The sequence below is a fragment of the Phyllobates terribilis genome, unplaced genomic scaffold (genome assembly GCF_046119375.1).
Source record: "Phyllobates terribilis strain yellow unplaced genomic scaffold, ASM4611937v1 Scaffold_4__5_contigs__length_816908805, whole genome shotgun sequence".
Lineage (NCBI taxonomy): Eukaryota > Metazoa > Chordata > Amphibia > Anura > Dendrobatidae > Phyllobates > Phyllobates terribilis.
In genome coordinates this window covers 161,789,894-162,366,609 of record NW_027362764.1, presented here as the reverse complement: position 1 = coordinate 162,366,609, position 576,716 = coordinate 161,789,894, and the positions used below count along the sequence as shown (strand labels likewise).

General features: G+C 45.8%; 2 protein-coding genes and 1 long non-coding RNA gene across 5 annotated transcripts in view; 2 read left to right on the top strand and 1 right to left on the bottom strand.

The window, feature by feature from the left end:
- GSDME (gasdermin E) overlaps positions 1 to 40,495 on the top strand; it is a 130,273-nt gene extending 89,778 nt beyond the window's left edge. For both annotated transcript variants that reach the window (XM_073677870.1, XM_073677871.1), the window contains exons 7-10: positions 3,276 to 3,403; positions 9,820 to 10,006; positions 32,951 to 33,024; positions 39,620 to 40,495. In XM_073677870.1, coding sequence (XP_073533971.1) covers positions 3,276 to 3,403; positions 9,820 to 10,006; positions 32,951 to 33,024; positions 39,620 to 39,856 — 626 coding nt within the window. In that variant the 3' untranslated portion in view covers positions 39,857 to 40,495. The remainder of the gene's footprint in view (positions 1 to 3,275; positions 3,404 to 9,819; positions 10,007 to 32,950; positions 33,025 to 39,619) is intronic.
- An 81,947-nt stretch (positions 40,496 to 122,442) lies between these two features.
- Positions 122,443 to 292,811, bottom strand: PALS2 (protein associated with LIN7 2, MAGUK p55 family member). Of its 2 annotated transcripts, none has more exons than XM_073677868.1 (12): positions 292,567 to 292,811; positions 224,743 to 224,861; positions 188,067 to 188,219; positions 184,463 to 184,609; positions 182,119 to 182,346; positions 181,874 to 182,005; positions 179,425 to 179,524; positions 177,796 to 177,864; positions 156,476 to 156,637; positions 150,701 to 150,903; positions 146,820 to 146,948; positions 122,443 to 125,628 (listed from the first exon to the last, which is right to left on the bottom strand). In XM_073677868.1, exons 2-12 carry the CDS (start codon positions 224,857 to 224,859, stop codon positions 125,452 to 125,454), a joined length of 1,617 nt encoding a protein of 538 aa, XP_073533969.1. In that variant the 5' UTR covers positions 224,860 to 224,861; positions 292,567 to 292,811; the 3' UTR covers positions 122,443 to 125,451. The 2 variants fall into 2 exon arrangements, with proteins under 2 accessions (XP_073533969.1, XP_073533970.1); XM_073677869.1 differs by having other exon boundaries at positions 224,761 to 224,861.
- LOC141265148 (uncharacterized) lies at positions 292,324 to 359,979 on the top strand. The gene is made up of 3 exons (XR_012320056.1): positions 292,324 to 292,680; positions 345,366 to 345,450; positions 359,798 to 359,979. It is a non-coding gene; the product is annotated as an uncharacterized lncRNA (long non-coding RNA).
- The last annotated feature ends 216,737 nt before the right edge of the window (positions 359,980 to 576,716 follow it).

Genomic DNA, 576,716 nt, shown 5'->3' with positions numbered 1-576,716 from the left:
TTGTCTCATCTTCTTAAATGGGTAAAATTGCAAAGTGCTTGTAAAAGCAAGCAACTTCGTAATTTACCTTCTATTAAAAATGTTTAATGTTATAGTTTTTTGCTCCTTGCCTAGGTTACCAGCCATCTCTGCACTCTATCAGGGGTGGCCTGTCTCATAGACAAGGAGTGCAGTGTTGGCAAGCTCTTTGCTATAGAGCTTGTAAGCGCTGCTTTGAACCTGGCTGAATCTGGACAGCTTCGGTACCCCTGCACTCCTCCGAATGCTGCAAAGGCAAAGCTGCCTCTGTTAGCAACCTGGGAGAGAGCGTACAGTTCAGGCCTCCGATGCAACCATGTCACTGATCTGAACTGTCAGTCATCAGTAGTGCACTGCCCCGTGACAAGTGGGAAGCTGGAAAGTGCTCTTCTGAAGATTGAACATGGGACAAACCCTTTAAGTAGATTATATTATAGAGACATTGCTGCTCACACAAGTCAAAATTGTTCACGTTCATTACTAGGTCCTGGCACACAACTGTTCATTGGCTGTAGCTTATGACTAGGAAAGTTTTAGAGGTTTTGCCAAGGTAATGCGGGGCAGGGATAGGGGTTTCTACAATTTTTCATGATTGAGGCTTCAAAGGGAAGACAAACCTTAATATAACAGATCTCACATAAATGGATTGTATCTATCACGTCTTAAACGTTAACCTTTGAAAAACTAAATACCAGTGATTCCAGGTTTAGAGTCGGTATGTCAGGTCTTGACCCCGAGTCATTTTACACCATGGCACACTATGTTCATCACATTGGAAGCATTGCTTACATACTGTCTCGTGTCCTGTGTCCCTGAACGCCGGACTCCATCAGCAACCCAACTTTGTTTCTCACAGTCCAATATTACTTTGTACCTGTGACATTTACATGGTGGTGTAACATTATAGGATGATAACACAGAGAAGTTTAGGGGAACATAATGTAAAATGTGTACTTTACTTTGCCATAAACTAATATTACCAGATCCAGGTCAGGGCTGGCACTATGAAAACAAAATATGGCTAAGTTTATATAAACCTATTGCTGTTTGGTTTTCAGAGAGATTAATGGTGGGGGGGGGGTTGTCTGGTGAGAGAAAAAGTATATATGAAGCAATAGGCACCTCATTGATCCCCCACCAGACTGGCCATAATTCCACAGCGCTTTACATACATTATCATCACTGTCCCCATTGGGACTCACAATCTAAATTTCCTATCAGTATGTCTTTGGAGTGTGATAGGAAACCGGAGAACCTGGAGGAAACCCACGGAAACATGGCAAGAGCATACAAATTCCTTGCAGGGGTTGTCCTTGCCTTATTTAAAAAAAAATTTTTGCCAGACACCCCTCTGAAAATGAAACATTTAGGGCAAACATGTAAAACTCTGTCCCGCAGGCCAAATCTGGCCCGCAAGGTGATTATATTTGGTCCGCGATGCCATATGGAGGACTATGTTGGGCCAATTATACTGTGGGGGGCTGTATGGGGATCACAGTTGGGGCATCACCATACTTTGCCAGGGGAGTTGAGGGAGAGGGGATGTACCGTTGGGTCATTATACCATGCGTGTGGAGGGAACTTTGGGAGTATCGTATTGTGTTTGGGGGCACTTTTGTTGGCATCATACTTTATGGGGGGAAATTAAAGGGCAATCTAGGGGCTTCAATAGGAGGAACATTACTTTGTAAGAGCTGCATGGTTGTGACATATGCTTTTCTGTGACCCCACCGAGTATTTAGGTTTTTTTTTTTTTGGGGGGGGGGGGGGGGGGGCAATTAGAACTTGTGCTATGGGACCCCATAATTTTTAAGTATGCCCCTGCCCGCGAGGAAATACCCAATGCTCCGGTCATGTGGTCTGTCTCTTAAGATTTATTAATTAAAATGTGTCTTTATTTGTGGGACAACCCCTTTAAGTCTGATTCCATATTTGATGATAAATAAAAACTTCCTCAATTGTACACTTTTTTATAAATAAATAAAACTGCAACTTTGTCCAAGTTTTTTATTTTCAGCCCTCTGTGTATTTGGGTTTGACATCCCTGATAGGGTATATTGACAAACAATAGATATTCAGTGGTTTTATAGGTGAAAAATCTGTGGAGTGTTACAGCTGGAGCAAAGTGGGTGGCATTTCAACTGTGCCAAATCTCCAAAATTATTGCTAAGTAGAGCCTTCCTCCTTTACCCAGTAGTCGGCATTGCCTTCACCTCCCCTTAGCAGGCTGAGCATTGCTTCCCCCATTAACCCATACCTACATCAGCCTACCCTCCTACATAAATTTAGCTCCTACCTAATTTGTGGTGCGCCCTTTACTGGCAGGTAAGTACAATTAAGCAGCTTATTAATGGCAGATGCATGTTGCTTGTTTTTCAGAATAGTTGGGCAGCACGGTGGCTCAGTGGTTAGCACTGTAGCATTGCAGCGCTGGGGTCCTGGGTTTAAATCCCACCAAGGGAAACATCTACAAGGAGTTTGTATGTTCTCCCCGGGTTTGTGTGGGTTTCCTTCGGATTTTCCGGTTTTCTCCCACACTCCAAAGACATACTGATAGAGAATCTAGATTGTGAACCCCAATGGGGACAGAGATGCTGATGTCTGTAAAGCGCTGTGCAATATGATGGCGCTATATAAGTGAGTAAAATAAATAAATAAAACAGGATTTTGGGAGGAACTGACAGCACTGTCATTAATTGACAGCCACTGTATGTCATCACTCAAAGCAGGAGTAGTTTTTTTTATCAAGCAGAGCAGAAAGCTGTCAATGACCGCTGGGCTCCATGCATTCCAGTTTCTGAATACATGGAGGGGAGACTTGGCCACCAGGGCTAGTTCTGTAGTCACTATGGCAGTCTGGTTTGTAGTGGTGGTGCCTTTACCCTGCACCCTAACAACAATCTTTATGTGCTGCTAACTTTAATTATGTAATTAAAACATCTTCGGAATCTGTTCCACATAATGGACCTTGGCAGGAGATTGTAATGTGTCCCCCGAGATGCGCGCCGCTTACTGCTACAGTGTGTTCTGCATTAATGCACAAAATCGGACGGTGAGGAAAAACAAACACTAGCAAAATGTGTAACTAAGACAAAATACACTCTAGTACCGCAGGAACAAATTCATGAAATGGTTCTCACCTTCTAAGAGCCTGTTGTGTTGTGTGAGATATACTATGCTTATGTCATAAAAGCGCTTCATAGTAGCATAAAGGGCACTTTGATTTGACTTTTTTTCTCCCTTTTTTCTCTTGAAAGACATATTGGAGCTTACAAAGCGCTTTGCTTTATTACAAGAGCTTTCTGATTCCCAGCGTGAAGAGCTGTATAATCTGCTGTGTGAAATATTAGATGATGGACAAATAGTTGCTCAACTCCAGGCTGTGGTAAGATCAGCGGACTGTGTGCATGTTAAATATGGTGCCTTCATCAAGACTGGATAATAAACTTAAAGGGGTTGTCTCATGAGCAAAGTTCATTTTAAACAATAGATTTTGGAGTAATAATAATCTCCACAATTGGATGTGTTTAAATAAAATGTTCCTGTGCTGAGATAATCTTATAAATGTGCCCCTGCTGTGTACTGTGTAATGGCTGTGTCTGACCGTGCAGGAACATGGTCTGATCATACCACATCTCCTGGGCAGGGGAGGACGCAAAAGAATATACAGACATTACAGCATGGGATCACAGCTGATTCTTTCTGTGAGATAATGCATTTTTAAAAAACAGGAAGGAAATGTTTTACCTCACAAAAATAATCAGCTGTGATCCCGTGCTGTCCTGTCTGTATACTCTTTTGCTTTCTCCCCTGCCCAGGAGCTGTGGTATGATCAGACCATGTTCCTGCACGGTCCGATACAGCCATTACACAGTACACAGCAGGGGCACATTTATAAGATTATCTCAGCACAGGAACATTTTATTAAACACATCCAAATGTGGAACTTATTATTATTCCAAGATGTATTTCTTAAAATCAACTTTGTTCATGGGAAAACCCTTTTAAGGCCCCCATACACATTAGCTGTCTCTCCTGACTCCCCCATACACAAAAATGCCCAGCTTGGATGAGCTCTCCTGGTTCTCCATGAGCCACAGTCAGACTCCACTGGGAGCGGCTTATCTCCAGGAAGAACAAAAGGATCGACTGGTGAAATTCAGAAGGCCAAATCCTTCACTCCCCTGATATCTGTCTAGTAAAAGTTGGGAGGCCCCCATATACATTAGCTTGTCAGCCAATCCCAGCAGATTCAGTCGGCTTTTGTCTAATGTGTATGGAGGCTTTTAATCCACATCTCGTTTGTTGTGTGCTCTGGGAAATCTTCCTACATTCATTCTTACATGTCCAAAGTCTACAATGGACCCAGTGAATGCCAAAAAGTGTTCTTTTAGCATACAATAGGCCACTATGAGTTTGCATGCCTGTGTTTTTTATATATAGGAAAGCATTGTCAATTACAGTCGGGAAAATAAGTATTTGATACACTGCCGATTTTGCAAGTTTTCCCACCTACAAAGAATGGAGAGGTCTGTAATTTTTATCGTAGGTACACTTCAACTGTGACAGACAGAATCTAAAAATAAAAACTAGAAAATCACATTGTATGTTTTTAAATAATTTAAATTGCATTTTATTGCATGAAATAAGTATTTGATCACCTACCAACCAGCAAGAATTCTGGCTCTCACAGACCTGTTAGTTTTTCTTTAAGAAGCCTTCCTACTCTGCACTCATTACCTGTATTAATTGCACCTGTTTGAACTTGTTACCTGCATAAAAGAAACCTGTCCACACACACAATCAATCACACTCCAACCTCTCCACCAGGGCCAAGACCAAATAGCTGTCTAAGGACACCAGGGACAAAATTGTAGACCTGCACAAGGCTGGGTTGGGCTATAGGACAATGGGCAAGCGGCTTGTTGAGAAGGCAACAACTGTTGGCATAATTATATAATTATTAGAAAATGGAAGAAACATAAGATGACTGTCAATCTTCCTTGATCTGGGACTCCATGCAGAATCTCACCTCATGGGGTAAGGATGATTCTGAGAAAGGTCAGGAATCGGCCCAGAACTACATGGGAGGACCTGGTCAATGACCTGAAGAGAACTAGTACCACAGTCTCAAACGTTACCATTAGTAACACACTACGTCGCCATAGATTAATATCCTGCAGGGCATGCAAGTTCCCCCTGAAGAAGAAGGATGAGTACAACCGCAAGAACTTCAACCCAACCATGAAGCATGAGGGAAACCTCATACTTTGGGGGTGCTTTTCTGCAAAGGGGACAGGACGACTGCACCGTATTGAAGGGAGGATGGATGGGGGTCATGTATCGCAAGATTTTGGCAAACAACCTCCTTCCCTCAGTAAGAGCATTGAAGATGGGTCGTGGCTGGGTCTTCCAGCATGACAATGACCCGAAACACACAGCCAGGGCAACTAAGGAGTGGCTCCGTAAGAAGCATTTAAAGGTCCTGGAGTGGCCTAGCCAGTCTACAGACCTGAACCCAATAGAAAATCTTTGGAGGGATCTGAAACTCAATGTTGTCCAGCGACAGCCCCGAAACCTGAAAAATTTGGAGGAGGAATGGGTCAAAATCCCTGCTGCATGGTGTGCAAACTTGGTTAAGAACTGCAGGAAACGTCTGACCTCTGTAATTGCAAACAAAGGTTTCTGTACCAAATATTAAGTTCTATTTTTCTATTGTAACAAATACTCATTTCATGTAATAAAATGCTAATTGATTATGTAAAAATCATACAATGTGATTTTCTAAATTTTTTTTTAGATTCTGTTTCTAACAGTTGAAGTCTACCTACGATAAAAATTGCTGATCTCTCCATTCTTTGCAGGTGGGAAAACTTGCAAAATCATCAGTGTATCAAATACTTATTTTCCCTGCTGTATGCTTTCCTTTGTAAAAGGGCATAGTAAAAAAAAAAAAGTTAAAGTATACGAAATTGTATATGTTTTTCTATAATAAGATACAATGGCTGTTGCATGTGAGCGAATGTCTACTGTGGCATATGTTGTAGGATTTCCCCTGAGATATACAGTGGTGACCAAAAGTTTTGCTTATTTTTTAAAGTGTTATTACTTCTGTCTGGTTGTTGTGATGCCATTTCCCTGGTAATATGAATTGAAAGTGCATGAAGTTGTCATCATGCAAGACCTTAAATTTTAACCAAAATGCTTTTGAATATAGGTATGGTCATTTAATTAAAGAAAACTGACGGCCAAAAGTTTTGCATATACTATTTATTGATCATAACATAGAGAGTAATTCATTGTTTACAATGCCATAACTTAGTATTTTGTAGCATAATCTCTTGCTTTAATTACTGCACTACACCGACGGGGCATTGAAGCCACTAGGGTATTCAAGACATCTTGAGGGAACTTGCAGGCTAAGAGCAGTAGGGATTCAATCCTACTGCTCTTAGCCGTCGCACCACAGTTTGGCGACTTACCATATTCTTCATTCATTTTGTGAAATCTGTACAGCACTTTTATGGACATCAGATACTGACTTTTTCTTAATAATGTGATCAACTCTGGAGGAAGTTTTCCGTGGTCGTCCACTTCTAGGTTTGTCAGCTGTTCCATAACCTTTTTCTTTCTTTAGTGTACATGACACTTGACTCTGAGAACAGGTGAATTCCATAGCTCCTCTTTTTGGCTTTTGCCTGACTTCACTCTCAGAATAATAAGCTTCCTGACATCTGGTGATAAATTTGGCTTTGTCTTTGCCATATTTTAACCTAAAAACACACATTAAAAAAAAAAATTAGGCAAAATTTGACTACCCATGACAAAATATGCAAAACATTTGGCCCAGCAAATGTTGAAAACTAACACATAATGTCAAACACAATTTTCGTCCTTAAAGCTGACAACCACTTGCTTCCGGTTTACTAAAATCACCAGGATAATGGCATCACAACAACCAGACAGTAGTAATCACACTTTAAAAAAAAAAAAAAGCTAAACTTTTGGTCGCCACTGTACATAAGGGAATACTCGCAGTGTAGAACTCCTCTGGAAATGAAAATTGTGATATGGAAAAGAGCTTTATTCAACCATTTCAAACATTTGAGTTAAATCACAAGTCATGGTTTTGCAAAACTGCAATATAACAGAGGAATACACTCCGACTTTTATTAAAGCTCGTTTTGTTAAGCTGAAGGTGTAAGTCCTTACGTTGTTGTACATTAGTCTGCATGTACATGACTGCATTCAAAGTAATGTCCATGGATGTGTCAGATACACTTCTTATCTTTCAGTTAAAATGATAAGTTGTTCAATGGTTTAGCTTTAAAGGGTTACTCCAGGACTTTTGTAATTGATGGTGTATCCTTAGAATAGGCCACCAATATCAGATCAATGGAGATCGGACTCCTGACACGCCCAACATGGCGAATTGAAATGAAGGCAGTGCTGCTTCCTCATATTTGCCAGGCTCACTGCCATACTTGCCATAGCAGCGATGCCTGGTACTGTAGCTGTCTGTAGCTCAGCCCTGTTGAAGTGATTGGCACTAAGCAGTATTACCTAACACAGTTGCTATAAGTGTACTGTGCCTGGTAAAAAATAAAGGTGAGGCAGTGCTTGTGGGAGTGCAATGGCCCCTATCAATCAGATGATTGATGTGGCTGCATTAGGGGTAGGGAATCATTTTTGTGCCAAGGGCCACTTGGATATTTACACTATCCTTCGGGGGCCGTACAAATTGTGCGCTAACTCCGCCCACGATGTACGTCCAGACGCTGGCACTGGTGTCAGGAGGTGATCTTTCACTGCACGCACCTCAGCGTTCAGTAGTGAACACTGCATTCTCACAGAGCAAGAAGAAATGTATGGGCCGGTAGCTGTCAAAATACAGCTGCCGGCCCAAGCATTGCAGTCCCTGGAAATCTGCCCAGGGGACCAGATGAAAGGTTATCAAGGGCCATAAACGGCTCACGGGCCTAAGGTTACTCACCCCTGGGCTACATGGAGTCAAACCTCCACCAATCATAAGAAAGGGAATTTGTCATCAGAAAATGATCTTTTGTTTAATTTGGTCTTTTCTGTTATATTTTATTTTCTTTATATTTTCTTTATTTTTTTATTTTTTATATCGCTATCTATATTTTAAAAAGTAATCCGAATTCTCTCTATTTTCGCCAAATACTATTCATACTTCCTGCTCTCAACAGCAGCCACGTGAACATAGGCAGCAATAGTCTGGCTGTAACTCATTGCATTGTACAGACTTCTAGGCATGAACTATCCCCCATCCCCTGTAGACTGTGAGCCCTCGCGGGCTGGGTCCTCGCTTCTCCTGTGCTAGTCGCCGACTTGTATTGTTCAAAATTTATTGTAATTGTTTGTACTATGTATCACATGTAAAGCGCCATGGAATAAATGGCGCTATAATAATTATAACTATGAAAGGAGGAGTGGAGGTGAGCTGTGACATCCCCTATTGTAAATAGTGGATCCTGTGTTCTCTACTATATGTAGTATCGCTAGCTGTCATAGTTAACCTGACTGTCATGATAATGAGACTGCTGAAAAGTCATCTGTGCAGAACAGGAATTATAAATCTAATATAACGCCAAGGGAACATTGTGAAATTTGGAAGTATTCTGTTTTTTTTTATATAGATCGTTATTTGGAGAAGTGAATAAAAACAAAATGTTTAAAAAATACATTTAACATATAAACCTGATTAGGTCATTTACTGATGATACATTCCCTTTAAAGGGCATCTGTCAGTAGGATCATCCCTCCTAAGCTGTTTATATGGGCATGTAGGTCATAGATGGTTGAATAAAATGATAGCTTGATATCTGCAATCAGATATCTTATTCCAGCAAAATCCACTTTTTTACATAGATCTACCTAAGAATCTGCCTCCAGAGTTTATTTTAAATGAGAGGAAATGTTACCAGTGAGAGACATGTAGATCAGGAGGGCGGACTGTCAGTCTTTACATGTCTCACACTTGTAACACCACCTTTCATTTATAATAATCTCTGGAGGCATATTCCCAGGGAGAGCTATGTCTGGCCCATAGATCTTAACAGCTCATTTGCATATTAAGAAAAGCATGCATTTCTCTGGAATAAGACATCGGATCACAGATATCAGGGTATTATTTTATTCAATTTTCTATGTCCATATAGATGGCTTAGAAGAGTTGATCCTACTGACAGATTCCCTTTAAAGGGTTAGTCTGTTGCCACGCAGTTCCGCATTGTGAGGTGAGCGGTGCTGATGTTGTGCCTACAGATTCCTACCAATCAAGCGCTCATCCTAGCAGATTCACATCTCCCCTCCTGATCCAGAAGTGAGCGGGGCTGGACTATCCCTTTAAGGCTACATAGGAAACATTCCAAAGAAGAACATTATGGATAATAACAGACCATCATCCTGTGAAACCAGTAGCCATGACTCCAGCATGAATAGAGCTTAATTTGTTATGTACGTTAATAGCATCTAATAAATTCAGAATTTGAGCACTGATGGCAAATACTGTGTTGGACATAATATTGCAGTTGTGAATCAGCTAAGCCAAAAGCAGGATATTGCTTTCTGGACGCAGCAGCATACATCTTGCTGAGGGGCATAATTAACTTGCTTGTTTTTCCATTTGCATCATTGCCTTTGTACTGTTTAAATACAGCTCATTTTTCTCCGGTCTGCTCCGCTAAGCAGGGAGCGATCTGTACACACAGATCAGATGTGAGGCCGCTCTCCGCTGATTAATGATTGCTACATGATTGTCCGTCTTGTCTCTACTAGGTAGAAGAGATCTGCTTAGGGGCTACGCCTGGCGTGACGTTTCTGAGTGAACTAAAGTTGTCCCAGAAAGAACTTGTAGCAAAGATCCTGTCCCTGGTAGGATACGATCTGCAAAATGAGAAGCTAATCGAACACTCAAAAAAGGAATTGATCGCTGCCTTCCACATCCTCACCAGTGCCCTGGATGGTAATGCATTTATTTTAATTTTTCTTCTGTATTTTTAGGATTAGGACCAAAAAGTGTATTTAATAAATATTTCCTTTTCCTTTGGCAGCAGAACATTTACAATTCAGACACAAATAGATTTTTTCCATACTGTATTTCCTTCCACTCTTGACAGATGGTTGTCTATAAATATCTTCTGGCAGTCCGATGTAAATCGGCTCCACGTAGATGCGACAGGATCAGAATATATATTAACCTTGTGAAAAGAAAATAGTGATAAAATCTATTAGTAGCATAACAATTATTATGACTCTGTCCATATTAGGGCAAAAAAGCATCATAGAGGAAATTTCCCACCCTGGGGACCCCTTCTGTGAGCCAGGATGAAGAGCAGCTCTGTTCCGGTGGTTCTTCTACAGGCGGACTCGAGCTGTTCTTGTATTACACCCACAGCCACTAATTTGGGTGTGTGCTCTAGGGAAATTGCCTGCCTGGCCCCAGATTTAACCTTCAAAGTAGTCACCTGTTGCAGGACCAAGGGCGATCAGCTGCATTTAGAAAAGGAGTGTCTTTGATGAGAAAACTTCTTTAAAAGAAATCTATGGATCTATAACCTCATGTGTGATTCCCTGTGATGTTATGTTTAGAACGCTCTCTATGGGTTCATTCAGACGTCCGATTTTCACGTAAGAGAGCTATCCGTGTTTTTCACAAATGACACTCACACCTGTGATAATCTATGGGGCCACTCACATGTTCGTGATTGATCCTCTCGGTCTATGGAAAATTGCAGAGACATGTCCAATTTTGATCCGAGTGTCAGATCACAATCGGCAACACAAGTCAGTGGGTCCATGAAAAAATCGGACCGCACTCGGATGACATCATGGACTGTCAAAATGGAGAAGGCAGAGAAACTTTTCATTTTTTATCTCTCCACATATAAGAAAAATAAGAAAAACGGATGACACTCGGACCACATGCTGACCAAAGTCTGATCAGAATAATTGGTCCGTTATTCTTGTAAGTGGAAAAATCTGACGTGTGAATGAGCCCTATTACTGTCTGTGTTAGGAAACCTATCAATTAGCGTCGGGCGCCTGCATCTCATATATACATCAGACACCTGCTTACCAGCATTAGCATTGCTCTGCGACAATTGTACAGTGAGTTCAGGTCAACTACTGAAATGAGCGTGCCTATTCATGCAGCAATACTGGGTTGTAGGTTCATGTTAAGTTCTGTTCGCATTTCTGTTGCTTTTAAAAAGAAAAAATAGTGTTGTCTGCTAAACAGAAACCTGAATCCATTAGCCTGTGTTCATACGTAGCAGTCATGCTGCTGCAGCCCTGTAATGCTGAGGAAATTTACTGCATAACCAACTAACCTTAAAGGGAAACAGTTGAAGGGAAAATAGAAATCTTGAAATTTTCACATTGGCTACTGAGGTTTTATTTGGACTGTAATATCCGGTTGTTTCAGGAAACAACACATGTACATAGACACAATAGTCACAACCCCAACCATATATTTTGTCTTGATGCGTCTAATGACCTTGTGCGAAGGTCAATGTGAAGGGAGGGGACGGAGTCAGCGGTGACATCTCCTACTGTGATAGTTGATCCTGTGTTATCAGCTGTGTATAGAGGTGTTACCTGTAATTGTAAACCTGTCTCTGATGATAAGAAGCCTGCAGAAAACTCTTCCTGAAAGGACAGGGAGTATGAGTTTAAAAAAGCCCCAGTGGGCACTGTGAAAATTCCAAGACTATTTGTTTTCGTTTTTAATAAAGATCATGATATGAAAAAAAAAAAAAGATTGCCGGAAATATTTTTATAATCGTTATTATCCTTTTGAGTTGAAACTTAAAGTAACCAGTGCATGTAGCAAAGCCAAAAAGACCATACAGCTCCCTATAACAACTGTGCTGCCCGTCGAGTGCCTTATATACAGAGACATTCTTCCCGAATACCAAGGCATTTTGGTTAGAAAACCTTCATGCTTACAGGATCTGATGGAGGATGGCACAATTGTTGTCAGTTTGACTATTACAGAAATTGACAGTGAAAGTAGAGTCATAAAGAAGTACACTATAGGCACCATCTATTGATGCCCTAGTTTGGATGGAATTACGAGATCAAATACTGCACTTCTGGGTATTATTTGGTGCAATTAATAAATAGATTTTAAATCTATTAGAAATTCACATCCAAATCCGATTCGGTATGAGAAAAAAATAAACACTTGTACTCACCTTCCTTCCCTGTGCTCCAGCGCTGCGTCCTGTTCTGCCAGCCGCTGATCTCAGCATCTGAGCAGCGAATGACGTCACTGCCATGCGCTCTCAGACGCTGAGGTGAGCTGCGGGGATATTCACTCCTCTTCGCGCCGGGACTCCGCGCTGTGGAGCGGAGTGAATATTCATTTTCTTCAATAGCGCACAATGTAGCCGCAGCCGGCTTCCTGCCCGCTACTAAAGAGAATGACTATTCGCTCCTCTTCACACCTATGGGAGTGGGGAGAAGTGAATATTCATACTCTCTAATAGCGGGCACAGAGAATCGCTGAGCTGCTGCAGGAGCCAGCGGCTGCAGATACAGTGTGCGCTGTTAAGGAGAATGAATATTCACTCCTCTTCACTCCCATAGGCGTGGAGAGGAGTGAATATTAATTCTCTTTAGTAGTGGGCACACAGGATCGCCGAGCTGCAGCAGCTGGTTACTGCCTGTGCCCTGCTCCTCCGCCATCGCCCCCCCAGCCTCACCCCACCATCCACTGCTAGAATGTGAGGATATACTAGAGTATAAGCCGAGGGGGGCTTTTGAGCATAAAAAATGTGCTGAAAAAGTCGGTTTATAGAGGAGTATATACAGTAAGTTCTTCTCCACACCTGTGCTGCGAGAGAATCGATTCACGGTAAACTGACACTTGGCTCAAACTCTGATCAGAGTGTAATTTGCATAATTGGCTCGTAGCCAAAGAATGTGAGTAGCGCAGTTCATACCGACCAAAACCAGCATGCAATAATGAAGTCTGCAGCGAGCAAGGTGGGAAATCACAGAGATATAGCGCAACAGGCACTGTACACAAGGGCAAAACCAATAATTGAACCATGTAACAAAACTAAGATTTAGAACAGGTAAAGGTCAGTAACACAATGGCAAAGATCGAAGCAGAAGCTGGCACTGTTCCAGCATGCTCCTATGCACATGCAGGGGTTAAACAAGGAAATTATTGGGAATAAACAGGCAGAAGAAATTAAATAAAACTTAATGAAAGAATACAAACAGTACTAAAATAATAATAAAAAAAAAAGGGAACGCTGGATGCCGCCATTTTCCAGATGGTAGAATGTGCTGTAACCTGTAGGTGGTGGGCTCAAAACACCAGAGGAGTCTGATGATTATTTTGTTATAAGAAATTTTGTCAGAAAAGCAAAGAAACGACAAAAAAGCATTTAGAATTTGGAAAGAAAGGAATAATATTTTTCATTATTTGTTCTTGAAAATATAAACCAAAATTTCGGGTTCATTTTCTTTTTGTAATTTTAGTACATGATTAAAAAGGTTTTACAGTACGTTTCCCAATGTTCACAGTAAAAGCTTAAAAGTTATGTTCCCAGCGGTGGCCCATTGGAGGGCTCAGTGGAAAGTGTGAGAACTGCAATATGTAAGGATTATTTGTTTAAACATTAGGTAATTTTCTGACAATGCATTTTCTTTCTTGTAAAGCAGAAGCCTGCGATAAAGCCCGGCACCAGTTAAGGAAAATGTGACTAAAGTCGAGCAATAATTCGTAAGCAGTTTGAGGTTTCCATGGAGCTAAAATTGTTCAGTACCTACAGGTGTCAAACATGGGTTCCTACATCTCTGGAGTCCATGATAGTTCACTATTAAGTTAAATTTTTTCAAAAAAAATGGAGCTACTAAGGTTACGTATTTCACTCTCCACTGTGCCCTGTATACTGTAGGTCATTAACACTGTAGGCAAGACCAGCTACTGCTCGCTAATGGGTTTTTGGTCGAGTGTTGGGTACAGGATGAAGCCCTTTTAGAAAGGATTGAGGATGGCATACCTCTTTATATAGAATAATCTCTATATAGCTTGATGATAAAGTGGTTCTTCACTCAGGAATGGCAGAAGGAAACATTTGCAAACAAAAGTCCGTTCAAAAAAATTGACAATTCTTCTGTAACCCCTTTCAGACTTGTGGTACCTTCATGGGATAATTTCACTCTGTAGATGAAATACCTACAGAAAGTCCTGTTTGCCACTCATATGCCCCTTGGTCTATTGTCAATTTTCTAGCATATATACTTGCTGACATTTGACAGCCAGGGTTGTCAACCGTCCAGAAACTTCAGGATAACCCGTAAAATAAAAAGGGCACTTTTTTGCCCTGTCCTGGAAAAAAATTGAAGGCGTCTGTGATTTTTTAAGCTGTAGAAACTTATACAGATTATTTTGACTATAATGATCATTTTACAGTTCACGGTGAATGCAACAGATGTTTTCATGTCAGAATTATGGGCTGTAGACATGAATCACTTATAATCATAAAGATTTATTATGGCTTTCCAAAGTGTCCATAAAAATATTGATTTTTTTTTGTTGTTAAGCTGTCCAGAAAAATTAAAAAGTCAAGTTGTTAACCCTGTTCATAACCTGCTGGCAATCTTATCAACAGCACCGCCTTCACTCCACAACAATCTGTGTCAGTCTTCGCAGGACAGCACACACTCAGGGGCGTACATAGGAATCATGGGGCCCCATAGCAGAGGTTCTAATTGCCCCCCCTCCCCCCCAAAAAAAAGTAAATAATTGTCGGGGTCACAGAAGAGCAGATCTCACAACTTTTCAGCCTTTACATAGTAATTTTCCTCCTGCTGAAGTCCTAGATTCCTTTTTCATTGCTCCATAAAGTGTGATGCCAACAATGCCAACAAACGTGTCCCCAAACACAGTATGATACCCCCATGGTGAATTCCTCCACATTCACAGTATAATGACCCTATTGTACCCCACCTCAACTCCCAAGCCAAAGTATGGTGACCCCAACACAGTATGATCCCCCAACTGTGACCCCCACACAGCCCTCCATGCAGTATAATGGGCCTACATACAATATAATGGCCCCACACCTCTCCACACTCCACGGAGTATAATGCACTCGCCATGGTCCGCCATACAGTATAATGCACTCACCATGGTCCTCCACTCAGTATAATGCACTCGCCATGGTCCTCCACGCAGTATAAGACACTCGCTATGGTCCTCCAAACAGTATAATGCACTCGCCATGGTCCTCCACACAGTATAAGACTCGCCATGGTCCTCAACACGCTATAAGACACTCGCCATGCTCCTCCACACGGTATAATGCACTCGCCATGCTCCTCCACACGGTATAATGCACTCGCCATGGTCCTCCACACAGTATAATGCACTCGCCATGGTCCTCCACGCAGTGTAATGCTCTCCCCATGGTCCTCCACGCAGTATAATGCACTCGCCATGGTCCTCCACACAGTATAATGCACTCGCCATGGTCCTCCACATGGTATAAGACACTCGCCATGGTCCCTCCACACGGTATAAGACACTCGTCATGGTCCTCAACACAGTATAAGACACTCGCCATGGTCCTCCACACAGTATAATGCACTCGCCATGGTCCTCCACGCAGTATAATGCACTCGCCATGGTCATCTACGCAGTATAATGCTCTCTCCATGGTCCTGTATGCTGTATAATGCATTCATCATGGTCCTCCACACAGTATAATGAACTCCCCATGGTCCTCCACACAGTATAATGAACTCCCCATGGTCCTCCATGCAGTATAATGCACTCCCAATGGTCCTCAACACAGTATAATGCAGCCCCCCATAGGGTAAAATGCTGCCTCCAGTCCTCCAGTTTTATCAGTACTCACTGATTTATAAATAAATACATACTTACCGCTCCTCGTTCCGGCTGCTTCAGTCTCTGCAGCGCGTCTCTGTCATCACCTCAGCAGCTGCCAGCTCCACTGTCTGACAGAGCGTGGAGCGTCATCACGCCGCTGCGTCAGACGCAGAGGAGGAATGATGGGAGAGAGAGTGTCACATGACGTTCCCTCCTCCATCATTGCTATCAACCAGGGCCGACTCCAGGTTTTCGTGGGCCCCGGGCGAAAGAGTCTCAGTGGGCCCTTTAAAACATACCAACATTCATGATGCACAGATACGGCGGAGAAATATAGGTATAGTACACAGGGCCCAGACTGTCCCGTCATCCTTCATATATGCAGACATGCACACACACACACACAGTACGCAGACACGCACACACACACACATTACACAGACACGCGCACACACTCACACACAGTACGCAGACACGCACAAACAGTACGCAGACATGCATACACACACAGTACGCAGACATGCACACACACAGTCTGCAGACACGCACACACAGTACGCAGACACGCACACAAAGTACGCAGACATGCGCACACAGTACGCAGACACGCACACACACACAGTACGCAGACACACAGTACGCAGACATGCGCACACACACAGTATGCAGACATGCACACACACACAGTATGCAGACATGCACACACACACAGTACGCAGACATGCACACACACACAGTACGCAGACATGCGCACACAGTATGCAGACATGCGCACACACACAGTACACTGACATGCACACACACGGTACGCAGACATTCACGCACTTGGTACGCAGACATGCATGCACTTGGTACGCAGACATGCACGCACACGGTAAGCAGACATGCACATGGTACACAGATATGCACATACACAAACAGATACACAGATAAGTACACATACAGACATGCATACATATTTGAACACATTCTTAAAAACACATAAAACAGACAATATATATATACACAGTCACACACACGGACATACACACAAGACACATTAGAAATATATTTAATATGGGGATTGGGGAATCTGGCGACAAGCCTCACTCACCTGCCCCTTGGCCTGTGTCCGGTCCAGCTGTGCAGGGCTGCCGGCTTGTCTGATGGCCATCACAGGCCCTGGACCATTAGAGGGGCCCACTCGCTGTTGGGGCCCACACCGCTTCCCCAGCATCTCCGCAGGGAAGACCTCCGGCGGTGTTTGATTGCCGGCACTTCATCAGGGCCCCCCTCCTGCTCCACGGCGCTGCTTAATTGACGGCACTTCATCAGGGCCCCCCACGGGGCCTCCCTTCATCAGGACACCTTCTTCATCGGGGCCCCCCTCCTGCACCCCCCGCTCCACTGCTTGATTGCCGGCGCTGCCCCCCGGCACTGTTTTCAGGCATGGCAGTGTGCTGTGCGGCTGTGTCTCCTAGCAATGACGGCAGGGGTGACACAAGCACAATTAAAGGCGCAGTGTCGCCCCTGCCGTGTCATTACTACAATACACAGCCGCACTGCGCGCGGTCATGCCTGAAGAAAGTGCCGGTGGGCGGCGGCGGCAATCAAAGAGCTGAGCGGGGAGTGCAGGAGGGGGGCGACTGCTATGGGGTCCCCCCAGCTCACGGGCCCCATAGCAGTCGCGTGGCCTGCCGCCATTGGCGGTATGCCACTGCACAAACTTACATAACTCTTTGTCACAACCCCTCTGTTAGTCATCTCTCTTTTCACCAGTCTCCTGCTATAGCAAGCCTGGCATTTTGCACACAGATGCTGCCTACTCTTCACAGTCACTACAACACAGTCCCTCTTGTCTCCTATTTGTCCCTTTTTAGGCACTCTTCTTCACACTCCTTCTCTGTTGTAACTACTCTTCGCCCCTCTTAGGGGACAACATCCCTCACATTCTTCAGTTAGACATTTACCTCTATTTTTTCTAAGAGGGTGGCAGACTCCTTTTTCAACCATCTTCTATGATGCATATTAAATAATCGATAAGAAACCATGAACCATACTTGTAATTTTTTTCCATACAAAAATGTTAAATTGGTTTAGTCATGATCAGTTTGGCATTTTAATCGATAGCTTTCCCTCCTTGTACTCGTCCAATATAATGAACTGGCCATGAACTAGAACCTTGGAGAAAAATCCTACAAATGTATGTGATGTTCCTTTAGCCTGTTGTTTTAGAGCTGCTTTGTTCTTTCAGTATATAGTCACAGCTGTTCATTATAGTTATAGTATCCTATTTGTCTGCTGGTTTTATTAAAAAATGTCCTTGTTTTCCCTTAAGGACTTCAGTGCCATCTGCTCTTTTTCATTTCTCCTCAATATTTGCAGGATTGTATAAACAGTTTCTTGTCCCTGGCTTCACACTGTCTTCAGGATATCCGCTTATCCATACATGCCATTTCAGAAAAATGGAAAGGAATCCTAATACATCCTACAATATTTGGGGGGAATTTTATCCTATTTGTACTAACATTTGATCCCTCATATGAAAAACAGATGTACCAGTGAATCTTCAAAACTCATTGAGAAGGGTGATGGCGCTTGGACTGTTGGACTCGAGGAGTTTGGTGAACCTAATCAGTGCTACCCTTCCCCACCAGCTGATCCCTGCCAAAACTGTGGGTGTTCGCTGCATACATGGGGACTCCAAGGACTACCCTGTGGCCAGAGTGACAGTGGGAACAGACTGTGGTGCCCAGTTCCACGAGGTCAGGGTGGTCAAGGACCTGATACATCCCCTCATATTGGGGTGCAACTTTTCTTTGTTTTGGGACTTGTGGGGGAAAGGAACCGGACTGAGTCGCGTGGACAAAAGCCAGGTCCCTAGGGAAGAACCCATCTCAAGTGGGCGAGTTCCCATTATGTGTCCTTGCCGGCGACGAGGACGAGACTGTGACCTAGGAGGCCGACGTCCCTGAGTTAGAGGTGTCCAGAGAGAAGTTTGGGTCTGCTCAAGTGCAGGACTTGACCTTAAAGGGGCCCTGGAACAATGTTACTGTTTGTAATGGGGTTGCTCAAGAGCTGGGGGCAGACACCAGGTACCCACACTTTGCAGTTCAGGGGGAGTTATTGTACCGGGTGACCAAACTAAGAGGTGAAGAGATAGTGGAACAGCTGTTAGTTCCAGGGCCATACTGACGAAGAGTATTAGATATGGCGCATTCACATGTTCTGGGGGGACACCTGGGGGTCAAGAAAACTCAGGAGAGAATAATGAGGAGGTTCTATTGGCCAGGATGTTACCTGGAGATCCTAGACGATTGTAGGTCCTGCCCCACCTGTCTGATAACCGCGCCCACTTCCGTAGTCCCTTGGTCCCACAACCTGTGATAGAGGTTCCCTTTGAGAGGATTGCCATGGACCCCATGGTCCCTTAGTTAAATCGGCCCGGGGCCACCAATACATCATATTGGTCATGGACTATGCGACCCGGTACCCCGAAGCGGTGCTCCTAAGGAACTCGTCAAGTAAGAGTATAGCCTGGGAACTGGTCCATATTTTCGCCAGGACAGGTCTGTCAAAGGAGATTTTGACCGACCAGGGAACCCCCTTCATGAGCAAAGTGATGAAGGAGCTATGTAAGGTCCTTCAGATTTCCCAGCTACGGACATCAGTTTACCATCCACAGACTGGCGGCCTAGTGGAGCGCTTTAACAAGACCTTAAAGGCGATGCTCAGGAATGTCGTTGAGAAGGATGGGCGAGACTGGGACTACCTGCTTCTGTTTCTGCTCTTCTCCGTCAGAGAAGTTCCTCAAGCCTCCACTGGCTTCTCTCTGTTCGAGCTCCTTTATGGTCAGCATCTAAGAGGTCTCCTAGACCTTGCCATGGAAACCTGAGAGGCCGAGGTCACTCCCCACGGAGCATCATCGAACATGTCGCCCAGTTGCAGGAGAGAATGGCGAAAGTGATGCCCATCATGAAGGAACTTCTCCAGGCGCAGGAAGCCTAGGCAAGGTTGTATAACTGGTCAGTGAGGCTGAGACAGTTCCAGCCTGGGGATCGTGTTCTGGTACTTATTCCCACCATCAAGAGCAAGTTCCTGGCCAAGTGGCAAGGCCCGTATGAGGTGGTGGAGAAACTCAGTGAAGTGAACTACAAAGTCCACCAGCCTGGCCAAAGAAAGCCACACGAAGTGTACCATGTGAACTTGCTCAAGCCATGGCAAGATCGGGAAATGGTGGGGGCTCCTTGTTTGGGAGCCAGTCCCAAAGCCAAAGTAGACGACGTCACGATAGCAGAGACTATCCCCGGCCCAAAAACAACAGTGTAGAGAGCTTCTGCAACGGAACCGTAACCCATTCTCGGAGTGCTGGGGCGTACACAGGTGGTCGAGCATGACTTGCTGACGGAAGTGCATATTAGGCTAAATCTTAAGCCCTATAGGATTCTTGAAGCCAGCCGTGAGGTGATCTCAGCCGAGGTGAAGAGGATGCTGGACCTCGGTGTGATAGAGGAATCAAAGTGCGGATGGTAGAGTCCCATCGTTCTCGTGCCAAAGCCCGATTGGGAGTGGAGGTTTGGCAATGACTACCGCTGGCTAAATGAGGTATCCAAGTGTGACGCATACCCGATGGACCGCGTGGATGAACTCATCGAGAGGCTTGGATCGGCGAGGTATATTACCACCCTCGACCTGAAGAAGGGCTACTGGCAGATCCCCATTTCCCAGAGGGCCAAGGAGAAGACTGCTTTCTCAACACCTGATGGGTGTTTCAAGTACACCCTAATGTTTTTCGGACTGCAGGGGGCCCCAGCCACCTTCCAGAGGGCCATGGATCGGATCCTCGGCCCACATAAGTATGCAGCAGTGTACCTTGATGACATTGTCGTCTTTAGTCCATACTGGGAAAGTCATCTACCAAAGGTTCAGGTGATTCTGGATGCTCTGAGGAAGGCTATAAATCTGAAAAAATGTGCCATTGGAAAGGAGGAGGTCAAGTACTTGGGCTATGTCCTCGGGAGAGGCAAAATTAAGCCACAAGTCAATAAAGTCGAGGCAATCCAAAACTGGCCGCAACTGCTCTCCTAGAAGCAGGTGGGAGCGTTTCTTGGAATCTTGGGATATTACCGGCGGTTTATCCCAAATTTTGTCATGATGGCCGCGCCACTTACGGATCTTCTCAAGGGTACCAAATCGGCAATGGCGAAATGGGCGGTTGAAACGGAGACGGCGTTCCAACAGCTGAAGCTGGCACTGTGTAAGCAGCCGGTCCTGGTTGCACTAGACTTTAATAAAGAATTTGTGGTCCAGACAGACGCTTCAGAAGTTGACCTACGAGCTGTGCTCTCCCAAGAGATAAAGGGTGAAGAGCATCCCATCCTGTATCAGAGCTGGAAGCTCTCTTCCTGTGAGAAAAATTACGCTATAGTAGAGAAAGAGTGCTTAGCCATAAAATGGGCCATAGATACGCTAAGATATTATCTACTAGACTGGAAGTTTAAACTTGTGTCAGACCATGCCTCTTTGAGATGGTTGAGGGAAAAGAATGGTAAGAATGCCAGGGTGACTAGGTGGTTCTTAGGTCTCCAGGACATTAATTTTCACCTGGAGCATAGACCCGGGAAGTTACATGGTAACGCTGATGCCCTCTCCAGAATTCCCTGTCTGGTGTCTGAAGGTGCCCAAACCCCCGGCTTTGGGCAGAGGGGGGAATATGTGAGTCACTGGTGATATATGTGAGGAGAGATAAATTTCACTGCGGCTACTAGCCTCAGTGAACCGAACCTAGAAGTTTCTTCAGCATGTTAGGTGCTGAAGAGGTTAATGAGCCATTTTGGGATCGGTTCTTTGTGAGTAGGTGTGAGATGGGTGGGATGCCTACTCACCATATCTCCACCTCAAGGGTGTGGCTGGAGAAGGTAAATCTCCAGCAGTGAGGTTTTTTTTCTGTTGAGAGTTTGGTGAGGCAAGTCTCCAGACTGTGGAGCTGAAGTGTGCTGCAACTTGTGCTGGCGAATCCCACACACATATGAACTGTGCTATCGTTTTTCTTTTGTTTTGCCATTATGCCAGCAAGGCTGAGTTTATTTTGCTTAACCTGCAGTGCTTTATGGCGTTCTAATAAACCTGCAGACGAAACCATTCCTGAGTTTACTTCTGAAAGCAGCCGAATGAGTCGTCTTCCACAGTCCCCCATTCTCCGCTCTTCTCCAACACATTTAAAAATAATAAACAATTCTTATCTTCCTCCAATCCTATGATGTGCGGTATCCTCTTCTATAGCGGGCGCAGAGGCTGGCAGCTGACTTCACAATGCCAGCCACGGGCCGTGCATGACGTCACTATCCATATCCATGTTTCTTTAGATAGCTTAACAAAATAGTGCACCTTGTGGCTCACAGTGTCAAAGATCTCTGTTCAGACCTTTCTGTGTTTTAGTGGAGAAACACTGTTCTCACCATGTCAATTGTCAGTTTTAAACGTGACAGTCGCTATAGTGCACTCTTTTTTCATACTGTTGCCTAAGGAGTACAAGACTAAATGTAGTTCTTCCTGGGACTGTACCATAAATTGAACTGACAACAGGAAAGCTTTGATCTCCTCTATAGAGCATGACATCTGACTGCTGCAGCCAATCACTAGTTGCGACAGTTACTTCAATGGTGTCAACAGGTTCCTGCTAAAGCCAGTGATTGGCTACAGAGGACAAATGTTGACAAGTCACATTAGCACTGGAGCCTGGAAAGCAGAGACCTTTGGGGAACCAAGGGAGCATCCGCACAGGAGAAAAATACCCAGTGTTTTATTATAACAAGTTAGTGATACATTTTAAGTTTTCTCTTAACCAGCTGAAGTTCATTCTATCTGTCTATGGTGATATTTTTTTCTTTTTACTTGTATTTTTAAACTATTATTAACTTTTCTTTTAACTTAAATCTCCATGCTTGACAGCAGCACAAATTGGTTTGAAGTTGAAACTGTTACAAATGTAACATAATCGACTACAGATTTCCTGGGGTGCAAATCAATAAAATAAACTCTGTTTACTTTGATCCTTTTAAAAGCATAACTGTATAAAAGAAGACTGTTCACTGCTACATCATAAAATAATTATACAATAAATCAGTTATACAGCAGTGATAACGCATTGGATTTAGACAGTTTGTTTTAACCCCTTCATGACCGGAGCATTTTCCATTTTTGCATTTTCTTTTTTTGCTCCCCTTCTTCCCAGAGCCATAACGTTTTTATTTTTTCTGTCAATATGGCAATATGAGGGCTTATTTTTTGTGGGACAAGTTGTCGTTCAAAAGGACATCACTGGTTTTACCATATCGTGTACTGGAAAATGGGGAAAAAAATTCCAAGTGCGGTGAAATTGCAAAAAATGTGCAATTTCACGGTGGTTTTTTTTTTTTTTTTTTTTTTTTTTTTTTTTTACCACGTTCACTGAATGCTAAAGCTGACCTGCCATTATTATTCTCCAGGTCATTACGAGTTTGTAGATACCAAACAAGTATAGGTTCTTTTTATTTAAGTAGTGAAAAAAAAATCCAAAGTTTGCTTTAAAAAAAAAAAAAAAAGGCTCCATTTTTTCCGACACCTGTAGCGTCTCCATTTTTTGTGATCCGGGTGAGGGCTTATTTTTTGTGCATCGGGCTGACGTTTTTATTGATACCATTTTGGGGTAGATACAATGTTTTGATCGCCCGTTATTGCATTTTATTGCAGTGTTGCGGCGACCAAAAAAATGTAATTCTGGCGTTTAGAATTTTTTTTCTCGTTACGCCGTTTACCGATCGGATTAATTCTTTTTTTATATTGATAGATCGGGCGATTCTGAACACGGCAATACCAAATATGTATATGTGTGTGTTTTTTTTTTTTTTTTTTACTGTTTTATTTTGAAAGTTTGATTTAAACTTTTATAATTTTTTTTATATTTTTAAAAACATTTTTTTTTACACGTTTTGCATGCTTCAATAGTCTCCATAGGAAACTAGAAGCTGCGATTGTCTGATCTCCTGCTCTACACACTGGTGATGATCAGATCGCCTGTGTGTAGCAGATTTGCTCACTTGCTATGAGCGCCGACCGCTGAGTGGCACTCATAGCAATCTGGCAGTGACAATCACAGGGGTCTCCTGCAGACCCGGGTTGTCATCCCGACCCATCAGCGACCCACGACCACTCATAGTGATAGTTATCCATTAGTGGCCGTAACCATGGATACCTAAACTACTGCAATGCCCTGCACATGGGGTAAGTGACATAGCGAATCAGGAGAATTATACTACATTTCTAATTGGAGGTATTTGCTAATATTATTATTGCACCTACTACATATTGGGATAGGATCTTGGAGATAGGAATACCCCTTTAAGGATTATAACAGCATTTCTATGACTATACAGTGTTATCAAGTCACAGAGAAGCATATTATTCACGCAGCCGTGAGAGCTGTGTTGCTATGGCACTTGGCACGATGGACCTCTCTTGGATGGCCCCCACATGGAATCACAATTTGTATCTGTTTCATGGCTTTTAACATATCTTTTTATTGCCACTTCTTAATATTTTGCTAATTGTTCCCAAGTTCCTTGTAGAGAGTCCTTATGCCTGAGATATTATAGTTGATACTTGCCAATTGTTGTTCTTATAGGGTCAAAGAGAATCACAGTGTAACAGTATGGTGACTTCTGCCAGTATCTATATCCTGCCATTATATTTACCAATCCTGCCAATAGATACATCGTTATTATTGATTTAGGTAGTAAAATAACTACACTGAGTATGGATAAGCTGATTGTCTCATAACAGATTTTGTATGGCAGCCGTAGCAGATTTTCCTGGGAGGAGCAGATATGATGGAAATGTAGTATTTCACATGGGGGTCCTAGTTCTCTAATTCATGTACAGCTCGAGTCCATCAGAACAGGAAACACTCTTAGGGTTATGTTCATGCACATACATTGCCCACCGCTGAACACTGCACAGGGTTTCCACTATAATCTCCCAAAAAAACAGGATTCCAATGGAAACCCCAAAGGGTTCATTCACCATTATAAATCCATCGGAGTTACTTTGAATAATGGACTTTGTGCCTGCAGTGTTTGCAAAATCATGGTCTGCCACGTTTTTATGCACGTGTGAACAATACAGACACAGCCAGGACAGTGTTACAGTGTGACATTGTGTAACATACCTGGCGGCGTCCTTGCATAGTGGTCCATCTCCCACTGTGCAAGAGCGCGCACTTGATCTCCAGTCCAGAATGTCTCTCTGGCTTCCCTCCATGCTGTCTGTGTCTGTTTCTGCTGCTTAAGGGCGGCGCCCGATCACTTCCTGCTTTTTGTACCTGCTGTGGGTCACACCCCTTGTGCGTCCTCAGCCTATTGTTGTCTGTCACCTGGTATTTAACCCAACTGCCCCAATCAATCCCTGCCTGAGCATTGTGTTTCATTCAGTGTGTGCTTGCACTCTGAAGGTGCCAGGTCCTGTTCTGTGTTCTCTTGTCTGCCTATCCTGGAGGCTGTATTTCCAGGCCTGTCTGAACACGCTCCTAGCCTGTTCCTCCCGCCTTCTAGGGGCCGATTACCTAGACCCGCTCCTGTATCTTGTCTGTCCTGTCTGAACACGCTCCTTGCCTGTTCGTCCCGCCTCTCTGGGGGCCGTATTCCCAGACCCGCTCCTGTATTCCGCTGCAGTGTTGGTCTCCTCCGTACACTCAGTTCCAGTCTGAACTCTCTCCTTTCTTTTACCTGTTTTTTCTCTATGTCCGTTCCTTTCCTTTTTCTGCAGAGTCTGAACTCGTACCTAACTCCTGCTTGTTGTCTCTGTACTCCTGTTTGTGAGTTTGTGGTCCACTCGCTACTTCTCTGCAAGTACCCTGTGGGTATCTGGCTCTGCCTTTCCCGTCCTGTCTGTTCCGTGTGAACAGAGCCCTGTCCCCCCTGCTCTGCCTTGCTCACCGCTCCGGCGGTTCTAGCCTGCTCTGCCTTGCTCACTGCTCCGGCAGCCTTGCTCCGCTCTGACCCTTTTGCTCGCTGCTCCGGCAGCCTTGCTCCGCTCTGACCCTTTTGCTCTCTGCTCCGGCAGCCTTGCTCCGCTCTGACCTTTTTGCTCACTGCTCCGGCAGTCTTGCTCTACTCTTGCTCACCGCTCCGGGCGGCCTCGTCCTGCTCCGCTCTTGCTCGCCGCTCCGGGTGGCCTCGTCCTGCTCCGCTCTTGCTCGCCGCTCCGGGCGGCCTCGTCCTGCTCCGCTCTTGCTCGCCGCTCCGGGCGGCCTCGTCCTGCTCCGCTCTTGCTCGCCGCTCCGGGCGGCCTCGTCCTGCTCCGCTCTTGCTCGCCGCTCCGGGCGGCCTCGTCCTGCTCCGCTCTTGCTCGCCGCTCCGGGCGGCCTCGTCCTGCTCCGCTCTTGCTCGCCGCTCCGGGCGGCCTCGTCCTGCTCCGCTCTTGCTCGCCGCTCCGGGCGGCCTCGTCCTGCTCTGCTCTTGCTCGCCGCTCCGGGCGGCCTCGTCCTGCTCTGCTCTTGCTCGCCGCTCCGGGCGGCCTCGTCCTGCTCCGCTCTTGCTCGCCGCTCCGGGCGGCCTCGTCCTGCTCCGCTCTTGCTCGCCGCTCCGGGCGGCCTCGTCCTGCTCCGCTCTTGCTCGCCGCTCCGGGCGGCCTCGTCCTGCTCCGCTCTTGCTCGCCGCTCCGGGCGGCCTCGTCCTGCTCCGCTCTTGCTCGCCGCTCCGGGCGGCCTCGTCCTGCTCCGCTCTTGCTCGCCGCTCCGGGCGGCCTCGTCCTGCTCCGCTCTTGCTCGCCGCTCCGGGCGGCCTTGTCCTGCTCCGCTCTTGCTCGCCGCTCCGGGCGGCCTCGTCCTGCTCCGCTCTTGCTCGCCGCTCCGGGCGGCCTCGTCCTGCTCCGCTCTTGCTCGCCGCTCCGGGCGGCCTCGTCCTGCTCTGCTCTTGCTCGCCGCTCCGGGCGGCCTCGTCCTGCTCTGCTCTTGCTCGCCGCTCCGGGCGGCCTCGTCCTGCTCTGCTCTTGCTCGCCGCTCCGGGCGGCCTCGTCTTGCTCTGCTCTTGCTCGCCGCTCCGGGCGGCCTCGTCCTGCTCTGCTCTTGCTCGCCGCTCCGGGCGGCCTCGTCCTGCTCTGCTCTTGCTCGCCGCTCCGGGCGGCCTCACTCTGCTCTGCTCTTGCTCGCCGCTCCGGGCGGCCTCACTCTGCTGTGTTTGTCCGCCACATCTGTGGTTCTGTTCCAGAGTCCTTGTGTGTACTGGGTCCTATCTCGCCTGTGTTCCTACCTGCTAGTGCCTTCCTGTCTGCACTCTAGCCGTGCTTGCCTGTACCCCCCTGCCTGCATACCCGCCTGCCTGCATACCAGTTGTGCCAGCCTAACCAGTCTGTTCCTGTATTCCCCTGTGTGGGTCAACAGCCGTGTCCGGGGTCTGTCCTGGAGTAGCACCTGGTTCCTCCTTGGTGCACTGGCGTCGTATGCCGTCGTGCGACCCTGGTCGGATCGGGTGAATACCTAGTTACGCCCCTTCAGGCATTCACTCTCCGGCACGGTCCAGTGGAATCACACGCACACGCCGCTCAGCCCGGGCGTGTGCATTACAGCATGCTCAGGCCATGGTTCCCGTTGAGCCCCACGGCCTTCGCTCTCTGAGACGTTTTCCAGCGAATACGTGCATTAAAAATAAATAAATACAATTTTTTTTTCCTTAGCTGAGTTCCAGGCGAATTACGCACCCGTCCAGATGGATCTATCAGCTCTCGTTCCTGCGGATCCGCCACGTTACTATGGGGATCCAAGACAGAGTCGTGCATTTGTGGAGCAATGCATGCTACACTTCAAGTTCTACCCTCTGTTTTCCCACAGATCGGGTTAAGGTGGGATTCATGATGTCTTACCTAGCGGGTGATGCCTTGAATTGGATCATCCCCCTATGGGACGCACAGGATCCTATCGTCCTGGACATAATGGCCTTCCTGGTGGCCTTTCTAATGGTCTTCGATGATCCTAACCCGGAGGCTCCTGCTGAAGCTTCACTTCCCAGTATCCCGGGGCAGCCCCGATGGGTAATGTGTGTGGGTAGCGCAATAGTCCTCCAGCCCAATGAGACTACTGCCCACCCAGAATCCTCACAGGGTGACTACACTCTCCGGAATACTTCTCCCAACCTCAAGAGGCAGTCCAGACGTGCTAGACGTAGAGGCAAGCCGTCACGCCAGGGTCTGTCCTCCCTGAGACCTCCTGACCCCAACCTTGAAGTCCCTACTGAAGCTTCATCTCCCTGTATCCCGGAGAAGCCCCAACGAGTAATGTGCGTGGGTAGTGCACCAGTTCTCCTGCCCGAAGAGACTGCTGCCCACCCAGAATTCACACCGGAGGACCACCTGTTGCCTCCTGAATCCCCCGGGATACCACTTGAGGACAATTGGAGAGAGACTTCCCTATACCCTGCACATGATACCTCGCCCGCTTCGTCCAGTGAGTCCGACCTAGTGTTCTCCGAAGCAGAGGTTACCCCTGAGTCTCTACACCCCTCCGATCAGGCGGAGGATCTCCAGTTGTCTCCTGAACCCTTCGGGGTGCTACCTGGTAGCGAATGGACAGAGACTTTCCTATACTCGGTACCTGATATCTCGGCTGCTTCATCCAGTGAGTCCAACCTAGTGTACTCTGAAGCAGAGGTTACCCATGAGTCTCTTCACCCCTCCGACCTGGCGGAGGACCTCCAGTTGTCTCCTGAGCCCTTCGGGGTGCTACCTGGTAACGAAAGGACAGAGACTCTCCTATACTCTGTACCTGATACCTTGCTCGCTTCGTCCAGTGAGTCCCACCTAGTGTACTCCGAAGCAGAGGTTACTCCCGAGTCTCTACACCCCTCTGACCAGGCGGAGGATCTCCAGTTGTCTCCAGAACCCTTCGGGGTGCCACCTGGTGGTGAATGGACAGAGACTTTCCTATATCCTGGAGCTGATACCTTGCTCGCTTCGCCTAGTGAGTCTAACCTAGTGTACTCCGAAGCACAGGTTATTCATGAGTCTCTACACCCCTCCGACCAGGTGGAGGACCTCCAGTTGTCTCCAGAACCCTTCGGGGTGCCACCTGGTGGTTTATGGACAGAGACTTTCCTATACTCGGCACCCGATACCTCGCCTGCTTCATCCAGTGAGTCCGACCTAGTGTACTCTGAAGCAGATGTTTTCCCCGAGCCTCTGCACTCTTCTGACCCGGCAGAGGACCTCCAGTTGTTTCCTGACTACTCCGGGGTACCACCAGATAACAAAGAGACAGTGACTTTTTCTCACCCTATACCTGATAACCCGTCTATTTCTTCCTGTGAGTTTGACAAGATGTACCTCGAAGCAGAGATTACCCCCAAGTCTCTGCTCCCCTCCAACCCGGTGGAGGACTTCCAGTTGTCTCCTGTACCCTCTGGGGTGCCACCTGAAAATATGTGGAGAGAGACTTCCTTGTGTGCTGTTCCTGGTACTCCACCCGTTTCGTCTGTTGCTGAGGATGGCTGGATAGGAGGTAGCATCCTAGCTAACCAGATGAGACCAGTTTTTCCTGTGGACAGTGGAAGTGATCTCCTTGAAGTGAAGGATTGGCCCTCGAATTCCCTGCGGAAGATTCTGGCAGGCCTGAAGAAGAGGGGGCGTAAGGGGGGGGGGTACTGTAACATACCTGGCGGCGTCCTTGCATAGTGGTCCATCTCCCACTGTGCAAGAGCGCGCACTTGATCTCCAGTCCAGAATGTCTCTCTGGCTTCCCTCCATGCTGTCTGTGTGTGTTTCTGCTGCTTAAGGGCGACGCCCGATCACTTCCTGCTTTTTGTACCTGCTGTGGGTCACACCCCTTGTGCGTCCTCAGCCTATTGTTGTCTGTCACCTGGTATTTAACCCAACTGCCCCAATCAATCCCTGCCTGAGCATTGTGTTTCATTCAGTGTGTGCTTGCACTCTGAAGATGCCAGGTCCTGTTTTGTGTTCTCTTGTCTGCCTATCCTGGAGGCTGTATTTCCAGGCCTGTCTGAACACGCTCCTAGCCTGTTCCTCCCGCCTTCTAGGGGCTGATTACCTAGACCCGCTCCTGTATCTTGTCTGTCCTGTCTGAACACGCTCCTTGCCTGTTCGTCCCGCCTCTCTGGGGGCCGTATTCCCAGACCCGCTCCTGTATTCCGCTGCAGTGTTGGTCTCCTCCGTACACTCAGTTCCAGTCTGAACTCTCTCCTTTCTTTTACCTGTTTTTTCTCTATGTCCGTTCCTTTCCTTTTTCTGCAGAGTCTGAACTCGTACCTAACTCCTGCTTGTTGTCTCTGTACTCCTGTTTGTGAGTTTGTGGTCCACTCGCTACTTCTCTGCAAGTACCCTGTGGGTATCTGGCTCTGCCTTTCCCGTCCTGTCTGTTCCGTGTGAACAGAGCCCTGTCCCCCCTGCTCTGCCTTGCTCACTGCTCCGGCAGCCTTGCTCTGCTCTGACCCTTTTGCTCTCTGCTCCGGCAGCCTTGCTCCGCTCTGACCCTTTTGCTCTCTGATCCAGCAGCCTTGCTCCGCTCTGACCCTTTTGCGCACTGCTCCGGCAGTCTTGCTCTACTCTTCCTCACCGCTCCAGGCGGCCTCGTCCTGCTCTGCTCTTGCTCACCGCTCCGGGCGGCCTCGTCCTGCTCTGCTCTTGCTCACCGCTCCGGGCGGCCTCGTCCTGCTCTGCTCTTGCTCACCGCTCCGGGCGGTCTCGTCCTGCTCTGCTCTTGCTCACCGCTCCGGGCGGTCTCGTCCTGCTCTGCTCTTGCTCACCGCTCCGGGCGGTCTCGTCCTGCCCTGCTCTTGCTCACCGCTCCGGGCGGTCTCGTCCTGCCCTGCTCTTGCTCACCGCTCCGGGCGGTCTCGTCCTGCCCTGCTCTTGCTCACCGCTCCGGGCGGTCTCGTCCTGCCCTGCTCTTGCTCACCGCTCCGGGCGGTCTCGTCCTGCCCTGCTCTTGCTCACCGCTCCGGGCGGTCTCGTCCTGCCCTGCTCTTGCTCACCGCTCCGGGCGGTCTCGTCCTGCCCTGCTCTTGCTCACCGCTCCGGGCGGTCTCGTCCTGCCCTGCTCTTGCTCACCGCTCCGGGCGGTCTCGTCCTGCCCTGCTCTCGCTCACCTCTCTGGGTGGCCTCACTCTGCTGTGTTTGTCCGCCACATCTGTGGTTCTGTTCCAGAGTCCCAGTGTGTACTGGGTCCTATCTCACCTGTGTTCCTACCTGCTAGTGCCTTCCTGTGTGCACTCTAGCCGTGCTTGCCTGTACCCCCCTGCCTGCATACCCGCCTGCCTGCATACCAGTTGTGCCAGCCTAACCAGTCTGTTCCTGTATTCCCCTGTGTGGGTCAGCAGCCGTGTCCGGGGTCTGTCCTGGAGTAGCACCTGGTCCCTCTGCTCGGTTCCTCCTTGGTGCACTGGCGTCGTATGCCATCGTGCGACCCTGGTCGGATCAGGTGAATACCTAGTTACGCCCCTCCAGGCATTCACTCTCCGGCACGGTCCAGTGGAATCACACGCACACGCCGCTCAGCCCGGGCGTGTGCATTACACATTGACTCTGTTGGCTTCATAATAGTGAACGGCTCCGTTGGGTTTCCATCAAAATCCTGGGGTTTTTTGGTGATTTCAGCAGAAACCCTTGCATAGTGCTCATCAAGAAGCACTGTGTGTGTGTGCGAATCTCTCTGTTATAAATCAGGACTCCTTTGTATAAAACCTTATTCAGACATCCATGAAACCCGGTCTGTGTATGGATTGTAATGTGTAGACTGGCCATGGGTCTCCCAACCCAAACTCAACAGTCACATATATGCCTATGAGGCTCTCAAGATTGGGTCAAAAGACCTGCAGCCAGTTTGTGTTTATACAGTCTGTGTTTCATGAATACAGGTTATCTTAATGGGTATTGCCCCAAATATTTGTTACACACTTTTTTAGCCATTTCACCAACTAAGTCTTATTCCTTTGTCTTTGATTACTGTTTTATGATATAGGATGTGTAGTTGCTGTTACCCAATTACATGAAATGTATACTGTGTTACTTCCTTTGAAACCCTTCTGTTATATCCCATGTAAAAGCAAAGCCATGAAAATGTAATTGTAGGGCATATACAAATTATCTATACGGGCGATCTTATGTCTATAGGTTATATGGGATCATGATATACAGCCTCCTTAAAAAGGTTATCCGGGACTTAGGGTTTTTTTTTCCTATAGGTCTAAGAACTTATGGGCAGGTAGTTTCTATCTACCTGCTTGTTCTGCACTGCGAAGACCTCTCCCGGCTCAGGTGCCGATTGTCCTGCTTCTTTTGACCTCACATCGATGGAGTAGCACCTTCTCTTCCACTCTGCTCTGTTGACAGGGCTTCACTGCCGATGTTCTGCCAATTCTCCGCTTTCTCCCCGAGGTTAGGCACTGGAAGCAGGAGACTTACTGACAGGAGCGGTCCATGACTGTTCTGAATCGGGACAGATCGTTGCAGCACAGAACGGGTAGGTAGCTAGCAATTACCTGCCTGTAAGTTCCAATAGGAAAAAAACCCTAAGTCCCGGATAACCCCTTTAAGTGTGTGTCAGGGTCCTGTATTGTTATGTGTTTTTTAATGTGCTGTGATATGATGACAAGGGCACTTGGTCACAGGGGTTTGCATGGGGCAATAAATGCTTTCAACATAATTACCGAGATTTTGGTTATAGATTTACACTTGCATGCTGTAATGGGAACAAGAAAAGTTTTCCCATCCTGACAATAAATCGCAGCTGTGCAGAAGTGAATAGAAATGATCCCGGTGATCATTGTCTATACCTGGACACTCTTTGTTGGCAGGCTGTAATAATCGCAGATTACTAGTGCTGGGATCTGATACTATTTGCTAAATCACAGTCCATAGTGTTTCTTCTTCAAATCTCTAAGTCCACATACTATTTGCAGTACATTAATATTGCATGAAGTCATTCAGAAGCTCAGACTCTCCGGCACGGTTTCTTCCCAGTTGTCATAGCTCAGCACATCGTCTACAGACTTGCTGCAGTGATATGTACTTTGATAATGAAATGTGTGTTTCTTACAGAGATGCCAGACGCTGCCTTGACAATACTTGGTGCTTGTTGTGAACATCATCTCTTGCCAGCACTTTGTGCCTTGGTGAGTATGACAATCATGTGTAGTCGGTTTGGAGCGATCACTGCAGGCGCATGACTGTGACTCTTACATGGTCCTTATTGTATATTCACGTTGAAGCGATAATTCCTTTACAAGATAAAAGGACACATGAAAAAGCTTCAGTTGGTATATGACTACAGAAAAGCAAGTGAAAAATTATACATTTCTAAAGACAAATTATCAACCAATTAGATGACTTCTTTCATTTTCGAACCTTGAGTAGGACAATTAAAGGGGCTGTCACCATACCCGCCTGTATGAGCCTGAACAGGGAGCTGCTTTGTAGGAGCTGCTCCAGTTATGGAGGAATCCTGGTGTCCTTGTATTACATGTATTATTACCTGACCTGCCCTCAGTTTCTTTGTATTATTAAAGGGGTCTCCTATGGGTCAGCTCCTATATAAAAACTTCAATCTAGTTGTGAAAGTCTGCCATACACATAAGTTATTGTTAACATTAAGGAAGTCTATTTAATGAGCTATTACTGCCCATACATGACAGCTTGCTTAGTTTCTTAGGGGTTGTCACTCAGATTTTCTGAACTTCTGGGAATATTTTGAGTTGTGAAGTGATCCATCTTCCATATTACTACACAACTAAGCAAATGCACGTCTCTGGACGCTATGAAAGCAAGGTGACCATACCTGTTGGAGCTTCATTGCTAGATCTATGGACTGTCTCTGAGATTTTACTTAAACAGCTATAATGTAACAATGACAAATTTTACCTTCTTTACATAGGAGGACCAAACATGACCAAAGTTCCTGTTTTCGTTTAGTGAGAAATATTTTTTGGTCTTTTTTTTTAATCTAAAGCAGTGGTCCCCAACCTTTCTGACCTTGATAGCCACGTTCAGCTCTGAGAGAGACTCGTGAGCCACATTCCTGCCACACTCACAGTAGTGACACCCAGAGCCCCCAATACCAGTATAATGACAGCCAAAGCTTTTCCACAGAAAACACAATAAGGCAGTATACCAAGCTCCAGAGGTTCTCCCCATTCAGTATTCTCGCATCAAGCACCCCCGCCACATAGTGCCGCATAAAGTTTCAAGCACCTCCTCTGACAGGTTGTATCATCCTGTATAGTGGACAAAAGTTTTTTTTTCAGCTCACCCCTGTTGAAAGACTTCAACTGTAGTCCAGTATTGGAGCACAGAGTCCCATTCTTGCCAAACGTGGAATGAACTTGCACAGAAGAAAAAGTTGATCCAGCCCCAGTTTAAACCCAACTTTTATTGGTTGTATCAACACGTTTATATATATATATATATATATATATATATATATATATATATATATATATATATATATATATATATATATATATATATATAGATCAAATAGAGATTTTTCTACATTTTAAACTGGAGCTGGATCAACTTTTTCTTCTGTGCAGTATCATCCTGTAGACAAATGGAAAGATGGATCTAAAATCGCACTGTCAATCTCCCACTAGACGATGAAAGAACCGTGAAGGGTGTTTGGAAGCGGATTTTATTTGTCAAAGCGGTTTGACAACTAAAAATGCTTTCAAATACCCTTCACTGTTCTTTCAAGGTCTTGTGGGAGATTGGCAGTGCAATTTTAGATCCATATGTCTACATTTTATCTGACTCGATGGATCCGCAGCAGCCTTCTGCACTCACAAGCTAAAACAGGAGTTGTGGCTATCACAACCCCACGAGGTGAGCATATACTGGTTTTCTGTTTTCCCTCTTTTACACCGGATAAGACCAGGCTATTTTTATCCAGGTAGTATCAGCCTGTCTCCATTGTATTATACTTAAATTATCTCTAAATCTCCAGAATATGTTCATCCAGATCTGCTCTTCTTTGCAGGGCTACTCACATAATTCACAATCTGGAGTCTTGCTCTTCATGGCTGTTTGCTAGACCAGGTACTACTGCACCAAGCTGGCAGACAGCCGTGAGCCACAAATTATGGGCCCACAAGCCACATGTGACATCCGAGCTACAGGTTGGGGACCCCTGATCTAAACTCTTGCAGAACAGTATTATAGATAATATCCTGATAGGATAGAGCAGGCAGCCCATGATGCCGTTTTGTGTGGCCCCCAACCATATGGACAGGAAAATGCTTGACAGGTTAACCATAGGTGGGCAGTCATACACAGAAGAGTAGTGGCTGGCAGCTGAGGACTGGCAAGTACTAATGGTGCCCTGTGTATACATCTCTGGATGCCTCATACATCAGCTGAATGGGGTTTCTTACACCGTTTGGCACTCCAGAAAGGAGTATGTGAATTAGACACTTAGCCTCCATGTCTGTGGCTCCACTGTAGTTTATGGGAGTTCTGAATCATTAGGCAGTAAGGAAAGACTCATGACCTATTGTAGAGCCATGCACATGTATCACCTCGTTCTCTTTAGGGCCTACTCTCACAGATTTTTCTGAGATTTAGAAGTAGTTTTACTCTAAATCCACATAAAAATGCTTCAAATATTCTGTAAATAAGCTTCCTATTAGTTATACAGCTATATGTTCAAAATAACGTGAAAAAAACCAGCACTGTGCGCTAAAGTTTCCTACCAAAATCAGTCGGAAACTTAATCAAAGACTATTTGATGTGGATTTAGGAGCAAAATCTATTTCTAAATCTTTATGAAAAAACTCAGTGTGAACATAACACAAGACTTCTGATTTTTGGAGGTAAAAGTCCCATAAGTAGAATTAGTACCCATCAGACATTTATGGTATATACACTGCTCAAAAAAAATAAAGGGAACACTTAAACAACAGAATATAACTCCAAGTAAATCAAACTTCTGTGAAATCAAACTGTCCACTTAGGAAGCAACACTCATTGACAATCAATTTCACATGCTGTTGTGCAAACGGAATAGACAATAGATGGAAATTATTGACAATTATCAAGACACCCTCAATAAAGGAGTGGTTCTGCAGGTGGGGACCACAGACCATATCTCAGTACCAATGCTTTCTGGCTGATGTTTTGGTCACTTATGAATGTCGGTTGTGCTTTCACACTCGTGGTAGCATGAGAAGGACTCTACAACCCACAGAAGTTGCTCAGGTAGTGCAGCTCATCCAGGATGGCACATCAATGCGAGCTGTGGCAAGAAGGTTTGCTGTGTCTGTCAGCGTAGTGTCCAGAGGCTGGAGGTGCTACCAGGAGACAGGCCAGTACACCAGGAGACATGGAGGGGGCCTTAGGAGGGCAACAACCCAGCAGCAGGACCCCTACCTCCACCTTTGTGCAAGGAGGAACAGGAGGAGCACTGCCAGAGCCCTGCAAAATGACCTCCAGCAGGCCACAAACGTGCATGTGTCTGCACAAACGGTTAGAAACTGACTCCATGAGGGTGGTATGAGGGCCCGACGTCCACAGATGGGGGTTGTGCCCACAGCCCAACACCGTGCAGGACGCTTTGCATTTGCCACAGAACACCAGGATTGGCAAAGTCGCCACTGGCGCCCTGTGCTCTTCACAGATAAAAGCAGGTTCACACTGAGCACATGTGACAGATGTGACAGAGTCTGGAGACGCCGTGGAGAGCGATCTGCTGCCTGTAACATCCTTCACCATGACTGGTTTGGCAGTGGGTCAGTAATGGTGTGGGGTGGCATTTCTTTGGAGGGCCGCACAGCCCTCCATGTGCTTGCCAGAGGTAGCCTGACTGCCATTAGGTACCAAGATGAGATGAGATCCTCAGACCCCTTGTGAGACCATATGCTGGTGCGGTTGGCCCTGGGTTCCTCCTAATGCAGGACAATGCCAGACCTCATGTGGCTGGAGTGTGTCAGCAGTTCCTGCAAGATGAAGGCACTGAAGCTATGGACTGGCCTGGCCGTTCCCCAGAGCTGAATCCGATTGAGCACATCTGGGACATCATGTCTCGCTCCATCCACCAACGTCACGTTGCACCACAGACTGTCCAGGAGTTGTCGGATGCTTTAGTCCAGGTCTGGGAGGAGATCCCACAGGAGACCATCCGCAACCTCATCAGGAGCATGCCCAGGCATTGTAGGGAGGTCATACAGGCACGTGGAGGCCACACACAATACTGAGCCTCATTTTGACTTGTTTTGAGGACATTACATCAAAGTTGGATCAGCCTGTAGTGTTTTTCCACTTTAATTTTGGGGGTGACTCCAAATCCAGGCCTCCATTGGTTAATAAATTTGATTTCCATTAATGATTTTTGGGTGATTTTGTTGTCAGCACATTCAACTTTGTACAGAACAAAGTATTCAATGAGAATATTTCATTCATTCATTCAGATCTAGGATGTGTTATTTGAGTGTTCCCTTTATTTTTTTGAGCAGTGTACTTCAGATTTGCCATAAATGTCACAGAAGGTTATACCCCTTTAATTTTTTGTGTGGTCCCTGGATTGGTTCAGTATGATAATGTGGCTCTTGGACCGAAAAGGTTGTGCACCCCTGGGATAGAGGATGGGAAGTGTTAAATAAGCTGGAATAAAATAGGATATAGAAATATGTGAAGACAAGCAAAAAAAAAGATGCCAAGAAATGCAGATTATTCAACACATAGACAGAAAATATGGAGTGAACTGTAATTTGGATAAGAGGGAAAATTGAAATGGGGTCACAGTGAGGAAAGCTACTAAAATAGACTTGGCAGGGATTACAAGCCCTGCTAGTGCTCTGTACGTGTGACCAGCGCGGGTGCTGTGATTTCTCTTTTTATTTAGTTTTGGTTGGAGAACAGGCATTTAGTATTCAGAGAAGATCTAACCGCAGCTTGTCTGCTTATGAGATTTTCTCAAGGATATCACCAAGACAAATATCATTGTTATCTAAGACTGCGGGCAAGAGGGATGTAACATCTCCTCACATACACTGCACACACAGATTTCCTTTACTGTGTAGGTGCAGAAGGTTAGTTATGCACATAACGATTAGGCATTAAACCTGCTGACCTAAGACACAAGCCATGAATACTAATTTGTTGGTTTAAATTTAAGTTTAGACATTTTGATAAAAAGGTGTAAAGAAGATGAAAAAAATTGGTTGACAGCATCTTATTATATACTCAGTGGAAAGAGAAGCATTTTCTGCATATTTTTGGTTTTATACACACTACACTTATTCAAGCAAAAATGTATTTTTGGCCCCACTGTATCTCCATATGTTTCCAATTACATACAGAGGCTAATGGAGGAATCCTACTGAAAAAAACCACGTCAGGTTTCCACAAATGCTTCACAATAAATACACTATACTCAGTGGCTACTGCTCTGAGGTACGGGACCAGAGGGACTCTGGGTGGTCCATGTCTGTGTCTACGGCATTAGGGTGGGTTCATAAAAACATAAAAAATCTTCAGACAGAGACAGTTCTTTGCTCATGTCATCTGTATGCAATCTGTTTTCACACAGAAGCAGCTATTAGACCTTTACATGACTAAATACAGTTTTTTAAGTTAAAGGATTGCAATGCATCAGATGTTATACTGTCGCTCCATATAGAATACTCATTTTTGGGGGGTTTGTCCAACACACGAAATAAACTAATGCATGATGCAATTTTTTATTCACGCGTAGGTTCAGTCTGTGAAAAAAAAAATCACTCATCTGCACTGCCCCATTGAATAACATTGCCTGAGTGCTGTCCGTTAATACAATTGTCTGAACCAACCCTTACTGTGATCAGATTAAGCGCTCGCTCACACTCACATAGATTCTCTCATGCCGATTATACTAATGAAACGCAGCTCAAACTCTGACAGAGTGTCATCTTACTGTGATCCCATTCTCTTGCATGAGAGAATCGCACCAAAGCTGCGGAGAAGATTGAGAAAGTAATTTCTCCATTCTCCGAATCAGCATGAGAAAGTAATTGCAGATCTGCACTGCCCCATATTATAACATTGGTCCAAGTGCTATGCGATAAAACATGTTATACACCAGTGTGAGCGAGGCCTTAGTCTGAAATTGCAAACCAACAGCAATACCCACAAAACCAACTTGCTGTTGGTTTTATTTCCATAAAATACAGTTATTGCCTATTTAGAGTATACTCTATATCATAATTGTTTGGCTCACATGCATTTTGAACTCTCGTCCTGTTACGAGCAGTAGGGTTTTCTTTGTCAAAATGTGCACCCTTTCCTCCGATAGTAATGATAAATATGGTGTAAGCTGCACTTTCATTGAAGACTTCTTTTGATGGTAAGTAAAGTGTTGCACATTTAGCAGCACAGTTTAGGACCAAACCCCGATGTAAACTGCGTTGTTAATGTGGCCTTTTGTTTTTGCGATTATTTGTTTGATCACAGTAAATATCTGCAGTTGTAAAGTTTCTGGCAATTTTGTGCCCTTATCTTCATTGTATTTTATTATTTTACAATTTTTAAAGTAGTGGAGCAATTCCAGTAAAATACCAATGTCCGAAGTTCAGAGCAATGCGCATCAGCACAGCTTGTAATTGAAACTATAAGCGGCCCTCGCTTGCTGATAGCTACGCCTCTCTCCAAAGCCTTCTAGACCAAAATGCTTGTTTAAAACTATAAATCATAACATTACGGCCTGCGGGATTAACTGTGTTCCTGTATTCTTTCTTTAATTAGCCAAACATCACATCAGATGAAGGACTTTGTTCAAGGACAGAACCATGGCTGTCTAATCTCATCGACCAAGGCACATTTCATATCGTACAGAGGTTGTTCTCTTTATCTAACATGAGACTGGAGATGAATGAAAAAGCCATGCGTGCAATCACCTTCAAGGATCCCGGCTTTCTCCCACTTATTCTTTACATTGCAATGTTAGGTTTTCATGAATTAATAAAACACCTAAGGTTCTGAATTATGCTGGACTTTACCCTTGGGTCCCAACATAGCAGCAAATGCATACATGGAGCTGTTCAAGGCATTGGATTTATTGGATTGTGAGTTAATAGATGTAAGGAAACTGTATTATTTAATACCTATGTGAATGTGGCTTTTTGTATGTCTATAATTTTGTGCAACTATTGGACAGGAAGCTATTTCTGCCAAGTTATCTTTCTGCCTTTCTAGTAGCTAAATCAGCTTAAAATGGAGTAGATTCAGGAATCTTTTCTGATTAATGAATCATAAAAGGGAGCACGGAACTCCAGTCCAATGCAAGGTGCTCAAATAGGGTCCTATTCCTTATACCAGTGGTCCCCAACCTCTCTTACCTGGAGAGCCGCATTCAGCTCTGAGAGAGGATCACAAGCCACGTCCAGACCCCTGTGCCCTCTGGAGTATTTTTTTTCATACGCCCTTAAAGGCAAAGTAGCAGCACTGAAAGCCCCCATTATCAATATAATGACTGCCAAAGGTTTCCCACAGTAATCACTCTGAGGCAGTACACCTACATCCTGGGGTTCTCAACTTACCCAAATTGAGTATTCTCACATCACTACAGTGGTGGCCAAAAGTATTGGCACCCCTGCAATTCTGTCAGATAATACTCAGTTTCTTCCTGAAAATGATTGCAATCACAAATTCTTTGGTATTATTATCTTCATTTAATTTGTCTTCAATGAAAAAACACAAAAAGAATTGTCCTAAAGCCAAATGGGATATAATTCCACACCAAACCTAAAAAAGGGGGTGGACAAAAGTATTGGCACTGTTTGAAAAATCATGTGATGCTTCTCTAATTCGTGTAATTAACAGCACCTGTAACTTACCTGTGGCACCTAACAGGTGTGGGCAATAACTAAATGACACTTGCAGCCAGTTAACATGGATTAAAGTTGACTCAACCTCTGTCCTGTGTTCTTGTGTGTACCACATTGAGCATGGAGAAAAGAAAGAAGACCAAAAGAACTGTCTGAGGACTTGAGAAACCAAATTGCGAGGAAGCATGAGCAATCTCAAGGCTACAAGTCCATCTCCAAAGACCTGAATGTTCCTGTGTCTTCTGTGCGCAGTGTCATCAAGAAGTTTAAAGCCCATGGCACTGTGGCTAACGTCCCTAGATGTGGACGTAAAAGAAAAATTGACGAGAGATTTCAACGCAAGATTGTGCGGATGGTGGATAAAGAACCTCGACTAACATCCAAACAAGTTCAAGCTGCCCTGCAGTCCGAGGGTACAACAGTGTCAACCCGTACTATCCGTCGGCGTCTGAATGAAAAGGGACTGTATGGTAGGATACCCAGGAAGACCCCACTTCTTACCCCGAGACATAAAAAAGCCAGGCTGGAGTTTGCCAAAACTTACCTGAGAAAGCCTAAAACGTTTTGGAAGAATGTTCTCTGGTCAGATGAGACAAAAATAGAGCTTTTTGGGAAAAATCATCAACATAGAGTGTACAGGAAAAAAAAGAGGCATTCAAAGAAAAGAACACGGTCCCTACAGTCAAACATGGCGGAGGTTCCCTGATGTTTTGGGGTTGCTTTGCTGCCTCTGGCACTGGACTGCTTGACCGTGTGCATGGCATTATGAAGTCTGAAAACTACCAACAAATTTTGCAGCATAATGTAGGGCCCAGTGTTAGAAAGCTGGGTCTCCCTCAGAGGTCATGGGTCTTCCAGCAGGACAATGACCCAAAACACACTTCCAAAAGCACTATAAAATGGTTTGAGAGAAAGCACTGGAGACTTCTAAGGTTGCCAACAATGAGTCCAGACCTGAATCCCATAGAACACCTGTGGAGAGATCTCAAATTGGCAGTTTGGAGAAGGCACCCTTCAAATATCAGGGACCTGGAGCAGTTTGCCAAAGAAGAATTGTCTACAATTCCAGCAGAGCATTGTAAGAAACTCATTGATGGTTACCGGAAGCGGTTGTTCGCAGTTATTTTGGCTAAAGGTTGTGCAACCAAGTATTAGGCTGAGGGTGCCAATACTTTTGTCTGGCCCATATTTGGAGTTTTGTGTGAAATGATCAATGATTTGATTTTTGCTTCATTCTCTTTTGCGTTTTTTCCTTGCAAGCAAATTAAATGAAGATAATAATACCAAAGAATTTGTGATTGCAATCATGTTCAGGAAGAAACTGAGTATTATCTGACAGAATTGCAGGGGTGCCAATACTTTTGGCCACCACTGTACCTAACACATCCAGCTTTAAGCACCTCCTCTAAGTGGCTGTATCATCCTATCTCCAGATTACTATACTTAATTGATCTCTAAAACCCCAATGCCATAATATTTGCATCCTGATTTGTTCTTATGTGCAGGGCTACTCACAAAAGTTACCATCTGGAGACCCGCTGTTCATAGCCGTTTTGCTAGACATGATACCAGTGCACCAAGCTGGCAGACAGCCGCGAGACACGCATCATCGGCCCGAGAGCCGCAGGTCGGGGACCCTTGCTTTATACCATAGTAAAAAGAACTCTGCACTTGAGTTCAATTTACTCTGTTCTGATGAATTCCCACATATATCTTTATTTTGTGTTGCATTCAGTTCTCTAAACACCATCCATAGTCATAGGTTTTACAAATATCATGCTCTCTGCTGGCAGATAACACTAGAGATCTCAGGAGCTTTCTACATATTTAGTTCACTAACATTATACCGGAAGTTCCCTCTACTGGTGACAACAGGCAGATGTAAAATAAAGGTGTTGTCCGGGACTAACATATTGATGAGCTATCTAAAGGATAGCCATCAATAACAGCGCAAATCTGTGCATCATGTAGTAGCCACTCCTGGGTACTGCAGATCAGCTCCTATAACAGCTGATCGGTATGGGGTACCAGGGGTCAGACCCCGACCAATCCAATATTGATGACCTACGGGATAGTTCAATATAGTAGCCCTGGACAATTCATTTTAAAGGGGTTATCCAGTTATAGAAAATGCTACTTAAATGTGCATATAATAGTAAGCTATACAACTCATTCATATTCTTCTACTATGACAGATGCCTCCATCTTCAGCTACTCTCTCAGTTCTGGGTTCTGCAGATCCTCTTCCAGCTTATACTCAACACAAGACAGCGTTAAATGTATCGGCATGTCCGGAGAGCTCTGTGTTTAAAGGGGGCTGGCTGACTCCATAGCTAAGCCAACCCATTTCACTGGTCGAGCTGGCCCCTATGTGTGTCGAGTGCAGGACCGGAAGTGTAAATGCGAAAATAAGAAATGACTGAGTAAAATCTTTAACAATTATTCACGTTTTACAGATGTTTTATTTAGGCGGGTGCTCTATGATGCGCATCAAGTTTTATTAAAGAACAAGGTTTTATGAAGATGTAGGATGATAGTATTGTGAGCCTTTCCTCTTGCTTCATTTCTATGCTGAGAAAATCAGAAGAAATGCCATAATATTATTTCTATAGTGCAATATTTTAGGATCCTTTTGCTGGAAGCTTCCAGCAGCTGGAGTCCACAGAATAATAAAACAGGATATTTCTATCAGATATACTACTGGATTAGTTCTGTTGCTCGTACTGATTGTTTTCTGCCCTCCATTTATGTGATCTGTTTTCTATTGACTGTGGGTTTTTCATGGTATTTGGTATTTCTTGTTATTCCTTCTACAACACCACGGACGTCTCAGAACAAACCTCATGATGAGATGTTTCACTACTGATGTCCTAACCGATGAATAGTCTCAGGGAGGTAACAGAGCACTGATACTGAGCATTTCTAAATCTGATATCCTGACTGATATTTTATATTTCTCAACCTTGTATAATAAATTTTTCAGTAACACTTGTTTTCTATTGTGTGGTCTATATTTCTAAATGGACGATGGTAAAACATTATTATACACTTTGCGCTGGGCCATAATTATTAAAACTGTCTAACAAGAGAAGGGGCCTTGTATCTAATGGCATCCAATCACATAGAAGTGTATTAAATTTAAGATGAGTTTTTATTGGCTGCTATAGGCTACCAGGGTAGTTTTTTAGTTAGACAAGAAAAGAGCGTATTTAACCGGACGAAGGTTACTACACTACAGTGCAGGGAGTGACATCATCATGTAGATGGTAGTTAAAGGGGGTTATCCGGAAATCAATAAAAATAAATAACTTAAGGAAATAGCATAAATAAATTCCTAAATACTGTTAATTACTGAAGATAATCATTAAAGAATAAAAATAGGCGCTATTTTGTTATACTGACAGAAATTATCCTAGAAAGTTATGAGGTGAGGTGCCAGTAAGCAAGTGCAGTATGAAACTGCTGTTGTGTCCTACAAATAGCTTGACATGTGGCATAGAATGTTAGTTAGAGTTGGAGGGGACCTCCAGGGTCATCTGGTCCAACCCCCTGCTCAATGCTGGATTCACTAAACCATCTCAGACAGATGTCTGTCCAGCCTCTGTTTAAAGACTTCCATTGAAGGAGAACTTACCTGTTCCATTCGTTAATCACCCTCACTGTCAAATAGTTTTTTCTAATATCTAATCTGTATCTTCTCCCTTTCAGTTTCATCCGATTGCTTCTAGACTTTCTTTGTGCAAATGAGAATAAGGATGATCCCTCTGCAGTTTGACAGCCCTTCAGATATTTGTAGCTATAAAGTCTCCTCTTAGCCTTCTTTTTTGCAAGCTAAACATTCCCAGATCCTTTTAACCGTTCTTCATAGGACATAGTTTGCAGTCCGCTCATCATGCTGGTAGCTCTTCTCTGAACTTGCTCTAGTTTTTCAATGTCTTTTTTAACAAGTGGTGCCCATAACTGGACGCCGTATTCCAGTTAAGGTCTGACCAACGAGGAGTAGAGGGGGTAATTACTTGACGTGATCAAGACTCTATGCTTCTCTTAATACATCCCAGAACTGTGTTTGCCTTTTTTTTCTGCTGCATCACACTGTTGACTCATGTGCAGTCTATGATCTATTAGTATACCCAAGTCTTTTTCACAAGTGCTGTTGCTTAGTTCTATTCCTCCCATTCTGTAGATGTCATTTTTGTTTTTCTTGCCCAGATGTAGGACCTTGCATTTCTCCCTGTTAAATACCATTCTATTAGTTGCTGCCCATTGTTCAAGCTTATCTAGATCCTTCTGAATCTTTTCTCTGTCTTCTCTAGTATTAGCTATCCCTCCTAGCTTTGTATTGTCTGCAAATTTGATTAGTTTACCTTCAGTTCCCATTTCTAGATCTGGTATAAAAATGTTGAACACTGGGGCCAGGACAGAGCTTTGTGGTACCTCACTTGAAACACTTCCAATTGGATGTGCCACCGTATATTACCACTCCTTGAGTACGATCTTACGTCTGGCTCACAGCAGCCAATAAGCATTCAGAAAGACAGGATGCACAGCAGTGTGAGAAGCCTCTTCTTACCTCAGTACCTCTGGTACCTCCAGTGTTATATCAGAAAAACAGTATGGAAATCAGTGTGAGCAGCCTCTTCTTACCTCAGTACTGCTGTTATCCAATTGATGAGAAACACAAGCTGGACAGCAGTGTGAACAGCACTTCCTTACAACTCTTCTTACCTCAGCACCACTGGTATCTCCATTATTAGAGCAAAAAATCCATTGGGATCACATCTTCCTACACATGAAGGGAGGCAGCTCAGCTTCTACTGCACATGCTCACAGTCACCTGTCCTATTAACATTCTAGGACACGTTTCCCCTAGGATGACAAGACCGCATCCATTTTAATTTTTAGTAATTGCCTCCCCGGACAAAACCAGTGTGATTTGCTAATTAAAAGTATTTTAGGATTGTATTTCTAATTACATTTCCATTAGTTATTTTAATTCAGTTCCTGGAGAACCCCTTTAATTGTTTACTGGAATGCATGATTGGTACAGTATGTTGAGATGACTAGACTTTAATGTTGTGCCTCTGAGGATGAGTTCTAAAGGGATGTATAATGTAGCAACCCCTTGATATTTGTTCCCCATACAACGTCCACAGAGCTTTCAAGTGGGGGAACAGCTGGGTGCCTTAAGGTAATGTATTACAAAACACAGGCGCGGTGCACTCAATTGTGTGGGAGTGAGATTCATTAAACATGAATAACATAAAACTAAAACACCTGTGAAGACAGAAAGACTAACAATTTAACCCAAGTTTTCAGAAGGTACATTATAAGGGCAAATGGGACATCTACTTATTATACCTACTGGAGCTTTTAGAACGTCCCATTCTAAATCCATAGGTATCAATATGGAATGGATTTCCTCTTTGTAGCTAAAGCAGCTTCTACTCACAGAATCATAGAATGTTAGAGTTGGAAGGGACCTCCAGGGTCATCTGGTCCAACCCCCTGCTCAATGCAGGAGCCATTTAAGACAGATGTCTGTCCAGGCTCTGTTTGAAGACTTCCATTGAAGGAGAACTTACCACCTCTAATATCTAATCTGTATCTTCTCCCATTCAGTTTCATCTGATTGCTTCTAGTTTTTCTTTGTGCAAATGAAAATAAAGTTGATCCCTCTAAGTGTGACAGCCCTTGAGATATTTGTAGACAGCTATTAAGTCTCCTCTCAGTCTTCTCTTTTGCAAGCTAAAAATTCCCAAATCCTGTAACCGTTCCTCATAGGACATTGTTTGCAGACCGGTCACCATTTAGGTCGCTCTTCTCTGAACTTGCACCAGTTTCTTCATGTCTTTCTTTAAGATGTGGTGCCCAGAACTGGACACTGTATTTCAGATGAGGTCTGACCAAAGAGTAGAAGAGGGGTATAATTACTTCACGTGATCTAGACTCTATGCTTCTGTTAATGCAACCCAGAATTGTGTTTGCCTTTTTTGCTGCTACATCACACTGTTGACTCATGTTCAGTCTGTGATCTATTAGTATACCTAAGTCTTTCTTACATGTGCTGTTTCTTGGCCCTATTCCTCCCATTCTGTATATGCTTTTTTCTTCATTTTTCTTGCCCAGATGTAGGACTTCGGTTTTTAACAAGGAGAAATGCATTCTGTTAGTTGCTGCTCACAGTTCCAGTTTGTTTAAATCTTTTTGAATCCTTAAGATAAGATCTAGTATATCGACTGTGTTTCCCTGATCCACCCAGTCAGTGATTCTGTCATAGAAGGAAATTAAGTTAGTCTGACATGACTTATTAGTTACAAACCCATGCTGATTCTGGTTAATTACTTAATTTTTATAAAGGTACTTTCATACATGTTGTTTCATAATTTGTTCAAAGATCTTTCCTGGCATAGAAGTAAGGCTCGCAGGCCTATAGTTCCCTGGGTCCACCTTCTTCCCCTTTTTGAGGATAGCGACAACTACTCTTCTGGGAATGCCATCAACATTATTTTGTCTGTAGGAATTGTTGCCCATTTAGCCACATGAGAATTTTTGAGGTCAAAAATTGATATTGGATAAGATGTTCTGACCCAAAATAGCAGTTCTAGTTCTTCCCAAATGTGTTTAATGGGGTCAAGCTCTGTGCAGCCAGTCGAGTTTTTCCACATCAAACCCACTAAACAATGTCTTTATGGACCTTGCTTTGTGCACTGGGTACAGTCATGCTGAAACAGAAAATAACCTTTTCCCAAACTATTACCTTAAAGTTGGAATTGTCTAAAATGTATTGGTATGCTGAACCATTCCAAATTCCCTTCACTGTATTTAAGGGAATCCATGAAAAACAACTTCATATCATTATCCCTCCTCCACCAAACTTTACAGTTGGCACAATGCAATCAGTAAACCCAGATTCGTCCATCAGATTTCCATAACGTCCATAAAGACTAGGGATTAACGCTCTCAGACATTAGGTAGCGTTCACATACTGACTGGATTCTTGGGGCAAATCAATGTGATGTTTATTACCACTACTTGCACAGTACCAAAACAAACCATAAACACAAAATCCCTAGCCTTGTCCAGGCACTAACTAAACAAAATAGACGCTGGCTACTCACACACTGCTGAGCTAGCCACAGTTCGGTCAAACACAACCGCTATTGTCCATAGCAATCAGTGCTACTTGCAGTTTGGTGCACACAGCCTGTGCAGATTCTTCTCGGAGAGGGATTCTGGCTTGTCTCTCTGTCCAGCTCCAATACAATCTACTCAGCTTCCCCCAGCTGACTAAGGTGAACACCTAGCCTGGCTATATGCAGAGCCAGGTGCACCTAATCAGAACCTGTAGATCTAGAATTTAATGCTAGCCTACCTGACTTTGCTACAAAACATAGTTGGGTGGGAGACTGGTGGTGAAAAACTTGACTGGCCATACATAGCCCTGACCTCAACCCCCATCCAGCATCTTTAGGATGAAAAAGAATGGAGCTCGCGGTCCAGATTATCTCATCCAACATCAGTGTTTGACCTCACAAATGCTCTTTTGGATGAATGGGTAAAAATTCTCATAGACAACTCCAAACTCTTGTAGAAAGCTTTCCCAGAATATTATAAACTGATCTAGCTGCTAAAAGGGGACCAACTTCATAGTAATTGCTATAGATTTAGAATGGGATGTCCTAAAAGCTCCTGTAGTTGTTAAGTTGAGGTGTCCCAATACTTTTATCCTTATAGAGTAGCAGTTATTGCACAAATGTTAGTGGTATAACTGGGGGATGGTGTAAGATGGTGAGCATAAAAGCCAAAAATTATAGACAGAGTGGGTATAGAACATGATCTAACAAACTGAATGTGGGATGATTGTGGGTTTGTTCTATTCACAGCTCAATGTTACTTCTAAATGCTTCCAAGTGTTTGATTCACAGAAATTCAAAGATCACAGGAAAATGAAAAGGCCTCCGTGCCTATTAACTTAACTAGTTCAGGTTATTTTTGGGCTTTTGGACCAGACAAAAGTTCAGGACTTTTTAGCACACATTAGTTTAGCTGTTGTGCTGTTGGGCTACCAATATGATTATTAAACCCTTTCTGACTTGAGGTGTAATGATACATCCCTGTGCCCTGAGCCCTAATGACCAGGTACGTATTATTACGTCTCAGCGATCGCACCCGCGCAGCCTATGGATGGCAGCTGATTCTGTCCACACCACTCCCGGCACTTTAACCCCATAAATACTGCGATCGCAGCATGTAGCGAGCAGAGGGACCAAAGCCCCTCTGCTCTTTGATCGGAGACCCCGCGACGTTATCGCGGGTTCCCAATCATTGCCATGGTGACATGACGACATCCGGGGCACCAGGCACTAGCAAGGTAGTTTGATCAACTATCTTGTGTCTGCAGCACTGACAGTTATGAGGTATAGCAGTGATCTTGTACTGCTATAACTTATAACTGCGATCAGACTGCAGAAAGTGAAAGTCCCATAATGGGACTAAGTAAAAAAGTGAAAAAAAAAGTAAAAAAACCAGCTGTAAAAATATTTTTAAAAAATCAAAAAAGAATTATATATTGTACCCATAAATAAATATTATTATGAAAAAAAAAATAAACAATAAAAGTACACATATTTGGTATCGCCACATCCTGAACAACCTGACCTATAAAACTGTCCCATTAGTTAATCCCTTTAGTGAAAACGGTAAAAAGAAAAACACAAAGCAAAAAACGATGCTTTATCATCATACTGCCAAACAAAAAGTGGAATAAAACGTGATCAAAAAGACGAATGTAAATAAAAATGGTACAGCTGAAAACATCATCCTGTCCCGCAAAAAAACAAGCCGCCATACAGCTCCATCAGTCGAAAAATTAAAAATTTATAGCTCTCAGAATAAAGCAATGAAAAAAAATATATTTTTTCTATAACATAGTTTTCAATGTGTAAAAGCGCCAAAACATAAAAAAAGATATAAATGTAGTATCGCTATAAATGTACTGACCGAAGAATAAAGCTGCCTCATCAATTTTACCACACGCGGAACGGCATAAAAAAACAACAATTCCTGAATTGTTGTTTTTTGTTTATTCTGCCTCCCAAAAATTGGAATAGAAAGCGATCAAAAAATGTCACGTGCCCGAAAATGGTACCAATAAAAACATCAACTTGTCCCGCAAAAAAAAAAGCCTTTATATTACTCTGTCAGCCGAAGTATGGAAAAATTGTAGCGCTCAAAATATGCAATGCAAAACCTAGTCTTTGCAACAAAAAAAAAAAAAGTTTTTTAGTGTGTGACAGCAGCCACACATAAAAACCCGATATAAATCTGGTATCGCTGTAATCGCACCTACCCGAAGAATAAAGTCATCTAATCAATTTTACTGCATGAGGAATGTTGTAAAAAATAAATAAAACCAATTCTTCACCTGCTGTTGATTTGTTCATTCTGCCTCCCAAAGATCGAGGTAAGGCTCGGCTAACATTTATCCTGCGCTGAGCGCTTACACTGGGGTTTCCGTGTAAACCTCTGAAATATGTGATTCAGACGGAACCCTCTGCAGAAGATTCCCTGTAATGAGGCAAATGGAGGAACCGTGGACGCCGTCTGGCCTGTGATCGTACGCCGTCCGTCTTTTTATTAGGTGTGCATAAAAGTGCCGTCAACCACAGTTTTGTGAACCTCTGAAAAAAAAAGGACACCACTATACAGAGGCTAGACAGAGTCCAGAGTAACTTTGCTGCCTCATCATAGTGAATGGATCCCTCGGGGGTTCATCTGAATTACGGCACTTGCAGATTTAAATGGAAACCCCGATATCCACCCAGATAGATCACAGGATAGATGGGAACATTTTACATAACGTTTTGGATCACAATAAAAGCTTCAACTCAATCCACAAAAAAAGTGAGTCCCCAGTCAGGTTTGTCATCTGTTAATGGAAATATAGGGGGCTTCCACGTTACTAATAGCACAAATGCTCTGGAAAAGCGAAATGGCCCTTGCCCCCCAAAAGAAATTCAGCAAATTCTGTGCTCCCAAATACAAATGCCCACCTCCCTTTTGAGCCCCACAGTGTGCTTAAACCGCAGTTAGCGTTCACATGTTTGGCATTTATGTAGCGATGAGAGCCCACCTAATTTATGGGTGCATGTCTCCAGAAGCATGAGCTGGACATAACATACTGGTCACTACAACAGCAGTTTGCAATTTTCACTCAGTAACATCCACTGCTACTTGTTTCTGGAAAAAAAAAACATGTAGTTAAAATCATCATCACACCTGTAGATAAATTGCCAGAGGAGTATAATTTCCAAAATGGGGTCACTTGAAGGGGAATTCTAGCACTTAGGGTCTCTGTATATGGAGTCTGCATTCTATTCTAGGAAAATCTGCGCTCCAGGAGGCAAATAGCGCTCCTTCCCTCCTGAGTCTCGCCGTGTGGCTAAGCAGTACTGTACAGCCACATATGGGGTATTTCTACATTCAGCACAAATTGTGTGACAAATTTTGGTGCCATTTTTACCAATTTCCAGTGTGAAAATGTAAAATCTGGGTCTAAAACAAAACTTTGGTGGTAAAAATGTAATTCTTTCTTCACCGCCCAATGGTGTAAAATTCTATGAGGCACATGTGGTGTCAACATGCTCACTGTAACGGGTCTGGGAGGCGGAACCTCAGCAACTTATACAAGGGGGCAGTCCTTGTAAGGAAGCGGGTGGCGACCAGGGAAGACAGGCAGGCGGTCACAGCAGGTGACCGGGACAGTCTCTGGGTAAACGGGCAGGAGGTCACAGGAAGTGACCGGGACAGTCTCTGGGTAAACGGGCAGGAGGTCACAGCAAGTGACCGGGACAGTCTCTGGGTAAACGGGCAGGAGGTCACGGCAAGTGACCGGGGCAGTCTCTGGGTAAACGGGCCGGAGGTCACGGCAAGTGACCGGGGCAGTCTCTGGTTAAACGGGCAGGTATGACCTGTGACGGCTGAGCCTCCAGGTAGGCTAGCAGGCAGATGGCAGATGAGTGCTCCCAGGTGAGCAGGCGAGAGTCTCAGGATAAGCAGGTGGTCACAGCATGTGACGGCGGAGCCTCCAGGTTGGCTAACAGGCAGGTAGCAGATGAGCGCTCCCAGGTGAGCGGGCAAGAGTCTCTGGACTGGCAGGTGGTCACAGCACGTGACGGCGGAGCCTCTAGGTAGGCTAACAGGCAGGTAGCAGATGAGCACTCCCAGGTGAGCGGGCAAGAGTCTCTGGACTGGCAGGTGGTCACAGCACGTGACGGCGGAGCCTCTAGGTAGGCTAACAGGCAGGAAGCAGATGAGCACTCCCAGGTGAGCGGGCAAGAGTCTCTGGACTGGCAGGTGGTCACAGCACGTGACGGCGGAGCCTCCAGGTAGGCTATCAGGCAGGTAGGTGAGCGCTCCCAGGTGAGCGGGCAAGAGTCTCTGGACTGGCAGGTGGTCACAGCACGTGACGGCGGAGCCTCTAGGTAGGCTAACAGGCAGGTAGCAGATGAGCGCTCCCAGGTGAGCGGGCAAAAGTCTCTGGACTGGCAGGTGGTCACAGCACGTGACGGCGGAGCCTCCAGGTAGGCTATCAGGCAGGTAGCAGGTGAGCGCTCCCAGGTGAGCGGGCAAGAGTCTCTGGACTGGCAGGTGGTCACAGCACGTGACGGCGAAGCCTCCAGGTAGGCTATCAGGCAGGTAGCAGGTGAGCGGGCAAGCTAGTCCATAGACAGACTGACAGGTGTCGGAAGGCAGACCGTCGGACCTCAGGCTAGCAAGCAGGAAAGCGGATGACAGGCAGGAATCAGGCAGCAAACTGGCAGGAGACTGGCAGGTAACTGGCAGGTAACTGGCAGGTAACTGGCAACGGGACCTGAGGGCTGAAGCAGAGTAGTGAACAGTGCAACAACATTGCTCGGGCACCTCCATTTTGGAGGAGGTGCCTTATATATGGAGGGATCCTCCGGTCATTGGCCGGGGACTCCTTAGGGCGACGCGCGCGGCCCCTTTAAGAGAGGGGGAGCGCGCGCCCTAAGCACAGTGACCGAATGAGAGCGGGCGCTGCAAGCAGAGCGGGAGGAAGCCGCCGGGCACGGAGCAGAGAGGTGAGGGGAACAGCGTCCCTGCCTAGCAGGAGGCAGGGACGCCGACGCTACAGTACCCCCCCCTTTAGGCCCCCCCTTTTTTAGGCCAGACAAAAATTTAGCAAGGATGAGAGGGGCATGGATGTTCTCCCGGGGCTCCCATGTTCTCTCCTCAGGACCAAACCCCTTCCAATCCACTAGAAAAAAGGTCTTTCCTCTTACCCTTTTGGTGGCCAGAATGTTCTCTACCTCAAACTCGTCTTCAGCAGAAACCGGAGCAGGAGGCGTACCTGTAGACTTGGAAAAGGAGTTAAGTACCACGGGTTTGAGAAGAGATACATGGAAGGAGTTAGGGATCCGTAAGTTGGCCGGGAGTTTCAATTTATAGGCCACCGGGTTGATCTGTTTGATAACCTCCAGTGGGCCGATGAACCGAGGCCCTAACTTATAGGAAGGAATCTTGAGCCGGACATATTTGGATGAGACCCAGACTTTATCTCCGGGACGAAATTGTGGGGAATCCAGGCGTTTTTTGTCGGCGTGTCTCTTCATCCGCTCGGACGACTGAAGGAGTGCGGATCGGGTACTCTCCCAAATGGAGGAAAATTTGCTAACGAGAGATTCCGCAGCCGGGTTGTCCACAGAGGTGGAGACAGGAAAAGGGATCCGAGGATGCTGACCGAAGACTACAAAAAACGGGGATTTAGAAGAAGATTCGCTCTCGTGATTGTTGTAAGAGAACTCGGCCCATGGTAGGAGATCCACCCAGTCTGAATGGTGGGCATTAACGAAGTGCCGGAGGTAACTGGTCAAATTCTGATTGATCCGCTCCACTTGACCATTGGACTGTGGGTGGTAAGCGGAGGAGAAGTCCAGGGTGACGTCGAGCAGTTTACATGTGGCTCTCCAGAAGCGTGAGGTGAACTGAACCCCACGATCCGACACGATGTGGAGAGGCAGACCATGGAGACGGAAGATGTGGCGGATAAAGTCTTTAGCTAGCTCGGGAGCAGACGGGAGGCCTGGCAGGGGAATAAAATGAGCCATTTTAGAAAAGCGGTCAGCGACCACCCAAATGACCGTACAACCGGCAGAGACGGGGAGATCTGTTATGAAGTCCATAGCTATATGTTGCCACGGGGCAGCAGGCACAGGCAGAGGAAGAAGGCGGCCGGTAGGCAGGTGTCTCGGAACTTTGTTGCGGGCGCAGGACACACAGGCAGAAACAAAGTCAATTACATCCTTGTGCAGGGTAGGCCACCAGTAGTGCCGGGTAATAAGCTGGAGGGTCTTTTTCTGACCGGCGTGCCCAGCTAGCTTAGACGAGTGACCCCAGTGTAGAATCTTCTCCCGATCGGACTCCGTTACGAACGTCTTACCGGGAGGGAGACGATTTAGGCCCACAGGGGCCACCTGCATTACTCTGGCGGGATCGATGATGTGTTTAGGCTCCTCCTCAAGATCAGACACCAGAAAGGATCGGGACAGGGCGTCAGCCTTGATGTTCTTGTCAGCCGGACGAAAATGAAGAATGAAATCAAAGCGGGCAAAAAACAAAGACCACCGGGCTTGGCGCGGGTTAAGTCTCTGGGCGCTCTGGAGATATGCCAAGTTCTTGTGGTCAGTGTAAATTATTACCGGGTGGAGAGCCCCCTCGAGCAGGTAACGCCACTCCTGCAGTGCCATCTTAATGGCCAACAATTCTCGGTCTCCTATAGAATAATTGCGCTCAGAAGAGGAGAAAAGTTTGGAGAAAAAGCCGCAGGTTACCTTTCTTCCGGAAGAAGATTTTTGGGTAAGTACCGCCCCAGCTCCGGAGCAGGAAGCGTCAACTTCTAGGAAGAATTGTTTGTTGCCGTCCGGACGATGCAGCACCGAGGCGGAGAGGAAGGCCTGTTTTAAGGAAAGAAATGCCTCCTCTGCTTCGGGCGGCCATTCTCTGGGGTTCGTACCTTTACGGGTGAGAGCAGAGATAGGGGCGGTCCGGGAAGAGAATTGCGGTATGAACAGGCAGTAATAGTTGGCGAAGCCCAGGAACCGCTGAATAGCCTTCAACCCCTCTGGTCGGGGCCACTTCTGGATGGCAGACAGTTTCTCAGGATCCATTTGTAGACCTGTCTGAGAGATTATGTAGCCCAGAAATGGAAGAGAGGTCTGCTCAAAGATGCACTTCTCATATTTAGCGTAGAGGTGGTTCTGCCTGAGCCTGAGCAGGACCTGACGAACGTCCCTCCGGTGAGTAGGAAGATCCGGAGAGAAGACCAAGATATCGTCCAGGTACACCACCACGCAGGAGTAGAGAAGATCACGGAAAATGTCATTGACCAACTCTTGAAAGACGGCAGGAGCGTTACAGAGACCGAAGGGCATCACAAGGTACTCATAGTGGCCGTCCCGGGTATTGAATGCCGTCTTCCACTCATCCCCCTGACGGATACGGACCAGGTTATACGCCCCACGGAGATCCAGTTTGGTGAAGATTCTAGCCCCCCTCAGACGGTCAAATAGTTCAGGAATAAGCGGAAGGGGGTATTTATTCTTCACAGTAATCTGGTTTAGGCCTCTATAGTCTATACATGGACGGAGTGAGCCGTCCTTCTTTTTGACAAAGAAGAAGCCTGCTCCCGCCGGGGAGGTAGATTTCCGGATAAATCCCCGGGCCAGGTTCCCCTCAATATATTCAGACATGGACCGGGTTTCAGCAGCGGACAAAGGGTAGATTCGCCCACGGGGAGGAGTAGAGCCGGGCATCAGGTCGATTGGGCAGTCGTATGGTCTATGAAGAGGTAAAGTCTCTGCCTCTTTTTTATTGAAGACATCCGCATAAGACCAATAGGGAACCGGAAGACCGGGCAGATTGGCTGGGGTAGGAGAAGGACGGGCAGGACGAACGGGAACTAGACAAGTCTTATGGCAGTCCTGTCCCCAGCGAAGGACCTCTCCGGTCTGCCAATCAAGCACGGGTGCATGTTTCTGGAGCCAAGGCAGGCCAAGCAATAGTGCGTGAGAGAGTCCAGGCAGAACATGAAAGGAGATGCTCTCAGAATGCAGCATTCCCACCTGTAGAGTCAAAGATTCGGTGATGAGTTGGATGGGATGTGGTAAGAGGCCCCCATCCACGGCGGCGACAGATAAAGGTACGGCCAGAGGTTTGGTGGGAATGTGGTATTTTTCTACCAGAGATTGAGAGATGAGATTTCCAGCAGCTCCAGAGTCAAGTTGAGCCAGTTCAAAATAGCGGTTCTCTCCGCAGAAGATAGAAACAGACAGCATCAGGGATGGAGAGGGTTTACTTTTGTCTAGGGCGACCTCTCCGAGCGATCCTAGACACAGGCGTTTCCCGACCTCTCAGGACAGGAACGGATCCGGTGCTCCTTACTGCCACAGTAGAAACAGCTCCCCTCGGCACGACGTAAGTCTTGACGGGTCTTGACCATCTTGGTCTGGTCGACCTGTATAGGCTCAGGTGAGTGTGCCTGGAGAGTGACGGGTCTCTGAGAGGTAGGGACTAGACGTGGAATCCTCCTCTCACGGGTGACCTCCCTAGCGCGCTCCTGGAACCGGATGTCAATCCGGGTGGCAAGTGTAATCAAGTCGTCGAGAGTGGTAGGAATGTCCCGACCAGCGAGTTCATCTTTAATACGGCCGGACAGACCCTCCCAGAAGACGGACACCAGGGCGTCGTTATCCCAGGCCAGCTCCGAAGCAAGGGTACGGAACCGTATGGCATATTGGCCCACGGTGAGACTCCCTTGACGGAGGCGTAGCAGAGATGAGGCGGATGAGGTCCTCCGTCCGGGTTCGTCGAAGACCTTCCGGAAAGCCGTGAGAAAGGCTGGCAGGTCAGACACCAGAGGGTCTCCTCTCTCCCATAGAGGATTTAGCCAAGCCAGTGCCTCTCCCGTGAGATGGGACATGATGAAGGCTACTTTGGCCCGGTCGGAATTAAACTGGTGGGACTGGTGTGCAAAGTGCAGGGTGCACTGGTTAATGAAGCCCCGAGCTTGAGCGGAGTCGCCTCCGAAGCGAGGAGGTGCAGAAAGCCGGATTCCAGAGCAGGATACTATGGTATTGGTGGTTGCTGGTGGGGCAGTCAAAGTGTCCAGGCGAGTATTGACTTTCCGCAGGTGACCCAGGATGGACTCCTGTTGGGACCTCTGTCGGGACAGTTCATGACAAAGGTCCGAGAGCGAGGGAGCTTGGGTGCCACCGGGTTCCATGGCCCGAGCAAACTGTAACGAGTCTGGGAGGCGGAACCTCTGAGCAACTTATACAAGGGGGCAGTCCTTGTAAGGAAGCGGGTGGCGACCAGGGAAGACAGGCAGGCGGTCACAGCAGGTGACCGGGACAGTCTCTGGGTAAACGGGCAGGAGGTCACAGCAAGTGACCGGGACAGTCTCTGGGTAAACGGGCAGGAGGTCACAGCAAGTGACCGGGACAGTCTCTGGGTAAACGGGCAGGAGGTCACGGCAAGTGACCGGGGCAGTCTCTGGGTAAACGGGCCGGAGGTCACGGCAAGTGACCGGGGCAGTCTCTGGGTAAACGGGCAGGTACGACCTGTGACGGCTGAGCCTCCAGGTAGGCTAGCAGGCAGATGGCAGATGAGTGCTCCCAGGTGAGCAGGCGAGAGTCTCAGGATAAGCAGGTGGTCACAGCATGTGACGGCGGAGCCTCCAGGTAGGCTAACAGGCAGGTAGCAGATGAGCGCTCCTAGGTGAGCGGGCAAGAGTCTCTGGACTGGCAGGTGGTCACAGCACGTGACGGCGGAGCCTCTAGGTAGGCTAACAGGCAGGTAGCAGATGAGCGCTCCCAGGTGAGCGGGCAAAAGTCTCTGGACTGGCAGGTGGTCACAGCACGTGACGGCGGAGCCTCCAGGTAGGCTATCAGGCAGGTAGCAGGTGAGCGCTCCCAGGTGAGCGGGCAAGAGTCTCTGGACTGGCAGGTGGTCACAGCACATGACGGCGGAGCCTCTAGGTAGGCTAACAGGCAGGTAGCAGATGAGCGCTCCCAGGTGAGCGGGCAAAAGTCTCTGGACTGGCAGGTGGTCACAGCACGTGACGACGGAGCCTCCAGGTAGGCTATCAGGCAGGTAGCAGGTGAGCGCTCCCAGGTGAGCGGGCAAGAGTCTCTGGACTGGCAGGTGGTCACAGCACGTGACGGCGAAGCCTCCAGTTAGGCTATCAGGCAGGTAACAGGTGAGCGCTCCCAGGTGAGCGGGCAAGCTGGTCCATAGACAGACTGACAGGTGTCGGAAGGCAGACCGTCGGACCTCAGGCTAGCAAGCAGGAAAGCGGATGACAGGCAGGAATCAGGCAGCAAACTGGCAGGAGACTGGCAGGTAACTGGCAGGTAACTGGCAACGGGACCTGAGGGCTGAAGCAGAGTAGTGAACAGTGCAACAACATTGCTCGGGCACCTCCATTTTGGAGGAGGTGCCTTATATATGGAGGGATCCTCCGGCCATTGGCCGGGGACTCCTTAGGGCGACGCGCGCGGCCCCTTTAAGAAAGGGGGAGCGCGCGCGCGCCCTAAGCACAGTGACCGGGGGAGAGCGGGCGCTGCAAGCAGAGCGGCAGGAAGCCGCCGGGCACGGAGCAGAGAGGTGAGGGGAACACCCCTAGATGAATTCATTGAGGTGTAATTTGTAAAATGGGGTCTCTTATGGGGGGTTCTGCTGTTCTGGCACCTTAGGGGCTCTGCCAATGTGATATGGTACCGTCAAACCAGCCCAATAAAATACGAACTCCAAAATGGTGCTTCTTCCCTTCTGAGCTTTGCACTTTCCTTCAAAAGTAGTTTTCGACCAAATATGGGGTATTGGCGTTGGCACAACAAATTTTGGGATCCACTTTCTCCTGTTACCCTTTTGAAACTTAATTTTTTTTTTTGCTTAAAATAACATTTTTATGGAAAAAATTAAGATTTTTTTTATTTTCATAAGTCAACGTTATAATTTTCTGTGAAGCACCTTGGGGTTCGAGGTGCTCACCACACATCTAGGTAAATTCATTGGGGGGTCTAGTTTCCAAAAAGGGGGCACTTGTTGGGCATTTCCACTGTTTAGGTACATCAGGGGCTCTGCAAACGCGACATGACACCCGCAGATCATTCCACAAAAGTCTGCATTCCAAAACGTCACTCCTTCCCTTCCGAGCCATGACGTGCGCCCAAACAGTAGTTTTCTCCCACATATGGAGTATCAGTGTATTCAGGAGAAATACACAACAACTTTTGGCGTCTAATTTCTCCAGTTTCCATTGTGAAAATAAAAAAATTGGGGCTAAAAGATCATTTTTGTGGAAAAAAAAAGTGGTATTTTTTATTTTTACGGCTCTACATTATAAACTTTTGTGAAACACTTGGGGTTTGTACGTGTTCACCATACATCTAGATAAGTTCCTTAAGGGGTCTAGTTTCCAAAAAGGGGTCACTTGTGAGGTTTCCACTGTTTAGGTACATCAGGGGCTCCCCAAACGCAACATGGCATCTGCTAATTATTCGAGCAAATTTTACATTCAAAAAGTCAAATGGCGCTCCTTCCCTTCTGAACCATGCCGTGTGCCCAAACAGTGGTTTTCCCCCACATATGGGGTATCGGCATGCTCAGGAGAAATTGCACAACAAATTTGGGGTCCACTTTTTCCTGTTACCCTTACAAAAATAAAAAAATTGGGGTCTAAAGTAACATTTTTGTGAAAAAAAGTTAAATGTTCATTGTTTTCGTCCACATTCCAAAAATTCCTGTGAAGCACCTGAAGGGTTAATAAACTTCTTGAATGTGGTTTTGAGCACCTTGAAGGGTGCAGTTTTTCGAATGGTGTCACTTTTGGGAATTTTCTGTCAGAAAAGCCCCTCAAAGTCACTTCAAATGTGATGTGGTCCCTAAAAAAATGGTTTTGTAAATGTTGGTTCCAAAATTGTGCTGATGTAAAGTAGACATGTGGGAAATGTTATTTATTTCCTATTTTGTGTGACATATCTCTCTGATTTAAGGGCATGAAAATTCAAAGTTTGAGAATTGCAAAATTTTCAACATTTTTGCCAAATTTCTAATTTTTTCACAATTAAATAAACGCCAGTCATATCAAATAAATTTTGCCACTATCATGAAGTAAAATATGTCACGAAAAAAAACGGTCTCAGAATCAGTGGGATCCGTTGAAGCGTTCCAGAGCTATTACCTCATAAAGTGACACTGGTCAGAATTGTAAAAATTAATGGGGTTAATGGGTTTTGTTTTTTTGTGTGTGTATAAGGGGGGAGGGAATCTAGGATTCTTTGCTTATCATTTTCCCCCCTTTTTTTTCTTGCTTTTTTACAATCTTTAGACTTATGTTGAAAAAAAAAAGTAGCATCAGTACTTATCCATCAATTGCAGAGAAGACATGCATATCAATCATGTTAGACCATACATGTCAAACTCTGGCCCGTGGGCCAAATCTGACCTGCAGGCCCCATATGTGGGGCCATTATTCTGTATGGAGGACTATATGAGGACCATTAATCTTTAGAGAGGACTGTGGTGCCCATTATTCTGTATGGAGGACTTTGTGGGGCCCATTATACTGTTATACTGTATACTGTTTGGTCCGCGACTTTGTTGAAGTTTTTCAATTCGGCCCTCTGTGTGTTTGAGTTTGACATCCCTTGTGTTAGACCAATATATAAGATAAGGCAAACTCCAATTGCAATTTTTAAGTTATAGAAAGTAAATACCCATTACTAGAGACCAGGCAGTTCTTCGACCAGTATCCCCAACGCGCGTTTCACGTTCTTTGATTCCTCAGGTGAAAGGAAGTGACAGTAAATGTACCCAGTTACCTTTTTGTATGTTTTTTGGTATAAAAAAACGTTTTCATTCTTTTGTACAATAAATAAAATTTCAATTTTTATAGTACCATGGCTTCTTGTTCTCCTGTTTTGCAGAAAAAATAGAAGTAGCTTCAAAGTAACAAAGATCGATAACTTGTGTTCCAGTAAACTGAACAACTATTTGAAAGGGAATGTAGCACTAACAATAAAGTAATAATAATAAGAATTTAATAATTAAAACCAGATTGTGAAACATATTCCTTACAGAACAGGAGGTATGAGCCTAATATTAGGCTAAGTGGCCAGTGTAAAATTGCAAGATATTAGGATTTCTTTTAAATGGAACCTGTCATGAAAATGCCATCCAATCTGTAAGCACCATGTTATAGAGCAGGGGAAGCCATGCAGATTGATATGTACTGTAGTTTGTGAGAAAATATTCAGTATAACCTATGTTTTCATCATTTAAACCTTTTCTCTTTCTGGGATTTTCAGTGCTGTGAGCGGTTTTATCAGTGATTGACAGCTGTCTTTGTATTGTCTCATGTTCATGTTTGCAGTGCATGTGGTATCCGTTTTTTTCACAGACACCACAATTACCCATTATAACCCATGAGGCTGCGCACATGTCAATTTTTTTAACCAGCAGCATGGATGGCAAGGACCAATACAAGTCTACGGGTCCGTGTAAAACATGTACAGCACACAGATCAGTGTGTCATCTGTGTGCCGTCCGTGTGCGGTACGTGCTTAATATTGCAAACTATAGGAGAAGCTTTGGAATTTATTTTTCTTAAGCCATACCGGAAAAAAATGGATAGCACACTGATTTCTCACTGATTGTATACTTTGGTTTCATTTCAAAATTGTCCATTACCTTTTAGTATGGTCTTAGTGTGAACATTTGAAACACATAGTGATGAACCAAACAAACTGGTGGAGAAGTGGGTTGGGAGGATTATAGGAAAATGCTTTATTTTCATGGTGACTAATATGGTAAAATATAACTTTTAATTATTTAAAATTTCCAGAACCCGAACTTCCAGCATTCTGCCCATCCCTAGAAAGTAGTCATACCTCTCCCTAATCTGAGGACTGTCTTCTGACTTTTGGTGAGACTGTTCCTAATTTATTTTATAATCCAGGACGTGTTGGTTGACATATTAGGGCTTGGAGTACAGACAATTTGTTTTGTGTGTTTTTTAATATGGGAAATTTAAATTAATTAAAAGTTATATTTTACCTACTATAATATGGGTTCAATTCCATATATAATAGTGGGTATGGTTTGTAAAAACATTTCTTGCTGAACACATGACTGTAATATGGACATTCTGGCAAAATGACAATTGTGAATTCCTGGGATGAGAACCATTGAGGGATTGTGACAACATAGATTTTTGAGTTAAGTGACAGTTTTCTACCATATGGAGTCATTCAAGGAGCAAGGATTCAATGCCAGTTGATCTGATTATTGGCTGCTTCTGATGGATTGTGAATGATGCTTCATATAGCATCCAATAATGCTAATTCAGTTTGAGTTGTAGTAGAAAAAAAAGGGAAGGAAGACATGGGGGTCATGATGAGGACATGTGAAATAAAAGCCCCCAAGGACAATAAATAAAACTATCTATTTTGGCCTCCAGACTCTCCCCAATAAATGATGTCTGGGTAGATGAGTATTGTCTGACTTTTTTTTTTACCTAACCCCACTGTTCTACAGACAGATAAGTCTCTGAGAGATGAGTTTGTCAGCTGCTTACTCAGCTTTACCCATAAAGAGCACATGAGCACTCATCCGAGCTAAGCATTCATGTATTTAGGGAGTTGGGAGAGAGAGCTGTGTGAGGGCACCTTTAGCCCATCCTGACAGTGTGAGGTGGCTCGGTTAGGGAGCAAATTTGTCCAGGAGCACTCAAGTGGGACATTGGTCCTGAATGGAATTTCTGGGCCTGACAACGTTTCCAGGATAGTTTTGAGAGAGACAGAAAAGCAGAATTTAAGTCTTATTTGTGGCTGGCGTATAAGGATATTGGTTTTGGGTGGTTGGAAAACTAGCTAAATCTGAGTTATGTATGTAAGTGAAGATCAGTATTCTATTCAAAAGGATTGTTCCTCTGTATATGCCATCAGGCATTGATTGCTACCTGTCCCCCCTTCCTCCCACAGACCAGAAACGAGTCAGAGATGGAATATTTCAAGGAAGAGATATAGTCCACATGCTAATTATAAATCTCCAAATTGGGACAGCCCTGATTCATTTTTAGTTCTATATACAAAGCATAAAAAAATAAAGTTAGAGTGATCTGTCTGTACTACAACTTGTTTATTTTTAGTGAATCATTCTGGAGTCTAGACAGTGGAGACTTACTTAATTTTGGTCCTGTGAAGGTAGTGAGCCCACAACAGTGAGTATTGCCCCTTTTTCCCTCCCCAGTGGAGTGCAGAACATTTAGGCTATGTGCCCACGATGCAGAAATGCTCCGGATTTTTCCTGAGCGTTTCTCCCTGGCAGAAAAAACGCATGCGGATTGTACATGCGTTTTTTTCTGCCAGGTAGAAGCGTAAGTGAAGCGTTTTTAACATGCGATTTCACGTGCGGGTTGTCAAGCACTTTTCCAAGCAATTTTAGCATCACTTGGAAAGTGCTTGACAACTTGGTCACACTATATACAGTACAGACCAAAAGTTTGGACACACCTCATTTAAAGATTTTTCTGTATTTCCATGACTATGAAAATTGTACATTCACACTGAAGGCATCAAAATTATGAATTAACACATGTGGAATTATATACTTAACAAAAAAGTGTGAAACAACTGAAAATATGTCTTATATTCTAGGTTCTTCAAAGTAGCCACCTTTGGCTTTGATTACTGCTTTGCATTCTCTTGGCATTCTCTTGATGAGCTTCAAGAGGTAGTCACCAGAAATGGTCTTCCAACAATCTTGAAGGAGTTCCCAGAGATGCTTAGCACTTGTTGGCCCTTTTGCCTTCACTCTGCGGTCCAGCTCACCCCAAACCATCTCGATTGGGTTCAGGTCTGGTGACTGTGGAGGCCAGGTCATCTGGCATAGCACCCCATCACTCTCCTTCTTGGTCAAATAGCCCTCACACAGCCTGGAGGTGTGTTTGGGGTCATTGTCCTGTTGAAAAATAAATAATAGTCCAACTAAATGCAAACCGGATGGAATAGCATGCCGCTGCAAGATGCTGTGGTAGCCATGCTGGTTCAGAATGCCTTCAATTTTGAATAAATCCCCAACAGTGTCACCAGCAAAGCACCCCCACACCATCACACCTCCTCCTCCATGCTTCACGGTGGGAACCAGGCATGTAGAGTCCATCTGTTCATCTTTTCTGCGTCGCACAAAGACACGGTGGTTGGAAACAAAGATCTCATATTTGGACTAATCCAAAGCACAGATTTCCACTGGTCTACGTCCATTCCTTGTGTTCTTTAGCCCAAACAAGTCTCTTCTGCTTGTTGCCTGTCCTTAGCAGTGGTTTCCTAGCAGCTATTTTACCATGAAGGCCTGCTGCACAAAGTCTCCTCGTAACAGTTGTTGTAGAGATGTGTCTGCTGCTAGAACTCTGTGTGGCATTGACCTGGTCTCTAATCTGAGCTGCTGTTAACCAGCGATTTCTGAGGCTGGTGACTCGGATAAACTTATCCTCAGAAACAGAGGTGACTCTTGGTCTTCCTTTCAGTTTCTTTGTAGCGCTTGATGGTTTTTGCAACTGCACTTGGGGACACTTTCAAAGTTTTCCCAACTTTTCGCACTGACTGACCTTCATTTTTTAAAGTAATGATGTCCACTCGTTTTTCTTTACTTAGAATTTGTATTAACAGTCTATTCAGTAGGACTATCAGCTGTGTATTCACCAGACTTCTGCACAACACAACTGATGGTCCCAGCCCCATTTATAAGGCAAGAAATCCCACTTATTAAACCTGACAGGGCACACCTGTGAAGTGAAAACCATTTCCGGTGACTACCTCTTGAAGCTCATCAAGAGAATGCCAAGAGTGTGCAAAGCAGTCATAAAAGCAAAAGGTGTTAATTCATAGTTTTGAGGTCTTCAGTGTGAATGTACAATTTTCATAGTCATGAAAATACAGTAAAATCATTAAATGAGAAGGTGTGTCCAAACTTTTAGTCTGTATTGTAAATCCATGCAACCGGCATGGATTTATATATTGTGACCAAGTTACGATGCTGCAAATGCAGCATCAATAGTTAAAAAAAAGAAAAAAAAACATTATACTCACCTTCAGATAGCCCCCGGTCTCCTTAGTGATGCGTCCGGTATCGGCGGCTCCCGGTGCCCTAAAAAGGACTTTCTATGATGTCATTTAGTCATGTGATGGTCACGTGACCGTCACATGATTAAATGACGCCACGGAAGGTCCTTGCAGACCACCGCCAGAAGCGGAATTGCCGCTGCGGAAACGCTTAAAAAACACATAGTGGGAACACAGCCTTAGAGTGTAATGGAGGATGACTACATTCATCGTGAATATAAGCCTTGCCCTCTGCAATGCTGAGTTGTGAAAAAAAAGGGAAAATTGCAATATTCTGATACTTTCTGCTGCTATTTTTAAATAATAAATAATATTCCAAAGATATAAAATCAACAAAGGAGATCTTCTGAATAAAGGTATTTGTGTAGAACAAATGGGAAGTTCTTTCATTCCAAAATACACACGTCCTCAAAGCTGGTGAACAAGTCACCTATTTAAATTATAGCTTCCTCCAGGTAAATTATTATATGGATGAAGGATTATCTGTATCTTGGTTTCCATCCAAAGATTTTTTGAAGCAAGGCATGTTTTGTTTATCCAATCTGAAAAAAATTATCTGCAAAAATAAAAAATCAAACCATACAAAAACATATAAATTTTATGACAAAACCTAAATTATCCATCCAATTCAATTTTTATTTTCTCTTTTAATAACCTGAATGAACAAAGAAACTCAGGAGCAATAAATATGAACAAAAACTGGCCACTTTTCATCTGGTGATGGGTCATCTTTAAGTGTTTATTCCCTGTCAGCCTTGTGATTAAAGAGGTTGTCCACTATCTTGACTCAGTTACTAGTTTTGCCATAAATAACTTTTCTGTCAAGTTTCATGTTGTTTTATGCTGCTTTGCTTCGCTTCCTGTGTCCTGGCAGCAGCTCTGTTGTCATATCGGTCACTTGCTCTTCAGAATCCTCTGCTCCCTTCTTACTACATTTCCCATCATTCCTTATGCTGGGCTGCAAGCCAGCAGTGAGCACAGACCCGTATCTCTGCTAAACCCCCAGTCACACACGGCCCCATCATCTCCTCTATAGGACACTGCAGGGAATCTGTCACACCTGGGACACTTTAAGCTATTACTATGGGCATATGACGCGCCCCTGGGCCTGTGTCGCGCTGCGTTGCGCACGCGGGAGCTTACCCGGAGCCGGATCTGTTGAGGGTTGTAGTCTCGTGGCGGTGACCCGGTCCGTGCCCAGGGAGTCAAACTCAGTGTGTGGCAGTCTTGATAGATGTTATTTGAGTGTCGACTACGCCACCCGTTGATTTGCAGCTATGGAGCTGCCGCTGCAGGGCAGACCGCTGAGGCCGGTGTAGAATTGTGCAGCGTGATAGTATAACCCCCAACGGGAGGGGTATGGCCTCAGGGCAGCCGACGTGGAAGATGGGGGTAGCAGGAACCACTCAGAGACGGTGCGGTGTAATTCAGGGTCTTTACTGGTAACAACGATAGACCCTCCCGGAGTACTTGCTAGCGAACGGGGCCTGGTCAGTCCTTGAGCAGATGGGATCTCCCCTGGCCAGGCGGAGTTGTAGGCCTCCCAAACTGACTGTACTCTTCTGGCTACCTTGCTAGAAGCGGATATAAGTAGCCCACGTCCCTGAGTGTACCGTGTGGTGCTCACCCGTATGGCCGGTGACTCGGGGCCTTCTAATGGCTTCCGCTCCACGATGGCGGTGCTGGTCCCACGCGTGTGTAGCACCCTGAGGATTCGGCTGCTACAGGGGTATTGCACCTCAACCCAGAGGTGTGATATTCCACTCCCGGGTAAGGAAGGAGTGTGGAACTGAGCTCAGATAGACTGCATGCACTACATACATCCCATTCCAGAGGAGCAGGCCGACGGCACTCCCACTTAGAAATGTGCAGGTGCGACCGAGCCTGTTCCTGGCTGGAGTGGGAGGGGGGAGGAACATCCCATGTAGTGTAGGGGCAGATAGGGGGAGCAGTCTGGGTAGTGGTAGGAGCTCATTGGGTGCTGGTCACCTGAGCTCACACATAGAGGGATATATAAGGAGGGCACCAACTTAGAATCAGGGTCAGTCAGCTGCAGAGGACAAGTCAGATGCAGAGAGCAGGAAACAGCAGCCCTGGAGAGAGAGAGAGTGGAGTGAAGAAAGACCCAGAGGGGGACAAAGAAGGGACCCAAGAACCCAAATAAGAACACCGGGTGAGGAGTCAGCAGAAGGGTACCGGAACCCAAGCTGGTGGGGGCAAAGACATTCCCCAGCCAGAGACCGGAGACCGTGGGCAGTGTCTGTCACGGTCACCCACTACATTCACCCTGAAGGCACACCACAGGAAGGGTCAGGGAACCTTAGGCCAAAGGTTGCCCAACAGAAGGCCCGAGGGAGCTGGACTTAGGTGAATCACTGGTGGGGACGGCTGAAGAAAGGACAGAGGGAGAGCTCAGGGCCACGCTCCGGACTTGTTTGGGGGTTGGCCGGATCCAGGACCTGGTGGACGCAGCACGGCTCGGGAGGTCACTTGGAGCTAGAGTGACCAGGAACATCTGCAGTAAGTAAAGACCCTTAACTGCACAACCCGAGTCTGTCATCATTACCGGCTGCACCGCACCACCACAACCCCCATCCTCTGCGCCTGTCCCCTCTGAGGCTATACCCCTCCCGTTGGGGGTTATCCCACCAAGCTGCGCATCCACCATCAGCCTCAGCGGACCCTGCTGCAGCGGCGGCCACAGTGACCGCATCACAACGGGTGGCGTAGTCGACACAACGAACTTTAACAACATCAGTAAAGACTGCCACATAACACTGAGCTTGACGCCCTGGGCACGGGACCGGGTCACAGCCGCTCGGAGACTACAACCCCCCATCTGATCCGGTGCCGGGTATTCCCCTCAAAAAGGAATATGTCCCAGGGGGGCGCGTCAACTTTGGCGTAGTCGGCAGGATTACGTGCCCGCAACACCCGGGTACTGCGTGCCTGAAGAAAAGTGCAAGTTTACCTCAGAAAGAAGACTCCTGCCGGTTCCGGAGGGTCCACGCCATCGGACTCCATCACCAGTCGTTTCCCGCCGATTGTCCGCCATTTTCAGCTTGTTCCCGCCATCTGCAGAGTTTCCCGCCACTGGGCGACGCTTCCCGCCAAAACCGCAGATTTCCCGCCTTGGAAGAGCAGCGGACGCCATTATGGGCGTGCCAAAGGAGGGCAAGAGGCCACCTCCCATCGTGGGCCAGGACAGAAAATGGCGCCAAAAGTGGAAACCGCCCCCACCAACAGAGACTGTGATGCTGGAGGTGTCTGTCAGCGTGAAAGAACTCCCCCTGGAGCTGACAGTCACCGAGTTGCCCCGGGACCGCCCTCGAAGTGGGAGGAGACGAAAGAAAAGAGCAAAGATGGGTGTCGCTTGGAGCAGTCTAGAACGAGCGCACCCGGAGGCAAGGTGTCCAGAGCGAGAGCACCCGGAGTCGAGAAGAGAAAGAGTAGACCCGGGAATGGAGCGGCAGCAGAGCAGCACCGGCCCGCTGGCCAGGAGCCTGCAGAAGGAAGAAGGAGGAGAGCAGAGCAGCACCGGCCCGATGGTCAGGAGCCTGCTAGAGTCAACAACCCCGCTAGGCTTAGCGGAGATCCTGGCGCAGCTTCCCCGAGATCGGGAGTGCGCGCGGAGTGCCCTGGAGGGCCTCGCGGGAAGGATGGCCCGAGTGCAGAGGGAGATCCTGGCGGAGTGGGGCCGGGAGATGGCCCAGCAAGCTGGAACCCGTCCACGGAACCCGCTCCCTTGGAAGAAGACACCGACTGCCTCTGCGGATGACGCGGGAGGACCCAAGGCCGGAGACGGCGCAGAAGAGGGAGCGAGACGCATGGCAGCAGGTAAGGGGGACGCCTATACCCCATACCGGAAGACCGCTTATCTGCCTCAGCTCCCCGTCGCAGAGCCCGAAAGTCCCCCTGCCGTACCCGAGAACGCCATGACACCGCCACCGACTAGGCCCCGACCGGAAGCCGCCGTCGCGACCCCAGTGACGTCACGCGTCGTGACCCGGAGCGTGGCGAAGGAAGAGGAGCCTCCGGCCTGGTCGCAAGGCCTAGCGTTTCCGGGTGCCGCATCCCCAGCAGAGCCATCTACCTCCGCGGAGCCTCCGGCCTGGTCGCAAGGCCAGGTAGCCCAGGGCGCCGCCGTGTTAACAGTTCCATTTACCTTCCAGATGCCCCCGGCCTGGCCGCAAGGTCTGGGTAACCTGGGCGCCCCCACCATCGCGCCCGCACCCGCAACATCAAGGGTGCCAAATCTGGGAGAGGACCCCTTCAGCCAGCTAGCGTGGCCGGACGGGCGGCCTTTCATCTGGCCCAAAGAATTCTTGGAACTGGAGCGACAAAAGAAGTTAGGTCCCCTGTGTGAGCCCCTGATCCCGGCTCCAAAGCCCGTGACTCGGGTCTCGCCTCCACTCGAGGAAGCCCAGTTCGTGTGGGACCCCACGGGAGAAGATTTGATGGGGTTCACCGGAGAGACTCGGGCAGCTGCAGCAGAGCGTACCGAGTGTTGCCGTCAACAGCTGGCAGAGTTCAAGAGAGAGCGGGAGGAGAGGCGGGCCAGAGAGCAATGGGCCCGGACCCGCAGCGCGGAGCAAAAGAGTCGGACCAGAAGGGACCCCTATGCAGCAGATCGTCCCCATACCATCGGGACGGTAATAAAGTTTAATGCGCAGCATGGGTGGGGCTTCATAAAGGACCGGAACACCATGGGTGACGTCTTCGTTACCCGACGGGATGTCGAGTCTCACCTGCCAGAGGGTCACAAAGGCCGTGACCTCTACGTCGGTGACGAGGTAACGTTCACCCGGCACAAGTGTGCCAAGGGACCTTACGCCCTCCACGTGCATCGCCTGACAGAGGAGGAGTTGCGGTGTAGGGAGGAGGAGCCAGAAGACCCGGACGGGTTCAAGGCTAGAAGGTACTATGACTGAAATAGTACAAAGGAGATGTAAATAGTTACCCGTCGGGGTACCCAAGTAACCGTGGCTGCTTTAAAGTTTAGTCCCCGTTGGGACCAGTGAACAGTTTAACCCGTGTGTCCCCTACCCAAACCAGGCTGAGGACTGTGAGCAGCCATCCCATTCCCTTTACTTGGCCGGGGACTGAGAACGGCCAAAACTTCCCTGTACATAGTTGCGCTTCCTAAGGCGCCCCCTACTGGTTTTATGAGAAACTGCTTATCAAAAGACTGTCGCACTTTACCTGGTCACGAGTTGCACGGTGACCAGAGGAGGAAGAAAGAAAGAGACGACGAGAATGTTATAATGATGTCTATATGAAAAAGTTTATATATATATAATATTTTATATGTTTTATATGTTTATAAAAATTTGTATGTTTTGGTGTTTTTGTCTTTGCAGCCCGAGGACGTGCTGTGATTTACCAGGGGGGAATGTAGCACCCTGAGGATTCGGCTGCTACAGGGGTATTGCACCTCAACCCAGAGGTGTGATATTCCACTCCCGGGTAAGGAAGGAGTGTGGAACTGAGCTCAGATAGACTGCATGCACTACATACATCCCATTCCAGAGGAGCAGGCCGACGGCACTCCCACTTAGAAATGTGCAGGTGCGACCGAGCCTGTTCCTGGCTGGAGTGGGAGGGGGGAGGAACATCCCATGTAGTGTAGGGGCAGATAGGGGGAGCAGTCTGGGTAGTGGTAGGAGCTCATTGGGTGCTGGTCACCTGAGCTCACACATAGAGGGATATATAAGGAGGGCACCAACTTAGAATCAGGGTCAGTCAGCTGCAGAGGACAAGTCAGATGCAGAGAGCAGGAAACAGCAGCCCTGGAGAGAGAGAGAGTGGAGTGAAGAAAGACCCAGAGGGGGACAAAGAAGGGACCCAAGAACCCAAATAAGAACACCGGGTGAGGAGTCAGCAGAAGGGTACCGGAACCCAAGCTGGTGGGGGCAAAGACATTCCCCAGCCAGAGACCGGAGACCGTGGGCAGTGTCTGTCACGGTCACCCACTACATTCACCCTGAAGGCACACCACAGGAAGGGTCAGGGAACCTTAGGCCAAAGGTTGCCCAACAGAAGGCCCGAGGGAGCTGGACTTAGGTGAATCACTGGTGGGGACGGCTGAAGAAAGGACAGAGGGAGAGCTCAGGGCCACGCTCCGGACTTGTTTGGGGGTTGGCCGGATCCAGGACCTGGTGGACGCAGCACGGCTCGGGAGGTCACTTGGAGCTAGAGTGACCAGGAACATCTGCAGTAAGTAAAGACCCTTAACTGCACAACCCGAGTCTGTCATCATTACCGGCTGCACCGCACCACCACAACCCCCATCCTCTGCGCCTGTCCCCTCTGAGGCTATACCCCTCCCGTTGGGGGTTATCCCACCAAGCTGCGCATCCACCATCAGCCTCAGCGGACCCTGCTGCAGCGGCGGCCACAGTGACCGCATCACAACGGGTGGCGTAGTCGACACAACGAACTTTAACAACATCAGTAAAGACTGCCACATAACACTGAGCTTGACGCCCTGGGCACGGGACCGGGTCACAGCCGCTCGGAGACTACAACCCCCCATCTGATCCGGTGCCGGGTATTCCCCTCAAAAAGGAATATGTCCCAGGGGGCGCGTCACGTGTGACCGTGCCTTCGGGTTTCTGGGCCTGAGGACCTGAAATCCCCTGCCGGTCGGCTTCTGCTGCTGGGTAAGAGTTAGTCCCCACAGCCTCGGACGCCGGGTCCGGTAAGAAAGCTTCTCAGTCAGGGCGAGCTCTGCAGCTGCCAGCCCCTGACTCGTAGTAGTATTGCTCCCACTGAGCTTCTGCTGTTTCTTCCTATGACTGTTTCTCGTCTCTACTTCTTCTCTACTCACTAACCCTGCCTCAGCCCTAGGTTTTTATAGGGGAAGTTCTTCCCCTCCCAAGACTGGGCAGGAGGTGTGGCATGCACAGGATCCCTGACCAAAGGACCTCCCACCTGCTCTCAGACATAACACTACATTACTGTGGAAACCAGACCCCTGGGGTGCCACATTCCCCCCTAGTGAAATTTAGTACTCCGGGACTAAACATATTTTAGAAAAACATAACAAGGTAAAAACAATAATAATACAATAAGAAAAACATATAAGGATGGTTACGGCATGTCCGTAACCGGGTGCAGTCTTTGAAGAAAAGCAAGGTGTCCATTTCACCAAAACAGGGAGACGTAACCAGGTAGGGGTTTGTCCTGCCCCGAGTCCTTAACAGTCTTTAGTCCGTCCTGGGTTACGCTCCAACTATGTACAAGGATTCCCGGTAAATCCACCAAGGACTCCTACAAAGAACTAGAAACACAAAATTATACACAAGCAACAATACACAGGTAAACATAAATAAAACAATTTATACACTTCAAATCCTCCAACGTGCGGGTAACTGGCCCCTAGTGGCCCTAGTGGACCTACGGAGCTGACTGTCTAGTCCTGAACTACAGGGTGTAGGAGCTGTCAAGGGTAAACTGGGCAGCTGTCTACCGGCTCTTTGGCTCACTAGGGATATGGCAGGCTCACTGCAAGCAGAGGGTTGATCCTCCTGGTCTGCTGGTGTGGGGTCTTCTGCCTCCTGGACCGGCTGTTCTTCCAGCTCTACCTGTTGCTCCGTAGGTACTTGGGATGCTGGTTGGAGGAAGGTGAGTACGGGTACCACAACTGCACCATTGACTTGAGTCCAAGACCGAGGGAAGTCCCCGAGCACAGTACTAACCATATCTTCCCTTTCCTCTACGGGTCGATGGTCTTCTTGTTCCTCTTCAGGGTTCCTCAGTTGTTCGGGACACTTCTTCAGGTGGTCCCGGGATACAATGGCTGTGGTTTCCCCTCCGTCTTTACTGATGGTACAAACCTTCGGGTTCTCGTGGCTTGAGGGCAGTACGGTGTACGGGTCCTTCTCCCACTGGTCGTCCAACTTGTGGAGCCGTCTCTTCCTCTTCAAGACCTGCTCTCCGGGTACCAGGGGAACAGCGGGAGCATACTGGTTGTAAGTTTTCTCTTGTCTTTCCCTAGCCTGACAGAGACTTCGCTCCACGCTCTCCTGTACTCTCCGGTACTGCTGCTGCCTCTCTGTGTCCCAGTCTGCTTCTGGTGAAGTGTCCTCGGGTGTCAGGACTCCCATTTCCAGGTCAACAGGTAACTTACCAGGTCTTGCCCTCATTAGGTAAGCCGGGGTACAGTTGGTGGAACCTACCGGGATGTGGTTGTATAGGTCCACCAGATCGGGCAACTTCTCAGGCCACAGACTGCGTTCTTCCAGGGGCAACGTTTTTAGAAGATCCATTACCACCTGGTTCATTTTCTCACAAAGTCCATTAGTTTGCGGATGGTAGGGTGTCGTCCTTATCTTCCGGCAGCCATACAGATTGCAGAATTCCTGGAAGACCTCCGCTTCAAAGGCAGGTCCCTGGTCCGTCAGCACTTGGTCCGGGTACCCGTGTGGACGGCAGAAGTGCTGCTGGAAGGCTCTAGCTGCTGTTTGAGCCATTAAGTCCTTGACGGGGACGACAACCAAGAACCGGGAGTAATGATCCACGATGGTTAACGCGTAGACGTAGCCACTTCTGCTTGGGGTCAGTTTTACATGATCCAAGGCTACCAGTTCCAACGGTTGCCGGGTGACGATGGACTGCAGGGGAGTCTTCTGGCTGGCACGGTCCTTCCTTCTCAGGTTGCACGGGCCACAGTCTCTGCACCACTTCTCAATGGTTCCCCTCATGCCTACCCAGTGGAATCGCTCGCGCAGCAGGAACTCCAGCTTCTTCCACCCGAAGTGTCCAGCTCCGTCGTGGTATGCCTCCATCACCATGGCTGCGTCTCTTCGTGGCACCACTACTTGCCAGAGTAGTTCATGCGTCCGGGAGTTAACCATTCTGCGGCACAACTTCCCCTTGTAAAGGAACAGTCGACTCTTCTCTGCCCATAGTTGTTTGGCTTCCTCCGGAGCGTCTGGTTCAAGGCAAGCCTCCGGGCGAGTCAGCATCTCCTTCACCAGTCGGACGGCAGGGTCGCTGTCTTGCGTTTCCGCCCAGTTGTAGTGAGGTAAGGGGTTCAACGTAGCAGCCTGTTTACTCCTTACCCGGTGGGAATACTGGATAGTCCCATGACGGTGGAACGCAGGGAGTTCAACTTCTTCCAGTCCCTCCGGATCTTCTCCTTCGTCCGGCAGGTTGGGCATCCTGGACAGGGCGTCCGCGTTGGTATTGGAGCGTCCGGCCCGGTATTTGATTGTGAACTCGTAGTTGGACAGACGGGCCATCCACCTCTGCTCCAGGGCACCGAGTCTTGCCGTGTCCAGGTGTGTCAACGGGTTGTTATCCGTGTACACGGTGAACCGGGAAGAAGCGAGGTAATGCTTAAAGCGCTCGGTGACTGCCCATACTACGGCCAGGAACTCTAGCTTAAATGAGCTGTAATTCTCGGGGTTCCTTTCGGTGGGTCGCAGTTTTCGGCTGGCGTAGGCGATTACTCGTTCCTTCCCCTGCTGGATCTGGGACAGTACGGCTCCTAGCCCGATGTTACTGGCGTCGGTGTAGAGGATAAAGGGCTGGCTATAATCCGGGTACGCCAGGATTTCGTCCCCCGTGAGGGCCATCTTCAGCTGGCGGAAGGACTCTTCTTCCAGCTCCTCCCATTTGAAGGGCGGCTTCTGGTTCTTGGCCTTCCGGGACTGGCCTATCAGGAGGTCCTGCATAGGTGCTGCCTTTTTGGTGAAACCGGGAATAAACCTTCGGTAGTAGCCTACCAACCCGAGGAACTGCCGCACTTCTTTTACGCTGGAGGGGCTTGGCCATTCCTTAATTGCGGTGATCTTATCAGGGTCGGGAGCCACTCCGTCAGCGCTCACCACGTGTCCCAGGTACTGCACCTTTGGTTTCAGGAGTTGACACTTGGAGGGTTTCACCTTTAGGCCGTAACTCGCCAGAGCTTCGAACACTTCCGCCAGGTGTTTCAGGTGGTCCTCATACGTCTTGGAATATACGATGACATCGTCCAGGTACAACAGGACCGTCTCGAAGTTTCTGTGGCCCAGACAACACTCCATTAGTCGTTGGAAGGTTCCTGGTGCGTTGCAGAGTCCGAACGGCATGCAGGTGAACTCGCTAAGTCCCATCGGGGTGGTGAATGCGGTCTTCTCCCGGTCCGCCTCTGCTACAGGAACCTGCCAGTACCCGCTAGTGAGATCCAAGGTAGAGAAGAAGTTAGCAGATCTTAAAGCAGCCAATGACTCCTCTATCCTTGGTAAGGGGTACGCATCCTTGTGTGTGATACGGTTGATTTTCCGGTAATCTACACACATCCTCATGGTGTTGTCTTTTTTTCTGACTAAGACTAGTGGAGCTGCCCAGGGGCTACAGCTATCCCTGATCACCCCAGCCTCCTTCATGTCTCTAAGCATCCCCTTGGCGTGTTGGTAGTGGGCAGGGGGTACGGGTCGATACCTCTCTTTTATAGGAGGATGGTCTCCCGTGGGGATGTGGTGTTCTACCCCCTTGACTCGCCCGAAGTCTAACGGGTGTTTACTGAACACTCTCTCGTACTCTTGAACCACCCGATAGACTCCTTGTTTCTGGTGTGCGGGAGTGGAGTCAGTACCCAGATGTAGTTGCTGACACCAGTCCTCCATGTTTTTCTTAGAGCCGTTACCTTCCTCCGGGTGAGATGGAGGCAAGGGTTCCACAGATTGTATAGAATTTTGGTTAATGGTATATAATTTGGCTAGCGTGGCATACCGGGGCAGGTACACTTCCCTCTCCCCGATATTTATTATGCGAACGGGCACCCTCCCATGGCGTACATCAACCACCCCCCGTGCTGTCAAAATGGTGGGCCTACTGTCCGAGTAAACTGGTTCTACCATTGCCTGGTAATCCCTACCTCTCAGACCAATAGCTGCCCGGCACCAAATCATCATTTCACTTTTTGGGGGCATGGCAATAGGAAAAGGGTCACACATTCTTACGCTACCAATCTCACCGCCGGAGAGTTCCACCTGTTGCCGTCGCATCAGTGCCCGGATCTCTTTCTGGAGCACCCGCTGCTCGCCGGAGCTGGCGTTCTTGGCAACCTGTTGTAAAAGGAAAATCACCTCTGCAAGACAATTTTCAATTACATTAGTTCCTAGCGTTATCTTTGGGTGACTCTCGTGTTTGTCAATGTCTACAATAATCAGTCCCTGTGCTGCTAGTTCGACTCTACCAATTTTAATGGTCGCCTCTTTAAATCCGATCTGTGGCACGGGCTGACCATTGCTGGCGATGATACTCAAGTCGTCGTCAGGGTAGCGGGTTATATCCGAGTCATTCCAGTACTGCTTGAAGAGCACGTACGGGATGGTGGTGACCTGTGACCCGGTGTCTAGTAGGGCACTCATAGGGATGCCATCCAGTACCACAGGCAAGACTGGACGTCCTCCGACATATTTGTCGCGCCAGTTCGATGGGCCTGGTGATCTTTTTCCTGGGGGTTGGCCCTCTACCCCCAGGTTGTGCCAGTTTAAAGGACAGTACCTTGCCATATGTCCGGGTTGATTGCAGCGGCGGCAGATGGGTCGTCCGTCCTCGTTGTACCGGTCACTGGGTCTTCCTCTGGCCGGTGGGGTCCTCCTTGGTCGACGCCACGGGATGTTCTCCGGTCCGGATGCCAGCTGGATCTTCCCTGGAGTGGAAGCCTGTAAAGACTGCACAGTTCGGATTAACGCAGCAACGCTTTTAGCTAGCTCTTGGACCTGATGGTGCAGGTCTGGAGCCGGGTCATTGTTCAAAGCCTGCGCATCAGCCCCTACAGGCCCTGCCGACAAGGGCGCCGCCTCCTGGTGGTAAGAGATAGCTGGGCGCCTGTGGGTCACAACGCCATCCGGTGCTGGTTCTCGGAGCACCCGGATGGCTCTGTCCTTGAACTGTCCAAATCCCAGATGAGGGTCCTGTAGGGCCATTGCCCGCAACTGGGTTCGGTGGGCATTGCAATATAAACCCTCTATAAATTGTTCAGTCAACAGCCTGTCCTCGTCTCCCACGCCGTCAGGGTCGGTCTGCTTAACGGCTCTCAGGGCCTCTTGTAGGTTCAGGGCATAGTCCCTTATACTCTCATGGGACCGCTGTTTGCACCCGTAGAATCTAAGCTTGATCTCGGCTGAGGTGCGGGTATCAAAGGTGTCCCTCAGCCGGGTTAGTATTCCTGCGACAGTCCTCCCCCCAGGTGGCCAGGACTTTACCTCCCTTCGGGCTGCTCCGGTTAATTGGGCCACCAGGATGCTCACTTTTTGCTCCTCTGTGAGGGGGTACACCTGGAAGAGGCTATCCAGCCTTTCTCTAAAGTCCTGCAGGGTATGTGACTCCCCTGAGTACTGGGGTAGCCAGGCTGCCCCCGGGATATAGGGCATGGTGAAAGGCATGACCGCGACAGCGGTGGCGCTGGCGGGGGTTGAAGCGGTGAAGCTCTCCTCCGTATCCGACATCCTTCTCCCCCCTAGTGGACCGTGGCCTACCTTGCGATGATCCTCTTCCGTAGGCCGCGGCTCCGCAGTGGATCGTCAGGGTTGAGGACCTTCCGTCGCGCTCCGGTGACGTCGGCGTCTGCTGGGCTCCTTCCAGGACCTTACGCAACGTCCGGACGTGAGGCGGGGCTTCAGTTCTCGCGGGCTTTTCAGAGTCCACGCCCCTCTTCTTCCCGCGCGGCGTCCTCAAGATGGCGTCCAACGGCGGGAAAACTCCACGGATGGCGGGAAGAAGGCTGAAGATGGCGCCGGATGGCGGGAAAACTTCACGGATGGTAAGTTTTAAAAGTCTCTTTTTCAGGCACGCAGTACCCGGTGGTCGCGGGCACGAAATCCTGCCGACTACGCCAAAAGTTGACGCGCCCCTGGGCCTGTGTCGCACTGCGTTGCGCACGCGGGAGCTTACCCGGAGCCGGATCTGTTGAGGGTTGTAGTCTTGTGGCGGTGACCCGGTCCGTGCCCAGGGAGTCAAACTCAGTGTGTGGCAGTCTTGATAGATGTTATTTGAGTGTCGACTACGCCACCCGTTGATTTGCAGCTATGGAGCTGCCGCTGCAGGGCAGACCGCTGAGGCCGGTGTAGAATTGTGCAGCGTGATAGTATAACCCCCAACGGGAGGGGTATGGCCTCAGGGCAGCCGACGTGGAAGATGGGGGTAGCAGGAACCACTCAGAGACGGTGCGGTGTAATTCAGGGTCTTTACTGGTAACAACGATAGACCCTCCCGGAGTACTTGCTAGCGAACGGGGCCTGGTCAGTCCTTGAGCAGATGGGATCTCCCCTGGCCAGGCGGAGTTGTAGGCCTCCCAAACTGACTGTACTCTTCTGGCTACCTTGCTAGAAGCGGATATAAGTAGCCCACGTCCCTGAGTGTACCGTGTGGTGCTCACCCGTATGGCCGGTGACTCGGGGCCTTCTAATGGCTTCCGCTCCACGATGGCGGTGCTGGTCCCACGCGTGTGACCGTGCCTTCGGGTTTCTGGGCCTGAGGACCTGAAATCCCCTGCCGGTCGGCTTCTGCTGCTGGGTAAGAGTTAGTCCCCACAGCCTCGGACGCCGGGTCCGGTAAGAAAGCTTCTCAGTCAGGGCGAGCTCTGCAGCTGCCAGCCCCTGACTTGTAGTAGTATTGCTCCCACTGAGCTTCTGCTGTTTCTTCCTATGACTGTTTCTCGTCTCTACTTCTTCTCTACTCACTAACCCTGCCTCAGCCCTAGGTTTTTATAGGGGAAGTTCTTCCCCTCCCAAGACTGGGCAGGAGGTGTGGCATGCACAGGATCCCTGACCAAAGGACCTCCCACCTGCTCTCAGACATAACACTACATTACTGTGGAAACCAGACCCCTGGGGTGCCACACATACAGGTAATAGAATGGTTAAACTAGTCTTACCTGTATGCCTCATAGCTGCAATCTAGTTGTTGAGAAATACACTTTTAATTTTTTATGTTAGTGATTTCTTCAAAGCTCCAGGGCGTGCGGTGCGGTGCCTGGAAGAAATCTCTGCTTCCTGTCTTTATTACCATATCACCCCCCTCCCATGCACTTCGAACTGCCTTGTGAAGTGCAGTTGCGGTGCCGTAATACTGCGCCCTGCACTTACGCAGTTATGGGTACCTTATCCGCCCTTCAATGGGCAGTGTCATCTTCCTTCCTTCTTCTGCGCAGTGACACGCCGCAGTTTTAATTTTTATGCTTTGTATATAGTGCTAAAAAATTCATCAGCGCTGTGCCAATTTGGAGATTTATAAGTAGCATGTGGACTATATCTCTTCTTTGAAATATTCCATCTCTGGCTCTGGTAGTAATTAAAGCCTAATGGCATATTCAGAGGGATATGGCGCCGCAGCTGCACATCACAGGGCACTGTGACCTGCATGGGAGGGGGGTGACATGGTAATGAAGACAATAAGCAGAGATTTCTTCCAGGCACCGCACGCCCCGGAGCCTGGAAAAAATCATTAACATAAAAAGATTAAAAGTGTATCTCTCAACAACTAGATCGCAGCTATGAGGCATACAGGTAAGACTAGTTTAACCATTCTATTACCTGTATGCCCATAGAAATAGCTTAAAAGCGTCCTAGTTGGTGACCGATTCCTTTTAATAAGCAATGCCATACACCAAAGACAAATGATTTAAATCAGCAACCTAGTAATTCAATTTCTACCAGTAACTGAAAATTTAAAAAAGTACCTCGTAGGAAAATGATGGCAGTGTCACAGATTAAATAATAAAAATAAGTTGCTAAATAGAACAACATATAAGTAGCATACTAAAGTGAGAGATATGAAGTAAATTGCCCGCACCATATTTGTTATAAAAATTTGGCACATGTCCATATCATGAAAGATCCATAATTGTTGTCCCGTGGTTATAGCAAGCAGATTCTTTCAGTCTTTGGTGTAAGGCATTGCCTGTGAAGCAGTTGTCTCCATTATACTAATAGCGCAAAGATTCTTAGCTTTATACCGGTCATTGTTAACCATAACAGTGTGCACAGGACCATAATTTATCTCCATCAGCAGTAGTGTGTCAGCATTGCATCTTGAGTTCTCTGATTGGGGGTGCTGGTGTGTTCACTTTATACGTTCGTAAGAGATCTGGATGTATTCACATTACACAGGGTATCCAGCAGTGTGTGTACATGTACAGTCCTGCTCATCGTTATTGGGATCCCTTCATTTTTTTCATAGACTGTACAATATCTTCAGAAATAAATGTACCAAAGTTTTTAATTAGTGGTACAAAGTAATACAACAATAAAACATTGTTTTTCAACTTCCATGTTACAGTTTCAAAGTAAAAAACAGAATAAACAGCATGTGCAGCAATAAAGGCATCCTTAATTAATACTTGGTTGTGCACCCTTTGGCATTGCTGACATCCTCCAAACATTTCCTGTAGCCTATAAGCTTCTTGCACTTCTCAGCTGGAATTTTCACCCACTCTTCCTTTGCAGTTTGTTCAAGTTCTTGAATGTTTGCAGGGTCCTTTTTCCCAATGGCAGATTTCATCTCACCCCAAAGACTTTCAATGGGATTGAGGTCAGGACTCATTGTTGCCCATTTTAAAATTGTCCATTTTTTTCTTTTTCAACCATTCCTGTGTACTTTTGGATGTGTGCTTTGGATCATTGTCTTGCTGGAGGACCCATGATCTTCGGCTCAAAACAGGTTTTCTTACACTGGGTAGGACATTTCGCTCTAAAATTCTTGATAATTCTCTGATTTCATGATTCTTGTAGTACAGTCAAGGCCTCCAGTACCAGATGCAGCAAAGCAACCCCACAGCATTATGGATTCTCCACCATGCTTAACTGTTGGTAAGGTGTTCTTTTCCTTATAAGCTTCGCTGCGCTGTCTGTAAACAAACTGTTGCTTTGCCAAAAAGCTCTATTTTTGTTTCATCTGTCCACAGAACATTTTCCCAGAAGGATTGTGGTTTGTCAATGTACTCTTTGGCAAAGATCAGTCGTTCCTTTATATGTCTGTTCTTCAGCAATGGTTTCTTCCTTGGCCTTCGCCTATAAAGCTCTCTTTGGTTTTGTGTGCAGCTTATGGTACTTGTTGAAACCATGACCCCAGACTGTTCTAGGTGGCATTCAGGTCTTTGGATGTTTGACATGGTGTTTTTTTCCAACATTTGCACCAACCTTCAAAGACATCTCTTGTCAATCTTCTTAATAACATTGCGCACTGTTCAAACTGGGATACCAAGGTCGTTGGAGATGGCCTTGTACCCTTTGGAAGTCTTGTGTTTGCGAATAATAGCAGTTCTGATGTCCTCAGACAACTCGTTTGTCTTCACCATTGTGACAAAGGATCAGGGCATATCATGTGGCTTTTTAAAACAGTGAAGTCCATGATTCATTGGCAAATTCATGTCACATGGGCACCAACAATTAATCACAGGTGAATCTCTTTTGTGATTTACCACAGATGAGTCAAAATTAGTGATGAGTGAGCACTTAAATGCTCGGGTACTCGTTGCTCGGGTCGAGCAAATTGGAATACTCGGGTGCTCGACCCCAGCAACGAGCCCAATGTAAGTCTATGGGAAACTCGTGCATTTTTCAGGCGGTTCCCCCGGCGGTCTGCAGAGGGCCTCAAAGTTGCCCAAATTGATGGGAACAGTGCTCAAATGACATTGAAACAGCATGGGGAAGACCCCTGGAAGCATTTCTGACTCCCAGGCCACTGCTGTCAACAAGTTGTCAGAGTATTTCGCCACTTTTACGGACTCACAATAAAACATACAAAAACGAAACCAAAATGGATTTTCCTGGGAAATATGTTAAGGAACATCCTTTCCAGGGTAATGACTTGTATATAAGGCAAAATAAATAACCAAAAACAAAAATACTCCTACACACCTTGGGCTATGTTCACACGTAGCGTTTTTGATGCGTTTTTGCACTTTTGCATTGCTTTCAACCAAGACAAATGCATTCACTGGGAAATGTAATTTTAACATTTTACAACCTTATCTGGCCATGTGGTGTGTGACACTTCATCAGACACATGCATACAGTGCTGAAAAGACATGGGAACAGCATGAGGAAGACCTCTGAAAGCATTTCTGACTCCCAGGTTACTGCCTAAAAGTGTGCCCATCATAAGTGATCCTTGGTGCATGCGAAGATGCCTCCCGCCATGCACCTGTTGTTGCAGACTTGCAACAATCACCATCCACGTCCTTGTCCCAGTGTAGCGTTCAGTTGTCCCTACCCCATTCCTTGGAATGCAAGCGCAAGTATGCAGCCAGCCACCCACCCTCCCACAGGATGCAATACTATACTGCCAAATTTTTGACAGCTGCTTGCACTTGAAATGTGGCCTTTTAGGCTCGTGGAGATGGAAGCTGTCCACAATCTTATGGCGGCGGCAACCGGGTATCCATACTCGGTCCCCAGCCGCCACTATTTTTCCCGGTATCGTCTCCACCTTCCACAAGCACGGGTCCCACAACATTACCCGTGCCCTCCCCAGTGCACTTACTGGGAAGGACCGCCTAACCACAAACACGTGGACAGGTGAATGTGGCCAGGGACGGTACGGAGCCAGTCCACAGCTTTTTTTGCTGAGTTGTATTTTACCACAGCCATATTCTTTAGCTTGGTGAAAGGACTTGGGAAACCATATCTACCCAGCTATAATTTCTCCCAGGAAGTCCTCTAAAGCTGCTTTCACTTGAAATGTGGCCTTTTAGGCTCGTGGAGGTGTAAGCTTTTCATAACCTCATGCCGGCGGCGGCTGGTTGTCCATACTCGGTCCCCAGCCGCCACTATTTCTCCCGGTATCGTCTCTGACTTCCACAAGCACGGGTCCCACAACATTAACCGTGCCCTCCCCAGTGCACTTACTGGGAAGGACTGCCTAACCACAAACACGTGGGCAGGTGAATGTGGCCAGGGACAGTACGGAGCCAGTCCACGGCTTTTTTTGCTGAATTGTATTTAGCTCAGTGAAAGGACTGGCATAGAGGGAAATCGTATCTACTCTGGGTGTCATTTCTCCCAGGAAGTCCTCTAATGCAGCTTGTTGCAGAAGCAATGGCAGCCCGTCCAACTTCAACTCGCACTTGTCGGTGGTGCTTTGACACACACATCTTTCTTGCGCATTTTATTTCATGACTACAGAGTTGGACAATGGCCTGATCTGCAATGCGGTTTGAGAAATAACATGCATAAGCACGTCTGATCCACATTAAAAAAGCAGCCATAGTGTCCGGGAACCTTCCCCCACACTTTTCTTAGCCAGGGCTGCTTCTCGGCAGGGATGGATGGACCCACCAGAAAACCGGAGACTCCTCCGGTGGGCCCTGGCTTCTCCTTCAGGAGAGGTCATAGTGCCCAGGTGAGGCCATGATGATGATAGAGACCACCATCTGCTTAGTTTTCTGTTACTTGGAATGCAAGTGCAAGTATGCAGCCAGCCACCCACCCGTCCACTCACAGGCCGCAATACTAAACTGCCCGATTTCTGGGCATCTGCTTGCGCTGGAAATGTGGCCTTTTAGGCTTGTGGAGGCGGAAGCTGTCCACAATCTTATGACGGCGGCAACTGGGTATCCATACTCGGTCCCCAGCCGCCACTATTTTTCCCGGTATCGTCTCCGCCTTCCACAAGCACAGGTCCCACAACATTACTTGTGCTCTCCCCAGTGCACTTACTGCACTTACCTTCCCCCACACTTTTCTTAGCCAGGACTGCTTCTCGGCAGGGTTGGACGGTCCCACCAGAGAATCCTCTGGTGTGCCTTGGCTTCTACCTCAGGAGAGTTCATGATAGCGCTAACTTTGCAGCTGCTATGGGGCTCTTGAGCGGGGGAGAAAGGTGAGCCCTCAGAATCAAATCCTCTGGTGCGCACAATGTTTTTCAATCTGAAACAGCTTCTCAGTGGGAGTTGTATTTCACCACAGCCATATTCTTTAGCTCAGTGAAAGGACTGGCATAGAGGTAAACCGTATCTACGCCGGCTGTCATTTCTCCATCACCAGGTTCCGCCCATTGTCACATGCGACCATGCCTCGCTGTATGTTCAGCGGTGAGAGCAACAACTCTGCAACGCTGGGCGGTTTGTCACCTAAGCATTAAGCATGTTATCTTCAGCACAGCCTGTTGCCGCTTGGCCAAGGCAGTGCTGTCAGCTTGTGACTGATGTGGTTATTTCGGAGATGGAGGAGGAGGTGCAGGAGCTGAACAATGTGATTACATTGAGGTTAAATTGGCAACGCTGTTTTTTATACTAAAGAAAGAGCCTATTGTTTTGGGGTTTTTTTACGTTATTTTTTAAGACAAATGCATTCACCGGGAAATGTCTTTTTTTTTTTCAAACATCATTTTTATTAGGATTTTCAGAAAAGAAAAAAACATATAAAGACATATGAACAATGCCAGAATGAACATTAATCAGGAGCCCGTACGCAGATCAGGCACAATGTATAATCAATAAATTGTGATTAGCTGACACAACAAATAAACAAAGATTAAGTATTAACAACTTACAGTCATCATTGTCAATAAAATGAATAAAGTAAATATAAATAATTGGTACTGATTATCTCCCATGTTTTAGTTTACGCGTAATCGTCCTAAGTTGTTATTTAGATCCTCTAGAATATACCATTCTGTAGAAGTAAATGGTTCGACAATTTTGTTTTTTTCAGTCAGAGAGCAACACGTTACAATAAACTGTCTCCATTTTGACAAAAAATTTGCCAGACTGTTGTTCCTTGTTACTGAGGGCATCTAGTTGTTCTACTCCCATAAAGTGTTTCAATTGGATTATCAGCTCTGCTATAGGGGGAATGTTAGGGTCTAGCCAATGTTTGAGTATCTGTTTTTTTGCCAGGAAGAGTAGAGTATAGAGCAGTTTTGGGGGGGCTTTTTGTTATTTTGTAGGGATTCTCTGGGTTACTCCAATAATGTAGTAGGGCTAAGTATGGAGAGAGGGTGTACTCTGGACCCCATATAGTATTCATCAAATCTGAAACCTGATGCCAATATACTGTTGAATCGGTGCAGGACCATAGGCTGTGCATAAGGTCAGAGTACGGATGATGACACTTGGGGCATGCAATTAGTCTATTTGATAATTGATCTTTTTTCGGTAAATTAAAGGCGTATATGGCCCCATGTATTATTTTATATTGAGTTTCTCTCCATGTTTCGTTTATAATGTATTTTCTAAATACTTTCCAGCCTAATCTGATCTTAGTGGGAATTTCAACGTCTTCCAATTGTTGCTTCCAATATTGAAAGAAAATGTCAGGGTGTATCTTTAACAAATTAGATTTAATAACCGAATAAAGACTAGATATTGAGGGGGTGCCTGTTGGGGTTAGTAGAATGACGTCCAATTCATTTTGGGAGGTCTCGAAAGTAACATCCCTTAAGTTTGACATAACGGAAAGTCTGATTTGTTCATATTGAAAGCCATGATGGAGAGGTAGATCATACTTATCCATACACTCTGGGTATGTCAACCATCTCTGATCGGTTGGGTGGAAGAGTTGAGATATGTTATCTATACCCGCTTGCTGCCATTTGAAAAATAATTTGTTTTCAATGCCATGAGGAAAGTGGCAGGTGCTTAGAAATTCTGACCGCTTCCAAGCGGAAATGGTGTCTTTAAAACTTACTGATTTTTTGATTTCTAGGGGTAGGGAAGTATAGCGAGAGTGTAGAAGTGCAGTTAAATTGAAGGGGTATGCATAGTCTGATTCCAACGAGTAATCAGAGTATGTATGTTTTTTTGTGGAGCCAGTCTATTATCTAGCAAAAGAGGCAGGCAAGGTTATAGTTCCTGATGCTTGGAAAATTGATGCCACCATCATCTTTGGATGACATAAGTTTGTCTAGATTAATCCTAGGACGTTTTCCCTTCCAGATAAAATGACTGAAGGCCCTGTTGAGTGTAGTTACGTCAGAGTGTTTCAGTAGCAATGGTAGAGTTTGGAGTTAATACATAATTTTAGAAATAATATTCAGGAGGACAGCTGAGTAGAATGGCATAGAAAACTTTATTACAAATCATTAAAAAGACAGTACGTCACTATAGTAACATTAGCACATAATTAAGACAAGCAGACATTATGTCCCACACATTGCATAGGGTTTGGTCAAGACAGGGGTTCACCCCAACAATCAGAGTCATCTGTTGATGTTAATATCGGGGGATGGCTATATCAAAACATAATCAATCATAACTCACAAGTGGGTAAGACAGTCCCAAAAGTACCCAAAATAATTTTATGCCAAACTCACCAGAGTATAGAGGAACCCCAGACTAGTAGAAAGCAAAGCAGGGACAGGACACAGGGTGGAAAATGAGCCTCGACGTGCGTTTCGCCGACAAAAGACCTGACTTTCTCAAGAGGCACGCATCCTAGTGCTTCCAGGACCTTTAAATACGCCCCTTAACGGCCCTTAAGAACCTCCATCTGTTGGCGCGGAAACTTATTCTTAAAAAATTGCATTCCAGGTCGCATGGTGAGGATGGCCCTGTGACTGCGGCAGAGAGGGAGGCATTGAACAATTTGGAGGACCTTCTTTCAGAGCAGGAACAACCCTCCAATACAGGTGGGTTACCACAGTTGAGATACCCTAAATCTGCAAGGTTCCCTCCCTTGTCCCTTAGTCCGGCAGTTGAGATTTTTGTGCGTCTGGTGGCGGAGGACATGAGACACCTCCCTACACGCAGACACTTTGACAACCTTACTCACTCCCAACGCACAGCGATGCAGCAGCTGAAAACTCTTCGTGATGTCATTAAATCGACGGACAAGGGAGGGAATATTGTACTGTGGCCCTGCTCCAAATATGAGAAGGAGGCGATGCATCAACTAAGAGATACTGAGACGTATCGTAAGCTATCCTTTAATCCTACGGCCTCCTTTTCTGCCACACTCCAGGGGATCCTGGGCAGGGCCTGTGATCAGGGAATTATCAACAAGCAAACGGTTGAAGCATTAACTGTTCGATTTCCCAAAACTGCTACTTTTTATTTACTTCCTAAAATTCACAAGGACGCCCTCGACCCACCGGGACGTCCAATTGTGTCAGGCTTTGGTGGCCTATGTGGTCCCATCTGTCAACACATTGACAGCCACCTTCACCCACTTGTGGAGACACTCCCATCATACACCAAGGACACGATGGACGTCGTGTCGACGGCGTCCTTGTGACGGATGACATTTTGCTGGTCACGGCCGATGTTGAGAGCCTTTATACATGTATCAGCCATGATCTGGGCCTGTCTGCGGTCCGCCTTTTCCTTGGGGCCTCCGACCTGGACGACCCGTCACGTGACTTCATCCTTGAGCTCCTCCACTTCGTCCTCCACCACAATTATTTTTTGTTTCGCAATATGGTGTATCTACAGAGGCGTGGCATGGCGATGGGGGTGGCCTGTGCGCCCTCGTACGCTAATCTCTTCCTAGGGTCCTGGGAGAGGGATATTTTTGGCGACGAGGGCGTCCGGGGCGCTGACCGCGTCGTGTTATGGCTTAGATATATTGATGTTTTATTCTTTTGGCGGGGGATGGTGGAGGAGCTTAACGAGTTTATGAAGCAACGTAATTTAAATCACCTCTCTATCAAATTGACTTATACGTATCATCACAAACGAATTTATTTTTTGGACGTCAGTCTGGAGGTGGGTGAGGACCACACCATTCAGACTGATGTCTTCAGAAAACCTACTTCGGTTAATTCTCTGGTACATGCGGCCTCTGCCCATGACCCTTCTACGATTAATGCCGTCCCGGTCGGACAATTCCTAAGGATGAGGTGGATCTGCTCTACTGATTTCAAATTTGAAAGACAGGCTTCTGATCTGGCTGAACGTTTCAGACAGCGGGTGTACAGCAACCGCTCCATCGGCCGTGGCTATCCAAGAGTTCGGAACACACTCCGTAGTCATCTCATCTATCCACCAAGTGCTTTAAGACACGGGACAATAGATAGAATCCGCTACATCTCCACATATAATCATGAGTGGAGAAGCATGCGGCGGATTCTTTCACGACACTGGAGTGTTCTCAGTGCGGAGCCCTCCCTGCGGGACTCAATAGGCAGCTATCCACAAATGACTCCTCGGCGGGCCAATAATTTGGGTGACCTGCTGGTGTCTCGTCATTATGTCCCCCCCGTGACAAATCCATTTGGGTCCCGCAGACCCACGGTTGGCTGCTTTCCCTGCGGCCATTGTGCGGCCTGCGCCAATGTCCTGCGCAGTAATTCGCTCACGTCCTCTGATGGCTCTTGTGAATTCAAAATCCGCAATTACATCTCATGCGGTAGAACCCATGTGGTATACTATGCCACATGTGGTTGTCAATTAATATATGTGGGACTCACTACAAGAGAGGTGAGAATCAGGGTGCGTGAACATGTGCGGGACATTGGAGCTCAAGACTTTGCCGCGTCACTTCAAGGCAGTCCATAATTGTGATCCACGGACACTGAAGTTTCGCGGCATAGATGTTATACATCTGGGCTCCCGGGGCGGCAACGGCAAGCAACTACTGGCCCAAAGAGAGGCCAGGTGGATCGTCACCCTGAACACTGTGGCTCCGCGGGGCCTCAATGAGAACTTGGGGTTCTCGTCCTTTCTCTGAAGTGTAATGTCTGCTTATATGAGATGTTTGATGCTTTTGGCTCTCCTGCAGACCCTGCCCTGTCCATTATGGATTATTGGGCCTTGTTTTTATTGTATATCTTTCTAATTTAAATATTTTTATTCTATTTCTTAGTTTTCCATTACTCACCACCTCTCTCATAGTAACTGTGCTCCAGGATCTATACCCTTGAAAAACGTCTATCATAGACGCCCCCCTTTTCTCCTTGGATTTCCTCAACATCTGAGAGCAATTAAGAATTTTATGTATAATTAGTTATTGCATTGATGCTGTCTGTAGCATCGGCGTCTCTGCCCCGTTCTAGGCAGAGACGCCGTCCCTCTCACCTCCCCGCTCCTGGCGCGGCGTTCTCCAGCGCTGCTCTCCCCGCTGCTTCCGGCGCGCGCTCCTTCCCCGGCAGTGTGCTTAGGGCGCGCGCGCGCTCCCCCTCTCTTAAAGGGACCGCGCGCGCCGTCCTAAGGAGTCCCCGGCCAATTGCCGGAGGACCTCCCATATAAAGGGCACCTCCTCCAAAATGGAGGTGCCCGAGCAATGTTGTTTGCACCTGTGTCTCACCTGTGCTTCAGCCCTCAGGTCCTGTTGCCAGTTACCTGCCAGATTCCTGCCAGCTTGCTGCCTTTGTCCTGCCTGATATCCAGTCACCTGCCTGCTAGCCTGAGGTCCGACGGTCTGCCTTCCAACTCCTGTCAGTCTGTCTATGGACCAGCTTGCCCGCTCACCTGGGAGCGCACACCTGTTACCTGCCTGCTAGCCTACCTGGAGGCTCCGCTGTCACGTGCTGTGACCATCTGCCTTTTCAGAGACTCCTGCCCGCTCACCTGGGAGCGCACACCTGTTACCTGCCTGCTAGCCTACCTGGAGGCTCCGCCGTCACGTGCTGTGACCATCTGCCTTTCCAGAGACTCCTGCCCGCTCACCTGGGAGCGCCCACCTGTTACCTGCCTGCTAGCCTACCTGGAGGCTTCGCCGTCACGTGCTGTGACCACCTACCATTCCAGAGACTCTCGCTTGCTCACCTGGGAGCACACATCTACCATCTGCCTGCTAGCCTACCCGGAGGCTCTGCCATCACAGGTCGTACCTACCCTTTACCCAGAGACTGCCCCGGTCACTTGCCGTAACTCCCTGCCCGTTCATCCAGAGACTGCCCCGGTCACTTGCCGTAACTCCCTGCCCGTTCTTCCAGAGACTGCCCCGGTCACTTGCCGTGACCTCCTGCCCGTTCTTCCAGAGACTGCCCCGGTCACTTGCCGTAACTCCCTGCCTGTTCTTCCAGAGACTGCCCCGGTCACTTGCCGTGACCTCCTGCCCGTTCTTCCAGAGACTGCCCCGGTCACTTGCCGTGACCTCCAGCCCGTCCACTCAGAGACTGTCCCGGTCACCTGCTGTGACTGCCTGCCCGTCATCCCTGATTGCCACCCGCTCCCTTACAAGGACCGCCCCCTTGTATAGTAGCTCAGAGGTTCCGCCTCCCAGACCCGTTACAGTTTGCTCGGGCCATGGAACCCGGTGGCACCCAAGCTCCCTCGCTCTCGGACCTGTGTCATGAACTGTCCCGCCAGAGGTCCCAACAGGAGTCCATCCTGGGTCACCTGCGGAATGTCAATTCTCGCCTGGACACTCTGACTGCTCCGCCAGCAACCTCCGCCAGCGCCATGATTCGCAATCCGACAGCTCCGCTGTCCACCAACACTATGGTATCCTACCCCGGACCCCGGCTTTCTGCACCTCCTCGCTTCGGAGGCGACTCCGCTCAGGCTCGGGGCTTCATAAATCAGTGCACCCTGCACTTTGAACTCCTGTTCCACCAGTTTAACTCCGACCGGGCCAAAATTGCCTTCATCATGTCCCATCTCACCGGAGAGGCTCTGGCCTGGCTAAATCCTCTATGGGAGAGAGGAGACCCCCTGGTGTCCAACTTGCCTGCCTTTCTCACGGCCCTCCGAAAAGTCTTCGACGAACCCGGACGGAAGACCTCATCCGCATCGTCACTGCTACGCCTCCGTCAGGGAGGCCTCACCGTGGGCCAATATGCCATACGGTTCCGTACCCTTGCCTCGGAGCTGGCCTGGGATAATGACGCTCTGGTTTCAGTCTTCTGGGAGGGTCTGTCCGGCCGTATTAAAGATGAACTTGCCGGTCGGGACATTCCTACCACCCTCGATGACCTGATAGCTCTTGCCACCCGGATTGACCTGCGGTTCCAGGAGCGTGCCAAAGAGGTCACCCGTGAGAGGAGGTTTCCACGCCTAGCTCCTACTTTTCAGCAACCCGTCACTCCCTCCGTCTCTCCTGAGCCTATGCAGGTCGACCAGACCAAGATGGTCGGTTCTCGCCAAGAATCTCGCCGAGCCGAGGGAAGCTGTTTCTATTGTGGCAGTAAGAAGCACTTCATCCGTTCCTGCCCGGAAAAGCCGGGAAACGCCAGTGTCTAGGACCACTCGGAGAGGTCGTCCTAGACAAAAGTAAGTCCTCTCCGTCTCTGACCTTACCGGTCTCTATTGCTTAGGGAGAAAACAGTCTCTTCGAACTCGCCCATCTGGATTCTGGAGCTGCTGGAAACCTCATCGCCCAGTCTCTGGTAGAGAGATACCATATTCCCACCAAGTCCCTGGCGGAGCCATTGTCAGTTGCTTCCGTGGATGGAAGACTTCTCTCGGAGACCATCCTGCTCGTCACCGAACCTATAACCCTACAGGTGGGAATGCTGCACTCTGAGGAGATCTCATTCCATGTGCTGTCCGGACTTTCTCACTCCTTGTTGCTAGGTCTACCTTGGCTCCAGACACATGAACCCGTATTGAACTGGCGGTCCGGTGAAGTACTCCGATGGGGTCCTGACTGCCATAGGACCTGCCTGGTTCCGGTCCGTCCACTTCGCCCTCAGCCTACTCCAGCTAATTTACCTGGTCTCCCGGCTCCCTACTGGCCCTATGCGGACGTCTTCGGTAAGAAGGAAGCTGAGACGTTGCCGCCCCATAGGCCATACGATTGCCCGATCGACCTGGTACCTGGCACCACTCCTCCCCATGGGCGTATCTACCCGTTATCTGCAGCCGAGACCCGAGCCATGTCTGAGTACATTGAAGAGAATCTGGCTAGGGGATTTATCCGAAAATCTACCTCCCCGGCTGGAGCCGGATTCTTCTTTGTCAAAAAGAAAGACGGCTCGCTACGTCCCTGTATTGACTACAGAGGACTCAATCTCATTACGGTAAAAAACAAATATCCCCTGCCACTCATCTCCGAATTGTTTGACCGGCTCAAGGGCGCCAGGATCTTCTCCAAGCTGGATCTTCGAGGAGCGTATAATCTGGTCCGTATCCGTCAAGGAGACGAGTGGAAGACGGCATTCAATACCCGGGACGGTCACTACGAGTACCTTGTGATGCCCTTCGGTCTCTGTAATGCTCCCGCGGTCTTTCAGGAACTAGTCAATGACATCTTCCGTGACCTCCTGTACTCCTGCGTAGTGGTATACCTGGACGATATCTTGGTCTTCTCTCCGGATCTCCCCACACACCGGAGGGATGTTCGTCAGGTCCTGCTTAGGCTTCGGCAGAACCACCTTTACGCCAAATACGAGAAGTGCCTCTTCGATCAGACCTCCCTTCCGTTCTTGGGCTATGTCATCTCCCAAACAGGTCTGCAAATGGATCCCGAGAAGCTCTCTTCAGTTCTAAAATGGCCTCGTCCTGAAGGTGATACAGCGATTTCTGGGCTTCGCTAATTATTATCGTCTTTTCATCCCACACTTCTCGTCTCGGACTGCTCCCATATCTGCACTTACCCGTAAGGGGGCTAACCCCAGGATATGGTCGCCTGAAGCCGAGGAGGCCTTCCTTTCCCTAAAGAAAGCCTTCGCCTCTGCTCCCGTCCTGCACCGTCCGGACTGTAATAAACAATTCTACCTGGAGGTTGATGCTTCCTCCTCCGGAGCCGGAGCGGTGCTCACCCAGAAGTCTTCTACCGGGAGAATGGTAACGTGCGGCTTCTTCTCCAAAATCTTCTCCTCGTCGGAGCGCAACTACTCCATTGGAGACCGGGAATTGCTAGCCATCAAATTGGCACTAGGAGAGTGGCGCTATCTGCTTGAAGGGGCTCTCTACCCGGTAATTATCTACACGGATCACAAAAACCTGGCATATCTCCAAAATGCCCAGAGGCTCAATCCTCGCCAGGCCCGGTGGTCGTTGTTTTTTGCCCGCTTCGACTTCACTCTTCATTTCCGTCCGGCGGACAAGAACGTCAAAGCTGATGTCTTGTCTCGGTCTTTCCTGTCCTTCGATCAAGAGGAGGAACCTACGCACATCATCGACTCCTCCAAGGTGATGAATGTGGCTCCCTTGGATCTAACTCGTCTTCCACCCGGTAAGACGTTCATAGCTGTGCCAGATCGGGAGAGGGTTCTTCGCTGGGGACATTCTTCTAAACTAGCTGGCCATGCTGGCCAAAAAAAGACCTTTCAACTTATTGCCCGGCATTACTGGTGGCCTACCCTACGTAAGGACGTGGTAGACTTCGTCGCGGCCTGTTCATCCTGTGCTCGTAACAAAGTTCCCCGACATCTATCTGCCGGCCATCTCCTGCCCCTTCCCGTACCTGCTGCTCCTTGGCAACACATCGCTATGGACTTTATCACCGACCTTCCAGTTTCTGCCGGTTGTACCGTCATTTGGGTTGTCGCTGACCATTTTTCTAAGATGGCCCACTTCATTCCCCTGCCTGGTCTTCCGTCTGCACCCGAGTTGGCTAAAGACTTTATCCGCCACATCTTCCGTCTCCATGGTCTGCCCCTCCACATCGTGTCGGATCGTGGGGTTCAGTTCACCTCTCGTTTCTGGAGAGCCACTTGTAAGCTGCTGGACATTACCCTGGATTTCTCCTCCGCTTACCACCCTCAGTCCAATGGTCAAGTGGAGCGGATCAATCAGATCTTGTCCAGCTACCTCCGGCACTTCGTGGATGCTCACCACTCGGACTGGGTGGATCTTCTACCGTGGGCCGAGTTCTCTTATAACAACCATGAGAGCGAGTCCTCTTCCAAATCCCCGTTCTTTATAGTTGGTGGCCAACATCCCCGGATTCCACTTCCTGTCTCCGTTTCTGTGGACAACCCTGCTGCGGAGTCTCTTGTCAGCGAATTTTCTACTATTTGGGAGAGCACCAGGTCCGCTCTTCTTCTCTCCTCTGAGCGGATGAAGAGATATGCTGATAAGAGACGTCTGGATCCGCCCCAATTCCATCCGGGAGACAAGGTTTGGCTCTCATCCAAACATGTGCGGCTCAAAATACCCTCCTACAAGTTGGGTCCTCGATTCATCGGCCCCTTCGAAGTCCTCAGGCAAATTAACCCTGTGGCCTACAAATTAAAACTCCCGGCCACCCTACGGATCCCCAACTCCTTCCACGTATCTCTCCTCAAACCCGTTGTCTTTAACTCTTTTTCCAAAAATCCAGGTGCCCCTCCTGCTCCGGTTTCCGCTGATGACATCTTTGAGGTAGAGAGTATTCTGGCCTCCAAGAGGGTAAGAGGAAAAACCTTTTTTCTGGTAGATTGGAAGGGGTTTGGTCCTGAGGAGAGAACTTGGGAACCCAGGGAGAACATCAACGCCCCGCTTCTCCTTGAAAAATTTCTTTCTGGCCTAAAAAAGAGGGGGCCTAAAGGGGGGGGTACTGTAGCATCGGCGTCTCTGCCCCGTTCTAGGCAGAGACGCCGTCCCTCTCACCTCCCCGCTCCTGGCGCGGCGTCCTCCAGCGCTGCTCTCCCCGCTGCTTCCGGCGCGCGCTCCTTCCCCGGCAGTGTGCTTAGGGCGCGCGCGCGCTCCCCCTCTCTTAAAGGGACCGCGCGCGCCGTCCTAAGGAGTCCCCGGCCAATTGCCGGAGGACCTCCCATATAAAGGGCACCTCCTCCAAAATGGAGGTGCCCGAGCAATGTTGTTTGCACCTGTGTCTCACCTGTGCTTCAGCCCTCAGGTCCCGTTGCCAGTTACCTGCCAGTTACCTGCCAGATTCCTGCCAGCTTGCTGCCTTTGTCCTGCCTGATATCCAGTCACCTGCCTGCTAGCCTGAGGTCCGACGGTCTGCCTTCCAACTCCTGTCAGTCTGTCTATGGACCAGCTTGCCCGCTCACCTGGGAGCGCACACCTGTTACCTGCCTGCTAGCCTACCTGGAGGCTCCGCCGTCACGTGCTGTGACCATCTGCCTTTTCAGAGACTCCTGCCCGCTCACCTGGGAGCGCACACCTGTTACCTGCCTGCTAGCCTACCTGGAGGCTCCGCCGTCACGTGCTGTGACCATCTGCCTTTCCAGAGACTCCTGCCCACTCACCTGGGAGCGCCCACCTGTTACCTGCCTGCTAGCCTACCTGGAGGCTTCGCCGTCACGTGCTGTGACCACCTACCATTCCAGAGACTCTCGCTTGCTCACCTGGGAGCACACATCTACCATCTGCCTGCTAGCCTACCCGGAGGCTCTGCCATCACAGGTCGTACCTACCCTTTACCCAGAGACTGCCCCGGTCACTTGCCGTAACTCCCTGCCCGTTCATCCAGAGACTGCCCCGGTCACTTGCCGTAACTCCCTGCCCGTTCTTCCAGAGACTGCCCCGGTCACTTGCCGTGACCTCCTGCCCGTTCTTCCAGAGACTGCCCCGGTCACTTGCCGTAACTCCCTGCCCGTTCTTCCAGAGACTGCCCCGGTCACTTGCCGTGACCTCCTGCCCGTTCTTCCAGAGACTGCCCCGGTCACTTGCCGTGACCTCCAGCCCGTCCACTCAGAGACTGTCCCGGTCACCTGCTGTGACTGCCTGCCTGTCATCCCTGATTGCCACCCGCTCCCTTACAAGGACCGCCCCCTTGTATAGTAGCTCAGAGGTTCCGCCTCCCAGACCCGTTACACTGTCATATATTCTTCCTATTTGTATCTTCTCTTCCAAGTGATATGTACATGTTTTTTCAGCTGTGTTTTTGATGGATTGAATGTCATACAGATTCTGGTACTTGTATGTCCCTCTTTGCTCCTTGTACTAAGAATAGACTATCTGCCTGTATTGGTTGGATAATATTGGAATCTATATATATTTAATGTCTATGCTTTCATGGGACTATTTATTACTACTGTGGTATGACTGGTGGGGAAATCCCTCCCCCTATTTCCATTGGAGACGTTTCCACTACATTGATACCTGCCATCTGGCATATTTTTCCACTGATGCAGCGCGCATGCGCCCGACCGTCCCCTCTCCGTGTCGCGATCAGCTGTCTTTATGCCCTCGGGGCGCTGCCGGAATTAGCGCTCACGTGCTTCTCCGGCCGCGCGCCGACGTCATGATGGCTGGGACGCGTGCGCGGAGGGAGTGACGGCCGTCGCGCATGCGCCGTATGACATCTGTCACCCAGAGGCCATCTTAGATAGTCACATGATACATCATGTGACACTAGGGGGCGTATTTAAAGGTCCTAGAAGCACTAGGATGCGTGCCTCTTGAGAAAGCCAGGTCTTTTGTCGGCGAAACGCACGTCGAGGCTCATTTTCCACCCTGTGTCCTGTCCCTGCTTTGCTTTCTACTAGTCTGGGGTTCCTCTATACTCTGGTGAGTTTGGCATAAAATTATTTTGGGTACTTTTGCGACTGTCTTACCCACTTGTGAGTTATGATTGATTATGTTTTGATATAGCCATCCCCCGATATTAACATCAACAGATGCCTCTGATTGTTGAGGTGAACCCCTGTCTTGACCAAACCCTATGCAATGTCTGCTTGTCTTAATTATGTGCTAATGTTACTATAGTGACGTACTGTCTTTTTAATGATTTGTAATAAAGTTTTCTATGCCATTCTACTCAGCTGTCCTCCTGAATATTATGTATGAATTTGAGTAGGCCATGTGGGAACGGGGATCTGACTTAGAGTTGAGACCCCCTACCCACTTGATTTATTATGCGGGCCGCAATCTATCTAATAATTTTAGAAGTACTGATCATCTTGACCAAATGTGCCCTGCCTAAAAAAGACAAGGGCAAATCCTGCCATGACTTCAATTGATTAGTGATTTTTTTTTGATGTGGGGGGGATAATTTAACATGTACAAAGAGGATGGCAAGCGACCTATTTTGATGCCCAAATAGGTGATATGTGAGGGAGCTATAGGAATATCATTAAAAGATCCTTTTGGGTAAAGTTTTATTCCTTTTTCAGTTAATGGTAATAATTCACATATTTTAGCATTTATTTTAAACCCAGAGTAAGTACCAAAGTTTTTAAGTAAATCCAATACTAGAGGTAAATGCAGGATGGGATCAGACATAAACAGAATGATATTGTCTGCAAAAAATGCCGCCTGAATTGATTTCTTATTAAATTGGATGCCTGAGAAAGTTTTAAGGTCCGATAGAATACGAACTAAGGGTTCTAGCGCTAGGTTAAAAAGTAGGGGGGACGAAGGACACCCTTGTCTCGTTCCCTTCTCAAGAGGGAAGGGAGTGGATAGAAAACCCGGGGTATACACCTGAGCTTTTGGAGACATACTGTATATAAATTGCGTATATAATTAAAGAAGGGGCCTGACAACGACATCTTAGTTAAGACCTTATACAACCAATCCCAACTAATGTTATCAAAGGCCTTTTCGGCGTCTAGGGAGACAATCGCCGGGGAACCTTTTAAATTAGGTGTAGAGTGGATTTTATCTAGTGCCAACAGTACTTTCCTAATATTTAGCGTGGCTCAGCGACCTTTAACAAAACCTGCTTGTACAGGAGATATGAGGTGAGGTAAAATAGAGGCCAGTCTGTCAGCCATTATTTTAGACAATAGCTTAATGTTGATATTTATGAGGGAAATTGGTCTGTATGAATTGGGGGATAATGGGTCTTTATCTGGCTTTAGTAATAATTTGACGTAAGCCATATTTGCGGAAGGGAAAATGGGATCACCATTCGTTATTTTGTTAAAGATCAAAACTAATAATGGGGAAACCTCTTCCCTTAAGGATTTAAAGAAATCAGAAGTGTATCCATCAGTGTTCCCCTGCCTCTGCTGGATTGCATTTGTGTCTCTCTCGCCTGTACTCCTTGGTTGTCCAACGAACTGTGACCTCTGCCGCCAGCGTTTTCAGATGGGAATTTTTTTAATAGTTCCGCAACAAGGGCCTTCTGGTACTGCCCCATTTTTCTAGACCTGTGCGCCTCAGGAATAAGACATATAAAGTTCTCCTTGTAGCGTGGGTCTAGAAGTGTCACCAACCAGTAATGACTGTCACCCAAAATTTTGAGAACGCGATGGTCATGGGAAAGGCAGCGTAACATAAACTCAGCCTTGCGTGCCAGACTGCTAACAGGCAAGACTTCCGTGTCCTCACCAAGAGGATGACTGACCATGCTCTCCTCCTCCTTCTCTCTGTCCTCTTGCCATCCACGCTGAACAGACGGTATGACAGTTGTGCAGGTAGTACCGTCTATAGCGCATGAAACTAGCTCTGTTAGAACCTTGCTGTTAGGTTTTTTTTCCTTTGCTGGTCACATGACCTTGTTGGCCTATTTAATCCTGCTCCGCCCTTCTGGCTTTGCTGGACTGCATTGTATATCTACTTTCTAGCTAGCCTGTGCTCTGTGTCTTGCTCTGTTAGTTTGCTTGGTCTACTGACCTCTATGTTCTATATATTTTGTTTGTTCGTCTGTCTGCTACTATTTCTGTTAGGAGGTGTCCCATATTCCTCCCAGTCCTTAGTACTTGTAGGGATTCCTCCCCCACATCTATAGGTCTTCGTACAGACTAGCTTAGGACTTTAGCAGGTCTGATCGCAGGATCAGGTTCCCTGTTACATCGTAGGGATTCAGCTGAGTTCTATCGTAGGGACAGATCTCCTCTCTTTCCTTAGCTCTGGTAGCAGAACATAACAGCTCCTGTTCTTCCTCCTCCTCATTGTCACCCAATCCACGTTGGGATGAGATGAGGCTGAGCTGTGTGTAATCACCCTGTATGGTTCCTTGCTCCATTTCATCAAGCTCCGCCTGCAATGTATCCTCTTTGATTGTGAGCAGAGAGCGTTTTAGAAGACAGAGAAGCGGGATGGTGATGCTAATTATGGCGTCATCGCCGCTCACCATCTTGGTGGAGTCCTCAAAGTTTTGGAGGATGGTACATATGTGTGACATCCATGTCCACTCCTGAGGTCTTATGTGTGGAGTCTGAACTGAATACTGATGACCTTGTTGATGCTGGTACTCAACAACTGCCCTCTTATGCTCACAAATCCTTCCCAACATATGCAGTGTAGAGTTCCAACGTGTGGGGACATCACACACCAGTCTGTGAGCCGGAAGCTGCAAACGCTGCTGAAACATGGCAAGGGCGGCGGAAGCTGTAGGTGACTTTCTAAAATGGGCACACAGGCGACGTACTTTAACAAGCAGATCCGGCAGCTCTGGGTAGGATTTGAGAAACAGCTGAACCACGAGGTTAAGCACATGGGCCAGGCATGGTACGTGTGTGAGCTCGCCTCGCCTCAGAGCCGCCACCAGGTTCCAGCCATTGTCACAGACGACCATGCCTGGCTGTAGGTTCAGCGGTGTGAGCCACAGATCTGCCTGCTCTTTCAGAGCTGTCCACAGCTCTTCAGCATTGTGCGGTTTGTCACTTAAGCATATTAGCTTCAGCACAGCCTGTTGCCGCTTGGCTGAGGCAGTGCTGCAGTGCTTCCAGCTTGTGACTGATGTGGTCATTTCGGAGATGGAGACTAAAGAGGAGGAGGAGGCTGAGGAGGATGAGGTGCAGGAGCTGTAGACTCTGGGGGCAACCCTGATTGACCTAGGGCCCGCAATCCTCTGCGCCAGATATACCGTCCCTGCCCACAAGCACTTGTCCACGTGTCCGTGGTTAGGTGGACTTTCCCGGTAACTGCGTTGTTGAGGGCACGGCTAATGTTTTGGGACACGTGCTTGTGTAATGCGGGGATGGCACACCGGGAGAAATAGTGGCGGCTGGGGACAGAGTACCGAGGGACGGCCGCCGCCATCAGGTTGCGGAATGCTTCCGTCTCCAAGAGCCTAAAAGGCAACATTTCGAGCGCAACCAGTCGTGAAATGTGGGAATTTAGTACTGTGGCCTGTGGGGCGTTGGCTGCGTATTTGCACTTGCGTTTCAAGAACATGGACAACTGAAGGGGTATGGACAACTCAACGCTGCGCTGGGACAATGACGTGGAAGTGCTTCCTGATGATGCTACTTGAGAGTGTGCAACGACAGGTGCAGGGCAGGAGCCATCTTTGCATGCACCATGGACAGGGGATTGGCTTGCATGCACAACACCGGAAGAAGCAATGGTGCCACCCGCAGACACTGTTCCTGGACCCTGGAGTTCGGCCCACAAAGTCGGGTGATTTGCTGAGATGTGCCTGATCATGCTGATGTGGTCAGGCTGGTCGTTTTGCCACCCCTGCTGATGCTGGCCTGCAGGTGGTGCAAATGGCCTTTTTGGGGTTATCGGCAGAGTCTTTAAAAAACAACCAGACTCAGGAAGACCAAACAGTTGTACTGGCAACTTCCTTCGTGTTGGTGTTACTTGGAACAGTTGCCTGCCTTCTTTCTGCGGCCACCACACTGCTTCTTCCTGCCTGTTGGGGTGCTCTGCCTCCCTCCCCATGTGTGCTGCTGTCGTCGCTCTGCATGTCCTCCTGCCAGGTTTGGTCAGTTACTATATCATCCACCACTTCGTCTTCCCCTTCCGCACTCTGGTCCTCCTCCTGACTTTCTGGCAATTGTGTCTCATCATCGTCCACCTCTGGGGACACTTTCCCACCGTCGCCTTCATATGACCGTGGCTGCTCCAATATTTGGCCGTCGCTACATGCGATCTCCTTTTGCCCCGCTTCAAGTGGACCGGGCGAGAGGCCCGAATCTAGAAATATGAAAGTGAACAGCTCTTCGGAGTGTCCAAGTGTGGGATCAGTTGTCTCTGGGCACTCGGCATGGTGGAAGGAAGGAGGTTCAGGGTGAGGAATATGCGGTCAAGACTCACAGCTACTGAGACTTGACCGTGAGTAAGACAAGGTGGTGGTGGCTAAGTGACTGGAAGCATTATCTGCTATCCTCCCAATAACCTTTCGATACTGCTGTGTGTTCAATAGTGGTGTTCTGCGGTCCCCTATTAATTGGGACAGGAAGGTCAAGCGAGAAGATGTGGGTGTTTGTTGTGGCACAGTTTCAGCTTGCCCACCGCCTCGGCCTCTGCATGCACCATCATCAACATCACGTCCAGTACCCGTCCCTTGCCACGTGCCTTGCCCATTTTAAATGGAGGACAATATATTTCACGCTCACAACAAATGACTGAATTTGGAGCGAACTTATATGTGATCCATGTGACAGACAAACCACAGTTTTAAATACCTGGCCTGTAGGTAACTATTTTGAACAGCAAACCGGTATCAAAAACTTTGCTGACATACTGAAAAAAAAAAAAAATTTAATGGAGGCCAGAAATGGCAGTATTTTCTGAAAACATATATGTGATCCGTGTGACGGAGAAAACGCAGTTTTAAATAGCTGGATTTTTAACGCTGTAATATGGAAACGACCGGGCTGTATTCTGCAGTGCCAACAAGTAAATGGCACAGAAAAATGGTGTTCTCTGGATTGCTTTTTAAGCAAATAATGAGGATTAAGATCCCCAAAAAATTATTCCTGGCCCCTGAGACCTGGGCCTTTGTGTAGAAATATCTAACAGCAGCTGAAGACAGAACTGGAATGGAGCCTCTTGTGCTATATGCACTGCAGTCTACTATATATACTGCCTGCCTGCCATCTCTGCAGATGGATTAGTCCTCAGAAGGACTGTTTGTTGAGATGGATATGTGTCTCTAATATAGTTTGGTACACCTACACTAACTAGAAACAAGCGAATCTCTCCCTAGCTCAGCAGCACCTCTCCCTACACTGTCTGATCCGGAGTGACTGTGACGAGCATGGTGGCGCCTGGTCTGATATAGACCTGATGACACTGTGCAGCCAGCCAATCACTGTAATGCCACAACCAACATAGCTACGGCATTACAGTGAGTGGCAGGAGATCCCTGCATGTTCATTGGCTCTCTAAAGAGTGCCAAACATGCAGGAAGGACACCCGAGCTCCCGCCGAGCAACCCCGGAAATACTTGGCGAGCGCCAAGCATGTCGAGCAGTGAGATGCTCGGGCGAGCACCGAGCAGTAGCGAACATGCTTGCTCATCACTAATCAAAATGTGTTTCCATGCTAAATTAATGTAAAGGGTGCCAATACCAGTATCACAGCAAGTGTTAGGTTTTTCTATTTTTTCCACCCGTTGTTTTTGGTTTTAAATTATTGTTTATCATTTTCTCTTTTGTATTTAACACAAGTGGTCTATACAAAAAAAACTGCTTCACTTGATTCATTTTTTTCAGGATATATTCAACATTATGTACTTAAACTTTATGGGTGCCAATAACGATGAGCAGGACTGTATATACATGCTGCTGTATACTGTTACATACAAATAGATAGGAGAGAGAGCTAGGTCTGCAAGAAAAGCAGCAAGCATTCACAGATGCTGAGTGAGTTATGCGGAATGTTGCCTCACCCACCCACGTACCCACCCGTCAGTTTCCAAAGCCCGGAAGTGAGGGAGAATCTGACGTAATATCACAGGAAGCTGGAGATTCTCAGCCAGAGATCATGTGACCAGAAGAGCAGCTCAGGTCACAGCAGGATTTGACAAAGCAAAGTATTTAGTGAAATGCTTATCTATGGCAGTTAGGGCACGTGAAAGGGAGATGTAAAGTAATGGCCAAACCCTTTAATAAATGTTATACATTGGAATATTGAACCAAAACCACAAGAATGTGAACATTTTGGTTTGGATTTCTAGCTAAGGCAATGGTTCAGTTTGGTGTCAGGTAGCAGTACACTGCAGTTGTATGTGGCTGATAAATGTGCTGTAGTTTGCAGTTGGCTCCATTGTGTTGAAAAGGAGAATCCAACAACTATCACACATAGGACAGTATACACTTATCTCACTGTAAAAATATGTGCAGGATTTTTGTTACTCCCGTGTCAGGCATGCAAATGTACTTGCTGTCAATCTTGCTACGTATCTTTGTAAAAACCATGAAAAAAAAAATACTTGTAACTTAATTGAATTTTTTTGCTTTCCTCAGATATTTGTTCAGTCCAAGCAACATGTTGACAATTTTATCTGCGTCTTTTAAAACTAAGGTTTTGTTACTCGTGGATTTAATTGCTTGTTGCTCCTGTTTTATCATGTTCTCATGTTTATGTTTGTGCAACTTAAGACCTCATGATTCATATCCAACAAGTAATTCAACCAATAAAAGGAAAAGTAAAAAATAACAAGATTTAGACAACAAAGAAAACAGTTCTTTCAAAAATGAAAGGGATAGTGCACTGTGAGATTACACAAGAAATCTCCTTTATATTATATTTACCCTTCTTATCCACTGAAGTTTGAAGCTTCAGCTCCAATTTCCAACTGCAATATGTTGCTTTTTTAGCATAACATACAATGGCAAAATTTTAGAAATGAAATGCAGGACAGAGCTATGCATTTTGAATAGTTAAGCAAGAAGCAATGAAATACAGAAGATTTTTAACATTTCATCATTATTAATAATTAATGCACAGATACAGTTGCAAAAGAGGAACCTGATTTTCTGTGTCTGTTCCCTTTCTCACACTGCAGAGAGGGTTAGCCACCTGTTTACTGCAAAATTTGCTACAGATAAAAGCAACAAAAATAAATCAGAAGAAACTACACAAGCTACCCATCTATGTTGTTATGTTTGTATAGCAACTCACTCTGGTTAATAGGTAAAATACTAAAAAACTGCAACTGACGCTTCCAGTTCCTGTACAGACTAGAGATCCTGACACCGCAGTTCCTAGTGGTTCCTACGTAAGAAGAGATGGCCTGAATGACAGACTAGAATATGGCAACTTGGACCTAAAAGGCCATCGAGTTGCTTCATTTTCCTACTAAAGTACCGGAGGGCAGAGCAGCTTGTGAATTACCTACAAAAGGAAGTGTACTGAAAAAGGAAAGATCCCAAAGTGAGTAGAAAAAACACTAAATGCAAAATAAAGTATAAAGGAAGTACAGTTAGATAATATGCCGCCTACTTCCTAGTAAAAGATAGGTGCAGAGTAAATTACAGAAACAGCAAAGAGAAAACCCTTAGCTGGAATTTCCCTGACTGGCTTTAACAACAACAGAATGTCTGAACATCCATATGAAAACTATCACTAGCAGAGATCATAAGCAGGGGGGAGGTTTAAATAGAAGCACCTGCAGTGTGATAGGACAGGCTAGATAGCAAATGGAAAACACCTGCTGACCAAATGGAATGAAGAAAAGGTAATCAGCACCCAGATAGTGACAGAATCTGCTGTGGCTCAGCGGACAGAGACCATGACAGAAGAGCACAGGACTGCCGGATCGAATTCCGAGGCATGAGACTATGCTGATTTCAACTGCTGTATAACCTCCTCCACTCTACTGAAAGAAATCCCACAATCCCCCAAACAAATTGGCATAAACATAGTTGTATACTAGGCTGATTGTTGGCTGATGCAAGAACTGAAATGTCACCCGACATCACTATGCAATATAAACCTGCACTGAAAAAAAAACATTTCTGTCACTGATTTTTTGGTTTTGCTTTTAAAGTAACTTATTGTATGGTAAAATTGAGTTGTGAACATAATTCTCCAGGTCAGCGCCATTGCAACAATACGACACTTTCTTAGATTTTTTCTTTTTGTAAAAAAAAAGTTTGATTTGTGATGTTATTTTTTGAGACCTGTAACATTTTTATTGTTCTATCCATGGAGTTGCGCAAGAGCTTGTTTTTTTTTGTGTGGTGATCGGATGTTTTTATTAAGAAAAATTTGGGGTACATACAATGTTTTGATCACTTTTTACTGCATATTGTTGAGGTGTCAAAATAAAAAACAGTTCGGCTATTTTGATTTTTTTTTTTCCTTACCATATGGGTTAATTAGTTTTATATAGACTGAACTTTTATTGATGTGGCTATGCCAAACATTTTGATTTTTTTTAATTTCTTTATTTTAATAAGGGAATAGATCCTCAGAACCACCATCACTACATGAATACATCACCAGAACCAACATCAGTATATGAATCCCAAATAGGAAAAGTGAAAAAATCAGCTCACCATTTGAAGTAATGGTTGATTAGTGGTCATCATATAGCATGCAATAATGGTGCACACATCATTGCGCCAGTTCCTTAGCTTGCAGACAACATGAAACTGTGTTGCGCAAAAATGTTGAGACATTTCAAAGTGTTTTATGCCAGTTTCGGGTGTAAACACTTTGATGAATCTGGGCCTTACTTTCCATTAAGTTTACTGCATGTTAGTGGAATTTTACTTTTAAATTACTATATTATTTAGGTGATTCACATCTAGGTAATTGAAGGGAAACTTTTCACAATTTTTTTCATGTTGAACTGGACATACAATGTAAAAGTGGCTGCAGAGCAGAATAAAATGTTTTCAGTTTTTTTTTTCAATTTGCCCTCTACGTTACAGAGATATTAGCAATTAAAGTACACTGCTCAAAAAAATAAAGGGAACACTCACATAACACATCCAAGATCTGAATGAATGAAATATTCTCATTGAATACTTTGTTCTGTACAAAGTTGAATGTGCTGACAACAAAATCACACAAAAATCATCAATGGAAATCAAATTTATTAACCGATGGAGGCCTGGATTTGGAGTCACCACCAAATTTAAAGTGGAAAAACACACTACAGGCTGATCCAACTTTTATGTAATGTCCTTAAAACAAGCCAAAATGAGGCTCAGTATTGTGTGTGGCCTCCACGTGCCTGTATGACCTCCCTACAACGCCTGGGCATGCTCCTGATGAGGTTGCGGATGATCTCCTGTGGGATCTCCTCCCAGACCTGGACTAAGGCATCCGCCTACTCCTGGACAGTCTGTGGTGCAACGTGACGTTGGTGGATGGAGAGAGACATGATGTCCCAGATGTGCTCAATCGGATTCAGGTCTGGGGAACAGGCGGGCCAGTCCATAGCTTCAATGCCTTCATCTTGCAGGAACTGCTGACGACAATGCCAGACCTCATGTGGCTGGCATTGTCCTGCATTAGGAGGAACCCAGGACCAACCGCACCAGACAAGGGGTCTGAGGATCTCATCTCAGTACCTAATGGCAGTCGGGCTACCTCTGGCGAGCACATGGAGGGCTGTGCGGCCCTCACACCATTACTGACCCACTGCCAAACCGGTCATGCTGAAGGATGTTGCAGGCAGCAGATCGCTCTCCACGGCGTCTCCAGACTCTGTCACGTCTGTCACATGTGCTCAGTGTGAACCAGCTTTCATCTGTGAAGAGAACAGGGCGCCAGTGGCGACTTTGCCAATCCTGGTGTTCTGTGGCAAATGCCAAGCGTCCTGCATGGAGTTGGGCTGTGAGCTCAACCCCCATCTGTGGACGTCAGGCCCTCATACCACCCTCATGGAGTCGGTTTCTAACCGTTTGTGAAGACACATGCACATTTATGGCCTGCTGGAGGTCATTTTGCAGGGCTCCGGCAGTGCTCCTCCTGTTCCTCCTTGCACAAAGGCAGAGGTAGCGGTCCTGCTGCTGGGTTGTTGCCCTCCTACAGCCCCCTCCACGTCTCCTGGTGTACTGGCCTGTCTCCTGGTAGCGCCTCAAGCCTCTGGACACTGCGCTGACAGACACAGCAAACCTTCTTGCCACAGCTCGCATTGATGTGCCATCCTGGATGAGCAGCACTACCTGAGCAACTTCTGGGGTTGTAGAGTCCGTCTCATGCTACGACGGGTGTGAAAGCACAACCAACATTCAAAAGTGACCAAAACATCAGCCAGAAAGTATTGGTACTGAGATGTGGTATGTGGTCCCCGCCTGCAGAACCACTCCTTTATTGAGTGTGTCTTGATAATTGCCAATAATTTCCATCTATTGTCTATTCCATTTGCACAACAGCATGTGAAATTGATTGTCAATCAGTGTTGCTTCCTAAGTGGACAGTTTGATTTCACAGAAGTTTGATTTACTTGGAGTTATATTCTGTTGTTTAAGTTGTTTAAGTGTTCCCTTTATTTTTTGAGCAGTGTATTTGGCTCCTAATGAGTTAACTTTTTAAAGAAGGTGTTATAAAAGTTTTTACTGGGTGCATGTACTTCCCCCTGTAGAAGTTGCCCAATTATAAGCATGGAGCAACACCGCACAAAAAGACCACACCCCTATCACAGCTTAGGTTTCTCAGTGTGTGAGAAGTAATGATACAGCCCTGATATCCTGGACTAACCTCCTGCATGATTCGAAATTGCAGCTGAGTTTAGCTTTGTCACGTTACAATCTCTTCGATCAGCTCTCCCCCTGTCATAGCATGGTCAGATCTCCAACACTTCCCTCCAACACTTATGTAGATATAATTGTGACTCCTCTCCAGACAGGCAGTCTGATGGGTGGGATTGAGAGGGAGGTGGCAGTACAGCAGAGCTGACAATGCTAGGGGAGCTGATAAGGTTTGCAATGTGACAGCTAAACTCAGCTGTGCTTCCCCTCGCTCCCCATAGGGACCTGATCTGAAAGGTATTAGTCATCTGTGATCTAATCTCCCAGCACTTTTTAATCATGCAGAAAGTTAGACCATGATATCAGAGCTGTATCATTACAACTCACACACTGAGAAACCTAAGCTATTGTGGCATGTTCTTTTTATGCGGTGTTCTTCTTTTAAGCTGTTTAAGTAGAAATGTTCTTTATAGGTTATAGGCCCATTCTCTGTTGCATTCTAGCTTTGTGTCCCTTAATTGTTTACCTACTCCAAGGTTTTGTGCTTAAGTCTTGTTTAACCATTTTCTATTGTTTTTACTTTGTTCTCTTTGGAGTATTTATTTCTCAAAAATTAATTAAATGAAGCTGAGCATTAGCCCAGACAAACAGTACTCAACATTGCTTTCCAATTTGTAAATTTGATGTGGCACTAAATGGCTGTCTGTTCCAACATGAATAAGTTTAAGTACCTAGCAATTAACTTTGGGCGAGCAACAAAAGTTGTTAACGGAAAGATAATATGTTCATTTTATCAACAATTAAAACGTACTTTTCGTTGAGACTCAAAAATTCTGTTTGTTTTGCTTCTCACATTTTCTTTTTATATCTGTAATATTTTAGAGCATTATCTCTGCAGAGCTTCTTTAGATTTTATTAGATAATTAGGTTTAAATGGAAATGTGAAAGTGTAGCAGAATATTCATCAGAGGAAGCCACAAGTATGTTCATTGGAAATAGCCTTGGAGTGAAATTACTAAACACAGAAGTTGGCTACCAACGGAAAATGAAGTCTGATGATTTAGCACAGATTTCTAACATAATATTAATTGCACAGACGACCAATAAAACAGTAGATCAATCCCAAAATATCTGTTTCTCACATTTAGCAAATCATCAAAAAACTCAGGTGTGAACATTTCCTTAGAATTTCCCTCGAATGTATTTAGACCAAGTGGTCATGATGTACAATACAAAGTTATATTGTGGTACCGTGTTAGCCAGAAAAATCGATGTAAATACTTGTATGCCAAAAATGACAAAAGTATTCTTTGGGTGATACCTTTATTGGCTAACCAGAAAATTATATATATATATATATATATATATATATATATATATATATATATATATATATATATATACAAGCTTTCAGAGCACAGAGGCTCCTTCTTCAGGCAAGATTACAAATGAATTCATAAGACAAAAGGCACAGCATTTGAGAGATGTTACAACAAGACATTTGTTCATGAGGTGTAAGTTGTGATGCCTCCTACAGATAAGTTAGGGAGAGCAAATTAGTTTTTTTTGTTGCAAAATGAGAGGCCTTGGGAATGTTTAATTATCTGGAGGTGTGAATTGTGTCCATGTAGTGAGCCATAAAGCCAGGTGTTATATTTAGTCCTGTTGTCAGTGAATTGAACATCCTTATCAATTTGAATTTCCAAATTTTTCTTTCTCTGTTGCCCTCGAAGTGACCTTTTAGTACATCTTGGAGGATGTACATGAAAAGACATCCATCATTTTGTAGTCCTGATTTGTCTCATCACCAGCAGTGACGGGCACATTCCCATGTAGAATCTCCTTGTCAGAAGTGTCCTCTCATCACCAGCAGTGACGGGCACATTCCCATGTAAAAACAAAAAATGCAAAACTTGTATCCACATATTACCATCAAATACAGTCTGCATACCTAACACAAATCAGGACTACAAAATCATGGATGTCTTTTCATGTACATCCTCCAATGTGGTGTACATGATACAATGTACAAGGTGCCCAGAAGGAGTTTATATTGGAGAAACTATGCAAAGGCTGCAAATGAGAATGAATTTACACAGACACACAATTAAGAATGAACTGGATACACCTGTGGGAAAACATTTCTCTGGCCGGGGACACTGTATGAAAGATCTAAAAGTTTTAATACTAAAAGGTCACTTCAAGGGCAACAGAGAAAGAAAAATTTGGGAATTCAAATTGATAAGGATGTTCAATTCACTGACAACAGGACTAAATATAACACCTGGCTTTATGACTCACTACATGGACACAATTCACACCTCCAGATAATTAAACATTCCCAAGGCCTCTCATTTTGCAACAAAAAAAACTAATTTGCTCTCCCTAACTTACCTGTAGGAGGCATCACAACTTACACCTCATGAACAAATGTCTTGTTGTAACATCTCTCAAATGCTGTGCCTTTTGTCTTATGAATTCATTTGTAATCTTGCCTGAAGAAGGAGCCTCTGTGCTCTGAAAGCTTGCATATATATATATATATATATATATTTTCTGGTTAGCCAATAAAGGTATCACCCCAAGAATACTTTTGCCATTTTTGGCATACAAGTATTTACATCGACCAAGTGGTCACACATTCTCAGTAGTTCAGCCTAACCACTGGGATAATTCTGTATAAATGCAGCAGAGAAACTCCTGCTTGTTTAGAGACGAGCCAACAAACATCAGCCAACAAAGCCTTCTTCTCACCAGCACTGGACATATGAGGTTGAAGTTCTGAGAAGGAATTAAGAAAATGCTTAGAGAGACAATATCAGGAATGTAAGTGCAATATTTAAACACAGAAACATTTTTACAAAATGATCAAAATTGAAAATTGCTATCTTGTGCCTAAAATGAGACAATCTCTAGCTTATTTTCCCCAAATGCATTAAAAGGCACCTTAGAATTCAGTTGCACAAATTTGAATCTGCTACATTAATTTATAAATTATGTGTTTTGCAAGATATTAAAGAGTTTATGTTTAAAAATTATATTTTCAAAAGACATTCCGTCACTTTTAAGGATTTTATGTGTATCTAACGGACATAATTTCACTCTGGGTTCCTGTACAGAAGTGACATGCACTGTGCTCGTCTGCGAGGCCAATCAGGATGTGTTCTAATGGAGGAAGCATGATGTGAAATTTGCACGTGGGAATAAAAAAAACAAGCTAGCCACTTTAAATTTTCAGCTCTACTTGCTGTAACAGAAATCTCTAAAAATAACTAGTGTGGTCATTTGTAGAGACATTCCAGGCCCTTACAATACACCCATTATCCAGAGCTGGTCCCTGCACAGGAATGCAATGCTAGCCTTTCTCTCTGCAAAGGTCTCTCTGACGTTTCATTCATGGCTACGTGGAATTTTCTTTTTAACAAAAACACCACATACTAATCTAATATGTTGAAAATAATAAAGTTGTTACACGCACATATATATAAGGAATGTTGTGGAAAGTCAGAGGAATTATTTCAATATCAAAGTTACTTAAAATTTATAGTTTTTCTTGGGAAATCTTTATATATGTTTATAAGTTTATACATTCAAACATGTAAATGGCTACAGATAAAAGTAATTAGCATCAACTGAACATGATTTTCCCCATTTATTACAAATACATATGGATGTAATAAGGAGGAGTCTTGCACTCAGCCCCACTTAAAGGGAATCTGTCAGTAGGATCAACCCTCCTAAGCCGTCTATATGGCCATGCAGGTCATAGGAAGCTGAATAAAATGATAACTTGATATCTGCGATCCGATGTCTTATTTCAGAGAAATCCACATTTTTCTTAATATGTAAATGATCTGTTAAGATCTATGGGTCAGATATAGAGCTCCCTGAGAATCTGCCTCCAGAGCTTATTTTAAATTAGAAGGGGCAGTACAGGGGTGAGACACGTAATGACTGACTGTCTGCTCCCCTCATTTACATGTCTCACGCTGGTACCACCTCCTTTCATTTATTAGAAGCTCTGCAGGCAGGTTCTCAGGGAATCTAGCACTCAGAAAGACACCAAAATTTGTTAGATTATATTTCACACACTTTAAATATACTATATATATTAGAGGAATTGTGTGCATTTGTATATATACACATCCACACAATTCCTCTGTAAAGGTTGTTCACACACTACGGAAAAAAATCAGTTGTGGACAATATCTGCAGATGAATTAAGTCCATTTTGGTGCAGATTTGCTGTAGATTTCAACCCATGCATAACAACGTGAAAATCCACAGAAAGAATTAACATGCAACAGATTTGGTCAATTTTCGCACAGAAATTATCCGCAGAATGTAGAGGAGATTATTGAAATTTCAGTTATTTTGTTGCTCCTATAATCGACAAATCTGAATGGAAATTCTTGGCAAGTCCCCAATGCGTTCCATACACCTTACATAAGTGAGAGTCGAATATGCCAATTTCGACATTCTAGCTCTGCCGAACCTTTTGTTCTCAAAGAGATGCGCAGCTAGAGATAGATCTGGCAGCTTCTCTGTCATAGAGAACACAGAAGCGCTCGGCAGAGCAAGTGTACCTGTGCATGGCAGAGCCGGGCCAGATGGCTGCCAGCCAAATGATGGTTCAATTGGCAGCTATCTAAAATGTATGAGGGGGCATAAGTGTCATTTTCCCTTTTCTCCTTTATCATGAATATGAACAATAAATTCCACCCCTTGGGCTGAACCCAGTCTAAGAGGAATTTTTCCTCTGTGTCCTCTACGTTTTATATAAGGCTACATGCACACATCTGTGTAAAATGGACAATTTTTCTCTCGTGCGTCATTTGTATTCCATCCGTGTTTTTCTCATCTGTTTTTAAAAGCTGAAGCAGGTAGACTGTCTGAACTTTGTTTTAAGTCAATGGATAAGACAATCGATCAGGTAAAGACTGGTAACTCTGAAGTACAATGTCTGACTTCTGTGTTTCATATGTTTTAAATGGATCCCCAGACTTTAATGACTGAGTTTCATCTGTAAAACAGCTAATAGGGCAGGCTCTGAGTCTTGTGACCCAGCACACAGGTCTGGTTTTAAAATGGATGTGTGTATGTGTAAAGTGCGGCAGAATGGTAGTCGTGACCGAGCTGTGGTCTGGTTTCACTCTGGCACTCATTGTCCCTGTCCCGATGTGCAACAGGTTGTGCGGTGGATTACACTCACTTGTAGGCTGCAGGCATCCAGGCTTCTGTCTTCAGGAGCCGCCGCACATGATTCAAGGTACACCAAGTTCTTTACAACAGGCAAACGTTTGCTAGTCACTCAGTTCAAGTTCATCAGGTGGGATAGGGAACAGGAATTCGCACTTCCTTCCTCCCTCCCCAGTACAATTCCACTTCAGTCCTGCCACCCGTTAGTCCTGGACTACCCCCAAGTCCGCTTACTCCATCAGCCTCAGGGATTTGTTGTCCACTTTGACAGTGCACCCGGGACCAGTCACCAGCCCCCCTTGTAATTCCATGTCCAGGACCTCAAGATGTCAGAAGACCAGGCCCACTCCTTGAGAACTGGCCCGAGCCCTAGGCTCCAGACGTTGCAGGAATGTTCATCAGGGAGCTCTATTCGGCCTCCCAGTGCCTTGAATGGTTGGTCCATGCTGCCCCTAGCAAACCACCGCACCTGAACTTGACCTTCACTGTGCACTTCACTAACTGACACTAAACACCCTCTAACCAGGAACAGCCCCCCTTTTATCAGTATTACTGCCCACCCACAGGGCTAGTTCTACCTTAACCATCTCCTATCTTCTATGCTAAACCTATTATCCTTATTCCATATCTTCTGCTATACTCACATTATGCATGAACACTTTATACTCTGTACATCACCATAATACATTACATTAGACACACGTTACTTTTACATATAAAGCCGCACTACGGTATTCACATGGTGCATCTGTCGTCAGGGGCAGGAACAGGGTAAGACAGTCCACATACCTGCATATGGATCAATCAAACATTATCTGGCCGTGTTCTGGTGGGGAAAAAACAGCAAAAAAGTATTACACGGTTGTGTGAATGCTGGCCAAGACTGATCAGGCGAATGTAGGGAACTGAACCCAGATTGGCTGATATGGACAATTACTACATTTTTGTTTTCTTTGCACCAGGTTGACAAATCTCTCACTATTTGTTTCAGGATGTTTTTGTTTTCTTTACAGTTATTAATTTCTAGGCATACTGCTCCCTTTTATAGTCTACGGCCCTGAGTCATGATTTGCCATTTTTGTCACTTTTTTTTTTGCCTTGTGGTATTCTCTGATGTTTTTTTGCATCAAGTGTTTCAAAATGACGCACGAGTTTCATGAATTTGGTGCAAAGTTAAAAATGCTCTTTATTTTTATCTAATGTTTTTTTGCGACTTTAGTATAAAAAAGTTTCATATCCTGTAAAATGTTGCACTCTAGTCTTCAAATTCAACAAAATAAAAACTCCTCCAGAAACCTAACTTCACGCAAGAACTGGAGTGAGAGGAGCTAAAAAAAATGTATCATTTGGAAAAAGTTGCATTTCATGACTCTAAAACATCAGGATAAGCAAAGCTGTTGAGGAAAAGTAAAAAAAAAACACCTTAAAATCGAGCAAAACGTATAAAGAATAAATCGGACAGAATAATCAATTAATAAAAAGGAAATTGCTGGAGAAACAATGATGAATTTGGGCCTACCTCTTGAAAAGAAATAAGACAGAATACTTACCCTATTTTTTCATACTAGAAAATATATTTTAAATAGAAAAATATATGCAAAATGTTATATAGTCTGCACCCTTGGTCCAGACATGGCTCACACTATCAACCTTTCAGTCAAATGGAAAAGGTACAGCATTTTAATTGGATTTTCATTATCCACTCACCATGACTTCAAAGTCCATGTAATCAATTTAAGGAGAGAAGGAGGCACCGGTGTAACCGGTAGCTACATAACCTCCACCTGAATGTGCTGTATCTACGCTCTGTACCAGTGCACTGGGCTGTAAAGAAAAAAAAAAGCTCTAAAAAATATTTCCTGATTGATTAGTGACATCATAAAGTGCGCTGTTAACTTGTTCTTGAATTCAATAGCATTATCTACACAGCATAAATATTATACAAGAAAGGTGGACAATTAATTTTTGAGGGTCCACTTGAGAAGCGGTGCGACTTAAGGCCGAACTGATAGTTGGAGATTAATTCTGCTCAATATTATTATTCTGAAAATGTGATATTAATGTTAATGGTATGACTTAATTTTGAACAGAATTAAATATTACTGATAATACATGCTACTGATGGGAATATATGGTACAATAATCCCCATCAGTAGTAGCTAATAAAAAACATAAAATTGAATGATCCCTAACACAGTATAAAGGCCCCTATACATTATGTCCCCACAACTTTACTATACATGGTTTGATAGATTCCACAGCCCCCAAGCAGCATGATGATCCCCAAGTATAGTCCACTCACAACCACCTAACACAGTGTGATGGCCCCCACACAGTACAAGGTTTCTACAGCCCTGTCACACACACACAGTATGATGGTCCCATAGTCCTGCCCGCCCAGTACTGACTGGCAATAAAAAAAACCTACTCACCTAGTCCTGTTTCCCTGCGTTGCTCCGCTTTGTGCGGTGTATGGACTGAGGCTCTGCACAGCAGGTGCGATCTACAGATGTCCCACCACTGTATTCAATGGAGATGCCAGGTAGGGTTATCGCAGGGTCATTCGGCTCTGGGCTCCCTGAACTCACAGCCAGCTTGCCTGGGTCTGTTATACACTGGTTAACCATAACATTAACCCTTTATTACTGGGAAATTTCCTGTTTTTGGGCATTCATTTTTTTTCCTCTGCCTCTTCCGAGAACGTTAACTTATTTTTTTAATTGACAGCCACATAAAGGCTTTTTCTTTTTTTTTTTAGTTCGTAGAAAAAAGTTGTAATTTTGAATTCCCAGTGTGGTGAAACCTCCCCCCCTCAATTCTGATAGTTTTTTGGGCTTCTTGCACGGTTCATTGAGAGATAAGGATGATGTGACAGCATGATTCTGCAAGTCAGTGCGATTTAGGTTTTTTGTTTCGCTTTCTTATTTTGAAAGTGTAACCGTCGTTTTCTATTTCATAAATTAATAGTAAAGTAAGCAGCTTTGTAATATATCTCATCAAGGAAAATCTGCATCTTTCTCCGACAGGACTGATCTTTCATTTTCAAAAATCTCAATTCACAAGTACAATCTATATTCAGTCCAGACAGACTTTTACATTACTGAGATAGGCGACGGCAGCGGCTACTGATGAGCATTAACTTATTCAGCTATTTGTGCTACTGTTGCTATAGTTTTGGGATCAGACCAGGCAGCCGAACCGTAGCTTACAACATCCATCATAATAAGCAAAAGTGCTCATGACTCAGTTGATGCATTGGTTATCTCTGTCACCACATATCCACTTTTAAGACGTTCTCTTTTTGTTTTCTCTGCTACTTATAAAATATCACATTATACTTATAGGAAGTTAATTATGTACATTGTACGCTAACCCACTCCTACAATCATTGCCATAAGGTAATTGTAACAAGGCTTCAAATTTATGAATTAGTATATATTTTTTATTTGTTTTACAGTTCACATAGAATCCACGAATTGCTAATATATCCACAAAACATCAAGTCATACAGAATACTGTACTATCAGATGGCAAAGTACAAAAAAAGACAAGTGCTTCTTAAAGGGAATCTGTCACCCCCCTGGGAGATATCAGACCTCTACTATAGGCATACAGGTTATAGAAAAGTAAATCTATACTTACCTGTATGGCCCATAGCAGAGGTCTGATTGCAGAGAAAAGTGTTTTTATCCACTGTTTTCCACAGGTTTGACATCCGGGGCACGCCAAGAAATCCCTGCCTGTTTATTATTCCCTGAAATCCCCGCCTCTCTGCTTAGTTACCATATTCCCCCCTCCCCTGCATGTCACATGGACCTGTGACGTGCACTGTGCTCCCTGACTTCCCGAGCATGCGCAAAGCTCCGCTCACATAGAGCACACTTTGCTTCATCCCGGTCCCGTCTCTCTGTGCTCAGCGCCGCAGGATTCTATTGCGCAGGAGCCGGGAAGTGACAGTGGCTCCCCGGCGCCTGCGCAATAGAAACCTGCAGCACAGTGCACAGGCAAACGGGTCCGGGATGAAGCAAAGAGCGCTCTATGTGAGCAGCACTTTGCGCATGCCCGGGAAGTCAGGGAGCACAGTGCATGGAGGGGAAGTGGGGAATATGGTAACCAAGCATATAGGCGGGATTTTGGGGAATAATAAACAGTTAGGTGGGGATTTCTTGGCATCCCTTGGACGCCAAGCCTGTGGAAAACAGAGTCGATAAAAACACTTTTTTCTGCAATCAGACCTCTACTATGGGTCATACAGGTAAGTATAGATTTACTTTTCTATAACCTGTATGTCCATAGTAGAGGTCTGATATCTCCGAGGGGGGTGACACATTCCCTTTAAACAGGTTGCAAAACCAATGCTCTGGCTTTGGACCATACAATTGAAAGATGGTGTGTCGATTTCATGTTTTTTTTTTAACCCTAAGGCACTATTTAAAGCGTATCTTTCAGATGAGCACTGAACTTTGCAAATCAGTCTGGCTCCATGTGCTCATCCACATGGTAGAGAAGTGTAGGAGCTGCTTACCATTTGAATGCACTAATATGACCGTAAATAGAGCCACACTACGGTAGACCTGCCCTCCCCCCCCCCCCGTGTGGACCTAAAGTCTGTGAGGTAAATCATAGACTAGCACATAAACCAACATTAATCTGTTTTGGTCTGTTAAGCGCACACACACAAAAAAACAAACATTTGTGTGAACATACAACGAAATCCAATAACTCAAATGAGCATTGTATCAGTATAGCAGGAGGTATTAGATGTTTGTACCACACATCGTACAACCATGAGTTTTATGCAGATAATACATTTGTTTTCGGATGTCTACATATCATCAAATGAAGAGAGGAAGGGAAGGTAGGTCGGCACTCCGTGTTGCATTAATGCTCTTGGAAGAAAATTGCGATGAATAAGAACGGTCCCGGCCCTCACGTGTTAAATTAATAGTTTTTAATCCAGCACATACATAGAAATCCAATTAGAGACATTTCAGCCCATCCCAGGCTTTTATCAATAATGGAACAAAGCTTCAGTAATCTGTTACATATGGTCCATATAAGGCTATGTACCCACGATGCAGAAATGCTCTGGATTTTTCCTGAGCGTTTCTGCATCTCCCTGGCAGAAAAAACGCATGTGGATTGTACATGCGGATTGTACATGCGTTTTCCTGCCAGGGACATGTGGATGTGAAGCGTTCTCCACATGCATTTCCGCATGCGGGTTGTCAAGCGCTTTCCAAGCGATTTTAGCATCACTTGGAAAGTGCTTGACAACTTGGTCACACTATATAAATCCATGCAAACAGCATGGATTTATATAGTGTGACCGAAAGAATGTTAAAAAATAAATATACTTACCTTCTGATGGCCCCCGAAGTCTTGCTTCGCTCCGTCCTGACTTGCCGGCAGCTCGCGGTACACTGCAGTGAAGGACCTGCCGTCACATGACTAGGACGTCAGCGCAGGTCCTTCAGTCCATCGCGAGCTGCCGGCAAGGGAGGACAAGCACACCGCGGGCCATCAGAAGGCAAGTATAATATTTATTTTTTATTTTATTCTTTTTTTTTTACAGGTTCTATGGTACCCGGGTCCAGAGGAGAGTCTCCTATCCTACAGACCCGGGTACCATCCGTACATTGAAACGCTTGGATTCCGCATGTACAGATGCAGTGATGCGTAATCCATGCGTTTCAATGCAAGTCAATGGCGGCGAAAACGCAGCGCTTCCGCAAAATAATTGGTAGTGCTGCGTTTTTTTCTGCAATGATAATCCGCAGCGGAAATTTCCGCAGCATGTGCACAGCACATGCAGATTATCATTGGGGAACATGGCTGACCTTCTCCTATGCGTTTAAGCGTTTCTGCAGCGTTTTTGCCGCTGCGGAAGCGCTGAAAAAATGCATCGTGGGCACACAGCCTAACACATTACTGAAGCTTTGTTCCATTATTGATAAAAGCCTGAGATGGGCTGAAACGTCTCTAATTGGATTTCTATGTATGTGCTGGATTGAAAACTATTCCTTCAACACGTGAGGGGCCGGGACCTCTCATTCATTACATATAACCAAAGTCCAGTCCATACAGCAGTTTGCTTCAATTGGATTCTTCCGATATCATGCAGCTCTGCTCAATCACCAATCAGTCCTATGACGACACCTGCTAAATACCAGATTCATCAGCAGCTCGGTGCATGCTCTGTTCTTATCTCAGTACCTTTTAAGGTTGTACAACCAAAATATCTCTAAAAGGAGCCAATGTTGTCTATAATAATCAGTAATACAATGATGTACATTTTCTGTATCTTCAATATTGAAAGTCTGTAATGAAGGTGAGGCGAGCAGCAGCAAAGGGACAAGGAGATGGAAAGCAATATGGAGGTCATGTGTAAAAAGAAGGCAGAAAACCAATGACAATGGATAAAAAATTAGTTAAAATAATTATGACATACTGTTTAAGTTCTGTTAAATATATTACTTATTGAAAGATTTTTTTCAAAAAAGCTCATGGTTTCTCGCTCTGTTTTGATTATACAGGTTATATCAGAGTCTCACTATGAATGTGATAAAAATTACCAGAATGAACATATTTGTATGAACTGTATACATCCGAGTCAATGAATGTGCCGTTTATCTCAGTTTTTGTATTTTTTTTGTCATTATATCATACATTGATATATATATATATAGATATATATATATTGATCTTTATAGTGTATGATGAAGGTCTGTGAGATTGAAATGTCAAACCTTGTTTATTATACACCGCTTACTTACTCATTTGAATAAATTGCATCAAAATTGAGTGCTGGATTTATAATTATTGGATTGGGACCCTATCCGTGCAACTAATTATTGGCAGAAAAGTAATAAAGACAGCATGATACAGGCTTAAGAGCGAGTTAGTACAAATACATAAAGACCTACAATAATGTAACGGGTAAAGTATAATCCCAGTATATATAATATAATATAATATAAGGTGTATTCATGCAAAAAGTCTCAGTAAATAGAGATAAAGTATCATGAATTGAGAGAAATATACTCGGCTCAAAAAAATAAAGTGAACACTTAAACAACAGAATATAAGTCCAAGTAAATCAAACTTCTGTGAAATCAAACTGTCCACTTCGGAAACAACACTGATTGACAATCAATTTCACATGCTGTTGTGCAAATGGAATAGACAATAGATGGAAATTATTGGCAATTATCAAGACACCCTCAATAAAGGAGTGGTTCTGCAGGTGGGGACCACAGACCACATCTCAGTACCAATACTTTCAGGCTGATGTTTTGGTCACTTGAATGTTGGTTGTGCTTTCGCACTCGTGGTAGCATGAGACTGACTCTACAACCCACAAAAATTGCTCAGGTAGTGCAGCTCATCCAGGATGGCACATCAATGCGAGCTGTGGCAAGAAGGTTTGCTGTGTCTGTCAGCGTAGTGTCCAGAGGCTGGAGGCGCTACCAGGAGACAGGTCAGTACACCAGGAGACGTGAAGGGGGCCGTAGGAGGGCAACAACCCAGCAGCAGGACCGCTACCTCCGCCTTTGTGCAAGGAGGAACACTGCCAGAGCCCTGCAAAATGACCTCCAGCAGGCCACAAATGTGCATGTGTCTCCACAAACTGCTAGAAACCGACTCCATGAGGGTGGTATGAGGGCCCTACGTCCACAGATGGGGGTTGTGCTCACAGCCCAACACTGTGCAGGACGCTTGGCATTTGCCACAGAACACCAGGATTGGGAAAGTCGCCACTGGCGCCCTGTGCTCTTCACAGATGAAAGCAGGTTCACACTGAGCACATGTGACAGACGTGACAGAGTCTGGAGACGCCATGGAGAGCAATCTGCTGCCTGCAACATCCTTCAGCATGACCGGTTTGGCAGTGGGTCAGTAATGGTGTGGGGTGGCATTTCTTTGGAGGGCCACACAGCCCTCCATGTGCTTGCCAGAGGTAGCCTGGCTGCCATTAGGTACCGAGATGAGATCCTCAGACCACTTGTGAGACCATATGCTGGTGCGGTTGGCCCTGGGTTCCTCCTAATGCAGGACAATGCCAGACCTCATGTGGCTGGAATGTGTCAGCAGTTCCTGCAAGATGAAGAAATTGAAACTATGGACTGGCCCATCCGTTCCCCAGACCTGAATCCGATTGAGCACATCTGGACATCATGTCTTGCTCCATCCACCAATGTCACGTTGCACCACAGACTGTCCAGGAGTTGGCGGATGCTTTAGACCAGGTCTGGGAGGAGATCCCACAGGAGACCATCCGCAACCTCATCAGGAGCATGCCCAGGCGTTGTAGGGAGGTCATACAGGCACGTGGAGGCCACACACAATACGGAGCCTCATTTTGACTTGTTTTAAGGACATTACATCAAAGTTGGATCAGCCTGTAGTGTGTTTTTCCACTTTAATTTTGGGGGTGACTCCAAATCCAGGCCTCCATTGGTTAATAAATTTGATTTCCATTGATGATTTTTGTGTGATTTTGTTGTCCGCACATTCAACTTTGTACAGAACAAAGTATTCAATGAGAATATTTCATTCATTCAGATCTAGGATGTGTTATTTGAGTGTTCCCTTTATTTTTTTGAGCAGTGTTAGATACCGCACCCGACGCATGTTTTGCACCTAGCTTGGTTGCACCCTTGACGAATCTAGGCGCGACCACTTATGGTATCTATATCGCTTGCCTGGTGGTAGACAACAAATTGACTGCTACAACTTGTGGAAAAAAGTATATTGTGTTGTATTAAATCTGAATTCAATGGCCCCATGTATCAACCTATCAAACTCACATTTTAGAAAACTGATTGAAGCTCTCAATCTCAATGTCTAAGAAATGGGATAGATATCACATTTTCCAAAATGTTTCCAATTTTACTTAGGAGTTATATCTAATGATTATATTGCAATCTGGTAATTCATTTGATTGATTCAGCTCTTTTGGTTGCTTTTTTCGAATAGTCTTTTCAATTGAAATTCCATTTTTTAGCTGGAAAATAGCATAATTTGCTATGAATATGACCAATTTGATTCCTAGTCTAATACATTTCATCTTGTTCCATAAAAAAATTCTGGAGCTTTAAGTATTGAATTAGAAGTTTATTTTTATACAATGTATTCTCATTTTTATTAATAAAAAATCATGAATGTTAAATATCTGAAACCATACTTCAAACACACATTAGCTACCAACATTTGCTCGTACTGAACCATGTGATCAGTTCATTTAGAGAGAATATTCTAAACAAGCTTCGCTCATTAGCATCCTGTAGTCTGCTTTGGTGTCAGGAGTCAAGACAATAAATATCGTTTTAACCAATGATAAAAAGTCTGTAGAACTACTAAAATCCGGATATCACTTACAAAACTATCGCTAAATGCAGCAAGTCAAGTAAATAATAAAGCAGCAAATATATTGGTAATATTCAGTTGTAAACCTTGTATATAATGGTATTTATGGACATTTGTAAATGAGGATTAATAGGGTAATATAAACTGCATGTTCTTATAAATGTAGCTGCCTTTTTAGTGTAAAAAAACAGGTATGGTCTATTTTTCATTAACGCAGACATCAATGTAAAGCATATACAGTAAAGTACTATTGAGGAGAGAAGCAACAGCTATAAAACACAGAGCACAAACAATATTACAACATTGTAGTACAATGAAATATGATTACCAAACAAATTTAAAAGGAACTCGTCATCTGATTTATGCAGCTTAACGTTTGGGCAACCATATATATTTTTTTTCTTTTAAACACTCTGGCAACTCAAAAGAATAAGCTTTAGAGATCCGTCTGAAGATAAAAGTAGTCTGACATCTCCCCCAGCCGGCTCTTCCCAGCGCCGCCAGTGGCGATTGACAGGTCTCTCTGATGTGTACATAGGGAGAGACCTCTCAATCAAGTGTAGCAGCGCTGTGAAGAGCCGGCTGGAAACAGCACCAACCTAGTCTGGTCTCTGGCTATGGTCCTCAGCCGGATCGTTAAAGGTTATTTTCTCGGAAATGCTGGAATGTTTCAAAGATATAATATAACTGGCTGCAATCGTGCACCAGGTTTCGATTCATACAAATCAGATGACAGGTTCCCTTTAATAAAAACATACATTTTGCTTCTTGAAGCTGGGAGAATGAATACTGAATGAACAGGATGGAAACAATGTTTCAGATTTTAAATATGAGTGAACATATCGGTACATGTGGAAAACACAATGCTGTTGGCTAGACATTTAGACTTGCCTCAAAGGTTAAAATCTTGGTCCCAGCCACACTAAAACAGACTGTTATCAGTAAATTAAATGTTATCTTAAATAATTTCCCCAAGACAACAGTGCAATTATTGCTTAACAACTTTTAATGAAGGGCCATAATACAATAAAAGATATAAGAACAAGATTTTGGCCTATGGAAATCCATGATGAAAGTTGTCAAGATGTCACATGCAGATCTGTACCTAAAGCTTGTTTTTGAAAATGGAAATTTGGTTATCAAGTACCAAATAGCTTCACACATCGTAAATACTGATTATATTTTTTCCAGATATTAAAAATATTGGACAAAGAAAGGAAATGCAAAAAGAACCTATACAATAGTTCCAGGACTTGTGTTTCGGAAGGGAGGGGAGGGAGATTAGCTTTTCTGTTTTTGCATGTGACTTATTCAGGGAGATGTTCCCGTGGCTGTAATCATTTGAAAAATGTTTAATAAAAAGAATGATTAAAAAAAAAAAAATGAAAGTACCTATACTCACCAGTTATACAGCCCTCTGGATCTTGCACTCCCCCTGGTGAGCTCTACTTTGTTGACTTTTGGGCTACCACAAATGGCCACCGCAACCAATTTCTGGCCTCAGGGTATACCAAGGAGAGCAGCAATATGCTGGACACGTGTATGGACAGGACGTCATCGCTGCAGCAAGTAAACAAAGGACAGCAGAAGCTCAGTCACTCATGCAGCAAGGTTATCCTGGCGAGTACAGGTTCTTTTGTAAGCCTATTCAATTTCCTGCCTTTGTCCAATTTTTTTTTTTTTATCTTAGAAAAACAAAATTAATATACGGATGTGATTAAGCATTCTGTTGAAAATACATTTTTATAGCATTTAATGTCTCATGCTTACAGTATATCCAACATGAACAAAAGTTGTTTTGTCTGACTGTACAATGTTGGTAAGTGCCACAAAAACACCCGACCCAGGTGATTTGTTTCAGGTGGAAAACATGTCATCCTTTTAGAGCAACATATCAGAAGAATAGACCGCTCGAAAAAGCCATCCATTATATGCCTTTTTCTCACGTGAAATACTTACTGTAATACTTTGTCATGTTATGGTAACTGGAATCTAAAGAACACATTAAGTCCCTGTGCCATCAGAATAAAGTATCCTTATACAGAAACCGTGTTAATGCATAAATCTTTGACGTTTAGGTTTAATTTAAAAAAAAAAAAAAAGTCTTCAAATGTAGAGAATGGATATATCGGACACTCACCAGCCGGAACTTTAGGCAGTAAAAAGTACTTTGAGTATATGTGCAAAAAAAACAGGTGGGCTGACATACATTGCACATAGCCAATGGCTGCTTCACTCTATCGGGGCTCTCTCAAGGTAAGATCATGCTTTTTACTGCCTAACGGACCAGCTTATGAGCGCCATACTTATCCATTCCTCTACGTTGAAGACAGTTTGCTCACTATACTTTGCGAATACGCACCAACAGCCGAATATTGCTAACCTGCTGCTGTGATTGTTCATACTATGGCTGATATCATGAAGGTAGTGTAGACTTTCTCTCTATGTGGAACTTAATCTAATAAGTCATCATTCAGTCATGACAGATCTCTACCACAAATGAATCTAAAAGCTAGTATACATTAGCCAACCTGCATTGTTAAGCAGTCATTTAATACCCTATCTAGACAGACCGACTGAACTTATGATGTGCACAGAACGATCAGTAATAGATTGTTCTGTGAGCATAGGCTGCCATAGTTCTTAGTAGCGTATGTGCTGCGGAGAATTTATTATTATTTTTTTTAAAGGGGTTGTACACTAATAGGACAAGCCCTTCTCAATCTGAATGTTTGTCCCCGTGGAAATAAAAACACATACTCCCTTCCCATGCCATCATTATTCCAGCGCTGTCAGCCCTTGCATGCATGGGGCTCATATAAGTTATTAGGACACATGAGCCTTGCGCCCAATCAGCGCTCGTGACACTGTCCCAGTCTTCGGACGCATTAGTAATAAAGAGAAGTGAGCGGCCAGCAGCGGCTCTCCCTTCCTTTTGATTACGTATACGTCTGAAGTTGGGGACAGTGATGCCAGTGCTGAGTGGGAGCAAGGCTCATGTGTCCTAATAACCTATGTGAGCCCCATGTATGCAAGGGCTGACAGCGCTGGAACAACGCCAGCATGGGAGGTGAGTATAAGTGTTTTTATTTTCACGGGGCAAACATTTAGATCGAGAAGGGGTTGTCCTAGTAGTGGACAACCCCTTTAAGCAAGCTTAATAGATAATTTCACCTTCTTCTTGAAGACTGGAACACTATTACTGTGAATGGAATCTTCAAAAAAACTAGCAACACTAAAAGATGCTGGCAGCCTGCAATCTCACGGGGAAATATCGGAGCACACTCTAAGAATTGTTTATTCAGTTCACCGTATGGTTGCTGCCACAGTATGCCATGTGCATTAGAGGGGGTTATTAGAAAAATGTATCTTGAGAGATATTATGGAGATAATAGAAACACCATTCTACCAGTCATGGCTGTAAGCATAAAACTGACATCGGCATTAATAAAAGGTAACTACTTAAGTAAAATGTATTGCAGTTTGCTAGAGCACATTGAATATCCGTACTACATCTTGACTCACAATGAATTACAGTGCGGTTACGCTTCTTCTCAGAGAATGTGTTTTCCTAACAGATAGAAATTCATTTTAATTCATTTATTTAACAACATAAACTTACAAAATTATTTCAAGTATCCTTTATATCACAGTGAAAATGTAAGACCAAATGTTAAAGACAAACGTTCTTGGATGAAAAAGGCATATGTACCACATGAAAGAAAGAAAACAAAGAAAAACCCCAAAATGCTTCAACGCATTTCCTTCATGTATTATGAATAGAAAGATCATCTTTAAAAAGTTATAAAAATTAAAATAAATTACATATATATTTCAGTACACTTTCCCTTCAAAGTGTTATATAAAAATTCAGAACAGTGTACGATAGTTTCCAGGAACAAACGGCACGCATGTCGAAGGTCTGGTCTCCGTCTGGGAGCTCGCTCTGTTTAGTGTCTTTAATAATGGTTAATAAAATCTTAACCTAAGAAAACAGTCAATAGACCCAGCTAATCGGGACCCACTGAGGCTCCATCCTCAACTTCTCCACAGCCGCTTGTAGCTTCTCAAAGGCCTTGTCCAGGTTATCATTTACCACAGTTAGGTCAAAGTAATGGTTGTATGCTCTCATAATCCGAGCGCTCTCATCAACTGTCTTCTTCAGATCTGTGTCCTGAAGTGAAGAACGAAAAAAACATTTCAGAAGTCTTTTCACGAGGCTGTACCACAATTTGATATCCTAAACTATACATTTCTAGGAATATTTTCTCCAACCTAGATTATGTAATGAATAAATAACAGAAAAAAAGGAAAATTATATATAAATATTATATATATATTTTCCTTTTTTTCTAATATATGTATATATATATATATATATATATATATATATATATATATATATATATATATATATATATATATATCTCTCTCTCTATATATATATATATATATATATGTATTATATATATATATATACTGTGTGCAGTATTATTAGGCAAGTTGTGTTTTATAGGATTATTTTTATTATTGAACAACAACTATGTTCTCAATCAACCCAAAAGACTCAAATATCCAAGCTTAATATTTTTGGAAATTGGAGTGGGTATTTTTTTAGATTTGGCTATCTTAGGAGGATATCTGTTTGTGCAGGTAACTATTACTGTGCAGAATTATTAGGCAACTTAATTACCAAATATAATCCCATCTCACTTGTTTATTTATTTTCACCAGGTAAACCAATATCAGTGCACAAAATTTAGAAATAAACATTTCTGACATGCAAAAACAAAAAAATTAGTGATCAATATAGCCACCTTTCTTTATGATGACACTCAGCAGCCTCCATCCATAGATTCTGTCAGTTGCTTGTTCTGTTTTCGATCAACATTGCGTGCAGCAGTCACCACAGCCTCCCAGACACTGTTCCGAGAGGTGTACTGTTTTCCCTACCTGTAGATCTCACATTTTATGATGGACCACAGGTTCTCTATGGGGTTCAGATCAGGTGAACAAGGGGGCCATGTCATTATTTTTTCTTCTTTTAGACCTTTACTGGCCAGCCACGCTGTGGAGTAGTTGGATGCATGTGATGGAGCATTGTCCTGCATGAAAATCATGTTTTTCTTGAACGATACCAACTTCTTCCTGTACCACTGCTTGAAGAAGTTGTCTTCCAGAAACAGGCAGTAGGTCTGGGAGTTGAGCTTCACTCCATCCTCAACCCGAAAAGGTCCCACAAGTTTATCTTTGATGATACCAGCCCATACCAGTACCCCACCTCCACCTTGCTGGCGTCTGAGTCGGAGTGGAGCTCTCTGCCTTTTACTGATCCAGCCTCTGGCCCATCCATCTGGCCCATCAAGAGTCACTCATTTCATCAGTCCATAAAACTTTTGAAAAATCAGTCTTAAGATATTTCTTGGCCCATTCTTGACGTTTTATCTTATGTTTCTTGTTCAAAGGTGGTCGTTTTTCAGCCTTCCTTACCTTGGCCATGTCCCTAAGTATCGCACACCTTGCGCTTTTTGATACTCCAGTAACGTTGCAGCTCTGAAATATGGCAAAACTGGTGGCGAATGGCATCTTGGCAGCTTCACGCTTGATTTTCCTCAATTCATGGGCAGTTATTTTGTGCCTTTTTTGGCCAACACGCTTCTTGCGACCCTGTTGGCTATTTGCCATGAAACGCTTGATTGTTCGGTGATCATGCTTCAAAAGTTTGGAAATTTCAAGACTGCTGCATCCCTCTGCAAGACATCTCACAATTTTGGACTTTTCAGAGCCCGTCAAATCTCTCTTCTGACCCATTTTTCCAAACGAAAGGAAGTTGCCTAATAATTAAGCACACCTTATATAGGGTGTTGATGTCATTAGTCAACGCCCCTCCTCATTACAGAGATGCACATCACCAGATTTACTTAATTGGTAGATGGCTCTCAAGACTATGCAGCTTGGAGTAGGACAACATGTATAAAAAGTATCGAAGTGATCAAAATACGCATTTGCCTAATAATTCTGCACGCGGTGTATAATATATACACACACACACACACTAATATATATATATATATATATATATACATACATATATATACATATACACACACATATATATACACACACACACTAATATATATATATATATATATATATATATATATATATATATATATATATATATATCTATCTATCTATCTATCTATCTATATCTCTATCTCTCTCTATATATATATATTTGCAACAGTATTGTTACATGCAAAATAGTATTTTTTACAATGTGTGATGTTACACTATGTATATTTTCATGGGTGTGTGATTAACCTTGGTGCAAAGATGTCAGAACCCACATCTTAGTGGGACGGGTCCTGTATTTTATGTGTATGGGACCTTTTCCCACACAGATAATGTCAGGAGAAAGAAGAATTGGGCATGCTGAATTTCAACAACTAACAAAAGACTGACCATCACTTCCAAACAGAAAAAAAAGTGTGTACAGGTGCTTACTAAGAGTAGCCATCTCCATAGATAACTAACAAATAAAGTTGCACTCTATAGCGCTATAGCATGTAAACATGAAATATACATTAAATTTGAATTGCATTACTGCTCTAGAAAATAGGAAAAAAAGAGAATACTTGACCAACTCATGCATACCCAGCAGTCGCGATAAGGCTATTCTCTTCGCTGGGAACATATCTAATGTGAATCCTCTCCTAGGCTGAAGCCTTTATTTATATAGGTAGGTACAATACTGCTGTAATTAAAACCGCCAGAGGCATATAGGTGGAGTGCTCGGTCAGAGAGCCTATGTATACAAATAAGAAAAGACTGACCGTTACTTCCAAACAGAAAACAGGTGTGTACAGGTGCTTACTAAGAGTACCCATCTCCAGATATAACCAACAAATAAACTTGCAACAACTAGTGCCCAGATATTTGACAGCAGCTTACTCCTCTCTCTTTCAGAACTTATGCACACTCAGCCAAAACAAGAGCACATGTATTGGGGAAGTAGTGGTGGGGTTTAGACAGCCTTCAGCCAAAAGCTATTGAAAATGTTTGTACACCCAAATGGCTGAATATTCAGGCTTTTTTTTAATCAGATGTATTTCAATGTTTTCTAGAAATACAGTAGCATACAAAAATGAAAAATGCTATTTTTTTTTATTATATCTATCTATATATATATCTATATCTATATATATAAATAATAATAATGTCCCTCTCCCCACCCACCTCAAGAGATGAACATATTGCGATCATAAGTCTTTCAGCCAACAGGCCATAAATTTTCTGAGTACCAGATAAGTAGATCGTCCTTGGAAGCTGAGGAATTTCCCATGGTGGGGAGCATAAGTGCCACTGTCCATGGTGATGAGATTTAGGATACAAACATTATAAATTTATGGTCTTACAAAGGGTCATGTATTGACCCATTAATGGCCATCAGTGCAAACATTAAAAGGTCCTTATTCCTCAGCTGCATCTTTTCTCGGTGCTGAGAAATGAGAATAGCAGCCCCTCTCCCGACATGTGAGGATGCAGCAGATGTCAACTGTATACTACAACTGAGATCCAGCTGCAACGGCCAACGTACAACTGACAGGCCTGATGCACCACCATTATTAGAGCAGTGATTACAGTTTGAGCTTGCTGCAAAAATTGGTCACTGCACTTAAATCGCATGGTGAACAAGTAAAGATGGCCGATGTCTCGGACCATCCATACTCATTGTTTGGGGAGCTTTGCCACTCTTCCAGATCGGCGATTGCTGTGATTAGCCGGTCAATTCTGACCAGCCAATCCGTGTTTTACTAATAAAGTTATAAATACCCCAAATAAATTGGTGGTGGCAAGTAGTGCGGTCTCAGACCACACCAATCATAAGTAGCAAGAAGGATCAGATGATTGTGGGGCTACCTATGTTTATTAACCCTATTGGCTGCAATTGCTTAGTCAATAGTGACTGACCAATCGGAGCCAAAAGGGTTAATGTAAAAAAAATCTCCACTCTGCATACCATATTTCACTCAGAATTGACGTGAAGAGCGATTCTATAGCTCCTCTGTGTTACTTGAGAGAAATAATTGGCAGCGATCCTCACCCACAGAGCTGCAGATCTTCTGTTGCTGGTCTATTTGCTCAGTGTGACTCATCCGTGATCACGGCAGTAAAGTTCCCGATCCCAGTTCCAGCTCACCCTCCCGCCCCTCTCCCCAATTGCATCCTGCGCTGAGCATCCATGTGTAATTTTTGGCGCACTATTTTTCTTGCGACACCTGCGTGTGCACGTCCTGCGACCGTATTGCTGTGATCAGTAAAGCACACCACTGAACAGAGTACATGTTTGCCAAAGGACTGATGTCTTTTTACAAGAAATTGTAAAAAAGATAATGGATATAATAGAAAAGATTGAAGTAGCTCTATAACTAGAGTAGTGGATGTCACAGAATTAGTGATTTTTTTTTTTTAACAAAAGGTTTTTTTTTATTTTTATTTGCACTGATTCTACGGATTTATTTCAAAAATTTCTTTAAAATCTTTGTTCTCTACTTTTTAGAATAAATCTCATAATAAATAGTACATTTTATACACACCCAACATAATACAGATGTAAAATCACCACTTACACACATACCCCGGTGTTTGGAAGAATAAAATAAAAATATCCCAGTCATCACAGACTCTTTACAGGAGGAGGAAAATGCTTTCCTCGCCTCCGGCACAGAATCAGGTGGTGAAGGAGATGTCATATTCCTTTAATTTTCTTCCTTCTCCTCATCTAGTGAGGAGGGAGCCCCAAGCAAGGCGCCCCAAGACAGAGGAAACTCCTTCAGAAATTGATCCTACCAGTTTTCCATATTGTCATGACAAGAACGGGATTTGAAGCAATCCTAACATTTTTACATTATAGTGATAATGTGCAGCGTCCTCGCTAGGACTATTCAAACTTTGATTGTCTATACAAAATATAGCCAGTAATTAACCACTTCAGCATAAAATTTGCAGAGGAGTAGAACCCCCAAAAAGATCTCTCAATAAATGAGTCAATAATTCATTTCAAAAGGGAGGCTAAAATTTGGACAATATTTGTCCAGTAAGGGTATGTGCATATAATCCTTTCTGGCAGCGCTTTGAACACTAACGCTATACTTCATGCTGCGTCCAAAGCGCTGCACGCAGGTGAATAAGCATGTATTCATTGAACCATGCAGAATCACCGCATCCTATACATTACACTGACAGAATTTCTCTTGCGGAGACTAGAGTCTCGGCAAGAGAAATTGACATACTGCAGTCTGTGAAAACACGCCGCATGTCCGTCTCTGCGGGGGAGCCGCAGGAGCACAGAGACGCAGTGGGCATGGGACATATTGAAATTTCGTCCACTATGCTCTACATCTGGCCGCTGCGGATTGCAAGCAGAGCAAGTACGCTGCATCCAATCCGCAGCCATTCCTGACCGTGAGCACGTACCCTAAGAGGGCCAGCTATGGAATTAAAATGTACAAGCTGTGCGAGAGTTCTTGAGGGTTCACCCATAGATGTAAAGTGTTACGAAGTGAGAGACACCTTGACTGTCCCCCCCCTTAGAGCCCTCAGTCCTGGGAGTGAGGGGCAAAAATAGTGTGGGAATTGGTGTGCCCACTGCTGGACCATGGTTATGACGTTTACATCGATAACTTCTATGCCGACATCCCACCAAGTCCTGCTCTGCCAGAGCTACTGTTGCATGCGGCACCGTGCCCAAAAAAAAAAGGGTTCTGCCTAGGCAGCTATTTGGGCAACTGTTGAGAAAGGATGAGAGCAGAGCCCAATGTAGAAACAAATTGCTCATGGTCAAGTATAAGAGGGATCTCCCCACCTAGATCACATTACACTGACAACAGCTCCCTGTCGCTGTCTGAAGAACCACAGCAGAAGTCCTACACCCAAATTGTATCCTGGATTAAAATAAATACATGGAGAGTCTAGATCTCTCTGAGGGTACCTGTACTTCTGAAACTGAAGGTGCCCGTATTGTACCAGGGTAACATTTTCCCGGTGAGGTCCCCCAAACTGCAAGGAAAGGAAGAAGACAGAAAAGGTGCAGAGTATGCTCCAAAAGGGGAATATCTCTTCAAATCATACCACACGTTAATTATTAAAATTTGGTTTTACTTTGTTAACACAACACACATCTATAACCTGATGCACTACACACAACTTACACATAACACCACATTATTAATCCATACCCCAGTAAAACCACAAGCATTACTATTATAATATAATAGTGCCACTAGATGAATTCCTTGAGGGGTATAGTGTGTGAAATGGGTTAACTTGTGGGTTTCTACTATTCTGACCCCTCTAGGTATCTGCTAATGTGACACAGCTCCCGTATATAATTTCAGCAAAATCTCCATTCCAAAATGGTGCTTTTTCCTTTCTGAGCTTCGCAGTGTCCCCAATTACTACTTTCCAACCACATATTGGGCTATTGGTGTAGTCAGGAGAATTTGGGTAAAACTGTGGCGTCCATTTTCTCCTAGTACCGTTTTGGAAAGTGATATGGATGGGGCTAAAAAAAACACTATCATTTTCACATGCCAATGTTACACAATTCTGTGATGCACCTGTAGGTTTAATATGCTAACCACATCCCTGGATGAATTTGAGATGAATTCCTTGAGGAGTTTCCAAAATTGGTCCACTTGTGGGGGCTTCTTCTACTTTGGCATGTCCGCAGCTCATCAAATGCAACATGACATCTGCAATCTTTTCCATCCAAAACTGTGCTCCAAAATTCACATAATAGCGCTCCTTCCCTTCTGAGCCGTGCCCAAAAACAGTAGTTTGTGATCACATATGGGGTATTGTCATACTCTAGAGAAAATGGACCCCACAATTTGTTGTGCAATTTCTCCTGTTACTCTTGTATAAATGATAAAATGTTGCTTTAGCCTTAAATTTATTTGCAAGAATGCAATCATGCTGATGTAAAGTAGACAAGTGGTATTATTTATTAACCTTTTTGTGTTTTACGATTATCTGTTTTAAGGGCATAAAAAGTAAAAGTTGAAAAGTCAATTTTTTTTTTTTTTAAATATTCTCCAAATTTCCGATATTTTCATAATCGGAAATTTTACCACCATCATAAAGTACAATGTGTCACGAAAGAACAATCTCAGAATCACTGGGATATATACAAGCAATCAAAAGTTATTACCACAAAGTGACATGTCAGATTTGAAAAATGGGGCTCTGTCAAATATAAAACTGGGTTCGGTGGTAAAAGGTTAAAATGTTTAAGTCCTATAGTAAAGATAAATAATAAAAAAAAAAGTTAAAATTTAATACAATTTTTAAAAAATTTGAAATAAAAGAAAATTAAACAAAAAGGTTGTCAAAATTAGTTATGTAAAAAAACAGAAACAAAAGAAGTACACATAATTGGTTTTGTCAAGTCCAGATAGAGCAAAGCTACAAAGTGGTCACACAAAAAAGAAAAAAAAATCTCATCATACCGCTACACAAAAATGTAATGTATAATACAAATAAGGTGAAAAATTGTATGAAAAGAGAGAAAGTATTAATGAAAACGGCATTTCAAACTACAAAAAAAAACAAAAACATTTGTCTGCAGAAAAATAAAAAATAAAAGTTCTTATAAAAAAAAAAAAAAAAAAAAAAAGAATGGCAATGCAAAAAATACAAACAAAAAAAGTTGTGGTTTTATGCATTTCTAAAAAGACAGGATTGTTTGGCCAAGTTCCATCTGTCTCATGGAATGGTTCCAACTATATCGTTTTTGGGGGAATTTAGAAAAGGGACAATACAAAATCTAGCATATCTATGCTCCCAAAGTCAAACAGCCCCCTACCTTTTGAGCACCACATGTTCACATGAATCCATGTTTCGCATGCCTATAGCAAGGGGAGTGCACTTAGTTTTTAGGCGGTGCACCTCCAGAAGCACAAGCTGGTACAATGTATTGGCCACTAAAATGGCATTTTCACAATTCTCACTCTGCAAACCAACTGCGTGCTTAATTCTGGAAAACACCTCTAGGGTCAAAATAATTACTACATAAGTACATGAAATCCCATAGGGGTGTAATTTCCAAAAAGGGATCACTACTAGGTATTTCTGCTGTTCTAAGACCTTAGTGGCTCTGCATATGGCAACTGAAAACTATTCCAGCCAAGTATGTGCTCCTAAAGTCAAACAGCACTCTTTCCCTCGAGATATGAGCCCAAACGGTAGTTTCCGACCACATATGGGCTATTGCTGCATTCAGGAGAATTTACACAACCAATAGCAGGGTCCATTTTCTCCAATTACATCTTGCGAAAATGAAAAATTTGAGTGGGAAAAAAATGTAATATTTTATTTATTTACAGCTAAAAGCTGTTAAAATGCTCACCACATTCCTAGATAAATTCATGGTGTCTCTTGTCTGCTGTTCCGGCACTTTGGGGTTAAATCATTTTCGTAGTATAATTATTTTTGTTGTTTTCACTGTCCAATGATCTAAAATTCTGTGAACTAGTTGCAGGGTCAAAACCAGACTGCAGTTTTTAAAATGGTAAAACTTTGAGAAGTCTATTGGAAAAAACACTCCGAAAATGAATAGCTCACTAAAAACAAAAGCAGGCTCAAATTGAATTGAAAAAAAAAAAAAAAGACAATTTGCTGCTAAACTTTTTTAAAAAGTAAAAGTTTAAAAAAAATGTTTTTAAACATTTTTCAGCCACTATAATTGCCTGTAGATTGGTGGGTATCTGGGTCCGGCGAACCTCATTTGCTGAAAAGATCGCTCCAAGCCATGTTCTATATAAACATATAAACTGGATCAGAATCTCCAGTTCTAATGACTAATATGGCTCACAGTGGATGGACCTCCCCATAATAATATTTTTACCTAGCCTGTGGATAGGTGATAAATATTTTTTGTCAGAATACCTAACTATAAAAATAGGTTCCAATTTTCCCATAAAATTGGGGGTCTTATTACCTCATATACCAATTATCACCCATCAACCCCTCATGAGAATTCTTTAATCACTATGAAAATGTACAATCACCTGTTAACTGAGAACAGAAAATGACACAGTTTTGGGACTGATTTATTGCTGGATAAATTGCTGGATCATCTATCAATCGCACGTGTAATGTTGCTGAAGCCCAGAACTCAAACAGACCAATATTAATTGTGAAGCTCAAGGGTTTCTACTATATGGACTAAAGTATTGGACAAACCATGGCCACTGGAAATTCTACCTAATAATAAAGGTCTCAGCACTGCCCATCGAATACGCTACAGTTTGGTAGCCTTTTCTTTAAGCAGGCCAAGCAGCTATAAAAGCATTGTGCACGTATGGGGCATCAGTCCTAGATTTATGGGCAGAATCTGCACTATCATTCTGCAATATGACAATACTAGGAAAGTGAATGGAGCAGATGAAGATTTTTAGAACAGTTTTGCTTTGGACACATTCCCTGAGATCTTTACATTCTGGGAAATCTTGATTGCAATTATACTACCCAACATTAGGAAATTCATGATCACATTTTAAATTTGTACAAAATTTTATTGTTAAAAACACAAATTCATCACATTTTTACCAACATTTCCTTGATTGATGATACATCCTGGGCAAAACCCCCCCCCAACTTTGAGTATATATTTCCAAAAGGTTTTACATTGTCTTTTCCTCAACTAATTAAAGTGTGTAAGCTTTGTAGAGAGGACATGCTGTTAAGAAACAATGGGTCATTTGTAGGTTAAACCAAAATTAAAGAAAAAAAAAAGAAAGGTAGAAGCTTAGAAAAAAAAAAAAACTGGAAAGATGTTCAGAACTTGCCCGGAGGAAATATTCACATCATTTAAGTTTAAAAGAAAACTTGAGTAAAGTATATAATAGTAAATAGAGACATTGCCAAGATGGCAGCAGTCAGAGCTGTAGGTATGGAGAATTACACATCTGAGGCAGATGATCGCTGATAACAGCTCATACAGTGCACACCCTGGATACAAAAATCTCTGAACGTGTCCTTCAAGATTAGGAGGATTTATGCACAGAATGGCGCTGTGCAGAGACTGATGCCGCAGCCGCACGGTTCACTGGTTCGATTTAAAAAGACCAAACTGTGAAAATAAATCCTTGAGAGAAGAAATGCGCTCCCATTGTAAAATGCTCCGAACAAGACAGAACGGACAAAAGAGCCGGCTGAAGAAAACATGTCCGTAATCCTCCTGCCGCACACATCAATAAAAAATAAGAGCAGACGAGCGCAGGTAATGTTCAGAAGGAACGAGGCAAATTAAAGGACCACCAGTAGATCTGACAACTAGAAGACTTCCATCACACGTGCAGCGGTATGTTTAGGTGAATATGTATATTATCATAGTCCGTAATGGATGCAGAATATTCTTCACGGTCACAAGACTCTAAACTGCGCCTTTGTCATCTCTGCTCTCCTCTGACTGGGGCGAGTAGCTGCCGAATGGAGCAGATGTTTGCACACTAGTGATGAGCGAGCGTGCTCGGATATTGTAGAGTATCCCGAGCGTGCATGAATAATATGTTAAGAGTCCCCAAGGATGCATGTTTCGCGGATGTTAGACCTAACAAACAGGCAATCCCCGCATGTGATGCGGATGTCTAACAGCCGCGAATCATGCAGCCGCGGGGTCTCGAACATATTACTCGAGCACGCCCGAGATAAGACGATGTCCAAGCACGCTCATCACTATAACGGTGGCATAAGGAAGAGAAATGTGTTCAAGTCATATCAGACAAGATTCGTCAGTGGGACCCATGTGGTCTGGTCTCCCCCAGGGGGCTGTTATTTTCCAACTATCAATAAAAAATGATCTGATGTTGTAAAACCATCAATCTGCTGGTAATGTCCAAATTGGCAAAGCAATGCTCTAGGACTCATAATTTGTGTTAAATTAGAAACTGTAATTAAGCATCTACTTGTTAATAGGCAGCAAATTAACAATTACAGCAGGCTGCTTGTTTGCACGGCACAGAGCGGTTTATGGCGTTTCTGTTCAATTACAATGTTTAACCATTTCCCAACAAGCGGCAAAGTGCCAATGTGCCAAGGTAAGCAGCCATGGAAAAATAATACTGGGCACAGGGCACATCTCAACACTTTTATAAGGTTAGAGGCATTTAGAGATGATACACATGTTGTATTACGGCCCGGTAAGTATTTTGACCATATCATTTTTTTATGCAGATTTACAACTCCGCGCTGTATAAACTTGAATGCTTATTGGACGAGGCAGATCAGGTGATGTGCATTTGTGTAATGAGGAGGGTGAGGCCTAAGTATACAACGCTTTTTATCAAGGTGTGCAGCATTATTAGGCAGCTTGTTTACCTCATACAAAATGGGATAAAAAAAAGATTTAACAGACTCCAAAAAGTCAAAAATTGCTAAGTCTTACAGAAGGATGTAGCACTCCTGAAATTGCTAAGATACTGGGGTGTGATCAGAACCATCAAAAGTTTTGTTGCAAATAGTCAACAATGTCACAAAAAAACGTGTTGGGGGGGGCAGCACATTAACTGCAAAAGATTTAAGAAGCAGAACGTAAAGCGACCAGGAACCCATTATCCTCCAGTGCTGTCATATTCCAGATCTGCAGCCTCCCTGGAGGCCGAGAAGTACAAAGTGTTCAGTGCCCAGAGATATGGCCAAAATAAGGAGGGCTGAAACCCGACCACCACTGAACAAGACACAGAAGGTGAAACATCAAGACTGGGCAAAGAAATATCTGAAGACTGATTTTTCAAACTTTTATGGACTGATTAAATGAGAATGACTCTTGACTAGTGTTGAGCCACCCCCGTAGTGTTCGGGTTCGGTTCGGTTCGTCGAACACCGGGATGTTCGAGGAACTGTTCGTCGAACTGTTCGTCGAACACCTTAGAACACCGTTAAAACCAATGGCAGGCAAACAAAAACACATAGAAACACATAGAAAACACCTGCAAAGGTGTCCAAAAGCTGACAAACTGCTCAGAAGACACTCTCTTTAAAAAAGCCGGCCGGCAAATTCAGCAGCGGCATACACCGGTACCCGACAATTTAGACAAGAAGGAATAGAGCATCACACATAGATTAGATAGATAGAAACATGTCAGTCACACATATAAGAAGCACAGTGACAGTGTTGGTTACTGCACTTGTCATTTAGTGTAAAGGATTTATTAAAAAAAATATTAGTGTTTTCATGCACCGTCTCTTTAAAAAAGCCGGCCGGCAATTCAGCAGCGGTACCCGACAATTTAGAACAGAAAGAATAGAGCTTCACACATAGATTAGATAGATAGAAACATGTCAGTCACATATATATGAAGTACAGTGACAGTGTTGGTTACTGTACTTGTCATTTAGTATTAAAATAAAGGATTTATTATTAAAAAAATTGGCGTGGGGTTCCCCTTAATTTTAGGCTCTAGCGGAGGTTAAGCAGACGGCTGGGGCAGATGTTTGAAGCCTGGGAAGGGGGTAATACCCACGGAGCTTCCCAGGCTACTAATATCAGCCCCCAGCTGAATACATAGCCTTTACTAGCTATTAAAATGGGGGACCCCCCAAAAAAAATGACGTGGGGTCCCCCCTAATTTAATAGCTAGCAAAGGCTAGGCAGACAGCTGGGGGCTGATATTAATAGCCCAGGAAGGGAGCCATGAATATTGGCCCCCTCCCAGGCTAGAAACACCAGCCATCAGCCGCCCCAGAAATGGCGCATCCATAGGATGCGCCAATTCTGGCACTTAGCCTCGCTCTTCCACGCTGCCCTGGTGCGGTGGCAGGGGGTAATAGGGTTGGGGTTGATGTCAGCTTATAATGCCAGCTGACATCAAGCCCAGGTTAGTAATGGAGAGGCGTCTATAAGACACCCCCATTACTAACCCCATAGTCAAAGTTAAAAAAAACACAAACACCCAGAATAAAGTCCTTTAATTGAAATAAAGACACAATCCTTTATTGTTCTAAATTAAACCATACTTACCATCACGCCCATTCCAGCTGAAGCCAACGATCTCCTGCAATAAAAGAAAAATAATAAAGCAACCTCATCCTTACCTTTCCATGGTTCCCACGACAGCTTCAGCTCTGCTACATCGAGATGACAGGCTGGACCGCAGCAGAACGCCGCCATCCAGCCTGTCATCCCGCAGACACTGAGAAGCGCAGGCTTGCTTGCGCTGCTCAGCGTCTCTCTGTGACGACATCCAGATGAGCCGAGTTCATGTCCAATGAACTCGGCTCACCTCATGCACGTCACTGACAGCGTGGGAAAATTCTCACGCTGAAGCGCTGATTGCAGGAGAATTTTCCCACGCTGTCAGTGACGTGCAGGAGGTGAGCTGAGTTCATTGGACATGAGCTCACCTCATGCACATCACTGACAGCGTGGGAGAATTCTCCTGCACTCAGCACTTCAGCGTGAGAATTTTCCCACGCTGTCAGTGACGTGCATGAGGTGAGCCGAGTTCATTGGACATGACCTCGGCTCATCTGGATGCCGTCACAGCGAGACAGTGAGGAGCGCAAGCATGCCTGCGCTTCTCAGTGTCTGCGGGATGACAGACTGGATGGCAGCGTTCTGCTGCGGTCCAGCCAGTCATCTCGATGTAGCAGAGCTGAAGCTGTCGTGGGAACCATGGAAAGGTAAGGATGAGGTTGCTTTATTATTTTTCTTTTATTGCAGGAGATCGTTGGCTTCAGCTGGAATGGGTGTGATGGTAAGTATGGTTTAATTTAGAACAATAAAGAATTGTGTCTTTATTTCAATTAAAGGACTTTATTCTGGGTGTTGTGTTTTTTTTAAATACTTTACTAGAAATTCATGGCGGTCATGTCTAATACTGGCGTGACCCCATGAATTTTGGGCTTGGGGCCAGCTGATAATACCAAGCTGGCCCTAACCCCTTTATTACCCAGTGAGCCACCGCACCAGGGCCCTGGATGAGTTGGGTACAGCGCCAGAAGATGGCACTTCTATGAACGCGCCATTTTCCGGGGTGGCTGCGGACTGCAATTTGTAGCGGGGGGGGGCCCAGAAAGCTTGGGCCTCCCTGCGCTGCAGATTCCAGCCCCCAGCTGCCTAGTTGTACCTGGCTGGACACAAAAATAGGGCGAAGCCCCACGTACTTTTTTTTTAATTATTTCATGAAATTCATGAAATAATTAAGAAAAAAAGGCCTTCCCTATATTGTTGTGTCCGGCCAGGTACAAATAGGCAGCTGGTGGATGGGGGCAGCCCGTTCCTGCCTGCTGTACCTGGCTGGACACAAATATAGTGCGAAGCCCCACGTCAATTTTTTTAAATTATTTCAGGAAATTCATGAAATAATTAAAAAAAAATTGACGTGGGGCTTCGCACTATATTTGTGTCCAGCCAGGTACAGCAGGCAGGAACGGGCTGCCCCCAACCACCAGCTGCCTATTTGTACCTGGCCGGACACAACAATATAGGGAAGCCCTTTTTTTCTTAATTATTTCATGAAATAATTTAAAGAAAATTGACGTGGGGCTTCGCCCTGTTTTTGTGTCCAGCCAGGTACAACTAGGCAGCTGGGGGCTGGAATCCGCAGCGCAGGGAGGCCCAAGCTTTCTGGGCCACCCCCGCTGCAAATTGCAGTCCGCAGCCACCCCGGAAAATGGCGCGTTCATAGAAGCGCCATCTTCTGGCGCTGTACCCAACTCATCCAGGGCCCTGATGCGGTGGCTCACTGGGTAATAAAGGGGTTAGGGCCAGCTTGGCATTATCAGCTGGCCCTAAGCCCGAAATTCATGGGGTCACGCCAATATTAGACATGACCACCATGAATTTCTAGTAAAGTATTTAAAAAAAACACAACACCCAGAAAAAAGTCCTTTAATTGAAATAAACACACAATTCTTTATTGTTCTAAATTAAACCATACTTACCATCACGCCCATTCCAGCTGAAGCCAACGATCTCCTGAAATAAAAGAAAAATAATAAAGCAACATCATCCTTACCTTTCCATGGTTCCCATGACAGCTTCAGCTCTGCTACATCGAGATGACAGGCTGGACCGCAGCAGAACGCTGCCATCCAGCCTGTCATCCCGCAGACACTGAGAAGCGCAGGCTTGCTTGCGCTCCACAGTGTCTCTCTGTGAGGGCATCCAGATGAGCCGAGTTAATGTCCAATGAACTCGGCTCACCTCATGCACGTCACTGACAGCGTGGGAAAATTCTCCTGCACTCAGCGCTTCAGCGTGGGAGAATTCTCACACTGAAGCGCTGAGTGCAGGAGAATTCTCCCACGCTGTCAGTGACGTGCATGAGGTGAGCTGAGTTCATTGGACATGAGCTCACCTTATGCACGTCACTGACAGCGTGGGAAAATTCTCCTGCACTCAGCGCTTCAGCGTGGGAGAATTCTCACGCTAAAGCGCTGAGTGCAGGAGAATTCTCCCACGCTGTCAGTGACGTGCAGGAGGTGAGCTGAGTTCATTGGACATGAACTCGGCTCATCTGGATGTCGTCACAGAGAGACGCTGAGCAGCGCAAGCAAGCCTGCGCTTCTCAGTGTCTGCGGGATGAGAGGCTGGATGGCAGCGTTCTGCTGCGGTCCAGCCTGTCATCTCGATGTAGCAGAGCTGAAGCTGTCGTGGGAACCATGGAAAGGTAAGGATGAGGTTGCTTTATTATTTTTCTTTTATTGCAGGAGATCGTTGGCTTCAGCTGGAATGGGCGTGACGGTAAGTATGGTTTAATTTAGAACAATAAAGGATTGTGTCTTTATTTCAATTAAAGGACTTTATTCTGGGTGTTTGTGTTTTTTTTAACTTTGACTATGGGGTTAGTAATGGGGGTGTCTTATAGACGCCTCTCCATTACTAACCTGGGCTTGATGTCAGCTGGCATTATAAGCTGACATCAACCCCAACCCTATTACCCCCTGCCACCGCACCAGGGCAGCGTGGAAGAGCGAGGCTAAGTGCCAGAATTGGCGCATCCTATGAATGCGCCATTTCTGGGGCGGCTGACGGCTGGTGTTTCTAGCCTGGGAGGGGGCCAATATTCATGGCTCCCTTCCTGGGCTATTAATATCAGCCCCCAGCTGTCTGCCTAGCCTTTGCTAGCTATTAAATTAGGGGGGACCCCACGTCATTTTTTTGGGGGGGTCCCCCATTTTAATAGCTAGTAAAGGCTATGTATTCAGCTGGGGGCTGATATTAGTAGCCTGGGAAGCTCCGTGGGTATTACCCCCTTCCCAGGCTTCAAACATCTGCCCCAGCCGTCTGCTTAACCTCCGCTAGAGCCTAAAATTAAGGGGAACCCCACGCCAATTTTTTTAATAATAAATCCTTTGTTTTAATACTAAATGACAAGTACAGTAAGCAGCACTGTCACTGTACTTCATATATATGTGACTGACATGTTTCTATCTATCTAATCTATGTGTGATTCTCTATTCTGTCTGTTATAAATTGTCGGGTACCGCTGCTGAATTGCCGGCCGGCTTTTTTAAAGAGACGGTGCATGAAAACACTATTATTTTTTTTTGATAAATCCTTTACGCTAAATGACAAGTACAGTAAGCAGCACTTTCACTGTACTTCGTATATATGTGGCTGACATGTTTATATCTATCTAATCTATGTGTGAAGCTCTATTCTTTCGGTTCTAAATTGTCGGGTACAGGTGTATGCCGCTGCTGAATTGCCGGCTTTTCATGTTTCACTGTTGGCACTGTTCCCATCGATTTGGGCAATCACTGTAATGCCACAACCACCATGGCTGTGGCATTACAGTGAGTGGCAGACAATCCCTGCATGATTGGTGCTCTAAATAGCGCCAGACATGCAGGACACGCTTTTGGTGCACGAACAGTTATCGAACAGCCGAATTTTTTGCAAATCGTTCGGGTTCGTCGAACAACTCGAACACTGCCCAAAACAGCTCGAATTTGAGATTGGCGAACAGTTCTAGTCGAACACCGCTCATCTCTACTCTTGACAGACCAGATGGATGGGCCCTGTAAATGGATCAGTAATGGATCAAGACCTCCACTTTGACTCAGACACCAGCAAGGTGGAGGTGTGGTACTGCTATGGGTTGGTATTATTAAAGATGGACTGGTTGGACCTGATTGAAGATGGACTCAAAAATCAACTCCCAAAACTACTGCCAGTTTTTAGAAGACACTTTCTTCAAGCAGTGGTCCAGGAAAAAGTCTGTCTTTTAAGAAAACCATGATTTTTATGCAGGACAATGCTCAATCGCAGCATCGAAGTCTCCACTGCTCGGTTACCAGTAAAGCCCTTACAGATGAAAGAATAATGATAGACTGACACACAGGTTCGTGGAGAGAGACTTTGTATATTAGTGTGCCTTCAATATACAGAACAGAACAGACCGTACAACAACAAATGCAAGTCATTGTGCTCGTGCACATGACCAATCTCCCATGAAGAAAAACAAAAAACCCCAAACACTCAATCTTTTCTGTGGCCTAGACAACGCAAGTTTCAATGGCACTTAGCTTGTGCACCTATCCAAGATGTGGAAGAGCGCACAGAGCAGAAAGAAGATGCAGTCATAAAGACAAATTGCAGATGTGACTGGTGTGTGAAATGCCGCATTGTGCAGCATATAGGCTGGCTCCTATTTTACTCACTAAAATCCCTGCTCATTGTGGGTTTAGCAGTCTCCTTATAAAGAGCCTGACAGCCATCTCTATGCACACAGACGCAGCAATGGCTGTCAATCATGGATTAGAACCATTCAAATTACAGCCAAGACCACAATGATTACAAATTTCAACAAATGAAATAAAATACTAAATCTTTTGCTACAAAACTGCTGTATATATAAGTTTGCCGAGATCCTCCTGCTCTGCAACATGCTGCCCATAGGGAATGGGAATCTGTCAGGATGATTTTTCTGCTGTAACCAGTGTTATGGCTGTACAGGTCCGAATTAGTGTTGAGCGAGTATGTTCTGTCCGAGTATGCTCGGGCCGAGCTCCGAGTATTTATAGCTTCTCGGTGATATGTTTAAATCACTCCCGTGTGCATGATTTGCGACTGTTTGACAGCTTTAGTACATGTGAGGAATGATCGTTTCTTTTGCATTCCTCACATGTAATAAAGCTGTCAAACAGTTGCAAATCATGCACATGGGAGCGATTTAAACACAACACCGAGCAGCTATAAATAATCGGAGCTCGGCCTGAGCATACTCGGCGAAAGGGTTAATAGAACATACTCGCTCAACACTAGTCCTAATACAACAAAAATAACAGGTCTTCTAATAAATCGGATGGGCCAGCAACGAAAAATCAGAGTTTAAAGCTACATGCAAATTAGACCAAGTGCTTTGCTGTCGCGCAGATGTACTCATTGAAGGGTCAAACAATGACTTCAACAGCAGCTACCTCTCCTAGGTGGTACTTGTGAGAAAGCGCTCTAGCAGAACGAAAAACTAATTTGTTTTCGTTCACGGACAGGAAAGTAATGTTGAAAACAGCGATAAACAGAAATTGTTTATAAGAAAAGTGTAAAACTTTATATAATGAAAAGCTTTTTAAACTAAAACCAGAACCCCCCCCGTTAACTAGCACTGTGGCCCCTTCATAGTAAGGATCAATGGTATTTCTGTCTGGGGCTGGCTCGTCCTTGTGACCGGACACAGCGACTTGTGGATGTAGAACGCCATTAAAGGAGACACACTGTGCTTAAGAGAATAACGATCTCCTGATGAAACGTGGCGGATCCCTTTGTTACACAGGACCAGATAGCGGCTTTTGTGAAGCTGCCGCCAAAGAAAACAACATTACTACATTGTGCCAGAAAGATGAACGCACCCTGGCATTGTAAAAGGATGTGTAGTTAACTTAAGTCATTGAGACATTTCGCACACTAACAGCTGCAATGTCACACTGTCCGACTAATGGTGCCAAGACCTCAAACTATAGTTTTAATAGATATAAATTGCTTGTCCGCTTTCTTAACTTTTTTCAAAGGACAGAGCGAGGCAGTGAGCCGGCTGTCTCAGCAGTGAGCCGGCTGTCTCATCAGAGCGCTCATTATGGGCACAGTCTGCGGTGGGAGAACGTTTTTGAAATAACATTAGTTGCGTCTACCATTAACAGTATCTGTAGATCAGTCTGCAACAGTCATACACCTGTATGGAGAGGAAATTGGTCATCAGGTTTTTGCTCGCCCATCTGAGAGTAGAACAATGTAGGGGCTGAGATGCTGATTCGAGCGATGTATCACTTACTAGGCTGCTGGCTGAAGTTTTGATAAAATCTGTTTAATCTGCTGCAGATCTAGCAGTTCTCTGAATGCTGAGCTCTGTATAACCACACCCACAACACTGATTGGCAGCTTTCTGCCTATGCACAGAGTACACAGAAAGCTGCCAATCAGTGCTTGAGGCGGAGTTATCCAGAACTCATGAACATGGAGGACTACCTGGCAGCAGGTTTACTAGTCCTCTAGTCATAAAAGAGGTTAATAGAAGGAAATTATCAAAATTATATCAAGCAGCCCAGTAAGTGACATCACTGGAATTCATGTGTGCGCCTATAAATGTTACAGGTTCATCATGGATTCAGAAAATAGTTTTTTTTCTTTTAATGAAAATAGAAGCTTACAATTGTCAAATAAAAAAAAGTTTATCAATCCCTCAGTTTTCAAAATCTCAGATTGCGGTCATTAGAAGAAATCTAAAAATTGTTCCTGGGCTTGTGACGGCTCTGACAACTCTACACACAAATACAGTGCCGGCAAAAAAAATCTTTACACTTGCGCAGCAAAAAAAAAACTTTACATATAAAATCCACATCATAATTTCACTTTTTAAAAGTGTACACAATGGGGGAGATAATAAAAAACTGTCTAATATTAAAGCTGGCTTTGTTGCAAATATCAACCAATCAATGCTCAGTTTTCACTTCTCTGTTCAAGCGAAAGCTGCACTCTGGTTGTTATGTGCAGCTCAGCCAGTTTTGCTATTAGGCAGTCTTTCATTATTTCCCTCAGTTTTATATTATCTCCCACAATGGGTCGAAAGAAGCTTAAAATGGAAGAGCAATCCCGTGCCTTGACTCTGCTCGAGAAGGGGGATTCAGTGATTGCTGTAACTAGAGATCTGGGAGTGTCAAGAGAAGCAATTTATCAACTGAAGCGGTTGGCGGCATTATTGCCTCCTGGGATGGTACCGCAGAGGAAGTCAGGCTCTGGCGCACCTAAGAAGACTTCACCAAGGACTGATAAGCTTCTGAAGCGTGAAGTGATGTCACATCCTTCTATAACTGCCGTTGAAATAAAAAAAAAGTACCCTATACTCCTCCAGAACATCGCAACTAGGACAATTCGTCACCGCCTGCAAAAGGACCTGGGTCTACCAAGTTGCCGTGCCGCAAAGAAGCCCCTGCTCACAGCAGCAATGAAGAAGAAACGGCTTGCCTTTTGTAAGAAATATCAAGATTGGACATCTGAAGAGTGGAAGAAAGTGATGTTTAGTGATGAGAGCACTTTCAGGCTGGTCAGGGGAGGCTCAAAGGTTGTGCGTCGTCCGAGTACAGTGTCACGTTATGACCCAAAATATACAGTTAAGACTGTTAAACACCCTGACAGTGTGATGGTGTGGGGTGCATTCAGTGGAAGCATGGGCAGGGCAGGTTTGTACTTCCTTCCCAAGATTATAACTATGAAAGCAAGCAATTATATTACTGTTTTGGAAGAACACATGCTTACTTTTTGGGTCATACATCAGTGTGATTACTTTATGCATGATGGAGCCCCTGTCCACAAAGCCAAGGCCGTGAGAAAGTTTCTCAGTGACCATAACATTAACATTTTAGAGTGGCCAGGTAATTCCCCTGACCTTAACCCCATAGAAAATGCCTGGAATTTAATGAAAAACAAGGTTCAAGAGACACGACCCAGCAACATCAACAATCTAAAGGAGGTGCTGAAGACACTGTGGGTAAACATGGACTCCACATACTTAGCCAGCCTTGCTGAGTCCATGCCTAAACGACTGCAGATGGTGATAAAATGTAAGGGTGACATGACAAAATACTAATTGTAATAAAATATCCACAATAAAACACTTGAATCCACTTGAATATTAAGATTTTGTGGTTTCATTGAACTTTTTTTTGCCGGCACTGTAGGTGCAACGTCACTTTTAGTGGGGACCTTTTTATCCACTAGAAGTATATAAAAAAATAAAAAAGATTTAAATGATGTTATAAACCAAATAAATCAGGTAAATGCAATAGTGGAACCGATTCCATTATCTGACAATAGGTTTTTCATTTTTTTTTTTTATTAACCAAACAAAATGCACTTACAGTGAGAAGCTTTGTGGTAATTCCAGCATCTACAACAGCTTTATGCATGGCACGTAGTGTATCTAGCTCTGGAGCAGCAATAAAGACTACATATGGCATGAACTCAGACGTCCTTAGGACTTTTAAAGCCTGTAGCAAAGCACAAATTATGAAGATAAATATGCTGATAAGAAACAAGTAATAACTAAGAAATTACAAGTTGCCTGTGCCAGGAATACGAAGGCAACATGATGTGGTAGAAATAACATGTACAAATTAGAGCAGCTCTAAGAAATGGATGCAAAGTATCTCAATAAAGGGAATCGGTCACCAGGATTTTGCTACCTAATCTGAGCACAGCATAATGTAGGAAGAGACCCTGATTGTCTGTTACTTACTGAGGAGTAGGTGAGTAGGTGAGAATAAACTACTATGGTCCTTCACTTCCTCCCTGCTGTGAGATGGGTAGATTGCAACAAAAGGAGCATTAAAATAACTAATAACTTACCCGTAATGCAAGAAAAAGATAAAGGGACTGTCAGCACAGGATGACTACTCAAACAAAGCACAGGAGCTCAGTGCTTCATGGCGGGGTCAACCATTTATATACACCTTCTCACCTGCTTGTTTTCCCTCCATCTTTGATTGACAGTTCTGGCTTTATAAAGCAAGAGATGGGCGAAGATGGATTGATGGAAACCAAGCAGGTGGGAAGGTGAATTTAAACGTTTGGCTCCACCATGATGCCTGTGCTTGGTTTGAGCAGTCATGTGCTGACAGTCCCTTTAATTAAGTCCTGCTATTACAGCTGCACTGGCACGGACTGAATCCAGCACTCTGCCTCTGCTGTGAGAGAGGTACTGTAGTGCATGAAAAATTATCAACCCTTCAGGATTTCCTACATCTCTGCAAAATATTAGACTTTGCAGAAGGGAAAATTCTCTTATACCACCATGCCTGTGAATGGCAAAAAAAGCAGGTTTTTTTTAACTCATTTGTTTGATTTGGCTCTGCCTTTACTTTTAGGACCGTATGAAAATTTGATGTAGATTTTGGTCAAATTTATGCAGAAAAGTGGAACATTCTGAGGGGTTCACAAACTTTCAAGCACCACAGTATGAACAGTGTAGTGTACTAACAAGGACAGGGGAGGAAAAAGATAGTGTATAATATAATGTAAGCTAGCAAGCTAGTAAAACTAGTGACCTGGGAGGAGTTAATCGCTCCTCCATACCAGTAATGTGGCAATGATAACCATTTGGTTGCTGCCTCTCTTTCTAGACTCTCCCTGAATATAAATATTTCTGCAAGAGCAAAGGATGACAGAAACAACTTGTTTTAACCCCTTCACCACCTTGGGGATTTCCATTTTTGGTTTTCGTTTTTTGGTCCTTTTCTTCCCAGAGCCATAACTTTTTTTTTTATTTTTCAGTCAATATGGCCATGTGAGGGCTTGTTTTTTTGCAGTACAAGTTGTACTTTTGAATGACACCATTGGTTTTACCATATAGTGTACTGGAAAACGGAGAAAAAAAATTCCAAGTTCGGTGAAATTTTTTTACCATGTTGACTAAATGGTAAAACTGACCTGACATTATGATTCTCCAGGTCATTAGGAGTATTTAGATATCAAACAAGTATAGTTTAAGTGGTGAAAAAAAATCCAAAGTTTGTATAAAAAAAAAAAAAAAAAAAAAAAAAAAAAAGCGCTATTTTCAGAGATCCGTAATCCGTAGCGTCTCCATTTTTCAGGATCTGGGGCTGGGTGAGGACCTATTTTTTACGTGTCGAGCTGACAAAAAATACAGTGTTTTGATCACCTGTTATTGCATTTCCATAGAAGACTTGACGCTGCAATCTTCTGATTGCTTGTGCTACACGTAGCAGAGCTCCAGCCCTGCTATGTGTAGCAGAAATGCTCATCTGTTATGAACGCCAGCCACTGGGTGGCGCGCATAGTAGATCGGCTGCGACAAGCACAGGGGTCTACTATAGATACATCATAGGTCGTAAAGGGGTTAAAGTTAGATGATTAGGCCTCAAGTAACATCTCTAGAAATATTGAATGTCTGACCTTGCAATCACAATGGTCAGTCAGATTTAGGTGAATACAAGCCCTGAAAAAATGTATTCTATAAAAGTTTCCATAGGTCTTATATAGCTAGGACCCTTGTGTACAGTTATATACAGTCATGGTCGAAAGTGTTGGCCCTCTTGAAAGTGTTGCAGAAGATGAAGTATTTCTCCCAGAAAATTTTTGCAATTACACGTTTATTTCCTTTGTGTGTATTGGAACCATGGCTGTGGAGTCAGTAAGTCAAACCTCTGACTGCGACTCCTCAATTACCCTGACTCCCAACTCCACAGCCCTGCCTCACTACTGAGCATGTACATAAAGGGCAGCACAGATTCATCTCAACTAAAAGCAGAGATCCTTAGATTAGGAATAAAATAGAAATTTATAGGACATTTCATAACTTTCCCAAATTCTTATGAAAACATTTACAGCACATCCTGCATTGAACTATTGAAACCAATTTATTATATATTTTAGGAGTTGTTCCAATTCATACTGACTCCACCAAAATGGACACCGACTCAGCCCTGATTGGAACACAAAAAAAAAATAAAAATTTGGACATAATTTTGGCAAACTGCAGTCTATGTCTTGGTGTCAGCAGTGGGGTCCTCCTGGGTCTCCTGTCATTGCGTTTCATTTCATTCAATTGTCGATGGATAGCTTGCTCTGACACTGATGCACCCTGAGACTGCACGACAGAATGAATTTCTTTGGATCTTGATTGGGGCTGTTTAGCCACCATCCAGACTATCCTGCGTTGCAACGTTTCATCAATTTTTCTCTGCCGTCCACATCCAGGGAGATTAGCTACAGTGCCATGCGCCGTAAACTTCTTGATTATGTTGCGCACCGTGAACAAACGAACATCAAGATCTCTGGAGTTGGACGTGTAACCTTGAGATTGTTGATATTGTTAAACAATTTTGGTTCTCAAGTCCTCAGACAGTTCTCTTCCCCATGCTTAGTGTGGCACACTTAAGTCAAATTACCCACAATTTTGGAAAGGTGCCAACAATTTTGTCCACACCTTTTTGGAGTTGTGTGTGAAATTATGTACAATTTGCCTTTTTTTTTCTCAGTTTTTTTGTGTTATTCCAATACACACAAAGGAAATTAACATATGTATAACAAAAAATGTGTAATTGCAATAATTTTCTGGGAGAAATACTTCATTTTCTGGAACAATTTCAAGAGTGCCAACACTTTTGGCCATGACTGTGCATAAATAATAAGAGCCCTTGGATTTAATTACTTTTCGGGAGAACAACTTATAATGTATAGTAAAACGAGGCCCTCTACAAGTGAAGTAAATGCATTTAACAGCAAGTTAAGTTTTCTTTATCACTTGGAATTCAAAGAAGACGTATGGAAAACAAAACGACATAAAGCATCACCTTAATATAACAAAACAATTGCCAGGATCAGGAAAGTGACTAAGAATTTAGAAGAACAACTATAAATTTGGACATAGAAAAAAAAAAGTTCAAAACCTGCATTAGAATGGAAAATCAAATTTCACGCATAAGTCTGACTTGCCTGTTTATATAATAAAAACTCACTATTTAATTTCTAACCCACACTGGAAAAAGAAAAATTTACTGTTTGCTTTGGAAAAGACTGTTCCCTTGCTTTTATATCTCGGCATGAAACCTGTATTAGGACAGAAACTCATTGTAGAGCTGAATAGCTGACGTTCTATACAAAACCTATATTAGAAAACAATGTAGCTTGTAAACATGACAAAGTATGCTAAAAACACCACATCAGGCCTATAGAAATCTATAGGTACATGCAGGAAACAAATTAAAGTATGACCCAATACCTGAGGGTTTACATCTAATATACAAGTCCGTCCAGCCATTACGACTTCATGAATAGAATCAATTTTGGTGCCGTACAAATTCCCTTCGTACTCTCCATGTTCCAAGTATCTGCCAGCTTTTACATCGGCCTCCATTTCACATCTGGACACAAATCTGTATGCATGCCCATCTTTTTCATCTTCCCGTGGCTTGCGTGAAGTGACTGTACAGAATATATCAATAAAAAAGAAAAGGATACAAGGTTTATATTCTATAGGTTTGCTGCAGAAAAACAAGAAAGCAAGTGATATTCAAAGCAATGAGTGTCAGCCTTGACAACACTCTGAGGATGTTAGTCATTATCTTTGCAAATTGAAGGAGAATATTAGGTACTTCTAGCAGAACCAACAGCGTTTTTCTGCCTATATAAAATAAAGTAGGCTGAATGACTGCAGCAAACTCATAATACTGGACACATTGGGGTTCCCAGAGGTCTCTTGCTTGCGGCTGGGTTTCGTACATTTAGAAGAACCACGTATGGCAGGATTTTCTGATCCTTTCCATTTCCCATTACATCTAATAGTCAAAACCTCTGTTGCTTCTGCTCACCAGACCCCAGGGACAGTGTCAGTCAGGTGCGTCGCTAGGCACTTAGATACGGGGTGCACTGCCCCGAATCTCCGTTTAGCCTTTTTTAATAAAAAAAAACTTTGTGAACACAGCCACGTACACATGCAGGATGTTTAAACACAGCGTTGCATGGAGCGTGTGTGTGATTAGCTGTTAAGCTCCTCCCTCACCACTTCCAGGTCCTCCTCTTTGACGCCAGTGACAGGAGGTTTCCCTGTGTGTGCAAAGCGGCTGCACAGTGTCCATATCAGTGAGCAATAAAGAAGAGGTGGTCAGGGTCAGGTATGTCGGGAGAAACCACCGAGGAGGGGGGGGGGGGATGGGAGAAACCACAGAGGAGAGGGGGGAGAGATGGGAGAAACCACCGAGGAGAGGGGGGAGGGGGGGGGGGGGAGATGGGAGAAACCAACGAGGAGAGGGGGGAGGGAGATGGGAGAAACCACCGAGGAGAGGGGGGAGGGAGATGGGAGAAACCACCGAGGAGAGGGGGGAGGGAGATGGGAGAAACCACAGAGGAGAGGAGGGAGGAGGGAGATGGGAGAAACCACCAAGGAGAGGAGGGAGGGGGGGGGGGGGGGATGGGAGAAACCACCGAGAGGGGGGAGGGGGAGATGGGAGAAACCACCGAGGAGAGGGGGGAGGGGGGGGATGGGAGAAACCACCGAGGAGAGGGGGGAGGGGGGGGGAGATGGGAGAAACCACCGAGGAGAGGGGGGAGGGGGGGAGATGGGAGAAACCACCGAGGAGAGGGGGGAGGGGGGGAGATGGGAGAAACCACCGAGGAGAGGAGGGAGATGGGAGAAACCACTGAGGAGAGGGGATAAGAGCGGAATGCAGTAACAATCCTGGGGAGAGGGGAGAAACCTTACAGTACTTTCCCCTGTATGGCTTATACTTATTCCGGTGCATGTTTTGGTATTAATAAAGTGTCTTCTCACTTTTTTGGACATTCCTGATTTTATTGCCTTATTTTGGGTTATTGGTGCCCGATATACACCCATCTCTCCCCTACCCATTCCAATTACTCTTTTTGATGTATGTCACAAAACCCTGCATTATTTATTTGTAGTGCCAGTCTATTTTTCTTTATTACTAAGGTGAATATGTTGGTGGTTAAAATATTTTTAATGTACTAAAGAGGAATATGTACAAGCTGTATTTACAATATTAAAGGCATTGCATGCTATTGACGTGTGCATCAATTTGTGGTTACGCAAAGTTGATTTTACAAAACACTACAGATCACACATGTCAAACTCTGGCCCGTGGGCCAAATCAGGCCCGCAGGGTGGTTTTACTTGGCCCGCGACACCAAAACCACCACCCCTATGTGGGGCCCAGTCTCCGGTATGGAGGACTATGTGGGGCCCAGTCTCCGGTATGGAGGACTATGTGGGGCCCAGTCTCCGGTATGGAGGACTATGTGGGGCCCAGTCTCCGGTATGGAGGACTATGTGGGGCCCAGTCTCCGGTATGGAGGACTATGTGGGGCCCAGTCTCCGGTATGGAGGACTATGTGGGGCCCAGTCTCCGGTATGGAGGACTATGTGGGGCCCAGTCTCCGGTATGGAGGACTATGTGGGGCCCAGTCTCCGGTATGGAGGACTATGTGGGGCCCAGTCTCCGGTATGGAGGACTATGTGGGGCCCAGTCTCCGGTATGGAGGACTATGTGGGGCCCAGTCTCCGGTATGGAGGACTATGTGGGGCCCAGTCTCCGGTATGGAGGACTATGTGGGGCCCAGTCTCCGGTATGGAGGACTATGTGGGGCCCAGTCTCCGGTATGGAGGACTATGTGGGGCCCAGTCTCCGGTATGGAGGACTATGTGGGGCCCAGTCTCCGGTATGGAGGACTATGTGGGGCCCAGTCTCCGGTATGGAGGACTATGTGGGGCCCAGTCTCCGGTATGGAGGACTATGTGGGGCCCAGTCTCCGGTATGGAGGACTATGTGGGGCCCAGTCTCCGGTATGGAGGACTATGTGGGGCCCAGTCTCCGGTATGGAGGACTATGTGGGGCCCAGTCTCCGGTATGGAGGACTATGTGGGGCCCAGTCTCCGGTATGGAGGACTATGTGGGGCCCAGTCTCCGGTATGGAGGACTATGTGGGGCCCAGTCTCCGGTATGGAGGACTATGTGGGGCCCAGTCTCCGGTATGGAGGACTATGTGGGGCCCAGTCTCCGGTATGGAGGACTATGTGGGGCCCAGTCTCCGGTATGGAGGACTATGTGGGGCCCAGTCTCCGGTATGGAGGACTATGTGGGGCCCAGTCTCCGGTATGGAGGACTATGTGGGGCCCAGTCTCCGGTATGGAGGACTATGTGGGGCCCAGTCTCCGGTATGGAGGACTATGTGGGGCCCAGTCTCCGGTATGGAGGACTATGTGGGGCCCAGTCTCCGGTATGGAGGACTATGTGGGGCCCAGTCTCCGGTATGGAGGACTATGTGGGGCCCAGTCTCCGGTATGGAGGACTATGTGGGGCCCAGTCTCCGGTATGGAGGACTATGTGGGGCCCAGTCTCCGGTATGGAGGACTATGTGGGGCCCAGTCTCCGGTATGGAGGACTATGTGGGGCCCAGTCTCCGGTATGGAGGACTATGTGGGGCCCAGTCTCCGGTATGGAGGACTATGTGGGGCCCAGTCTCCGGTATGGAGGACTATGTGGGGCCCAGTCTCCGGTATGGAGGACTATGTGGGGCCCAGTCTCCGGTATGGAGGACTATGTGGGGCCCAGTCTCCGGTATGGAGGACTATGTGGGGCCCAGTCTCCGGTATGGAGGACTATGTGGGGCCCAGTCTCCGGTATGGAGGACTATGTGGGGCCCAGTCTCCGGTATGGAGGACTATGTGGGGCCCAGTCTCCGGTATGGAGGACTATGTGGGGCCCAGTCTCCGGTATGGAGGACTATGTGGGGCCCAGTCTCCGGTATGGAGGACTATGTGGGGCCCAGTCTCCGGTATGGAGGACTATGTGGGGCCCAGTCTCCGGTATGGAGGACTATGTGGGGCCCAGTCTCCGGTATGGAGGACTATGTGGGGCCCAGTCTCCGGTATGGAGGACTATGTGGGGCCCAGTCTTCGGTATGGAGGACTATGTGGGGCCCAGTCTTCTGTATGGAGGACTATGTGGGGCCCAGTCTTCTGTATGGAGGACTATGTGGGGCCCAGTCTTCTGTATGGAGGACTATGTGGGGCCCAGTCTTCTGTATGGAGGACTATGTGGGGCCCAGTCTTCTGTATGGAGGACTATGTGGGGCCCAGTCTTCTGTATGGAGGACTATGTGGGGCCCAGTCTTCTGTATGGAGGACTATGTGGGGCCCAGTCTTCTGTATGGAGGACTATGTGGGGCCCAGTCTTCTGTATGGAGGACTATGTGGGGCCCAGTCTTCTGTATGGAGGACTATGTGGGGCCCAGTCTTCTGTATGGAGGACTATGTGGGGCCCAGTCTTCTGTATGGAGGACTATGTGGGGCCCAGTCTTCTGTATGGAGGACTATGTGGGGCCCAGTCTTCTGTATGGAGGACTATGTGGGGCCCAGTCTTCTGTATGGAGGACTATGTGGGGCCCATTCTTCTGTATGGAGGACTATGTGGGGCCCATTCTTCTGCATGGAGGACTATGTGGGGCCCATTCTTCTGTATGGAGGACTATGTGGGGCCCATTCTTCTGTATGGAGGACCATGTGGGGTCCATTCTTCTGTATGGAGGACCATGTGGGACCCATTATTCTGTATGGAGGACCATGTGGGACCCATTATTCTGTATGAAGGACCATGTGGGACCCATTATTCCGTATGGAGGACCATGTGGGGCCCATTATTCCGTATGGAGGACCATGTGGGGCCCATTATTCTGTATGGAGGACCATGTCGGACCCATTATTCTTTATGGAAGACTATGTGGGGTCCATTATTCTGTATGGAGGACTATGGGGGTGCATTATTCTGTATGGAGGACTATGGGGGCCCATTATTCTGTATGGAGGACTATGTGGTGCTTATAATACTGTATGGAAGACTTTTTGGGTGCCCCATTATTCTGTATGGAGGACTATGGGATGCCCCATTATTCTGTATGGAGGACTCTGTGGGGCCCATTATTCTGTACAGAGGACCATGTGGGGCCATTATTCTGTATTGAGGACCATGTGGGGTCCATTCTTCTGTACGGAGGACTATGTGGGGTCCATTCTTCTGTATGGAGGACCATGTGGGACCCATTATTCTGTATGGAGGACCATGTGGGGCCCATTATTCTGTATGGAGGACCATGTGGGGCCCATTATTCTGTATGGAGGACCATGTGGGGCCCATTATTCTGTATGGAGGACTATGTGGTGCTTATAATACTGTATGGAAGACTTTTTGGGTGCCCCATTATTCTGTATGGAGGACTATGGGATGCCCCATTATTCTGTATGGAGGACTCTGTGGGGCCCATTATTCTGTACAGAGGACCATGTGGGGCCATTATTCTGTATTGAGGACCATGTGGGGTCCATTCTTCTGTATGGAGGACTATGTGAGGTCCATTCTTCTGTATGGAGGACCATGTGGGACCCATTATTCCGTATGGAGGACCATGTGGGGCCCATTATTCTGTATGGAGGACCATGTGGGGCCCATTATTCTGTATGGAGGACCATGTGGGGCCCATTATTCTGTATGGAGGACCATGTGGGACCCATTATTCTTTATGGAAGACTATGTGGGGTCCATTATTCTGTATGGAGGACTATGGGGGTGCATTATTCTGTATGGAGGACTATGGGGGCCCATTATTCTGTATGGAGGACTATGTGGTGCTTATAATACTGTATGGACGACTTTTTGGGTGCCCCATTATTCTTTATGGAGGACTATGGGATGTCCCATTATTCTGTATGGAGGACTATGGGATGCCCCATTATTCTGTATGGAGGACTCTGTGGGGCCCATTATTCTGTACAGAGGACCATGTGGGGCCATTATTCTGTATTGAGGACCATGTGGGGCCCATTATACTGTATACTCGTTGGCCAGCGACTTTGTCCAAATTTTTCATTTTGGCCCTCTGTATGTTTGAGTTTGACATCCCTACTATAGATCGATCGCTGCAGTGGGATACTAGATAATATTCAGGTGTTCACAGTGGTCAGTCACAACAAAGATTTACAACTTACAGGGAACAGTCGTCCCAAACTGGGTGGGATTCATGACTATCAATCGGTTTTTCAAGCTTCTTCGGCCCACTCCTTGTGCTCCAATTAAAACAAGAGTCTTTCTCTGGAATGGGGGCATACGCGCTACCTCTTCATATATCTGAATCTCATGCCGGTCAAATTCTATAAAAAAAAAAAAAAAAAAGAGTGAAAAGTTACAAAATTAATCATATATATAACCTAAAATAAAAACCGTATGGCATTTACTATCGCTCACACCAATATTAAAAATAGATCTCCTGAACAGAGGTGTTTCATCATTATGCCTCAGTCTTAAAGTGTACCTGTGTCAGGAAGCTTTTCAGAGCGTCGTGTGTGGATTTGCATCTCACATTTTCATAAGTTCGTTGTTTTTTTTAATCAGATACATTTTTATTAAACATACCAAAACTTGGAACAGATATTACATGACAATACTCGTTTTACAATATTACAGTAAGCCCCCCCCTCCCCTTAACCCCATCCCCATGGAGACCTTTCTCTTTTTTTTTTATTTTATTCCCCCCTTCTTTCCTTTTACTACTCCCTTTCCTTCTCTTCCCCTTTTCTTCTTTCCTTCTTCCCTCTCCACTCCACCAAGCAGTTTACAAAGAGTTTTATTCTAGAGTAGTATATATAGGTGCACTCTAATTAATCCTATCCAAGCATGGCTGCCATAATTTATGGAAGTATTCCTGCTTATTCCTCTTGGTGTAAATACTTTTTTCAAGTTGAATTATATAGTTCGTTTGGGCAATGAATTCGCGTCTGGACGGGGGCTCCTCTCTAATCCAATATTTTGCAATCAATTTTCTGGCAAACAATAATCTCGAAATTGCTATTTTGGTCATGTTGTCTGTTTTTATTTCCTCAACGTACCCTAATATACATGTCAGTGGGTCCCTAGGGACAATACACCTATACACCATTCCAATACGGTGCAACACTACGATCCAAAAGGAGGACAATCTAGGACAATGCCAAAGCATATGCAGTATGTTTGCCTGAGATTGCGAGCACCTTGGGCAGTCAGAGTTAGACTTCAACCCTGCTTTAAATAACATATCAGGGGTTCTATACGCCCTGTGGATCACATACAGCTGTGACATTCTCCCAGGCTCACTCATGGATAACTTGGGTATATATTCTAGAATAGACTCCCACCTATTGTCGTTTATCTCTCCCAAATGTGTCGCCCACTTCCTCCTAGCTTTGATAGGGTGTCCTCCAAGAAAGGCGTGCGGCATGTCTCTACACTTCAGATATTGCCCCTTTTGTTCCTCTGTTTTTAAGTATAAAATCTAACATCAGATCTATTTGTATTCCAATAGGCCCTCTTCTGCTTTGGGTCTGAAATGCGTGCTGAACCTGCCTATATTGAAAGAGGTTTAGCCTTGGGAATTGAAATTCTTCCTGCAACATGTCATATGATTTAAGCTTCCCTCTGTAAATCAACTTGTAGATCAGGCCAATACCCATTTTTTTCCACTCACCAAACCCCTACATATTACTCAACTCCTGAAAATAGATGTTATCCCAGATAGGTGAAAACTTAGTGAAGTGAGTTACCCCCCTAATCTGCTTGATTTTCTGCCACATCTTAGGTATTAGATTTATGGTATGGTAATGCGATCCCCATTTCTTGAAGATTCCCGCCTCCAGTCCCATACTTAATGGCGAAATCTTAATTAAGTGCTCCAAACTGACAGGTACCTGTCCCTTCCCCATAGTCTCCCCCCAGCCATTGAGGTGTTGGCTTTGTGCAGAAAGAAAGTATAACCAGGGATTAGGGAGCGCTAGGCCTCCCTCCTCTTTCGCTCTCTGCAGTGTTTCCTGTTTAAGTCTAGGACTCTTCTTACCCCCCACACTAATTCTCCAAATAGTGATTTTATCCTGCAGAACCTGCTCATTGGGATCCAGATGGGGGAATTATGCAGCACATATAACAGTTGCGGCATCACAATCATTTTGAGGAGGCTCACTATGCCCACCACTGATAAATGTAACTTATTCCACGCTGTGATTATAGTGCGCAGTCTTTGTAATAAAGGGCATATATTAAGCTCCTCAAATGTCGTCAATGGAAGAGCTATACGAATCCCAAGTACTTAAATTGTTGGACCACCTTTAATTTGGTGAATAGTTCCACCTCCCCGGTACAGTCACCCTTTCCATCTATCGGCAGTACACACGACTTATCCCAGTTAATGAGTAGTCCCAATATCTGTCCAAATCCCTCAATTAGTATCACTACATTTCTCAAGGCTTCCCCGGGATTTTCCAAAAATAGCAGAATATCGTCGGCATATAAAGCTATCTTCTCCTCTGTTTTCCCATATACAAACCCCTTCACCTCCTGCGATCTTCTTATTTTGGCAGCTAATGGCTCCACAGCTAGGGCAAATAGCAGCTGGGACAACAGACACCCCTGTCTCATACCTCTAAACAGAGGGAAGCTTTCTGACAGTTTGTTATTCACTTTAATTCTGGCTGTTGGAGAGGAGTACAGCAGTTTTACCCATGAGGTAAACACTGGCCCGAACCCAAAGCGACTCCGCACCGACCACAGGTAGTTCCATTCCACACTGTTAAAGGCTTTATGTGCATCTAGAGATACCACCACTCTCTTACCCGCATTTTCAGCTGGAAATTGCATGTTCAAGTAGAGCCTCCTTAAATTGACAGCAGTGGATTTATTTGGCATGAAGCCAGATTGGTCCGAGTGGACTACCTTGTCTATTATCTGGATTAGTCTGTTTGCCAGAGCCTTGGCCAGTATTTTGATATCTGCAGTCAAAAGTGATATTGGTCTATATGACTCTGGCAGCTGTGGATCTTTTTCAGCTTTGGGAATGAACACAACAATGGCCTCCCTCCTAGATGCGGGTAACACTCCCCTCTTCAACGCTTCATCAAATACCCCTAACAATTTAGTTATTTCCTCATTGAGGTTTTTGTATACTTCAGCTGGGATGCCGTCTGCCCCCGGCGCCCTGGATGCCAAAGGCTCTCCCAATTCCTCCGCTGAAAGCGGTTCATCTAGCTGTTCTCTGTCTTCGATGCTTAAAGGGGTATTCCCATCTCCATATGTAGTAGGTGTAATAATAATAATATTAGCAAATATCTCCAATTAGAAATGTAGTATAGTATTTTTGATTCGCTATCTCTCTTACCTCATGTGCAGGCAATACAGGACCTTAGGTATCCATGGTTACAACCACTACCAACTACATAACTAACTTACTATATCAGTGGAGATAACCATGGATACCTAAGGTCCTACGATGCCTGCACATGAGGTAAGAGAGATAGCGAATCAGAAAAAATATACATTTCTAATTGGAGGTATTTGCAAATATTATTATTATTACACCTACTACATATTGGGATAGAATCTTGGAGATGGGAATACCCTTTTAACTTAGGTAGGTTGGCCTCCCCTAGGAAAGCAATCTCCCCTTCCACCTGCTCCGACTGCGAGGAGTATAACTTACTGTAAAATCCCCTAAAGACTTCCAAAATTTGCTCCCCCTGAGTAACTACACTGCCATTCTCTTGTTTTAATGCATATACATGTGCCGAGTCCGCTGCGCAGAAGCCACCACTGGGCCACCTCTGCATAGAAAGCTTTTTTTTTTTTTAAATGCCCTCAACCTTTCTGCCTTGTGCAAATGTAGTTTATTTACCTCTTCCTGAGCAGCCTTCATGCGGTTTTGCGTGTCCTGTGAATTCTGGTTACTCAGCGCTCCCTCCGCTGCCCTCAATTCTTCCATTACCACTATATCCTTGTTTCTGGATGTAGTCTAAGGCTGCGTGCCCACGTAGCGTTTTACAAGCGTTTATGCAGCGGAATTTAAGCAGCGTAAACGCTTGGTAATCCGTCCCCCATGGTCCCCAATGAGAAGCCGCAATTTCAATGCCCATGCTGCGGATTTTTCCACAGCGTTTTTGATGCGCTCAAAAATCCGCAGCATGTTCATTAATTTTGCGTTTACGCATGCGGAATTGCCTTGTCAATGCAATAAAAAACGCAAGGCAATTCCGCATGTTCCAAACGCATCATAAACGCGCGAAAAACACTTGTCGAATTACGCAAGCGTTTTTCCGGGGAAGGACACGCAGAAATGAAGCAGAAATTTTCTGCTTCATTTCTGCAATGTGGGCACATAGCCTTGTGCCTTGATATGTCTCTGAACAAAATCCCCCTTAAATACGCCTTCATAGTGTGCCAAACAATGTGTTGCTCTGCACTACTCTCGTTAAACCTAAAAAATTCAGTGACCTCATCACCAATCAATCTTCCCCATGTCTAGGAGGTGCAGCCAAAAAGGATGAATCTTCCATCCCAACCCCAATTTACTCCGCTTGTCCTCAATTTGTGGTAGCACCACTAGCAGACTGTGGTTCGACACCACTCTTGGTAAATACTCCACCTCCTGTACCAAATTATCCATCCATTCATTTCCCAGGGCTACGTCTATACGGGACAAAGAGCCATATGTGGCCGAATAGAAGGAGTAGCAGTACTTATCCACATTTCGTACCCGCCATAGATCTGTCAAGGCTACTTCCTTTAAATAGTTACCAAATGCTGTCTCATTCCCCTCATTCCTCAACATGGCATGTCTTCCCTTATCCCAGTGGTCATTGACAATATTGTTTACATCACCCACTATAAAGCATAGAAACCCCTACCCATCTACCCGATATTTCTATAATTTCCTGCATCCCCTCCCCCGAGTATGGCGGAGGGATATATACAGACACAATGCATAATAGTCTATTGAAAATCTTACACACTACAAATACATATTGACCATCTTTGTTTATCGACACCTCTACAAACGGCGTGCTTGAGTGTACCAGTATTGACACCCCTCTAGAGTAGGCTGAGTGTGTCGAGTAATACGCATTCCTCACCCATCTCTTCTGTAGCACAGCTATTTTTTCACTAATCAGGTGTGTTTCCTGAAGGCATATCACCGAGGGCCTCTGTTGCATAATACACCGCTCAAAAAAATAAAGGGAACACTCAAACAACACATCCTAGATCTGAATGAAATATTCTCATTGAATAATTTGTTCTGTACAAAGTTGAATGTGCTGACAACAAAATCACACAAAAATCATCAATGGAAATCAAATTTATTAATCAATGGAGGCCTGGATTTGAAGTCACCCTCAAAATTAAAGTGGAAAAACACACTATAGCCTGATCCAACTTTGATGTAATGTCCTTAAAACAAGTCAAAATGAGGCTCAGTATTGTGTGTGGCCTCCACGTGTCTGTATGACCTCCCTACAATGCCTGAGCATGCTCCTGATGAGGTTGAGGATGGTCTCCTGTGGGATCTCCTCCCAGACTTGGACTAAAGCATCTACCAACTCCTGGACAGTCTGTGGTGCCATGTGACGTAGGTGGATGGAGCGAGACATGATGTCCCAGATGTGCTCAATCGGATTCAGGTCTGGGGAACGGGTGGGCCAGTCCATAGCTTCAATGCCTTCATCTTGCAGGAACTGCTGACACACTCCAGCCACATGAGGTCTGGCATTGTCCTCCATTAGGAGGAACCCAGGGCCAACCGCACCAGCATATGGTCTCACAAGGGGTCTGAGGATCTCATCTCTGTACCTAATGGCAGTCAGGCTACCGCTGGCGAGCACATGGAAGGCTGTGCGGCCCTCCAAAGAAATGCCACAACACACCATTACTGACCCACTGCCAAACTGGTCATGCTGAAGGATGTTGCAGGCAGCAGATCGCTCTCCACAGCATCTCCAGACTCTGTCACATGTGCTCAGTGTGAACCTGCTTTCATCTGTGAAGAGCACAGGGAGCCAGTGGCGACTTTGCCAATCCTGGTGTTCTGTGGCAAATGCCAAGCGTCCTGCACGGTGTTGGGCTGTGAGCACAATCCCCATCTGTGGAAGTCGGGCCCTCATACCACCCTCATGGAGTCGCTTTCTAATAGTTTGTGCAGACACATGCACATTTGTGGCCAGCTGGAGGTCATTTTGCAGGGCTCTGGAAGTGCTCCTCCTGTTCCTTCTTGCACAAAGGTGGAGGTAGCGGTCCTGCTGCTGGGTTGTTGCCCTCCTATGGCCCCCTCCACGTCTCCTGGTAGCGCCTCCAGTCTCTGGACGCTACGCTGGCAGACACAGCAAACCTTCTTGCCACAGCTCGCATTGATGTGCCATCCTGGATGAGCAGCACTACCTGAGCAACTTCTGTGGGTTGTAGAGTCTGTCTCATGCTACCACGAGTGTGAGAGCACAACCAACATTCAAAAGTGACCAAAACATCAGGCAGAAAGCATTGGTACTGAGATGTGGTCTGTGGTCCCCACCTGCAGAACCACTCCTTTATTGAGGGTGTCTTGATAATTGCCAATAAGTTCCATCTATTGTCTATTCCATTTGCACAACAGCATGTGAAATTGCTCGTCAGTGTTGCTTCCTAAGTGGACAGTTTGATTTCACAGAAGTTTGATTTACTTGGAGTTATATTCTGTTGTTTAAGTGTTCCCTTTATTTTTTTGAGCCGTGTATATTGCAGTATTGCTGTTCGTCTCGTGTTGTTAGATAGGCCTCTAACATTCCAGCTCAAAATTTTAACTCTTCTTCCCATCATAGTCAGTGATATCAGTATTTCTTCTCCCCCCCAGTACCCTCCCTTCTCTAACACCTACCGCCCTCCGATTCCCCATTTTAAAACTCAACTTTAACTACCCCTCGAACTTCCCCCAACCCTTTCCCCACAGGAACTTTATCAACCTTTTGTTTTAATACCTATAAAGCACTCTCTATACGAGAAAGAAGAACACCTTTCCACAACCTAGCATTTATTAAGGTCTGAGATTTCGGACACTTTACTGCTCTTCTAGTTAACTCTCCACCTGTTCGTCTCTCCCGCCCACCGATGACAGAATAAAATGCCTGTTGCACCGAACACAACCATGATAAACATTTTCTTCCCGCAGTACCAAAGGACAATTATTCTATAACCATTCAAATTTTACAATCTTAACAATTAACCCTCGAACAACCAGAGCCTTCTTCAACGGGCCCCATCAGCTCTGATACGTTTGCCATTCTGATCCAGTCAAATTGTCGCCTCCTCAGGGGTCTGAAAAAAGTGTACCCCTCCCAGAGCCACCACCCTTAATTTGGCCGGATATAGCATAGAGTAAGCCAAACCCAGTCCTCGTAGTTTCCTTTTGACCTCCCCGAATTTCATTCTGAGCTTTTGAACTGCAGGGGAATAGTCCGGGTATATAGATATCCGGTTGCAATCAATAGTTAATTCTACCATGTGTCTGGCCCTTCTAAGTAGGAGATCACGGTCCCGGTAGTTTAGGATTTTTGCCAGGATAGATTTCGGGGCCGACCCTGGGGGAAAGGGTCTTGATGAGCCCTCTCCACTGCGAACAATTTTGTAAGGCTATCTCCTCCCACTTTGGTTTTCAGCCATGATTTGATAAAATATGTGGGGTTGTTCCCTTCTACCTTTTTCAGGCACTCCAATTATTCTTAGATTGTTCCTACGGGAACGGTTTTCAAGATAGTCTGTTTTAAATTCCAGCCTTGAAATGCACTGGACATATTTTTTTCTCCCTTTTTAACAGTTCAGCAATCTGATGTTCAGCACTGCCTACACGCTCCTCCACTGCCTCAGCCCTCTCCTGAGCTTTCTGCATGGCAGTACGGAAATTAGCCATTTCACCCTTTAAGCCATCAACCTGCAGGTTCAGGGCTGTGAGTGCAGATTTGCAAAAGGTCACTACTGAGAATACATTCTTCAGTGTTGGTTCATTCACAGCCGCTTCACATGAGTCTACAGGCTGTTCACTGTGTGCAGGGGCTTGTGAGGTTGCTGCAGTGGGGGATGTGTCACACTTATCCTGTGAATTATCAGCATGCATGGGGATCTGCTGAGTAATGGGGCTGTACTGTGCCTGGGACTGCTCTCTGTTCAACTTCCCTGTGTCCTCTACACCTCCAGCCTCCTCACCTCCAGCTCCCTGCTGCTGCCTCTCTGCTCCCTCCACTCTGGCAAACTTCCCCAGCCTGGAAATCACCTCCATCTTCCTCCTGTATGCAGCACTTGCCTTGGCCGCCTCCTCCTCTGCTGATCCAGCATCATCTTGGGTCCGGGTATTCCCCTCTGTCCCCAGCGAGTCATCTGGATCTCGGATGTAGCCTCCGGCGGGTTCCTCGAGCTCACCGCAATCTTGGGAACCAGAGCAGCTATCTCAGGTGTTTGGCGGCGCCTCTGTTCAGCCCTGTATTTGGTATGTGCAGCGGGAGAGCTCCAACACATGTCCTCTCACATGCCCTGCTAGGCCATGCCCCCAGCAGGCTCTAATTCTTAGTTGATTCTAAGCTAATGGGTGTCAACCAGCTGCTATGATATCTTACATACACAGCACATGAAGATTTCCTGCTCTCCTGCACATTATACAGCAGTACTGACCAGTGCAAATGTGAATCCAGCTCTGGGGTGCCAAATACTTACTAGAAAGCAGCAGCATGATCAGTCTGCCTCACTACCCTCCATAGACTTCAATATTCAGCTGTAACCTGATGCCTGAGTAACCTGGCCATATCAGTTTTGCTTCTCTCTCACAGTCAACTCCTTTTAATATAGAAGGTGGTTTGGCAACTTGTGAAACACTATAATTATGCTTAACTAACAAATTAAAGCTGCACTCTGAAATGCTATAATATGTAAGCATTGAATATACGAAATTGGAACTGCACTACTCCTGTAGAAAACATGTTAAAAAATGAAGGTACTTCGTGCACAAATTGGCCAATTCATATCAGCCCAAGAGCCACAGACAAGGTGTTGGGACCCTAAACCTAACGTGATGCCTCACACATCAACTTAAGGCATTTTTAAATATATGGGAAGGAAGGATATAATAATAAATCAAGATCAAGCTCTAATTGTAGGCTTTTAGTCCAGAAAAGGCATCATGTTAGGTTTAGGGTCCCAACAAAGGGATACACCTTGTCTCTGGCTTTTGGGCTCACATGAATTAGAAAACTTGTGCGCCAAGTACCTTCATTTTATAAGAGGTTTTCTACAGCAGTAAAGCAGTTCCAATTTGATATATTCAACATTTACATTTTATAGCGTTTCAGAGAGCAGCTTTAATTTGTTAGTCATATAGTTCGCTTGCATCTGTTCACACTTGTCTTTTTCTGTTTGGAAGTGTCGGTAGTTTGATATTTATAATTATGCTTGTAATCTTTTTGAATCCATTTATAGAGTTTTACTGAACAAACATTTTTCGGAAACGACAAACACCAGCAATAACCTGCTGGACAAATTCTTGTTCTGCCAAAAGCTCGTGTTTCACGATAAAAGTAGCAACATGGAACAACTAATCCAAATTTGCACAGGGAAACTTTCCCCTAACAGAAAATGATCTTTACTGAATCACCCAGGATTGTTCTCAGTCATGTTGCCTGCCAGCAGCCCATATTGGCTTGTGAGGGTTTGTTTTCCAACCTCACTAAATTGTTGCAATGAAGCCAGAAACACACAAGATGTCTTCCATGTGTGGACACATCTCTGAACCCTGCCGATGCGGCCAAATTGTGCGATTGGCAAGAATAGCACATATGATGACAACATGTGCATAGAAAGCCTTAAACTCTGAGCGAAGCGTTCGGATATCCCTAAGTGCCCACGATGCAGGAATGCTCCAGATTTTTCCTGAGCGTTTCTGCATCTCCCTGGCAGAAAAAACCCATGCGGATTTTACAGGCGTTTTTTTGCTGCCAGGGACAAGAAGATGTGAAGCGTTCTTCACTTGCGTTTCCGCATGCGGGTTGTCAAGCACTTTCCAAGCGATTTTAGCATCACTTGGAAAGTGCTTGACAACGTGGTCACACTATATAAATCCATGCAACCGGCATGGATTTATATAGTGTGACCAAGTTAATAGTTGAAAAAAAGATTCAAAATGGTAAAAAATAATAAAAAACAACATAATACTTACTTTCTGATGGCCCCCGGTCTTTTCTCCGCTGCGTCCAGTCTCTCCTACGGCTCGCAGTGGTGTGAAAGGACCTGCCATGACGTCATTTAGTCATGTGAAAGGTCACGCGACCGCCGACGTCAGCGGTCGCGTGACCAGTCACATAAGTAAATGACGTCATGGCAGGTCCTTTTAGACCATCGCGAGCCATAGAAGAGACCGGACGCAGCGGAGAAAAGACCGGGGGCCATCAGAAGGTAAGTAATGTATTTTTTTATTTTAATTCTATAATATATATATATATATATATATATATATATATATATATATATATATATATATATATATATATATATATATATATATTATATTTATTATATATATATATATTTTTTTTACAGGTACCATGGTACCCGGCTCTGAATGAGAGTCTCCTCTTCTCCAGACCGGGTACTATCCGCACATTGAATCGCTTAATATCCGCATGTGCACATGTAGTCATGCGGATATTAAGCGATTCAATGAAAGTCAATGGCGGCAAAAACGCAGCGTTTACGCAAAATAATTGGTAGTGCTGCGGATTTTTCCGCAATGATAATCCGCAGAGGAAATTTCCGCAGCATGTGCATAGCACATGCGGATTATCATTGGGGAACATTGCAGACCTTCTACCAAGCGTTTAAGCGTTTCTGCAGCGGAATTGCTGCTGCGAAAACACTTAAACGCATAGTGGGCACACAGCCTAACACTTCTGATTTTATGCCATTACACATATATACACAACACAACCGTAATAGGACTAAAAAAAAAAAAAAAAAAAAAGAAAAAAAGAGGACTTCAAAATAAAGAGGAAAAAAAAAGAAAAAGGTTATTTAGGACTATAGTAGGGAAGAGCTTTCATTACAATTCCGCAATGTGCAGTCATAACTGCATAGGTTCATTTACAAGCGGGAGTGTTTAGTTCAATTTAGGGAAATTAGTCTTGGCGACTCCCTACTCCCTAACCCTTTCCCAACACTCGCCATAGTGAGGCACACATTAAAGCCTGTGCACATATCTCTCCCTTCCTGTCTCACATCACTTGCCTACTGAATCTCTTGCTCCTTGGTTCTCCCCTCACTCCTAGTCTCTGGAGGATTGTGTTGCTCATGCTAGACAGCACATTGCATGGTGTTCAGTGAGCAGAACATTTTCAGAGTAGCAGAGCTGTGTTGCGTGTAAACAGTAGTTACAGCACTGACTTATACCTGCTATTAGAGGAAGATGCAGGCAGCGGATACTAGAAACGTCTGTGGGAGAGGAGATGAACCATGGGAAGTGTAGTCCTTTACATGGCAGGCCTGCCTCCAGCCCGGTCAGTCTCATTAGCTGTGAGCTTCTTCTGTCTGCTGGTAGTTTCTTCCACCAAAGTTCTCTCAAGCTCTTGAATGTTTGCAGGATTACTTCAACCAATAGCAGGTTTCAGGCCTCTCAGAAGATTTTCTTTTGGATTAAGATCAGGACTTTTTGCTGGCCAATTTAATACAGTTCATTTTTTTCCCTTCTTATGCATTCTTGTGTACATTTTCGATATGCACCGTGGGTGTTTATTCTGCTGTAGGTTCCATTCAGATTGACTTAAACCTAATTTTCCTACACTTGGGAGCACAAAATTCGCACTAAAATGCTCTGATAATCCTCCCATTTCACTGATCTTCTAACACATCCAAAGCCTCCAGTCCCAGAGGGAGCAAAGTAGCCACACAACTTCGATCTGCATATAGTTCACTAATCCATTTTAGAGACTAATAACTGATAAAATTTTACAACCTTTATAGATAAATATTACAAAGGGGAAACATTCTCATAATCTTAATAATGTGTGTTTTGTACTTTACAAGTGTCACTAAACCATTCAGATCGCTTCCTTCCAGCAATGTTTATCATCCCTGCTTTACAGGAGAGCGTGGCTGATCTCAAATGCCATATTTGCACTACAGCAATGAATGTTTTATAAGACAGCAATGAGCAATCAATGAAGGTAAAAGTGTAGCTGAACAGACCCCCAATGAAAAGACTACAGCAAACGTGTAATTCAATATATTTGCCAGTCGAGGTATAGCTACAGCGAGCACCAAAAGATCATAGGAGTCCTCTAGATCTTAAAGGGGTTGTCCACTACTTTATATTACCCCCCCCCCCCAATGTATCCCCCTGGGCCCCTAAGACTTTTTGTAAATACCTTATGTTGCAGATTATGCCTGTGAGCGGCGCTATCACTGGCCGCTCAGAGACATCACATAACCCCCGGCTGTAGCCGGCTCTGACATCCGCTGATGTCACGACAAGTGCTGGCAGCAGCCGGGGGTCTTTGTCTTCCGCGTTCCAGGTGGATGCCAGGCTGTGGGCAGGGTACCCCCCTGCGTCACACCTGGCATCCACCGCGCACTCTGCCTCTCCCCATTCGTTGGGAAAGCGAGCTGTGGATGCTGGGTGTGACGCGGGGGGTAACCCCGCCCACAACCCAGTAGCCACCGCAGGGACCCCCGCAGGTGGTGCTGCACTTTTTTGTATAGGCTACATTGCAACATCTATAAACACTTACCAAAGAGCTCTAGTTTGGTTTCATCTGTACATAGAACATTTCCCTAAAATGATTTGTGTAAATTTTGACAACATTCAGTCGCTCTTTTTTAGGTCTTTCTTTAAGTTGAGCAGCACGGTGGCTCAGTGGTTAGCACTGCAGCCTTGCAGCGCTGGGGTCCTGGGTTCAAATCCCACCAAGGACAACATCTGCAAGGAGTTTGTATGTGTTTGCGTGGGTTTCCTCCGGATTCTCCGGTTTCCAGCCCCACTCGAAAGACACACTGATAGGGAATTTACATTGTGAGCCCTGATGGGGACAGTGCCCATAATGTCTGTAAAGCACTACGGAATATGTTATCGCTATATAAAAATAAAGGTCATTATTATTAAGTTGTAAGGTCCTACTTGTCCCTCTCCCATACAGCCCTGTTTTGTTCAGTTGGTGGTGTAAGAGGTGGGTTGAAACCATCACGCCAAATGTCTTCAGTTCAGCCCAAACTCTTTGGATTTATGGGGTTTTGTCGCCACATTAATACTAAATTTCATGATTCTCTCATTCATTTTCCTCTTTCCACCACACCCTAGAAGGTTCTTGACTGATCCATGAGGAGCAAACTTCTTGATAAAATTTTGAGTTGTTGAAGCCGGGATGCCAACGTCTTTGGAGATAGTCTTGGAGATAACCCTTAGACTGCTTGTGCTGGGATAATAGCATTTCTGGTATTATCAGACAACTCTCTTGTCTATGCCATTGTGAACAAGGAACAGGGAATAAAACTGGCCTTTTTTTTAGGCATTAAAGCCACCATTCATAGGCTAACAGTCATGTGAGCACTGACAAGAAAGGAGAGTCATTTCCAATTTATCAGAGGTTAGTCTGATTTTGTCCTTTGTTTCAAAGTGAACAACAGGTGCCAGAAATCCGCTGGCATAGTTTTCAATGTTCAAGTTTTTTTTATATTGGGTCTTGTACTTTTCTGTATTAAACAGCATACTCTCTCTCTCTGACATAGATTTCTTTGAAGTTGCAACATTTTTGAACAACGTGGAATAGCATTTCTGGTAAGGAGCAGAGGAAGCACACACCATACACAAGATGCGCCAAACTCATTAAGTGGTGTGCACTTCTAAATGTATTCGGTGCATTGTACTAAAACTGAGTCCTTCGTTAAGACTAGTGTATGAAACATCAAGCTTCATGAATTGGCCCTTTAGCCTACTTTCCCACGACGAGCTTTTGGTGCATTTTTGACGCTGCGTATTTTTGCCGTGTCAAAAACACAGCGTCTTACAGTTCCAGCAAAGTGGATGGGATTTATAGAAGCCCACTGTGCTCTTATTTTACTCAGCGTAAACTGACCTGCGGTGCGTGTTTCAAATCCGCAACATGTCAATTACTCTTGTGGGTACGTTGAGTTTTCTGTGTGGATTTTCCCTGTAGACCTGCATTAGATCCACAGGGGAAACGCACATGCGCTTTTAGTGCGTTACTGCTGCAGAAACGCATCAAAAACGCATGTAATCCGCACCTAAGTATAGCAATAAAGTTTTGTAGAAGTCAAATACCAGGAAGCATCAAAAACAAAGCAGCTTTATTTAAAGCATGACATAACAAAAAGACAAACGCAGCACCAAAACGTATGTTAAAAAAAAAACACCACCCCCCCCTGCAAGTAACCCAATTTAAATAAAAGGTGCAGAAATTCTGCAGCGTCAAAAACTCACCAAACGCTCATCGTGGGAACATAGCCTTCGTGTCGGATGTGGCGTATGGGGGCTGCAGCGCCAAATTTATTCCCTAAATTGAACACATCACTTCTTGTTGTAAAAAGTAGGCATTAGACCTACCAGTAACAGGGTTTCCAGGAGTCCCTCATGACAGCACCATGAGGAGGTCGTCCTTCATATCATTGATAGGGACAGGAAACACACAAGAGGTTAAAAGGCCCCTCCCTCCACCCCAACTCCAGTGATTTTTGAAGTACCACACCAGGATTGATGCAACTCTATTTTATTTGCCTTTCAACAATCTATGTTAATTTCACATAGCCTTTTAGGAATATTTAGGGAGGGAATATAATGGGTGCTGTCATGAGGGACTCCTGGAAACCCTATTACCGGTAGGTCTAATGCCTACTTTCCAGGACGTCCCTCCTGACAGCACCATCAGGAGAATACCAGAGTATACATTTTAGGGTGGGACCACTGCTTGGAGGACCTTCCTTCCGAAGGCCATCTTTTGGCCTGATAGAATGTCCAATTTATAATGTTTGCAGGAGGTGTTCAGATTTGTCCAAGTTGCCGCTTTGCAGATTTGGTCCACCGATGCCCCTGCTCTTTCTGCCCATGATGCGGACATAGCCCTGGTAGAATGGGCCCTAATATTTTCTGGAGGGGACTAAATAGGATCGAAGTCGATCGCAGCATTGCGGTGGCTAAGGGGAGGTGATCGGTGTACTCCCCTCCTCTTCCGGCTTCCAGCGCTGTCTGCCGCGGCTTCCTGGATGTTGCCATGACGACCCGATATCGTCATGACAACATCCGGGTCACCAGACAGCAGGAAGATTTTTTGGACATGCGCAGTGCATTTCCAAACTATCTTCTCCCTGTCCAGCGCTGACAGCCTGCATGGCACAGGGATGGTGCTCCATTCCTGTGCTATGCAGGCGATCAGAGAAAAAAAAAAGTGAAAGTCCCATGGTGGGACAAAGTAAAAAAGTAAAAAAACTGTCAAAGTGGGGAAAAAAAAAAAAAATTGTAAAAATATTTTTAAAAACAGAAAACAAATAATCCACCAAAAATAAAAATATAATGTACCCATCAATAAATATTATGAAAAAAAAACAAAAAAAACGATAAAAGTAGACATATTTGGTATCACCGCGTCCGGAACGACCTGACCTATAAAACGGTCTCACTAGTTAACCCCTTCAGTGAACACTGTAAAAAAAATAAATAAAAAACGAAGCAAAAAACAATGCTTTATCACCATACCGCCAAACAAAAAATGAAATAACACGCGATCAAAAAGACGAATATAAATAAAAATGATACTGCTGAAAACGTCATCTTGTCCCGCAAAAAACAAGCCACCATACAGCTCCATCAGCCGAAAAATAAAAAAGCTATAGCTCTCAGAATAAAGCGATGCCAAAAAATATTTTTTTCTATAAAATTGCTTTGTAAAAGTGCAAAACATAGAAAAACAATATAAATGTGGTACCGCTATAAACGTACTGACCCGAAGAATAAAGCTGCCTTATCAATTTTACCACATGCGGAACAGAATAAAAAAAAATATTCCTGAATTGTTGGTTTTTGTTTATTCTGCCTCCCAAAAATCTGAATAGAAAGCGATCAAAAAATGTCACGTGCCTGAAAATGGCACCAATAAAAACGTCAACTCATCCCACAAAAAACAAGCCGTCACATGACTCTGTCTGCCAAAATCTGGAAAAATTATAGCTCTCAAAATATGGCGATGCAAAAACTAGATTTTACAAAAGATGCGTCTTTTAGTGTGTGACAGCTGTCAGTCATAAAAACCCCATATGATTCTGGTATCGCTGTAGTCGCACCGACCCGAAGAATAAAGTCGTCTAATCACTTATACTGCACGAGGAACGGCGTAAAAAATAAACTCTCGGGTTAGGGTTGTGCTAGGGTTAGGGCTGGGGTTGGGATTTTTTTCAAAAGTAAGAAAAAAAAGATGACGATATGGCGACTAGTGTTGAGCGCAAGTGCTCACTACTTGAGTTTGCATCGGGTGCTCTGGTATGCATTGAGTATCGTGGGTATTTGAGTGACATGCTCGAGTCTCCGCCCCATATGCTTCACGGCCAAAAAAACTTTGTGGGGATTGCCTGCCATGCAAGAGCGATCCCCGCATGGTTTTTTTTTTGGGTGTCTAATAACCGTGAAACATGCGGGGCAGGGACTCGAGCACACGCAGTACATGGTGCATACTTGAGTACCCGATGCAAACTCAAGTAGCGAGCACTTGCGCTCAAGACTAATAACTTATTCAATATGATGACCTAATGTTATCAAATTCTGTGTCGTACCTCTGGGTTCAAAATGTTCACTATACCCCTTGATAAAATCCTTGAGGGGTCTAGTTTCCAAAATGCGGTCACTTGTGGGGGGTTTCCACTGTTTAGGCACATCAGGGGCTCTCCAAACGCGACATGGTGTCCGCTAACAAATTGAATGGAAAATCGGCTCAAATTGTTAGCGGACACCATGTTGCGTTTGGAGAGCCCCTGTGTGTCTAAACATTGGAGCTCCCCCACAAGTGACCCCATTTTGGAAACTAGACCCCCCAAGGCACCTATCTAGATGCATAGTGAGCACTTGGAACCCCCAGGTGCTTCACAAATTGATTGGCAAAAATGAAAAAGTGGAAAAAAAATACTTTTTCATTTTTACGAATCAATTTGTGAAGCACCTAGGGGTTCCAAGTGCTCACTATGCATCCAAACAGGTGCCTTGGGGGGTCTAGTTTCCAAAATGGGGTCACTTGTGGGGGGTTTCCACTGCTTAGGCACATCAGGGGCTCTCCAAACGCAACATGGCGTCCGCTAATTATTCAAGCAAATTTTACAATCAAAAAGTCAAATGGCACTCCTTTCCTACCGAGCCCTGCCGTGTGCCCAAACAGTGTTTTTTCCCCACATAAGGGGTATCTGCGTGCCCAGGGGAAATTGCACAACAAATTTTGGGGTCCATTTTTTCTTGTTACCCCTGCGAAAATAAAAAAAAATTGGGTCTAAAGTAACATTTTTGTGAAAAAAGTTAAATGTTCATTTTTTTCTTCCACATTCCAAAAATTCCTGTGAAGCACCTGAAGGGTTAATAAAGTTCTTGAATGTGGTTTTGAGCACCTTGAGGGGTGCAGTTTTTAGAATGGTGTCACTTTTGGGTATTTTCTGTCATAAAGACCTCTCAAAGTGACTTCAAATGTGATGTGGTCCCTAAAAAAATGGTTTTGTAAATTTTGTTGGAAAAATGAGAAATCGCTGGTCAACTTTTAACCCTTATAACTTCCTACCAAAAAAAATAAAAAAATATGTTTCAAAAATGAGCCAGATGTAGAGTAGACACTTGGGAAATGTTATTAATTATTTTGTGTAGTATAACTCTCTGACTTAAGGGCATTCAAATTTAAAGTTTGAAAATTGCGAAATTTTCAAATTTGATATTTTCATTAATATACGCAAATTATATTGCCCAAAATTTACCACCAACATGAAGCACAATATGTCACGAAAAAACAATCTTAGAATCCCTTGGGATTCGTTGAAGCGTTCCAGAGTTATTACCTCAAAGTGACACTGGTCAAATTTTAAAAGTTTGGCCTGTGCATTAAAGGGGTTGAAAGGGCTACAAGTCTGCAGTATGTATAATTCTCAAGTGCTGTCGCCTAGATCGGGCGGTCATGTGACCACAAGTATGTAATTTGCATACTTATGGCCACATTCTGACTAGACGCGTCTGGCCTCTCTCAATAGACTTGCATTGAGTGAGGCTGGACAAGTCTAGTCGACACGTGACGGATAGTATGCAAATCATATACATGAGGTCACGTGAATTCTCACAGTGGGCAGAACACAGAGTGACAGCAGACTTGTAGCTTAAAGCCGGACAACCACTTTAAAGGTCAAAATTAGCTCGGTCACTAAGGAGTTAAGAGAATCCTGGAAAAGCTGGTTAAGAATTACAATAGCAAGACTTTTGCTAAAATATACCTACCAGCGTAATTTACAAAATGCAAAAACAAATACAGACCTTCAAATATTTCCCTGTACAGGACATTTGATGGAAATCTAGTCTTTTCACACGTTTCGGTGTGAGACACTGAGGTTCCCTCCGCTCCCACAGCACTCCCTTTGTAGAAAAACAAAGTACAGCCCTTCTCTCTCTGTCACAAACAAGATTGTGGGCATTTTTCCTAACACACTAAAATAATTAGCATAAAAATATCATGCTAAAATCTTAGCATGTTTACTTATAGATTTCAGTCTTTATTATGATCACTGGCATCAATTAACCCCTTCATGCCTGGGTGATTTTTTTGAGGTTTTTTTTTTTGGCCTCCCATTGTTCCCAGCATAATAACTTCTTTTTTTTTTTTTTTTACAATAAAGCTATATAAAGGCCTTTATTTTTCATTTTTTAAAAAAGGGAAAAATCAAAAAACAAACAAATGCAGTGAAATGGATAAAAACAAAATAATATAAACAAGTGATTCTATCATTGTCAGGTCATTTTTAATGTAACAAGAAATAACATGATGTCAGTACGATTATGGCGCTAATCTACATATTTTGACACAGCAAGCAGTAGTTTTAATAAGAGATAAATACCATTTTGCAATACATACAATATTATGATGGCTTTTTAAAGAAGCCCTCTCATTAATTTTAAGTTGTATTAATATACTCACCTGCCGCTGCTCTCTCCGGTGTCCGGCGCCGTTTTTCCCTGATTCGCAGTAATGTCACCGCAATTGTGACTAGCCGGCTTACTCTATGCCTAAGCCGGAAGTCTTTTACAATGTAAGCCAATAGAGCCTTGTTGTAATGCTCCATAGACTAACATTGTAAAAGCCACTTCCGGGTAACGCAGCATGACCCGGACAGTCTGCAGAGAAGCGATGTCACTGAGAAGCAGAGCAGAAAGGCGCTGGACACCGGAGAGAGCAACAGTAGGGGAGTATATGACATGTCTCTCGAACTGTAAAACGGAATTCCCGGAGAAGTTCGGAATTCAGCACTGGACACGAGGTGTCCCGTACGAACCTCAAACTTTACAGTTCGGGTTCCCTCATCTCCAATAACAATCCATCAGCATCCAGGGATCATGTTCTTTAAATGCCATGATTGACCACAACATTTATATGGTTACACAGCAGTGATCAGAACAAGATCAGATTGCTGCTGTTACAGGAAGATGCATTTTTAATAAATTATAAAACAAAACAAAAAACAACAAAAACAAATGCATCAAAAAATATATAAAATGTTCCAGAGGAAACATCCCCCTTGAGAAAGCCAAGTGCAAAATGCACGTCCGGGCGCGGGTACTTGGAGATTGGTATGGTTCAACAATTGTTACTTACCTTTATTTATCTTTATTAGATGGGCTATGAACTGCACCTTATAAACCATATTTTAACACATGTATATGTATTGATTTTATGGGATCATGATTATATATACTTATGCAATTGCACTTTATATGTATTATATATTTTGATTACATTCATGTGATAAATTCTGTGCAACTCACTTTCCATCAACAGTGATACCTTGATCTCCTGAGACCTGCTTATTGTGCTGTATTTCCTCTGGAACATTTTATATATTTTTTGATGTATTTATAGCCCATCTAATAAACAGAATATCAATATCTAAATTATAAAAACTAATATTGAAAGATAAATAAAGGTAAGTAAACATTGTAGAACAATACCAATCTCCAAGTACCCGCGCCTCGACGTGAGTTTCGAACTTAGCTTTCCCAAGGGGAATGTTTCCTCTCATATTTTTGATGCATTTATATTGCTTTTTTTATAATGATTTAATAAAATTGTTTTCTCTATATAAAGTGTGGCTTTTCTTGTAGGTTCACAACTGATTTGCTCGCTTTTTTATTTCTATTCTGTGAATTGGTAATCTGTTACAGGAAGATGTAGGCAATGCATCCATAAACTGGCACCCAACATGTGACGTACTATTATGTCACATGTCGGGAAGGGGTTGTAGAGTTTTTCCTCACAAAGCAACTTCTGGATGTGCAGAGAATTGCAACATTGCCAATTCAAGTGAATGATGGGCACTGTAGTTTCCTGCACCGCTAGGTGGCTGGAAGTGCTTCTGAGCAGGGAAAAACATAAAAATAGATAAGACGCAGTACTTTGTGGTAAAATTAGTGACGATCCCAGAGGTCAGACCACCACTGTTCATAAAATGATGGCATATGCAATCCGTTCACGAAGTGAGAAACCTCCTGAAACACAAGCAGTGCAAGCAAAGCTCTTACAGTCCACAGATTTCTACACTGGACCCCCATCATTGGGCAATGAATTACTGAAGCATATTGAATTTTTACACAGGATTAAATGGGTTTTCTTACCTATAACAATTATGGCATTCTTACAAAATATGCCTTAACTGTTTAACAGATGAGAGCTTGTTGTGTGTTGCCAAAACAGGGGAGATGGTCCTGAATATGCGGTTCTCTCTATACATTTCTATGAGAGCTCAGACAATTGACGTTTTCAACAGGGCGGGATGGAGCCTTAGTCCAAAAAAAAAAAAAAAAAAAAAAAAAAAGATACACGAGAGTCCCAGGGATGGGACCCACATCTTTTAGACGTTTGTGGCATATCCTGTCAATATGCCATAAATGTTCACATGGGCTAAGATAGTGTTGTAGCCTACAATGCTGCAGTTATAGGAGTCTGGGAATTTTTATCCTCAAGGTCTTATTTTACAGGAGATCTACATGAGGATTCAGTGAAGATGCATATAGCGTATAGAAGAGAAAATTAATTGCCAAGTACAATAATTACAGAAACTGCACTCAGCACACTGTAAACTGTATGTCACACAGTAGAATACCATGAGCAATGCATAACATACAGAATAAAACATTACCAGAGGACAAACTCTCCCCATGGATTTGGGTATGCTCTCCAACCACAGGATACCCAATATGTGAATATTGCGCCGAAAAGATTACCTGCATTTTTCGTAGTCAAGTACATCATTTTTTTCTTTTTCTTGCTTGTTATCGTACCACAAAACGGCCCTGAAGGGAAAGCAAAGAAAACCGTTAAAAGAGTGCCTATATTTTAGAAATCCCACGTTACATGACATATTATAAACTCTTGATTCCGTTCAGGATGGAGAGAGGCTATAAAGTGTCTGAGGGACCGGTCCGCACCTGCATTACACACAATACCGGGGTCTGAATGGTCACTGTGCAATGCGTGATTGCCCCCCGATGCTGCTGCAGAGAGACTGAACACTCACGTTTCAGAAGATTGCAGCTGATGTAGCGAGTACAGCAGGGAGACACTAATCAGATTATGGTCTAGGGAAACTTCTGACAAGGATTGTCTAATAAGGGCAAAAGACATTTCAATTTGGCCTCCAGTTCATTGGGGTCCAGCTCCACATTGACACTATGAACCTCAAATGACCATATGATTGTAAAACTTGCCAGGGCATAAAACTCAAATTGTCAAAGGAAAATAGCAATAGCTTATAAAAAGTTAAAATGTATTTGACCAGAAAGTACATCACCTACATACTATATTTCTATATACATGCATACTACTCATAGCCGCTTGGATACGCACAGGCACAGGGTGTTTATATCAAAACAGAATAAAGTTTATTGTGCTTCATAAACTTTACAGCTCCCGACTGAAAACAACTTTTCTTCATCACAGATGAACAACAAAACAGTCCTTTTTCTCTTGGTAAGGCAAAGTAAATCAAATGGTCTCACCAACTTGGTATTACAGGCACTTCTCAGTCTCTAATATAGACTGTCCACTATTAAAGGTCTTTCTCCTGCTCAACACCACACACTCTGCCAAGCTCACCCAGCTGCCTGTTATTAGGCCTGTAAGACCAGGACTAGAGTATGGGAGTGACCTTTCCCACCCATGCTCTTTTGCTTGCTCCTAAATCCTGGACCCAAAATCCATGTAACTGAACATTTGACAAGCAGAGGGGGAGCAACACAGCAGCTACTTCTTTATAAGCTGTAAAGACCTTGTATACTACTTTCATAACTCCATCCCAACGGGGCAATTTTCAGGTTTTTTTTTTTTTCAGTTTTTGTTTTTTCCTCCCTTTTGCAAAAGCCATAAACTTTTATTTTTCTGTTGAAATTAATGTATTAGGACTTTTTTTGCTAGACGTTTTGAATGGCACAATTCATTTTACCATTCGATGTACTGCAAAACTGGGGAGGGGGATAAATTGTGGTGAAGTTGTGAAAACACTTCTGGCTCTAGTTGCCATTCATATAATGGATGACATAAACCCCTTAGGCAACGTGCACACATTGAGTATTACTCAATATCAGTATTTTACATTAGTATTTGTAAGCCAAAATCTGGAGTGGGTGAAAAATGCAGAAGTGATTAAGTGTTTCTATTTTACTTTTGCTCTGGTTGCTCCACTCTTGATTTTGGCTTACAAATACTAATGTAAAACACTGAACAAACACTCAACGTGTGCACATGGCCTTAACAGGATTTTTCAGGTATATTAGTAAATGTCTTATCTATGCTGAGGCCTAGGCACACGTCCAGCAGTGAATCTTACATCCCATTATTCCAGTACACAGCGATACCTGTTCCATCCCAGTCTCTCCTCACAAACGCTTTCCGCTTTTCCTCCAGAAACTGGCTGGGAATGAGTCCTGCGCTTCCGCCTTCTTTTACATGACTTGCCTGTAAAAAGTTAACAAAATATTTAGCGTCCAACACATACAACACACTGCCAATCAATACACAGGCCTTTATGGTGGGCAGGAACCAAAAACAAAGGTAGGGCCTTATCTCAAACTAGCACAAAGTTTATACTCCTGGCACGCCCGTCTCTACAATCCATTCATGCAACTAGAGCTGCTACACGTATCTACCAGAAGAAAAGGGCTCATTTTCTGCTCAATAAGTGACCGGACATTTCCATGCAGTGGCCATAAGAAACCAGCTTCTTTAGAGCAAGCAGTCTCCAGGAAACGAATGGTATCCATTGTACTCCATGGGGCAGCAGCATTTAACATGTCAGGCAATGACTTGAGAATTGTGAATGACATTTGAACGGTAATATCCACTACGTAGACAACCTTTTGTTAAATTCCCAAGTCCTTGGAGTAAAATAAGAAAAGCTTGTTACTCGTCTGCAGCAACAGTGCCATTCCAGAGATGCCGGCCTGGATCCAGACACACATGACATTGTTATGTCACGTCAGCAAAGCAGCCAATTAACACCCGCTAATGGCCTCCATTTCCTCACACTTCCCACAGATGTTTGAAGTTTCATCCAAGGTAATTGTGAGCTTTTCAGCCCATAAGGAGACGCTGATTGTCACGTCCTCGCAGAAGCCATTGTCACGCGAGCGCCAGAAGAACTAACACCAACATTGCTGGAACAGCGCCGGTGCGGATGGACAGCAGAAGCTGCAATACCCCATACACATCAGCCTAACGATGGCCAAACCTGTCAATATCGGCAGGATGGACTGACAGTCTAATGTGTATGAGAGACCTCCTGACTCATCCCAACAGATGTCAGGAGAGAGGGGGATCTTTCACGTTGGAGACGCAACGGCCGATATCTCTGTTCTCCAGGACATGAGCTGCTGCCGGAGGAGTATGATGGCCGCTCTCTCGCAGAATGTTCATCCAAACCGAGCAGTCCTGTGTATGGGGACTTGGAAGAAAGATAGTTTGGCCAACAGCTATCTATTGAATAAGGGGGGCATTAGGGTTGTCTGTGCCCACTTTCCTAGCACTGCCAGGTTACCATAAGACCAGTCTATATACCACACACTAAAGGACTTTTCTGTAGCCCATTAAGCAGTAATAGTATATAAATCACAAAATGCTCTCAAAAATATATACAAGAAAATAAATCTAGAATTTTAAAAACAATTTGATGGAAGAACTTTTATGACTTCCAACTGCACGTTTATTTTTTGGGGAGAGGCTTCTTAAAATAGTCGCCCAAATGTCTATTGCTGGGTAAATTCATAGTAAATTACATATAGATGCCAAGAGTCTAATGCTGCCATTGTTCTTCGGACATAGCTGGGGACTTAATAAGGCCATTGTGTTTTTTGACAAGTGACAAATAACATTGGGAACAAACAATATAAAAAAAAAGGAAAAAAAAATATCAGTATTGACAAGAAGCAGGGAAGTGGGGAAATTGCTGATAAGTGTAAAACACGCCTGCCACTACCAGAGCTAAGGCAACATCTTTCTTGCAAAGAGCTGTAATTGTATCGATCACAGAGAAAAATCAAGGCCTGTTTTGCAGAAAACATTAAAGGAAACATAAAATGAATTTCACTACACTTTTAGTGTAATGTGCGAGGAATCATTAACCCTCTCATCAGACAGTCTTACTGCTGGCTGATCTAGATTTACACATCTAATAATACTCATAGCACTGACTTTTATAGGAAACTTCCAGATCAGACTAAGTGGTTGTGGCAATACCTCCGCCATGGGCTTAAGCCACCAGACCCTTCTCTCATCAGAAGGCTCAGGCACATTAAAACTGGACATGCCTGGATCCTACTGTTTTCCCAAAGATGCAGTTAAAGTGGTTGTCCACTATTTGGACAAGACTTTCTCAAGCACCATGTAAAATAACACCACCTATACTTGCTTCCGATGCTGTACCAGCAGTGTCGGCACTGGCTCGCTCAGGGCTCACGTGACACTGTTGGGTCGCCGATCAGCAGCCGCTTCCCTTTCCCTCTCCTCCGGACTAATCAGTAATCCGGAGCAAGCGAGAGACCAGCTGCAGCTCTCATACAGCCAAATCAGATTTAATGCTTTGCACTGCGGAGGGGCAACACACCGAAACACATTTCTGCAAATTGAAATTCTAGTTTGGCTTTTATTCTAAGTCAAGTGGCAAGGCTCATTAAAAGGGTTGATCTTGACTTTTAGGATTGCCACTTCAAATAGGTGCCACTAGAGTTCCTCTCTGAAGAGGCTATTTGCACATCTAAAACAGAATTTGACTGAACAAAATTTAGCTACAACAAGGCTATCAGCACCTACCTGCCACCAGTTTGAGTCCTCCCTATTAACAATATGCAGAATTTCTCCTTTGGAAAATTTTAATCCGGCTTCTTTACAAGGAATCAAATTATCGTTAAATGGGTTGTAATCAAAATGACACTTCACATAAACCTAAGAAGAAGACAATGCATTATTAAAGATAATGCGACCTATGCTCCCCACGTTATCTTTTACTAACAGAAAAAGTATCCACAGGTAACAGTTCAGATGGGGTTGGTACCTACTTGCTGGGGGGTTACGGCATCTTTATAACTTGGAAGTATCTTTAAAGTAACGCTACCACTAATACTCTTCAGCAACTCTTGCAGTTCCTTTGGATTGTTTCCCACGTCATGGCCATTCACTTCCTTAATGATGTCCCCCACATGGAGAAGACCTTGTCGATCGATCATCCCACCGTGAAGAATTCGAGCAATCACTAAATTAGTATTTTCAACTTTAAACGTCACGCCCTGTAAATATCAGACACAAAACATGGTAAATATATGCAAGGAAAAAAAAAACTATTTTATCTAGGTATATCCATGCTGCCAGATATATAGATCAACATTATCAATCGGGAAGTTTTTGATATGAGATGTAAAGAAATTATAACAGCAAGAATTACATTTTTTTTGTGGACTTTAACATTTTTTATTTTATTTTAAGTCATCATGTGATCACCAATGCCTACTACAGAGGACAGCCGCAATACAGGCTCAGCATAGCCCTGAGTGCCACCATTTCCTTCAGTAACCTAGCCTCCTATAGCAATAAATTATGTTACCACGTCCGCCCCTCTCCGTCATTTTAGAGTTTTTCCCGAGCCCATTAGTTGTGCTAAAATCTGGACCTAGTATAACAGCCAGGCTTCTGTTGCTTATCTCGTTAGTACAGGGGCGACAAATGTGTCCATCACAAGTAGTAAGAAGCTCCTGACTGCGATGGGTAAACCCCTCCTAGGTTGTTAAGGGGTTAACCTAATTAGCACTCAATATAGAAAAAAAAAATTCTATAAAAACAGACAAAAATAAAGAAAATATACAAAAATCATTTGGACAAGTCACTAAAACATCAAGTACAAAAACTAGTAAATGCCGACCCAAAGCATAGCCCTTAGATATATACATCTAAAACAATAAAAAAACTATATTATTGAGATTTAATTTTGCATGAATAGCATTTATATGTCATCACTAGTATTTTTTACAAAGATTAGTGTTGGTTACAAGCTTGTAGAGCGAAGACTAAAGCCTTGAGAAAGACATGTGAGCCGTTCTGTCAATGGCGGACAATTATCAAGCTGTTGGGAACAATGGTCCCGTTTACAAGGCGATTATTTTCCTGGAGATCAGGATGGTATCTGTGGCTATACAAGAATGACATCCATGAATATCTATACACAATCAAGCATCATTAGGCTGAGGTCGATTCCACCTTTTGAGAGACGCGGCGGTGACGGCTCCGCACAGTGGAGATCGCTGCGGTTGATTACATATTGTCTTAGTGCAACCTCGCTCTTCTAATCACTGATGTAGTTCTGCACTTCTCGTATTGTACAGGGTACCGCACACCCCGCAAACTAAAGCGGGTATAATCATCACATTCATCCGACAAACATAAAAATGACTACGTCACTCTGCAGACTCCAGATACTTGTCTGCAGCTGCAAATCCTCCTCTTACAGCTAACGTTATTACTGTACCATAATGTAGATGAATAGTCAGCCAAGGAAACAAGGGCGACTATGTACTAAACATCCAGATGTCAGTACTGCTCTGCACATCTATACATACATCGATGGATGAATAGGGTTCATTTTCTCTTATGGCTTATGTATATGGACAGAATCGACACAAATGAATAAATACAATTGAGCACTCCAGCTATTTATTTTTTTATTGCCCCCTCTGTTCACAATCAGTAATGTGCTTACATTAAAATACCCATCGCTCTGGTCAGATCAGGAGACACACGACCAGTCAGTGCATCATGGTCCGAATACATTGAACATAGATGTGTGAAACTTTACAAGTGGATGTCCAACCTTAGTCCAGCTTCTCCAACTCTCAGCAGGGAAAACCGTGACTACCAAGCATGGACGGGCAAGGTCCACCAGAGCAAGAGCTGCTCTTGTACTGCAGCTTTTTTTTTCTGCACCATTCCTTTATGCAGACCAGATTTTGTATGACAAATTTTTAATTACATCATGAACTTTTGCTTATACACAATCTTCTCTAAATACCATTTCGGGTGGTTATCCCAAAAATGTTTCTCTAGTGGATGTGACCAGTTTAATGTATATATTCTACCAGTTAAGTTACTTGTGTATACTTTACATCTTGGTGCCCTGAAAAGCCAAACAAAGATGAAAAACGAAGACCGCAAAGGAGGCTCAAATATGTTGTGCAGCTAGTCAAAGCGCCATAGCTCCTAGTGCCAGCTGCAGGATGCTTAAGACTTGTAATCTAATTTGGCAGGAAACTTGGGGGAAAAAAAGCGCACAGAGGCAAAACACAAATGTTGCACAATACGACTTCTAGCATTGTTTACATTTAATTTTGAAGCTGTAATTTGCAAATGACTTACCAAAGGTTCTCCAGCTCTTTTGTGAATGCCAACCATGCGGATAGCGTCAACTGGAGCAATCTGATTATTCACTGCATTGATTTCAGGACTTGAAGGGGGAGAGTCGTAGCATTTTGATGCAACTATGTCATGGGCTTCTAAAAGACTCTGAAAGAAAATAAAGGTCAGCAATGTAAAGTAATTACTGTGCGGCCAAAACAAGTAAATGGGTTGTCCACTTTTGGGGATACTTTTTTTGTTAACATGCATTTATTGGGTGCTATGAAAATAGACACTATTGCAAAAAATGTAACTACTTTAGGACTGCCTAGAGACTATAAACATCTGGAAGGTCCTCACTTGACTCTGCATTGACATTCTAAAATGACAATGCAGAGCAGCTTGCAGGAGATTGTGCAGCTGTGGGAGCGGGGATCTGCCTGTCAGACACAGCCAGACTCCCCACAGAAGACCGGGAGAGATCTCGGTCTTCCTGATAGCTCTATGTGCTGAACCATCGCTGTGTATACAGGTAAGGAAGGACTATAAATGCTTCCTCTCCTGAACCCAACTATCATGTGATCTCTGGGAGTGAAAAGGAACAGGAGATGCTAGATCCTAGGAAACCCACACAGCATGGTTGGGCAGACAGGAAGCTGAATTTACACTGTAGTTGGGGCTAATAAAATAGCCTCAATTACAGAGGAAATCAGCAATAAAAATATTATTAAAATGCCTCTCAAAAGGTCTTAAGACCTTATGGAAGGCATAATGTGTAAAATAAAGGAATCTAAAAAAATTAAAAGAAAACTAAAAAGACACTGCAAAACTGAAGTTCCAAAAAGTCCAAATTGCTGGACTTCGAAAAAAAATGTATGCAATAAATAAAAATGTCTAAGGGAAGGGGAACACAATTTATGTTGTTTTCTTAGTGGTCATTAAAAGACTCCAAAAGAACAAAAAACTCCAAAACATAAAATACATGATAGACACACATTTCCTAATTTTCTTGATATTTTTATCTGAAAGATATAAAAAATAAATATATTTTTATATATAAATTTTTTTTTATATCAGCCCAAGGTAGTGTGGAAAAAAAGGCAAAAAATGAAAAAATTAATATCTAAACAGTAACATTTTTTAAAGAACCATTAAAAGTGTGTATGTGGTAAAAAAGAAGCTAAATTTACCTGGTTGAGAGCAGGATAAATTGGTCCAGTTCTGAACTGGTTAAAAAAATTGCAGTTGGGTTGTGTTTGTTGATCCTCATCCATTCAATCTGTAGTGGCTTCTACAGGGTACTGAAGAACAGTTCCTCTTGACCAAGAGCGGATCTGCAGTACTCTGCAGTGGGCACTACACAATGGATGGAGCTATGCATCACAGCTCTGTTCAATGTTTCCATCCGGCAACCACTGTACCAAACAGCTAAATTGGTGAGGGTGCCGGGTGTCGGACCTTTGTCTGACCTAATAATTATGACCTATCCTAAGGAACGATAATCAAACTGTGACCAGACAATTTGTCTAAACAATAGAATAAAAAATTAATCTTTAAATTACTCTGCCTACACAGGTGCTGGAAAAGCAACACTGGTTTCTATGCAGTGCTCTGCTTAAATTTGCAGCATATCAAATTTGCAGGTGCAGGATCCAAATATAAGCTAGAAATACAAGTGCTTCTCACTAAATTAGAATATCATCAAAAAGTTAATTTATTTCAATACAAAAAGTGAAAGTCATTACAAACAGAGTGATCTATTTCAAGTGTTTATTTCTGTTACTGTTGATGATTATGGCTTACAGCCAATCAAAACACAAGTCATTATCTCAGTAAATTAGAATACTTAATAACAGCTTGAAAAATGTTTTTAAAATCCGAAATGTTGGCCTACTGAAATGTATGTTCAGTAAATGCACTCAATACTTGGTCCGGGCTCCTTCTGCATCAATTACTGCATCAATGCAGTGTGGCATGGAGGCGATCAGCCTGTGGCACTGCTGAGGTGTTATGGAAGCCCAGGTTGCTTTGATAGCAGCCTTCAGCTCGTCTGCATTGTTGGGTCTGGTGTCTCATCTTCCTCTTGACAATACCCCATAGATTCTCTATGGGGTTAATTTCAGGCGAGTTTGCTGGCCAATCAAGCACAGTGATACTGTTGTTTTTAAACCAGGTATTGGTACTTTTGGTAGTGTGGACAGGGGCCAAGTCCTGCTGGAAAATGAAATTTCCATCTCCAAAAAGCTTGTCGGCAGAGGGAAGCATGAAGTGCTCTAAAATTTCCTGGTAGACGGCTGCGCTGACTTTGATCTTGATAAACACAGTGGACCTACACCAGCAGATGACATGGCTCCTCAAACACTGATTATGGAAACTTCACACTAGACCTCAAGCAGCTTGGATTGTGGCCTCTCCACTCTTCCTCCAGACTCTGGGACCTTGATTCCTAAATGAAATGCAAAATTTACTTTCATCTGAAAACAACACCTTGGACCACTGAGCAACAGTCCAGGTCTTTTTCTCCTTGGCCCAGGTAAGACGCTTCTGTTGGTCGTGAGTGGCTTGACACAAGGAATGCCACACTTGTAGCCCATGTCCTGGATACGTTTATGTGTGGTGGCTCTTGAAGCAATGACTCCAGCAGCAGTCCACTCCTTGTGAATATCCCCCAAATTTTTGAATGGCCTTTTCTTAACAATCCTTTCAAGTCTACAGTTATCCCGGTTGCTTGTGCACCTTTTTCTACCAACTTTCCATTAATATGCTTGGATACAGCACTCTGTGAACAGCCAGCTTCTTTAGCAATGACCTTTTGTGGCTTACCCTCCTTGTGAAGTGAGTCAATGACTGCCTTCTGGACATCTGTCAAGTCAGCAGTCTTCCCATGATGGTGGAGCCTACTGAAACAGATTAAGGGACCTTTTTAAATGGGTAGGAAGTCTTTGCAGGTGTTTTTTGTTAATTATTCTCATTTACTGAGATAATGACTTGTGTTTTCATTGGCTGTAAGCCATAATCATCAACATTAACAGAAATAAATACTTGAAATAGATCACTCTGTTTGTAACGACTCTATATAATATAGGAGTTTCACTTTTTGTATTGAAGAACTAAAGTAAATTAACTTTTTGATGATATTCTAATTTAGTGAGAAGAACCTGTACATGTCTATAGCCTTCTATGGGTGTAAGGCTCATCTTAATGGGTGTTGTGCATTTTACACAATCCTTCTGTTAGAAGATTCATGAAATAAGTTGATTTACAGGGCATCCCCAAAATTCAGAAGCCAAGAAAACATCTGAAATTCATGGGACAACTGTCTTCAAATGTTAATTTCTCCTGCTGGTGCCATTGCAGGGAAAATTATGTACTGCCATAATTCTTTATTAAAAATCATGGGTGTGTTGGGTCCCCCTACCTCTAGGAAAGAGGCAAGGATGCAATTGTTATGATATCGCCCACAGATCAGTAGAACGCGGTTTTTATTTTACATCTCTTAGATCACAGTGACATTTCTAGAACTCCCTCATTGAGGTACCACAGTAGACTATTCATGCATCTCAAATTAATAGCCGGAAAGTTATTGACCCATGAAATGTATCTACCGACACTTATCCATCCATACCTGAAAATGGGGCTCTTTAAGAATTCCAACAAGTTCTTCAACATTTTTATCTTGGTGTGCTAATGGACTAATATCCTCAAGAATTTCATGCACTAGTTCAACATTATTGTCACCAACTGCTTCTAGCTTTGTGTCTTCTAGGCGTTCATGTGCCTGCAATACAAAGAGAAAGTAAAAGACTAAACAGTACATAGAGGGACAATGAGGAGTTATCATTAGTGTTGAGCATTCCGATACTGAAATATCGGGTATCGGCCGATATTCGCGGTATCGGAATTCCGATACTTAATTCCGATACTATTGCAATATCGTATACCGGAATCGGAAGTTCCCATAATGCAATGAGACATTTTCATTTTATTCAGCCAATGAGGATCCTAAGAAGTGTGGGCACATCCTGTTAGGCATGTAGGCATCTTAACTAATGGCATGGCTGTGATTGGCTGCTGAAATGATGTCATGATGCACTATAAAAGCCACCGCCGCCATTTTGAGCTCACTCTGCTGTGAATTCAGTTAGGGATAGGACGCTGTTGTTCTGAGGGACAGTTTTAGCTACCTATTTGCTCTATACTGCTTTACCCAAGCTACTTTCTAAATCACTGTGCCTTGCAGCGCTAGTGCACAGTTCCCTGTGCTGTTCACCGCTGTCTGCAAGGTCTGTGTGTGTGAGTGCAGCTCACCCTGTAGTGTGTGCTTCAGCCAAGTCTGGTTGTAGTGCACTCAGTGTGTGTCACTGCCTCATACATTGTCCTTTTTTGCCAATTCATAATTTTTCCTGATGTCTCCTATTAGTGTGGTGGTTCCATCTGTATTCAGCTAAATTGGTTCCAAACACACTATATAGGAGTAGATAGAGAAATTTTTTTCCGTCTTGCAGCACTAGTGCACAGTGCTCTGCATCTGTACTGTTCACCGCTGTCTGCAAGGTCTGGTGTGTGAGTGCAGCTCACCCTGTAGTGTGTGCTTCAACCCCGTCTGGTTGTAGTGCACTCAGTGTGTGTCACTGCCTCATACATTGTCCTTTATTGCCAATTCATAATTTTTCCTGATATCTCCTATTAGTGTGGTGGTTCCATCCATATTCAGCTAAATTGATTCCAAACACACTATATAGGAGTAGATAGAGGAGCCTTTCTGCAGCATTGGGCCCTGCAGCCCCAGCCAGATTAGTATTAGCCTATTTTTTGCAGCCTCATCTATTGCATTGTAGGTTACCTTCCTACATTGTAATAGCTACAAAAAGTTTGTGATACTATCGTTATTACATCTTTAGGCACATCCAGTGTCTTTTTGTGACAAAAAAAACCTAAATAAAGTTCACCAAACACTCCACTTTACAGTTGTGTAGGCCACATTAGCTCATATTAAAGTCTAGTCCACACTTTATAAAATTAGTGTTTCTTATACCTGTTAGCAGCTGTTCAGGAATAAGCACACTAAGCCCTTAGTACTTTTCTGCCCATCTTTATCAGTCTACCAAGATGAAGAAGGCAGGGAGTAAGGCATGTGGTCGTGGTCGTGGGCGTGGAGTTTCTGCAGGGAGAGGACGTGAGGATTCTGTGCCTGCAGGGAGAGGACGTGGGGATTCTGTGCCTGCTGCGGGCACCAGTGACTCAGCATCCCCCAGTTTTACCAGGGAACAGTCCTTTATGCGCAGCTTTGTAGGAGCTAGCCGTACCCCACTGCTGCGCGAGGACCAAATTGAAGCCGTTGTCGGATGGATGGCAGCTAACGCATCGACTTCAATTAGTTCCAGATCCTCTCAGGTCCTGAGCACTGAAGAGCACCCATCTGTCTCTTCACCACCTGCCAAATTGCCCAGGCAGTCAGAGAGCCCTGGACAGGAGCCATCTCTACTTCTGTTCTCTGAATCTCTTGGCTTGGAAAGAGGGGGCCAGCCAAGCAGAATTCGAGAATTTGAAGAAGAGGTAGTATGCAGTGATGCGCAACCGTTTTGTCTCTCTGAATCTGAAGAGGCGGGTGGGCCAGTGCCTATGGTCAGCAGCACACCTCAGTACGCATCTGATGATGAGACTCAGGTGCCACTTTCTGGTGCGTACTGTGCTGTCGAGACTACCCAGGAGAAGCAGTTGTTTGAAGAGGGTGGTGTAGATGATGAGGTCCTTGACCCATCATGGCGTGAGGGACAGGAAGGTGGTGGGAGCAGCTCTGAGGAAGAGATTCCCCGAACGGCCCAAAAAGGAGGGAGAGGGAGGGGGCAGACTTGGTTGCCTGTAGCCTCCACTTCAGCACCCATTAGGAGCATGGCTCTTCCAAAATCCAAAGCGGGCGCTCCCAAGACTTGCAGTGCCTGGTCCTTTTTTGACACAGTTGCAGATGACATTTGCTTTGTCAAATGCAAGCTGTGTAATCAGAAGGTGAAAAGAGGGAAAAGTGTCAGCAACCTCAATACCACAAATATGTGGAAACATGTGCGGACCAAGCACGTGGTGGAGTTACACAAACACACTGAAGACCTAGGCCAACCTACAGCGCCACCTACCACCTCTTCAGCTCGTGTTGTAGCCTCTTCCTCCAGCTCACACACAGCTGGTTCGGCTTCCTCACAGGATCGCCATGGAAGAATCTCTGGCACTGTTGTACAGAGACACAGTGTAATTCCACCCACAGCACCACTTTCCCAGTCATCCTCACACTCCCAGGCCAGTCTACAGCCATCGTTAGCACAGGCATGGGAGAAAAGGCGCCCATACTCGGCAAACCACCCCCGAGCACAGGCTCTGAATGCTGGCATTGCTAAACTACTGGCCCTTGAAATGCTATCATTCAGGCTGGTGGAGACTGACACATTCCGTAACTTTATGGCATTGGCAGTCCCACAATACAACGTGCCCAGCCGCTTTTATTTCAGCAGGCAAGCCGTCCCTGCCCTGCAACATCATGTGGAGGGAAAAATTAAACATGCGCTACAAAACGCCGTCAGTAGCAAGGTCCACCTGACCACTGATGCGTGGACCAGTAAGCATGGACAGGGACGATACCTTTCCCTCACTGCCCATTGGGTAAATGTTGTGGAGCCGGGTACAGATCTTGAGAGTGGCGCTGTACGTGTTCTGCCAACTCCAAGGATTGCAGGAATCCAGTCTGTACACATTGACTCCTCCTCATACTCCAGTTCCTCTGAATCAGCGCTGCAGGAGCCGTCACGGTCTACCTCCACATCGACCCGTGAACGGTTACCTGTTATGATGACCGATATGAGCACAGCCGTGGCCAAACGTCAACAGGCCGTATTAAAATTAATTTCTTTGGGGAATCGAAGCCACACAGCGCAGGAGCTCTGGAATGCCATCAAGCAGCAGAGTGACGTGTGGTTTGTGCCAGCGAATCTCCAGCCAGGCATGGTAGTGTGTGACAATGGCCGAAATCTGGTGGCAGCTCTGGGCCTAGGCAACCTCACTCACATCCCATGTCTGGCACATGTGCTCAACTTGGTCGTGCAGAGTTTTTTGAGGGACTATCCGGATCTTGATGCACTGCTTCACAAGGTCCGCATAGAGTGCGCTCACTTGCGGCGTTCCAGCAATGCAAGATCACGCATTGCAGCTCTGCAGCGCCGATTACGTCTTCCGGAACATCGCATCATATGTGACCTACCCACCAGGTGGAATTCAACGTTACATATGTTGGAGAGGTTGTGTGAGCAGCAGGCAGCAGTAATGGAGTACCAGCTGCAGCAGGCGCAAACAAGTCGCAGTGCGCGCCGTTCACACTTCACCACCACTGAGTGGGCCTCTATGAAGGACATTTGCCACGTTTTGCGTGCCTTCGATTATTCCACGCGGATGGCGAGTGCAGATGATGCACTAGTCAGCATGACTATCCCCCTTATCTGCCTGCTTGAAAAAACACTGCAAGCACTAAGGGACGAGGTTTTGGAAGAGGTGGAGGATGAGGAGTCACAAATGCCATCTGCTTCTCTACAGTCTGCGCAACGTGGTTCCTCACAAAGGCCTAGGCAGGGGACACTTTGTGAGGAGGATGAGGAGGAGTCAATGGATGAGGAAGACATCTGTCCAGAGGAGGGAGGTACACAATGCTCTAGTAGTCAGTATCTAGAGCGAGGGTGGGGTGATGCAGAGCAGGCAGAGATCACGCCTCAAGCAGGGGACAGCGTTTCTTGGCCAGTTGGCAGTCTGCAGCACATGGTTGATTTCATGCTGCAGTGCCTCAGAAACGACCGCCGCATCGCCCACATTCTCAACACGGCTGATTATTGGGTGTCCACCCTCCTAGATCCTCGCTACCGGGACAACTTACAAAGCCTCATAACACCATTGAACCGGGAGCGTAAAATGCGGGAGTACCAAGACGCACTGGTGCATTCCATCATGTTCTCCATTCCAACCGAGAGCAGTGCTGCTAGTGCTTTACAAAGCAGCTCAGTGCGTCGAGGCAGTGGAGGAAGCTCTGCACAAAGAGGGAGCAGAAGCAGCGCCTCAGCACAAGGCAAGACCAGTATGGCCGAAATGTGGCAAAGTTTTGTGTCCCCGCCGCCACAAATGTCTACACCATCACAGACAGCTCCAGTCAGCAGGAGGCAACGTTTCCGTCAGATGGTGACAGACTACATGTCTTGCCCTCTTAGTGTACTCCCAGACGGCTCTTCTCCCTTCAAGTTTTGGGTCTGTAAGCTGGATACATGGCCAGAGCTTAGTCAGTATGCACTGGAGGTGCTAGCTTGCCCTGCTGCTAGTGTATTATCGGAACGCGTCTTTAGTGCCGCAGGTGGTGTACTAACAGACCGTCGCATGCGACTATCCTCCGATAACGTTGACCGGCTTACTTTTCTCAAAATGAACAAGGCCTGGATCTCTCATGAATTTGCCAGTCCTCTTCCAGAATAAATAATTGGTTGGCAACAGTATCCAGGTCTCCTGTTCTGTTCATGTTTCTACCACCTGAACTGTAATCCCTGAGCTCCAACACCGCCAGTTGGCGCTCGGAAGTGCCGTCTGCACAGTCAACACTTGCTGCCGTGTTATTGGGGTTCAGTAACGTCAGCTGTTCTCCTGCTGTGCGGACGGCAATTTCTCCTGATTTGTCCACATCCACTGTACTACACATTTTAAAGTTGCTCCAATTACTCCTCTGGCTCCTCTGTTTTCATTCTTATCCCTGGGCTCCAGCACCGCCAGTTGGCGCTCGGAAGTGCTGTCTGCACAGTCAACACTTGCTACCATGTTATTGGGGTTCAGTAACGTCAGCTGTTCCCCTGCTGTGCGGACGGCAATTTCTCCTGCTCTGTCCACATTCTCACTACTACAGATTTTAAAGTTGCTCCAATTACACCTCTGGCTCCTCTGTTTTCATTCTTATCCCTGGGCTCCAGCACCGCCAGTTGGCGCTCGGAAGTGCCGTCTGCACAGTCAACACTTGCTGCGGTGTTATTGGGGTTCGGTAACGTCAGCTGTTCCCCTGCTGTGTTCACGGCAATTTCTCCTGCTCTGTCCATATTCACTGTGCTACTTATTTAAAACTTGCTCCAATTACACCTCTGGCTCCTCCGTTTTTAGTATTTACCCTGGGCTCCAACACCGCCAGTTGGCGCTCGGAAGTGCTGTCTGCACAGTCAACACTTGCTGCCGTGTTATTGGGGTTCAGTAACGTCAGCTGTTCCCCTGCTGTGCGGACGGCAATTTCTCCTGCTCTGTCCACATTCTCACTACTACAGATTTTAAAGTTGCTCCAATTACACCTCTGGCTCCTCTGTTTTCATTCTTATCCCTGGGCTCCAGCACCGCCAGTTGGCGCTCGGAAGTGCTGTCTGCACAGTCAACACTTGCTACCATGTTATTGGGGTTCAGTAACGTCAGCTGTTCCCCTGCTGTGCGGACGGCAATTTCTCCTGCTCTGTCCACATTCTCACTACTACAGATTTTAAAGTTGCTCCAATTACACCTCTGGCTCCTCTGTTTTCATTCTTATCCCTGGGCTCCAGCACCGCCAGTTGGCGCTCGGAAGTGCCGTCTGCACAGTCAACACTTGCTGCGGTGTTATTGGGGTTCGGTAACGTCAGCTGTTCCCCTGCTGTGTTCACGGCAATTTCTCCTGCTCTGTCCATATTCACTGTGCTACTTATTTAAAACTTGCTCCAATTACACCTCTGGCTCCTCCGTTTTTAGTATTTACCCTGGGCTCCAATACCGCTAGTTGCTGCTCAGAAGTGCCGTCTGCACAGTCAACGCTTGCTCCAGTGTTATTGGGATTCAGTAACGTCAGCTGATCCCCAGCTGTGTGTCCGGCAAATTCTCCTGCTTTGTCCACATCCACTGTAGTACGGATTTAAAACCTCCTCCAAATACACCTCTGGCTCTTCTGTTTTTAGTATTTACCCTGGGCTCCAGCACCGCCAGCTGGTTCTCGGCAGTTCCATTGGCTCTTGTACCTTCTGCTACCCATCCGGGTTCCAGTACCGTCAGCTGGTTCTCGGCAGTGTCTTTGGCACGGGTACTCCCTCCTGCCCAGCCTGGTTCCAGCACGCCAGCTGTTTCCGGGTAGTGTCAACGTCACTTTGCCTCCAATGCGTTGTCCTGTCGTGTTGCGGTCGGGTTAGCCGACTCTATGGTGCCTGCAGTTTAGGTGACTCCTATGTGGGCTGCGGGATCTGGCAATGAAGGCTGGTTCCATAGTGCCAATAGGACAAGCACCCTCTGTAGGACTGTGGGTTTTGGTAACTGCGGCCGGCTCGCGGCCTTGAACTTTTTTTTTACATGGGTACCTTCTGCTACCCATCCGGGTTCCAGTACCGTCAGCTGGTTCTCGGCAGTGCCTTTGGATTAGGTGCCTCCTTCTCGGTATCCAAGTTCCACCAACGTCTGCTGGTCCTTGGTAGTGCTTTCTGGCACAGGTACCTCCTGCTTAGTAACCGAGTTCCAGTAACATCAGCTGGTCCTCGGTAGTTCCATTGGCTCTTGTACCTTCTGCTACCCATCCGGGTTCCAGTAACATCAGCTGGTCCTCGGTAGTTCCATTTGCTCTTGTATCTTCTGCTACCCATCCGGGTTCCAGTACCGTCAGCTGGTTCTCGGCAGTGTCTTTGGCACGGGTACTCCCTCCTGCCCAGCCTGGTTCCAGCACGCCAGCTGTTTCCGGGTAGTGTCAACGTCACTTTGCCTCCAATGCGTTGTCCTGTCGTGTTGCGGTCGGGTTAGCCGACTCTATGGTGCCTGCAGTTTAGGTGACTCCTATGTGGGCTGCGGGATCTGGCAATGAAGGCTGGTTCCATAGTGCCAATAGGACAAGCACCCTCTGTAGGACTGTGGGTTTTGGTAACTGCGGCCGGCTCGCGGCCTTGAACTTTTTTTTTACATGGGTACCTTCTGCTACCCATCCGGGTTCCAGTACCGTCAGCTGGTTCTCGGCAGTGCCTTTGGATTAGGTGCCTCCTTCTCGGTATCCAAGTTCCACCAACGTCTGCTGGTCCTTGGTAGTGCTTTCTGGCACAGGTACCTCCTGCTTAGTAACCGAGTTCCAGTAACATCAGCTGGTCCTCGGTAGTTCCATTGGCTCTTGTACCTTCTGCTACCCATCCGGGTTCCAGTAACATCAGCTGGTCCTCGGTAGTTCCATTGGCTCTTGTACCTTCTGCTACCCATCCGGGTTCCAGTACCGTCAGCTGGTTCTCGGCAGTGCCTTTGGATTAGGTGCCTCCTTCTCGGTATCCAAGTTCCACCAACGTCTGCTGGTCCTTGGTAGTGCTTTCTGGCACAGGTACCTCCTGCTTAGTAACCGAGTTCCAATAACATCAGCTGGTCCTCGGTAGTTCCATTGGCTCTTGTACCTTCTGCTATCCATCCGGGTTCCAGTACCGTCAGCTGGTCCTCGGTAGTTCCTCAGCTTTCTTGTACCTTCTGCTACATTTCCAAGTTCAAGCTTTTTGAAATGGTTCTTGGTAATCACTCTGGATCTCCCTGACGAGGACCCTGAAGACGAGGACCCTGAAGACCAACCCTAAGAAGACGAGGACCCCGAAGACAATGACCCTGAAGACGAGGACCCTGAAGACCACCCCGAAGAAGACGAGGACCCTGAAGACCACCCCGAAGAAGACGAGGACCCTGAAGACCACCCCGAAGAAGACGAGGACCCCGAAGACGAGGACCCAGAAGACCAACCCGAAGAAGACGAGGACCCCGAAGACGAGGACCCCCGAAGACGACGACCCTGAAGACCACCCCGAAGAAGACCAAGAAGATGACCCTGAAGAAGTTGACCAAGAAGACAAAGAGAAGACAAGCACCAAGATACAGAAAAACAAGAGACAGAAAACCAAGAAGCAGAAATACAAGAAGCTGCAGAACAAAAAGCGGAAGAACATTAAGCATAAGACTAAAAATCAGAGCAAAAGATAATATCTAAATTATAAGCAGAAGATGACTAAGCAGTGTATGGGGGTGAGTCCGTTCCTCCTCGTGGTGCCCCTGGAAAAGACCTGCTGCTGCAGGCCAAACTGAACGCGGACAAATCCTGTTGTAAATCTTTTGTGACGGGCAGAACGAAAGGTGTAATGTCCAACCTTTTATAGATAACAACTACAGGAATGCCTGTCACAAATAAGAATATGATGAAGAAGAAGAATATGAAGAAGATGAAGAAGTAGAATATGAAGAATGTAAAAAAAAGAATAATACGAAGAAGGTGAAGAAGAAGAAGGTGAAGAAGAAGTGGATGAAAAAGATGCTGAGGATGATGAAGGAGAAAGTGTGGGAGAAGTAAAAAAGAAGGTGAAGAGCATGGAAGTAGTGAAACAAATATCTGACAAAATATAAAAATACTTAACATAGTTAATATTTCCGTAACTCAGAACATAATAAAAAAATATTAATTCCTGCTATTCCATTTGACTGGGCTAAACCTCTATGCCTTTATTGTCTCCCCCACCTCCCCCAATACATTCTACATTATTCTTAGTTGTTTTCCTTCATGTAGAAATAACCTACAAGGAAAGAAAGGGTTTATTTTAATTCCGATATTTATGTCCCATTGACTTGCATTGGTTTCCGGTATCGGAATCGGCGATATCCGATACTTTTTCGGTATCGGTCCGATCCAATCCGATCCGATATTTCCCGATATCGGAAGGTATCGCTCAACACTAGTTATCATACATATGAGTGTGGAATGTATCAGAATGTACCAACCATATAAAACCACAACTCACGGTGATCATCACTGACCAAGAATATAACATCTTGGATATTTACACCGCAAGAGGAACCCCCCCCCCCCCCAATACCTCCCCAAATAGTTCAATACAAATGTCCCACAACAAATTACATATTCTCACTAACACCCCAGGATATACTTACATTATTTGAGTCTATCAAGATATGAACTTTATTGACCCCTAGAGTAAAAACCGCAAACCCCGTAAAAATAAACACATACATGTATATCAGCTCACTGTGCAAAAAACAAGCCATCGAAAAATTAGGCTCCATCAACAGAAATAAAAAAATGTGGTACAGGTCTTTGGTGACACAAAGTTCTGAAATTTTTCTTCACCACTTAAATAGAAAAATAAAATAAAAAAAAGTTTGGCAATGCCGTACTGACCTGGAGAATCATGTTTTTTGGGTCATTTTTACTGAACATTGAACGCCGTAAAAACAAAATACAAACACAAGTGGAGGAATTGCATTTCTATTTTTCAAGGTTCCATCCAGTTGGAATTTTTGCCATGTTTTTCAATACATTACATTGAAAAACAAATTATGTCATGCCCTGCCAAGTCTATAATTGACAGAAAAATAAAGTTTGGGCTCATGGAAGAAGGAAGAAAATGCAAGGTCCTAGGCTTTACACCAGTCCCTAAGCAATGGTACAAAGCTGGGTAGTGGCTGCATCTACGAACATGTACCCATATGGCATGGGCCAAGTGAGCTGTAAGGATTTCCTCCATCAGCCTCAAGGGGCATGTAATAGATGACCGTGTTGTGAGGGAGCCACTACACCCAGTACAATGAGGATAATGAAGAATTGGTTATAATGGGTCCAAACACATGGATCTGGTACAGTTCATACAGTTCTGGATTATCAACCTCTGGGCCCACAACATGTCTGTATGGCGCAGTGCTCCAACGTGAGTCAGAAGAGTAGACCAGTATCTATTTGAGAATAATGGTTCCAGAAAATGTTACGTCCATGAGACACTGGAGACCCGCGTGCTTACACGATTATTAGATAAGGAGACGCGCGTGTATAAACTCTTCACAAAATTTGGGTAAATTTGAGAATGACAAACCTGGAAGAGATGAATGTAACGCTTTCCAGAATCCATGGAGGGAGCAGACACGAGATACTGGGAAATATATAAATCCCAAAGGTGAAATATAGTGAGCTTCCAGGAAATACAAGACGTGCCTTAGGTACCAAACTCTGGAGAAAATAAATCTCTTTTTTCCAAAATTAAAAATGCGTGGGAAATGGCTAAAAACAGGTGGGGTTTGGAGTTTTTTTCCCACGACCACATGGAAATACCTATCAAGTTGTGAGATTTTGAGTTTGTGGTGTCAGGGGGTGTATAAACTACTGGCTTGGTAATAATAATAAATCCCATTAAAGTAGATGGGAAAGTGATCAGTAAAAAAAAAAAAAAACTTTGGTGAATGGGCAATAAGAGGTAAGGGGGAGGGGATTAAAAATGGGAATCTGATAACCATTTTACAAAATGTGCTGTAATTGAATAAAAAGATAAAAATAAACTAAAACATTTTGGCATTAATAGTTTATTGTACGTACACCATAGTCACAGCATTTACTGGTTTGTGCTTTGTATGTGAAATGCTTCCCACTGCAGATTTATGTATGAAATGATTCAGTCTAGGAGGGCGATAATACAATGGGAACGCTTTATCCACAGCAGGTGGTCTTCTTTTGCCTTGCACTAGAAAAATCTAAGTATTGTTCAGTTTTATACAATTTAGAGAAATTCCTCTTTGTATTGATGTTTCATCTTACACAGGCAGCATTTTATATTCAGAAAAGGATTTGAAGAATAAACTCATACTGCTCAATGCTTATACTCTTCCCATAACATTTGTCGGGAGGCCCTCCACACATGAAGTGGTCGGCCGATCCCTTCAAAGTGAAATGTGTACGGGGGCCTTCCCTGATGCACTGTGCCATACAGTCACTATACACTTAGAAATCGGATACAACAAAGCTGGTTACTGTTCAAGTAGGCCAAGAAAAACTAGAAGAAACTTTCTTTTGCCTTAGCTCATTGGCTTGTACGCAGTTTCTGGAGAGAAAAAGTTGCACATAAAAAAACCCTACACCCATCAACATTTTACCCCAAGAGACTAAAAGCTGACATTTTATATTTCAGGCTTTGCGTGTACCTGTGCCTACAGGCCTAGTTGTTGAGCAAGTGGATTGAAGACACCCAACAGGTTGGCATCTCTCCCACTGGCAAGAAGCTTAGGATGACCAGAAGTTAAAGGGGTTGTCCGATGCAAAACTACAAGTCTTGTGTATCGTTACATTGCGCACACGGAGGATCCTCCAGTGCTGAAGCCGGGAAAGGCAATCGTATGAACACAAGTATGCGATATGCATACCCCCAGACACATTACGATTAGATAGGTGCGACCCATCACTCAATGCAAGTGTATTGAGTGAGGCCAGAAACAGTTTAGTGGGAATGTGGCACCAGAGAATCCTTAAAGCGCGCAGTGCATGTGATGTGAGGATTTCACAAGTCTACAGTCACATAGAGAGACTTGTATTTTAAACAGGACAACCACTTTAAATAGCAGCATTATAGCACAAGAGTTAGGTAATATCCCCTCCCCCACTAAAGGGGGATCAATATAGCAACATAATGGGACACAGCAGCATTTCAAGGAAAAGCAAAACAAGACCACTGTCCAATTGCTGAATAGGTTACAACAGCAGGCAGCTTGAAAGATTCTGGTAACATTCCATTATAAGGGTATGTTTTTAAAGGAGGTTTTGGAGCAAACACTCTCAAAATACTCCTCAAAACCTTGAAAATTCTGCTTCAAAAATATTGCAAAAAAACTGCATGTGCACAAAGCCAACAAGGCTCTTTCTCTTCCCATCTGTTGGGTTTTATGCCCACTTAAAACTAAGAAATAATAACCTCTGTCCCTCTTTTCCAAGCTCAGGTTCTGTGCCTCCTGTACACAGCTTCTCTCACGCTAATCCCTGTATTATATACAATTGCAAGCCCTATGGAAGTTTATTCCGAGATAAGAGGTTCACTCGTATAATAACTACTAAACTATAGATCTTTTTCTACATCATATTCACTTAGATACATATGACTGTAGTGTAATGGGAATCGCACATTGTGTAACTTCTATAATTACTAGACACTTACTGCCCCATCACGTACAGTATGCATTACTCCTAGAGGGAAATCGAAGGAGTCTGTAACTTGAGCTTCAAGTCACCATAAGATGCTTTATCTAAAAGCGGCACAAGCAGAACAGACTGAAAACACAGCTCTACTACGTCGTCTATAGTCAATGAAGGAGAAGGGACGTGCAAAACACCTAGGCAAGGAACATGGTGTGTAACAAGTCCAACAATGGCCACATGGACTGCCAACGGAGAGAAGTCAGGTTTCAGGCTCCTATAAACATGATAAAGTGCTGTCTGAAGCTCAACATCCGCCTCTCCTGCCAAGCCAAATCAGAAGATGAATAAAACTCCATTATATTTGCTGGAAAATGCACTCTGCGAATGAAATCAAACAATTGTGCATCCTTCGTTCTAGAAAGTCAAATTAATTGCAGGTCATACGCACACTTTTCTGAAAAACATATTCTGAAAAATATGTTGCTGGTGGGATATATAGTGCAAACAATTCATGCGTATAAATGATATATACATATACGCAAATAAAATAAAGATATATGCACACTCTGTGTGGAAAGAAAAAAATAAATCGATTATATATAATAGAGAGAAATGGTGAGATAGATAGAGATATATATATCCATCTACCTACCTACCTGTCTATATATACACACTGCTCAAAAAAATAAAGGGAACACTTTAACAACACAATGTAACTCCAAGTCAATAACACTTCTGTGAAATCTACCTGTCCAGTTATGAACCAACACTGACTGTGAATCAATTTCTCCTGCTGTTGTGCAAATGGAACAGACAACTGGTACAAATGCTAGGCAATTAGCAAGATACCCTCTATAAAGGAGCGGTTCTGCAGGTGGTGACCACAGACCATTTCTCTGCTCTCATCAGTTTCGGCTGTTTTGGTCACGGAGTCTGTCAGCACAGTATCCAGAGCATGGAGCAGATACTAGGAGATGTGGAGGGAGCCATAGGAGTGCAACAAACCAGCAGCAGGACCATTACCTCCTCTTTTGTGCAAGGAGGAACAGGAGGAGCACTGCCAGAGCCCTGTAAAATGACCTCCAGCAGGCCACAAAAGTGCACGTGTCTGCACAAACGGTTAGAAACCGACTTCATGACGGTGGTACGAGGGCCCGACGTCCACAGATGGGGGTTGTGCTCACAGCCCAACACCGTGCAGGACGCTTGGCATTTGCCACAGAACACCAAGATTGGCAAAGTCGCCACTGGCGCCCTGTGCGCTTCACAGATGAAAGCAGGTTCACACTGAGCACATGTGACAGATGTGACAGAGTCTGGAGACGCCGTGGAGAGCGATCTGCTGCTTGCAACATCCTTCAGCATGACCGGTTTGGTAGTGGGTCAGTAATGGTGTGGGGTGGAATTTCTTTGGAGGGCCGCACAGCCCTCCATGTGCTCGTCAGAGGTAGCCTGACTGCCATTAGGTACCGAGAGGAGATCCTCAGACCCCTTGTGAGACCATATGCTGGTGCGGTTGGCCCTGGGTTCCTCCTAATGCAGGACAATGCCAGACCTCATGTGGCTGGAGTGTGTCAGCAGTTCCTGCAAGATGAAGGCATTGAAGCTATGGACTGGCCCGCCCGTTCCTGTTACGGGTCCGGGTGGTGGAACCTCTGTGCCGAGGTGCAAGGAGGGACCCAGAGGGGCGTGACTAAGTAGCAACCCGAACCGACCCTGGTCGGACGGCAGCAAACGACACCGTGACCAGGGAGGATCCAGGCTGAGGGACCAGGTGCTACTCTGGGGACGACCTTGTAAGAGAGCAGGTGGCTCCCACGGGTCAGATGGCTGGGACTGACCAGTATGACGGATGGACACGGCAAGCAGGCAGAAGTCTCTGGTAGCTGACAGGTGGTCACGGTACGTGACAGCAGAGCAGGTAGTGGTCTCTAGGTTTACCAGGCAGGTGGTCACAGCAAGTGACGGCAGAGCCTCCAGGCAGGCTGGCAGGAAACAGGCGGGCGCTCCCAGGTGAGCAGGCTGACGGACACAGCAGGTAACAGGCGGGTGCTCCCAGGTGAGCGGCATGACAGACACAGCAGGTAACAGGTGAGAGCTCCCAGGTGAGCGGGCAGACGGACTCTACAGGTAACAGACGGATGCTCCCAGGTGAGTGGACAGACAGACAGGGCAGGTAACAGGCGGATGCTCCCAGGTGAACGGACTGGCAGACAGGGCAGGTAACGGGCAGGTAACAGGTGAGCGCTCCAGGTGAGCAGACTGGCAAGCTCGGCAGGTAACGGGCAGATAACAGGCTGGCAGGCAGGACGAGGAGTCAGGCTAGCAGCGGGACCGGAGGGCTGAAGCAGAGATCAGAAACTGTGCAACAACTTTGCTCGGGCACCTCCATTTTGGAGGAGGTGCTTTATATATGGGAGGTCCTCCGGCCATTGGCTGGGGACTCCTTAGGACGGCGCGCGGTCCCTTTAAGGGAGGGGGAGCGTGCGCGCGCCCTAAGCACAGAGCCAGAGAAGGAGCGCGCGCCGGCAGCAGCGAGGAGGGCAGCGCAGGAGGACGCTGCGCCAGGAGCGGAAGGTGAGGGACGGCGTCTCTGCCTAGCAGTGGGCAGAGACGTCAATGCTACAGTACCCCCCCCTTTAGGCCCCCCTTTTTTAGGCCAGAGAGAAATTTCTCAAGAAGCGGGGCGTGGATGTTCTCCCTGGGTTCCCAAGTTCTCTCTTCAGGGCCAAACCCCTTCCAATACACCAGAAAAAAAGTTCTCCCTCTTAACCTCTTAGTGGCCAGAATACTCTCTACCTCAAAGACGTCCTCAGCGGAAACCGGAGCAGGGGAAGTACCTGGATTGTTGGAAAAAGAGTTAAACACAACGGGTTTGAGGAGAGATACGTGGAAGGAGTTGGGAATCCGTAAGGTGGCCGGGAGTTTTAACTTGTAGGCCACTGGATTAATTTGCTTGAGGATTTCGAAAGGGCCGATGAAGCGAGGACCTAACTTGTAGGAGGGTATCTTGAGCCGCACATGTTTGGAGGAGAGCCAAACTTTGTCTCCCGGACGGAATTGAGGCGGATCCAGACGTCTCTTATCAGCATATCTCTTCATCCGCTCGGAGGACTGCAGTGCGGACCTAGTACTCTCCCAAATGGTAGAAAACTTGCTGACAAGAGACTCCGTGGCAGGGTTGTCCACAGAAGCAGAGACGGGAAATGGAATCCGGGGGTGTTGGCCATAGACAATAAAGAACGGGGACTTGGAAGAGAATTCGCTCTTGTGGTTATTATAAGTGAATTCGGCCCAAGGAAGGAGGTCCACCCAATCAGAATGATGGGCATTAACAAAGTGCCGGAGGTAGCTGGTAAGGATCTGATTGATCCGCTCCACTTGACCATTGGACTGAGGGTGGTAAGCGGAGGAGAAATCCAGGGTGACATCCAGCAGTTTATATGTGGCTCTCCAGAAGCGTGAGGGGAACTGAACCCCTCGATCCGACACGATGTGGAGGGGTAGGCCATGGAGACGGAAGATATGGCGGATAAAGTCCTTAGCCAGCTCAGGTGCAGATGGGAGACCAGGCAGGGGAATGAAGTGGGCCATTTTAGAAAAGCGGTCCGCGACCACCCAAATGACAGTACACAAGGCAGAAACAGGGAGTTCGGTAATGAAGTCCATAGCGATGTGTTGCCACGGGGCAACAGGTATGGGAAGCGGCAGGAGATGACCGGCTGGTAAGTGTCTGGGAACTTTGTTGCGGCCACAAGATGAACAGGCAGAGACGAAGTCTACCACATCCTTATGCAGGGTAGACCACCAGTAATGCCGGGAAATGAGCAGGAAGGTCTTCTTTTGGCCGGCATGGCCAGCTAGTTTAGAAGAATGACCCCAGCGAAGAACCTTCTCACGGTCAGGAACTGCTACGAACGCCTTGCCGGGTGGAAGACGAGTCAAATCCAAGGGGGCCACATTCATCACCTTGGAGGGGTCGATAATGTGCATAGGCTCCTCCTCTTGATCGGAGGACAGGAAGGATCGGGACAAGGCATCAGCTTTGACATTCTTGTCCGCCGGGCGGAAATGAAGGATGAAATCGAAGCGGGCAATAAACAAAGACCACCGGGCCTGACGTGGATTAAGTCTCTGGGCATTTTGGAGATATGCCAGATTTTTGTGATCTGTGTAGATGATCACCGGGTATAGAGCCCCTTCAAGTAGATAGCGCCACTCCTCCAGCGCCAATTTGAAGGCTAACAATTCTCGGTCTCCTATGGAGTAATTGCGCTCGGAGGAGAAGATTTTGGAGAAAATGCTGCAGGTTACCATTCTCCAGGATGAAGACTTTTGGGTGAGCACCGCTCCGGCTCCAGAGGAGGAAGAATCAACCTCCAGGTAGAATTGTTTGTTGCAGTCTGGACGGTGCAGCACAGGGGCAGAGGAGAAGGCTTGCTTCAGGGAAAGGAAGGCCTCCTCAGCTTCGGGTGGCCATACCTTGGGATTTGCTCCCTTACGGGTGAGCGCAGATATGGGAGCAGTCCGAGACGAGAAGTGTGGAATGAAGAGACGATAGTAATTAACGAAGCCCAGGAATCGCTGTATCGCCTTCAACCCCTCCGGACGGGGCCACTTTAGGACTAGAGATGAGAGTTGTTCGACTCGAACTGTTCGCCAATCTCAAATTCGAGCTGTTTTGGGCGGTGTTCGAGCCGTTCGGCGAACATGAACGATTTGAGAAAAATTCGGCTGTTCGAGGTTATGTTCGATAACTGTTCGTGCACCAAAATCATAACTGGATTTTTTCTCAGTAATGATGAAAATTAATGTTAATACGCAGTTTGAGTGTACAGCGGGGTGGGGGGAGGGGCAGGGGATGGATCTCTGCAGGAATAATGAAGATCTCCATTTTTTTTTCTCTTTCCCGCATTTACAGTGGGGAGGTGCAATCTGTCAGCCTATCAGCAGCGCACACACGGAGCGAAGTGCTTTTTTTCACACAAGCAAGGGCATGTGTCATTGGCAGTGTATGTCACATGTCCTTGCCCTATAAGACCAAGCCATTTTCCCCGTCGCCACCATTTTCTCACTGCTGCAGCTGCGTGTTAGACGGCACCGCTGTTGCTGTGTGCGCTATACCTTGTTAATTTCAAGCCAATTTTCGCACAAATCTACAGATAGCTTGGGAGTAGGGAATAGTTGTGATTGCAGTCCTTTTAAGGACTAAGTTACAGCATTTCCTACGACTTTTATCAGGCAGGTCTGTGCTCTTAAATAGATAGATTGTGGGAGTAAAGACTAATTGTAATTGGAGTCCTTTTCAGGACTAGGTTACATCAGTTCCTATCAGTTTTTGCCAGGCAGGTCTGTGCCAGTGCTGTGCAAGTTTTTTTCACAGCATTTGGCTGAATCTAGCAAAGCTAATCCTTTTTGGCCTATTGCAGAGTGTGTTAGTCAGTGGAGTAGCCTATCTGTGTTGCAAGATATACCACCTGTGTATAGAATACCAATTTTTTTACTGCACCTAGTGAAGTAAAATCTTTTGGGCATAGCCTCATTCTATTAGTCCATCTATACTGACCTCCATCAGGTTGCAAATTGAATATAATATTTTTCTGCATCTACCTCTGAAAAAATATTTGGGCTTCTAGCTGTGTGTGGGACTTGTTCTATTAGTCCATCTATACTGACCTCCATCAGGTTGCAAATTAAAAATAATTTTTTGTCTGCATCTAGCTCTGAAAAAATATTTGGCCTTCTAGCTGTGTGTAGGACTTGTTCTATTAGTCCATCTATACTGACCTCCATCAGGTTGCAAACTGAATACAAATTTTTTCTGCATCTACCTCTGAAAAAATATTTGGGCTTCTAGCTGTGTGTGGGACTTGTTCTATTAGTCCATCTATACTGACCTCCATCAGGTTGCAAATTGAATATAATTTTTTTCTGCATCTAACCCAGCCAATAGTTTTGGCTTAATACCACAGTTTGGCCACTCAGCTCTGCTCGGTTACCATCCATTGTTTTTTTGTGCAAACAACTCCAGAGTTGTGAATTAGTTAACCACCAAAATGAGTGGAAAAAGGCCTGCTGCTGGTGGAAAGGGGAATAGGCGTGTTGGGAAGGGGAAAAAAGGTTGTGTCCGTGGGGTAGGTGTTAAAGCAACAGTAACATCTGCAGAAGAAAGACCATCTTCCAGCCAAACTAAAATGTCTACTTCTTTTAGCGGACAATGTGATAAGATCCCTTTCTTACGGCCACGCCAATCGCTACAAATTCCAGATGAGGCACAAAAACAGCAGGTGCTTCAACGGATATCAAGTGCTCCTTTAAGTGGGCTCTCCTCCACATCAACTTCAACATCACAAATACTCCAGTCCTCAAAGGTGTCACCCCAATCGCACTTGCTTCCTCAAAGCTCCCAAATCTCCAGCTGCCCGTCTGAGTATGAGGTAGAACAGATGGTTGAGTCTGCAGAGCTGTTTACTCATACTATAGCCTGGGAATCAGAGGTCGACTCCAGGGCTTCTGTGAATCCAGACGAGGAAATGATCTGCACTGATGCCCAGAATCTTTATGAGTCGGATCCAGGACCAGACACAGAAGGTTCTGACCATAATGTAGACCCTCATTCCCAAACTAACTCCTGTTGGTGGAGACAATGAGGAAGACTATGATCAGACTCAAATACCTGATTGGAGCGACAACTTTAGTTTTTTGTCAGGGCAGGAACAGGTTGGCTCTGAGGACGACGGGTGTGATAACGCACAGGGTGATGATGATGAGGTTGGAGATCCCACTTACTGTCAACCCACAGTCAGCCAAGAGATGAGGTCAGCAGAGGAGGTGGAGGAAGATGCTAGTGACGACGAGGTCAGGTTGCGCCTTCCTGGACAGAGACGTAGTACTGGAAGCACGTCAACAACTGCATCCTCAAACACAACTCTGCCTCTCACCACAAGTCGTGTTGGCTCTTCAGGTCGCATGGGTGCTAAGCCTTGCATAGCCTGGGCATTTTTTCAGATCGATAAAGATGACCCAACTCGTGTTATCTGTAACATTTGTCAGCAAAAGCTAAGTAGAGGCCAAAAAATACATAGTTTGAGTACTTCATGCATGAACCTGCACATGGACATGAAGCATAAGTTGCAGTGGGAAGCTCAGTGTGCTACAATGCGGCCTAGCCGGCCGGGCCAACCACCGTCTGCCATATCTTGTGCATCCGCGGCCTCTTCATCCTCTGTGACTGGGGGGACAGCAGTCACACCTGTTTTGGGGCGCAGACCTGCCACCTCTTTACCCGCAACAGCCAGCGTGATTGGCAGGTCATCATTTTCTTTGGAGGTGGTAACACCAGCTGGTGTTGAGCGCTGTCCGACATCGATAGCACCACCTTTGGATCAAGGCAACCTAACATGTCCGCCTGCATCTTCCTCACAGACCGGCAGTTTGCCGGGGACACCCTTATCAACCCCGTCTAAGCACAATAGCCAGCCCTCGGTCCCTCAGATGTGGACAAGTAAAAGACCATTTCCTCCTAGCCATGAGAAAGCTAAGAGGTTGAATTTCACCATCTGCAAGCTCTTGGCTACAGAAATGCTGCCTTTCCGCCTGGTGGACACAGAGGATTTTCGAGACCTTATGTCCGTCGCAGTGCCCCAGTACCAGATGCCCAGTCGGCACTACTTCTCAAAGAAAGGTGTGCCTGCGCTCCACCAGCATGTCGCACACAACATCACCGCTTCTTTGAGGAACTCTGTGTGTGACAGGGTGCATTTCACCACAGACACTTGGACGAGTAGGCATGGACAGGGGCGTTACATGTCGCTGACTGGGCACTGGGTAACTATGGTGACAGCAGGACAAGGGGCTGCTGTCCAAGTCTTGCCGTCCCCACGAGTTGTGCGTCCATCCTCTTTATGTCAAAGTTCCTCCACTGCTTCTGCCTCCTCAACCTCCTCTCGATCTTCCACCTGCACCCAAAGCCTGTCTGGTCATGCCACAAGCTTTCTAACTGCGCAGAAGGGATCCTGCACAGGTCCTTACTATGCTGGCAGTAGGGCTCAACGTCATCAGGCGGTTTTTACTTTGAAATGTCTGGGAAATGTGAGTCACACAGCTGAGGAGTTGTGGTCAGCTCTGGAGAACCAATTTCATGAATGGTTGTCTCCACTGGACCTGAAACCAGGGAAGGCCGTGTGTGACAATGCTGCAAACCTGGGTGCGGCCCTTCGCCGGGGCAATGTCACACACGTGCCTTGTATGGCTCACGTGTTGAACCTGGTTGTCCAGCAATTTTTAGCCCACTATCCCAGACTAGATGGCCTTCTGCAGAGGGCACGGTCGCTGTGTGCTCACTTCCGCCGTTCGCATCCCGCAGCTCAGCGACTTACATCTCTACAGAAGTTGTTGGGCCTGCCACTTCACCGGCTAAAATGCGATGTGCCTACCCGGTGGAATTCAACTCTGCACATGTTGCAGCGACTGTGGCAGCACCGACAAGCCCTGGTGCAATACGCTCTGACGTATAGCCTGGGCCAACGAGATCTAGAGGTGGGGCAAATCACGCTGGAGGAGTGGTCTCAGATCAGGGACCTATGCACCCTTCTGCACAGTTTTCAAATGGCGACGAAGATGTTTAGTGCTGACGATGCCATTATCAGCATGACTATTCCGGTGATTTACATGCTGGAGCACATGTTAAACAGAATTCGGAGTCAGGTGCTGGCACAAGAGGAGGTGGAGGAAGTAGAGGAGGAGGAGTTGTATGCGGAAGGGCTAACATCTGCAAGGTCCAGACGGTCGGCAGCACCAAGGCGGCAGGCATGTGAGGGTGGGGGAGATGGTTTTACCAGGGCGCATGGTAGCAGCCAAACTAGTGAGGAAGGTGCAGGAGCCCAGGAAGAAGTGGAGGACGAACTGATGGAAGACTCATCAGATGAGGGAGACCTTGATCACATTTCTGTTGTGCAAGGTTGGGGGGAGAGGACAGAGGAAGGAAGCATGATTGTTACCTCGCCACCAACACAACAGGGACTTGGTGCTCCTGGATGCGCAACACACATGAGTGCCTTCTTGCTGCACTACCTGCAACATGACCCTCGAATTGTGAGAATTAGAAATAATCCTGACTACTGGGTTGCCACACTGTTAGATCCCCGGTACAAAAGTAAATTTGCAGAAAGTATTCCTGCCATAGAAAGGGATGCACGCATGCAGGAGTATCAGCAGAGACTGTTGCAGAATCTTACATGTGCTTTTCCACAAAACACCAGTGGTGCACGTAGTGAATCTCACAGTTCCAACTTGCCAACCGTGGGACCGTCAAGTGTTCAGCACTCAAACCGTAACAGAACCACAGTATCTGCTGGTAACATCAATTTTGCGGAATCATTTCACCACTTTTTTAGCCCATCCTTTGCAAGGCCACAGGAGACAAGAAGTCTGACACATAGTCAACGCCTAGAGACGATGGTACAGGAGTATCTCCAAGTAAACATTGAAGCCATGACTGTGTCACTGGACCCTTGCCCTTTTTGGGCTTCCAATCTGGATAAATGGCCAGAGCTAGCCACTTACGGCTTGGAGATCTTGTCATGCCCCGCAGCCAGCGTTCTGTCTGAACGTGTGTTCAGCGCTGCTGGTGGTGTGCTGACAGATAAGCGCACGCGGCTCTCCACTGATAATGTAGACAGACTCACGTTCATAAAGATGAACAAATCATGGATCCGAAACGACTTTTCTACCCCTGTGTCATCCTGGGGAGAGTAAAAGCTTGAGGTTTGGTTAAAATCACCCTACCAACCGTTTTAAGCTTTCAAATTACTAATCATGTTTATCTGTATCTTGGCAGGAAAATAATTTGGGCTTTGTAGCAGTGTGCAGCACGGATTCTATTAGGCCATCTATAATAAGCTCCACCAGATTTAAAATTATTAATCATGTTTATCTGTATCTTGACTGGAAAATAATTTGGGCTTTGTAGCAGTGTGCAGCACTGATCCTATTAGGCCATCTATACTAAGCTCCACCAGATTTAAAATTAATAATTTTTAGCTGCATCTAGCCCGGAAAATAATTTTGGGGCTCCGAGATGCGCAAGACACATAAGTGCCTTCTTGCTGCACTACCTGCAACATGACCCTCCTATTGTCAGAATTCGAAGTAATCATGACTACTGGGTTGCCACACTCTTAGATCCCCCAAACTTTTCGATCAACCTTTTCATTTTAATAAAGACCAAAAAAATGGTCATTTTTGAAATTATAAGCATTAGCAGGTTGTTAGAAACTGAAATCAAAGTTTTCAACTCAAAACTTTATTCTAGGTGATGTTACATTTTCACATAGGACCCCTTGTTCGAAAGGAGCTTCTGAACTCTCTCGTCCATTGAATTTGTCAGGTTTTGGATGGTTTCTGCTTCAATTGTTTTGCATGAGGACAGAATACCCTCCCAGAGCTGTTGCTTAGATGTGAACTGCCTCCCGCTATCATAGACACTCCTTTTGATGATGCTCCAGAGGTTCTGAATGGGGTAGAGGTCAGGGGAGCATGGGGGTCACACCATAAGTTTGTCCCCTTTTATGCCCATATTAGCCAGAGATGCAGATGTGTTATGTGCAGCATGAGACGGGGCATTATCATGCAAAAAAATGATCTTGCTGTGAAATACACGGTTCTTCTTCTTGAACCATGGCAGGAAGTGCTGTTTGAGAAAATCCACATACATTATGGAGTTCATCTTTAGCGCCTTCAGGGATCCTAAAGGGGCCGACAATCTCTCTCCCCATGATTCCAGCCCAAAACATTACTCCACCGCCTCCTTGTTGGCGCTGTAGCCGTGTTTGCGTGGGGTGTCCATCAACCAGCCATCCTCCACTCCATCCATCTGGACCATCGAGCGCTGCACGGCACTCATCCGTTAACAAAACAGTTTTGAAATCAGTCTTCATGTAATGTTTGGCCCACTGGAGCCGTTTCTGCTTGTGTGAAGTGGATAGAGGAGGTCGACAGGATGGCGCATGCACAGCTGCAAACCTCTGAAGGACCCTGCATCTTGTTGTTCGTGGGACGTTGGAGGCACCAGCAGCTTCAAAAACTTGTCTGCTGCTATGACAAGGCTTTTTTGCCGCTGCTCTTTCAACCTGACGTAATTGCCTGTAGGAAAGAGTCCTCAATTTACCCTTATCAGCACGCACACGTGTGTACTGTGAATCAGCTACATACTTGTTGATTGCCAAGACACTTCATCCTGATCATCGCACAATGTTGATTGTAGTCATGCCTTGACCTAAACACTCCACAATTTGTTGCTTCTCAGCAGCCGACACATCCTTTTTCTTTCCCATTTTGGCAGAAAATGTAGGCTGCTTAATAATGTGAGACAGCCTTCTTAAGTAGTCTTGCCTTTCATTGGACACACCTGCCAAACTAATTAGCACAGGTGTCTGCAATTGCTTACAGTGATATAAAGAGCCCTGACACACATCACCATCAATGAGTTTAACTGACAAACAAATTCTTCCCTTATCACTCCTAAACACTTTTTGCATAATAATTTGGAACACAGTGTACATGTGCTTTTCCACAAAACACCAGTGGTTCACGTAGTGAATCTTACAGTTCTAACTTGCCAACCGTGGTCTGTATGGAGTTGTTCAATAAAGGGCCCAAAATTAAGATAACATAGATGGGAGAGGTCTCTATGAATAGGAATTCCTAAGTATTTGATACCCTGTGAGGGCCAGGCAAAGGGAAAGTTGGACTGGATGGAATCCTATATGGATTTGGGGAGGGAGACATCGAGGGCCTCAGACTTCGCTGCATTGATTTTAAAATTTGACCATGTAACAAAGTGATCTATTTCAGCCATAACAGCATGGATGGATATATGTGATTGAGTGATATATACTAGGACATCATCAGCAAATAGAGAGCACTTGTACTCGGTGCCTCCCACCTCAATCCACCTAATATTGGGGTTATGGCGAATTGATGAGAGCAGGTGCTCCGTCACTAGGATGTATAAGAGAGGGGACAGAGGACATCCCTGCCTTGTCCCATTGGCGATTGTGAAAGGTGATGAAAATGTTCTGATGCACCCCCTGGGCCTTGGGACACCCGGAGCCGGACCCTTTTTGGTGGATGCTGGTGGTTGTAGTCTTCGTGGCGGCGACCCGGTTCCGTGGCTCAGGGTGGTCAAACCAGTGGCGGAACTATTTATGTGGTTTTGATGTTTAAATGTCCGACTACGCCACCCGTGGATTGCGGTCAGAGTGAACCGCCGCTGCAGGGCAGACCGCTGAGGCTGGTGTTGTGGGTGCAGCAGAGCGTAGCATAACTCCCCACGGGAGGAGTATAGCCTCAGGGCAGTGTATGCGGAGGATGGGGGTGATGGTGCAGGGCAGCAGCAGTAACGACACGGAGTCAGTGATGCAGTCCAGGGCCTTTACTCACAGTTCTTATTATCCAGACCACGTCTGCAGGTAACGGCTGCCCACGTCGTACTGTGCTCACCAGGTGAGGGGCTCAGACAACTCCCAGATAACTTTGGAGCACTTCACAGGACCCCCTTTGTGTGTCCTTTGTCTGGCCTTTCTTACCAACCCTTCTGTCCGGCTGCCTCAGGCCTCCTCTTGGTAAACTTGGCGCCAGTTTCCCTGACCCTATGTGGTGCCTTCCTAGCGGGTGTAGCGAGGGGCTGCGCCACATAAAATGTCACAGCCTCCGGTTTCTAGCTGAGGGTCGTTTCCTGCCTCCACTAGTTTCGGGGACCGGTCTCCCCCTTTGGCCTGACCCCTCCACGCAGGTGGATTCGGGCGTGCGGTGGCGACTCGCCCGTCCGCACCCCTGGGATCCCTTCATTCCTCGTTCCTGGAGCCTTCTCCGCTGCTCTTCCTTCCTTCTCCCTCTTCCAGGCCTGGGCCTCTGTTACTAGGCCAGCCTCCGGAGCAGAGCTCATGCAGAGCCCCTGCTCCCTGCCACTTCTGCTCAGACTTCTCTGCACTGAACTAAGATGGTGCCCACCTTTTATACTCCCTTCTCAATGCACCCAGGAACTGCTTCCTCCCTGCTCCTGCACTACAGGGTTCCCCTTCCTCAGTGTTCCCTCCCACCACTCCAGCCAGGGACAGGGACCGTCGTGCCCATCTCAGAGGCATATTGGTCGCCCTGCCCCACGGCAATGTGGTGTAATGCATGCAGGTGTCGGGTCCTGATCCACACTCCATCCTTACCTGAGAGTGAGATATCACACCTCTGGGTGAGGTGCAATACCTCTGTAGCAACCGAGCCCTCAGGGTGCTACAGTTCCATTTATCTTCAGCCTAGGTGACGTATTGTGATACAGGGCCGTGATTTTGGCTATAAAAGGGTCCCCTAGCTTTTTAAGAGAATCATATATGGCGTGCCAGGAGACTCTATGGAATGCTTTCTCAGCATCCAACGAGAGTATCTAATATCAAATTTTTAACTGCATCTAGCCCAGGACATACTTTGTGCCTAGTAGCAGTGTCTGCTAGTCAGCAGATTATCCCAGCTGTTAAGCAAGCTACACCACCTGTAGTTTGGACACTTAATTTTTTCAAAGGAAATGCTTCGGGACCACAGGATACTCAGTGAAGAGCATCAGGAGGCACCCCAAGGCATAGGGGCTGGGACTGGCAGTAGGATGCCTTGCGGTGGACAGCCGAGCTCGATCCTTATAAAAGCTTTTTAACTGCAGCAGCTTTAGTGGACGCTACTGGAGCTGGAATTACGCGGCTGCTGGCATGAGACTTGCCCTCCAATAGATCCTTGTAAATGGATTTAAAGTGTATTCATTCAAATTAGAGAGACAATTTAAATTAAAAAGCTTAGAGCTGCCTCCACCACAGGGGGGCTCGCTCGACCCACCAGCGGACAGGCACCAGTATTGGGAGAGGGGGGCTGGCCGTCAGGGTTCACCGCGGCTCTGGCACAAACCCGGCGACACGGAGGTGGCACGGGCAGGAGCGGACTGAACGTGTCGGCTTCTCACTTTTTGGATTTTAGAAGGGCATGACATGCCTATATCTGTGTCTCCCCCTCCTTTTACTCCTCCACCTCTTTTCTTTTCGCATGACTATATGTACTTGTCACTTTTCCATGTGTTAGTTGTGTCTTCTGAGCAGTTTGTCAGCTTTTGGACACCTTTGAAGGTGTTTTCTATGTGTTTCTATGTGTTTTTGTTTGCCTGCCATTGGTTTTAACGGTGTTCGAAGGTGTGCGACGAACAGTTCGACGAACAGTTCGGCGAACACACGGGTGTTCGACGAACCGAACCGAACTCGAACACTACGGGGGTGGCTCAACACTATTTAGGACAGCAGAGAGCTTCTCGGGATCCATACGCAAGCCTGTCTGGGAGATAACATAGCCCAGGAATGGAAGAGAGGTCTGCTCAAAAAGGCACTTCTCGTATTTAGCATAGAGGTGGTTCTGCCTGAGCCTAAGCAGGACCTGACGAACATCCCTCCGGTGTGTGGGAAGATCCAGAGAGAAGACCAAGATGTCGTCCAGGTATACCACCACGCAGGAGTAAAGAAGGTCACAGAAGATGTCGTTGACCAGTTCTTGGAAGACGGCGGGAGCATTGCAGAGGCCGAAGGGCATCACACGGTACTCAGTGTCCGTCCCGGGTATTAAATGCCGTTTTCCACTCGTCTCCTTGACGGATACGGACCAGGTTATACGCTCCACGCAGATCCAGCTTGGAAAAGATCCTGGCGCCTTTAAGGCGATCAAATAACTCGGAGATGAGCGGCAGGGGTTATTTATTTTTAACCGTGATCTGATTGAGTCCTCTATAGTCAATACAGGGGCGTAGCGAGCCATCCTTTTTTTTGACAAAGAAGAATCCGGCTCCAGCCGGGGAAGTAGACTTCCGGATGAATCCCCTAACCAGATTCTCCTCTATGTACTCAGACATGGCCCGGGTTTCAGCCGCAGACAACGGATAAATACGCTCACGGGGTGGAGTGGCGCCAGGTACCAGGTCGATCGGGCAATCATATGGCCTATGAGGTGGCAATGTCTCTGCTTCCTTTTTACCAAAGACGTCAGCATAGGGCCAGTAAGGAGCCGGAAGACCGGGTAAATTAGCTGGGGTAGGTGGTGGGCGAACCGGACGAACCGGAACCAGGCATGTCTTATGGCAGGCCGGACCCCACCGGAGTACTTCACCGAATTGCAAGTTCAACACGGGTTCATGTGTCTCTGGAGCCAAGGTAGGCCTAGCAATAGGGAGTGGGAGAGTCCGGGTAGCACATGGAAGGAGATTACCTCAGAGTGCAGCATTCCCACCTGCAGGGTTATGGGTTCCGTGACGAGCAGGATGGTCACCGGAAGGAGTCTTCCATCCACGGAGGCGACTGACAATGGTTCAGCCAGAGACTTGGTGGGAATCTGGTATTTCTCAACCAGGGACTGGGAAATGAGGTTTCCAGCGGCTCCAGAATCCAGGTGGGCGAGTTCAAAGTGACGGTTCTCTCCCCAGGAGATAGAAACAGACAAAGTCAGGGATGGAGAGGGCTTACTTTTGTCTAGGGCGACATCTCCGAGCGGTCCTAGACACTGGAGTTTCCCAGTCTCTCCGGGCAGGAACGGATCAGGTGCTCCTTACTGCCACAATAGAAGCAGCTCCCCTCGGCTCGGCGTGACTCTTGGCAAGATTTGACCATCTTGGTCTGGTCAATCTGCATGGGTTCGGGTGAGTGCGCCCAGGGAGTGACAGAAGAGGAGACAGGTCTCTGGAAAGTAGGAGCAAGGCGGGGAAACCTTCTCTCACGGGTGGTCTCTTTGATGCGCTCTTGATACCGGATGTCAATCCGGGTAGCCAGCGACACCAGGTCATCCAGGGTGGTAGGAATGTCCCGACCGGCGAGCTAGTCTTTAATCCGACCGGAAAGGCCCTCCCAGAAGACGAACACCAGGGCCTTGTTATCCCAAGCAAGCTCAGAAGCGAGGGTGCGGAACCGTATGGCATATTGGCCCACGGTGAGACTCCCTTGGCGGAGATGTAGCAGAGAGGAGGCTGATGAGGTCTTACGTCCTGGTTCATCGAAGACTCTCCGGAAAGCAGTGAGGAAAGACAACAGGTCGGACACCAGGGGGTCCCCTTTCTCCCACAGGGGGTTAAGCCATGCCAGTGCCTCCCCAGTGAGATGGGACATTATGAATGCCACTTTGGCCCGGTCGGAGATAAACTGATGAGGCAAGAGTTCAAAGTGCAGGGTGCACTGGTTTATGAAGCCCCGAGCTAGAGCGGGATCCGGGGCAGGATGCCATGGTATTGGTGGGCAGTGGCGCTGCCGGAGTGCGAGTCGTGCGACTAGCGGTGGTTACTGGTGGAGCAGTCAGTGTGTCCAGGAGGGAGTTGACACTCTGCAGGTGGTTCAGGATGGATTCCGGTTGGGATCTCTGACGGGAGACTTCGTGGTATAGGTCAGAGAGCGAGGGAGCTTGGGTGCCACCGGGTTCCATGGCCCGAACAAACTGTTACGGGACCGGGTGGTGGAACCTCTGTGCAGAAGTGCAAGGAGGGATCCAGAGGGGCGTGACTAAGTATCAACCCGAACCGACCCTGGTTGGATGGCAGCAAACGACACCGTGACCAGGGAGGATCCGGGCTGAGGGACCAGGTGCTACTCTGGGGACGACCTTGTAAGAGAGCAGGTGGCTCCCACGGGTCAGATGGCTGGGACTGACCAGTATGACGGATGGACACGGCAAGCAGGCAGAAGTCTCTGGTAGCTGACAGGTGGTCACGGTACGTGACAGCAGAGCAGGTAGTAGTCTCTAGGTTTACCAGGCAGGTAGTCACAGCAAGTGACGGCAGAGCCTCCAGGCAGGCTGGCAGGAAACAGGCGGGTGCTCCCAGGTGAGCAGGCAGGCCGACAAGGCAGGTAACAGGTGGGCGCTCCCAGGTGAGCGGGCTGACGGGCACAGCAGGTAACAGGCGGGTGCTCCCAGGTGAGCAGTATGACAGACACAGCAGGTAACAGGTGAGCGCTCCCAGGTGAGCGGGCAGACGGACTCTGCAAGTAACAGGCGGATGCTCCCAGGTGAGCGGACTGGCAGACAGGGCAGGTAACAGGCGGATGCTCCCAGGTGAGCGAACTGGCAGGCTCGGCAGGTAACAGGTGAGCGCTCCAGGTGAGCAGGCTGGCAGGCTCAGCAGGTAAGGGGCAGATAACAGGCTGGCAGGCAGGACGAGGAGTCAGGCTAGCAGCGGGACCTGAGGGCTGAAGCAGAGATCAGAAACTGTGCAACAACTTTGCTCGGGCACCTCCATTTTGGAGAAGGTGCTTTATATATGGGAGGTCCTCCGGCCATTGGCTGGGGACTCCTTACGACGGCGCGCGGTCCCTTTAAGGGAGGGGGAGGGGGAGCGCGCGCGCGCCCTAAGCACAGAGCCCGGGAAGGAGCGCGTGCCGGCAGCAGCGAGGAGGGGAGCGCAGGAGGACGCTGCACCAGGAGCGGAAGGTGAGAGGGACGGCGTCTCTGCCTAGCAGTGGGCAGAGACGCCGATGCTACAGTTCCCCAGACTTGAATCCGATTGAGCACATCTGGGACATCATATCTCGCTCCATCCACCAACGTGACATTGCACCACAGACTGTCCAGGAGTTGGCGGATGCTTTAGTCCAGGTCTGGGAGGAGATCCCACAGGAGACCATCCGCAACCTCATCAGGAGCATGCCCAGGCATTGTAGGGAGGTCATACAGGCACGTGGAGGCCACACACAATACTGAGCCTCATTTTGACTTGTTTTAAGGACATTACATCAAAGTTGGATCAGCCTGTAGTGTGTTTTTCCACTTTAATTTTGGGGGTGACTCCAAATCCAGGCCTCTATTAGTTAATAAATTTGATTTCCATTGATGATTTTTGTGTGATTTTGTTGTCAGCACATTCAACTTTGTACAGAACAAAGTATTCAATGAGAATATTTCATTCATTCAGATCTAGGATGTGTTATTTGAGTATGAGTGTATTATAGTTCTATCTATACACAAACAGAAAAAAAAAATGTAATATGAGTTGAAACAAATATCTGAATAGAATATTGATTTTTATCCATTAGAAAGGACTGAAGGCTCTTAAATTTACAGGAAGCAGAGATCATTGGCCATTCGAATAGATGGCAGTTGGACACAACCTTGTGCCTCTCTCAATAGAGCTCTGCAATCTTTCCACTGAACGTCCCCAGAGTCCCAGCAACTGCCGATGCAATTACACATGTTTTGTTATACACATTTTTTTTATTTCCTGTGTGTGTATTGGAACACAAAAAAAAAAAAAAAAAAAAGACAAATTGGACATCATTTCATTCAAACCCTCAAAATGGGCCGTTCAAAGTTGTTGGCACCCTCAACTTAATATTTGGTTGCGCACCCTTTGTAATACATAACTGCAATCAATCGCTTCCTATAACCAAAAAGCTTCTTTACACCTCTCAACTGGAATTTTGGACCACTCTTCTTTTGCAAACTGCCCAGGTCTCTCATATGTGAAGGGTGCCTTCTCCCAACAGCAATTTTAAGATCTTTCCACAGGTGTTCAATGGGATTTCGATCCGGACTCATTGCTGGCCACTTCAGAACTCTCCAGCGCTTTGTTTCCATCCATTTCTGGGTGCTTCTTTAAGTATGTTTGGGGTCATTGTCCTGCTGGAAGACCCATGGCGCAAACCCAGCTTTCGGGAACCGGTCACAACATTGCAACCCAAAATCCTTTGGTAATCTTCAGAGTTCATGATGCCTTGCACACAGTCAAGGCACCCAGTGCCAGCAAAACAACCCCAAAACATCTATGAACATACACCATATTTGACTGTAGGTACGGTGTTAATTTCTTTGTAGGTCTCATTCCATTTTTGGTAAACAGTAGAACGATGTGCTTTACCAAAAAGCTCCATTTTGGTCAAATCTGTCCACAAAATGCTTTACTAGGAGTTTGGCGTAGCTTGTTTATTTTTCTGTGTCAGCAGTGGGGTCCTCCTGGGTCTCCTATCCATCGACATTTGAATGAAATGAAACGCTATGGCAGAACACGGTGACACTGATGCACCATGAGCCTGCAGAATAGCTTGAATTTCTCAAACTTTATTGGGGCTGGTTATCCACCATCCAGACTATCCTGCGTTGCCACCTTTCATCAAGTTTTCTCAGCCGTCCACGTCCAGGGAGATTAGCTACACCACCATGGGTTGTAAACTTCTTGATTATGTTGCGCACCGTGGACAAAGGAACATCAAGGTCTCTGGAGATGGACTTGTAACCTTGAGACTGTTGAGATTGTTCAACAATTATGGTTCTCAAGCCCTCGGAGTTCTCAACTAGTCAGGAGCGCATGTGCTCGTTACTCGAGGGTGCTCGGGTATGCTTCGAGAAAGCGCAGGTGCTTGAGTGAGATGTACAGATCCCCACGGCCGCATATTTTGCGGATAATAAACACGGGCAATCCCCGCATGTTTTGTGGCTAACAGCCGTGAAACATGCGGCCCCAGGGATAAGAACATCTCACTCGAGCACCTGCGCTACTCAGTGCATAATAGATTACCCTCAGCAAACTCGACTAACGAGCACTTGTGTGCATCACTATTCTCAACTGATTTTTTTCTGTTCTCCTTGCTTAGTGTGGCACACAGACACAATGCAAAGATTGAGTCAACTTCTCCCCTTTTATCTGGTTTCAGGTGTGATTTTCATATTGCCCACACCTGATACTTGCCACAGGTGAGTTTGAATGAGCATCACATGCTTGAAACTAAGTTGTTTACCCACAATTTTGGAAAGGTGCCAACAATTTGTCTGGCCAATTTTAGGGGTTTTGTGTGAAATTATGTCCAATTTGCCTCTCTCGTTTTTTTTGCAATAATTTTCTGGGAGAAATATTTAATTTTCTGGAACAATCTTAAGGGTGCCAACACTTTGTCGGAACTGTATGCATTATACATATACTGTATAATATCAAAATTGTCCCTTGGTGTACTATACGAGAAATGTTTGCACTGCGGCGTACGCATATACATACAGAAACTTACCAGGTGACAGGTTTCGCCTAATACAACTATAAGTGACACAAAGTAGAATACAAAAACATTGTATCGAAAAAAAGTAATAACTTTTTCTTTATAAAACAGGAATAAGGTGCTAACAATGAAACAATGAAGCTCGCAACTAGCAGTGGCTGCACGAGGTAAGTATCACATAATAGGTTTTGCTCTCTTATTTTTGGAACTCTGAATATATTGGTAAAAATTGAAAATTAGCTTTTCCCGTCACCGAGAGACAATTTCTTAGATTAAATCACATAATACTACAGCAGTTGGAACATGCTAAACAGTTCATAGCTGAGAAATTGAGCCGAGTTGAATCAGATATGCAATATCCCAGGACTGCAAAATAAAGCCACACAGGATGGGTTGGCCTCAGACAAATTACACCTTTTTTTATAAAGTGCTCAGGTGCATTAAATTATAGGTTATATGTTACTGACTATCAAAATCACCAACATCATAAGTGCATTTGAATGAATTGGCCGTTTAAGGGGAGAAAAGGGTATACACATAAATAACTTTTAAATTCTACTTTGTGTCACTTCTAGTTGTATCAAGTGAAACCAGTCACCTGGTAAGTTTGTGAATGTACACAAACAGATATACACACACACACATATACATTAAAGGGAACACTTAAACAACACAATATAACTCCAAGTAAATCAAACTTCTGTGAAATCAAACTGTCCACTTAGGAAGCAACACTGATTGACAATCAATTTCACATGCTGTTGTGTAAATGGAATAGACAATAGATGGAAATTATTGGCAATTATCAAGACACCCTCAATAAAGGAGTGGTTCTGCAGGTGGGGACCACAGACCTCATCTCAGTACCAATGCTTTCTGGCTGATGTTTTGGTCACTTTTGAATGGTGGTTGTGCTTTCACACTCGTGGTAGCATGAGACGGACTCTACAACCCACAGAAGTTGCTCAGGTAGTGCAGCTCATCCGGGATGGCACATCAATGCGAGCTGTGGCAAGAAGGTTTGCCGTGTCTGTCAGCATAGTGTCCAGAGGCTGGAGGTACTACCAGGAGACAGGCCAGTACACCAAGAGACGCGGAGGGGGCCGTAGGAGGACAACAACCCAGCAGCAGGACCGCTACCTCCGCCTTTGTGCAAGGAGGAACATGAGGAGCACTGCTAGAGCAATGCAAAATGACCTCCAGCAGGCCACAAATGTGCATGTGCCTGCACAAATGGTTAGAAACTGACTCCATGAGGGTGGTATGAGGGCCCAACGTCCACAGATGGGGGTTGTGCTCACAGCCCACAACCATGCAGGACGCTTGGCATTTGCCACAGAACACCAGGATTGGCAAAGTCGCCACTGGTGCCCTGTGCTCTTCACAGATGAAAGCAGGTTCACACTGAGCACATGTGACAGATGTGACAGAGTCTGGAGACGCCGTGGAGAGCGATCTGCTGCCTGCAACATCCTTCAGCATGACCGGTTTGGCAGGGTCAGTAATGGTGTGAGGTGGCATTTCTCTGGAGGGCCGCATAGCCGTCCATGTGCTCGCCAGAGGTAGCCTGACTGCCATTAGGTACCGAGATGAGATCCTCAGACCCCATGTGAGACCATATGCTGGTGCGGTTGGCCCTGGGTTCCTCCTAATGCAGGACAATGCCAGACCTCATGTGGCTGGAGTGTGTCAGCAGTTCCTGCAAGATGAAGGCATTGAAGCTATGGACTGGCCGCCCGTTCCCCAGACCTGAATCCGATTGAGCACATCTGGGACATCATCTCGCTCCATCCACCAACGTCACGTTGCACCACAGACTGTCCAGGAGCTGGCGGATGCTTTAGTCCAAGTCTGGGAGGCGATCCCACAGGAGACCATCTGCAACCTCATCAGGAGCATGCCCAGGCGTTGTAGGGAGGTCATACAGGCACGTGGAGGCCACACACAATACGGAACCTCATTTTGACTTGTTTTAAGGACATTACATCAAAGTTGGATCCGCCTGTAGTGTGTTTTTCCACTTTAATTTTGGGGGTGACTCCAAATCCAGGCCTCCATTGGTTAATAAATTTGATTTCCATTGATGATTTTTGTGTGATTTTGTTGTTAGCACATTCAACTTTGTACAGAACAAAGTATTCAATGAGAATATTTCATTCATTCAGATCTAGGATGTGTTATTTGAGTGTTCCCTTTATTTTTTTTGAGCAGTGTATATACACATACATAGACTTTTTTTTGTTTTTATATTGGCAAAGCCAGGTCTGGGTTAAATCATAGCACTGCAGATTTTGATTAGATGCACCTGGCAAGCTTTGACTAAGAACCAGGGACTGTGGTCACTAGGGGTGTGTCAGTCTGCTGGATGTTGAGCAGAGTCTGCTGGTGAGTGGCCAGCCAAAATGGGAGCCATAGCTGGGAAAAAGACATACCAGGGTCTCTCTCTGAATGGAGACTGCATGGGTCAGCTAAGAAAGCTGAGCAGTCTGTTGTTGGATCTGCAGAATAATGTGTGGAAGGTGCAGCCTGTTCATTGTGAACTGTGCCCGGAGTTGAACACTTCTATTTGGCGCTGGAAGCTGCTGGAGCTCGGGTTGAAGGGGATACAGATACTGGTGGGATCGTGCCTCTTCTGTGTATGAAGTTTGCTCCAGAAGAAAGGACTGTAATCTGTCCAGGTGAGCCCGCACTAACATATATGCCCTGCTAAATGAATGGTTTATTTGCTGTGATACCGCTAAGGAAGATCAGTCATCAGGTTTCACAGCAGTACAAACTGAAAACATTAACTCTTACACCTGATGAGAGTGGTATACTTACAGTGAAAATCCATGTCAGAAAGGCTGAATAATCATGATATGAACATTTTTAAAGGGAAAATGTCACCAGGTTTTTATCACCTAATCTAAGAGCTGCATAAAGTAGAGACAGAGACCCTGATCCCAGCAAAGTATCGCTTATAGGGCTGCTTGCTGTAGTTTTGATAAAATCACTTATCAGCAGGAGATTATCACTAGAGTAAACCTGCTGCCATGTAGTCCCCCACACTCATGAGCTCTGTATAACTCCACCCCACCACGGATTGGCAGCTTTCTGGGTATCAGTTATGTAGGCAGGGTTATACAGGGCTCAGTATTCAGAGAACTGGAAGAGCTGCAGCAGATAAAACAGTGATTTTATCAAAACTGCAGCACAACAGCCCAGTAAGTTACACATTGCTGGAATCAGGGTCTGTGTCTCTACATCATGCTGCTCTCCGCTCTCAGATGGGTAGCAAAAGCTTAGTGACAGATTCTCTTTAAGTTCTGCTAAAGTTGCTCATTTGATTAGAAGCAGGATAACTGTCAAAAAAAGGATTATACAGTCATTCTGATGTGGATTTTCAAAGTAAGTAGGCCAGCTTCATAAGGTCTAAGAATAGTATTTAATAATGTATTTCCTTTAAAGTGCTATTCCCATGTTAGCATCCACAGGACAGCTGATAATGGACTGATGTCTGGGAGTCTGAATGCTGGTACTGTCACCAATCCGGAGCTATGACTTGCCCACTGAAGCCTAGCTGTCTATAGAAAGCCATCTCCGGCAGTTCCCTAGACAATGAGTAGAGAATTAAGTATGCTAAGGGGGCATTGCAGAGACAGTTATTTATTTATTTTTTTTAATTAATGGGGGCTTCTACCCCAGCAATCAGCAAGTTATCACCTGCCTGACGGATTGGTGATATTTTGCGCCAAGATGAAAATACCCTTTTAACGATGACATACAATATATCAATTAGAATAATGAATACAGATTTGAAATCACCAATCTGTAAAACCCCCAAAACCTAAAAATATATTAGGAAATGAAAATGCTGCGTAATTTCAGTCACAAGCGCTACCAAAGAGAACCACCATACAGAAAACGAACATGGAGTAGGAGTGCGCACAATAATCTTTTTCTAACCCACTTTAATGAGCGGTTTTGCTCTCACAGTGTGGATTGGCCATGGTGTGTGGTGTCCTTTATGTGTCTGTCTTCAGTGATGTGGAATCACATAACATTGTGCCGTGATTGCTCCCCTAAAAGACAACATAGACCACTGTCGAACCATGCAGCTATGGGGCGCAAAGTCTGATGACAGTGATTTACATAAAGGATTACTGGCATGTTCCCGTGCTATAAATTACTGTATATCTGGAGGTAAACTTTAATGCATGGCTAATACAAGACAAATGTGGCTGAAAATAAAATCTGGCTATATATTTCTGGTACCTTGATCACATTCCAAACCATAAAAATACCTTAGCAAGAGATCTTACAATGGGGTTTTCCATAATCCCTTTCAAGAATATAATATCGATTTCTTCGGCCCCTGTTGTGGAGGGAAGATCTGTCAGCTTCTCCAGGACTTGCTGCATTGCTGTAAGGGGGAAAATGGATCATTTTAGTTGCGGTTTTGTTTTGTACCATAATGACAAGCTGTACTAATGCTTGTGCTTCACACAGTGGCTGACTGTACTGTCAGATACGGTTTAAAGGCCAAGTGTCAGCAGAAAATGGACTAGTGTTCAGATCAGGGGGCTTTAAACATTAAATGTATTTAACACATTTTTAAAACAAAATGTAAAATAATAAATATAAAATCAGAAATCTTGAATATTTTCTTACTGGCCACTAGGTCTAACATTAGACTTACACTTCATGTTCTGCACAGTTTTCAGCAGTCTCATTATCACCAGGCAGAATTACAATGACAGATAACACCTCCATATACAGTAGGATCATTAATTAACAAGAGGCGATAGACACAGCTCACCTCCTCCTCCTCCCTTCACAATGACCTTTACAAGTCACTACACATGCCTAGAAAGCTTTCCTATAGAAGTTGAAGGGTCAGAGCCTGTCTATGGTTGCCTATGTGGCTGCTGAACAGGCCTCATTCAGGAGTCCATTTTTCACGTACGTGAGAGCATGTACCAATTATAATCCACCATGGGATAATATTAAACTAATAAAAAGGTGGGAAAAGACATTTAATTAATCTTTCAACAAAAACACAAAACAGCATGTGTGGACACATCACAGAAGTGCAAAGCACAAAAGAAAAAATAAAAGGGGAAAAGGGCAGCAAAGAATGCACATCCAACAAACATGTCATTGAATATAACACTCTATATAAGCCACCTTAAAAAGGTAACCTGTTACCTCCAAAAACAATATTTACCTGCAGATACAGTGCCAATCTGCAAGTCAATAGCGTTTTAACCATGTCTGGGTGGTTTATTGGAAGAGCAGCTACAGGGAGAAAAGTAAATTACATTCTACCCAAAGCTGCTCACTTCCAAAGATGGGGGAGGTGCAGGAGCTGTGACAGTCACTGCTCACTATACAGTGAGTGTGCTGTAATCACACCCCCCACCTCCCGCACAATGATTGACCGCCTGTACTGCAGCAATCAAGGTGCAGGGGGAATGATTACAGAGCTCTTACTGTATAGAGAACAGTGACTGCTAAAGCTCCTGCACCGCCCAAATGACTGGAAGTGAGCGGCTGCTGGGAAAATATAACATTTTTTTTCCAGTAACACAGGAAACCGTGGTTAAAATGACATTTATCTGCAGACTACCATTATATCTGCAGTAAATAGTGTATTTTGGAGGTGACCAGTTCCCTTAAAAGTTAAAAATATTATATACAGAAAAACTAAGTGGCGGATGTCACCCTATGAGAAACACATACAAATAATTCATATATTGTATCACTATATATTACATATTCAGTGTTTTATTTTTGTAGGCTGCCGATTTCACGGCTGAAATGCTTCAGAACTGGTGCACATGTGCATTGAATGGTATATCTTGCAGTAGCATTACACTTGCGCAGCAACTTTTTTTTCCCTGTAGTGTGTGAATTAAATCCAATAAAACTTCAGCTACAATGCCGATACTCCAAAGTCTGCCCTATACCGTCATGTTTTTCTAACCATTTGCAGCAATAAAAAAAATTATGAACACAAAAATAACTAACTAACCCAGCCAAACCCACAAAAAAATGATGTTGAGAATTTCTAAAACTGCAGAGGGAGCAGGAGTGTCATGAATCAAGCTGTCCTACCATGACCCATCCCTCTTTCATATCAGAATACATCTTTTAGGTGGAGGCAGCAGAGATCAGGGAATAGGACACCATGCTATTAGTGAAAGAGCAGGATGTCATGTCACAAAGCAATAGAAACAAAACATTTTACAGACACATTTTTCATGTAAAACTCACAAGACTGCTATATTTGCTTTCAAGATCTGATGGCAATTTAAGAAGAAAACTCTGATTAAGTATCAGAATGTGCTCAAAACACCAGACCAGTCAGTGAGAAACACAAGGAAGGGCTCGTCCTACAGAGAACACGTCTTCTAAAAGATTTAGCTGGCAGCGAAGTGTGGAAAGCGATGGAGTTTAGACTCAATGATCACTAATTTCACAGAGGAAAGTACAGAGTCCAAATGCATAGCATTAAAAATACATTATCCTCATAAGTCCAGCATTGGAAATCCGCTCAAAAGCTTAACTATGTCAATCACCTGCTGTTTCATACTGCCCTCTAGATATTGTTTATCCCTCATTAAACATTTCTACGAGGTCTAAGGGAACTGGTGTGAGCCAAACTAACGAGCACGACCACAAAGTACAACGTGCCCAAAATGCTGACGTTTTTATAGAATGGGAGGTTTTCATGTTGACAGCTACTTTACCCATGATCAATTGTGCAACCAATAGATCATTTCACCCGACAAAGGGGCGTTTGGCTCATTCGTTCCGTGATCGGTAGCCCGTTTAGACTGCATGATTAGGATTATGGTGACACTAGCGTTCTTAGGAGTGCTAGTTCATGATAACAATGAATGCAAGGCTGTGTGCCCACTATGCATTTTTTAAGCGTTTCCGTATCGGCAATAGCGCTGCAGAAGCGCTTAAAAAAACGCATGGTAGAAGGCCTGCCATGTTCCCCAATGATAATCCGCATGTGCTGTGCACATGCTGCGGAAATTTCCGCTACGGATTATCATTGCGGAAAAAAATGCAGCACTACCAATTATTTTGCAGAATCGTGGCTTTTTCATCGCCATTGACTTGCATTGGACCGCATGTCATCCGCATCACTGCATCTGTACATGCGGATTACATGCGTTCCAATGTGCGGATGGTACCCGGGTCTGGAGAAGAGGAGACTCTCCTCCGGACCCAGGTACCATAGAACCCGTAAAAATAAAAAAAGAATAAAATAAAAAATAAAATATTATACTTAGCTTCTGATGGCCCGAAGTGTGCTTGTCTTGGCTTGCCAGCAGCTCGCGGTAGACTAAAGGACCTGCGGTGACGTCATTTAGTTATGTGATGGGTCACGCGACCGCTGACGTCGGCAGGTCCTTTAGTCTACCGCGAGCTGCCGGCAAGCCAAGACAAGGACACTAGGGGCCATCAGAAGGTGAGTATATATTTATTTTTTACCATTCTTTCGGTCACACTATATAAATCCATGCCGTTTGCATGGATTTATATAGTGTGACCAAGTTGTCAAGCACTTTCCAAGTGATGCTAAAATCGCTTGGAAAGCGCTTGTCAACCCGCATGCGGAAATGCATGTGAAGAACGCTTCACTTCCGCATGTCCCTGGCAGGAACAACACATGTACAATCCGCATGCGTTTTTTCTGCCAGGGAGATGCAGAAACGCTCAGGAAAAAATCCAGAGCATTTCTGCATCGTGGGCACATAAAGGAAGTTACCCAGCTTATAAAAAAAGTACTTAAAAATGACTACAAAACTAAAAACACAAAAAAAAAAAAACAGTATTTACCCCAAGGATCTGGTGCTGACTGGACTGTGGGGCGGCCGATTGTCTTAGTAATGTGTCATGCGTTTTGATTTGTGGGGGTTCGTATGCTGGAGCAGGCACTGATCACTGATATGAAAGGGCAGAAATGCTCAGCTGAGGGCTATACCTATTACTCTGTGCTTGGCTCTGTAAAGCGGATCCTCGGAGATGAGCAGAGACGCTTACACACCTATGGAAAAGTCTATTATCTATACACCACTTCTCACACAGAGTGCACGGTGCTTCTACTCCTTTCTTTAAGGAGGTTGTCTTCCTTCTCTTGTTTCTTCACACGCTGACCAGCACTTCTGTCCATACAATGGCTGCTGGTGGAGGTAATGTAGCCAGACCTGTCCATCAGCCTCTTCCAATAAAACAGCAGCTTTCCCCTGTTACGTGTCGGGCAGTGTGTGGCAGTAGCACAAAGTGGCCGACCCCTTAAAACAATCTCTCAGGAACTGGATACTTACCATCAGAACAGGGAAAGTTTTAGTCTGTCAAACTTTTTTTTAATTGTTATTCTAAAGAGAACCTGTCACCGGCCATAAGTTTTCTTCCCAACCTAAGTCTAAGGGGTAACGTTTCTCCTTGTGGAGAGTGACATACCGGCTCTGGCACGCCAAGGTAAGGAGGCTTATTCACCATGCAATGCTCCTCTGGGAAATTTAATATGCAAATTGCCTCTTCAGAGAAAAAGAGAACTTGAACTCTATAGCGCCACCTATTGGAAGCAGCAATCCTACAAGTCACAATCAACCCTTTAACAAGTCTTGTAATATGACTTGGGATAATAGCCAAATCAGAATCTCAATTTGCAGACAGTGTTTCGGGCTATTGATCATCAATGCAAAGTATGCAGCGTTTCTGGCTGCTGGTATACTTATACTTTGCACTGATGAAACATCGTGTCTGCAAATTGAGAATCTGATTTGGCTTTTATCCCAAGTCATATTATACGTCTCGTTAAAGGGTTGATTGTGACTTGATCGCTGCTTCCAACAGGTGGCGCTATAGAGTTCAAGTCCTCTTTCTCTCTGAAGAGGCAATTTGATTCTCAACCTAGAGTTTTTTTCCTTGTGCCTCCTTAAAGAGATGCTGAGAACTTTTTCTCAGGATCTCAGGTGTGCAATAAGTATGGAGCATTTACAAAATAACAAAATACATACATATAAGTGAGCAAAAAATAAATAAATACACACATACATACACACCCCCTTTTTTTTTTTTCTTTTTTTTTTAAAGATAGTTCAGAATTTTTTTTAAGCCACTAAAAAATATTGGCTTAAAAAGAAAATCACTATGCATGTTTGATATCAATGAGATCATATGGACCTGGAGAATGATGCTGTTTAGGTCATTTTCCCCATACAACAAAAGCCATAAAAAGAAACCTAAAAAAACGATGCCATAAATTGTTGTTTTGTTTTTTCAATTTAACCTCACTTGGAATTTTTTAGCCTATTTGTTCTGTACATTGTATGGTAAAGTGAATGGTGTTTCAAATCTACAGCCAGTCTTGCATAAAAACACGGCTGTGGTACAGGAAGAATGAATAAAGTAATGGCGGGAGCACAAAATCCAAAAGTCACCTAGTCATTAAAGGGAACCTGTCACGTCCTAGTTGCTATGTATACTGACCCCATAGTGTTGTTAGTGATGCAATGTGCATCACTAACAAGCTGTTTTCATGAAAATTGGTGGTATTATAATGATTTTATAACATTTAATATACTTAGATCCTGCAGCATTCACTCACTGCTGGCGCAGTGAGGCTGTGTGATTACCAGCTCCGTTGCGCATGCACAGTGAAGCTGTTTCCTTTTCATTATAAGGCTGCGTTCAGACGGCCACTGGAAGAGCGGACGGGTGCATTAGCTGCTTGCCATTTACAGGCACTATTCTAGTCTGTAAATTGGACCAGATTAGCGCATGCTGCAATTTTATTGTGGAGTTTGAAAAATAGCTCATGTGGACTAGCACGCTGGCAAACATTGGGTTCCAATCGCTGTCCATTTTCCACACCCACAGCACGAACTCTTATGTTACGTTCCCACGATGAGTATTTGGGGAGGTTTTGAAGTTGCAGATTTTCTGCAGCATTTTTCCACCCACTAGGCTATGTTCACACATCAGGTTTTTCTGCAGAAAATGAATGCTGAAAAAAAACATGATCTCTTGCCAGGAGGTTGTTCAAGATTTTTGTTGCTGTTTTCTTGCTTTTTTTGGTGCGTTTTTCAGGTGTTTTCTAACTGTTGTTTTGTCTCTGTTATGCATATACATAAAGTTCAGTGGAAAAAAAACCTCTGGTTTAGGCACAAAAAACACTGAAAAAAACATGATGTGTGAACATAGCCAAAGAAGCATGAACACAGGTCACCAATGCAAGACATATGTGAAACCATATTAACCAGAATTACAAATGTAACAGTCTGGGGAGGTGAATTGTTCAGGAATAGTTTACCTAAGACACTGGCAGTGCATTGAGTTTTATGACACTATTTACTTTCACACTATGGTCTGCCATTGAGTTGCTAAGGGATTGTTCAATCTCACAAGTAGCTCAGCCAATGTTTACTAAAGTACACATCACTAATTTAATTACACTGTACTAATACAAACTACCATCTCAATGACCAAGACAAGATGGTAAAAATCACAAAAATAAATGTGTTTCACATACTGCTCTACCTGCTTATTTTCACTAAAAACGCAGCAAAACTTGATAGCTATGTTCACACTAGTCGTTTTTTTCACTACCCATTACTTCCAATGAATGAAAAACGCTGAAAGAAGTGACATGCTCTATTTTGCAAAAAAAACATGCAAGGCACAAAATCCTGAACAAAAAAAAACCATGATGTGTGAACAGAGAATTCTGGAATCTCATAGACTTTGCTGGTACTGCAAAACGCAGCTGAAAATTTGCATAAAAAGACGCATCAAAAAAAGCTGAAAAAAACATGATGTGTGAATATAGCCTTAGGTAAAATTAGGTTACTTGTGTTTTTCCATTGCCTTTTTTTCGTGGTTTTGAGGCAGTGATTTTTGTGCCTTTTTGTTACATCATGTTTTAAAAAAAGCTGCTTTGTATTTGATACTGTCTGGTATCTGGCTTTGACAAAACGTTATTAATAAGTCATGTGAATCAAGTGCGATTTTAATACATTTCCGCTTACAGGTTCCCCTTAGCTCCCGGGCCATTTTACGTTTTTTGCGCCGTTTCTTCCCAGAACCATAACTTTTTTTTATTTTTCCGACAATATGGCCATGTGAGGGCTTGATTTTTGCAGGACGAGTTGTACTTTTGAACAACACCATTGATTTTACCATATAACGTACTGGAAAACGAGAAAAAAAATTCCAAGTGCAGTAAAATTGCAAAATAAGTGCAATAACACAATTATTTTTTTTTTCTCCAATGTTCATTAAATGCTAAAACTGACCAGCCATTATGATTCTCCAGGTCGTTAAGAGTTTGTAGATACCAAACATGTATAAGGTTTTTTTTTATTTAAGTGGTGAAAAAAAATTCCAAAGTTAAAGAAAAAATGAAAATTGTGCAATTTTCTGAGACCCGTAGCGTTTCCACATGGCGTGAAGGGTTAAAGAGTAACCATCATTATAGTTTTTATTTCATAAATAGTAACCATGAAAATAAGAAACTTTGTAGAGACAGAGCTCCTCGCTCCCCACTACATAGAATCTTATCAGTAGTAACTGTCATATCCTATCTCAGTAATGTTACAATCTGCCTTCACTGGCTACAGATTTTACCCGGAAATTGAGAATTTTGAAATTGAATGATCAGTCCTGGGGGAGAAAGAAGCAGGTTACTTGGATAAGAAAATACAAATTATAATGTCGGTTACTCTAATTTAAATGCATAAATACTTGAGCTTTAAAGGGGTATTCCCTTTCTCAACATCCTATCCCAATATGTAATGATAATATTAGCAAATACCTCCCATTAGATATGTAGTATAGTTCTTCTGATTCGCTACGTTGTTTACCCTATGTGCAGGGCATTGCAGTAGCTTAGGTATCCATGGTTACGACCACTTAGTGACAGTTAGGTAGTGGTCATAACCATGCTATGCCCTGCACATGGAGTAAGTGACATAGCGAATCAGATGAACTATACTACTTTTCTAATTGGAGGTATTTGTTAATATTATTACAACACCGACTACACTGGGATAGGATCTTGGAGATGGGAATACCCCTTGCATTACTTTACATTTATCAATATTAGGTTTCATCTGCCCGTGCAGCCAAATTATCAGGTAACAGAACTCCGATGAACTGGGTCGGATCCAGGAGAAACAATATAATAAAATACAGCAGCTGTGTGAAGTTGTGTAGTGAAAAAAACAAAAACAAAAAACCCCAAAACATTAAAATGCATGTTTGACTCCACTAACCTGCCTTCTGTATATACTGGGGAAAATCTGTCAAGTCTAGGACACGTTCACAAGTCTGGCTGGTGAAACACAAATGAAGTAGTAGGCAGAGGTGGCAGCTCGTGGCTTATATGTGAATACTCCTATTGTACATATAAAGTCACAAGCCACTTATTAACCCTTTAACAACAGTCAGGCAGCGGCGGCTGTGCGATTTGTACTCCGCACAACCTGCTAGCAGCCAGAAGCATAAGGCACTTACCAAAAACCAACAGTTGGCCTCTCCATTAACCCTGTTGATACCACTGTTAATAGCAATAACAGCATGAAAAGCGTCTGACAGAGGGAGAGAGCATCTTCTGGCAGCCCGCAGACCTGGTATGATGCAATTGTAGAGGTCTGATGATTACTGTGGGTATGTAACACAGCCTTCTGAATTGCCACAAGTAACTAATAGGCTGGTGTCAGATATCTGTGTTTCGCAGTTCATACTCAGACCGCATTGCGCAGCCCTACGGACACAGTCCGGTCTCCGGCTGCAAAAACACAAAATGTGTTAAAAATGTATTTGACCTTTGGACCACTCCTTTAAGGCCAGTTGATCTAAATCCCTTTCTATTTAGTGTGGTAATCTAAATTCATTTCTAATATACTTGCATTTAAAATTCCCTAAATACACTATCTGCTATTGTTACTTTTTTCCCTACTTCATGTGTGAGGGCGTTTCATGTGAGTATCCCAGTGCATGCTCTGTGTTGCCGGCTCACATCAGTAGTAATGAGTCGGCAACACAGAGGAGAGCACACTGTCAGAATACCCGATGTTCAGAGACCAGTGACTGTTCTCTGAACGCTGGATATTCTGACACCACGCATTGACAGTGCACACTCCTCTCTGTTGCCGGCTCACTACTGCTGACCTGAGCCGGCAACACAGACCGCGCTGTGATTGGGGACAGAGCAGGTGAAACTAGCAACACTGATGATGCTGTATTTCAGAGAGAGGTTGCGGTCATGACCGGATGACGCTTCGTTTGAGTACCCCAGGATGCACTAAGATACTCAAAGGGTCGCCACACAGGAAGTAAGGAAAAAATAGCAGTCAGATAGTGTAATTAGGGAACAGTAGAGAATTTTTAAAGCAAGTATATTACAAATTAGTTTAGATTAAGGCACTAAATGAGGGGTGCCATGCATGCCAGGATGGGCCATTGGGGTGCCATGCATGCCAGGATGGGGCATTGGGGTGCCATGCATGCCAGGATGGGGCATTGGGGTGCCATGCATGCCAGGATAGGGCATTAGGGTGCCATGCATGCCAGGGTGGGGGATTGGGGTGCCATGCATGCCAGGGTGGGGGATTGGGGTGCCATGCATGCCAGGGTGGGGGATTGGGGTGCCATGCATGCCAGGGTGGGGATGAGGGGTGCCATGCATGCCAGGGTGGGGATGAGGGGTGCCATGCATGCCAGGGTGGGGATGAGGGGTGCCATGCATGCCAGGGTGGGGATGAGGGGTGCCGTATAATAGGAAGGGGGTGGGGAATATATACCAGGATGGGGGATATTAACAGAATTGGGGGACATTACCCCTATATACCAGTGTCAGCAGCAGACCCCCCTCCCCCTTAACAGTGCATCGTGTCCACATTTTTTTACTTCAATTTTTTTTCTATTTTCCTCCTCTAAAACCTAGGTGCGTCTTATAGTCCGAAAAATACAGTAGGTGTCAGCTGACAGTTATCTCCCAATTAGGCTAGGTTCACACGACCTTATTTTTGGTCTGAGTGTTCTCTGTGAAAAAAAACAAAACAACTACCCCCTGGACAGCACTAGGACCCATGTTATTCAATTGGGCTGTTCAAATGCCAGTTCTTTTTGGAAGAACAAAACTGCATATGAAAAAGAAAAGAATAAAAAACTAGTAGCATGGATTAGTTTCTTCAGTATGTCTGATGACACTCGCACATTTTAGTCTACTGTCCAAAAAACAAACAAACCCCAAAACACGGATCCACCGCATAGCATCCGATTTTTACAGATACATTGCAATTCCAACTGTATTTGTTCTTGTACATTTTAAAAATGGCTCATGTATAAAAGCAAGTGCCATACTGATGACCATAAAAATGAAAAATCATCTTTATCTTGATGAAAAGTGGACAAACTTTGTATACGCTTGTGGGAACTTAGCCTAAGGCTATGTTCACACGTTGTGTTTTTGCTACTTTTTTTAATGCAAATTTTAAGCTGCATTTTACAGTACCAGCAAAAGCTATGATATTTCAGAAATCTCATGCACACATTGTTTTTTTTTCCTGACTGGTTTGGAAAACTGCATTTTTGCAAAATCCAGCATGTCCCTTCTTTCAGCATTTTTTCACCCATGGAAAGCAATGGGCAAGTGCAAAAACACAGCAAAAAATGAAGGTATCAGGTTTTGATGCGTTTTGGTACAAAAGAGTTGAATCAGGTTTTAGTTTTATTCACTAAACTTTATCAGCATGCACAAGAGACATCTACCTGACAAAAATGCAGCAAAACTAGTGAGCAGGTTTTTCCTGCAGAAAAAAAACGCAGCAAAAAAGGAAAGGTGTGAACATAGCTTTAGGGTATGTGCACACGATGCAGAAATGAAGCAGAAAATTTCTGCAGCATTTCTGCATCTCCCTGGCAGAAAAAAACGCATGCAGATTGTGCATGCATTTTTCCTGCAGAATACATGCGGATCCACATGCGGGTTCACATGCATTTCCGCATGCAGATTGACAAGCGCTTTCCAGGCGATAGCATCACTTGGAAAGTGCTTGACAACTAGGTCACACTGTATAAATCCATGCAAACAGCATGGATTTATACAGTGTGAACTGTAAAAATAAAGCTATACTCACCCCCGATGTCCCGGCGTGGCTGCAGCGCTCGTTCCTGTCTGGTTCCCGGCTGCCGGCATATCGCGAGACAGAGCGGTGAAGGGCCTGCGGTCACATGACTGTGACGTCACCGAAGGTCCTTCAGCGCTGCTGGCATTCAGAGAGAAGACGCCGGACAGGTGAGTATAAACTTTATTTGTTATTTTATTCTTTTTTTACAGGTACAATGGTACCCAGGTCTGGATGAGAGTCTCCTCTCCTCCAGAACTGGGTACCATCCGCACATAGAGACGCATAGAAGCCGCTTGTACAAATGTACAGTCGCGGTTTCTATGCGTCTTAATGCAAGTCAATGGCGGGAGTTCCGCTGCGCTTCCGCAAAATTAAATGACATGCTGCGGATTTTTGTACGTAGCATAAACGCTGCGGAAAAATCCGCAGCATATGCATAGAACATGCGGAATCCCATTGGGGACCATGGGGTGCGGATTACCTAGCGTTTTACAAGCGTTTCCGCTGCGGAAATTCCGCAGCATAAACGCTTGAAAAACGCTACATGGGCACACAGCCTTAGGGTATGTGCACACGATGCAGAAATGCTCAGGATTTTTTCCTGAGCGTTTCTGCATCTCTCTGGCAGGAAAAAACGCATGCGGATTGTACATGCGGTTTCCTGCCAGGGACATGCGGATGTGAAGCGTTCTTCACTTTCATTTCCGCATGCGGGTTGACAAGCGCTTCCCAAGCGATTTTAGCATCACTCGGAAAGTGCTTGTCAACTTCACACTATATAAATCCATGCAACCGGCATGGATTTATATAGTGTGTGAATGTCAAAAAATAAAAAATAAATATATACTTTACCCTCTGATGGCCCCCGGTGTCCTGCTTCGCTCGGTCCCGGCTGCCGGCAGTGAAGACTTTAGGACCTTCCGACGTCAGCGTCACGTGACCCGTCACATGACTGACGTCAGCGTAGGTCCTTCTTCATTCAACCGCGAAGTGCGGGGAATCAAGCAGGAGCGCTGCGCGGGCCATCAGAAGGTGAGAATATATATATTTTTTATTTTATCCACACCCGGGTACCATCCGCACATTAGACCGCATGAAAAGCGCATCAACATATACAGTGATGCGGATTCCATGCGGTCTATTGCAAGTCAATGGCGGCAAAAGAGCAGCGTTTCCGCAAAATTAATTGACATGCTGCGGATTTTTGACCGCAGCGTTTACGCTGCGGAAAAATCCGCATCATGGGCACAGCACATGCGGATTTCAATTGGGGAACATTGCTGCCCTTCTACCATGCGTTTTTCATGCGTTTCCGCGGCGTTTACGCAACTGCAAAAACACCGCGCAAACGCATGAAAAACGCATCGTGTGAACTCAGCCTTACACTGTGTTCTCTAGGAAAGAGCAATTGCCAGACTCCCTAGGCAGCAACTTCTCTCACCGATAAAGGGATCCGCAGTGTGAAGCCAGGCATGCGGCATCTTTCTCTCCACAACACAATCAGTCGGGAATCCCCCTTAAACCTTAGGCTGGCAGTCGAGCCCTCCAACATTAGTCGAATGTGTTTGGGAGCATTTTAAACAGAAAAAAACACAGCAAAAAAGGGCAGCAGTGTTCACCTGCCCAGATCTTCAGAACTAATGCACATCAGGATGCAGCAGACCCACATAAAGATGGCGGCTACACAGGTGCAAAATACTGATGAGACAGCCACTCACAACCTACCATTTCATGGAGGGGGCGACTGCTTAGTATTTGAATTGCACACAAAAAGGCTTGTAGGGCTTGTAAGCATGAGGACCCCTGTAGCGGGTCACAAGCTTACGTATTTTGGCCAAAATATCAACTAATACCTCATATACACCTCTGGCAAAAATTAAGAGACCACTGCAAAATTTTCCGTTTCTCGGATTTTTCTCTTTATAGGTATATTTTTGAGTAAAATGTACATTGTTGTTTTAGTCTATAAACTACTGACAACATGTCTCCGAAATTCAAAGCTAAAAATGTTATTTATTTGCTGCAAATGATAAAGCGTCAAAATACTAAAAAAGAAACAGTGGTTTCAGACCTCAAATTACTCATGTTTTAACTCAGGAATAGTTCAGAAATCAATATTTGGTGGAATAACCATAATTTTTAATCACAGCTTTCATGCGTCTTGGCTGCTTTCCACCAGTCTTTCCAATAGAAAACTGTTCAGTGGTCTCTTAATTTTTGCCAGAGCTGTATTATATATATGTATTTTTGCCCTTTTTTATTCCAGGGTGCAGCCAGGCCCATCAGTGCGGGCATTGTAAACTGGGGTGTCTCTTCCCATGGGGTGCACTTGGATAGTACCGGGCAGTCCGCCTAATCTAATAGTATGGGCGTAACTAATACGCTGTAAGCCGAATACTGTGCACTGCACTAGTGTGAACAGCTCCCTATACAAGCCTTTTTGTGTGCAATTCAAATACTAAGCAGTCGCCCCCTCCATGAAATGGTAGGTTGTGAGTGGTTGTCTCGTCAGTATTTTGCGCCTGTGTAGCTGCCATCTTTATGTGGGTTTGCTGCACCCTGCTGGTGCATTTGCTTCTGAAGATCTGGGCAGGTGAACACTGCTGCCCTTTTTTGCTGTGCTTTTTCTTGAATTTTTGGGGGAATTTTAATTCTTCTTAGTGTGGCTTTGCTTTTTGTGTTTAGAGCATTTAAAACAGCCAAAAGAAAGGAGTGGGCAAAAAAATAATAATATAAGAAATACTGTTTTGTTTTACATCCCCCAAATACAAATCAATACATTGTCTGTGTAACATATAAAGTAAAGGTTGTCCCAGAAAAAACAAGTACTATAACAACCGAAAAATAAAAAAATCGCTAGGCTTTTGAAATGTGGAGGAAGACAATGGGCCACAACACGTGTGGTATTGAGGGGGTCTGATACCAGACTTCACATTACAAAATACACACATTATCTGTTACACCTAGTGATGCTGGTATACTCACTTTGAAAATCTGAGTCAGAATGCCCGATATTAAGATGAGCATTTTAATATCAGGCATAGAAACTTTAAGAATGGCTGTTTTATTTATCTTTTATAGTATGTGAACACGTTCAGTATTTGTAGCAAAAACTGGAGTGTTGGCAGGAAATACGCTGTGCAAACTAGCTGCATTTTTGTATGGGTGAAAAACGCTGCAAAAATGCTGAAAACTTAAATGCTGAAGATTAGAAACTACTTCAAATCTGCAAGGAAAAAATAAGCAGCGTGTGCAAGAGACTTCAGAAATCTCATTCACTTTGCTGGGACTGTAAAACATAACAGGCTATTCTTGCTGCAAACTTCTGTATTGTAGACTGGATTCAGAGGAAGAATGGTTTTCTGCTCTTGTAAATGCATCTATGAGGATTTGCATTTGGTTTCTGGTATATTTGGGGAATGGTACTATTATCTTAATTTTGAAGGCCGTGACAAAGGTCCTTGGATGGACCGAAACGTTGGCCATTTAAGACACTGAGGATTCTTCAAATAAAAGTATGCTTAATTTGCTATATTCTGAGTGGCGTGGTTTGCTATTCTATTACTCTGGATTGACCTGGATCCTTCCACTGAGAACCTAACAGGACTCATGAATGTCAACCACATTTATCGAAAATGGCAACAGTGAAAACTACAGCTTAGCCTGAAAAAAGAAAAAAAGCAGTCATAACACAGTTGACAGTAGGAAAATGTCTAACTCCTTACTCTCAGGGTACGATGACATTTATTGTATAAAAGTAACACTACATACATGTGATATTGCCATTATCGTGCTGCCAATAGAAGAAAGTTTACACTATTTTTGGTGCAAAAGAAAAGCAAAATACTGTAAAACATGGAACATCAGCAGAACTCGTGCTTTTACTTCTACTGCTTCCCATAAAGAGCAAATTAAAGCTAGCCATTCAGCTGTATGTCCCCAAAAAAGGTGCCACTAACAGATGCAGTTCCACCCCTCTCATACAGAAAAATGGAAAAAATTATAGCTGCAAGAATCCACTGATGAAAAAAACCTAAAAAGATCTGTGGACATTAAAGCCTAATTAGTTCTTAAAAGTTTAAAGCGAGTACATCAGTTTCATTAGGTCTAAAACATCTATGTAAGCCCTTTCTTGCTGAAGCCAGTTTTCAAACAAGGTATGTCGCTATGTAATAACTCTAGAAGGCTTCTCCATAGCCTAGTAATTCTGAGAGTGTTTTATCGTGACACATTGTACTTCATGTAAGTGGTAAATTTAGGATTATACAGTTTGCAATTATCTATGAAAACATAAAAAAATGTAGAAAAATTTTTTGCAATTTTCGAACTTTGACTTTGTATGCCCTTAATCCATTTACGACATATGATGTAAACATACGCCATATTGTGTCCCTGCCTGCATCATTTCCCCGCACATGATGGCCGACTTGGTCAGCCATCATGTACCTCTAAGACGTAGGTGGAGTGGTGCTCCGCAAGCGGCATGTAACCTGTTAAGTCCCGCTGTCAATCTCAGACAGTGGCATTTAACACACGCCAACAGGGGCGCGCGTCACTCCATGCTACCATTGGCGCTCCAGTGACAATCATGGGTGGCGATGGGTTGTCATAACAGCCGGAGGTCTGCTGAAGACTCCCATGGCCGACGTTCATAGGATATCATGTTTTTAGCTATACATGGCAGTGCCGATGCACTTCTATGTATAGTACAGGCTATCAGATGGTTGCAGCTTCAAATCCGGTAAATAGTGGAAAAAAGGTTTTAAAAATATTTAAACAAACAAAAAAAAAAAAAACACGAAAGTTCACATCACCCCCTTTTGCACCATTAAAAATAAAATTATAAAAGCTCCCACATATTTGGCTTCACTGCATTCGTAAAAGTCTGGTCAAAATATAAAGTACATTAATCAGATCGGTAAATGGTGTTAAAAAAAATGAAAACACCAGAATGTTTTTTTGGCCATTGCAACATTGCAATAAAAGGCGATCAAAAAATTGTATCTACCCCAAAAAGGTATCAGTAAAAAAGTCAGCTCAGGGTGCAAAAAAAAAAAAAGTCCTCAAACAGCCCCATACTCTGGAAAATGTTTTTTCCTCTAAAAAAAACAAAACAAAACACCATATGCATTTTTGGTATCTGTGTACTTGTACTGACCTGGAGAATCATGTTGCCAGGTCAGTTTTGCTATACAGTGCACATGGTAAATAAAAAAAATACCACAAATTGTGAAATTGTAATTTGTTTTGCAATTTCAATACACTTGGAATATTTTTCCCATTTTCCAGTACACTATATGGCAGAATGAATGATGTCATTCAAAAGTGCAACTCGTGCAACAAAAAAACAAGCCCTCATACGGCTGTATTGATGAAAAAATAAAAAAAGTTCTAGCTCTTGGAGGAAGGAGAGGAAAAATCAAAAACACGGAAAATGGCCCTGGCACGAAGGGTTTAAACAGACAGTCATACCACATAAAACAGTTAGATTTTCATTTTTTCTTCAACAACATTTACAATTTTTTTTCACTTTTTAAGGGACAACTTTACTATTGAAGTGACTTTGAGGGGTCTATGTTAGAACCCCTTGAAAAGATCACACTTCAAAAACTGCACCCAGAAAGTTCATTAACCTGTCAAGTGCTAATAGGTATTAAAATGAACTTGTCAGGTCAGATAATGCTATTAGACCAAGATCACACGTTCAGTATTTAGTCAGTATTTTACATCAGTATTTGTAAGCCAAAACCAGGAGTTGGTGATAACTGCAGAAATGGTGACGTGTTTCCATTATACTTTTCCTCTGATTGTTCCTATCCTGGTTTTGGCTTACAAATACTGATGTGAAATACTGACCAAATACTGAATGTGTGACCTTAAAGAGAGAGTCTGTTAGCACAGAATGACTGCTCAAATCAAGGAGAAGATCATACAGCTGTGTCTGATACATGCTGCTCGTGGATTGGGCAGTGTGTGTCAACTGTCCGGTTCTCTTTAAAGAGATTGTCCTATGTAATGACCCAAAAGTGGCCATTACAAACATTTTTGCATTTATATGAGCATGTGGAATAAGTTATGCTTTGATGTATTGCCTGGTGTTATGTAAAATTAAATGTAAATTGTTGCTCTGTAATAGCACTGGAGACCAGCAGGTGGTGGTATAAGTGTTGGCAACAGACTGTATTGGAGGATGTCTGATCAACATCGTCTATAGTCTGGTCACTATGGTGACCAGGGGGAGTTGACAGTTGGCAGTTAGTCCGAGTCATGCCTGACTAGAGGTGAGGTGTAGGGTATAAGGGCGGCCAGGATTAAGTATCTTGCCAAACAAATCTTTTTAGAGCCATCACAGCAAGGCCAAATATTTTTCCCATATCAGAGTATCAGACTCGTTGCCATCCAGCCGGCAGATGAATGGAAAACCAGTATTGCAGCTAAATGCTGGAGAAGCTGTGATTCCTTCATCTGTGATGCAGTAAACCATTTGAACTGTTCATACTAAGGTCTGGTCTGGTCTGCCTTCTTTCTATCCACCTCTAAATCCTCTAGATGTACCCTGTGAACGGGTCTGGAGCGCCAGGAACCAGGTAGGGGCACCGTGACACCCCAAACTGCACAACACCGCAGAAGAGCCATACCACCGCTCAGCACCTACGTCTGGGCCTAATAGTGTCTCCTGTCCCTACTACTCTGGTACATTACACCATTACTTTTTCACTGATGACCTATCCTTAGGATAGGTCATCAATGTCTGATCGGCCGGGATCTGATACCCGGCACCTCCACCAATCAGCTGTTATCAGTGGAGGCCAAAAGTACTTACTTGCGGAACTGGCCGGGGCTTGGTACTGCACATCAACAGGAGGCGGATGTGCAGTACCCTGCGGCAACCACAAGTAGATGGCCAGCTCCGCAAGCAAGTACTTCCAGCCCCAAATGATAGCTGATCAGCCAGGGTGTTGGGTGTCGGACCCCTTCTGATCAGACATTGATGACGTATCCTAAGGAAAGGTCATCAATGAAAAAGTAGTGGACAACCTCTTTAAAGAGAAAAATGTGGTGAAATTGCGAAAAAAAAGTGCAATTCCACAATTGTTTTTTACGATGTTCACTAAATGCTAAAACTGAAGCAGAATTTTTCAGCCAATATATCAATACTAATAGATAGCACAAATCTCACAATAACAGCCAGAGATGGAGCTCTAAATGAAAAGTAGGCATTAGACCTACAGGTAATAGGGTTTCCAGGAGTCCCTCATGACAGGAGGTCGTCCTTCATATCTCTGATAGGGACAGGAAACACAGAAGAGTTTAAAAGCCCCCCCCCCTCCACCCACACCTTCAGTGATTTTCCAAGTACCACACCAGGATGGATGCAACTGTATTTTACTTAGCTTCCTTCTAGCTATGTTACCATCACACACCAGAATGGAATATAAGAGGCGGGGGGGGGGGAATATAATAGGTGCTGTCATGAGGGACTCCTGGAAACCCTATTACCGGTAGGTCTAATGCCCACCTTCCAGGATGTCCCTCTGGCAGCACCCTCAGATTACCAGAGTATATATTCAGGGAGGGATTATAGCTTGGAGGACCTTCCTTTCGAAAGCCACTTTCTGGTTAGACAGAATGTCCAGCTTATAGTGTCTGCAAAAGGTGTTTAAACTTGTCCATGTTGCAGCCCTACATATTTGGTCCATAGATGCACCTGCTCGTTCTGCCCATGTGGCCATTGCACGGGTAGAATAGGCTCTGATATTACCTGGAGGGGTTTTCCCCTCTGAAGAATAGGCTAGATGTATCACTAATGTGATCCACCTCGCCAGTCATTTTTGAAGCCTTTTTCCCTTTGTTTTTACCTGCGAACTGTACAAACAGGTTAGAGTCAATTCGCCAGTCTTTTGTTGTTTCTAAATACTGAAGAACTACCCTTCTGACATTTAGGGAATGAAAGGCTAGTTCTTGCTCATTTCTATAGTCCTGACAGAACGTGGGTAAAACTATTTCTTGATTCATGTGAAAAGGTGTTACCACTTTTGGCAAGAATGCTGGATCAAGTCTGAGGATGATACAGTCGTCCAGAATCTTTAGGTAGGGATCTTTTATTGAGAATGCTTTCATCTCCCCAATGAGTCTTGCTGTGGTTATAGCCACTAGAAAAACTGTTTTGAAGGAGAGAATTTTTTCACTTGCCTCTCCGAGGGGTTCGCAAGGATGTTTGCACAGATTACTTAAGACTGTATTCAAATCCCAAGGGGGGATATAAGTTTTTACTGTCGGTCTCATTCTCATTGTGGCTTTCATGAACCTCTCGATCCAGGGATGATGTGCTAGGGGGAAATCCATGAAAGTACTTAAAGCTGCAATCTGCACCTTTAGAGTGCTAGCTAGGTCTTAGACCTTTGTCAAAACCAGCCTGCAGAAATTCTAATACCTCTGGGATGTTAGGACTCGAATCTTCCATTGCAGATTCCCCGTATAGTGTACAAAACTTCTTCCATATTTGTGTGTAGATTGCGGATGTTACAGGTTTTCTACTATTTTTCATTGTTGAGATTACCGCGTCTGAGAGTCCTTTGGACCTTAGGATTTTCCTTTCAGGATCCAGGCTGAGAGTTGTAGAAATTTTACCTTGGGATGGTATAATGGTCCTTGGAAGAGTAGATCCTGTCTTTCTGGTAGAATAATTGGATCCTCCAGGGCCATCCTCTTCAGTAAAGGAAACCAGCTCCTCTTGGGCCAGAAAGGTAAGATTATTATTACCCTGGTCCGATCTTCCTGTATCTCTCTTAACACTAGTGGAATTAAGGGTAGAGGAGGAAATGCGTAAGCCAGGTCCATGTTCCACTTCTGGGACAGAACATCTACTCCGGCTGGTCAGTCTCCTGGGTTGAGGGAGAAAATTTTTTCTGCTTTTGCGTTTTTTTCCGTGTGGCAAATAGATCGACTTGAGGGGAACCCCATCTGAGTTCTATGTGACGGAACTCCTCCCAATTCAGCTCCCATTCTGTTTGTTGTAAGGTTTTTCGACTGAGGAAGTCGGCCGAGTTCTGAGACCCTTTCAGATGTATCGCTGTTATTGAAAGTACTGTTTTTTTTTCTGCCCACTGAAAAGCCGGATTTTGGTAAGAACTTCCCTGTAAAATCCTTTTCAGCGAAGGAAGGAAGGGAGACACAGATTCTCTACTTCGTGGGTAGGCGGAGCCCCATAGGATAGTCACCTCAGATTGGAAAAAGACGACCGGCCCCTCCAGTATATAGGCTCCTCCTACTCCCATGTTCATCAGTCCGTACACAAGCTAAGGAAGAGCAGACCAACCAGCAGAACAACATATCCCCTTCTGAAATTTCAGAAATGAGAGAAAACAGGTTATGTAATAGAAACACACAGTCTTAGGCATACCCCATTGGACCTGACAACTGTGTAGAGCTGGCGAAACTGGAAGGAGAGCCGTAGAGCGCTAAACCCAGTCCAGAAGATCGACATCAGGAAGGAGACGCGCTGCATCTAGAAACACAAAAAAACACTTCTGCCCTGGGAGGGTGCTGTGTCTCCCTTCCTTCCTTCGCTGAAAAGGATTTTACAGGTAAGTTCTTACCAAAATCCGGCTTTCAGCAGCAGAAGGGAAGGAAGGGAGACACAGATTCTCTACTTCGTGGGACGTCCTAAAGCAGTACCTACTTAAGGGTGGGAAATAGAGGCAGAAGCTTCCATACCCCAAAACTTAGGCAAGAGCGCAAACCGCGCTAAACAACGGAAAACTAAGTAAAGGGATAACTTAAATTACCCCCGCCTGCAGGACCCTGCGTCCCAGGGCCGCATCGGCTGAAGCACTTACGTCCACCTTATAAAACTTAGTAAAGGTGTGAACGGAGCGCCAGGTGGCCGCCCGGCAGAGCTGCCCTGACGCCCCCTGACGAAAAGCCCACGATGAGCCAATGGCTCTCGTGGAATGAGCTTTAACTGGACAAGGCTCGCCCTTGAGCCGGTACGCTTCCAGGATAGCTGAACGGATCCACCGAGCTATCGTGTCTTTGGAAGCACGTTGACTACGCCGACGACCTGCCGGAATTATAAAAAGAGTCCGACTTCCGAAAACCTTGGGTGATCGTAAGATAGAACTTCAATGCCCGCACTAAGTCCAACGAGTGCAAGGCCCGCTCCCTTGGATTCTTAGGTCCTGGACAAAGAGAAGGCAACACAATGTCCTGATTAATGTGGAATTGTGACACTACCTTAGGCAAAAAATCTTCACGAGTACGAAGCACCACGCGATCCGGAAAAAATTCCAGAAAAGGAGGTGAGCAAGAAAGTGCTGCTAATTCCGATACCCTTCTCAAAGAGGTGACTGCCACCAAGAAGGCCACCTTCCAAGAAAGTAGTGAAAGTTTAGCAGAATCCATAGGCTCAAAAGGCCTATGCTGAAGGGCTTCCAGGACTAGATTAAGCCGCCATGGAGCCACAACTGCCCTCCGTGGCGGAAACTGACGTGCGACTCCGCGAAAAAAAGAGCGCACATCCCTGCGAGAGGCAATAGCCTTCCTAAAAAGTGCGGAAAGAGCAGATACCTGTCCCCGCACCGTACTAACTGCCAAACCCCTGGCCAGACTAGATTGTAGAAAGGCCAAGAAGTTGGGAATGGAAAAAACCCTCGGGTTTCTTGAGGATCCAGAACACCATGAATAGAAAGACTCCCAAGTTCTGTGATAAATCCTGGACGTAGCTGGACTCCGGGCCGCCCGCAAGGTAGCAATGACCTCGGGCGAAAAACTGCGACGGGTCAAGATCTCGGTCTCAAGAGCCACGCCGTCAAACAAAGGGACCTCAGGTCCGAATGACGAATGGGCCCCTGAGTGAGCAAGTCCGGGCGAAGGGGCAGCGGAAACGGAGGTGCCGCCTGAAGAGACACCAGCGTCGAATACCATGTCCTCCGCGGCCAGTCTGGTGCTATCAGAATTATTGATACCCTTTCGAGTTTGATCCGTCGGATCACCAGAGGTAGTAAGGATATCGGCGGAAACGCATAGATCAGCTTGAACTGACCCCACGGGGCCACTAGAGCATCCACCGCCACCGCCTCCGGGTCCCTGTACCTGGACATGAACGTCGGAACCCTGGCGTTCAGCCTGGATGCCATCAAGTCCACCTGAGGAGTCCCCCAACGGGAACACAGCAGAGAAAACGCTTCTGGATGGAGACTCCATTCCCCAGGGTCCACTTGCTCGCGACTGAGGAAGTCCGCCGAGATATTCAACACCCCTGGAATGTGAATTGCAGAGATTGCTGGAACTTTGGACACGGCCCAGACCAGGATCCGAGAGACCTCCGACATGAGACTGGAACTCCTCGTCCCGCCTTGGTGGTTGATGTACGCGACAGCCGTAGCGTTTTCCGACTGGATCCGGACCGGTAGACCGCTCAATAAGACCGTCCAATGTTGGAGGCAGAGAAATATTGCTCTCAACTCCAAAATGTTGATCGGGAGAGACGACTCCTTTGGCGACCAGACTCCCTGAATCCAGAGGTTGTTCCAAACTCCCCCCCAGCCTGTCCGGCTAGCATCGGTTGTCACCACCGACCATCTCGGAGGAAGGAAGGATTTCCCCACGGATAGAGTCTCCGGACGTAACCACCATCCAAGAGATTCTCGCACCCTGCGGGAGATAATGACCGAGCGATCCAGAGAAGTTAGCGATCGATCCCAATGGGTCAGAATAAGGCTCTGGAGATCCCGGGAATGAAATTGTGCAAATGGTACTGCTTCCATAGTTGCCACCATTTGACCCAGAAGGCGCATGCATTCCCGAAGGGACATTGACAGCGCCGACCTCATAGCCTGGACCAGAAGACGAAGGTTCGTCTGTTTGACAGGAGGCAGGGACACAACTGCCCGAACAGTATCGAACTGCATCCCCAGGAAAAGAATGGACTGTGCTGGCTCCAATGACGATTTCTTCCAATTGATCAGCCACCCGAAGTCCATCAGGTACTGAAGGGAGAGATCGCGAGCCGCTATTGCCTCCTCCGCTGTGGGTGACACTATGAACAGGTCGTCCAGGTAGGGGAGGATCGTAACCCCCTGTCTTCGAAGAAGCGCCATGAGAGGAGCCCAAATTTTTGTAAAAACCCTGGGAGCTGAGGCCAACCCGAAAGGCAGGGCCACAAACTGGTAATGGGTTTGACCTATAGCGAAACGCAAGAAACGCTGGTGAGCCCTGCCGATAGGGATATGCAAATAGGCGTCGCGGATGTCTATGGACACCAAGAAATCGTACTGCGACAGGGTCGCTATCACCGACCGGAGAGACTCCATGCGGAACTTCCGTGTCCGGACGTAAATATTCAAATCCCTGAGATCCAGCACCGGACGAAACTTGTCCTCCTTTTTGGGGACCACAAAAAGGTTGGAATAAAAACCCTTTCCCTGGTCTTCCGGAGGAACCTGAACCACCACACCCTGCTGTAGGAGAGAGTCGACCTCCTGAAACAGTGCGGCAGCCAGTCTTGGCACGGACGGAATGCCCGTCAGACGAAACCTGTCTGGAGGCAGCGAATGAAACTCTATGAAATAGCCTGCCGACATAACCCGTGTCACCCAGGCGTCTGCTATGTGGGATGCCCAGATCGACCCGAATTGTAGCAGACGACCTCCCACCCGAGAGCCCTCGGGGGGATCCCTGGCGTCAGTCAGCCTAAGCGGACTTATCAACCTCCCGTCTGTCCTGACGGGACCGTTGCTTCCAAGTAGTACAAGATTTCTGGGTGGATCTGCCGGAGGATGAGGGACGACCCAATCTCCATGAAGGCTGACTGAATCGTCCCCTGGCCCGAAAGGACCAAAGACCTCTGCCGGGCCCTGTCCTGCTGGCTGTGGATGCCACTGCCTTTTTCCCCAGGCAGAGTAACATCCTTAGCTTTAGCTTTGGCAATTAGTTCCGAAAGATTTGAACCAAAGAGCTGACCGCCCTTATATGCCAGACTAAGCAATCCCTGTTTGGATACTGCATCCCCGGTCCACTGTTTAAGCCACAGAGCTCTTCTAATCGTGACTGCCGAAGCCTGAGCCCTGGACAGAATTGAAGCAGTGTCCAGTACTGCATCTCTGCCATAACACATAGCTTCTTCCATTCGCTGAAAAAGCTTTTCCACTTCTGAACGCGAAGTCCCATCCTGCCACGCCGCACGCAGCTGATCCAACCACCGCAGAGAAGCCTCACCGGCCCACATGGCCCCCAAGGCCGCTCGGAAACCATGACCCGCGGCTTCATAGATGGATTTCGCCGCTGACTCCGATCTTCTGTCCAAAGGATCCTGAAGATTGGCTCTCCCTTTAACAGGAAGCAGGGAAGACTTGGTCAGCTGAGACAGAGATATATCCACCTCAGGAGAGGGAACCCAATTAGTAACCATCTCCTTGGCACAGGGATATAGGGCATCAAAAAAACGCGTTCCTCGGAAGAGTTTATCCGGACACTGACGCTCCTTCTCCACCACTTCGTTAAGTTCCTCATGCACAGGTAATGTAGAACGAACACGGCGCGTCTTCTGATACAGACGGCCCGACCTAGACGGTCTTGTCGGCTCTTCAGACAGCTCTAATACTTCCCGCATGTCCTTAATAAGCCCATCTACGCGACCAGAAAGAGAAACAGAGCGATCCTGTTGATCCTCCTCTTCGGACTCAGAAATTTCATCAACCGAATCTGTTGGTGAATCCGAAGCCTCTGATGCGCTCTGCGAGGGAGACAACGCCACCATAGTCTTGCGGCGCTTTTTACCTCGTGGCATTGGGTGTGATCTAGCTGACACCCACTGTCCCAGGAGACTAGAGAGACTATCAATGGAGCGAGTGAGCGCCTCCACCTTAACATCACTGAGCGTTGAACTTGATGTAGTAGAAGGCCTGAGTGTATCAGAGGCGTGCGACTGAACCTGAAACGGATCAGGAGACCGATCCGCACTCCCAGGCCCCTGATCCGACATGCCACCCACACCAGATGCCAGGATGTACAACAAGGATGGCAAAAAAGTGTGAAAGCTGCACAGCCTGTTTTCAAAACTAACTTTTTTTTTTTTTATTTTTTTTTTATATATATATATGCGACAGGCTCTGAAGGGTTAAAGCTCACCCTTAGAAAAGAGCTACCCCAGAAATGCCAAGCAAAAAATCAATAGGGGGAAACTCCCTTAAACACCATGTGTTTCCCCTAAAGTTCCACTTTTTCAGAAGGGGTTAACATCACAGCAACTATAATACTACACAGCCTAAAAGGACAGTGAAGTAAATAGCTTTAGGAGAGAAAGCAGCAGTGCTCCTGAGGACTCCTAATAGGTAGCCTGGAGAGACAGCACTGACAAAGAACCCCTGCCAGAGGCAGAGGGGACTCACCGGTACTGCGGCGACCGCTCCTCCTAAGTGTGTGGACGGACGGGGAGCAGAGAGCAGGAGGCGCCGCTGGACGCCGGAGGGAGAAGCAGGGACCGCCAGCGCACGCTCAACCAAGCGCTTCCTGCCTAAGTAATGACGGCAGGAAGCCAGGAGACGCTAAGCCACGCCCTCGCTAGGCTACGCCCCCACCTTATTCAAACGACAAAAATGAGGGCAGAAAACTTCCTACCTCTATGAAGGCAGGAAGCAAGTCAATAAAAGCAAGAAAACGCGCGCCAATACAGGGAGCTTCCTGCCTCAATGAAGGCAGGAAGCAAAAACGAAAAAGCATGCGCAAATAAAAATAAAAATTACTGGCCTCCGTCTCTGCTCCCCAGTCAAGGCAACGTCTGAAATAGACAAGAAACACACAGGCAGTACACTTGCCGTAGCCGTCAAAGATACTCTTTAGACCAAAGAGCACTTACCCGGCTGAACGCCACAGGGATCCTCAGGGATGTGTGGCGCCATGGCCCTTTGCTCCCCCCTATGGCGGAGCATGCAGGGACCCTCTCAGATGTGTGGTGTGCGCCTCGGCCAGGGAGCGCCCTGTATCCCCCGGGGCCGGCAGGCATAAGTGGGAACCTCCTCAAGGGGTACACAGAGCTGCCAGGGGAGGGTCAGGGGTCTCAGCAGCGCCGAGACCCCCAGAGACCTCTAGACCATGGGGGGTCCAGGACTCGCTGGATATAAAATAACTCTTCTGAGGAGCTGCCGAAGCAGCGACTATCCTCCGAGACCTCAGATAAAAAGACTGATGAACATGGGAGTAGGAGGAGCCTATATACTGGAGGGGCCAGTCGTCTTTTTCCAATCTGAGGTGACTATCCTATGGGGCTCCGCCTACCCACGAAGTAGAGAATCTGTGTCTCCCTTCCTTCCCTTCTGCTGCTGAAAATCTTGTTCGATAAGGTTTGCAGTTGGTGATGTCTTGGATGTTTGAGGAAGGCCACAGTTGTCATATTGTCTGACATGACTGACATGTTGATGTTTCAGATCCGTCTGACATGTTTTCAAGGTTTCCCAGGCCGCTAGGAGCTCTTTTAGGTTCGATGATCCAGGAAGGTATTGTGCGTGCCAGGTACCTTGTAGGTTCTGATCTTCCACATGTGCTCCCCAGCCTCTGCCGCTTGCGTCAGTGGTAAGGGTGATGAAGGGGATCAACTTCCACATAACTCCCTATTCCAGGTTGGTTCTTGAAGTCCACCACTTCAGAGATTTCTTCGCTGTTCCTGACAAGGTTATCTTCTTGTCCAGACTCTCCATCTTCCTGTTCCAGGATCCTAGGATCTGATATTGAAGGGGCCTTGAATGAAATTGGCTAGACCGAACCTCAGGTATGGAGGCTGTCATCAGACCCAGAATCTTCATGCACTCTATGATTGTCACCTTCGATTTCTTCCGAAAGCGATGATTCTGTCTGAGATGTTTGTTTTGTTCTGGAAGGAAAGACATCTGTCATTCTGAGTCCAGAAGAATCTCTAGAAAGATCTTTCTTCTTCCCGGTAACAAATCTGATTTCTCCCAGTTTATAATCCAACCTAGATTCTTTAGAACTAAGGTAGTCAAGGATAAACTGGCTCTTAATTGCTGAGAAGAGTCTGCGATTAGTAGGAAATCGTCCAGGTATTGGACAATTAGAATTCCTTGTTCTCTTAGAAACGACATAACCTTAGCTAAAAGTTTGGTGAAAATGCGTGGGGCCAAGGAGAGACCAAACAGGAGGCAGCTGAACTGATAATGCTGTATGTTCTGCCTGTCTTTCAATGCGAATCTTCGATATTTCTGGCTGTGAGGGTGATGAACATGCACATCACCATGTTCTCTCTGATCAGGGGAATCGTGGATCTGATTGATTCCATTTTAATTTTTTTGTACACCACTGATTTGTTTAATGACTTTAGGTTTATAATTGTGCGGTAATCGCCTCCTGGCTTTTTTATTGAGAACAGGTTTGAATAGTACCCCGAAAACTGTTCGGCCAATGGCACCGGTATTACTACGCCTGCAAGTAACAGCTTTCCGACATCTGTCCGTAATCTCTGCTGGACTAGTGGAGACTGAGTAGTAGTTAGACGGAATCTCTCTTGGGGAACCTTTACCATTTCTATCTTGTACCTATCTGCAACTAACTGGAGCATCCATGGATTGCTGGATACCCTCGACCACGCTCCCAGAAAAAGTTGGAGTCTCCCTCCTACTCTCATGGAGTCAGTCTACGCGAGCTATTTCCCGTATTAGAAAAGGTATTTCTGCTCTTACCCCCTTTTTGGTAGCTCCATCTACCCGATTTTCCCTTTCCAGTGTATTCTGATCTCTGTTGGGGACGTGGTCTCCGAAAGCATGTTATTTTCCTGGGTTTTTCCTCTGGAAATCCCTTCTTTTCGTCCGAGGCCTTTTCTAGCATATCATCTAGAACTGGACCGAACACTCTGAGGCCAGAAAAGGAGATGGAGCAAAATTTGTTTTTGGACTGGTTATCTCCAGACCAGGTTTTAAGCCATACTGCTCGCCTGGCTGCAGTAGACAATGCGTAATTTCTTGCAGCAAACCTAATTTATTCGGCTGAGGCGTCGGCCATAAACTCTGATGCCATTCTTAGCAGAGGGATGGAGTCTCTGATCTCCTCACTGGAAGTTTTGTTCCTCAGATGGTCTTCCAACTGTTCCAACCAAATGATCATGGATCTTGCTACCAAGGTCGCTGCAATGTTTGTTTTAATTACTGCAGCTGCAGTTCCCCCAAGTTTTTTTAAGGAGGTTGTCTGCCTTCCTGTCCATAGGGTCCTTTAAGCATGACGAGTCCTCAAAAGGGGATCGATGTCTTTTTTGCTACTCTAGCTATTGGAATATCAATTTTTGGGATCTCCTCCCACAGCTTGATTTCCTCTGGCTCAAAAGGCAAACGGGATCTGAAACTTCTGGGAATTACTAATTTTTTCTCTACCTCCACGCATTCCTCTAAAATCATGGCTTTAATGTGATTGACAGGGAATACTCTGTTCATTCGGGTTCTCAACCCTCCGAACATTTCATCTTGTACTGAGGAGGGTTGGAGGGTGTCTTCCACTTTCATAGTGTTCCTTACTGCCGATAAAAGTGGTTCAGTGTTTTCCCAAGCAAAAAGATATTTCTTCCTTTCTTCTGGGGGAACTGAAATAGATCCCTCCCTTTCATCCTGCTCAGGATCAGAGTAAACTGATCGTTCTTCCTCCTCCTCTGAGCTAGATTCTATCTCCCACCAGGGTCTCTTTTACCTAGATCCAGGTTGGGAAGTTTGTGTGGGGATTATATTTGCGACTGAACTTTGGACCTCCCCTCTTATTATGGATCTTATGTCCGACATAAAGGAGGAATGTTCATCCCTGACTGCTCGGGCAATACAGTCGGTGCATAATTGCTTCCCATATGTGTCCGGTAGCTTCAGGTTACAGATGGTGCATCTTTTCCCTTTTTTCTTAGGGGTTGATGACGTTGTGGATTTTTTAGAGCCCTCCTTGTCCTACAACAACAAGGGATCATATAGTAACCTACAGATGGTAGCAGGTAAACTTAGACCAAGAAACTCCCATTAACTCACATGTACCAGGGTTTCTGCTGGCATATCAGGGCGACCAGTGGTTAATCCTTCCATGGCTGGTGTCCAGACACAGTGATACCTCAGATGAAGCCCCACAGTTAAAATAGCCTGTCTCACCTGTCTTCTACTTCGTCAAAATTTAGGCGTTTCCCCTTTAATTGCAGGTTGGGGCCTTTTTTTTATCTCAAATGTAGACTGGAACCGGAAGTGCGTTCCAGCGTGGAACGCACGCCGGTTACTAGAGGCAGGCATTCCACTGCCCCTGTAACCGGAAATGCCGCTCACTCCCTTCTCCCCTGCGTACATAGGATCATGCGCAGGGCTGCAGCGGCATAGACCCAGAGCCCCTTTGCGGGGGAAAACGGTCCACCTCGGGAGCCACCTGCTCAACCGGCCAGGCTGAGGGACCCCCTGTCAGGCGGGGTGTCGGCCTCCGGACCGCGGCAGAAGGAAGGGGAGGAGTGCGAGGAACCCATCACGATCCTCCTGCGTCCGGCATCAGAAGCTCCTGCTCACTGGAAGTAAGTCTTCTACGTCCTGTCTCTGATAGGGACAGGAAAAACACTGAAGGTATGGATGGAGGGGGGGCCTTTTAAACTCTGTGTTTCCTGTCCCTATCAGAGATATGAAGGACGTCCTCCTGAGGGTGCTGTCAGCAGGGACGTCCTGGAAATATATGTTTATTATCCAATAAGGTAAAAAAGATATATATACACAAAACACTATATGTGGCGAAGGTGAGAGACATGACCAAAGATGGCATATTTAAGATAGCCATGGAAAGAAGATCACCTCCCTCATAGCAGAATATCCACAGTGGCAACTTGTGGGCATATGTGAAAAGCACCGGTATGTATCAATTGGGCTGAGTTTGCAGGAATAGTAAGTCTTAAAGCTCATATATTTGAGCACACCCATTTCATGGCAAACCAACAATGCAGTATAGAACAGAGATATAACAGTCAAGCCCTCAGGGTATCACTTATAAAGGATATACCGGAGGTGTCTGTGGAGCCCGTAAATATACGGAGGCACACAGGCCACTAGTCCAATGTATAACAACAGATCACATACAGGCATCCGGGATACAAACTATGTCCAATACATAAATGTTGTAAACACCGAACACATAATATAACTGATGTTGCCACAATAGTAAGAGTAGGATATTACCTTGAGACATGGTATATATGGTGTGGAGGAGCTGCTGAGGGAGAAGATGGCACGCCTTAACGCGCGTTTCGCCTGCGTGCCTTTGTCATATTAGTATTGTTGATATATTGGCTACAAAACTCTTTTGGTACTATATTTTGGTAAGAGATAACTAATCGGTTTAAATGCCAAAACTGACCTGCCATTATGATTCTCCAGGTCATTACAAGCTCACAGATACCACACATGTATAGGTTCTTTTTTATTTACGTGGCAAAAAAATAATCCAAAGTTTGTATAAAAAAAAAAAAAAAAAAAAAAGGGTGGGGGCGCCATTTTCCGAGACCTGCAGCATCTTCATTTTTGGGGATCTGGGGCCGGGTGAGGATTTAATTTTTGAGTGTCGAGCTGATGTTTTTATTGATACCATTTTGGGGTAGAGACGATGTTTTGATCGCCCGTTACTGCATTTTAATGCAATATTGCGCCGACCAAAAAATAAAGTAATTCTGGCGTTTTGATTTTTTCTCTCGTTACGCAGTTTATCAATCGGATTAATTATTTTTTTACATTGATAGATCGGGCGATTCTGAACGCGGCAATACAAAACGTGTATTTTTGATTAATTTCTGATAGTTTTATTTTGAATTGGGCAAAAGGGGGGTGATTTAAACTTTTATATTTTTTTATATTTTTTTTAAAATATTATTTTATTCTTCACCTTTCAATTGCTCCAATAGTCTCCATGGGAGACTAGAAGCTGCGATCTTCCGATCGCCTGTGCTACACACGGCAGGGCTCCAGCCCTGCTATGTGTAACAAAAGTGCTCATCTGCTATGAACGCCGACCGCTGGGTGGCACTCATAGCAGATCGGCTATGACAACCACAGGGGTCTCCTGTAGACCCCGGGTTGTCTTGCCAACAGATCGGAGGCCAGAGATCATGTGACGGGCACGCCAATGTGCGGGCCTTATGGCGAGTGCATGTTAAATGCCACTGTTGTAGTTTGACTGCGACATTTAACAAGTTAACAGCTGTAGCTGGATCGCGATTATGGACCAGACATAAATCCCCCTGAGAATCTGCCTTCAGTGCTTATTTTAAATTAAATAAGGCATTACCAGCGTGAGACGTGTGAATGAGGGGAGCAGACTGTCAGTCATTACATGTCTCACATGGGTATTTTCCCCTTTCTTTCCCAGGGAGAGCTATGTATGGCCCATAGATCTTAACTGCTCATATAAATAAAAAAAAAATAAAAGTGGATTTCCCTGGAATAAGACATTGGATTGCATATCTCAAGGTATCATTTTATTCAGCTTCCTATGAACTACATTCCCATACAGACGGCTTGGGAGGGGTTGGGGCTTGTAACATAAAACTGCAAAGAAATTAGAGATATACAGGTATACATAAAGAGCACCAAGGTGTGGCAGCCTTGAAAACACCCCAATTGGACCAGTGCATCTGTTTTTTAAGAGGATCTTGTGACGGCTCGGTATAATCCTAGCACGGAATGCAGCTGCAAATCCATCCTCAAGCATTTTATAACATAATCCACATAAGGAAAATCAAAAGGGATTTTCTTTCTGCTTATCTGTGAAAAAAAAGTCATTATAGTTAAAGCCATGAGATACCAAACCTCTTCCTGTGAGTCAAGTCAAAGATCACATAAAATAGTTACACATCTACAAATAAGTTTTAGAGTGCACTCAGACATGCCCAGTTACATAGGATATCTGCTTGGCTCACTCATCCATACACATGGTGGGCCATTTATATGGATACACCCAAATTAAAATGGGAATGGTTGGTGATATCAACTTCCTGTTTGTGGCACATTAGTATATGGGAGGGGGAAACTTTTCCAGATGGGTGGTGACCATGGCGGCCACTTTGAAGTCGGCCATTTTGGATCCAACTATTTTTTTCAATGGGGAGAGGGTGATGTGACAAACTTATTGAGAATTCCATAAGAAAAACAATGGTGTGCTTGGTTTTAACGTAACTTTATTCTTTCATAAGTTTTTTACAAGTTTATGACCACTTAAAAAATGAGTTCAAAGTGCTGCCCATTGTGTTGCCGATTGTCATTGCAACCCTCTTCTCCCACTCTTGACACACTGATAGCAACACCGCAGAAGAAATGCTAGCACAGGCTTCCAGTATCCGTTGTTTCAGATTCTGCACATTTCGTATCTTGATGGTATGGTGTGGTATATGGAGTACAAAGATAATGGGGCCATTCTTCATCAATGGAAACCTCAATGCTACTGAATATCTGAAATTGCTACATGATGATGTGTTGCCCTCTTTATGCACTGAAGATGGCACGTTCCCTGAGTTTTTCCAACAAGATGGTGCACCACCACATTATGGGTGTCAGGTCCGAGCATTCCTAGATGAACAGTTTCCTGGAAAGTGGATTGGTCGTCGTGGACCAGTTGAATGGCCACTAAGGTCTCCTGATCTGACCCCCTTAGACTTTTATCTTTGGGGTCATCTGAAGGCAATTGTCTATGCTGTGAAGATACGAGATGAGCAGCATCTGAAACAACGGATACTGGAAGCCTGTGCTAGCATTTCTTCGGCAGTGTTGCTATCAGTGTGTCAACAGTGGGAGAAGAGGGTTGCATTGACAATCCAACACAATGGCAGCACTTTGAACACATTTTATAAGTGGTCATAAACTTGTAAAAAACTCATGAAAGAATAAAGTTACATAAAACCAAGCACACCATTGTTTCTTATGAAACTCTCAATAAGTTTGATGTGTCACATGACCCTCTTCCCATTGAAAAAAATAAAGTTGGATCCAAAATGACTTCAAAATGGCCACCATGGTCACCACCCATCTGGAAAAGTTTTCCCCCTTCCATATACTAATGTGCCACAAACAGGAAGTTGATGTCACCAACCATTCCCATTTAATTTAGGTGTAGCCATATAAATGGCCCACCCTGTATTTTGCTTACAGAGGTAACAGCCTACAATACATAATCTTGTTTTGTGGAAAATACATTTTATATTAGTGTGGTCCAGCTGTTAGGATGCCCACCAGACCTTCTTGACACAGGGCAGGGAACTGAACTGCTCTGGGCCATCAGATGCATAAGCCCCAGTCAATGGGCTTAAGCCACAAGTGGCTACTTGCCATATAATCTCCCATTTAGAACAGTGAGATGCGCTTTGTGGGGCTCTTTAAGTGGATTTTGGGACAAAGTTAACAGACAGGGGTGTAGGGGAGTGGAAGGGAAAGAAAAAAAAATGAAAACACAGCGCAAGGCCAAGTAATTCACCAGACTACACCCAGTAACAACCCACTTTATGCTGTACTTGTATATGTGTCACTCAACTGGCAGATTTTATGAAGGACACTGGTTGATATGATGGAAACACTGAAGCGGATGGGGAGTCCAGTTAGACCCATTCTTAGGATAGGCCATCAATTTTTAGATCTTGGCACCACCAATCAGCTATCTGTAGGGCCCACGGCGCTCAGGCCTGGGCATTGTTGACATACATTTGTATCAGCTGGGGCATTGCATAATGGGTAAAATAGCAAATCCCAAAATTAGTCCATCACCTTTAGAAGACCTGAAAACTTGAGTTAATAAAACATTCAAAGATATTTTGAGAAAAAAAAAAAAAAAAGTAGGCCAGCATAAGCAAGCCATCCCGCCAATGTTTATTTCTACAGATAAGACTGGCATTATTGTGCAGGGAGTGTGGTGGATCCTGTACAAGAAAACATCAGGCTCTGAGAAATCATGTAGAAGGAATGTAAATAGAGAGGAGTAAGATTAGGAAACTGATAGGCTCCCTTTTAAGAATGACCTGTCAGCAGGTTTTCCCCATATAAGGCTGTGTGACCACGATGCGTTTTTCAAGCGTTTCCGCAGCGGCAAAAATGCTGCAGAAACGCTTAAAAAACGCATGGTAGAAGGCCTGCCATGTTCCCCAATGATAATCCGCATGTGCTGTGCACATGCTGCGGAAATTTCCGCTGCGGGTTATCATTGCGGAAAAAACTCAGAACTACCAATTATTTTGCGGAAGCGCAGCGTTTTCGCCGGCATTGACTTGCAATGAATTGCTTGGATTTCGCATCACTGCATCTGTACATGCGGAATCGAAGCGTTTCAATGTGCAGATGGTACCCGGGTGTGGGAGGACAGGAGACTCTCATCCAGACCTGGGTACCATAGAACCTGTAAAAAAAAAAAAAAGAATAAAATAAAAAATAAAATGTTATATTTACCTTCTTATGGCCCCCGCTGCGCTTGTCCTCCCTTGCCGGCAGCTTTCGGTGGACTGAAGGACCTGCACTGACGTCATAGTCATGTGGCGGCAGGTCCTTCAGTGTATCGCGAGCTGCCGGCAAGCCAGGACGGAGCAAATAAAGACTGCGGGGGCCATCGGAAGGTAAGTATAGATTTATTTTTTACCATTCTTTTACGGTCACACTATATAAATCCATGCCGGTTGCATGGATTTATATAGTGCGCCCAAGTTGACAAGCACTTTCCAAGTGATGCTAAAATTGTTTGGAAAGCGCTTGTCAACTCGCATGCGGAAATACATGTGAAGAACACTTCACATCCGCATGTTCCTGGCAGGAAAAACGCATGTACAATCCACATGCGTTTTTTTCTGCCAGGGAGATGCAGAAACGCTCAGGAAAAAATCCTGAGTATTTCTGCATCGTGGGCACATAGCCTTACACTCAGACGGCACGGTCAGGTCAGATGGGAGTCTCTTCCGATAGCAGTCCTCCTTCCTTGCTTCATGTGGATGATGTGTCCTACATTATCCACATAGTGTCCCCCATCGCGCTCATGCGCAGGCTCACTTCTCTCTGATCAAAGCACTGTAGAGCGCATGCACTGGCTTTACCTACAGATCAACGGCGCTCTTTGGCCTTTCCAAACAGTACTTTGCTCTGCCCTCAGCATGGCAGAGTGAAGTGCGACAGAGCGCGATGGAGGACACTGGGCGGATGACATCGGACGCATCATCCACACAAAGCAGAAAAGGAAGATGGCGATCGCAAGAAGAGAGGAGACGCCCATCAGACCAGACCCCGCCGTTTGAGTCTTTTTTGTGTCTAGCATAGTGGATTGGGGATATGCATACAGCATACCAGTATGCTGCAAAATAGGGCTTAAAGATGCTGGCGATACTTTATATGGAGAAAACCTAGTAACAGGTTCCCTTTAGAAGGAACCTGCAGGCAGGATTTCAACCTCAATTATATGAGCTTGTAGCTCTTTCAAAGACAAGTCCAGCAATACCTTTACATAACAGGCCGTTCCTTCCTTACAGAGAAATCAGCATTTGAATATGCAAATGGCCATGGTAGATCTGAAGCCTGTCACTACTGCACTATTCTCCAATTGGCGCCACCTTCTCCTGGCGCCATCAGTCAAGCAGGAGACAGCAGGTTCCCTGTAAAGGAAGAAGTGGTAACTGTTCACATGTTGGGGGTCCGCCGAGCTGAGTGCGATCCATAAACCTCCCCTACCCTCAAGGGAAAAACACAACAACTATGGACAGACACTGGGGTGTTTATTACTTTTTATTTTATACCGGTTTGTATATTTGTGTGTCGCCTTATTTTTCTGTTTTTATTTATTTTCTTATAAAGCCCTGTACTTTTTATATTAAAGCTTAAAACTTTAGAGCATACAAGGACCAAACTTTTTAAAGAATCAATAGCTTTACATAGGGTGTGTGGCCTTTCGACTGTGGGACAACAGTATATATTTTGGAGAATCACCCCCCCCCCTCCGTGTATTTGATGAGTAGTGGCAAATTTTCTATCTGGGGTGTGCGGATTGTGTCCCAGGGTTAAGTGCAAGATTGAGTGAGACAAGATGGGTTAACCCTTGCAGTTGCACCCAGGTCACGTGCTGTTAAGCGTGTACAGGTTTTATTCAAAACCTGTATATGGCTGATACAGGCTCTTTATTTCCCTGCTCATTCAATTCTGATGTGGTCTGTGCTCATAAGTCAGCTGAGAGTACAGAAAAAGTATTAAAAAAAAAAAAAAAAAAAAAGTTACAATCTCCCCATCACACCACCATTGCTGTCTAGCTGATGGCTTCTTTAATTTTTCAGCCAGCAATAGACAGTTTAAAAACAGCAGCTATATAAGGCAATCATTGCAAAATTTTTAATGATGGCCAATTTCAAAAATTCTTTTTTGCTCTATTTGCATGCATTTCAGTGCAAAAAAAAATCATCAAAAGCAGACAAACTCTGTTCATGCATGGTCATTGGTCTCACACATGCATTACATGCGGGCACATTTATAACATTATCTCAGCACATGAACATTTTTTTTCTAACACATCCAATTGTGGAACTTATTCCAAGATCTATTAATTAAAATATTTTAATTATTTGTTCGTGGGACAACCCCTTTAAACCCCAATTCATCAAGACCGGTGATTTTGTCGCTGATCTTGATGAGGGGGCGTAGCGAAGTCAAACACTCCTGATTCATGAAGAGGTGCCCAAGAGGTGTGAGATTTCTGCCATACTGAATGCTGCAGCTCATCAGAAATTAGATGAGCTGTGTCGTACCCCGCCCCCACTCCATTGCGTCAACATTTTGCAGCTTTGATGAATCGGGGCCTTGGAGCATGGGTTGGATGGTGGGCAGAGGGGCAGTAGTCACTGAAGAGATGTAGGGTGGTGCAGCGAAGAGCCTTGCGGCTGAAAGATTATTGGCAGTATTATTTACATGTATAGTATGGAAGCATTGTCTATGTATATTGTATGAGAATAATATGGGATTGATGGTGTCAAATCACACCTTTGCAAAGATTTACATTTGCTTGTCTAGGAGCGAGTCTATATATTTGGCCACATTACCATGATCCACAAAACATTACAGCTATGTATCACGGGTATTTTAATCATGTAATGTTGTCAAATGTAACCTTCAGATCTGGTCAGTGAAGAAAGTCAATGAGAAAGAAAAGTCTCAAATTCCAGATTCCCTTGTCCAATAGTTGGGTGGGTCACAACTTATCATTGATCATTCTCCAAACCTCCATAATAAACAAAGGCCGATTAAAGAAATACACCTCTATGAATGTTTGTTGCTAGTGTTAATTATTAATCACATTACCCCACGCTTGAAAAATATGTTCCTTAGGATACTGGGCATTCTGCCTTGCTGTTAAGAAGAGCATTAGATGAACATTCTGGATTTTGTCATGTCATTTTTGGGCCCTATTCTTTTGATGGCACCAAGGCGTTTCTTTTTAGTCTCAATATATGAGTGACCGTATTTTCAGTAGCACTGTATATAGCACTGTTATTTTTGACCGCATTATGTATGGGGCAATACTACTTTACAGTGTATTAATCCCTTCACGACATATCATGTATATTTACGTCATATGTCGTGTCCCTGACTTTGATGTGGGCTTGCACCCTGAGCCCGCATCTTTCCCAACACATGACGACTGATTTAATCAGTCATCATGTACCTTTAACAGCCGCGGGTGGAACGAGTGCAGCGTCCGCGGCTGTTAAATCCCGCTGTCAATCACTGACAGCAGGATTTAACACACACTGACAGGAGTGTGCGTCATTTCATGTGCCCATGACGTGATTGCGGGGCGCCGATGGGTTGTCATGACAGCCAAGGGTCTGCTGATGGCCCTGTTCCTGTTCTTACGATCCTCTTGTGAATGCTGGCTCGTGGACGGCGTTCATAGGAGATCAAATCACCCCTTTTTCCCCACAAAAAATAAAATCATTAAAAAAAGCACAAACATATCACCGAGTTTCGAAATATCCGATCTAATAAAGTATAAAATAAATTAATCCGATTGGTAAACAGAGTAATGAGAAAAAAAATTGGAAACTCCAGAATCACGTTTTTTTTTTGGCCATCACAACGTTACAATAAAATGCAATGATAGGTGATCAAAACATCATATGTATCCAAAATATATGGTTTTCTTTCACAATACGGTATTCATAGTACAGAAGTTATCTGAGGTCAGTATGATTATGATAATATCAAACATGTATGGTTTGCTTTTTAATTTAAAGCGCATCTGTCAGAAGGATTGTGCTCTGTAAACTACATACTGTCAGGTGGACGACATTATACTGATTAAAATGATGCTTTGGTTGATGAAATCCGTCCTGTGGTTCTTGTGTAATCTTTAGGCTGCGCTCCCACTATGCGTTTTTCAACCTTTTTTGCCGCGGAATTTCCGCAGCGAAAACGCTTACAAAATGCTTGGTAATACGTGCCCCATGGTCCCCAATGATAATCCGCATGTGTTGTGCACATGCTGTGGAAATTTCCGCTGCGGATTATCATTGCAGAAAAATACACAGCATGTCCATTAATTTTGCGGACGCGCAGCGCAATTAGCACCATTGTCTTGCATTGAAACGCATAATATCCGCATGAGCACATGCGGATATTAAGCGATTCAATGTGCGGATGGTACCCGGGTCTGGAGAAGAGGAGACTCTCATCCAGACCCGGGTACCATAGAACCTGTAAAAAAAAAAAAGAATTTAAAATAAAAAATAAAGATTATACTCACCTTCCGATGGCCCCCGGTCTCCATAGCGATGCGTCCTGGCTCCCCGGTGTCTCGCGGTTGTGTAAAAGGACCTGCCATGAAGTCATTTAGTCATGTGACGGGTCACGCAACCGCTGACGTCGGTGGTCGCGTGACCTGTCACATGACTAAATGACGTCATGGAAGGTCCTTTTACACAACAGCGAGACACCGGGGAGACCGGACGCATCGGATAAGGAGATCGGGGGCCATCGAAAGGCGAGTATATATTTTTTATTTTTACTTTTTACCATTTTTGTTAATTTTTTTTTGTTAACCAACTTGGTCACACTATATAAAATCCATAACGGTTGCATGGATTTATATAGTGTGACCAAGTTGACAAGCACTTTCCAAGTGATGCTAAAATCGCTTGGAAAGCGCTTGACAACCCGCATGCTAAAACACTGCGATTACGCAAAATAATTGGCAGTGCTGCGGATTTTTCTGCAATGATAATCCGCAGCGGAAATTTCCACAGCATGTGCACAGCAAATGCGGATTATCATTGGGGAACATGGCAGACTTCTACCAAGCGGTTTTTAAGCGTTTCTGCAGCGGAATTGCAGCTGGGGAAACACTTAAAAGACGCATAGTGGGCACACAGCCTTACTTTCAGTTTGGAGATAATGATATGCTTGTGCTTCCAAGTGGCCTGTGGGGTTGGCTCTATCTGGTGCTCTGCTTACATATTCAGCTATCTGCTCTTATGACAGCTCACTGTGCCTTCACTGACCTGCCTCCTATTTTAATAGTGCATCTAGTAATGCAGGGCTAGGTAAAATAGGAGGCAGGTCAGTGAAGGATCAGTGAGTCATAAGAGCATAAAGATGAATATGTAAGCAGAGCACCAGATAGAGTGCCCCCACAGGCCTCCCTGGAGCATGAACCTATCATTAACACCAAAGTGAAAGTAAAGATTACACAACAACCACAGGACAGATTTCATAAACCAAGGCATCATTTTAATCAGTGTAATGTCGCCCACCTGACAGTGTATGTAGTTTACTGAGCACAATCCTGCTGACAGGTGCGCTTTAAGTGGGAAAAAATTAGATGTGTTCGGGCTCATTTTCCGAGTGGCAAGATGAAGTTTTCATTGACACCACTTTAAACGTACATATGTTTTGATTGCTTTTTATTGTATTTATCAGGAAGGTGTAAGCGACAAAAAAAATAAAATAAATAAACAATTCTAGCATTTTGATTTTTTTTCTCTTGACGGTTTTTATTGTATGGGTTAACTAACTTTATATTTTGAGCTTTTACAGACAATAGTAAATAGGCTTATTATTAAAGAAAAAACAGGATGTGATTGGAATTTTTAGGGTATGTGCACACGATGCAGAAATGAAGCAGAAAATTTCTGCATCATTTCTGCATCTCCCTGGCAGAAAAAACGCATGCAGATTGTGCATGCGTTTTTCCTGCAGAATACATGCGGATCCACATGCGTTTCCGCATGCAGATTGACAAGCGCTTTCCAGGCGATTTTAGCATCACCTGGAAAGTGCTTGACAACTAGGACACACTATATAAATCCATGCAAACAGCATGGATTTATATAGTGTGACCCGAGAGAGTGTATATACTTACCTCCGATGGCCCCCGGTGTCCAGCTCACTCCGTTCTCCCGGCAACGTTGAATTGAAAGACCTGCCGACGTCAGAATCACGTGACCCGTCACATGACTCTGACGTCAGCGCAGGTCCTTCAACTCACTGCAAGTGCCGGGAACCAAGCAGGAGCGCTGCGCGGGCCGACAGATGGTAAGTATATATATATTTTTTATTTTATTCTTGTTTTACAGCTTTTTTAATGGTACCTGGGTGTGGATGAGACTCTCCTCTTCTCCACACCCGGGTACCATCCGCACATTAGAACGCGCCAATAACGCAAGTACAGATGCAGTCTTGCGGAATTGGCGCGTTCTAATGCAAGTCAATGGCGGCAAAAACGCTGCGTTTACGCAAAATTAATTGACATGCTGTGGATCTTTGAGCGCAGCGTTTACGCTGCGGAAAAATCCGCATCATGGGCACAGCACATGCGGATTTCAATTGGGGAACATTGTTGCCCTTCTACCATGCGTTTTTCATGCGTTTCCGCGGCGTTTATGCAACTGCAAAAACGAAGCGGAAACGCATTAAATACGCATCGTGTGAACTCAGCCTTAGAAAAGGCTGGGCTCTAAAGAAGGACTATAATGGCAGTTAGGTGGGCTTCAGCTGACCCTTGGATGCCATGACAATCCAACAGCTTAGTAAGGGGCCAACGTGAGTGGATGCATGTGCCCCCCCCCCCAGGGCAATCTCGTGCTGTTTAAATGCGGCTATGATGCCTTGACGGCAGCATTTACATGGTTAAACAGCAGCGATCGGCGTAAGCTCAGGTCACTGCTGTTACAGAAAAATGCTGGCGGTGTATCACAGATGCATTTCCAAGGTACAGCTCCAGAGCCCGCTCCATACACAAGGAGTTAATAAAAATGCTCTAACATACGGTATGTAAAAAATATTTTTTTTCATGTCAAAAAGGTGTACAGAGCTCCATAGTAAGACCCATACTACCATCAATGTTTGTCTATGGAAATAGTATGACTTTGTGCTTTGTTATGCATCTGTTTGCATGGTTGTGGCTTAAATACATGGAATCAATATAATTAGAGTATTATCCATATACCTAGGACTACATGATGTATATACAGATTTTTTGAAAGAGGAGCTAATGAACTATTTTTTTTCTAATATTGACAACCCGGTGTAAAACGAACTCTTTGGAAATCATTGATTATAACTTAGCATCAGGCCCAAATCAGCAGAAAAATATTCCTATAGTAAACAACAAAAGGCAGAAATCCAGAAGAAATCTTCGCTCAGCCACCAGTTGGACATTCATGGCAGCTTCCACTATAAACGGAGCTCCCGCTGTAATTATGGTCCCCGGCTGAAAACAAATATGTTGTGATAATTGCTTTCAAACAAAAAATGAATCAGCAGTACACATCTGAAGACTGTATGACCATTAATACTGGTGCCAGTGATTCATATTGCTTGAGCAACGGGATATTAATTAGCGCACAATCAAAGCAATCCGCTAATCACTAAACTCATATGCTCGGTCTGGATAACGCCACCACCACATTTAGGAACCTTCCCAAATTCCCTTAGAGATGTTGGAATATCACAAGGCACAGAGGAGCATAAGTAAAGAACAATTTTGCTCATCTACTGGCAGGGAATTGCGATGCTTCAAGGACATACCGAAAAGACATTAACATATGTCCTATCGACGCACCAAGCATTGAAGAACAGCTGTCATTTTTAAAAGTTAGATTTATTTTTTCGCTCCACAGTGTTCAGTTAGATTAGATCTTGCTGTTCTCGGTTTGTTGCACCATTTGTCAGTCAATTGTAATTAGGTGTGAACAAGTCTATAGGGTGGAGCTCAGTCAGAGGAATTTAATGGAGTCACTGGAGAGGTCACACCTGACAGTGCAGAGGTCTGCTGAATATATGATTATATAGCAGAGGTCCTCTCATTTTATAACTACAGCTTCTATGAAGCCCCATGTGTCATGGTTACAGAATGAAAAATCCTGGGTGTAGTTTTATCAATCATTTAGCAAAGAAGATTAAAAAAAAGCAAAAAAAAAAAACAAACAAAAAACACTAAAACCCTACAGGATCATACTAAAATACAATGCTCTATACGAAGGAAAAAAAGCAAAAAAAACCCTAAAATCTATAAAATTCTATCCTATTTATCGCTATTCCAAGCCAACCTTTAACACCAATGTACCCAATACTACTGCATAAATGATCACTGCACCGATACTCCCCCACCACCATGACTCAGATGTATACACTATATAAAAAGACTCATATCCATGTTTTTCTCAATGTCTGACATGAAATCAGAATAAACCTTTCCTGTTTTAGGTCAATTAGGATTCACATAATTTTTAATATTTGCCAAATCACAGAATAATGAGAGACAGACTGTTTTAAGGCATTTTTATTACTTACTGCAAAGCCAAATGTTTACATACACTAAGATTACTATGCCTTTAACAATTCTGGACTTCCCATATGATGATGTCATGTGTTTGGAAGCTTCCGATTTTTTGGCAACATCCGAGTTAATTAGGGACACACCTGTGGATGTATTTTAATGCACACCTGAAACACACTGCTTCTTTGTGTAGCATCATGGGAAAGTCTAAAGAAATCAGCCAAGATATCAGGAAGAGAATTGTGGACTTGCACAAGTCTGGCTCATCCTTGGGTACGATTTCAAGATGGAAAGGGGAAAAAACAAACAAAAAAAAAAAAAACCAGCTCACCGCCATGAACCAGCTGGGTGTCTCCGGGATCAGTGATCAGCGCTGCTGCTTGTGCTCAGTAGACAGGTGATAGGAAAGACGATGATCCAGCTCCACAGACTCCAATAATAAAAACAAATGTCTTATTTAGAATTTTTAAAAAATATCCAGATAGATATAATGTAACTCCAACTGGTGGAAGAACAATAATAGAAGGGAAAACACAGGGGCACCAAGGAGTGGTGCGTTACCAGACGCGTTTCGAGCGAAGACCGCTCTTAAACTTGGTATGAATAAGTGTACTGTCCTAACCAGGAGGTCACTACAGATCATAGCTTAGTTCACATGCCCCTTCCCTTTTGAAAGGTTGCGGGGGAGTAGATTGACCTCTGAGTCTGGCCACAATGCAGACATAAATGAGGTCAAAGTTATCTCTTCCTGCTCTTCTCCACAGCGGTGGTTTCTGGTCAGCATCTGGAAAAAGCCAGGACAAGAGGCAGAGACATTGAAGAAATCTAACTGCAAAAAGGCAGAGATTTCTCTACTTAAATAGTGCAAAAGCGGGGCTAGTCACAAATGGAAAAAAAAAAATTTAAATTCTCAACACACTGCAAATCCTTCCGTGCATTAGCAAACATTTCGGTCCCAGATTTTTTTTTAAGGAACACATAAAAAGGGAACTTTGGTCTTGGGACATCCAAGTTACACCTCTGATACAATGCATAGGTCATTGATGTATGAGAAGATCTGTTACCAGTCTGAGCTTGATGTGTAATGTGACCGAACATCTGCAAATAATTCCGCATGGACTTCTACACTGTGTGCAGAATTATTAGGCAAGTTGTATTTTAGAGGATTATTTTTATTATTGATCAACAACTATGTTCTCAATCAACCCAAAAGACTCAAATATCCAAGCTTAATATTTTTGGAAGTTGTAGTGTTTTTTTTTTTTATTTGGCTATCTTAGGAGGATATCTGTTTGTGCAGGTAACTATTACTGTGCAGAATTATTGGGCAACTTAATAAAAACCAAATATAATCCCATCTCACTTGTTTATTTTCACCAGGTAAAGCAATATCAGTGCACAAAATTTAGAAATAAACATTTCTGACATGCAAAAACAAAAAAAATTAGTGATCAGTATAGCCACCTTTCTTTATTATGACACTCAGCAGCCTCCATCCATAGATTCTGTCAGTTGCTTGATCTGTTTTCGATCAACATTGCGTGCAGCAGCCACCACAGCCCCCCAGACACTGTTCCGAGAGGTGCACTGTTTTCCCTCCCTGTAGATCTCACATTTTATGATGGACCACAGGTTCTCTATGGGGTTCAGATCAGGTGAACAAGGGGGCCATGTCATTATTTTTTCTTCTTTTAGACCTTTACTGGCCAGCCACGCTGTGGAGTAGTTGGATGCTTGTGATGGAGCATTGTCCTGCATAAAAATCATGTTTTTCTTGAACGATACCGACTTCTTCCTGTACCACTGCTTGAAGAAGTTGTCTTCCAGAAACTGGCAGTAGGTCTGGGAGTTGAGCTTCACTCCATCCTCAACCTGAAAAGGTCCCACAAGTTCATCTTTGATGATACCAGCCCATACCAGTACCCCACCTCCACCTTGCTGGCGTCTGAGTCGGAGTGGAGCTCTCTGCCCTTTACAGATCCAGCCTCTGGCCCATCCATCTGGCCCATCAAGAGTCACTCTCATTTCATCAGTCCATAAAACCTTTGAAAAATCAGTCTTAAGATATTTCTTGGCCCATTCTTGATGTTTTATCTTATGTTTCTTGTTCAAAGGTGGTCGTTTTTCAGCCTTCCTTACCTTGGCCATGTCCCTGAGTATCGCACACCTTGTGCTTTTTGATACTCCAGTAACGTTGCAGCTTTGAAATATGGCAAAACTAGTGACGAATGGCATCTTGGCAGCTTCACGCTTGATTTTCCTCAATTCATGGGCAGTTATTTTGCGCCTTTTTTGGCCAACACGCTTCTTGCGACCCTGTTGGCTATTTGCCATGAAACGCTTGATTGTTCGGTGATCACGCTTCAAAAGTTTGGAAATTTCAAGACTGCTGCATCCCTCTGCAAGACATCTCACAATTTTGGACTTTTCAGAGCCAGTCAAATCTCTCTTCTGACCCATTCTGCCAAAGGAAAGGAAGTTGCCTAATAATTAAGCACACCTTATATAGGGTGTTAATGTCATTAGTCAACACCCATCCTCATTACAGAGATGCACATCACCAGATTTACTTAATTGGTAGATGGCTCTCAAGCCTATGCAGCTTGGAGTAGGACAACATGTATAAAAAGTATCGAAGTGATCAAAATACGCATTGGCCTAATAATTCTGCACCCAGTGTGTATGGATTTCACTCCTTTCAACAAGTTGAATGATCTCTGTGGTATTTCTAAGGTAATTCTTTTTAAAAAAAAAAAATGGAACTTCACGTTCTAACAACTTCTGATACGTCATAGTGCCAAGTCAGAAGCATTACATGAGGAGGTCTGGGCGCTGCTCTCCGGCAAGACCGACTCCGACTCTCTCTCTTGCAGCACTCAGCTAAGCATGCTGACCCTTCTTTTTAGCTTTGTGTTCATATCTACATCGTTATCTGTTCCCTCCCCACCCCACAGAAAAATATCAGCAATGCATCCATACCATGACTAACATCAATGCTAGCCAGACCCACCAACTTTATTGGGTTTCATTGGGAGTTTGCTATGGCACCAAAATTTTACCAGAAATGATAGATTCTATAGAAAACTGCTACACTATGGCAAAGATTCCTAATAGATCACCCCCGGCGCAGATGTAAACCTAGTGTTAAAGCGACCCCAGAACTGAAAAGGGATATATTTCTCATGTATAATGAAAGGATGACATCAAGTTCAAGTCAGTAGACCTGTGGCCAGTTCGAGCATCACAGTCCGTACTTCATCTGTGATACATGGACGTCTGAATTCAGCATATCACGGACTCATGGATGGACCGGGCTGCAGGTCTCCTGACCTGAATATGATCACCGTACTGGAACCACAATACATGATCCTCTGAATTCGGCCCATGCTCGCACTGCGTCTTTTTGCAGGGGTCAAAGTCACTAATTTTTAAAGCAGAAGGCAATTCAGGAATTGCTCCTTTTCTCTGGAGTTTCGTAAACCTGAAGCATCTTTTTACATTGTTTTTTAACTTATTTTTTCCCTATGTTTTTTTGGATGTCTTTCGGTCTATTTTTTAACCCCTTCACTACACGTCAATTTTCAGTTTTTTCCTCCCTTTCTTCCAAGAGCCATAAGTTTTTTATTTTTTTGGCCATATAGCTATATGAGGGTTTGTTTATTGAGGGATGAGTTCTACTTTTGAACAACACTTTCTTTTACCTTATAGTGTACTAGAAAATGGAAAAAAAAAGTTTCCAAATGTGTTGAAATTGCAAAAAAAAAGCGCAATTCCATAATTGTTTTTTTTGGTTCTTTACCATGTTCACTATATGGTAAAACTGACCTGGAAATATGATTCCCCGGGTCAGTACGAGTACACAAATACCAATCAAGAAAAAACGTGCGCCGGGGTGAACGGCACACTCTCAGAAGTCCTGCATCACAATCAGGTACGATTATACCATTTTTATTACAACAATGGATCAATGAACCCACACGATTCAGGTTTAGCAGAAAAACACACGCTCCTCTCTGGAGCTGGCCTCCAGATACTGATCACACCTGAGTGTCAAGGCTGGCTATTTAAAGCCCAGACACTACCCTGATTGGAGAGATATGGTGAATGACCTCCCACCCTTCACAATGGTCATTCACAAAAAAAACACTTCCTTTTACTATGGACTTAACCCCTCTCAACAAATAACATGCTGGAGGAAACTTAATGGTTTTAGTTCACTGAAGCCAACAGCCTAAGGGAAATATATCTCCCCTCCAGCACTTTACCAGTGACTTTATCACAATATATATATTACACACACAAAATATGTTGGAATATTACTGCGACTCTCCACTAGACTAAGGGATTGTGCAATTATACTATAGGCACATACAGTGGTTGCCATATACTTAATGATCACTCATTAAACATCTGCTCATTTACTCTTACCAAAATCCATGCTATTACATGTAGAGTTTTATGGTTTGCTTTTTTTTTATTTAGGTGGTGGAAAAAAAATTGGGGGAAATTTGTAAAAAAAAGAAAAAAAATAATTTTTGTATTCATCGCCTTTTTCAGACACTCGCAACGTTTTCATTTTTTGGGATCTGGGGCTGGGTGAGGGCTTATTTTTGCACACTGAGCTGATGTTTCTTATTGATACAATTTGGGGGTAGATACGATATTATGATTGCCTCTTAATGAATGTTATTGCAATGGTGCAGCAGCCAAAAAAAAAAAATCTGGAGTTTCAATTTTTTTTTTTATTGTTACGCTGTTTACTGATTTGATTATTTTATATTTAGATAGACAGGACTTTTCTGATCGCAGTGATACAAAATATGTTGTTGTTTTTTTTAATTTTTACTGACTTCAATAGTCCCCTTTAGGAGAAAGCTGCGATCATAGCATCAGCACTGCTATGTGTATCAAAAATCGCGGTCGGGTAAAAATGCCGGCCACGATCCGACGTTCACACGAGGATCATAATGACAGGCACGGGGGTCTTCTGCAGACCCCCAGCTATCATGACAGCCCATCGGCGCTTCATGATCACATGACACGGGCGCCGATGGACAGGATTATTGACGTGCTTCAGGCCGGCATGTTAAATCCTACTGTCAGTGATTGACAGTGGTATTTAACTGGTTAAAAGCTGTAGCCGGAGCACCCGTCCACCCGAGGCTGTTAAAGGCACTTGATGGCTGATTAAATCAGCCATAAAGTGCAGTGAAAGATGTGGGCTAGACGTTTTAGCCCACATCAAAGGCAGGGACACTACCTTTGAAGTACATGTACGTCAAAGATAGTGAAGGGGTTAAATCCAAGAAGCAATGAAAAAACCGCTAGGATATGTTGGCGTTCCAAAGTTATTACCACAAAGTGACACCGGTCAGATTAGAAAAATGAGGCTTGATCATTAAAGTCAAAACTGGCTCCATCACTAAGGGGTTAACTACACATATTGTCGCCAGGAACAAACTTACAGTGAACATAGCAGTGTATATACACCTCTTGCACCACCGCTTGTCCATGATATGGAAAACTGCAGTGTGGAAACGGATTTACGGTAGTGTGCATTTACAGAGTCACACACAGAATCTTAAACCTGCAGGCTCTTCATTTCACACCATTTCTTCCAGCAGCTTCATTTTTATCCCCTAAAATAGAATTTGTCGAAGTGTGACAATGGAAAAATGTTTGTGAACACAAGTACAGCTGCCAATAGAGGTCCGCACATACAGCATCAATCACGAAAAGCCGAATAGATTAAAAAGTTTTCATAAATTAAAAAAGGGAAAAAAAATAGCTAAATGTCAAGTGACTTGCTAAAAAGCCATGAATGTTACATACATCCAGAATTTCTACAATCCTAATTTACAAAGCCGTCAGGAAAGATAGGTGTCAAAAAATGTCATGCCAGACATGATAAAAAAAAAAGTCTGAACTCAGGACAGCCGTGTATGACAGTCCGAGTAAGTCACATAAGCATATGTGGGGCTGTCAAGTTCAAGTCAGGAGACCTGCAGCCGACCCGAGCATTGTGATGTGAACTTGGAGCATGATACACAAACATCTGAGGCCTTGAAGAGAACCTGTAACCAATTTTTTCATTTCAAACGGGACACACGATGAAAAAATGGCTGCAGAGCAGAAAACAAAGTTTGTTTTAGTTGTTTCACAACAACTAGTAATCACTCCACATTGAGATCAGGCTGTCTGTCATGTGTCACACAGGAGGAACCTGTTCTAAGCTATGGGGGGTGGGGGGTGTTGTTCTTTCCTTTGAGAGTTCTCTGCTTACCATTGGTCAACAACATGCAGGGAGAAGGACACGCCCCCAAGAGAAAACTGATGATGCCCTCTTGGACTTAACAAAAATGAACTCAGTAGATACCAAATACTTTCATGATTAACATCTCCCCAACAGATAAAATGTTTTGTTATTTTAATTATTTTAAATTTTGTTAAAGGTCCCCTTTTAATGTAAAGTTCTACTCACACTTAGGCTGGAGTCACACGAGTGTATGCAAAATCGTTCCGATGTTCATCCTGAAAAGTTGAACAAGTGTCATGCGAGTGTCCGGCGTATGCCACTCCGTATGTCAGGCCAGTGTGCGATGTTCTCTTTGTTAGCATCTATATGCAATATTTTTTAACATAGATCATTATAATATATAAAAAATTATGTAATTTAAAGCTAATTTACAAAACTAATAAAGCAATCTTGTATAAAGATATAGACATAATAGCTAGATGTCCTGTAGATATGTCACAAGCCCCCTACATATAATAAACTTGAACCCTTAAGTGCCTTTCATGTGGCACTGAAGGGTGTTAAAGCCATATTTAACCTATTAATAATTTGAACAAAAATTACGTGGGATCCCCCATCTTTTTGATAACCAGCCAAGGTAAATAAGACCGCTGCGGGCTTATTTCATTAGGCTGGGAATTTCCCTGGTTATTGGGCCCTTCCTAGCCTAAAAATACCAGCCCCCAGCCGCTCCAGATTAGGCGCATCACATTAGATGCACCAATTCTCTCGCTTTGCCCGGCTCTTCCCCCACAACACACACACTGTCCCTTGCTCACCAATGTATTGAAACTTTAAAAAAAAAAAAAAAAAAAAAAAAAAACCCTTGCAGGTCCGCCGTAATCCAGAAATGGATACCTAAAAGACAAATAAAAATAGACAGTCCCTTGATCACCAATTTACCAAAATGTTCCTACAAAGCTCAGATTAAATCAGCATTCCCCAAATCTGGCTCCGGCGACTGAATAGACAGAGTCACTGGCTCAAGCTGCAGTTCGTGAGACCCAGCAACGCTGATGAGTGTTGTCGTCAGTACCCGGCGCCTGTGAATAGTGGTCACTTTGCAGCTATTCAGTCGCCGGAGCCAGATTCAGGGAACGTAGACTAAAACGGAGCTTCATGGGAACATTTTTGGTGATAAATTGGTGATCGAGGGTCTGTTACTTGTTTTTAATTCTGTCTTTTTACGTATTTCAGGTATCCATTTCTGGACTACATCGGATTCATTGGATTACGACAGACCTGTATGCGATTTTTTTTTCCCCCAATAAATTGGTGAATGAGGGATAGTGTGGTGGAGTCTTTTTTCAAATAAAGTTTTTTTTTGTGTGTTTTTATTTTTGATTACTGGGTTAGTAATGGGGGTGTCTGATAGAGACCTCTCATTACTAACTGCCATCTGTGATGTTTGACAAATTGCCACAGCACCAGGGCAATCAGGGAGAGCTGGGCAAAGCGAGAGAATTGGGGCATCTAATGTGATGCGCCAATTCTGGGGCAGATGCGAGCTGGTATTTTTAGGCTGGGAAGGGCCCAATAACCAGGGACCTTCCCAGCCTGTTAATATAAGCCTGCAGCTGTCTGATTTACCTTTGCTGGTTATCAAAATTAGAAGGGACCCCACATCATTTTTTAAATTATTTATTTAATAGGTTAAATAAGGCTAAACACCCTTTAGTGGCACATGAAAGGCACTAAAGGGTGCAAGTTTATTGAATGTAGGGGGCTATATATCTATAGGACATCTAGCTAATCTATAGGTCCTGGCTTTGAATTTACTGTACTTGGCTGCTGAAATTTCGGGTTTCCTTTGATATTTGTGCGTAAAAATCAGGCGGCATATGCACGGTCCGTGTGCCGTTCGATTTTTTTTTCTCCCACCCATTGATGAGTCTCATCCTATATATGTGGCCACTAACAGCACGCCTGCGATGTTTTCCTCAGTCCGATTGGAGCTGAATAAAAATTTGCAGATGAGCACTGACTCATTTAATAACATTGGTCAGAGTGCAATGCAATGTTTTCTCGTATTGCACTCCTGTGTATTATGTGAAAGTGTGAGCGAGCCCTTAGGCTTCTCAATACGATATATACATCAGGAAGTCTAATAGTAACATGAGTATCCATGGGAAAAAAATAATCCGCATAATTTTTTTCTGAATTTAAAAGGCCTATCAAGTGGGATCCTCCGAAAACACGTATGTTACTTACCGCTAATGTGTTTTTTCGGAACCCATGATGGCACAACGAGAGAGGGGATCCACCCTTCAAGGACAGGAAACCTTCAAGATAAAAAGGGCGGCGTCTCTCTTCGCCTCAGTGGATTACAGAGCATGAGAGGACTCTCCGGTTAGAGCACATAATCTTGTTAACCATAAACGAATTTCACCCATGTGAATACTCAACACCCATCAACCGGAAGGTGAACACCATAGTGATAGGGAGGCAATGTAAAGGTGCCGTCATGGGTTCCGAAAAAACATATTACCGGTAAGTAATACATGTGTTTTTCGGTCACCCATGACGGCACAACGAGAGAATTACAGAGAACTAGGTATGTAAGGTAGGTACCACAGCCTGCAGAACCCTTCTCCCAAATGTGAGATCAGAGGAGGCAGAAAGGTCAAGTCTATAGTGATTATAGAAAGTGGACGGAGATGACCATGTGGCCGCCTTACATATTTGCTCAATGGGCACGTCCGCTCTTTCTGCCCAGGAAACAGCCATGCCCCATGTAGAGTGGACCTTCAGATTGTTAGGAGGATCTCTGCCTGATGCCGTATAGGCCACCGTGATGGCTTCCCGGATCCACCTTGATAGAGTGCTTTTTGAGACCTTTGATCCCTTTCGGGAGCCCTGAAAGGAGACAAATAGAGCCCCATCCTTCCTCCATGAGCTTGTGGATGCTAAATAATGTATAAGGCATCTCCTGACATCCAAGGTATGAAATCTTTCCTCCTTGCTATTTTTGGTTCAGGACAGAAGGATGGTAGGGCTATCTCCTGAGACATATGAAACTTGGAAACAATCTTAGGTAGGAAAGTAGGGTCTGGTCTCAAAACTACCCTATCGTCTAGCACCAAGGTAAAAGGTGGATCTGCAGATAAAGCCTGTAACTCACTAACCCTCCATGCTGATGTTAAGGCCACAAGAAGTATCGTTTTTAGGGTGATAAATTTTATGGACCCTGAGCTAAGGGGCTCAAAGGGAGAACCTGTTAATGCTAAACGCGTTAAGTTTAAATCCCAAGAAGGGACCCTTATTATAGGGGCTGGCTTGGCTCTACTGCATGCCCTCACGAACCTGGAAATCCATTTTTTACTGGCCAGATTATAATTATACAAGGCCCCTAAGGCAGAGATTTGGACCTTTAAAAGGTGCTAACCGCTAGGCCTTTTTCCAGCACTTTTTGAAGAAATTCCAAAATGGCCGTTATGGGAAACCCCCCCCCCCCCCCCACAGGGAGAATCCCTGAGATGACAAGAACTTCTTCCAGACTACTGTAAATTTTAGTAGTGATTGGTTTCCTACTAACTAGATTCGATGAGAAACCCCGACCCTCTAGCAACGACCTCTCAAGTTCCAGGCCGCTAAAGTGCAATCCTTTCACCTGAGGATGGAATATAGGACCTTGAGCAAGGTGGTCGGGATTCTCTGGAAGAATCCAGGGGTTCGTGATTGACATGCTCTTCAGCCAAAAGGTCTCTTGGGCCAGAAGGGGGCTATGAGCACCACTCAAGCCTGATCCTCCCAGATCTTCCTCAACACTGCTGGAATTAGGCACGTTGGGGGGAAAGGCATAGGCCAGACTGAAATCCCATCTGCACTGGAAGGTGTCTACTACTAAAGGGTTTTCCATGGGATTCAGTGAGCAGAACTTTTTTAATGTGCTGTTCTGACGAGTCGCAAACAGGTCGACTTCTGGAGACCCCCACATGGCCACTAGCTGGCGGAAGACTGAGTGATTTAGAGTCCATTCTCCCTGCAATAGTGGCCTGCAACTTAGAAAGTCTGCGTTCGTGTTGTCCTCTCCTCCGATATGAAGGGACTTTAAAAAGAGAACTTTTCCTTCCACTAGAGAAAATATCCTCCCCGCAACTTGCATTAGTGATTTTGAGCGAGTTCCCCCCTGGTGGTTCACATATGCCACAGTGACCTGGTTGTCGGACAGAATTTTTATATGATGTCCTCGTAGAAGGGGTAAGAAGCGATTAGTGCCTTCTCTACAGCTCGTAGTTCCCACATGTTGAAAGACTCCAGACTCTCCTCTTCTGACCAAGTCCCCTGTATCGGGTGGTTGTCTAGGTGCGCCCCCCATCCCCTGGGGCTAGCGTCCGTAGTAATCACTCTGGTAACTTGAGGAACCCAGGGGACGCCTGTCTGGAAAGTGTTTGTCTTTAACCACCAATAGAGTGACTGAATTACATTGTGAGGGAGTGTTAATCTGCCCTCCAGATGCCCCCTGAGGACGATTTCGTTCTTTAGGACGTCCCATTGTAATTCTCTTGAATGAAATTGGGCCCAGCATACTGCTGGGATGCAGGAGGTGAGGGACCCCAGCAGAGACTTGGCCCCCCTGAGAGTCATTACTGGGTTTGTTATGGCTGTCGAAACAAAATTTTTTTATTTTCTCTCTTTTCTGCTCGGGCAGGCGACATTCCTGTGGAACCGAAACCAGTGTAAGGCCTAAAAAGATCTGCGTTGTATGCGGGATCAATTTTGACTTTTCTTGGTTTAAACACCATCCTAAATTTTTTTTAAGATGGTGCACACCTGATCCACTTAGGCCAGGCACTGATCGTGAGTTTTGCCCACTATTAGGAAGTCGTCCAGGTACGGAATTATCAATCTGTTTTCCTCCCTGAGATGAGCCGTAACCTCCGCTATAAGTTTTGTGAATATGCGGGGCGCCACGGCTAGGCCGAAGGGAAGAGCTCTGTACTGGAAGTGCAGGGCCGCAGATCTTGCTGCTAATCTGGCGGAATCCGCAGACGTGTCAGATAAGAAGGCCGCAGCTCCTTTCAATACTGGTAGAGGCCAGAATTGAGTCCTGTGACTCGTTCTTAACCTGGTCTTCTAACCTGTCTAACCAAACTATAAGGGATCTTGCTGTACAGGTTGCTGCTATGGCTGGTTTCAAAACCCCTGCTGATGACTCCCAAGTACCCTTAAGGAAGGTATCTACCTTCCGGTCCAGTGGGTCCTTCAGCATCCCTGTGTCTTCAAAAGGGAGAGAAGATTTTCTAGCTTTGGACACCGCAACATCCAGCTTCGGGGCTTTATTCCAGCAAGCGGTATCTTCCTCATTAAAGGGATATTTCCTTTTGAAGGAAGATGGAAGGGGACCCTTTTGCTCCGGCCTATCCCACTCCTTCTTGATAAGTCCCTGCACCGTATCGTTAATCGGAAAAACTATGTTTTTTCCGATCCAAGGTGCCGAGCATAATATCCTGAACAGATTTTTTTGCCTTCTGGTCAACTAACCCCATTGTGGACCTGACGGCTTTTACTAAGCTATCCAACACTTTCCAGGGGAAAACAATGACCTGTGCCTGCCTCGCCATCCAAAGAGGAAGAGTCAGTGGTGTCATCCAGCATTCCCTCGTCGGATTCAGAGTCTGAAAGGGTGGGTGGAGTTTTTGTTCTATGGGTCTGGGATGCTTCTTTTGCCTGGGAAAACAATTTTAGCAATTCAAAACCTAATAAGGGTTTTTAGATTTGAAGCAAAATCCGGGGTTCCCTCCATACATGGCTGGCATAATTTTTTGGGCCAGTCTTTAGTCAAACCCCATTCACACAGAGCACATACTCTGTACTTGGATTTCTCCGTACATTTCTTAGGGACATCCTGACCATATAAAGGAGGAAGGAGAGGGAGAGGGAGAGAGAGAGAGACAAAACAGGAAAAAGTCTACATTAATACAGCGACTTTCACGTAGCTCACTCACTACCCAGTAGATAAAAACAGGGTATCGGAATGGGAAGCAGGACGATATCCGACACTTCTCCTCGGGAGACCGCGGAATCATCGATCCTGCAGGAGCTATGCCGGCTGGACGTTGAATCCTTGGTGCTGCGTGTCCCAGAACGCCCACTGCTCCTGCTCTGCGATGGACGCTACTCCTGGGTGCGCCTCTGTCGCCGAGGCTGCTCCATCTCCTTGGGCTGCTGCAGTTGCAGGATGGACTGCTACTCATGCGGTGGGGAGGGCTGCTGTGAGGCCATTACGGTGCACTGCAACCCTGCTTAGCTGGTGATCTACCCTTAAGTACCCTCATTGTGCCAGGGAGATCACCCGCCGGCATTCCCGCAGCTTCCGGTACCTCCCCTGAAAATTACATCTGGGGGTCAGAGGTCCCATCGCGCGTTATCGGGGCGCGACTTCCGGTCGCACCCCATGGCATCACATCCGGGACGCGGGGTTTGCCGGCTACCATGCTATGTAGGTGCTGCAAACCCCCGCCCGCACATGGGGAGACCACAAGGAGGCGCTTTCAGGACCCACGGGACCGGCCGCAACAGAGAATGTGACCTGCCACAACCGACCGGCCCCGGTAAGATGATCTTGCTGCTGTCGCCGACGACGAGAAGGAAGGTCCCCCATCAAGGACAGGAAACCATTGAGGCGGAGAGAGGCGCTGCCCTTTTTATCTTGAAGGGCGGATCCACTCTCTCGTTGTGCTGTCATGGGTGACAGAAAAACACATGCTGCACGTTTTTTTTTTTTTTTTTTTTTTTTTTTTACAATGGGACACCAGCAGATGAATATGACTTTATAGCTAAACAATTGTGTATATCTAGCAAATACGTTAGGCAGAACGTGCCTCAAATGCAGTGTGGACAGTATTTTAGTGCAGAGAGTATGTACACTTCTCTATATTTAGGTCACAGAGGTAGAAACATACAGATCGGCTTTAGAAAAAAAAAAAAAAGCCTGCATGTAAATGCTAACTGTCAAGTATTCAAACCAGGTAAAATATCTTTTGTCCATGTAAACACAAAACAGGGCCATACTTATTGCCTTTACTGTATAAACCAGACTCTAAACACTAATAATATAGTGAGACGTCTATGCACTAAGACAAAGGTTCCAAGAATCAGCAGAAATCAGCTCAACAAGCTCCGTCCACAGGCTGCTGCCGAAGATAAGACAGGACAATGAAAAAAGTGTCATAGTCTACATCCAACATCTGCTGCGATCCCTACTGTAATATTGGCAGAGCGCCTCAACCTCATAAATGCCATGCAACAGTCTCAGACTGAGAACATCTGCTATATTACACGACATTAAAATAGAATTACCATGGAAAGAGTAGACAAACGGGAGTTACACTGCCGGCATTTATACAAGACGAAACCTACATTATAATCGTCAGGGAACTGTAATCTAACAATCGCTGACATCACCCAAGAATGTGAAGCTAAACCTAAAGTACATACTGAAAAAGTCAAATTTTACACCATCTTCAACAAACATATACATAATGCATGCACATGCAAAATCAGGATCTAGTGTCTCCAGGCTTCCAGACACAGACAGCAGCATGTAACACTCAGACTACCCTTAACATGAAAGGCAGCAGCCAGGGGCGTCAGACCTGAAGAACGCTGCCTGTATCCCTAATGAGCACGGTATATACGCTCACTACGAGGTAAAACCTCACCATCCATGAGGGGAAGGAAAGCGAGAACTGTAAACATTCTTGTCAGCTCTGTGTTATCCCACGCAAACATTAGAAAGAAGATCTGGAGGACAGGAAAACAAGACTGCTATATTATCTGTGATTATGTGAAGATCATTTCTTATCATAAAGAATTAGAATCTACTGTAAAAAGTATCAGGTAGTGCAAGTGTACCTTATAGCACCAACATATTCCACAGCAACGTGCTCCGGCCGTAATCACTCACATTTCCTGTGCCCACCAGGGCTGTGGAGTCAGTAAGCCAAACCTCCGACACCTCAATTTACATGACTCTGACTCCCTCATACACGGCTCATGTTTAAGTGATGAATTTACTGTAGCACAGATTCATCTCAGCTAAAAGTCTAGACCCTTAGATCAGGAATAGGACATTTCATAACTTTCCTAAATTCTTATGAAAAAAAATATTCCCCACAAACTGCATTGAACTACTGTACCCAATTTATTATATATTTTAGGAGTTGGAGTTGGTCCATTTTATTCCGACTCCACCAAAATGGGCTCCAGACTCCACAGTCCTGGTGCCCACGAGACCTTGAAACTTTGTATTCTCAAGACACACATGACAACAAATGCCGGCTGTCTTAGCAGCGTGGTAAAGAAGCCATGGAGAGCGCGTTTGAATGGCATACACGCGCCACCTCCCATGGGGAAACATACAAATGCCGCCATTGGTCAGATTGGAAGTTTGGCCATTTATAATTCAAGTCAAAAGTTTGGACACACCTTTTCTTGCAATTAATTTCCTAGTTGACCATCCAGAAAACTCAGACGTTTTTTTTTTCCCACCTGTCATCCGTGTGCAATCTTTTTTTTTTTTTTCCTTTTTTAACAGCAGCTATCATTTACAAGACCATTTCAAGTTTTTCGCAGTGTATCGGTAAAATACGGTTGCTATAATCCGATTTACGAAAGAAAATAGTGCATGCGGCAAATTTTTTCACACGCAGATTTGGACTGTAAAAAATAATAAATATATATATATATATATATATATATATATATATATATATATATATATATATATATATATATATATATATATATATATAGCTCATCTGCACTGCCCTACTAAATAACATTGGTCTGAGTACTGTCCGTTTTTTTCATGGACAGCACTCGGACCGAAAATACGGTTGTGTGAATGAGCGATTAAAGGAATTTGCACATCAGACTGAAGGCAGCGATACCACAGAACACATATGGAAACAAGTAGTAAATAAAAACATGGTAAGTAAAATGGAATAGATGTTAAGCCTTAGATTCCTTTTACTTTGATGACAGCTTTACACCCCCAATGTCATTCTGACAGCAGCTGGAATGGCAGCCAATGGACAGGTATGCCTTGTCAAGAGTTAGGGTACGTGCACACGATCAGCAATCGCTGTGGATTGGACGCAGCACACTTGCGCTGCGTGCAATACACAGCGGCCAGATGTTACAGCATCAAGAACTCTCATGTCCACTATGCGTCTCCGTGCTCCTGTGAATCACCAGCAGACACAGATATGTGGCGCGTCTTTACAGACCGCAGCATGTCAATTTCTCTTGCGGAGTCGCTAGTCTCGCAAGAGAAATTACATCATTCCAATGTATAGGATGTGGTGAATCTGCATGGTTCAATGAACACATGCGGATTCACCTGCGTGCAGCGCTTTGGATGCAGCATAAAGTATCCTGTGTTTAAAGCGCTGCCAATACCATGTGCACATACCCTTAAGTTTGTGGAATCACCGGCCTTCCGAAAGTGATTGCGACCCATCAGGTGTGTTTTTTAGGGGTAGTGATGGTACACAGTTCCATGCTCCACTGATTCCACAAATGTTCCAACCCAGAATATGGCAAGAACTTCTCCTCAGGTAAGATAAATCGCAGTCCATTATAACTTTAACGAACTTGTCCACTACTTGGACAACTACTTGTCATCCCCTACGATTGGCCCCAATAAAATAAAAAAAGCTCATACTCCCCTCACGTGCTGGCGCCATTCCCACAGTATCGGCACTCGTGCAGTTTTTATGACATGTGACGCAACCGGCGCTGGCATCACTGTCCCCACCTCCTGTTGAATTGAACATTAAGTCAGAGAGAAGCCGCAGCCTGGACTTCCCCTTCATGTTCGATTTGTCCAAAGGTGGAGACAGTGGCACATGTCACAACAACCGCACGGCAGCCCCGGGACTGCGAGGGCTGACTCAGCTAGAACGGCACCAGCATAGGAGGCGAGTATAGGCTTTTTTATTTTATCGGGGCCAAACATTTAGTTCAAGAAGGGGGTTGTCCTAGTAGTGGACAACCCCTTTAAGACACGAAGGCCTGTAAACGCAGAAAATTACTAGAATCTTGAAGGTATGCTTAAGTGCAGTCATGAAAACCATCAATCGCTATAATGAAACTGGTTCTCAAGACAACCAGGCCCATGAAAGAAAAATCAAGAATGACCTTTGCTGCAGAGGACAAGTTCATAAGTGTTAACAGGCTCAGAAACCTCAAACTGACAAGACCTCAAATAACAACCCTCAAATGATGCACAGACATAAAGGAGTAGACACATCTCAACATCAACTGTCCAGAGAAGCAGGGCTTTATGGTCGAAGTGTTGCAGAGAAGCCACTGCTAAGGACCTCAAACAAGAAGAGGAGAATTGTTTTGGCCAACAAGGACTAGACATTAGATCAGTGGAAATCTGTATTGTGGGCAAAGGAGTCAAAATGTGACAAATTTTAGTATCAACCTCCATTTCTTTGTGAGATGCAGAAAAGGTCAGTGGATGGTTTCTACATTTGTGATGCCAATAGGGAAGCATGGAATGAGATGTGCGATGGTGTGGGGGAGAACTGCTGTTGACACTTGGTAATTTATTCCAAATTTGAGGCACACTAGCCCAGCATGGCAACCACAGATTTCTGCAACATGAAACAGGACAATGATCCACAAAACACTTCCAGGACATCCAAGGGCTATATGTCTATTCAGTGCTGTGTCAGATGACATGGCCTCCACAAACTTTCGACTTCAACTCAATTAAGGTGGTTTGGGATGAGTTGAACAGCAGAGTGAAAAGCAACGCACCCAACAAGTGCTAGCACCTCTGGAGACTCCTTTGAGACTGTTGTAAAGCCATTCCAGGTGACCACCTGATGAAGTTGCTTGAAAAAATGCCAAGGGATTCTGGTTTTGTTCTATGTTTCTTTAGACACGTTTTGCTGCCTTCAGTCTGAATCTACATTGTGCACAATCCAACAACAAGGAAAACCATTGCATGAAAAGACGTTTCCAAATTTTTGATCAGTACCGTACAGTGGGGAGAAAAAGTATTTAGTCAGCCACCAATTGTGCAAGTTCTCCCACTTAAAAAGATGAGAGAGGCCTGTAATTGACATCATAGGTAGACCTCAACTATGAGAGACAAAATGAGAAAACAAATCCTGAAAATCACATTGTCTGATTTGGAAAGAAAGTTTTTTAAAATTTTGGTGGAAAATAAGTATTTGGTCAATTACAAAAGTTCATCTCAATACTTTATTATATATCCTTTGTTGGCAAAGACAGAGGTCAAATGTTTTCTGTAAGTCTTCACAAGGTTGGCACACACTGTTGCTGGTATGTTCGCCCATTCCTCCATGCAGATCTCCTCTAGAGCAGTGATGTTTTGGGGCTGTCACTGGGCAACATGGACTTTCAACTCCCTCCAAAGGTTTTCTATAGGGTTTAGATCTGGAGACTGGCTAGGCCACTCCAGGACCTTGAAATGTTTCTAACCCAGCCACATTTTATCTTCAATGCCCTTGCTGATGGAAGGAGGTTTGCACTCCAAATCTCACGATACATGGCCCCATTCATTCTTTCATGTACACGGATCCGTCGTCCTGGTTCCTTGGCAGAGAAACAGCCCTAAAGCATGATATTGCCACCCCCATGCTTCACAGTAGGTATGGTGTTCTTTGGATGCAACTCAGCAATCTTTCTTCTCCAAAAACGATGAGTTGTGTTTTTAACCAAACAGTTCTACTTTGGTTTCATCTGACCTTATGACATTCTCCCAATACTCTTCTGGATCATCCAAATGCTCTCTAATAAATTCAGAAGGGCCTGGACATGTAATGGCTTAAGCAGGGGGACATGTCTGGCACTGCAGGATCTGAGTCCCTGGCGGCGTAGTGTGTTACTGATGGTAGCCTGTGTAACATTGGTCCCAGCTCTCTGCAGGTCATTCACTAGGTCCCCCCGTGTGGTTCTGGGATTTTTGCTCACCGTTCTGGAGATCATTTTTACCCCATGGGGTGAGATCTTGTATGGAACCCCAGATTGATGGAGATTATCAGTGGTCTTGTATGTCTTCCATTTTCTAATTATTGCTCCCACAGTTGATTTCTTCACACCAGGCTGCTTGCCTACTGCAGATTCAGTCTTCCCAGCCTGGTGCAGGGCTACAATTTTGATTCTGGTGTCCTTCGACAGCTCTTTGGTCTTCACCATAGTGGAGTTTGGAGTGTGACTGTTTGACGTTGCAGACAGGTGTCTTTTATACTGATAACAAGTTCAAACAGGTGCCAGTACTACAAGTAATGAGTGGAGGACAGAGGAGCCTTTTAAAGAAGAAGTTACAGGTCTGTGAGAGCAAGAAATCTTACTTGTTTGTAATTGACCAAATACTTATTTTTCACCAAAATTTGAAAAAAAATTTCTTTCCAAATCAGACAATGATTTTCAGGATTTGTTTTCTCATTTTGTCTCTCATAATTGAGGTCTACCTATGATGTCAATTACAGGCCTCTCATCTTTTTAAGTGGGAGAACTTGCACAATTGGTGGCTGACTAAATACTTTTTTCCCCACTGTATATAGTAGGATACAGAGAATTAATAGACTTAGACATATAGTTAAAAATATTAGTGGTGTCCCATCCATGATGTTGGAGCTTCATCTTAAGTGACATTTTTCCAAGATAGCAGGGAGCAACATTTTAGCAGACGTACCATTCACTCTCGTCCACCATCTGGTTAAGTATTTTTGAGTCAGTCAGCAAAGAATCCATGCTGTTAATGTAAACCAAGCTCATCTGAACTACAGGTGCATCTTACTAAATTAGAATATCATCAAAAAGTTAATTTATTTCAGTTCTTCAACACAAAAAGAGAAACTCATTATATAGAGTCATTATAAACAGAGTGATCTATTTCAAGTGTTTATTTCTGTTAATGTTGATGATTATGGTTTACAGCCAATGAAAACACAAAAGTCATTAACTCAGTAAATTAGAATAATTAACAAAAATCACCTACAAAGGGTTCCTAAGCGTTTGAAGAGGTCCCTTAGTCTGTTTCAGTAGGCTCCTCAATCATGGGGAAGACTACTGACTTGACAGATGTCCAGAAGGCAGTCATTGACACCAAATAAATGCAAAGTAAATTTTGCATTTCATTTGGAAATCAAGGTCCCAGAGTCTGAAGGAGAGCAGAGAGGCCACAATCCAAGCTGCTTGAGGTCTAGTGTGAAGTTTCCACAATCAGTGATGGTTTGGGGAGCCATGTCATCTGCTGGTGTAGGTTCACTGTGTTTTATCAAGACCAAAGTCAGCGCAGCCGTCTACCAGGAAATTTTAGAGCACGTCATGCTTCCCTCTGTTGACAAGCTTTTTGGAGATGGAAATTTCATTCTCCAGCAGGACTTGGCACCTGTCCACACTGCCAAAAGCACCAATACCTGGTTTACAAACAACAGTATCACTGTGCTTGATTGGCCAGCAAACTCACCTGACCTTAACCCCATAGAGAATCTATGGGGTATAGTCAAGAGGAAGATGAGAGACCCCAGACCCAACAATGCAGACGAGCTGAAGGCTGCTATCAAAGCAACCTGGGCTCCATAACACCTCAGCAGTGCCACAGGCTGATCGCACCCATGCCACGCTGCATTGATGTAGTAATTGATGCAAAAGGAGCCCTGACCAAGTATTGAGTGCATTTACTGAACATACATTTCAGTAGGCCAACATTTCAGATTTTAAAATCATTTTTCAAGCTGTTATAAAGTATTCTAATTTACTGAGATAATGACTTGTGTTTTCATTGGCTGTAAGCCATAATCATCAACATTAACAGAAATAAATACTTGAAATAGATCACTCTGTTTGTAATGACTATATAATATATGAGTTTCACTTTTTGTGTTGAAGAACTGAAATAAATGTACTTTTTGATGATATTCTAATTTAGTGAGATGCACCTGTATTTCTAGTTTCAAAGGAGAAAACTATCATAAGGCAGCTTCCTCCAAGTGCAATGACCCGCTGTCATGAACATCAATAGGTTTCTACGCTAGATTTCTCATGCCTGGCACATGAGATCTTTACAAAAAAAAAAAAGGTATGCTTTCTATTGGGGTACAAGCACATAACTCGATTTTACATAAGGAAGTAATGGTACGGCTAACTGCTTCCCTTTAACCCCTTCCTGACAAAGGATGTAGTAGTCTGGGCTTTCATAAGTTACCTGGATTTTGGCCGTATACTACAATGCTGTTGTAATGTGGAATATAGAATAAGGTTTCAATCACAGGGTCAAGTCCCTTATGGAGCTGAAAAAAATGTTTTTAAAAATACAAAAAAACCCGAAACAAATGTGATTGAAGTGTTGGTTAGGACACTAGGGGGCTCAGTACAGAAAGGATGGGAGATGATGGCTTACATCTATTTAGGACAAGTACACATCTGCAGTAAGGACTTGTTTTTTTTCTTCAATTATAGAAACAGAAAAAAAAAAAAAAAAACACATTACACAAAACAGAATTTATGTAGGGAATGGTTCCATCACAAAGGGCAAAAGGACACAACTAACTATAATGGTGTCAGTTTTCAATCATTTTTCCAGAATAAATATTTGTTATTGCAAAAATGACAATCTAGGATGGAGCCTGTGACAGATGTGTGCAGTGCCTTACAAAAATGGCATAGTACAAAACAGTTGCGCCACAGCGCCAGCAGTATAAATAAAGGGCTCCGTAAGACGCTTGCTAAGGTGTAAAGTTCCAGTCTCATTAAAGTTCTCTCTTCTGGCATTAGATCAGATGAACCTGGCTTAGGCTATGTTCACACATGGTTTTTTGTCGTCAATTTTCTGCAACAAAACCTGATCTTCAAGGGCATTTTGTTCAGGATTTGTATTGCAGTTTTGGTGATTTTTTGATGCGTTTTTTTCCACTATCCTTCTGCCTCTTTATGCATGTACATAAAGTTCTGTGAAAAAAAAAAGAACCCCATTCTATTTTGGCATAAAAAAAAAATGCTGAAAACGCTAATTCAAATTTGGATGCGTTGTTTTCACCACCCATTACTTCTTATGGGTGAAAAAAAGCTGAAATAAGTGACATGCTCTATTTTCCAAAAAAAACATGCAAGGCACAAAATCCTGAAAAAAATCCCCAAAAAAACCCCATGATGTGTGAACAGAGAATTCTGGTTTCTCATAGACATTGCTGGTACTGCAAAAGGCAGCTGAAAATTTGCATAAAAAAAACCTATCAAAAACCACGATGTGTGAACATAGCCTTAGGGTATGCGCACAGGACTTTTTTTCCCCAGGTGGATGACTCTTGGAACAACGCTCAAAAACGTTAAAAATAACGACTATATGCAAAGCAATTTCAAAACGACTTGCTATGCATATGTTTACGCTTTGAAAGCCATGAAGTGGCTAAAAAGTGACTTGACCATGATTCTGCAGCTTTCGTTTCCAGTCCGCCACTATTTTATATATAAAATTATATTATATATTCCAATTGCAAAGCCGCTGCAAAAACGATAAAGACGACACTTGAGGAAAACCACCTCCTGTGTTTTACTGAAGCTTCTTCTGTGCACATAACCCCCTTACACTGGAAACAGCAGTGCTTCTTTCATCAGCACTTTTATTTGGGGACCAGCGCAGGCACCACCATACCAATTCATCCACATGCAAAAACCGTGCAGACAGGCCTCCCATTGAGATTAACGTCCAGGTATTAGAAATTATAAATGAAATGCCACAGTCTAATAATTAAAATCAACATTTGCCCTCTGTTTAATGGTGGGTCGTTCTGAGCACATCAGAGAAATCTGGAACTATCCACCGCGGCCAATCACTAACTGCAGCGGTGAGACACCGCAGCCAATCACTAACTGCAGCGGTGAGACACCGCAGCCAATCACTAACTGCAGCGGTGAGACACCGCAGCCAATCACTAACTGCAGCGGTGAGACACCGCAGCCAATCACTAACTGCAGCGGTGAGACACCGCAGCCAATCACTAACTGCAGCGGTGAGACACCGCAGCCAATCACTAACTGCAGCGGTGAGACACCGCAGCCAAGGCTTTAAAACACAACAGGCCTGTGAAGTCTAGTAGAAACTGCACAATGCAGAACTAACAAATGATGCCCCAGACTTTCTATCTTGCAAGGAATAAAATGATTCAATACATCAGATAGTAGACTGATCATCCAAGACCTCATACAAACTTTTAATTTTTGTCATACATGAGAAAAATTTCCATCACTGCGCTGGATCAGATTTTCATAAGCGTGTCCATTTTTACTATCAGTTTTTCAAAGACCCATGATCATTGGATTTTGATCCGGGAATCTGATCAAAGATGGAGTGGTCTCTATTTGTGGACATGTGAACGGCTCCATAGATTATATAACAGGAACACAAAGGACGTCTGAATGAGACCCAACTCTGCTGTATCATAAGATGCCCAGTAAGTCAGCTGGCGCAGACTGACGTTTAGGAGCACAGCTCCTGCCATAGCGCTTCTGCTGCCAGTGATAGACAGATGACAGCTGCTGTCAGACACCGGTCCTGATGTGCCACCTGTACATCCTATAGAGGTGCCATATGGCACCCTCCACTCCAACGCAGGGGCATACAGTGAGAGCTCTCACCATGCCTTTTACTGCACTGCCCATAGGGCTTTATGAAAGTGCCCCCTATGCCTCAGAATACTGCACTGATCATAGGGCTTTATATAAGTGTCCCCCATACTGCACTGATCATTGGGCTTTATGTAAGTGCCTCACCGTACCTAAAGCCCTATGATCAGTGCAGTATGCTGAGGCATGGGGGGCACTCACATAAAGCTCTATGATCAGTGCAGTATGGTGAGGCATGGGGGGCACTCACATAAAGCCCTATTATCAATGCAGTATTGGGGGGCACTTACATAAAGCCCTATGATCAGTGCAGTAAGTGCCACCCAATACTGCACTGATCATAGGGCTTTACATGAGTGCCCCCCCATGCCTCAGCATTCTGCACTGATCATGGGGCTGTATGTGAGTGCCCCCCCATGCCTCAGCATTCTGCACTGATCATGGGGCTGTATGTGAGTGCCCCCCCCCCCATGCCTCAGCATTCCGCACTGATCATGGGGCTGTATGTGAGTGCCCCCCCCCCATGCCTCAGCATTCCGCACTGATCATGGGGCTGTATGTGAGTGCCCCCCCCCCCATGCCTAAGCATTCTGCACTGATCATGGGGCTGTATGTGAGTGCCCCCCCATGCCTCAGCATTCTGCACTGATCATGGGGCTGTATGTGAGTGCCCCCCCCATGCCTCAGCATTCTGCACTGATCATGGGGCTGTATGTGAGTGCCCCCCCCATGCCTCAGCATTCTGCACTGATCATGGGGCTGTATGTGAGTGCCCCCCCCATGCCTCAGCATTCGGCACTGATCATGGGGCTGTATGTGAGTGCCCCCCCATGCCTCAGCATTCGGCACTGATCATGGGGCTGTGAGTGCCCCCCCATGCCTCAGCATTCGGCACTGATCATGGGGCTGTATGCGAGTGCCCCCCCATGCCTCAGCATTCTGTACTGATCATGGGGCTGTATGCGAGTGCCCCCCATGCCTCAGCATTCTGTACTGATCATGGGGCTGTATGCGAGTGCCCCCCATGCCTCAGCATTCGGCACTGATCATGGGGCTGTATGCTTGTGCCCCCCATGCCTCAGCATTCGGCACTGATCATGGGGCTGTATGCTTGTGCCCCCCATGCCTCAGCATTCGGCACTGATCATGGGGCTGTATGCTTGTGCCCCCCATGCCTCAGCATTCGGCACGGATCATGGGGCTGTATGCTTGTGCCCCCCATGCCTCAGCATTCGGCACTGATCATGGGGCTGTATGCTTGTGCCCCCCATGCCTCAGCATTCGGCACGGATCATGGGGCTGTATGCTTGTGCCCCCCATGCCTCAGCATTCTGTACTGATCATGGGGCTGTATGCGAGTGCCCCCCATGCCTCAGCATTCTGTACTGATCATGGGGCTGTATGCGAGTGCCCCCCATGCCTCAGCATTCTGCACTGATCATGGGGCTGTATGCGAGTCCCCCCCATGCCTCAGCATTCTGCACTGATCATGGGGCTGTATGCGAGTCCCCCCCATGCCTCAGCATTCTGCACTGATCATGGGGCTGTATGCGAGTCCCCCCCCATGCCTCAGCATTCTGCACTGATCATGGGGCTGTATGCGAGTCCCCCCCCATGCCTCAGCATTCTGCACTGATCATGGGGCTGTATGTGAGTCCCCCCCATGCCTCAGCATTCTGCACTGATCATGGGGCTGTATGTGAGTGCCCCCCCATGCCTCAGCATTCTGCACTGATCATGGGGCTGTATGTGAGTGCCCCCCCATGCCTCAGCATTCTGCACTGATCATGGGGCTGTATGTGAGTGCCCCCCCATGCCTCAGCATTCTGCACTGATCATGGGGCTGTATGCGAGTCCCCCCCATGCCTCAGCATTCTGCACTGATCATGGGGCTGTATGCGAGTGCCCTCCATGCCTTAGCATCCAGCTGTCCTCCCCAGCAGGCACTACAGGTATCATGTAACTCTCCCCCAGACCTCTCCATTACGCAGGTCACTGCTCTCCATTCCCCATACACTGGGATCCGGGGAGAAATCATTCATGTTTTCCTCCAGTGCTACCCCCTCCTCCTCTGGAGGAAACCCGGGGAGAGGACGAGGGCTCCGCACTGAGCATGTCCTAGTGCCGGCCACTGACAGAGGCTGCCGGCAGTGACATGTATGACACCGGCAGTGACATGTATGACACCAGCCATGCCTCTGCACACACATGTACGTCCGCACTGCACAGGACACGAGGACAGCGCTGCACACAAATCACTGCGCTGCTGACCGGTGACAGCCACTCACCTCTGCCGGCCGCGCTGTCAGTCAGAAGAGAGGGGATAACGAGGAGAGCGGAGGGCCGTGCTCACACCTCCGATGCCGCCGCCGTTCTGTCACAGGATGACGGGCAGACACAAGGTAATAACCGCTCACATGTGACCCGCGAGCCTGCTGCTCCTCAGGAACTCTCTCTCGTGAGCACAGCCGGCGTCAGCGCAACTGTGAACGAGGAGCGCGTGCCCGAGAGAGCACGGGGAAGAGCCGGGCGGTTGCGCGCAAACTGTGCGCGCGCATCTTAGGGTCGCTGACGACACGTTTGGGCGGCAAAAAGTTACGTCAGTCAGAATTCAATAAGCTGCAGCCATCGCCAGCGCCAGCACACATCTCCTCCCCGCCCCCTCCGTGACTGGCCGCCGGGAACACCGGCCAGAGGCGCCGCGCTGCGGGAGAGCAGGGCATTGTTATGTCACTGTCATGTGGGAGCCAAAGGCAGAGCCCTGCAGATGTCCTGTACATGTGTGATAATAATGTCCTCAGTGTGATAATAATGTCCTCTACCTGTGTGTGATAATAATGTCCTCTACCTGTGTGTGATAATAATGTCCTCTACCTGTGTGATAATAATGTCCTCTACCTGTGTGTGATAATAATGTCCTCTACCTGTGTGATAATAATGTCATCTACCTGTGTGTGATAATAATGTCCTCCACACGTGTGTGATAATAATGTCCTCTACCTGTGTGATAATAATGTCCTCTACCTGTGTGATAATAATGTCCTCTACCTGTGTGTGATAATAATGTCCTCTACCTGTGTGTGATAATAATGTCCTCTACCTGTGTGTGATAATAATGTCCTCTACCTGTGTGTGATAATAATGTCCTCTACCTGTGTGATAATAATGTCCTCTACCTGTGTGTGATAATAATGTCCTCTACCTGTGTGTGATAATAATGTCCTCTACCTGTGTGTGATAATAATGTCCTCTACCTGTGTGTGATAATAATGTCCTCTACGCGTGTGATAATAATGTCCTCTACCTGTGTGTGATAATAATGTCCTCTACCTGTGTGTGATAATAATGTCCTCTACCTGTGTGTGATAATAATGTCCTCTACCTGTGTGATAATAATGTCCTCTACCTGTGTGATAATAATGTCCTCCACACGTGTATGATAATAATGTCCTCTACCTGTGTGTGATAATAATGTCCTCTATGCGTGTGATAATAATGTCCTCTACCTGTGTGTGATAATAATGTCCTCCACACGTGTGTGATAATAATGTCCTCTACCTGTGTGTGATAATAATGTCCTCTATGCGTGTGATAATAATGTCCTCTACCTGTGTGATAATAATGTCCTCCACACGTGTATGATAATAATGTCCTCTACCTGTGTGTGATAATAATGTCCTCTACCTGTGTGTGATAATAATGTCCTCCACACGTGTATGATAATAATGTCCTCCACACGTGTATGATAATAATGTCCTCTACCTGTGTGATAATAATGTCCTCTACCTGTGTGTGATAATAATGTCCTCTACCTGTGTGATAATAATGTCCTCTACCTGTTTGATAATAATGTCCTCTACATGTTTGATAATAATGTCCTCTACATGTGTGAGATAGCAATGTCCTCTACCTGTGTGATAATAATGTTCTGTACATGTATGATAATAATGTCCTCTCCCTGTGTGATAATAATGTTCTTTACCTGTGTGTGATTATAATATCCTCTACATGTGTGTGATAATAATGTCCTCTATGCGTGTGATAATAATGTGCTCTACATGTATGATAATAATGTCATCTACCTGTGTGTAATAATAATTTCCTCCACACGTGTGTGATAATAATTTCCTCCACACTTGTGTGATGATAATAGTATCCTCCACACACATACATGGTTATAATACCTCTGTGCTTTGTAAATCTGGAATGTGGTACACATACTTAACAGAAAAAGCATATTTGTCCTCCCAAGTTGTGCCGACTAGTACACCGTAGGGGGCTGATGTAATATGGAATCAGCAGGCATTCCACAAATTAACATACTCTACAACAAGGGTTAACTGGCAGTCTCACATGAAATAATGGCTCATGTCCCTTGACCTACTGAACAAAGGAACAATACGTCTGGCATAATTAAGAATAATTCACCTCGCACCAGTGGCCAGATTGACGCTGCGTCGTTGCACACACCACACACAGTATGATCATAGCCCAAGACACACAATAGTATGGACCCCACAGCCCCCACCTAGTATGATAATCTGACAAAACACACACACACACACACACACACACACACACACACACACACACACACACACACACACACACACACACACACACACACACACACACACACACACCCCCACCCCCAGCCTGATGTTCCCACAATACACATGTCTGGTAATGATGTCCTCCATACAGTTGTATGCAGGGCCGGCTCTAGGGTTATGTTGGCCCTAAGGCAATAGAGTTGCAGTGGGTACCTCTTCACTTTTTAGTTTTCTTTTTGCCTTCCAAGAGCTACGATGGTTTCCAATGTTTTTATTTTTCACTTGATAAAGTTGTATGAGGGTGTGCTTTTTATTTCTCAAGCCATAGTTTTTATCATTACCATTTTGGGAGCCTTACGCCTTTCTGTTGTTGTTTTTTTTATTCCTTTTATAGACAGGTGAAGTGACCATAAAAAAACTATTTTATACAGTACAGACCAAAAGTTTGGACACACCTTCTCATTTAAAGATTTTTCTGTATTTTCATAACTATGAAAAATGTACATTCACACTGAAGGCATCAAAACTATGAATTAACACATGTGGAATTATATACTTAACAAAAAAGTGTGAAACAACTGAAAATATGTCTTATATTCTAGGTTCTTCAAAGAAGCCACCTTTTGCTTTGATGACTGCTTTGCACACTCTTGGCATTCTCTTGATGAGCTTCAAGAGGTAGTCACCGGAAATGGTCTTCTAACAATCTTGAAGGAGTTCCCAGAGATGCTTAGCACTTGATGGCCCTTTTGCCTTCACTCTGCGGTCCAGCTCACCCCAAACCATCTCGATTGGGTTCAGGTCTGGTGACTGTGGAGGCCAGGTCATCTGGCATAGCACCCCATCACTCTCCTTCTTGGTCAAATAGTCCTTACACAGCCTGGAGGTGTGGTTGTGGTCATTGTCCTGTAGAAAAATAAACGCCAACCGGATGGAATAGCATGCCGCTGCAAGATGCTGTGGTAGCCATGTTGGTTCAGTATGCCTTCAATTTTGAATAAGTCCCCAACAATGTCACCAGCAAAGCACCATCACACCTCCTCCTCCATGCACCACAGTGGGAACCAGGCATGTAGAGTCCATCCGTTCACCTTTTCTGCATCGCACAAAGACACGGTGGTTGGAACCAAAGATCTCAAATTTGGACTCATCAGACCAAAGCACAGATTTCCACTAGTCTAATGTCCATTCCTTGTGTTCTTTAGCCCAAACAAGTCTCTTCTGCTTGTTGCCTGTCCTTAGCAGTGGTTTCCTAGCAGCTGTTTTACCATGAAGGCCTGCTGCACAAAGTCTCCTCTTAACAGTTGTTGTAGAGATGTGTCTGCTGCTAGAACTCTGTGTGGCATTGACCTGGTCTCTAATCTGAGCTGCTGTTAACCTGCGATTTCTGAGACTGGTGACTCGGATAAACTTATCCTCAGAAGCAGAAGTGACTCTTGGTCTTCCTTTCCTGGGGCGGTCCTCATGTGAGCCAGTTTCTTTGTAGCGCTTGATGGTTTTTGCAACTGCACTTAGGGACACTTTCAAAGTTTGCCCAATTTTTCAGACTGACTGACCTTCATTTCTTAAAGTAATGATGGCCACTCGTTTTTCTTTACTTAGCTGCTTTTTTCTTGCCATAATACAAATTCTAACAGTCTATTCAGTAGGACTATCAGCTGTGTATCCATCTGACTTCTGCACAACACAACTGATGGTCCCAACCCCACTTATAAGGCAAGAAATCCCACTTATTAAACCTGACAGGGCACACCTGTGAAGTGAAGACCATTTCCGGTGACTACCTCTTGAAGCTCATCAAGAGAATGCCAAGAGTGTGCAAAGCAGTCATCAAAGCAAAACGTGGCTACTTTGAAGAACCTAGAATATAAGACATATTTACCAGTACGTCCATCATAACGGCACGACAGGAGTTAAGTCCTCTGTTCCTCTAGTGACAGGAAACACATGAGAGGTTAAAAGCCCCCCCCCCCCTCATCACACCCTCAGTGTTTTTCCTGTCCCTAGCAGGACAGGACGCTATGGAGAGGTTCTCTGAAGATTGAAGTTACCTGAGAGCCAGGGGGATCGGGGGGGTCTGAAAACTCCCCTTCCTTCGGTCCAGAGGCTCTATGCTGATATCCCACTGCGGGGGTTCCTCAGCCAGAAAACCGCCGCTTGCTGCTGTATTCCTTGGAAAGGGGGTACTGAGCGTTGCACTGACCCGCCGGCGTTGTTCTGAAGGGCCGGCGTGTGCTCCACGGAGGAGCGCTGTGTACGGGAGCCAAGACTTCCGGCCGGGAGGCGGAGTCAGGAAAGCGGACATCCGCTTTGGGGAACGCACGCCACGTGGGCTTCTCCTTCTGGCGCCGGGAGGCGGGACTTCCGGCGCCCAGACCGCAGGTGCCCCGAGGTGGTGGTGAGCCTCCAGGGCACATTAGGAATGGCGGTTATCATTGGGGGCGTGGCTACCAACCTGGATCAGGTAAGACCCTATAAAAGGGTACACCTCAGCCACACACACTCTGACACCATGGAATCCAATCCTACATGGTCAGAAGCCCCTTCAGAATCCCTGGGCAGTGGGAGTATAGTCTCAGGCCCTTGCCTGGATAATTGAACCCTGTAATCCAGGACAGGTCTTTTATTAGCAATCTCCTGTGTCCCCTTTTTTCTGAATTAGGATAGGGGAGCTCAGAGGTCCGGATCGTCCTCCAAAAGATGTGTATCCTGTAACACTAAGCTTCAGGACTCATATAAAAAGAGGCTGTGTAAAGAATGTATAGCTGACGTTTTAAAAGAAGAAAAAGCTTTCTTTTTGACGAACATGAGATCTATGATCCATGAGGAGGTCCAGAACACAGTCTCGAGCCTTATACCTTCCCGTACGCAGCCAGGTGGGAGATGGAAGAGTTGTCTGAGGAAGGGGAATATTTAGACTCCGCATTAGAGCACAGTCTGGAAGAGGATAAGGATCGCTTCTCACAGTTACCCTCACAAGAGAGAAAAAAATGTCTTCTCTGCAGAACATACGGATGAGCTATTGAAATCCGTTAGACATACTATGAACTTGGAAGGCACTCAGGTCTCCCACTCCAGACAAGATAAAATGTTCGCGGGTCTAAGGACTCAGAGGAATAGAGTGTTCCCAGTAAATGAGTATCTAAAAGCTATGATTATGGAGGAATGGGAAGAAGTGGAAAAAAGACTCATTGTGCCAAGAGACTTTAAATCCCGTCTTCCTTTCAATCCGGAGGACATCAAACTTTGGGAGGAAATCCCTAAGGTAGATGTCCCAATAGCGAAAGTGGCTAAGAAAACGTCCATCCCCTTTGAAGATTTGTCTTGCCTCAAAGACGCAATGGATAGGAAGGCGGAGAGCATGCTCAAGAGGAGTTGGGAAGCCTCAGCAGCCATAATCAAATCTAATATCGCTGCCACTTCAGTGGCAAGATCCATGTGCCTCTGGTTGGACGATCTGTCAGATTAAATTAGGTCCGACTCCCCTGTAGAAATGCTATCAGACTCTCTTCCTATGTTAAACCTGGTGACACAATTCATGGCTGATGCCTCAGCCGAATCGGTCAGGTTCGCAGCTAGATGTAGTGTACTATCTAATACCGCTAGATGGGCAATATGGCTAAAAACATGGTCGGGTGATAGCCACTCAAAAAATAAGTTGTGCTCAATTCCTTTTTCGGGTACCCGGGTCTTTGGTCCAGTGTTGGACGAGATCCTAGAAAGAGCGTCCGACAAGAAAAAAGGGTTTCCCGAGGATAGGGTTAAAAGATACTGGCCCTTTTGTGGAACCCGTCGATCCCCTAAACGTGATTACAGGGGTATGGGTAAGACGGGGAGATGGTCTTACAGGAAGGGAGGAAAGGACAGAGCAGATCAGGTCGCCTCTGGAGCCCCAGCTAGACCATGACGCCATTGGAGTAGGGGGCCGGCTTCATTTCTTTCAGGACAAGTGGGCGTCCATTACAAAAAATCAATGGATCCTACGTTCCTTAGGGGAAGGTTAGAAAATAGACTTCTCCCATACTCCCCCTCGTTGTTTCCAAATCACTCGTCCTCGCTCCCCCATAGATCTCCGAAGTCTATGGCAGGATATATTAGTCCTTCAATCCCTACACGTGGTAAAACAGGTCCCCCCTTCAGAGCAGGGTTTAGGCCATTATTCCTCCCTCTTCTCGGTGTTAAAAGCCTCAGGCAAACGCCGTACGGTTATAAACCTCAAGCCCCTAAACCAGTGGGTGGAATACAAAAGGTTCAGAATGGAAACTATAAAAACCAGCATTCCATTGATAGAGAAGGGATCGGTAATGTGCACCCTAGACCTCAAGGATGCATATTACCATGTTCCAATTCACCCAAGTCACTAGCAATACCTAAGGTTCGCTCTAGAGCAAGAGGACACAGTACACCACTTTCATTTCACTTGCCTACCCTTCGGTCTATCCTCGGCCCCCCGAATATTCACAAAGGTTATGACAGAAGTAGCGGCCTTCTTAAGAACACAGAGGATTGTAATCATCCCTTACCTGGACGATATATTGTTGGTGGCAGAGTCAGAGTTTCTTCTCAGTCAACAAGATCATATGATCAAAACCCTGGAATATTTGGGGTGGAACATCAATTGGGAAAAATCAAGCCTCCATCCAAGTACTACAAAAGTATTTCTAGGGGTACTTTTAGATTCCAGTCTTCAGACGTCCTCCTTGCCCCAGGAAAAAAGAGAGGGATGTGGCCCAAAGAGATACAACACAGGTCGTCAAATTTCAGGGAGCTAAAGGCGGTCTGGGAAACTCTTCAAAGATGTCAACATTTGCTCAGGAAATCACGTAAAAGTTTTCTCAGACAACAGCACCATCATCTCTTTTCTTCATCGACAAGGAGGTCCAAGAGGGAAATGGTTACAATCCTTGGCAGAAAGAATTTTCCACTGGGCGGAGAGAATTGTTCTTTCAATATCGGCTATTCATCTAAGGGGGTCGGAAAATGTGGTAGCAGATTTTCTCAGCAGAGCAAGAGTTGATCCCTCAGATTGGGAGCTGAATCCAGATGTGTTTCATCAAATCATTCAACGATGGGGCACCCCGTTCATAGACCTGTTCGCGACAAGAAAAAAAACAGGAAGCTGCAGCGCTTTTTTTCCTTGGACCCAGCCGACAGCCCAGAAGGAATAGATGCCCTTTCTCAATCATGGGGAACAAAACTGGTGTACACTTTTCCTCCAGTCCCTCTCATCTCAAGAGTACTAACGAAAATCCAACGGGAGAGGGGAGCTCTTATTCTGATAGCGCCTTACTGGCCCAAAAAGAGCTGGTTCCCTCTGCTACACCGTATGTCGGTGGATCTCCCATTCAGACTCTTAGCCAGGAAAGATCTTCTATTGCAGGGTCCCTTGTTACATCTGAACATCCAATTCCTCCAACTGACAGCATGGAACAGTAGAGGCGGATCCTAGCCTCTAAGGGCCTTTCTCATCGAGTAATTACAACTCTACAAGCCTGTAGGAAACCAGTAACGTCAGCCATCTATTCTAGGATCTGGAAACAGTTCTGTAGCTTTGCAGGTCAGTCTGTGGGAAATTTGTCTCGCCCCAATATTCCAAAGGTACTGGATTTCCTCCAAGAGGGGTTTGATAAGGGTCTGAGGCCAAATACGTTAAAAGTTCATATCTCGGCCCTAAGTGCTTTTTTGGACTACTCCTTAATAGACCACCCATGGATATCAAGGTTCATAAAAGCAACTTCTCGTTTAAGACCCACGATAAGGAGTCTAGTACCGCCGTGGGATCTGAACCTGGTGTTGAGAGCTTTATGTAAGTCTCCCTTTGAACCCCTGGAAGAAACATCAGTAGACCTGCTCTCTATGAAATCAGCCTTTCTTGTGGCAGTTACTACAGCGAAGCGGGTAGGTGAGATCCAGGCTCTCTCCGTTCTAGACCCATAACTTAAGATTCTGGAGGACAGATTGGTTCTTAAACTGGATCCCCCCTTTCACCCTAAGGTGGTGTCCAGTACGAACCTGAATCAAGAAATAATACTGCCGTCTTTCTGCCAGTCTCCCAAAAATGAAAAGGAAAAATCCTTCCATACCTTGGACGTCAGGGGGGCAATTATTCGGTATATAGAAGTCACAGCCCCCTGGAGGAGAGACTCAAACCTTTTTCTGCAATTCTCGGGTGTGAATAAAGGCAAGAAAGCTAATAAACCGACTCTAGCAAGGTGGTTGACAAGGACTATCGCCCTCGCATATGAATCAGAGGGGAAGGATCCCCCAATTTCTCTTAAAGCTCATTCCACTTGAGCAATCTCCGCTTCTTGGGCCGAGAAAGCGGGAGCTTCAGTAGGCCAAATCTGCCAGGCAGCAACCTGGTCTAGTATATCAACATTCAGTAAACATAAATTGGATGTATTGTCCAGTCAACAATTAGCCTATGGCCGTAAAGTCCTTCAGACAGTAGTCCCGCCCTAAATGTTCCATTTTTTGATTTGGTATGTCTCCTGTCTTGCCGTTATGATGGACGTACTGGTAAAATAGGAATTATTCCTACCGTTAATTACGTTTACAGGAGTCCATCATAACGGCACCATATTTCCCTCCCCTGCTCTTGACACTAATGTGAATGTAACATTGGTATATGTATATAATAAAATAGAGTTGCATCTATCCTGGTTTAAATGATTAGTACAAACACTGAGGGTGTGATGGGGGGGCTTTTAACCTCTCATGTGTTTCCTGTCCCTAGAGGAACAGAGGACTTAACTTCTGTCGTGCCGTTATGATGGACTCCTGGAAACGTAATTAACGGTAGGAATAATTCTTATTTTTCAGTTGTTTCACACTTTTTTGTTAAGTATATAATTCCACATGTATTAATTCATAGTTTTGATGCCTTCAGTGTGAATGTACAATTTTCATAGTCATGAAAATACAGAAAAATCTTTAAATGAGAAGGTGTGTCGAAACTTTTGGTCTGTACTGTATATATATTTTTTTGGCATTCACCGTATGGGTCAGTTACACACACAGCAGTTCCAAATATGTAAAAAATATATATTTCGTAAATTTTAATTAATATCCAGGAAAAAAGAGTGATATCAACTTTTATATATATTTTTTTTCATTTCTTTTAATTTTTTTTTTTATTCCTTCTTGAGGACTTGAATCTGCGATTGCTTGTACGATACTTCAATAATGTAGTATTGCAGGGCTGGGCTTCATATGTGTGCAAACATGGAAGACTAAGGGGCTTTTGGCAGGTCCATGCGCTTGCCATGACAAGCACATTGGCAACTCGCAGTCATCTTGCAGGGGTGGCCGATGGGTGTTGGAAGTGACATTTTCCCCATTTACAACCTCTAAAATGTCGCTGTCACAATTACCTTCAACATCTATCAGGTTAAAGTGCAGTGATCGGAATAAGCTCCAGTCGCAGCAGTCAGATTTGGCTGAAGGCAAAAGAGCACAGCCCGCACCCGATCTGTATGGAGGTCCTGAGCATTCTTCATACACCCAGTGCGCACTTCTACCTTACATGAATGTGGATGTATTTAATGGGAACCTGGGCACAACTGCTCCCCCTCCCAAGTGTCATGGACCCTGGCATTTTTCTAGTTTGCCAAATGCTGTATGGTAATGGTGTCTCAAAACACATTAGTAAATCTGCATTTTTTTTTCTTGGTAAATGTCCTGCGGTATAAATACTAATATAATTTTATTTTGCAGTTTATTTTGATTGCAGAGAACCAGATATGTATAGTTTCATGTTTTACTACTTTTGCGTAATAACAAAACAAGTGTTTTGTCATTACTTTTCAAAACCTATAACTTTTTATTTTTCCATTGATTTAGCTTTATCAGGGCTTGTTGTTTTGTGAGATAATTTGAAGTTTTTGCTAGTATCATTTTGGTGTACATAAAAAATATTGATTGAATTGTATTACATTATTTACAGACAAATTGTGCAAAATTGGAAATATACATGTTGTGGTTCTTAACCCCTTACTGGCCCAGGGCGTATTGGAACGCCCCAGGTCATCACCACCCGGTTCAGTGAGGGCTCCGACGCTGAGCCCGCACTGAACCGGGCACATGTCAGCTGATTCTTACAGCTGACATGTGCCCGCAACAGCCGCGGGTGGAATCGCGATCCATCCGCGGCTGTTAACATGTTAAATGCCGCTGTCAATCTCTGACAGCGGCATTTAACGTCGCCGCGCCGGAAGCGCGGCATTAGCCCCGCCCATCGGTGACCCCGTCACGTGATCGCGGGTCACCGATGGGTGGTCATGACAACCCTGGGTCTGCAGCAGACTCCAGTGGTTGTCATGAGCTGATCGCTATGAGCTCCACCTAGTGGTCGGCGCTCATAGCACAGGAGCATTTCTGCTGCATACAGGGGATCTACTGGTCCCCTGTATGTAGCAGAGGCGATCAGACAAGTGCTGCTTCTAGTCTCCTATGGAGACTATAGAAGCAAGCAAAAAGGGTAAAAAAAAATGTTTTAAAAAATATTAAAAACAATTAAAAAAAATATGAAAGTTTAAATCACCCCCCTTTTGCCCCTTTCAAAATAAAATAATAAAAAATAAACCCCACATACACATATTTGGTACCGCCGCGTTCAGAATCGCGTTCAATATAAAAAAATAATTAATCCGATTGGTAAACGGCGTAACGAGAAAAAAATTCTAAATGCCAGAATTACGTTTTTTAAGTCGCCGCAACATTGCAATAAAATGCAATAACGGGCAATCAAAACATCAGATCTACCCCCAAATGGTATTAATAAAAATGTCAGCTCGGCGCGCAAAAAATAAGCCCTCACCTGGCCCCAGATCCCGAAAAATGGAGATGCTATGGGTCTCGGAAAATAGCGCCATTTTTTAACTTTTTTTTAGCAAACTTTGGATTTTTTTTTCACCACTTAAATAAAGAAGAACCTGTACATGTTTGGTGTCTACAAACTCGTAATAACCTGGAGAATAATAATGGCAGGTCAGTTTTAGCATTCAGTGAACGTGGTAAAAAAAAAAACAACTGTGGTATTGCACTTTTTTTGCAATTTCACCGCACTTGGAATTTTTTTCCCGTTTTCCAGTACATGATATGGTAAAACTAGTAATGGTGTTTAAAAGTACAACTTGTCCCTCACAAAATAAGCCCTCACATGGCCATATTGACCAATAAATAAAAACGCTATGGCTCTGGGAACAAGGGGAGCAAAAAACGAAAATGCAAAAACGGAAAATCCCAAGGTCGCGAAGGGATTAAACACTATGCACCGTGCAGTATAAATACCATATTACCTTTGTTCCATGGGTTCTTACAATTGTAGTCAGGGATCCTGATGTATTAAACCATTTTCATCAGAATTCTGGCATAAAAATTTTGAATTTTGAAACTTTTGACGTTTTTACACCAGTCTAGGCCAGCTACACCAACTTTTTGAAAAGTCAGCAGAGCGTATCCCAGAGGTGTTGTAACCAAGTACAGTTGGCAAATTTGTCATTAATTACACCACAAATGCAGAGTAAAGTATATAACAGAAATGTATTACAGTCTTTGAGAGGAATACATTTCTTGCGATGGCACACGACAGCAGAAAGTTGTGCCAAATTAATTAATGGGCGCATTGATCTTTTACATTAAGGCAAGAGAGGGGCAATTGACAAATCCCATTTAATAAAAATCACTAAAAGCCACACTTAGTGACCTAGATGTGGATGTGTTTTTATTTTATTTTTGCTTTCAGTCCACTAGTGGACAGCATGTGATGGATCTGCCATTAAGTTGTGGCTTAAGTTCCAAACGGAAATCACAACTTACCTGTGAACAGAGCTTTATACTATGTATTAGATGTCAGCACAAAAATATGCAAATGGCCAAGTTTCTGGCAGTTGTACTTGTTGGGTGAGGGTCCACTGATGTGCTGCACTCTGCCCCCCTTGGTGCCCAGCAGCATATCCTGGCTAACTTCATTGCACTGCCTGATCTGTTGCCTACTTGTGACAGGCAAATACTCTCAACTAGTGTTGAGCGATACATTCCAATATCGGGAAATATCGGATCGGATTGGATCGGACCGATACCGAAAAAGTATCGGATATCGCCGATTCCGATACCGGAAACCAATGCAAGTCAATGGGACATAAATATCGGAATTAAAATAAACCCTTTCTTTCCTTGTAGGTTAATTCTACATGAAGGAAAACAACTAAGAATAATGTAGAATGTATTGGGGGAGGTGGGGGAGACAATAAAGGCATAGAGGTTTAGCCCAGTCAAATGGAATAGCAGGAATTACTATTTTTTTAAGATGTTCTGAGTTACGGAAATATTAACTATGTTAAGTATTTTTATATTTTGTCAAATATTTATGTTTAACTACTTCCATGCTCTTCACCTTCTTTTTTACTTCTCCCACACTTTCTCCTTCATCATCCTCAGCATCTTTTTCATCCACTTCTTCTTCACCTTCTTCTTCTTCACCTTCTTCGTATTATTCTTTTTTTTACATTCTTCATATTCTACTTCTTCATCTTCTTCATATTCTTCTTCTTCATCATATTCTTGTTTGTGACAGGCATTCCTGTAGTTGTTATCTATAAAAGGTTGGACATTACACCTTTCGTTCTGCCCGTCACAAAAGATTCACAACAGGATTTGTCCGCGTTCAGTTTGGCCTGCAGCAGCAGGTCTTTTCCAGGGGCACCACGAGGAGGAACGGACTCACCCCCATACACTGCTTAGTCATATTCTGCTTATAATTTAGATATTATCTTTTGCTCTGAATTTTAATCTTATGCTTAATGTTCTTCCGCTTTTTGTTCTGCAGCTTCTTGTATTTCTGCTTCTTGGTTTTCTGTCTCTTGTTCTTCTGTATCTTGGTACTTGTCTTCTCTTCTTTGTCCTCTTGGTCAACTTCTTCAGGGTCATCTTCTTGGTCTTCTTCAGGGTGGTCTTCAGGGTGGTCGTCTTCCGGGTCCTCGTCTTCGGGGTCCTCGTCTTCTTCGGGTTGGTCTTCTGGGTCCTCGTCTTCGGGGTCCTCGTCTTCTTCGGGGTGGTCTTCAGGGTCCTCGTCTTCTTCGGGGTGGTCTTCAGGGTCCTCGTCTTCTTCGGGGTGGTCTTGAGGGTCCTCGTCTTCAGGGTCCTCGTCTTCTTCGGGGTGGTCTTCAGGGTCCTCGTCTTCAGGGTCGTCGTCTTCGGGGTCCTCGTCTTCTTCGGGTTGGTCTTCAGGGTCCTCGTCTTCAGGGTCCTCGTCAGGGAGATCCAGAGTGATTACCAAGAACCATTTCAAAAAGCTTGAACTTGGAAATGTAGCAGAAAGTACAAGAAGGCTGAGGAACTACCGAGGACCAGCTGACGGTACTGGAACCCGGATGGGTAGCAGAAGGTACAAGAGCCAATGGAACTACCGAGGACCAGCTGATGTTACTGGAACTCGGTTACTAAGCAGGAGGTACCTGTGCCAAAAAGCACTACCAAGGACCAGCAGACGTTGGTGGAACTTGGATACCGAGAAGGAGGCACCTAATCCAAAGGCACTGCCGAGAACCAGCTGACGGTACTGGAACCCGGATGGGTAGCGGAAGGTACCCATGTAAAAAAAAGTTCAAGGCCGCGAGCCGGCCGCAGTTACCAAAACCCACAGTCCTACAGGGGGTGCTTGTCCTATTGGCACTATGGAACCAGCCTTCATTGCCAGATCCCGCAGCCCACATAGGAGTCACCTAAACTGCAGGCACCATAGAGTCGGCTAACCCGACCGCAACACGACAGGACAACGCATTGGAGGCAAAGTGACGTTGACACTACCCGGAAACAGCTGGCGTGCTGGAACCAGGCAGGGCAGGAGGGAGTACCCGTGCCAAAGTCACTGCCGAGAACCAGCTGACGGTACTGGAACCCGGATGGGTAGCAGAAGGTACAAGAGCCAATGGAACTGCCGAGAACCAGCTGGCGGTGCTGGAGCCCAGGGTAAATACTAAAAACAGAGGAGCCAGAGGTGTATTTGGAGGAGGTTTTAAATCCGTAGTACAGTGGATGTGGACAAAGCAGGAGAATTTGCCGGACACACAGCTGGGGATCAGCTGACGTTACTGAACCCCAATAACACTGGAGCAAGCGTTGACTGTGCAGACGGCACTTCTGAGCAGCAACTAGCGGTATTGGAGCCCAGGGTAAATACTAAAAACGGAGGAGCCAGAGGTGTATTTGGAGGAGGTTTTAAATCCGTAGTACAGTGGATGTGGACAAAGCAGGAGAATTTGCCGGACACACAGCTGGGGATCAGCTGACGTTACTGAACCCCAATAACACTGGAGCAAGCGTTGACTGTGCAGACGGCACTTCTGAGCAGCAACTAGCGGTATTGGAGCCCAGGGTAAATACTAAAAACGGAGGAGCCAGAGGTGTATTTGGAGGAGGTTTTAAATCCGTAGTACAGTGGATGTGGACAAAGCAGGAGAATTTGCCGGACACACAGCTGGGGATCAGCTGACTTTACTGAACCCCAATAACACTGGAGCAAGCATTGACTGTGCAGACGGCACTTCTGAGCAGCAACTAGCGGTATTGGAGCCCAGGGTAAATACTAAAAACGGAGGAGCCAGAGGTGTATTTGGAGGAGGTTTTAAATCCGTAGTACAGTGGATGTGGACAAAGCAGGAGAATTTGCCGGACACACAGCAGGGGAACAGCTGACGTTACCGAACCCCAATAACACGGCAGCAAGTGTTGACTGTGCAGACAGCACTTCCGAGCGCCAACTGGCGGTGCTGGAGCCCAGGGATAAGAATAAAAACAGAGAGGAGCCAGAGGTGTAATTGGAGCAAGTTTTAAATAAGTAGCACAGTGAATATGGACAGAGCAGGAGAAATTGCCGTGAACACAGCAGGGGAACAGCTGACGTTACTGAACCCCAATAACACCGCAGCAAGTGTTGACTGTGCAGACGGCACTTCTGAGCGCCAACTGGCGGTGTTGGAGCCCAGGGATAAGAATGAAAACAGAGGAGCCAGAGGTGTAATTGGAGCAACTTTAAAATGTGTAGTACAGTGGATGTGGACAAAGCAGGAGAAATTGCCGTCCGCACAGCAGGGGAACAGCTGACGTTACTGAACCCCAATAACACCGCAGCAAGTGTTGACTGTGCAGACGGCACTTCCGAGCGCCAACTGGCGGTGCTGGAGCCCAGGGATAAGAATGAAAACAGAGGAGCCAGAGGTGTAATTGGAGCAACTTTAAAATGTGTAGTACAGTGGATGTAGACAAAGCAGGAGAAATTGCCGTCCGCACAGCAGGGGAACAGCTGACGTTACTGAACCCCAATAACACCGCAGCAAGTGTTGACTGTGCAGACGGCACTTCTGAGCGCCAACTGGCGGTGTTGGAGCCCAGGGATAAGAATGAAAACAGAGGAGCCAGAGGTGTAATTGGAGCAACTTTAAAATGTGTAGTACAGTGGATGTGGACAAAGCAGGAGAAATTGCCGTCCGCACAGCAGGGGAACAGCTGACGTTACCGAACCCCAATAACACGGCAGCAAGTGTTGACTGTGCAGACAGCACTTCCGAGCGCCAACTGGCGGTGCTGGAGCCCAGGGATAAGAATAAAAACAGAGAGGAGCCAGAGGTGTAATTGGAGCAAGTTTTAAATAAGTAGCACAGTGAATATGGACAGAGCAGGAGAAATTGCCGTGAACACAGCAGGGGAACAGCTAACGTTACTGAACCCCAATAACACCGCAGCAAGTGTTGACTGTGCAGACGGCACTTCCGAGCGCCAACTGGCAGTGTTGGAGCCCAGGGATAAGAATGAAAACAGAGAGGAGCCAGAGGTGTAATTGGAGCAAGTTTTAAATAAGTAGCACAGTGAATATGGACAGAGCAGGAGAAATTGCCGTGAACACAGCAGGGGAACAGCTGACGTTACTGAACCCCAATAACACCGCAGCAAGTGTTGACTGTGCAGACGGCACTTCCGAGCGCCAACTGGCGGTGTTGGAGCTCAGGGATTACAGTTCAGGTGGTAGAAACATGAACAGAACAGGAGACCTGGATACTGTTGCCAACCAATTATTTATTCTGGAAGAGGACTGACAAATTCATGAGAGATCCAGGCCTTGTTCATTTTGAGAAAAGTAAGCCGGTCAACGTTATCGGAGGATAGTCGCATGCGACGGTCTGTTAGTACACCACCTGCGGCACTAAAGACGCGTTCCGATAATACACTAGCAGCAGGGCAAGCTAGCACCTCCAATGCATACTGACTAAGCTCTGGCCATGTATCCAGCTTACAGACCCAAAACTTGAAGGGAGAAGAGCCGTCTGGGAGTACACTAAGAGGGCAAGACATGTAGTCTGTCACCATCTGACGGAAACGTTGCCTCCTGCTGACTGGAGCCGTCTGTGATGGTGTAGACATTTGTGGCGGCGGGGACACAAAACTTTGCCACATTTCGGCCATAGTGGTCTTGCCTTGTGCTGAGGCGCTGCTTCTGCTCCCTCTTTGTGCAGAGCTTCCTCCACTGCCTCGACGCACTGAGCTGCTTTGTAAAGCACTAGCAGCACTGCTCTCGGTTGGAATGGAGAACATGATGGAATGCACCAGTGCGTCTTGGTACTCCCGCATTTTACGCTCCCGGTTCAACGGTGTTATGAGGCTTTGTAAGTTGTCCCGGTAGCGAGGATCTAGGAGGGTGGACACCCAATAATCAACCGTGTTGAGAATGTGGGCGATGCGGCGGTCGTTTCTCAGGCACTGCAGCATGAAATCAACCATGTGCTGCAGACTGCCAACTGGCCAAGAAACGCTGTCCCCTGCTTGAGGCGTGATCTCTGCCTGCTCTGCATCACCCCACCCTCGCTCTAGATACTGACTACTGGAGCATTGTGTACCTCCCTCCTCTGGACAGATGTCTTCCTCATCCATTGACTCCTCCTCATCCTCCTCACAAAGTGTCCCCTGCCTAGGCCTTTGTGAGGAACCACGTTGCGCAGACTGTAGAGAAGCAGATGGCATTTGTGACTCCTCATCCTCCACCTCTTCCAAAACCTCGTCCCTTAGTGCTTGCAGTGTTTTTTCAAGCAGGCAGATAAGGGGGATAGTCATGCTGACTAGTGCATCATCTGCACTCGCCATCCGCGTGGAATAATCGAAGGCACGCAAAACGTGGCAAATGTCCTTCATAGAGGCCCACTCAGTGGTGGTGAAGTGTGAACGGCGCGCACTGCGACTTGTTTGCGCCTGCTGCAGCTGGTACTCCATTACTGCTGCCTGCTGCTCACACAACCTCTCCAACATATGTAACGTTGAATTCCACCTGGTGGGTAGGTCACATATGATGCGATGTTCCGGAAGACGTAATCGGCGCTGCAGAGCTGCAATGCGTGATCTTGCATTGCTGGAACGCCGCAAGTGAGCGCACTCTATGCGGACCTTGTGAAGCAGTGCATCAAGATCCGGATAGTCCCTCAAAAAACTCTGCACGACCAAGTTGAGCACATGTGCCAGACATGGGATGTGAGTGAGGTTGCCTAGGCCCACAGCTGCCACCAGATTTCGGCCATTGTCACACACTACCATGCCTGGCTGGAGATTCGCTGGCACAAACCACACGTCGCTCTGCTGCTTTATGGCATTCCAGAGCTCCTGCGCTGTGTGGCTTCGATTCCCCAAAGAAATTAATTTTAATACGGCCTGTTGACGTTTGGCCACGGCTGTGCTCATATCGGTCATCATAACAGGTAACCGTTCACGGGTCGATGTGGAGGTAGACCGTGACGGCTCCTGCAGCGCTGATTCAGAGGAACTGGAGTATGAGGAGGAGTCAATGTGTACAGACTGGATTCCTGCAATCCTTGGAGTTGGCAGAACACGTACAGCGCCACTCTCAAGATTTGTACCCGGCTCCACAACATTTACCCAATGGGCAGTGAGGGAAAGGTATCGTCCCTGTCCATGCTTACTGGTCCACGCATCAGTGGTCAGGTGGACCTTGCTACTGACGGCGTTTTGTAGCGCATGTTTAATTTTTCCCTCCACATGATGTTGCAGGGCAGGGACGGCTTGCCTGCTGAAATAAAAGCGGCTGGGCACGTTGTATTGTGGGACTGCCAATGCCATAAAGTTACGGAATGTGTCAGTCTCCACCAGCCTGAATGATAGCATTTCAAGGGCGAGTAGTTTAGCAATGCCAGCATTCAGAGCCTGTGCTCGGGGGTGGTTTGCCGAGTATGGGCGCCTTTTCTCCCATGCCTGTGCTAACGATGGCTGTAGACTGGCCTGGGAGTGTGAGGATGACTGGGAAAGTGGTGCTGTGGGTGGAATTACACTGTGTCTCTGTACAACAGTGCCAGAGATTCTTCCATGGCGATCCTGTGAGGAAGCTGAACCAGCTGTGTGTGAGCTGGAGGAAGAGGCTACAACACGAGCTGAAGAGGTGGTAGGTGGCGCTGTAGGTTGGCCTAGGTCTTCAGTGTGTTTTTGTAACTCCACCACGTGCTTGGTCCGCACATGTTTCCACATATTTGTGGTATTGAGGTTGCTGACATTTTTCCCTCTTTTCACCTTCTGATTACACAGCTTGCATTTGACAAAGCAAATGTCATCTGCAACTGTGTCAAAAAAGGACCAGGCACTGCAAGTCTTGGGAACGCCCGCTTTGGATTTTGGAAGAGCCATGCTCCTAATGGGTGCCGAAGTGGAGGCTACAGGCATCCAAGTCTGCCCCCTCCCTCTCCCTCCTTTTTGGGCCGTTCGGGGAATCTCTTCCTCAGAGCTGCTCCCACCACCTTCCTGTCCCTCACGCCATGATGGGTCAAGGACCTCATCATCTACACCACCCTCTTCAAACAACTGCTTCTCCTGGGTAGTCTCGACAGCACAGTACGCACCAGAAAGTGGCACCTGAGTCTCATCATCAGATGCGTACTGAGGTGTGCTGCTGACCATAGGCACTGGCCCACCCGCCTCTTCAGATTCAGAGAGACAAAACGGTTGCGCATCACTGCATACTACCTCTTCTTCAAATTCTAGAATTCTGCTTGGCTGGCCCCCTCTTTCCAAGCCAAGAGATTCAGAGAACAGAAGTAGAGATGGCTCCTGTCCAGGGCTCTCTGACTGCCTGGGCAATTTGGCAGGTGGTGAAGAGACAGATTGGTGCTCTTCAGTGCTCAGGACCTGAGAGGATCTGGAACTAATTGAAGTCGATGCGTTAGCTGCCATCCATCCGACAACGGCTTCAATTTGGTCCTCGTGCAGCAGTGGGGTACGGCTAGCTCCTACAAAGCTGCGCATAAAGGACTGTTCCCTGGTAAAACTGGGGGATGCTGAGTCACTGGTGCCCGCAGCAGGCACAGAATCCCCACGTCCTCTCCCTGCAGGCACAGAATCCTCACGTCCTCTTCCTGCAGAAACTCCACGCCCACGACCACATGCCTTACTCCCTGCCTTCTTCATCTTGGTAGACTGATAAAGATAGGCAGAAAAGTACTAAGGGCTTAGTGTGCTTATTCCTGAATAACTGCTAACAGGTATAAGAAACACTAATTTTATAAAGTGTGGACTAGACTTTAATATGAGCTAATGTGGCCTACACAACTGTAAAGTGGAGTGTTTGGTGAACTTTATTTAGGTTTTTTTTTGTCACAAAAAGACACTGGATGTGCCTAAAGATGTAATAACGATAGTATCACAAACTTTTTGTAGCTATTACAATGTAGGAAGGTAACTTACAATGCAATAGATGAGGCTGCAAAAAATAGGCTAATACTAATCTGGCTGGGGCTGCAGGGCCCAATGCTGCAGAAAGGCTCCTCTATCTACTCCTATATAGTGTGTTTGGAATCAATTTAGCTGAATACGGATGGAACCACCACACTAATAGGAGATATCAGGAAAAATTATGAATTGGCAATAAAGGACAATGTATGAGGCAGTGACACACACTGAGTGCACTACAACCAGACGGGGTTGAAGCACACACTACAGGGTGAGCTGCACTCACACACCAGACCTTGCAGACAGCGGTGAACGGTACAGATGCAGAGCACTGTGCACTAGCGCTGCAAGACCAAAAACATTTCTCTATCTACTCCTATATAGTGTGTTTGGAACCAATTTAGCTGAATACGGATGGAACCACCACACTAATAGGAGATATCAGGAAAAATTATGAATTGGCAAAAAAGGACAATGTATGAGGCAGTGACACACACTGAGTGCACTACAACCAGACTTGGCTGAAGCACACACTACAGGGTGAGCTGCACTCACACACACAGACCTTGCAGACAGCGGTGAACAGCACAGGGAACTGTGCACTAGCGCTGCAAGGCACAGTGATTTAGAAAGTAGCTTGGGTAAAGCAGTATAGAGCAAATAGGTAGCTAAAACTGTCCCTCAGAACAACAGCGTCCTATCCCTAACTGAATTCACAGCAGAGTGAGCTCAAAATGGCGGCGGCGGCTTTTATAGTGCATCATGACATCATTTCAGCAGCCAATCACAGCCATGCCATTAGTTAAGATGCCTACATGCCTAACAGGATGTGCCCACACTTCTTAGGATCCTCATTGGCTGAATAAAATGAAAATGGCTCATTGCATTATGGGAACTTCCGATTCCGGTATACGATATTGCAAAAGTATCGGAATTAAGTATCGGAATTCCGATACCGCGAATATCGGCCGATACCCGATATTTCAGTATCGGAATGCTCAACACTACTCTCAACCAAACAAAGTCTCAGGGCCACTAGTCTCTTGCAGGCTGCCTCTGCATAACAACTTTCTTGGGCAACGTTCTGCTTTCACCTTCTACTTTCCCTCTGTTTGTCAGGTTCTCCTCTCTGCCTCCTCAGTGTCGCTGCTTATTTCAATTTGGATGCTACGCTCTGGGAATTGATGAGTTTACCATGGACATTACATTAAGTGTGCTGGGTCTCTTGATGGTGCTTTTCTGTGGTAGTTTCGTCAGTGGTATAGCTATATGTTGTGTGGTGTGTTCTGCCAGGTCCGGTTGCCCCATCCCCATTCTTCTGAGGGCTCAGGTACCATAGTAGGCACTACGGCTCTTACGACTGTAGTTCTACCAGTGATTACACATGACGCGCCCCTGGGTCTGAGTCGTGCAGCGTTGCGCACGCGGGAGCCTACCCGGAGCCGGATCGGATAGGGGTAGTAGTCTCGTGGCGATGACCCGGTCCGTGCCCAGGGAGTCAGACTAAGTGGCGGTATATTAGCAGTAGATGTAGGATGACTACGCCACCCGTTGAATGCAGCTATGGAGCTGCCACTGCAGGGCAGACCGCTGAGGCCGGTGGAAGGATGGTGCAGCGTGGACGGTGTAACCCCCAACGGGAGGGGTATGGCCTCAGGGCAGCTGTCGTGGATGATGGGGGTAGTAGGAACCACTCAGAGACGATGCGGTGTAGTTCAGGGTCTTTACTGGTGACAAAGATAGACCCTCCCGGAGTACTGGCTAGCGGTCGGGGCCTGGTCAGTCCTTGAGCAGATGGGATCTCCCCTGGCCAGGCGGAGTTGTAGGCCTCCTCAACTAATTGTACTCTTCTGGCTTCCTTGCTAGAGGCGGGTAAAGGTAGCCCACGTCCCTGAGTGTACCGTGTGGTGCTCACCCGTATGGCCGGTGACTCGGGGCCTTCTAGTGGCTTCCGCTCCACGACGGCGGTGCTGGTCCCACGCGTGTGACCGTGCCTTCGGGTTTCTTGGCCAGAGGACCTGAAATCCCCTGCCGGTCGGTTTCTGCTGCTGGGTCAGGGTTAATCCCCACAGCCTCGGACTCCGGGTCCGGTGGTAACTCTTCAATCAGGGCGAGCTCTTCAGCTGCCAGCCCCTGATTCCTTTTAGCACTGCTCCCACTGAGCTCCTGATCTTTCTTTCCTAAGCTGCTCCTCTTCTTCTCTCTAACCCTGCCTCAGCCCCAGTTTTATATAGGGGAAGTCCTTCCCCTCCCAGGACCGGGCAGGAGGTGTGGCATGAATAGGATTCCTGACCAAGAGACCTCCCACCTGCTCTCAGACATAACATTGCTATTACTGTGGAGACCAGACCCCTGGGGTGCCACATTCCCCCCTAGTGAAAGTTAGTACTCCGGGACTAAACATACTTTTGTAAACATAACAAGGTGCAAACAATAACATTCTAATAGAGACAACACATAAGGTGGTCACGGCGTGTCCGCAACCGGGTGTAACTTTTGAGGAAAACAAGGGTGTCCATTTCACCAACACAGGGAGACGTAACCAGGTAGGGGTCTGTCCTGCCCCGAGTCCTTAACAGTCTTTCAGTCCGTCCTGGGTTACGCTCCAACTATATGCACAAAGCATTCCCGGTAAATCCACCAAAGACTCCTATAAATAACTAGAAACACATAATTATACACAAGCAACAATAAACAGGTAAACATTAATAAAATAGCTTGAACATTTAGATCCTCCACCGTATGGGCAGCTGGCCTCTAGTGACCCTAGTGGACCTACGGAGCTGGTTGATTGGTCCTGAGCTACAGGGTATAGGAGCTGTCAAGGGTAAACTGGGCAGCCGTCGACGGACTCTTTGGCTCACTAGGGGTATGGCAGGCTCACTATAAGCAGAGGGTTGATTTTCCTGGTCTGCTTGTGTGGGGCCTTCTGCCTCCTGGACCGGCTGTTCTTCCAGTTCTACCTGTGTCTCCGTAGGCACTTGGGATGCTGGTTGGAGGAACGTGAGGACGGGTACCACAACAGCACCATTGACTTGAGTCCAAGACCGAGGGAAGTCTCCGAGCACAGTACTAACCATATCTTCCCTTTCCTCTACGGGTCGAGGGTCCTCTTGTTCCTCTTCAGGGTTCCGTAGCTGTTCGGGACACTTCTTTAGGTGATCCCGGGATACAATGGCTGTGGTTTCCCCTCCGTCTTTACTGATTGTACAGATCTTTGGGTTGTCGTGGCTTGAGGGCAGTACGGTGTACGGGTCCTTCTCCCATTGGTCGTCCAACTTGTAGAGCCGTCTTTTCCTCTTCAAGACCTGCTCTCCGGGCACCAGGGGAACAGCGGGAGCATACTGGTTGTAAGTTTTCTCTTGTCTTTCCCTAGCTTGACAGAGACTTCGCTCCACGCTCTCCTGTACTTTTCGGTATTGCTGCTGCCTCTCTGTGTCCCAGTTGGCTTCTGGTGAAGTGTCCTCGGGTGTCAGGACTCCCATCTCCAGATCAACAGGAAGCTTACCAGGTCTTGCCCTCATTAGGTAAGCCGGGGTACAGTTGGTGGAACCTACAGGGATGTGGTTGTATAGGTCCACCAGGTCGGGCAGCTTCTCAGGCCACAGACTGCGTTCCTCCAGGGGCAATGTTTTCAGGAGATCTATCACCACCTGGTTCATTTTCTCACAAAGTCCATTAGTTTGCGGGTGATAGGGTGTTGTTCTTATCTTCCGGCATCCATACAGGGTGCAGAACTCCTGGAAGACCTCCGCTTCAAAGGCAGGCCCCTGGTCCGTCAGCACCTGCTCCGGGTATCCATGCGGACGGCAGAAGTGCTGCTGGAAGGCTCTAGCTGCTGTGTGAGCCGTTAAGTCCTTGACGGGGACGACAACCAAGAACCGGGAGTAGTGATCCACGATGGTTAACGCGTAGACGTAGCCACTTCTCCTTGGGGTCAGTTTTACATGATCCAAGGCTACCAGTTCCAACGGCTGTCTGGTGATGATGGACCGCAGGGGAGTCTTCTGGCTGGCACGGTCCCTCCTTCTTAAGTTGCATGGGCCACAGTCTCTGCACCACCTCTCGATGGTTCCTCTCATGCCTACCCAATGGAACCGCCCGCGCAGCAGGAACTCCAGCTTCTTCCATCCGAAATGCCCAGCTCCGTCGTGGTATGCCTCCATCACCATAGCTGCGTCTCTTCTTGGCACCACTACTTGCCAGATTAGTTCATGCGTCCGGGAGTTAACCATTCTGCGGCACAACTTTCCCTTGTAAAGGAACAGTCGACTCTTCTCAGCCCACAGTTGCTTGGCTTCCTCCGGAGCGTCTGGGTCAAGGCGTGCATCTGGCCGAGTCAGCATCTCCTTTACCAGACGGATGGCAGGGTCACTGTCTTGCGTCTCCACCCAGTTGTAATGAGGTAAGGGGTTGAACGTAGCGGTTTGCTTACTTCTTACACGGTGGGAATACTGGATAGTCCCATGACGGTGGAACGCGGGGAGCTCAACTTCTTCCAGTTCCTCTGAATCTTCCCCTACGTCCGGTAGGTTTGGCATCCTGGACAGGGCGTCTGCGTTGGTATTGGAGCGTCCTGCCCGGTATTTGATTGTAAACTCATAGTTGGACAAGCGGACCATCCATCTCTGCTCTAGGGCACCGAGTCTTGCAGTGTCCAGGTGTGTCAACGGGTTGTTATCCGTGTACACGGTGAACCGGGAAGAAGCGAGGTAGTGCTTAAAGCGTTCGGTGACTGCCCACACCACTGCCAGGAACTCTAGCTTAAATGAGCTGTAATTCTCAGGGTTTCTTTCGGTGGGTCGCAGTTTTCGGCTGGCGTAAGCAATTACCCGTTCTTTCCCCTGCTGGATCTGGGATAGTACGGCTCCTAGCCCGATGTTACTGGCGTCGGTGTAGAGGATAAAGGGCTGGCTATAATCAGGGTACACCAGGATTTCATCCCCCGTGAGGGCCATCTTCAGCTGGCGGAAGGACTCTTCTTCCAACTTCTCCCATCTGAAGGGCGGCTTCTGGTTCTTGGCCTTCTTGGACTGGCCTATCAGGAGGTCCTGCATAGGAGCTGCCTTTTTGGTGAAACCGGGAATGAACCTTCGGTAGTAGCCTACCAACCCGAGGAACTGCCTCACTTCCTTTACGCTGGAGGGGCTTGGCCATTCCTTAATTGCGGTGATCTTATCAGGGTCGGGAGCCACTCCGTCAGAACTCACCACGTGTCCCAGGTACTGCACCTTTGGCTTCAGGAGGTGACACTTGGAAGGTTTCACCTTTAGGCCGTAACTTGCCAGAGCTTCAAACACTACCGCCAGGTGCTTCAGGTGGTCCTCGTAGGTCTTGGAGTAGACGATGACATCGTCCAGGTATAACAGGACCGTCTCAAAGTTCTGGTGTCCCAGACAGCACTCCATCAATCGCTGGAAGGTTCCTGGCGCGTTGCAGAGTCCAAACGGCATGCAGGTAAACTCGCTAAGTCCCATCGGGGTGGTGAATGCGGTCTTCTCCCGATCCGCCTCTGCTACAGGAACCTGCCAGTACCCGCTAGTGAGATCCAAGGTGGAGAAGAAGTTAGCAGATTTTAAAGCAGCCAAAGACTCCTCTATTCTTGGTAAGGGGTACGCATCTTTGTGTGTGATACGGTTAATTTTCCGGTAATCTACACACATTCTCATGGTGTTGTCTTTCTTTTTGACCAAGACTAGTGGAGCTGCCCAGGGGCTACAGCTATCCCTGATTACCCCAGCCTCCTTCATGTCTCTAAGCATCCCCTTGGCGGGTTGGTAGTGTGCAGGGGGTACGGGCCGATACCTCTCTTTTATGGGAGGATGGTCTCCCGTGGGGATGTGGTGTTCTACCCCCTTGACTCGCCCGAAGTCTAACGGGTGTTTACTAAACACTCTCTCGTACTCTTGAACCACCCGGTAGACTCCCTGTTTCTGGTGGGAGGGAGTGGAGTCAGTACCCAAATGTAGTTGCTGACACCAATCCTCCATTATTTTCTCAGAGCCGTTACCTTCCTCCGGATGAGATGGAGGCAAGGGTTCCACAGACTGTATAGAATTTTGGTTGATAGTATATAATTTGGCTAGCGTAGCATACCGGGGCAGGTATACTTCCCTTTTCCCAATATTTATTATGCGAACGGGTACCCTCCCATGGCGTACATCAACTACCCCCCGGGCTGTCAAAATGGTGGGCCTACTGTCTGAGTAGACTGGCTCTACCATGGCCTGGTAATCTCTACCTCTCAGACCAATAGCTGCCCGGCACCAAATCATCATTTCACTTTTCGGGGGTATGGCAATAGGGAAAGGGTCACACATTCTTACGCTACCAATCTCACCGCCGGAGAGTTCCACTTGTTGCCGTCGCATCAGTGCCCGGATCTCTTTCTGGAGCACTCGCTGCTGGCCGGAGCTGGCGTTCTTGGCAACCTGCTGTAAAATGAAAATCACCTCTGCAAGACAATTTTCAATCACATTAGTTCCTAGAGTTATCTTTGGGTGACTCTCACGCTTGTCAATGTCCACAATGATCAGTCCCTGTGCTGCCAGTTCGACTCTACCGATTTTAATGGTCATCTCTTTAAATCCGATCTGCGGCACGGGTTGACCATTGCTGGCAATGATACTCAAGTCGTCGTCAGGGTAGCGGGTTATATCCGAGTCATTCCAGTACTGCTTGAAGAGCACGTACGGGATGGTGGTGACCTGTGACCCGGTGTCCAGTAGGGCACTCATAGGAATGCCATCCAGTACCACAGGCAAGACTGGACGTCCTCCCACATATTTGTCGCGCCAGTTCGATGGGCCTGGTGATCTTTTTCCTGGGGGTTGGCCCTCTACCCCAGGTTGTGCCAGTTTAAAGGACAGTACCTTGCCATATGTCCGGGTTGATTGCAGCGGCGGCAGATGGGTTGTCCGTCCTCGTTGTATCGGTCGCTGGGTCTTCCTCTGGCCGGTGGGGTCCTCCTTGGTCGATGCCACGGGATGTCCTCCGGTCCGGATGCCAGCTGGATCTTCCCTGGAGTGGAAACCTGTAAAGACTGCACAGTTCGGGATAGCGCAGCAACGCTTTTAGTTAGCTCTTGGACCTGATGGTGCAGGTCTGGAGCCGGGTCATTGTTCAAAGCCTGCGCATCAGCCCCCATAGGCCCTGCCGACAAGGGCGCCGCCTCCTGGTGGTAAGTGATAGCTGGGCGCCTGTGGGTCACAACGCCACCCGGTGCCGGTTCTCGGAGCACCCGGATGGCTCTGTCCTTGAACTGTGCAAAGTCCAGATGAGGATCCTGTAAGGCTATGGCCCGCAACTGGGTTCGGTGGACATTGCAATATAGTCCCTCTATAAATTGTTCGGTCAACAGCCTGTCCTCGTTTCCCACGCTGTCGGGGTCGGTCTGCTTAATGGCTCTCAGGGCCTCTTGTAGGTTTAGTGCATAGTCCCTTATACTCTCATGTGCTCGCTGCTTGCACCCATAGAATTTAAGCTTAATCTCGGCTGAGGTGCGGGTATCAAAGGTGTCCCTCAGCCGGGTTAGTATCCCCGCGACAGTCCTCCTCCCAGGTGGCCAGGACTTTACCTCCCTTTGGGCTGCCCCGGTTAGTTGGGCCACCAGGATGCTCACTTTTTGCTCTTCTGTGAGGGGGTACACCTGGAAGAGGCTATCCAGCTTTTCTCTAAAGTCATTCAGGGTATGTGACTCCCCTGAGTATTGGGGTAGCCAGGCTGCTCCCGGGATATAGGGCATGGTAAAAGGCATGACTGCAGCAGCGCTGGCGCTGGCGGGGGTTGAGGCAGTGAAGCACTCCTCCGTATCCGACATCTTCCTCCCCCCTAGTGGACCGTGGCCTACCTTGCGATGATCTTCTTCCGTAGGCCGCGGCTCCGCAGTGGATCGTCAGGGTTGAGGACCTTCCGTCGCGCTCCTGTGACGTCAGCGTCTGCTGGGCTCCTTCCAGGACCTTACGCGACGTCTGGACGTGAGGCGGGGCTTCAGTTCTCTCGCGCTTTTGGAGTCCACGCCCCTCTTCTTCCCGCGCGGCGTCTTCAAGATGGCGTCCAACGGCGGGAAAACTCCATGGAAGGCGGGAAGAAGGCTGAAAATGGCGCCGGATGGCGGGAATCTTCACCGATGGCGGGAAGAAGGCTGAAGATGGCGCCGGATGGCGGGAATCTTCGCCACAGGTAAGTTTAAAAGTCTCTTTTTTCAGGCACGCAGTACCCGGTGGTTGCGGGCACGGTATCCTGCCGACTACGCCAAAAGCTGACGCGCCCCTGGGTCTGAGTCGTGCAGCGTTGCGCACGCGGGAGCCTACCCGGAGCCGGATCGGATAGGGGTAGTAGTCTCGTGGCGATGACCCGGTCCGTGCCCAGGGAGTCAGACTAAGTGGCGGTATATTAGCAGTAGATGTAGGATGACTACGCCACCCGTTGAATGCAGCTATGGAGCTGCCACTGCAGGGCAGACCGCTGAGGCCGGTGGAAGGATGGTGCAGCGTGGATGGTGTAACCCCCAACGGGAGGGGTATGGCCTCAGGGCAGCTGTCGTGGATGATGGGGGTAGTAGGAACCACTCAGAGACGATGCGGTGTAGTTCAGGGTCTTTACTGGTGACAAAGATAGACCCTCCCGGAGTACTGGCTAGCGGTCGGGGCCTGGTCAGTCCTTGAGCAGATGGGATCTCCCCTGGCCAGGCGGAGTTGTAGGCCTCCCCAACTAATTGTACTCTTCTGGCTTCCTTGCTAGAGGCGGGTAAAGGTAGCCCACGTCCCTGAGTGTACCGTGTGGTGCTCACCCGTATGGCCGGTGACTCGGGGCCTTCTAGTGGCTTCCGCTCCACGACGGCGGTGCTGGTCCCACGCGTGTGACCGTGCCTTCAGGTTTCTTGGCCAGAGGACCTGAAATCCCCTGCCGGTCGGTTTCTGCTGCTGGGTCAGGGTTAATCCCCACAGCCTCGGACTCCGGGTCCGGTGGTAACTCTTCAATCAGGGCGAGCTCTTCAGCTGCCAGCCCCTGATTCCTTTTAGCACTGCTCCCACTGAGCTCCTGATCTTTCTTTCCTAAGCTGCTCCTCTTCTTCTCTCTAACCCTGCCTCAGCCCCAGTTTTATATAGGGGAAGTCCTTCCCCTCCCAGGACCGGGCAGGAGGTGTGGCATGAATAGGATTCCTGACCAAGAGACCTCCCACCTGCTCTCAGACATAACATTGCTATTACTGTGGAGACCAGACCCCTGGGGTGCCACACACACATGCAAGGGAATTTTTGTCATCCCCTTGTATGGATTGTACTCACTTAGGTGCGGTGGGAGGCAAACAGGAGGCATTTTCCTTTAAATGTCCAGAAAGGTTTATTTTCTTCATAAACCGGTCACAAAGAACAATGCAAACAAACAGCCTTAGGTGCAGGCAAAAACAAAGAAAACAGTCATTTTAGCAAAGTCTCTGGTTAGCCAGTGCTGTGGTCACGCAGGCTAGTAGTCATCCAGTACACGGCCGAGTCTGGAGAGATCCACACGCAGGAGGTCTTTCTCCCTCCAGACACACAGACCATGTGCCAAACAACAGCCTCCTTTAAATAGGCTGTTAACCACACCCAGAGGTGAGGTATGTGGATCGCTAGACCCGCCCAAATCTTCACAGCTACCTGTAACCCGGGCCCAGATGCACCAAACGATCCTCTTAGTGCTTATGTGCACTAGAGAAAACACTCCAGGGTACATCACAGAGGACAGCCATCTCTGTGACACATACCTCCCATCAACTACATGACCATTAGCCACCTTCCACCCTCTACACTTGTTTTCAGTTCATCCTTATGTACTGGTCCCATTAATTCACTAAATAGTGGACAGACTTAGCAAAAGTAGGCATGATCAAATGCCACGCAACAAATTTACAGAAAGCTATGACAGCTAATAGTTGGCATAGATTACATTTTCTGGCATACAGGCAGCCCAAACATATGTCAAATCTAATAATAGGCATTAATGCATCTTATGTCAACTGGCTTATTGTTCTAGAATGGCATATGAAATGCCAATATTGATAAAGGACCCCTAGTGGCTGCGGCTCCCTTAGCTCCCCTCCATATTTATCAGCAGCATCTGTTTCCTGAGGACATGTATACAGTTGTAAGTGGGCTGTGAAAAGATATGGAAATTAAAATATTACGACTCTTTCCTTGGGGAAGCAGCGAGTTGTTTCCAACGTTTTTGTAGGTTTGCCTGCAAAACTGCGCAATCAATTAACCATAGCAGTCAATGAATCAATAGCAATTAACATAACCCCCCTCAGCAGCTTGCATGTCTGCATGATTTTCGGCCTCTTCTTGGCCTTCTTCTTTGCCGTGACTTTGCCACGGTTATCAGAGCTCTTTCTTGTAACACACCGTGCATCGGTGAGACCGCCACATGACCAGGACAGACATATTTACTGGATGGAAATAATTACGCTTCCTAATAAATGACAGTAAGCCAGTCATTAAAACCCAGTGGAATTTTCACATATGTAGAAAGTATACTGGCAGTGGGCTTCATACAGTCTGATCAGAATGTTAAACTAAGAACCTCATGTTCAGTTTTGTCAATTTTTGCTTAGTGGCATTAGATCATTGTATGATTTTTGGATGTGCGGTCCATGTCTTTTTTTCTACAGTTCTGGTATACTGGTTAACTGTATAATTTCATTTATTTGCTAAAACTGTAATTCCCCTATTAGTATTTTTGTTAACCAGAGAATCAGGGCTGGTAACTGGTACACAAATGATTATATCTGTTTAGTGTGGACTATAAAGCAGCTGGAGTTGTAATTGATAACAAACCTTGCTGTACACGGACCTATTTATCCTGTTGCTATTAATTTCCCCTATTTATAATGGAATGCAGTGAACCTTGCTGATGGAAATGGAAAAAAAATAAAAATAGTTTTGCAGGTGTAAAAAGTACAAGTGATCTATGATTCTTTGTTCATTCGCCTTCCCATAGAGCCCAATGCCTCAGGCACATGCGGATAAAGTGACTTGCCTACAAAGCTGACAAAATAATCAGCCTAGACTTTTTTCTCTTTAGTTCAGAAACCGTGTCATTATTTCTAGACTGCATCATTGCTTCTGGCTCTTGCAGTACCTACAGAAGTCTGGCCCCTTTGGAAAAAAAAAACTGAGAAGAGAACATGGGAATATTGATTAATACTGTCTTTCTGATAGGCATGCCTATAGATCTGTACTGAAAAGCCCATATGTTTCATCTCAAAAATGTCTTATTTTTGTTAAGTTGAATTTTTCAGATCTATACGATATTTTGAACAAGATAAGTATCCAAATAGTTTGGAATTTGAGGTGTGGGGTTATTTGCATTTTATTTTACTTTGAGAGGTAAAATGTAAATAGAGGTAAGCCATATCATCACATTGAAGGGTTGTGCAGGATTAGCAAAAAATGGCTGCTTTCTTTGAAAAACAGCACCACTTCTGTCCACAGGTTGTATGGGGTATTACAACTCAGCCCTATCCACACTAATAAAGTCGAAGTGCGGTGTTAAAGAAAGCTTATGGAGTAATGGGATGTTGCTTCAGAAAAGCACTGTCATGTTTTCTGGACCCTTACCACCCCTTTATGTATTCTGTATCCTGAGGGACTTTTCTGAAAAATGCTATAGAAGTAGTATTGGAGTGATTAAAAAAAAAACACTAAGGTGTGCACGAAAAAGAATATCACAAGGACATTTTTCAAAAAGAAGATATGGTTAAAGGGGAAACCCAGTTAAATTGATGCTTTGATATGATGTAGATACACCTGAGAAGATGAAAGTGCTGAAGTCTGTGATCTTATGCCACCTTCTTTGCCCCCTCTAAACCTTGTAGGATAGATTTCTTCTTTCCTATGTCTTTATTGAAAAAGATCAGAACTTGATACAAAATTAGAGGAAATATTCTCCAGAGAATGTTTATCGGTAACATGATCCTCCCTTTTGTTAAAAACCTTGCAGGCTAGCAGTGACATGGCCTAAGGGAATCATTTCTTTTAATGACCCTTAAAGGGAACCTGTCAGCAGGATTTTGCTTAGTAAACTACAGGCATTGTCATTTTGGGGCTGCTGCGCTGATTAAAATGATACCTGAGGTGAAGAAATCTGTCTTGTGGTTCTTGTGTATCATAGAGACTGCCAGAGAGAGAGAGACAGCCAGAGAGAGATAGACATTCAGAGAGCCAGCCAGCCAGATGGGCTCTGGCTGGCTGGCTATCTCTCTCTGGCTGCCTCTATGATGAGGAACAAACTTGTGCTCTGGGGCGGCCTGTGGGCAGGTCTTATGTTGATGATCTGGCCTAGAGCACAGAGATAAGACCCAGCCTACAGTCACGCCCTGAAGCACGAGAATCTCATTAACTCAAAACTGCAAACACTGATTACACAAGAAGGATTTCTTCACCTCCGGTATCTTTTTAATCAGTGTAACAGCCCCAACATGACAATACCTGTAGTTTACTATAGTAAAATCCTGCTGACAGGTTACCTTTAAATTTGGTGTCAGATTTCAAGTAAGAGAAATCTCTAACCTGTCCCAAATGGGTTTGACCACAGTTATTCTGTAAATTAATGTTGGTCCAGCTCACAGATTTCAATATCCTCCTATATCTATCTTTGACATTGTCAGAAATTTTGATTTGATTTCCTTTCCAAGATTATATAACGTATTCATGTCTATCGAAAAAGTATTTTTTCCACCACAATGTTCTTCACCAGAACAAGATAACAAGATTCTACATGGTACAAGTTTTTATCTGTGTTTCTTACATCTATATACACTGTGTTCCAAATTATTATGCAAATAATATTTTCTCAGATTTTCCCAAATTACCTATATGAATTGCAGTCATTGTAATTTTCCAGTCAAATAACTATTAGAGTACAATTGAAAGGTTTTTGTACAAACTGCCTATGATAACAGTATATTTTTTAAAAAACTAAAAAGCTCAAACTGCACTCAAAATGCATGTTCCAAATTATTATGCACAGCAGAGTTTTCAACCTTTTCATTTTAATAAAGAACAAAAAAATTGTCATTTTTGAAATTATAAGCATTAGCAGGTTATTACAAACTGAAATCAAACAGTTTTCAACTCAAAACTTTATTCTAGGTGATGTTACATTTGCACATAGGACCACTTGTTCGAAAGGAGCTTCTGAACTCTCTCATTCATTGAATTTGTCAGGTTTTGGATGGTTTCTGCTTCAATTGTTTTGCATAAGGACAGAATACCCTCCCAGAGCTGTTGCTTAGATGTGAACTGCCTCCCGCCATCATAGACACTCCTTTTGATGATGCTCCAGAGGTTCTCAATGGGGTTGAGGTCAGGGGAGCATGGGGGCGACACCATAAGTTTGTCCCCTTTTGTGCCCACAGCAGCCAGAGATGCAGATGTGTTATGTGCAGCATGAGACGGGGCATTATCATGCATGAAAATGATCTTGCTGCGGAATGCACGGTTCTTCTTCTTGAACCATGGAAGGAAGTGCTGTTTGAGAAGCTCAACATACATTATGGAGTTCATCTTTACCCCTTCAGGGATCCTAAAAGGGCCGACAATCTCTCTCCCCATGATTCCAGCCCAAAACATTACTCCACCTCCTCCTTGTTGGCGCCGTAGCCGTGTTTGCATGGGGTGTCCATCAACCAGCCATCCTCCACTCCATCCATCTGGACCATCGAGATCATTTCATGCATGATAATGCCCCGTCTCATGCTGCACATAACACATCTGCATCTCTGGCTGATATGGGCATAAAAGGGGACAAACTTATGGTGTGACCCCCATGCTCCCCTGACCTCTACCCCATTCAGAACCTCTGGAGCATCATCAAAAGGAGTGTCTATGATGGCGGGAGGCAGTTCACATCTAAGCAACACCTCTGGGAGGGTATTCTGTCCTCATGCAAAACAATTGAAGCAGAAACCATCCAAAACCTGACAAATTCAATGAATGAGAGAGTTCAGAAGCTCCTTTCGAACAAGGGGTCCTATGTGCAAATGTAACATCACCTAGAATAAAGTTTTGAGTTGAAAACTGTTTGATTTCAGTTTGTAATAACCTGCTAATGCTTATAATTTCAAAAATGACCATTTTTTTGTTCTTTATTAAAATGAAAAGGTTGAAAACTCTGCTGTGCATAATAATTTGGAACATGCATTTTGAGTGCAGTTTGAGTTTTTTATTTTTTTAAAAATATACTGTTATCATAGGCAGTTTGTACAAAAACCTTTCAATTGTACTCTAAGGCTGAGTTCACACGATGCGTTTTTCATGCGTTTCCGCGGCGTTTTTGCAGTTGCGGAAACGCCGCGGAAACGCATGAAAAACGCATGGTAGAAGGGCAGCAATGTTCCCCAATTGAAATCCGCATGTGCTGTGCCCCTGATGCGGATTTTTCCGCAGCGTAAACGCTGCGGTCAAAAATCCGCAGCATGTCAATTAATTTTGCGGAAACGCTGCTCTTTTGCCGCCATTGACTTGCATTAGACCGCATGGAATCGGCATCACTGTATATGTTGATGCGCTTTTCATGCAGTCTAATGTGCGGATGGTACCCGGGTGTGGATGAGAGGACTCTCATCCAGACCCAGGTACCATTAAAAAAAAAAGAATAAAATAAAAAATATATATATTCTCACCTTCTGACGGCCCGCGCAGCGCTCCTGCTTGATTCCCCGCACTTCGCGGTTGAATGAAGAAGGACCTTCGCTGACGTCAGAGTCATGTGACGGGTCACGTGACGCTGACGTCGGAAGGTCCTAAAGTCTTCACTGCCGGCAGCCGGGACCGAGCGAAGCAGGACACCGGGGGCCATCAGAGGGTAAAGTATATATTTATTTTTTATTTTTTGACATTCACACACTATATAAATCCATGCCGGTTGCATGGATTTATATAGTGTGAAGTTGACAAGCACTTTCCAAGTGATGCTAAAATCGCTTGGGAAGCGCTTGTCAACCCGCATGCGGAAATGAAAGTGAAGACCGCTTCATTTCCGCATGTCCCTGGCAGGAAACCGCATGTACAATCCGCATGCGTTTTTTCCTGCCAGAGAGATGCAGAAACGCTCAGGAAAAAATCCTGAGCATTTCTGCATCGTGTGCACATACCCTAATAGTTATTTGACTGAAAAATGACAATGACTGCAATTCATATAGGTAATTTGGGAAAATCTGAGAAAATATTATTTGCATAATAATTCGGAACACAGTGTAAAGTGAATAGGAAAAATCTATAACTAAAACAGTTAAAACTCCAAAATGTTATTTAGACCATGTAAAATCACTTCCAGAAGTGTGTTCAATGTCAGAAAAATGATTAGTTTTGCGTGTAACCACTCTTAGTCATGGATACAGTACAAATTACATGTATCCTTATATTCAGAGCTATTTATTGAGTTATTCCTTCATTAATCCAGGGCAATTCATGAAATTACATCAGCAGCTAAAGAGTTCTGTAGAATTACACATGGATGGATTGGCCTGATGTGACATCTGTCTTCTCATGTAGCAGATAGATCCCCCAGGACTCATCTTTTTACTCGGAAATGAAAGCTTGTAATGCTGCGAAGTTGTTGTGCTGCAGTTCATGTTGGGCTCTTTGTGTTTTTCCTTTCATTGGAGGTATATTACTGAATGCTGTGACATTTGACACTATATAGACATAAAGTGGCATACGTGTCCTATTGACCCCCCTTATCACCCATATTCCCACGGCTCCTATTGACTACCATTGTAAAAAAATAATATTACAGCAATTACAGTGCTCAGCATCATGTGCTAGTTTAATTATAACTTCAAGATAGAGTGCCCAGAGTTAGTAAAAACAGAACTACTAGAGATGAGTGGATCTTTTGAAATTTGAATTTACCAACTTATTTTCCCCCAAAATTTGATTCATGGTGAATAAATTTGCATGACGCTCAATACAGGAACGCTTGTAATTACTCGTAAAATACACATGGGGGAGAAAAGAGAGAGAGCGAGACTGACCATAAGAGCTTACATTCTACAGGATAGATAGCACTCTTCTGATGATAAGAACTTACACTCTACAGGATAGAGAGAGAGGTCCCCGCTGTCCATAAGAGCTACACTCTACAGGAAAAAGAGACTTAGCCAGTGACTCTGGAGATGGAAAACGACTCTGTCGTACAAACTGTGAACTACTGGGAACTGCTGATCTGTGATAGACCTAGTGCTGACCACCATTGTTCAAGATATGATAATTTGCTAGATGTCATAGCTGCAGGGCATCATGAGGAGGCCTGTGGGGTCAAGCAAAATGTTGCTCTCTGATGCTTCAGCAGTGTGGGAAATGGTGGTGGGCACGGTATTTTTTTTGCGACCCACGAATCAAATCTCAAAATTTTTGAGTTCTCATGAAACTGCAAATTTCTGGAAATTGACTCGATCCTCCATGGATCAATCCGCTCATCTCTTAAGAACTACTTATGATATTGTGCCAATCGCATAGTGTTTTTAAAACTATTCCTATCATGCAGTGCAAATACTGAAGTGGTATGGAGATATCCAAGCGTAAAGCTACAGCTGTCGCCTTACAAAAGTGCTAATCAGAGCAGTGCACATAAGAATAGGAAAAGGTGTAGCCTGCAGCTCATGGGGCTCTGCATAATCTGTTACAGTAAGGGTGGGGAACCTTTTTCCTGCCAAGGGCCATTTAGATATTTTTTCTATCTTTCGGGGGCCATACAAATCACATGCTAACTCTGCCCTCAAAGTACGTCCTGATGCTGGCACTGGTGTCAGGACGTAATCTTTCATTGCATGTGCCTCAACGGTCAGTCGTGAACACTGCGTGCGCATGCTCACATAGCAAGAAGAGATTAATGGGCCGGCAGACATCATAATACAGCTGCCATCCCAAGCACTGCAGTCCCTGAGAATCTGTCAGGGGGCCGGCTAAAGGTCATCAAGGGCCGTTTACAGTCCATGGGTTTGAGGTTCCCCACCCCTGTTTTACAGGTTCCCCTAACTACCATGTGCCATTTATAATACTGAGGTGCAACCCTTTGCATCCCCTATAGCTAACTCCTGACCATAAACCAACCACAGTCCCGTAGTCAGGGCTAAATTAATTTATTTGTATAGTAGGCACATCACTATAAGCAACTCTAAGGGATGATACATTTAGAAACGAATACACTTATTTATATGCTGATGTAGAGATGACACCACAGGTTGATCAGAGGAAGCAAAGGAAGACCGCAAAGCAAAGCAAAAACAAAGTGCAAAGCAGCTATGCGCTTTATATTGTAAGAGCGGACAATAAGGCCTTATGTGAGTTTAAGGGCTTTTTCAGGCTGAGATGTGCACACTGTCACGATACCCCTGTATTACCCGTGCGAGTGGAGTCTCATGACCACAAGTATGCTTTTTACATACTTGCTATCACGTGTTGAATATACTCTGCTTTGGTTTTCTCAATTCCCTGAGAAGCACAGGAAAATATAGTCAGCATATGACCTCAAGAATGCAAATTGCATCCTTGCGAAATTAGACCTCCCACACGCATTGGGAATGCAGGGGAATCAGGATAGTGTGCGCATCGCACTGTCCTTCTGGGTATCCCAGTATGGAGATACAACACCGCCCGTCTTCATTAGGGATCTCTCAACCACCTGGTACCTCTCCACTAAGCCCACCAGTTCATCCGCATTCCAGGAGTCTCCCTTGACAACCCAGGTCTGCACCGGCCTAGGAAGGGAGTGCACAAATCTGTCCATCACAACCTGCTTGACCATCTGGGCTGGAGTGGAGGACTCCAGCTACAACCACTTCTGTACAAGATGCAGAAGGTCGAGCATTTTGGAGCGAGGGAGTTTATCACCATAATACGCCCAGTGGTGGACTCTTTGGGCTCTGACTGACATAGTCACTCCAGCGCGTGACAAAATTTCAGTTTTTAATTTGGCATACTCCTGTGCATCCTGCAATGCCAAATCATAATAAGCCTTTTGGGGCTCGCCAGTTAGATAGGGGGCCAGCACCTCCACCCGCAGCTCTGGGGGTAGCGTCTCCTGCTCTGCTGCTCATTCTAAAACAGTCAAAACTGCCTCCGCATCATCCCCTGGGGTCATCTTTTGCATGGCTTGTCTTACCGCTTTCCAGATGTAAGTCATCACCTGGACTTGGTGGAGGGGCTGCCACCCTCCCACGAACCGCCTCTGCGAGCAACTCCCATCGACTGCTGCTGTTGGAGCTGTTTTCTACTGCTGTGGCTGTTGGTGGATCTATGGCATAAGCAGCTTGCTTGTCTCCTGCTAGGCTAACACCCGATGCTTGATCAGGTCCTCTGTGCTGTCTGTCCTCGTTTCCTTGCTTATGGCCGCCTTTACCCAGGACATGCGGTTTGTCCTCAGCCGCTACACGTGCCTCCTGAGGATCTTGCCCACACTTCTACCACCACCTGTGGTAGAACGGCTCACTTGACTGCACACGGAGGTAGACACAGGTACGCTGTCTCTTTAAATTTCTTGTTGGTTTATTAGAATGTGGCATAAACCATAGATATAGACATAGAGTCCATCAAAGTAAACACGGCCCTTTGTAACAACAAACAACAAAGTGGTAACACAAAACACAGTCATTGTGGTAGCAGGGATCCGCCTGCTGAAGGTTTAGCAAACAAACACTGGTTCAGTTGGAGCACAAACACCAGTACCTCTCTGGAGTTAGCTTCTCCAGACATAATAAACAACTAATGCCTCAGCAGGCTGTCTATTTAAACCCCAGACCACACCCTGGGGTGGAGATATGGTGAACGACCTCCCACCCGCTCTATGGTCGTTCACAGAAGCCCAGCCCTTTTAACATTTCTGCTTAACCCCTTGCACCACTTAGTGAGCTGGAGCAAACTTCTGGGTTTCAAATCGCTGAAAATAATAGCCTCAGTGAAACATACCTCCCCTCCAGCACTCTGCCAGTGACTTTGTCACAACAGTAAGTCAGTAACAAGTGATTAATAGCGCCTGTTAAAATACCTTAACACCTTCTGTGTCATAGACTATAGTCAGACAGAAGGAAACATTGCTCATCTACCTAACTGGATCATACTAGATATGAATGCATAAGGTAAGTGCACACAGATTTTTATTGAGACGGTCCAAAAAGTTAAGTTTTTCTAGTGGAAATTGCTTCAGGAAATGCTCCTTTTTTGGAGGAGATTTTCATTTCCTGAAGTGGTATGAAGTGTTTTTAAGCATTTTAAGTATGTGTGCACACAACATCTTTTTCAGGCAGGTTTCAAAGCGGGCCCAGAAAACAAAATTGCTTTCTATGTAAAAATTACTTACTGTTCATATGTTCTGACTTTTGAGTGACTTTTAACAACTTCAGGTTTCTACCGATGCCAAGCTGTTAAACAAAGTGACCTGACCATTCTTCAGATGTTTTCTGCTCTGAAGACGCTTTATACTTTACAATACAAGTCCTTGAGAAGGCTCAAAAGATGTCTGGGCGTCTTTGTGAATGTTTTGCCAGCGTTTTTGCTTGAAAAACCTCTACTGGTTTCTTCATTGCTGAGTGGAGTTAAAAACGACCCCCAAAAAAAGCTTAAAAAAATGCTTCAGAAATAAAAATCTGCTTTCATCTTGAAAAACTTGTTGTATGCACATACACTGCTCAAAAAAATAAAGGGATCACTTAAACAACAGAATATAACTTCAAGTAAATTAAACTTCTGTGAAATCAAACTGTCCACTTAGGAAGCAACACTGATTGACAATCAATTTCACATCCTGTTGTGCAAATGGAATAGACAATAGATGGATATGGGCGGCACGGTGGCGCAGTGGTTAGCATTGCAGCCTTGCAGCGCTGGGGTCCTGGGGTCAAATTCCACCAAGGACAACATCTGCAAGGAGTTTGTATGTTCTCCCCGTGTTTGCGTGGGTTTCCTCCAGGTTCTACGGTTTCCTCCCACACTCCAAAGACATACTGATAGGGAATCTAGATTGTGAGCCCCGATGGCGACAGCGACAATAATGTATGTAAAGCGCTGCGGAATATGTTAGTGCTACATAAAAAATAAAGATTATTATTATTATGGAAATTATTGGCAATTATCAAGACACACTCAATAAAGGAGTAGTTCTGCAGGTGGGGACCACATTTCAGTACTAATGCTTTCTGGCTGATGTTTTGGTCACTTTTGAATGTTGGTTGTGCTTTCACACTCGTGGTAGCATGAGACGGACTCTACAACCCACAGAAGTTGCTCAGGAAGTGCAGCTCATCCAGGATGGCACATCAATGCGAGCTGTGGCAAGAAGGTTTGATGTGTCTGTCAGCGTAGTGTCCAGAGGCTGGAGGTGCTACCAGGAGACAGGCCAGTACACCAGGAGACGTGGAGGGGGCCGTAGGAGGGCAACAATCCAGCAGCAGGACCGCTACCTCCGCCTTTGTGCAAGGAGGAACAGGAGGAGCACTGCCAGAGCCCTGCAAAATGACCTCCAGCAGGCCACAAATGTGCATGTGTCTGCCCAGACGGTTAGAAACCGACTCCATGAGCGTGGCATGAGGGCCCGACGTCCACAGATGGGGGTTGTGCTCACAGTCCAACACCGTGCAGGACGCTTGGCATTTGCCACAGAACACCAGGATTGGCAAAGTCGCCACTGGCGCCCTATGCTCTTCATAGATGAATGTAGGTTCACACTGAGCACATGTGACAGACGTGACAGAGTCTCGAGACGCCGTGGAGAGCGATCTTCCTGCAACATCCTTCAGCATGACCGGTTTGGCAGTGGGTCAGTAATGGTGTGGGGTGGAATTTCTTTGGAGGGCCACACAGCCCTCCATGTGCTCGCCAGAGGTAGCCTGACTGCCATTAGGTACCGAGATGAGATCCTCAGACCCCTTTTGAGACAATATGCTGGTGCGGTTGGCCCTGGGTTCCTCCTAATGCAGGACAATGCCAGACCTCATGTGGCTGGAGTGTGTCAGCTGTTCCTGCAAGATGAAGGCATTGAAGCTATGGACTGGCTCGCCTGTTCCCCAGACCTGAATCCGATTGAGCACATCTGGGACATCATGTCTCTCTCCATCCACCAACGTCACGTTGCACCACAGACTGTCCAGGAGTTGGCAGATGCTTTAGTCCAGGTCTGGGAGGAGATCCCAACAGGAGACCATCCGCAACCTCATCAGAAGCATGCCCAGGCGTTGTAGGGAGGTCATACAGGCACGTGGAGGCCACACACAATAATGAGCCTCATTTTGACTTGTTTTAAGGACATTACATCAAAGTTGGATCAGCCTGTAGTGTGTTTTTCCAAATGCAGGCCTTCATTGGTTAATAAATTTGATTTCCATTGATGATTTTTGTGTGATTGTGTTGTCAGCACATTCAACTTTGTACAGAACAAAGTATTCAATGAGAATATTTCATTCATTCAGATCTAGGATGTGTTATTTGAGTGTTCCATTTATTTTTTTGAGCAGTGTACAACAGAAGGGTTTTTTGTTCAACCTTTTTTCAGCTATTTGATTGGAAATTGCCTAGTTTGTGTAGAATCCACTCTATCAGGAGCTGTTTCAAAGAAGTGATAAGCACTCAAAAAGACGAAACAGAAGAACAGCAAAGTGTGCACATACCCTTGGAGCATACAGGTGCTTCTCACTAAATTAGAATATCCTTAAAAAGTTAATTTATTTCAGTTCTTTAATACAAAAAGTGAAACTCATATATTATATAGAGTCATTACAAACAGAGCGGTCTATTTCAAGTGTTTATTTCTGTTAATGTTGATGATTATAACTTACAGTCAATGAAAACATAAAGTCATTATCTCAGTAAATTAGAATACTTTATAACAGGGGTCGACAAAGTTGTTCAGAATCTAGGAGCCAGCCAAACAATTTAGGAGCCAGAATTTTTTTTGTTGACAAACTGTACATATAGACCCCCTCACACACGGCGTCTCCCCGGGGAGCACGGCCTTTGTATGTACTTACACAGGTAGCGGGAGATGAGAACGGGCCCCCGGCCACAGCGATCCTTCCCCCCAGGGCCGGCTCCAGGTTTTTCTGGGCCCCGGGCGAAAGAGTCTCAGTGGGCCCTTTTAACACATACACGATTCATGATGCACAGATACGGCGGAGAAATAAATATATAAATATATATATATATATATTTATTTATTTATTACACATGGCCCAGCCTGCCCCCTCATCCTTCACATACGCAGACATATGCGCGCGCACACACGGTACGCAGACATATGCACGCACACACGGTACGCAGACATATGCGTGCGCACACACGGTACGCAGACATATGCACGCACACACGGTACGCAGACATATGCACGCACACACGGTACGCAGACATATGCGTGCGCACACACGGTACGCAGACATATGCGTGCGCACACACGGTACGCAGACATATGCACGCACACACGGTACGCAGACATATGCACGCATGTAGTGCCGGCGTCCCTGCCCTCTGCTAGGCAGGGACGCTGCTCCTCTCACCGCTCTGCTCCGTGCCCAGCATCCTCCCCCCGCTCTGCTGTCAGCGCGCGCTCCGTCCCGGCGTCCTCCTCCTGCTCTGCTCTCAGCGCGCGCTCCTTCCCGGCCCCTGTGCTTAGGGCACGCGCGCGCGCGCTCCCCTCCTCTTAAAGGGGCCGCGCGCGCCGCCCTAAAGAGTCCCCGGCCAATGGCCGGAGGACTTCATCATATATAAGGCACCTCCTCCAAAATGGAGGTGCCCGAGCAATGTTGTTTGCACCTGTGTCTCACCTGTGCTTCAGCCCTCAGGTCCCGTTGCCAGTTACCTGCCAGTTACCTGCCTGATTCCTGCCAGTTACCTGCCTGATTCCTGCCTGAATACTTGTTACCTGTCTGCCAGTCTGAGGTCCGACGGTCTGCCTTACTACTCCTGTCAGTCTGTCTAAGGACCAGCCTGCCCGCTCACCTGGGAGCGCATATCAGCTACCTGCCTGCTTGCCTGAGGTCCGACGGTCTGCCTTACTACTCCGGTCAGTCTGTCTATGGACCAGCTTGCCCGCTCACCTGGGAGCGCTTCTCCGTTACCTGCCTGCTTGCCAGCCCGGAGGCTCCGTTGTCACGTGCTGTGACCACCAGCTATCTCAGAGACTCTTGCCCGCTCACCTGGGAGCGCATCTCCGTCACCTGCCTGCTTGCCAGCCCGGAGGTCCCGTTGTCACGTGCGGTGACCACCAGCTATTCCAGAGACTCTTGCCCGCTCACCTGGGAGCGCTTCTCCGTTACCTGCCTGCCTGCCAGCCCGGAGGCTCCGCCGTCACGTGCCGTGACCACCTGCTATTCCAGAGACTCTCGCTTGCTCACCTGGGAGCACCAATCTACCATCTGCCTGCTAGCCTACCCGGAGGCTCTGCCATCACAGGTCGTACCTACCCCTCACCCAGAGACTGCCCTGATCACTTGCCGTATCTCCCTGTCCGTTCACCCAGAGACTGCCCTGATCACTTGCCGTATCTCCCTGTCCGTTCATCCAGAGACTGCCACCCGCTCCCTTACAAGGGCCGCCCCCTTGTATAGTAGCTCAGAGGTTCCGCCTCCCGGACCCGCTACAGTTTGCTCGGGCCATGGAACCCGGTGGCACCCAAGCTCCCTCGCTCACGGACCTGTGTCATGAACTATCCCGTCAAAGGTCCCAACAGGAGTCCATCCTGGGTCACCTGCGGAATGTCAATACTCGCCTGGACACTCTGACTGCACCACCTGCAGCCACTGCCAGTACCATGACTCGCAACCCGGCAGCTCCGCTACCCACTAATACCATGGTAACCTATCCCGGACCCCGGCTGTCTGCACCTCCTCGCTTCGGAGGTGACTCCGCCCAGGCTCGGGGCTTCATAAATCAGTGCACCCTGCACTTTGAACTTTTGTCCCATCAGTTTAATTCCGACCGGGCCAAAATTGCCTTTATCATGTCCCATCTCACCGGGGAGGCCCTGGCCTGGCTAAATCCTCTATGGGAGAGAGGAGACCCCCTGGTGTCCAACTTGCCTGCTTTTCTCTCAGCTTTCCGGAAAGTCTTCGACGAACCCGGACGGAAGACCTCATCCGCATCCTCTCTGCTACGCCTCCGTCAGGAGGGTCTCACCGTGGGCCAATATGCCATACGGTTCCGCACCCTTGCCTCGGAGCTGGCCTGGGATAACGACGCTCTGGTATCCGTCTTCTGGGAGGGTCTGTCCGGTCGTATTAAAGATGAACTTGCTGGTCGGGACATTCCTACCTCTCTCGATGATCTAATAACCCTTGCCACCCGGATTGACCTACGGTTCCAGGAGCGTGCCAAAGAGGTCACCCGTGAGAGAAGGATTCCACGTTTAGCTCCTACTTTCCAGAAACCCGTCATTCCCTCCGTTTCTCCCCAGGTACACTCTCCTGAGCCTATGCAGGTCGACCAGACCAAGATGGTCAAAACCCGTCAGGACTCACGCCGTGCCGAGGGGAGCTGCTTCTACTGTGGCAGTAAGGAGCACCAGATCCGTGCCTGCCCGGAGAGGTCGGGAAACGCCTGTGTCTAGGTTCGCTCAGAGAGGTCCACCTAGACAAGAATAAATCCTCTCCATCCCTGCTGTTGTCTGTTTCGATCATCTACGGGGAGAACCGTTATTTCGAACTAGCCCAACTTGACTCTGGAGCAGCCGGGAACCTTATTTCACAGTCCCTGGTTGAGAAATACCGCATTCCCACCAAACCTCTGGCTGTACCCTTGTCTGTCGCTGCCGTGGATGGGGGCCTCTTACCTCGCCCCATTCAACTCATCACCGAATCCATTACCCTGCAGGTGGGAATGCTGCATTCTGAAAGTATCTCCTTTCATGTTCTGCCTGGACTCTCTCACGCCCTCTTGCTAGGTCTGCCCTGGCTCCAGAGACATGCACCCGTGCTAGACTGGCAAACCGGAGAGGTCCTTCGCTGGGGACAAGACTGTCATAAAACCTGCCTGGTTCCCGTCCATCCCGTCCGTCCCTCTCCTACCCCAGCTAATCTACCTGGACTTCCGATTCCTTATTGGTCTTATGCAGATGTCTTTAATAAAAAGGAGGCAGAGACATTACCACCACATAGACCATACGACTGTCCCATCGATCTGCTACCCGGTACTACTCCTCCCCGTGGGCGTATCTATCCTTTATCCGCTGCTGAGACCCGGTCAATGTCCGAATATATTGAGGAGAATCTGGCCAGAGGATTCATCCGGAAATCTACCTCCCCGGCGGGAGCAGGCTTCTTTTTCGTCAAAAAGAAGGACGGCTCTCTCCGTCCCTGTATAGACTATAGAGGCCTAAACCTGATCACGGTGAAGAATAAATACCCCCTTCCGCTCATTCCAGAATTATTTGATCGTCTGAGGGGGGCTAGGATCTTCACCAAACTGGACCTTCGTGGGGCGTACAACCTGGTTCGTATTCGTCAGGGGGATGAATGGAAGACGGCATTCAACACCCGGGACGGCCACTATGAATACCTGGTAATGCCCTTTGGTCTCTGTAACGCTCCTGCCGTCTTTCAAGAGTTGGTCAATGACATCTTCCGGGACCTTCTCTACTCCTGCGTAGTGGTGTACCTGGACGACATCTTGGTCTTCTCTCCGGATCTCCAGACTCACCGGAGGGACGTTCGTCAGGTCCTGCTCAGGCTAAGGCAGAACCATCTCTACGCTAAATTTGAGAAGTGCCTCTTTGAGCAGACCTCGCTTCCGTTTCTGGGCTACATTATCTCTCAGACCGGCCTACAAATGGATCCTGAGAAACTGTCTGCCATCGAGAAATGGCCCCGACCGGAGGGGTTGAAGGCCATTCAGCGATTCCTGGGCTTCGCCAACTACTACCGCCTCTTCATACCACACTTCTCTTCCCGGACGGCCCCAATTTCTGCGCTCACCCGTAAAGGTGCTAATCCCAAAAAGTGGCCACCCGAAGCAGAGGAGGCCTTTCTTTCCCTTAAACAGGCCTTCTCTTCCGCCCCGGTGCTGCATCGCCCAGATGGCAACAAGCAGTTCTTCCTGGAAGTTGACGCCTCCTCCTCTGGAGCCGGAGCGGTACTTACTCAAAAATCATCTTCCGGGAGGATGGTAACTTGTGGCTTCTTCTCAAAACTCTTCTCCTCCTCTGAGCGCAACTATTCCATAGGAGACCGAGAGTTATTGGCCATCAAACTGGCATTGGAGGAGTGGCGTTACCTGCTCGAGGGGGCTCTTCACCCGGTAATAATTTACACTGACCACAAGAACTTGGCTTACCTCCAGCATGCCCAGAGACTTAACCCGCGCCAAGCCCGGTGGTCCTTGTTTTTTGCTCGTTTTGATTTTGTCCTTCATTTTCGCCCGGCTGACAAAAACGTCAAGGCGGACGCCTTGTCTCGATCCTTTCTGGTGTCTGATCTCGAGGAGGATCCGAAACACATCATCGATCCCGCCAGAGTAATGCAGGTGGCTCCCGTGAGTCTAAATCGTCTTCCTCCTGGTAAGACGTTCGTACCAGTACCTGATCGGGAGAAGATCCTACACTGGGGTCATTCGTCTAAACTAGCTGGCCACGCCGGTCAGAAAAAGACCCTCCAGCTTATTACCCGGCACTACTGGTGGCCTAACCTGCACAAGGATGTAATTGACTTTGTTTCTGCCTGTGTGTCCTGCGCCCGCAACAAAGTTCCGAGACACCTGCCGGCCGGCCGCCTCCTACCTCTGCCAGTACCTGCTGCCCCCTGGCAGCATATAGCGATGGACTTCATAACTGATCTGCCCGTCTCTGCCGGTTGTACGGTCATTTGGGTGGTCGCTGACCGCTTTTCCAAGATGGCTCACTTCATTCCACTGCCAGGTCTTCCGTCTGCACCCGAGCTGGCTAAAGACTTTATTCGCCACATCTTCAGTCTTCATGGCCTGCCCCGTCACATCGTGTCGGATCGAGGAGTACAGTTCACTTCCCGTTTCTGGAGAGCCACTTGTAAATTGCTGGACGTCACCCTGGACTTCTCCTCCGCTTACCACCCACAGTCTAATGGTCAAGTGGAGCGGATCAATCAGAACCTGACCAGTTACCTTCGGCACTTCGTTAATGCCCACCATTCTGACTGGGTGGATCTCCTGCCATGGGTCGAATTCTCGTACAACAATCACGAGAGCGAGTCTTCCTCCAAATCCCCGTTTTTTGTAGTCTACGGTCAGCATCCTCGGATCCCGTTTCCCGTCTCCACCTCGGTGGACAATCCGGCTGCGGAATCTCTTGTTAACAAATTTTCCTCCATATGGGAGAGTACCCGGTCCGCACTCCTTCTGTCATCCGAGCGTATGAAAAGACACGCTGACAAAAAACGTCTGGACCCTCCTCAATTCCGCCCTGGGGATAAAGTCTGGCTCTCGTCCAAATATGTCCGGCTCAAGATCCCTTCCTATAAGTTAGGGCCTCGGTTCATCGGCCCACTGGAGGTCATCAGTCAGATCAACCCGGTGGCCTATAAATTGAAACTCCCGGCCAACTTACGGATCCCTAACTCCTTCCATGTATCTCTCCTCAAACCTGTGGTGCTTAACTCTTTTTCCAAGTCTACAGGTACGCCTCCTGCTCCGGTTTCTGCTGAGGACGAGTTTGAGGTAGAGAACATTCTTGCCACCAAAAGGGTAAGAGGAAAGACCTTTTTCCTGGTAGATTGGAAGGGGTTTGGTCCTGAGGAGAGAACGTGGGAGCCCCGGGAGAACATCCATGCCCCTCTCATCCTAGCTAAATTTCTGTCCGGCCTAAAAAAGGGGGGGCCTAAAGGGGGGGGTACTGTAGTGCCGGCGTCCCTGCCCTCTGCTAGGCAGGGACGCTGCTCCTCTCACCGCTCTGCTCCGTGCCCAGCATCCTCCCCCCGCTCTGCTGTCAGCGCGCGCTCCGTCCCGGCGTCCTCCTCCTGCTCTGCTCTCAGCGCGCGCTCCTTCCCGGCCCCTGTGCTTAGGGCGCGCGCGCGCGCGCTCCCCTCCTCTTAAAGGGGCCGCGCGCGCCGCCCTAAAGAGTCCCCGGCCAATGGCCGGAGGACTTCATCATATATAAGGCACCTCCTCCAAAATGGAGGTGCCCGAGCAATGTTGTTTGCACCTGTGTCTCACCTGTGCTTCAGCCCTCAGGTCCCGTTGCCAGTTACCTGCCAGTTACCTGCCTGATTCCTGCCAGTTACCTGCCTGATTCCTGCCTGAATACTTGTTACCTGTCTGCCAGTCTGAGGTCCGACGGTCTGCCTTACTACTCCTGTCAGTCTGTCTAAGGACCAGCCTGCCCGCTCACCTGGGAGCGCATATCAGCTACCTGCCTGCTTGCCTGAGGTCCGACGGTCTGCCTTACTACTCCGGTCAGTCTGTCTATGGACCAGCTTGCCCGCTCACCTGGGAGCGCTTCTCCGTTACCTGCCTGCTTGCCAGCCCGGAGGCTCCGTTGTCACGTGCTGTGACCACCAGCTATCTCAGAGACTCTTGCCCGCTCACCTGGGAGCGCATCTCCGTCACCTGCCTGCTTGCCAGCCCGGAGGTCCCGTTGTCACGTGCGGTGACCACCAGCTATTCCAGAGACTCTTGCCCGCTCACCTGGGAGCGCTTCTCCGTTACCTGCCTGCCTGCCAGCCCGGAGGCTCCGCCGTCACGTGCCGTGACCACCTGCTATTCCAGAGACTCTCGCTTGCTCACCTGGGAGCACCAATCTACCATCTGCCTGCTAGCCTACCCGGAGGCTCTGCCATCACAGGTCGTACCTACCCCTCACCCAGAGAGTGCCCTGATCACTTGCCGTATCTCCCTGTCCGTTCACCCAGAGACTGCCCTGATCACTTGCCGTATCTCCCTGTCCGTTCATCCAGAGACTGCCACCCGCTCCCTTACAAGGGCCGCCCCCTTGTATAGTAGCTCAGAGGTTCCGCCTCCCGGACCCGCTACAACGCACACACGGTACGCAGACATATGCACGCACACACGGTACGCAGACATATGCGTGCGCACACACGGTACGCAGACATATGCGTGCGCACACACGGTACGCAGACATATGCGCGCGCACACACGGTACGCAGACATATGTACACATACAGACATACACATAGATAAAACAGACAAATATGACGCGCCCCCTGGGCCTGTGTTGTGTAGCGTTGCGCACGCGGGGAATACCCGGAGCCGGATCTGTCGGGGTTAGTAGTCCTCGTGGCGGTGACCCGGTCCGTGCCCAGGGTGTCAAACTAAGTGGCGGAATTTAGCAGAAGATGTTATAGTGTTCGACTACGCCACCCGTTGAATGCGGTTATGAAGCCGCCGCTGCAGGGCAGACCGCTGAGGCCGGTGGTACAGTTGTGCAGCGTGGGTAGTATAACCCCCAACGGGAGGGGTATGGCCTCAGGGCAGCAGACGTGGATGATGGGGATAGCAGAATTGCACGCAGGCACCAGGAACCACTCAGAGACGGTGCGGTGTAGTTCAGGGTCTTTACTGGTGGCAAAGGTAGACCCTCCCGGGAGTACTGGCTAGCGATCGGGGCCTGGTCAGTCCGTGAGCAGATAGGATCTCCCCCGGCCAGGCGGAGTTGTAGGCCTCCCCAACTAATTGTACTCTTCCTGGCTACCTTGCTAGAAGCGGGTAAAAGTAGCCCACGTCCCTGAGTTACCGTGTGGTGCTCACCCGTATGGCCGGTGACTCGGGGCCTTCTGGTAGCCTCCGCTCCACGACGGCGGTGCTGGTCCCTTGCGTGTGACCGTGCCTTCGGGTTTCTTGGCCAGAGGACCTGAAATCCCCTGCCGGACGGTTTCTGCTGCTGGGTATGGAACAGTCCCCACAGCCTCGGACTCCGTGTCCGGTGAGATCTCTTCAGTCAGGACGAGCTCTACAGCTTCCAGTCCTGGACCCCTTTTATCACTGCTCCCACAGAGCTCCTGATCTTGCTCTCCCTGCATCTGCTCCACTCCAGACCAGACTGTGTCTCTGTCTGGGACTCCTCTTCTTCTCTTCTCTTTCTTTTTCTTTTTCTTACCTAACCCCACCTCAGCCCCAGTTTATATAGGGGAAGTTCTTCCCCTCCCAGGACTGGGCAGGAGGTGTGGCATGCTTAGGGTTCCTGACCAGGAGACCTCCCACCTGCTCACAGACGTAATATTGCTATTACTGTGGTAACCAGAACCCTGGGGTGCCACAAATATATATACACAGTCATATACACTGACATTCACATACATGCACTCACACAGACCCATTACTAATATTTTTAATATGGGGATTGGGGAAGCCTCACTCACCTGTCCCCGGTCCAGTGTCCTGTCAAGCAGCTCCTCGGGTATGGGGCAGTGCAGGGCCCCCGGCGTGTCACAGACTTCATGGCCCTGGAACATCAGAGGGGCCCACTTGCGGTCGGGTCCGGGCCCCTCCCGCCCATCTGTGCAGGACCTCCGCTCCGACGGTGTTTGATTGCCGGCACTCCCCCAGACATGGCCGCGCGCTGTGCGGCTGTGTCTGCTAGTAATGACGCGGCAGGAGCGACACACAAGCACAATTAAAGGTGCAGTGCCGTCGACCCTGCCGTGTCATTACTAGCAGACACAGCCGGACAGCGCGCGGCCATGTCTGGGGGAAGTGCCGGCAATCAAGCAGCGCCTGCGTCCCTGAACAGGTGCCGAGGAAGCGGCCAGGGCCCCGACAGTGAGTGGGCGGGTGGGTGAGTGGGCGGGTGGGTGTGTGGGCCCAGCCCCGACAGTGAGTGGGCGGGTGGGTGTGTGGGCCCGGCCCCTACAGTGTGTGGGCCCGGCCCCGACAGTGAGTGGGCGGGTGGGTGTGTGGGCCCGGGCCCCGACAGTGAGTGGGCGGCTGGGCCCCTCTGATTTTCCAGGGCCCCGGCACTTGCCCGGGTACGCCGGGTGCTGACGCGGGCCCTGCTTCCCCCGTAACCCAACTCTCCCTGTCCAGTCCCGGAGCATAAGGGGGGCGGAGCAAAGTGGAGAAGGCGGCCTGAGCGATACTGTCCCTGCTTCCTCCGATTGGATGACTCCGTGCAGGAGGTGGGATTGGATTGAGAGTATTTTTTTTCTTCTCAACTCCTCAACTCCTCAAGCACCAGGCAACATTTTCTAGGCGCCAGACAACATTTTCTAGGCGCCACTGGCGACCAGGCGCCTGGGTTTGTCGAGCCCTGCTTTATAACAACAGCTTGAAAAATGTTTTTAAAATCTAAAATGTTGGCCTTCTGAAATGTATGTTCAGTAAATGCACTCAATATTTGGTCGGGGCTCCTTTTGCTTCAATTACTGCATCAATGCAGCGTGGCATGGAGGCGATCAGCCTGTGGCACTGCTGAGGTGTTATGGAAGCCCAGGTTGCTTTGATAGCAGCCATGTCTAGTTTTTGCCCTGTCACTACTTTCTGTGGAGTTCAGGCTGTCACACTTATTGCAGTAAGTCTTAAGTCAGGTGATCAGTTCTTTCTGCCTTTAAAAATAACTTGGCTGGATAGGAACAATGAACCTTGATTATTCCCATTGGCACAAAACTAATATCACTACCCACAACCCCCTTAAGAAAGAAAAACTTTTTTTCATGTGACAAAAAAATAGACATTTTTCATTTTCTATTTTCCTGAACTATCATTTAATACAGATTATGACAAATAGGTGTCTAAAATATAATGCCTTGTCTTTACCATGAACTTCAAGCTGAAAGATAACATGCACTTTTAAGACCACCAGGCTTTTCCTTGACTAAATTATTTCAGGACATATTCATTGGTTAAAAGGTTAAAGTATAAAGCATAATATGTGGAGCTTTGCATTTTGGGATCCTCACCAATCAAAACAATAATGTTACTCAGCATAGTCTAAAGTAGGGGTGTCCTGAGCCCTAGGGCTGAATGCAGCCCTAGACAGATTTCTAATGGGCTGCAGTACTGAAATGCATAAGCGGGCTGCCGGCTCAGTTTTGTCAGCCCTCGCCCCTTTAATTTTTGTGGGGGGAAACTGTGTGCACACTTACAGCATTCTGTACTGTTTTCTATGTGATGTGTATACAGCATCCTCAGTGTCTCTTTTATGATGTGTATACAAAAGTCCCAGTGTATCCCTTGTGATGTATACAGCAGCCTCAGTGTAACGTGTTATTTTACATTTTATATATTAGTTATTACAATCTTGGGACTTGCACAGCAATTTTAAAACACTCTCCGAGCAGACTGCTAATTAGGATTATTATTAATCCTAAAAATTATAAATGGACCTATCTTTTGCTCATCAGCTTTCATTCGTGTTTGTGTATTTAATATGCGGTCCAAGACAAATGTTCTTCCTATGTGGCCCTGATATGCCAAAAGGTTGGATACCCCTGGTCTAAAGGAAATATGGATGGAGTAGAAACCTCCTCACATTTCCTCTGAGAATAAGAACTAGGCATCTCTGTTCTAGGGATTAGTTATGATCCTATCAATTTCATCTGCAGACATGCTATAAAAGTCACAGATGAGAACAGAGTTTTAATTAAATATTTCCCATGAAGCTTTTTTGCCAAAATCATGGCACGTCACTCTGCTTGATCCTATGTCTTTTGACGCCCCATAGGAGCATACAGCAATTATAGATAATGCAGGGTCATATCTTTGGCACGTTTTAATTGTGAGAAAGGTGCTGCATCAGGCCAAATCAAATAAAAAATAAATGAGGTATATTATCAATCCCCACTCCATGCATGTGAGAGCAGCAAGGACATGGGTGGCTTAGTCACGGACATAACTTTACTTTAGCAATCACTAACAAAATTATGTTATAATTGGCAGAGATAAAATCTACTAGACGTACGTTTTCAAAAGTGAAGATGAAGATGAACTAGATAATAGAAAGAATATTTTCTGAATCCCACAGGTAAACTCTTTTCAAAAGATTTGATTTCTACAAATTTGATTTCTCTAGTCTCACTGGTATATAGTATTCCCAGTCATGTGTCATAATTAAAGTGACTTCGACCTATGTTTTTTCTGTTTGTCCCTTTTAACCATATTGAATTTATAGGACTACCAGCAGAATAACACTTCCATATGGATGAAAGCAGTGCTGAACTGCAGTTGACATAAGTTTAGAATCAGCTCTTTGTGTAACTGTGTGTGTTCACCTACATCATGGAGCCAAGATCTGCTTTCTATTGCATGCAAGCATGCTATGGCAATCAAGCCTCCATGCTGCCACTGTAGTCATTGTCTGTGGAGCTGATGGAAATAGCTGAGGACAGCACTTGGCTATGTGTCATTTGAATAAGCTTTGAATACAGCAACAGTGCATATGCTTGACTAATACTCCATGCTTACACAGAAGTCCTGCTGAAGGCCCCCATGGCTGCCATTTTGATATTGCTGTGAAGCCGTCATAGGTGATCATCAGTTAAGCTATATTATAGAACAATAGATGAAAGGATTGCAAATTCAAGTCCCGTAAGGGGACCAAAAAAAAAGTAAAACATTTTTTAAAATATAAAAAAAATCAAATCACCCCAATTTAAAAATTTAGAATATATATACAGCTCTGGCAAAAATTAAGAGACCACTGCAAAATTTTCATTTTCTCTGATTTTTCTCTTTATACAGTTAGGTCCATATATATTTGGACAGAGACAACATTTTAAAAACAGGGTGGCACATGTTAAGGAGCTGAAACTCCTAAACCCTTCATCCAATTTTAATGTGGACACCCTCAAATGAAAGCTGAAAGTCTGAACTTCAACTGCATCTGAATTGTTTTGTTTAAAATTAGTGTTGAGCGAGCACTAAAATGCTCGGGTGCTCGAAGCTCGGGCCGAGCTCGCCGTGATACTCGGGTGCTCGACCCGAGCAACGAGCCCAATGTTAGTCTATGGGAGACTCGAGCATTTTTGGGGCGGCTCCCCCGGCAGTCTTTTAAAAGCCTAACAAGTGCCCAAAACGATAGTGACAGTGCTCAAATGACATGGGGACAGCATGGGGATCGCCCCAGGAAGCATTTCTGACCCCCAGGTCACTGCTGTCAACAACGTGGTCAGAGGTATTAAGCCACTTTTACAGGCTCAAAATAAAACGTTCAAAAGCGATAGTGAAAGTGCTTTCCTGTGAAATATGTTAAGGATAGTGTTGAGCTATACCTTCCGATATCAGGAAATATCGTATCGGATTGGATCGGACCGATACCCAAAAAGTATCGGATATCGCCGATTCCGATACCGGAAACCAATGCAAGTCAATGGGACACAAATATCGGAATGAAAATAAACCCTTTCTTTCCTTGTAGGTTAATTCTACATGAAGTAAAACAACTAAGAATAATGTAGAATGTATTACGCGAAAAGCCGGCAATTCAGCAGCGGCATACACCGGTACCCGACAATTTACAACAGAAAGAATAGAGCTTCACACATAGATTAGATAGATAGAAACATGTCAGTCACATATATATGAAGTACAGTGACAGTGTTGCTTACTGTACTTGTCATTTAGTGTAAAGGATTTATTTAAAAATATAATAGTGTTTTCATGCACCGTCTCTTTAAAAAAGCCGGCCGGCAATTCAGCATCTGTACCCGACAATTTAGAATAGAAGGAATAGAGAATCATACATAGATTAGATAGATAGAAACATGTCAGTCACATATATATGAAGTACAGTGACAGTGTTGATTACTGTACTTGTCATTTAGTGTTAAAATAAAGGATTTATTTAAAAAAAAATTGGCGTGGGGTTCCCCATAATTTTAGGCTCTAGCGGAGGTTAAGCAGACGGCTGGGGCAGATGTTTGAAGCCTGGGAAGGGGGTAATACCCACGGAGCTTCCCAGGCTACTAATATCAGCCCCCAGCTGAATACCTAGCCTTTACAAGCTATTAAAATGGGGGACCCCCTCAAAAAAATGACGTGGGGTCCCCCCTAATTTAATAGCTAGCAAAGGCTAGGCAGACAGCTGGGGGCTGATATTAATAGCCCAGGAAGGGTGCCATGAATATTGGCCCCCTCCCAGGCTAGAAACACCAGCCGTCAGCCGCCCCAGAAATGGCGCATCCATAGGATGCGCCAATTCTGGCACTTAGCCTCGCTCTTCCCACTGCCCTGTAGCGGTGGCAGTGGGGTAATAGGGTTGGGGTTGATGTCAGCTTATAATGCCAGCTGACATCAAGCCCAGGTTAGTAATGGAGAGGCGTCTATAAGACACCCCCATTACTAACCCCATAGTCAAAGTTAAAAAAAAAAACACAAACACCCAGAATAAAGTCCTTTAATTGAAATAAACACACAATTCTTTATTGTTCTAAATTAAACTATACTTACCATCACGCCCATTCCAGCTGAAGCCAACGATCTCCTGCAATAAAAGAAAAATAATAAAGCAACCTCATCCTTACCTTTCCATGGTTCCCAGGACAGCTTCAGCTCTGCTACATCGAGATGACAGGCTGGACCGCAGCAGAACGCTGCCATCCAGCCTGTCAACCCGCAGACACTGAGAAGCGCAGGCATGCTTGCACTCCTCAGTGTCTCTCTGTGACGGCATCCAGATGAGCCAAGGTCATGTCCAATGAACTCAGCTCACCTCATGCACGTCACTGACAGCGTGGGAAAATTCTCCTGCACTCAGCGCTTCAGCGTAAGAATTTTCCCACGCTGTCAGTGACGTGCATGAGGTGAGCTGAGTTCATTGGACATGACCTCACCTCATTAACGTCACTGGCAGCGTGGGAAAATTCTCACGCTGAAGCGCTGAGTGCAGGAGAATTTTCCCACGCTGTCAGTGACGTGCATGAGGTGAGCCAAGTTCATTGGACATGACCTCGGCTCATCTTTATGCCGTCACAGAGAGACACTGAGGAGCGCAAGCATGCCTGCGCTTCTCAGTGTCTGCGGGATGACAGGCTGGATGGCAGCGTTCTGCTGCGGTCCAGCCTGTCATCTCGATGTAGCAGAGCTGAAGCTGTCGTGGGAACCATGGAAAGGTAAGGATGAGGTTGCTTTATTATTTTTCTTTTATTGCAGGAGATCGTTTACTTCAGCTGGAATGGGCGTGATGGTAAGTATAGTTTAATTTAGAACAATAAAGAATTGTGTGTTTATTTCAATTAAAGGACTTTTTTCTGGGTGTTGTGTTTTTTTTAAATACTTTACTAGAAATTCATGGTGGTCATGTCTAATATTGGCGTGACCCCATGAATTTCGGGCTTAGGGCCAGCTGATAATGCCAAGCTGGCCTTAACCCCTTTATTACCCAGTGAGCCACCGCACCAGGGCCCTGGATGAGTTGGGTACAGCGCCAGAAGATGGCGCTTCTATGAACGCGCCATTTTCCGGGGTGGCTGCGGACTGCAATTTGCAGCGGGTGGGGCCCAGAAAGCTTGGGCCTCCCTGCGCTGCGGATTCCAGCCCCCAGCTGCCTAGTTGTACCTGGCTGGACACAAAAATAGGGCGAAGCCCCACGTATTTTTTTTTTAAATTATTTCATGAAATTCATGAAATAATTAAGAAAAAAAGGGCTTCCCTATATTGTTGTGTCCGGCCAGGTACAAATAGGCAGCTGGTGGTTGGGCGCAGCCCGTTCCTGCCTGCTGTACCTGGCTGGACCCAAATATAGTGCGAAGCTCCACGTCAATTTTTTTTAAATTATTTCATGAATTTCCTGAAATAATTTAAAAAAAATAGACGTGGGGCTTTGCACTATATTTGTGTCCAGCCAGGTACAGCAGGCAGGAACGGGCTACGCCCAACCGCCAGCTGCCTATTTGTACCTGGCCGGACACAACAATATAGGGAAGCCCTTTTTTTCTTTATTATTTCATGAATTTCATGAAATAATTTAAAAAAAAAATACGTGGGGCTTCTCCCTATTTGTGTGTCCAGCCAGGTACAACTAGGCAGCTGGGGGATGGAATCTGCAGCGCAGGGAGGCCCAAGCTTTCTGCCCTCCCCCCCGGTGCAAATTGCAGTCCGCAGCCACCCCGGAAAATGGCGCGTTCATAGAAGCTGGATGCTGTACCTGGCTGGCATACAAAAATATGGCAAAGCCCACGTCAAAATTTTTGGGAAAAATTAATTAAAAAATAAATAATAATTTAGGGACTGCATCTTTATTAACTCCTCAAATGTCATTTAGTGTTAAAATAAAGGATTTATTTAAAAAAAAATTGGCGTGGGATCCCCCATAATTTTAGGCTCTAGCGGAGGTTAAGCAGACGGCTGGGGCAGATGTTTGAAGCCTGGGAAGAGGGTAATACCCACGGAGCTTCCCAGACTACTAATATCAGCCCCCAGCTGAATACCTAGCCTTTACTAGCTATTAAAATGGGGGACCCCCCCAAAAAATGACGTGGGATACCCCCTATTTAATAGCTAGCAAAGGCTAGGCAGACAGCTGGGGGCTGATATTAATAGCCCAGGAAGGGTGCCATGAATATTGGCCCCCTCCCAGGCTAGAAACACCAGCCGTCAGCCGCCCCAGAAATGGCTCATCCATAGGATGCGCCAATTCTGGCGCTTAGCCTCGCTCTTCCACGCTGCTCTGGTGCGGTGGCAGGGGGTAATAGGGTTGGGGTTCATGTCAGCGCCAGCTGCCATGAAGCCCAGGTTAGTAATGATGGGCGTCTATAAGACACCCCCATTACTAACCTACAAAGTGTTAAAAAGAAAAAACACACTACACCCAGAAAAAATAATTTATTTGAAATAAAACACATAATTTTATTTAATTCTTAGTTTACTAAAAAAAAATAGTTACCTGTCCACGTTCCTGCGCTGATCTCCCATGCACAGCTGTCACATCTGGAGATGGTGACAGCTGTGCATGGCTGCTGTAAGCTCACACTGCCGGGAACACGTCCGCTCCCGGCAGCGGGAGCCACTGACTGAGGTCACCGGAGTGCATTCAGGCAGCGCAGCTCTGGAGACCTCCTTTACGGCACTGCTGTACCGTGGGAATTTCTCACGATACAGCAGGGCCGTAAATGAGCTAACCAGAGCAGCGCTGCCTGAACTCCGGTGAACCCGCTTATGCAATGACGGGGCTGCTTTACGGCCCCGTCATTCTAGCGGCGGCAGCGGTTCAGAGCGGTCACATTCTATGTGGCTGCTCTAAACTGGAGATCATCGTGGGACACTCGTGGACTACTACGGAGGGGTAAGGATAAGGTTGTGGTTTATTATTTTATATTTTATTACAGGAGATCGATGGCTTCGGGGAATTAGGTGTCTAGGTGAGTATAGGTGTAGTTTTTTATTTTTTACTTTATTTTAGGTGGCGATCGGCGGGGACAGGTAATGTATGAACTAATTTATTGTAGGCAACCACTGGCCACCAATGACATGTATTTAACATTTATTGGGGACACAGTAGGGCAATTTAAATAGCAGGATCAGGCTGATGGGAACTACTGCTCCCATCGAGCTGATCCTGCTGGCACGAGTGGACCGGGGACAGACATATGCCGATGGGAGTAGTAGTGTCACATCGGCCTATGTCTGCCTGCACGCACACACCCGCAGACATCGCACAGACACCGCACACACCCGCAGACATCGCACAGACACCGCGCACAGACACCGCAGACATCGCACAGACACCGCGCACACCCGCAGACATCGCACAGACACCGCACACACCCGCAGACATCGCGCAGACACACGCACAGACACCGCACACATCGCACAGACACCGCACACACCCGCAGACATCGCGCAGACACACGCACAGACACCCCGCACACACTCGCAGACAGACGCACAGACACCCACACACACCAATCATGACGGGCTGATCGTCTGGGAGGTGACGCTGTGCGGCCAGCCAATCACTGTAATGCCCACAAACAACATGGCTGCGGCATTACAGTGACTGGCTGGCAATCCCTGCATGTTCATTGGCTCTGTAAAGAGCACCAAACATGCAGGGCGGAGACCCGAGCTCCCGCCCGAGTAACCCGGAAATGCTCGGTGCTCGCCGAAGATCCCGAGTAGCGTGATGCTCGGGCGAGTACCGAGCAGTGTCGAGCATGTTCGCTCAACACTATTTAAAATTCATTGTGGTAATGTCTAGAAGCAAAATTAGAAAAATGTTGTCTCTGTCCAAATATATATGGACCTAACTGTAGGTATATTTTTGAGTAAAATGTACATTGTTGTTTTATTCTATAAACTACTGACAACATGTCTCCGAAATTCAAAGCTAAAAAATTTGTATTTATTTACAGCAAATGAGAAATCGTCAAAATAATAAAAAAGAAACAGTGCTTTCAGACCTCAAATAATGCAAAGAAAACAAGTTCTTATTCATTTAGAAACAACAATACTCATGTTTTAACCCAGGAAGAGTTCAGAAACCAATATTTGGTGGAATAACCATGATTTTTAATCACAGCTTTCATGCGTCTTGGCATGCTTTCCACCAGTCTTTCACACTGCTTTTGGGTGACCTTCTGCCAATCCTGGCACAAAAATTTAAGCAGTTCTTCTTTGTTTGATGGCTTGTGACTTTACATCTTCCTCTTGATTACATTCCAGAGGTTTTCAATGGGGTTCAGGTCTGGAGATTGGGCTGGCCATGACAGGATCTTGATGTGGTGCTCCTTCATCCACACATTGATTGACCTAGCTGTGTGGCATGAGGCATTGACCTGCTGGAAAAAACAGTCCTCAGAGTTGGGGAACATTGCCTGAGCAGAAGGAAGCAAGTGTTTTTCAAGGATAACCTTGTATGCGGCTTGATTTATACGTCCTTCGCAAAGATTAACCTGCCCAATTCCAGCCTTGTTGAAGCATCGCCAGATCATCAGTGATCCTCCACCAAATTTCATAGTGGGTGCAAGACACTGTGGCTTGTATGTGTGTCACCCTGGCCTGGATGCCACAAAATGTATTAAAGCTGTGTCTGAGAGCAAGGGGGAGGTTCTCTGGTCAGGGGAACATTAGCATGCAATGCCTCCTGTCTCAGGCCAGTAGGGGGCGCTGGCTGCCCCTATAAAAGCTGGTGCTGGGGGCAGGGTTAGGGAGAACTGGATGGCCTGTCTCAGCACTGAGACGTGTCCCAGAGTGGAGCAGGGACAGAAAGTTGATTGCACCTAAGAGGAAGTGTGGCAGTAGGAGAGCCACCAGCCAGAGACGAGAGGCGAAGAGAGCCTGTCTTGGCAAATCAGAGACTGACCTTACCAGACTTTGGTGTCTGAGGCTGGAAGGATTCCACATTCCCCAGCAGAGAACCAGTCCGCAAGGGACTGTATATTCCTTGGCCTAAGAAGCCTGGAGGCCCTGCCACAACCGAAGGGACCAGTAAAGCCGTACAAGGCTGGGAGCAGAAAGGAACCCACGTCGCAGGCCATACAGGCGAGAATACACGGAAAGCTCGGAAACGTGGGCTGTTACCCTATCAGGAGGAGATAGCCAGAAGGAGCGCAGAAAGCACGGTAGGCCTACACCCTCACCCTGACCAGGGCCAATTTCCCCGTTGCTCTCAGACATCCAGGTCCCCCTCCTAGCCGGGACTGTTTATGGGTCAATTTACCTGTTCTAGTAAAGACCCTGGACTGCAACCTGTTGTCTGTGTGCTCCTTGCTTCTCCAGCACTATCAGCACTGGGACCCTCACTACCATCACTCCCACCATCCACTATACTGCCCTGGGGAAGCACTCTTCCCGTGGGGAGTCACACCTCATCAGCCCCAGCGGTCTGCATGCAGCGGCGGTTCCTAATAACCGCAAATCCACGGGTGGCGTAGTCGGACATAAACATCAGCACATAACGGACTACCACTGGCCTGACCACCCTGAGCCACGGAACCGGGTTGCCACTACTACTCCCATCGTTCCCATACTGCCCGGATCCGAGTGCCCCACGGCCCAGGGGGCGAGTGATATGCTTCTCCAGATCTCCGTCTAACCATTAGACGACCAGGTGTTGGACAAAGCTAAAAATTAGACTCATCAGAGAAGATTACCTTACTCCAGTCTTCTATGGTCCAATCCTTATGGTGTTTGGCAAACTTCAGCCTGGCTCTCCTTTGCTTCTCATTGATGAAAGGCTTTTTTCTAGCTTTACATGACTTGAGGCCTGCCTCTAAGAGCCTGTTGTGAACTGTTCTTGCCGTGCACTTCATCCTAGCTGCTATTTGCCATTCCTTTTGTAGGTCACTTGATGTCATACTGCGGTTGCTGAGTGACATTCGAATAAGATGACGATCATCCCGGTCAGTGGAGAGTCGCTTTCGCCCTCTGCCGGTCTGTAGCTTTGTAGTCCCCAATGTCTGCTGCCTGACCTTGTTGTAATGGACTGCCGTCTTCGAAATTTTAAGGATGGAGGCAACATGATGCTCACTGTATCCCTCTGCTAGTAAAGCCAGAATTGAGCCCTTCTTTTCCTCACTCAAGACTTTTCTTTTCAACTCCTTTGGCATGGTTAAAAGTTATTTTTCCATTCAAATTACTTTTGGGCTATTCCTAGCACTTGTTTTGCCATCCAGCTTGTCCTATTGCAAGAGGATTGTGAAGAGCACAGCAGTGTTTTTTATACTTTCTCTCGTTACATAAGATTTTTGTTCAGGTGATCACCTAATCAGAAGCTCATTAAGTAGAATGAGGTGTACTTTGGTTGGAATTCAACTGACACTGGAATGGAATGGCTGTCAGACATGTAGAGATGGGTATTTTTAGAAAACTGTGCAGTGGTCTCTTAATTTTTGCCAGAGCTGTATAGTCATGGCCCAAAGTGTTGGCCGGAATTGTTCCAGAAAATGACGTATTTCTCACAAACAATTATTGCAGTTACACATGTTTTGTTATACATGTGTTTATTTAATTTTTATGTATTGGAACAAAACAAAAAATCAGAGAAAAAAAACATAATTTAACAACAAAAAAAATGGGCCGGATAAAAATAGGCTTGTTCAAACACACCTGTGGCAAGTAACAGGTGTGCGCAATATGAAATTCACACCTGAAACCAGATAAAAAGGGGAGAAGTTAACTTAATTTTGCATTTTGTGTCTGTGTGTGCCACTCTAAGCATGGAGAACAGAAAGAGGAGACGAGAACTGTCTGAGGACTTGAGAACCAAAATTGTTGAAAAATATCAACAATCTCAAAGTTACAAGTCCATCTCCGGAGATCTTGATGTTTCTTTATCCACAATGCGCAAGATAATCAAGTTTACTACCCATGGCACTGTAGCTAATCTCCCTAGATGTGGACGGCCGAGAGAAATTGATGGAAGGTTGCGACGCAGGATAGTCCTGATGGTTGATAAGCAATAATCAAGTTCCAAAGAAATTCAAGCTGTCCTGCAGGCTCAGGGTGCATCAGTGTCAGTGCAAACTATCCGTCGACATTTGAATGAAATGAAACACTATGGCAGGAGACCCAGGAAGGACCCCACTGCTGACACAGAGGCATAAAAATGCTAGACTGCAGTTTGCCAAAATTTATGTGAGTAAGACTGGGAAAGACTCTTGTGGACAAATGAGACCAACATAGCGCTTTTTGGTAAAGCACAGAATTCTGTTAATTTGAAAAAGGAATGAGGCCTACAAAGAAAATAACAGTACCTACAGTCAAATATAGTGGAGGTGTAAAGATGTTTTGGGGTTGTCTTTCTGCCTCCTGCACTGGGAGCCTTGACTGTGTACAAGGTATCATGAAATCTGAAGATTACCAAAGGATTTTGGGTCGCAATTAGTGATGAGCGAGCATGCTCGTTTAACCCTTTAACCGAGCATGCTCGCGTGCTTACCGAGTATCTTCGGCATGCTTGTATATTATGTTAGAGTCCCTGCGTCTACATGATTTACGGCTGTTGGACAGCTTTAACACATGTAGGGATTATCTGTTAAATTTGGCGACCAATCAGCGATATTGGCGCCAAGTTTAAACACCGCTTTGCTGATTGGTCGCGGTCGCTGGCTGCGACCAATCAGCGATTTGGCACCAAATTTAAACACCGCTTGCTGATTGCGCCCGGTCGGCCGCATACATATTCTACAATACCCGATGCGTTAGAATCGGGCCACCATCTAGTTGTATAAATTAGATAAATTTATTTGCATTTTGCAGTGAGAAATAAGTATTTGATCCCCTACAAACCATTTTGAGTTCTGGCTCCTACAGGACAGTTAGACGCTCCTAATCAACTTGTTACCTGCATTAAAGACAGCTGTCTTACATAGTCACCTGTATAAAAGACTCCTGTCCACAGACTCAATTAATCAGTCAGGCTCTAACCTCTACAACATGGGCAAGAGAAAAGAGCTTTCTAAGGATGTCAGGGACAAGACCATTGACCTGCACAAAGCTGGAATGGACTACAAAACCATAAGTAAGACGCTGGGTGAGAAGGAGACAACTGTTGGTGCAATAATAAGAAAATGTAAGAAATACAAAATGACTGTCAATCGACATCAATCTGGGGCACCATGCAAAATCTCACCTTGTGGGGTATCCTTGATCATGAGAAAGGTGAGAGATCAGCCTAAAACTACACGGGGGGAACTTGTTAATGATCTCAAGGCAGCTGGGACCACAATCACCAAGAAAACCATTGCTAACACATTACGCCTTAAAGGTTTAAAATCCTTCAGTGCCTGCAAGGTCCCCCTGCTCAAGAAGGCACATGCGCAGGCCCGTCTGAAGTTTTCCAATGAACACCTGGATGATTCTGTGAGTTATTGGGAGAAGGTGCTGTGGTCAGTTGAGACAAAAATTGAGCTCTTTGGAATTAACTCAATTAATTTTTGGCCACAACCATAAACGTTATATTTGGAGAGAGGTCAACAAGGCCTATGATGAAAGGAACACCATTCCTACAGTAAAGCACGGAAGTGGATCGCTGATGTTTTGGGGATGTGTGAGCTACAAAGGCACAGGAAATTTGGCAAAAGTTGAAGGAAAGATGAATGCAGCACGTTATCTGCAAATACTGGAGGAAAATTTGCACTCATCTGCCCGAAAGCTGCACATGGGACGTACTTGGACGTTCCAATATGACAACGATCCAAAACACAAGGCCAAGTCGACCTGTCATTGGCTAGAGCAGAACAAAGTGAAGGTTCTGGAGTGGCCATCTCAGTCTCCTGACCTCAATATCATTGAGCCACTCTGGGGAGATCTCAAGCGCGCAGTTCATGCTAGACAGCTCAGGAATTTACAGGAACTGGAGGCTTTTTGCCAAGAAAAATGGGCAGCTTTACCATCTGAGAAAATAAAGAACCTCATCCACAACTACCACAAAAGACTTCAAGCTGTCATTGATGTTAGAGGGGGCAATAAACGGTATTAAGAACTGGGGCATGTGAACTTTTGTTCAGGCTCATTTGGATGTTTTTGGTTGTCATTAAGATTTAAAAAGAGAAAACACAGTAATTTGACAATAAATGGCTTCACCCAACCAATAGCTATGAGTGGAGACAAAGTTTTTTGTTATCATTCATATTCTCTGAAACAAGGCCAAGAAAGGAAAAATTCTGCCGGGGTATGTAAACTTTTGAGCACAACTGTATATATATATTGGACTATATATAAAAGTCCAATATATAAAAGTAATTAAAGGAGTTGCTCTGTACACTGAAAACCTCTTCTCAATCACTATGCTTTTCCCCAGTAAAATAATAACATCTATACTCACCTCTGGTTCTGGCGCATTGCAGCGGTGACAGCACTGGCTCTCCCAGGCTCACATGACATTGTTATGGCACGCGATCCCTGCGGCCAATCAGCGGCCTCCTCAGTGACGTAATTGTCATTCGAAGGAGGTGAGAGAGCAGCTGTAGCTCTGACTTCCTGCAGATGTCTGATTTGTCCAATGGAAGGGTCAGTGAAGCAGCCACTGATTGACTGGGATCGTGTGTAATAATATCACAAAAGGTCCGGGAGAGCCAGTGCCGACACCGCTGGAACAGCATCGGCACCGGAGGTGAGTATAGATGCTATTATTTTTCTGGGGGTAACAGTGATTGAGAAGGGGGTGTCCAAGTAGTTGACAACGCCTTTAACTTGTATACTAAATGCTGTAAAGAGGAAAAAAAAAAACTATGGAATTGCTGTTTTTCAGGCCCAACACATCTCACAAAAAATGGAATTAAAAGCAAATTAAACAATGTATGTACCCCAAAATAGTATCAATAAAAACATCAGCTTGCTAAAACAAGCTCAAGCTAAAAACACATGTACAAACGAATGAAAAAAGCTTCAGGTATTTTGCATGTGAATTTTTGACACTACTCATATTGGTAATCCGTTGAGTCTTGCTCTCCATTTTGCTATCCATTTATGCTTCTGGAGTAGTCTTTAAAAATCTCCCTATCAATAGATAAATGTTCTTGTCATTGGTGTACAGATAAAAGGCTCAGGTAAAATGTGCTGACAGACTGGAATACTTTAGAGTAAAATTTGCTGTGGATGGTGAGTGGTGTTCTAGAAATGTTCATATTTTTCTGCATTTAATTTCTAAACATTTTTTCTAATCCATCCTTTGTTACATTCCTTTAGCTGCTGTGAATGAATGCCAAACATTACTGCCAAATGCTTGGATGCTATTCTGATTCTAGGTGACTAGTCTAAATTAGGTGTCAGGTTTTTCATCACTTACAGACTAGGACAGAATTAGCATAAAATAAGTAGTTGACATTTCTGGACATAAATGTGTACATTTTTCTCAGTTACCTTGTGGGTAAGTAACCCTAAGGCTAAGTGCCCACGATGCAGAAATGCTCCAGATTTTTCCTGAGCGTTTCTGCATCTCCCTGGCAAAAAAATGCATGCGGATTTTACATGCATTTTTTTTTGCCAGGTAGAAGCATTTTGAACATGTGATTTCTGCATGCGGGTTGTCAAGCGCTTTTCCAAGCAATTTTAGCATCACTTGGAAAGTGCTTGACAACTTGGTCACACTATATAATCCATGCAACCAGAATGAATTTATGTTGTGTGACCAAGTTACGATGCTGCAAATGCAGCATCAATAGTAAAAAAAGGAATAAAAATGTTGTAAAATAAAAAAAAAAACCATTATACTCACCTTCCTATGGCCCCTGGTCTCCTCCACGGTGCGTCCGGTTTCTTCGGTGTCTCGCGGTGCTCTAAAAAGGACATCAGCGGTCGCGTGACCTGTCACATGACTAAATTACGTCATGGAAGGTCCTTTTACACCACCGCGAGCAGCCGAACAGCCAGCAGCGCTGCCGGGAGCAGACAGGGGGCCATCAGAAGGTAAGTATATGTTTTTTTTTTATTTCAATTCTTTTTTTTCAGGTACTATGGTACCCAAGTCTGGAGGAGAGTCTCCTCTTCTCCAGACCCGAGTACCATCCGCGCATTAAATCACATAATATCCGCGTGTGTGCATGTAGTCATGCGAATGTTATGCGGTCCAATGCAAGTTAATGGCAATTTTGACGTGATTCCGCACAATTAAAGGTTGTGCTGCAATAATTTTCCGCAATAATAATCCGCAGTGGAAATTTCCGCATCATGTGCACAGCACTTGCGGATTATCATTGGGAAACATGGCAGACAACTTTAGGGTATGTGCCCACGTAGCGTTTTACAAGCGTATATGCTGCGGAATTTCCGCAGCGTAAACGCTTGTGAAACGCTTGGTAATCCGCCCCCCATGGTCCCCAATGACAATCCGCAATTTCAATGCCCATGCTGCGGATTTTTCCACAGCGTTTTTGATGGGCTCAAAAATCCGCTGCATGTCCATTAATTTTGCGTTTACGCATGCGGAATTGCCTTGTCAATGCAATAAAAAACGCAAGGCGATTCCGCATGTCCCAAACGCTTCTAAAACGCGCGAAAAACGCTTGCCAAATTCCGCATGCGTTTTTCCGGGAAAGGACATGCAGAAATGAAGCAGAAATTTTCTGCTTCATTTCTGCAACGTGGGCACATAGCCTTACAAGCGTTTTTAATGCGTTTCCCCAGTGGAAATGCCGCCGCGGAAACACATTAAATCCGCATTGTGGGCACATAGCCTTATTGTTCATTGCGATATCTGCACCTTATCTTATTAAGTGCAGGCAAATGGTATTTTTATATTATTAATGTAGATTTTCTGAAGAGCTCATCTAAGAAAATATCAATATGGCTAAACTAAGCAGTATATGAGCTTTATTTTAGAGCACAATTCTAAGATGCTGATGTTGGACATAGTCCTCAGATTGGAAAAGTTTTTGATATTTATTAGAAATGATCGAATCAATTTAATGCATTGATTTTTATGAAATTTGCAGGTCTTGGAGAATTTGAGCAAATTGCGATCTGATTGTGAATCGCCCAAAAAAAATACCCACCACCTTTTTACATATTGTAGAAGATTGCATCAATCACGGAAGGCTGTGAATCAAAACCATTCTCTATGACTAAGAGTGCACACAGTGCCAGAAACGCGTCAGAGTGTTTTTTTCTATCACCAGCATGTAGAATTTAATTGTTTGATACTTATGGAATAAAATTTGAAGATTTTATCTATTTTTTGGATGTACCTATCAACTTTACTTTTTTGGTCTAAGATTTATGCTTATTTTATGTAAAATTTTGAAAAAAAAATGTAGAAAAATTTGCATATTTTAAACTTTGATTTTTACGTCTTTTGATTGGCATATGTTGAAAGCTATAATTTTTCTTTTTTTCTGCTGACGAAGCTGAATTGAAGTTTATATTTGTACCATTTTGGGGTATATAAAATTTGTTATTAGCTTGAATTCTGAATTTAAGAAGCAGAATGAACAAAAAATAACAATTTACAAATAGCTTTTATTTAATGTTTTACTCTGTTCACCGTACAGTAAAAGTGATTAGACAACTTTATTCTTCAGGTCAGTACGATTACAGCGATACCACATTTCAATTACTTATATTTTGATACTCTTGCACAGCAGGAGGAACAGTTTTGTAGAAAAAAGAGTGTTTTTATGCATCACCATATTCTGAAAGCTATATCTTTTTTTTTAGCACTGACAGAGGTGAATGTAGGATGATGTTTTCAGTGATATCATTGTTATTTATATACAACTTTTTTATCTGGTAAAATCCGCTGGTGAAAAACGCACATGTGTTTTTACTGCATTTCTGCGGCGGAAACCCATCAAAAACGCATGTAATCTGCACCTAAGTTTATCAAAAAGTTTTGTTCAGAAAGAAATATACCAGAAAGAATTAAAAACAAAGCAGCTTTATTTAACCCCTCCACGACCGATGACGTATAGGTACATCATAGGTCATGTCCCTGAATTCCATGCCTGCTCTGGCGCTGAGCCTGCATGTTTTCAGGCACAAACAAGCCTTCATGTAATGCACACGCCCGGGCTGAGTGGCTTGTGCGTGTATATGTAGTGATTCCACTGGACCGTGCCGGAGAGTGAATGCCTGGAGGGGCTTAACTAAGTATCCACCCGATCCGACCAGGGTCGCACTACGGCATACGATGCCAGTGCACCAAGGAGGAACCGAGCAGAGGGACCAGGTGCTACTCCAGGGCAGACCCCGGACACGGCTGTTGACCCACACAGGGGAATACAGGAACAGGCAGGTTAGGCTGGCACACAGACTGCTGGGTATAGGCAGACATGGCTGGTATGCAGACTGGCGGATGCTGGTAAGCATGACTGGTATGCAGGCAGGGAGGTACTGGCAGGTACGACAGGTTGGAGCACCGAGTGGATAGGACCCAGTACAGACTGGGACTCAGGAACTGAACCGCAGATGCGGTGGACAAACAGCAGAGTGAGGCCGCCCAGAGCGGCGAGCAAAGGGTCAGAGCAGGACGAGACTGCCGGAGCAGCGAGCAAAGGGTCAGAGCAGAGCGAGACTGCCGGAGCAGCGAGCAAAGGGTCAGAGCAGAGTGAGACTGCCGGAGCAGCGAGCAAAGGGTCAGAGCAGAGCGAGACTGCCGGAGCAGCGAGCAAAGGGTCAGAGCAGAGCGAGACTGCCGGAGCAGCGAGCAAAGGGTCAGAGCAGAGCGAGAACTGCCAGAGCGGTGAGCAAGGCAGAGTAGAGGGGACAGGGCTCTGTTCACACGGAACAGACTGGAAGGGAAAGGCAGAACCAGGTACGCACAGGATACTTGCAATGAAGTAGCGAGTGGACTCTAAACTCACAAACTGGAGTACAGGGACAACGAGTAGGAGTTAGGTACGGGATCAGATTCTGCAGGAAAAGGGAAGGTACGGACATAGAGAAAAACAGGTAACAGGCTAGGAGAGTATTCAGACAGGAACAGGCAAGATACAGGAACGGGTCTAGGTATGTGGCCCCTAGAAGGCGGAAAGAACAGGCTAGGAGCGTGTTCACACTGTCCTGGAAATACAGCCTCCAGGATAGGCAGAAGACAACAGGCTAGAAGATAGTTCAGACAGGACACAGTTCAGACACGGGAACTGATACCGCAAGGCAGGAAGCATAGACAAGACCTGGCACATCAGTGACTGGAAGCCAACTGGCAGAACACAATGCTCAGGCATGGATTCCAGGGAGGAGCTGGGTTAAATACCAGGTGAGAGACAGCAATAGGCTGAGGACGCACAAGGGGTGTGCCTGCAGCAGCTATAAGAAGCAGGAAGTGATCGGGCGCCACCCTTAAGCAGCAGAAACAGTGGCAAGCAGACAGCATGGAGGGAAGCCAGGCTAGCAGACTGGACTGGAGATCAAGTGCGCGCTCTTGCACAGTGGGAGATGAACCACTTTGCAAGGACGCCGCCAGGTATGTTACACTTCACATGGCCATTTTGACTGAAAAATAAAAATGTTATGGCTCTGGGAAGAAGGGGAGTAAAAAACGAGAACGCAAAAATGGAAAATTCCAAGGTCGTGAAGGGGTTAAAGCATGACACACCAAAAAGAAACAAAAATTGAAGCTTAAAAAACCTGATAAAAACTCATAAAAAACCGCGCATAAAAACGCAAGTAACCTAATTTAAATAAATAAGTGCTGAAATGGTGGAGAAATTCTGCAGCATCAAAAGCTCATTGTGGGAACATAGCCTAAAAGTTATTAATATAAAATAAATATTATATATTAAACATATCTTTTTAGTAAAATTGGAGTAACTGTGATTTACTGCTAATTTAATTACAGCAAATCAAATTTTGTAAAAATATTTGCAGAACCTTGTGAATGTGAGTTTCAAAAGATTCAATCAATTCTTGTATTCATTACTGTGCAGAATAGTGCTACTTAATTTTACTGCAACTTTGGAGTTTGTATAATATAAATGAACCCTCTAGTGTTTTATATAATCCCACTTACTACAGTGTGACATCTAAAGCACCAAAGAAAAAATATGAAGCTACAGTGAAACAACATCCACTATAATAGAAGCTCTATTATAACTTTATACAAAACTGTGCTGTAATATGGCTATACAGAAACTCTCAAGATAATGAGAAGGCAGAAGAAGCCAACGACTGTAGGAGCCAAGTTCTCTTGTATGTGGTTGGTGAAGTGATCACCGATTTTTAGATAAAGTTTCTGAGATGGAATCAAAAGAACTCCAGGATGGCGCTATACCAAGTACATATTCACAATATTCATACACTGACACATTTTTTAAAATGATTCCAATTGAAAACAGCAAATGTTCTTTTTTGGCAAGATGTAACAGATTCAAAGGTTTATCTACTATTCACAACTTCTAACATTGTCCATCCCTCTGCCAATGTGTAATATACTCTGGAGCTGACAGCCTTTGTGAACTGTGCTTTGACTTAATAGGGAACCCACTGAATTTTCGGTCCTGATATTAACTAAATATTCTTTTAAATGTGCTCCCAGGACAAATGTATTAGAATGTATTAGACTTTATAACTTTTGTAATTGGAAAATATCAATTTGTCAACTAGACAAATACATGAATTCTTGCTATGCGATAGCACACATGAATTTCAGAAATTAATTTTTAAAGCAGAATTCTGTTAATAAAGACACTTGCCCCGATTTACTAAGACTGCAAACCAGTCTTGATAAAGAGTGTGCAGGAGTAAGATGCGTGCGACTCTTAATGAAAATGATGCATCTTTTAGCTGCTGTGTGCCACCAAAAGAAATGTACCCCAGTTAGGGGCTGTAGTACATTTCTGTCATAGTTTACACCACTTTTTTTTTTTACATAAAAACAATAAAAGATGAAGGATAAACTGCAGAGACTAGTAAATTTAGCAATTACGAATCAATTCCCATGCCCCCAGAAAATGTGCTCATCTGTTACATAATCAAAAAATGATGTTGCTTTTCTTTTCAATAATTTGGTGGACCTGATTATGATTGATGTAAAACTAACCACATTTTTGTGCAATTACAAGGTGAGCAAAAATTGTGTGACATTTTAAGCAGTTTCATGTCAGAAATGTAGCAAAAACACTATTATGAATTGGGGCCACTGTCTGAAAACTCTTCACTTTAATTGTCAATAATGTCGTCAGTTGCCTCCACTATATCACCAAACCTGGAATACAGATGAGTATTCATCTACAACCCCAGCTGCAAAAAAAGTTGGGAAGCTGTGAAAAATGTACAGAAAATACAAATGGACTGATTTGGTAATTTTTTTGCTGTCATATTTTATTGACAACATAAAATAAAATACTAGTCAGAAGTGGAAACTTAGACACATTTCTATTTAATCTGAAAAAATTAACTCATTTAAAAATTGATTGCAGCAACGCATATCAAAAAAGTTGGGACAGGGTTAATAAAAGGCTTGAAAAATAAGTGGTTTTAATAAAAAATATCTGGAGGGTCAATTTTCAACTAAGTCACATGAGTGTGTATAAAAAGGGCAAGCTAAAGAGGCAGAGTCTTTCTGAAGCAAAGATGGTGAGATTTTCACTAATCTGTAAACAGCTGTATCTAAAAATTGTGAAACAATGTCATAAAAATGTTCCTAGGGTAAAATTGCAAAAACTTTGAATATCCCACCACCTACAGTCCATAATATCATCAAAAGATTCAGAGAGTCTGGAAAAATCTATGTGTATAAGTGACTAGGCCAACAGTCAATATTGGATGCTCATGATCTACGGGACCTTATGCTGCACGGCATTAAAAACAGGCATGATTCGGTCGTGCAAATCACTGCGCATGGATTCAGGCATACTTTCAGAAATCATTGTCTGTGGACACAGGTTGGCGTGCAAACCGCAAATTCAAGTTAAAGCTCTATCATGCAGTGATAAAGTCATGTATCAACCCAATCCAGAAACGCTGCCAGCTTCTTTGGGTCAAAGCTCATTTAAAGTGGACTGAGACAAAAGGGAAAACTGTTCTGTGGTTAAATGATCAAAATGTGAAATTGTTTATGAAACCACAGATACTATGTCCTGCTTACTCAAAAGGAGAGGGGATCATCCAGCTTGTTATCAGCTCACAGTTCCAAAGCCTGGATCTCTGATGGTATGGGGTTACATTAATGCGTACAGCATTGGCAGGTTACAAATCTTGAAAGAAACTATCAATACTGAGCTTTATAAAGGTTTTAGAACAACATATGCTCCACCCAGATGACGTCTATTTCACTTGAAGGCCTTGGATATTTCAGTAAGACAATTCTAAACCACATATTACATCCATCACGACAGCATGGCTTCTGAGAAGAAGAGATTGGTGATGAACTTGCCGCCTGAAGTCCAGACCTGTGGCTTATAGAAAACATTTGGCACTTTATTAAATGAAAAACTTTGGCCCAGGACTCTTGAGCAGCTAGAATCCTATATCAGACAAGAGTGGGACAACATTCCTCTACCAAAATTCCAAAATTTGGTGTCCTCACTTCCCATATGTTTACCTAAAAAAAAGAGGATGCTACACAATAATAGATATGGCCCTGTCCAAGCTTTTTTGAGATGTGTTGCTGCCATCATTTTCTAAATTAGTTAATTTTTTCAAATGAAATGGAAAAATACGTACAACTTCTGATCTGTGTTCTTTTGTGAATAAAATATGGCTATAAGAGATTTCCAAATTATTGCATTATTCTTTTCTTTACATTTTACACTACATCCCAACTTTTTTGGACTTGGGGTTGTAGATCATCAAAATAAAACAACTTTAACCCCTTTACGACCATGTCAGTAATAGTACGTGGCTGCGCCCTGGGCCTATAGGGCTAGCTACGTACTATTACGCGCGCTGCGATCGCGCCCGCACACAAGCTTGATTGTCACAGCTGACACCTGGTGTCAGGCACCGCTCGATGCACATTAACCCCCGCAATGCTGCAATCAAAGTCGATCGCAGCATTGCGGTGGCAAGAAGGAGGTTATTGCTATACTCACCTCTCCTGCCGGTGTCCCGCAATGTCTGCGGCGGCTTCCGGATGTTGTCTTGACGACCCGATGTCATCACAAAATACGGGTCACCAGAAGGCAGGACGTTACTTTGGTCATGCGCAGTGCATGACCAAAGTAATGTCTGCCCTGTGTGCAGCGCTGACACAGGCTGCATGGCATAGGGAGCTGCTGCTCTCTATGCCATGCAGCCGGTCAGGCTGCAAAAAGTGAAAGTCCCATAGTGGGACAATGTGTAAGAGTAAAAAAAAAGTAGAAAAGTGAAAAGAAAAATTGTAAAAATATAAAAAAAAAAAATGAAAAAAATAATCCCCAAAAAATAAAAATATATTAAACCCCAAATATTTATTTATTATGAAAAAAATAAACCAATAAAAGTACACATGTTTGGTATTGCCGCGTCCGGAACGACCGGACTTATAAAACTGTCCCACTAGTTAACCCCTTTAGTGATCACAGTAAAAAAAAAAAAAAAAAAACGAAGCAAAAAATGATGCTCTATCATCATACCGCCAAACAAAAAATGGAATAACACGCGATCAAAAAGACGAATGTAAATAAAAATGTCATCTTGTCCCGCAAAAAACAAGCCGCCAAACAGCTCCATCATCCGAAAAATAAAAAAGTTAGAGCTCTCAGAATAAAGTGATACAAAAAAATTATTTTTTCTAGAAAATAGTTTTTATTGTGTAAAAGCGCCAAAACATAAAAAAACGATATAAATGCAGTAAACATACTGACCCGAAGACTAAAGCTGCCTTATCAATTTTACCACACGTGGAACAGCATAAAAAAAAACCCATAAAAACAATTGCTTGTTTTTGTTTATTCTGCCTCCCAAAAGTTGGAATAGAAAATGATCAAAAAATGTCACATGCCCGAAAATTGTACTAATAAAAATGTCAACTTGTCCCGCAAAAAGCAAGCCATCACATGGCTCTGTCAGCCAAAATATGTAAAAATTATACCTCTCAAAATATGGCGATGCAAAAACTAGTCTTTGCAAAAAAAGCTTCTTTTAGTGTGTGACAGCTGACAATCATAAAAACACGATATGAATCTGGTATCACTGTAATCGCACCGACCCGAAGAATAAAGTCATCTAGTCACTTATACCACATGGGTTAGGGTTGGGCTAGGGTTGGGGTTAGGGTTAGGGTTGGGGTTAGGGTTAGGGTTGGGCTAGGGTTGGGGTTTGGGTTAGGGTTGGGGTTGTATTAGGGTTGGGGTTAGGGTTGGGATTTTTTCAAAAGTAAAGAAAAAAAAAATGATGATGATATGGCGACCAGTGTTGAGTGCAAGTGCTCGCTACTTGAGATCAGGTTCTCGTGTATGCACTGAGTATCGTGGGTGTTCAAGTGACATGCTCGAGTCTCTTCCCCATATGCTTCGCGGCCAAAAAAACGTTGCTGGGATCGCCTGCCATGCACAAGCAATCCCAGCATGTTTTTTTTCGGGTGTCTAACAACCGTGAAACATGCGGGACAGGGACTCATGAGCATGTCACTCGAGCACCCGTGATACATGGTACATACCCGAGTACCCGATGCAAACTCAAGTAGAGAGCACTTGCGCTCAAGAATAATGACAACTTATTCAATATGATGACCTAATGTTATCAAATTCTGTCGTACCTCTGGGTTCAAAATGTTCACTATACCCCTTGATAAAATCCTTGAGGGGTCTAGTTTCCAAAATGGAGTTTCCACTATTTAGGCACATCAGGGGCTCCCGAAATGTGACATGGTGTCCGCTCTTGAGTCCAGCCAATTTTGCGTTCAAAATGTCACACAGTGCTCCTTCCCTGATGTGCGCCCAAACAGTGTATTTTCCCCACATATGGGGTATTGGCGTACGCAGAAGAAACTACGCAACAGTTTTTAGGTTCCATTTTCTCCTCTTACCCTTGTGAAACGAAAAATTTGGGGCTAAAAGATCATTTTTGTGGAAAAAGTTAGATTTTTTTATTTTCACGGCTTCATGTTCTAAACTTCTGTGAAGCACCTGGGGGTTAAGGGTGCTCACCACACATCTAGATAAGTTCCCTGAGGGGTCTAGTTTCCAAAATGGTGTCACTTGTGGGGGTTTTCCACTGTTTAGGCACATCAGGGGCACAACCGCTAATTATTCAAGCAAATTTTACATTCAAAAAGTCAAATGGCACTCCTTCCCTTCCGATCCCTGCCGTGAGTCCAAGCAGTGGTTTTCCCCCACATATGGGGTATTGACTTTCTCAGGAGAGATTGCACAACAAGGTGTATGGTGCAATTTCTCCTGTTACCCTTATGAAAATGCAAAACTGGGGCTGAAAAACATTTTGTGGGACAATTGTGAAAATTTTATTTTTACGGCTCCATGTTATAAACTTCTGTGAAGCACCTGGGGGTTCAAGGTGCTCACCATACATCTTGATAAGTTCCCTGAGGGGTCTAGTTTCCAAAATGATATCACTTATGGGGGGTTCCCACTGTTTAGGCACATCAGGGGCTCTCTAAACGCAACATGGCGTCCGCTAATTATTCAAGCAAATTTTACATTCAAAAAGTCAAATGGCGCTCCTTCCCTCCTGAGCCCTGCCGTGCGCCCAAACAGTGTTTTTTTCCCCACGTGTGGGGTATCTGTGTGTTCAAGGGAAATTTCACAACAAATTTTGGGCTCCATTTTTTACGGTTACCCCTGCAAAAATAAAAAATTGGGGTCTAAAGTAACATTTTTGTGAAAAAAGTTAAATGTTAATTTTTTTTCTTCCCCATTCCAAAAATTCCTGTGAAGCACCTGAAGGGTTAATAAACTTATTGAATGTGGTTTTGAGCACCTTGAGGGGTGCATATTTTAGAATGGTGTCACTTTTGGGTATTTTCTTTCATAAAGGCCCCTCAAAGTCACTTCAAATGTGATGTGGTCCCTAAAAAAATGGTTTTGTAAATTTTGTTGGAAAAATGAGAAATCGCTGATCAATTTTTAACCCTTATAGCGCACTAATAAAAAAAATTTTGGTTCCAAAATTGTGCTGATGTAAAGTAGACATGTGGGAAATGTTATTTATTAACTATTTTGTGTGACATATCTCTCTGATTTAAGGGCATAACAATTCAAATTTTGAAAATTGTGAAATTTTCCAAATTTTCGCCAAATTTCCCATTTTTTCACAAATAAACGCAAGTGATATCGAAGAAATTTACCACTATCATGAAGTACAATATGTCACAAAAAAACAGTCTCAGAATCAGCGGGATCCATTGAAGCGTTTCACAGTAATTACCTCATAAAGTGACAGTGGTCAGAATTGTAAAAATTGGCCTGGTCATTAACGTGCAAACCACCCTGGGGGGGGTAAAGGGGTTAAAGATATGGAATTAAAATGTGGTAGAAAAAAAATTAGCCACATTTATTATAAACTTTGGTGTCAAATGCATCATTAAAATGTCAAAAGTGATGATATCAAAAGGAAGAACCAGGTGATGGTGCTGTATTTGCCACCAAGTGAGTTCCAGGTGCAGGAACTTCAGGTTGCTGATGCTGTTGTGCAAGCAGAGGCACAACTCCCGTTTGTAGTATGGATGAATTTTTAAAAAAAGACTGCGGCCGACCTGGTGAGGTGGGATTGAATCCTGAGACAGGAGTATTCCACAACGAGCAACCTGAAGTTCCTGCACCTTGATCTCACTTGGTAGCAAAGACAGCGCCATCACCTGGTTCTCCTTTTTGGCATCCTCATTGTGGGATACTCCTGTCTCAGGATTCAATCCCACCTCACCAGGTCAGCCGCAGTCTTTTGCAAATTCATCCATAATACAAGAGAGAGTTGTGCCTCTGCTTGCACAACAGCATCAGGTGAGCTATTTCCTATAGATACTCACCCTTTTAATTGATCAAATATTACTACGCTTAGATAGCGCCACATTTTTTCTCCTTTAGGAAATCTATAATTGTTCAAAAGTGATGATATGTGAGAACTTACTGAATACCACTTCCATTGTGATTCTAATTAGAACATTCGCACAGTTCTTTGTCAAAAACATAGGCCTTATTCACAAGTCCATTTTTGTCTTCTGTGTGATGTCAGTGTTGGTTTCGAATTAAAAACAGTGGTTCGATTTGTGGACCAAACTCACCTATTTAAGTGAACAGGTCAGGGAAAAAATGAACATGAACAGGGCTGCATCAGTGTACTTCTTTTCGCTAACTGGTGTGTTGGAGAAGCTTGAGAAATGTATATTTATTTTTTTTTCAGTATGCATACAAGAAAAATGAATGACGCACAGATTAATAATGGGGAAAAATTGGATCCAGCACACTGATGAAAACTGGTTATTTTTTTGCATATGAGAAAAAAACCTGAATTTTGAACATTTCTTAACTTTGCCTAGTTAGTGCGCCAATTTTCTCAGCCAAGCACTGCCACTTCTGTCTCTTTGGCAGGTGGTGCATGTGCCATACACATAGACATCCAGATACTTTGAGTGACAGTCTTTCCAGCCAATTAGAGGACCAATCGCTGAATAGGTTTGACAGCCAATAAGTGGCTATTTAAATTCCATAGCTTGAAATGCTAGTGATTGTATTTGCTAGTTTATACTGAATATTTTTTTGTAAAATAAAAAACAGAGTAAATACATAGATCTTAGACCAATTTCATTTAAATGTGGGTCAATACCAAAATAGAGGCTGACAGTACCTCTTTTTACTCACAGTACCATTCATTCAGCATACTCTTTAATAAATAGCAGCTTTGAGAATGTTAGTGAGAACATAATGGTTGTTTCTCTACTGACATTTAAGTTAAAGTCAAGTTTGTGTTGCAGTGAAAGGATTTGTTTACAATGGACATATTGATTTTCATCTGACATTTTTTCTGAGCAATTATTTTGCACTTCTTCATAAGCTATAAATAATGAACAACATAACATAATTCAAGAAAGTGAATACTGTTTTATACATCTCTATGTAGATATTGCATTTTTAGTCAAGGAAAAATAATGGCAATTTTGGCAGTCATGCAGCACATGTGGCCCATAAATAATTGGAATAGACACTCATATTTTTATCAGACATTTTGGTAACTGTGATGTTGAAGTGTCTTGTTAACGATTTGACAATGGTTTTAGTCAAATGTCAAAAGATTATTTTTATTTTTCAATGTATTAAATTGTAATGTGTGTCAGTCAATCTTGTATTCAGAACCGCTTTACTCCTCAGGACCTGACGGAGTCTTTACTGGATGATTGGATAAATCCTAAAATCCCAGAAATATCTCTAAAACAACAACTTTAGGGTATGTGCACATAACATTTTTTCAGATGAGTCCACTGTGAAAGCCACTTGAAAAATCGTCAATAAGAAAAAAAAAGAATGGACTATGTAAACACGACTTGCTGTTCATATGTTCAGTATTTTGCATGTCTTCTAACCGCTTCAGGTTTCCAAAGATGCCAAACAGTTAAAAGAAGTTACATGACAATTCTTCGGGCGTTTTCATTTTTCAAGACGCTCAATGCTTTACAATATAAGTAATTGAGAAATCCCAAAAGACACCTGGAAGACGCCCCGTTCTTCTTTTTGAGTGTTTTGCCAGAGTTTTTGCTTGAAAAAATGCTAGCTGATTCTTAATTATTGAATGGAATTTAAAAAAATCCAGAAGACGACAGTACAAAGAGACCACAAAAATACTGGAAAAAAGCTAAAAAAAATGCAGATGGTAAAAAACATTGAAAAAAGCCATCAGGAAACAACAAAAAAACACTAAAAAAGATGCTGCAGGAAAAAAACACCATCGTTTCCTTAAACGCCTTCTTGAAAAATTTGGCGGGTTTGTCTGCCTGAAAAAGACATCATGTGCACAAATCTTTTGCTGCAGAGCTACAAAATACAACTCAGGTAATGTATGACGTTAAGGATCTAGGGAATATAAAGTCATTCACCAGCCCTGTGGTTCAGAGTAAAAATTCCAATGTAAAATTCTTGTTATATTGAAAAAGTGTGTTCCAGACAAGCTTCATTTGGTCAGATTGATTGCAGTTTTTCTGATGGGCCCTATAAGCTACAGTTATAGGTTGTCATAAAGCAAAAGAGACAGGAGTTTATGGGGGGTGGGATTATTTTGGTTAGTTTATGTATTATTTATAGAGTTTTTCTATGGAAGAAGAATATGTGATAATACTATACTAAAGCTGGACTACACTGATGACCATCTGGTAAGTGGTAATCTGGTAAAATCCTTGCGAAAGTGATATAGATCATCAATAAATTTCCAATTTCTTGTTGTATTATATTTTACATTTTATTTGAAAGATCAAATAAAAATATTTAAAAGGTAAAATAGACAATAAGATTCTCCTAAATTTTAGTTGAGTTTCTTGCTTTTACTCAGTAACTGCTCACCTGCTTTTTGTGTGATAAGACTTCCCTCTATGCTCTCCATATACTACACACACTTTTGTGATTGATACATAGATAGATAGATAGATAGATAGATAGATAGATAGATAAAAAAAAATAAGAAAAGCAGGAGTTAGGCTGCGTGCACACGATGCGTTTTTCATGCGTTTATGCTGCGGAATTTCCGCAGCCAAAACGCATCAAAAACGCATGGTAATCCGCACCCCATGGTCCCCAATGGCATTCCGCAATGTCAATGCACATGTTGCGGATTTTTCCGCAGCGTTTCTGCAGCGCAAATAAATCCGCAGCATGTTCATTAATTTTGCGGAAGCTCCGCCAGTGACTTGCATTGAGACGCATAGAATCCGTGTCTGTACATTTGTACAAGCGGATTTTATGCGTCTCTATGTGCGGATGGTACCCGGGTGTGGAGGAGAGAAGACTCTCATCCAGACCTGGGTACCATTGTACCTGTGAAAAAAAGAATAAAATAATAAATAAAGTTTATATTCACCTGTCCGGCGGCCCCTGCAGCGCTTCTCCTTCCAGGACCTGAGATGACGTCGCGGTCATGTGACCGCGGGCTGTCTCGCGAGATGCTGGCAACCCGGAAGGAGCCAGGACGAGCGCGTCAGCACATGCGGCGGGGGATCGGGGGTAAGTATAGCTTTATTTTTTTATTTTTACGGTCACACTATATAAATCCATGCCTTTTGCAAGGATTTATATAGTGTGACCTAGTTGTCAAGCACTTTCCAAGTGATGCTATCTCTTGGAAAGTGCTTGTCAGTCCGCATACGGAAACACATGCGTTAACGCATGTGGGTACGCATGTGAATCCGCATGTATTCTGCAGGAAAAACGCATGCACAATCTGCATGCGTTTTTTCTGCCAGGGAGATGCAGAAATGCTGCAGAAATTTTCTGCTTCATTTCTGCATCGTGGGCACATAGCCTAACACCAATGTGGGTGCAGAGCCTCCCTGGCAAAAACGAAACCAGATAAAAAGTACCAAATGGAGTGCTGCCTCCATTCGTTACTTTTTATCTACATAGATATATATATAGGTATATATGGGATCCATAAGAAGAGGAGGCCCATCTTATCTCCCATTGCTTCAAGCTATGTGAATCAGCACGAGGCTCCCTCTCTTCACAAAACAGAGGCTACAAGCAATGTCTAACCAACATGTTGGGGTTCTATGAGGAGGTAAGTGCAAATTTGGATGTTGGTAATGCGGCTGATGTGATTTATCTGGACTTTGAGAAGGCATTTGATACTGTACCACATAGCAGCCTTATACTGAAGCTACAGAAGCAAGGAAAGCGGGAAAATATATGCAGATGGGTAAGGAATTAGCTAAATGATAGGAAACAAAGAGTCAGCAGTGGGGACCGCAGGGATCTGTGCTAGGACCGATTCTTTTTAACCTCTTTATTAATGACCTTGGGGATGGGATTGAGAGTAAAGTGTCAGTTTTTGCTGACGACACCAAACTGTAGGATATTAAAATCTGATCTTGACGTTACAATATTGCAGAACGATCTGGATAAGATGACTGAATGGGCAAACACTTGGCAGATGAGGTTTAATTTAGATAAATGTAGAGTAATGCACCTAGGACGGAGTAATCGCATTGCTGCATACACATTAAATGGGAGTATACTCGGGACTACAGAAGAGGAGAAGGACTTGGGTATTCTGGTTACAAGTAAGCTGAGCAGCAGTACTCAATGTCAAGCAGCAGCCACAAAAGCAAATAAGATTTTAGGATGTATAAAAAGAGAAATAAAATCCCACGATCCTAATGTACAGTTACCCTTTTATAAATCACTGGTGAGGCCACATCTAGAATATGGGATTCAGTTTTGGGCTCCACATTTTAAAAAGGATATTCAGAAGTTAGAGTCAGTTCAAAGGCGGGCAACTAGATTATTACAAGGGATGGAAGGCCTCTCATATGATGAGAGGTTGAAAAAGTTGTCTGTTTAGCTTAGAAAAACGATGCCTCAGAAGGGATTTCATTTACATGTATAAATATATGTGTGGTCAGTACAAAGGACTAGCACATGACTTATTCCTTTCAATGACCATACTAAGGACCGGGGGCACTCCTTATGGGTGGAAGAAAGGCGATTCCGTCACCTAAACAGGAAAGGGTTCTTTACAGTCAGACTGTAGAATGGCCTACCACAAGAGGTAGTAATGGCCGACACTATAACAGCTTTCAAAAAAGGGCTGGACGATTTCTTCGATACACATAACATTGTGGGCTACAGTTAAATTAGACAAAATATTACACCTATAGTAGAACATTTAATACTGTAATAGTAATTACATAACTAGTATCATAATTAAGTTTGATCCAGGGTTCTAGGACTGATCGCCTTTTCTTCGGGTCAAGAAGGAATTTTTCCCCGTGATGCAAATTGGCTGAATTTCCTGGGGTTTTTGCCTTCTTCTGGATCAACAGATTTAGGCGTAGGGATTTTAGTAATACCATTATTAGAAACACAAGAGTAATACAAAATATAAAACTAATTAAAACATTATAAACGGGTTCATTTTTAATAGTGCAGCAATAATAAAAATGGTAATAACACATTTGTAAGGCCAAGTCCCAGTAAGTTAGTATGTTAGTGTAGGGAGTACAATTGGGGGAGAAAGGTTGAACTGGATGGACCCAGGTCTTTATTCAACCTACGTTACTGTAGGTCCTTCTGTGCTGTATGTGATGACATAACCCAGTAGTATTACAAGGCTCCATTTTGTTTTGTTAATGATGAAATCACCTTTGCACTATATTCAGCCATAGCTAGATCAGATCAGTGGTCTCCAGCCTTTCCCACCCCTAGAGCAAGAGGACTGGAACTCTAGTGCCACCTATAGGAAGTAGCAATCCTAAAAGTCAATATCGACTCTAACGAGCCTTGTAACATGACTTAGGATAAAAGCCAAAATCAAAATCTCAATTTGCAGACACTGTGCTTCGTTGTATTGCCCCTTGTCAGTGCAAAGTGTGAGATCTGGTTTGGCTGGGTGAGAGGCGTCTGCCCGGCATTCAAGGGGTAACCCAGCCAAACCAGATCTCACACTTTACAATGACGAGGGGCAGTACCCAAAACACAGTGTCTGCAAATTGAGATTTTGGTTTTGGCTTTTATCCTAAGTCATGTGACAAGGCTTGTTAGAGAGTCGATATTGACTTTTAGGATTGTTACTTCCTATAGGTGGCACTAGAGTTCTAGTCCTCTTCCTCTCTGAAGAGACGATTTGCATATTTCCCAGAGGAGCATAGCGGCTTAAAAGTCTTCTCACCTTGGCATGTCAGGCTTGACATGTCACTCTCCGCAAGGAGAAATGTTACCCCTTGGATCACCTTTAGAGCCAAATTTAACACTGAGAAAAGGTCATAAGCAACATCCAATGCAACCATTATGCACATGACCTATTCATGTTAATAGCTCCATGCTCATTGCCAGATCTGGTAGAAATGAGAGGCAATGAAAAAACATTTTAAGTTTTTATACATAAGCATGTATCCTTACCTCTTTGCCAAACCTATTACCTGCCTGCCACTACGTGTTTGTGACCTGCCCTTATTTTTATTCAACTTTACCAAACCTTGCTTATGACAAGATCGTAGAGGACGGCAGGAAATGGGTCTTCTGGAAAGATGAGGAGTTAAAACTATTCATGATGCACATTCCAGAAAGCCTATGTCATGAGTTGGTAATGGATTTCACACTGGAGTAGGTGGGAGCCATAGTGACATAACAACATTACATGTCTTCCTGTTCTCTCACGCCAGTAACTGAAATGTGTGTTGGCTGTTTGCTAGACTCACCTCAAAACTTCCAGTCTAGCAGTTATATCACAAGCCTATAGTAGGGACTTACAAGCCAAGGATTGGGGACCTCCAGATTGAAAAAATGTAGTGTGGGAAGAAACCGGAGAACCCAGAGAAAACTCACGCAACACAGGGAGAACATACAAACTCCTTGCAGATGTTGTCCTTGGTGGGATTTGAACCCAAGACCCCAGCGCTCCAAGGCTACAGTGCTAACCACTGAGCCACCATGCTGTCGATATAGGATGATGCACTGCTGAGATCGATGATCTTTTAGATTGACCAAAAGATAATTTCACGAATGAGAGTTTTGCTTGTTTTTTTTTGGGTGATCGGCAACCTGTTTAGACTGCATGATTATCGGCTAATGAACTCCTATGAACACTCGTTCACCATAATCTTGCAGTGTAAATGGACCATTACTTTAGGTCGGTAGGCCTGTAAGGTGCCCCAGCGAGGTAGTCGTGGGCGGGTTGTAGCCCCTGCTCGTTTTGACAACCTACAGACAATTTGTGTCCTCCCTCTGATGTGTGGCTTGGTATGTGACATTCTTCACTTACTTCAAACCATCCGATCGTTGCTGTCTCCAGGCATTTATCTTCTGCGACCAGGGCAGCAATAAATTCTGAGAACATGAAGTTCTTAACCATAACTGGGATTTTAGTTGGGGGAGAGGAGTATATACAGTATTTACAGTCAGGTACATTGGATAAGGCCCAACAGGTTTTCATATCCCATACAGGTGCTAGAAACATCTTTAGCCCTGGTGCCCTCTTTAGGTGAAGCATCTCTCTAACTCTATTCTCTAGCTGAAGAGAAGTTTCCTCACCAGCGGCAGTGTATCCGGATGCTATATCTCCCTCACGACTTAGCCTGGAGTCCTATCTTCCTCTGCTACCTGCAGACTAGAAGTGCCTCAGGGTCCTCAATACCTCTGTTGAGTTTCTCTGGCCGGCTAATGGGACTCCTGCGTGAAGAGATATTTACACTGCTTATCCACTGTCTGAGGGTAGGGAGCCCCCATCTACCCTAGCAGCCTATTTCCCTGGCTGTCCATCCGTAAGGCTTCCTGTCACAACTCTGACACTTTCTGGAAGATTCTCCAGATGTTACCTGGGATGCCCCGCCCCCTGCGGCAGTTAATTCCTCACTGTCATTCTGGTAGCAGGCTCTCACTAGCAGCTGCACCCGACATTGGCATCTTGTGGCAGATTAAAAGTACTACAGCCCCACAAGGAAATATATCAGGGACAAGCTTTATACACACTTTATGCTTGATCATGGCACTAAGTTCCCCCTCTACTCTACTGGCTGGATCATCACAGCTAACCCCTTAACTGGACCTAACGGCAGCTCAGAGAGATCTAACTATGGGAACGTTCTCTTTTAACTCTTTCAGTGCCAAAGGAAGGCTACGTCCTTTCCCACTACTACAGGCCCATCCTCAAATCGCAGTTCGTACATGAACCTTAAAATGTGGATGTTTAAAGCTGGCCTACGGTTTATCCTATCAACATCAAATACATAGATGGATTACTTCAGACTTTTACTATATGCTCCTTTCCTAGAAAGCAAATGTGTCTATGGCATGGTGCATTTTAGTAAAACAACACCTACTTATTGTTTATACAGGATATTTCTGAACGTTGTATCTAAGCAACCATTCACATTTCCTCAATACTACTGTCAGCTCGGTTTCCTTATTCACACGTTTGTCTTTTTTTATACCAGCACCACAGCTTCTATTTATTTGGCACTAGTTTAACTTTCTATATAGTTTCTATAAATTAATTTTCTCTGTGTTTAACATTACAACTCATTTGCGCAATAGTTTCAAACTTATTTCTCCGACACTTGGCCCAATTGGCAACATGGTATACAAAGTGTCTTTGCTAGCAATTGGTCACTGAAGTCATAGATCAAGTACCATAAAGGTAATTTCCTACCATAGGAAGTGAAGGAAAATATTGCTAGATGATGTCTTCACTTAGTGATCCATGGGGCTCTGCTGGAATATGCCACCACTTGGTGATCGATGGTGGGTAATATTGCTAGTTAAGTCCATGGATGAGCTACAGCATTTATCTCCACACAAATTTTATCAGCCACCTTGTGTAAGGAATTACAACATAGGAATTCCCCATAGTTCTCTGCACAGCAGAGCAATGCCGAAGGGGCAAGTTTCCTTTAATTTTCCACATCAAAAGGGGTCACAATATTGGATTATACAATAATCGCTGGCCTATGCTGTGGGAACTGTATTGAGCAAACAGCAGATAGCACTGTGTTAATTCTTAAGTTTTTTGTGACCCCTTTTATTTTTTGTCAGTTTCTTCCTGTAATCCTCCATATTGTGATGATGCAGATAATGGTTGCTGTATGGCCCAAGTAAAACAGTTTATTTTCCCGAACTTTCTGAATAATTCGGCTGAAATCTGAAATCTACAACACTCAGTCAGAATCCGTATGCAGAACACATGCACAATTGGCCAAATTGAGAATACATGGAATGAGGAGCCAAGAGAGTAAAGGCACCCACATGCATTAAAATAGTCTCCAAACCCGCAGATATCAGTGGGATCAGCAGTTTATTGTGTATGGGGGACCCCTACGGTCTCCTTATAGATAATCCCAGGGGAGAGAAGGAATTTACGTGTTGGTCTAACCGTTCACCCTCTGGAATATAAGCCGCCATCAGAGCAATCTGGCAGTAGCTCTCATCAAGAACTTAGGAGAACTTGGCAAAGCCGAACATTCCCGTGTATGGGTGAGAATGGGAAAGAAAGCTGTCGGACAAACAATTGTTCAGGGACCGATATCAAATGTGTAAGGAGGGCTTTAGCTGTGGATTGAAATGTTTGGCTGACAGTTATCTAAGATATATAGACACATTTAATTGCAGCTGAATATCTTATCTCTAAAAACAGAGAAATTACACTTTACTTTCTGTGCAGAATCTACTGATAAAGCTAAACTTGTTTCCTAAGGTGTTGCCAGAAGAAGAAATAAATAAGATTAAGACATTTAGTAGCAGGCACATTTACAGAGCTTTATATATGGAGATTGTTACTCTCTTTTGTTTTAACTTTTGCCATAGTCATTTACTGATCTGTGAAATTACTGCTCTATAATGACTAGCACTAATATTCATTATAGTAAAGTAACAATCTTTCACTTACAATTACTGCTGGAGAATATTGGTGCTGTGATTGCACATTTCTGCAGTGAGCACATTGAGACTAGTGAATTAATCTTATAAAACAGGAAGAATTGCAGACATTTATAATTGTAGTGACAGCGCAGGTTCTAAAGAAAATACTCATTGTGCTTCTCTATCTATCTTATTGTCACTGGGTATATTGGGGCCTTGAGCGCTTTTGTTCTGTCCAAAGAATTAAGTTTTATTCCCTATCACGTATAGATTGTAGCAATGTTCATTTTATCTCCCGCTGTCCCTTATCATGATGTTCTGCTTCTAAGGTTAAGTGCCCAAGTAGCATTTTTGTAGCGTTTTTGCGGCGTTTTTACGGCTGCGAAAACGCTTGTAAAGCAGTTTGCCATGCAAAGCAATGTGAATTCGGATGTGCTGTTCACATGATGCGCTAATTTGCATGCCAAATTCGCATTTCGTTGCAAAACGCAGCATGACCATTTCTACCGCGATTACGCTGCAAATTCGCGGCCATTGAGGAACATTGAGACGCAGCAAACGCGCAGGTATATGTGGATTTGCTGCATTTCAATTTAATTCAATGGCCGCGAATTTGCAGCGTAATCGCGGTGCGTGTGGTACCCGGGATGAAGACGAGACTACAACTCCTCTTCAACCCGGCTACCACGCGGTGAAAAAAAGAATTAAAACGTTAAAAATAAACAAAACCTGTATATTCACCTCTCCTGCGGCCCCTGGTCTGCTCCCGGCCACGTCCTCTCTCCTTGGCGTCCCGCGGTGTACTGTCAGGACCTGCGGTGACGTCATTTAGTCACCTGATGGTCACGCGACCACTGACATTGGCGATCAGGTGATGGTCGCGTGACCATCAGCTGACTAAATGATGTCACCGCAGGTCCTGACAGTACACCGCGGGACGCCAAAGAGAGAGGATCGCAGGATCGCCGCCGGGAGCAGACTGGAGGAGACTGGAGAGGTGAGTATACAGGTTTTTTTTTATTTTTAACGTTTTAATTCTCTTTTTTTTACTATAGATGCTACATTTAAAGCATCAGTTGTTCACACATTATAAATCTATGCCGGTTGCATGGATTTATATTGTGTGACCAACTTGTCAAGCACTTTTCCAAGTGATGCTCAAAATCGCTTGGAAAAGTGCTTGAAAAAACGCATGCGAAAACGCATGTAAAAACGCTTCTCTCTGGCAGAAGAAACGCATGTAAATCTGCATGCGTTTTTTCTGCCAGAGAGAGGCAAAAACGCTCTGCATCAAATCTGTTACGTGGGCACATAGGCTAAGGCTGTGTGCCCACGTAGCGTTTTTCAAGCGTATATGCTGCGGAATTTCCGCAGCGTAAACGCTTGAAAAACGCATGTATATCCGCACCCCATGGTCCCCAATGGCATTCCGCAATGTCAATGCCCATGCTGCGGATTTTTCCGCAGCGTATATGCTGCGGTCAAAAATCCGCAGCATGTTCATTAATTTTGCGGAAGCGCAGCGGAATCAATGTGCGGATGGTACCCAAGTCTGGATGAGAGGAGACTCTCATCCAGACCTGGGTACCAAAGAACCTGTAAAAAAAAGAATAAAATAAAGTTTATACTTATCTTCTGATGTTTTCCCTCCGTCGCGCTGTTGTCTGAAGGACCTGCCACGTCATTGAGTCATGTGACCCACCACATGACTCAATGACGTCACCGCAGGTCCTGCACACAACAGCGTGAGCCGCTCAAGCCTCCGGACGGGGCAGAGAATGCATCAGAAGGTGAGTATAATGTTTATTTTTTTATTTTTTACCATTCTGAACAAGTTGTCAAGCACTTTTCCAAGTGATGCTTGGAGAAGTGCTTGATAACCCGCATGCGGAAATGCATGCAAAGACGCCTCACAAACGCTTCTACCTGGCGGGAAAACCGCATGTAATATCCGCATGCGATTTTCCCGCCAGGGAGAAGCGTAAAAAATATGCTTCAGGTCCGCAACGTGGGCACATAGCCTAAGGCTGAGTTCACACGATGCGTATTTCATGCGTTTCCGCGGCGTTTTTGCAGTTGCGTAAATGCCGCGGAAACGCATGAAAAACGCATGGTAGAAGGGAAGCAATGTTCCCCAATTGAAATCCGCATGTGCTGTGCCCATGATGCGGATTTTTCCGCAACGTAAACGCTGCGCTCAAAAATCCGCAGCATGTCATTTAATTTTGCGGAAACGCGGCGTTTTCGCCGCCATTGACTTGCATTAGAACGCGTTCTAATGTGCGGATGGTACCCGAGTGTGGAGGAGAGGAGAGTCGCATCCACACCCAGGTACCATTAAAAAAGCTGTAAAAACAAGAATAAAATAAAAAATATATATATACTTACCATCTGTCGGCCCGCGCACCGCTCCTGTTTGCATGGATTTATATAGTGTGACCTAGTTGTCAAGCACTTTCCAGGTGATGCTAAAATCGCTTGGAAAGCGCTTGTCAATCTGCATGCGGAAACGCATGTGAATCTGCATGTGGATCCGCATGTATTCTGCAGGAAAAACGCATGCACAATCTGCATGCGTTTTTTCTGCCAGGGAGATGCAGAAATGATGCAGAAATTTTCTGCTTCATTTCTGCATCGTGTGCACATAGCCTTAAGCTGCACATACACTTTACATTAACCAAACCATTGGATTTTGTCAGGACAAACCAAGCTATTGTGTATAAGGGTGTATCCTCATGTGGAATGTCAAGGGAAAGAAGAATCATGTCTGATCCAATGCTCTCATGAGAGATAAGTCACCACTAGAAATATCTGATAGTGATTTATTCCACTCTTTCAATTCTGAACACATGCACAACTGGCTTAGTCGCGCATGTATATGTAGCGCCCCGAGGGCTCGGCCGCTACAGGGGTATTGCACCTCAGACCAGAGGTGTGATATTCCACTCCCGGGTAAGGATGGAGTATGGACCAGGGCTCAGTTAGCTGCATGCAGCACACACACCCCATTTCCCAGGGACAGCTCAACGGTGCTCCCACTAGACAGAAGTGCAGGCACGACCGACCATGTCCCTGCTGGAGTGGGGAGGGAGGGGTGGAACACTCAGTGCTGTAGGGGCAGATAGGGGGCGGTTCCTGAGCGTAGGAAGGAGCCCATTGGTTGCTGGTCACCTGGGCTCATGGCTAGAGGGAGGTATAAAAGGTGGGCACCATCTTAGATCTAGGTTCGTTCAGTCTGTGAGGAGAGGAGAGCTGACAGGGAGCAGCAGCTCAGGCTGAGTGCTGCTCCAGAGGCAGGCCTAGGGAAGAGGCCGGAGCCTGAGAGGAGAAGGAGAAGTGGGCCTAGAGAAGAGGCCGAGGAGGAGGTGAAGGGGAGCTGAGATTCTAGCTCATCTCAGCTCCAAGAGAAAGGAACAGGAGCAGAAAGGAACTGCAAAGAAGGAGAGACAGAGAAACAGAAGGGCTCAGGAACAAGAAGGTGGAAGGGACCCTAAGAACCCACGAGAATCCAGGGTGCAGGGTCAGGCAGATTAAGGGTACCGGATCCCAAGTTGGTGGAGGAGAAACAACCCTCAGCCAAAGACCGGTCGTCGTGATCATATATTGGTGCGACACCTCATCAAACCTGCTAGGAAGGCACCATATAGGACAGCGGAGGACGGGGCCCACGTTTAACCGCACAGGTCCGCGGCAGCTGGACAAAAGTGGGTCACTGGTGAGGCAGGCCAGAGAAAGGATAAAAGGGGGTCCTGTGCCATGCTCCTGAACTGCCTGGGAGTTGACCGAGCCCCACACCTGGTGGACGCAGCACGGCTCGGGCAGTCATTGCCAGCTGAAGTGACTTGGATATTAACCGTGAGTAAAGACGCTGGACTGCAGTACGTTGTCTGTGTGCTTTTTCGCTCCTCCGGCACTACCGGTACTGGGACTCTCACTACCATCACTCCCAGCATCCACTACACTGCCCTGGGGCTGCACTCTTCCCGTGGGGAGTCACATCACCTCAGCTGCACCCGTCATCAGCCCCAGTGGACTGCCTTGCAGCGGCGGTTCCTAATAACCGCAATCCACGGGTGGCGTAGTCGGACATTATCTAAAGCACGTAGCAGACTACCATTGGCCTGACCACTCTGAGCCACGGAACCGGGTTGCCACTACTACTCCCATCGTTCCCCCTATTGCCCGGATCCGAGTGCCCCACGGCCCAGGGGGCGAGTCATATATGTTTGGGGGAGTTATCAGCTGACCGCTATCTAAAAAAAAAAGAGGCAATAAGGGTATGTGCACACGATGCAGAAATGAAGCAGAAAATTTCTGCATCATTTCTGCATCTCCCTGGCAGAAAAAACGCATGCAGATTGTGCATGCGTTTTTCCTGCAGAATACATGCGGATCCACATGCAGATTCACATGCGTTTCCGCATGCAGATTGACAAGCGCTTTCCAGGCGATCTTAGCATCACCTGGAAAGTGCTTGATAACTAGGTCACACTATATAAATCCATGCAAACAGCATGGATTTATATAGTGTGACCCGAGAGAGTGTATATACTTACCTCCGATCGCCCGCGCTGTCCTGCTCACTCCGTTCTCCCGGCTGCCGGCAACTTTGAATTGAAAGACCTGCCGACGTCAGCGTCACGTGACCCGTCACATGACTCTGACGTCACCGCAGGTCCTACAACTCACTGCAAGTGCCGGAAACCAAGCGGGAGCGCTGCGCGGGCCGACAGAAGGTAAGAATACATTTATTTTTTATTTTATTCCTTTTTACAGCTTTTTTAATGGTACCTGGGTGTGGATGAGACTCTCCTCTCCTCCACACCCGGGTACCATCCGCACATTAGAACGCACCAATTACGCAAGTACAAATGCTGTCTTGCGGAATTGGCGCGTTCTAATGCAAGTCAATGGCGGCGAAATCGCCGCGTTTCCGCAAAATTAATTGACATGCTGCGGATTTTTGACCGCAGCGTTAACGCTGCGGAAAAATCCGCATCATGGGCACAGCACATGCGGATTTCCATTGGGGAACATTGCTGCCCTTCTACCATGCGTTTTTCATGCGTTTCCGCGGCGTTTACGCAACTGCAAAAACGCCGCGGAAACGCATGAAATACGCATCGTGTGAACACAGCCTTAAACTCAAGTTTTTGTAAATTATACTCATTCTGCAAAAGTATGCAAGTAAAACTACTACTGTGTTCAGATTCAACTTTCTCACTTTGTAAAAATTATGAAAATCCTATATAACAGTATCCGTTTAAATTTGTTTATTAAACAGTCTGTCCTTAAAGTGTCCCCTCTATATGGACTTCTGTAAGCCGCAGCTGTAACCTGATCCCTGAGTGAAGACAGACTGGAAGACAGAATTGATCACTAAATAATTTCTGTAAGAGATGGGGAAGAGAGGAAGTGACTGATAAGTGGAGAAAAAGTCTTTTCATTTGCTAAAAATATATATTACAAAGTTTCTTATTTTCACTCATACTGTTGATTTAGCTGAAAAAAAAATTAAAGCGATGGTTACTCTTTATCTAGCTCAGGACTAGACCATTTTGTACCATTCCTGACGAGGCATATTTTTGGATTTTATCATACATGTGCTTTTAATATACCTAAAAGATGTTCTAAATCAGATATTATAATAATTATTACTTTTTTTGCAATACATGGGGCTTAATGTTTATGTAATTATTATATTCCTTTTTTTTCTTACACTGAAGGAAAATGTAAAGAAAAATAGGAAATACGTGCCTATTTTTCACGTCTTTTTACGACCATAGGGGACAGCTAAAAGCATTCAAAACTGCGTTCCCCTTTCTGTAGAAATTATTTTTATATATTTGACATTTTTTTAAAGATGGGGCTAAAACAGCAATTCAAACAGGCAGTATTTCATTCTTTTTTAGTTTTCTATTTTTTCACACTCTATGCCCTCCATAAAGATCTTAAAAGCCATTTAGATGGCATTTTAACATATTAATACACTTTTTATTGCTAATTTCCACTGTAACTAATGTTGATACATTATCCCCTGTTCCAGAGGAATTTCATCCTCTTGCCTGCATAGCAGACCTGACTGAGTCTCCTAGGACTCAGCAGCTCCTCCCTACACCCAGCGATCACATGACCTCTGAGTATAGAGGAGGAAGCACTGTAAGTGCTTCCTAATCTGTATATACAAGTGCTGGCTCAGCGCTATGTATAGAGTGATGGAGAAGGTAGACATGTTAATAAACCATGTTTATCTTCTCTGGGGAGAATCTAGCTGTGTCTGATAGCCAGTTCCCCACTCCCACAGCTGTACAAACTTGTGGAAGGTGCTTACACTAAATTGATGTTTTAGAACTTCAGTGGAGAGTATAGTGTGGACTGCCCAGAAGTTTATAGTATGTGCACACAGTGTCTTTTACATGCTGGTGTACCCACTGAGTTTAACATAGGAAGATGTATTTCCTGAAGTCTCTTCTTTTGCATCTTTTTCGTAGCTTTCTCTGCAACTTTGCTGCCAGTGACTTTTTTCCAAAATTGTGTATATAAACTAATGAGCGACTTCCAAACGGAATGGACAGGTCACTTCTTTCAGCTGCTTCATGGATTTGGAAGCCTAAAAGAAGCTAAAAAAGACGGAACATATCCCCAGCGAGTCGTTTTGATGTTGCAGTCCATATATTCTTCCTTTTTGGCATTATTCTAGCGCTTTTCAGGTGGGTTAAATGTGGAATCCTCTTCAAAAAGAAGTTATTTACGAATGCTATTATGGTCTACAGGCAGACCAGACATAAAGGGATTCCTTACATAGCAGTAGGTTTTCAAATGTTATCAGTGGAAAACCCCTACGAAGAGGATTTGCCTTATGTGAGGTTCAAATATTACAGCCATTAGAACACACTAAATTCTGCCATATTATAACTTAATATACATAATGCATACTCATTATTTTTGCAATGATTAATGAAATAATGCTTTGAAAAGATGATAATGGTACGGAAACTGTTTTCTCACGGAAATTCTGAAATTATTTATGTTTCTAGGCAGATTGCATAGAATTCTAAAAAAATGTAACACAATATAATCTTCTAATTTATAAACTACTCCACTGGGGCTTTGCTTGAATGCTTTCATGGAGCTTGTTGATGTGTAATACAGTAATAAAGCTGCCTATAGTTTTAGGTGTGTCATTAAATATAAGTAATTACTTATAAGACTTCTCCATATTGGTGAGTTCAATGATGTTAGTCCGTCACTCGAAGAAGCTGCTGCAGTAAAGGCAAAAATTGTGTGATTTGGTGTCAATAAATAACTGTTTTGTCTGGTAAGAAAAGACTTGTAAGTAAAAAAAAAACAAAGATTCCAATGAAGAAAACTAAAACACTTGGATGCTCTATGGAAATGGTTAATATGGAATTATGGAAACACAAGAAAAAAGCTCAATAGGGATGGAAATTCTGCATCGCTTCAATAGAGGAAGTAAGTGTAGCCGTCATCGTTTGGCTCTCAGCATATTGAAGATTGTTAGTGTACTGAATCTTATTGTAATTTCTGTTGTATTCCTGTGTGATTTTTTTTTTTGGCAGGCATCACTAGATTATGCCTTTGGCTTCTAAATGAATTTATATGAATTTATATATGTGTTATCTGACTTCATTTAAATGCACTGCAATAAGCATTTCCACCTAAAATCTAAAATCTTGTACATGCGGTATGTACAAGGAAATAGTTACATTTCATTGCTTTTATTGAATTTTAATTTCTTCTTACTTGCAGCAGTGATGGCATCTTTCTTGTCTGCTATGGCAGGCAGTTTTACAATAATGATAACAGGATCTGGCACCATGGTTGTTACTTGCTTCATAGCTGCTGCTGACAACCTGTAACTATACAATGTAATCATATCATGTAATCGTAACACCAAAATGAAGAGTTATCGCCCATTGCAAAATCTAGGCAGCACTTGTGAGATTTACAAAACTATCCTCCACAACAAATGGCAACATTGTAATAATATTATTAAACCCTAAAAGAGGGCCTTTCACCACATTTTTTATGTTGGCCTGGACACACAATGGCTCCAGTGGCTGCAGAGCAGAATAAAACACAGTTGCTGCTAAGCAGAATAAAACATTTTTTGGTTTTAATTTCACCTTTCTGTTGTGGAGAAATTAATAATCAAAGTAATTGGCACCTAATAGGTTAATTTTTGTTAAGTCCAAGTGGGTGTTATCAGATTTCACTGGGGGCATGTACTTCTTCTGCCTGTATGATGCTGCCCAATCATAAGCAGGCAGCAACACAGCACAAAAACAACATGCTTCCACTACAGCTTAAGTTTCTCTGTGTGTGAGATGTAATCATAGGGCTCTGATCTCCTGGTCTAGCCTCCTGCATGATTAGGAAGTGCTGGGAGGTTAATGAATAGATGACTCACACCTTTCAGATTTGGTCTCTGTGAGGGGAGGGACAGCACAGCTGAGTTTAGCTGTGTAAAATTACCTGTCCAGAGATGAGCCACACTTATGTCTGTTGTGCTTAAAAGTTGCTTCAACAAAGTATTAAGGTATGTGCATACGATGCAGAAATGAAGCAGAAAATTTCTGCATCATTTCTGCATCTCCCTGGCGGAAAAAACGCATGCAGATTGTACATGCGTTTTTCCTGCGGAATACATGCGGATTCACATGCGTTTCGGCATGCGGATTGACAAGCGGTTTCCAGGCGATTTTAGCATCACTTGGAAAGTGCTTGACAACTAGGTCACACTATGTAAATCCATGCAAACAGCATGGATTTATATAGTGTGACCGTATAAGAATGTTTAAAAATAAAAAAATAAAGCTATACTTACCCTCTGATGCCCCGGTGTGTGCTGCCGCGTTCGTTCCTGGCTTGTTCCTGGCTGCCGGGATATCGGGAGACACTGCGCTGAAGGGCCTGCGGTCACATGACTGTGACGTTACCGAAGGTCCTTCAGTCTTGCACGCGAGCAGAGGGAAGGAGACCGGGGGCCGTCAGAAGGTGAATATATCTTTATTTTTTATTTTATTCTTGTTTTACAGCTTTTTAAATGGTACCTGGGTGTGGAGGAGAGTCTCATCTTCTCCACACCCGGGTACCATCCGCACATTAGAACGCGCCAATAACGCAAGTACAAATGCAGTCTTGCGGAATTGGCGCGTTCTAATGCAAGTCAATGGCGGCGAAAACGCCGCGTTTATGCAAAATTAATTGACATGCTGCGGATTTTTGAGAGCAGTGTTTACGCTGCGGAAAAATCCGCATCATGGGCACAGCACATGCGGATTTCAATTGGGGAACATTGTTGCCCTTCTACCATGCGTTTTTAATGCGTTTCCGTGGCGTTTCCGCAGCTGCAAAAACGCAGCGGAAACGCATTAAAAACGCATCATGTGAACTCAGCCTTAGTATAAGGTGCGCATATTTATATAACCGATAAGAAAGAAAAAAGGAAAAAACTTCGAAACAAAGTCCAAATAATTTAATGAAAATATTAATCTTTATTAGCTAATTCAGATGTGGACATGAATCACAAGCACAAGGGGTTATTAAAGGTGACGAAGGCTGCAGTGCTGAGACGCGCTAATAAAGATTAATATTTTCATTAAATTATTTGGACTTTGTTTCAAAGTTTTTTCCTTTTTTCCTTCTTATCTGCTACTACTCTTCAATTGTCCACAATTCCACCTCTAGTCCTTGATTGGTTTATCACATATAAAAATTGACATATTTGTACCCAGATGTATTCTCTGTGTTTTTCATATTTATACAAACACATTATTTTAGTTCTTTATTTTTCGTTTTCCACCCATAAAGATGTCAGTTATTTTTGATTGTCACCCATAATGTGTATGTCACCCTTACAGATTAGGGGTGACAGCAGAGTTACAAAAAAGTCCTGAAATTATTCTCCTTCGTATGATTTTTATACGTGACAAAAACTTGCCATTATATCCACTGTATATCCATCACAGCCATGTGATGCTCATTGTGCTATAATAGATATATCAATCACGATAATAGGGTGGTCGATGCTGACAGGAGAGGAGATGACAGTGTGCACACAATGATCCTGTGTCGCTCGGGTCCTGCAGTGGCAGTGTGTGCGCACCCTCATCTCCCTCTGCTGTCAGCATTGGCCTCCCGCTGCTGTGTGATTCTGTGTGCACAGGGACCAGAAGACACATGGACGCACTGACATTGTGTGAGCTCTTGGCTCCTGCAGTGTCAGTATATGCAGGGCTGAGAATTCGATACAGGTAGTGCTCCTTGGAGTGCTGTCAATCATTATGGGAGAGGCGGAAGATGGTAATTGAGGGGCAGAAGGGTACAACAAAACCACCTCATTTACATATTTAAGTAAAATTTGTACTGCAAGTATGATTTTCATAGGGGCTAAGTCCTCTACATGAAAGTATAAATGATTTAATTTCAGGCTTGGGGTGACATACTCCTTTTAAAGAAGACCTGTTGGTTCACAACAGTGAATTAATTTTCTTATATACATATTAGCAAATCAGATGATTACTCTCATCATTACAAGTATACAGGTTTACTTTCATTTTAGAATAGCGAGCACCAAGTCAAGAGTCCAAGTTTATTCAATCTCCACCCACCCAGCCTGACCAGCAGCTGCAGCTTATACTGAGCAGTGTGAGATTTCTGAAGCTGCAGAAAAAAAGGATACTGAGAAGTTGTCAATCGGGTTAGGGATTGAGTTTATGTTTTTAAAAAGGATTATACAGACATTTTGACATGGCTTATCAAGGTAAATACATCAGTGTTATGCACACGCCCGGGCTAAGCGGCGTGTGCGCGTGATTGTAGTGATTCCACTGGACCGTGCCGGAGAGTGAATGCCTGGAGGGGCGTGACTAAGTATTCACCCGATCCGACCAGGGTCGCACGACGGCATACGACGCCAGTGCACCAAGGAGGAACCGAGCAGAGGGACCAGGTGCTACTCCAGGACAGACCCCGGACACGGCTGTTGACCCACACAGGGGGATACAGGAACAGGCTGGTAGGCTGGCACACAGACTGGTGGGTATAGGCAGGCACGACTGGTATGCAGGCAGGCGGGTATGCAGGCAGGGGGGTAAAGGCAAGCACAGCTAGAGTGCAGACAGGGAGGCACTAGCAGGTAGGAACACAGGCGGGATAGGACCCAGTACACACCGGGACTCAGGAACAATACAGGCAGAGGGTTACAGGCAAGCACAGCTAGAGTGCAGACAAGGCTGAGCAGGGAGGACAGGGCTCTGTTCACACGGAACAGACAGGAAGGGAAAGACAGAGCCAGATACTCACACAGTACTTGCAGAGACAACAAGCAGGAGTTAGGTACGAGTTCAGACTCTGCAGAAAAAGGAAGGGAACGGACATAGAGGCAAAACAGGTAAAGGACAGGAGAGAGTTCAGACTGGAACTGAGTGTACGGAGGAGACCGACACTGCAGAGGGATACAGGAGCGGGTCTGGGAATACGGCCCCCAGAGAGGCGGAACGAACAGGCAAGGAGCGTGTTCAGACAGGACAGACCAGACGCAGGAGCGGGTCTAGGAAATCGGCCACTAAAAGGCGGAACGAACAGGCAAGGAGCGTGTTCAGACAGGACAGACCAGAGAACACAAAAAGGACACAGTTCAGACACGGGAGCTGATACCGCAAAGCAGGAGACATACAGGACTCAGTTCAGACACGGGAGCTGAAACCGCAAAGCAGGAGACATACAGGACTCAGTTCAGACACGGGAGCTGATACCGCAAAGCAGGAGACATACAGGACACAGTTCAGACACGGGAGCTGATACCGCAAAGCAGGAGACATACAGGACTCAGTTCAGACACGGGAGCTGAAACCGCAAAGCAGGAGACATACAGGACACAGTTCAGACACGGGAGCTGATACCGCAAAGCAGGAGACATACAGGACTCAGTTCAGACACGGGAACTGATACAAAAAGCAGGAGACAAGAGACGGGACCTGGCACCTTCAGAGTGCAAGCACACACTGAAGGAAACACTATGCTCAGGCAGGGATAGAAGGGAGCTGCTGAGCTATATACCAAGTGACAGACAGCAATAGGCTGAGGACGCACAAGGGGTGTGACCCACAGCAGGTACAAAAGGCAGGAAGTGATCGGGCGCCGCCCTTAAGCAGCAGAAACAGACACAAACAGACAGCATGGAGGGAAGCCAGAGAGACATTCTGGACAGGAGATCAAGTGCGCCCTCTTGCACAGTGGGAGATGGACCACCATGCAAGGACGCCGCCAGGTATGTTACAATCAGTTTTATCAGATCTAAGAGATCTATCTAGTAATAGATGCAGTTTGTATTGTGCAATCTGGTGACAGATCTGTTTAAAGAGAACCTGATAGCTGATACATGTTGCCTGGTTAACGGGCAACATGTATGAGACTGGCTGCATAATTTCAACCATATATGTTTAACTCTAAAACACTGTGGCGTTTCAGAGATAAGCATAGTTTAGTAGGTGCTGGTGACAGAGCCACAAAGGAAACTAGTCGGATATAAAGGTCGCCAGCGGCTTCTCCCCGCCCACTGCCCTTGAGTGACAGGTCTCTCCCTATGTGCATGTATAAGGAGAGACCTATCAATGAAGAGCAATGGGTGGCTAGAAGCTGCCGGTGACCCACCTACTGACTAGTTTCCCATGCAGTTCGGTCCCTGGTGGCTATTAAATTATTTTTATCTCTGAAAAGGCGTAGTGTGTCAGAGTTAAATATGTATAGCTGAAATCATGCAGCTAGCGTAGATCAAGCAGCATGTATCAGCTGTCAGGTGCTCTATTAGATGTCACTGTGCAGCCAGATAAATAGGAGAATACAGCTGCTTCTAAATGGTTAATCTCCAAGACCAGGATAAAACTGTATCTAAAAGGATGAAATGAGGACATACACACATGGTCAAAATTGTTGGTACCCCTCATTTAATGAAAGAAAAACCCACAATGGTCACAGAATCTGACAACAGTAATAATAAATAAAAAATCTATGAAAGTGAACAAATGAAAGTTAGTCATTGCTTTTCAACCCTGCTTCCACAGAATTCTTAAAAAAATTAAACTCCTGAAATAGGCCTGGACAGAAATAATTGTACTCTTAACTTAATATTTTGTTGAACAACCTTTTGAGTCAATCACTGCAATCAAACGATTTCTGTAACTGTCAATGAGACTTCTGCACCTCTCGACAGGTATTTTGGCCCACTCCTCATGAACAAACTGCTCCAGTTGTCTCGTGTTTGAAGGTTGCCTTTTCCAGACGGCATGTTTCAGCTCTTTCCAAAGATGCTCAATAGGATTTAGGTCAGGGCTCATAGAAGGCCACTTCAGAATAGTCCAGTGTTTTCCTCTTAGCCATTCTTGGGTGTTTTTAGCTGTGTGTTTTGGGTCATTATCCTGTTGCAAGACCCATGACCTGCGACTGAGACCAAGCTTTCTGACACTGGGCAGCACATTTCTCTCTAGAATCCCTTGATAGTCTTGAGATTTCATTGTACCCTGCACAGATTAAAGACACCCTGTGCCAGATGTATCAAAGCAGCCCCAAAACATAACAGAGCCTCCTCCATGTTTCACAGTAGGGACAGTGTTCTATTCTTGATATGCTTCATTTTTCCATCTGTGAACATAAAGCTGATGTGCCTTGCCAAAAACTTCAATTTTTGTCTCATCTGTCCATAGGACATTCTCCCAGAAGCTTTGTGGCTTGTCAACATGTAGTTTGGAAAATTCCAGTTTGGCTTTTTTATGATTTTTTTCCAACAGTGGTGTTCTCCTTGGTCGTCTCTCATGAAGTCCACTTTGGATCAAACAACGACGGAAGGTGCGATCTGACAGTGATGTTCCTTGAGCTTGAAGTTCACCTTTAATCTCTTTAGAAGTTTTCCTGGGCTCTTTTGTTACCATTCGTGTTTTCCGACTCTTTGATTTGTCATCAATTTTCCTTCCCGGCCACGTTCATGAAGGTTGGCTACAGTCCCATGGATTTTGAATTTCTGAATAATATGTGCAACTGTAGTCACAGGAACATCAAGCTGCTTAGAGAGGGTCTTATAACATTTACCTTTAACATGCTTGTTTATAATTTTCTTTCTAATCTCCTGAGACAACTCTTTCCATTGCTTCCTCTGGTCCATGTTGAGTGTGGTACACACCATGTCACCAAACAGCACAGTGAGTATCTGTAGCCTTATATACAGGCCCACTGACTGATTACAAGATTTTAGACACCTGTGATGCTAATTAGTGGACATAACTTGATTTAACATGTCCCTTTTGTCGCATTATTTTCAGGGGTACCATCATTTCTGTCCAGGCCTATTTCATGAGTTTAATTCTTTTTAAAATTCTGTGGATGCAGGGTTGAAAAACAATGTCTGACTTTCATTTGTTCATTTTCATAGATTTTTAATTTATTATTACTTTTGTCAGATTCAAGTTATTTCTGTGACCTTTGTGTGTTTTTCTTTCATTATACGAGGGTACCAACAATTTTGACCATGTGTGTAGTAGAGATGAGCGGTGTTCGACTCGAACTGTTCGCCAATCTCAAATTCGAGCTGTTTTGGGCGGTATTCGAGTCGTTCGACGAACTCGAACGATTTGCAAAAAATTCGGCTTTTCGAGGTTATGTTCAATAACTTTTCGTGCACCTAAAGCGTAACTGGATTTTTTCACAGTAATACTGTTAATCAATGTTAATAGACAGTTTCAGTGTAGAGTGGGTGGGGGGAGGGGCGGGGGATGGATCTCTGCAGAAATAATGCCGATCTCCATTTTTGTTTTCTTTCCCGCATTTACTGTGGGGCGATGCAGTCTGTCAGCCTATCAGCAGCGCACACACACAGCGAAGTGCTTATTTTTCACACAAGCAAGGGCTTGTTTAGATAAGTTTAGGGAGTAGGGACTAGTTCTAATTGCAGCCCTTTTGAGGGCTAGGTTACAGCAGTTCATAGCACTTTTTGCCAGGCAGGTCTGTGCCAGTGCTGTGCAAGTGTTTTTCACAGCATTTGGCGAAATGTAGCTCAGCCAATCCTTTTGGGCCTGTAGCAGTGTCTGTTAGTCATTGGAGTAGCCTATCTGTGTTGCAAGCTACACCACCTGTGTATCTAATACCAATTTTTTACTGCATCTAAGCCAGCCAATCCTTTTGGGCCTGTAGCAGTGTCTGGTAGTCAGTGGAGTAGCCCATCTGAAGCAAGCTACACCACCTGTGTATCTAATAACAATTTTTTACTGCATCTAACTCAGTAAATCCTTTTGGGCATAGTAGCAGTGTCTCATAGTCAGCGGAGTAGCCCACCTGTGAAGGAAGCTACACTGCCTGTGTATCTAATTCTAATTTTTTACTGCATCTAACCCAGGAAATCTTTTTGGGCCTAGTAGTAGTGTCTGGTAGTCAGCGGAGTAGCCCATCTGAAGCAAGCTACACCACCTGTGTATCTAATAACAATTTTTTACTGCATCTAACCCAGTAAATCCTTTTGGGCATAGTAGCAGTGTCTCGTAGTCAGCGGAGTAGCCCACCTGTGAAGGAAGCTACACCGCCTGTGTATCTAATTCTAATTTTTTACTGCATCTGACCCAGGAAATCTTTTTGGGCCTAGTAGCAGTGTCTGGTTGTCAGTGGAGTAGCCCATCTGAAGCAAGCTACACCACCTGTGTATCTAATAACAATTTTTTACTGCATCTAACTCAGTAAATCCTTTTGGGCATAGTAGCAGTGTCTCGTAGTCAGCGGAGTAGCCCACCTGTGAAGGAAGGGAAGCTACACTGCCTGTGTATCTAATTCTAATTTTCTACTGCATCTAACCCAGTAAATCCTTTTGGGCATAGTAGCAGTGTCTGCTAGTCAGCGGAGTAGCCCACCTGGGAAGAAAGAATGATTCTTACCTCGCCACCAACACAACAAGGACTTGGTCCTCCTGTATGCGCAAGACACATGAGTGCCTTCTTGCTGCACTACCTGCAACATGACCCTCGGATTGTCAGAATTCGAAATAATCCCGACTACTGGGTTGCCACACTTTTAGATCCCCGGTACAAAAATAAATTTGCCGAAATAATTCCTGCCATAGAAAGGGATTCACGCATGCAGGAGTATCAGCAGAGGCTGTTACAGAATCTTACATCTGCTTTTCCACAAAACACCAGTGGTGCACGTAGTGAATCTCACAGTTCTAACTTGCCAACCGTGGGACTGTCGAGTCTTCATTACTAAAACCGTAACAGTAACACCGTATCTGTTGGTAACAGCAATTTTGTGGAATTGTTTCACCCATTTTTTCGACCATCCTTTGCAAGGCCACAGGAGACAAGAAGTCTGACACATAGTCAACGCCTAGAGAGGATGGTACAGGAGTATCTCCAAGTGAACATCGAAGCCATGACTGTGTCACTGGACCCTTGCTCATTTTGGGCTTCCAATCTGGAAAAATGGCCTGAGCTCGCCACTCATGCCTTAGAGATCTTGTCGTGCCCGCAGCCAGCGTTCTCTCTGAACGTGTGTTCAGCGCTGCTGGTGGTGTGCTGACAGATAAGCGCACGCGGCTGTCCACTGAGAATGTAGACAGACTCACGTTCATAAAGATGAACAAATCATGGATCCGCAAGGACTTTTCTATCCCTGTGTCATCCTGGGGAGACTAAAAGCTTGAGGATTTTGGAAAATCACCTCACCAACCATTTTAAGCAACTCTGGGGCAATTGATGCCACTTAAGTGGTGTCTGTGCCACAATTTTTGCAAAAAATGGAGACTCTTTTTGGAGTCCCCTTGCTGTGTTTTACATGACGTTGGCATCATCAATTCCAGGTGGGTCGGGTAGCCCCCCGCATTTTAACCGTAAAAAACTACATACACTATGGCTTGGGGTAACACAGATGGTTGAATCTGCAGAGCTGTTTACTCATACTATAGCCTGGGAATCAGAGGTCTGCTCCAAAGCTTCAGTGTCTGCTAGTCAGCGTAGTAGCCCAGCTGTGAAGCAAGCTACACCACCTGTGTATCTAATAACAATTTTTTACTGCATCTAACCCTGGAAATCCTTTTGGGCTAGTAGCATTGTCTCGTAGTCAGCGGAGTAGCCCAGCTGTTAAGCAAGCTACACCGCCTGTAGATCTAATTACAAATTATTAACTGCATCTAGCCCATGCAATACTTTGGACCTAGTAGCAGTGTCTGCTAGTCAGCGGAGTAGCCCAGCTGTTTTGCAAGCTACACCGCCTGTAGATCTAATTACAAATTTTTAACTGCATCTAGCCCAGGCAATACTTTGGGCCTAGTAGCAGTGTCTGCTAGTCAGCGGAGTAGCCCAGCTGTTAAGCAAGCTACACCACCTGTGCTTTGGACACTTAATTTTTTCAAAGGAAACGCTTCGGGCCCCCGGGACACTCAGTCAAGAGCATCGGGGAGGCGCCCCAAGGCAAAGGGGCTGGGACTGGCGGTAGCATGCTTTGCGGAGGACCGCCAAGCTCGATCCTTATAAAAGCTTTTGAACTGCAGCAGCTTTAGTGGACGCTACTGGAGCTGGAATTACTGCGGCTGCTGGTGACGCGCCCCCTGGGCCATATTCTTTAGGGGGAATATCCGGAGCCGGATCAGATGGGAGTTGTAGTCTTCCGAGTGGCTGTGACCCGGTCCGTGCCCAGGGTGTCAAACTGAGTTGTATGTGGCAGTCCTACAGATGTTACTAAGTTCTTAATGTCGACTACGCCACCCGTTGTATTGCGGTCACTATGGCCGCCGCTGCAGCAGGGTCCGCTGAGGCTGATGGTGTAGGTGCAGCTATTGATGGTATAACCCCCAACGGGTGGGGTATAGCCTCAGGGGGATCAGGTGCAGAGGATGGGAGTTGTGGTGATGCAGTGTAGACGGCAATCAGAGACAGAGTCGGGTTATGCAGTTTAGGATGTTTACTCACTGCTGATGTTCTGGTCACTCCAGCTTCGAGTGACCTCCCGAGCCGTGCTGCGTCCACCAGGTTCTGGATCCAGCCAACCCCCAAATAAGTCCGGAGCGTGACCCTGAGCTCTCCTTCTGTCCTTTCTCTGGCCGTCCCCACTATTGATCCACCCAGGTCCAGCTCCCTCGGGCCTTCTGTTGGGAGACCCTTGGCCTTGGGTTCCCTGACCCTCCTCGTGGTATGCCTTCGTGGTGGATGTGGTGGGTGACCGTGACAAACGCTGCCCACGGTCTCCGGTCTCTGGCTGGGGAGTGTTTTTGCCCCCACCAGCTTGGGTTCCGGTACCCTGTGCCGACTCTTCACCCGGGGATTTAAGTTGGGTTCTTGGAGTCCTTTTCTTCTGTTTCCCCCTCTGGGTCTCTCTTTCTCCTCTCTCACTCTGGGTCTCTCTTCTCCTCCGCTCGCTGACTTTCTCTCTGCAACTGACCCTGTTCTTAGTTGGTGCCCACCTTATATACACCCTCTATGTGTGAGCTCAGGTGACCAGCACCCAATGAGCTCCTATCTTTACCCAGGCTGCTCCCCCTATCTGCCCCTACACTACTTGGGATGTACCACCCCCCTCCCACTCCAGCCAGGAACAGACTCGGTCGTACCTGCACATTTCTAAGTGGGAGTACCGTCGGCCTGTTCCTCGGAAATGGGATGTGTGTAGTGCATGCAGCCTACCGAGCTCAGTTTCACACTCCTTCCTTACCCGGGAGTGGAATATCACACCTCTGGGTTGAGGTGCAATACCCCTGTAGCAGCCGAATCCTCAGGGTGCTACATTCCCCCCTGGTAAATCACAGCACGTCCTCGGGCTGTAAGACATAAACAACACCACAAACATACATTTTTTTTTTTTCATAAACATATAAAACATATAAAACATCATATAAATTAGCAGCATCAATAAAACTTTTTATAATAAACATTCTCGTCGTCTCTTGTTCCTCCTTCGGTCACTGGGCAACTGTTGACCGGGCAAAGTGCGACAGTCTTTCTAGAAAAATGGTTTTCCTATAAAACCGGTAGGGGGCGCTTTAGGACGCGCAACTATATACAGGGATATGGCCGCTCTCAGTCCTCGGCCAGTTAAGGAGGGAAAGGGAATGGCTGCTCACAGTCCTCAGCCTGTGGGATTAAGGGTAAACGGGTAAACAGTTCACTCAGCTGGTCCCAACGGGGACTATATTAGCAATAACAGTTTCTTTATACCCCGATCGGGTAACTATTTACAGCACCTACTCCGCTGTACTCAACAACGTCTTCCTCCTGCTCCTTCTTTGGGGATCTCAGCTTCAGACCCGTCCGGATCCTCTTGCTCTTCCTCCTCACATCGCAGCTCCTCCTCTGTCAGGCGATGCACATGGAGGGCGTAAGGTCCTTTGGCACACTTGTGCCGGGTAAAGGTGACCTCGTCCCCGATATAAAGGTCACGACCTCTGTGCCCCTCCGGCAGATGGGACTCCACATCTCTGCGCGTGACAAAGACGTCGCCGGGGGTGTTGTGGTCTCTGATGAAGCCCCACCCATGCTGCATATTGAACTTAATTACAGTCCCGGTGGTGCGGGGACTGTGCGCTGCACGGGGGTCCCTCCTGGTTCGGCTCTTCTGCTCGGCGCTCCTTATTTGGGCCTGTTGTTCCCGGACCCGCCTCTCTCTCCGCTCCCTCGCAAACTCCTCGAGCTGCTGTCGGCAGCACTCAGCACGCTCCGCTGCAGCTGCCCTGGTTTCCTGAGTGAACCCCATTAGGTCTTCTCCGGTGGGGTCCCACTCAAATTGGGTCTCTTCAAGCGGGGGCGAGATCCTTATCACGGGCTTCGGAGCCGGAATCAGGGGTGCACACATGGCCCCAACTCTCCTCTGGTGCTCCAGTTCATAATATTTCTGGGGCCAGATGAAAGGCTGCCCGTCCGGCCACGTGTGCTGGGCAAACAAGTCCTCTCCCAGACGCGGCACCCTTGGTTTTACGGGTGCGGGCGCGGTGGTGGTGGCGCCCGGGTTGCCCAGGCCTTGCGGCCAGGCCTGGGGCACCTGGAAGGTGAAGGGCACCGTTAGGACGGCGGCACCCTGGGCTACCTGGCCTTGCGGCCAGGCCGGAGGCTCCGCGGAGGTAGGGGGCGCTGTTGGTGATGCGACGCCCGGAAATTCTAGGCCCTGCAACCAGGCTGGTGTTACTTCCTGTTTTGCCACGCTCGGGGTCGGTGCGCATGGCATCACAGGGGTCGCGGCGGCGGCTTCCGGTTGGGGCCTAGTCTGCGTCGGTGACATGGCGTTTTCAGGCACAGCAGGGGGACTTTCGGGCTCTGCGACGGGGAGCTGGGGCAGGCAAGCGGTGTCCCGGTTTGGGGTATAGACGTCCCCTTTACCTGCCTCCATGCGTTCGGCTCCCTTCTCGGCGCCGTCTCCGGCCTTGGGTCCTCCCGCGCCATCCTCAGAGGCGGTCTGTCTCCTCATCTTGGCTGGCGTGCTCCGGGTCTTGGTTTGCTGGGCCATCTCTCGGCTCCACTCCGCCAATGTCTCTCGCTGTACCCGGGCCATCCTCCGTGCGAGGCCCTCCAGGGCAGTCTGTGCACACTCCCGGTCTCGGGGGAGCTGTGCAAGGACCTCCACTAGGCCTAGTGGGGTCGTGGTTTCCAGCAGGCTCCTGACCAACGGGTCGGTGCTGCTCTGCTCTTCTTCCAGCAGGCTCCTGGCCAGCGGGCCGGTGCTGCTCTGCTCTCTCGCCATCTCCGGGTGAGCTTCTCTGCTACTCTTCTCCAGGCTTCCTGCCTCCGGGTGCGCTCGCTCCAGACTGCTCCAAGCGACACCCATCTTCGTTCTTTCCTTTCGTCTCCTCCCCCTTCGAGGGCGGTCCCAGGGCCACTTGGTGACTGTCAGCTCCAGGGGCTGTTCTTTCACGCTGACAGACACCTCTAGCATCACAGTCTCTGTTGGTGGGGGCGGTTTCCACTTTTGGCGCCATTTTCGGTCCTGGCCCACGATGGGAGGTGGCCTCTCGCCACCCTCTGGCACGCCCATAATGGCGTCCGCTCTTCCAAGGCGGGAAACCTTTGGAAATGGCGGGAATCGCTTCCCAGTGGCGGGAAACTCTGCAGATGGCGGGCAAACGCTGTTAATGGCGGACAACCGGCGGGAATCGACTGGTGATGGGGTCCGATGGCGGGGACCCTCCGGAACCGGCAGGAGACTTCTTTTTGAGGTAAACTTGCACTTTTCTTCAGGCACGCAGTACCCGGGTGTTGCGGGCACGTAATCCTGCCGACTACGCCAAAGTTGACGCGCCCCCTGGGCCATATTCTTTAGGGGGAATATCCGGAGCCGGATCAGATGGGAGTTGTAGTCTTCCGAGTGGCTGTGACCCGGTCCGTGCCCAGGGTGTCAAACTGAGTTGTATGTGGCAGTCCTACAGATGTTACTAAGTTCTTAATGTCGACTACGCCACCCGTTGTATTGCGGTCACTATGGCCGCCGCTGCAGCAGGGTCCGCTGAGGCTGATGGTGTAGGTGCAGCTATTGATGGTATAACCCCCAACGGGTGGGGTATAGCCTCAGGGGGATCAGGTGCAGAGGATGGGAGTTGTGGTGATGCAGTGTAGACGGCAATCAGAGACAGAGTCGGGTTATGCAGTTTAGGATGTTTACTCACTGCTGATGTTCTGGTCACTCCAGCTTCGAGTGACCTCCCGAGCCGTGCTGCGTCCACCAGGTTCTGGATCCAGCCAACCCCCAAATAAGTCCGGAGCGTGACCCTGAGCTCTCCTTCTGTCCTTTCTCTGGCCGTCCCCACTATTGATCCACCCAGGTCCAGCTCCCTCGGGCCTTCTGTTGGGAGACCCTTGGCCTTGGGTTCCCTGACCCTCCTCGTGGTATGCCTTCGTGGTGGATGTGGTGGGTGACCGTGACAAACGCTGCCCACGGTCTCCGGTCTCTGGCTGGGGAGTGTTTTTGCCCCCACCAGCTTGGGTTCCGGTACCCTGTGCCGACTCTTTACCCGGGGATTTAAGTTGGGTTCTTGGAGTCCTTTTCTTCTGTTTCCCCCTCTGGGTCTCTCTTTCTCCTCTCTCACTCTGGGTCTCTCTTCTCCTCCGCTCGCTGACTTTCTCTCTGCAACTGACCCTGTTCTTAGTTGGTGCCCACCTTATATACACCCTCTATGTGTGAGCTCAGGTGACCAGCACCCAATGAGCTCCTATCTTTACCCAGGCTGCTCCCCCTATCTGCCCCTACACTACTTGGGATGTACCACCCCCCTCCCACTCCAGCCAGGAACAGACTCGGTCGTACCTGCACATTTCTAAGTGGGAGTACCGTCGGCCTGTTCCTCGGAAATGGGATGTGTGTAGTGCATGCAGCCTACCGAGCTCAGTTTCACACTCCTTCCTTACCCGGGAGTGGAATATCACACCTCTGGGTTGAGGTGCAATACCCCTGTAGCAGCCGAATCCTCAGGGTGCTACACTGGCACCAGACTTGCCCTCCAATAGATCCTTGTAAAAGGATTTAAAGTGTACTCATTCAAATTACAGAGCCAATTTAAATTACAGAGCTTAGACCTGCCTCCACCGCGCGGGGTCTCGACCCACCAGCGGACAGGCACCAGTATTGGGAGAGGGGGGCTGGCCGTCAGGGTCCACAGTGGCTCTGGCACAAACCCGGCGACACGGAGGTCGCACGGGCAGGAACGGCCTGGCCGTGTCGGCTTCGCACTCCAGCGTAGGCTCTCTGCCTGCTCGTGCCCGTAACCTCAAAGGGATGCGCAAGCGGCTTTTCTTCCCAAGGCTGTTCCCCGCCCAGCAGGAACGTGGGGGAGCTCAGGTCGGCCTTCCACCGTACTCCCTTACCTCCATCGCCATCTTTCCTTCTTCCGTTCTCCATCTAACCCCTCGGCTCTGTGGTGTCCGCTCTCCCTCCAGCTCTCTCCTTCTCACAGGTGTATTCACACTGTGGTGAATATTTTGGGCCCAGACATAAGAAGTCGTCGAGGTAATCGATAATATGTGCCCCCTTAGAAATGTCCGTGACGACCCATTCGAGGAAGCAACTAAATGCCTCAAATAGTGAGCAGAATGCGGAGCACCCCATGGGCAAACAGCGATCTATATGGTATGCTCCTTCCCAGAAGCAGCCCAATAGGCGGACACTATTCGGAGGCACAGGTAGTAAGTAACTGGAACGCCCCCTCAATGTCTGTTTTGGCCATTAGGGTGCCCCTTCCCATCTTCTTGACCTGCCTGATTGCCTTGTCAAAGGAGGTACAGTATATACTACTGTACTTGGTTCCGCGCTGATGTTGTCGTTTACTGACCTGCCCCTTGGATATGACAAATGGTGGATTAGTCCGAATGTATTGGGTTCCGTTTTTGGCACGACTCCCAACGGGGATACCACTACGTCTTGTAAGGAAAGTGTTCTTAATGGAACCGCCATTCTACCTAAAGATATTTATTTTTTTAATTTTCTTGTCATGACGTCTGGGTGTTGGTAGGCTGATTTTAGATTTTTACTCCAGCCTTTCTTGATTTTAGGAGGGCATGACATGCCTATATCTGTGTCTCCTCCTCCTTTTACTGCTCCACCTCTTTTCTTTTCGCATGACTATATGTACTTGTCACTTTTCCATGTGTTAGTTGTGTCTTCTGAGCAGTTTGTCAGCTTTTGGACACCTTTGAAGGTGTTTTCTATGTGTTTTCTATGTGTTTCTATGTGTTTTTGTTTGCCTGCCATTGGTTTTAACGGTGTTCGACGGTGTCCGACGAACCGTTCGATGAACCGTTCGGCGAACATGCCGGTGTTTGACGAACCGAACCCGAACACTACGGGGGTGGCTCAACACTAGTGTGTAGTCCTTTCTAAAGGGTTTATCTGTATGAGAAGGAACTGCTACTGAGTTTCTCACTTCATACAGAGGCAGCAACAGCCACAACGAAGAGAAGACGTCACATTTTACCTCTGTTACTGCTTCTTATATCTCTTCTTGCCTCTGTTGCTCCGTAATACACAGGAATCCATTTTACACATACAGTGCCTACAAGTAGTATTCAACCCCCTGCAGATTTAGCTGGTTTGATAAGATGCAAATAAGTTAGAGCCTTCAAACTGCAAACGAGAGTAGGTTTTATGAACAGAAGCATAAATCTTACAAACCAAAAAGTTATGTTGCTCAGTTGAATTTTATTAAATTTTAAACATAAAAGTGTGGGTCAATTATTATACAACCCCTATGTTTAATATTTTGTGGAATAACCCTTGTTTGCAATTACAGCTAATAATCGTCTTTTATAAGACCTGATCAGGCCGGCACAGGTCTGTGGAGTTATCTTGGCCCACTCCTACATGCAGATCTTCTCCAAGTTATCTAGGTTCTTTGGGTGTCTCATGTGGACTTTATTCTTGAGCTCCTTCCACAAGTTTTCAATTGGGTTAAGGTCAGGAGACTGACTAGGCCACTCCAACACCTTGACTTTTTCCCTCTTGAACCAGGCCTTGGTTTTCTTGGCTGTGTGCTTTGGGTCGTTGTCTTGTTGGAAGATGAAATTACGACCCATCTTAAGATCCTTGATGGAGGAGCGGAGGTTCTTGGCCAAAATCTCCAGGTAGGCCGTGCTATCCATCTTCCCATGGATGCGGACCAGATGGCCAGGCCCCTTGGCTGAGAAACAGCCCCACAGCATGATGCTGCCACCACCATGCTTGACTGTAGGGATGGTATTCTTGGGGTCGTATGCAGTGCCATCCAGTCTCCAAACGTCACGTGTGTGGTTGGCACCAAAGATCTCGATCTTGGTCTCATCAGACCATAGAACCTTGAACCAGTCTGTCTCAGAGTCCTCCAAGTGATCATGAGCAAACTGTAGACGAGTCTTGACATGACGCTTTGAAAGTAAAGGTATCATACAGGCTCGTCTGGAACGGAGACCATTGCGGTGGAGTACGTTACTTATGGTATTGACTGAAACCAATGTCCCCACTGCCATGAGATCTTCCCGGAGCTCCTTCCTTGTTGTCCTTGGGTTAGCCTTGACTCTTCGGACAAGCCTGGCCTCGGCACGGGAGGACACTTTCAAAGGCTGTCCAGGCCGTGGAAGGCTAACAGTAGTTCCATAAGCCTTCCACTTACGGATGATGCTCCCAACAGTGGAGACAGGTAGGCCCAACTCCTTGGAAAGGGTTTTGTACCCCTTGCCAGCCTTGTGACCCTCCACGATCTTGTCTCTGATGGCCTTGGAATGCTCCTTTGTCTTTCCCATGTTGACCATGTCTGAGTGCTGTTCACAAGTTTGGGGAGGGTCTTAAATAGTCAGAAAAGGCTGGCAAAAGAGATCTTTAATCCACACATGTGAAGCTCATTATTCTTGGTGCCTGAACTACTTCTTAATACTTTAGGGGGACCAAACAGAATTCTTGTGGTTTGAGGGGTTGAATAATAAATGACACTTTGATTTAACTTTTAACGTTTAAAAAAAAAAAAAAAAAAAAAAAAAATTTGCTGCAGTGCATTTCCCACTTCCAGGCTGATCTACAGTACAAATGTCACAATGCCAAGTTAATTCCGCATGTGTCAACCAGCTAAATCTGCAGGGGGTTGAATACTACTTGTAGGCACTGTATAACTTGATCCGGCATGAAGTAAGATACAAGCTCAAATCTCCTCTGTGTTTACATGCTGCAGACTCATAGTCTGTCCCCTTACAGGGGTATCTCTCCGTTCAAAAGTAGATTTCACACATGCGGTCCATACATATAACGAAAAAATGGTAATACTCCCAATATCAATTTACACACAAAACTTTTACACGGTGCACGATAGTCACCACGCAAAAAAATGGAAGTAACAAAAATGTGTTAAAATAAATATTTTATTTTTAAACATGATAAAAATAATTAAAATAGGAAAAGGTACCAATACAAAGGAAGACACTTCACTTCTCAACATTGAAGTTACAACACCAAGAAGGAATATGGAAATCACAGGATCGATAGATGTGTTAATGATATGCAAATTGTGAACAAATGGAAACAAATATTTCAAGACAAATAAATCTATTCAGTATTGAGTTTGGACGCCGTGTGTAGTAATACATGCACAGAATTGACTTCAATCACTGATGTTATTAATGTTTTTTCTGAGGAATGTTCTGCCATGCTGAATGCTCTTGGGCAAATCATTAAGATCCTTAGCTAGCTGCTCCCTTTGCAATTACTGTCTAATGACATCCTAGATGTGCTCGATGGAAGACAAGTCCAGAGATGCTGCAGGCCATTGTAACAAGTTTAGTCCATGCAGGCTGCTTACAGTAGCACAAGCAGCTTTTGACTTGGTGCTGTCTCGTTGACTAACGTCTTCTGGGACACTTTGGAGAAATAGCTGTACCACTTGTTCCACAACTAAATCAATGTAACACTGAGCTGATAGTGTACTTGGAATGAAGACTAGAGGGGTGCAGCTACTGTACATTATGCCATCCCACATCATAATCCTGAGAGCTTTGCCTACTTGCTACCATGATCTGCAGCATTTTCAAACTTGTCTCACATTGAACACATTTGAGATGCCATTAGTTGGCAATTACAAATGGAGCTGCCAGCAGTGGATCTTAATGATTTGCTAAAATGCATTCAGCATGGCAGAACATTCCTCAGACATGAATTTAAAACCTCAATGATAGCATGCCAAGGCTCATGTGTGTATCTCTGGAGGCGGCGCTCATACTCGATACTGAATAAATTGAGATGTTTTGAACATTTTTTGATCATTTGTATATCATTAACATGTCTATCGAATCTGTGATTACCATAATTCCACAACTTTTTCTTCTTGATGCATTTTCGTTTTTCGCTCCCCTTGTTCCAAGAGCCATAGCGTTTTTATTTTTTGGTCAATATGACCATGTGAGGGCTTATTTTTTGTGGGAGAAGTTGTACTTTTAAACGCCATTACTAGTTTTACCATATCATGTACTAGAAAATGAGAAAAAAAATCCAAGTGCGGTGAAATTGGAAAAAAATGCAATTCCACAGTTGTTTTTTTTTTTTTCACGTTCACTGGATGCTAAAACTGACCTGCCATTATTATTCTCCAGGTCATTACGAGTTCGTGGACACCAAACATGTATAGGTTCTTTTTTATTTAAGTGGTGAAAAAAAATTCCAAAATTTGCTAAAAGAAAAAAAAAGGCGCCATTTTCCGAGACCTGTAGCGTCTCCATTTTTCGGGATCTGGGGCCGAGTGAGGGCTTATTTTTTGCGCGCCGGGCTGACATTTTTATTGATACTATTTTGGGGTAGATACGATGTTTTGATCGCCCATTATTGCATTTTATTGCAATGTTGCATTGACCAAAAAAATGTAATTTTGGCGTTTAGAATTTTTTACTTGTTACACCGTTTACCGATCGGATTAATTCTTTTTTTATGTTGATAGATCAGACGATTCTGAACTCGGCGATACCAAATATGTGTATGTGGAGTTTATTTTTTATTATTTTATTTGAATGGGGCAAAAGGGGGGTAATTTAAACTTTTATATTTCTTAAATTTTTTTAATATTTTTAAAAACATTTTTTTTTACACTTTTTGCATGCTTCAATAGTCTTCATAGGAGACTAGAAGCAGCAACTGTCTGATCACCTCTGCTACATAGAGGTGATGAACAGAACTGCTCCTGTGCTATGAGCACCAACCACTTGCTGGTGCTCATAGTGATCTTTACATGACAACCACTGGGGTCTACTGCAGACCCAGGGTTGTCATGCCCATCCATCGATGACCCGCGATCACGTGACGGGGTTACCGATGGGTGGGGTAAGTGATGGCCGCTGGTTGCATTTAACAGATTAACAGCCGTGGGTGGATCACGATTCCTACCGCGGCTGTTGGGGGCACATGTCAGGGCCTTTGGTTGTTTCTCTACCCTCCCAGGTATAGCTTCTGGCTCACCTATTGGTTCGGGCATATTTTCTCGGACCCCCTACTGATGTTTTATCTTATCAGTAGTTTTTGCCATATCTTATCATGGCACTTATGCTCTTTGAATAATATTTTGTGTCAGCAGCATATTCTTTATCCAGCTTATTGCAGCTTTTGGTGCTGCCTTATCATTCTTTCCTCTATTAGTGATACTTTGGGGTGTTGTTGTTATAACTGACCCCCTAATACCTTGCTCTTTGGCTTACATATATGAGGGTTGACCATATCATGATTTGCTATGGTATTGATATAGAATGAAAACATTCTTGTTTTTAAGTGTTTTTAATACTTTGTGGTTTGCTTATGTGTTTTTTGCCTAATAAATAGTGATGTATAGTGATCCCTGCCTTTGCATACAGTCTTTTCTTTTTTGGGCACATCTCAGCTGTAATAATCAGCTGACATGTGCCCGGTTCAGTGCGGGCTCAGCGCCAGAGCCCTCACTGAACCGGGGGTGATGGCCTGGGGCGTACTAATACGCCCCAGGCCAGAAAGGGGTTTTCCCATGGAAAAAAAAAGTTAATTTTAATCAATAGATCTTGGAATAATAATAACTGCTACAATTGAATGTATTTCAATAAAATGTCCCTGTGCTGCGATAATCTTATAAATGTGCCCCTGCTGTGTACTGTGTAATGGCTATGTCTCATCGTGCAGAAACATGGTCTGATCATACCACAGCTCCTGGGTAGGGGAGGAAGCAATAGAGTATACAGACAGGACAGCCGGGTTCATAAATGATTCTTTACCTCACAAAAAGAATCAGCTGTGATCCCCTCCTTTAATGTCTGTATACTCTTTTGCATCCTCCCCTGCCCAGGAGCTGTGGTATGATCAGACCATGTTCCTGTACGGTCAGACACAGCCATTACACAGTACACAGCAGGGGCACATTTATAAGATTATCTCAGCACAGGAACATTTTTTTTAAACACATCAAATTGTGGAACTTATTATTATTCCAAGATCTATTGATTAAAATGAACTTTTGTTTGTGGGAAAAACCCTTTAAGGAGCTAAAACTACTGTCCATTTTCCTATCTAGTCCAGAGGTATTCCCATCTTCCACATTTATAGAACATCCACAGAATGTGACCCTCACCTATTGATAGAGCATTCACTAATTCAAAGTGATCATTAGAGAAGTGAACTTACTTGAATATTGCTCCTACATATAACGATGATTTCAGTGGAAAAAAGTGGCTGCTGAAAATTGCTTTGAAATTACAAGTTTCTTTTCCTAACCTTATTCTTTCAGTAGGGGTCCCAGAGAGTGCACCCGCAGCCTTGAAGCATTTCACACATTTTCTGTGTGTAATGTGGGGTGGAAGTTGTGGGCGAGGTACTTATGCCTCACGGCCCAGCACGTGACATGAAAATGGATGTTCTGGCTGGGTGTGTGGACTTTAGCTATAGTGGCGCTATGTCCTTGCAGAACACATGAATTCGGCTGGTCTGGACCAAATGTTGCAGAGTTCAATGAGGGAGACCTCATTGAACTCTGCAACCTCATTGATGTAAAGTGAATAGCAAGTGCAAAACTTTGTGAACGTCTCTCTTAGAACGTATGACATTTTCATACACATTCCTTTCCTTCCTGAGCTTGCTCTTCTCTCTGTCCGTTTGCCCCTCTCTAGCTTCACCACCACCCAGCACAGCACATTAGGCGCTTCCCTAGTCTCCAATAACAGCACCACTAGCCAGTAAGCGAGAGTCATAACCCGCTGTTCCACGTTCTTTTCCCCTTGGAGCTATTTTTGCCCCTATGGCTGTAACTTCTCCACTTGCCAATGCCTTGAAACTACCGCACGGGGCACTTTCTCTTTGTCCCACTTCCTTCTCAGCGCTGCTCCATCATTTGACTGTCAGATTAAAGTAAATGCCTACCGTCCCACTAGGCTTACTGCCCCACACCTCGTCTCCGGAGAATAACTCACTCCTTCTAACACTTTTCCTTGTCCCCAGTCTGAATCACGCTCACGTTGCCTAAGTCTCCACTCACTTTAGGGACACCCAATTCATCTGGCTGTGCTGACTAATCACACCAAAGGTCTGCTCTAGTTGCAAGCTAGGCCCTATCTGCCTTCCTGACAGGAAACTCACTGTCTCTTCATTTTAACCCCTCTCACTCTGGGCTAGTCCCTAACACTAACTCTACCTGTCCCTATCAACTATCTGTGGCTGAGCAGAATACAACTCTACTGCTTATAACTAGTGTTGAGCGATACCTTCCGATATCGGGAAATATCGGATTGGATCGGACCGATACCGAAAAAGTATCGGATATCGCCGATTCCGATACCGGAAACCAATGCAAGTCAATGGGACAGAAATATCGGAATGAAAATAAACCCTTTCTTTCCTTGTAGGTTAATTGTACATGAAGGAAAACAACTAAGAATAATGTAGAATGTATTGGGGGAGGTGGGGGAGACAATAAAGGCATAGAGGTTTAGCCCAATCAAATGGAATAGCAGGAATTAATATTTTTTTTAAGACGTTCTGAGTTACGGAAATATTGACTATGTTAAGTATTTTTATATTTTGTCAGATATTTATGTTTCACTACTTCCATGCTCTTCACCTTCTTTTTTACTTCTCCCACACTTTCTCCTTCATCATCCTCAGCATCTTTTTCATCCACTTCTTCTTCACCTTCTTCATCTTCTTCTTCTTCACCTTCTTCGTATTATTCTTTTTTTTTCATTCTTCATATTCTACTTCTTCATATTCTTCTTCTTCATCATATTCTTATTTGTGACAGGCATTCCTGTAGTTGTTATCTATAAAAGGTTGGACATTACACCTTTCCTTCTGCCCGTCACAAAAGATTTACAACAGGATTTGTCCGCGTTCAGTTTGGCCTGCAGCAGCAGGTCTTTTCCAGGGACACCACGAGGAGGAACGGACTCACCCCCATACACTGCTTAGTCATCTTCTGCTTATAATTTAGATATTATCTTTTGCTCTGATTTTTAGTCTTATGCTTAATGTTCTTCTTCTTTTTGTTCTGCAGCTTCTTGTATTTCTGCTTCTTGGTTTTCTGTCTCTTGTTCTTCTGTATCTTGGTGCTTGTCTTCTCTTCTTTGTCCTCTTGGTCAACTTCTTCAGGGTCATCTTCTTGGTCTTCTTCGGGGTGGTCTTCAGGGTCGTCGTCTTCGGGGGTCCTCGTCTTCGGGGTCCTCGTCTTCTTCGGGTTGGTCTTCTGGGTCCTCGTCTTCGGGGTCCTCGTCTTCTTCGGGGTGGATTCAGGGTCCTCGTCTTCTTCGGGGTGGTCTTCAGGGTCCCCGTCTTCAGGGTCGTCGTCTTCGGGGTCCTCGTCTTCTTAGGGTTGGTCTTCAGGGTCCTCGTCTTCAGGGTCCTCGTCAGGGAGATCCAGAGTGATTACCAAGAACCATTTCAAAAAGCTTGAACTTGGAAATGTAGCAGAAGGTACAAGAAAGCTGAGCAACTACCGAGGACCAGCTGACGGTACTGGAACCCGGATGGGTAGCAGAAGGTACAAGAGCCAATGGAACTGCCGAAGACCAGCTGACGGTACTGGCAGAAGGTACCCATGTAAAAAAAAGTTCAAGGCCGCGAGCCGGCCGCAGTTACCAAAACCCACAGTCCTACAGGGGGTGCTTGTCCTATTGGCACTATGGAACCAGTCTTCATTGCCAGATCCCGCAGCCCACATAGGAGTCACCTAAACTGCAGGCACCATAGAGTCGGCTAACCCGACCGCAACACGACAGGACAACGCATTGGAGGCAAAGTGACGTTGACACTACCCGGAAACAGCTGGCGTGCTGGAACCAGGCTGGGCAGGAGGGAGTACCCATGCCAAAGTCACTGCCGAGAACCAGCTGACGGTACTGGAACCTGGATGGGTAGTAGAAGGTACAAGAGCCAATGGAACTGCCGAAGACCAGCTGACGGTACTGGAACTCGGTTACTAAGCAGGAGGTACCTGTGCCAGAAAGCACTACCAAGGACCAGCAGACGTTGGTGGAACTTGGATACCGAGAAGGAGGCACCTAATCCAAAGGCACTGCCGAGAACCAGCTGACGGTACTGGAACCCGGATGGGTAGCAGAAGGTACCCATGTAAAAAAAAGTTCAAGGCCGCGAGCCGGCCGCAGTTACCAAAACCCACAGTCCTACAGGGGGTGCTTGTCCTATTGGCACTATGGAACCAGCCTTCATTGCCAGATCCCGCAGCCCACATAGGAGTCACCTAAACTGCAGGCACCATAGAGTCGGCTAACCCGACCGCAACACGACAGGACAACGCATTGGAGGCAAAGTGACGTTGACACTACCCGGAAATAGCTGGCGTGCTGGAACCAGGCTGGGCAGGAGGGAGTACCCGTGCCAAAGACACTGCCGAGAACCAGCTGACGGTACTGGAACCCGGATGGGTAGTAGAAGGTACAAGAGTCAATGGAACTACCGAGGACCAGCTGACGGTACTGGAACCCGGATAGGTAGCAGAAGGTACAAGAGCCAATGGAACTGCCGAAGACCAGCTGACGGTACTGGAACTTGGTTACTAAGCAGGAGGTACCTGTGCCAGAAAGCACTACCAAGAACCAGCAGACGTTGGTGGAACTTGGATACCGAGAAGAAGGCACCTAATCCAAAGGCACTGCCGAGAACCAGCTGACGGTACTGGAACCCGGATGGGTAGTAGAAGGTACAAGAGCAAATGGAACTACCGAGAACCAGCTGGCGGTGCTGGAACCCAGGGTAAATACTAAAAACTGAGTGGAGTCAGAGGTGTAATTGGAGCAAGTTTTAAATCAGTAGTACAGTAGATGTGGACAAAGCAGGAGAATTTGCCGGACACACAGCAAGGGAACAGCTGACGTTACTGAACCCCAATAACACTGGAGCAAGCATTGACTGTGCAGACGGCACTTCTGAGCAGCAACTAGCGGTATTGGAGCCCAGGGTAAATACTAAAAACAGAGGAGCCAGAGGTGTAATTGGAGCAACTTTAAAATCTGTAGTAGTGAGAATGTGGACAGAGCAGGAGAAATTGCCGTCCGCACAGCAGGGGAACAGCTGACGTTACTGAACCCCAATAACACGGCAGCAAGTGTTGACTGTGCAAACTGCACTTCCGAGCGCCAACTGGCGGTGTTGGAGCTCAGGGATAATACTGAAAACAGAGGAGCCAGAGGTGTAATTGGAGCAACTTTAAAATCTGTAGTAGTGAGAATGTGGACAGAGCAGGAGAAATAGCCGTCCGCACAGCAGGGGAACAGCTGACGTTACCGAACCCCAATAACATGGCAGCAAGTGTTGACTGTGCAGACGGCACTTCCGAGCGCCAACTGGCGGTGTTGGAGCTCAGGGATAATACTGAAAACAGAGGAGCCAGAGGTGTATTTGGAGGAGGTTTTAAATCAGTAGTACAGTGGATGTGGACAGAGCAGGAGAAATTGCCGTCCGCACAGCAGGGGAACAGCTGACGTTACTGAACCCCAATAACACGGCAGCAAGTGTTGACTGTGCAGACGGCACTTCCGAGCGCCAACTGGCGGTGTTGGAGCTCAGGGATAATACTGAAAACAGAGGAGCCAGAGGTGTAATTGGAGCAACTTTAAAATCTGTAGTAGTGAGAATGTGGACAGAGCAGGAGAAATTGCCGTCCGCACAGCAGGGGAACAGCTGACGTTACTGAACCCCAATAACACGGCAGCAAGTGTTGACTGTGCAGACGACACTTCCGAGCGCCAACTGGCGGTGTTGGAGCTCAGGGATAATACTGAAAACAGAGGAGCCAGAGGTGTAATTGGAGCAACTTTAAAATCTGTAGTAGTGAGAATGTGGACAGAGCAGGAGAAATAGCCGTCCGCACAGCAGGGGAACAGCTGACGTTACCGAACCCCAATAACATGGCAGCAAGTGTTGACTGTGCAGACGGCACTTCCGAGCGCCAACTGGCGGTGTTGGAGCTCAGGGATAATACTGAAAACAGAGGAGCCAGAGGTGTATTTGGAGGAGGTTTTAAATCAGTAGTACAGTGGATGTGGACAGAGCAGGAGAAATTGCCGTCCGCACAGCAGGGGAACAGCTGACGTTACTGAACCCCAATAACACGGCAGCAAGTGTTGACTGTGCAGACGGCACTTCCGAGCGCCAACTGGCGGTGTTGGAGCTCAGGGATAATACTGAAAACAGAGGAGCCAGAGGTGTAATTGGAGCAACTTTAAAATCTGTAGTAGTGAGAATGTGGACAGAGCAGGAGAAATTGCCGTCCGCACAGCAGGGGAACAGCTGACGTTACTGAACCCCAATAACACGGCAGCAAGTGTTGACTGTGCAGACGACACTTCCGAGCGCCAACTGGCGGTGTTGGAGCTCAGGGATAATACTGAAAACAGAGGAGCCAGAGGTGTAATTGGAGCAACTTTAAAATCTGTAGTAGTGAGAATGTGGACAGAGCAGGAGAAATTGCCGTCTGCACAGCCGGGGAACAGCTGACGTTACTGAACCCCAATGACACGGCAGCAAGTGTTGACTGTGCAGACGGCACTTCCGAGCGCCAACTGGCGGTGTTGGAGCTCAGGGATTACAGTTCAGGTGGTAGAAACATGAACAGAACAGGAGACCTGGATACTGTTGGCAACCAATTATTTATTCTGGAAGAGGACTGGCAAATTCATGAGAGATCCAGGCCTTGTTCATTTTGAGAAAAGTAAGCCGGTCAACGTTATCGGAGGATAGTCGCATGCGACGGTCTGTTAGTACACCACCTGCGGCACTAAAGACGCATTCCGATAATACACTAGCAGCAGGGCAAGCTAGCACCTCCAATGCATACTGACTAAGCTCTGGCCATGTATCCAGCTTACAGACCCAACACTTGAAGGGAGAAGAGCCGTCTGGGAGTACACTAAGAGGGCAAGACATGTAGTCTGTCACCATCTGACGGAAACGTTGCCTCCTGCTGACTGGAGCCGTCTGTGATGGTGTAGACATTTGTGGCGGCGGGGACACAAAACTTTGCCACATTTCGGCCATACTGGTCTTGCCTTGTGCTGAGGCGCTGCTTCTGCTCCCTCTTTGTGCAGAGCTTCCTCCACTGCCTCGACGCACTGAGCTGCTTTGTAAAGCACTAGCAGCACTGCTCTCGGTTGGAATGGAGAACATGATGGAATGCACCAGTGCGTCTTGGTACTCCCGCATTTTACGCTCCTAGTTCAACGGTGTTATGAGGCTTTGTAAGTTGTCCCGGTAGTGAGGATCTAGGAGGGTGGACACCCAATAATCAGCCGTGTTGAGAATATGGGCGATGCAGCGGTCGTTTCTCAGGCACTGCAGCATGAAATCAACCATGTGCTGCAGACTGCCAACTGGCCAAGAAACGCTGTCCCCTGCTTGAGGCGTGATCTCTGCCTGCTCTGCATCACCCCACCCTCGCTCTAGATACTGACTACTAGAGCATTGTGTACCTCCCTCCTCTGGACAGATGTCTTCCTCATCCATTGACTCCTCCTCATCCTTCTCACAAAGTGTCCCCTGCCTAGGCCTTTGTGAGGAACCACGTTGCGCAGACTGTAGAGAAGCAGATGGCATTTGTGACTCCTCATCCTCCACCTCTTCCAAAACCTCGTCCCTTAGTGCTTGCAGTGTTTTTTCAAGCAGGCAGATAAGGGGGATAGTCATGCTGACTAGTGCATCATCTGCACTCGCCATCCGCGTGGAATAATGGAAGGCACGCAAAACGTGGCAAATGTCCTTCATAGAGGCCCACTCAGTGGTGGTGAAGTGTGACTGGCGTGCACTGCGACTTGTTTGCGCCTGCTGCAGCTGGTACTCCATTACTGCTGCCTGCTGCTCACACAACCTCTCCAACATATGTAACGTTGAATTCCACCTGGTGGGTAGGTCACATATGATGCGATGTTCCGGAAGACGTAATCGGCGCTGCAGAGCTGCAATGCGTGATCTTGCATTGCTGGAACGCCGCAAGTGAGCGCACTCTATGCGGACCTTGTGAAGCAGTGCATCAAGATCCGGATAGTCCCTCAAAAAACTCTGCACGACCAAGTTGAGCACATGTGCCAGACATGGGATGTGAGTGAGGTTGCCTAGGCCCAGAGCTGCCACCAGATTTCGGCCATTGTCACACACTACCATGCCTGGCTGGAGATTCGCTGGCACAAACCATACGTCGCTCTGCTGCTTCATGGCATTCCAGAGCTCCTGCGCTGTGTGGCTTCGATTCCCCAAAAAAATTAATTTTAATACGGCCTGTTGACGTTTGGCCACGGCTGTGCTCATATTGGTCACCATAACAGGTAACCGTTCACGGGTCGATGTGGAGGTAGACCGTGACGGCTCCTGCAGCGCTGATTCAGAGGAACTGGAGTATGAGGAGGAGTCAATGTGTACAGACTGGATTCCTGCAATCCTTGGAGTTGGCAGAAGACGTACAGCGCCACTCTCAAGATCTGTACCCGGCTCCACAACATTTACCCAATGGGCAGTGAGGGAAAGGTATCGTCCCTGTCCATGCTTACTGGTCCACGCATCGGTGGTCAGGTGGACCTTGCTACTGACGGCGTTTTGTAGCGCATGTTTAATTTTTCCCTCCACATGATGTTGCAGGGCAGGGACGGCTTGCCTGCTGAAATAAAGTGGCTGGGCACGTTGTATTGTGGGACTGCCAATGCCATAAAGTTACGGAATGTGTCAGTCTCCACCAGCCTGAATGATAGCATTTCAAGGGCCAGTAGTTTAGCAATGCCAGCATTCAGAGCCTCTGTTCGGGGGTGGTTTGCCGAGTATGGGCGCCTTTTCTCCCATGCCTGTGCTAACGATGGCTGTAGACTGGCCTGGGAGTGTGAGGATGACTGGGAAAGTGGTGCTGTGGGTGGAATTACACTGTGTCTCTGTACAACAGTGCCAGAGATTCTTCCATGGCGATCCTGTGAGGAAGCCGAACCAGCTGTGTGTGAGCTGGAGGAAGAGGCTACAACACGAGCTGAAGAGGTGGTAGGTGGCGCTGTAGGTTGGCCTAGGTCTTCAGTGTGTTTTTGTAACTCCACCACGTGCTTGGTCCGCACATGTTTCCACATATTTGTGGTATTGAGGTTGCTGACACTTTTCCCTCTTTTCACCTTCTGATTACACAGCTTGCATTTGACAAAGCAAATGTCATCTGCAACTGTGTCAAAAAAGGACCAGGCACTGCAAGTCTTGGGAGCGCCCGCTTTGGATTTTGGAAGAGCCATGCTCCTAATTGGTGCTGAAGTGGAGGCTAAAGGCAACCAAGTCTGCCCCCTCCCTCTCCCTCCTTTTTGGGCTGTTCGGGGAATCTCTTCCTCAGAGCTGCTCCCACCACCTTCCTGTCCCTCACGCCATGATGGGTCAAGGACCTCATCATCTACACCACCCTCTTCAAACAACTGCTTCTCCTGGGTAGTCTCGACAGCACAGTACGCACCAGAAAGTGGCACCTGAGTCTCATCATCAGATGCGTACTGAGGTGTGCTGCTGACCATAGGCACTGGCCCACCCGCCTCTTCAGATTCAGAGAGACAAAACGGTTGCGCATCACTGCATACTACCTCTTCTTCAAATTCTCGAATTCTGCTTGGCTGGCCCCCTCTTTCCAAGCCAAGAGATTCAGAGAACAGAAGTAGAGATGGCTCCTGTCCAGGGCTCTCTGACTGCCTGGGCAATTTGGCAGGTGGTGAAGAGACAGATGGGTGCTCTTCAGTGCTCAGGACCTGAGAGGATCTGGAACTAATTGAAGTCGATGCGTTAGCTGCCATCCATCCGACAACGGCTTCAATTTGGTCCTCCCGCAGCAGTGGGGTACGGCTAGCTCCTACAAAGCTGCGCATAAAGGACTGTTCCCTGGTAAAACTGGGGGATGCTGAGTCACTGGTGCCCGCAGCAGGCACAGAATCCCCACGTCCTCTCCCTGCAGGCACAGAATCCTCACGTCCTCTCCCTGCAGAAACTCAACGCCCACGCCCACGCGCATGCCCACGACCACATGCCTTACTCCCTGCCTTCTTCATCTTGGTAGACTGATAAAGATAGGCAGAAAAGTACTAAGGGCTTAGTGTGCTTATTCCTGAACAGCTGCTAACAGGTATAAGAAACACTAATTTTATAAAGTGTGGACTAGACTTTAATATGAGCTAATGTAGCCTACACAACTGTAAAGTGGAGTGTTTGGTGAACTTTATTTAGGTTTTTTTTGTCACAAAAAGACACTGGATGTGCCTAAAGATGTAATAACGATAGTATCACAAACTTTTTGTAGCTATTACAATGTAGGAAGGTAACCTACAATGCAATAGATGAGGCTACAAAAAATAAGCTAATACTAATCTGGCTGGGGCTGCAGGGCCCAATGCTGCAGAAAGGCTCCTCTAACTACTCCTATATAGTGTGTTTGGAACCAATTTAGCTGAATGCGGATGGAACTGTGACACCCCAGGGGTCTGGTTGCCACAGTGATAGAGATATTACGTCTGAGAGCAGGTGGGAGGTCTCTTGGTCAGGAATCCTATGCATGCCACACCTCCTGCCCAGTCCTGGGAGGGGAAGAACTTCCCCTATATAAACCTAGGGCTGAGGCAGGGTTAGTGAGTAGAGAAGAAGTAGAGACAGAGAAAAGAAGCAAATATAGGAACAGAACATCAGGAGCTCTGTGGGAGCAGTGTTACAAGGAGTCAGGGGCTGGCAGCTGCAGAGCTCGCCCTGACTGAGAAGATTTCTTACCGGACCCGGAGTCCGAGGCTGTGGGGACTAATCTCTACCCAGCAGCAGAAACCGACCGGCAGGGGATTGCAGGTCCTCTGGCCCAGAAACCCGAAGGCACGGTCACACGCGTGGGACCAGCACCGCCATCGTGGAGCGGAAGCCATTAGAAGGCCCCGAGTCACCGGCCATACGGGTGAGCACCACACGGTACACTCAGGGACATGGGCTACTTTTACCCGCCTCTAGCAAGGTAGCCAGAAGAGTACAGTTAGTTGGGAAGGCCTACAACTCCGCCTGGCCAGGGGAGATCCCATCTGCTCAAGGACTGACCAGGCCCCGATTGCTAGCAAGTACTCCGGGAGGGTCTATCTTTGTCACCAGTAAAGACCCTGAACTACACCGCATCGTCTCTGAGTGGTTCCTGCTACCCCCATCATCCACGTCGGCTGCCCTGAGGCCATACCCCTCCCGTTGGGGGTTATACCATCCACGCTGCACCATCCTTCCACCGGCCTCAGCGGTCTGCCCTGCAGCGGCAGCTCCATAGCTGCATTCAACGGGTGGCGTAGTCATCCACCATCTACTGCTAATAGACTGCCACTTAGTCTGACTCCCTGGGCACGGACCGGGTCATCGCCACGAGACTACTACCCCCATCTGATCCGGCTCCGGGTAGGCTCCCGCGTGCGCAACGCAGCGCGACTCAGGCCCAGGGGCGCGTCAACTTTTGGCGTAGTCGGCAGGATTTCGTGCCCGCAACCACTGGGTACTGCGTGCCTGAAAAAGAGACTTTTAAAACTTACCATCCGTGAAGTTTTCCCGCCATCCGGCGCCATCTTCAGCCTTCTTCCCGCCATCCGTGAAGATTCCCGCCGTCCGGCGCCATCTTCAGCCTTCTTCCCGCCATCCGTGAGGTTTTCCCGCCATCCGGCGCCATCTTCAGCCTTCTTCCCGCCATCTGTGGAGTTTTCCCGCCGTTGGCCGCCATCTTGAAGACGCCGCGCGGGAAGAAGAGGGGCGTGGACTCCGAAAGCGCGCGAGAACTGAAGCCCCGCCTCACGTCCGGACGTTGCGTAAGGTCCTGGAAGGAGCCCAGCAGACGCCGACGTCACAGGAGCGCGACGGAAGGTCCTCAACCCTGACGATCCACTGCGGAGCCGCGGCCTACGGAAGAGGATCATCGCAAGGTAGGCCACGGTCCACTAGGGGGGAGAAGGATGTCGGATACGGAGGAGAGCTTCACCGCTCCAACCCCCGCCAGCGCCACCGCTGTTGCGGTCATGCCTTTCACCATGCCCTATATCCTGGGGGCAGCCTGGCTACCCCAGTACTCAGGGGAGTCACATACCCTGCAGGACTTTGGAGAAAAACTGGATAGCCTCTTCCAGGTGTACCCCCTCACAGAAGAGCAAAAAGTAAGCATCCTGGTGGCCCAATTAACCGGGGCAGCCCAAAGGGAGGTAAAGTCCTGGCCACCTGGGGGGAGGACTGTCGCAGGGATACTAACCCGGCTGAGGGACACCTTTGATACCCGCACCTCAGCCGAGATCAAGCTCAGATTCTACGGGTGCAAACAGCGGGCACATGAGAGTATAAGGGACTATGCATTAAACCTACAAGAAGCCCTGAGAGCCATTAAGCAGACCGACCCTGACGGCGTGGGAGACGAGGACAGGCTGTTAACTGAACAATTTATAGAGGGTTTATATTGCAATGCCCACCGAACCCAGTTGCGGGCAATGGCCTTACAGGACCCTCATCTGGGATTTGCACAGTTCAAGGACAGAGCCATCCGGGTGCTCCGAGAACCGGCACCAGGTGGCGTTGTGACCCACAGACGCCCCACTACCACTTACCACCAGGAGGCGGCGCCCTTGTCGGCAGGGCCTGTGGGAGCTGATGCGCAGGCTTTGAACAATGACTCGGCTCCAGACCTGCACCATCAGGTCCAAGAGCTAGCTAAAAGCGTTGCTGCGCTAACCCGAACTGTGCAGTCTTTACAGGTTTCCACTCCAGGGAAGCTCCAGCTGGCATCCGGACCGGAGGACATCCCGTGGCGTCGACCAAGGAGGACCCCACCGGCCAGAGGAAGACCCAGCGACCGATACAACGAGGACGGACGACCCATCTGCCGTCCACACGGGTACCCGGACCAAGTGTTGACAGACCAGGGACCTGCCTTTGAAGCGGAGGTCTTCCAAGAATTCTGCACTCTGTATGGCTGCCGGAAGATAAGGACGACACCCTATCATCCGCAAACTAATGGACTTTGTGAGAAAATGAACCAGGTGGTAATGGATCTTCTGAAAACGTTGCCCCTGGAAGAACGCGGTCTGTGGCCTGAGAATCTGCCCGATCTGGTGGACCTATACAACCACATCCCGGTAGGTTCCACCAACTGTACCCCGGCTTACCTAATGAGGGCGAGACCTGGTAAGTTACCTGTTGACCTGGAAATGGGAGTCCTGACACCCGAGGACACTTCACCAGAAGCAGACTGGGACACAGAGAGGCAGCAGCAGTACCGGAGAGTACAGGAGAGCGTGGAGCGAAGTCTCTGTCAGGCTAGGGAAAGACAAGAGAAAACTTACAACCAGTATGCTCCCGCTGTTCCCCTGGTACCCGGAGAGCAGGTCTTGAAGAGAAAAAGACGGCTCCACAAGTTGGACGACCAGTGGGAGAAGGACCCGTACACCGTACTGCCCTCAAGCCACGACAACCCAAAGGTCTGTACCATCAGTAAAGACGGAGGTGAAACCACAACCATTGTATCCCGGGATCACCTAAAGAAGTGTCCCGAACAGCTACGGAACCCTGAAGAGGAACAAGAAGACCCTCGACCCGTAGAGGAAAGGGAAGACATGGTTAGTACTGTGCTCGGAGACTTCCCTCGGTCTTGGACTCAAGTCAATGGCGCAGTTGTGGTACCCGTACTCACCTTCCTCCAACCAGCATCCCAAGCACCTACGGAGCGACAGGTAGAGCTGGAAGAGCAGCCGGTCCAGGAGGCAGAAGACTCCACACAAGCAGAACAGGAGGATCAACCCTCTGCTTATAGTGAGCCTGCCGTACCCCTAGTGAGCCAAGGAGCCGGTAGACAGCTGCCCAGTTTACCCTTGACAGCTCCTACACCCTGTAGTTCAGGGCTAGACAGTCAGCTCCGTAGGTCCACTAGGGCCACTAGAGGCCAGTTACCCGCACGTTGGAGGATTTGAAATGTATAAATTGTTTTATTTGTGGTTACCTGTTTTTCTTGTTGCTTGTGTATAATTATGTGTTTCTAGTTGTTTATAGGAGTCTTTGGTGGATTTACCGGGAATCCTTTATACATAGTTGGAGCGTAACCCAGGACGGACTAAAGACTGTTAAGGACTCGGGGCAGGACAGACCCCTACCTGGTTACGTCTCCCTGTTTTGGTGAAATGGACACCTTGCTTTCTTCAAAGACTGCACCCGGTTACGGACATGCCGTGACCACCTTTATGTGTTTCTTTATTGTATTGTTATTGTTATACCTTGTTATGTTTTTCCAAAAATATGTTTAGTCCCGGAGTACTAAATTTCACTAGGGGGGAATGTGACACCCCAGGGGTCTGGTTGCCACAGTGATAGAGATATTACGTCTGAGAGCAGGTGGGAGGTCTCTTGGTCAGGAATCCTATGCATGCCACACCTCCTGCCCAGTCCTGGGAGGGGAAGAACTTCCCCTATATAAACCTAGGGCTGAGGCAGGGTTAGTGAGTAGAGAAGAAGTAGAGACAGAGAAAAGAAGCAAATATAGGAACAGAACATCAGGAGCTCTGTGGGAGCAGTGTTACAAGGAGTCAGGGGCTGGCAGCTGCAGAGCTCGCCCTGACTGAGAAGATTTCTTACCGGACCCGGAGTCCGAGGCTGTGGGGACTAATCTCTACCCAGCAGCAGAAACCGACCGGCAGGGGATTGCAGGTCCTCTGGCCCAGAAACCCGAAGGCACGGTCACACGCGTGGGACCAGCACCGCCATCGTGGAGCGGAAGCCATTAGAAGGCCCCGAGTCACCGGCCATACGGGTGAGCACCACACGGTACACTCAGGGACGTGGGCTACTTTTACCCGCCTCTAGCAAGGTAGCCAGAAGAGTACAGTTAGTTGGGAAGGCCTACAACTCCGCCTGGCCAGGGGAGATCCCATCTGCTCAAGGACTGACCAGGCCCCGATTGCTAGCAAGTACTCCGGGAGGGTCTATCTTTGTCACCAGTAAAGACCCTGAACTACACCGCATCGTCTCTGAGTGGTTCCTGCTACCCCCATCATCCACGTCGGCTGCCCTGAGGCCATACCCCTCCCGTTGGGGGTTATACCATCCACGCTGCACCATCCTTCCACCGGCCTCAGCGGTCTGCCCTGCAGCGGCAGCTCCATAGCTGCATTCAACGGGTGGCATAGTCATCCACCATCTACTGCTAATAGGCTGCCACTTAGTCTGACTCCCTGGGCACGGACCGGGTCATCGCCACGAGACTACTACCCCCATCTGATCCGGCTCCGGGTAGGCTCCCGCGTGCGCAACGCAGCGCGACTCAGGCCCAGGGGCGCGTCAGAACCACCACACTAATAGGAGAAATCAGGAAAAATTATGAATTGGCATAAAAGGATAATGTATGAGGCAGTGACACACACTGAGTGCACTACAACCAGACGTGGTTGAAGCACACACTACAGGGTGAGCTGCACTCACACACCAGACCTTGCAGACAGCGGTGAACAGTACAGATGCAGAGCACTGTGCACTAGCGCTGCAAGACCAAAAAATTTTCTCTATCTACTCCTATATAGTGTGTTTGGAACCAATTTAGCTGAATACGGATGGAACCACCACACTAATAGGAGATATCAGGAAAAATTATGAATTGGCAAAAAAGGACAATGTATGAGGCAGTGACACACACTAAGTGCACTACAACCAGACGTGGTTGAAGCACACACTACAGGGTGAGCTGCACTCACACACCAGACCTTGCAGACAGCGGTGAACAGTACAGATGCAGAGCACTGTGCACTAGCGCTGCAAGACCAAAAAAATTTCTCTATCTACTCCTATATAGTGTGTTTGGAACCAAGTTAGCTGAATACGGATGGAACCACCACACTAATAGGAGATATCAGGAAAAATTATGAATTGGCAAAAAAGGACAATGTATGAGGCAGTGACGCACGCTGAGCGCACTACAACCAGACGTGGTTGAAGCACACACTACAGGGTGAGCTGCACTCACACACCAGACCTTGCAGACAGCGGTGAACAGTACAGATGCAGAGCACTGTGCACTAGCGCTGCAAGACCAAAAAAATTTCTCTATCTACTCCTATATAGTGTGTTTGGAACCAATTTAGCTGAATACGGATGGAACCACCACACTAATAGGAGATATCAGGAAAAATTATGAATTGGCAAAAAAGGACAATGTATGAGGCAGTGACACACACTGAGTGCACTACAACCAGACGTGGCTGAAGCACACACTACAGGGTGAGCTGCACTCACACACACAGACCTTGCAGACAGCGGTGAACAGCACAGGGAACTGTGCACTAGCGCTGCAAGGCACAGCGATTTATAAAGTAGCTTGGGTAAAGCAGAATAGACCAAATAGGTAGCTAAAACTGTCCCTCAGAACAACAGCGTCCTATCCCTAACTGAATTCACAGCAGAGTGAGCTCAAAATGGCGGCGGCGGCTTTTATAGTGCATCATGACATCATTTCAGCAGCCAATCACAGCCATGCCATTAGTTAAGATGCCTACATGCCTAACAGGATGTGCCCACACTTCTTAGGATCCTCATTGGCTGAATAAAATGAAAATGGCTCATTGCATTATGGGAACTTCCGATTCCGGTATACGATATTGCAAAAGTATCGGAATTAAGTATCGGAATTCCGATACCGCGAATATCGGCCGATACCCGATATTTCAGTATCGGAATGCTCAACACTACTTATAACGCACATCACTAAAAAACATTGCACATACAAATACATTGTAGCAAAACACGTGTCTTAAAAAGGGAACGTGGGCAACACATCCACCTCCTTACATGTGGATATGTCATAAATGTCAAATATAGTATTAACTCTTTAAAGGGAACCTGTCACCTGATTCATGCTGCCTAAACCGGGGGAAGCATTAATCAAATCCTGGCTGGACAATTTACATTTGTCTCTGAAAAGCTTTGGCGTTTCTGATAAAATATACTTTAAAGATCCAGCCGAGGAGCATAGCCAGAGACTAGACTAGCCTGGCGCCTTCCTTGGTCTGTTCCTACTAGTGCTGCTAGAAGTGATTAACAGGTCTCTTCCTCTGTACTTTACATATGAGGTAGAGACTTGTTAATCGACTTAAGTGGCACTAGGTAGAGCCGGCCATGGGCAGATTCGGACTAGTTTCTTTTCTAGCTATGGTACCTGGTTGGATCTTTAAAGTATATTTTCTCTGTAACATCAGAACGTTTTAGAGAAAAACATACCTGGCTGCAATTGTTCAACCAGGCTCTGATTCATGCTGCTCGAAGTTTGGCCAGCATGAATCAGATGACAGGTTCGCTTTAATTCTCATACAGTTGAAACTTTCATTACAAACAAATTAGAATTACAAATCTTTTTCTAAATGCTTTTATGATTCATTTGCAGATTGAAGGCAGTTATAACCAGCAGTGTAAGTAGATCACATAGCTCTGTAGCTTCCTTGCTTATTGTCAGCAATACTTGTGACTTGCTTAATGGCTATAAATGCAGTACATTATAACAGTTCATATAGCATTCTTTCTTTTTTTTTGTTCTGTTCTAGTTTTAGTGCTCTGAGGCTTTTATTTATATGGGCTCATTATCTATAGGATTTTGCTATTTGTTGGGCTGGTGTACAGGAGTCTGTTTTTTATCTCTGTTTTCTTCTCCAGTATTCCTTTTTTGTGTTAGAAATTGAAATGAATCACAACAGCATGAAGAAGAAAAACCTTTCTCAACGGAAGGTTGGTTTTGTCTTCCTGCTGGCACCCAATTTCATTTTTGGCAAAAAAAAGGAAGGGGAATACAGAGCTAAATATTAACCTTTAAAGAGAACCTGTCATCTCTCCAGACATATCTTGGGTTGTAAATATTTGTATTCCCATAGAAATAATAATGCTGAACCATCTTTTTTTTTAGATTTCTGTGTTGTGCCATCCTCTTTTATTCCTCCTGTAAATGTACAAATGAATAGACAACTGGTCCGTTATCCTTGTCAATAGGGTGTCTTCCTAAACACTCTATCACTGTCCCTTGCTGATCTATGTTTGATTTATTTGACATGTGAGATGCTGTATTTATGAAAACAGTTGAGAAAAAAGTTTATTTCAACTTATTATTCTACAGTGTGAATCTATAGAATAAAAAAGAAAGTCCCAGTTTTGCCCAGTTAAAGGTGCATTTTATAGTTCACCTTATGGCCTCATTACCTGAGCTTTCTGTGGTTTCATTGAACCGAACTGAACACTAAAATGTAGTAACATTATGGCCATCTGAAACCTGTCCAGAGACATGGTATGGCTTTCAAACGCATGGGAGAAAGCTTCAGTTTGGTGCCTCCTGAAGCCTAAAGTTTTCAGCAGCTTGTGCTGGTAAAAGCGACTTATTGGCACTGTGACAAAGTCACTGGTGGTGTGTCAGAGGGGAGATATGTGTCGCTGAGACTATTAGCCTCAGTGATGTGAAAACATGGAAGTTTCACCTGCACATTCGGTGCAGAGAGAGTTAATAGGACTACGTTTACAAGGTCATGTTTTTAGTGGATAACGAAGTGCAGGGTGGGACATTATCCACCCTATCTCCAATCCAGGGAAAGTCTGGGCTTTAAATAGCCAGCCCTGACGTTTATCTCGGTATACCACCGAGCTTGTCGCTATACCACAAGTGGTGTTAGAATTGCGGCCAAAACTCCCAGCAAACACGTGTGACTGACACAGGAAGGCCTGCGTGTCCTGGGTAAATTCGGCTGTAAGCCAGCAAGTAACGCCGGACAAAATGGAGAACCTCCTTAAGCATTTGTTGCAGGCGCAACAGGCGCAGCCAGAGCAGCATCAGCAGCAGCAAGCGCAACACCAGCAGATGCTACAGCAACAGCAGATGGCACAACAGAAGATCACTAAATTGCTTATGCAGCTGCTCCAGCTCCAGCAGCAGGCCCAACAGGACCAGCGCTAACAACAGCAGCAGCAGATCGATTTGCTCACAGAGGCGATCCATGGCTCGGCAACAGCTCCAACAACAAGGTCAGTGGACAACTTTGCTGTCAGGAAGGTGGTAAGGGGAGCACTGCAGAAAATGAGCCCAGGGATTAAGAAGAAGCTTTTCTGACGGTGTTCGAGAAGGTTGCTGAGAGGGAGAGCAAATCCCGGCACTCACGCTTTGGTGGTAAATTGCTTTTCCTAGAAACATTATTTTCCACGTGCACCACCCCAGCTGTACGGAGTGCCGACTATATTCTCTTGATGCTGAGAGGGAGAGGCTTCCACCAGAGCAATGGGCAGAGGTGTTGGCGCCATACCTGACGGGGGAACCCCAGAAGGCATATTATGACTTAGACTTATAGGACGCCAAAGAGTATGACTAATTAAAGACTGAAATTTTGGCATGCTTGGGAGTAACAATGACTGTCAGGGCACAGCGTGTCCACTGCTGGGCGTATCACTGCGAGAAACCACCGCGCTCCCAAATGTTTGGCTTGTTACACCTGGTGCAAATATGTCTGCAACCGTAATCTTCTACCCTGGCACAGATCATAGAGCGAGTAGTGTTGGATCAATTCGTGCACTCCTTACCAAGGTCGGTAAAGACTTGGGTTGCCCAGGGTGATCCGCAAAATGCTGATGAACTGGTCAGACTGGTTGAGAGGTACCAGCGGGTCGAGGGTTCCATTGGAAGGCAGCCCACTCCATATTGGGGGTCCCAGTCAGGGGCAGAAGCCCAAAAGGGGGTGGCTCGTCCAAGGTCCCAAGTGGCGGGGAGGTGGTGCCCAAGGTCCTCTCGGGAGAGATTATTTGTTGGCGGTGTCACGGCCCAGGCCATGTAGTTGCCCGCTGACCTCTGAACAAATGGACTGTAGCCTGGGATGATGCTGTTCCTACTATACCTATCCTGCCTGCAGTGTGGACTATCAGCCCGGTGAGGGGCCACAGTCATGTCCCATGACCATTAATGGGGTACTGGTAGCAGGACTCCTGGACTCAGGGAGCTTGGTGACTCTCATAGGGGCCATGCTCCCACACTGGTTGATCCCAGGGAAAAACGTGGGTGTGCGGTGCATACACGGGAACGCAAAAGATTACTCTATTGCCAGAGTGACAATACACACTGACTATCGAGCTGAGTTCCATGTGGTTGAGGTGGTTAGGGATCTGCTTCACCCAATGATAATAGGGCGGGACTTCAGTCTGTTTTGGGACTTGTGGCGGAAAGCGGGGGTGCCAAGTGCCTCAACCGGGAGCCGGTCACACCATGATGCATCACCGTTGCAGTCAGAGGCAGATGACTTTTCCCTGTGTGTCCTTGTGTTACATTGAACCGAACTGAACACTAAAATGTAGTAACATTATGGCCATCTGAAACCTGTCCAGAGACATGGTATTGCTTTCAAACGCATGGGAGAAAGCTTCAGTTTGGTGCCTCCTGAAGCCTAAAATTTTCAGCAGCTTGTGCTGGTAAAAGCGACTTATTGGCACTGTAGCAAAGTCACTGGTAGTGTGTCGGAAGGGAGATATGTGTCGCTGAGAATGCACATTAGGTGCAGAGAGAGTTAATAAGACCACGTTTACAAGGGCATGCTTTTAGTGGATAACGAAGTACAGGGCGGGACGTTATCCACCCTATCTCCAATCCAGGGAAAGTCTGAGCTTTAAATAGCCAGCCCTGACACTCAGGTGTGTTCAGTACCTGGGGAAACCTTCTCCAGAGTGGAGCTAGCACGTGCTGAGCTGAACCTACAGTATGTGTGGCTAACCTTGAGTGGCCAGACCTTGGCCGAGATACAGACTCTGCTACAAGTTTTGTATTTAGTTTTTGTCTCTTGAGCCGAATGGGCTGTGTTTGTTTTTTTTTCTTTATGGACTACCTGGTAGTTTATGCCTGCTGAATAAACTAACCCAAAAATTTAAAGAGACAGTATCCCATGTTTACTTCTGTATACCAACGAGCTTGTCGCTATACCACAGCACCTATACAGAGACCCAGCACATAGGGCCCATGTTCCTGTACCTTCCCACCAGCTATAATTCTGAATTATAAATGGTACTAATTTTATGAAAATATAATTTCTTCTTGACTTCTAGTACATGTAAGGATATTGTGTCTTATCCACTCGGCCTATTATAGCGGCTTATAAGCTCTGAGTTTTAGAATAAAAAAGTAATACTGCACCTATAGAAGTTTCTGCCACTGTTAGCACTGTAGCCTTGCAGCACTGGGGTCCTTGTTAGAGATGAGTGAACTCAAACTTTAAAGTTCAGGGTTTGAACTTAGTGTCTGGTGCTGAACTTCGAACACGGACTTCTCCTGGAAGTCCATTTTAATGTTCGGAGTTCCAGGGGAAGAGAGAGAGAATGAATTTTCTAGCTCCGAGTTTCGAGTCACTATACATTTCAGTGGGGTTCGGGTTCATGTTCAAGTTCGGGTAAAGTTCTGGTACCCGAACGGAACTTTGGACATACGACGAGCGTTCATTAAAGATTTCCCCTGACCCATTTATATTTATCACAGGACGCTGAAACTTCATGTGTGTAATGATATAAGTGAAAATGATATAGGCTATGTGCCAATTTGCAACTCAGAACTGATAGCGGTCTTGATTTTACAGGTGCTGAAGTCATCAAGTTCCTTTACATTCCTTTACATTCGATGAGATGAAAGAGGTTATGGTGATGATTCCCCATGATATGATGTAGTCAAGAACTGGCATCGTCAATTGAAATGTGGTTGGACTTCGGTGCAAACAGCTCCAATTCCAGGGCGACCCCACTCTGCTATTGATGAACACACTATACAGCAAGTGGAGGTCGCCATTTTGGTAAATCGCCGTATAACCATTCGCCACCTAGCCCAAAATGTCAAGATTAGTGTGGGGTCCGTGGAAAAAAATCATCTAGGACGATCTTCACATGCATAAGGTATCTGCTCGCTGGGTTCCCCGGCTGCTCACACCTTTCCAGAAGCAGCAACGAGTCGAATACTCTCAGGCTCTATTGATGCTGTGCCATGGAAACCAGGAGAACTTTTTCAACAGACTGATCACACAGGATGAAATCTGGGTCCATCATTATGATCCTGAGACTAAAATCCAGTTGATGCAATGGAAGCATCATGACTCACTGCCTCCAAAGAAAGCACATGCTCAACCCTCGGCAGGCAAGGTCATGCTCACAGTATTTTTGGACCAGCACGGAGTAGTTTTGATGAATTTCCTAGCAAAGGGTACCATGATCACTGGGGCATACTATGCTTCACTGCTGCGGAAATTGCGGGAGGCCATCAAAACCAAGAGACATGGCATGCTCACCAAAGGTGTCCTCCTTCTGCAAGACAGTGCACCAGTTCACAACTCACATGTTGCACAAATAGAAGCATGCTCCTTTGGCTTTGAAATTTTACTGCATCCCCCTTATTACCCGACCTCGCACCATCGGACTTCCACCTCTTTCCAAAAATGAAGTTATTTTTGAAGGGCAAGCATTTTCCAGATGATGAGACTCTGATTTCCGAAGTCACAGCGTGGCTTTTGGAGCAACCTTTCGATTTCTATAAGCGCGGTATTTACAGTTGCTCAAAGAGATGGGAGAAGTGTGTGTTCCTAGTTGGCACATATGTAGAGAAGGACTAATAACTGTACCATTGCTCTCAGTCCACAGGAAGTGGGTAAAGGGAAATCTTTAATGAACCCCCCTTGTAAAGTTTGATCGGGTATCAAAATCCGATTTTCCACGGGTCCGCTCATCCCTAGTCCTGAGTTCAAATCCAACCAAGAACAACATCTTCAAGGAGTTTGTATGTTCTCCATGTTGGTTTTTGTGTGGATTTCCTCCGTTTACTCCGGTGTCCTCCCACATAATTAGGTAAATAATTTTTCTGATTTATCTGAATACACACAGCATGATACGGTACTGAAGTGAGCACCATACTGCCACATCTAACGTGCACATAGCTCCATAGTATGGAGCTACAAGGACTCTGCTCTGCTACACAATTCACTGTTCATGGCTCTGATGTGTACATGAGACCTTATGCAAATTTTAAATAAAAACAAAAATGGAAATAAATCGGATTGCAGTAATGTGGCTTATCTTGATTATGTTAATGAGAAACTAGTGGAAATTGTTTTGCAATTTACATATATTTAGTTACTCAATTATCTGAGCTGCTGACTCTTGTCAACAACAACTGGATGATCTAGTGCAAAGCAGAGTAAATGCCACAAACAAGAAAGCTTCAGAGAAAGTAGTTACACGTCATGGTAAATTTTTTCTTACTCTGTTCCTGCATCCCATGAAATGTCATTCATAACAATTCCACGTATCTGAGCCATCTGCTTTACAGAAAGACAAATGCTACGCTAATGGTCACAGTAAGGGTGTAGTGATCATAGGGATACGAGATGTTTCACTGGAGGAATTCTTGTTCTGCTAATTCCTTTCGGAACATTAACATAACTCGGATCTAGAAAAGCTTAAGAGGAATAGAATTAAACCCCAGTTACTATATCAAGTGACATGACTGTAAATTTAAGTTTTACATTTTTTCTTGATGCGGCCGTGTTAGTTTAAGCATTCCGGAAATGTCCAGTCATTATTGAGATTTAGTTTACCATAGATTTGAGTTATGTCTAATTTCATAGCAATTCAAGTATAACCGAATAAAGCATGAGCATGTTGAAGTAAATAGCTGATTTCAGAGGGATTTTCTGGCAGCTGCTTATCGCATAACATATCAACATAGCACCTACTTATCCTTTAAATCCCCAGGCATTCAATCTTCCATCTGATTGAACTGTGAAGGCTGCAGATGATCAGCGATCGCTGATAGGCTGCAGCGGTTACATGACATAACAGTGTCATATGACTGCTGGAAATCAGTGCCAACATCGCTGGAATGACGTCATTCTGGGGCGGTATGTATTTTTTCAATTCATCTGGCATGCTTTAGCATTTAAGAAGGGTTGTCCAGAATCTCTTTAAGTAAACAGTATTATTTCAATAAGCCACTGTGTGTAAATGTGAACCTATTTATTCCTGCATCTTTACTAAAACTAATGTAAAACATGTATGCACAGCTGATCTAATTAAGGAGAGGCATTTTCCCAAAAGCATTGTACTGTGATTAAAGGGAATCTGTCAGTAGGATCAACTCCCCTAAGCTGTCTATATGGGCATGTAAATCATAGAAAGCTGAATAAAGTGATGAAGATCTGTGGGTCGGACACTGATCTCCCCGAGAATCTGCCTCCTGAGCTTATTTTAAATGAAGGGATGTATTACCACCATAATAATAAAGTTGTCTTTTTATTCTGCCATATGAAGCACAACGTGAGACTCAGAGTCTTTGTCAAGTGTACAAAATATCAAACATGGTGACCCTATATACTGTGGCTTACAAAAGGAACCAATCACCACACAGGGCCAAACTCTCCATCAATAAACACATGTACATAAAATATTGCACATCAGGGTATTACATATTACATAATTTTGATCTAACAACACATTGATGCATAATAGATACAGAAACGCTATACAGAACATGTTTTCATATATTCATAAGAAAACAAACCACCGATCTGTAAAATGCATCATGGTTACCAACCACCCATCCCCTAAACCTAAATCATGAATATATATTATCCTATCCAGAGAAAATCTGATTCACCTGAACAGGTCAAACAAGGATTGAAGATATCATGGTATAATTTTATCCAACTTTCAATGACCTACATGCCCATATAGATGGCGTAGGAGGATTGATCATATTGACAGATTCATTTTAAGTGTCATTGACATAAAATCTGAAAATTAAGCTGTAAAGATTTGCTTTTAGAATTCACAGAAAAAAAAATTACCATTAAAAGCGGCTTTTATTGGGGATGCATTAAAAAAGATCCTCATATATAAGGATAAGAAAAATCTCACTAAATAGTTTAAAAACAAACTGGGCATTATACCCTGACGAGTGATTAAACAGGTCTGTCCCTATGAGAAATTCTTTCAAAGGATTCAAACCCTAGTAAACCCTAGTAAACCCAAGTGGCGCCCCCGCTCAAGGAGGACTGGCCCTATGGTCCCTACCAGGCCCTATTCAGATCCTAATAGAAAAATATGTAGTCAATAGATCAGGAAAGTCAATACAAAGCGATAGACCAAAATACCCTTACAAAAACTAGGTCACAATAGTCTAATTCCCCCATGGGATTTATCTAGTTAATAAAAATCATACACAGTCAACTGGCATACTGTTATGTTCTGCAACTAAGAACTAAGGAATAGAAGGGAAAGTTGTCCCTGCACTGAGACTCTGCTTAAACCCTATGCTGGGGTGGGTGCCCTATTCCTTGTGAATAGCCCCACCGACGATCCTGCACTGAACTCAAACAAAGACCTGAAGGAAGGGGAAAGGGTGTCCCTAAAAGACCTAAGGACTGGGAGCAACAACAGGAGACCTCTTAACAGAAAAGTTAGTTGCAGAAACGAAGATTAAAGGAAACAAAACTGGTGGAACAAGAAGTCCCAGGATATCAATTGTTCTAAGCAAAAAGAACTAACAAGACAACTTAGCCAGAGCACAAGCATAACAACACTGATGTCCAGCAAGAAATGGGAGACAGGTGCTGAGTAATAAAGACTGAGGAGATCACGTGACCAAGACACCCAGCACCAGAGGAAAAGACTAGAAAACAGCAAACCACAAAAAGATGGCCGAAAAGTAAAACCACATAGATTCTAACAGTACCTCCCCTTTTACAAGGATCCTCCAGATCCTCTAGGCCAAGCCTTACCGGGAAATCTCCTGTGAAAAGCCTTAATTAGCCTTGAGGCCAAAACGTCCTCGGCCTTCACCCAGGAATTATCCTCGGGGCCGAAAACCTCTCCAGGACACAAGATACTGTAATCTCCCTCTATGCCACCTGGAATCCAAAATGCGAGAAATCTCAAATTCACTGTCCTCATCAACAGGAGGAACAGTAGGCTTTGCCTGCTTATCAGGCGTGTCCGCCTTTTTAAGTAACAACACATGAAACACAGAATTAATCCTCCAGGACGAGGGAATGCCCAACCTCACCGCTGCCGAGTTGACAATCTGAACCACTTTGAAAGGACCCACAAATTTAGGCCACAGTTTTTTAGAAGGAATTTTCAAACAAAGATTCCTAGAGGACTACCAAACCATGTCCCCAACAGCAAACAAGGACTCCTTTCTTTTTTTGTCAAAATACCTTTTTGATCTCCTGTTAACCTCTTTAAGACTCAGGCGTACACTGGTCCAAACCCTCTCCAAATCACCAGAAAAATTGTCCTCCTCCGGTACAGCAGCCCCATCTTTGGAAAATGGACCAAAAGATGGATACCTGCCAGTACAACAAAAGAAAGGAGAACACCCAGCCGAGGAAGAAGTATGATTATTAAGGGCAAACTCCGCAAGTGGTAGAAATTCCGACCACATTTCCTGATTGTCTGCCACAAAACAGCTCAAAAACTGCTCGACATCCCAGGTTCTTCCTTTCAGTCTGTTCATTGGACTCTGGATGATACTCCAATGAGAATGACAAATTAATTTTAATCTGTCACAAAAAGCACGCCAAAAGCGAGCCACAAACTGTGGTCCTCTATCGGAAACAATGTCCGTAGGAACACCATGGAGCCTGACAATCTCCTTCACAAAAGCCTTAGCAAGAGTCTTGGCACAAGGTAACTTGTTGAACGGAACCAGATGACACATTTTACTAAACCGGTCCACAACAACCCAGATGACAGAAAAACCCTCCGATACAGGCAGATCGGTGATAAAATCCATGGCAAGGTGCGTCCATGGCGGACTAGGAACTTCCAAGGGGCACAGCAACCCTGCAGCCGGAGCGTGAGAGGCCTTCGACCTAGCGCACACAGAACACTGACGCACCTACTTGATGACTTCTCTTTGCCACCCTGGCCACCAGAAACTCCGACCGATAGACTTCCTAGTTTCCGAAATCCCAGGGTGACCCGCCAAACGAGACTCATGACATTCAACAAACAGAGCTCTCCTCAAGGCTTTACGCACAATTTACCACATGGAGTGTTAGTTTGTGCCGCACTCTGAGCTCCTAGGACACTATTCTCCAACTCAGAATCCAATGCGGCCACCACCACCCCTCTCTGCAAAATACACTCCTCCCTCTCAGCATTCACCGCTGGAGAGAAACTACTAGACAAAGCGTCAGCCTTAACATTCTTTGTCCCCGGGACAAAGGTTACGGAAAAATTGAGCCTGGCAAAAAACAGTGCCCACCTAGCCTGACGGGCATTCAAACGTTTAGCTGCGTCCAGATAAATCAAATTCTTATGATCAGTGAAAACCTGTATAGGATGTCGAGCCCCCTCCAAAAAATGTCGCCAATGCTCGAATGCGAGTTTAATAGCCAATAACTCACGATTCCCAACATCATAGTTGAGCTCTGTCTCAGAAATTTTTTTTTGAAAAGAAAGCACAGGGATGCACCCTTTCCTTTCCCTCCTGGGACAGAACTCCCCCTACGCCTATAGATGAGGCATCCACCTCAACCAAAAATGGCTTGGTCTCATCCATCTGGATAAGAACAGGAGCAGAGCTGAACCTCCCCTTGAGATACTCAAAAGCTTCAATAGCCTCAGTAGACCATTGGACTGTATCAGCATCCTTCTTGGTGAGATCAGTAATGGGTTTAGTGATGACAGAGAAATTCTTTATGAATTTCCTGTAATAATTGGAAAATATTTAGATTTGAGAGTCCTAAGTGGTTGATACCTTTTAATGGCTAACTGAAAAGATGGTAACAAATCGCAAGCTTTCGAGACTACGCAGGTCTCTTCATCAGGCTAATATACCACAAAATCTTAAGAGTCACATATTTATACACAATAAGACACACAAAAAATGCAATAGGTAATAGGTAAGACAGGTGATGGAAAGCAGAGTTATTATGGAAGAGATAAACAGTTCTGGCTATAAATATTTTAGCAGTTAGTAGATAAGGAGTGTGAAGGTTTTATTGTTCTGTGACTAGGTCCAGTGTTATGATGGCCTCACAAGTCTGAGGGGCACATTCCTTAGTTGATGTAGAATGACATAAATCCATGCGACACATTAATTCCTGCTCTGAAAGTGTTACTATTACAAGGAACTAAACAAGTTGGTATCTTGTCTGCCTGACGAATCCATAAGGTGATGACCTGATACCAGAGACTCCAAGAATAGGGACATTCTATATGTTCCCCAAAATCCACAAATCTGGAAATCCAGGAAGACCAATTATTTCATGTGTGGGCACCCTTACTGAGCAAGTTTCTGGATGGGTAGTGTGTGTTATTAAACCACTGGTAAAGAGTACACCCAGCTACATGTAGGACACGACAGACCTACTGAATAAACTAGCAGCAATAGGTCCTCTACCAGAAGGAACCATCCTGGCCACCATGGATGTGAAATCTTTGTATTGTAATATCCCACCCCAGGATGGATTAAATGCCTGCAAAATCTTCATAGAAAATACAGGAATTGTTGCTGATTCTGTGGTCAAACTTACAGAATTCATCCTCACCCACAATTACTTTGAATTTGATAACAACATATATCTACAGGAAACTGGTACAGCGATGGGAAGTAAAATGGCTCCACAGTACGCAAATCTTTTCATGGCCAAGCTTGAAAGTGACTTTTTGTCCTCATGTCCCATCAGGCCTCTGGCCTACTATCGTTTCATTGACGATATTCAAATCATCTGGACGGGATCTGAGCAACAGTTGAAGATGTTCCATGAACACTTTAATCGATTTCATACCACCATTAACCTAATACTCAACTATTCCTGTACTGAAATTAACTTTTTGGACACCATCATCAAGCTACAGAACAATGAAATAGAGACATCCTTGTACCGGAAACCAATCGACCGTCCTACATATCTTAAATGGGACAGTTTCCATTCAAAACACATAAAAAACTCTATTGTTAACAGCCAAGCCATCAGATACAATCGGATATGTTCCTACCCTATGGATAGAGACAAACACCTTGATGGCCTTAGAAAGACCTTTTGAAACAGGGCTACCATCCAAGAACAATTGAGAACCAGATTACAAGAGCCACCAGAATATCAAGGAATCATCTCCTACATTACAAAACCAAACAAGAAAACAATTGGGTGCCTCTAGTAGTCACCTACAATCCAAATCAGGAGGCGCTAAGAAGAGCTGCATGGAAACTACAACCATTACTACAAAAAGATGCCCGATTACAATCCATATTTCCAGACCCCCCACTTCTGTGTTTCAGGCAGCCCCCAAATCTAAGAAGCTTCATTGTCAGAAGCTCCCTGTCATCCCCTCCAGCTACTGGTACCTTTTCTTGCAACCAGAAAAAATGCAAAACCTGTCCAATTATAACGAACTCAGACAAGATAAAGATCCCCAATTCACATTAGGACTATAAGATCCCAGGTACTTTCAGCTGTGTCACATCTAATGTAGTGTACTTAATTATATGTACCAAATGTCCAGCTGGGGGTCTTTATGTAGGCGTGACAGGGCAAAAACTTAGAACAAGGATAAACCATCATCGCCACGCAATAAAAGAAAAAAGAATAGATCTACCTGTAGCCAAGCATTTTTGTTCCCCTGATCACAGCATAAAAGACATGAAATTACTAGTATTAAAAGGTAACTTCAAATCTCAAAGAGAATGAAGAATCTCAGAATATAAACTGATGGTGACCTTTAACACTTTCAGAGAAGGAATGAATGTGTCGCATGGATTTATGTTATTCTACATCAGATAAAGGAATGTGCCCCTCAGACTTGTGAGGCCATCATAACACTGGACCTAGTGACAGGACAATAAAACCTTCACACTCCTTATCTATTAACTGCTAAAGTATTTATAGCCAGAACTGTTTATCTCTTCCATAATAACACTGCTTTCCATCACCTGTCTTACCTATTACCTATTGCATTTTTTGTGTGTCTTATTCTGTATAAATTGTCACGGGTGTGTTGCCACGAAGATCGTCACGAGTACACAGCCTGACTTCTCGCAGCTGACTTGTTGGTGCTTTGTGTTTCTCGGCAGTGAGGGAGTTAATTCTCTCTCTCTCTCTGGGCTAGATGAGGTCCAGCCTCGCCCAGCTGCAATCAATACTTCTGTAGTGAGACTCCTTCATATACCTGCTGGTCTGTTTGGGAGGTGTCGGTGAAAGCATTTCATTCAGACTGACAGAGCGGATCGTGGTGTTTGGAGTTGCTGAGATAAGTGTGTTTGGAAGTGTTTTTTCCCTTTCCTCGCTTTATCATTTATCTCCTTTCCCGTTGGTTTTCCCTCTGTTGTAGTTGAGAAGTTGTTTGTATGCAAGGTGGTTTTGGTTTTTCCCTTGTACTGTCTCGTTCGTCTAAATACTGTGTTTGGGCATATTATTTCTTGTTCCCTTTGGTTGTGATCGGGGTCCTTCTCAGGACTAGATTACTGAGGTGCAGGGATCTTCAGGAGGTAGGGGTTACGCTGGCGGCCTGGACCTCTGTACCTTTAACAGTACCTCCAGGTTGAGGGATTAGTCAGGGCCCCAGCTTAGGGTCAGCTTAGGCCCCCTACCTCCAGTATACAGAGACAGCGTGACATTTTCACTGACCCACTTAGTTTTTCTCCAGCTACTATGGATCCAGTAGCCGGTCTAGCTCGGCAATTGCAGAGTTTGTCCATGGAGCTGGCGGACGTTAGGTCCAAGGTTTGGCATCCTCAGGAGCAAGCCGGACCAGAACCTAAAGTAGCTCTCCCTGATAGGTTCACTGGGGGGGCGGGACAAGTTTTTTGTTTTCCGGGAGGCATGTAAATTGTACTTTCGGCTGCGGCCTCGGTCATCGGGGAGTGAAGAACAAAGGGTGGGAATTGTCATCTCGCTCCTACAAGGGGACCCACAATCTTGGGCGTTCTCTCTTCCCCCGGGTTCCCCGGCTCTCCAGTCAGTGGATAGGTTTTTCGCTGCCCTGGGACTCGTATATGATGACCCAGATCGGATCTCCCTTGCTGAGTCTAAGTTACGTAGGATCCAGCAGGGAGATCGTCCGGCGGAGGAATTCTGTTCGGAGTTCCGTAGGTGGGCCACGGACACCCAGTGGAATGACCCGGCTCTTAGGAGCCAGTTTTGTCATGGTTTATCCGACAAATTACAGGATGTGTTGGCACAGTATGACTCTCCCGTGTCTCTGGAAGCCGCTATGGCCCTCGCTATTCGCGTGGACAGACGCGCTTCGGGAGAGGTGCGGGATAACTCTACCCCCTGTGATGACTCCACCTCCTACAAGGTCCCCTCATATGGTGGTTCCCCTGGTCAGTCCAGAGGAGCCTATGCAATTAGGAGGGACATCATTTCGGGGGAGGGGACCGGTGGTGCGCCATAAGGCAGGAAGGTGTTTCTTCTGCGGGAGAAAGGGACATTTTATTGGGGGGTGTCCATCCCGTCCCTTGCAGAGTGAAGAGTCGTCGGAAAACTGTTGATCCCAGGTTGTGTGGTGGACGGCAATCTGGGAGTAGGTATTTCGTCCCTAGGTTCGTCTCAGTTTCTCGTACCGGCGGAGGTGGTGGTGGGTACGAGAACTGAGAGGATATCTGTTCTTCTGGATAGTGGGGCCGGGGCTAATCTGGTTGATGCTCGGTTTGCCCGGGTTCAAGGTATGCGGTTGAGTGAGTTGGCTAAACCCATCCCCATATTCTCGATCGATGCCAGGCCTCTCGGGCAGGGAAGTTTTTTGCAAGTTGTGCATGACGTAAAACTTCAAGTGGGGGCAATACATAAAGAACTGTTGTCTTGCTACGTGTTGGAGGGTCTTCCCACTCCTATTGTGTTGGGCCTTCCTTGGTTAGCTAAGCATAACCCGGTTATTAATTGGCAAACCAGGGAGATAAGCCAATGGAGTAAATTCTGTAATAAAAACTGCATGAACACGGTCATTGGTGCGGTTACTCCTTGGGTCTTACCTCCATTTCTGGCGGACTTTGAGGATGTATTCTCGGAGAAAGGGTGTCAGGAACTACCTCCTCATCGCGTGTATGACTGTTCTGTAAAACTGCTCCCTGAGGCCAAGTTACCTAAAGCTAGGTTGTATAACCTTTCTGGTCCTGAGAGGCAGGCCATGAAGGATTATATCTCAGAAAGTCTGGCTAAGGGGCATATTAGACCTTCATCTTCACCGGTGGCTGCGGGGTTCTTCTTTGTTAAGAAGAAAGATGGAGGCCTACGCCCTTGCCTGGATTTCCGTGAACTTAATTGGATTACGGTCCGAGATCCGTATCCGCTCCCACTTATTCCCGATCTCTTTAATCAGATCGTGGGCGCCAAATGGTTCTCTAAGTTGGATCTCAGGGGGGCGTACAATCTGATTAGGATGAAGGAGGGGGATGAGTGGAAGACGGCGTTTAACACTCCGGAGGGGCATTATGAGAACCTTGTCATGCCATTCGGTCTGACTAATGCCCCGGCGGTGTTCCAACACTTTGTTAATGACATTTTTCGCCGCTTGGTGGGACAGTTTGTTGTCATATATCTGGATGATATCCTAATTTACTCGCCGGATCTGGTGTCTCATCAGGAGCACGTTAGGCAGGTGTTACAGATCTTGCGGGATAATAAACTGTATGCCAAGTGGGAAAAGTGTGTGTTCGCCGTACAGGAACTCCAGTTTTTAGGCTTCCTGGTTTCAGCGTCCGGTTTTCGTATGGACCCTGGGAAAGTGCGGGCAGTTCTTGAGTGGGATCGGCCAGAGAATCTTAAGGCACTACAACGTTTCCTGGGGTTTGCTAATTATTACCGGAAGTTCATTCGTAATTTCTCGTCCATGGTTAAGCCTCTCACTGACATGACTAAAAAGGGGACGGATTTTTCTAGGTGGTCTGACAAGGCTTGTCAAGCATTCTCTTCTTTGAAAAAATGTTTTGCCTCGGCGCCCATACTCATTCAACCTGATGCGTCTCAGCCATTCATTGTAGAGGTAGACGCTTCCGAGGTAGGGGTGGGAGCAGTATTGTCACAGGGTTCGTCCCCTGGTAAGTGGCATCCGTGCGCCTTTTTCTCTAAAAAATTGTCGTCCGCTGAGAGGAATTACGATGTCGGCAATAGGGAACTCTTGGCCATTAAGTTAGCTTTTGAGGAGTGGCGCCATTTTCTGGAGGGGGCTGTTCATCCGGTCACCGTCATCACCGATCACAAGAACCTGCTATATCTGGAGTCCGCGAAACGTCTGAATCCCAGACAAGCTAGGTGGTCATTGTTTTTTACCAGGTTTAATTTTGTCGTTACATATCGTCCTGGGTCAAAAAATGTAAAGGCGGATGCCTTATCTCGTAGTTTCCCGGGGGCCGGGAATACGGACGACCCGATTCCTATCCTTCAGGAGGGGGTGGTGGTTTCGGCAGTATGCTCTGAGCTGGAGGAGGAGGTATTGGAGGCTCAGGGGGACGCCCCTGTTGGACCTCCAGGGAGATTGTTTGTTCCAGATCAGTTGCGACAGAAGGTGATCGAGGCACACCATAACTCAGTTTTTGCAGGACACCCGGGGAGTAAAGCTACTGTGGATCTCCTCTCGCGTCGGTTTTGGTGGCCTAATTTACATAAGGAGGTGGTAACTTTTGTCGCGTCCTGTGGGGTTTGTGCGCGCTCTAAGACCTCACATACCCGTCCGTCTGGGGCCCTCTTACCTTTGAAGATCCCGGAGCGTCCTTGGACTCATCTGTCTATGGACTTTATTACGGACCTCCCTCCGTCTTCGGGTAAAACGGTCATACTCGTTGTAGTGGACAGGTTCAGCAAGATGGCACATTTTATCGCTCTTCCGGCTCTCCCTAATGCTAAAACTCTTGCGCAGGTGTTCTTTGGGGAGATTGTGAGGCTTCACGGGGTACCCTCCGAGGTGGTGTCTGATCGGGGGTCTCAGTTTGTGTCTAAGTTCTGGAAGGCGTTTTGTGCACGGCGGGGGATGCAGTTGTCATTCTCATCGGCTTTTCATCCTCAGACCAATGGTCAGACGGAACGTATGAACCAGAGCTTGGAGACATATCTCCGGTGTTTTGTGTCAGAGAACCAGGAGGACTGGGCTTCTTTCTTACCTCTGGCAGAGTTTGCTCTTAATAATAGGCGGAGCGAGTCCACTGGTAAGTCCCCGTTTTTTGGGGCATATGGTTTTCACCCCCAGTTTTGTACTTTCAGTGGGGGGGGCTCTTCGGGGGTTCCTGAGGAGGAACGATTTTCCTCATCACTCGCTTCAGTATGGAGAGGGGTGCTGAAGAATCTGAATACTATGGGGAACCGATACAAACGTATGGCTGATAGGAGGAGAGTGTCTGGTCCGGACCTAAGTGTGAACGATCGGGTATGGTTGTCTACCAGGAATATAAAACTTAAGGTTCCCTCCTGGAAACTGGGTCCCAGGTTCATCGGGCCGTACAGAATCAGTTCTATTATTAATCCGGTGGCATTCCGTCTTGACCTCCCCCCTACGTTTAAAATTCACAACGTGTTTCACAGATCATTGCTTAAGAGGTATGTGGCGCCGGTGGTACCGTCACTTTTACCTCCCCCTCCAGTGGTTGTCAATGGTAACTTGGAGTTCCAGGTATCGAGGGTCATTGATTCACGCTTTAATCGCCGGTCCCTTCAGTACCTGGTTCATTTGAAGGGGTATGGTCCTGAGGAGAGGATGTGGGTTCCTGCGTCGGATATTAACGCAGACCGATTAGTTCGGGCCTTCCACTCGACTCACCCGGATAAACCTGGCCCTGAGGGTCCGGAGGCCCCTCGTAGAAGGGGGGGTACTGTCACGGGTGTGTTGCCACGAAGATCGTCACGAGTACACAGCCTGACTTCTCGCAGCTGACTTGTTGGTGCTTTGTGTTTCTCGGCAGTGAGGGAGTTAATTCTCTCTCTCTCTCTGGGCTAGATGAGGTCCAGCCTCGCCCAGCTGCAATCAATACTTCTGTAGTGAGACTCCTTCATATACCTGCTGGTCTGTTTGGGAGGTGTCGGTGAAAGCATTTCATTCAGACTGACAGAGCGGATCGTGGTGTTTGGAGTTGCTGAGATAAGTGTGTTTGGAAGTGTTTTTTCCCTTTCCTCGCTTTATCATTTATCTCCTTTCCCGTTGGTTTTCCCTCTGTTGTAGTTGAGAAGTTGTTTGTATGCAAGGTGGTTTTGGTTTTTCCCTTGTACTGTCTCGTTCGTCTAAATACTGTGTTTGGGCATATTATTTCTTGTTCCCTTTGGTTGTGATCGGGGTCCTTCTCAGGACTAGATTACTGAGGTGCAGGGATCTTCAGGAGGTAGGGGTTACGCTGGCGGCCTGGACCTCTGTACCTTTAACAGTACCTCCAGGTTGAGGGATTAGTCAGGGCCCCAGCTTAGGGTCAGCTTAGGCCCCCTACCTCCAGTATACAGAGACAGCGTGACATAAATATGTGACTTTTCAGATTTTGTGGTATATTAGCCTGATAAAGAGACCTGCGTAGTCTCGAAAGCTTGCAATTTGTTACCATCTTTTCAGTTAGCCATTAAAAGGTATCAACCACTGAGGACTCTCAAATCTAAATATTTTTCTATCTACTGGCTAACACGGTACAAGAGTATTTATTTTCCCTATATCTGTAATAATTGGCAAACCCCAAAAATCTCTGTACAGACTTCAAACCTTCAGGCCTCGGCCACTCCAGCACAGTCTGAACTTTTACCGGGTCCATCTCAAAACCATCACAAGAGACAAAGTAATCCAAAAAATTAATTTTCTGGACAGCAAACTCACACTTCTCCAATTTATCAAAGAGTGTGTTATCTCTCAGTATCTGAAGAACTTTGCGGACTCTCTGCCTATGAGACTCAAGATCCGATGAATAAATCAAAATATCATCCAGATAAACAATAACACTCCTACCGATCAAGGGTCTCAGAATGTCATTGATGAAATTTTGAAAAAATGCTGGAGCGTTAGTAAGCCCAAATGGCATCACCAAACACTCAAAATGACCTTCCGGGGTGTTAAAAGCTGTCTTCCATTCATCTTCGTCCTTCACCTGCAGTAAATTATATGCCCCACGAAGGTCAATCTTAGAAAACCATTTAGCTCCGGTCAGTTGGTTAAATAAATCCGGAATAAGTGGTAACGGATAAGGATTGCGCACAGTGATCTTATTAATCTCCTGAAAATCCAGACATGGCCTAAGACCCCCATCCTTCTTTTTGACAAAAAAGAACCCAACCGCCACAGGAGACTTAGAGGGTCTTATGTGACCTGCCGCTAAACTAGTCCGAATGTATTCTTTCAAAGCCTCCCTCTCGGGAATTGTCAGATTAAACAACCGACTCTTTGGGAGCTTAGCATCAGGGACGAACCCAATAGCGCAATCGTAATCTCTATGAGGTGGTAAAGCTATCGACTCCACCTCTGAAAAAACCCTCCAAAAATCCTGAATGGGTTTAGGTAACTCCCCCTTCACAACAGCCGCAATGTGAACATTACAACACTTACCATAACACCCCTGACCCCAGGATCTTATGGAACCAGACGACCAGTCCAAAGGATTATGCACTTTTAACCAGAGCAACCCCAGGACGACCGGGGAAGGCAATTTAGCAAGTACAAATAAGTCAATCTGCTCCTGATGTTCCATATTCATAGTAAGCGGAAACCCAGTGACCTTTCGAAGAATGCTCCCATGCTCCAGAGGAATATTATCAATCGCCACCACAGGTAAAGGAGACGACAAAGGTTCAGAACCAAACTTATACTTTTCAAGAAATTGTTGATCAATCAAATTAAGTGCAGAACCACAATCCATCATTACCTGAAACTCAATCTAACGACCCTGACGGGTGGTATTACCAGGAAGAAACACCCCAGCAGAACGTAAAAACACAATGCGAACGGGAGTGTTATTTCTACTGACCATTTTTTTTCTTTCCTTAAGCGAACCTCGCATTGCTTTAAAAAATTATCAGCCTTACCGCAATACAAGAAAAGTCCCTCAGAGAACCTCCTGTCCCTCTCCTTGGAACGGGATGACATTACCCCCACCTGCATGGGTTCCCCAGTGTCGGCAGGATTTTCGTGAGAAACGGAATCCAGCAATATAGGAAACTGCTCTTCATTCTATCTGGCCCTTAACCTTCTATCCACACAGATAGCTAACTGCATGGTAACTTGCAAAGTATCAGGTGCAGGGAATGCAATGAGCAAATCTTTAACCCTTTCACTCAAGCCTGCCAGAAACTGAAACTTGAGTGCAGGGACCTCTGCAGACCATCGTCTGAACAGAGTGCAATTACTCTCAGCATCAAGAGAACCCTGTTTGAGATGACTGAGCTCTGCCTCAGCTGATGTAACCCGATCAGGATCATCATACAGCAAACCCATGGCATCAAAAAATGCCTCCACAACCTCAAACAATGATCATCAGGAGACAAGGAAAACGCCCAGATTTGAGGTTCCTTACACAATAGAGACATAATAATCCCTACACGCTGCAGTTCACTCCTAGAAGATCTAGGTCTGAGCCGAAAATACAACAAACAAGCATTTTTATATAAAAAAAATCCTGGTGTTTCCCCGAGAAAAACTCAGGTAATCCTACCTTAGGTTTTTCATAGCGTTCTGCAGGGCATTTACTCACGTACTGCTGAAGACCGGCAACCTCCAGAGTCAACCCTTGCAAGCATTGAGCAAGCTCCTGGATGGTACTCATACTGAAGAAAACCCAGAAAGAGGAGAGGAGGGAAAAAAAACAACTTTTTTTTTTTTTAAACGGGGCTGGACATACTGTTATGTTCTGCAACTAAGAACTAAGGAATAGAAGTGAAAAGCTGTCTCTGCACTGAGACTCTGCTTAAACCCTATGCTGGGGTGGGTGTCCTATTCCTTGTGAATAGCCCCACCGACAATCCTGCACTGAAGTCAAACGAAGACCTGAAGGAAGGGGAAAGGGTGTCCCTAAAAGACCTAATGACTGGGAGCAAAAACAGGAGACCTCCTAACAGAAAATTTTGTTGCAAAAATGAAGATTAAAGGAAACAAAACTGGTGGAACAAGAAGTCCAAGATATCAATTGTCCTAAGCACAAAGAACTAACAAGACAACTTAGCCAGAGCACAAGCATAACAACACTGATGTCCAGCAAGGAATGGGAGACAGGTGCTGAGTAATAAAGAGTGAGGAGATCACGTGACCAAGACACCCAGCACCAGAGAAAAAGACTAGAAGCCAGCAAACTACAAAAAGATGGCCGTAAAGTAAAACAACATAGATTCTAACACATTCCAGTCAAAACAGTAATAACCAGAGTTATAACCTGTGATGTCTCCTGATGAATATCACATCTGACTATATTTCTCACACATATAACCGCTATAGTGTACTCATTCAATCCCAGTGGTGGTATCTGTTGTGGTAGATCGCTCGCTCAGCTGCATACGGAGGTAGACACAGGTACGCTGTCTCTTTAAAACTTCTGGTTAGTTTATTAAAAAAGTGCAGCATAAACCAACACTGAGTCCACAAAAGAAAACACAGCCCACTGGGCAAACATGAAAAACAAAGCAAAATGGCAACACAAAAACACCGTCTTTGTGGAGGCAGGGATCCGCCTGCTCAGAGTGCAGATACTCCATGTGGTTCAGGATAGCTCCACATAAACAGATCTGGAGTTCCTCACTCCAGACCTACTGAACGCTGAATGCCTTAGCTGGCCAAGTATTTAAACCTCCCCCAGACCACACCCTGGGGAGGAGATATGGAGAACAACCTCCCACCCGCTCTATGGTTGTTCTCATAAAAACATGGAGAACTTAACCCCTCCTTGCACATAACATGCTGGAGGAAACTTAACTGTTTTAATTCACTGACGCCCATAGCCTCTGGGAAACATATCTCCCCTCCAGCACTTTACCAGTGACTTTGTCACACCGTGTATGGGATTGGCAGTCCTCATGCAGTCATAAACTGTGCAGAAAAATTGTTTGATGCAAATAGATTTAAAAGGAGACTAGAGCAGTTTATAATTATTATGTGATAAAAAGTGGGTGCAATAGGGTCTTATCCGGATTACAAAAGAAAGAGTAAAACGGGATTTGCTCACCTCGGGGGGTTGTGAAAGTGACAACCCCTTTATTAGCTTTTAAGCAAAGATGGCTGCTGCAGATCCACCAAACAGATAGTAAGCAAATTTTGAGATGAAAGTGGTTATAAAACCCCCTTTGTCGAGGATCCAATATATAATAGGAAACCAGATGCGGCATGGATGCCGTGTTATTTGTCAACGCATTTCGAGTTGATCATACCTCTTCATCAGGACAAACCACTTAAATAGGGCCTGTCTGACAAAGTACCAGGCAATGTGAACTGAGGTCTAAGATGGTAGACATGCAAGAAATAGGAGCATGTTCACACTAGCAAAACAGAAACAAAACCTACAAAAGACAAAAGACAAAAATATATCTCATACCCTACCATCATTATATATAAATGTAAAGCAAAGTTGCATAATAAATATAGGGTACTTAGTGAACTATTTTTGATCAAAAATAGTATACAAGCCGTCCCACCAGCGGCAAGGTGACCCTAAATTGGGACGGTACCTATACTGCCTATATTAAAAACCTTACTGTATATCAAAGTTGAAGTAATGCATATAAAAGGGTAGACAAATAGGACCGGGTCCCAACTCCAGACCACCCAGGCCCGTGGTAAGCTACATATATACCAGTCAGCTCAACAAAGGGGATGCCACACCCTTAAATTGCACAGAATGCAAAGACAAAAAACCAGGCAATGTGAACTGAGGTCTAAGATCTTAGACCTCAGTTCACATTGCCTGGTTTTTTGTCTTGTTTGCATTCTGTGCAATTTAAGGGTGTGGCATCCCCTTTGTTGAGCTGACTGGTATATATGTAGCTTACCACGGGCCTGGGTGGTCTGGAGTTGGGACCCGGTCCTATTTGTCTACCCTTTTATATGCATTACTTCAACTTTGATATACAGTAAGGTTTTTAATATAGGCAGTATAGGTACCGTCCCAATTTAGGGTCACCTTGCCGCTGGTGGGACGGCTTGTATACTTTTTTTGATCAAAAATAGTTCACTAAGTACCCTATATTTATTATGCAACTTTGCTTTACATTTATATATAATGATGGTAGGGTATGAGATATATTTTTGTCTTTTGTCTTTTGTAGGTTTTGTTTCTGTTTTGCTAGTGTGAACATGCTCCTATTTCTTGCATGTCTACCATCTTAGACCTCAGTTCACATTGCCTGGTTTTTTGTCTTGTTTGCATTCTGTGCAATTTAAGGGTGTGGCATCCCCTTTGTTGAGCTGACTGGTATATATGTAGCTTACCACGGGCCTGGGTGGTCTGGAGTTGGGACCCGGTCCTATTTGTCTACCCTTTTATATGCATTACTTCAACTTTGATATACAGTAAGGTTTTTAATATAGGCAGTATAGGTACCGTCCCAATTTAGGGTCACCTTGCCACTGGTGGGACGGCTTGTATACTTTTTTTGATCAAAAATAGTTCACTAAGTACCCTATATTTATTATGCAACTTTGCTTTACATTTATATATAATGATGGTAGGGTATGAGATATATTTTTGTCTTTTGTCTTTTGTAGGTTTTGTTTCTGTCTGACAAAGTGAAGTAGACCAAAAGATCCTCAAAAGCTAGATATCATGCTGTGATTCAAAGAAATTCAGGAACAAATGAGAAACAAAGTAATTAAGATCTATCAGTTTGGAAAAGGTTATAAAGCCATTGCTAAAGCTTTGGGACTCCAGCGAACCGCAGTGAGAGCCATTATCCACAAATGGCAAAAACATGGAACAGTGGTGAATCCTCCCAGGAGTGGCTGGCTGACAAAAATTACCCCAAGAGCACAACGAAGACTCATACAAGAGGTCACAAAAGACCCCACAACAACATCCAAAGCACTGAAGGCCTCACTTGCTTCAGTTAAGGTCAGTGTTCATGACTTCACCATAAGAAAGAGACTGGGCCAAAATGGCATACATGGAAGAGTTCCAAGACGAAAACCACTGATGAGTAGTGTTGAGCGATACCTTCCGATATCAGGAAATATCGGATCGGATTGGATCGGGCCGATACCCAAAAAGTATCGGATATCGCTGATTCCGATACCGGAAACCAATGCAAGTCAATGGGACACAAATATCGGAATGAAAATAAACCCTTTCTTTCCTTGTAGGTTAATTCTACATGAAGGAAAACAACTAACAATAATGTAGAATGTATTGGGGGAGGTGGTTGCCCAAATCGATGGGAACAGTGCTCACAGTGAAACATGAAAAGCCGGCAATTCAGCTGCGGCATACACCGGTACCCGACAATTTAGAACAGAAAGAATAGAGCTTCACACATAGATTAGATAGTTAGAAACATGTCAATCACATATATAAGAAGTACAGTGACAGTGTTGCTTACTGTACTTGTCATTTAGTGTAAAGGATTTATTTAAAAAAATAATAGTGTTTTCATGCACCGTCTCTTTAAAAAAGCCGGCCGGCAATTCAGCAGCGGTACCCGACAATTTATAACAGAAGTAATAGAGCATCACACATAGATTAGATAGATAGAAACATGTCAGTTGCATATATAATAAGTACAGTGATAGTGTTGATTACTGTACTTGTCATTTAGTGTTAAAATAAAGGATTTATTAAAAAAAAAATTGGCGTGGGGTTCCCCGTAATTTTAGTCTCTAGCGGAGGTTAAGCAGACAGCTGGGGCAGATATTAATAGCCCTGGAAGGGTGCCATGAATATTGGCCCCCTCCCAGGCTAGAAACACCAGCCGTCAGCCGCCCCAGAAATGGAGCATCCATAGGATGTGCCAATTCTGGCACTTAGCCTTGCTCTTCCCACTGCCCTGTAGCGGTGGCAGTGGGGTAATAGGGCTGGGGTTGATGTCAGCTTATAATGCCAGCTGACATCAAGCCCAGGTTAGTAATGGAGAGGCGTCTATAAGACACCCCCATTACTAACCCCATAGGAAAAGTTAAAAAAAAAACACAAACACCCAGAATAAAGTCCTTTAATTGAAATAAAGACACAATTCTTTATTGTTCTAAATTAAACCATACTTACCATCACGCCCATTCCAGCTGAAGCCAACGATCTCCTGCAATAAAAGAAAAATAATAAAGCAACATCATCCTTACCTTTCGATGGTTCCCAGGACAGCTCCAGCTCTGCTACATCGAGATGACAGACTGGACCGCAGCAGAAAGCTGCCATCCAGCCTGTCATCCCGCAGACACTGAGAAGCGCAGGCATGCTTGCGCTCCTCAGTGTCAGGCTGTGACGGCATCCCGATGAGCCGACAATGAACTCAGCTCACCTCATGCACGTCACTGACAGCGTGGGAGAATTCTCCTGCGCATGCGGTGAGCGTGAGAGACTTGGCTTATCGGGATGCCGTCACAGCCTGACACTGAGGAGCGCAAGCATGCCTGCGCTTCTCAGTGTCTGCGGGATGACAGGCTGGATGGCAGCTTTCTTCTGCGGTCCAGCCTGTCATCTCGATGTAGCAGAGCTGGAGCTGTCCTGGGAACCATCGAAAGGTAAGGATGATGTTGCTTTATTATTTTTCTTTTATTGCAGGAGATCGTTGGCTTCAGCTGGAATGGGCGTGATGGTAAGTATGGTTTAATTTAGAACAATAAAGAATTGTGTCTTTATTTCAATTAAAGGACTTTATTCTGGGTGTTTGTGTTTTTTTTTAAATACTTTACTTGAAATTCATGGCAGTCATGTCTAATATTGGCGTGACCCCATGAATTTCGGGCTTAGGACCAGCAGATAATGCCAAGCTGGCCCTAACCCCTTTATTACCCAGTGAGCCACCGCACCAGGGCCCTGGATGAGTTGCGTACAGCGCCAGAAGATGGCGCTTCTATGAACGCGCCATTTTCCGGGGTGGCTGCGGACTGCAATTTGCAGTGGGTGGGGCCCAGAAAGCTTGGGCCTCCCTGCGCTGCAGATTCCAGCCCCCAGCTGCCTAGTTGTACCTGGCTGGACACAAAAATAGGGCAAGGCCCCACAAATTTTTTTTTTTAATTATTTCATGAAATTCATGAAATAATTAAGAAAAAAAGGGCTTCCCTATATTGTTGTGTGCGGCCAGGTACAAATAGGCAGCTGGTGGTTGGGGGCAGCCCGTTCCTGCCTGCTGTACCTGGCTGGGCACAAATATAGTGCGAAGCCCCATGTCAATTTTTTTTAAATTATTTCATGTAATAATGAAAAAAAAAGGGCTTCCCTATATTGTTGTGTCCGGCCAGGTACAAATAGGCAGCTGGTGGTTGGAGGCAGCCCGTTCCTGCCTGCTGTACCTGGCTGGACACAAATATATGGCGAAACCCCACATCAATTTTTTTTAAATTATTTCATGAATTTCCTGAAATAATTTTAAAAAAATTGACGTGGGGCTTCGCACTATATTTGTGTCCAGCCAGGTACAGCAGGCAGGAACGGGCTGCCCCCAAACACCAGCTGCCTATTTGTACCTGGTTGGACACAACAATATAGGGAAGCCCTTTTTTTCTTAATTATTTCATGAATTTCATGAAATAATTAAAAAAAATAATACGTGGGGCTTCGCCCTATTTTTGTGCCCAGCCAGGTACAACTAGGCAGCTGGGGGCTGGAATCTGCAGCGCAGGCAGGCCCAAGCTTTCTGGCCCCCCCCCCCCCACTGCATCCAACTCATCCAGGGCCCTGGTGCGGTGGCTCACTGGGTAATAAAGGGGTTAGGGCTAGCTTGGTATTATCAGCTGGCCCTAAGCCCAAAATTCATGGGGTCACGCCAATATTAGACATGACCGCCATGAATTTCTAGTAAAGTTTTTAAAAAAACACAACACCCAGAATAAAGTCCTTTAATTGAAATAAACACACTATTCTTTATTGTTCTAAATTAAACCATACCTACCATCACGCCCATTCCAGCTGAAGCCAACGATCTCCTGCAATAAAAGAAAAATAATAAAGCAACATCATCCTTACCTTTCGATGGTTCCCAGGACAGCTCCAGCTCTGCTACATCGAGATGACAGGCTGGATTGCAGCAGAAAGCTGCCATCCAGCCTGTCATCCTGCAGACACTGAGAAGCGCAGGCATGCTTACGCTCCTCAGGGTCAGGCTGTGACGGCATCCAGATGAGCCAAGTCTCTCACGCTCACCGCATGCGCAGGAAAATTCTCCCACGCTGTCAGTGACGTGCATGAGGTGAGCTGAGTTCATTGTCGGCTCATCGGGATGCCGTCACAGCCAGACACTGAGGAGCGCAAGCATGCCTGCGCTTCTCAGTGTCTGCGGGATGACAGGCTGGATGGCAGCTTTCTGCTGCGATCCAGCCTGTCATGTGAATGTAGCAGAGCTGAAGCTGTCCTGGGAACCATGGAAAGGTAAGGATGATGTTGCTTTATTATTTTACTTTTATTGCAGGAGATCGTTGGCTTCAGCTGGAATGGGCGTGATAGTAAGTAGAGTTTAATTTAGAACAATAAAGAATTGTGTGTTTATTTCAATTAAAGGACTTTATTCTGGGTGTTGTGTTTTTTTTAAATAATTTACAAGAAATTCATGGTGGTCATGTCTAATATTTGCGTGACCCCACGAATTTCGGGCTTAGGGCCAGCGGATAATACAAAGTTGGCCCTAACCCCTTTATTACCCAGTGAGCCACCGCACCAGGGCCCTGGATGAGTTGGGTACAGCGCCAGAAGATGGCGCTTCTATGAACGCAAGATTTTCTGGGGTGGCTGCGGACTGCAGTTCGCAGCAGGGGGGGCCCACAAAGCTTGGGCCACCCTGCGCTGTGGATTCCTGCCCCCAGCTGCTTAGTTGTACCTGGCTGGACTCAAAAATAGGGCGAAGCCCCACCTATTTTTGTTTTTTAAACTTATTTCATGAAATTCATGAAATAATAAAAAAAAGGGCTTCCCTATATTGTTGTGTCCGGCCAGGTACAAATAGGCAGCTGGGAGTTGGGGGCAGCCCGTTCCTGGATTCTGTACCTGGCTGGCATACAAAAATATGGCAAAGCCCACGTTAAAATTTTTGGGAAAAATTAATTAAAAAATAAATAATAATTTAGGAACTGCATCTTTATTAACCCCTCAAGTGTCATTTAATGTTAAAATAAAGGATTTATTAAAAAAAAAATTGGCGTGGGATCCCCCATAATTTTAGTCTCTAGCGGAGGTTAAGCAGACAGCTGGGGCAGATGTTTGAAGCCTAGGAAGGGGATAATACCCACGGAGCTTCTCAGGCTACTAATATCAGCCCCCAGCTGAATACCTAGCCTTTACTAGCTATTAAAATGGGAGACCCCCCCAAAAAAATGACGTGGGGTCCCCCCTATCTTAATAGCTAGCAAAGGCTAGGCAGACAGCTGGTGGCTGATATTAATAGCCCAGGAAGGGTGCCATGAATATTGGCCCCCTCCCAGGCTAGAAACACCAGCCGTCAGCTGCCCCAGAAATGGCGCATCCATAGGATGCGCCAATTCTGGCACTTAGTCTCGCTCTTCCACGCTGGCCTGGTGCGGTGGCAGGGGGTAATAGTGGTGGGGTTCATGTCAGCGCCAGCTGCCATGAAGCCCAGGTTAGTAATGATGGGCGTCTATAAGACACCCCCATTACTAAGCTACAAAGTGTTAAAAAGAAAAAACACACACTACACCCAGAAAAAAAATGTATTTGAAATAAAACACACCATTTTATTTAATTCTTAGTTTACTAAAAAAAATTAGTTACCTGTCCACGTTCCTGCGCTGATCTCCCATGCACAGCTGTCACATCTGGAGATGGTGACAGCTGTGCATGGCTGCTGTAAGCTCACACTGCCGGGAACACATCCGCTCCCGGCAGCGGGAGCCACTGACTGAGGTCACCGGAGTGCATTCAGTCAGCGCAGCTCCAGAGACCTCCTTTACGGCACGCTGTACAGTGGGAATTTCTCACGGTACAGCAGGGACGTAAAGGAGCTGACCGGAGCAGCGCTGCCTGAACTCCGGCGAACCCGCTTATGTAATGATGGGGCTGCTTTACGGCACCGTCATTCTAACGGCGGCAGCGGTTCAGAGCGGTCACATTCTATGTGGCTGCTCTAAACTGGAGATCATCGTGTGACACTCGTGGACTACTACAGAGGGGTAAGGATAAGGTTGTGGTTTATTATTTTATATTTTATTACAGGAGATCGATGGCTTCGGGGAATTAGGTGTCTAGGTGAGTATAGGTGTATTTTTTTATTTTTTACTTTATTTTAGGTGGCGATCGGCGGGGACAGGTAATGTATAAACTAATTTATTTTAGGTAACCACTGGCCACCAATGAAATGTATTTAAAATTTATTGGGGACACAGTAGGGCAATTTAAATAGCAGGATCAGGCTGATGGGAACTACTGCTCCCATCGAGCTGATCCTGCTGGCACGAGTGGACGGGGGACAGACATAGGCCGATGGGAGTAGTAGTGTCACATCGGCCTATGTCTGCCTGCACGCACACACCTGCAGACATCGCACAGACACCCACACACACCAGTCATGACGGGCTGATGGTCTGGGAGGTGAGGCTGACCTGTGCGGCCGTGGGAAAGTTCATGTGAGTTCATGCAGTCAAGCATGAACTCACATGAACCCTCTGAGGGCACCTCGGCGACTTCAAATGAACAGCTGATCAGCATCACCTGATACCTCAGCTGTTCATTTGAAATAACCGGCGGGAAAGCGCAGCACAGAACGGGAAAGCCGGCGGTGAAGTCTTTTCATTGCCGGCTTCCCCGTCCGGGTCCTTCGCTCCCCGCTCCTTGGTGCTGTGCTCCCCACCCGGTCCTAACTTACGATCGGGATGGGAGGTGGCGAGGGGAGCGGAGGATCGGGGTGGGAGGCTGCGGGGAAGCGAGTATGGGGCTGAGTGATTGTTTAAAAGCCGGCGGGCGGTAAAAAGCCGTCGGCTTTTAAACAATCAGGAGAATTCTCCCACGCTGGGATGGCATTCTGATGACAGGCTGGATCGCAGCTGAGCGCTGCCATCCAGCTTGTCATCCTTCAGAGACACTGCAGAGCGCTGGCATTATGGGAACTTCCGATTCCGGTATTCGATATTGTAAAAATATCGGAACTCAGTATCGGAACTCCGATACCGCGAATATCGGCCGATACCCGGTATTACAGTATCGGAATGCTCAACACTACTGATGAGCAAAAGAACATAAAGGCTTGTCTCAATTTTGCTAGAAAACATCTTGGTGTTCACCAAGACTTTTGGGAGAATACTCTGTGGACTGGCAAGACAAAGTTTGAACTTTTTGGAAGGTATATGTCCCATTACATCTGGTGTAGAAGTAACACAGTATTTCAGAAAAGGAACGTCATACCAACAGTAAAATATGGTGGTGGCGGTAGCGTGATAGCCTGGGACCGCTTTAGGGCCTGGAAGACTTGCTGTGGTAAATAAAACCATGAATTCTGCTGTCTGCCAAAAAATCCTGAAGGAGAATGTCCAGCAATCTATTTGTGACCTCAAGCTGAAGCGCACTTGGGTTATGCAGTAGGACATTGATCCAAAAACACCAGCAAGTCCACTTCTGAATGGCTTAAGAAAAACAAAATTAAGACTTTGGAGTGGCCTAGTCAAAGTCCTGACCTTAATCCGATTGAAATGCTGTGGCATGACCTTAAAAGGGAGGTTAATACTCGGAAACTCTCCAATGTGGCTGAATTACAACAATTTTGCAAAGATGAGTGCACCAAAATTCCTCTAGAGCATTTTTGCCAGTTATCGCAACCGCTTGATTGCAGTTGTTGCTGCTAAGGGTGGCCCAACCAGTTATTTTCAGTTTAGGGGGCAATCACTTTTTCACACAGGGCCCTGTAGGTTTGGATTTCCTTTTCCCTTAATAATAAAAACCTTCATTTAAAAACGGCATTTTGTGTTTACTTGTGTTATCTTTGTCTAATAGTTAAATTTGTTTTGTGATCTGAAACATTTAAGTGTGACAAACATGCGAAAGAATAAGAAATCGGATAGGGGGCAAACACTTTTTCACACCACTGTAATAGCAAGAGTTGATATATATCATATGCAGATCAGATCAAAAAATCAGATACAAAAATGAGTAATACCCTCTTCCTCTATTGAAATAGGCGTCACCTGGCCCATATGGAAAGCTAAGTACTTTGCGTGATTATATTATATATTGCAAATCTACTATTATATACACTCCGAAAGAACCTATGGTGCTGGAGGGGAAACATGTTGAGTGTTGATATACATTGATGCAAACACTTTATGTTGCTGTACTAATAAGGTCACATTTATCTTATATGCCTTTTATAATTACTACTATTTTTTGCAGCTGATTTGCATATGATATATCTCAAATAGCCCTTGCTATGAGTGTTGATATGCATTGGTAGTAACATACTACTATTTTTTTTTATCTGATTTTTTGATCTGATCTGCATATGATATATATTGGATTCAACCCTATATACCACATATCGTTTACAATCTGTGAGAAAAGTTAGTTTTACTAGATGATTTTGCGGCATTAAACAATTGGCGATCAGTAAATATTTATCTATTCGTGGTCGTTTAATAGCCTGACTACACAGGCACACCACGTTTTGATGCACACTGAATGATCTGAGTGTGCATTGGCTGCCATTGTTCTCAGCAGCACTGGTCCTGTTTACACAGGACAATGCGCTGATGATAATGATGTTCTTTTGTGCAGTGCAAAATTTCACCCAACAATTGAGCATTTTGCGCATTTATCTCTGTGGAGAATGGCAGAGAGATCCCGCAGGATCCCACCGCTGCCACCACTTGTAACGAATCCACACTTCGCCACCCGCCTGACGTCACAATTACATCAGACAGATCATGTGATACGGATTTGCCCTTTGCACCAACGTGACGTTCCACACCCCCTCGGGGATGCGCAAGGTCAGATTGGTACAGTTCTACACAGACACCCCCTGTCCACACGGGTACAGGAAGGCACAGGGAGTGAGAAGAGGTGGCCCACTCAGTCACTGACGTGGCACCACACTCGCTCACACCCCTGACAGGCTGATAGGCCCCTTCACTAGCCCCAGTGAAGCAGAACCTTGTTGGCCTGATAGAGCTGCCACCAGTTTCTATTAGATATAATCCCCTGGTCCTAGCGGGAATTTTATCGGACCAGAAACCAGCCTGGTAGCGTGTTTGTTGGACCGAACAACGGACGTGGGAGTTCGTGGATCGAGATAAATGAGCAGCCCAAGGTTAAATTATATACTTAATCGCCTTAAGGGAACACTAGACAATATACTATATGCATACGGGTTATACATACATAATCAGAGATGCAAACACAATAGTAGTGGTACAAAAGATATAGGCAGATATTAAGTATCAGTTACCAGTCAAATGGAAGTCCTGGCTTGCGGGGGCAGGGCTGCTACATGGGAGGCTGGTCATCCCCTTTGTTGCAGGACTTCTCCCACACGATGTGACGTCGCAACGTCCCAGGGAAAAAGACACTGGGCTGCAGCTGCTGGAGCTCTTAACCCCTCTGGGACATTCCCCCTCTTGCCCCCTGGCTGGACCTAAATCTCCACCCCTGGTCTCTCTCAGCTAAAAACTCCAAAAATTAAAATGGGCTTTACTTTCTTAATGAACGGTCCTTGGGAGCCGGTTCTGGTGTCATTGGATCCAGCCGGGCCCCTGCAATGCGAGGATACCAAACACAGTGGCCCTAGGGGCTTCCAAAATGCTGCGTCATGTATCTCCCTATCCCTACGCGCTAGACTGTGCTGGAAGCCAGGGTGACATTCCTCATGTTCGTGTGATTCCAAAAATGTATTTGGTGTATAACTGGGATTTTTGTTATTCCCATAGCTCGGTGTTGTTATACTTGTCTGACACAAAGGGATATGCCGCATGGCTGGGGTCCACAGGGTGTCTTCCTATGGCGGCTCCACAGCAGAAGGTGGGAGTTTTGTCACTCACTGTCCCTCAGCCCCCTCCCTTCTTCTTTAGCTGCTGAAGTGTCCAATTACAGCTGTACATTTTATACGTCCAAAATCCCCCGCCAAACAGGGCACAATAATCGACATGGGATTATATCTTCAATATTCTTCACACCTCCTCCTTTAGAGGCCGCTAGGAGGCAGCACCACTTGGTGTCCCCCCCCCCCCGCGCACGTCTGCAACTTCCGGATACGGTGTGTAACCAGCTGAGGGGGTTGTGGTCTGTTTCCACAGTGAATTGGCGTCCGTACAAGTATGGCTGTAGATGCTGCAGGGCCCACACAATTGCCAGACATTCCTTCTCCATCGTGGAATAGGCCACCTCCCTCGGCAGGAGCTTCCGGCTAAGGTACAAAACAGGGTGTTCATGGCCCGTAGTGTCAACCTGGCTGAGCACAGCACCAAGGACAAAGTCACTGGTGTCAGTCTGCACTACAAACGGCTGTGTAAATTCGGCTGCCTGTAGTACCGGGGAGCTGGAAAGGGCTGTCTTCAAAGTCTTGAAGGCTGTCTCACAGTCGTTTGTCCAATCGACTGAGGAGGGCAACTTCCTCTTGTTGAGGTCCATCAGGGGCTTTGCCAAGCTACTATAGTGAGGGACAAATTTCCTATAGTACCCGGCGGTGCCCAGGAAGGACATCACCTGTTTCTTGGTCCTGGGGTGGGCCAGGATGCGATGGCATCCACCTTATCCACCTTCCTGTGCTCTGGCTTTAGGGATCACCCACCTACCCGGTGTCCCAGGTAGTGGACCTCATTCATATCCAGATGGCACTTTTCTGGCTTAATGGTCACGCCTGCCCATTGGATCTGCCCAAGCACCTGCGTCAGATGCTCCAGGTGATCCTCCCAGGTGGTACTGAAAATAGCAATGTCATCCAGGTACGTGGCCACGTACCCTTCAAGTCCCTTGAGCAGTGTGTTGACCATCTGCTGAAAAGTGGCGGGTCATTCTTCATGCTGAATGACATCACCGTGGACTCGTATAGTCCGAATGGGGTGATAAAGGCAGAGTATTCCCATGCCTCGGGGGTCAGGGGAATCTGCCAATAACCCCGGCTCAGATCCATGATAGTCAGGCACTTGGCCTCAGCCAACTGATCGAGCAGGTCATCGATGCACAGCATTGCGTACGCATTGGTGACCATGACAGCATTGAGCCCCCTGTAGTCCACGCAGAACCGGGTTGTCCGGTCCTTCTTTAAGATGAAGACAACAGGCGAGGCCCAAGGGGTTGGATGATCCCCAGCTTCAGCATCTCGTCAATCTCCTGGCACATGTGCTGCTGTACCTCCAGGGAGACCCGATATGCTGAATGCCGGATTGGGGGTTGATCTCCGATGTCCACATGATGGACGGCCAACTCTGTCCTTCCGGGCTTGTTGCTGAACACATCCTGGAAGGGGTGTAGGGTTGCCCACAGCTGGAACCGTTGGTCTGCTAACAGCTCGTGGCAAACCTCCACGTCCTCGATGGTCCCACCCGCCCTAGCCTGAGCAAGCATGTCCGGGAGGGTCTCCGCCTCTCCCTCCTCTGGCAGGTTGCATATGGGGAGGGCGCAGGCCTCCTGTTCATGAAGTGCCTTCATCATGTTTACGTGGAAGGCCTTCCGCCTTCACTGGGCATGGTCCAGGGTGTCCAGGTATGTTACGGCATTGAACTGCTGGTACACGAGGTGTGGTCCTTCCTAGGCCACCTAAAGCTCTTCCTGGGGTACAGGGACCAGTACCCACACCTTTTGACCCACCTGGTAGGTCCTCTCTCAAGTATTTGATCGTACCATCGCTTCTGGTTGGCCTAGGCTCGCGTCATATTATCATGCACCAGCTGCGCCAATGCCTGCATTTTGTCACGGAAGCGCACAACATATTCAATGACCGCTAAGTCCCCTTCCTAGACCTCCTTGACCAGAGCCAGGGGGCCACGCGCACGCCGGCCCTACAGGAGCTTAAAGGGCTGAACCCCATTGAGGCCCGTGGAACCTCCCGGTAGGCAAATAGCAGGTGTGGGAGGTACCGCTCCCAGTCACACCCGTGGGAGTCAACCAACATCTTAAGCATCTGCTTCAGGGTGCCATTGAACCGTTCGCACAGGCCGTTGGTCTGTGGGTGGTATGGGCTGGTCACCAGATGTTGCACCTATATTTGCTTACAGAGGAACTCCATCAGCTGCGAAATGAACTGGGTTCCCCGGTCGATGAACATTTCCTGAGGAAAACCCACTCGGGAGAAAATCTCCAGTAAGGCGGTGGCCACCTTGTCGGCCCAAATGGACGACAAGGCTACTGCTTCCGGGTACCGGATGGCATAGTCTACTACCGTCAGTATGAAATGTTTCCGTAGCTGCTGGGAGTGGCCATCGGGCCAACCAAATCCACAGCCACCCTCCTGAAAGGCTCTTCAATGATAGGCAGAGATACCAGTGGGGTTTTGGGGCACCGCCCCGTTTTACCTACCTTCTGACAGGTGTCACACAACAGGCAGTAGGCAGTCTCCTCGGCCACTATCCTTGGCCAGTAGAAATGCTGAGCTAGTCTGGCCTTGGTCTTAGTGATCCCTACATGTCCGGCCATTGGAATCACGTGTGCCATCCGCAACAACTCCGCTCTGAATGGATAGGGTACCACTAACTGTCAGTCCCAGGGCCAAACCTCCGGTGCACCTCGCTGGACCGTTACCCGGTACAGTCATCCTTGGTTCCATACCACCCGCTCGAGGTCTGAGTCCGAGGCAGGCTGTGCCGCCTGCTCCTTGAGAGCTTTCAGGGTGTCATCAGTCTCCAATGCTGCCTGAAAACCCTGACTGGACATGGCCGGAATAGTTGAGACTGCCATGTCTTCTGTCAGTTCCCCGGGACCTGTATCATGGCCTCCTTCTGTCCCGGCAGCCAACTGGTCGGAGGAAGAGAAGCTGTCGGACTCCCGAGGGGACACTGGTGCCTGGGTTCCACCACTCCGTGTGACAGCGGCCATGGCCACTGTGACCGTGGGTAGGGCCCGCTTATCTTCTGCTTCTGACCAAGTCGTCGGTCAAAACGGACTTCCCTGGCCCTCTGACATCCTGGTTGTGGGGGAACCCTGCCTTGTGGCCTTACCTGTGAGCCCAGGGAACCTCTCCTGGGACTGCCCCACCCTCCATGGCATGCTCCCCCTCCACAGCTGTCTGCCCCCTGTCTGTCCGCTTTGTGACAACCTCACAGGACAAACTGTTCTAGCCAGCTGGCCACACTCTAAGTGTTAGAACCTTGCTGTTAGGTTTTTTTTCCTTTGCTGGTCACATGACCTTGTTGGCCTATTTAATCCTGCTCCGCCCTTCTGGCTTTGCTGGACTTCATTGTATATCTACTTTCTAGCTAGCCTGTGCTCTGTATCTAACTCTGTTAGTTTGCTTGGTCTACGGACCTCTATGTTCTATCTATTTTGTTTGTTCGTCTGTCTGCTACTATTTCTGTTAGGAGGTGTCCCATATTCCTCCCAGTCCTTAGTACTTGTAGGGATTCCCTCCCCACATCTATAGGTCTCCGTACAGACTAGATTAGGACTTTAGCAGGTCTGATCGCAGGATCAGGTTCCCTGTTACATCGTAGGGATTCAGCTGAGTCCTATAGTAGGGACAGATCTCCTCTCTTTCCTTAGCTTTGGTAGCAGAACATAACAGTAAGTCCAGCCTGCAAATTCTCTAAGGAAAGATTTTTTTTTTTTTGTTCCATCATGGTGTCGGTTCAGGATTTGGCTAAACACCTGCAGGGACTCTCTCTGGAAGTGGCCGAGCTCCGTCAGCACGTGAGTAACTGTCCTGGAGCATATTTCTTGGAGCCTAAGGTATGTTTGCCGGATTTATTTTTTGGTGAACATCGAGAATTTTTTTCATTTAAAAATGCTTGCTTATTGTATTTTCGTTTGAGACCCAAGTCCTCTGGGGATGAATCCCAGCGCGTAGGGTTCATAATGTCACTTTTGCGCAAAGAGCCTCAGGAGTGGGCCTTTTCTTTGCAACCTAGTGATACATGCTTCAGATCAGTGGATAGTTTTTTTTCTGCTTTAGGACTATTATATGATGATCCTGACCGTGTGGCATCAGCTGAGACTGAGTTGAGACGTTTAAAACAAGGATCAGGTAATGTCGAAAAATATTGTACTCATTTTCGTCGTTGGTCCACTCAAACAGGGTGGAACGATTCTGCTCTGAAAAGTCTATTTCTTGCTGGGCTCAGTGAAAGGGTTAAAGACCTGCTAATTGCTTATCCTACACCTGAGGATTTGCAACAGGCTATGCAATTAGCTATACGGGTGGATAGAAGACTGCGTGCTAGGGTTAATGAGAGCAAATCCTCTGCTATGTCAGTTTCTGGTTATGATAATGTGTGTACTAACAGTGGTGAACCGATGGAGATTGGATCGGTGGCACCTCGCTCTCAAGAAAAAGACCGTCGTTTTTCGGAAGGCTTGTGTTTCTATTGCGGAAAATCTGGTCATTTGATTAAAGGCTGTGAGCTTCGTATGAAGAAAGAAAAAAAAATGGTCAGTCACGCCCGTATTGCCTGTTTAAATTCCAAGGGTATATTTTTAGCTGCTTCCACGACTGCTCAGGAAAAATTAATGGAATTTCGGGTGTTTGTTGATTGCGGGTCTACACTGAATGTAATTGATGGGGGATTCGTGGAAAAACTCAATTTAAAACCTGAACCTTTATCATCCCCCATTGCTGTGGTTTCTGTGGATGGCTCCCCTTTGAAGAATATTACTCTCAAGGTCAGTGAATTTCCTCTCACTATTAATGGTGTTCACCATGAGAAATTGGATTTGGTAGTGTTGAATAACTTGCCTTCTCCAGTAATATTGGGTTTGCCCTGGTTAAAATTTCACAATCCTGTACTGGATTGGTCTACCAGTGAAATTAAATCCTGGAGCCATAAATGTTATGACAAGTGTTGTAACGGGCGTATTGCAGCTTTGGATAGGGGGGAATTGCCTGTTCCTATTCAGGATTTTTGGAGAGTTTTTTCTGAGAAGGAATCGCAGGTTTTGCCTCCCCATAGAGACTATGATTGTTCTATTGAATTTGTCCCTGGAGCGACTCTTCCTAAAAGTCGTTTATTTAACCTTACTATTCCTGAGAGGAAGGCTTTGGAGGAATACATACAGACAAGTTTGGCCGCCGGTCACATTAGGCCCTCTAAGTCTCCTGTGGCGGTTGGATTTTTTTTTGTAAAAAAAAAGGACGGCGGTTTACGTCCTTGTCTGGATTTTCGTGAGATTAACAAAATTACGGTACGCAATCCTTACCCACTGCCATTGATTCCTGATCTGTTTAACCAGTTATTGGGGGCCAAGTGGTTCTCTAAAATTGACCTTAAGGGGGCATACAATCTGTTGCGCATGAAGGAGGGTGATGAATGGAAGACTGCTTTTAACACTCCTGTGGGTCATTTTGAGAATCTGGTTATGCCTTTTGGTCTTACTAATGCTCCTGCATTTTTTCAGAATCTGATTAATGACATCCTTAGACCTTTGATCGGTAAAAATGTGGTTGTGTATTTGGATGACATTTTGATTTATTCGCCAGATCTGGAGTCTCATTGGCGGAGCGTGCGTGAGGTATTACAGTTATTAATGGACAATTCGCTTTTTGCTAAGCTGGAGAAATGTGAGTTCGCTGTACAGAGAATTAGTTTTTTGGGCTACATTATCTCCAGCAAAGGTTTTGAGATGGATCCGGTTAAGGTTCAGGCTGTGCAGGAATGGCCTAGGCCTATTGGTTTGAAATCGATACAGAGGTTTTTGGGTTTCGCCAATTACTACAGAAAATTCATAAAAAATTTTTCTAGTATTGTCAAACCTCTGACTGATCTCACCAGGAAAGGTGCTGATGCGGTTCAGTGGTCTTCTGAGGCCATTGAAGCTTTTGTGTATCTCAAGGAGAGGTTCACCTCTGCTCCCATCCTTATGCAGCCTGATGTTACTAGGCCGTTTTTGGTTGAGGTTGATGCTTCCTCTGTGGGGGTTGGCGCAGTATTGTCTCAGGATAACGGGGATGGATTACATCCCTGTGCCTTTTTTTTCAAAATTTTTTTTCGGAGACTGAACTGAATTACGATATTGGTAATCGGGAATTATTGGCTATTAAACTCGCATTTGAACACTGGCGCCACTTCTTGGAAGGTGCGGAATTTCCCGTTCAGGTTCTTACGGATCATAAAAATCTGATATATCTTGATGCTGCCAAGCGCCTGAATGCCCGTCAGGCTAGGTGGGCACTGTTTTTCTCGCGGTTTAATTTCTCCGTTACTTACATCCCTGGTACTAAGAATGTTAAGGCGGATGCCTTGTCTCGCAGTTTTTCTCCCATAGTCGGTGCTGAGAAAGAGGAAAACATTTTACAAGAAGGTGTTGTGATAGCTGCTTTAGACTCCGTTTTGGAAGATGAGATTCTTAAAGCTCAGGAGAATGCCCCATCTAACACTCCTCATGGGAGGTTGTTTGTGCCTGGGACCTTTAGGAGAGATTTGTTTGTTGAGTGTCACGAATCTCGGTTGGCAGGTCATCCCGGAATCTCTGAGACCAAGAGACTGGTGGGTCGCAGTTTTTGGTGGCCTGGATGGCAGAAGGAAGTCATTAAGTGGGTGCGCCAATGTACTATATGTGCTAGATCTAAGTCCTCACATACTCCTGCTGCGGGGTTGCTTTGTCCTTTGGAGGTCCCCAGTGCTCCTTGGACACATTTGGCTATGGACTTTATAACTGACCTTCCCCCCTCTGAGGGTTTTACTGTCATCTGGGTGGTCGTGGACCGTTTTAGCAAGATGTGTCACTTGGTTCCCTTCGTCAAACTGCCCTGCGCTAAAACTCTCGCTAAGGCCTTTGTCAAGGAAATTGTCAGACTTCATGGCGTTCCTACTGACATTGTTTCTGATAGGGGTCCTCAGTTCGTGGCTCGTTTTTGGCGTGCCTTTTGTGACAGGTTGGGAATTCATTTGTCGTTTTCGTCCGGATATCATCCTGAATCTAATGGCCAGACAGAAAGGAAAAACCAGGATGTTGAGCAGTTCTTGCGTTGTTTTGTGGCAGACAATCAAGAGGGGTGGTCTGAGTTTCTGCCACTTGCCGAATTTGCTCTGAACAATCATACATCTTCTTCTGCTGGTTGTTCGCCTTTTTTTTGTTGTTCTGGGAGACATCCGTCGTTTGGGTCGTTCTCCAAGTTGGGATCTGCCGTGCCTGAGGAGGAGAATTTTTCCGGTGATTTGGAAAGAGTTTGGACGGATGTGCGTGGTAATCTTCAGGAGGCCAACAGAAAATCTAAAGACTACTTTGATAGGAAACGACAGGAGGTTTTGTTCGCTGTTGGTGACATGGTTTGGTTGTCCTCTAGGAATCTGCGGTTGAGGATTCCTTCTAAGAAATTGGGTCCCAAGTTTGTAGGGCCCTTTAAGGTGCTTCAGGTTGTCAACCAATCTGCTGTTAGGTTGGAGGTTCCTACCTCCTGGAGAATTAATCCGGTCTTTCATGTCTCTCTGTTAAAAAAAGCTGTTGTGTCGGATGGTGACGCCTCTGCCTCTGTTCCTCCGGTGGTGGAGGACGGGGAATATGAAATTTCTCGCATCCTTGACTCTAGACGGTATAGAGGTAGTTTGCAGTATCTTGTGGCCTGGAAAGGTTTCGGACCCGAGGATAACTCTTGGGTGAGGTCAGATGATGTTTCCGCGTCCAGACTTATCAGAGCGTTTCACAGGAGATTTCCTGATAAGCCTGGTCCTAGGGGATCCGGAGGATCCTCTTAGAAGGGGGGGTACTGTTAGAACCTTGCTGTTAGGTTTTTTTTCCTTTGCTGGTCACATGACCTTGTTGGCCTATTTAATCCTGCTCCGCCCTTCTGGCTTTGCTGGACTTCATTGTATATCTACTTTCTAGCTAGCCTGTGCTCTGTATCTAACTCTGTTAGTTTGCTTGGTCTACGGACCTCTATGTTCTATCTATTTTGTTTGTTCGTCTGTCTGCTACTATTTCTGTTAGGAGGTGTCCCATATTCCTCCCAGTCCTTAGTACTTGTAGGGATTCCCTCCCCACATCTATAGGTCTCCGTACAGACTAGATTAGGACTTTAGCAGGTCTGATCGCAGGATCAGGTTCCCTGTTACATCGTAGGGATTCAGCTGAGTCCTATAGTAGGGACAGATCTCCTCTCTTTCCTTAGCTTTGGTAGCAGAACATAACACTAAGGCCTTATCACCGCTCACTTGATTAATCTCCTCCCCCCTGAGGGGAGAGGGACGCAGTACATCACCCACCCCCACATCCCCATCAGTAGGCAAGTTAATAACATTGGCATCAATAGGGGTGGACACAGCGTTGTCTGGAGAGTCAGGCCTTGGGGGTTCAGTGGCCACATAGTGGGACACTAGCCGCCCTAAGTCTCTCCCAAGTAAAACACTCGCAGGAATGTTCAGAATTACCCCCACCTCCCGCACTCCCCTCCCGGTGGCCCAGTCCAAATACACCTTGGCGACGGGAGCACTGGCTCGACGCCTCCAAACCCAGAGACATCGAGAGTTTTTCCAGGTATCAAATCCTGGGGCGACACTAGTTCAGGCCGCGCAACAGCCATCTCGGCGCCGGTGTCTCACGGTCCCATGGCACTGGCGTGGCCTATGGTGACGGTCTGAAGGTTGTCAAGGGACCTCCCACCCCCCCACTCACACAAAAAACAGTGGACAATTTCTGGGACGGGCCCTTCTGCCACTGGGGACACATGGCTGTGAAGTGGCCCGGCTGTCTGCAAAGGTGACACAGTCAGGGTTCCCCTACCTGCGTGGAGAGGAAAGCATGGGTAGGTGGCCCCGTAGGCCTGGGGTCAGGGACAGCAGGCAACCGCGTTCGTCTTACTCTCTCTCCAGCTGGTAAGTTTCTTAGCCTCTGGATTCATGTTGTTGGAGTACTTGTCAGCAAGTGTGGCTGCTGCAGAGACCCCCTTTGGGCTTCCGGTCACGGAGGTACTGCTGCAGATCCTCTGGGCAGTTCCACAGAAACTGCCTAGTCGCGATGAGCTCCTTCAGCTGCTGGATGGTGGTGAGCTCCAGTCCCGTGGTCCATTGATCAACTGCTCTCTGTAGGGCCCGCATGTGATTGATCCAGCTGTCTGAAGGACCCCGCTGCATAATCCGGAGCTTCTTCCGGTACGACTCAGGGGTCAAGTTGTACTGCTAGACCAGAGCCTGCTTGATGTCCTCATAGCTAAGGGTGGTCTCACTGGACAGGTACCCAAAGATTTACAAGGCCTTACCCCTAAGATGATGGGTGTAGAACTGGACTCACTGGTCCTCAGGCTGATGGTACTGACAGCAGGATTTTTCAAATGCTAGCAAGAAAGTGTCCAAGTCACCTCCTTTGTCCAGCAGGGGGAAGTCCTCCGCTTGTAGCTTCAGGACTGGCTGGGGCCTGCAGCTGGAGCTTGGGCTGAAGCATATTTTCCTGGTGCTCGTGCTCCCGCTGATGTTCCGCCATGAGGGTCTCGAAGGTGGCCTTGTCCCCAACCTAGAGACTCGCCAGGGCAACTTGCATGAGGGCATCCGAGCCTGCCTGGCTGGGAGGATGGTCAGGTGGTGGGTGGCCCACTGCGGGACTAACCGCCAGCGACTCTCTCTCTGGGGAGCCTGGACAGGACTCCCCTTCTTCTGGAGCGACATCATCTTCCACCTCCACCCCACCATCCGGAGCATAGGCCATCTCCTTGGTTCTTCCCCTGGTGCAACTGGCCATCCTTGCACTCTATGGTCACTGACACCGAACTGCAACCTGATGCACCCACACACCTTACAGTATTTGCACTCGGACTGTCTAGTGCTGAGCTGATCTTAAGACCCCAGCAGCAAAAGCTACTAGTGGCAGTTGTTAGTGTCTGTGATTATGCGTTCGACACTCACACACACTATTATTTCGATCCCACCGCTCTGCCACCACTTGTGAAGAATGGCACCAGATAGATCCCGCATGATCCCACCGCTGCCACCACTTGTGATGAATCCAGACCTTGCCACCCACCTGACCTCACAATTACATCAGATTGAGCTGATACGGATCTGCACTTTGCACCAATTTGACATTCCACACCCCCTTGGGAACGCGTAAGGTCAGATTGGTACAGTTCTACACAGACACCCCCTGTCCACACTGGTAAAGGAAGGCACCGGGAGTGAGAAGAGGTGGCCCACTAAGTCACTGATGTGGCACCACACTTGCTCACACCCCAAACAGGCTGAGAGGCCCTCTCACTAGCCCCAGTGTAGCAGAACCTTGTCGGCCGGTAGAGCTGCCACCTGTTTCTATTAGATATAATTCCCGCTAGGACCGGGGGATTATATCAGGCCAGAAACCAGCTTGGTAGCGTGTTTGTTGGACCGAACAACGTATGTGAGAGTTCATGGAATGAGATAGAAGGGCAGCCCAAGGTTATAGTATATATTTATTTGCCTTAAGGGCACACTAGACAATACACTATATACATACGGGTTATACATACATAATGGTCAGAGATGCAAACACAATAGTAGTGGTACAAAAGATATAGGCAGATATTAAAAATCAGTTACCAGTTAGAAGGCCTGGCTTGCGGGGGAGGGGCTGCCACATGGGAGGCTGGTGGTCCCCTTTGTTGCAGGACTTCTCCCACATGATGTGATGTTGCAACCTTCCAGGGAAAAAGACACTGGGCTATAGCTGCTGGAGCTCTTAACCCCTCTGGGTCACTCCCTCTCCTACTCCCTGGCTGGACCTAAATCTTCACCCTTGGTCTCTCTCAGCTAAAAACTCCAAAAACTAAAATGGTCTTTACTTTCTTAATGGACGGTCCTAGGGAGCCAGTTCTGGTGTCATCGGATCCAGCTGGGCCCCTGCTATGTGTGGAGACCAAACACAGTGGCCCTAGGGGCTTCCAAAAGGCTGTGCCGTGTATCTCCCTATTCCTACATGCTAGACTGTGCTGGAAGCCAGGGTGACATTCCTCATGCTTGTGTGATTCCAAAAATATATTTGGTGTATCACTGGGATGTATCGTATTCCCATAACTCGGTGTTGAATTATACTCGTCTGACACAAAGGGACATGCCGCATGGCTGGGGTCCACAGGAGGTCTTCCTGTGGCAGCTCCACAGCAGAAGGTGGGGCTTTTGTCACTCACTGTCCCTCAGCCCCTCCCTTCTTTTTTAGCTGCAGAAGTGTCCAATTACAGCTGTACATTGTAGACCTCTATATTCCCCCGCCAAACAGGTCAATATTCTTCACAATCTCGTTATAGATAGTCTGTTTACATTACAAGATTATCGGAAACCAGCACTATTAGAATCCCTCATTTGCAATAATCTTGCCGTGTATATGGACCTTAAGAAAATGTGCACATAGCATCTTGTTCAGGCAGGTATGCTCCGTAATCCCCCTGAAAAACCACTCAACAAATTTTGAAAAGACTGAACATATGCATTGCAATGTGAAAACTACATGTTGTGCAAATGTTGTCTTTTTGATCATGTTCTAATCACTTCTAATTTATAAAGACCTAAACCCGTCAAAAGAAGTGACCAGTCCATTATTCCAGCTTCTGAGCTAATCATTCACTAGTCATACATACAAGTAAAATAAAAAGTCATTTTCCTAAAGTGTATTCTATAGCAAGACTCCGGGTCTAAAAGATGCCGTGTGTACATACCCTAAGACAATATTATATGTAACTCATATGAACAGTGTAATCATCATCATGTAACATACAGTATAATAAGTATTTATGAATGGCTATATAGGGATTTTTTTTTCAAAGGTTTAGTTCATCTGAACCCCAAACCACTACAGAAACTAGAGGTGGTCACATTGATTTTTACCTGTCACAGCACTGATTTTAGCACTAGTGATAGGTCACTACAAGCTACATCCATTATTTTTATGCTTGTCCTTTTATTGGCCATACATAGTATGGAGCACATTAACTAAGTAAGGAGTTGGGCGTGATCTCCTAAGATCCCCCTCTGTCTTTGTTGCCATTTGCACAAATTTTATAATATTTCTTCGGAGGGATTTTAGACTTTTCATATATATATATATATATATATATATATATATATGTATATGTATATATATATATATATATTTACACTGCTCAAAAAAATAGAGGGAACACTCAAATAACACATCCTAGATCTGAATGAATGAATCGTTCTCATTGGATACTTTGCTCTGTACAAAGTTGAATGTTCTGACAACAAAATCACACAAAAATCATCAATGGAAATCAAATTTATTAACCAATGGAGGCCTGGATTTGGAGTCACCCCCAAAATTAAAGTGGAAAACACACTACAGGCTGATCCAACTTTGATGTAATGTCCTTAACACAAGTCAAAATGAGGCTCAGTATTGTGTGTGGCTTCCATGTGCCTGTATGACCCCTTTACAATGCCTGGGTATGCTCCTGATGAGGTTGCGGATGGTCTCCTGTGGGATCTCCTCCCAGACCTGGACTAAAGCATCCGCCAACTCCTGGACAGTCTGTTGGTGGATGGAGCGAGACATGATGTCCCAGATGTGCTCAATCGGATTCAGGTCTGGGGAACGGGCGGGCCAGTCCATAGCTTCAATGCCATCATTTTGCAGGAACTGCTGACACACTCCAGCCACATGAGGTCTGGCATTGTCCTGCATTAGGAGGAACCCAGGGCCAACCAAACCAGCATATGGTCTCAAAAGGGGTCTGAGGATCTCATCTCGGTACCTAATGGCAGTCAGGCTACCTCTGGCTAGCACATGGATGGCTGTGGGGCCCTCCAAAGAAATGCCACCCCACACCATTACTGACCCACTGCCAAACCGGTCATGCTGAAGGATGTTGCAGGCAGCAGATCGCTCTCCACGCTGTCTCCAGACTCTGTCACATCTGTCACATGTGCTCAGTGTGATCCTGCTTTCATCTGTGAAGAGCACAGGGCGCTAGTGGTGACTTTGCCAACTCTGGTGTTCTGTGGCAAATGCCAAGCGTCCTGCACGGTGTTGGGCTGTCAGTACAACCCCCATCTGTGGACGTCGGGCCCTCATACCACCCTCATGGAGTCGGTTTCTAACCGTTTGTGCAGACACATGCACATTTGTGGCCTGCTGGAGGTCATTTTGCAGGGCTCTGGCAGTGCTCCTCCTGTTCCTCCTTGCACAAAGGCGGAGGTAGCGGTCCTGCTGCTGGGTTATTGCCCTCCTACAGCCCCCTCCACGTCTCCTGGTGTACTGGCCTGTCTCCTGGTAGCACCTCCAGCCTCTGGACACTACGCTGACAGACACAGCAAACCTTCTTGTCACAGCTCGCATTGATGTGCCATCCTGGATGAGCTGCACTACCTGAGCAACTTCTGTGGGTTGTAGAGTCCGTTTCATGCTACCACGAGTGTGAAAGCACAACCAACATTCAAAAGTGACCAAAACATCAGCCAGAAAGAATTGGTACTGAGATGTGGTCTGTGGTCCACACCTGCAGAACCACTCCTTTATTGAGGGTGTCTTGATAATTGCCAATAATTTACATCTATTGTCTATTCCATTTGCACAACAGCATGTGAAATTGATTGTCAATCAGTGTTGCTTCCTAAGTGGACAGTTTGATTTCACAGAAGTTTGATTTACTTGGAGTTATATTCTGTTGTTTAAGTGTTCCCTTTATTTTTTTGAGCAGTGTATATATCTGTCAAACCCTAGGTATATTATGAAATGGCCTTAATTTTAAGGAAAAGTATCAGAATAAAATAAATTATCTTGTCTTGTTTGCTGCCCTGTTCTCTTATATATGTCTGTGCTTCTTAACACTAAGTACACAGGCTAATTACAATCATCACTCTTTCCCTTGCAATATTATGGGAGCTTTAGGTTAGGAGACATGAATCATTGTCATGTTGTAGGCAGCGTCTTATTAGTAATAGTCAAAGTCAAGAAAATGTGACAGTTTCAATGGAAGTTTAACTGTTTACTATAGAAGACGACAGAAAAGATGTAATTAATAATGTTAACAGTAACACGCATCAAAAGTTTCTTCCTTCCAAACTCTGGAGGCTAATGATTTTTGCAAGTAACTTTCAAGCAATTCAGGCTGAAGAAATAGTGTTATGTAATTGACTACTGTACACTTAACTGAATTTCATTTACTTTGTCTGTTGTACTGTGAAAGGTTTAGCAAAAAGTACACTTGCTGTGACGTACAAGTAAAATTGAGGAATAAAATGCTAAAGATAATTCTTGTAAATCCTTTTTTATATTGGCCCGATAGAAGGGAACGTTGTAAAAAAAATTACTTGCACCTTGAATCGCTACCACTTCAGCGTCATAGCTCTAGTGGTCCGAAGCCAGTCACTAACCTCAGCAGTCACCTATGTAAGGGACCACTGAGACTATTTATTGGTTCCAGTGGTCAGGTGACTGAAGGATGGTATGTGATCAGTTTAGGTACTGACAGGGACCACCGGAGTGGTGGTGTTGAGAATCCAGATTCAAGGAATAAGTAATGCTTATTTTTGGGTGTTATAACATTCCATATTGTAGAACCAATTGTAAAACTCTGGAAAACTCCTTTAACTGGTTAACGACCTATGACGTACATATTCATCATAGAACATTAAGTAAACTATGAAGATGGCGGGGGGCGTGGCCTGGCCGGGCATGTGAGTAGACGTGAGGCAGAAGAGCTCCTATAACCCTGTCCTGTAATCCTTCCTGCCCGAGGGAATCATTGCTTCTAAAAGATCTCACCAGGTGGCCTGGGGTCTCAGGAGTGCGGGGGAGCAGTCGGTGGTGCAGAACGAGATGACCCGGCGAGATAGCAAGCAGAGGCAGGCGGCTGGCTCATCACAGCACAAGGGCCAAAATGGTGCCATGGCCTCTGAGGCGGGAACTGAAACTCCAAGGCAGTGGGAGAAGCGCATGGAGGTGGTGAACAGGCTCTCCAAATATGCGCATGGCGGAGGAGCTGAGGAGCTTACACCCGACCGGAATGTGCAGTCATTAAAAAGCACGGTAACTGAGGGGGATGTGGAGAGGGCAGCAGGGGAGGCACATGAGAGGAATGTGCAGGCTGCTAAAACAACAACTACCCCCAGCAGAGAGGCTCAGGTTACCAGTGGTGCTGACTCACTGGCAGAGGATGATGAGCCTACTTTAAAAGATGTGCTGCTGGCCATCTCACATAGTAAAGCTGATCTCACTGAACACATAGGGTCTGTGAAAGTGGACATATCTCATATACGCCATGACATGCAGAAAATGAGGGAGCGCCTCACTGCAACAGAAGGCAGAGTGGGGGATTTGGAGGATACTGTGTCTCCTATGACTAAAACACTTAAAACAGCTACTGACTCTATTAACTATTTACTCAACAAAGCGGATGATCTTGAAAATCGCCTAAGAAGAAATAACGTGCGTATTGTGGGTGTGCCTGAGAAAGCAGAGGGCAGAGAGGTGGTGGACTTTTTTGAGAAATGGCTGCTGCAATCCTTTGGAAAAGATAAATTTTCTAAAATGTTCGCTATTGAGAGGGCACACAGGGTCCCCACCAGACCTCCACCGCCTGGGGCACTGCCACGTACAGTTTTAATCAAAATGCTGCATTTTCGTGACAGAGATAAAATCCTACAATTGGCGCGGTCTGCTAATGACTTATGTATAGAGGGGGCGAGAGTGTCCTTCTATCCTGATTTTTCTGTGGAGGTTCAAAGGAGACGCACCCAATTTCAAGATATCAAGCGCAGATTGAGAGCACTGCAAGTACCCTATGCTGCACGGCTGCGAGTCATAGCACTGGGTGAAACTCATTTCTTTGATTCACCAAAGGAGGCTGTAAAATGGCTGGACTTAAAAGAGAGACAAATCCGGACGGGCTGACGCCAATTTTGAGAAGATTCTTGACAGAATATAATATAATAATTCAAGAAATTTGAATTCTAGTGGATAATACTCCGCTGTTGGCTAATGAATCTCTGTTTATAAATGTTATGATTATTATTTTACAGTTATTATATACTGTTCATAACCTGGCTCTCATATATACCTCGGGCAGGCCAATATACTTATATAGTTGTTGAGGTGCTGGTTTCACCTACAATGTATACAGGGTTTAGACACTCTGCCGTTTGAATGTTCTGGGAACGTTGTGTGGGGGGGAAATGAGGGAGTCTCTGATGCAACTCATGTTGCGGCGCCTCGTGTGCTTAAGGCCTACTAGGCTGCATGAGGCTAAACACCAGACTCTACATAGTACGGCTGTTGGTATTCATTTGATTAAGGGGGGGGGGTGTTAAATGAGGTAGCGATGGGGGGTAAAAGAACAGAACTTACTTTGATTGGTGCAGACTGTGTATTATTACAATACTATAATCTTGATGATCAGACACACGAGTGGGTGCGGAGGGATGTATGTGACAGTTCATTTTCAATCGTTAAAACATGGTTAAGCCGATTAATGTAGTATCCTGGAATGTTAGAGGTATGGGAGATCACAACAAAAGATTTGCGGCACTTAAATATCTTAAGGAATATCGGGAGTCGATAATCTGTCTGCAAGAGACGCATTGCAATACGGAGGCCGCTGCGGCACTGAGCAAGCTTTGGAGGGGGCCAGCCTATCATTCTACACATAGTACTTACTCTAGGGGGGTTAGTATATTGATTCATCCGAATTTACCCTTTGAATGTGAGAGAAGTATTTGTGACAGGGAGGGTAGGTATGTATGTCTAGTGTGCAGAGTGGCTGGGTTTAGAATTTGCCTAATCGCTCTATATGTTCCTCCACCTTTCTCTATACAGACTTTGCGCCAACTATTCCCGTGGATAACGGAATTTGCTACTATGCCCCTGTTAGTTATCGGTGATTTTAATATGTATGTACACGCTGAGCTTGATAAGTATAGGGGTAATGTGGGGGGAGGGGCTGCTCAATAGACATCGTTGGCAAGGGTCCTGCAGGAAATTAGCTTGGTGGATGTGTGGCGGGTTCGTTTCCCAAATGTTAAGCAGTATTCGTGTTATTCAGCATCATATTCCTCGCTGTCCAGAATTGACCTGGCTCTGGGAAATAGTCATCTAGTCCCTTTAGTTACTAAAGTAGAATACTGCACAAGATTGTTATCTGATCATTCTCCATTATTGGTTGTTCTGGGGGTCGATCCTGGCATCATAAACAGAAGGGCACTGTGGAGGTTTAATCCCTAGTGGCTGGACGTATTCGGGGAACAGTTAGATTTAGCAGGTAATTTGGATCATTTCTTTAAAGACAATATAGGCTCTGCTTCTTTAAATACGGTATGGAAAGCCATGAAGGCATTCTTAAGGGGGATCCTGATTAAGGAAATTTCCATGATCAAATCCAAAAATAGGGCTCGTACTCAGGAGTTGCGGAGGGAAGTAGACATACTGGAGCAGAGGTATGTTGGGTCTCCAATCATAGAGAATAGGGAACACTGGACTCGGGCACAGGCTACATTAAATGACCATATATTGAAACAAGCAGAACATGAACGGTTTTTTCTTAAACAGCAATTTTATGTGGAGGGAGAGAGTGCAGGGCACTTGCTGGCCACTATAGCCAAGGCCCAGACTGGGGTTCCTATGATTGCAGCTATCAGGGATGCTAAGGGTGTGGTAATTACTGATTCAAAGGATATAATGGAAGAATTTTTTCAGTTCTACAGACAATTATACGCTTCCAAACTGACTAAGGCGCAAAGGGACATAGATCTATACCTTCATGATATGCAAATACCATGCCTAACAGATAGCCAGAGAGAGCAACTAGATGCACCAATCACCCTGGAGGAGATGCAGGAAGCTTTAAAAGATTTTCAAAATAACAAAGCCCCTGGTGCTGATGGGATCCCCGCGGAAATTTATAAGGAGGCTGGGGGGGTTTTACTTCCCAGGTTACTGGAAGTGTTTAAAGAAGCGAGGGAGGGGGGGGCCTTGCTGACTTCAATGAGGGAGGCTAACATAGTTCTTTTGCCAAAACCTGGAAAGGATGCACTAAACCCCGAATCATATAGGCCAATATCCTTACTCTCGGTAGATGTAAAAATTTTAGCTAAGGTCTTGGCTACCAGATTGGTGGTGGTTATTACACATCTGGTTGCAGAAGACCAGACTGGGTTTATACCGGCCAAGTCGACGGCAATTAACTTGCGTCGGCTTTTTCTTAATCTACAAATGCAGTCACAAAATGCGGGTGGTAGGGCAGTGCTATCGCTTGATGCCGCTAAGGCTTTTGATAGTGTCGAATGGGAGTATTTATGGGCTGTTTTGCGAAAAATGGGGTTCGGTACTGGATTTCGGGCCTGGGTACGGCTTCTATATAACAATCCGGTAGCTCGGATTAGAATTAATGGTAATCTTTCTGGTAGCATTGAAATGGGCAGGGGCACGCGTCAGGGCTGCCCGTTGTCTCCCCTACTGTTCGCCCTGGCTATGGAGCCATTGGCTGTTAAGCTTCGTTCCAGCAGTGAAATTCAGGGTTTCCGCTACAAAACACTGGAGGAGCGGGTGGCCCTATACGCTGACGACCTTCTGTTGTTTTTGGGTGACACGGAGCAATCTCTGATGGCGGCTATGAATCTAATAAGGGAGTTTGGAGATCATTCTGGCTTACGGATTAATTGGGACAAATCAGTTCTTATGCCAGTTGATGGTTTGTTTCAGAATACTAGGGTAGGGAGTACTTGCTTGAAGGTGGTGCGAGAATTTAAATATCTCGGAGTTAGAGTGACCACATCTATCGGAGATTATATTCCTTTAAATTTACTTGAACTGCTTACTAAATTTCAACAAAAGGCCAATACTTCCCCTATCAATGGTAGGTCGAACTAACTTAATTAAAATGGTGTTAATGCCCCAATTATTATATATCCTTCATAATTCACCGGTTTAGATCCCCATGAGAATATTTTATAAATTTCAGGCACTGTTTCGGGAATTGATCTAGAAAAAAGGGGTGGCCAGAATCAGTTTGGATACACTTCAAAGGCCCAAAGATCAGGGGGGACTAGCCGCACCTAATCCATGGATATATTTTCTAGCTTCTCAAATGCAACAGCTCTGGTTAATCTAGGGGAACCTAGATAAACTGATACGTCTACTCTCACACAATCTGCCAATTACCTCCTTTCTAGAAACAGGAACCTCGGGGTGGAATGCTAGGCGACACCTCCCGACCCTAACACTTATGGGGAAAACGTGGCAGAAAATTAAATTGTTGTTGGGAATAAAAGGCTTTACCCCGTTTACCCCGTTGTGGCATAATGTGGGCCTTCCAGAGATCCATAAATTGAAAGGATTCGGAATATGGGAAAAATTGGGAATAACTAATGTGGCGCAAATATTAGAGGGGGAAATATTTAAATCGTTCCAACAGATAAAAGAAGAATATTGTGTCCCACAAACCAGTTTTTACTTTTATCTCCAATTGAGGCATGCATGGTTTGTACAGCCGCGACATATGCAAAGTAAAATCCAACATCATCTACTGTTTAACACATTATTATGCCATAGAGGTGGGATGGGACTGATTTCCAGAATTTACGGGATACTTATGCAGCAATTTCAGTGGGACAGACCCTTAAATGTTAAGGAGAGGTGGGAACGCGACATTGGTACTATAACCTCGGAAGAATGGGAAGATGTGGTGGGGAGCGTTCCGATTCTATCTACATGTGAGGCACATAGACTTTCACAGTTGTACTTATTACATAGAGTATATAGAACCCCCAAATTTCTACAGCGCATTGGGGCAAGGAATGACAGTGCGTGTCCAAAATGTGGAGAGGAAGGAGCAGATCTTATGCATATGATGTGGACGTGTAGAAAGGTCGCTGTATTCTGGAATGAGTGTGTGCAATACATTAATGATGTGTTCGAGTGTAATTTACCCCTATATCCTAAAGTGTGTGTATTAGGCCTTGTAGAAATATTAGGATGTGAGGAGGATGAAATAATAGCTATTAAGAGGACTCTATACCAGGTCAGAAAGCTTATAGCTGCACATTGGTTGGATCCCTCCCCTCTCAGGCTCCAGGAATTTTTGGATAGAATGCGTCTTTTATTGAGATTAGAAGAGGGAGTGTACAAAAAGCGGAAGGCTATACGTAAATTTGATAAAATCTGCGGTAAATGGAATATGTTTCATGGTTATCATATTATGTCTATTTTAAATATCACTTGAGTTTGAAATGTTGTGGTCTCTCATGTTCTGTATAACTAATTGCTGATCATCAGATATTAAGCTCTGTACCCATGGATCAAATCATTAATGCTTTAACAGTCGGATAAGCTATATGATGGTATACGGTCTGTAACAAAAATTAGCTTTTGCCATATGGTTCTTGGGGCTGTTATGGGTGGGGGGAAGGGGAACGGGTGGGTCTTGAGAGGCACTGCTAGTTTAGTGATGCCTCACTGTTGTTTATGTATAATGTTATAAAAAGTTTTTTTAATAAAAAATATCTGATTTAAAAAAAAAATATGAAGATGGCTCAAGAGCTGAACCTGTTTTATACCAGGCAGATGCAAGCTTTGAAACATGCCCAGAATTTGCAGCAACATGAGCGTTTTTCGATCATTCTAGTTTAACCTCTTAAATATATCTGGTGCTGGTGCATGTATACATCGTCTTCTATGGGCTCGAGTTACGGTGAATCAATGGGTTACCAAGGAAGTGTGGCGCCCTGCAAAGCATTGGTGCCGCAGATCCTAGAGGGGTGCATGGACGGATTCCTCCACAAGAGGCCCTCACAACATACACACACCTCGACCTTCCACCTCAGACCACCAGAGGGAGCCCGGATAGGGATATAAATAGGGAAGGTGGAGCTAGGCAGTTCAGTCTGGTCTGAAGTCAAGTCTGTAAGGAGTTCAGTTACAGTCTAAGTCTGGAATCTACAGCCTGGAGACACAGTCTAAAGTCAGTCTGGAGCCCACAGAGAGTAAAGTCTGTGAGGAAGTAAGTCCAGCCCGGACTCATTGAGCTCAGGTTAGTGAGCCTAAGGCGTGCCGACACCATAATAGCGATGAAGAGTAGCGAGGCCTACTGCCAGTGTGAAACCTAGTGAGGGCCCCGAGCACGGCCGAAGGCAAGTGGAGTAAGCGAGCTACATAGGTGGACAGAGGAGCTTAGCCAGCTCACCCCAAGACCATATACCGGACACCGAGTCCGTGTCTGCAAGGATCTCTAGGACCAGCAGAAACAACCGGAACTCCAGGCGAACTACATGTCCCAGGAACACCAGAAGCTGACCGTTATCCCAGGGTCAGGAATCACACAGGCCAAAGAGACCAGGGAGTGTGATCTCCAACAGAAGGCCCTACCACCAGGTCAGCCGGTGCAAGACAGAGACCAAGTTAGGCCTAGCTTCAGGCAGGTCATAAACTTATCAGGAAAAGGCAAGAAACAGGAGGCCCCACACCCGCTCACTGGGGAGAGTCCTGAAATGCATACTTCACCCTACAGTGCCCTGGATCGTGCCTGAAACACCACCAGTAAAGGTACTGAAGTGAACTTTTGTGAGTGTGCCTATTCTTCTCCTGACCCGGCTGGGTCCCCTCTGTCCTGCATCCCTTCTTCTACGCTGCCCTGAGGCCCCGCTCCACCTGTGGGGAGCCGCACCAACTAAGCTGCCTGACCACCGGCCTCAGAGGACTGTAGCAGCACTGGTGATCCTCACCAGACACCACGGGTGGCGTCACAAACTTTTCCTATCCCATACACCATTTTCCCTTACTTTTAAGATTGACCCCAGGGTACAGGCCTGGGAGCCGGCCACCGCGACATCCCCCAAAACTAACAGCAAGGCCCGGGCGCAGAGTAGTGATCCCCATCCCCTGGGCACGTCAGAAGCTGTGGTCCTGGTGAAGGCCCCGGTAACTGCCATCTTGGTCTTCTTGTGAAGCTCAGCCACAAGCTTCATAGAAGAAGTGTGATTTCACTGTACACTGCAATACTATGGTATTGCAGTAGTATAAATATTGAACGATCACAGTTTCAAGTCCCCAAAGGAGATTAAAAAATAGAATAAAAATTAAAATAAAGTTTAAAAAATATAAACAAAATTGAAAATGTTAAAGTTTAATTCACTCCCCTTTCCCTCCTTCAAAAATAAGTTCCATGAAAATATACAATAATTTAAACTGCTCATTAAATGCTGAAGAGAAAAAAAAATCTGAACCTCAGAATTGTCCAGTTTCAGTCTCAGCATTTCCTAAAACATGAAATGATAAATAATCTTCATGACATCTGTACCTCAAAATGGTATCAATAAAAACATCAACTCAGGGCACAAGGGCACAATAAACAAGTCCTCACACAGCTCCATCAACTGAAAAAAAAAAGTTAAGGTCTCAGAAAATGGCGACGCAAATACGTTTTTTTTTTTCAATTTTTTTATCATCAGTAAAGTAATAAAAAAAACTGGACAAGTTTGGTATTGCCGGAATTGAACTGACATGGAGAGCCAAGTTACCAGGTTATTTTTGGCACGGAATGAACTCCATAAAAGCAAAGAACTATAAGCAGGAGGAGTATACGGCACATCCATCCAGTAAAAGCAATCTTTATTGAGTGTCCATTAAAACCAGGATCCAAAAGGGACAATTTTAACACCTGACGTGTTTCTGGCGCATGGAAGTGCCATTAATCATAGGATATTATTAAGGGCACTCCCATGTGCCAGAAACGCGTCAGGTTTTAAAATTCTCCCTTTTGGATCCTGGTTTTAATGGACACTCAATAAAGATTGCTTTTACTGGATGGCGTACACTCCTCCTGCTTTCCGTTGCTCATTGGCTGTGCTCTGCCAGTTGGATCCAGGCACCCTCCGGGGAATCATTCAGTACATTTGCTCTACAGACTTAGTGAGCTGCTACCCACCCCCCTTTCTTCTTTCTAAAAAGAACTATGTATGACGGGATTGCTATTTTTTCACGATTTCACTGCACTTGGAATTTTATTTTACTTTTAAAAATTCTATAATATAATGAATGATGTCATTCAAAACTACAACTCATCCCACAAAAAACAAGCCCAGCAACTCGCAACTAGAACTTGTCACACAGAATATAGAAAAATTATGGCTTTTGGAACAAGGGAATGAAAACAAAAGCGCAAGAATGAAAAATTCCTTGGTTATTATAGGGTTACGATCATCATTTCTTCTGCTTTTGAACATGTGTCCCATTGACTACAGGTAGACTGAAAGGGGAGGATCTAATTTCTATTATATTCAGTTCAGGTATTCTGGCTTGTTGTGCCATTTCAGACTGGCCATCACTGACCATTCCGCGTAAACTTATGAGAGAGGGTGAAGTAATCTGCTATTGAGTCTTCCCAGTTCCTTGATGTTGACATTAAGAGGAATTCAAAGATGTAGTGAATTTGTCAAATCAAAAGTGCCTCCATGGACATTTCTGTTAGCTGGGATATCTGTCTCTATATGGAGCTTGCGACACAGATGTGAAACGAGCCTTAGCAGATTTCTCCTTTCATCCACGCCATTAGGATTTAAAACCTCTGAATGTGTATTTTGGCAATACATTGGGGATATTTAATAAGCATAATGCACTGGAATTCTGGCACAATTTGCAGTCAAACTTAGACATGATAGTAAATCTGCCCTATTTTGTAGCAGAAAGCAATCTATAGTAATTGAATCTGGAACCGTACCATAAATATTAAAGGGGTTTCCAACTTTTTTTTTTATTCCACAGGTTTGCTTTGTTAAAGTTGTGCAGAGGCAAGTGGTAAGTAAGGCTGACTTACGCATTTTACACTCCTCAATATTGGAATTACAATACTTGAAGGAAAAGTGGTGGAATTATGGAAATCACAGGATTGATTGACATGTTAATGATATGTGTAAGAGAAACTATAACATCAGTCAAATAACATTGGTTTAAGTCTACCATTCATATGACTGACACTACACAAAGTGCATAACATCTATGTACTCTTATTGCAGGAACTCAGAACCAAGGGGGACTTTGCCTGAGACTTCAAAGGCTGTCATTTGCGACACCTCAGCTTTGTGATCCTGAGTATCAAATCTGGACAGATAGTCCTTTATCGCCAGACTGGACATTTCCTATTTACTATAGGGAGGGGGAGTGGTGGGAAGAAACAAAGTATATAAAATGAAAAGTGCCCTCCCCTTATTAACCCACAGTACAGTTACAGTCCAGCAATTTCAATATTACAATCTAGGCCGAAACTTGAGCCCAGGACTAGGCATAAAAAAAGATGGGCCACACAATTGAAAAGTGTCCACATGTGGAGGTCAGCTTGATCTGGATGTGATTCATAAACCATTTCTCATACCCTCAAGGAAACAGAATAATAACTTTACATGGAAACATTTAGGTATTTCTGTCATTTCTCCATTTTTATTTTATAGATGTTTTGCTTTTTGTGTGTCACTTTATTTTTATCTTTTTATACCTTTTTTTGTAAGCACTGTATTTTTTAAATTAAAGCTTAAAACTTAAATATGTTTGGTCCTTATATGCTCTAAAGAATCCATTGCCTTTTCAGAGGGTGTATGGCTTTTTGACTGTAGGACAATAGAATATATTTTGGGGACTCATCACACCATGTGTTTGATGAGTGGTGGCAGCGTATTGTGTATGCTCAATTTTCAGCGTATAACAGAGGTTGAGTGCAAGATGGAGTGAGAGAAAATAAATGAACCCTTATAGTCGCAACCCATGTCACAAGATAAGAAGTGTATATGTGAAAAATATGCAAATAATTAAAAAATGGAAACTAAATTTTCAAAACATCTCAATGTATTCAGTGTTGAATATGAGTGCCATGCACAGAAACACACATTGGCATACTATCAGTGAGGATATTAATGGATGTCTGAGGAATGTTCTGCCATGCTGAATGCACTGGGGCTGCAAATCATCAAGATGTGCTGCTGCAACTTCCTTTGCAATTACTGACCAATCATGTCCGAGATGTGCGTGATGGGAGTCAAGTCCAGAGACACTTGCGACCATGGTGACATGAATAGGCTATGCAGGCTGCTGACAGTATCAGCATCATTTGGCTTGGCGTTGTCATGTTCAAAAATGCCTTCTAAAATACCTCCATTTTCCTTTATAAAGACCTCTTATTGGTGGGGTCTCCAGGTCAATCTCCAGCTATCATTGGGTCGAAGACAAAAGCGGGACTCATCAATGAAGAGGACAAACCTCCATTTCAGACTCTATTGACGTCTTTTTACATCAGATGTCTTTGTTCTCAAAAAAGTCTGACATAGTGATCATGGGAGATTTTAACTATCCAGATATTTGTTGGGAATCTCTCTCAGGCAAAAGTAATGGGTCCAAAAAATCTCATCTTCTCTCACTGACAACTTTATCTTTCAAAAGGTAGAAGAGAGAACAAAAGGATTGCCACCTTGGACCTAATTCTTATCAACAGGGACGAAATGGTTGAGGAAGTCAAGGTGGCTAGGAATTTAGGAGGAAGAGATCATGCTAGCCTCAAATTTTGTCTTACAAGAAGAGGAAGACCTGTGAGGACTCAAACTTTAAGGTTGGACTTCCGAAAGGCAGATTTTAATTAACTCAGAAAGAGGGTAGGAAAGGTCTAATGGCTGAATGTTCTAAAGGACAGAAATGTCCAAGAAGGATGGGAGATTTTACTAAATGAAATTCTCACAGCAGTAACAATCCCAAAAAGAAGGAAGAAATTGAAAGCATTTAAAGAGACCAGGATGGATGAACACAGAATTTGCTAAAAAGGAAAAAAGAAATGTATATCAAATGGAAAGAGGGGTCCCTGTTTGCAGGGAATGCAGGGCGAGCATTAGAAGAGCTAAAGCCAGTAATGAAGTGAGGCTTGCAAGGTAGACCAAAAGCAATAAAAAATTATTTGGGGGGTATGTCAAAAGAAAAAGAAAAGTTAAAGATTTTTACAGGATGAAAAGGGTGAAGTGGTCAAAAATGATGTTGAGAAGGCCGATCTTTTAAATTCTTATTTTGCAACTGTATTCTCTAAGAAAGCAAATGTAACATCAACTGACCTTCACCGGGCAATTGAAGGAATAAAAGAATCTACACTATCTAGAAACAGAAAGATAGTGAGGGCACACTAGCTAATTTAAATGAATTTAAATGAATTACTAAGCTACTGAAAGAGATAGAGGAAATTTCAGAGCCAATAGCCAAAATCTATGAAAATTTCTGGAGAACAGAAGTCCCAGAAGATTGGAAAAGGGCACATTTTGTCCCTATCTTCAAAAAAGAAAAGAAGATAGAGCCAAGAAATTACAGGCACGTGAGCCTTACTTCTATACCAGGAAATATCTTTGAACAAATTAATAAACAGCATGTATGTAAGTACTTGGATAAGATTACAATAATTAACCAGAGCCAGCATAGGTTTGTAGCAAATAAGTCATGCCAGACTAATCTGATTTCCTTCTATGATGGAATCACTGACTGGGTAGATCAGGGAAATGCGGTAGATATAGTATATCTCAACTTCAGCAAAGCATTTGATAAAACATCTCACACTATCCTTAATGAAAAAATGACCAAGTATGGGATTGACAAGTCTATGGTTATTTGGATTCATAACTGGCTAAGTGATCGTACTCAAAGAGTGATAATAAATGGTTACACATCCAATTGGAAGATTATTTCAAGTGGGGTACCACAAGGCTCTGTCCTGGCCCCACTGTTGTTTAATTAATCAAATTTGCAGACGATGCAAAGCTAGGAGGGATAGCTAACACTAGAGAAGACAGAGAAAGGATTCAGAAGGATCTAGATAAGCTTGAACAATGGGCAGTGACTAATAGAATGGTATTTGACAGGGAGAAATGCAAGGTTCTACATCTGGGCAAGAAAAAACAAAAATGACATCTACAGATTGGGAGGAATAGAACTAAGCAACAGCACGTGTGAAAAACTTGTGTATACTAATATATCACAGACTGCACATGAGTCAACAATGTGATTCAGCAGCAAAAAAGGCAAACACAGTTCTGGGATGTTGTAAGAGAAGCATAGAGTCTAGATGATGTGAAGTAATTATCCCCCTCTACTCCTCCTTGGTCAGACCTCATCTGGAATACTGTTGTCACGCAAGGTGTGGGAAAGACTTTGCAACACAAAGGAAAGAGGGAAAGGAAGCCCAAACTCTAGGGAAAGGGGGAAGTGGAGACCTCCTGGCTGATAGATTATCACCCTGTCTCCCCTAACGTTCCTATATTGGCTCTTCACCAATCGCCTCATGTGTTCCGCCCTGTCTTTCCCTGGTGTTTGGCTAAGGCTGGGAAGGAAGGAGATGAGCACTAGTTGACCCCCACTGACAATAAAGACAACAAGGGGGGACAAACAAAGGGGAATTGCTTAGCTTTAGATGACTCCAGACAACTGCGCACACGTCCTCAACATCAGAGAGGAAGAACTACTGCTCTTGCTCAAGCCTTCACAAGGACTAATGAATATCGCTGACACCTCCCTCTGGAACACAGCAGGTATTTATACACACAGGCCAGGGTGTTAATTAGCCAGAGAAAGGTAGCCGCTGGGTCCTAGAGACAGCCTCTAAGAAGATGTCTGCAATGCCAAACATAGAGATCTCCTGCAACCCACTGCAGGGTGACTGTCTGTCACTTCTGATACACATGTGACAACTGTGTCCAGATTTTGGCACAACATTATAAAAAAGACATTGAAAAACTGGAGCAAGTTCGGAGAAGAGCTACCAGGATGGTGAGCGGACTGTAAACTATGTCATACGAGGAACAGTTATAGGATCTAGGAATATTTAGCTTGCAAAAAAGAAGGCTAAGAGGAGACTTAATAGCTGCCTACAAATATTTGAAGGGATGTCACAGTGTAGAGGGATCATCCTTATTCTAATTTGCACATGGAAACATGAGAAGCAATGGAATAAAAACGAAAGGTAGAAGATATAGATTAGATATTAGAAAAACTTTTTGACAGTGAGGGTGATCAATGAGTGGAACAGGCTGCCACAAGAGATGGTAAGATCTCCTTCAATGGAAGTCTTCAAACAGAGGCTGGACAGACATCTGTCTGAGATGGTTTAGTGAATCCTGCATTGAGCAGGGGATGGACACGATGACCCTGGAGGTCCCTTCCAACACTAATATTCTATGATTCTTGCTCTACACCATTATAGCCTTTGAAAGCGGTGGCATGAGGTTAATGGGGCACCTGTAGCTGGACGTCTGGCTCATGGCCCAGTGTCATGCAAACACTTTCTGATAGTTTGTGTGGACACTGTTTGCCAACTTTGGCTTCTATGTGAAGTCCAATTTTACTTGCAGCACAGAATGAAACAGTCGTGGAACAAGTGGTATGGCCATTTCTCCACAGTGTTCCAAGAGCCAATTTTCAACACGACAACACCAGTCCACATTTTGCTTTTGCTACTATGAGCAGCCTGTGTGGCCTGAACATGCTACCATGCTCTGCAGTCTCTTCCATCAAATACATCTGGGATGTCATTGGTTGGCAATTAGAAAGGGAACTGCTCTCGGTGTATCTTGATTTTCGTGTGCAAGTGCATTCAGCGTGGCAGAACATTCCTCAAAAAAACATTAATATCCTCATTGATAGCAGGGAAGGTGTGTTTCTGTGTGTGGCACTCATACTCGATGTTGAATAAATTGGGATGTTTTGAAAATGCAGTTTCCATTTTTTCATTATTTGCATCCGGGGGGGACGGACACTGAGAGCTTGGGACCCCTGTGCAAGACATGTGTTTGGGCCCTCATCCTTTTATGACGACCAATCTACAGAGATATACAGTATCTATCTATCTATCTATCTATCTATCTATCTATCTATCTATCTATATTTCATAGTCTCCTCTCATTATGTATATTGCCGCCCCTTATTACATACTGCCCTCTCTTGTGCTAAATGTACAGTGATGGTTTGTGGTTGTTCATTTAGGAACCATGGATTCTCTGACATCTCCAGTCATAGGCTCTCTTCAAGCTATTCATGCCTGAAAAAGTATTTAAAATGATCCCCAATTTATGAGTTGAATATTTGCAGCGGGAATTTGTCAGTGGCTTCATTTCCTGTCACTAGCTAACCTGTTGTTTGCTGACAGCTTTAGGATATGCTAAATCTATCATTGAAATTCCTTCACATCTTATTCTTAAAATGCTATGATTCAGCAAGCAAAATTGTGCACCTTGATATTCACATTTTACAACATTATCTAATTTGGAAATTGCTACAAGCATTGCTCCATGGCTGAGGGAAAAGAGATTTATACTGCAAGGTCATAGAGGTTCGGATACTTCCAGAAAAGCATTCCTCTGGATGTACCCATAAGGTCACGTTGCTAAAAAAGACAGCAGAAAGATTCTTTTCTTGGCTGCTAATTACGTTCATTAACTAAGGAAAATTTCAAAGAAACGACTATTGTTATCAGTAAAAACACAAGATTTGCAGACAGTATTTAGCAGTGAAGAGATGACACTGAAAATTACAGTCTTTCCATGGATTAAAATGATATTTCCTTTTCAGTAAATGGGAAGATTTAAAGGAAGTACAAGAAAAGAAATAAAATACGGTAAATGGTACATTGTTTATTTTATTATAAGTACAGGTCCATTTATATTATTGACCTTGAATTTTGTAGCTGCATACAATTCTGTATTTACAAAATGGGGAAAACTCCAAAACAGACCCCTCTCTAACAATCCATAAAACTTAGTTTTTATTTCATATTTGATTAAAAACGCCTAGAGGTATATAAAACTTTGTTCCTAATTTGCCTGTAGTATTTAATAGTGGTATTCGTATTTCTACACACACTTAGCGGCACCCGGGTGCCTTCATTCAAACAGCAGAATATGGCAAACTGTACTCATAGCACAAGTCCCCCCAACATGTTTCACCTCATGTGCGGCATCATCAGGGGATGGGACACTGGCAAAGATCCATACAATTGCATACAATTCCACTACACTTTGTGCACAATTATTATACAATTTATATTTTTGATGATTCATTTTATTATTGAGCAACTACAGTGCTGTTGGTCAATCCAAAAGGTTAATATACCTAAAACCTGAATATTTAAGAAAGTTAAAGGGAATCTGTCAGCAGGTTTTGCTATGTAATATGACAACAGCATGATATGATATAGGGACAGAGACCCTGATTCCAGCAATGTATCAGTTTTCTCTATTGTAGATTTAGCAAAGTTTAGAATGCTGAGCCCTGTACAACCCCTCACACATCACTGATTGGTAGCTCTCTGTGTACAATGTATATTGACAGAAAGCTGCTAATCAATAGTGGTTGCGTGGTTTGACCAGGGGGCACAAGATAACTTGTCCTGTAGCAATAATCTGCTGTTGATAAAATACTGATTGTCAACAGCAAAAAAAGGCTAGTAAGTGAATCACTGGAATCAAGGTCTTTCCCCCTACATCATAATGCTCTCAGATTACTTAGCAAAAACCTGCTGTTAGATTCCCTTTAACATGGGGTCATGCACTTAACAATGAAAATTGTATAACATACAGAAATCCCAACAGGTGAGGTTTTGTCTTTTTTACGCCACGTTCACATGTTCAGTATTTGGTCAATATTTTACCTCAGTATTTGTAAGCCAAAACTAGGAGTGGGTGAAAACTGCAGAAGTGGTGACGTGTTTCTATTATACTTTCCCTCTGATTGTTCCACTCTTGATTTTGATTTACAAATACTGACGTAAAATACTGACCAAATACTGAATGTGTAAACGTGGCCTTAGGCGAATATTTATGTGTGCATAATTATTGGGCAACTATTCGTGTGCGGAATTATTTTGCCTCTAAATGAAAAACGTAAATATTCTCATCTCACTTGTTTATTGTCGTCCTCTCAGTCATGGAGAGGAGTGAATATCTCCGCAGCTCACCTCGGGGTCTGAGTGCGCATGGCAGTGATGTCTTGTGCTGCTCAGATGTGGAGGTGAACTGCTGCTGACAGACAGGACGCAGTGCTGGAGCACAGGGAAGGAAGGCGAGTATGAGTGTTTATTTTTTTCATGTGTGCAGTGATGAGGGCATGCATACCAGGATTGGGGATGAGGGAGCCATGCATACCAGGATTAGGAATGATGGAGCCATGCATACCAGGATTGGGGATGAGGGTGGCATGCATACCAGGATTGGGATGAGGGGGCCATGCATACCAGGATTGGGGATGAGGGAGCCATGCATACCAGGATTGGGAATGATGGAGCCATGCATACCAGGATTGGGGATGAGGGTGGCATGCATACCAGGATTGGGATGAGGGGGCCATGCATACCAGGATTGGGATGAGGGCACCATGCATACCAGGATTGAGATGAGGGGTGTCATGTATACCAGGATTGAGGATGAGGGGTGCCATGCATACCAGGATTGGGATGAGAGGCCATGCATACCAGGATTGGGATGAGGGGTGTCATGTATACCAGGATTGGGATGAGGGGTGCCATGCATACCAGGATTGGGATGAGGGGTGCCATGCATACCAGGATTGGGGGGTGAGGGGTGCCATAGATACCAGGATTAGGGATATGGGGGCCATGCATGCCAGGATTAGGGATGAGGGGTGCCATGCTTACCAGGATTGGTGATGAAGGGGCCATGTTTACCAGGATTGGGGATGAGGGGGCCATGCATACCAGGATTGGGGATGAGGGGGCCATGCATAACAGGATTGGTGATGAGTGGGCCATGCTTACCAGGATTGGGAAATTTACCAGTAGCTGCTGTATTTCCCACCCTAGGCTTATATTAGAGTCAATAAGTTTTCCCAGTTTTTTTGTGGTAAAATTAGGCGCCTCGGCTTATATTCGGGTTGGCTTATTATTGAGTATATACGGTACATACCCTCCGGTCCCGAGTCTCATACCGACAAATCCTCGCAGCTCACAGTGCCTGCGCTGGGGGGCATTCATAAATCTGCAGTCACACAGAGTGACTGCAGACTTATCACTTTTGACCGAACAACCCCTTTAAGGCCTTTACTAGCAGCCGAGCAGTGGAGACTTTGATGCCGTGACAGAGCATTGTCCTGCAGGAAAATCCTGATTTTCTTGAAAGATGCAGACTTTTTCCTGTACCATTGCTTAAAGAAAGTGTCTTCTAAAAACTGGCAGTAGGTTTGGGAGTTGATTTTGAGTCCATCCTCAATCCAAAAAGGTCCAACAAGATCATCTTTAATAATACCAGCCCATAGTAGGACCCCACCTCCACCTTGCTGGCTTCTGAGTCAAAGTGGAGGTCTGTGGCCGTTAATGATCCAGGCACAGGCCCATCCATCTGGTCCATCACGAGTGTCTCTCATCAAACTTCATATCACTGGTACACTTGTAGAATTGGATTCAAATGCTTTCTTTTAAATGTAATGCTGATGGGTGTGGACCCACTGCGCAACGAGCCGGGCTTATCCTGGAGGGGCTTGACTGCTTGTCTGCCCGTTATTTATTAGAGCCTCTGATGGTGAGGATAGGCTGCGCCACCGGCAGACACCAGGAACCACTCCAGGGCAGTCCCTGGGACTGCAGCAGCTTGCCGGACGGTCAGAGGTGCGGGTACGAGGTACAGGAGGGCGAGACAAAGGTAAGGTCAGACGGTCTGAGGTTGGGGCAGGGAGGAAAGGTTCAGAATTAATAGTCAAGGTTAGGAGCAGAGTGATCAGGATAAACAAGAAGGCAAGCCGGGTGATAACAGGTGAGACAAAACTGGAATAAATGTTATGATCTGCAACATGAACTAAGGAAAGATAGGGGAAAGCTGTCCCTACAGTAAGACTAAGCTGAATCCCTACGATGTAGCGGGCTGCCTGTTCCTAGAGAACAGACCCGCCTTAGTCCTCGGCTAGTCTGAACGAAGATCTATAGCATTAAGGGAGGGGTCCCTAAAAGAACTAAGGACTGGGACAAAAATGGGACACCTCCTAAACAGAAAAGTAGTTGCAAAACACAAAAAGACAAACTGACAAAAAGTACTAGAAGTCCCAGAAGGACCAAGCGAACTGACAGAGAAAGGCACAGAAGCACCTGGCTATAGAAACAGTCAAACACTGAAGTCCAGCACAGCCAAAATGGCAGAGCTGGAATATAAAGGCAGATGGTCACGTGACTGCAAAACACAAGATGGAAAAACAAACAGGAGAGTTCTAACAATGAGCCATGTGGCAAGACGACTCACTCGGCTCTCCCGGAGGCAGACTCAGGACACAGGTTCTCAGGTTACCTTTCTGCTGGTTTATTATCTGGCATAAACTTATTCAGGATTCCACAGGAAAAATAAACAAGACCCCTCTGGGTTAAACGGGAAAACAAAACAAAATATAGCTCAGTCCATAGATGAGCGGTTTCCGCCCGCTCTCGGTAGCACAACTGCTCAGGCAAAGTCCTTGTAACAAGCTCTGCAGCTTCCACAACACTGTCTGGAGACTTCAATCTCCAGACCACAGTCCACAGGAAAAAAAAGGACTGAGCTTTTACACATTGCTCAGCCACACCCTGAGGGGAGGTAGGGGGAATGGCATCCCTTCCTCATTGCCATTCACATAAAACCGCACACCCTTTAACAGAGTAAACCCACCAGCATATAACACGCTGGCAGAAATAAAGTAGGTCTTAGTTCACACAGGAGAGCATCCTGAGTGACACATGCCTCCCCTTACATATAAAACCAGTGACACTGTCACAGCCAATACAGGCAGCTAGAGACTGAGCTCCTAGACCCTAAGTTCAGGCGAGTAATGGAGGGTGGAGTCACCTGATAAAGCACCTGCTGGCAGGTGACAGGCCGAGGAAGCAGATCTCTACAGGACAGAATGGATACAAATTCCTGGAGATTACACCCGCGCCCTCCTATGACTCACAAACAGCACAGCTGGAAGATTGCACCAGGCAGCTCAGAGTGATGGTCAGGTACTGGGTAGAGTAAAGCAAAACATGATGGAAGTAGGGCGGTGTTTAGAAGGTGTGCGACTAGCCGGCATAACAATAAAATATTCAATAATGTCCATTACAACAGCATGACATCATATAGTATAGGCAAATAATCACTCACGTGTATTTACAAGGAATTTTCCACAAGAGTTTGCACAGATGCTGAAGTCAGTATGAACTACCTCAGCTGATTTTTGTTTGACCACCTCTTTGAAAAAAGGTTTGCTGCTGCCAATAGAAGCCAATAAAAGTCCATGGTTATTTTAATCTAGGTTAAAAAAACGAAAGCTGAACTCCGGCAGGTGCAAGTGTTCATTAAAAATATTTAAAGGAAACCAGCTGGGCAGCATGATTTAGCGCTTGGTGGCAAAATTGCAGCCAGGTATGTTTTACTCTAAAACAATGCAGCATTTCAGAGTTAAAAAGCTGGCTGAGGACTTAGGTCCCTATTTATAAGTGATTACACCAGAATTCTGGCTTAAATCGCGTTGAAAAGTGGCTAAATTTTTCATGCCAGTTTCGCTCAGCTCCCGAAATAGAGGCGAACCCAGGGCGAGACGGGGGTGCGACAGGTTGTCTAACTGAAGTAAGATATTTGTGATTTGTGGTGTCGCGTACAGAGACGCCTGCAACGTTTCAGAAGCACTTGATTTATTAGATGCGTGCTCCTCTTAATGAATCTTGCACATCTTATCTCATACCCCCTCTTTACGAACGACGTGAACAACTTGTTCTGAATGAAATTGTTGGATTCTGTGAGACTATCTCAAGGTTTCAGGGCAAAATTTTCATTCTTTAATTTCTCCTATTGTGGTATGAAGTTTTTCTATAATAGACACAATTAGATTTGTTGACAACTGATACACTATGCATCTTCTTTATGCATACATATGCTCAAAGAGACAATATGGGTGGACTACTAGGTTTCCACAGTTGGAGTTTCTTACTAATCTTACCAACCCAACCAATTCCACCCCAGTAATTAACATTCTTTTCTACTGGTTGTTCATTAGTCCTCCTCCCTCATCTAGAGTCAGATGTCAGACTACTCACCCATCTAAATTAAGGTAACCAAATTCAAACTCTCATACATTTTCTTTAGGCTTTCCTTTAGAGAAGGTAAATACAGTAGATTTAATGCAACAATTCATTCATTGGCTATCTCCACCTCCTGTTATTATGACTTGTTGATCCATGATGAGCCTATGCTGTAACTTCCTTTTTACTCATAATTAGTGTTGAGCATTCCGATACTGAAATATCGGGTATTGGCCGATAGTTGCGGTATCGGAATTCTGATACTTAATTCCGATACTTTTACAAAATCGAATACCGGAATCGGAAGTTCCCATAATGCCTGCGCTCTGCAGTGTCTCTGAAGGATGACAAGCTGGATGGCAGCGCTCAGCTGCGATCCAGCCTGTCATCAGAATGCCATCCCAGAATTCTCCTGATTGTTTAAAAGCCGGCGGGCGGTAAAAAGCCGCCGACTTTTAAACAATCACACAGCACCATACTGCTTCCCCGCAGCCTCCCACCCCAATCCTCCGCTCCCCTCGCCACCTCCCATCCCGATCGTAAGTTAGGACCGGGCTGGGAGCACAGCACCAAGGAGCGGGGAGCGAAGGACCCGGGCGGGGAAGCCGGCAGTGAAAAGACTTCACCGCCGGCTTTCCCGTTCTGTGCTGCGCTTTCCCGCCGGTTATTTCAAATGAACAGCTGAGGTATCAGGTGAGGCTGATCAGCTGTTCATTTGAAGTAGCCGCGGTGCCCTCAGAGGGTTCATGTGAGTTCATGCTTGACTGCACTGCATGAACTCACATGAACTTTCCCACGGCCGCACAGGTCAGCCTCACATCCCAGACCATCAGCCCGTCATGATTAGTGTGTGCGCGGTGTCTGTGCGATGTCTGCGGGTGTGTGCGGTGTCTGTGCGATGTCTGCGAGTGTGTGCGGTGTCTGTGCGATGTCTGCGAGTGTGTGCGGGGTCTGTGCGCGGTGTCTGTGCGATGTTTGCGAGTGTGTGCGGGTGTGCGCGGTGTCTGTGCGATGTCTGGGGGGTGTGTGCGTGCAGGCAGACATAGGCCGATGTGACACTACTACTCCCATCGGCCTATGTCTGTCCCCCATCCACTCGTGCCAGTAGGATCAGCTCGATGGGAGCAGTAGTTCCCATCAGCCTGATCCTGCTATTTAAATTGCCCTCCTGTGTCCCCAATACATTTTAAATACATTTCATTGGTGGCAAGTGGTTACCTACAATAAATTAGTTCATACATTACCTGTCCCCACCGATCGCCACCTAAAATAAAGTAAAAAATAAAAAAATACACCTATACTCACCTAGACACCTAATTCCCCGAAACCATCGATCTCCTGTAATAAAATCTAAAATAATAAACCACAACCTTATCCTTACCCCTCCGTAGTAGTCCACGAGTGTCCCACGATGATCTCCAGTTTAGAGCAGCCACATAGAATGTGACCGCTCTGAACCGCTGCCGCCGCTAGAATGACGAGGCAGTAAAGCAGCCCCGTCACTGCATAAGCGGGTTCGCCGGAGTTCAGGCAGCGCTGCTCCGGTTAGCTCCTTTACGGCCCTGCTGTACCGTGAGAAATTCCCACGGTACAGCAGTGCCGTAAAGGAGGTCTCCGGAGCTGCACTGCCTGAATGCACTCCGGTGACCTCAGTCAGGGGCTCCCGCTGCCGGGAGCGGACGTGTTCCCGGCAGCGTGAGCTTACAGCAGCCATGCACAGCTGTCACCATCTCCAGATGTGACAGCTGTGCATGGGAGATCAGCGCAGGAACGTGGACAGGTAACTATTTTTTTTTAGTAAACTAAGAATTAAATAAAATGGTGTGTTTAATTTCAAATAAATTATTTTTTTCTGGGTGTAGTGTGTTTTTTTCTTTTTAACACTTTGTAGATTAGTAATGGGGGTGTCTTATAGACGCCCATCATTACTAACCTGGGCTTCATGGCAGCTGGCGCTGACATGAACCCCAACCCTATGGATGCGCCATTTCTGGGGCGGCTGACGGCTGGTGTTTCTAGCCTGGGAGGGCTGGCTGGCAGCTTTCTGCTGCGATCCAGCCTGTCATCTCGATGTAGCAGAGCTGAAGCTGTCCTGGGAACCATGGGAAGGTAAGGATGATGTTGCTTTAGTATTTTACTTTTATTGCAGGAGATCGTTGGCTTCAGCTGGAATGGGTGTGACGGTAAGTATGGTTTAATTTAGAACAATAAAGAATTGTGTGTTTATTTCAATTAAAGGATTTTATTCTGGGTGTTTGTGTTTTTTTTAACTTTGACTATGGGGTTAGTAATGGGGGTGTCTTATAGACGCCTCTCCATTACTAACCTGGGCTTGATGTCAGCTGGCATTATAAGCTGACATCAACCCCAACCCTATTACCCCACTGCCACCGCTACAGGGCAGTGGGAAGAGCGAGGCTAAGTGCCAGAATTGGCACATCCTATGGATGCGCCATTTCTGGGGCGGCTGACGGCTGGTGTTTCTAGCCTGGGAGGGGGCCAATATTCATGGCACCCTTCCTGGGCTATTAATATCAGCCCCTAGCTGTCTGCCTAGCCTTTGCTAGCTATTAAAATAGGGGGAACCCCAAGTCATTTTTTTGGGGGGGGGTCCCCCATCTTAATAGCTAGTAAGGCTAGGTATTCAGATGGGGGCTGATATTAGTAGTCTGGGAAGCTCTGTGGGTATTACCCCCTTCCCAGGCTTCAAACATCTGCCCCAGCTGTCGGCTTAACCTCCGCTAGAGACTTAAATTATGGGGGATCCCACGCCAATTTTTTTTTAAATAAATCCTTTATTTTAACACTAAATGACATTTGAAGAGTTAATAAAGATGCAGTCCCTAAATTATTATTTATTTTTTAATTAATTTTTCCCAAAAATTTTGACGTGGGCTTTGCCATATTTTTGTATGCCAGCCAGGTACAGCATCCAGCTTCTGTGAACGCGCCATTTTCCGGGGCGGCTGCGGACTGCAATTTTCAGCGGGGGGCAGAAAGCTTGGGCCTCCCTGCGCTGCAGATTCCATCCCCCAGCTGCCTAGTTGTACCTGGCTGGACACAAAAATAGGGAGAAGCCCCACGTATTTTTTTTTTAAATTATTTCATGAAATTCATGAAATAACAAAGAAAAAAAGGGCTTCCCTATATTGTTGTGTCCAACCAGGTACAAATAGGCAGCTGGTGGTTGGGGGCAGCCCATTCCTGCCTGCTGTACCTGGCCGGACACAAATATAGGGCGAAGCCCCACGTAAATTTTTTTTAAATTATTTCAGGAAATTCATGAAATAATTAAAAAAAATTGATGTGGGGCTTCGCCCTATATTTGTGTCCAGCCAGGTACAGCAGGCAGGAACGGGCTGCCCCCAACCACCAGCTGCCTATTTGTACCTGGCCGGACACAACAATATAGGGAAGCCCTTTTTTTCTTAATTATTTCATGAATTTCATGAAATAATAAAAAAAAAAAAAAATACGTAGAGCTTTGCCCTATTTTTGTGTCCAGCCGGTACAACTAGGCAGCTGGGGGCTGGAATCCGCAGCGCAGGGAGACCCAAGCTTTCTGCCCCCCCCCCCCCCCCCGCTGCAAATTGCAGTCCGCAGCCACCCCGGAAAATGGCGCGTTCATAGAAGCGCCATCTTCTGGCGCTGTACCCAACTCATCCAGGGCCCTGGTGCGGTGGCTCACTGGGTACTTAAGGGGTTAGGGCCAGCTTGGCATTATCAGCTGGCTCTAAGCCCGAAATTCATGGGGCCAATATTAGACATGACCGCCATGAATTTCTAGTAAAGTATTTAAAAAAAAACACAACACCCAGAATAAAGTCCATTAATTGAAATAAACACACAATTCTTTATTGTTCTAAATTAAACCATACCTACCATCACGCCCATTCCAGCTGAAGCCAACGATCTCCTGCAATAAAAGGAAAATAATAAACCAACCTCATCCTTACCTTTCCATGGTTCCCAGGACAGCTTCAGCTCTGCTACATCGAGATGACAGGCTGGACCTGCAGAACGCTGCCATCCAGCCTGTCATCCCGCGGACACTGAGAAGCGCAGGCATGCGTGCGCTCCTCAGTGTCAGGCTGTAACGGCATCCAGATGAGCCGAATTCTCCCACGCTGTCAGTGACGTGCATGAGGTGAGCTGAGTTAATTTAATTGCCGGCTCATCTGGATGCCGTCACAGCCAGACACTGAGGAGCGCAAGCATGCCTGCGCTTCTCAGTGTCTGCGGGATGACAGGCTGGCTGGCAGCTTTCTGCTGCGATCCAGCCTGTCATCTCGATGTAGCAGAGCTGAAGCTGTCCTGGGAACCATGGGAAGGTAAGGATGATGTTGCTTTAGTATTTTACTTTTATTGCAGGAGATCGTTGGCTTCAGCTGGAATGGGTGTGACGGTAAGTATGGTTTAATTTAGAACAATAAAGAATTGTGTGTTTATTTCAATTAAAGGATTTTATTCTGGGTGTTTGTGTTTTTTTTAACTTTGACTATGAGGTTAGTAATGGGGGTGTCTTATAGACGCCTCTCCATTACTAACCTGGGCTTGATGTCAGCTGGCATTATAAGCTGACATCAACCCCAACCCTATTACCCCACTGCCACCGCTACAGGGCAGTGGGAAGAGCGAGGCTAAGTGCCAGAATTGGCACATCCTATGGATGCGCCATTTCTGGGGCGGCTGACGGCTGGTGTTTCTAGCCTGGGAGGGGGCCAATATTCATGGCACCCTTCCTGGGCTATTAATATCAGTCCCCAGCTGTCTGCCTAGCCTTTGCTAGCTATTAAAATAGGGGGGACCCCACGTAATTTTTTTGGGGGGTCCCCCATTTTAATAGCTAGTAAAGGCTAGGTATTCAGCTGGGGGCTGATATTAGTAGCCTGGGAAGCTCCGTGGGTATTACCCCCTTCCCAGGCTTCAAACATCTGCCCCAGCTGTCTGCTTAACCTCCGCTAGAGACTAAAATTAGGGAGAACCCCATGCCAATTTTTTTTTTAATAAATCCTTTATTTTAACACTAAATGACAAGTACAGTAATCAACACTATCACTGTACTTCTTATATATGTGACCTACATGTTTCTATCTATCTAATCTATGTGTGATACTCTATTCTTTCTATTCTAAATTGTCGGGTACCGATGCTGAATTGCCGGCCGGCTTTTTTAAAGAGACGGTGCATGAAAACACTTATATTTTTTTTAATAAATCCTTTACACTAAATGACAAGTACAGTAACCAACACTGTCACTGTACTTCATATATATGTGACTGACATGTTTCTATCTATCTAATCTATGTGTGATGCTCTATCTTTCTGTTCTAAATTGTCGGGTACCGCTGCTGAATTGCCGGCCGGCTTTTTTAAAGAGACGGTGCATGAAAACACTAATATTTTTTCTAATAAATCCTTTACACTAAATGACAAGTACAGTAAGCAACACTGTCACTGTACTTCATATATATGTGACTGACATGTTTCTATCTATCTAATCTATGTGTGAAGCTTTATTCTTTCTGTTATAAATTGTCGGGTACCGGTGTATGCCGCTGCTGAATTGCCAGCTTTTCATGTTTCACTGTGAGCACTGTTCCCATCGATTTGGGCAACCACCTCCCCCAATACATTCTACATTATTGTTAGTTGTTTTCCTTCATGTAGAATTAACCTACAAGGAAAGAAAGGGTTTATTTTCATTCCGATATTTGTGTCCTATTGACTTGCATTGGTTTCCGGTATCGGAATCGGCGATATCCGATACTTTTTGGGTATCGGCCTGATCCAATCCGATCCGATATTTCCTGATATCGGAAGGTATCGCTCAACACTACTCATAATACATCTATGTCTATGTAGCACCCTGAGGATTCGGCTGCTACAGGGGTATTGCACCTCAACCCAGAGGTGTGATATTCCACTCCCGGGTAAGGATGGAGTGTGGAACTGAGCTCAGTTAGCTGCATGCACTACACACATCCCATTTCCGGAGGACAGACCAATGGTACTCCCACTTAATAATGTGCAGGTACGACCGAGTCTGTCCTTGGCTGGAGTGGGAGGGGGGTGGAACATCCCAGTAGTGTAGGGGCAGATAGGGGGAGCAGCCTGGGTAAAGCTAGGAGCTCATTGGGTGCTGGTCACCTGAGCTCACACATAGAGGGAGTATATAAGGTGGGCACCATCTTAGATCAGGGTCTTTGCAGAGGAGTCTTTTGTAGAAGGCTGGTCAGTCTGTCAGTCTTTTGCAGAGCAGTGGAGGAAAGCAGAGGAGCAGAGCAGCCCCAAGGCCAAGAGTGAGAGAGGAGAAAGAAAGACCCACAGGGGGAGAAAGAAGGAACTCTGAGAGCCCAAACTAAACCAAAGGGTGAAGAGTTGGCAACAGGGTACCGGATCCCAAGCTGGCAGAGGCTACAGCACACCTTAGCCAGGAACCGGAGGTCGTGGGCAGGACTGATCTGCCACGATCACCCACTAAACCCACCCGGAAGGCAGACCACGAATAGGGTCAGGGAACCCAGAGACAAGGGTTTACCACCAAGAGGCCCGAGGGAGCCGGACTTAGGTGGATCCCTGGTGGGGAAGGCCAGAGACGAGGACAGGACAGAAAGGGAGCTCAGAACCACGCTCCAGAACTACTTGGGGGTTGGCCGAGTCCAGGACCTGGTGGACGCAGCGTGGCTCGGGTGGTCACTCAAGGCCGGAGTGACCGATACAAGAACAGCAGTAAGTAAAGAACCCTGAACTGCACAACCCGACTCTGACTCTCATTACCATCTTCACTGCACCTCCACAACCACCATCCTCTGCACCTGACCCCCTGAGGCTATACCCCTCCCGTTGGGGGTTATACTACCTAAGCTGCACAAACACCATCAGCCTCAGCGGACCCTGCTGCAGCGGCGGCCGAAGTGACCGCAATTCAACGGGTGGCGTAGTCGACATAAAGAACTTTAGTAACATCAGTAAGGACTGCCACACACTGAGCTTGACACCCTGGGCACGGACCGGGTCACAGCCACTCGGAGACTACAACCCCCATCTGATCCGGCTCCGGGTATCCCTAACAACACTGGCCCAGGGGGCGCGTCATCTATCAGCATAATGCCCCGTTGACAGAGCAGACTAGAAGAGGAAGAGCTGCTCTGTAGGAGTGGTCCGTGAATGCTCAAAGTCTTTATTTAGTCAACTACTTTTTAGAGTTATAATTACTTTTGTTAAAAATCCTTTTATAATTATTTGTATTCTGATTTCTAGCACTGCGAATCTTACTTAATAAAATTGCAATTACAATTGTCACTAGTGGCACTATGCATAATACCCAACAGTTTATTCCATCATTTTCCCTATTAAGAGATTGTATTATGTATCAAGTACGGACTATTTTTATTTCTGTTATAGTATAAGCCCAGTCAAAATATATTTTTAGACTATGTGCGCACTTTCAGGAATTGCTTGCAGAAATTTCTGCAGCGTTTCTGCACCTCTTGGCAGCAAAAACGCTGCGGAAAATCCACAGCGTTTTACATGCGTTTTTGATGCGTTTTATTGTGTGTTTTTCCCTGCGGATTTGCCATGCGTTTTTTCCCAATGCATTGTATAGGCAGAAACGCATGCGGAAATGCACAAAGAATGGCCATGCTGCGTTTTTTTCCGCACATGAAATCCGCTCAGGAAAATCCCTGATCATGTGCACAGAACTTGCAAAATGTCATGGGAAGTCATGGGATAAGGTATGCAATGCGTTTTTGGCCCATTTCCGCACTGAAAAAAATGCACCAAAAAGGCACTGTGTGCACATAACCTAAGATTACAAATTCTTCCCTGTCACTTATTTATTTTATATTGCATCCACATAGGTTCGGCATTCTGTTCTGTGCATAGAGTATAACCATTCATATTAGGTACCCATGGTGACTCCCAATGTAATTCATTTAGTTCTCATAAAGTCCAAAGTCAAATAGCTTGGCATGTGAGGTGAAAATGGAGAACCTGGAACAACCTCAAACAAACTTGATAAGAATATACAAGTTCCATGCAGAAGTTGTTGTCCAGATCTCAGTCCAGAATTGGGGTTCTGCAATGCAACAATGCCCAACATACTGCTACAAACCTATGTACCTTCTCAGTGGATTCACTTGTTTTAAGTGGATTTACAGCAACATTGTGACATTTAATTATTGCTTGATTACATGGGTCCAGCTACTTGGCTATACAATCACTAGGATGATCTGCAGTACAAGGCATGCCCAACTGTATGGATGAAGTACTGTCCCAATGTAAACAAACAGGGGGCAAAGAACTAAAAAATAAATTAATTGTAGCAAAATCACAGGAAAAAATAGCCTTACCAACTCCAGGTCAGATTACTAATGTACTACAGGATGCAGGAGACCCCCATGATAAAGGTGAGGGCAGCACAAGTAAAAAATACTGATGAAGCTACCACTCAAAAAACTACCAATTCATAGAGGGGGTGGTTGTCTAGTATTAAAAATGAAGCAAATGGTAAAACTGGAGAGACGAAAATTGCAAATAGGGTCTGTTGTGTTTTCATTGGCTCTAAGCCATAATCATCAACATTAACAGAAATAAACACTTGAAATAGATCACTCTATTTGTAATGGCTCTATATAATATATGAGTTTCAATTTTTGTAATTAAGAACTGAAATAAATTAACTTTTTGACGATATTCTAATTTAGTGAGATAGGTATGTGACGCGCCCCCTGGGCCTGTGCTGCTGCTGCTGTGCAGGGGGAATACCCGGAGCCGGATCTGATAGGGGTAGTAGTCCTCGTGGCGGTGACCCGGTCCGTGCCCAGGGTGTCAAACCAAGTGGCAGAATTTAGAATAAGATGTTATAGAGTTCGACTACGCCACCCGTTGAATGCGGTTATGAAACCGCCGCTGCAGGGCAGACCGCTGAGGCCGGTGGTACGGTTGTGCAGCGTGGATAGTATAACCCCCAACGGGAGGGGTATGGCCTCAGGGCAGCGGACGTGGATGATGGGGATAGCAGAATTGCACGCGGGCACCAGGAACCACTCAGAGACAGTGCGGTGTAATTCAGGGTCTTTACTGGTGGCAAAGGTAGACCCTCCCGGGAGTACTGGCTAGCGATCGGGGCCTGGTCAGTCTGTGAGCAGATAGGATCTCCCCTGGCCAGGCGGAGTTGTAGGCCTCCCCAACTATTGTACTCTTCCTGGCTACCTTGCTAGAAGCGGGTAGAAGTAGCCCACGTCCCTGAGTGTACCGTGTGGTGCTCACCCGTATGGCCGGTGACTCGGGGCCTTCTGGTAGCCTCCGCTCCACGCCGGCGGTGCTGGTCCCTTGCGTGTGACCGTGCCTTCGGGTTTCTTGGCCAGAGGACCTGAAATCCCCTGCCGGTCGGTTTCTGCTGCTGGGTATGGATCAGTCCCCACAGCCTCGGACTCCGTGTCCGGTGAGATCTCTTCAGTCAGGACGAGCTCTACAGCTTCCAGTCTCTGACCCCTTTTATCACTGCTCCCACAGAGCTCCTGATCTTGCTCTCCCTGTATCTGCTCCACTCCAGACCAGACTGTGTCTCTGTCTGGGACTCCTCTTCTTCTCCTCTAACCCTGCCTCAGCCCCAGTTTTTATAGGGGAAGTTCTTCCCCTCCCAGGACTGGGCAGGAGGTGTGGCATGCTTAGGGCACCTGACCAGGAGACCTCCCACCTGCTCTCAGACGTAATATTGCGATTACTGTGGTAACCAGACCCCTGGGGTTCCACATTCCCCCCTAGTAAAATTTAGTACTCCGGGACTAAACATATTTTTGAAAACATAACAGGGTATAAACAGGAACAATACAATAAGGAAAACACGTTAGGGCGGTCACAGCGTGTCCGCAACCGGGTGCAGTTTTTGAAGCAATAAGGGTGTCCATTTTACCAAAGAACAGGGAGCCGTAACCAGGTGGGGGTCTGTCCTACCCCGAGTCTTTAGCAGTCTTAGTCCATTCCTGGGTTACGCTCCAAACATATATACAAAGAATTCCGGTTAATCCACAAAAGACACCTATAAAATAACTGGAAAACATAATTATTTACAAGCAACAGTAAACAGGTAAATACCAATAAAACAGTCTGAACACTTTAGATCCTCCAACGTACTGGCAACTGGCCTTTAGTGGCCCTAGTAGACCTACGGAGCTTACTGACCGGTCCTAAGCTACAGGGTGTAGGAGCTGTCAAAGGTAAGCTGGGCAGCTGTCTACGGGTTCTTTGGCTCACTAGGGGCACGGCAGGCTCACTATAAGCAGAGGGTCGATTCTCCTGGTCTGCTTGTGTGGGGTCTTCTGCCTCCTGGACCGGCTGCTCTTCCAGCTCTACCTGTTTTTCCGTAGGCACTTGGGATACTGGCTGGAGGAAGGTGAGGACGGGTACCACAACAGCGTCATTTACTTGTGTCCAAGACCGAGGGAAGTCTCCGAGTACAGTACTGACCATTTCTTCCCTTTCCTCTGCGGGTCGAGGGTTTTCTTGATCTTCTTCAGGGTTTCGTAGCTGCTCGGGACACTTCTTCAGGTGATCTCGGGAGACAATGGCTGTGGTTTCTCCTCCATCCTTACTGATTGTGCAGATTTTTGGGTTTTCATGGCTTGATGGCAGTACGATGTACGGGTCCTTCTCCCACTGGTCGTCCAACTTGTGGAGCCGTCTCTTCCTTTTCAAGACCTGCTCTCCAGGTACCAGGGGAACAGCGTGAGCATACTGGTTGTAAGTCTTCTCCTGTCTTTCTCTTGCTTGACAGAGACTTCGCTCAACGCTCTCCTGTACTTTCCGGTACTGCTGCTGCCTCTCTGTGTCCCAGTCTGCTTCTGGTGAAGTGTCCTCGGGTGTCAGGACTCCCATATCCAGATCAACAGGCAGCTTACCAGGTCTTGCTCTCATTAGGTAAGCCGGGGTACAGTTGGTAGAACCTACAGGGATGTGGTTGTATAGGTCCACCAGATCAGGCAGTTTCTCAGGCCACAGACTGCGTTCTTCCAGGGGCAACGTTTTCAGAAGGTCTATCACCACCTGGTTCATCTTCTCGCAGAGTCCATTGGTTTGCGGATGATAGGGTGTTGTTCTTATCTTCCGGCAGCCATACAGAGTGCAGAACTCCTGGAAGACTTCCGCTTCAAAGGCAGGTCCCTGGTCCGTCAGCACCTGCTCTGGGTATCCGTGTGGACGGCAGAAGTGCTCTAGCTGCTGTTTGAGCCGTTAAGTCCTTGACGGGGACTACAACCAAGAACCGGGAGTAGTGATCCACGATGGTTAACGCATAGACGTAGCCACTTCTGCTGGGGGTCAGTTTTACATGATCCAAGGCTACCAGTTCCAACGGCTGCCTGGTGACGATGGACTGCAGGGGAGTCTTCTGACTGGCACGGTCCTTCCTTCTTAGGTTGCATGGGCCACAGTCTCTGCACCACCTCTCGATGGTTCCTCTCATGCCTACCCAGTGGAACCGCCTGCGCAGCAGGAACTCCAGCTTCTTCCATCCGAAGTGCCCAGCTCCGTCGTGGTATGCCTCCAGTACCATAGCCGCGTCTCTTCTTGGCACCACTACTTGCCAGATCAGTTCATGCGTCCGGGAGTTAACCATTCTATGGCACAACTTCCCCTTGTAAAGGAACAGTCGACTCTTCTCAGCCCACAGTTGCTTGGTTTCCTCCGGAGTGTCTGGGTCAAGGCGAGCATCTGGCTGAGTCAGCATCTCCTTCACCAGTCGGACGGCGGGGTCACTGTCTTGCGTTTCCGCCCAGTTGTAATGAGGTAAGGGGTTGAACGTAGCGGATTGCTTACCCCTTACACGGTGGGAATACTGGGTAGTCCCATGACGGTGGAACGCGGGGAGTTCAACTTCTTCCAGTTCCTCTGGATCTTCCCCTACGTCCAGTAGATTTGGCATTCTGGACAAGGCATCCGCGTTGGTATTGGAGCGTCCTGCCCGGTATTTGATCGTGAATTCATAGTTGGACAGGCGGGCCATCCATCTCTGCTCCAGGGCACCGGGTCTTGCAGTGTCCAGATGTGTCAACGGGTTGTTATCCGTGTACACGGTGAACCGGGAAGAGGCGAGGTAGTGCCTAAAGCGTTCGGTGACTGCCCACACCACTGCCAGGAAGTCTAGCTTGAATGAGCTGTAATTCTCAGGGTTTCTTTCGGTGGGTCGCAGTTTTCGGCTGGCGTAAGCAATTACCCGTTCTCTCCCCTGCTGGATCTGGGACAGTACGGCTCCTAGCCCGATGTTACTTGCGTCGGTGTAGAGGATAAAGGGCTGGCTGTAATCAGGGTATGCCAGGATTTTATCTCCCGTGAGGGCCATCTTCAGCTGGCGGAAGGACTCTTCTTCCAGCTTCTCCCATCTGAAGGGCGGCTTCTGGTTCTTGGCCTTCCTGGACTGGCCTATCAGGAGGTCCTGCATAGGAGCTGCCTTTTTGGTGAAACCGGGAATGAATCTTCGGTAGTAGCCTACCAACCCGAGGAACTGCCGTACTTCCCTTACGCTGGAGGGTCTTGGCCATTCCTTAATCGCGGTGATCTTATCAGGGTCGGGAGCCACTCCGTCAGCACTCACCACGTGTCCCAGGTACTGCACTTTTGGTTTTAGCAGGTGACACTTCGACGGTTTCACCTTCAGACCGTAGTTTGCCAGGGCTTCAAACACTTCCGCCAGGTGTTTCAGGTGGTCCTCGTAGGTTTTGGAATAAACTATAACATCGTCCAGGTACAGCAGGACCGTCTCAAAGTTCCGGTGTCCCAGACAGCATTCCATCAACCGTTGGAAGGTTCCTGGTGCGTTGCAGAGTCCGAACGGCATGCAGGTAAACTCGCTAAGTCCCATCGGGGTGGTGAATGCGGTCTTCTCCCGGTCCGCCTCTGCTACAGGAACCTGCCAGTACCCGCTAGTGAGATCCAAAGTGGAGAAGAAGTTAGCAGATTTTAAAGCAGCCAAAGACTCCTCTATCCTTGGTAAGGGGTACGCATCTTTGTGTGTGATACGGTTGATTTTCCGGTAGTCTACACACATTCTCATGGTGTTGTCTTTTTTTTTTAACCAAGACTAGTGGAGCTGCCCAGGGACTACAGCTATCCCTGATTACCCCAGCCTCCTTCATGTCTCTAAGCATCCCCTTGGCGTGTTGGTAGTGTGCAGGGGGTACGGGTCGGTATCTCTCCTTTATGGGAGGATGGTCTCCCGTGGGGATGTGGTGTTCTACCCCCTTTACTCGCCCGAAGTCTAACGGGTGTTTACTAAACACTCTCTCGTACTCTTGAACCACCCGATAGACTCCCTGTTTCTGGTGTGAGGGAGTGGAGTCAGTACCCAAATGTAGTTGCTGACACCAGTCCTCCATTTGTTGCTTAGAGCCGTTACCTTCCTCTGGTTGAGATGGAGGCAAGGGTTCCACGGCCTGTACAGAATTCTGGTTTATGGTGAACAATTTGGCTAGCGTGGCATACCGGGGCAGGTGTACTTCTCTCTCCCCGATATTTATGATGCGAACGGGCACCCTCCCATGGCGTACATCGACCACCCCCCGTGCTGTCAAAATGGTGGGCCTACTGTCTGAGTAGACTGGTTCCACCATTGCCTGGTAATCTCTACCTCTCAGACCAATAGCTGCCCGGCACCAAATCATCATTTCACTTTTCGGGGGCATGGCAATAGGGAAAGGGTCACACATTCTCACGCTACCAATCTCACCACCGGAGAGTTCCACCTGTTGCCGTCGCATCAGTGCCCGGATCTCTTTTTGGAGCACTCGCTGCTGGCCGGAGCTGGCGTTCTTGGCAACCTGCTGTAAAATGAGAATCACCTCTGCAAGACAATTTTCAATCACATTAGTTCCTAGAATTATCTTTGGGTGACTCTCGCGCTTGTCAATGTCCACAATGATCAGTCCCTGTGCTGCCAGTTCGACTTTACCGATTTTAATGGTCACCTCTTTAAATCCGATCTGTGGCACGGGCTGACCATTGCTGGCGATGATACTCAAGTCGTCGTCAGGGTAGCGGGTTATATCCGAGTCATTCCAGTACTGCTTGAAGAGCACGTACGGGATGGTGGTGACCTGTGACCCGGTGTCCAGTAGGGCACTCATAGGAATGCCATCCAGTACCACAGGCAAGACTGGACGTCCTCCCACATATTTGTCACGCCAGTTCGATGGGCCTGGTGATCTTATTCCTAGGGGTTGGCCCTCTACCCCAGGTTGTGCCAGTTTAAAGGACAGTACCTTGCCATATGTCCGGGTTGATTGCAGCGGCGGCAGATGGGTTGTCCGTCCTCGTTGTATCGGTCGCTGGGTTTTCCTCTGGCCGGTGGGGTCCTCCTTGGTCGGCGCCACGGGATGTCCTCCGGTCCGGATGCCAGCTGGATCTTCCCTGGAGTAGAAACCTGTAAAGACTGCACAGTTCGGGTTAGCGCAGCAACGCTTTTAGTTAGCTCTTGGACCTGATGGTGCAGGTCTGTATCTGGGTCATTGTTTAAAGCCTGCGCCTCAGCTCCCACAGGCCCTGCCGACAAGGGCGCCGTCTCCTGGTGGTAAGTGGTAGTAGGGCGTCTGTGGGTCACAGCGCCACCTGGTGCCGGTTCTCGGAGCACCCGGATGGCTCTGTCCTTGAACTGTGCAAAGTCCAGATGAGGGTCCTGTAAGGCCATTGCCCGCAACTGGGTTCGGTGGGCATTGCAATGTAGACCCTCTATAAATTGTTCAGTCAACAGCTTGTCTTCGTTTCCCACGCCGTCAGGGTCGGCCTGCTTAATGGCTCTCAGGGCCTCTTGTAGGTTTAGTGCATAGTCCCTTATATTCTCATGTGCTCGCTGCTTGCACCCGTAGAATCTAAGCTTGATCTCGGCTGAGGTACGGGTATCAAAGGTGTCCTTCAGCCGGGCTAGTATCTCTGCGACAGTCCTCCTCCTCCCGAGTGGCCAGGACTTTACCTCCCTTTGGGCTGCCCCTGTTAATTGAGCCACCAGGATGCTCACTTTTTGCTCTTCTGTGAGGGGGTACACCTGGAAGAGGCTATCCAGCTTTTCTCTGAAGTCAGTTAGGGTATGTGACTCCCCTGAGTACTGGGGTAGCCAGGCTGCCCCCGGGATATAGGGCATAGTGAAAGGCATGACCGCAGCAGCGGTGGCGCTGGCGGTGGCTGTGGCAGTGAAGCTCTCCTCTGTATCCGACATCCTCCTCCCCCCTAGTGGACCGTGGCCTACCTTGCGATGATCCTCTTCCGTAGGCCGCGGCTCCGCAGTGGATCGTCAGGGTCGAGGACCTTCCGTCGCGCTCCTGTGACGTCGGCGTCTGCTGGGCTCCTTCCAGGACCTTACGCAACGTCCGGACGTGAGGCGGAGCTTCAGTTCTCGCGCGCTTTCGGAGTCCACGCACCTCTTCTTCCCGCGCGGCGTCCTCAAGATAGCGTCCAATGGCGGGAAAACTCCACGGATGGCGGGAAGAAGGCAGAAGATGGCGTCGGATGGCGGGAAAACTCCACGGATGGCGGGAAGAAGGCAGAAGATGGCGTCGGATGGCGGGAATCCTCACCACAGGTAAGTTTAAAAGTCTCTTTTTCAGGCACGCAGTACCCGGTGGTTGCGGGCACGAGATCCTGCCGACTACGCCAAAGTTGACGCGCCCCCTGGGCCTGTGCTGCTGCTGCTGTGCAGGGGGAATACCCGGAGCCGGATCTGATAGGGGTAGTAGTCCTCGTGGCGGTGACCCGGTCCGTGCCCAGGGTGTCAAACCAAGTGGCAGAATTTAGAATAAGATGTTATAGAGTTCGACTACGCCACCCGTTGAATGCGGTTATGAAACCGCCGCTGCAGGGCAGACCGCTGAGGCCGGTGGTACGGTTGTGCAGCGTGGATAGTATAACCCCCAACGGGAGGGGTATGGCCTCAGGGCAGCGGACGTGGATGATGGGGATAGCAGAATTGCACGCGGGCACCAGGAACCACTCAGAGACGGTGCGGTGTAATTCAGGGTCTTTACTGGTGGCAAAGGTAGACCCTCCCGGGAGTACTGGCTAGCGATCGGGGCCTGGTCAGTCTGTGAGCAGATAGGATCTCCCCTGGCCAGGCGGAGTTGTAGGCCTCCCCAACTATTGTACTCTTCCTGGCTACCTTGCTAGAAGCGGGTAGAAGTAGCCCACGTCCCTGAGTGTACCGTGTGGTGCTCACCCGTATGGCCGGTGACTCGGGGCCTTCTGGTAGCCTCCGCTCCACGCCGGCGGTGCTGGTCCCTTGCGTGTGACCGTGCCTTCGGGTTTCTTGGCCAGAGGACCTGAAATCCCCTGCCGGTCGGTTTCTGCTGCTGGGTATGGATCAGTCCCCACAGCCTCGGACTCCGTGTCCGGTGAGATCTCTTCAGTCAGGACGAGCTCTACAGCTTCCAGTCTCTGACCCCTTTTATCACTGCTCCCACAGAGCTCCTGATCTTGCTCTCCCTGTATCTGCTCCACTCCAGACCAGACTGTGTCTCTGTCTGGGACTCCTCTTCTTCTCCTCTAACCCTGCCTCAGCCCCAGTTTTTATAGGGGAAGTTCTTCCCCTCCCAGGACTGGGCAGGAGGTGTGGCATGCTTAGGGCACCTGACCAGGAGACCTCCCACCTGCTCTCAGACGTAATATTGCGATTACTGTGGTAACCAGACCCCTGGGGTTCCACATATGCTCGCCTGATAGGTTGTGATAGTAACAACTCCTATAGAACCATAGAAGGGCTGCTGCAGGACCACCAATGGGATATGATGCAATAAATGAGGAATACAGTGGTTCAGAGTTTGCGCTTCCCGAGGTACAATCACCCACAAAGGTGAAGTATGAATGCGGTGTATTATGTCAATGCGTTTCAAGATTTTCAAACCTCTTCATCAGGACCAAACCACAATAATGACTTTTAAATTGTATCTTATCATTGTGGTTTGGTCCTGATGAAGAGGTTTGAAAACCTTGAAACGCATTGACATAATAAACCGCAATCATACTTCACCTTTGTGTGTGATTGTACCTCGGGAAGCGCAGACTCTGAACCACTGTATTCCTCATTTATTGCATAGTATTAAGAATGCACACAGGTGAGGCTTGCATAGGGCGCCAGTCACACGGGTATGTGTAGTGCACAGTGCCTGGCTTACAGTGTATTGATGATGCCCATACTATTAGATCAGGCGGGCTGCCCAGCACTATATAAGTGCACCCTGAAAGACCAACACCCCAATTCACCCAACCACCTCTAGAGGACCTTGCTTAATTATAGTGATCATTGGGAGTCAAATAGGTTAGACCCCAACCAATTAAATAATAATGACCAATCTGAAAACTTCAGGTCACTCAATTGGACTCCAATCTTCATATTCAGATGTTCCTGGGAAGCAATTCACCAGTATGATTCTGCTGTTAGTACAGATCACTGTGGAGAGGTTTGATGCTTTTGGATTTCACACAGCTTATTTCCAGTTCCGCTGCATCCATATGGCACATATACAGTATAGACCAAAAGTTTGGACACACCTTCTCATTTAAAGATTTTTCTGTATTTTCATGACTTTGAAAATTGTACATTCACACTGAAGGCATCAAAACTATGAATTAACACATGTGGAATTATATACTTAACAAAAAAGTGTGAAACAACTGAAAATATGTCTTATATTCTAGGTTCTTCAAAGTAGCCACCTTTTGCTTTGATGACTGCTTTTCACACTCTTGGCATTCTCTTGATGAGCTTCAAGAGGTAGTCACCGAAAATGGTCTTCCAACAATCTTGAAGGAGTTCCCAGAGATGCTTAGCACTTTTGCCTTCACTCTGCGGTCCAGCTCACCCCAAACCATCTCGATTGGGTTCATGTCAGGTGACTGTGGAGGCCAGGTCATCTGGCGTAGCACCCCATCACTCTCCTTCTTGGTCAAATAGCCCTTACACAGCCTGGAGGTGTGTTTGGGGTCATTGTCCTGTTGAAAAATAAATGATGGTCCAACTAAACGTAAACCGGATGGAATAGCATGCCGCTGCAAGATGCTGTGGTAGCCATGCTGGTTCAGTATGCCTTTAATTTTGAATAAATCCCCAACAGTGTCACCAGCAAAGCACCCCCACACCATCACACCTCCTCCTCCATGCTTCACGGTGGGAACAAGGCATGTAGAGTCCATCCGTTCACCTTTTCTGCGTCTCACAAAGACACGGTGGTTGGAAAGATCTCAAATTTGGACTCATCAGACCAAAGCACAGATTTCCACTGGTCTAATGTCCATTCCTTGTGTTCTTTAGCCCAAACAAGTCTCTTCTGCTTGTTGCCTGTCCTTAGTGGTGGTTTCATAGCAGCTATTTTACCATGAAGGCCTGCTGCACAAAGTCTCCTCTTAACAGTTGTTGAAGAGATGTGTCTGCTGCTAGAACTCTGTGTGACTTTGACCTGGTCTCTAATCTGAGCTGCTGTTAACCTCCGATTTCTGAGGCTGGTGACTCGGATAAACTTATTCTCAGAAGCAGAGGTGACTCTTGGTCTTCCTTTTCAGGGGCGGTCCTCATGTCAGCCAGTTTCTTTGTAGCGCTTGATGGTTTTTGCAACTGCACTTGGGGACACTTTCAAAGTTTGCCCAATTTTTCGGACTTACTGACCTTCATTCCTTAAAGTAATGATGGCCACTCATTTTTCTTTACTTAGCTGCTTTTTTCTTGCCATAATACAAATTCTAACAGTCTATCCAGTAGGACTATCAGCTGTGTATCCACCTGACTTCTGCACAACACAACTGATGGTCCCAACCCCATTTATAAGGCAAGAAATCCCACTTATTAAACCTGACAGGGCACACCTGTGAAGTGAAAATCATTTCGGGTGACTACCTCTTAAAGCTCATCAAGAGAATGCCAAGAGTGTGAAAAGCAGTCATCAAAGCAAAAGGTGGCTATTTTGAAGAACCTAGAATATAAGACATATTTTCAGTTGTTTCACACTTTTTTGTTAAGTATATAATTCCACATGTGTTAATTCATAGTTTTGATGCCTTCAGTGTGAATGTACAATTTTCAAAGTCATGAAAATACAGAAAAATCTTTAAATGAGAAGGTGTGTCCAAACTTTTGTTCTGTACTGTACATACTTAGCGTATAGAAATAGAAATGGAGAGAAGAGCCCTCCTGTTTGAACAATTAAAACAATATTTTAACTCCTTTTGGAAATAAGTTATATTTAAGTCACAACCTAATTACAGTTTTGTTTTTTGTTTTTGTTTTTAACACAGCCAGGTGGTGATTATAAGACGTGAGTCAATGCCTGTTACAGTGCAAGCGTTCTCATCATAGTGATTGCATTGGCTTTGCCAGTCGGCCCACACAGGAGCCGGACACCAGTGTGACACCCCAGGGGTCTGGTTGCCACAGTGATAGAGATATTACGTCTGAGAGCAGGTGGGAGGTCTCTTGGTCAGGGATCCTATGCATGCCACACCTCCTGCCCAGTCCTGGGAGGGGAAGAACTTCCCCTATATAAACCTAGGGCTGAGGCAGGGTTAGAGAGTAGAGAAGAAGTAGAGAAGAGAAGCAGCAAAGGAAGAAACAACAGGAGCTCTGTGGGAGCAGTGCTACAAGGAGTCAGGGGCTGGCAGCTGCAGAGCTCGCCCTGACTGAGAAGATTTCTTACCGGACCCGGAGTCCGAGGCTGTGGGGACTAACTCCTACCCAGCAGCAGAATCCGTCAGGCAGGGGATTCCAGGTCCTCTGGCCAAGAAACCCGAAGGCACGGTCACACGCATGGGACCAGCACCGCCGTCGTGGAGCGGAAGCTACTAGAAGGCCCCGAGTCACCGGCCATACGGGTGAGCACCACACGATACACTCAGGGACGTGGGCTACTTATACCCGCCTCTAGCAAGGTAGCCAGAAGAGTACAGTTAGTTTGGGAGGCCTACAACTCCGCCTGGCCAGGGGAGATCCCATCTGCTCAAGGACTGACCAGGCCCCAATCGCTAGCCAGTACTCCGGGAGGGTCTATCTTTGTCACCAGTAAAGACCCTGAACTACACCGTACCGTCTCCGAGTGGTTCCTGCTACCCCCATCATCCACGTTAGCTGCCCTGAGGCCATACCCCTCCCGTTGGGGGTTATACCACCATCGCTGCACCCATACTACCGGCCTCAGCGGACTGTTCTGCAGCGGCGGCCTTGTGACCGCAAATCAACGGGTGGCGTAGCCGACACAGAAACAACAACTACCAAGACTGCCAGCCACTCAGTTTGACTCCCTGGGCACGGACCGGGTCACCGCCACGAGACTACTACCCCCATCTGATCCGGATCCGGGTAAGCTCCCCCGTGCGCGCGATGCCGCGCGAAGTAGCAGGCCCAGGGGCGCGTCAACTTTTGGCGTAGTCGGCAGGATTTCGTGCCCGCAACCACCGGGTACTGCGTGCCTGAAAAAGACTGTGAAAACTTACCCGTGGTGAAGATTCCCGTCATCCGGCGCCATCTTCCGCTTTCTTCCCGCCGTCGGTGGAGTTTTCCCGTCATCCGGCGCCATCTTCGGCCTTCTTCCCGCCATCCGTGGAGTTTTCCCGCCGTTGGACGCCATCTTGAGGACGCCGCGCGGGAAGAAGAGGGGCGTGGACTCCGAAAGCGCGCGAGAACTGAAGCCCCGCCTCACGTCCGGACGTTGCGTAAGGTCCTGGAAGGAGCCCAGCAGACGCCGACGTCACAGGAGCGCGACGGAAGGTCCTCAACCCTGACGATCCACTGCGGAGCCGCGGCCTACGGAAGAGGATCATCGCAAGGTAGGCCACGGTCCACTAAGGGGGAGAAGGATGTCGGATATGGAGGAGAGCTTCACCGCTCCAACCCCCGCCAGCGCCACCGCTGTTGCGGTCATGCCTTTCACCATGCCCTATATCCCGGGGGCAGCCTGGCTACCCCAGTACTCAGGGGAGTCACATACCCTGCAGGACTTTAGAGAAAAACTGGATAGCCTCTTCCAGGTGTACCCCCTCACAGAAGAGCAAAAAGTGAGCATCCTGGTGGCCCAATTAACCGGGGCAGCCCAAAGGGAGGTAAAGTCCTGGCCACCTGGGGGGAGGACTGTCGCAGGGATACTAACCCGGCTGAGGGACACCTTTGATACCCGCACCTCAGCCGAGATCAAGCTTAGATTCTACGGGTGCAAACAGCGGGCACATGAGAGTATAAGGGACTATGCCCTAAACCTACAAGAGGCCCTGAGAGCCATTAAGCAGACCGACCCTGACGGCGTGGGAGACGAGGACAGGCTGTTGACTGAACAATTTATAGAGGGTTTATATTGCAATGCCCACCGAACCCAGTTGCGGGCAATGGCCTTACAGGACCCTCATCTGGGATTTGCACAGTTCAAGGACAGAGCCATCCGGGTGCTTCGAGAACCGGCACCAGGTGGCGTTGTGACCCACAGACGCCCCACTACCACTTACCACCAGGAGGCGGCGCCCTTGTCGGCAGGGCCTGTGGGAGCTGATGCGCAGGCTTTGAACAATGACCCGGCTCCAGACCTGCACCATCAGGTCCAAGAGCTAGCTAAAAGCGTTGCTGCGCTAACCCGAACTGTGCAGTCTTTACAGGTTTCCACTCCAGGGAAGATCCAGCTGGCATCCGGACCGGAGGACATCCCGTGGCGTCGACCAAGGAGGACCCCACCAAAACAGAGGAAGACCCAGCGACCGATACAACGAGGACGGACGACCCATCTGCCGCCGCTGCAATCAACCCGGACATATGGCAAGGTACTGTCCTTTAAACTGGCACAACCTAGGGTAGAGGGCCAACCCCTAGGAAAAAGATCATCAGGCCCATCGAACTGGCGCGACAAATATGTGGGAGGACGTCCAGTCTTGCCTGTGGTACTGGATGGCATTCCTATGAGTGCCCTACTGGACACCGGATCACAGGTCACCACCATCCCGTACGTGCTCTTCAAGCAGTACTGGAATGACTCGGATATTACCCGCTACCCTGACGACGACTTGAGTATCATCGCCAGCAATGGTCAGCCCGTGCCACAGATCGGATTTAAAGAGGTGACCATTAAAATTGGTAGAGTTGAACTGGCAGCACAGGGACTGATCATTGTAGACATTGACAAACACGAGAGTCATCCAAAGATAACACTAGGAAATAATGTAATTGAAAATTGTCTTGCAGAGGTGATTTTCCTTTTACAGCAGGTTGCCAAGAACGCCAGCTCCGGCCAGCAGCGAGTGCTCCAGAAAGAGATCCGGGTACTGATGTGACGGCAACAGCTAGAACTCTCCGGTGGTGAGATTGGTAGCGTGCGAATGTGTGACCCTTTCCCTATTGCCATGCCCCCGAAAAGTGAAATGATGATTTGGTGCCGGGCAGCTATTGGTCTGAGAGGTAGAGATTACCAGGCAATGGTAGAACCAGTTTACTCAGACAGTAGGCCCACCATTTTGACAGCACGGGGGGTGGTCAATGTACGCCATGGGAGGGTGCCCGTTCGCATAATAAATATCGGGAAGAGGGAAGTGTACCTGCCCCGGTATGCCACGCTAGCCAAATTGTATACCATCAATCAAGATTCCATACAGTCCGTAGAACCCTTGCCTCCATCTTCCCCGGAGGAAGGTAACGGCTCTAAGAAAACAATGGAGGACTGGTGTCAGCAACTACATTTGGGTACTGACTCCACTCCCTCACACCAGAAACAGGGAGTCTATCGGGTGGTTCAAGAGTACGAGAGAGTGTTTAGTAAACACCCGTTAGACTTCGGGCGAGTCAAGGGGGTAGAACACCACATCCCCACGGGAGACCATCCTCCCATAAAAGAGAGGTATCGACCCGTACCCCCTGCACATTACCAACACGCCAAGGGGATGCTTAGAGACATGAAGGAGGCTGGGGTGATCAGGGATAGCTGTAGCCCCTGGGCAGCTCCACTAGTCTTAGTCAAAAAGAAAGACAACACCATGAGGATGTGTGTAGATTACCGGAAAATCAACCGTATCACAAACAAGGATGCGTACCCCTTACCAAGGATAGAGGAGTCTTTGGCTGCTTTAAGATCTGCTAACTTCTTCTCTACCTTGGATCTCACTAGTGGGTACTGGCAGGTTCCTGTAGCAGAGGCGGACCGGGAGAAGACCGCATTCACCACCCCGATGGGACTTAGTGAGTTTACCTGCATGCCGTTCGGACTCTGCAACGCACCAGGAACCTTCCAACGATTAATGGAGTGCTGTCTGGGCCACAGAAACTTCGAGACGGTCTTGTTGTACCTGGACATGTCATCGTATATTCCAAGACGTATGAGGACCACCTGAAACACCTGGCGGAAGTGTTCGAAGCTCTGGCAAGCTACGGCCTAAAGGTGAAACCCTCCAAGTGTCACCTCCTGAAACCAAAGGTGCAGTACCTGGGACACGTGGTGAGCGCTGATGGAGTGGCTCCCGACCCTGATAAGATCACCGCAATTAAGGAATGGCCAAGTCCCTCCAGTGTAAAAAAAGTGCGGCAGTTCCTCGGGTTGGTAGGCTATTACCGCAGATTCATCCCCGGTTTCACCAAAAAGGCAGCTCCTATGCAGGACCTCCTGATAGGCCAGTCCCGGAAGGCCAAGAACCAGAAGCCACCCTTCAGATGGGAGAAGTTAGAAGAAGAGTCCTTCCGCCAGCTGAAGATGGCCCTCACGGGGGATGAAATCCTGGCATACCCTGATTACAGCCAGCCCTTTATCCTCTACACCGACGCAAGTAACATCGGGCTAGGAGCCGTGCTGTCCCAGATCCAGCAGGGGAAAGAACGAGTAATCGCTTACGCCAGCCGAAAACTGCGACCCACCGAGAGAAACCCTGAGAATTACAGCTCATTTAAGCTAGAGTTCCTGGCAGTGGTGTGGGCAGTCACCGAACGCTTTAAGCACTACCTCGCTTCTTCCCGGTTCATCGTGTATACGGATAGCAACCCGTTGACACACCTGGACACGGCAAGACTCGGTGCCCTAGAGCAGAGATGGATGGCCCGTCTGTCCAACTACGAGTTCACAATCAAATACCGGGCAGGACGCTCCAATACCAACGCGGACGCCCTGTCCAGGATGCCAAACCTACCGGACGTAGGAGAAGATCCAGAGGGACTGGAAGAAGTTGAACTCCCCGCGTTCCACCGTCATGGGACTATCCAGTATTCCCATCGGGTAAGGAGTAAGCAAGCCGCTACGTTTAACCCCTTGCCTCACTACAACTGGGAGGAAACGCAAGACAGTGACCCTGCCGTCCGACTGGTGAAGGAGATGCTGACTCGGCCAGAGGCTCGCCTTGACCCAGACGCTCCGGAGGAAGCCAAGCAACTATGGGCTGAGAAGAGTCGACTGTTCCTTTACAAGGGGAAGTTGTGCCGCAGAATGGTTAACTCCCGGACGCATGAACTAATCTGGCAAGTAGTGGTGCCACGAAGAGACGCAGCCATGGTGATGGAGGCATACCACGACGGGGCTGGACACTTCGGATGGAAGAAGCTGGAGTTCCTGCTGCGCGAGCGGTTCCACTGGGTAGGCATGAGGGGAACCATCGAGAGGTGGTGCAGAGACTGTGGCCCGTGCAACCTAAGAAGGAAGGACCGTGCCAGCCAGAAGACTCCCCTGCAGTCCATAGTCACCCGGCAGCCGTTGGAACTGGTAGCCTTGGATCATGTAAAACTGACCCCAAGCAGAAGTGGCTACGTCTACGCACTAACCATCGTGGATCACTACTCCCGGTTCTTGGTTGTCGTCCCCGTCAAAGACTTAACAGCTCGAACAGCAGCTAGAGCCTTCCAGTAGCATTTCTGCCGTCCACACGGGTACCCGGACCAAGTTTTGACAGACCAGGGACCTGCCTTTGAAGCGGAGGTCTTCCAAGAATTCTGCACTCTGTATGGCTGCCGGAAGATAAGGACAACACCCTATCATCCGCAAACTAATGGACTTTGTGAGAAAATGAACCAGGTGGTAATGGATCTTCTGAAAACGTTGCCCCTGGAAGAACGCAGTCTGTGGCCTGAGAAGCTGCCCCATCTGGTGGACCTATACAACCACATCCCGGTAGGTTCCACCAACTGTACCCCGGCTTACCTAATGAGGGCGAGACCTGGTAAGTTACCTGTTGACCTGGAAATGGGAGTCCTGACACCTGAGGACACTTCACCAGAAGCAGACTGGGACACAGAGAGGCAGCAGCAGTACCGGAGAGTACAGGAGAGCGTGGAGCGAAGTCTCTGTCAGGCTAGGGAAGGACAAGAGAAAACTTACAACCAGTATGCTCCCGCTGTTCCCCTGGTACCCGGAGAGCAGGTCTTGAAGAGAAAAAGACGGCTCCACAAGTTGGACGTCCAGTGGGAGAAGGACCCGTACACCGGACTGCCCTCAAGCCACGACAACCCAAAGGTCTGTACCATCAGTAAAGACGGAGGGGAAACCACGACCATTGTATCCCGGGATCACCTGAAGAAGTGTCCCGAACAGCTACGGAACCCTGAAGAGGAACAAGAAGACCCTCGACCCGTGGAGGAAAGGGAAGACATGGTTAGTACTGTGCTCGGAGACTTCCCTCGGTCCTGGACTCAAGTCAATGGCGCAGTTGTGGTACCCGTACTCACCTTCCTCCAACCAGCATCCCAAGTGCCTACGGAGCGACAGGTAGAGCTGGAAGAACAGCCGGTCCAGGAGGCAGAAGACTCCACACAAGCAGAACAGGAGGATCAACCCTCTGCTTATAGTGAGCCTGCCGTACCCCTAGTGAGCCAAAGAGCCGGTAGACAGCTGCCCAGTTTACCCTTGACAGCTCCTACACCCTGTAGTTCAGGGCTAGACAGTCAGCTCCGTAGGTCCACTAGGGCCACTAGGGGCCAGTTACCCGCACGTTGGAGGATTTGAAGTGTATAAATTGTTTTATTTGTGGTTACCTGTTTATTGTTGTTTGTGTATAATTATGTGTTTCTAGTTGTTTATAGGAGTCTTTGGTGGATTTACCGGGAATCCTGTGTACATAGTTGGAGCGTAACCCAGGACGGACTAAAGACTGTTAAGGACTCGGGGCAGGACAGACCCCTACCTGGTTACGTCTCCCTATTTTGGTGAAATGGACACCTTGCTTTCTTCAAAGACTGCACCTGGTTACGGACATGCCGTGACCACCTTTATGTGTTTCTTTATTGTATTGTTATTGTTATATCTTGTTATGTTTTTCTAAAATATGTTTAGTCCCGGAGTACTAAATTTCACTAGGGGGGAATGTGACACCCCAGGGGTCTGGTTGCCACAGTGATAGAGATATTACGTCTGAGAGCAGGTGGGAGGTCTCTTGGTCAGGGATCCTATGCATGCCACACCTCCTGCCCAGTCCTGGGAGGGGAAGAACTTCCCCTATATAAACCTAGGGCTGAGGCAGGGTTAGAGAGTAGAGAAGAAGTAGAGAAGAGAAGCAGCAAAGGAAGAAACAACAGGAGCTCTGTGGGAGCAGTGCTACAAGGAGTCAGGGGCTGGCAGCTGCAGAGCTCGCCCTGACTGAGAAGATTTCTTACCGGACCCGGAGTCCGAGGCTGTGGGGACTAACTCCTACCCAGCAGCAGAATCCGTCAGGCAGGGGATTCCAGGTCCTCTGGCCAAGAAACCTGAAGGCACGGTCACACGCATGGGACCAGCACCGCCGTCGTGGAGCGGAAGCTACTAGAAGGCCCCGAGTCACCGGCCATACGGGTGAGCACCACACGATACACTCAGGGACGTGGGCTACTTATACCCGCCTCTAGCAAGGTAGCCAGAAGAGTACAGTTAGTTTGGGAGGCCTACAACTCCGCCTGGCCAGGGGAGATCCCATCTGCTCAAGGACTGACCAGGCCCCAATCGCTAGCCAGTACTCCGGGAGGGTCTATCTTTGTCACCAGTAAAGACCCTGAACTACACCGTACCGTCTCCGAGTGGTTCCTGCTACCCCCATCATCCACGTTAGCTGCCCTGAGGCCATACCCCTCCCGTTGGGGGTTATACCACCATCGCTGCACCCATACTACCGGCCTCAGCGGACTGTTCTGCAGCGGCGGCCTTGTGACCGCAAATCAACGGGTGGCGTAGCCGACACAGAAACAACAACTACCAAGACTGCCAGCCACTCAGTTTGACTCCCTGGGCACGGACCGGGTCACCGCCACGAGACTACTACCCCCATCTGATCCGGATCCGGGTAAGCTCCCCCGTGCGCGCGATGCCGCGCGAAGTAGCAGGCCCAGGGGCGCGTCACCAGCTGTAATACTCCGCCACACTTCTGCTCTGGTGGAGGAGATTAGAGAAACATCAGAATCATTCACACCCACTCCAAAGTGTTTGTACAGATTAACTGGCGATGATTGAAAACAGGATACCAAGGCCCTTGTGAAGTTCAACCAAATATTGGCCGACACGTCAACATTCAGTATTTTCCTACAAAACATGAACCTTGAAATAGCATTTTAAGACATGTAATCATTGGGTGTCATCCTGAAAACTTTTGTATAGTCTCCTATTTTTCCTGGATTGAAGAAAATCCACATTGGAAATGTTTATTTATAAAACACTAAATGATGGGTCTCCATCCTAAAACTGGCCACCGATATTATGACAAGTGCTTTGAAAATAACATGTTTAGCAAAGGCAATTGTGCACGTCAATGGGGAGAACAGGTGTAATAACTGAGAATCAAACATCTTACATCTGACAGTTAAATCTCAGATACACAGATGGACTCCCAACCAAGAAATGTCTTTGTATTGTTTTTATTATAGTCTTTAAAATGAAGAAAAATCACTCTTGTTAGAGAAAGAAATACACAAGTTATATGCTACGAGAATAATGATTACACTTATCTTCTGAATATTTTTTTTCCTATATAGCGGAACAGATAAACAGATGGAATATATATAATTGATTATATCTGTGGCCAACTTTACATACAAGATAAGTTTATTGGGCAAAAGTGAAAAAGTCAAGAATATTTGAGCTTTCCACAACCTTCGTTGATTAAGGGCGGCTGCAGACAATCAAATAAGAAGTTGTTCAAGCTTCATCCGGAAAGCTAGGACAATTTTTTTTAAATTTACATCCGATTTTCATCTGTGTGCATGGAGTGTGTTCATTCTTTACATCCGTGTGACATCCGTTTTCATATCACATTAAAAAATGTACACAATCACATACAGCTTCCTAGGTTTATAATAGAAATGTATCTAAAAATCGGATGCGACTTGGATGTTCCGTTTTTTTTTTTTTACGCACCCATAGACTTGAATGGGTGAGTCTCATTCGACACTCTGAAGAGAATAGTGCATGCGCTGATTATTTTTTCACTGAAAGTCAAACGAGAAAAAAATTGTTCATCGGAACAGACTTATTGAATAACAAGGATCAGTGCGGTGTCAGTGTGCTATCCGATCAATAATCAGACTGCACACATCCGATTTATATGCTTGTCTGCATGAGCCCTTAAAGGGGATCTGTTACTGTAAAGGACATATTAATATTCATGCTATCCAAGTGTAAAGGACATATTGATACTCATGCTATAGCAACTCCATTTTGTCTACTTCCTTCAAAATCATGTTATTATACTCTTTGCATAACATGCATTCTTTCCTTCTTTTCTCATGCTTCACATGCATCTTTCCCACACTAACCTTTTCTCACAAGAACATTCTGTGAGACACCCTGCTCCCGTTATCTGACTAGTCTGAGCCGGGATGGGTAACCTTGTAAATTTCCATCATGCGCCGAACTAATGATGATATATGAACATGACGCGCCCCTGGGCCTGCTGCTTCGCGCGGGATCGCGCGCACGGGGGAGCTTACCCGGATCCGGATCAGATGGGGGTAGTAGTCTCGTGGCGGGGACCCGGTCCGTGCCCAGGGAGTCAAACTGAGCGGCGATGTATTAGCGGTAGATGTTGGACGACTACGCCACCCGTTGAATGCAGCGAAGGAGCTGCCGCTGCAGGGCAGACCGCTGAGGCCGGTGGTAGGATTGTGCAGCGTGATAGTATCACCCCCAACGGGAGGGGTATGGCCTCAGGGCAGCCGACGTGGCTGATGGGGGAAGCAGGAATCACTCAGAGACGATGCGGTGAAGTTCAGGGTCTTTACTGGTGATAAAGATAGACCCTCCCGGAGTACTGGCTAGCGATCAGGGCCTGGTCAGTCTTTGAGCAGATGGGATTTCCCCTGGCCAGGCGGAGTTGTAGGCCTCCCCAACTAATTGTACTCTTCTGGCTACCTTGCTAGAGGCGGGTAAAAGTAGCCCACGTCCCTGAGTGTACCGTGTGCTGCTCACCCGTATGGCCGGTGACTCGGGGCCTTCTAGTGGCGTCCGCTCCACGACGGCGGTGCTGGTCCCACGCGTGTGACCGTGCCTTCGGGTTTCTTGGCCAGAGGACCTGAAATCCCCTGCCGGGCGGTTTCTGCTGCTGGGTAAAGATTAGTCCCCACAGCCTCGGACTCCGGGTCCGGTGATAGCTTCTCAGTCAGGGCGAGCTCTGCAGCTGCCAGCCCCTGACTTCTTATAGCACTGCTCCCACAGAGCTCCTGATGTTCTTTTCCTATATCTGCTTCTCTTCTCTGTCTCTACTTCTTCTCTACTCACTAACCCTGCCTCAGCCCTAGGTTTTTATAGGGGAAGTTCTTCCCCTCCCAGGACTGGGCAGGAGGTGTGGCATGCATAGGATCCCTGACCAAGAGACCTCCCACCTGCTCTCAGACATAACATTGCTGTTACTGTGGAAACCAGACCCCTGGGGTGCCACATTCCCCCCTAGTGAAATTTAGTACTCCGGGACTAAACATATTTTTAGAAAAACATAACAAGGTATAAACAATTATAATACAATAAGAAAAACACATAAAGATGGTTACGGCGTGTCCGCAACGGGGTGCAGTTTTGAAGAAAAGCAAGGTGTCCATTTCACCAAAACAGGGAGACGTAACCAGGTAGGGGTCTGTCCTGCCCCGAGTCCTTAACAGTCTTTAGTCCATTCCTAGGTTACGCTCCAACCAATTGTACAAGGATTCCCGGTAAATCCACCAAGGACTCCTAAAAATAACTAGAAACACATAATTATTTACAAGTAACAGACAGGTGACCACAAATAAAACAATTTAAACACTTCAAATCCTCCAACGTGCGGGTAACTGGCCTCTAGTGGCCCTAGTGGACCTACGGAGCTGACTGTCTGGCCCTGAACTACAGGGTGTAGGAGCTGTCAAGGGTAAACTGGGCAGCTGTCTACGGGCTCTTTGGCTCACTAGGGGTACGGCAGGCTCACTATGAGCAGAGGGTTGATCCTCCTGTTCTGCTGGTGTGGAGTCTGCTGCCTCCTGGACCGGCTGCTCTTCCAGCTCTACCTGTTGCTCCGTAGGCACTTGGGACGCTGGTTGGAGGAACGTGAGGACGGGTACCACAACTGCACCATTGACTTGAGTCCAGGACCGAGGGAAGTCTCCGAGCACAGTACTAACCATATCTTCCCTTTCCTCTACGGGTCGAGGGTCTTCTTGCTCTCCTTCTGGGTTCCGTAGCTGTTCGGGACACTTCTTCAGGTGATCCCGGGATACAATGGCTGTGGTTTCCCCTCCGTCTTTACTGATGGTACAAACCTTCGGGTTGTCGTGGCTTGAGGGCAGTACGGTGTACGGGTCCCTCTCCCACTGGCCGTCCAACTTGTGGAGCCGTCTCTTCCTCTTCAAGACCTGCTCTCCGGGTACCAGGGGAACAGCGGGAGCATACTGGTTGTAAGTTTTCTCTTGTCTTTTCCTAGCGAGACAGAGACTTCGCTCCACGCTCTCCTGTACTTTCCGGTACTGCTGCTGCCTCTCTGTGTCCCAGTCTGCTTCCGGTGAAGTGTCCTCGGGTGTCAGGACTCCCATCTCCAGGTCAACAGGTAGCTTACCAGGCCTTGCCCTCATTAGGTAAGCCGGGGTACAGTTGGTGGAACCTACAGGGATGTAGTTGTATAGGTCCACCAGGTCGGGCAGCTTCTCAGGCCACAGACTGCGTTCTTCCAGGGGCAACGTTTTCAGAAGATCCATTACCACCTGGTTCATTTTCTCACAAAGTCCATTAGTTTGCGGATGATAGGGTGTCGTCCTTATCTTCCGGCATCCATACAGATTGCAGAATTCCTGGAAGACCTCCGCCTCAAAGACAGGTCCCTGATCCGTCAGCACTTGGTCCGGGTACCCGTGTGGACGGCAGAAGTGCTGCTGGAAGGCTCTAGCTGCCATTTGAGCTGTTAAGTCCTTAACGGGGACGACAACCAAGAACCAGGAGTAATGATCCACAATGGTTAACGCGTAGACGTAGCCACTTCTGCTTGGGGTCAGTTTTACATGATCCAAGGCTACCAGCTCCAACGGCTGCTTGGTGACGATGGACTGAAGGGGGGTCTTCTGGCTGGCACGGTCCTTCCTTCTTAGGTTGCACGGGCCACAGTCTCTGCACCACCTCTCGATGGTTCCCCTCTCATGCCTACCCAGTGGAACCGCCCGCGCAGCAGGAACTCCAGCTTCTTCCATCCGAAGTGTCCAGCCCCGTCGTGGTATGCCTCCATCACCATGGCTGCGTCTCTTCGTGGCACCACTACTTGCCAGATTAGTTCATGTGTCCGGGAGTTAACCATTCTGCGGCACAACTTCCCCTTGTAAAGGAACAGTCGACTCTTCTCTGCCCACAGTTGTTTGGCTTCCTCCGGAGCGTCTGGGTCAAGGCGAGCCTCTGGCCGAGTCAGCATCTCCTTCACCAGTCGGACGGCAGGGTCACTGTCTTGCGTTTCCTCCCAGTTGTAGTGAGGCAAGGGGTTAAACGTAGCGGCTTGCTTACTCCTTACCCGATGGGAATACTGGATAGTCCCATGACGGTGGAACGCGGGGAGTTCGACTTCTTCCAGTCCCTCTGAATCTTCTCCTACGTCCGGTAGGTTTGGCATCCTGGACAGGGTGTCCGCGTTGGTATTGGAGCGTCCTGCCCGGTATTTGATTGTGAACTCGTAGTTGGACAGACGGGCCATCCATCTCTGCTCTAAGGCACCGAGTCTTGCCGTGTCCAGGTGTGTCAACGGGTTGTTATCCGTGTACACGGTGAACCGGGAAGAAGCGAGGTAGTGCTTAAAGCGTTCGGTGACTGCCCACACCACTGCCAGGAACTCTAGCTTAAATGAGCTGTAATTCTCAGGGTTTCTTTCGGTGGGTCGCAGTTTTCGACTGGCGTAAGCGATTACCCGTTCTTTCCCCTGCTGGATCTGGGACAGTACGGCTCCTAGCCCGATGTTACTTGCGTCGGTGTAGAGGATAAAGGGCTGGCTGTAATCAGGGTACGCCAGGATTTCATCCCCCGTGAGGGCCATCTTCAGCTGGCGGAAGGACTCTTCTTCTAACTTCTCCCATTTGAAGGGCGGCTTCTGGTTCTTGGCCTTCCGGGACTGGCCTATCAGGAGGTCCTGCATAGGAGCTGCCTTTTTGGTGAAACCGGGGATGAATCTGCGGTAATAGCCTACCAACCCGAGGAACTGCCGCACTTCCTTTACACTGGAGGGACTTGGCCATGCCTTAATTGCGGTGATCTTATCAGGGTCGGGAGCCACTCCGTCAGCGCTCACCACGTGTCCCAGGTACTGCACCTTTGGTTTTAGGAGGTGACACTTGGAGGGTTTTACCTTTAGGCCGTAGTTTGCCAGAGCTTCGAACACTTCCGCCAGGTGTTTCAGGTGGTCCTCATAAGTCTTGGAATATACGATGACATCGTCCAGGTACAACAGGACCGTCTCGAAGTTTTTGTGGCCCAGACAGCACTCCATTAATCGTTGAAAGGTTCCTGGTGCGTTACAGAGTCCGAACGGCATGCAGGTAAACTCGCTAAGTCCCATCGGGGTGGTGAATGCGGTCTTCTCCCGGTCCGCCTCTGCTACAGGAACCTGCCAGTACCCACTAGTGAGATCCAAGGTAGAGAAGAAGTTAGCAGATCTTAAAGCAGCCAAAGACTCCTCTATCCTTGGTAAGGGGTACGCATCCTTGTGTGTGATACGGTTGATTTTCCGGTAATCTACACACATCCTCATGGTGTTGTCTTTCTTTTTGACTAAGACTAGTGGAGCTGCCCAGGGGCTACAGCTATCCCTGATCACCCCAGCCTCCTTCATGTCCCTAAGCATCCCCTTGGCGTGTTGGTAATGTGCAGGGGGTACGGGTCGATACCTCTCTTTTATGGGAAGATGGTCTCCCGTGGGGATGCGGTGTTCTACCCCCTTGACTCGCCCGAAGTCTAACGGGTGTTTACTAAACACTCTCTCGTACTCTTGAACCACCCGATAGACTCCCTGTCTCTGGTGTGAGGGAGTGGAGTCAGTACCCAAATGTAGTTGCTGACACCAGTCCTCCATTGTTTCCTTAGAGCCGTTACTTTCCTCCGGGGAAGATGGAGGCAAGGGTTCTACGGACTGTATGGAGTTTTGATTGATGGTATACAATTTGGCTAGCGTGGCATACCGGGGCAGGTACACTTCCCTCTTCCCGATATTTATTATGCGAACGGGCACCCTCCCATGGCGTACATTGACCACCCCCCGTGCTGTCAAAATGGTGGGCCTACTGTCTGAGTAAACTGGTTCTACCATTGCCTGGTAATTTCTACCTCTCAGACCAATAGCTGCCCGGCACCAAATCATCATTTCACTTTTTGGGGGCATGGCAATAGGGAAAGGGTCACACATTCTTACGCTACCAATCTCACCACCGGAGAGTTCTATCTGTTGCCGTCGCATCAGTGCCCGAATCTCTTTCTGGAGCACTCGCTGCTGGCCGGAGCTGGCGTTCTTGGCAACCTGCTGTAAAAGGAAAATCACCTCTGCAAGACAATTTTCAATTACATTAGTTCCTAAAGTTATCTTTGGGTGACTCTCGTGCTTGTCAATGTCTACGATGATCAGTCCCTGTGCCGCCAGTTCAACTCTACCGATTTTAATGGTCACCTCTTTAAATCCAATCTGTGGCACGGGCTGACCATTGCTGGCGATGATACTCAAATCGTCGTCAGGGTAGCGGGTGATATCCGAGTCATTCCAGTACTGCTTGAAGAGCACGTACGGGATAGTAGTAACCTGTGACCCGGTGTCCAGTAGGGCACTCATAGGGATGCCATCCAGTACCACGGGCAAGACTGGACGTCCTCCCACATATTTGTCGCGCCAGTTCGATGGGCCTGATGATCTTTTTCCTGGGGTTTGGCCCTCTACCCCAGGTTGTGCCAGTTTAAAGGACAGTACCTTGCCATATGTCCGGGTTGATTGCAGCGGCGGCAGATGGGTTGTCCGTCCTCGTTGTATCGGTCGCTGGGTCTCCCTCTGGCCGGCGGGGTCCTCCTTGGTCGACACCACGGGATGTCCTCCGGTCCGGATGCCAGCTGGATCTTCCCTGGAGTGGAAACCTGTAAAGACTGCACAGTTCGGGTTAGCGCGGCAACGCTTTTAGCTAGCTCTTGGACCTGATGGTGCAGGTCTGGAGCCGAGTCATTGTTCAAAGCCTGCGCATCAGCTCACACAGGCTCTGCCGACAAGGGCGCCGCCTCCTGGTGGTAAGTGGTAGTGGGGCGTCTGTGGGTCACAACGCCACCTGGTGCCGGTTCTCGGAGCACCCGGATAGCTCTGTCCTTGAACTGTGCAAATCCCAGATGAGGTCCTGTAAGGCCATTGCCCGCAACTGGGTCCGGTGGGCATTGCAATATAAACCCTCTATAAATTGTTCAGTCAACAGCCTGTCCTCGTCTCCCACGCCGTCAGGGTCGGTCTGCTTAATGGCTCTCAGGGCCTCTTGTAGGTTCAGGGCATAGTCCCTTATACTCTCATGTGCTCGCTGCTTGCACCCGTAGAATCTAAGCTTGATCTCGGCTGAGGTGCGGGTATCAAAGGTATCCCTCAGCCGGGTTAGTATCCCTGCAACAGTCCTCCCCCCAGGTGGCCAGGACTTTACCTCCCTTTGGGCTGCCCCGGTTAATTGGGCCACCAGGATGCTCACTTTTTGCTCTTCTGTGAGGGGATACACCTGGAAGAGGCTATCCAGCTTTTCTCTAAAGTCATGCAGGGTATGTGACTCCCCTGAGTACTGGGGTAGCCAGGCCGCTCCCGGAATATAGGGCATGGTGAAAGGCATGACTGCAGCAGCGGTGGCGCTGGCGGGGGTTGAGGCAGTGAAGCTCTCCTCCGTATCCGACATCTTCCTCCCCCCTAGTGGACCGTGGCCTACCTTGCGATGATCCTCTTCCGTAGGCCGCGGCTCCGCAGTGGATCGTCAGGGTTGAGGACCTTCCGTCGCGCTCCTGTGACGTCGGCGTCTGCTGGACTCCTTCCAGGACCTTACGCAACGTCCGGACGTGAGGCGGGGCTTCGGTTCTCGCGCGCTTTCGGAGTCCACGCCCCTCTTCTTCCCGCGCGGCGTCTTCAAGATGGCGTCCAACGGCGGGAAAACTCCACGGATGGCGGGAAGAAGGCAGAAGATGGCGCCGGATGGCGGGAAAACTTCGCGGATGGCGGGAAGAAGGTAGAAGATGGCGCCGGATGGCGGGAAACCTCCACGGATGGCGGGAATCTTCACCACTGGTAAGTTTGAACAGTCTTTTTCAGGCACGCAGTACCCGGTGGTTGCGGGCACGAGATCCTGCCGACTACGCCAAAAGTTGACGCGCCCCTGGGCCTGCTGCTTCGCGCGGGATCGCGCGCACGGGGGAGCTTACCCGGATTCGGATCAGATGGGGGTAGTAGTCTCGTGGCGGGGACCCGGTCCGTGCCCAGGGAGTCAAACTGAGCGGCGATGTATTAGCGGTAGATGTTGGACGACTACGCCACCCGTTGAATGCAGCGAAGGAGCTGCCGCTGCAGGGCAGACCGCTGAGGCCGGTGGTAGGATTGTGCAGCGTGATAGTATCACCCCCAACGGGAGGGGTATGGCCTCAGGGCAGCCGACGTGGCTGATGGGGGAAGCAGGAATCACTCAGAGACGATGCGGTGAAGTTCAGGGTCTTTACTGGTGATAAAGATAGACCCTCCCGGAGTACTGGCTAGCGATCAGGGCCTGGTCAGTCTTTGAGCAGATGGGATTTCCCCTGGCCAGGCGGAGTTGTAGGCCTCCCCAACTAATTGTACTCTTCTGGCTACCTTGCTAGAGGCGGGTAAAAGTAGCCCACATCCCTGAGTGTACCGTGTGCTGCTCACCCGTATGGCCGGTGACTCGTCCGCTCCACGACGGCGGTGCTGGTCCCACGCGTGTGACCGTGCCTTCGGGTTTCTTGGCCAGAGGACCTGAAATCCCCTGCCGGGCGGTTTCTGCTGCTGGGTAAAGATTAGTCCCCACAGCCTCGGACTCCGGGTCCGGTGATAGCTTCTCAGTCAGGGCGAGCTCTGCAGCTGCCAGCCCCTGACTTCTTATAGCACTGCTCCCACAGAGATCCTGATGTTCTTTTCCTATATCTGCTTCTCTTCTCTGTCTCTACTTCTTCTCTACTCACTAACCCTGCCTCAGCCCTAGGTTTTTATAGGGGAAGTTCTTCCCCTCCCAGGACTGGGCAGGAGGTGTGGCATGCATAGGATCCCTGACCAAGAGACCTCCCACCTGCTCTCAGACATAACATTGCTGTTACTGTGGAAACCAGACCCCTGGGGTGCCACAACCATATGTGTGTTTCCGTAATAATTGCACTAACATTGGCCTGAGCCTGTAGTACTGTAGTACGGCTGTAGCTGATTGGCTATTGATATACTCAAAACAATATAAAATGCTAAGTAGAAATAAACGGGGTTAGAGATTCTCTCAATCCTCCCATACAGAGCACTGTCTCCGTTTGGTTTTCTGTGGATTGCGCAATCAACCTTGTAACATAATAATTTGACACTCACTTGGTCAACCATGAAGGGACGTTGGTGCCCTCCCTCAACATTACCAGATTTCATGCTGCAAGCTGCATACATTGATAAATAGATCTCTCATACACATTGAGGCTGGCATATTAACTTTGAAAATTCATTATTAGAATGACTGTATAATCCTTTATTAAACATTTCCTTCCTGATATTAAAATTAGCATTTTATGAGTCTAGCTCTAGTTGGACTCATGAAATACTAATTTTAATATTAGGCAAAAATGTTTTCTGTCATAGATTTTAAAAGTAAGTACACCTCATGAGGTCAAAAATGGCTATCTAATAATGTATGTATTTTTCTATGCAGTATATCTAGGGGCTTTGCTTTACAGCTGTGGCTCTTTACAGTGTTCTAAAAGAAAGCCATGGATAGATGTCCTGGAGAGAATAAGTAGCTATGTAGTAACAGCTTAGCTCCTGTTGACAGGATCAGAGGAAACGGTCCACAAGGGTTTAACACATAGGTCTAAACAGTAGCTATCTGTCACGTTGCTGTTGTCTGACAACCTGAACCAGGGGCTCCTACCCTTTCCATAACACTAGGGGCGCTCTATCTATCCCTGTTCCCCAGGTTACTTCAGATGGCGAAGATGCTGGGGCCACTTACCTTGCTGTTCTCCTGAATTAGCCCTTATCTGTCCTCTCCCCATCAAGGGAAGTGGGGAGAAATAGTGTATGTATATACACAAACCAGACAAACAATGAAGGAAGTACAGGGGCAAATGAAAATACCAAACACAAAATATGCACTCACAGACAACAGCAGGAAACACCAAAAGGATTAGGAAGGTAGACAAAAATAGAAGAGGATGGGACTATGCACACAACCAAAACTCCAAGCAACAATCACAGAAAAACTCTCCTTGAATGCTGAAAGAAACTAGTCTAGCACCATTCAATAAGAGGGATAAGTGCTTCTATTCAATGCAGGAGTGTGTGAACTCAGACCTCGCGGTCTTTTGACTCCTGTCTGTCGCAGTAAACCCGTGACACTATCAACATGACTATCATCACAAAGATTTATATTTTTTATTTTAGAAGCACTGGAGCAATAGATAAAAGCTTATATTGGTTGCAAACGTTGACAATATATTTTAATGAACCATTATTTTTTAACACACCTACTGACCATAAAAAAAATTTAGAAACCACAATGACTTTCAATACTAATCACAATTTCAAGTTGTGCAATGTTCAATATTCCTTTTATAGGGAGAAAAATCCCTGCAGTGAGAGATATTAAAAACTTGAAAGAATTAAATTGTATTTTCTCCTTGAGCAGTGTGAAAATAATTATATAAGAAATCTCAGTAGTAATAGAACATAATCACACTATATGAATAATCAAATTTATGGAAAGCGAATTGGTTATCTGCAGCGTGCAATTTAGTTCTGAAAAGCTTTAAAAAGTGTTAACATTCAACAGGGGGCTGAAAAGGTCATCAGAGAAACACATAAGTCTTGGGATTGCAGAGCAAATGTGATGTCATGATGTCAGGTCCCTATTTTGTGTCAGTCATATGTGCGCATCAGGAGCAATACTTGAGAATGAGAAAAATGTTTTCATTTTTGTGAAGGCTACAGTTGACAATTTTGATAGCAAAGTTATGCACTCATGATCATCCAAAATAGATCAAGGTCATTGATTTACAATATTCTTCATGAGATTTAAGGACCTTTTATGTTTTTTTTATCATTGAGGTCAATGTATTATTGCTTTCAATCATTCTGTGAACATTCTCCTAGACCTATAAGTGAAAGACTCTGCTGAACCTGAGAGTCAAAGGTTTCTGCCAGTTGTTTTCAGTTCCTTGATGACAAGAATAGCATAATCTGCAGTTCTATTCTTGCCATCATAAAATCTGCAACCTCGATGGTCACATGGCTCAACCTCATGTAAAAAAATATATGCCATGTGCCTTCAAATGCATGGTGCAGGGGAGGCATTCAGCCATTTCTTACTGGTTCGGTGGAACCAATTGTTAAAATCACAGCCTTTTCGCTAAATCGGGAAGAAGCAGTGCCCCGATCTGGTAGTAAAGTGAATCTTCTTATGTTTATAGCTGGTGTCAGTTCAGCGCTAAATGGGGAGGCAGAGATGGAGCAGCTATGTGCACTCTCCTTCTTCCCTCTCTGAGAACAGTGAGGAGGAGAGCGGGGAGATAGCCGCTACATTGCACAACACACAACAGCAATCTGTATGTGGCTGGGCTGGAGAAGAGGCTGTGGGGTGAGACAGAGTGAGTCTGTTTTCAGTCCAGCCTAACCTTGTTTACTCTAACATCCAGTTTTCCCAGACTCATATTAAGGCCACGGCCTCACTATCAGTATTTGGTCAGTATTTTTTCTGAGTGGGAGCCAAAACCAGGAGTGGGTGATAAATGCGGAATCGGTGACTTGTTTCTATTATATCTTTTCTCTGATTGTTCCTCACCTGGTTTTGGCTCCCACTCCTGAGAAAAAATACTGATCGAACACTGACCGAATACTGATGGTGGGGCCGTGGCCTAAGATTGAGAGGAGTGGGGGCAGAAGGGGAGGGTTAGGAAGGTAATGGAGTAGGGAAGAGAACAGGAAGGGGCTGTGTAGGTGAGGTGAGATAGAGAAGGAAATGCTTTCTGTCTCCTCCTACCTGCCTTACCACCCACCCTTTTTTCCATGCTTTTCTTCCTCTTGTCTAGCCATGGTACTAGCATACTTGCTTCAATATTGCATGGTTACTAGTGATGAGTGAATGTGCTCTCCATTGCTCGGTACTCGCCCTAGCATCACTGTGCTCAGTTTTTCTTTTTTAATAAATTTGCCAAAATTTCTACATTTCTGTTTTTTTTCAGTCAAGATGGGGTGCAGAGTGTACTTTAATGAGAAAAAATGAACTTTTTAGAATTTACTAAATGGCTGCAATGAAACAAAGAGTGAACAATTTAAAGGGGTCTGAATACTTTCCGTATACTGTAGGTATTCCACAACAAAAATATATATATCCAACTGAACTAACAGTCCCTCTGAGGACTAATCCAGCTGCATATATTCAGTGGAGATAGCAGGAGTTAGTCAGGCAGGCAGTGTATGTGGCAGACAGCAGTGCATATAGTGCAAGAGGGTCCATTGAACATTCCGGCTGCTGCTGTTCTTGCAGATATTTGCAGACATAGCCCCAGGTGTCAGGGGCCAGAGATTTTTTTTTTATCTTAATCCTGGTTATTTGCTTAAAAAACAATCCAGAGTATACAATTTTTCTGCTCCATTTGCTTGTTCTCAGCGATAAAAATACAGAAATTTAAAGAACCTGCACTGACGTCATAGTCATAGTGACGGCAGGTCCTTCAGTGTAGTGTACCGCGAGCTGCCAGCAAGCCAGGACGGAGCGAAGCAAGACTGCGGGGTTCCATCAGAAAGTAAGTATAGATTTATTTTTTTATTTTTAAACATTCTTTAAGGTCACAGTATATAAATCCATGCCGTTTGCATGGATTTATATAGTGTGACCAAGTTGACAAGCACTTTCCAAGTGATGCAAAAATCGCTTGGAAAGCGCTTGTCAACCCGCATGCGGAAATGCATGTGGAGAACGCTTCACATCCACATGTCCCAGGCAGGAAAAATGCATGTACAATCCACATGTACAATCCGCATGTACAATCCGCATGCGTTTTTTTCTGCCAGGGAGATGCAGAAACGCTCAGGAAAAAATCCTGAGCAATTCTGCATCGTGGACACATAGCCTAAGAGTATTCCAAAATCAGACATTTCTTCCATTTTCATTCCGTTGCAGTGTGTCGGTCAAGCTATTCACACTAGGTGTCTGTGAAGGATAGTATAAGCAAATTACAGGCCTGCTATTTAAAACCGTAGTTCTTTGTCAGACATAACACCTATAAGAGTGTTCCAAAATTAGATATTTCTTCCATTTTCATTCCGTTGCAGTGTGTTGGTCAAGCTATTCACACTAGGTGTCTGTGAAGGATAGTATTAGCAAATTACAGGCCTGCTATTTAAAACCGTGGTTCTCTGTCAGACATAACACGTATAAGAGTGTTCCAAAATTAGACATTTCTTCCATTTTCATTCCGTTGCAGTGTGTCGGTCAAGATTTTCACACTAGGTGTGTGTGAAGAATAGTATTAGCAAATTACAGGCCTGCTGTTTAAAACCGTGGTTCTCTGTCAGACATAACACCTATAAGAGTGTTCCAAAAACAGACATTTCTTCCATTTTCATTCCGTTGCAGTGTGTCGGTCAAGCTATTCACACTAGGTGTCTGTGAAGGATAGTATAAGCAAATTACAGGCCTGCTATTTAAAACCGTGGTTCTTTGTCAGACATAACACCTATAAGAGTGTTCCAAAATTAGATATTTCTTCCATTTTCATTCCGTTGCAGTGTGTTGGTCAAGCTATTCACACTAGGTGTCTGTGAAGGATAGTATTAGCAAATTACAGGCCTGCTGTTTAAAACCGTGGTTCTCTGTCAGACATAACACCTATAAGAGTGTTCCAAAAACAGACATTTCTTCCATTTTCATTCCGTTGCAGTGTGTCGGTCAAGCTATTCACACTAGGTGTTTGTGAAGGATAGTATTAGCAAATTACAGGCCTGCTATTTAAAACCGTGGTTCTCTGTCAGACATAACACCTATAAGAGTGTTCCAAAATCAGACATTTATTCCATTTTCATTTTGTTGCAGTATGTCAGTCAAGTTATTCACACTAGATCTCTGTGTAGAATAATATTAATAAATTACAAGCATGCTATTTAAAACCATAGTTCTCTGTCAGATGTATCACATATAACTGCGGTTCAAATCCTGCCATTTGTAGTGAACATGGAAAATATTGTCCTCCATTTATAGATTGTAGCAGTGTGTCAGTGTACACCATTTTACAGCTCCATTTGCTTGTTTGCAGAATACAGCCAGATTTTTTTCGTTTTATTCATATTACCGTATTGTAGAAGCAGAGGAACTTTTTTCAATGATCAAATGCACATTATCCATATGACTGCCTATAATAATGCAGAAATTTTGTGGAGCGTGCCAAATATTCCACTCCTTTTAAAGTCAGCCACCTGTGTTTTGTTGAACCAATTGACACTTGGTCACTGACAAATACCATACTATTAGGCAACTGCCTGAAACCGTGGCCATCAGACGTTATCTCCTATGACTGCCCTAATAATCCAGCAATTATTGTGAGCGTGTCAAATATTACACTCCATTTAAAGTATTGCTGTTGAGGGTTCAAACCTTTTCTCAGTTGGCCGCTGACAAATAGCCTATCTGTGAACAATATTGTCAGAGTATTATGCCACTTTTGCAGACTGACAAAAAAAAACCATACAAAAAACAAGCTAAAATGGAAAAAATGTTAAGAAACATTCTTTCCAGGGTAATGACTTGTACATAAGGCCAAAGAAATAAAAAAAATAAAGTTATGGACTGTGGAAGACATTTATGCGACCAGAATGAACACTCATGTGTAGATGGTGATGATACCACCTAGCAGCAGCACCTGTTCCTATTGTAAATGCATCTGACAGCGTTATCAATAGAGAATATACAGCAGCACGCAGTATAAGGCAATAATACCTGGCTGGATAGGTGTAAAATGCTATCCATACTACAATACCTCACCCGTAAAAGAATTTCAGTTAATATTCTGGAACATAGACAAACCGCCCACCACTGCAGAGTTGTTGAAATCTGTAACACAGCAGCCTGTTCTGTGGCTCTCACCGCTGAACATACAGCCAGGCATGGTCGTGTGTGATAATGGGTGGAACCTGGTGGCGGAGAAGTGACAGCCGGAGTAGATACGGTTTCCGTCTATAACAGTCCTTTCACTGAGCTAAAGAATATGGCTGTGGTGAAATACAGCTCTCACCGAGAAGCAGTGTCAGGGAAAATCATTGGGCCCACCAGAGAATTTGATTTTGATGGCCCACCTTTCTCCCCCTCTCAAGAGCCCCATAGCAGCTGCAAAGATTGCGCTATTATGAACTCTCCTGATGGAGAAGCCAGGGCCCACCCGAGGACTCTCCGGTGGGCCCGTAAAATCCTGCTGAGAAGCAGCCCTGGCTAAGAAAAGAATTTGGAAAGGTTTCTGGACACTCTATGGCTGCTTTTTTACTGTGGTCTGACTCCAGCAATCTATAAGATTGCAATCTTTGATCCCTTCACTGGCTCTCCATTGGCCAGACACTTCAGTTCAAAACCGTAACCATGACATGCAAAGCCACCCACAACCTGTCTGCTCCATGGATCTGTGACCTAGTCTCCCGGTACATACCAGCACACAACCTCCGATCCTCACAAGATTTCCTTCTCTACTCACGTCTTCTCTCCTCTTCCCACAATCGCATGCAAGATTTTTCCTGTGCATCGCTTCTACTTTTGAACTGTGTACACCAACATATCAGACTCTCGCCTACTGTTGAAACCTTTAAAAGGAAGCTGAAGACCCACCTCTTCCGACAAGCCTCCAACCTGCAGTAATACTCGCTCCACCATACCGCTGCACCTACATGAATCCTCACCTATCCCTTATAGACTGTTTGTACGCCCTCACGGGCAGGGTCCTCTCTGCTCTTGTACCAGTTAGTAACTTCTTTTCACATGTAAAGCGCAATGGAATAAATGGTGCTATAATAATGAATAATAATAATTATACTACTTGTACTCTGGGTCAATTGATGGCACTTTCCTGGTGACCACCCCTAAATTGATGTATTTTGGCAGCTTTCAGTCCCATTTGAAGGTGTTGTGTATATGTTTGGTTTTGGCACCCATTGAATCCAATGGTGTTTGGCAATGTTCAGCGAATATTCGACAATTACATTGGCGAATATTGCAAAAACGGCGATTGTAATCAGAAACGAATATTGAAACATTTACTCGTTTCTAAGCAGAAACACCCTTAAAAAAATTATGTGGGTGTTGCATCACGGTCTACCTGGTGATGGTGGAGGATGAGGAGAGGGAGGAGGGCGACATAAAATAGAGCAATTCCTAAAGGGTATACCCATGTCTGGGTGTGAAGGGGTGCATGGGAATAGACCCCCTAAAAATAACCACTGGATTTGAGTTTATGTTTGATGCTATCATCTAATGGTGTTGAGAAGTCTGGCCCAATTCAGCCCTTGTTCATTTTTATAAGAGTCAGCCTGTCAGCATTTTCAGTTGACATGCGAATGCGCTTATCAGTTTTATCAGTTATAATGCCCCCCGGCGGCACTAAAAACTATCTCTGACAAAACTCTAGCGGCCAGGACCTTCAAGACGTAGAAAGACAGTCCATGCAATGTGTCCAGCTTGCATCTTTCAAAACTTTTCCCTCCTTGTCAGAGTACCCCGTGTATCAGGGCCTGGGCACTGGGAGGGTCTGAGAAAACTGTCCCAGACCTTTGACAGCGTTCTCCTGCCTCTGCCGCATCTGGTTTGTGTCTTCCTCGCTTGTACTCCTTGGTTGTCAAATGAACTGTATGACAGACCTTAAAAACTTCTCCAGAAGTCGACCTTTTCTCACCTTTGATACTTCAAAAACTCTTACTGTCACTCTTATTTACTAGTGCAGCTCTCTTCTAATCGGTCTCCCTCTAAACAAACTGTCTCCTCTCCAATCCCTTCTGAATGCAGCAGCCAGGGTCGTATTTCCATCAAGCCGCCTCACTGACACCCCTACCCTGTGCCAGTCATTTCACGGGTTAGGTTAAACAATCACTACAGAATACAATACAAACTCATCTCTCCCACCCACCAAGTTCTGCACCGGCCTTAATCTCTTCCCTCATTTCTGTGTATCACCCCTCCTGTGCCCTCCATTCTACAACTGATCTAAGACAGAAATCCTCTTAATCAGAACTTCAGACCTCCATCTGCAAGAATTCTCTCGTGCCGTGCCAGTTTTCTGTAATGCCCAAAATTTCATACAACGCGATGGTCACGGTAAAGGCAGGGGAACATAAAGTCGGCCTTGTGTGCTAGACTGCCAACAGCCAAGACTTCCCTGTTCTCATCAAGAGTATTACTGTCTATGTTCTCTTCCTTCTTCTCCTCATTATCACCCAATCCACGATGAGATAAGGCTGGGCTGGGTAGCATCACCCTGTACAGTTCCTTGCTCCACCTGCAATGCCTCCTCTTTAATTGTGAGCATCGAGCATTTCAGTAGACAGAGAAGCAGGATGGTGATGCTAATTATAGCGTCATCGCCGCTCACCATCTTGGTGGAGTCCTCAAAGTTTTGGAAGAGGGCACAGATGTCATACATCCATGCCTACTCATCAGCTCTTATGTGTGGAGGCTGACCTGAATACCGACGGACGTGTTGAAGCTGATACTCAACAACTGCTCTCTGCTGCTCAAAATCATTCCAAACATCTGCAACGTTGATTTTCAACACGTAGTCACATCGCACACAAGTCTGTGAGCTGATAGCTGCAAACACTGCTGAAGCCCTGCCAGGGCAGCGGAAGTTCTAGCTGACTTTCTGAAATGGGCACACGCAGCATATCTTCTCAAGCAGATCTGGCAGATCCGTGTATAATTTGAGAAACTGCAGAACCACTAATTTGAGCACATAGGCCAGGCATGGTACATGTGCGAGCGTGCCTAGCTTCAGAGCTGACACCAGGTTCTCTGATACAGCTTTCAACTACTCTGCAACAGTGTGCAGTTTGTCACCTAAGCATACAGTCCTGCTTATTGTTATAGCCACACACGAAGTTTAAGTAAATAATCTGGAATATGTCCTGAAAAAATGAATCAAGTGATGGAGATGGAGGCTGAAGAGGAGGAGGTGGTGCATAAGCTTTAGTATGTAGGGATAACCCTGATTGACCCAGGACCCGCAATACTCTGCGTCAGGAGGACGCGTTCCGTCTCAGGGTCCCACTGGGTCCCAGCTTCCACAATATTAACCCAGTGGAATGCGGAGATGAAACGTCCTTCCCACTTAAGTGCACTGGAAAGGGCACGGGTCATTTTCTGGGACCCGTACTTGTGGAAGGCGGAGACGATGCTAGGAGAAATAGTGGCGGCTGGGGACCGAGTATGGACACCTGGCCACCGCCGGCATGAGGTTGTGGAAAGCTTCTGCCTCTACGAGTGTCAGGATGCCAGGTTTAATTTTACTTTGCCAGTAGTTTTTCCCTTAGCCAAGATGGCTTCCACTGCCTCACTGGGGTCATGTGATTCCTGCCTGTGGATCTACTTAAACTGCATGTGTTGCAATCATGCCTTGCCTGAGTATTGTGTGCCTGTAGCTTGCTACTCACCTGTGCTAGCCCTCTGAATAGAGTCTTGCTGACTTTGTGTTTACTTCTAGTCATCCGCTGAAAGGATTGCTGCCTGAATCCTCCGCTAAAGGGACTTCTGCTGAAAGGAACTGCTGGCTGTTGTTTCACTCTCTCTGGGATCTCAGAACTTTTGTCTTCCTGAAGTGGACTTCTCCTGGATCTTCACATTTCCGGTAAAGTCACCATCTTTGCTCAGTGTTTAATACCCGGCTCCAGCTCTGCCTAAGACATCGCTGCTTCCACCGCTGCACCTCCTGCATTCCTCAGCATCAAGGTCCATATTCCAGTTTGTCTTCTCTACTTACTACGTGAGTCCACAATCAACTGAGGAATACCTACGCCTGCTTATTATCCTTATTTCTGCTTGCATATTACTGTACCTAAGTAAACTTGGACTATTGTTAGCGTTTACATTCCACAAAGTAAGGAAGCCTGTGCCTTACAGATTATGTTCTGAGAAGTATTGTATGGAATGAACTTACCTTCATAAACTGTTTGCTGTGATCCCTTTTGCACTTGCGTTTAAAATAGACCTTCACACTACTCTTGTCTCAGTCTCTTCCTTGGCCCACGCCATTGGACTTCAGGGTATCTACTAACATCGTAACAGGATACTCAGGCCTAAAGATGGAGTCCGCGGGGTCTGAAACTCTGGAGACACGTGTTAAGAGACTATGTACAGTTACTAATGCTTTACATACTGATGTGCAGAACCTGAAGACAAAGATGGAGGCTTTGGAGGCTCAGACAAATCATAACACGCAAGTGTGGGGGCAGTCTCTTCAGGAACTACGGGCACGGCTATCAAATCTAGAGACTCAAAACCTGGTTCAGCCCCCTTCTGCCGTCAGTCCAAAACTGCCACCGTTTAAATTCAATGGTGACCGTGACAAGTTTCGTGGGTTTATCAATCAATGTACCTTGCATTTTGATGTTCATGCAGCTCAGTTCCCGACTGATAGATCGAAGGTGTTGTGCATTATTATGCTGCTTACTCATCGAGCTCTGGCCTGGGCAAATCCAATGATTGAAACTCGTGATCCGCGTTTGAATAATTTCAACGATTTCGTGGCAATGATGGCGCAAATGTTTGATGATCCCAATCGTCGCGCCACAGCTGAGGCTGCCTTGTTATCACTACGCCAGGGTAAGCACTCTGTAATTGAGTATGCAACAGACTTTAGAAGACTGGCAGTGGACACGACTTGGGACAGTAATGCTCAACTGCCCATTTTTAGAAGAGGATTATCTAGTACCATCAAGGATGAGCTCGCCCGAACAGAGTCTCCCCAAGGGCTAGAAGCTTTTATTAATCACTGTGTACGCATAGATATTCGCCTCACAGAGCGTAAGCAGGAAAGATGGACTGCATTGAATCGTTCAAGTGTCTTCCTCTCTTCCTCCTCTAAGGAACCTGTCAGCAGAACTGTTCGAGATGCAGAACCGATCCCTATGCAAGTCGACACATTACAGAGACGCGGGAGTGATGAGCGACGGGAATATCGACTCCGAGAGAGCCTGTGCTTTTACTGCGGTAAATCAGATCACTTCCTCATCAACTGCCCAAGTCGGCCCCGCAAGTCCATAGCTGCCATCGCTGAGTGTGATATTTCCGACTCGGAATCAGTTGCATCAGAATCCAGTCTGCCTCTTAATGCGGTGATCCGCTCGTTATCGGCGGCTGCTCCTTCTAGGGGGCGAAAAGAGAAGAACTCACACCTTTCTCTCCCCATCAAGATTTTGGTTGCAGGACAATGGATCACCAGTTCAGCAATGATTGATTCAGGTGCCGGTGGTAACTTTATGGACCTTGCATTCGCCACAAAACATGACATTAAAATACAAAAGAGGGCCACTCCAGTAACAATGGAGACAGTAGATGGTTCCCTTCTAGCCTCAGGGCCCGTGGATCAGGAGACGGTTCCCCTTGAGATATTCATGGAACCCAACCATCAGGAGTCGCTCACCTTTATGTTAATTTCTTCTCCTCATTTTCCCCTAATTCTAGGAATACCCTGGCTGCAGTCACAGAATCCCATTATAGACTGGGAGACCAAGGAGATTTCTTTTCCACTCAAGGGGAGCCCAACCGCAACACTACCGACTCAGGAGCCTCAGGAGCCGAGACATCTGATACAGGTATTATCTTTACCATCTATTTACAAGGAGTTCACTGATGTTTGTGATAAACGGAACGCAGATCAGCTTCCTCCACATAGACCTTACGATTGTCCTATAGAACTTCTTCCAGGTGCAGGGATACCTTTTGGTCACATCTATCCCCTGGCAGGACCAGAACTGCAAGCTTTAAAAGAATATATTGATGAAAACCTGGCCAAGGGCTTCATTCGACACTCTTCTTCGCCAGCAGGAGCTCCCATCTTCTTTGTGAAGAAAAAGGATAGGTCTCTCAGACCCTGTATAGACTATCGGGAACTCAATAAAATTACCATTCGAAACCGGTATCCGTTACCCCTGATACCCGAACTGCTTGAAAGAGTACGACACGCTAAAATCTTCTCTAAACTAGACCTCCGCGGGGCCTACAATTTACTTCGTATTCGACCAGGCGACGAATGGAAGACGGCGTTTAGGTGTCGCTATGGACATTTTGAATACCTGGTGATGCCTTTCGGGCTCTGCAATGCGCCTGCTTCGTTCCAGCATTTAGCTAACGACATTTTCAGGGATTTGTTGGACCATTTTGTTGTGATCTACTTGGATGATATTTTGATTTTTTCTGATTCTTTACAAGAGCATCAAGAACATGTCAAGACTGTGCTAAGGCGACTTAGGGAGAATCTCCTCTATATCAAACTTGAGAAATGTGAGTTCCACAAGACAGAGATTCAGTTTTTGGGCTACGTAATTTCCCCACAGGGAATAAATATGGACTCTAGCAAGATCCAGGCGATTCAGGACTGGCCCATCCCAAGGAGTGTCAAGGAGGTGCAGCGTTTCATCGGCTTTGCCAACTTCTACAGACGATTCATTCGTAACTTCTCGGAAGTCGCCCTACCCATTACACAACTTACAAAGAAGGGAAGAACCTTTTCATGGTCTCCGCAAGCCCAACAGGCTTTTGAAGGCCTCAAGGATCATTTCACCTCTGCACCAATACTGATTCATCCAGATCCTGCATTTCCATTTGTCATTGAAGTGGATGCTTCTGATTGCGCTTTAGGGGCAATACTCTCTCAGAGAACCGGAGAGAAGAGTCTGCTACATCCCTGTGCTTTCTTTTCACGAAGACTTTCTTCAGCAGAGCAGAATTATGACATTGGGAATAAGGAGTTACTGGCGATTATCGCTGCCTTTAAAGAATGGAGGCACCATCTTCAAGGAGCTGCACAACAAATAACGGTACTCACAGATCACCGTAACCTGGAGTTTGTCAGATCAGCTAGATGTTTGTCTCCACGTCAAGCTCGATGGAGCTTATTCCTAAACCAATTTAATTTCATCATCTCCTACCGTCCAGGTTCCCGCAATGGTAAAGCAGACGCATTATCTCGAATGTACGCTACAGATGCTATATCTGATGCCCCGTCTAAGACAATTCTGTCCGATGCCAATTTTGTTGGAGTAATCCAGAACCAGGATTTATGGAAAGACATTAAGGAGGCCTACAGTTCGGATTCGTTTCTATCTCAGCCTACTGAAGACGTAAATCTGACCTTCAAAAATGGGATGTGGTCTCGAGATCTACAACTATACATTCCTGAAGCCATGAGGCTGCAGATCCTGAAGTTTGTGCATGACTCAAAGATTGCTGGCCACAAAGGAGTACAAAAGACACAGGAATTTCTGAGCCGTTTCTTCTGGTGGCCTAATTGCCTGAAGGATGTGAGGGATTATGTCCGTTCTTGTGAAGTCTGTGCCCGTTGTAAGACCCCTCGTTCACCACCAACTGGATTGTTACAGCCTCTACCGATCCCGTCTCGTCCCTGGGGGTCTATCTCAATGGACTTCATTGTGGAGTTGCCCACCTCCAAGGGAAAAAATTCGATCTTTGTAGTAGTAGATCGTCTAACTAAGGCAGCCCATTTCATTCCATGCACAGGCCTTCCATCGGCTAAGGACACGGTAGATCTGGTGATACAAGATATTTTCAGGCTACATGGGGTTCCGGATGAAGTTATCTCAGACCGGGGGGTACAATTCACTTCCAAATTCTGGAAGGGGTTCTGTTCTGCATTAAATATCAATGTCTGTTTATCCACAGTCTTCCATCCCCAGACGAATGGACAAACAGAGCGGACTAACCAGACGCTAGAGCTTTATCTTCGGTGCTACGTTGGCCATCTACAGGATGATTGGGTAGATCTGCTTCCCTTGGCAGAGTTCTCCTACAACAACTCCCAAAGTGCATCCACAAAGGTAACACCCTTTTTTGCCAATCTTGGTTATCATCCACATATTCTACCTAGATTCCCAGTTGAGGCTCCTGTACCAGCGGTCGCAGAGAGGTTAACCGCCCTGAAACGACATCTAGAACTCCTAAAGGAAACATTGACGTCAGCACAAGAGAGGTATAAAAGGACTGCTGATAAGTTCCGGAAGCCAGCACCTATTTTCAAGGTAGGAGACTCGGTTTGGCTGTCAACCAAGAATATGAAGTTAAATGTTCCCTCACAGAAATTGGGACCAAAATTCATTGGCCCTTTTAAGATCAGTGGTATCGTGAGTTCAGTTGCATGTCGCCTGAAGTTACCGAGGACCATGAGGATCCACCCTGTTTTCCATGTATCATTACTAAAGGCCACGATATCGAGTACTTTTCAGGGACGCACAGCACCTCCTCCTGATCCTGTGGTGGTTGATGGGCAAGAACAATTTGTGGTGGAAAAGATTCTGGACTCCAGGATTCACAGGAACCGGCTTCAGTATTTGATAAAATGGCAGGGCTATTCAGCAGAGGAGAACTCTTGGGAACCTGTGGAGAACATCAACGCCTCTCGACTGATAGCCGAATTTCATGAAAGATATCCTGAAAAGCCTGGTTTGGGGACGTCCGGAGGCCACCCCTGAGGAGGGAGTAATGTCAGGATGCCAGGTTTAATTTTACTTTGCCAGTAGTTTTTCCCTTAGCCAAGATGGCTTCCACTGCCTCACTGGGGTCATGTGATTCCTGCCTGTGGATCTACTTAAACTGCATGTGTTGCAATCATGCCTTGCCTGAGTATTGTGTGCCTGTAGCTTGCTACTCACCTGTGCTAGCCCTCTGAATAGAGTCTTGCTGACTTTGTGTTTACTTCTAGTCATCCGCTGAAAGGATTGCTGCCTGAATCCTCCGCTAAAGGGACTTCTGCTGAAAGGAACTGCTGGCTGTTGTTTCACTCTCTCTGGGATCTCAGAACTTTTGTCTTCCTGAAGTGGACTTCTCCTGGATCTTCACATTTCCGGTAAAGTCACCATCTTTGCTCAGTGTTTAATACCCGGCTCCAGCTCTGCGTAAGACATCGCTGCTTCCACCGCTGCACCTCCTGCATTCCTCAGCATCAAGGTCCATATTCCAGTTTGTCTTCTCTACTTACTACGTGAGTCCACAATCAACTGAGGAATACCTACGCCTGCTTATTATCCTTATTTCTGCTTGCATATTACTGTACCTAAGTAAACTTGGACTATTGTTAGCGTTTACATTCCACAAAGTAAGGAAGCCTGTGCCTTACAGATTATGTTCTGAGAAGTATTGTATGGAATGAACTTACCTTCATAAACTGTTTGCTGTGATCCCTTTTGCACTTGCGTTTAAAATAGACCTTCACACTACTCTTGTCTCAGTCTCTTCCTTGGCCCACGCCATTGGACTTCAGGGTATCTACTAACATCGTAACAACGAGCCTAAAAGGCAGCATTTCAAGTGCAAGCAGTCCAGAAATGTGGCAGTTTAGTATTGCGCCCTGTGGGTGGGTGGCTGGCTGCCTGCATACTTGCGCTTCCATTTCAAGAACTGTGGTAGGGACAACTGAACGCTGCAAAGGGACAAGGATATGGACGGTGATGGTTGCAAGTCCGCAATGGCAGGTGCTGGGCGGGAGGCATCTTCGCATGCGCCATAGACAGCGGATTGGCGTGCATGCACAACAGCGGAAGAGGCAGCGGTGTCATCCGCAGACACTGTTTCTGGACCTTGGTGTTTGGTCCAGTTTGTCAGGTGCTTTGCTGTCATGTGCCTGATTATACTGGTGGTGGTCAGGCTGGTAGTTTTGGTGCTCTTGCTGATGCTGGGCTGGCAGATGTTGCAAATGGCCTTTTTGGGGTTATCTAAACAGTCTTTAAAAAAGGACCAGACTTGGGAAGACCTAACAGTTGTACTGGCAACTTCCATTATGTTGGTGTTCCGGGGAGCAGTTGCCCGCCTTGTGTCTGTGACCAACACACTGCATGTTCCTTCGTGTTGTGGTGCTACGCCTCCCTCCCCCTGTGTGCTGCTGTCCTCGCTCTACATGTTACCTTGCCAGGTTGGGTTAGTGAGTTCATCGTCCACCGCTTCGTTTTCCACTTCTGCACCCTGGTCCTCCTCCTGACTTTTTGTCCATTGTGTCTCATCATTATCCACCTCTTGCGACAGTATTTGCACTTTCCCACCGTCACCTTCGGGTGACCATGGCTCCTCAAATCGGATATGTGATTTTCTGTTGCCCTGCTCGAAGCTGGCCGGTCAAGAGGCCCAAATTTATTGACGGAAAAGTGAACAGCTCTTGCGGTAACCCTGGACTCTAATCTCTCCTTCAAACCACATATCCAAGCTCTTTCCACTTCCAAGCGGACCGAGCGAGAGGCCAGAATCTATAAATGGAAAGATGAACAAAACAGCTGTTCGAAGTGTCCAAGTGTGGGATCAGTTGTCTCAGGGCACTCCTAATGTTGGGAGGAAGGAGCATCAGGGTGAGGAAGATGCCGACTGCAAGTAAAAAAAATCTCCCGCATCCGCTCATTGCTCAACCACAAATTTATAAAAACAGTAGTGCATGCGCTCATCATCTCCCTTCTCGACGACTGCAACCTCCTGCTCTGTGGCCTCCCTTTTAACACACTCGCATTCCTCCAATCTGTCCTTAACTCTGTTGCCCGACTAATCCACCTGTCCCCTCGCTATTCCCTGGCCTCTCCTCTCTGTCAATCCCTTCACTGGCTTCCCATTACCCAGAGACTCCAGTTCAAAACCCTAACCTTGGAATGCAAAGCTATCCACAACCTGTCTCCTCCATACATCTATGACCTAGTCTCCCGGTACTTACCTGCACGCAACCTCCGATCCTCACAAGATCTCCTTCTCTACTCCCCTCTTACCTCCTCTTCCCACAAACGCATTTCTCCCGTGCATCCCCCCTTCTCTGGAACTCTCTACCCCACTATTTCTGACTCTCGCCTACTGTTGAAACCTTTAAAAGGAAGCAGAAGATCCACCTCTTGCGACATGCGTACATCCTGCAGTAATGCTCGCTCCACCATACCGCTGCAAGACCAGCTCTATCCTCACCTACTGTATTCTCACTCATGCCTTGTAGACTGAGCCCTCGCGGGCTGTCACATTTTTGTTCAAGATTATTGTAATTGTTTTTGCGATGTATACTCCTTTTTCACATGTAAAGTGCCATGGAATAAATGGCGATAAAGTAGTAATAATAATGTGATCCAGACTCACATCTACTGAGACTGGACCATGTGGAACAGAGGGTGGTGGTGGTGGCAAACTGACTGGAAGCTTTATCCGCTATCCAACCAAGAACTTTTTCACACTGCTCTGGCTTCAATAGTGGTGTTCCGCAGCCCCCTAGAAATTGGGACAGGAAGGTAGTTCGACATGATGTGGGTGTTTGTTGTGCTCCCTCAGCAGGCACAGTTTCATCTTGCCCACGGCCTCTGCGTGCACTATCACCATCACCATAACGTCCACTTCCCCATTCCTTGACACACACCTTGCCCATGTTAAATGGAGTTTAAGATTTGTCACATTGCCAAAAATGTCTGTATTATTACCGCAGTAATATAGGATCACGTCTGATGAGATGACCACAGTTTTAGGCAGTGCCCTGGGAGTCAGAGATGCTTCCAGCCCCAGGGGTCTTCCCCATGCTGTTCCCATATCACACACCACATGGCCAAATAAGGTTGTAAAATGTTAAAATGACGTTCCCGGTGAATGCATTTGTCTTGGTTGAAAGCAATGCAAAAGTGCAAAAAGGCATCAAAAACACTACGTGTGAACATAGCCCAAGGTGTGGAGGAGCATTTTTGTTTTTGTATATTTATTTTGCTTTATATACAAGTCATTATCCTGGAAAAATCCATTCTGGTTTCGTTTTTGTATGTTTTATTGTGAGTGCGTAAAAGTGGCGTAATACCTCTGACAACGTTGTTGACAGCAGTGACCTGGGAGTCAGAAATGCTTCCAGGGGTCTCCCCCATGCTGTTCCCATGTAATTTCAGCACTGTTCCCATAGATTTGGGCAATTTTTAGGCCCTCTGCAGACCGCCGGGAGGAGCTGCCGGAAAAATGCTCGAGTTTCCCATAGACTTCAATTGGGCTCGTTACTCGGTCCGAGCACTCGAGCATTCCAATTTACTCGACTTGAATGACGAGTACCTCAGCATTTTAGTGCTCGCTCATCACTAATGGTTACATATAAAAGTCCTTTTCAATTGTTTGGCAGTTTATGATGTCCTAAAGTGTCAGGCAATCAAAGAAGGACATTTTACTGTTTGGGGACTATAAAAACAAAACAAAGAAAAGCCAAAGAAATAGTGGGATTGATGGGCAGGGTGTAAGTGGTGAGCTGAGCTCACAATTTAGATATTAAGGGGTGTGAAGGAGGACTAGTTGTGTCTGACATTTTACATGCTATGAAGCAAGGTAATATACATTGATGGCCCCTATAACAGTTGTTTGTGTGCTCACACCACCCTAGCTTAACTATATAACTAATACACTACTATCTAGTGTATTATCAGACTTTTTTCACATAGCTGTCTCTAGTACTGTAATTATTATCTACCCACCTTCCATAATGTACCTCCCTCTCCATCCACCCATCAAGCAGTGTCTCAGTTATGTCCTTTCCACCATCCAGGTTCCCCCCACCACTACCAGATGTCTATCTTGCCCAACCACTCCATAGTCCTGGTATTTGTTGATTCTCATTACTACTTTTGAATGTACCTCCCTCTCCATCCACCCATCAAGCAGTGTCACAGAGTTGCCCCTTCCACCAACCAGGTTTCCCCCACCACTACCAAATGTCCCCTTGACCAACCACTCCATAGTCCTAGTCTTTGTTGGTTCTTTTTAACACCTCTGAAGTGCCTCATTTGCTCTTGGTAGTGCCTTCTGACCCACCACATGCTGGCTCCGCACTGACCTTTTGTGGTGAATCCTTGATGCCTCCTGAGTGAGGAAAAAAACACAGACACGTGAACGGCCCCATAGACTTTAATGGGTACGTGCTCCATCCGCGAAAACCATGGATAGAACACGTACGTTATTCACGGGTTCTGAATGAGACCTTACTCTTTGCTAAATGTTTGCTTCCTAAATTTATAACATAATAAAAATATTTGTATGCAACAAGAAATTTTCCAGATGGAAATGTCTGTTTTTCTCATGCAATATTCTTGTAGCAGACGTGTTTTAGTACAGACACTGCAATTTCCTGCTGACTATATAAATAGCAGCCATTAGATTATATGTATACAGTGCCCAGATTTGGAGCAAAAGTTTTGTTTTAATAGAGCATTTGCTTTAAAAATGAGGACAAGTACATTATTTTTAGAGCAAATGGGAGGAGGATTATGCCAATTAAACAGTGTTTTGTGCAGATATATTTTTAAAACGATTTATCCCATATTTTAGCTTTCTTTTTCCCACATGCCCTCATCTTGTTAAAAAGCTGCTTGTGGATGTTTAACTGAAGGAGAAAAAGTGTCATATCACTTTTAAGTTATTGCAGCTTTGTGTGATGTACTTAAAACTTCCCAATACATGGATCTGATGTCTGAAAGAAAATGTTGCTAATCCTAAGGACTGTCAGGCTGTGTGCCGACTATGCGTGAACGCTTGCAAAACGCCTGGTAATCCGTGCTCCATGATCCCCAATGAAAATCTGCATGTTCTGTGCCCATGCTGCGGAATTTTCCACAGCGGATTTTCCTTGCGGAAAAATACGCAGCATGTCCATTATTTGTGCGTTTCTGCATGCGGATTTGAGGTCCCAATGCATTTGAAAAACGCAAGTCAAATCCGCATGTAAAAACGCGTCAAAAACACGTGTAAAATCCGCAAGCATTTTTACTGCCAAGAACATGCAGAAACGCTGCAGAAATTTTCTGCTTCAATTCTGAATCGTGGGCACATACCCTCAACCTTATCTAATGTGGAAGTCATGACATACCTTTAAGCAAATAATAATTTGCATGGCATAAATAGTTCTTATTAGGATTTGTATGTGTGAGTTTCTTATGGTAACACTATATTGGGGTAACTATTAGTGATGAGCGAGTATGTTCTGTTAACCCTTTCGGCGAGCATGCTCGGGTGCTCGCCGAGTATCTTCAGCGGTACTCGGTGTTATGTTTTCGTCACTCAGTGCTCATGATTTGCGACTGTTTGACAGCTTTAATACATGTGAGGAATGCCTAAGCAACAAGCATTCCTCACATGTATTAAAGCTGTCAAACAGTCGCAAATCATGCACACAGCGAGACTAAAACATAACACCCGAGCACGCTGAAGATACTCGGGAAACACCCAGGCATGCTAGTAAATCTCGAGTAACGAGCATGCTCGCTCATCACTAGTAACTATGATTGATGGCCAGTCTGTTTTCTATTGCAAATTAAATAAAAAAATGAAAAGGTAAAGTGTAAAATGAACATTTTGAGTATTTGTGTCGAATCTTTTATAGAAAGGTATGGAATTTCATTTTTGAACCAGGTGCTCATTATGTATTGATGTACATGCTAATGTCTTCTGAAGCCCCCATTCACCAGATGAAGGACAAAAGAGTATCCTTTTAGCTATTGACTATTGGAAAACGCAATCTGCCACAAAAAAAAAACTATGGTATATACACGCTATATATAATATTTACTATAGTGCCCTGTGTTGAACAAATGCCTCAAATGCCCCCTCATCAATCAAAACTGTGGCAACTGTTGGACATGTCACTCATCAACTTATAAGCCTGACAGTAGGCCTCAGATTTGGGCCTCCTTCACACGTTCATATAAAACACGTATGTGAAAAATGGGGTACTCTGGTTTACTCCCACACTCCAAAGCGTACTGATAGGGAATCTAGATTGTGAGCCCCAATGGGGGCAGTGGTGATAATGTCTGTAAAACACTGTGGAATTAATGACTCTATATAAGTGAGTAAAATAAATACAAATAAATATTATTTCTGCTTGGTATCTAAAATACATTTTCAAACATGTGACTGGATGGAACTCTTATCTGTGAACTGACAGTCTTAAGCACCTTTCACTAGAATCTGTAGGGGAGAGGAGCCGGCTGTCACACTCAACCAGACTTCCCATAAAGAAGATAAGCATGCTGTTTTGCCATATTTACCTTCTCGATTTCTGTATACAAAGTGCTGAACTAGAGCTGTGAATATAAATTAGCAAGCACTTACCCTGCTTCTATCTCCGGATTCAGTGATCATGTGATCATTGTGTGTGTGGAGGAGCAGGAGCTGCTGGGACATAGGAGACTTAGTCAGCTCTGCAAGACTGTAATTTCTGTATAGTTGGGGCTAATATACTAGCCCTAGTTACAGGGAGAAATCAACAAAAAAAAAGAATGCATGGATATATATAGTCTTTTAATACCTTATTGGGTGCCCAATGTGTAAAAAAAATAGAAAAACAAAGCATAAATAAAAAAATAAAACTAAGCAATAGACACTGCCTTTCAAAAATCCCTATATCTAGCCACGTCCTATTCAAAAAAATATGTGCAATGTTTAAAAATAATTTCTATAAAAATGGGAACACAAATTGAAATGTTTTTAGCAGTCCTTTGTGGTTATAAAAAATCTAGGCAAAAATATGAAAAGTAGACACATATTTAATATTTTTCTTTACATTTACATCAGCAAAAAAAAGAATATAAAAATTACATTAAAATTAAACCCCATGTGTCACCAAATCAAAAAGGCCAAAGTTATATAAATACCCGAACGAGAAAAATTAAGACCATTAAGAAGCCACGTACGATAAAACCCCAAATTGTCCACTGTCAGGAAGTAAATGGCCCGCTCACAAACTGTTTAAATGAGATCGATAAATAGATAATAGACATCTTCATTATATGCTTGTAAGTTTAGGAAACAGGTGAAGAAATCCATTGCAACCTCCCATGTCAGGATTGCTACTTTGTATACCTGTGAGTAAGAAACAATGAATGAACAGGTTTTATGAACTGATGAATGATTTGCTCTAGTCGCTTGACCAAAGTATCTGGAAGAAAGGTGATACTAATCCTGCAGAATAGGCTAAATAAATAGAATGGATACTGTGTTTATGGTATATAGCTCCTAGCAGAGGCATAGCTAGGGGTTAAGCTCAGGGAGGAGGGGAGAGGGAAACTTCTGAGTGGGTCCCTGGTTAGAACTGTGGTGGGGCCCCCTAATAATAGGAATAGGGGAACCTCAGCAGATGACCTGACCCAGCTGCTACTACTGAAAGTAAATCAGTATACAAAGACCAGCACTAATAATACCGCCATATGGTGACCATATAGTGGTAGATCCCAGTCCTGCAGACCATACAAGTGATTACAGTACAGTTGTAGATGGTGACTTACAGCTGACGTTCTTTCTGATGGAGTCATTCATTTTTACAGTCTTTACCATCTGCCCAGACCGACACTAATTCTCCAGCCACGACTCATCTGCACAGATTACAATAAAGACACATATGACTCCTCACATTTCCAGCACCGTCCCCATCTATTTCCAATTAGAGATGAGTGAACCTTTTGATGTTCGGGTTCGTTGACTTTACCTGAACTTCAAAAAAAAGTTTGTGTTCGAGCACCCGAACCTGAACAGGAACCAGAATGGTGGGGCCCCGAACAATCGTTATTTCCCATGCTGTCATCTGCTTGACAGCGTGGGAAACAGGGGCTCTGATCAGCTGTAAACATCATTACCACTGGTCAGAGCGCTGTGGGATCACACTGTCAGATATCAGCATGATCTCATAGCTGTGACTGTGACCTGCGGTAAACAGCTTACCGCGAGTCACAGGCGTTGGCTGATGAGACTACTACTCCCATCAGCTGACGCCTGCTGTCACGGTTAACAGCGAGAGCATGTGCCGCTGATGGGAGAAGTAGTCTCTCATCTGCCGGCGCCTGTGCTCAAAGTAAAAAAAAAAGTTAAAATTAATATATAAATATTCAAATAAAAATTGTCCCCTGTAAAAAATGTAAAATACAAAACACCATAATGCACATCTTAACGTCTAATCCCCGTGATGCCCATGTCACATGTAATAAAGAAAAAATAACCTCGATGTTCCTCACATATCCGCCATAATCCCGGTAATCCAGAGTATCCCACGGCGCTCTCACTTATAGAACAGTCACTTTGGGAGAAATGACTGCTCTATCCGGCGATACACTGACAGAGGCGCCATTGCTCCTGCAGTGTAAAGCGCTGAGCTGCCGTGAGAGAAGTCACTGGAGTTCATCAGCTGATGAGCTCCTGTGATCACACTTATGGCACCGCCGCTGCGTGAGAGAATTCTCATGCAGCGGTGGTGCCATAAGTGAGGCCACTGGGGCTCATCAGCTTATGAAGTCCAGTGACCTCTCTCATGGCAGCTCAGCGGTATACGCTGACACAGGAGCAACTACATTCCTGTGTCAGTGGGTAGCAGCTGTCCTGTAGAGCAGTCAAATCTGCTGATGTTACTGTTCTATAAGTGAGATCTGCGTGGAACACTCTGGATTATTTCAACACGTCGGACAGGTGAGGTATATGGTTGTTTTTTATTTTTTTACAGGAGACCAGGGCTTCAATGGAATGGGCGTTAGGTGAGTATAACTATCTATATCTATCTATCTATCTATCCATATATCTATTTATCTATCTATCCACCCCTATCTATCTATATATCCATATCTATCTATCTATCCATCCATCCATCCATCCATCTATGTAGTTGTAAATGTAGATTTAATAAAGGAGTCTGTGTTTTTATTTCAAATAAAGCATTTTTTCTGGCTGTGTCTTTATTGCACAAATTTACTATGGGGTTAGTAATTGGGGTGTCTTATAGACGCCTCTCCATTAGTAACCTGGACTTCATGTCAGTTGCCAATACAAGGCTGACATGAACCCCAATCCTATTATCCCACTTGCCACCGCATCAGGGCAAGTGGGAAGAGTCAGGCTAAGCACCAGAATTAGCAAATCTGTTAGATGCCAATTTTTTATAGTGCCAGTGAGGGCTGATATTATTAGCCTCGGAGTAGCCAGTATCCATGGCCCCTTCCCTGGCTAATTATTTCTTTTTTACAGGTGACATGGGCATCGGGGATTAGGCGTTAAGGTGAGTATTCGTTTTTTTTAAATTTTAACAGGGGTCAAGGGCATCGGCGATTAGGTGTAGGTGAGTATAATGTGTTTTTTATTTTTATTTGAATGTTTATTAATTTTAACTTTTTCTTTTACTTGGACATAGAGAGACTACTCCTCCCATCAGCGGCACCTGCGTTTGCTGCTTACAGTGACAGCAGGCATCAGCTGATGGGAGTAGTAGTCTCATCAGCCGACGTGTGTGACCCACGGTAAGCTTTTTACCGCGAGTCCCACTCACAGCTGTGAGATCACGCTGGCATCTGACCGCCGATCAAAGCCCCTGTTTCCCACACTGTCACACAGATGACAGAGTGTGAAACCAGTGATATTTGGGTTTGAGCTCTGCCGAATTTTGCCAATTTTGAGGAAAATGCTTGGAAATCCGAACACGAATCCGAATGTGCAATGTTCGTGCCGACTTTGAGATTGGCGAACGTTTTCCAAACATGTTCGCGTATCTCCATTCCCAATCTGCACAAACTCCTCATCCTGTTGATATCGCAGTGCTGAGCTGCTGCCGTATGTGTCCCTAGTGCTGCACCTGCCGTGTGACACAATAACAGTACTCCTCTTGGTGCCCCACATAATAATGCCACAACTGTGCCACTTACAAAGTAAAACACCTTCTTTTGTGTCCTCTAAACAGACCTCTAGAATATATTAATGCCATGTGCAAGTGCCCTAGAAAACAGTGCCAACATTTTGCCCCCTAGAAAGTAATAATGTGCCCTGTGTGCCACTTTGACAGTCACAATAGCCTAAGTGCCCCTATAACAATTAGTGTCCACTTAACATTAATAATGTCTCCTGAGGCCTCCCCTGTACAACTCTGCTCTACATAATATGTCACCACAACTCCCTTATGCACAGTATGATGTCCCCACAGCTCCTCTCTATACAGTATGATGTCTCTACAGCTTCACTATAGACAGTATAATGCTCTGAAAACTATATGATGCATCTACAGTAGTCTCCACACTGTATAATGGCCCCCCAGCAGCCTCCACACTTAATAATGGCCCCTTAGTTGCCTTTACACTGTTTGCTTGCCTCCACAGTGTACAATGTCCCCACTGTAGCCGCCACACTATATGATGGCCCCATCACTATATGACGGCCCCCCACAGTCCCTAAACTGTATGATGGCCTCCACAGTAGTCCACATCGTATATTGGCCCCCTTAGTAGCCAGCACTCGGTAAGATGGCCGCCTTAATAACACTCACTCTGATGGCCCCACTATAAGCCCTAACTCTGTATGATGGCCCCCTTATTAGCCCCCACTCTGTAGGAGGGCCCACTTAGTAGCCCCCATGCTATAAGATGGACCTCTAAGTAGCCCCCACTATATGTGAGGGCCCCCTTAGTAGCCTCCACTATGTATGATGGCCCCCTTAGTAGCCCCCATGCAGTATGTTGGCCCCCTTAATAGCCCCCACACTGTATGATGGTCCTCTTAGTAGCCCACACACTGTTATTATGTCCCCTTATTTGCTCCCAAACTGTTATTATATCCCCCTAGTAGCTCCCACATTGTTATGGCCCCTTTTGTGGCCCCCACATTGTTATTATGACCCCCTTAGTAGCTCTTACATTATTTTAGCCCCCTTAGTAGCCTTAGCACTATTATGACCCCCTTAGTATCACCCACACAAAATGACACAATCACACAATCTTAAAATAAAAAAATAAACATCATATACTCACCTTTACCTGGCATGTCCAGCAGACAGTGAAAGGTCCCGGGAATTTTGACGTAGTGACGTCATCGCACCAGGACTCTGATGTCCTGTGTGTGGCGCAGCGCCATGATGTCATCACGTCGCTCTGCCCTGGACCTACCATTCTGTATGCTGCAGGCTTAATGCGACTACAGAACGGAGGGCAGCAGTGCGGAGATTAACAACTAAGGGTAGCGTAGCTCTGGGTGTGCCCCTCTGAGCACAGGGGGCCCAGGGCAAGCGTATCCTCTGCCGCCCCAGTAGCTATGCTGCTGGCTCATAGTGATGCACCATTAACTCTATACCGTTTTGTATTTGCAAATGAATTTTATACAATTATACTATATTATATACAGTTATATTATACAAAAGATGTAAATTTTACATTTATACATTTCTATTTTTTTTTTAACAAAAAATTAACTATCAAAGCATACATTATCAAAGTTGTATATCATGATGTTTGGACATGTACAGTGAAAAAAAAATGATAGCATTAAATGATATTTCCTCACACATAAGTGACATCTTACAGTTCTATCCTTTATCATTTACAAATGTGTATGCTTAACATTGTTAAACATGCCTTCAAATATATATGTTATATTCATTCAGGAATTGCACAATTTTATGAATCATGCAACATTAAATTTTGGAATCATGCAACATTAAATTGCTTAATCTTTTATGTGTATTTAAATCACAGTAAATTTGATGTTTTTCTTTTAATTTGACACGTGTATGCCTCAGATGAAGCCACTATAGGCGAAACTTGAGTTGGGATGAGATATTGCTTGCCACTTGTTTTTTTTATAAAAAAGATTGATATTATGATTCATTTGCAATTATCAATAAAACACTAATTTACTCTATGGCTCTGTTGAACAATATTTAGACTAGTAGCTCCCATAATGGAGAAGTGTGTACTATGTTTTAACAGCTACTCCAAAGACATACTTATAGGAAACTTAGATTGTGAGCTCCAATGGGGACAGTGATGACAATGTCTGTAAAGCGCTGTGGAAATTAATGGCGTTACATCAGCAAATTAAATAAATTCCAGGAAATGAAAAAAAAAAGGGGAAACGAACTTGCTTTCTTACATGTATGGATTTCCGAGTTTTCATACATGTATTGAAATCATGGATATACAATTTTTATATAAAGTGAGTTAATGACATAAAACCTTATAAATCTCCTGGCACCATAGCATGGCTGCTTTGGTGCTCTATGTCATCCTCTCCAGTGGTCACATGTGATTTAGCCTCATGACTGCTGAAAGTGATCACTGGCAGCCAGTTCACATTGGTAATGCCCACAATGATGTCGCAGTATATGGATAATGCAAACAGTAATATAACAGTATAGGGAAAATTAATGTAGCACCCTGAGGATTCGGCTGCTACAGGGGTATTGCACCTCAACCCAGAGGTGTGATATTCCACTCCCGGGTAAGGAAGGAGTGTGGAACTGAGCTCGGTAGGCTGCATGCACTACACACATCCCATTTCCGAGGAGCAGACCGACGGTACTCCCACTTAGAAATGTGCAGGTACGACCGAGTCTGTTCCTGGCTGGAGTGGGAGGGGGGGGTGGTACATCCCAAGTAGTGTAGGGGCAGATAGGGGGAGCAGCCTGGGTAAAGATAGGAGCTCATTGGGTGCTGGTCACCTGAGCTCACACATAGAGGGTGTATATAAGGTGGGCACCAACTAAGAACAGGGTCAGTTGCAGAGAGAAAGTCAGCGAGCAGAGGAGAAGAGAGACCCAGAGTGAGAGAGGAGAAAGAGAGACCCAGAGGGGGAAACAGAAGAAAGGACTCTAAGACCCCAAATTAAATCCCCGGGTGAAGAGTCGGCACAGGGTACCGGAACCCAAGCTGGTGGGGGCAAAAACACACCCCAGCCAGAGACCGGAGACCGTGGGCAGCGTTTGCCACGGTCACCCACCACATCCACCACGAAGGCATACCACGTGGAGGGTCAGGGAACCCAAGGCCAAGGGTCTCCCAACAGAAGGCCCGAGGGAGCTGGACCTGGGTGGATCAATAGTGGGGACGGCCAGAGAAAGGACAGAAGGAGAGCTCAGGGTCACGCTCCGGACTTATTTGGGGGTTGGCTGGATCCAGAACTTGGTGGACGCAGCACGGCTCGGGAGGTCACTCGAAGCTGGAGTGACCAGAACATCAGCAGTGAGTAAACATCCTAAACTGCATAACCCGACTCTGTCTCTGATTGCCGTCTACACTGCATCACCACAACTCCCATCCTCTGCACCTGATCCCCCTGAGGCTATACCCCACCCGTTGGGGGTTATATCACCAAAGCTGCACCTACACCACCAGCCTCAGCGGACCCTGCTGCAGCGGCGGCCACAGTGACCGCAACACAACGGGTGGCGTAGTCGACATTAAGAACTTAGTAACATCTGTAGGACTGCCACATACAACTGAGTTTGACACCCTGGGCACGGACCGGGTCACAGCCACTCGGAAGACTACAACCCCCATCTGATCCGGCTCCGGGTATTCCCCTAAAGAATATGGCCCAGGGGGCGCGTCATTAACAAACTGAGGTCACAGTACAGGAATAACTGGTGCTACAGAGTAAGATTTATACATTATGTATACCCTCAGAGTGCAGAATAGGAAGAAAACTAATGTCATATGTAGGTATAATAGAGGTAATTAAAAGAGGAGAATCCCTCAGTTATAACATTTATCTGTTAGATGAGTGGAAATGAGCTATAAAATATGTTATCTCTGTTTGGAGGACAAGGAAAGTCCATGTATTGCAGAAAAAGCCCATTCAATTCATTCTGCACAACTGTCTAATGTTTCACTTTCCCTATGGCAGTGCTTTACGATAATTGATTATTGTACAGCACAGGCAAATGAATTCCTACAATTAACTTATTTTCAGGAGGGTCTTCTAACATAAAAAAAATGTCTAAAGTGGACAATCCTTTTCACTCTTTAATTAGAGAAGTTAACACTGGTAACTAAAATCTAAAACAGAACTTTATATTATAATCTCAATTTAGGATTCAGAAAAATACTTTGGCACAAAAATTGTGAGAATAAATTGAAAAATTGCTTCCTTTGTACAAATTCCAAAAGCAATACCAGACTTTTAAGCCAACGTTTCGACCACTTATGGCATTTCTCAAGGCAGTCTAAATGCAGAGCATAAGATATAAAATAATGTCAAATAAATGAAAACAAAGTATTTACAATACAAAGCACTTAAGGCATGAAAATATACAGTCATGGCCAAAAGTGTTAGCACCCTTGAAATTGTTCCAGAAAATGAAGTATTTCTCACAGAAAATTATTGCAATTACACGTTTTATTATCAATATGTTTATTTCCTTTGTTTGTATTGGAACAGCGCAACAAAACTGAGGAAAAAAAGGCAAATTGTACATAATTTCAGATCGCGCTTGGGCATTCATGCCTATGGGTCTGTGGAAAAATTCTGACCGCTCTCAGAGTGCAGTCGGATTTTCATGGACTGACAAAATAAATTAGAAAGAGAATTTTTTTTTAATTCTCCACCTCCAAGAAAATCGGATTACAGTGTGATCAAACTCTAATCGGAGTTTGATCAGAGTGTGATTAGCATAATCGACCCGATTCTCTTGGATGAGAGAAAATCGGTAGTGTCATCCTAGCCTTAAAAGTATTTCACAATAATTATATCAGATACACAACAATCATCTTTATTCTTCAGAGTAACCCGACAACAAGTGTTCATTTCTCCTGCGACACTACCACAGAGAAAATTGAACATTACTTTGGTACCCTTTGGACTGTCTGTGTGATACACAGATGTACTGAGTTTTACAGCTACGTACAGAGGGATATTTCCATGGCTACTTTTTTATTCCGGCTATTTATTATTATTATTATTTTTATTATTATTATTTTACTCACTTGTATAGTGCCATTAATTCCACAGCGCTTTAAACATAATTGGCACTGTCCCAATTGGGGCTCACAATGTAGATTCCCTATGAATGTCTTGTGTGGGTTTCCTCCGTGTACTCTGATTTCCTCCTACACTCCAAACACGTGAAGTACATACAAACTCCTTGATGGCGGTTCCAAGTATTGAGCTTGCTTACATTAAATGCTATGTGTATCTTTGTGTAAATGTTCCCCAGTCATTCCCAGAGTGTCTGATTTTTTTGGGGCAAATTTTGCAACATGTTGGTGGATCATGAAATGAAGAGCATGTTTTATTTTGCGCAAAATTCATGAACCACATGCACTATTTTGAAGAATTTTTATCCACAAGACAAGTATCTTAAAAACTGATGAATAAGGACCAATGTCTTATAACAAAGATTTTAAAGGTTACTCTAACCTCTTTCATTAAAACTGTTACATTTTGTATTATTTCAAAATGTATGTGAAGCACAAAGCGAGGATCATTTTCCGATTCTACCCAACAGCTCTTTGTCAGCAAATGTTCTGTAATAAATGAAACACAAAGTCATGATGATCTGTATAATGACACAGGTTTTGAAACCATTGTTCCTTTGTGTCTATAATAACTTTCTACAACTATGTAATCTATGTAATTAAAAAACAGCAATTAAAGCTTCCTATTATATTATGTGCCACAGGGCTACAGTATTTCTCTAAAGGTTTTTGAGTGTCTCTGAAACACTAGCACACTCTGTTACATGATCATTACTCTCAAAGGCGCCAGATCAAATCATTTTTCATTAACATTGAAGTGTTACTTTACCCAAAGTGTACAACTTTACTTCTGATTTACTGCTAAGTGAAGGCATCCATTCCACATCAGTTGAAATAGATTACTACTTTGTAACTAGAGATGAGTGGATCGATTCATGGGACTCCAATCCAGGTTCCAGGTCAGTGGTACCTGGCTGTTAGACGGGAGGCCCGTGAATCTCTTACCTTCCGGCAACCCCGGCGCAACATTTCTTTAGCGAGGGCTGTCATAACATCATCTGTGCATTACGCTGCACATATGAAGTTGCGCCAGCCCTAACAAATCAAATGTTGTGCGTCCTGACTAGCAGCCAAGTACCACTGACTTGGACCGGAGTTCTGTGAACCAATCTGCTCATCTCTATTTGTAACTCCTCATGGTTGCCAAACTCCATTTCATTTTTCCTGCCCATCTTAATCAAAATTAACCCAAATTATTGGGAAATCAAAAAGATTATAAGGAATATATGCTTAAACTCATACATATTAGAAACATGACTGAACTGTAAAATGAAAGTTACAGTATAGTAATCTACTCAATATCAGGGAGTTGCTATTCTAAACACTTATCAGAAGTGACCTATTTTTACAGAGTGTATATAAACTAAAAGACAGTTGGTAAAGCTGTCAATTATAACCTAAATGGGATCCATCACCAAATTTCACAATACCCCCATGGTTGCCATCTTGGTACTCCTGGACACATTAAAGGGTTCCCATCTAGCCCCCACCAATCCAAAGCCCTGTCTGATTGGAGTGCTGGCTGGACACCTCTGCCGATCCCTTGAAATAGGGGCGCCCTAATCTATACCTGTCCCTCGGATTACTCCTGAAGGTGAGATGCCGGGTTCTCGTACCTTTCTCTGCTCCTAACTTAACGCTTATCTGAGGGGCTGAAGTGTATAGGAAAACACTAACCAGAAAGACAGCATTAACAGATAGGGATAAAAGAAAACTACAATCATACAAATACACTCACAAAACAACAGAGTGGGAAACTGAGGAAGTATAGGAAGGGGAAACCAGATGTGAGAGGATAAGGAAAAACATGCAAACCAACTCCACGCAGCAATCTCCAGAAAAGCTCTCCAACCGCTTTCTCCAAACACTGAGCTTTCTCCTTCACTACCAATCCAGGAAGTAGAACTATCATGGACAACTCCCAAGTGCCAGAGGTGAGCATATATACCAGAGGGGAGTGGCCAACACTGAACAGCTGAGACAATTCAGAATGGAGAGCTCCAGGAGATCAACTGAACTGATTTACCCTTGCCATTATAGCAAGGAAACCTGCACTGTTTAATAGGATGGTGAAGCAGTTCTAATAATTGCAGGAGTTTGTGTAACCAGACGCCGCGATCGTCTGACCCCACTCTGTCGCCGTATCCCCGTAACACTCTCCATTTATTCTCCTACAGACTAACGGAAAAATCAGAGCTCTGTTCTGGGCTATTACCAACTGTTCCTTAGAGAGTAGATGGAGTGATCCATTTTGGCAGGGCACTTCAGAACCTGTTCTCGGAATTGGTGGGGATCAAAGCAGTTGGACCTCCAGTGAAGAGCAAGTTATCTCTTAATGTATTTATAGGTGATACCTTCTAAAGATTGGAATAATACTTTAATAAAACACTTTAATAAATAGGACCCAAATAATTACCCAAATCGCCATATTTCTCGAATAATTGAGAACTATTTTCTTAAATGCATTATGTGTTTTAAAAAGATGTGAGGCTCTATGTGATATGAAATGTAATACACCCAAAACAATAAATTCATTCTTTTAAGGAAGCCTGATGGTATGGGGTTGTTTCAACCAACGTAAACTAGACTGGATAAATAAGCGTCCCAAAACTGACATCAATCATAAACTAAAAAAAGACCCAGCTACTATATACAACATTTTATTTAAACTTTAGTAAAAAGGAGGGGCTTCACAGAAAAATTAGGGTCACAGAGAAGGGGAAATACTGGGCCTTGCACTACCGTGGTCTCCTATATTATCCCTGCCTTCCAGCGGAGGTTGGCACCCTAATATGGCGATGTGGCTCCCCCGCTCCTCGTCGGCTTCCCCTCCCTGGCCTTATTATGCCCTAAATATATACAATAAAAAGTGCGTGAAATGAAGTGACAGGACAATAATAGTGCAGACAATACAAATATATCACGTCGCAAAAAAGATGAAGACCACCCAAAGGATGATTTTGAGCATCAGCCAGAAATATCGGTTTATGTTTGGTCACTCTTAAAAAAGATTGGTCCACATTCAGAACATCTGTTCAATTGGTGTAGTGTTATATCTAGTGTTGAGCGATACCTTCCGATATCGGGAAATATCGGATCGGATTGGATCGGACCGATACCGAAAAAGTATCGGATATCGCCGATTTCGATACCGGAAACCAATGCAAGTCAATGGGACAGAAATATCGGAATGAAAATAAACCCTTTCTTTCCTTGTAGGTTAATTCTACATGAAGGAAAACAACTAAGAATAATGTAGAATGTATTGGGGGAGGTGGGGGAGACAATAAAGGCATAGAGGTTTAGCCCAATCAAATGGAATAGCAGGAATTAATATTTTTTTTAAGACGTTCTGAGTTACGGAAATATTGACTATGTTAAGTATTTTTATATTTTGTCAGATATTTATGTTTCACTACTTCCATGCTCTTCACCTTCTTTTTTACTTCTCCCACACTTTCTCCTTCATCATCCTCAGCATCAGCATCTTTTTCATCCACTTCTTCTTCATCTTCTTCTTCTTCTTCACCTTCTTCGTATTATTCTTTTTTTTTACATTCTTCATATTCTACTTCTTCATCTTCTTCATCTTCTTCTTCTTCATCATATTCTTATTTGTGGCAGGCATTCCTGTAGTTGTTATCTCTAAAAGGTTGGACATTACACCTTTCGTTCTGCCCGTCGCAAAAGATTTACAACAGGATTTGTCCGCGTTCAGTTTGGCCTGCAGCAGCAGGTCTTTTCCAGGGGCACCACGAGGAGGAACGGACTCACCCCCATACACTGCTTAGTCATCTTCTGCTTATAATTTAGATATTATCTTTTGCTCTGATTTTTAGTCTTATGCTTAATGTTTTTCCGCTTTTTGTTCTGCAGCTTCTTGTATTTCTGCTTCTTGGTTTTCTGTCTCTTGTTCTTCTGCATCTTGGTGCTTGTCTTCTCTTCTTTGTCCTCTTGGTCAACTTCTTCAGGGTCATATTCTTGGTCTTCTTCGGGGTGGTCTTCAAGGTCGTCGTCTTCGGGGGTCCTTGTCTTCGGGGTCCTCGTCTTCTTCGGGTTGGTCTTCTGGGTCCTCGTCTTCGGGGTCCTCGTCTTCTTCGGGGTGGTCTTCAGGGTCCTCGTCTTCTTCAGGGTGGTCTTCAGGGTCCTCGTCTTCTTCGGGGTGGTCTTCAGGGTCCTCGTCTTCAGGGTCGTCGTCTTCGGGGTCCTCGTCTTCTTAGGGTTGGTCTTCAGGGTCCTCGTCTTCAGGGTCCTCGTCAGGGAGATCTAGAGTGATTACCAAGAACCATTTCAAAAAGCTTGAACTTGGAAATGTAGCAGAAGGTACAAGAAAGCTGAGGAACTACCGAGGACCAGCTGACGGTACTGGAACCCGGATGGGTAGCAGAAGGTACAAGAGCCAATGGAACTGCCGAAGACCAGCTGACGGTACTGGAACTCGGTTACTAAGCAGGAGGTACCTGTGCCAGAAAGCACTACCAAGGACCAGCAGACGTTGGTGGAACTTGGATACCGAGAAGGAGGCACGTAATCCAAAGGCACTGCCGAGAACCAGCTGACGGTACTGGAACCCGGATGGGTAGCAGAAGGTACCCATGTAAAAAAAAGTTCAAGGCCGCGAGCCGGCCGCAGTTACCAAAACCCACAGTCCTAAAGGGGGTGCTTGTCCTATTGGCACTATGGAACCAGCCTTCATTGCCAGATCCCGCAGCCCACATAGGAGTCACCTAAACTGCAGGCACCATAGAGTCGGCTAACCCGACCGCAACACGACAGAACAACGCATTGGAGGCAAAGTGACGTTGACACTACCCGGAAACAGCTGGCGTGCTGGAACCAGGCTGGGCAGGAGGGAGTACCTGTGCCAAAGTCACTGCCGAGAACCAGCTGACGGTACTGGAACCCGGATGGGTAGTAGAAGGTACAAGAGCAAATGGAACTACCGAGGACCAGCTGACGGTACTGGAACCCGGATGGGTAGCAGAAGGTACAAGAGCCAATGGAACTGCCGAACACCAGCTGACGGTACTGGAACTCGGTTACTAAGCAGGAGGTACCTGTGCCAGAAAGCACTACCAAGGACCAGCAGACGTTGGTGGAACTTGGATACCGAGAAGGAGGCACCTAATCCAAAGGCACTGCCGAGAACCAGCTGACGGTACTGGAACCCGGATGGGTAGCAGAAGGTACCCATGTAAAAAAAAGTTCAAGGCCGCGAGCCGGCCGCAGTTACCAAAACCCACAGTCCTACAGGGGGTGCTTGTCCTATTGGCACTATGGAACCAGCCTTCATTGCCAGATCCCGCAGCCCACATAGGAGTCACCTAAACTGCAGGCACCATAGAGTCGGCTAACCCGACCGCAACACGACAGGACAACGCATTGGAGGCAAAGTGACGTTGACACTACCTGGAAACAGCTGGCGTGCTGGAACCAGGCTGGGCAGGAGGGAGTACCCGTGCCAAAGTCACTGCCGAGAACCAGCTGACGGTACTGGAACCCGGATGGGTAGTAGAAGGTACAAGAGCAAATGGAACTACCGAGGACCAGCTGACGGTACTGGAACCCGGATGGGTAGCAGAAGGTACAAGAGCCAATGGAACTGCCGAACACCAGCTGACGGTACTGGAACTCGGTTACTAAGCAGGAGGTACCTGTGCCAGAAAGCACTACCAAGGACCAGCAGACGTTGGTGGAACTTGGATACCGAGAAGGAGGCACCTAATCCAAAGGCACTGCCGAGAACCAGCTGACGGTACTGGAACCCGGATGGGTAGCAGAAGGTACCCATGTAAAAAAAAGTTCAAGGCCGCGAGCCGGCCGCAGTTACCAAAACCCACAGTCCTACAAGGGGTGCTTGTCCTATTGGCACTATGGAACCAGCCTTCATTGCCAGATCCCGCAGCCCACATAGGAGTCACCTAAACTGCAGGCACCATAGAGTCGGCTAACCCGACCGCAACACGACAGGACAACGCATTGGAGGCAAAGTGACGTTGACACTACCCGGAAACAGCTGGTCTGCTGGAACCAGGCTGGGCAGGAGGGAGTACCCGTGCCAAAGTCACTGCCGAGAACCAGCTGACGGTACTGGAACCCGGATGGGTAGTAGAAGGTACAAGAGCAAATGGAACTACCGAGGACCAGCTGACGGTACTGGAACCCGGATGGGTAGCAGAAGGTACAAGAGCCAATGGAACTGCCGAACACCAGCTGACGGTACTGGAACTCTGTTACTAAGCAGGAGGTACCTGTGCCAGAAAGCACTACCAAGGACCAGCAGACGTTGGTGGAACTTGGATACCAAGAAGGAGGCACCTAATCCAAAGGCACTGCCGAGAACCAGCTGACGGTACTGGAACCCGGATGGGTAGTAGAAGGTACAAGAGCAAATGGAACTGCCGAGAACCAGCTGGCGGTGCTGGAACCCAGGGTAAATACTAAAAACGGAGGAGCCAGAGGTGTAATTGGATCAAGTTTTAAATAAGTAGTACAGTGGATGTGGACAAAGCAGGAGAATTTGCCGGACACACAGCTGGGGATCAGCTGACTTTACTGAACCCCAATAACACTGGAGCAAGCGTTGACTGTGCAGACGGCACTTCTGAGCAGCAACTAGCGGTATTGGAGCCCAGGGTAAATACTAAAAACGGAGGAGCCAGAGGTGTATTTGGAGGAGGTTTTAAATCCGTAGTACAGTGGATGTGGACAAAGCAGGAGAATTTGCCGGACACACAGCTGGGGATCAGCTGACGTTACTGAACCCCAATAACACTGGAGCAAGCGTTGACTGTGCAGACGGCACTTCTGAGCAGCAACTAGCGGTATTGGAGCCCAGGGTAAATACTAAAAACGGAGGAGCCAGAGGTGTATTTGGAGGAGGTTTTAAATCCGTAGTACAGTGGATGTGGACAAAGCAGGAGAATTTGCCGGACACACAGCTGGGGATCAGCTGACGTTACTGAACCCCAATAACACTGGAGCAAGCGTTGACTGTGCAGACGGCACTTCTGAGCAGCAACTAGCGGTATTAGAGCCCAGGGTAAATACTAAAAACGGAGGAGCCAGAGGTGTATTTGGAGGAGGTTTTAAATCCGTAGTACAGTGGATGTGGACAAAGCAGGAGAATTTGCCGGACACACAGCTGGGGATCAGCTGACGTTACTGAACCCCAATAACACTGGAGCAAGCGTTGACTGTGCAGACGGCACTTCTGAGCAGCAACTAGCGGTATTGGAGCCCAGGGTAAATACTAAAAACGGAGGAGCCAGAGGTGTATTTGGAGGAGGTTTTAAATCCGTAGTACAGTGGATGTGGACAAAGCAGGAGAATTTGCCGGACACACAGCTGGGGATCAGCTGACGTTACTGAACCCCAATAACACTGGAGCAAGCGTTGACTGTGCAGATGGCACTTCTGAGCAGCAACTAGCGGTATTAGAGCCCAGGGTAAATACTAAAAACGGAGGAGCCAGAGGTGTATTTGGAGGAGGTTTTAAATCCGTAGTACAGTGGATGTGGACAAAGCAGGAGAATTTGCCGGACACACAGCTGGGGATCAGCTGACGTTACTGAACCCCAATAACACTGGAGCAAGCGTTGACTGTGCAGACGGCACTTCTGAGCAGCAACTAGCGGTATTGGAGCCCAGGGTAAATACTAAAAACGGAGGAGCCAGAGGTGTATTTGGAGAAGGTTTTAAATCCGTAGTACAGTGGATGTGGACAAAGCAGGAGAATTTGCCGGACACACAGCTGGGGATCAGCTGACGTTACTGAACCCCAATAACACTGGAGCAAGCGTTGACTGTGCAGACGGCACTTCTGAGCAGCAACTAGCGGTATTAGAGCCCAGGGTAAATACTAAAAACGGAGGAGCCAGAGGTGTATTTGGAGGAGGTTTTAAATCCGTAGTACAGTGGATGTGGACAAAGCAGGAGAATTTGCCGGACACACAGCTGGGGATCAGCTGACGTTACTGAACCCCAATAACACTGGAGCAAGCGTTGACTGTGCAGACGGCACTTCTGAGCAGCAACTAGCGGTATTGGAGCCCAGGGTAAATACTAAAAACGGAGGAGCCAGAGGTGTATTTGGAGGAGGTTTTAAATCCGTAGTACAGTGGATGTGGACAAAGCAGGAGAATTTGCCGGACACACAGCTGGGGATCAGCTGACGTTACTGAACCCCAATAACACTGGAGCAAGCGTTGACTGTGCAGATGGCACTTCTGAGCAGCAACTAGCGGTATTAGAGCCCAGGGTAAATACTAAAAACGGAGGAGCCAGAGGTGTATTTGGAGGAGGTTTTAAATCCGTAGTACAGTGGATGTGGACAAAGCAGGAGAATTTGCCGGACACACAGCTGGGGATCAGCTGACGTTACTGAACCCCAATAACACTGGAGCAAGCGTTGACTGTGCAGACGGCACTTCTGAGCAGCAACTAGCGGTATTAGAGCCCATGGTAAATACTAAAAACGGAGGAGCCAGAGGTGTATTTGGAGGAGGTTTTAAATCCGTAGTACAGTGGATGTGGACAAAGCAGGAGAATTTGCCGGACACACATCTGGGGATCAGCTGACGTTACTGAACCCCAATAACACTGGAGCAAGCGTTGACTGTGCAGACGGCACTTCTGAGCAGCAACTCGCGGTATTGGAGCCCAGGGTAAATACTAAAAACGGAGGAGCCAGAGGTGTATTTGGAGGAGGTTTTAAATCCGTAGTACAGTGGATGTGGACAAAGCAGGAGAATTTGCCGGACACACAGCTGGGGATCAGCTGACGTTACTGAACCCCAATAACACGGCAGCAAGTGTTGACTGTGCAGACGGCACTTCCGAGCGCCAACTGGCGGTGTTGGAGCTCAGGGATAATACTGAAAACAGAGGAGCCAGAGGTGTAATTGGAGAAACTTTCAAATCTGTAGTAGTGAGAATGTGGACAGAGCAGGAGAAATTGCCGTCCGCACAGCAGGGGAACAGCTGACGTTACTGAACCCCAATAACACGGCAGCAAGTGTTGACTGTGCAGACGGCACTTCCGAGCGCCAACTGGCGGTGTTGGAGCTCAGGGATAATACTGAAAACAGAGGAGCCAGAGATGTAATTGGAAAAACTTTCAAATCTGTAGTAGTGAGAATGTGGACAGAGCAGGAGAAATTGCCGTCCGCACAGCAGGGGAACAGCTGACGTTACTGAACCCCAATAACACGGCAGCAAGTGTTGACTGTGCAGACGGCACTTCCGAGCGCCAACTGGCGGTGTTGGAGCTCAGGGATTACAGTTCAGGTGGTAGAAACATGAACAGAACAGGAGACCTGGATACTGTTGCCAACCAATTATTTATTCTGGAAGAGGACTGGCAAATTCATGAGAGATCCAGGCCTTGTTCATTTTGAGAAAAGTAAGCCGGTCAACGTTATCGGAGGATAGTCGCATGCGACGGTCTGTTAGTACACCACCTGTGGCACTAAAGACGGGTTCCGATAATACACTAGCAGCAGGGCAAGCTAGCACCTCCAATGCATACTGACTAAGCTCTGGCCATGTATCCAGCTTACAGACCCAAAACTTGAAGGGAGAAGAGCCGTCTGGGAGTACACTAAGAGGGCAAGACATGTAGTCTGTCACCATCTGACGGAAACGTTGCCTCCTGCTGACTGGAGCCGTCTGTGATGGTGTAGACATTTGTGGCGGCGGGGACACAAAACTTTGCCACATTTCGGCCATACTGGTCTTGCCTTGTGCTGAGGCGCTGCTTCTGCTCCCTCTTTGTGCATTGCTTCCTCCACTGCCTCGACGCACTGAGCTGCTTTGTAAAGCACTAGCAGCACTGCTCTCGGTTGGAATGGAGAACATGATGGAATGCACCAGTGCGTCTTGGTACTCCCGCATTTTACGCTCCCAGTTCAACGGTGTTATGAGGCTTTGTAAGTTGTCCCGGTAGCGAGGATCTAGGAGGGTGGACACCCAATAATCAGCCGTGTTGAGAATGTGGGCGATGCAGCGGTCGTTTCTCAGGCACTGCAGCATGAAATCAACCATGTGCTGCAGACTGCCAACTGGCCAAGAAACACTGTCCCCTGCTTGAGGCGTGATCTCTGCCTGCTCTGCATCACCCCACCCTCGCTCCAGATACTGACTACTAGAGCATTGTGTACCTCCCTCCTCTGGACAGATGTCTTCCTCATCCATTGACTCCTCCTCATCCTCCTCACAAAGTGTCCCCTGCCCAGGCCTTTGTGAGGAACCACGTTGCGCAGACTGTAGAGAAGCAGATGGCATTTGTGACTCCTCATCCTCCACCTCTTCCAAAACCTCGTCCCTTAGTGCTTGCAGTGTTTTTTCAAGCAGGCAGATAAGGGGGATAGTCATGCTGACTAGTGCATCATCTGCACTCGCCATCCGCGTGGAATAATCGAAGGCACGCAAAACGTGGCAAATGTCCTTCATAGAGGCCCACTCAGTGGTGGTGAAGTGTGAACGGCGCGCACTGCGACTTGTTTGCGCCTGCTGCAGCTGGTACTCCATTACTGCTGCCTGCTGCTCACACAACCTCTCCAACATATGTAACGTTGAATTCCACCTGGTGGGTAGGTCACATATGATGCGATGTTCCGGAAGATGTAATCGGCGCTGCAGAGCTGCAATGCGTGATCTTGCATTGCTGGAACGCCGCAAGTGAGCGCACTCTATGCGGACCTTGTGAAGCAGTGCATCAAGATCCGGATAGTCCCTCAAAAAACTCTGCACGACCAAGTTGAGCACATGTGCCAGACATGGGATGTGAGTGAGGTTGCCTAGGCCCAGAGCTGCCACCAGATTTCGGCCATTGTCACACACTACCATGCCTGGCTGGAGATTCGCTGGCACAAACCACACGTCGCTCTGCTGCTTGATGGCATTCCAGAGCTCCTGCGCTGTGTGGCTTCGATTCCCCAAAGAAATTAATTTTAATACGGCCTGTTGACGTTTGGCCACGGCTGTGCTCATATCGGTCATCATAACAGGTAACCGTTCACGGGTCGATGTGGAGGTAGACCGTGACGGCTCCTGCAGCGCTGATTCAGAGGAACTGGAGTATGAGGAGGAGTCAATGTGTACAGACTGGATTCCTGCAATCCTTGGAGTTGGCAGAACACGTACAGCGCCACTCTCAAGATTTGTACCCGGCTCCTCAACATTTACCCAATGGGCAGTGAGGGAAAGGTATCGTCCCTGTCCATGCTTACTGGTCCACGCATCGGTGGTCAGGTGGACCTTGCTACTGACGGCGTTTTGTAGCGCATGTTTAATTTTTCCCTCCACATGATGTTGCAGGGCAGGGACGGCTTGCCTGCTGAAATAAAAGCGGCTGGGCACGTTGTATTGTGGGACTGCCAATGCCATAAAGTTACGGAATGTGTCAGTCTCCACCAGCCTGAATGATAGCATTTCAAGGGCCAGTAGTTTAGCAATGCCAGCATTCAGAGCCTGTGCTCGGGGGTGGTTTGCCGAGTATGGGCGCCTTTTCTCCCATGCCTGTGCTAACGATGGCTGTAGACTGGCCTGGGAGTGTGAGGATGACTGGGAAAGTGGTGCTGTGGGTGGAATTACACTGTGTCTCTGTACAGCAGTGCCAGAGATTCTTCCATGGCGATCCTGTGAGGAAGCCGAACCAGCTGTGTGTGAGCTGGAGGAAGAGGCTACAACACGAGCTGAAGAGGTGGTAGGTGGCGCTGTAGGTTGTCCTAGGTCTTCAGTGTGTTTTTGTAACTCCACCACGTGCTTGGTCCGCACATGTTTCCACATATTTGTGGTATTGAGGTTGCTGACACTTTTCCCTCTTTTCACCTTCTGATTACACAGCTTGCATTTGACAAAGCAAATGTCATCTGCAACTGTGTCAAAAAAGGACCAGGCACTGCAAGTCTTGGGAGCGCCCGCTTTGGATTTTGGAAGAGCCATGCTCCTAATGGGTGCCGAAGTGGAGGCTACAGGCAACCAAGTCTGCCCCCTCCCTCTCCCTCCTTTTTGGGCCGTTCGGGGAATCTCTTCCTCAGAGCTGCTCCCACCACCTTCCTGTCCCTCACGCCATGATGGGTCAAGGACCTCATCATCTACACCACCCTCTTCAAACAACTGCTTCTCCTGGGTAGTCTCGACAGCACAGTACGCACCAGAAAGTGGCACCTGAGTCTCATCATCAGATGCGTACTGAGGTGTGCTGCTGACCATAGGCACTGGCCCACCCGCCTCTTCAGATTCAGAGAGACAAAACGGTTGCGCATCACTGCATACTACCTCTTCTTCAAATTCTAGAATTCTGCTTGGCTGGCCCCCTCTTTTCAAGCCAAGAAATTCAGAGAACAGAAGTAGAGATGGCTCCTGTCCAGGGCTCTCTGACTGCCTGGGCAATTTGGCAGGTGGTGAAGAGACAGATGGGTGCTCTTCAGTGCTCAGGACCTGAGAGGATCTGGAACTAATTGAAGTCGATGCGTTAGCTGCCATCCATCCGACAACGGCTTCAATTTGGTCCTCGCGCAGCAGTGGGGTACGGCTAGCTCCTACAAAGCTGCGCATAAAGGACTGTTCCCTGGTAAAACTGGGGGATGCTGAGTCACTGGTGCCCGCAGCAGGCACAGAATCCCCACGTCCTCTCCCTGCAGGTACAGAATCCTCACGTCCTCTCCCTGCAGAAACTCCACGCCCACACCCACGACCACATGCCTTACTCCCTGCCTTCTTCATCTTGGTAGACTGATAAAGATAGGCAGAAAAGTACTAAGGGCTTAGTGTGCTTATTCCTGAACAGCTGCTAACAGGTATAAGAAACACTAATTTTATAAAGTGTGGACTAGACTTTAATATGAGCTAATGTGGCCTACACAACTGTAAAGTGGAGTGTTTGGTGAACTTTATTTAGGTTTTTTTTGTCACAAAAAGACACTGGATGTGCCTAAAGATGTAATAACGATAGTATCACAAACTTTTTGTAGCTATTACAATGTAGGAAGGTAACCTACAATGCAATAGATGAGGCTGCAAAAAATAGGCTAATACTAATCTGGCTGGGGCTGCAGGGCCCAATGCTGCAGAAAGGCTCCTCTATCTACTCCTATATAGTGTGTTTGGAACCAATTTAGCTGAATACGGATGGAACCACCACACTAATAGGAGATATCAGGAAAAATTATGAATTGGCAATAAAGGACAATGTATGAGGCAGTGACACACACTGAGTGCACTACAATCAGACGGGGTTGAAGCACACACTACAGGGTGAGCTGCACTCACACACCAGACATTGCAGACAGCGGTGAACAGTACAGATGCAGAGCACTGTGCACTAGCGCTGCAAGACCAAAAAAATTTCTCTATCTACTCCTATATAGTGTGTTTGGAACCAATTTAGCTGAATACGGATGGAACCACCACACTAATAGGAGATATCAGGAAAAATTATGAATTGGCAATAAAGGACAATGTATGAGGCAGTGACACACACTGAGTGCACTACAATCAGACGGGGTTGAAGCACACACTACAGGGTGAGCTGCACTCACACACCAGACATTGCAGACAGCGGTGAACAGTACAGATGCAGAGCACTGTGCACTAGCGCTGCAAGACCAAAAAAATTTCTCTATCTACTCCTATATAGTGTGTTTGGAACCAATTTAGCTGAATACGGATGGAACCACCACACTAATAGGAGATATCAGGAAAAATTATGAATTGGCAATAAAGGACAATGTATGAGGCAGTGACACACACTGAGTGCACTACAACCAGACGGGGTTGAAGCACACACTACAGGGTGAGCTGCACTCACACACCAGACCTTGCAGACAGCGGTGAACAGCACAGGGAACTGTGCACTAGCGCTGCAAGGCACAGCGATTTATAAAGTAGCTTGGGTAAAGCAGAATAGACCAAATAGGTAGCTAAAACTGTCCCTCAGAACAACAGCATCCTATCCCTAACTGAATTCACAGCAGAGTGAGCTCAAAATGGCGGCGGCGGCTTTTATAGTGCATCATGACATCATTTCAGCAGCCAATCACAGCCATGCCATTAGTTAAGATGCCTACATGCCTAACAGGATGTGCCCACACTTCTTAGGATCCTCATTGGCTGAATAAAATGAAAATGGCTCATTGCATTATGGGAACTTCCGATTCCGGTATACGATATTGCAAAAGTATCGGAATTAAGTATCGGAATTCCGATACTGCGAATATCGGCCGATACCCGATATTTCAGTATCGGAATGCTCAACACTAGTTATATCCAATTTCTAGTTGGTGGATTATGAATTAATTATCTTATAACACTCCATTCAATGTGGTATGGTATCTAGTGTCTGATCAATAGACCAAAAATGAAATCACTAAATGAGTTCTTGTATAATCAATGACCAATATATAGATAGTGACAAATAGACATTCCTGGATCATCAGGTTTAAACAGAAACTCCCATTCAGGGACTACTTAGGTAAGTATGTATATTCATCTAGGGCTAAATCCTGCCCTATGTGCATCAGCATTAGGTGCAATGTGAGCGTGCTTACAGGACTTCTGAGATATACAGATGTACCTATTATCCAGGGGGCCTGAGCAATAAAATATCTTTTTTGAAACCGCTGCCCTGATGAATCCCTCAAAACGGAGGGGGGATACGCTTTTGGAATTATGGTTGTGAATTATGGTCTATATGAGACTTTGAAGACATAAAAACGATAAGTAGCAAAAAAATTTTATTTGCAGCAATTTATTAATATTGTTTTCTCTGGGCAAAAACATAACTGATAATCTGAAGAATATGACAGGATTTAACCCTAGATGACCTTTTTTACAAAAGTTTAAATAAAATGTATATAGTAGGTGGGTCTTTTTTTAGTTTATGATTGATATGGCGTTGTTTCACAGCCAAAGGCGTTGGATCAGGATCTACGAAGGTCTCAATGTTGAGCTATATGTGCGTATCCTACTAGACTAATTACTTTGTACACTCAAGTACTATGGGTATGAAAAGGATGACGTAGTGTTCCAGCAGGACAATGACCCAAAGCACACGTCAAGATTGGCAAAGAAATGGTTCAATGACAATGAAGTAGAGGTGCTGGATTGGCCCCCACAGTCCCCTGACCTCAACCCAATTGAACACTTGTGGGTAGAGTTGAAAAAAAAACGGTATACATACCCATGTGAGTCAACCAGTATGCACTAGCTTTGGGAACATGTAAAAGAGACCTGAAATCAGATGTTGGTTGAGACATGTTTGAATCTGATCGAGAGCAGTCAGATTCAGGCAGTGTTGAAAGCCAAAGGTCGATTTAGCAAATACGGACAAAATAATAAAAATTTAAATTTAGATTTCTGGGAGCAAAACAGTAACAATGTATGTTTGCTCCCAATATAATAATAGTGCCTCCTCTATGCCTCTACAAAGTAATATTTCCTCTGTACCTACTGTTAGTATTTATGTTCACCTGCACCTCTTTACAGTTATCCAGCATTATATAACAATAATGGCCATCTGTGCTGCCTTCTAATAATAATCCCCCATACGCCTCCCTGAATAATTTCCTTGTGACCCTTTATAATAATGACCCATCTCTGCTTGCTTATAATAATATTATTATTATTAATAATAATAATAATCATAATAATAATACTCCTTTGCTTCTCTATAATGATAATAATCCCCCATTATGCCTCCTTATAATGATGCCTAACAGCCCCCATATGCAGTATGATGGCCCCCACAGCTCCCCAAACAGTAAATTGTCCCATGGCTCCCTATATAATAATAATAATCTTTTTATTTATATAGCGCCAACATATTCTGCAGTGCTTTACAATTCAGACAATTTACAGTCATTATTGGCACTGTCCTCATCGGAGCTCACAATCTAGATTCTATATGGAATATGATGGTTCCCCATAGTTCCCTATATACAGTATGATTTACCCACAGCTACCTATATATAGATTGCTGGCCCCCACAGCTCCTATACACAGTATGATGTCCCTCAGCCCCTATGTACACTGCAATGCCTCACAGCTTCCTGTATACAGTTTGATAGCCTTCATAGATCCTTACATATTGATGCCCCCACATTTTTCTATATATAGTATGATTCCCACACAGCTCTTTATATAGAGTATGATTGTACCCTACAGCCCCCCGCGAGCCCCATAATAAAAATAATAATAATTATAAATATATATATACTCACCTAACTCCGGTTCCCCATCCACTGTAGCCTCTGTCTCCTCGTCCGGCTTGTCTAGCAGTGAGCTAGAACAGAAGATGTTGGGTAGCATGATTATCACGTCTCTTGATGTCCCCTTTATGGCGCCAGCCTCCAACAGGCTGCAGGCCATAAGTAAGCCTGTGGTCTGCTGCAGTAAATGGCGGATCAAGGTGCTCTCAGCCTCACTACAGCTGTTAACTGTGTAATGCAGGTGCCGGAATGCAACGCACAGAGACACAAGGCGAGAACAGTCAGAAATGTTTGTAAACAGTTTTATACAACAGGTATACTGAAACAAGGGATTAGCAACAAGGGTAATGAACAGTGGTTTGAAATATCAGAAAAATACGAAATTTCTCAAAATAAGGCGCAGTCTCTTAAAATAAGGCGCAGTCTCTTAAAGTAAGGCGCAGTCTCTTAAAGTAAGGTGATGCCCTCAAGCATGAGAAGCACCACACAAGTTCTTTAAGCGTGAATTTGGCCCTAGCGGGGGTCACCGGTTATTCCCGCTAGGCCGTGAGTCTCTTTCCGGATGAATTCAATTAAATCACGTTGTGCTACTTTAGCCCCAACCGTCCCCCTCCCAACCTGAGTACTTAAACCCAATTGTCCCCGGTACCGTGGGTGAGCAGTGGAAGTGACGGCCCTGCTCACGTATGCAGCTCCTCTCTGCTTGGCTGTTGGGGGCAGTCTCTCGAGCCTTGGATAGGGGGGTCCAGGCCTCGTCTGTCGGCGGCCGACGTCGGGTTCCGCGAACTCACTCAGCACAGCGATCAGGTTCCTAGTATCCTCAGCAGGCACAGCACTCGAGTCACAACTGTGAGGGATCCGGAGCTCTTTTACCGGTGCCCGGCTGGAGCACCTCTCAGGCCTCTGGATTTGGCCTGTCACACGGGGTTTCTCAGGACGCAGGGAGCACGTCTGCTCCTCTCTGCTGCTTGGCGCCAAAGACCCCTCAGGTTTGGCGCGCTGGCCTCTTATCTCTCTGAACTCCTTCCTGGAAGTCACCTGATCGGGTCCAGCCTCTGAATCTCCCCTGCCTGCAACTTCCTTTGTGTATTTTGGTTCCGCTTGACTGTCTCTGGCCAGTAGATGGCAGTCTCGCTCCATCCTTGAAACGTCATGTTGAAGTTCTGTTACAAGCTTTTTAGCTCGTTCTACAACTGTAGCATCAGCGTCTCTGCCCACTGCTAGGCAAAGACGCCGTCCCTCTCACCTTCCCGCTCCTGGCGCGGCGTCCTCCTGCGCTCCCCTCCTCGCTGCTGCCGGCGCGCGCTCCTTCCCGGGCTCTGTGCTTAGGGCGCGCGCTCCCCCTCTCTTAAAGGGACCGCGCGCGCCGTCCTAAGGAGTCCCCGGCCAATGGCCGGAGGACCTCCCATATATAGAGCACCTCCTCCAAAATGGAGGTGCCCGAGCAAAGTTGTTGCAAAGCATACTCACCTCTGCTTCAGCCCTCAGGTCCCGTTGCCAGCCTGACTACCAGTCCTGTCTGCCAGCTTGTCTTCTCTCCAGCCCGACAGTCTGTCTCCAATCATCCGCCAGTCTGTCTATGGGCGAGTCCACCTGCATACCAGGAAGCACCTGCCAGTTACCTGCCTGCTACCTGACGTACCTGTTAGCCCGCTCATCTGG

Bases quoted from the DNA above. Each gene is read 5' to 3' on its own strand.
- PALS2 (XM_073677868.1), bottom strand. From the start codon at position 224,859: ATGCAGCAAGTCCTGGAGAAGCTGACAGATCTTCCCTCCACAACAGGG. The intron at 182,347-184,462 runs GTAAGTCATTTG...TGATATTTACAG, and splicing joins AAAGAGCTGGAGAACCTTTG to GGCGTGACGTTTAAAGTTGA. The intron at 125,629-146,819 runs GTAAGTGCATTT...TCTTCACTTCAG, and splicing joins TTACCACAAAGCTTCTCACT to GACACAGATCTGAAGAAGAC.